At 43.3% G+C, this 576,716-nt stretch overlaps 15 protein-coding genes, 2 long non-coding RNA genes, 23 other non-coding genes and 1 pseudogene across 59 annotated transcripts; 12 read left to right on the forward strand and 29 right to left on the reverse strand.

Moving 5' to 3' along the window:
- Nucleotides 1-3,555: 3,555 nt before the first annotated feature.
- Nucleotides 3,556-10,346, forward strand: LOC135559037 (uncharacterized). Its single transcript, XR_010458426.1, has 3 exons — nucleotides 3,556-3,736; nucleotides 7,107-7,333; nucleotides 9,257-10,346. It is a non-coding gene; the product is annotated as an uncharacterized LOC135559037 (long non-coding RNA).
- Nucleotides 4,847-31,235, reverse strand: LOC135559030 (retinal dehydrogenase 2-like). The gene is made up of 13 exons (XM_064993344.1): nucleotides 31,019-31,235; nucleotides 18,247-18,351; nucleotides 17,536-17,676; nucleotides 14,190-14,319; nucleotides 12,740-12,801; nucleotides 11,874-12,002; nucleotides 11,492-11,605; nucleotides 8,313-8,415; nucleotides 7,130-7,314; nucleotides 6,705-6,869; nucleotides 6,298-6,455; nucleotides 5,985-6,059; nucleotides 4,847-5,787 (listed from the first exon to the last, which is right to left on the reverse strand). The coding sequence occupies exons 1-13, from the start codon at nucleotides 31,139-31,141 to the stop codon at nucleotides 5,715-5,717; spliced, it is 1,563 nt and encodes a 520-aa protein (XP_064849416.1). The 5' UTR covers nucleotides 31,142-31,235; the 3' UTR covers nucleotides 4,847-5,714.
- Nucleotides 31,236-39,650: 8,415 nt separating this feature from the next.
- LOC135559041 (aquaporin-9-like) lies at nucleotides 39,651-49,943 on the forward strand. Its single transcript, XM_064993364.1, has 4 exons — nucleotides 39,651-39,801; nucleotides 40,033-40,151; nucleotides 43,672-43,889; nucleotides 48,647-49,943. The coding sequence occupies exons 1-4, from the start codon at nucleotides 39,696-39,698 to the stop codon at nucleotides 48,807-48,809; spliced, it is 606 nt and encodes a 201-aa protein (XP_064849436.1). The 5' UTR covers nucleotides 39,651-39,695; the 3' UTR covers nucleotides 48,810-49,943.
- A 10,317-nt stretch (nucleotides 49,944-60,260) lies between these two features.
- Nucleotides 60,261-128,369, forward strand: LOC135552966 (hepatic triacylglycerol lipase-like; annotated as a pseudogene).
- Nucleotides 70,714-70,786, reverse strand: trnar-acg (transfer RNA arginine (anticodon ACG)). The gene has a single exon. It is a non-coding gene; the product is annotated as a tRNA-Arg (tRNA).
- Nucleotides 72,412-72,484, reverse strand: trnar-acg (transfer RNA arginine (anticodon ACG)). The gene has a single exon. It is a non-coding gene; the product is annotated as a tRNA-Arg (tRNA).
- Nucleotides 79,242-79,314, reverse strand: trnar-acg (transfer RNA arginine (anticodon ACG)). The gene has a single exon. It is a non-coding gene; the product is annotated as a tRNA-Arg (tRNA).
- trnar-acg (transfer RNA arginine (anticodon ACG)) lies at nucleotides 88,691-88,763 on the reverse strand. The gene has a single exon. It is a non-coding gene; the product is annotated as a tRNA-Arg (tRNA).
- Nucleotides 90,394-90,466, reverse strand: trnar-acg (transfer RNA arginine (anticodon ACG)). Its single transcript has one exon. It is a non-coding gene; the product is annotated as a tRNA-Arg (tRNA).
- Nucleotides 92,096-92,168, reverse strand: trnar-acg (transfer RNA arginine (anticodon ACG)). The gene has a single exon. It is a non-coding gene; the product is annotated as a tRNA-Arg (tRNA).
- Nucleotides 95,496-95,568, reverse strand: trnar-acg (transfer RNA arginine (anticodon ACG)). The gene has a single exon. It is a non-coding gene; the product is annotated as a tRNA-Arg (tRNA).
- trnar-acg (transfer RNA arginine (anticodon ACG)) lies at nucleotides 97,197-97,269 on the reverse strand. Its single transcript has one exon. It is a non-coding gene; the product is annotated as a tRNA-Arg (tRNA).
- On the reverse strand, nucleotides 98,897-98,969 carry trnar-acg (transfer RNA arginine (anticodon ACG)). Its single transcript has one exon. It is a non-coding gene; the product is annotated as a tRNA-Arg (tRNA).
- On the reverse strand, nucleotides 100,598-100,670 carry trnar-acg (transfer RNA arginine (anticodon ACG)). Its single transcript has one exon. It is a non-coding gene; the product is annotated as a tRNA-Arg (tRNA).
- trnar-acg (transfer RNA arginine (anticodon ACG)) lies at nucleotides 102,298-102,370 on the reverse strand. Its single transcript has one exon. It is a non-coding gene; the product is annotated as a tRNA-Arg (tRNA).
- trnar-acg (transfer RNA arginine (anticodon ACG)) lies at nucleotides 104,001-104,073 on the reverse strand. The gene has a single exon. It is a non-coding gene; the product is annotated as a tRNA-Arg (tRNA).
- On the reverse strand, nucleotides 105,702-105,774 carry trnar-acg (transfer RNA arginine (anticodon ACG)). Its single transcript has one exon. It is a non-coding gene; the product is annotated as a tRNA-Arg (tRNA).
- Nucleotides 107,403-107,475, reverse strand: trnar-acg (transfer RNA arginine (anticodon ACG)). The gene has a single exon. It is a non-coding gene; the product is annotated as a tRNA-Arg (tRNA).
- Nucleotides 109,104-109,176, reverse strand: trnar-acg (transfer RNA arginine (anticodon ACG)). The gene has a single exon. It is a non-coding gene; the product is annotated as a tRNA-Arg (tRNA).
- trnar-acg (transfer RNA arginine (anticodon ACG)) lies at nucleotides 110,805-110,877 on the reverse strand. Its single transcript has one exon. It is a non-coding gene; the product is annotated as a tRNA-Arg (tRNA).
- trnar-acg (transfer RNA arginine (anticodon ACG)) lies at nucleotides 112,506-112,578 on the reverse strand. Its single transcript has one exon. It is a non-coding gene; the product is annotated as a tRNA-Arg (tRNA).
- Nucleotides 114,209-114,281, reverse strand: trnar-acg (transfer RNA arginine (anticodon ACG)). The gene has a single exon. It is a non-coding gene; the product is annotated as a tRNA-Arg (tRNA).
- On the reverse strand, nucleotides 115,910-115,982 carry trnar-acg (transfer RNA arginine (anticodon ACG)). The gene has a single exon. It is a non-coding gene; the product is annotated as a tRNA-Arg (tRNA).
- Nucleotides 117,611-117,683, reverse strand: trnar-acg (transfer RNA arginine (anticodon ACG)). Its single transcript has one exon. It is a non-coding gene; the product is annotated as a tRNA-Arg (tRNA).
- trnar-acg (transfer RNA arginine (anticodon ACG)) lies at nucleotides 119,312-119,384 on the reverse strand. The gene has a single exon. It is a non-coding gene; the product is annotated as a tRNA-Arg (tRNA).
- Nucleotides 121,013-121,085, reverse strand: trnar-acg (transfer RNA arginine (anticodon ACG)). Its single transcript has one exon. It is a non-coding gene; the product is annotated as a tRNA-Arg (tRNA).
- On the reverse strand, nucleotides 122,714-122,786 carry trnar-acg (transfer RNA arginine (anticodon ACG)). Its single transcript has one exon. It is a non-coding gene; the product is annotated as a tRNA-Arg (tRNA).
- LOC135559046 (disintegrin and metalloproteinase domain-containing protein 10-like) lies at nucleotides 126,521-213,428 on the reverse strand. Of its 2 annotated transcripts, XM_064993388.1 has the most exons (17): nucleotides 213,255-213,428; nucleotides 194,237-194,387; nucleotides 189,628-189,692; nucleotides 156,796-156,914; nucleotides 147,890-148,048; nucleotides 139,931-140,031; nucleotides 139,099-139,266; nucleotides 136,900-136,992; nucleotides 136,314-136,497; nucleotides 133,463-133,626; nucleotides 131,463-131,646; nucleotides 131,143-131,293; nucleotides 130,815-130,998; nucleotides 130,591-130,699; nucleotides 130,230-130,450; nucleotides 129,886-130,012; nucleotides 126,521-129,720 (listed from the first exon to the last, which is right to left on the reverse strand). In XM_064993388.1, the coding sequence occupies exons 4-17, from the start codon at nucleotides 156,896-156,898 to the stop codon at nucleotides 129,611-129,613; spliced, it is 2,058 nt and encodes a 685-aa protein (XP_064849460.1). In that variant the 5' UTR covers nucleotides 156,899-156,914; nucleotides 189,628-189,692; nucleotides 194,237-194,387; nucleotides 213,255-213,428; the 3' UTR covers nucleotides 126,521-129,610. The 2 variants fall into 2 exon arrangements, with proteins under 2 accessions (XP_064849460.1, XP_064849452.1); XM_064993380.1 differs by lacking the exon at nucleotides 189,628-189,692.
- Nucleotides 213,429-216,073: 2,645 nt separating this feature from the next.
- Nucleotides 216,074-244,759, forward strand: LOC135559067 (ubiquitin carboxyl-terminal hydrolase MINDY-2-like). 2 transcript variants are annotated; one of them, XM_064993423.1, is made up of 9 exons: nucleotides 216,074-217,103; nucleotides 217,994-218,051; nucleotides 224,603-224,667; nucleotides 231,096-231,254; nucleotides 235,677-235,779; nucleotides 236,603-236,745; nucleotides 237,613-237,786; nucleotides 239,828-240,004; nucleotides 240,677-244,759. In XM_064993423.1, exons 1-9 carry the CDS (start codon nucleotides 216,204-216,206, stop codon nucleotides 240,848-240,850), a joined length of 1,953 nt encoding a protein of 650 aa, XP_064849495.1. In that variant the 5' UTR covers nucleotides 216,074-216,203; the 3' UTR covers nucleotides 240,851-244,759. The 2 variants fall into 2 exon arrangements, with proteins under 2 accessions (XP_064849495.1, XP_064849504.1); XM_064993432.1 differs by having other exon boundaries at nucleotides 240,680-244,759.
- A 43-nt stretch (nucleotides 244,760-244,802) lies between these two features.
- LOC135559057 (SAFB-like transcription modulator) lies at nucleotides 244,803-256,428 on the reverse strand. 2 transcript variants are annotated; one of them, XM_064993410.1, is made up of 20 exons: nucleotides 256,222-256,282; nucleotides 254,087-254,126; nucleotides 253,902-253,989; nucleotides 253,697-253,821; nucleotides 253,469-253,496; nucleotides 251,888-252,365; nucleotides 251,230-251,273; nucleotides 250,709-250,821; nucleotides 250,302-250,451; nucleotides 249,848-249,957; nucleotides 249,606-249,757; nucleotides 249,353-249,516; nucleotides 249,127-249,266; nucleotides 248,849-249,029; nucleotides 248,510-248,634; nucleotides 247,962-248,138; nucleotides 247,441-247,776; nucleotides 247,192-247,339; nucleotides 246,910-247,070; nucleotides 244,803-245,231 (listed from the first exon to the last, which is right to left on the reverse strand). In XM_064993410.1, exons 2-20 carry the CDS (start codon nucleotides 254,102-254,104, stop codon nucleotides 245,129-245,131), a joined length of 2,841 nt encoding a protein of 946 aa, XP_064849482.1. In that variant the 5' UTR covers nucleotides 254,105-254,126; nucleotides 256,222-256,282; the 3' UTR covers nucleotides 244,803-245,128. The 2 variants fall into 2 exon arrangements, with proteins under 2 accessions (XP_064849482.1, XP_064849473.1); XM_064993401.1 differs by lacking the exon at nucleotides 254,087-254,126 and having other exon boundaries at nucleotides 256,222-256,428.
- Nucleotides 256,429-264,706: 8,278 nt separating this feature from the next.
- Nucleotides 264,707-317,759, forward strand: LOC135559077 (E3 ubiquitin-protein ligase Arkadia-like). 5 transcript variants are annotated; one of them, XM_064993443.1, is made up of 15 exons: nucleotides 264,707-265,118; nucleotides 274,485-275,473; nucleotides 292,428-292,554; nucleotides 303,238-303,395; nucleotides 309,322-309,516; nucleotides 309,679-310,031; nucleotides 311,346-311,598; nucleotides 312,205-312,565; nucleotides 312,721-312,846; nucleotides 313,467-313,584; nucleotides 314,064-314,144; nucleotides 314,341-314,436; nucleotides 314,750-314,842; nucleotides 315,340-315,446; nucleotides 315,834-317,759. In XM_064993443.1, the coding sequence occupies exons 2-15, from the start codon at nucleotides 274,570-274,572 to the stop codon at nucleotides 315,952-315,954; spliced, it is 3,093 nt and encodes a 1,030-aa protein (XP_064849515.1). In that variant the 5' UTR covers nucleotides 264,707-265,118; nucleotides 274,485-274,569; the 3' UTR covers nucleotides 315,955-317,759. The 5 variants fall into 5 exon arrangements, with proteins under 5 accessions (XP_064849515.1, XP_064849530.1, XP_064849523.1 ...); XM_064993458.1 differs by having other exon boundaries at nucleotides 311,349-311,598; XM_064993451.1 differs by having other exon boundaries at nucleotides 264,707-264,849.
- A 3,714-nt stretch (nucleotides 317,760-321,473) lies between these two features.
- On the forward strand, nucleotides 321,474-324,153 carry LOC135559146 (G2/mitotic-specific cyclin-B2-like). 3 transcript variants are annotated; one of them, XM_064993468.1, is made up of 8 exons: nucleotides 321,474-321,606; nucleotides 321,971-322,090; nucleotides 322,469-322,714; nucleotides 322,806-322,964; nucleotides 323,044-323,280; nucleotides 323,445-323,585; nucleotides 323,697-323,807; nucleotides 323,909-324,153. In XM_064993468.1, the coding sequence occupies exons 2-8, from the start codon at nucleotides 322,001-322,003 to the stop codon at nucleotides 324,011-324,013; spliced, it is 1,089 nt and encodes a 362-aa protein (XP_064849540.1). In that variant the 5' UTR covers nucleotides 321,474-321,606; nucleotides 321,971-322,000; the 3' UTR covers nucleotides 324,014-324,153. The 3 variants fall into 3 exon arrangements, with proteins under 3 accessions (XP_064849540.1, XP_064849538.1, XP_064849539.1); XM_064993466.1 differs by having other exon boundaries at nucleotides 321,974-322,090; XM_064993467.1 differs by having other exon boundaries at nucleotides 321,974-322,090; nucleotides 322,472-322,714.
- A 671-nt stretch (nucleotides 324,154-324,824) lies between these two features.
- On the reverse strand, nucleotides 324,825-384,082 carry LOC135559120 (unconventional myosin-Ie-like). Of its 2 annotated transcripts, XM_064993463.1 has the most exons (29): nucleotides 383,760-384,082; nucleotides 362,277-362,420; nucleotides 360,975-361,064; nucleotides 360,323-360,417; nucleotides 356,770-356,857; nucleotides 351,925-352,014; nucleotides 350,927-351,058; nucleotides 347,482-347,616; nucleotides 345,688-345,820; nucleotides 344,208-344,404; nucleotides 344,019-344,099; nucleotides 343,176-343,262; nucleotides 342,977-343,063; nucleotides 341,928-342,095; nucleotides 340,155-340,240; nucleotides 338,708-338,789; nucleotides 338,186-338,292; nucleotides 337,419-337,517; nucleotides 333,711-333,855; nucleotides 330,931-331,045; nucleotides 330,586-330,755; nucleotides 330,344-330,489; nucleotides 328,683-328,829; nucleotides 328,302-328,459; nucleotides 328,099-328,188; nucleotides 327,777-327,990; nucleotides 327,505-327,540; nucleotides 326,118-326,287; nucleotides 324,825-325,965 (listed from the first exon to the last, which is right to left on the reverse strand). In XM_064993463.1, the coding sequence occupies exons 1-29, from the start codon at nucleotides 383,760-383,762 to the stop codon at nucleotides 325,889-325,891; spliced, it is 3,372 nt and encodes a 1,123-aa protein (XP_064849535.1). In that variant the 5' UTR covers nucleotides 383,763-384,082; the 3' UTR covers nucleotides 324,825-325,888. The 2 variants fall into 2 exon arrangements, with proteins under 2 accessions (XP_064849535.1, XP_064849537.1); XM_064993465.1 differs by lacking the exon at nucleotides 327,505-327,540.
- A 7,691-nt stretch (nucleotides 384,083-391,773) lies between these two features.
- Nucleotides 391,774-396,209, forward strand: LOC135554044 (uncharacterized). Its single transcript, XR_010457650.1, has 3 exons — nucleotides 391,774-392,085; nucleotides 392,466-392,493; nucleotides 396,176-396,209. It is a non-coding gene; the product is annotated as an uncharacterized LOC135554044 (long non-coding RNA).
- Nucleotides 396,210-398,105: 1,896 nt separating this feature from the next.
- On the forward strand, nucleotides 398,106-427,280 carry LOC135559182 (myotubularin-related protein 10-like). Its single transcript, XM_064993469.1, has 16 exons — nucleotides 398,106-398,717; nucleotides 398,893-398,953; nucleotides 405,116-405,252; nucleotides 406,218-406,290; nucleotides 412,365-412,507; nucleotides 420,978-421,071; nucleotides 421,411-421,558; nucleotides 421,968-422,055; nucleotides 422,301-422,389; nucleotides 422,656-422,786; nucleotides 422,943-423,012; nucleotides 423,555-423,625; nucleotides 423,750-423,922; nucleotides 424,234-424,404; nucleotides 424,553-424,735; nucleotides 425,017-427,280. Exons 1-16 carry the CDS (start codon nucleotides 398,661-398,663, stop codon nucleotides 425,638-425,640), a joined length of 2,313 nt encoding a protein of 770 aa, XP_064849541.1. The 5' UTR covers nucleotides 398,106-398,660; the 3' UTR covers nucleotides 425,641-427,280.
- A 2,420-nt stretch (nucleotides 427,281-429,700) lies between these two features.
- Nucleotides 429,701-441,619, forward strand: LOC135559198 (ataxin-1-like). Its single transcript, XM_064993470.1, is given in 4 exon segments — nucleotides 429,701-429,822; nucleotides 431,576-431,839; nucleotides 431,842-432,728; nucleotides 433,227-441,619. Coding segments are annotated over 3 exon segments (2,424 nt in total). The 5' UTR covers nucleotides 429,701-429,822; nucleotides 431,576-431,712; the 3' UTR covers nucleotides 434,637-441,619.
- A 409-nt stretch (nucleotides 441,620-442,028) lies between these two features.
- LOC135559261 (zinc finger protein 821-like) lies at nucleotides 442,029-457,910 on the reverse strand. 4 transcript variants are annotated; one of them, XM_064993485.1, is made up of 6 exons: nucleotides 457,794-457,910; nucleotides 449,060-449,179; nucleotides 448,838-448,941; nucleotides 447,977-448,075; nucleotides 447,272-447,438; nucleotides 442,029-447,088 (listed from the first exon to the last, which is right to left on the reverse strand). In XM_064993485.1, the coding sequence occupies exons 2-6, from the start codon at nucleotides 449,130-449,132 to the stop codon at nucleotides 446,155-446,157; spliced, it is 1,377 nt and encodes a 458-aa protein (XP_064849557.1). In that variant the 5' UTR covers nucleotides 449,133-449,179; nucleotides 457,794-457,910; the 3' UTR covers nucleotides 442,029-446,154. The 4 variants fall into 4 exon arrangements, with proteins under 4 accessions (XP_064849557.1, XP_064849549.1, XP_064849548.1 ...); XM_064993477.1 differs by having other exon boundaries at nucleotides 457,774-457,910; XM_064993476.1 differs by lacking the exon at nucleotides 457,794-457,910 and adding an exon at nucleotides 456,191-456,824 and having other exon boundaries at nucleotides 448,838-448,938.
- A 36-nt stretch (nucleotides 457,911-457,946) lies between these two features.
- LOC135559214 (AP-1 complex subunit gamma-1) lies at nucleotides 457,947-486,706 on the forward strand. 4 transcript variants are annotated; one of them, XM_064993471.1, is made up of 23 exons: nucleotides 457,952-458,055; nucleotides 467,965-468,123; nucleotides 469,144-469,347; nucleotides 470,601-470,725; nucleotides 471,444-471,585; nucleotides 473,107-473,203; nucleotides 473,892-473,968; nucleotides 475,161-475,256; nucleotides 475,352-475,432; nucleotides 476,560-476,714; nucleotides 476,815-476,928; nucleotides 477,088-477,228; nucleotides 477,802-477,856; nucleotides 478,135-478,257; nucleotides 478,493-478,582; nucleotides 478,711-478,835; nucleotides 478,963-479,067; nucleotides 479,181-479,322; nucleotides 479,981-480,107; nucleotides 480,458-480,553; nucleotides 480,774-480,934; nucleotides 481,116-481,214; nucleotides 481,449-486,706. In XM_064993471.1, the coding sequence occupies exons 2-23, from the start codon at nucleotides 468,121-468,123 to the stop codon at nucleotides 481,548-481,550; spliced, it is 2,460 nt and encodes an 819-aa protein (XP_064849543.1). In that variant the 5' UTR covers nucleotides 457,952-458,055; nucleotides 467,965-468,120; the 3' UTR covers nucleotides 481,551-486,706. The 4 variants fall into 4 exon arrangements, with proteins under 4 accessions (XP_064849544.1, XP_064849543.1, XP_064849545.1 ...); XM_064993472.1 differs by lacking the exon at nucleotides 467,965-468,123 and having other exon boundaries at nucleotides 457,947-458,055; XM_064993473.1 differs by lacking the exon at nucleotides 467,965-468,123 and having other exon boundaries at nucleotides 457,956-458,055; nucleotides 469,126-469,347.
- A 4,207-nt stretch (nucleotides 486,707-490,913) lies between these two features.
- On the forward strand, nucleotides 490,914-540,070 carry LOC135559300 (PH domain leucine-rich repeat-containing protein phosphatase 2-like). The gene is made up of 19 exons (XM_064993491.1): nucleotides 490,914-491,210; nucleotides 494,593-494,873; nucleotides 499,070-499,203; nucleotides 513,479-513,669; nucleotides 514,115-514,240; nucleotides 517,987-518,141; nucleotides 519,509-519,655; nucleotides 520,168-520,398; nucleotides 522,818-523,020; nucleotides 523,143-523,203; nucleotides 524,341-524,436; nucleotides 525,141-525,296; nucleotides 527,807-528,007; nucleotides 528,217-528,379; nucleotides 530,449-530,579; nucleotides 530,749-530,862; nucleotides 531,676-531,870; nucleotides 532,449-532,680; nucleotides 532,848-540,070. Exons 1-19 carry the CDS (start codon nucleotides 491,022-491,024, stop codon nucleotides 534,138-534,140), a joined length of 4,299 nt encoding a protein of 1,432 aa, XP_064849563.1. The 5' UTR covers nucleotides 490,914-491,021; the 3' UTR covers nucleotides 534,141-540,070.
- Nucleotides 540,071-542,041: 1,971 nt separating this feature from the next.
- marveld3 (MARVEL domain containing 3) lies at nucleotides 542,042-546,418 on the reverse strand. Of its 4 annotated transcripts, none has more exons than XM_064993502.1 (4): nucleotides 546,291-546,418; nucleotides 544,817-545,114; nucleotides 543,546-543,643; nucleotides 542,042-542,891 (listed from the first exon to the last, which is right to left on the reverse strand). In XM_064993502.1, exons 2-4 carry the CDS (start codon nucleotides 545,089-545,091, stop codon nucleotides 542,281-542,283), a joined length of 984 nt encoding a protein of 327 aa, XP_064849574.1. In that variant the 5' UTR covers nucleotides 545,092-545,114; nucleotides 546,291-546,418; the 3' UTR covers nucleotides 542,042-542,280. The 4 variants fall into 4 exon arrangements, with proteins under 4 accessions (XP_064849574.1, XP_064849581.1, XP_064849569.1 ...); XM_064993509.1 differs by having other exon boundaries at nucleotides 544,817-545,135; XM_064993497.1 differs by having other exon boundaries at nucleotides 546,192-546,418.
- A 436-nt stretch (nucleotides 546,419-546,854) lies between these two features.
- On the forward strand, nucleotides 546,855-575,037 carry LOC135559337 (ubiquitin carboxyl-terminal hydrolase 10-like). Its single transcript, XM_064993511.1, is given in 16 exon segments — nucleotides 546,855-547,160; nucleotides 555,323-555,391; nucleotides 555,883-555,928; nucleotides 556,317-556,376; nucleotides 557,229-557,976; nucleotides 557,978-558,444; nucleotides 562,764-562,855; nucleotides 562,975-563,084; nucleotides 563,322-563,380; nucleotides 563,475-563,578; nucleotides 565,027-565,126; nucleotides 565,338-565,515; nucleotides 566,747-566,912; nucleotides 567,843-567,987; nucleotides 568,971-569,036; nucleotides 571,667-575,037. Coding segments are annotated over 16 exon segments (2,625 nt in total). The 5' UTR covers nucleotides 546,855-547,133; the 3' UTR covers nucleotides 571,855-575,037.
- Nucleotides 575,038-576,716: the final 1,679 nt, after the last annotated feature.

Raw genomic sequence — 576,716 nt, forward strand, 5'->3', positions numbered from 1 at the left:
TTAGCAGTTGACTCATATTTCTAAAATAGGCTACAACAACAAATTAAGATCTGAGGCTTGGAGAAAAAAACACTGATTTCAAACAGCAATTTGCTTTACATTTCAGAACCAGACTCTCCAGGGGGTTCGATATACTAGACACAGGAGTTTAAGAGCTCACTAAGGTTTATTGCTGTGTGGACTGGAGCCTGGATGCTAAGATAATAGGGTTTTTAATTTATCAAGCTGGCACAGAACGGATAGAATTTTGTCATAGTTAAATCCATTTGGCTTGTAAATTAACCAGAATTCCCTCTTATGTTTGAATAATTTGAAGGTAGTGCTTCCTCATAAATGATGGTAATATAGTAATTAATACCAATACAGGGTCTACATCACAGTAGGTAGACTGTCACTACTACTACAGTGCTTAAAATGAATTGTATATCACTTTTTACTCTTCCCCAGGTCAAATTTAAAGCTTGCAATGTATCAATAGATGTCCAGCCCTAAACATTTCCCCATGAGTACATTAGGAACTACCTGCACTTTATCATAGGTACAGTAGATGTTGTGTAAATATGATGTAAATATGTAAGTGTCATGTGAGTATATGAAAGAGATATTGGAGCTGCCTCTGTCATAATAATAGCAGGGATGTAGCCTATATATGTAGTCTGCCAGTGTACAGTACTCCTGCCCAATGAAATGTTTTCCCTCGTCCATAACAGACTGGAATCTGTGTATCTGCTTTGCCTCTCCCATGGACACCAGCTGTGCAGCTGGTGCTTGCTGGGAACTGCAGTCAGCCTGCAGTTGTGGAGGATTTTTAACACAATTCTCCCATGTACATTTAAGGAAGCAGTAATGTCATGCTATTGGGGTCATATTATTATTGTGTGGATCCCGTAGTGTGATGTCAGAGGAAACTAGTTAACTCCCAAACCAAGAGAGCAAAGGTTCCAGTCGAACTGGCAGAGACCCTGATTGACTTAAATACTTTCCTTTCTCTCTTCCCCCTTTCTTTCCTGAAAAAAGTAAGATGTCCTGGTTTGCTTCCTTTGGCATATCTGATTATGAGCTGTAATTTATTATCATTGAGTAATTGTCGTCACAAGGGGGTTTGAGATAACAGCTTTTCAAAAAGGAACATCCTGTGAAAATGTCCAACATAACTGGAACATTGTAGAGGGATGAAATGGAGACAAATGACTGAATGGATTAAATTAATTTAATTTATACATGAACGTTGGCCTTTCATCATCTCTAATGAAAAATCAACACTTTTCTAGTCTATCAAGGGGAAGATCATTTCAGTGTTCCAGATATATTCCAATATGATTTCCTGAAATGAAAAACCAATGCTGAGATAGTACATTTGCCTATATCCTCATTGTCTACGGTGCACGTTTCCTTGTACTTGTAGGAGCAGTGATTTAAGCCTGCCCTATTTATTTGAGTGATGAAGCCAGCATTGGCACACCTGTGTGATGAACCAGGGTCAGACCCTCACCCACAACCAGCTAGATGATTAGTCTACATCCCTACAAACCAAAACGGGGGAGGAGGGAGGGTGGGCAGGACAGGACAGGACCGCCCGAGTCTGGGAAACACTGTAACTGTTAGAGCATCATGAAATGATGAAACCCTTTTCATCAGTTTGTTCTGGAGTCATCAATGGCCTTATAGGATTATGGAAACTTTTTCAACAATTGAAATGAGTCACCATATGCCTAATTATGTAATTACATATAATCTATCATCTCATTGGCACAAGGTAATGCAGTTTCTTATGCCAAATAGTAAAATCACTTTATTGCAATTATTTAAAGGCCCAGTACAATAAAAAATACAGTTTTTCTGTATTTTATAACATATCGCACAACAGCTGATGAAACTAACACTGTAAACGTGTGAAAATGTTTTATTATTTCCTAATAGTTGCTGGTTGAAAATACAATCTACACAGGACCTTCTAATCAGCAGGTTTGCATGGGCGGGAGTTTCGGCTTTTCATGGTGACATCGGTTTATAGTCAAACAACCAATAGAGTTCTGAACCTTACTGCCAATGACAGCTAGTTTTTATTTCCCCCCTCCCCACTCAAACCACCCCCAGATAGTCTTAGCAAAATTCTTGCCTGAAAGATAGGTTTTAAGCAATTTTTGACAATTTTTATGGAAATGTATTATAGTAAGGTACTTAATTGTAACCCAGAAATGATTTGATATTGATGTAAAAATGGCTGCATTGAGCCTTTAATGAGCTTGATGGCCAATGACGAATGTACTGGTCAAATTACCAAATGCATAAAGAAAATGTAAACTGTTAGTAGAGATAGATATGTTTAATTTCCCCTCTGTTATGGGGCTGATGTTACATTTAAGTGTTATGGTATTAGGCCAGGCCTGATCTATACTGAGACCCTAGGAAGGCAGTGGTATGGAAATAGGTGTCTCCCCCTAGAGGGACAAAGTGGTAAAGCTTCTTCTGACCTCTGCCCATTAGGTGTCAACTCTGTCCCATCACTATGGACAAGAAAGTGCTCACGCTCAAGCATGGGTAAGGTCTCCTCTAAGCTTAATGAATAGAATATAAATGACAACATTTAAGACTGCAACGTGGCAAACCATGTAAATGATCCATAGATCATTTATGTAATTGAATTCTTTGGAAAGTATGTCTCATTGGTTGAATTTAAGAGTTTTCACAGCAATATTGAATCCTTCACCCTATTCAATAGATGCTAAGGTTATATGCAAATGGATTTCATAAATCAGTTTAAGGACCAAAGAGTAATGGCTAGTGAATGATACTTATCAGACACCATAAGTGCTATTTCCAATAAATACATAGAGCGGTTCATTCATATGTGGATTCAGGTCCTGATGGATATAGGATCATCACCTTGGAGTGATTCTAAGACAGCGCTTAAATCAACCTGTACCTCGTCTGTCCCATAAAGGCTTGACCGATCTTTGAGGATAACACTTCTTAATGGAACATGTATTTTATGTTACATATTAGACTTCTGGTGTCACGGATTCATTCATCATGCACATCTATTCCTGACAAGGTATCACAGTGCCGTTTCATTTTTAGAAAGCTTTTAGTACATTTTTGTTACTTTTACAAATTTGTAAAAAAAAAAAAAAGTGTTCTAAACATGTATATGCTTTCTATTGTAGGTTTGTGGGGCGTTGTGGCCTCTATTTTGATGTTTTGGTATGTTTTTACAGTGCACACAAAAAAATGTCCACGTGGAGTATGTCTATCTTCAATATGCCTGTGGAAATGATGCCGCCCTACTGCAGAGGTTTTATGTAATTAGCGCTACCTGTACCATACAACTTTCCCATTCATATCAATTCAATTCGCTGTGTTCACCTGAACTTGTTCCAATTTAATTTGGAGAGGGAAACATGATGAGGCTTTGGAGAAGTGATTGTTCACTGAGCTTTGGCTCATACTCTGCTGGAGTGAAACGCTTGTATAGAAACTGTTGCACAACATTCTAGTGAGAAGGATCAGGCCTTTCCTGCAATCTCTTAGCTCTACGCATACAGTCCTCCCTCCTTCGTGAGTGTTCATTACACACACAGTGCTGCAATCCATCTCACTAAAGCTAAAGCATACCATGACACAGTAGAGGTCTGGGCAGAAAACAAAAAACAACCTTTCAGGAGGAAAGAAATAGAAGAGGACCGTCCTGAAGCAGACTCTGAGACAAACACTGAGACAGAAATGGATTGATTAGGTATGTGAGCATTTTGTTGAAGTTGATAAAAGGAATAGCTTCTCCACTATGTGAGGGATGACAGAAGTCCAAAACGTGGTGCTTGAGAGATAAGGAGTTGTCTGAACAGCAGGTTGAACGTCCCTGTCAGTGTGGTTTGTTTCCAAGCAGATGTCCTTAACTGGAGGTTATGTCCGTGTGTCCCTGGCCTGCTCTGACGTTCCCTGTTGAGCTAACAGAGTGCCGTAATAAGACGATCACTTTTTCATCATCCCTTTGGAATGACTACAGATACCGACAGGCAGGGGGATTGTGGGAAAATCCACCCTGACATTTCAAAAGACCATTGCCAAGGGAAGGCTTCAGCGAAGGGTGCTCACATCTGCACAACTTCTCTCCTCCAAGGCGGCCTCTCACACACACTCTGATTCTTAATCCCTTCCATTGGTCCCTTGGCCCGAGTTCTGTAATTTTCATTCTGTCATTGGCATATCAAATAGTAAATATGTTTGCAAATGTATATGTGTCCAGAGAGCATAGTGTTTATAATGCTCTTGTGCAGGAGCTGCATGGAGGGACCTACCAGATGTATAGGCCTGTTATTGTTTGTGTTTAATTCTCAGGCCTACATACTGTAGAAATATACAATTGTATTTCATGGTATGAATGTTAAGATTAACACTAATATTCAAGACATTGTAATAATCACCAGAAGAGCATCTCTGTTAACTCTGTTACTGCAGTTGCAGTTTAGTGCCTCCTCAGACATAACATAAGGCTTGCACCAGATGCCTCGTTAAGAGAGTAAACTCCTCTTCTTTTTCACCATGAGTTACAACAGCAGCCTCGACTACGTCTTGCTGATACTTAAATATTAAAACGAGACTTGGGGCCCACCCTGTCTACCCTCTTCAGATCTCTGGCCAGAACGGAACTGTAAATTGTGCGACCTCATGAAATATCTGAGCAATATGTCAAAGCTGAGATAGCTGGGGCATGAATGTGGAAACGGAGCTTTGATGCAAGTGACTACACTATATCACAACATATTACTTCCCTTGGCATTGAAACAAACACAGCCGAGCCAGGTTTTTGAGAGAAAAAAAACGTTTTTTACTAAAAAATCTATGGTCCATTTTTTATATCTTATAATTTCATAGTACATAATTGTATAAACATGAACATAGATGGACATTGATAAGAAACTTACATTATGATTAAAATACATTACTCCTCTTCTTAGCAGGTATAACTAAAATTATTTTAAGAGGTTAACCATTTTTGTTTTCACGTTTACATTGGTCATACATTGACATACAGTGTTAAGTGGTAAAAGTTCAAATAAAAACATGAACAATTAGATGTCAACAATTGCAAATTCTAATTAACAGTTTCAATGGACTCATCCATTCATTTCTGAGGTTGAGAGCTTCAGTGGTCTTAGAATGAGCTGATATGCTTCCATGAATGTTACCTGGCAAATCAAAGCAATGATACATAATGACATACAGTAGGAGGTTTGACAATGATACAACATGACCACACTGCCTCCCAACACGCTACAATGATTAGCTGACATGGGGCAAAGCAGGGATGGCGGTGCGGTGCTTAAGTCTGTGAGTGTCCAACTCCTGGGGGTTAGGGGGGTTTTGGGGGGGACGTGAACAGAGTAGCCTCTCCCATCGTCTCTTCGAGTGCTTTAGTGTGGTTAGTGGAGGAGGTGGGTGATGGCAGTAGGTGGAGAAGAGGTTTGGTGTGAACTTGAGACCGCCAGTGGACACCGGGCTGATGGAGACAGCTGATGTTGATGTGAGAAATGCCCATGGGAGGTGAGGGAGAGGAGGGGCGGGGAGTTTTCACAGCCAATAGAGTTAGTTGCCCATGGTCATGGCTAGTTGGGATGATCAGTGTGTTTTACCACCACAGACAGACACCCAGAGGGTCAGTGGTGCGCCTCAGAGGAAGTCCTCCTCCACTACGTGTAGTGTGGCCGGCCGCCTTAGGAGTTCTTGGCTGAGATCTTTATGGTGATGGTCTTCACCTCTGAGTATTCCTTCAGGCCACAATCCCCCCTGCAAACATACGCACATAATGTCAGTTGAAACAGATTTCTAATGAACTGTAGCAAGCTTATTGTACAAAGCTTCATTTGGGAATATTCTGCAACCAAACTTTTCTCTATTGTAAGCACACAGTTTACAGGAATACTTGCTTGGCTTTAGTCAAACACTTTCAGACAGTGGGCTAGGAAACAGAAAAGAATACTTACAATTCACGCCCGTTGCCAGACATTTTATATCCTCCAAATGGACACTGCGTGCTCAGGGCATTGAAACAGTTTATCCTAAATACACAAAACATGCATCAAACATCAACTTTTGATTCTTCTGCATTGTTTAATAATTGTGTTGAATGGTAATGCTGGTTAAGACTGGTTAAATGAAGAGCCTGCTGAGTGGAGTGTAGTTGAATACTGTATGAGCTATCATTTAAAAAGGTACAGTAATATGACTCAACCAGTTATATGATCTATGGGGTTAACCAGGGACACATAGATCGATATGATGATGAGAGGGTCTTACCAGACGGTGCCAGCCTGCATGGCTGTGGAGATGGTCATGGCTTTGGTGATATCGCTGGTGAACACAGCTGCCACCAGGCCGTACACTGTGTTGTTGGCCCTTTCAATCACCTCATCAATAGTCTTGAACTTCATGATCTGCTGAACTGGGCCAAAGATCTGGAGTAGACAGTTAGTAGTATTTGTAAGATGACATGTTGAAACATTCCATGATGGCATCCTTGCTTAGTCACACCATTAAGTATGTGGGGGGCAAGGCCATTAATAGACATTTTAACTTATTTGGAAACCACCTTCTGTAAAATCATAGGGCATGGAAGGTTATACTGTGTTTCAGTCATACTGGGAGTTTTAGTCATACTTTGTATAAGTCATTCAGTGTACCAGTCAGTCAGTGTATCACCGTACCTCCTCTTTTGCGATGCGCATGTCATCTTTGACATTGGAGAAGACAGTGGGCTCGATGAAGAATCCTTTCAAGCCCAGGGCTTTGCCTCCACACTCCAGCCTGGCTCCCTCACTGATACCACTTCGAATAAACTCCAGCACACGGCTCTGCTGCTCCTGGCTGATCTGGATTAAGAGAGAGGAGAGGAGAGGAGAGGAGAGGAGAGGAGAGAGGAGAGGAGAGGAGAGGAGAGGAGAGGAGAGGAGAGGAGAGAGTTAAAGGAGGAAGCAAGAAGGAAAGCCAAAAGAGCATATTTAACATACAGTAAATAAAATACATTATATTTGGTCATGCACATATTGTGTCGATAACTGATATGTTTTGACATAGAGGGTATTGTTTGACTCCTCCCTCCCTTGCAGGGTCTATGGTCCTCTATCCTCACCTGTGGACCCTGCTCCGTGGTGGGATCGAAGGGGCTTCCTACTGTCCTCCTCTTGGCCCTCTCCACACTCCTGCGCACAAACTCCTCATAGATGGGCTCTTCCACGAAGATACGAGAGCCTGCAGTGCAGCACTGGCCTGCATTGAAGAACACTCCCTGGTGGGCCTGCTCCACAGCTAGATCCACTGAAGAAGAGGAAGAAGAGTAAGAGGGGGGCTCAGTATACAGTTCATTTTAGCGGCATGTGGTAGTACATTATTACATATTGAAAAATGTTGATGAAATTCCATATGGTTCTTATAAATTACATGAATTAAAAGTGAATATCATTAATGCACATACACTACACATGCACAATCATCATCAGAATGTTTTCTACCACTGTCCAGCTATTCTCTATGCTGCACATTTGCTATCTGACACCTGAGAGACAGGCCCCTGCCATGGCACGCAAGGGGTTAACGGAGCCCAGTGATTTATGGGTCTCGGGCTGATGCAGGCGGCCGCGGCAGGTTCCATTCTCCTGATTTTACGGGCCTTGGGGAGCACCATTCGCGGCTGCTGAAAGCATTTGAAAGCCCCGGGAACCCCCAGTTCAGTGAGACACTTAGAGCTAACATGAGAGCCATCCATTCATTGGTTTTCACAGCCCTGTGAAGCCCAGCGGAAGCTTTTGAAGATGCAAGAGCTCTCACTCCATGTGGACACATCCACTGTCTCATTTTGCATGTCAGACTAAATTATTGGACAAAACATTGTAAATAATCCCCCTCGGCCCTCTATCAAGACAATGTCTTTAAGGCAGGGGATCCCAAACTTTTTTGTCCCACGACCTCATTTTGATATCAAAATATTTTCCCCCAGTCTGATTTATTGCCTGGTCTTGTCCACTCTGTTCTAATGAGTCCTGCACAGCTTGTGGGCATTGTAGAGGGAAACAGTGATGGGCTCATAATATTTTGAAGCTTAAAAAGTTCAAAAGATAGAGCCAAATTTGCAGGGAAAAAAACAGAAATGGCTCTGTTTTTTAACAATCCCAATCTAGCACATATTTTATTTCAGCCTTTCTCTCGCGACCCCATTTTCAAATCAGACGATGCCACATAGGGAACCCCTGCTTCCATCTGGACGACCACCTATGGGGAAACGGGAGGAACTAATAAAACAGTGTCATCAAACTTACAATCAGCGTCTGCAAAAATAATGTTGGGATTCTTTCCTCCTAGCTCCAGGGTTACTCTCTTCAAATTACTCTTCCCAGCTGCTTCTTGGATCAGCTTGCCGACCTGGGGAGGAACCAGGGCTTGGGTTTAGTTTACTCACGCAGACACAAGCAGACCTGTGGCCGGATCACTAAATGGATGCAGCCATTAAATAGCTTAGCAGGTTGGTTAGGCCCAAAACAAGGGATGCACCACTGGGTCCGCAGAAACACAAGTGTGCCAAACACACAGCCAAAATATCTATTACAGGTTCTGGGAGGCTTCAGCAGAAAAAGAAAGTGATGTTTCAGCAGCGAACAGCATCTCTTCTTAAATCAAGCGCAGGAAGAAGCAACCACAGGTTGTGTGGGTGGCAGCAGCAGCCTGGGCGTGTGGCACATTGAAACAACTAACTGTGATAAGTTGTAAAGTGATGCCTGTTTGGTGCAACGTGGGCCTACACTGCCCTGGCTGGCATCGCTGAATGCTGAGGATGATCTGAGGAGTTGAGAGTGTTTATCAAACAGCAGCAGGAGCTTTCCTTTCGACTTCTCTGTTCACAATTTCCCCCTCATCAAAAGTGCTCTCACCATTATCCAAATACTGCTGAATTCCACAGCCCTTTCCCATCTCCCTCCAGACTCACACAGTGGAGACGTGTAAAAACACTGGTTCTCTAGTAATGCATAGCGTGAGCTCTCAGTGAAAATGAATCGCTTGCAAGTATTTGAGTCTGCCCAGCTGCTCTTATTATACTGATGCATTGTATTGACCCCAACATTATTTCTCAACACCATGAGATGAGATACACCCTTATTAAATAGAGACAAGCCTGAGAAAGAGAGCGAGCAACATTCATAACCATAAACCAACAAGCACACTTCCTGTCCACCCAGTTACAGACACACATGATTTTATTTTCCAGGAGATAGAGAGAAGACCAGCGCTGGGAGAAGATAGAGGGAGTCCCCCCAGTGGAAAAGAGTGATGCCTCATCTCTTTGCACGAACAATGTTTAACACTGGAATGTCTCACTTTCCCAATATTGCCAGACTGCGTTATTCTGTGTTAGGAAATGAGCAGGGCAGCCTGCTGAGTGTTCTGGTTGGAGTGGTAGAGCAGCTGTGTGATAGGGACAACAGGACAAACCTTCCTCTGGCAGGCAAGCAGCAGGCAGGCAGGCTGCACGCTCTCTAAAGCTGTCCTGGCTGTCGCTTTCTTTGATGGCGGGGTTCAAGGGGTGATGACTAACATGACGTTAGCATGCATTCACTGAAGTGTAAAGGAGACACGGTGGGCTGGCTCCCACTTGGGCCGCTACTGTGGAGAGTCACGGCCCTGAGTGTGTGTGAGTACAAGGATGAAGGACCACTGACTCAATGGCCACCTGAAACCGCACCCCCTTCAAGCCTCTACCCATCCACCCCCTCTACCCCCTCCAGCCTCTCTGGGGATGCTGTGTCCACTGTCCCCTCTAGCCCGGTGTGACTGAAACCCAAGGTGACTCACTGTCTGGGCATCTACATTCTCTCACAGCAGCGCTTCATACACTCTGTAATTGACTCCAGATCACAGGAAACAACAACAGAGAAAGCAGTTAAAGACAACTGGCCACTTTTTGGGGAAATGTTCTGTAACCGCCGATGGTGAAAGAAAAAGAGGAAGGCTCGTATGTGTGTGCTGCCTGGTAGCATGTAAAGTGATGGTGGAGAAAGCCCTGTGGATGTTCATTGGTTAGGTAATGGAGCATTGATCAAATTATTAAATGACTTAAGTTCGGGCTGCATGAATGGACTCTGAGGATCAATTGAAACCCTATTCACCCTCATTAACTGTATTGCTGCATTCAGGTTCTCATTAATAACCGTTCAGATGATTTGGACATCTGAGTCTTTGTCATCCGTACAGGGCTTGACAGAGATGTTGTAACAAAAATAAATAAATAAACAAATCCCTTATATTCTCAATAAAGGCCTGGATTTGATTCAACCACACAATTTAAATAAATGTTTTTCTCCATATTATGTGAGTTTGCTTTGGTTACAGTGTTTCTGTTTGTCCCCTTATCACCAAGAGCAATCTATTATATCTGCACATGCGTAGCAGTGTTGGTGGGTGCTGAATACCACACACAAACAGTCACTCTCCTCCCTTTCTCTCCAAACGTTCCCCAGAGTCAAAGCAAATATACTATAAACTCTAGGGCTTCTCTAAACACTACAAAACCCTGTTTCATTTACGAAAGATACACGTGAAATATACGCAGGTCATTTCAAAACATATAAAATCCATTGATTTATGGCGCTTCATAATCATGTTAAGATTACTGTAGGTGCTCTTACTGCCTGAGGGGGTACATTTGTGGTTAGCAATAACAGATGTTTATAAAATGATCTACATGAATGGAATTGGCAGTCATTCAGACTGATCACACAAGACGGAGGAATGCAATCCAACCACAATATCTCCTAATGCTCACTGTCTAACATGGTTGATCATTCCTAGTTTTCCATCAACATTTTTCCACTGTCTATGAAGGCGGCTGTTTTTCCTAGGGACCTGATAGATAACTCAATGTCTGTAAAGTACAGTAGCAGGTTGTCATTACACTGGCTGGGACACTTATGAGCCAGTTTGTCTGTGACTGGTCTATGTATGTCAGTGTATGTACAATATATGTGTGTGTGTGTGTGTGTGTGTGTGTGTGTGTGTGTGTGTGTGTGTGTGTGTGTGTGTGTGTGTGTGTGTGTGTGTGTGTACATTAGTGTGCGCGCGTGTATGTGTACATTAGTGTGTGTGTGTGTGTGTGCATGTGTACATTAGTGTGAGCGTGTGTATGTGTACATTAGTGTGTGTGTGTGTGTGTGTGTGTGTGTGTGTGTGTGTGTGTGTGTGTGTGTGTGTGTGTGTGTGTGTGTGTGGTAAAGTCCAGCAGCAGACTGCTCACCTCTGATCCCCCTGTGGTGGGAAGTAATGACAAGGCACGCAGCTTATGTAAGCACATGTTTGTTTGTTATTTAGACTTCAATACAGGAACCCAATGTCCCCTAATTACAAAGCCCTCCATCTCTGCTGCTCTGTACATGTTGGTCACTGTGTCACTAAAAAAAGCAATAGGGACAGTGGATTATCCGCCAATGGCTTTGTTCATGGAAATTACCTCAGTTGATCCTGTGAAAGCCACTTTGTCTATGCCCATGTGCGAAGCAATCGCAGCTCCTGCCGTTGGCCCGAATCCTGGCAAAATATTGACGACTCCCGGTGGAAACCCAGCCTGTCAAAACAATATGAGAGGAAACAAGCTTTAGAGGAGAGGACAGGAGAGCCAAGCAAAACCACAGGCAGTGTGGGGGAATCCGGACCCAACCCAACCTCCCTACCAGCAGACCAGAGAGAATGGACAGAACATCAAAAAGACTAGGGGCAAGAGAGACACACTGTCTCAGAGAATGGGAGAGGCCAAACACAGAGAGAAGACATGGAGGATGTGGATAAAGAGGCTCTAAGGATTGGGTTACTGTGGTGATTGTGCTGTACTGTACCTCTTTGACCAGAGATCCGATGTACAGGCAGGTGAGGGGTGTCTGCTGAGCAGGCTTCAGGACCACCGTGTTCCCACAGGCCAGTGCTGGACCTAGCTTCCATGCAGTCATCATCAGTGGGAAGTTCCACTGTAGACATAAACACCCCCCACACACACACACACAGGACATCAGACTCTTGACAAAGGGCGCTCACTCATACTCAATAACTCTTGACTGCTCTCCCTGCTCTCCCACACATTCCGTCGCTTACTCACTCATAGACTCTCACTTTCACTTGCCCAACGTAGTCATGACAGGAAATGTTCTCCCGCCCTATCTATTCTCTTCCCACATCACTGAGAAAACAAGGAAATTGCAACACATGTGCAGTACTTAGAGCGTGTCATGGTACTACACAGGAGGGTGTTATTTCTACTTTACACTGAACCCCAGTAGGCCTCAGCACAGACCCACACACGCTTCCTCAAGCTCTTGCACAATCAATGCTCTGTTCTTACTTCTGTCCTCCTGTCCCTAGTCTCTTTCATAGTGCCCCCCCTCTCTCGCTTTCTCTCTCTACCCCTTCCTCCTCCCCTCTCTCTCTCTCTGAGCTTATACTGATCTGACACAGTCTCTTTCTCAGCCTGCCAACAGATTTACCCAAATATACACTCACTGATAAGCATGTCAGAGGCTTCCAGGAACCTGCACAATATGTTTTAACAAAAGGGCTGCCTCTGTCCCAGACCTCACAACCACCACCTTTCCTTCTATCCACCTCTCTCTGCATATTGAGTGGGAAGCTATGCAGATGTGGGAGAGTGACTGTTAGATTTGTCCTCTGAGACTAGCCATCTGAATAGAAAACAAACTGGCACACTCACAGGGATGATCTGTCCACACACTCCTATGGGCTCGTGTCTAGTGAACGTAAGATAGTCTCCATCTGTAAGAGGAACACACAAGAACAAGGATCGTTACTATCCTCTGCTCAAGCTGGGTTTGGGAAATGAGAATGTATGAGACATTAGCAGAGCAGTGACCGGATGACACATCAAAACATCAGGTGTCCATGTTGTGCTTTTTACCAACACAATTCATCTTGATCTAAAAAGGCAATACATCACACAGTACCATTATTTTGTTACGCTACATTGAGCAAAATGACACGTGTCACTCGGTTTAAAGTCAGGAGAAAGCAGTGGGTGTTAAGTTGGAAGGAGAGTTTCATTCCTCTTACATTACCAGAGTAAAGGATGATACTCGTTGAGGGTGTGCCATGTTTATTCGTTCCCTACAACAGTAGTAATAACAATCGCTATTGAGTGGTAGAAAACTGAACAGTGTTTATTACAATAGAGTTATGTGATGTTCATGAGAACAGGATGGCTAAGGCTTCAGCTGATGAAGCATTGCTCCAGAGGGGAGGAGGAGGAGGAGCTTGGACCTGGAACTAAGGCCCAAGGGTGGACTGGCCAATTGCTTCATCTTCCCTGGTGGCCAAGATAAGACATCTCAACATCATCCAGGCCACAGAAACAGTTCTGTTTGTTTGCTCTGTAACACTGCTGCACATTGGAATAGTGCTAACGACAAACTCTGAACAAGCTGAGGACTGGCTGGGTTTGGTGAAGAAACACAGGAGGGGCTTGAAGAGCGACCAGACCACAGTGCTGGTCTCAGGAGGTTGTCTTTCTTAGGTCCTCTGTTTTCTTGGCTACTAAACAATAACTTAACATGCCTGTTAAAAGAGTGTGGATGACTTATATAGACTCTCTAATGCCAGGCCCTCAGTGAGCAGACCCCATCTGGTCCTCAGGTGGGTCCCTGAGAACCATCTACTACCCAAACACCACCCCAACCCACCCAACCCCTCGCCCAGCTAATGGTTGCTCTATGACAGAGCTGCGGAGTGGCTGTCCTAACTCCTATAGACTCCCCGTTGCGATGCTTTAAATTAGCCAGAACAGCCAGCGGCCCTCGCTCTTTAGTCCTGTCACTGGGCTCCACTGGTGGCAGTCTCAACAGGAGGGCGACCATTAAGGCTCAGATTTATAACTGGCCAGGGAGCAGCCATATTTACCCTCACATCACCTCTGTGCCCTCAGCACAGCTCATCTCCTGTCCCGCAGGCCCCCAGAGAGTAACCTGGTGCTCCGCTTATCTGCTGCTAGCTAACTAGTAATCTTCACCTGGCACTGGCATCCACCACATACCTCTGACCTGTAACATTCTGCCTGGGTTCTAGTTCGTTGAAATTGAAGAGAATAAGAATTCAATGTGCTTTTGGCTACATAACGTACAGTCAGGAAGCCTGAGTTGGAATAGACTTACCCATTGGAATGGACGTTCCATGGATCTTGTCTGCGTATCCAGCATAGTATCTGAGCGTCTTTATGGTTCCCTGGAGGTCCACAAACAGGGTGGGCAGGAAAGGCTTCCCACTGTCCATGGACTCTATAGTCTGGAGAGAAATATATATTAAAACACAATCTTTGTCTTTTTGTTTTTTCCAAGAAACAGTTGGTCTTAACATTGTCTCTGGGGGGAAATAAATAACATCATGCTACAGTGCCTATAAGTTATAAATCAACCTTTAAGACTTAGGGTTATTAGGTTGTTTTAACACTATTATAACCACATCGGCAAAAGCGTAGTGCTTTTCTCCAGCATCTTTTAAAACAGTCCCCTTGTTCTGACATCTCTCTGTCACAATACGTTTGTTTTAAATCTGTTCTTTTTTTACAATAATTATTGAAAAAATATGCTTTAAATTGAAAACATTTATGTTAATGTAAAGTGACATAGGATATCTAGAAAAATGCCTTAAAGATTCAAGTTATTATTATTATTACCTCCAGTAAAAAATGGACACATTTATATTTTAAAGGGGTCTTATGAAGATTCTTCTCTGATCTTCCGTGGTACATTACATGGCCATTAATATGGAGTTGCTCCCCCCTTTGGTGCTATAACAGCCTCCACTCTTCTGGGAAGGCTTTCCACTAGATGTTGGAGCACTGCTGCCAGGACTTGCTTCCATTCATCCACACAAGCATTAGTGAGGTTGGGCATTGATGTTGGACTATTCGGCCTGGCTCGCAGTCGGCGTTCCGATTCATCACAAAGGTGTTCGATGGAGTTGAGGGGTTGAGGTAAGGACAATGCAGGCCAGTCAAGTTCTTCCACACTAATCTTGACAAACCATTTCTTTGTGCATGGGGGCATTGTCATACTGAAACAGGAAGGGGCTTCCCCAAATTGTTGCCACAAAGTTGGAAACACAGAATCGTCCATAATGTCATTGTATGCTGTAGAGTTAAGATTTCCCTTCAATGGAACTAAGGGGCATAGCCTGAACCATGAAAAACAGCCCCAGACCATTATTCCTCCTCCACCAAACTTTACAGTTGGCACTATGCATTCGGGCAGGTAGCGTTCTCCTGGTATCCGCCAAACACAGATTTGTCCGTTGGCCTGCCAAATGGATAAGCTTGATATATCACTCCAGAGAACGCGTTTCCACTGCTCCAGAGTCCAATGGTGGCGAGCTTTACACCAGTCCCACCGACACTAGGCATTGCACATGGTGATCTTAGGCTTGTTTGCGGCTGCTCGACCATGGAAACCCATTTCATGAAACTCCCAACTAACAGTTATTGTGCTGACATTTTGCTAGGTTACAGACTTATTCTGTAATCTACACACAATACCCCATAATGACAAAGCAAAAACTGGTTTTTAGAAATGTTTTCAAATTTACATAACCATTCAGACCCTTTACTCAGTACTTTGCTGAAGCACCTTTGGCAGCAATTACAGCCTTGTGTCTTCTTGGGTATGACGCTACAAGCTTGACACACCTTTATTTGGGGAGTTTCTCCCATTCTTCTCTGCAGATCCTCTCAAGCTCTGTCAGGTTGGATGGGGAGCATTGCTGCACAGCTATTTTCAGGTATCTCCAGAGATGTTTGATCGGGTTCAAGTCTGGGCTCTGGCTGGGCCACTCACGGACATTCAAAGACTTACCCCGAAGCCACTCGTGCATTGCCTTGGCTGCGTGCTTAGAGTCTTTGTCTAGTTGGAAGGTGAACGTTAACCCAGTCTGAGGTCCTGAGCATTCTGGAGCAGGTTTTTATCAAGGATATCTCTGTACTTTGCTCTGTTCATCTTTGCCTCGATCCTGACTAGTCTCCCAGTCCCGGCCGCTGAAAAACACCCCCACAGTGTAACCGGTGTGAAATGGATAGCTAGTTAGCGGGGTGTGCGATAATAGCTTTTCAATTGGTGACGTCACTTGCTCTGAGACCTTGAAGTAGTGGCCACGGCTTTAGTAGAGCAATAGGTAACGATGCTTCGTAGGTGTCAGTTGTTGATGTGTGCAGAGGGTCCCTGGTTCGAGCCCAGGTAGGGGCGAGGAGAGGGACAGAAGCAATACTGTTACATTGATGTTGTTGACCCGGATCACTGGTTTGCTGCAGAAAAGGAGGAGGTCAAAAGGGGGGTGAGTGGAACCGGTGTAAAATGGCTAGCTAGTTAGCAGGCTGCACGCTAATAGAGTTTCAATTGGTGGCGTCACTCGCTCTGAGACCTTGAAGTAGTTGTTTGCCTTGCTCTGCAAGGGCTGCAGATTTTGTGGAGCGATAGGTTGTTGATGTGTACAGAGGCTCCCTGATTCGATCCCAGGTAGGGGCGAGTAGAGGGACGAAGGCAAAACTGTTACAACGGCATGATGCTGCCACCACCGTGCTTCACCGCAGGGATGGTGCCAGGTTTCCTCCAGACGTGACGCCTGGTATTCAGGCCAAAGAGTTTAATCTTGGTTTCATCAGACCAGAGAATCTGGCTTTTCATGGTCTGAGAGTCCTTTAGGTGCCTTTTGGCAAACTCCAAGCGGGCTGTCATGTGCCTTTTACTGAGGAGTGGCAACCGTCTGGCCACTCTACCATAAAGGCCTGATTGGTGGAGTGCTGCAGAGATAGTTGTCCTTCTGGAAGGTTCTCCCATCTCCACAGAGGAACTCTAGAGCTCTGTCAGAGTGACCATCGGGTTCTTGGTCACTTCCCTGACCAAGGCCCTTCTCCCCTGATTGCTCAGTTTGACCGGGTGGCCAGCTCTAGGAAGAGTCTTGGTGCTTCCAAACTTTTTCAAATTAAGAATGATGGAGGCCACTGTGTTCTTTAGGACCTTCAATGCTACAGAAATATTTTGGTACCCTTCCCCAGATCTGAGCCTCGACAAAATCCTGTCTTGGGGCTGTACAGAAAATTCCTTCGAACTCATGGCTTAGTTTTTGCGCTGACATGCACCATCAATTGAATTTACCACGGGTGGAATCCAAACATCTCAAGGATGATCAATGGAAACAGGATTCACTTGAGCTCAATTTCGAGTCTCATAGCAAAGGGTCTGAATACTTATGTAAATAAGTACATACATTTTTATTATTTTTTAAATTTGTAAAAATGTCTCATGACCTGTTTTCGCTTTGTCATTATGGGGTATTGTGTGTAGATTGCTAAGGATTTTTTATTTATTTAATCAATTTTAGAATAACACTGTAACGTGGCAAAATGTGAAAAAGTCAAGGAATCTGAACTGTATAGTGTATGTTCCTTTGAGCATGTTGCAAAAACAAAGAAGTCTGGGATCTGGACTTAGAGCACTGTGGTAGACTCACTGCTAGATAGGCACTGTCCCTCTCCACCAGGTCAGCCAGTTTAGCCAGCAGTCTACCCCTTTCTGACGCGTCCATCCTCCGCCACACTGAACCAAGGGTGAAGGCCAGCCGGGCCGCCTGCACTGCCTTGTCCACATCAGCCTGTTGAAGAGAAACTGTTTAATGATTGAATCAGCCTGAGGGAGAGAAACAAAGAAACAGTTTAATGATTGAATCAGCCTGAGGTAGAGAAACAAAGAAACTGTATCCAGTACGCAGTTTAATGATAGAACCTTATCCAGTTAACAGGTGTTTCTCCACCTCCATTGAGACAAATAAAATGTGTCTGTCTATTCCGAATGATACTTAATGGATCTTCCATTAGCATGTTTAAGGCTTGTTCTGCTTCAGTTATTCCACACAGAGGTGCTGATTTAGGGAAGGAGAGGTGGAACAGCTGAGCCAGAGAACCAAACCACATTAGACTAAACTCCCAACCCGTTTGCGTTCCTTGTTTTTTTGGACACATAACTCACACATGGACAATGCATGAAGGAGAGGATGCCAGGACAGAGGTGGTGGGAAACACGTGTGGAAAACCCAAGCAATAGCTCTGTCTAACAAACATCTAATCCTCAAACACTGCAAGGGAAAGTACCTGTGTTTTCATTTCTGAAAATATAAGATATGGGAATGCAGAAACTACAGATTTGTTTTTATTTTCTACAATACCTTCTCTGCTTCTTGGACCTCACAGATCTGCTCTCCGCTGGCTGGGTTGTAGACTGGGAAGGTCTTTCCGCTCACAGAGTCTTGCCACTCATTGTTGATGAAAATCTGCAAGGAGAAAAGATGCAGCGTTCAGTACACAGGATGGAGAGGCCCATGTGAGAGGGAAAATCTGGTTCTAGGAGCAGCTCTGTTTCTCTCCAGAGCCTATTCAGCCATTCCTGCTCTAAAGAGGCACAGGGGCCCTGGTATAACATTTTACTTGTGCAGTTTTCTCAACACACAAATGCTGAATCAAGACAGAAGTATTTACCTGATCAAATAAGAAATGCGCTGTTAAAAATGTGCTGTATTTCATGATTAGATTATTGGGATCAGTTTGAGAGGGAGCATAATTATAAGGTTGGATCATTGGTATTGTGTGTTATATTATTTAATAAAAACGTATTGTTTTGTTACCGTGGTGCAAAAAAAACAACCTATTCCGTAACTAATGGTAGTTCCTGATAAACAGTCTAGTGAGAGTGAGCCTGGCTCCTACAAGTGCCTCTCAGTTCTTGTGTAAGGGAGGGAGAGAGGCAGGGAGCGAGAGAGAGAGAGAGAGAGAGAGAGAGAAAGAGAGAGAGAGAGAGAGAGAGAGAGAGAGAGAGAGAGAGAGAGAGAGAGAGAAGGGAAGAATCTGTGGAAATGTGGACAGAGATTCCTGCCTGCCCCGCATGGCTCTCTGGGGAGTACTCCAACATCTAGACAAAGAGGTGGGGGAGATATAAATCCCTATCAGACACCAGACACCCCCTCACTCTCTCTCACACACACACACACACACACACACGTGCGCACACACATACATAAACATATACACACACAGAGAGAGAGAGAGAGAGAGACACACGTTTCACAACATCGCTGCTCGTTTATGAGATCATAAAACACAGGCCACACTTGGTTTCTGTGATGCGTTAAAGCAAGCCGTCCGTTAAACAACCACCTGGGATTCCAAACGGACTCTTTTCAAGCTCAATAAAGACCCAAAGAAAAACAAATGTTTAGACAAATAACAGAAATGGTACATATCTCAAGGAATTGGCCTGAGTGAATATGTTTAATAACAGTCCTCTGAGCTTAATTTTAAAAGCCCCCTAACAAACTGGTGTGATTTGATTATACAAATGTGACGGATGTCTTATGTAAGAGTAAGGTAAATTAAAGATGTCTCTGTCCATTGGCTTATTGACATGTTTTGGTCCATCACAGCGACTCCTCAGACACTGTTTTTAATTAATGTCAGTCTGTCTGATAGATGGGGTGTTAAGAAAACATCTGCTGGCTTAAATCCTCCTGTATACACATGTGCTCTTACCATACTTTTATTTGAGAGGGAGAAAAGATACACTGAGAGCAGAACTGAAAGCAGGGTTCAAGTGTCCCGCTGGCCCAGGCCTCTCTAGCTCTCCAACATGTTTACCAACGTAAACTTAGAGGCTTAAGCACAATTTAATTGGCTGTAAACTGTGAGGAGTGTTTACTTTAGGGCAGGTATAAAATGCCAGCTCGGTTGGAAACCATTCAAGACTCAGCACACAGACATCACTCTCACTCCCTCCCACTCACTTTCTCCTGCAGTTGTCTGCTTTACAAGAAGAACCTTGCACATGAATAACTCATGTTTGAGTGTTCAGGTGTTCGGTATCTGCCTGTACCACTCTGCGGGCCATACCATACAAACTTGTATATCATTTCAATGAATCTGTATTAGCCTGCCCTGAACACTTCCCCCCACACACAACAGATAGAAACAGGCCCACTGAGGGTCCTCGTCCAACACATCCCAGCACAGCACACAAAGTGGACCCACAGTCATTTCAGACAGCAGAATCGACACAGGCCCCCAGTGGGCTCTCTCCCATCCACATCCCAGACTTTATTAGTGGGCTCTCTCCCAGCCACAGCCTAGCCATCTCAGTAAGTTCTCTCCCAGCCACAGCTCAACCTTCTCAGTGAGTTCTCTCCCAGCCACAGCCTAGCCTTCTCAGTGAGTTCTCTCCCAGCCACAGCCTAGCCTTCTCAATAAGTTCTCTCCCAGCCACAGCCTAGCCTTCTCAGTGAGTTCTCTCCCAGCCACAGCCTTGCCTTCTCAGTGAGTTCTCTCCCAGCCACAGCCTAGCCTTCTCAATAAGTTCTCTCCCAGCCACAGCCTCCCAGCCACAGCCTAGCCTTCTCAGTGAGTTCTCTCCCAGCCACAGCCTAGCCTTCTCACTGAGTTCTCTCCCAGCCACAGCCTAGCCTTCTCAGTGAGTTCTCTCCCAGCCACAGCCTAGCCTTCTCAAGCCTTCTCACTGAGTTCTCTCCCAGCCACAGCCTAGCCTTCTCAGTGAGTTCTCTCCCAGCCACAGCCCAGCCTTCTCAGTGAGTTCTCTCCCAGCCACAGCCTAGCCAGCCTTGCCTTCTAAGTTCTCTCAGCCTAGCCTTCTCAGTGAGTTCTCTCCCAGCCACAGCCCAGCCTTCTCAGTGAGTTCTCTCCCAGCCACAGCCTTGCCTTCTCACAGTTCTCTCCCAGCCACAGCCTAGCCTTCTCAGTGAGTTCTCTCCCAGCCACAGCCTAGCCTTCTCAATAAGTTCTCTCCCAGCCACAGCCTTGCCTTCTCACTGAGTTCTCTCCCAGCCACAGCCTAGCCTTCTCAGTGAGTTCTCTCCCAGCCACAGCCTAGCCTTCTCAATAAGTTCTCTCCCAGCCACAGCCTTGCCTTCTCACTGAGTTCTCTCCCAGTTCTCTCCCAGCCACAGCCTAGCCTTCTCAGTGAGTTCTCTCCCAGCCACAGCCTTGCCTTCTCAGTAAGTTCTCTCCCAGCCACAGCCCAGCCTTCTCAGTGAGTTCTCTCCCAGCCACAGCCTAGCCTTCTCAGTAAGTTCTCTCCCAGCCACAGCCTTGCCTTCTCACTGAGTTCTCTCCCAGCCACAGCCTTGCCTTCTCAGTGAGTTCTCTCCCAGCCACAGCCCAGCCTTCTCAGTGAGTTCTCTCCCAGCCACAGCCTAGCCTTCTCACTGAGTTCTCTCCCAGCCACAGCCTAGCCTTCTCAGTGATCCCAGCCACAAGTTCTCTCTCCCAGCCACAGCCTAGCCTTCTCAGTGAGTTCTCTCCCAGCCACAGCCAGTGAGTTCCCAGCCTTCTCCCAGCCACAGAGCCTTCTCAGTGAGTTCTCCCAGCCACAGCCTAGCCTTCTCAGTGAGTTCTTCCCAGCCACAGCCCAGCCTTCTCAGTGAGTTCTCTCCCAGCCACAGCCTAGCCTTCTCACTGAGTTCTCTCCTTGCCTTCTCACTGAGTTCTCTCCCAGCCACAGCCTTGCCTTCTCACTGAGTTCTCTCCCAGCCACAGCCTAGCCTTCTCAGTGAGTTCTCTCCCAGCCACAGCCTAGCCTTCTCAGTGAGTTCTCTCCCAGCCACAGCCCAGCCTTCTCAGTGAGTTCTCTCCCAGCCACAGCCTAGCCTTCTCACTGAGTTCTCTCCCAGCCACAGCCTAGCCTTCTCAGTGAGTTCTCTCCCAGCCTTCCATCGGGGCACCTTCCATCAGGGGCCACCTTTAATCTGACTCTCATTAAAGAGCACTTCATAAAAGTGTCAGTGACGACGAGGAGCTGAGGGCCTGCTACAAAAACAGAAAGCCCTATAGAGCACGGAATTAGTTGTAAAATTTATAGGGGCCACTGTAGTGGAACGTCCAAAATCAGGGGAGCCCCCTGACAGCCCCGACAGTCTGAGCAAGAATGCAGTCCGTGGGTAGCTTTATGCTCGGCGTAACCCCTCTCACAAGGCACCGCCGAAGGAGAGGGATAAAACAGGGGAACAGTGGACCAGGCAGCCATCTAAATCATGGCTAGAAAAGGACAACCATCAGCCACCGTTTGGCTCGGCCCTCTCGGGGCTCAGGGGGCTGTTAGACTTTTGTCTCGTCCCATTTAGAGAGTTGATTAAGACAACAAGGCTGCACACTAAATCAACTCTCAACGTTTCTTAAAATTGCTTTTAGGTTCATTTAGAAATGAAGGGGGAAAGTAAGATGGAAACTCAAGTGCAAAAGTGCAAATTTTGAAATGATGTGTTTTCTTTTTGTTTTTCCCATCCCCCCGTGGTGTCCTTGCTCTCACCACACATGGCGGTTTCATTTGTATACAAATCCTTATCCCCATATAAGTACTCACTGCCTTTGATAATGAGCCATTATAAATAAATTGACCATGTCTTAGCTCCAATCAAGTTTAGCAAAATGAAAAAAAATAACAGCTACAGTACCAGTCAAAAATGTGGACACACCTACTCATTCAAGGTTTTCATTATTTTGACCATTTTCTACTTTGTAGAATAATAGTGAAGACATCACAACTATGAAATAGCACATATGGAATCATGTAGTAACCCCCCAAAAATTCAACAAATCAAAATATATTTTAGATTATTCAAAGTAGCCACCCTTTGCCTTGATGACAGCTTTGCATACTCTTGGCATTCTCTCAACCTGATTCATGAGGTGGTCACCTGAAATGCATTTCAATTAACAGGTGTGCCTTGTTAAAAGTTAATTTGTGGAATTTCTTTCCTTCTTAATGCATTTGAGCCAATCAGTTGTGTTGTGACATGGTAGGGGTAATATACAGAAGATAGCCCTATTTGGTAAAAGACCAAGTCCATATTATGGGCAAGAACAGCTCAGATAAGCAAAGAGAAATGACAGTCCATCATTACTTTAAGGTCAGTCAATCCAGAACATTTCAAGAACTTTGAAAGTTTCTTCAAGTGCAGTCACAAAAAAACATCAAGCGCTATGATGAAACTGGCTCTCATGAGGACCGCCACAGGAATGGAAGACCCAGAGTTACCTCTGCTGCAGAATTACCAGTGTCAGAAATTGCAGTCCAAATACATGCTTCACAGAGTTCAACAGACACATCTCAACATCAAAACTGTTCAGAGGAGACAGACCTTCATGGTTGAATTGCTGCAAGGAAACCACTACTAAAGGACACCAATAATAATGAGAGACTTGCTTGGGCCAAGAAACACGAGCAATGGACATTAGACCGGTGATGTGAGATTTTTGGTTCAAACCGTAGTGTCTTTGGAAGACGCAGAGTAGGTGAACGAATGATCTCCGCGTGTGTAGTTCCCACCGTGGAGCATGGAGGAGGAGGTGTGATGGTGTGGGGGTGCTTTGCTCGTGACACTGTCAAGGCACACTTAACCAGCATGGCTACCAAAGCATTCTGCAGCGATACGCCATCCCATCTGTGTCACGCCCTGACCTTAGTGTGATTAGGGTGGGCATTCTAGTTTTTCATTTTCTATGTTGGCCTGGTATGGTTCCCAATCAGAGGCAGCTGTCTATCGTTGTCTCTGATTGGGGATCATATTTAGGCAGCGTTTTCCCACCTGTTTGTGGGATCTTGTTTTTGTGTAGTGCCTGTTAACAATGCAATTACTTCACGGTTTGCTTGTTTTCTGTATTTGTTTTGGTGAGTTTCTTTGATTAAAACATGTGGAACTCTACACACGCTGTACCTTGGTCCATTCATTATAACAAACGTGACAATCTGGTTTGAGCTTAGTTGGACTATCATGTGTTTTTCAACAGGACAAAGACCCAACACACCTGTAAGGGCTATTTGACCAAGAAGGATGGTGATGGAGTGCTGCATCAGATGACTTGGCCTCCACAATCACCGGACCTCAACCCAATTGAGATGGTTTGGGATGAGTTGGACCTCACAGTGAAGGAAAAGAAGCCAACAAGTGCTCAGCATATGTGGGAACTCCTTTAAGACTGTTGGAAAAGTATTCTAGGGGAAGCTGGTTGAGAGAATGCCAAGATTGTGCAAAGCTGTCATCAATGCAAAGTGTGGCTACTTTAAAGAATCTAAAATCTAAAATATATTTTGATTTGTTTAACATTTTTTTGGTTACGACATGTTTCAAATGTGTTATTTCATAGTTTTGATGTATTTACTACTATTCTACTATGTAGAAAATAGTCAAAATAAAGAAAACCCCCAGAATGAGTATATGTGTCTAAACTTTTGACTGCTACTGTATGTCAGTCCCAAAGCCTGTTTTAAGATGATAACTGACATGGGAAAGTTATATGTTGTGTGCATTGTCCAAATAGGAAAGAAAACAAGTGGTGGGATCCAGACCTCTCACAGTACACCAACATGAAGACAATTGCTAAAAATGCATAGAACCTTTATACTGAATGAAATCATTCGATTTGTGTTTATGAGGGAATGCTTCAAGCTGTGTGGTTTCTTATTATTTGGTAAACACGCAGGCCATTTTGGTATTACAGAAAGTTGGCAGAGTTTGTGCTCCCGGTGAAGCCGTGACATCTGATCCTCCTACAACACAGAGAGAGAGAGAGCTGCCTGGCGTGGATGGGAACTGGTCAGTCTGCAGATAGGTCAACACTTTATGCATTGGCCACAGGACAGCTGCAAACATTTAGCAACCCCCATGTTTCTCTGTTAAAACTGTCAATCTCACAGTGCTGACAGTACTTGTCTGTTTGGCTGATGAAATGATGAGACATGCGTGCCTGAAGCCAACGATGAACACAAGGTTTACAGAATACATGTTTCTGATCACATCAGCGTGGCTCTATTGTTCACTATAAAGGGCACAAATGTCAATATAAAAATATGCTCTGCTTATCTACAACATGCTCTCAATGCAATGGGACTAGGTGGTTATCACCTCGACCAAGCAAAAGGTAGATATATTTGGGAGTCCCCTGAGAATACATGTGCAATCAGCAGACATTGAGAAACTAAAGAGTAATGTTCCATCAGTTCAGTGAATTCAAGGCGCAGTCCTGCTGATCCATTTCTCATCTGCCACTGTGCTCTCTCTGGAGGCTGCTCTACAACTGCACTTGGGAGTGAGGGCAGGCAGGGGATGCCAAAGTACTCACAGCAGCCAGCAAAACATCTGTTTGGCCTCTAGCGTCTTCTCATGGCTCACACGCTTAAGGAATATTTAATGGGACTCATTTCTCGTCCATTTTCAGGAGGCAGGAGAGAGTTAAAAACATACATATATGTTTATACACAGCAGGCCAAGATTCCACAGCCAGACGGATCCTGATCAGGGCACCTGCAGCTTTCGTCTGCACAGGAAGTTTCATATCCTTTCCTATCACAGGACCTCTATTTCCGTTCTGTTTTCTGGATCTGTTTCAAGACATTTATAATTACTACTGTTTCAAGCGAGGGGAGAGCATGTGAAACTGGAGCCCAGTTGGTGTTTTTTCCCTAGTCCTCCTGACACCATAGAACCTTCATGTTTTCCATTCACACACCCGGAGACAATGCCACCCTGCTTTCCTGGGTGTGGAGGGGACGACCCCGCTGTCACCGACTGGCAAACATCTTTGTCTTGACTGTGTGTGTGGTGAGAAAGTTGAATCTGTTCCCCCTCACTCCTTAACGCAAGAAACAGAAATTCAATAGGAAACTGTGTTTGAATATGAATTGTCATTTGTTCAAATGGATGGAACATGCGGGAGTTGGAGTTGGGCGGCACAGCCTCTTCTAAGCCGCCATGTGGTGCCAATGTCTTCAGAGTCTGAGATTGACACTTTCACTGAGGTACACTGAGTTTGTCTTTCAATCAGCTGTATCATCTGTGCAGATTTCAAACATAACATTTATCCTAATTAAATAAATATCTGCATTAAAGAAATAGCCTAATTTCATAAAATAATATTGTGGATATCAAATCCCAGATTTTCATAAAGAGCATAAGCCTTTAAGACTGAAAGACTTAACCATACTTTTCTAAGGGTTCAAATGATCAAATTATTACATTGATGTAAGAATAGAATATAATATGCTTCCACTACATTCTGTCAGTGGGAGAAATAACACAAATAAATGTCATCTGGGTAGAATATAACTACAGTGATCCACTAGTGATAAGGGGTGACTGGGGCCTGGTGACTATGACTTCATGTCTGGCAGACTTCTGCTCTCTGTGTATCTAAGACTCTCTAGAGGGGAGAGTTTTTTATGGATATCAGAGGATTTATGGAGCCAGCAGTTTTTCACAATGACACCATAAGGATTTACACGTTCCATGTCAACCGGCCTGAAGACTTAAGGTATAGAAGTTAATGGGATAACCTCCCTGTCACCGGGCTTCCTTAAAGAGTGATTAAGAGACAGGAGACGCAATGTTGACGCCTCTGCTCAGACGATAATTTACACTCACTGCACAAACAGCCATTTCACAATGAAGGACATATTCATGGTACCGCAAGCTCACCCTGTCACAACCAGGGATGTGTATAACTGCGTTTGTGACTGTGCGTCGGAGAGAAAGAAGGGGGGAGAGTGTGAAATGAGAAAGAGAGGGAATCGGAGAGAGAGAGAGAAGAAGAAAAAGTGAACACTCGCTGTGCTAGTTGTGATAAATCATTCAGTCTCCCAGTGTCCTCCACCTTGGGGTTTGTTTGATGTTCATCGCAGTAAGATGGTGGTTTTGAAGTGAAAAACTCCAGAAGTGCAGGTCAGGTTCTGGCAAGGCAGGTCACTGACCCACACTGTGAGACAGGCCCAGAATTTACAGCCCAGTGGACAGCACCTAGCATTGGGGAGCCCCAGCCTTCATCTGTACTATCTCAATCAGTGACGGATTGATGGGGCCTCTTTCATTCATCCGCATTGACTGACTGACTGGACTTCTCACAGATTAGTTTACAAAACCCTTCCTCGCTTTAATATGCAGGTTATAGATTCCTATTAAGGCCTGAAGTGTCAGCAATTGTACAATTTTTTTTTTTTTAAACGTTAACGTAAGCCAATCTGGAAAATAAAAGCCATTATTTACATTGGGAAGCTATATAATGAGCATGGCAACTGCGTCTAGTTAAAGTCTGGTATGTTTGAACATTGTGAAGGTTGCATACGCATAGCTCTTCCTGTTTCACTGCATTTGACACAGTTGAAAATTAAACCCTATTTGGATTACGGCCCAAATTCCTCTGCCAGGATTCACTGATTTACAGTCCTCATTCCCCACAGTCTATGTACGCTCACAGGTGTAGGATCTTAATTTGAGCACACTGTTACAGGAGAACTGCAATGCTGGAACAGTAAAACTTGTGGTGTATTTGAAGTTTAGAAAGGCTTCTGAAGTTTGTAATATCCACTTTGAAATTTCAGACTTGATTATCCCTTACGAAAAATGTATCAACCCCTACAAAAATGTTAATGAATTATAATCCACATAATAATTCACATCTCCTGTTGCTGCAGGATTATTTTCTCAACTCAAGATCCTACATCTGTAAAAGTACACTAAACTACAACCGTGCTACAGTGACTCCAGTTTACCATTAACTTCAGCTACTTTTGTCCTACTGACAATGAGGAATCCCTGCATAACAGTTTTATAGTAAACAATGAAAGAAAAAATGTCTATACCTTGGCCGCTCAAACATTATGCAGGATCATACACACTAAGTATCAAATCAAACACATTTTGTGACCTCAACTTTGCATTTCCAGGTGTCTCTCTCAACAACTTGAAGGAGAATGTGCCAGAAATGCTCCTTCCCTCCATCTCTAAAGATTTATTCTTCTAGGTGTCTGGTTTAACGACTCCTAATCATTGAGCGGTGTGAGAAGCCACCCGGGCCAGAGAAATCATCCCCTAAAACCCTGCTAACACTGGCTCTGTCTCCAATCATTAATTATACACCACACAGTTTATCCTTCTCCTCTCTCTCCCCGCTCTGCAAAAAGCAAAAATCATCAATAAATGGCCATCAGGGTAGGTTAATTTCTGGCTTCCTTCGTGGTGCTATCAGCCCTGTGGACTACCTCACAGACGGAGAGCTCTAAAGCCGACTCTCCTGTGACCATTCAAACGCTATGTTTTTATACTAGCTTAGACTCTTACTACCCAGCTGGTTTCAGGCCACAAGCTTTGGTGAAGTGGGGGTAGGGTAGATCGAGGAACAGAGACCCAAGCGTCCTCTTTTTACGGCTGTAGCTACAGGAGAGCGGGGTGTGAAAAAGTTTGATTTTTTTTTAGAACAAAGCAAATTGAGACCTGAGCAGACCTTCCAAAGTCTCACTGATCTGCACAATCCCACGCAGGGAGGGAGATCGCTTAACTGACACGTTCACACAAATGTCTCTTTGACGCCAAACAGTTCATGGCTCAGTGAAAGGGACACACCTCTCTACAGTCACTGTTGGTGCTAAACATACTATGGCCATATCTTCAAGGACACACTATTAGTAACATCCATTTGCAAAACAAAACTGTTGACTGAAAAAAATACATGCCCATTCATGGTGACTATCTCAAACTGTATTCATATTCACTTATCAATGATCATGTTTTACAGTAAGTAGAAAAAACATCAACATACTCAAGCTCATGTGAGACCAAGGAAAGAATTCTAAGCCTGAGTGTAAGGAGCTGCGTTTACAAGCATGTTCATTCTCAGCTCTCTACTGGACATCTGGCTGCAAAAGGCAGAGGCACATCACACAACTAGCCTACAAGGAGTGGAAGAATGCATAGGGCTACACAGAGAGCATGCGCCCACAGTCCAGAAGACCAGCTCTCTCCTAGCTAAGGACCCTGCTCGTAGTGTTCATTCTCCCCCTGGCAGGCAGGCGGTGGGGTGGATAGAACATGAACAGGGTGTGAGGACAGGAGCGCCTGCGTCAGGGGTGGCCATAAATCAGTGATCTCCTGCCCCCCATGTCCACCAAACCAACAGGGACTGGAGGATTCAAATTCCTGGGGGTTAATTCACCAAGGCCTGCGCTCCCTAAAGGTTCTCCCATACATTCCACCCTTTGCGTGCATTCTTTTAAATAATACTAAGCATGAGGGAGGGAGAGAGAGAGAGGGAGAGAGGGAAGCAGAGCTGATAGCATGACTGTGCACATAAGGCAGGCATGCTAAACCAGTTCTCCTCTTATGGCGAGTAGACCACTGTAAGTTGCTTGTTGCCTCAGCGAAGTGCCCTTTGAACTTACAACAACAAGGTGTGAGGCTAACACTGATTACAACACTGTACTTCATATCGTGCTGTTATGGAGCTCTCCTCAATAAGAAGTGCCCTTTACTCATACTCATGGCAATAAAAGCATAGGATTTCAAACTGCAGAAGGAACCATGCTACAGCAAACAGACAAACATCCACATTATTATACATGTTTGGATGGTGACTCTACAGTCAGGTCCTAGTGATTTGATTAAATGTATACCAGCATTAAGTAAAGGGGGAATTGAGAAACAGCCTATACTGACAGGGCCTATACTGACAGGGCCTATATTATTCTCATAATGAAATCCTCAAAATGCAAGCCTAATATGTGTAAACAATAATGACCAAAAATATGACACTTTCAGAGGAAGCCCTTGGAGTCTGATTCCTGCTGTGTAGGCCTACTTTAACGCCAACGGAGCTCATAATAACCAACCACAAGTGTAACGGCACAAAAATCTATTCAAATACCATTAAAATACAATGTCTAGGCTATAGAGTACACATAAAATACAATGTCTAGGCTATAGAGTACACATAAAATACAATGTCTAGGCTATAGAGTACACATAAAATACAATGTCTAGGAAACATGAGACTTGTGATTGAAATAAGTCTTCACATTTCATCAAGTGTTATTGCGTAATTTTGCATGAGGTCAGAAGAGTCATGCGGACTTCTAAGGACAATAATGGACTAGAACACCACGACTTTGCAATTAATTCCGTGAATCTAATAACTTGTTCTGAATCATAGTAAAATTTATATAATTTACAACATGCGTAAGGGGTTCTGAAACCAGGGAAATTGCTTATTACGGTAGAGCCAAATAAACCAAGACCCTCCTCATTTTATGTTCAAGCTTTGATATGATTGCATACAATTAGTTTAAATACATATTTTGAAACGAAAAAAAGCACACTTAAAATATGATAATAGGCCTATCAAATGTATATCAGACCAAACCATGGATTTTTGCAACTAAAATATCTTCCAAAGTCAACATTTTCAATTCAATCGTCTTTTGAAATGACAGGTGTGAATGAATCACAGCAACAAGGTATTTTTTCTAATTGTATGCAAGTGATATAAGATACCTGGGAATCATGTTTATATTCAATAAATAGTTAATAACATGAGTTTATTATCAATCACATAACGGACAGAATTGCGTAACGACAACATTCTATCTGAAAAAATGCTGACTTTCACTAAATGACTGCTGTCACCTGTGATAAATACTATTCATTGTAGCCACTGCAGATGACATACAGGCTACATGAGTCATGGTGAATATAAAAGTGAAATAAAAACCACCTGTGCAATATAATTATGTTGGCAACACTGTTAATCATTCAAACATGCCTTGGAAAACACTCGATGTGGCCGTATGTGATAACTTTTAGAAAAGTTTCACACATACTGTACGCCACATGTTGATGAGCTGTATTATATGCTATGAGTTGAGCAATGAATGCGAGAAAAGATCTGAAACCAATTTTACGAGGGTAAATCCAAAACTTGAATGAACATTTTAAACCGGACTCAATCACCTGTACTGTGCGCAAAGACATTGGCTAAATTGGGCAGTTACACACTTTGAAAATTGTGTCATCTACAGACAAATACCTTTAGGGGGGAAATATTCTGCATAATAGAAGAGATATGATACATTGAACATAATATGTGACTCGGAGTAAAAGTTTAAGTTGTTTCACAGACCTTGGTGTACTTGATCTCCGCGTTGGGCACCGGCGAGGGCATCAGCTGGAGAGATGCCATGAGCGCAGCGGCATCCGCGTCGGTCTTCACTTCACCAGGGAGTTCGATTTTACTGGAAGTCATCGCGCCTGCCTCCGTGTGTCTGTTGCAGATGCGTCTTCGTTTTTTTCTACTGATTTCTGATTAGGACTTTGGAATCCTTCCTGTGTTTATAACCAGGTGTCAGCGGCGGTCCGTTTTTATTGGGTAGAGAACAGGGCCGTCCTCCTGATATAATTAAAATCTATCTTAATTTACATAAACGAACCCAGCCATCCATGTTGGGGAGGGAAAGTACTTATCACAATGTCTCTCGTTATAAGTCAAAGCAAACACATTGACATTGATATGTTATCTGTATTGAATAGATAGTGCCAGTTTAAACACACTCACTTACATTTAAGATATTATAATGAATATACTATAACAAAAGGGATCAGAGTAAGATGTTATATCGGAGAAGTGGTGCTTGTGGTATTTACGAGAGAATTAAACACCTTGGTAAACGGTAAGTGTGAAAGCAATTCCTTAAACGACTCTTTAATAAAAACAACATGCTACAGACTTTTTGCTGTAAAGACTCCACGGTGCGCCTTTAAGTAAACGAACCTTCTTTATATGAGACTTGTGTGAAAGAGAGATTCTGAACTTTTTTCTCTCCATATATGGGTCTATAATAGGCAAATGTATAGAATATGTTTAAGTACTCAACTAATTATTTTGTAGCTAAAACTTAGTCTATTCATGAATACCAGTGGCCTTATTTCCATAAGAGAAGCATAATAATGAATCCTGATGATGGACTACTTAGAACAAACCCGAATGACATCATGTATTTATTCTTTAGCTACACTTGTCATATTTAAGTGTGATGTCTATGAATAAGGTCCGTTTGCCACACATTTCATCAACTTGCCTGTTATAACATCCTCACAGGGTCTTAAGATGTTATTTAGTGTGGACTTAAAGCCATCATTATTATTTCCTTGTCTGTTGATGAGAGGCATCTGTCCTGTGGTGATAATTCCCTGTTAGCATTCATTTCAAACTTCCCAATACACATTTGAACGATTTAAGTCGGCTGAAGCGATGTCTCAAAAATAAAAGGAGTTGCACGGATCTTTACACCTCGGGAGGGATGGTAGACCTACTAGCCAATTGCTCACATCTCAAGATAGGCCTATAAGAATTGTGGGCTATAATAGTTAACTAATAAAACCACAAATTACTGACATCGCATTATTTCTATTGGGTCAAACTTTAAAAAAAAACATTTTAAATGTATCAATAAATCGAGTGATTGGAAGCAAAGCTCTTATACCTGCATGAGTAATCTCTCCATCACCTTATATATATATATATATATATATATATATATATATATATATATATATATATATATATATATGTATATATATATATATATATATATATATATATATATATATATATATATATATATATATATATATATATATATAAGGTGTAGCCTTTATAATGTTGGTTGGGTGTGATTATTTGAACTCTCTCATGTGATTCCATGTTTTGATAATACATCTATAGGCTACATTAAATTATTTAATAAGGTACCCTACTGGGCCTAGATGCAGTATTTCATTATTTTAAAATACAATGTTCTTGATAGCTTTTTTAAACAATAACATATTGGATAATCCCACTTTTTATTTATTTATTCCAATCTAATGGCTACATATTGATGAACATATATAAAATAAGATATAGTCTACTGTTGGTGGACATCTATCTAGTGGAGAAGATACATTCTTACTGTGACATGGCTTTCCACATGCCTTGAATATATTGACAATCCAAGAAGCGGCTGACAGAATAAAAAAGTGGACGGAGTTGTGTCATTTGGAAATACCCCGCAGTGGTGCTTTTTCTCCATCACCACTGCTCCCCTTTTCCACAGCATAATGGGCGACACTCTTAGCGTGTCTGTTTCACATCAAAGACAACAAAGACGAAAAAGTGACATTGATTAATGCAACCAAAACATCCCATCCTCTACATGTCGCATCTCCTTTTAAAAGACTACATGGAGCAGAAGATAAGACATACATGTAGACAGTTTGCCTTCCCCGCTACCACTCCACTCCTTCTCCGTTCATTGAGCTCCCTCTGTTGGACAAAACATCAACTCGAACTCGGTCTAATACAGTAACATGCCACCCTCTGATCCTAGTTATAATTTCATTTGGTGGCAACTTGATTGATCAGAAGGTAGCCTATATGATACCAATGTTTAAAGGGTCAAAAGGGGATTTATATTCCCTATGAAATAAATGGCGATTGAATTATCTGAATAGCACTGCTTTATAGGTGTTTGAAGAAAGGAGTCAGATATACGTGCAGGCAGGTCACCCGTGATACAAGTCAGTATTCAACATCCATCCATGTCAGATTTTTGGTTTATACAAGAGATTAATGTGTTATCACCGTGCTTCATCTAATAGCAGAACCAAATTACCTTGATGGATTGCAGTTGAGATTACATTAACATACATAGTGCAAGTGATCAATGCCGTCCGAGAAATTGTGCAGATTATTACAGCAATTGTAAGATCTTCACAGACCCGTGATAACCTATGCATGTTATCTTGAACATGCACGCTTTATATGATTACATAAGAAGACATTAATAGTTATCGTCACCTCAAAATGTGGCCATGGATGTGTTACTAATTTTAAGGTTGAATGTTACATTTGTTTGTAAGACAGCCTTAGCATTAGTCTATTTACTGTACTGCAAAAGTCCTATTGAATTGTGTTAGGTTGATAAGCAACCAAAAACCAACATTTAATTGAGCTGTATCTACTGGTTGGATAGCTCCATCTGAGCCACTGGCTTAATCCACTCTTTAACTTTTATTTTTGGTTGAGTTGGAGATGTGAATCCAATATATCATTTTTTTTAACTTGTAGACAAGTTCATAGGCTATTTGTTGTATTTCAAAAGTGATGTTGAATTGTGTTTGGTTGTCAATGCAACCAAACATCTAAATTTGAAGGAAATGTATCTTCTGCTTGGATAGTTCCATCTGTGCCTCTGACTTACTCTGGATTTAATTTCAGTTTGTCTACAAATTAAAATATGTTGGATTCACATCTCTATCTCAACCAAAAATCTATGTTCAAGAATATGACTAAATCTAATCAAATCTAACTTGAAATGCACTTGAAATAAAGTTTGATTTGATTTAGTCCTGTTCTTTAACGTTTGGTTGAGATGGAGACGTGAATTCAATATATTAATGATTAACATAATAGATTAGGTGTGAAATCAACCAAACCTTGAAACCATAGACCTATAAGTATTGTGCATTGTCTATTTTAAGTTTTACCCTGGGTTGAATTGAAACAATAGCTGTAACTCTGTTAAACCTACCCGTTGGAATGATTTAGATAGCAACAGTTAATTTAGTTATTAAGAGATCTCTCAATAATCATTATCACAATAGAATATTGTTAGTAGTCACTGAGAAATATCAATGCTAAAATGGGCTTGGTTAAAACCCAGTATTGGAGACCAAATGACTAGCTGTAGATAGATCAACTCTCCAGTAGGAAGTGCTGCTCAGCCTATAGTTTTTTAAATAATAGTGGATATAACTTTGAAGATCTGACTTTGTTTCAAAGGTACAAATTCAACATATATAATACAATGTTTGTATATGTTGAAACTTCGTTACAATGATGGAAAAATCCTGTGGTTGAAATTCCACCCTTAAAACAACAGTTTACATTGATTACTTTTTTCAAATCCAATGTATTTTCCACATAGATTCCACACCACAATACTTGAAAATTTGGGTTAAAACGTTGATTCAACCAGTTTGTGCCCAGTGGGATATTTTCCACATTTTAAATATTTAATTATTATCAACCATATAATTACAACTTAAAATAATGACTTTGTTGATAGAAAATAGACAAGTAGTGAGTAAATGCACACTGTCTACATTCGCGCGTATAAATGCGCACTGTCCACGTTCAGTCAGTTGCTGACCATTGGAGTCATTATTGACCAATCAAACACTTACTGACCAATAAAGCACCTAGATCCAAATAGTGCATCCCTGGCGGTAGCGGTGGTGATGGGGGACAGTTTCATGGAAGAAAAAGATTAACAGGTCAACACGCGTAGTAGGCTACTAAGGGAAGGAGGGGTTATATCCTGAACTACCGGAGAGACGCTCATGTTCACGCTCACACTACTCGTCAACTGTCTGTCCTGACAAGAGTGAGACATCAGATGTCCGCGGGAAATATGGACCATGAGAGGAAAAGAAAAATGAAGGAGAAATGTGCCCTGAGGAAGGACATCATCAAAGAGTTCCTGGCAGAATTTCTGGGGATATTCGTATTAATAGTAAGTACATTGACACTTTCCCTCATCACCCGACTGTCATTTAATAGCCTGCTTTAAAGCTGCAACAATATGGTAATAAGGTGTCAAAATTGTTCTCAGGGGACTTGATCTGTCAACAGGGATATCATGTTTTGACATGTTTAGGTGCTGATAATATATCCTGATAATGTGGTTTCTCTTTGATGTGCTCATCCATAATTCTGGTCTGAGAAACTCCTTGGGAGATAATTAACACATCTAGAGAATGTTGTAATGGCAAGTTTGACAGGTGGAGGATAGGAAGAGGAGAATTAATGGGATGCTTGGTGTTTTCAGACATAAAGAAAAACATGATCAAACACAATAAACCTTTACTGACATGCACCATTCACCATTCACCATTCACCATGCACCATTCACCATGCACCATGCACCATGCACCATTCCATATGATGTATGATCATCACAGTGATTTGACATTCATGTTTCTTTAGAATGTATCTAATCTGTGAATAGACCCAATTTATGTAGCATACTGCACACCTTTATATTTCCGCAAAGCTTCATTATTTGATTAACCAGGCTACCTTATATGTTGCTTGTAGGCTGAAAATCATCATATGACAGCATCAATAGTTAATACACTTTTAAAGCATAACCCCTATCAATTGCAATCAACTTGTAAATGAATACAGTGATTTGAAATGGAATGAGAATAGATCTATATTACCCTGAATACAGAGAAGACATTAGCATAAGATAGACCACCTGGTCCAATTCACTGTTCCTTTTCCCCCTTAACAGACATATACACTCTCTCTCTCTCTGCATTATTACTGCGGTAAAAACACACACATTTCCTCATCATCGCCAATCTTGGAGGGAAACACTGTTTACTGAGGTGAAATCTACAGGGGTCCTTAATAATCTGACCTGTCCTTTGCCTTCCACCTGCCCCCTCTAGGTTCACCTCCCCGTCCTGTCCTGTCCTGTCTGTCTGAGTGTCACAGCTCAGTGGCTGGGCTTACTGAGGCTCAGTCTCAGTGGGCTCAGTGAGTCAGTGGTCATCTAGGTCAGCGGCACAGCATCAATGGACTAATCCACTCCTCACAACAGAAACAGCTATTGGACGGCATCCTTCTTTCAACACTTTTGTTTTGATTTACTTGTCCTTCTAATTAATCAATGAAAGGACGAATGATAATTTCCCATGCTTCAAATGGGACATCTTCTATGGCATTCTTCTTACAGAGTTCAGGAGGAACGCACTGATCTAAAAGGCCATCTAATTAGAAATGAAGGCTGTAGAACAAGAGGACTAGTCTTTTGTGCATAATTGGAAATGAAAAAAACAACGACTTCCTCCTTCCAACATGTTTTTCCTTGTGTTTTTTGTCTCCGTCCCAGCTATTTGGATGTGGCTCGGTGGCCCAGACGGTGCTGAGTAAGGGAGCTCTGGGAGAATCCCTGACCATCCACATCGGCTTCACTCTGGGGGTGATGATGGCCGTCTACGTGGCTGGGGAGTTTCAGGTGAATAACATGCCTCTTTTACATAACTTTGCATTCTCAACATTCATTTCTAAAGTCCACTCGGCACATAGCCAATATACATTGTTCTAACTTCCCAAATAGTTGATTTTGCAGTATGATTGAAAATGCAACACAACATGTGTTTAGTGTTGAGACTTTTCAGTTGGTCAGCACCTCATTTTATAAATCAGGCCTTTTTATGTCATTATATCCTCTTTTGTTCTTTAACACGAAACTACAAAAGGAGAGACTGAGATACTGACAGATGTAGTATAGTGTCATTACTATAAAAAGCACAAGATGAACACTGAGAGAAAGAATGATACTTTGCACTCAGTCACCTCTATCCACAAACAACTTGTCCAAATTACAAAAGTGGTGGCACGTATCCTAGCGGTTAGAGAGGCAAGTCAACATCAGGAGGGTTGGTGGTATCAAATCCTAAATTCAATTGCCTACACTCATAGAAACAAAAAGGTTCCAAAAGGTTTCTTCAGCTGTCCCAATAGGCAAACCCATTTTGTTTCCAGGTAGAACCCTTTTGGGTTCCATGTAGAACTTTCTGTACGAAGAAATAGTTATTTAAAGCGTACTCCTATGGGGACAGCTGAAGAACCCTTTAAGGTTCTAGATAGCACCTTTTCTTCTAAGAGTGTACCGTTGCCCTTGAGCAAGGCACTTAACCCCCCACAACAACAGCTCCCTGGGTGCCCAGTGTGGCAGCCCCGTGCACCTCTCCAAAAACCTGCTCATGTGTGTCTCAGAGGGGTTAAAAGCAGAAGTCAAATTTTGTGCAATTGACAAATTAAAGGATCTTAATATTAAAAAGGGTTTTGGGTTAAAATATGTGAGCAGGACTCAACGGTCATCAATGGTTGTTTGTCTTTGATGAAAAGGCTTTACTTTGCCATGAACTTTGACCATGGATGTCTGGCTCTCTTTGCTCTCAGGTACTAAACTCTTAAAGGACAACATGTACAGTACTTCCCACATGTCTGGGTAACTGTGTGTTACGGCTCCATGGATGTCCTCACATCCACATGTTCACGTGTTCATTGTTTGAGAAAGGGGGAGATGATGTCCATCCCTATTGTCAGGTAGATCACAGGAGAGAAAGTAAAGTGTACAGCCATGGATCACTAGCACTCTCTGACTTATGTCCTGGGGAAAAGTCCACACACAGTAACAGAAATGGACTGTGGAGACCTAGGTCATCACTAGAGACTCATCAACATGGCAAAATGATGCAGAGAACATCATCTTAGTATTCCATAGCAGTCTGGACTCAACGTGGGTACCATTTAGTATTACCCGAACTGGGGGAGAGGCACAGAGGAAATGGAAGAAATATGTAATAGCTCGATTACCCATTCCTAATGCCTGGCTGCTTCTTGATGTCAGATGATGAAGTGTGCCGGCTAGATTTACAAGGCTGGAGTTGTGTGTCCTCATGTCCAGGGGAACTTTATTGGGTACATTCCATAGAGATTAAAGCAAGGATCGCCCTCTCCTTCTCGCTTCAGCAGCAATAATGGCACAGAGGGATAACATTAGGGGGAATTACTTTTTAAAAGTCACGCTGCCTTAGGTGAGCTTGCTGAGCAAGGTGGAGAGCGCTTTTTAATCAGCAATCAAGGGTTTCATTATGTCTCAGCGAGGCTTTACGTAATGGGGGATGATGAGTTGTAATTTGAAATTGCCGTGATAATTTCCATCACAATTGGGACATAAAAGAGCAACGACGTGATTAAAGCTTTTAATGCCCACCCCCGGGATAATATGAACACTGTAGCATATGAGCTAATATGAGTGTTATATGAGCCATACTCAATGTGCTTTCATCTTAGAACATCCAGTGTTGGCAGAGTGTGAGCTTAGTCTTTGTACTGTATCTCTAATGCTCAACTCATGACCACCCCTCATCCTCAATGCCTGGTTTACAGCTACAGCACATCAGACCAGAGTGTTGGGAAGCCAACATTTATGCCATGTTTGGATGAATGTGGATGAATCATTAATTGAGGAGCTTCCTTGAGCGAAAATGAATTCAGGAAGAATGGAGTGTGTCGTAGGCTACAGTATAGGAACCCTTACTGCATGATTGGGCCATTCAACCCTGGGGCCCATGTGTGGATGAGAAGCCTTCACGCTGTTAGGTGACATCTCTGATGATGATCACAGGTATTGGACTAATGAGCTTTACTGGGGCATGAGTCTCCAGCCTTCCCAGCCAGGCTAGCCTCTCCAAGTGGAAGACAACACACTTCTGTTTCCCCCACTCCTTTTCACTCCTATGTTGGCGATGCTAATTTACAGGCAGAGTAAACCAGAACCCTTGTTAGCGGAGGTGTGTCATGGCCGGGTCCTTCCAATGACATGCAGTTTGCGCGAGCCTTAAGCAGATTCAGGCAGATTATGTCAGACCCAATTCCGATCGGATGTTTCAGCCGGCTGTTGTGGCCACAGTAAGGGAACAGGGCTGGGGATTAGTGTTTGGGGCGCTCTGAAACCCCCAGCAGTGTTGCCCCGCTAAGGTCACCCAGAGCCTCCGTCCCCGCCTTGGGCCCGCCTAGTGTTGTGCCGTAATTGTGTCTATGACTGAATCCACTAGATAAGGATAGTGGTTTCATTCATTTGTATCTCAGACTTCCTACAAAAGCTTGAACCTTGTTTTGAATTCCAGTTTTGACCTTTGTTACAGGGGCCCATGTGAACCCAGCAGTCTCCCTGGCCATGGTGGTCCTGGGCAAGCTGCCAATAAAGAAGTTCCCTGTCTACGTGGCAGCACAGTTCCTGGGTGCCTTTGCTGGATCGTGTGCTGTCTATGGGTTGTATTATGGTAGATGTTACTGTCATCATGTCCATCACCATCATCATAATCATCATCATTATGATCATACACATTAATGCAGAGATTCTAAATGGAACCCATATTCATAGCATTTAGCCAGGGTGATATTTGAATGGAAAGGTATTGATCATTATTGGAGTGGGAACATTATAGGTTATTACGAACACTAACATTATTGGGAAAACTCAACGGCTAATTCTACTATTCTCTTTTCCGTAGATGCCTTAATGGAATACACAGGAGGAGTTATGCAAGTTACTGGCGTCAATGCCACAGCTAATATATGGGCATCCTACCCTGCCAAGCACATCTCAGTCCTTGGAGGATTCGTAGACCAGGTGAGAGATGCACCATCAATGGTTATCTAACCATATCCTAATACTCTTTGTTACTGAATGATATGAGCCGCACAGGCACACACCCTGATTTATGGTTGAAGTCCCTGAGCTAGAACATGTCAGTAAATGTGTAATTGTATGTATATAAGTGAATGTGCACGTGAGCATTAATTTATTTAACCAGGCAAGTCAGTTAAGAACACATTTTTATTTACAATGACGGCCTATCCCGGCCAAACTAACCCTAACATGGACGATGCTGGGCCAATTGTGCACCGCCCTATGGGACTCCTGATCACGGCCGATTGTAATACTGCCCAAGATTGAACCCGGGTCTGTAGTTACGCCTCTAGCACTGCGATACAGTGCCTTAGAGCACTGCGCCCCTCGGTCCCCCAAATGCATTTAGATCAGTCATGTTAAGTGTAAGTAACTAAGCGGACATTGTGAACAGTATCAAATCAAATGTTAGCTGTCACATGGTTCGTAACCAACAGGTGTAGACGAAGAGTGAAATGCTTACTTACGGGCCCTTCCCAACAACGCAGAGAGAGAGAAAATAGAGAAATAATAGAAAAGTAATAACACATAATAGAAGTAATAATAAATACACAATGAATAACGATAACTTGGCTATGTACACGGGGTACCAGTACCGAGTCGATAGGTATGAGGTAATTGAGGTAGATATGTACATATAGCTAGGAATAAAGTGACTAAGCAACAAGATATATAATAAACAGTAGCAGCAGCAGATGTCATGAGTAAAGAAGGTTAGAGCAAAAAAGGTCAATGCAGATCATCTGGGTAGCTAATTGGTTAACTGTTTAACTTACTACTTAGCAGTCTAGTGGCTTGGGGGTAGAAACTGTTCAGGGTCCTGTTGGTTCCAGACTTGGTGCATCAGTACCACTTGCCATGCAGTAGTAGAGAGAACAGTCTATGACTTGGGTGTCTGGAATCTTTTAAAATTTTCAGGGCCTTCTTCTGACACCGCCTGGAGTAGAAGTCCTGGATGTCAGGAAGCTTAGCCCCAGTGATGTCCTGGGCCGTACGCACTACCCTCTGTACCGGCTTGTGGTTTGATGCCAAGCAGTTGCCATACCAAGCAGTGATGCAGCCAGTCAAGATGCTCTCAGTGGTGCAACAGTAGAACTTTTGGGGGATCTGAGGGCCCATGCCAAATCTTTTCAGCCTCCTGAAGGGGAAGAGGAGTTGTTGTGCCCTCTTCACGACTGTGTTGGTGTGTGTGGACCATGATAGATCCTTAGTGATATGGACACTGATGAACTTGAAAGTCTCGACCCCCTCCACTACAGCCCCGTTGAAGTGAATGGGAGCATGTTCGGCCCTCTGTTTCCTGTAGTCCATGATCTGCTCCTTAGTCTTGCTGACGTTGAAGGAGAGTTTGTTGTCCTGGTCCTGACAGGTCTCTGACCCCCGTGTTGAGGGTCAGTATGGCGGATGTGTTGTTGCCTACCCTCACCACCTAGGGTTGGCCATCTGGAAGTCCAGGATCCAGTTTCAGAGGGAGGTGTTCAGTCCCAGGGTTCTTAGCTTAGTGATGAGCTTGAGGGCACTATGGTGTTGAATGCTGAGCTGAGTCATTGAACAGCATTCTCACATAGATGTTCCTCTTGTCCAGGTGGGAGAGGGCAGTGTGGAATGCAATAGAGATTGCATCATCTGTGGATCTGTTGGGGAGGGAAGCGAATTAGAGTGAGTCCAGGGTGTCTGGGATGATGTTGATTTGAACCATCACCAGCATTTTAAAGCATTTCATGGCTACAGATGTGATACGGGGTATGGGGTGATAGTCATTTACAGGTTACCTTGAATTCTTGGACACAGGGACTATGGTGGGCTGCTTGAAACATGTAGGTATTACAGAATGTGTCAGGGAGAGGTTGAATATGTCAGTGAAGACACTTGCCAGCTGGTCAGCTCATGCTCTGAGTAGGCATCCTGGTAATCCTTGTGAATGTTACCCTGTTTTAAAGTTCTTACTCAAATCGGGCAACGGAGAGCATGATCACACAGTCGTCCGGAACAGCTGTTGCTCTCATACATATATTGTGAGCAATACTGGCTGAGCAAAAACAACCATCTGTGTTGAATACCTAAGAGCTGAGTGTGCACATACAGGTTTGGTTTCGAATTGAAGGCAGTGAGATTTACATGAAATTAAGGATATTTTAAAACTTTTCATTTAAATAGCTTTACTTTTCAGTTTATTGAGAAGTCTTTGAAAATAAATGCAATTTTTTCAATTATTTAATTGTAGTTTACTTCCTAAATTGACTGCCTTTAATTCGAATTCAGCCAAACCCTGTGTGTGTGTGTGTGTGTGTGTGTGTGTGTGTGTGTGTGTGTGTGTGTGTGTGTGTGTGTGTGTGTGTGTGTGTATGTGTGTGTATATGTGTGTGTATATGTGTGTGTGTGGTTATGTGGTTAGGTGGTTGGGTTTGTGTGTGTGTGTGTGTGTGTGTGTGTGTGTGTGTGTGTGTGTGTGTGTGTGTGTGTGTGTGCGTGTGCGTGTGCGTGTGCGTGTGTGTGGTTATGTGGTTATGTGGTTACGTGGTTATGTGGTTAGGTGTGTGTGTGGGTAGGGGGTCAAATTATAATCAGAAAACAATCATTAACTGGCTAATAGAAGCAAACATTCAAGCAGTCGTTTTCCCCTCTATGAACAGTAATTAATGCAATTGTTGAGTTGTTGACTGTTTTTATCCCAAGATAACATTTGCTGCTAATATCTAACCATATGGATTCTGTTCAAAAGACTTTAAAGCTGTCTCATCTATCCTTCATCCAGGGGAAAGGGGAAGCCCCATTATAGGCTTAGGCTAAAGAATAGACGGTCACAGGTCATCACAGCAAATTAGTCCTGCTGGCCACAGACAGTCATTATAAAACCCAGACCATAACAACAAGCCATTCTCCCTCTGTCACTGTCTGGTATCCAACTCCTATTATCATCTACCATTACATAAAAAGCTACAAAGAATACCACTGTTATGCTATTATGAGAGGCTGTCTTTTCTATATTGGTGGAAGCATCACATTGACAGCATGAGCAGCAGCTACAGATGGTTCATTTTGTAGCGGTGATGAATATACTGAATACAGATGTAGGATCTTAATTTGATCACTCTTTTGTTGCTGCAAATTTTTCTGCACAGCAGGAAAGTGTATTGCAGTGTATTCAATGTTTAATTAGGCTGTTAGCACTTGTAAACAATGACAGCCACTGCCAGGGAATCTAAACCAAAGCATGGACTGCTGTCATACCTTGTCCATAGGCTACTTACAGGTTGAGTAAACCAGTATGTAATTTTGTAATTTGAGTAAACTATCCCTTTAATTATAATCTACACAACAATTCATATTTCCTGATGCTGCAGGATTATTTTCCTGCTGTAGCAAAATGGTTCAAATTAAGATCCTACATCTGTATGTCTGTCAATTTTCTGTTTTGATCATTGCTATCTCAAACTCATGGCTGATGCCTTGTCTCCAGGTAATAGGAACAGCTGCCTTGATCCTGTGCATTCTGGCCATTATTGATGGGAAGAACATTGGAGCTCCTAAAGGGATGGAGCCACTGTGCATTGGCCTGATCATCATGGCCATCGGAGTGTCCATGGGACTCAACTGTGGCTATCCCATCAACCCTGCTAGAGACCTGGGCCCAAGGCTCTTCACTGCTGTGGCCGGTTGGGGCATGGAGGTGTTCCGGTAATTTCCAACAATGCTTATACTAGAGAGAAGACAAGTTCCACAAATGAGAGCTGGATGGCCTCCATAAGTACAGTAGCGTTTCACAAACATTGTTAGATGCCTTTTGCCCGGAAACCCTTTGAAATTGAAAATGAGCTTTAGTCTCCTAAAAAATCACTTTACAGTAGAAGATTGAAAGATTCACGAAAACACAGAAACAGAGTATGTGTGTGTGTGACAGGAAAGCCCCTCTCTGGTCTGGGCATGCCAAGAGGAGCTGCAGGCACATTATGCTGCTTTTCAGTCCTCCTCCACAGCAGTGGCTGGGAGTTAGGCACACAGTGTGAGAAACATGGGAGTGAATGCCAGTGGCCTGGCCTCCTTCTCTCCTTCAGGAAGAGTTGGAGTATGCGGCTCTATCGCTATCTCTGCTCTTCTGACAATCTCAATCAATATTTCCAGCAACCTCTTGTATCTCCTGCATTTTCAAAAAGGCTTGGAGACGTGAGCGGGCAGAGTAAGATTATTTCTCCGCACATAAATATTCCATGCTTCATATAACAGAAAAATGGCACCATTGTATGTCCTACTGTCAGAGGCAGACTCCCTCTCTCTGCCATCACTCCTCAAAGCTGTCCCTGGTCTTTGGGTATTTATTTACACTAGATAAGCAAAGCGGTCATCGGCTGCAATGTCTGTACTTTGCCATGCAAACTTCCATAGTCCCTAGAGAAAGCTGGGTGAAGCAATTCACAAGCAGTTATTCAACAATGAGAGCTGGGCTAAAGAAGAGTTACATAAGATAAATGTGAAGGATATGAGGGACCTCTCTGCCAGTGCACTATAGACTTCCCTTCAGAAGAGGGCGCTGTCTGATCTAATGGCCAAAGTCAACAGTTTCCCAACCTGCACTTTTGGGGAGCCCCGCCATTGCACATATTTGTTCTATTCCAGCACTAGCACAGTACACCTGATTCATCGGGAATGGGCTGGTCGGTTAAATCACAAGCTGAAACAGAAGTGCTGGAGCTAGAATAGAACAATTGTGTGCAATGGCGGGGGGTCCCCTACTGGGGTGGGAAATGTTAACGTACAGTATTTGACCCTCTACTTTATACCGTGTTCACACTACATCTTACCAGATGTTCTGCATACAGATGTAGGATCTTCATTTGATCACCCTGTTATAGGAGAACTCTCCTGCAATGCAGGACATTAAAAACTTGTAGTGTATTTGAAGTTTAAAAAGGTTTCTAAAGTTTGTAATTTCCACTTTGAGATTAAAGACTTGATTTTCCCTTACGAACAATGTATGAACCCCTACAAAAATGTCCATGAATTATAATTTCCTGTTGCTGCAGGATTCCTTTCCTGCTGTAGCAAGCTGACTCAAATTAAGATCCTATGTCTACATGAAATTATCCATATACGTATACATTTAAGATTAGTTCCCGCTAATGCGCACATAAACCTGCGGCCCTGAGATTTACATCACACAAATTTGACGTAATCTGCCCATTTGAAATATAGGTTTAAGTACATCCCTTAAATCTCAGCTGTTTTAGCAGCACACACAGTTGTAATCACGATGTTAAGTTAGAGATGTATAAGGGTGATAGTAGGATATATAGCGTACATTCCATCCACCATACATTACATTCACTGAATCTCTGTAAGGAAACTAAATGCAATAGGACCAGCTACAGTGGCACTTTCCTTTGACATCAGTAGGAAGAGCTGAGAGGGTGCCATGTCTACGAGACGTCATTGTGTGACCCCGTGTGTCTGTCCAACATCAGGCCTGATCATGGGATATGGTTAGTCACCCTGGCTCTGCCCATGGATTACACACCCTAATCCACCAGCCATGTAGTCTGCATCCACCCCCTGGTAGTTTAGCAGCTAAACACAGCCTGTTCAGACACTGTCTGTTTTCCTACCTGGGCCTTGTCATGTCAGTGCTGGTAATTCAGTCCCTTTCACCCACAGGATCCAAATAGTCAGTACTAGCAGAGGGAGGCTAATCTCTATCAAGGAGTTGCCCTGAGGTGATCAAGCGTTCAGTTCAGGACAGAATCAGGACATGTACTACGTAGGCTACAGTAGCAAAGAGCTGTTTAGGTGGGAATTTGAGGGGTGATCTGGGGGTCATTGGAAATTGTTAGGCTTTTACTATTACCTGCTATTAAGATAACTGGCAAATCTGTAAAGCCCAATTAGAATTAGGCATTAATAGAAACAGATTGGTGGGGAGTGGGAACAGATCAACTTTATGTATAGTTGGATCAATAGATTAGCAGGCAGATCGGAACCTCTTAAGGATCCGCCCCTTTTTTTTACATTTTCACCTAAAATGACATACCCAAATCTACCTGTAGCTCAGGCCCTGAAGCAAGGATATAGTTTGTGGAAAAGTGAAAGGAATATAGTAGATTATAACACAATAGATATTGTAAAAGATAATACAAAGAAAAGCCAACCGTTCTTTTGCATTTTTTTTTTGTACCATCATCTTTGAAATGCAAGAGAAAGGCCATAATGTATTATTCCAGCCCAGGTGCAATTTAGATTTTGGCCATTAGATGGCAGCAGTTTATGTGCACCGTTTAGACTGATCTGATGAACCATTGCATTTCTGTTAAAAATGTTGACTCAAGACTGCTCAAATGTGCCTAATTTGTTTATCAATAACTTTTCATGTTCAAAATTGTACACACTCCTCAAACAATAGCATGGTATTATTTCACTGTAATAGCTACTGTAAATTTGACTAACAAAGATTAACAAGAATTTAAGCTTTCTGCCAATATCAGATATGTCTATGTCCTGGGAAATTTTCCTGTTACTTACAACTTCATGCTAATCGCATTAGCCTACATTAGCTCAAGCATCCCGTGGAAGGGACACTGATCCCGAAGATGTGAGAGAGTGTAGAGGAGTAGTGAGAGGTAGAGATTAGAGAGAGCCTATCCAGGGAGTCTTACTGTGTAAATTAACAAAAGGTAGTTGTGGAATCTGCTCCCAATGTACCAGTGGAGGCTGCTGAGGGGAGGACGGCTCATAATAATGGCTGGAACGGAGCAAATGGAATGGTCTGTGTGTTTGATGTATTTGATACCATTCCACTGATTCCGCTCCAGCCATTACCACAAGCCCATCCTCCCCAATTAAGGTGCCACCAACCTCCTGTGTAATGTACAGTAGCGTACCCCAGATCATGGCACGTTCCTGGGCCGCTTTAAAGCCCCATGCAGTGTCTTTTTCAATGTATTTTTAAATCATCACTGTATCACATGAAAATAACAACAAATATATTTGTATCATTTATTACCCAGAGCCTCCTTTTGCTATTGATTAGGATGTCTGATTGTGTGGGCGTGTTGATAAAAATTTAAATATATTTTCATACACATCCCTGATTGGTGGATAGGATCATCCCTGCTTACTCCTTCAAATTAGGAGGTTACATATGCAAATACAAGACAACTGGTCATTGGTCTGAATAATTAGATCAGGTTATGATTTAATGCTGTTGGCCAAAAACTGCATCCCACCTGAACAGGCTGAAACTCCAAGCATTTTTTCAATAATCTCTTACTCTTAAAGGGCATTATAATATTTTTCACAATTTCAGAGTGTTTTTTACACCTCATAGTGTGGAGATATCATAAAATAAACAGGTAAATCATGTTTTTGACTGCACTGTCTGTAACGGCGTTCTTCGTTTGTTGAATGAGAGTCGGACCGAAATGCAGCGTGTTGGTTACTCATGTTTTTTAATGAAACAAATGAATCGCGGTACATGAAATAACTGATATAAATAAATAACAACAAAACGGAACGTGAAACCTAATTACAGCCTATCTAGTGAAACTACACAGAGACAGGAACAATCACCCATGAAATACAAAGTGAAACCCAGGCTACCTAAATACAGTTCCCAATCAGAGACAACGAGAATCACCTGACTCTGATTGAGAACCGCCTCAGGCAGCCAAACCTATACTAAACACACCCCTAATCAACCACAATGCCAATGCCTACAAAAACCCCAATACAACAACACAATAACATAAACCCATGTCACACCCTGGCCTGACCAACTAATTATCTAAAACACAAAATACTAAGACCAGGGCGTGACACTGTCCCTTTAACGCAGGTGACCACTATTTACCCTGCAGATAGTGTGCAAAACATTACTGAGTTGCACCCCCTTTGGCTCTCAGAACAGCCTCAATTCATTGGGGCATGGACTCTACAAGGTGTCGAAAGCGTTCCACAGGGATGCTTGCCCATGTTGATGACAATGCTTCCCACAGTTGTGTCAACTTGGTTGGATGTCCTTTAAGTGGTGGACCATTCTTGATTCACACGGGAAACTTTTGAGCATGAAAAACCCAGCAGCGTTGCAGTTCTTGACACACTCAAACTGGTGCGCCTCAAAGAGACTTAAATCTTTTGTCTTGCCCATTCACCCTCTGAATGGCACACATACACAAACCATGTTCTCTCAAGGCTTAAACATCCTTCTTTAACCTATCTCTTCCCCTTCATCTATACTGATTGAAGTGGATTTAACAAGTGACATTATAAGGGATCATAGCTTTCACTTGGATTCACTTGCTCAGGCTATGTCATGGATAAAGCAGGTGTTCCTAATGTTTTGTACACTCAGTGTATTTGGTATTAAATGTTTTATTTTAACTTACTCACTACAAAGTTAAATGTAAACTCCTAAACCCCTGCATGTATATCTCATCTGGTCTGTGCAGTGCTGGAGGCTGCTGGTGGTGGATCCCAGTAGTGGGGCCCATGGTGGGAGGAGTGGTGGGAGCCGCCGTTTACTTCCTGTTCATCGAGCTGCACCATGCCGAGCCTGAGAAACAGGAGGAGAACAACATCAAGGACAAATACGAGATGGTCACCCTGAGTTAGACAAAGAGGCCATGAGCACCAATGGTACTGAGGCTTGGCAGCTTCCTTCCCCTTTAACCCTCAACAGGCTAAACATTCACCTCAATGAGGCCACACTTGACACAACCTTCTCCGCTTGCACTAGAGTAATTTCCTCTGTCTAAGGGACCTGAGGTCAGGTCTCAGTCTCTGCACTCTCATGGACAGGTCCGCTGAAAGAATGCCAGTTGAGCCAACACATAAAAAACACAAACAGTATGTAATGTTAAATTCACAATCACAAGCTGAGATCTCAGGCATGTTTACTAGCCCATGACATCATCATCAGGTGTTCAGACGATCCATTCTACTCTGAGGATAGTTCCTGAGTACAGTGATTTTTAAGAATTTATATTGCATTTCTTGTATAGGGATATTTTTCATTGCCGGAGGAATTTTCCAAGTTTGAAACCGTCTCAATATTTTCTCTTTCAGGCAGAGGCAATAGTAAATGTTATTAACAACACCAATGGTAAATGTTATTAACAACATAGAAAATAGCCAGTAACAGTTTCTGTGATGGAAGGAAGGAAATGTGTATATTCTTTGTCATTGAGCTAGTTTAATGGTATGCTCTCTGGAGTGTCTTCCATCTTCTGCTTCACTTCATCCATCTATTTGTTACAGTTATGTGAATCGCTCTGCCTGCTGTGACACACAGCCACATCACTGCATGTGTGCTATAGCTAACACACATCTATGTATTTGTGCTTTGAAAAGCTCATAGTCTTGTTTCCTAGCTTTTATTTTTAGAGGGCAGAAAAAACAGCCTTAATGTGTGTGAAATGAGCCTCCCACCGTTCTGCTTGTACTCTCTCTCTCGTGGAGCACAGAACTGTGTATCGTGACACGGCATCACTTCTAAATTATTTTTATCTGACTTTTATTTCCTCTTATATAACATTCCTGATGTCATGTGCACACATTTTCATAGAAGCATGAGTAGGGAAGCCTAGTATCTACAGTACCTAGCATGAGTAGGGAAGCCTAGTATCTACAGTACCATTGGACATGTTTTAATAAACAAAATACTGTATGAAGAGTCCACTGAGAGATAGTTTACCCCACTGGCCAATGGCCATATGGGAATGTATAAAAATTGTTTGTTTATCGTAATCAATACGTTATTCCTCCAATGATTTGACTAGGATTTAACCACTGAGGAACTCCTACACTATGACTTATAGTGAACTGGACAATAACAGAATAACATCAGTGCAACTTCCAAGAATAGAGCCCTTCAACTCAGACAAAAACACTCAAATGAACCAAGTGATGTTATTTAGCCATGGGTGGGCAGAGGAACATGGGTGGACAGAGGAACATGGGTGGGCAGAGGAACATGGGTGGACAGAGGAACATGGGTGGGCAGAGGAACATGGGTGGGCAGAGGAACATGGGTGGGCAGAGGAACACTAGTTCCCTATTCCCAGAAGAGCCCTCACCAATGGAACACATAGCATTTCATAACCTGTATGTGGCTTACTACTGAACCAGATATAATTCGTAAGGAATAATAAAGCTAATTAGAAATTATTTTCTATATTACTTTGTGGTTTAGTTGCTGTAGTTTCTTATTGTAGTTCATTTTTTGTTTAAAACAATTGCTACATGTACTTTGGATGACGACATGATGCTAGCTTGATTCTCCTGAGATTCAAACATTGGATGGCTACATGATGCTAGCTTGATTCTCCTGAGATTCAACCATTGGATGACTACATGATGCTAGCTTGATTCTCCTGAGATTCAAACATTGGATGGCTACATGATGCTAGCTTGATTCTCCGGAGATTCAACCATTGGATGGCTACATGATGCTAGCTTGATTCTCCTGAGATTCAACCATTGGAGGAGTACAATGTTTTATGGCTGTTGTTTTTTGTTGCTTCACTTGGCTTAAGAAAAGATAAAAGGCACTTTTCCTCACACAATTTTTCTCAGATGCTATTTGATAAAAGTTACATGTTTGTGAAGGTCATTTTGTAATTTATACAACTGTAATGTAGATTTGACAAAAATACATATTCATGTGTATTTCTTTCTTACTCTGTCTTGATCAATCAATCCACATGATTAATGCTCTACTGATTAAGGGAAGTAACACACATTCAATGAGAAACTGTCACTAACCACTGTGGTCCACTAGCACTGGAATAAGTGCATTGGTAGTAACTGGAAGGTATTCAATATTACCCGTTTATGCAATCCTAAAAATAACAGGCCAGAAAACCGGTCACGATCACTAACTACAACCACTTAGTCACCCAGTGCAGTTTGGAGTGAATAAAACATTTTAAAAAGGCGGCAATCGGAAATGCTTGCGTAATGTCATGAAGAATAGATAAGGCATGATTTCTCTCTCTCTCTATCTATCTCTTTAGGCCCGGTTTGTTGCCTCCCCTCTGCAGAGTTCATCTCACTGTATGTGTGAATAACAGACAGAGCACTAGGACCCTCACAGTGGCTCATGCCAGCTCACATACTGCACTCACAGAGAAAATAACTCTTTAAATTCAGTTTCAACTGGCAGCATCAGTCCCTACCTATACATCTCCCTTTAAATCACAAATACAGGTTTGGGTTTAGTTTGAGTTTGAGAGCCTGTTTGTAGACAGACTGAAAAGGTCTTAATGTTTTACAGCAAGCTTGGGCCCAACTAGTCAAGCAGTATGTTAAGTGGGGGAGTATCATAGATTTGAAGTACAGTTTTGCTACCTCTGTGGTCAAACAATTTCGTATAAATCGGAAATTAGCTAGGTTGAATTTGGTTATTTGAATTACATTTTTCACATGCTTTTTAAAAGAGAGGTTGGAATCAAGTATGATGCCAAGGTACTTAAAATTAGATACCACCTGGAGCTTCTCCCCCGACCCATAGACATCTGGCTCAGGAGCATCTGTTGCCCTCTTTGTGAAGAACATGGGAACAGTTTTTTTCACATTGAGATGCAAACGCGAGTCACTGAGCCACTTTGTAACCTGGACCATTACAGTAGTGAGTTGTTGTGCAGCTTGTTGTTTGCTCTTTGCATGCACATATATCACTGTATCATCTGCATACATTTGAACTTCAGACCCAGTACAGACAGACGGCAGATCATTAATGTACAGGCTGAACAGGAGGGGCCCCAGTATTGACCCTTGGGGCACGCCCACATCATAGCGAAGAGTGCGCGACAGCTCATTGCTCACTCTGACACACTGAGTTCTGCCTTCAATGTATGATTTCATCCATCTCAAGGCATCAGGGGAAAAGTTGAACTTGGACAATTTTGTGATGAGAATCTCATGGTTAACAGTATCAAAAGCCTTCTTAGGTCCAGAAACACAGCCCCAACAACGCCCCCTTTGTCCATCTTGGACTTCACATTTTCCAGAAGAAAGCAGTTGGCCGTTTCTGTGGAGTGTTTCGCTCTGAAGCCAAACTGCATGGAGTGTAATGTGAAGGGGCTGTTGTTGAGGTGGGCAATCAGTTGTTCTGCTACACACTTTTCAACAACCTTTGACACCACAGGTAGTATACTAATGGGCCTGTAGTTACTCAAGTCAGCAGGGTTGCCTGATTTAAAGATGGCCGTTATTGGTGATGATTAAATTCCTGCCTGTGTCTATCCACTTTACTTGCAGGGGTCTCAGGACACAGGTAACTGCCATAATACAGTAAACACCAGCATATATACAGTATATACCTAAAGGGGTCCTAAAATTCAAAATCAAATAGCTAAATGATTCATAGTATGACCATCTTAGAACAATTCCATATGTCAGCTCAGCAATATACTTTGTATCCCTCATTTACTCAGGTGGTTCCTTTATTTTGGCAGTTACCGGTACAATATACTTTATATCCCACGGTTCAGTGTATTGTTGGTCACAGAGCTAACAACACAGGTAACAAAGATCTGCGCATCCTTGACCAGACAGGTGACTGACTGTATGTAGTCACGGTCAGTGAGGGGGACAGGGGTCCACTTCCCCTCTTTTATAGGTGGTAAAACTGTAGGTTGGCATGGGTCAGGTGACAGCAAACAAAAAACAAGCACTGCCTGTGTTTGAAAAAGCAAATGTTCATTCTCTCTCTTACCATAGGTTTACCTGCAGCTGACATCACAGATGAGAGATGAGAGATTTAACTCTTTGGGATCTGCCGCTAGTCATCTAATCTAAAGATGTGAGCTCAGACCTCAGATAGAAAATTGGAGAACTCCACAAGTCTGGTTCAGCCTTGGGAGCAATTTCCAAATGCCTGAAGGTACCACGTTCATCTGTACAAACAATAGTACGCAAGTATAAACACCATGGGACCACGCAACCGTCATACCGCTCAGGAAGGAGAAGCGTTCTGTCTCCTAGAGATGAACGTACTATGGTGCAAAAAGTGCAAATCAATCCCAGAACAACAGCAAAGGACCTTGTGAAGATGCTGGAGGAAACAGGTACAAAAGTATCTATATCCACAGTAAAAACGAGTCCTATATCAACATAACCTGAAAGGCCGCTCAGCAAGGAAGAAGCCACTGCTCCAAAAGCGCCATAAAAAAAGACAGACTACGGTTTGCAACTGCACATGGGGACAAAGACCATACTTTTTGGAGAAATGTCCTCTGGTCTGATGAAACAAAAATAGAACTGTTTGGCCACAATGACCATCGTTATGTTTGGAGGAAAAATGGGGAGGCTTGCAAGCCGAAGTACACCATCCCAAACGTGAATCATGTTAATGGCAGCATCATGTTGTGGGGGTGCTTTGCTGCAGGAGGGACTGGTGCACTTCACAAAATAGATGGCCTCATGAGGAAGGAAAATTATGTGGATATATTGAAGCAACATCTGAAGACATCAGTCAGGAAGTTAAAGCTTGGTCGCAAATGGGTCTTCCAAATGGACAATGACCCCAAGCATACTCCCAAAGTTGTGGCAAAATGGCTTAAGGACAGCAAAGTCATGGTACTGGAGTGGCCATCACAAAGCCCTGAGCTCAATCCTATAGACAATTTGTGGACAGAACTGAAAAGGTGCGTGCGAGCAAGGAGGCCTACAAACCTGACTCAGTTACACCAGCACTGTCAGGAGCAATGGGCCAAAATTCACCCAACTTATTGTGGGAAGTTGTGGAAGGCTGAAACGTTTGACCAAAGTTAAACAATTTAAAGGCAATGCTACCAAATATTAATTGAGTGTATGTAAACTTCTAACCGCTGGGAATGTGATGAAAGAAATAAAAGCTGAAATAAATAATTCTCCCTTCTATTATTCTGACATTTCACATTTGTAAAATAAAGTGGTGATCCTAACTGACCTAAGACGGGGAATTTTTACTCTGATTAAATGTCAGGAATTGTGAAAAACTGAGTTTAAATGTATTTGGCTAAGGTGTATGTAAACTTCCGTCTTCAACTGTATACAAACCCTGGATTGCTGATGCTGTGTATTGGCTATTGAGAGGCTTTGAAGCCACCGGTTGGCCATGTTGACACTCCCCAGTAGGAGCAATCCTCCATAGGAATTAATGGGATTCTACAGTATTTTAATGACATGTTTCAAGGACAAAATGACAAGTATTTAAGTATTTTTGTTGTAGTGGGGATTGTAACATTAGTAATCTAAACAATTCATTTATGATTATTTTGTTTAGGTCAAATTATGTAATTTCAAAGTATGCATTATGAATATTAATAAATGCATTTCTATAGCTTCCAAAATATTATTTTACTGTGGTGGAGAAGTGCCAAAATGGACGCACGGTGGCGTCAATAAAGTACCCCTGTTAGTCATCTAGAGTTGTGAAATTGTTAGATATTACTTGTTAGATATTGCTGCACTGTCAGAACTAGAAGCACCAGCATTTCTCTACACCTGCAATAACATCTGCTAAACATGTGATTGTGACCAATACAATTTGATTTAGTGTACATTATGTTAAAAGGTTTGGGGTCACTTAGAAATGTCCTTGTTTTTGAAAGAAAAGCACATTTTTCGTCCATTAAAATAACATAAAATAGATCAGAAATACAGTGTAGACATTGTTAATGTTGTATATGACTATTGTAGTTGGAAACGTCTGATTTTTTATTGAATATCTACGTACAGAGGCCCATTATTAGCAACCATCACTCCTGTGTTCCAATGGCACGTTGTGTTAGCTAATCTAAGTTAATAATTTTAAAAGGCTAATTGATCATTAGAAAACACTTTTGCAATTATGTTAGCACAGCTGAAAACTGTTGTGCTGATTTTTTTTTTTAACTGGTCAACTTTCGACTAGTTGAGTACCTGGAGAATCAGCATTTGTGGTTTCAATTACAGGCTGAAAATGGCCAAAAACAAATAACTTTATTCTGAAACTCAGTCTATTCTTTTTTAATTTTTTAAATTTTAAATTGGACCACTTTTTCATAGTGTCCAATTGTTGTAGTAGCTACTATCTTGTCTCATCGCTACAACTCCCGTACGGGCTCGGGAGAGACGAAGGTTGAAAGTCACGCGTCCTCCGATACTCAACCCAACCTAGCCGCACTGCTTCTTAACACAGCACGCATCCAACCCGGAAGCCAGCCGCACCAATGTGTCGGAGGAAACACCGTGCACCTGGCAACCTTGGCTAGCGCGCACTGCCCCTGGCCCGCCACAGGAGTCGCTGGTGTGCGATGAGACAAGGACATCCCTACCTACCAAGCCCTCCCTAACCCGGACGACGCTAGGCCAATTGTGCCTCGCCCAACGGACCTCCTGGTCGCAGCCAGTTACGACAGAGCCTGGGCACAAACCCAGAGTCTCTGATGGCACAGCTGGCGCTGCAGTACAGCGCCCTTAACCGCTGCGCCACCCGGGAGGCCGTCAGTCTATTCTTGTTCTTGGAAATGAAGGCTATTCCATGTGAGAAATTGCCAAGAAACAGAAGATTTCGTACAACGCTGTGTACTACTCCGTTGACAGAACAGCGCAAACTGGCTCTAACCAGAATAGAAAGAGGAATGGGAGGCGCCGGTGCACAACTGAGCAAGAGGACAAGTAAATTAAAGTGTCTATTTTGAGAAACAGATGCCTCACAAGTCTTCAACTGGCAGCTTCATTTAATAGCAAAACACCAGTCTCAACGTCAACAGCTAAGAGGTGACCCTGGGATGCTGGCCTTCTAGGCAGATTTACTCTGTCCAGTGTCTGTGTTCTTTTGCCCATCTTAATCTTTCCTTTTTTATTGGCCAGTCTGAGATATGGCTTTTTCTTTGCAACTCTGCCTAGAAGGCCAGCATCCCAGGGGTCGCGTCTTCACTGTTGATGTTAATTGTTGTTTAACTAACACAACGCTAACACAAATTAGCTAACACAATGTGCTATTGGAACACAGGAGTGATGGTTGCTAATAATGGGCCTCTGTACGCCTATGTAGATATTCCATAATAAATCTGCCGTTTCCAGCTACAATAGTCATTTACAACATTAACAATGTCTACACTGAATTTCTGATGAATTTGATGTTATTTTTAATGGACAATTAATGTGCTTTTCTTTAAAAAACAAGGACATTTGTAAGTGACCCCAAACTTTTGAACGGTAGTGAATATTTCAATCATTGGTGGAAATCCACCAGAGATGAATTCAATTGGTTAATATCTATTTATAGGGGCTGTGTGTAACGGTTTTCTTGTGGTGAAGGAGAGGCGGCCCAAAATGCAGCGTGGTTATATTGATTCATGTTTAATAAAAAAAGATAAACACGAACACTACAAAACAATAAACGTAGAAAACCAAAAACAGCCCTATCTGGTGCAAACACAGAGACAGGAACAATCACCCACAAACACAGTGAAACCCAGGCTACCTAAGTATGATTCTCAATCAGAGACAACTAATGACACCTGCCTCTGATTGAGAACCATACTAGACCGGAACATAGAAATACCCAAATCATAGAAAAACAAACGTAGACTGCCCACCCCAACTCACACCCTGACCATACTAAAAAATGATAAAACAAAGGAAATAAAGGTCATAACGTGACACTGTGCTTATTTTCTGAATGCCCGAGTGCATGTTGTTCAAGTAATAACTCTCCTATTTGGGTCAAAATGGGGACTGTAAAATGACCAATTCTGATAGTAAAGATACTAACAGTGCTAGTTAGATGTAAAATAGATTACTGTTGTGAAGGGTCTACTACAATACTATCATTGTTGTGGCTGAAGTGACAACAATGTGGAGGGAGAGTTTGGCGAAAATAAAACAAACACTGTGCATATAAAATATAAACAAATATTTCAAAAATAGGTATACAAGATTAATATTAATATAAAATATACAAAAAATACAGTAAGTTGTATGAACAAAACAAATCTACCATCTCTAAGGGCTGTTTCCCAACTCATATTTCTAGCAATCACAAATGAAAGCTGGATTACATCATCACCACAAAAAGTTATACTGTATATTGGGCAGTGTCTCTAGTCTAGTGTCCACTCATGGTCAAACTAGACAAGGAATACACAGATTCTAGTCACAAGTTAACACTTACCAGAACAAAAAATCAATGCAGTGGGTGAGTGGACAGGGGAATCAATTCCTAAATCAATGAGTTTGAACCCTGTGCTGTTCAATAATCAGGTATGTATGAAATGCACATGCATGACCATGCTTGTTCTACCACTCTATACACAACAATCTGCTGTTGTACTTCAAAACACATTAATGTCAAATATAAAATCCTCAAACATTATACCTTTTTTCCTCTGTTATTACTCCGCATTGACCATGTTTGTATTTTTAAACATTTGTAGTGGACCCGAAGTGTCACGCCTTGGTCATTGTATTTTGTGTTTTCGTTATATATTTGTTCAGGCCATGGTGTGACATGGGTTTATTGTGTTGTCATATTGGGGTTTTTGTAGGCATTGGATTTGTGGTTGATTAGGGGTGTGCCTAGTTTAGGCTTGGCTGCCTGAGGCGGTTCTCAATCAGAGTCAGGTGATTCTTGTTGTCTCTGATGGGGAACCGTATTTAGGTAGCCTGGGTTTCACTTTGTATTTCGTGGGTGATTGTTCCTGTCTCTGTGTAGTGTTCACCAGATAGGCTGTAATAGGTTTCACGTTCCATTTGTTGTTTTTCTATTTATTAGTTATTTCATGTATCGTTCCGTTTTTTCTTCATTAAAGACATGAGTAACCACCACGCTGCATTTCGGTCAGACTCTCATTCAACAAACGAAGAACGCCGTTACAGAATCACCCACCACACACGGACCGAGCAGCGTGTTAACAGGCAGCGACAGCAGGAGCAGCGAAGGGAGGTCGTTATGGACAGCAGAAGCATGGAGTATACGACGTGGGATGAAATAGACAGGTGGGCGGTCGACCCAGAGAGAGTGCCGGAGCCCGCCTGGGATTTGCTGGAGCAGTGCGAAGAGGGCTATAGGAGAATGGAGTTGGAGAGGCAATCACGACGGCGCAGAGGAAAGCCTGTGAGTCAGCCCCAAAAATGTATTGGGGGGGGGGGCTCAAAGGGAGAGTGGCTGAGTCAGGAGACAGACCTGAGCCAACTCTCCCTGTTTATCGTGAGGAGCCAAGGAGGAGACCAGAACCGGTGTTGGAGGTGAGCGAAGCAGAGACTGTGAAGGAGTTAATGGGGAAATTGGAGGAGAGAGTAATGAGGGAGTTGCTAGTTCTCTAGTCCATTCTGTGCCACCTCCACACACCAGTCCTCCGGTGGCAGCTCCCCGCACCAGGCTTCCTGTGCGTGTCCTCGATCCAGTACCACCAGTTCCAGTACCACGCACCAGGCCTTCAGTGCGCCTCGCCTGTTCAGCGCAGCCAGCGCTTTCTCCCTCTCCTGTGCTGTCGGAGTCTCCCGCCTGTTCAGCGCTTCTAGAGCCTTCCTCCTCTACAGCGCTGCTGGAGTCTCCTGTCTGTTCAGCGCTATCAGAGCCTTTCTTCTCTCCTGCGCTACCGGAGTCTCCCGCCTGTTCAGCGCTTCTAGAGCATTCCTCCTCTACAGCGCTGCCGGAGCCTCCTGCCTGCATGGAGCAGTCAGAGCTGCCAGTCTGCATGGAGCAGCCAGAGCTGCCAGTCTGCATGGAGCAGCCAGAGCTGTCACTCTGCATGGAGCTGCCAATCTGCATGGAGCTGCCAGTCTGCATGGAGCTGCCAGAGCCGTCAGTCAGCATGAAGCAGCCAGAGCCGTCAGTCAGCATGAAGCAGCCAGAGCCGTCAGTCTGCCAGGATCCGCCATTCAGCCAGACTCTTCCAGATCTGCCAGTCAACCAGATTCTTCCAGATCTGCCAGTCGACCAGACTCTTCCAGATCTGCCAGTCGACCAAACTCTTCCAGATCTGCCAGTCGACCAGAATCTTCCAGATCTGCCAGTCGACCAGAATCTTCCAGATCTGCCAGTCGACCAGAATCTTCCAGATCTGCCAGTCGACCAGAATCTTCCAGATCTGCCAGTCGACCAGACTCTTCCAGATCTGCTAGTCGACCAGACTCTTCCAGATCTGCTAGTCAACCAGACTCTTCCAGATCCGCCAGTCAGCCAGGATCTGCCGGATTCAACTGCCTGGCTGGGCTTCCTCTCAGTGCTGAGCTTCCTTTCAGTGCTGGGCTTCCTCTCAGTGCTGGGCTTCCTTTCAGTGCTGGGTTTCCTCTCAGTGCTGGGCTTCCTCTGTTCAGTGCTGTCCCGAGCTGCCTCTCTGTCCCGAGCTGCCTCTCTGTCCCGAGCTGCCCCTCTGTCTCGAGCTGCCTTTCTGTCCCGAGCTGCCCCTCTGTCTCGAGCTGCCCCACAGACCAGTGGGGTTCTGGGTGAGGACTACTAGGCCATGGTCGGCGGCGAGGGTGGATTATCCCAGGACGCGTAGGGGAGGAACTATGACATTAATGGAGTGGGGTCCACGTCCCGAGCCGGAACCGCCACCATGGACGGACGCCCACCCGGACCCTCCCTACCTCCCTATGGTTTTGAGGTGCGTCCGGGAGTCCGCACCTTAGGGGGGGGTTCTGTCACGCCTTGGTCATTGTATTTTGTGTTTTCGTTATATATTTGTTCAGGCCAGGGTGTGACATGGGTTTATTGTGTTGTCGTATTGGGTTTTTTGTAGGCATTGGGATTGTGGTTGATTAGGGGTGTGTCTAGTTTAGGCTTGGCTGCCTGAGGCGGTTCTCAATCAGAGTCAGGTGATTCTTGTTGTCTCTGATGGGGAACCGTATTTAGGTAGCCTAGGTTTCACTTTGTATTTCGTGGGTGATTGTTCCTGTCTCTGTGTAGTGTTCACCAGATAGGCTGTAATAGGTTTCACGTTCCGTTTGTTGTTTTTGTATTTATTAGTTATTTCATGTATCGTTCCGCTTTTCTTCATTAAAGACATGAGTAACCACCACGCTGCATTTCGGTCCGACTCTCATTCAACAAACGTAGAACGCCGTTACACGAAACCTGGCCTGAGAATGAAGATGCCTCACATTACCAGCACAGTCTTCAAGCTCTACTCTGATGGTGCTAAAGACATGGAGGACTGGTGCACGGTGGAGGCTTTCAGACCTCATACTCAGACCTCCTGTGGTTTCAACAGCAGTCCTTCATTCATTATCATCACCCACAGATGGTCGGTACGGCCTGTTCTCTCCACTCCTCCTGGCTCAACTAGTGATGACACGTACACAACATGGCCATTGGCTCCTATGTAAAACACATCACAAATGGACGGTAGATGATATACAGTGGAGGGCCAGATATAATATGGTGGCAGTTCTCCTTATTTTACTCAGTTGTTGTTCTGCACTTCAGATGCAGGCCGGTAAATGTGATGGAAACTGTAGTAAGTTGGGGGGAATGAAGTTATATAGATTTGCTATGGTCCCTTACAACAAAACGTGAGCCAAATGAGTAGGGTTGCAAAGCAGGTGAATTACAAAGTTACCGGAATCTTCTATCATTTTGGTAATGAATAGGTAATATATGGTAACTTTTGTAATTTATACATTAATAACATTTAGAAATGTATTCATATATAGAATACATGTTTTATATTTGTGTCCATATTATCCATGACTTACTAGTGGGCATGGTTCAAGAATTATAAAAAATATATAAAAAAATATGAAAAAAGCATCTAATCAGCAATGACATTATTTTTCAATTAACTCTGCAACTTTTCCAACTATTTATTTTTTCACAACTGCTACCAGTTTGGCGACAAAATACATATTGACATATTTAAGTAAATAAAAGCGTGTAAAAAAATAAATAAAATGATATTTCATGCTGAAACCCTCATATTAAACACCAATGGTATTCACTAAGTTGATGGTTTAAATGTATGATGATGTTTAACAGGTTTGTTTTTTTAAACTATGTTGTTTGATTATTTGATATATTTGACATGTGATAAGGCCACATAGAGGGACAGAAATAATTATGTACACCTGTGATAATCTGGAGTACCCAAAAAGGCCACTAGATGTCATCTGATTAAAATTCTCCCCAAAAACCTTGAAAGTTACCAAAATTCTGTGAGTTTACTGGTAAACAGTAGAAGGATTCCAGTAAGATACCCTCCCTTTGCAACCCTACAAATTAGACTAAAATCCATTTCTCCTTTTCCAAGATAAACGCTCTGATGGAGAGCTGGGTGCCCGTTCTTGCTTCTGCTCTGAAGACCAGTCTTGGAGATGTCAATGTGATCGTTACTGATTGGCTTTTACAGGCCAATATGAACTACCCTAACACAGCCAAGAACACTAGGGCAGTGGGGAAAGACATAGCATTCCTGCTACAGTGGCTGCAGGTGAGAGTCAGAAAAGTGTTCAACGTGTTCAACAAGGACTGTCATTGCAAAGTACTGTTTGTGTGACAGAAATGTGAAGACATGTTCTTTAGGAGATATAATGTCTCCTACAAAAGACAATAATGCTACATCACCACCTTTTCACATCAACACTAAAATAGTGATCTTTGTGTGTCAGGAGTTTTACCAGTTTCCTGCAGAGAAAGTTCATCTGATTGGATACAGTCTTGGTGCTCACATCTCTGGATTTGCTGGAAGCTACCTGGGAGGACCTGTAAAGATTGGACGAATCACTGGTGAGACTTTCTACTCTCTGTAAATATTTTTCACACCATTTCCTGGCTAAATAATGCATTAGAGTACAATTCTTATAGAAGTATCCAAGTCTAATGGCACTCTGGTGAAAAGCCTGAGATCCTTTGTGTTTCTTTGTCCAGGTCTGGATCCAGCAGGTCCCCTGTTTGGGGGCATGGCAGCATCAGACAGACCTACACTCAAGAACGCATGGGGCTGAGTGTGAGCATCAAGAAGCCTGTGGCACATGTTGACTTCTACCCCAACGGGGGTGACTTCCAACCAGGATGCCACCCTTTCCAGAGCTTAATGGAACACATCGCCTTGCATGCAATCAATGGTGAGTCTGTCACAGTGGTGGAGTGGGGAAGGGAGAGTCATTTGGCATATAGAAAAATATTGGTAGGGTATATTAAGGGGAAGAGCTATTTTTGATCAAAGTAAACCATTACCATTTACCTTGCAGAGAGGCACAAACTAAAATAATAAAGCAGTATTGTGTGCCTCATCTTATATTCACGCTGCTGTGCTGAATATGAATAGAATTCCCAATAGTCAGAAATAAGTGGTGGTGGGATTTCAGGGGATTCAATCAAAACGTTTTTTTTTTCTTACATGAAAGACAGAAGCACATTAAATCATCTGTCATCCTCATGAGTTAATTAGCCAAATACGTCTCCCTCAGCCCTGTCCATCTACTCTGCATTCTGCCTCCAGGCTATGATGAGAACTCCTCAGGAGAAGCAGGCCCGAAGACAGGTCTCAGATCAGTCTGCTCACAGACATAAAGAGGTAGACAGGCCTTTTTACCCAGAGAAGTGACAGGACATCATCTGCTTTCGGGATAATGACCAATCCCCAAATAATGACCAACTAAAAAGTATAATCAGGATCTTGTTAAGGCGTAGTCTGTATTCTGAGGAGAGGAAAAGATTGAAGGCTGGAACAGATACAGTTCTGAATAGCCTCCGTCCCAGTTCGTTTAACCAGGGCTAGAATGATGCAGTGACCTGATCACAAAGGGAAACATTTGAGTCCAAAGTTTGAATGCTCAATTCATATGTGTTACAGTCTTATTACCTGCCCCTTTTAAAATTCCACTCACATTTCCACTCTTTCTCTCCTAGGTTTTGAGCAGACAGTGAAATGTGCCCATGAGCGTTCAGTCTACCTGTTCATCGACTCCCTTCTGAACAAAGACAAGCAGATCCTGGCCTGCAGATGCAGTGATGATAACGCCATTGAGAAGGGTACCTGCCGCAAGAACAAATGCAACACACTGGGCTATAACGTCAGGAGGTTGCGCAGTGTCACCGGCAAGAAGCTCTACCACAAGACCCGCTCTCACATGCCCTACAAACGTAAGTGCACAAAATGGTGTCCCATGTCCCTTACAGACAAACCCACTCTTCCATGTACTTAGGAAATACTGTAGAATGTCAGAACTCCTTCCTTAACAAGCAGAAAAACATGTAGTTGGCACAGGCAGGAGCCTAGATTAATACATGTTCAATTCATGGCAATGTACTGTACTGTAAAAAAACAGGAATAACATTTTGCATAAGAGCTTTCTGGAACATGAGTCCATGGTCAATAACTTTTAAAGTCTCATGGGAAGAGACAAGCAGGGAATTGTAGGCATGTTACATTGTTTGATGCAAGACCATATTAGTTTGATGCAAAGACCATATTAGTTGGAACACACTTTGGTCAATATATGCCATGACAAGGTCTCACTAGGAAATAAGGTTCTAGGGTCTATTTCAGATCAAGGGGACAGTTTTTGGTATCTGTATAAGCACTTTGTGACATCTGCTGATGTAAAAAGGGCTTTATAAAATACACTTGATTGATTGATATGATGAGGTAGAGTCTCTGGAACTTTGGTAAGGGTGTAGTGACAGGAGCTTAGAAATCTGAGACTGTGGCTTTATTGAAAAACACTTAATCTGCTATGAAGCCCAGCCAATAAGAGCCACTTTAAAGTTTCTCCTCTGAAGCCAATGAGGCAGTTAAAGTCCTATCCCAGTCTCCTTTTCAACCTTTATTTAAGTAGGTAAGTTAGTTAAGATGAAATTCTTATTTACAATGACAGCCTACCAGAGAACAGTGGGTTAACTATCTTGTTCAGGAGCAGAACGACAAATGTTTACCTTATCAGCTCGGTGATTCGATCCAACAACCTTTTGGGTACTGGCCCAACGCTCAAACTACTAGGCTACTTGCCGCTGCCACCAACACCATCCTGACACCAACAACATCCTGATATCAACACCATCCTGACACCAACACCATCCTGACATCAACACAAACCTGATGACAACACCATCCTGACACCAACACCATCCTGACATCAACACAAACCTGATGACAACACCATCCTGACACCAACACCATCCTGACACCAACACCATCCTGACATCAACACAAACCTGATATCAACACCATCCTGACACCAACACCATCCTGACATCAACACAAACCTGATGACAACACCATCCTGACACCAACACCATCCTGACACCAACACCATCCTGACATCAACACAAACCTGATATCAACACCATCCTGACAACAACACCAACCTGACAACAACACCATCTTGACAACAACACCATCCTGACATTAACACCATCCTGACACCAACACCATCCTGACATCAACACAAACCTGATATCAACACCATCCTGACATTAACACCAACCTGACAACAACACCATCCTGACATTAACACCAACCTGACAACAACACCATCTTGACAACAACACCATCCTGACACCAACAACATCCTGACATAAACACCAACCTGACAACAACACCATCTTGACAACAACACCATCCTGACACCAACCACAAGATTCGGGGTTTGGAAAGTGTTGATACAGCATATTACAACACTGCACTCATCTCTATCACACACATAGACAGACACTACCTAACTGTGAGATGCATGCGTGTGTACAGCAGGCTTTGCAGGTATGTGTGGAGTTTGTGTGCGTGTGTGTGTGAGACGGCATGTGTGTGTGAGCAGTAGGTGAGTCTGTAACAGTAGCTGGTGTGTGTTATGTCAGGGTGTGTGTCGGTCTATGTGTAGGTGTGTGTGTTGGGTGGTGTGTCAGTGTGTGTGTAGGGTGTGTAGGTGTGTTATGTTAGGGTGTATGTAGGTGTGTGTGTAGGATGTGTAGGTGTCTATAAGTGTAACATTCTCTACCGTCTCTCTACTGGCCTCTCTGATGAGAGCATGAAACTCTGCCTCCTGCCAGTCTGGCCCCACCCAGAAGCTGATTTCATAAACGAAGCTCTGTGGAAACAGGGAGAAGGGATGGAATGGTTGCTCTGGCAATGGGCAGGAAGGGGTTGAGGAAGCGGGGGTCAGGTGACCAGAGCAGGCGCCAGTCAGGCAGGGAGTAGATCAGTGACGCCAGGAGGTCAAGGTTCAGACACACACTGACATCATCAGTGAGGTCATCATCCCACAGCCAGTCTAGCTGTCTCATTGGCTCAGCCACCAGCCACAGAGACCCCTGCTCCTCAGCCAGGGAAAGCCCGTAGGGGGTCAGCAGGTGCTCCAGACTCCACCCCAGGTCAGGGATTGACTGAGAGGCTTTGAGCCATGCTCCCCAGAGGAGGAGCTGGTGGAAGGCAGGCGGGGACCAGGGACTGATGTGAACTCTCTGAAAGACAAGGCCGCTCACACCATGCAGAACCTCCTCTCTCAGTATCTCCATCCATCGCAGAACGTATCCCCCAACACCTACACACTCCTCTCCCTCACCGACACACTCCTTTCCACGGCTGCTACAGTCTCTCTCCCTTCCCTCATCCTCTGTGTCGTAGGTTATGTGTGTGTCTGCCAGTAAGTCCACTAGTGTCTATGTGTTCGTGATCATCCGAGGGTGTGTGTGTGTGGTGTGTGTGTGTGGGGTGCAGCCAGTAGCAATGTGTGTGTGTGTCTTGTATCTCAAGGCAACAGGCATTTAGTCTCTGGGGGGAGGAGTGTATGCGCAGGGGGAGGGGCTATGTAACCATGGAGACAGGCCACTCCCCCCCCCCCAGGGCCTGAAACAGAAAGTCCTGAACCAACCTGACGGGATGATTAGAACTAGAGTAGAGAAAATCCCTATGTATGTAATGTGATAGTTCAGCAGGTATGTGGTAGGTCAGTGTGTGTCCTCCCAGAATGCGCTTCATTTATCACCTGATTTACTTAACAAAAGGCACATCTTAATATGTGGTCCAAGTATCCTCATGACATGGCAAAAGTTGGGGTGTGGGCCTTTCGTATTTTGTTCTCTATTACTCCTCTATTGTTCCCTCAAGTAAGGGGGAGCCCGATGACACCAGAGGGCACCATCAGACCAACTCCTTGAATGGCCTACTCCTTGAAGTTTGCAGTTTTGTCTAGAAAACACTATTTTGCTTAAAACATCATTTGTTTACCCTTAAGTGATTACTGTATTTATAAGTGGGATATTATTTTTCAACAGGAAAAGTTAAAAAATATCTGGAGTGCGTCTTTAAGTATTGTAGCAGTGGCCCTGATATGAGCTGAGTTTTCATGCAGACAGTACACTGGGGCTAAAGTGTTCAAGTCTCTACATGCAGTGCCAAGTGAATGTCTACACACCCCTTGCACAGTCTTCAAATTTTGCTGCCTTAAAATGACATCTAAAAAGTGATTAAATTAGATTTTTCCCCTAAAGATGTACTCCACATTTTCAAAGTGAAAGAATTTTTAAGAACATTTTCCAAATTAATAAAAAAATATAAAAAGGAAAGATGTCTTGATTGTGTATGTCTTCACATCCCAGAGTTATACTTGATGGAAACACCTTTGGCAGCCATCACAGCTGTTAATAATTTTGAATAAGATTCTACCAACTTCGCACAACTCTTAGGGCAACATACATCCATTGTTTTTGACAGAACTGCTCAAACTCAGTAAACTTGTTTGGGAATCATTGATGGACAGAAATATTTAAACTTTGTCTCTGATTTTCAAGCCAATTTAAGTTAGAACGTAGACTGGACAAGGAACGTTCAACACCTCTGACAAAATCCATTCTGGTGTGTCTTTGGCATTAACATTTGTGTGACATTTGTGTGTTATATATTCAGAAAACTGACACAGGGTTTCCGCTAACTTTTTATCTGGGCTTTGCTGCTTTCATATGTCTTTTGATCCTGACAAACTCCCCAGTCCCTGCAGGTGACAAACATACCCATAACATGATGCTGCCAAATATATATTGGGTGTCCCTGAATGATCCAGTCTCAGCCCTGACTTAAATCTGCTTGAAAATCAGAGACAAGGTTTGAATATTTCTGCCCATCAATGATTCCCATCCTAATTTCCTTAGTTTGAGCAAGTTTGACAAAATTACTGTATGATGCCATAGGAGCTGTGCAAGGTTGGTAGAATCTTATTAAAAATTATTCACAGCTGTAGCGGCTGTCAAAGGTGCTTCAACCAAGTAATAACTCTGGGGTGTGAAGACAATCGATGCATCTTAATTTTGTTTAGCTAATTTAGAAGATTTTCTAGAATTAGATTGTGTAGCTCCATTTAATTGAATCCCCTTTTAGATTGAATTTTAAGTCTGTTAAATGTGAAGACTGTGCAAGGGGTCTGTAGACGTTCACTAGAGACTGCATCCAGTCAGCTCTCACTCTTCCCCTGTACAATGTAGGGCTTCCCCATGGGTAGCAATAATAGCAAATAGCAGTAGCAGTAATAGCAGTAATAGCAGTAGGGTAGCAGTAATGGAAGTACATGGAAACAGCTCATACCTCTGAATGAAATAGGACTATAAATGGAGAGGGAGATATCAATAATTGATCTGTGTGTGCATCACAACGGAACACTCTCCCTGCCAACCCACTGTACATGTTGATCCCATTCTGCTGTATATCGCCTTATGAATGATTCACGTGCATCTACACTAACACATTCTTGTTCCTACCTACTGTCATAGCCGCTACACTTCTGGAGGGAGATGAAAATACTGTACTTCCTCACCCCCACCCCTGAATATCCTTATAAAAGAGGGTACCCAAGACTATGTTTATTTCACACGCACAGCAGTTTCAGCTAACAAATAACAATTTCATTGTCAAACCTTTTTTCTGCTTTTCAGGTTCATTACTTGCAGCCCATGTGTGAAAGAAACCTGGGAAAAAAAACCTGAGGAAGTGCATCAAGGTGAATGTACCTCTCTCTAACCTCTCTCTCTTTCTCTCAGCATCGAGGAGATCTCAGGCAATAAGACATTCACCTTTCTGATCACCCTGGACTCAGACATTGGGGACCTGATGATGCTGACGTTCCGCTGGGAGGGGAGTGTTGTGAACAATATGTGGAGCAAGATGCAGACCTTTAACCCCTGGAGCAGTGGGGGAATGAGGCCCAAGATCACTGTGGGCAAAATCCGTGTCAAAGCAGGCGAGACACAAAATAAGTGGGTATCCATTCCTCTGGGGGGCAAGGAGGGTGTGAGATTGAATTGCATTAATAAATATCAATAAAGGTCATTGAGGAATGGGTGTGGGGGTGGGTAGGTGAGAAGGGAACGGACACACACTGAGAGCTCTATCTGGTAACGTGCCCGTTTGGCTCGTAAGTCACCCAGCTATGAACTACCAGAGGGGCTCAACTTTCTCTGGGTGGCAAGGTTATCTAACACTAATTGTGATAAGGCACGCTGATGGCAGCCCTCGTTAAATAACAAGATTAAAGATAAATAAAGAATTAAATAGATAGTTAGTGAAAGGCACATCATCCTAATGGGTATACACAGGCAGAGACAGGCTTGTGGGACATAGTGGAGTCTTGTCATAGTGCTCCGCGTTCTGGAAAATACACTGTATGCTACATGAGAGAGGATTTCCATGTCATGTTACATTGTAAATTCACTCATGCAAGAGCACATTATAAATGTCAAAGGTGAAGGCTGTATAGGCACCACTGCATGTGCAGTATCCATTCCACCCCTCAGATGCTGTGCTATCAATAGAAATCACAATATACAAAATACCACAATAATCATGTATACTATGAGTTGATCAATATCAGCAGTGTACTGAACCACACAGTACAAGCATTTTTGTCTGTTTGAGGCCTACAGTACAGTACTTCCAAAAAGTACAATTTCAAAGGCAATTGATGCCCTCTAGTGTCTGAAATATGAAAGATACCTTGTGCTGATGCTTTTTTTAAAGCATGTTACAGTTGTGCACATTGATTCCGCCTAATCCGAACTGTTGATGTTGCATAGAGCACACGTTGACAAAGTATCGCTGATTTTCAAATCTCGAATCATCTGGGCCAGGCGCCCAGTTAGGGTGTTTGGCACCTGGTGAAATTTGGAATCGAACTGCTTCCCCGGGCGTGAGCACCGTTCAAAGCCCACGGCGAAGTCGGCTCAAAACAAAAGTGACGTAATTATGTATGTCGAGTAATGAGTAGGATTCAGTGTTTTCACCTGCAAAAGTGATTGTTTTATTTGTTGAAAACGCGTTATCGGCCTTCCCAATGAAAACGACTTAGAAAAGCGAACATATATTTCATGGAAAAGTTATGTTGAATGTTTCTGGAACACGCACTATGCTGCCTTGTTGACAACATGATCGAGCGGTGAGGGCCCTCCTCGCCGATAAAGCGTAACCAACTTAACATTTATAAATATTTGTATGAACATACCAAGATTGAACAACTGAGACATAAACTGAACAAGTTCCACAGACATGTGACTAACATAAATGGAATAACGTGTCCCTGAACAAAGGGGGGTCAAATTCAAAAGTAACAGTCAGTATCTGGTGTGGCCACCAGCTGCATTAAGAACTGCAGTGCATCTCCTCCTCATGGACTGCACCAGATTTGCCAGTTCTTGCTGTGAGATGTTACCCCACTCTTCCACCAAGGCAACTGCAAGTTCCCGGACATTTCTGGGGGGAATGGCCCTAGCCCTCACCCTCCGATCCAACAGGTCCCAGACGTGCTCAATGGGATTGAGGTGCGGGTTCTTCGCTGGCCATGGCAAAACACTGAAATTCCTGTCTTGCAGGAAATCACACACAGAACGAGCAGTACGGCTGGTGGCATTGTCATGCTGGAGGGTCACGTCAGGATGAGCCTGCAGGAAGGGTACCACATGAGGGGGGAGGATGTCTTCCTTGTAACACACAGCATTGAGATTGCCTGCAATGACAAGCTCAGTCTGATGATGCTGTGACACACCGCCCCAGACCAGGACGTACCCTCCACCTCCATCCCGCTCCAGAGTACAGGCCTCGGTGTGACACTCATTCCTTCGACAATAAACGCATATCCGACCATCACCCCTGGTGAGACAAAACCGCAACTCGTCAATGAAGAGCACTTTTTGACAGTCATGTCTGGTCCAACAAAGGTGGGTTTGTGCCCACCCAGATGAGCAGGGACCCTGGGCATCTTTCTTTTGGTGTTTTTCAGAGTCAGTAGAAAGGCCTCTTTAGTGTCCTAAGTTTTCAAAACTTCTTAATTGCCTACCATCTGTAAGCTGTTAGTGTCTTAATGATGTTCCACATATGCATGTTCATTAATTGTTTATGGTTCATTGAACACGCATGGGAAACAGTGTTTAATCCCATTAAAATGAAGATCTGTGAAATTATTTGTATTTTTAAGATTTATCTTTGAAAGACAAGGTCCTGAAGAAGAGAAGTTTCTTTTTTTGATGGGTTTATGAGGTATAAATTAATGGCGCATGTAGGCAAAGACACTCAGCACAAATTCAAAAGATATCGTTCATTTCCAAATCTCACTCAGACTAAATGCACGAGCTTGCCAGGAGTCGAACCTAGAATCTTCTGATCCGTAGTCAGACACGTTATCCATTGCGCCACAAGCCCCATACTAATTTCACACTAAATCTGCTCTAATTGGTCAATTCTGGATACTTGGTAGCGGACGGTAATATGATTGGTTATTATGGTTATTAGGCGCATCAGATTTGCGGACATTGAGGGGATTCGAATCATCTGGACCAGGCGCCCGGTTAGGGTGTTTGGCACCTGGTGAAATTTGGAATCGAACTGCTTCCCCGGGCGTGAGCACCGTTCAAAGCCCACGGCGAAGTCGGCTCACAAAAGTGACGTAATTATGTATGTCGAGTAATGAGTAGGATTCAGTGTTTTCACCTGCAAAAGTGATTGTTTTATTTGTTGAAAACGCGTTATCGGCCTTCCCAATGAAAACGACTTAGAAAAGCGAACATATATTTCATGGAAAAGTTATGTTGAATATTTCTGGAACACGCACTATGCTGCCTTGTTGACAACATGATCGAGCGGTGAGGGCCCTCCTCGCCGATAAAGCGTAACCAATTTAACATTTATAAATATTTGTATGAACATACCAAGATTGAACAACTGAGACATAAACTGAACAGGTTCCACAGACATGTGACTAACATAAATGGAATAACGTGTCCCTGAACAAAGGGGGTCAAATTCAAAAGTAACAGTCAGTATCTGGTGTGGCCACCAGCTGCATTAAGAACTGCAGTGCATCTCCTCCTCATGGACTGCACCAGATTTGCCAGTTCTTGCTGTGAGATGTTACCCCACTCTTCCACCAAGGCAACTGCAAGTTCCCGGACATTTCTGGGGGGAATGGCCCTAGCCCTCACCCTCCGATCCAACAGGTCCCAGACGTGCTCAATGGGATTGAGGTGCGGGTTCTTCGCTGGCCATGGCAAAACACTGAAATTCCTGTCTTGCAGGAAATCACACACAGAACAAGCAGTACGGCTGGTGGCATTGTCATGCTGGAGGGTCACGTCAGGATGAGCCTGCAGGAAGGGTACCACATGCGGGGGGAGGATGTCTTCCTTGTAACACACAGCATTGAGATTGCCTGCAATGACAAGCTCAGTCTGATGATGCTGTGACACACCGCCCCAGACCAGGACGTACCCTCCACCTCCATCCCGCTCCAGAGTACAGGCCTCGGTGTAACACTCATTCCTTCGACAATAAACGCATATCCGACCATCACCCCTGGTGAGACAAAACCGCAACTCGTCAATGAAGAGCACTTTTTGACAGTCATGTCTGGTCCAACAAAGGTGGGTTTGTGCCCACCCAGATGAGCAGGGACCCTGGGCATCTTTCTTTTGGTGTTTTTCAGAGTCAGTAGAAAGGCCTCTTTAGTGTCCTAAGTTTTCAAAACTTCTTAATTGCCTACCATCTGTAAGCTGTTAGTGTCTTAATGATGTTCCACATATGCATGTTCATTAATTGTTTATGGTTCATTGAACACGCATGGGAAACAGTGTTTAATCCCATTAAAATGAAGATCTGTGAAATTATTTGTATTTTTAAGATTTATCTTTGAAAGACAAGGTCCTGAAAAAGGGAAGTTTCTTTTTTTGATGGGTTTATGAGGTATAAATTAATGGCGCATGTAGGCAAAGACACTCAGCACAAATTCAAAAGTTATCGCTCATTTCCAAATCTCACTCAGACTAAATGCACGAGCTTGCCAGGAGTCGAACCTAGAATCTTCTGATCCGTAGTCAGACGCGTTATCCATTGCGCCACAAGCCCCATACTAATTTCACACTAACTCTGCTCTAATTGGTCAATTCTGGATACTTGGTAGCGGACGGTAATATGATTGGTTATTATGGTTATTAGGCGCATCAGATTTGCGGACATTGAGGGGATTCGAATCATCTGGACCAGGCGCCCGGTTAGGGTGTTTGGCACCTGGTGAAATTTGGAATCGAACTGCTTCCCGGGCGTGAGCACCGTTCAAAGCCCACGGCGAAGTCGGCTCAAAACAAAAGTGACGTAATTATGTATGTCGAGTAATGAGTAGGATTCAGTGTTTTCACCTGCAAAAGTGATTGTTTTATTTGTTGAAAACGCGTTATCGGCCTTCCCAATGAAAAAAAAAAAAAAAAAAAAAAAAAAAAAAAACGACTTAGAAAATTCGAACATATATTTCATGGAAAAGTTATGTTGAATGTTTCTGGAACACGCACTATGCTGCCTTGTTGACAACATGATCGAGCGGTGAGGGCCCTCCTCGCCGATAAAGCGTAACCAATTTAACATTTATAAATATTTGTATGAACATACCAAGATTGAACAACTGAGACATAAACTGAACAGGTTCCACAGACATGTGACTAACATAAATGGAATAACGTGTCCCTGAACAAAGGGGGTCAAAATCAAAAGTAACAGTCAGTATCTGGTGTGGCCACCAGCTGCATTAAGAACTGCAGTGCATCTCCTCCTCATGGACTGCACCAGATTTGCCAGTTCTTGCTGTGAGATGTTACCCCACTCTTCCACCAAGGCAACTGCAAGTTCCCGGACATTTCTGGGGGGAATGGCCCTAGCCCTCACCCTCCGATCCAACAGGTCCCAGACGTGCTCAATGGGATTGAGGTGCGGGTTCTTCGCTGGCCATGGCAAAACACTGAAATTCCTGTCTTGCAGGAAATCACACACAGAACGAGCAGTACGGCTGGTGGCATTGTCATGCTGGAGGGTCACGTCAGGATGAGCCTGCAGGAAGGGTACCACATGAGGGGGAGGATGTCTTCCTTGTAACACACAGCATTGAGATTGCCTGCAATGACAAGCTCAGTCTGATGATGCTGTGACACACCGCCCCAGACCAGGACGTACCCTCCACCTCCATCCCGCTCCAGAGTACAGGCCTCGGTGTAACACTCATTCCTTCGACAATAAACGCATATCCGACCATCACCCCTGGTGAGACAAAACCGCAACTCGTCAATGAAGAGCACTTTTTGACAGTCATGTCTGGTCCAACAAAGGTGGGTTTGTGCCCACCCAGATGAGCAGGGACCCTGGGCATCTTTCTTTTGGTGTTTTTCAGAGTCAGTAGAAAGGCCTCTTTAGTGTCCTAAGTTTTCAAAACTTCTTAATTGCCTACCATCTGTAAGCTGTTAGTGTCTTAATGATGTTCCACATATGCATGTTCATTAATTGTTTATGGTTCATTGAACACGCATGGGAAACAGTGTTTAATCCCATTAAAATGAAGATCTGTGAAATTATTTGTATTTTTAAGATTTATCTTTGAAAGACAAGGTCCTGAAAAAGGGAAGTTTCTTTTTTTGATGGGTTTATGAGGTATAAATTAATGGCGCATGTAGGCAAAGACACTCAGCACAAATTCAAAAGATATCGCTCATTTCCAAATCTCACTCAGACTAAATGCACGAGCTTGCCAGGAGTCGAACCTAGAATCTTCTGATCCGTAGTCAGACGCGTTATCCATTGCGCCAAAAGCCCCATACCAATATCACACTAACTCTGCTCTAATTGGTCAATTCTGGATACTTGGTAGCGGACGGTAATATGATTGGTTATTATGGTTATTAGGCGCATCAGATTTGCGGACATTGAGGGGATTCGAATCATCTGGACCAGGCGCCCGGTTAGGGTGTTTGGCACCTGGTGAAATTTGGAATCGAACTGCTTCCCCGGGCGTGAGCACCGTTCAAAGCCCACGGCGAAGTCGGCTCACAAAAGTGACGTAATTATGTATGTCGAGTAATGAGTAGGATTCAGTGTTTTCACCTGCAAAAGTGATTGTTTTATTTGTTGAAAACGCGTTATCGGCCTTCCCAATGAAAACGACTTAGAAAATTCGAACATATATTTCATGGAAAAGTTATGTTGAATGTTTCTGGAACACGCACTATGCTGCCTTGTTGACAACATGATCGAGCGGTGAGGGCCCTCCTCGCCGATAAAGCATAACCAATTTAACATTTATAAATATTTGTATGAACATACCAAGATTGAACAACTGAGACATAAACTGAACAGGTTCCACAGACATGTGACTAACATAAATGGAATAACGTGTCCCTGAACAAAGGGGGGTCAAAATCAAAAGTAACAGTCAGTATCTGGTGTGGCCACAAGCTGCATTAAGAACTGCAGTGCATCTCCTCCTCATGGACTGCACCAGATTTGCCAGTTCTTGCTGTGAGATGTTACCCCACTCTTCCACCAAGGCAACTGCAAGTTCCCGGACATTTCTGGGGGGAATGGCCCTAGCCCTCACCCTCCGATCCAACAGGTCCCAGACGTGCTCAATGGGATTGAGGTGCGGGTTCTTCGCTGGCCATGGCAAAACACTGAAATTCCTGTCTTGCAGGAAATCACACACAGAACGAGCAGTACGGCTGGTGGCATTGTCATGCTGGAGGGTCACGTCAGGATGAGCCTGCAGGAAGGGTACCACATGAGGGGGGAGGATGTCTTCCTTGTAACACACAGCATTGAGATTGCCTGCAATGACAAGCTCAGTCTGATGATGCTGTGACACACCGCCCCAGACCAGGACGTACCCTCCACCTCCATCCCGCTCCAGAGTACAGGCCTCGGTGTAACACTCATTCCTTTGACAATAAACGCATATCCGACCATCACCCCTGGTGAGACAAAACCGCAACTCGTCAATGAAGAGCACTTTTTGACAGTCATGTCTGGTCCAACAAAGGTGGGTTTGTGCCCACCCAGATGAGCAGGGACCCTGGGCAGCTTTCTTTTGGTGTTTTTCAGAGTCAGTAGAAAGGCCTCTTTAGTGTCCTAAGTTTTCAAAACTTCTTAATTGCCTACCATCTGTAAGCTGTTAGTGTCTTAATGATGTTCCACATATGCATGTTCATTAATTGTTTATGGTTCATTGAACACGCATGGGAAACAGTGTTTAATCCCATTAAAATGAAGATCTGTGAAATTATTTGTATTTTTAAGATTTATCTTTGAAAGACAAGGTCCTGAAAAAGGGAAGTTTCTTTTTTGATGGGTTTATGAGGTATAAATTAATGGCGCATGTAGGCAAAGACACTCAGCACAAATTCAAAAGTTATCGCTCATTTCCAAATCTCACTCAGACTAAATGCACAAGCTTGCCAGGAGTCGAACCTAGAATCTTCTGATCCTTAGTCAGACGCGTTATCCATTGCGCCACAAGCCCCATACTAATTTCACACTAACTCTGCTCTAATTGGTCAATTCTGGATACTTGGTAGCGGACGGTAATATGATTGGTTATTATGGTTATTAGGCGCATCAGATTTGCGGACATTGAGGGGATTCGAATCATCTGGACCAGGCGCCCGGTTAGGGTGTTTGGCACCTGGTGAAATTTGGAATCGAACTGCTTCCCGGGCGTGAGCACCGTTCAAAGCCCACGTCGAAGTCGGCTCAAAACAAAAGTGACGTAATTATGTATGTCGAGTAATGAGTAGGATTCAGTGTTTTCACCTGCAAAAGTGATTGTTTTATTTGTTGAAAACGCGTTATCGGCCTTCCCAATGAAAACGACTTAGAAAATTCGAACATATATTTCATGGAAAAGTTATGTTGAATGTTTCTGGAACACGCACTATGCTGCCTTGTTGACAACATGATCGAGCGGTGAGGGCCCTCCTCGCCGATAAAGCGTAACCAATTTAACATTTATAAATATTTGTATGAACATACCAAGATTGAACAACTGAGACATAAACTGAACAGGTTCCACAGACATGTGACTAACATAAATGGAATAACGTGTCCCTGAACAAAGGGGGTCAAAATCAAAAGTAACAGTCAGTATCTGGTGTGGCCACCAGCTGCATTAAGAACTGCAGTGCATCTCCTCCTCATGGACTGCACCAGATTTGCCAGTTCTTGCTGTGAGATGTTACCCCACTCTTCCACCAAGGCAACTGCAAGTTCCCGGACATTTCTGGGGGGAATGGCCCTAGCCCTCACCCTCCGATCCAACAGGTCCCAGACGTGCTCAATGGGATTGAGGTGCGGGTTCTTCGCTGGCCATGGCAAAACACTGAAATTCCTGTCTTGCAGGAAATCACACACAGAACGAGCAGTACGGCTGGTGGCATTGTCATGCTGGAGGGTCACGTCAGGATGAGCCTGCAGGAAGGGTACCACATGAGGGGGGAGGATGTCTTCCTTGTAACACACAGCATTGAGATTGCCTGCAATGACAAGCTCAGTCTGATGATGCTGTGACACACCGCCCCAGACCAGGACGTACCCTCCACCTCCATCCCGCTCCAGAGTACAGGCCTCGGTGTAACACTCATTCCTTTGACAATAAACGCATATCCGACCATCACCCCTGGTGAGACAAAACCGCAACTCGTCAATGAAGAGCACTTTTTGACAGTCATGTCTGGTCCAACAAAGGTGGGTTTGTGCCCACCCAGATGAGCAGGGACCCTGGGCAGCTTTCTTTTGGTGTTTTTCAGAGTCAGTAGAAAGGCCTCTTTAGTGTCCTAAGTTTTCAAAACTTCTTAATTGCCTACCATCTGTAAGCTGTTAGTGTCTTAATGATGTTCCACATATGCATGTTCATTAATTGTTTATGGTTCATTGAACACGCATGGGAAACAGTGTTTAATCCCATTAAAATGAAGATCTGTGAAATTATTTGTATTTTTAAGATTTATCTTTGAAAGACAAGGTCCTGAAAAAGGGAAGTTTCTTTTTTTGATGGGTTTATGAGGTGTAAATTAATGGCGCATGTAGGCAAAGACACTCAGCACAAATTCAAAAGATATCGCTCATTTCCAAATCTCACTCAGACTAAATGCACGAGCTTGCCAGGAGTCAAACCTAGAATCTTCTGATCCGTAGTCAGACGCGTTATCCATTGCGCCACAAGCCACATACTAATTTCACACTAACTCTGCTCTAATTGGTCAATTCTGGATACTTGGTAGCGGACGGTAATATGATTGGTTATTATGGTTATTAGGCGCATCAGATTTGCGGACATTGAGGGGATTCGAATCATCTGGACCAGGCGCCCGGTTAGGGTGTTTGGCACCTGGTGAAATTTGGAATCGAACTGCTTCCCCGGGCGTGAGCACCATTCAAAGCCCACGGCGAAGTCGGCTCAAAACAAAAGTGACGAAATTATGTATGTCGAGTAATGAGTAGGATTCAGTGTTTTCACCTGCAAAAGTGATTGTTTTATTTGTTGAAAACGCGTTATCGGCCTTCCCAATGAAAACGACTTAGAAAATTCGAACATATATTTCATGGAAAAGTTATGTTGAATGTTTCTGGAACACGCACTATGCTGCCTTGTTGACAACATGATCGAGCGGTGAGGGCCCTCCTCGCCGATAAAGCGTAACCAATTTAACATTTATAAATATTTGTATGAACATACCAAGATTGAACAACTGAGACATAAACTGAACAGGTTCCACAGACATGTGACTAACATAAATGGAATAACGTGTCCCTGAACAAAGGGGGGTCAAAATCAAAAGTAACAGTCAGTATCTGGTGTGGCCACCAGCTGCATTAAGAACTGCAGTGCATCTCCTCCTCATGGACTGCACCAGATTTGCCAGTTCTTGCTGTGAGATGTTACCCCACTCTTCCACCAAGGCAACTGCAAGTTCCCGGACATTTCTGGGGGGAATGGCCCTAGCCCTCACCCTCCGATCCAACAGGTCCCAGACGTGCTCAATGGGATTGAGGTGCGGGTTCTTCGCTGGCCATGGCAAAACACTGAAATTCCTGTCTTGCAGGAAATCACACACAGAACGAGCAGTACGGCTGGTGGCATTGTCATGCTGGAGGGTCACGTCAGGATGAGCCTGCAGGAAGGGTACCACATGAGGGGGAGGATGTCTTCCTTGTAACACACAGCATTGAGATTGCCTGCAATGACAAGCTCAGTCTGATGATGCTGTGACACACCGCCCCAGACCAGGACGTACCCTCCACCTCCATCCCGCTCCAGAGTACAGGCCTCGGTGTAACACTCATTCATTCGACAATAAACGCATTTCCGACCATCACCCCTGGTGAGACAAAACCGCAACTCGTCAATGAAGAGCACTTTTTGACAGTCATGTCTGGTCCAACAAAGGTGGGTTTGTGCCAACCCAGATGAGCAGGGACCCTGGGCAGCTTTCTTTTGGTGTTTTTCAGAGTCAGTAGAAAGGCCTCTTTAGTGTCCTAAGTTTTCAAAACTTCTTAATTGCCTACCATCTGTAAGCTGTTAATGTCTTAATGATGTTCCACATATGCATATTCATTAATTGTTTATGGTTCATTGAACACGCATGGGAAACAGTGTTTAATCCCATTAAAATGAAGATCTGTGAAATTATTTGTATTTTTAAGATTTATCTTTGAAAGACAAGGTCCTGAAAAAGGGAAGTTTCTTTTTTTGATGGGTTTATGAGGTATAAATTAATGGCGCATGTAGGCAAAGACACTCAGCACAAATTCAAAAGTTATCGCTCATTTCCAAATCTCACTCAGACTAAATGCACGAGCTTGCCAAGAGTCGAACCTAGAATCTTCTGATCCGTAGTCAGACGCGTTATCCATTGCGCCACAAGCCCCATACTAATTTCACACTAACTCTGCTCTAATTTGTCAATTCTGGATACTTGGTAGCGGACGGTAATATGAATGGTTATTATGGTTATTAGGCGCATCAGATTTGCGGACATTGAGGGGATTCGAATCATCTGGACCAGGCGCCCGGTTAGGGTGTTTGGCACCTGGTGAAATTTGGAATCGAACTGCTTCCCGGGCGTGAGCACGTTCAAAGCCCACGTCGAAGTCGGCTCAAAACAAAAGTGACGTAATTATGTATGTCGAGTAATGAGTAGGATTCAGTGTTTTCACCTGCAAAAGTGATTGTTTTATTTGTTGAAAACGCGTTATCGGCCTTCCCAATGAAAACGACTTAGAAAATTCGAACATATATTTCATGGAAAAGTTATGTTGAATGTTTCTGGAACACGCACTATGCTGCCTTGTTGACAACATGATCGAGCGGTGAGGGCCCTCCTCGCCGATAAAGCGTAACCAATTTAACATTTATAAATATTTGTATGAACATACCAAGATTGAACAACTGAGACATAAACTGAACAGGTTCCACAGACATGTGACTAACATAAATGGAATAACGTGTCCCTGAACAAAGGGGGGTCAAAATCAAAAGTAACAGTCAGTATCTGGTGTGGCCTCCAGCTGCATTAAGAACTGCAGTGCATCTCCTCCTCATGGACTGCACCAGATTTGCCAGTTCTTGCTGTGAGATGTTACCCCACTCTTCCACCAAGGCAACTGCAAGTTCCCGGACATTTTTGGGGGGAATGGCCCTAGCCCTCACCCTCCGATCCAACAGGTCCCAGACGTGCTCAATGGGATTGAGGTGCGGGTTCTTCGCTGGCCATGGCAAAACACTGAAATTCCTGTCTTGCAGGAATTCACACACAGAACGAGCAGTACGGCTGGTGGCATTGTCATGCTGGAGGGTCACGTCAGGATGAGCCTGCAGGAAGGGTACCACATGAGGGGGGAGGATGTATTCCTTGTAACACACAGCATTGAGATTGCCTGCAATGACAAGCTCAGTCTGATGATGCTGTGACACACCGCCCCAGACCAGGACGTACCCTCCACCTCCATCCCGCTCCAGAGTACAGGCCTCGGTGTAACACTCATTCCTTCGACAATAAAGGCATATCCGACCATCACCCCTGGTGAGACAAAACCGCAACTCGTCAATGAAGAGCACTTTTTGACAGTCATGTCTGGTCCAACAAAGGTGGGTTTGTGCCCACCCAGATGAGCAGGGACCCTGGGCAGCTTTCTTTTGGTGTTTTTCAGAGTCAGTAGAAAGGCCTCTTTAGTGTCCTAAGTTTTCAAAACTTCTTAATTGCCTACCATCTGTAAGCTGTTAGTGTCTTAATGATGTTCCACATATGCATGTTCATTAATTGTTTATGGTTCATTGAACACGCATGGGAAACAGTGTTTAATCCCATTAAAATGAAGATCTGTGAAATTATTTGTATTTTTAAGATTTATCTTTGAAAGACAAGGTCCTGAAAAAGGGAAGTTTCTTTTTTTGATGGGTTTATGAGGTATAAATTAATGGCGCATGTAGGCAAAGACACTCAGCACAAATTCAAAAGTTATCGCTCATTTCCAAATCTCACTCAGACTAAATGCACGAGCTTGCCAGGAGTCGAACCTAGAATCTTCTGATCCGTAGTCACACGCGTTATCCATTGCGCCACAAGCCCCATACTAATTTCACACTAACTCTGCTCTAATTGGTCAATTCTGGATACTTGGTAGCGGACGGTAATATGATTGGTTATTATGGTTATTAGGCGCATCAGATTTGCGGACATTGAGGGGATTCGAATCATCTGGACCAGGCGCCCGGTTAGGGTGTTTGGCACCTGGTGAAATTTGGAATCGAACTGCTTCCGCGGGCGTGAGCACCGTTCAAAGCCCAGGTCGAAGTCGGCTCAAAACAAAAGTGACGTAATTATGTATGTCGAGTAATGAGTAGGATTCAGTGTTTTCACCTGCAAAAGTGATTGTTTTATTTGTTGAAAACGCGTTATCGGCCTTCCCAATGAAAACGACTTAGAAAATTCGAACATATATTTCATGGAAAAGTTATGTTGAATGTTTCTGGAACACACACTATGCTGCCTTGTTGACAACATGATCGAGCGGTGAGGGCCCTCCTCGCTAATAAAGCGTAACCAATTTAACATTTATAAATATTTGTATGAACATACCAAGATTGAACAACTGAGACATAAACTGAACAGGTTCCACAGACATGTGACTAACATAAATGGAATAACGTGTCCCTGAACAAAGGGGGGTCAAAATCAAAAGTAACAGTCAGTATCTGGTGTGGCCTCCAGCTGCATTAAGAACTGCAGTGCATCTCCTCCTCATGGACTGCACCAGATTTGCCAGTTCTTGCTGTGAGATGTTACCCCACTCTTCCACCAAGGCAACTGCAAGTTCCCGGACATTTCTGGGGGGAATGGCCCTAGCCCTCACCCTCCGATCCAACAGGTCCCAGACGTGCTCAATGGGATTGAGGTGCGGGTTCTTCGCTGGCCATGGCAAAACACTGAAATTCCTGTCTTGCAGGAAATCACACACAGAACGAGCAGTACGGCTGGTGGCATTGTCATGCTGGAGGGTCACGTCAGGATGAGCCTGCAGGAAGGGTACCACATGAGGGGGGAGGATGTCTTCCTTGTAACACACAGCATTGAGATTGCCTGCAATGACAAGCTCAGTCTGATGATGCTGTGACACACCGCCCCAGACCAGGACGTACCCTCCACCTCCATCCCGCTCCAGAGTACAGGCCTCGGTGTAACACTCATTCCTTCGACAATAAACGCATATCCGACCATCACCCTGGTGAGACAAAACCGCAACTCGTCAATGAAGAGCACTTTTTGACAGTCATGTCTGGTCCAACAAAGGTGGGTTTGTGCCCACCCAGATGAGCAGGGACCCTGGGCAGCTTTCTTTTGGTGTTTTTCAGAGTCAGTAGAAAGGCCTCTTTAGTGTCCTAAGTTTTCAAAACTTCTTAATTGCCTACCATCTGTAAGCTGTTAGTGTCTTAATGATGTTCCACATATGCATGTTCATTAATTGTTTATGGTTCATTGAACACGCATGGGAAACAGTGTTTAATCCCATTAAAATGAAGATCTGTGAAATTATTTGTATTTTTAAGATTTATCTTTGAAAGACAAGGTCCTGAAAAAGGGAAGTTTCTTTTTTTGATGGGTTTATGAGGTATAAATTAATGGCGCATGTAGGCAAAGACACTCAGCACAAATTCAAAAGTTATCGCTCATTTCCAAATCTCACTCAGACTAAATGCACGAGCTTGCCAGGAGTCAAACCTAGAATCTTCTGATCCGTAGTCAGTCGCGTTATCCATTGCGCCACAAGCCCCATACTAATTTCACACTAACTCTGCTCTAATTGGTCAATTCTGGATACTTGGTAGCGGACGGTAATATGATTGGTTATTATGGTTATTAGGCGCATCAGATTTGCGGACATTGAGGGGATTCGAATCATCTGGACCAGGCGCCCGGTTAGGGTGTTTGGCACCTGGTGAAATTTGGAATCGAACTGCTTCCCCGGGCGTGAGCACCGTTCAAAGCCCACGTCGAAGTCGGCTCAAAACAAAAGTGACGTAATTATGTATGTCGAGTAATGAGTAGGATTCAGTGTTTTCACCTGCAAAAGTGATTGTTTTATTTGTTGAAAACGCGTTATCGGCCTTCCCAATGAAAACGACTTAGAAAATTCTAACATATATTTCATGGAAAAGTTATGTTGAATGTTTCTGGAACACGCACTATGCTGCCTTGTTGACAACATGATCGAGCGGTGAGGGCCCTCCTCGCTGATAAAGCGTAACCAATTTAACATTTATAAATATTTGTATGAACATACCAAGATTGAACAACTGAGACATAAACTGAACAGGTTCCACAGACATGTGACTAACATAAATGGAATAACGTGTCCCTGAACAAAGGGGGGTCAAAATCAAAAGTAACAGTCAGTATCTGGTGTGGCCACCAGCTGCATTAAGAACTGCAGTGCATCTCCTCCTCATGGACTGCACCAGATTTGCCAGTTCTTGCTGTGAGATGTTACCCCACTCTTCCACCAAGGCAACTGCAAGTTCCCGGACATTTCTGGGGGGAATGGCCCTAGCCCTCACCCTCCGATCCAACAGGTCCCAGACGTGCTCAATGGGATTGAGGTGCGGGTTCTTCGCTGGCCATGGCAAAACACTGAAATTCCTGTCTTGCAGGAAATCACACACAGAACGAGCAGTACGGCTGGTGGCATTGTCATGCTGGAGGGTCACGTCAGGATGAGCCTGCAGGAAGGGTACCACATGAGGGGGGAGGATGTCTTCCTTGTAACACACAGCATTGAGATTGCCTGCAATGACAAGCTCAGTCTGATGATGCTGTGACACACCGCCCCAGACCAGGACGTACCCTCCACCTCCATCCCGCTCCAGAGTACAGGCCTCGGTGTAACACTCATTCCTTCGACAATAAACGCATATCCGACCATCACCCCTTGTTACGAATCCCTTTTGGCCCGACAGTCTAGGGGGGATGGTAATGAGACTCGTAACATAACTCATGCAAATTATTATTGTGACAAAGGAAAAGTGTGAACGAAATAAGCACGACAACTGAAATCTACCGTCAAACTCTAGGTTTATTTATAAACACACGGTAATGGGGGGAGCAGGAAAAGGGGCTGAGCTGGACCCAAGGAAAGAAACAATAAGTATTCAAAAACACCCCTAAGCTAGACTAGCCTACTTTAACAACAGCTAACTAACTAACCAAAAATACAGTGGGTGGTCCGCCCAGTTCTAACTAGTGTATTTAACAAAGTTCACCTACGGGTAGTGTATGCCCATGGGCGACTTGTCTTGGTTTCCCCCTTTTCCACCAGCAATCAAACACAAACACCATAACCAAAAACAATACTCACAGGTGATGACAAAGTGCTATGAGGTGCTTAAACAAAAGAGAGGTTACGACACAAAGCGAGAGTGAAACACAGAGACCTACAGACATGGCATTTACAGAGAGATTGAGCTGAGCTCAGCTGAGCTGGGCTCTAGAACAAACAAATGGGGTTTTTAAACCATGGGGAAGGAACTGTGATAGGTCAGGAAATTGGAGGAGGTGTGTCTTCTGATTGATGATTGATTGGGGAGTGATGATTTTCTCCTGTGAGGGGAGAAGGAGAGAAAAGAAACACACACACAGGATACACACACACACAGGATAACTGTATCCGTAACACTCCCACCCTTAAAAGAGCAACCCTAGGGGTTGCGACTACAGTATTTCAATTAATACTCCCAACAAAGCAACAACCTTGCAAAACATGCAGAAATCATTTTCACACACGAGACAAAGCATCTGCCAACACATTATCAGAACCCTTTTTGTGGCGGATCTCCAAATTATAATTTTGTACAATCAGCGCCCAACGCATAAGGCGCTGGTTCTGGTTGTACATTCGGTGGAGAAAAACTAAGGGGTTATGGTCAGTATATACAATCACGGGTAGGGCACTGGAACCAATATATACTTCAAAGTATTGCAGAGCCAACAACAAAGCAAGAGCTTCTTGTTCTATTGTCGCATAGTTTGTTTGACATTTATTAAATTTACGTGAAAAATAACAAACGGGATGATCCACTCCACTCTTGTCCTGCTGCAGTAGAACAGCACCAGCACCTCTGGCACTAGCATCTACCTCAAGTTTGAACGGTTGTTCAAAATCAGGAGCAGCAAGTACAGGTGTACTACATAAGAGTGCTTTCGCTGATTCAAAAGCTCTCTTACAATCAGGGGACCACTCAAATGATCTAGCCGGACTAAGCAAATCGGTCAATGGAGCAACTACCGCAGAGAAATTTTTACAGAAGCTACGGTAGTAGCCAACCATCCCTAAAAAGCGGCGTAGCTCTCGTCTGGTGGTAGGTGCAGGGAATGCAGTTATAGCCAAGACCTTGGCATTAACAGGGCGCACCTGTCCATGCTTCTCAGAGGGATCACACAATCCATCCTCTTGATCAACCTCTTTGAACAGAACAGTGTTCGACAAATCTCTCTCATCACCCTCTTGTCGTGCCTGAGCATGAGTGACAGCACAAGCGGGGAACACATGTGGATAATTCTGTGCCAGCTCATTCGAGAGAGAGTGGTCACTTTTATCCAATACTTCCAATACGGGTACCACCTTTCCTCCGGCAATATCGTTACCCATTATGAAGGTCACACCTTTCACTGGCAACATAGGGCGTACCCCCACTCTGAATATTCCACTGATTAACTCAGAGTGTACTTTCACAAAGTGCAATGGCACTGGGACAAAACCCATTTCAATACCCTGCACTAACACACTGGAACCACAGTATGTATCGTCAGACAAGGGCAACACATCAGACAATATAAACGACTGCGCCGCACCAGTATCTCTAAGGATTTTAACCGGTCGTTGAGACGCTTCGTCATTCGTTAGGGACACAAACCCCTCGAAAATGAATGGTTCATAACTGCGGTCGGGGACTGAGACTTTCAAACTACAGTTACCCTGAGGCACCTGTTTTGTTGCAGACCTCACAACCGTACGAATTAGAGCAACACCTGTTGGTGGCTTGACACGAAGAGGCATCCCTTGTTTGCGTTTAAGCAGGAAGCAATCATTAATCATATGTCCTACTTTATGACAATAGAAACATGGACGCTCATTCTTCTGGCGTGCTTGACATACTACTGCTGGCCGACTAGGACTAAAGGTAGGAAACTCAGTGGCTCTACTCTCAGTTTGAGCCGAAAACACACTCTTGTGCGTCAACACAAACTCGTCTGCCAACACAGACGCTTCTGCCAGGGTGGATACTTTCTGTTCGTTTAGGTAAACTACAATGCGTTCGGGTAAGCAATTTTTTAACTCTTCCAACAAGATTAACTCCCGGAGAGAGTTGAAATCAGTTACCTTACTAGCAGCATGCCATTTATCAAACAGATTTCCCTTGTCTCTAGCAAATTCCACATAAGTCTTACTAGAAGACTTTCTATGAGACCTAAATCTCTGTCGGTATGCCTCAGGCACAAGCTCATAGGCACGAAGAACAGTAGCTTTGACCACTTCATAATTCAAACTGTCCTCCAGAGGTAGCGCTGACAAAACCTCTTGGGCTTTACCAGTTAATTTACACTGAAGTAATAGGCACCAAACCTCTTCAGGCCATTTCAATGCTACGGCTATACGCTCAAATACACAAAAATAGGAGTCAACCTCTGACTCTCTGAACAAAGGTACTAAGGCAATCTGCCTACTAATGTCAAACGTGTTTGAGGACACAGCAGGTGAGGACGGCTCACAAACAGGCACAGTAGGAACGGAGGCTAGCCTCGCTGTCTCTGCCTCAAGTTCCATCTGGCGCATTTTGAACTCCAACTGCCTTTGTTCTCTGTCTGCCTCAATTTTACACATCTCTAAATGCCGTTGTTCTCGTTCTTTTTCTGCCTCTATTTTACACATCTCCAACTGGAGAGTCTCTCGCCTAATTTGGGCTCTCTCTTCCACCTCCAGTTGGAACTGTGCTAAACAGACATCCCTCCTGGCATCACCATTTGACAGTGGGGAGAGTGGATCAAAACGGGACAATGTGGCTGGTGTTTTAGCCTCTCCCTCATTATCAGACACCAATGGTCTTACAGGAGCAGCAACATCCGCTACAGGGGTAGTAGGCTCAGGCAGCGGTAACACAAGCACCTGCTCTTCCAACAATACATTTAATACTATCCGTTTCACCTCCGCCTTAACTAAACTCTGCGGAATCGATACTGAATAATGGTCAGCCAAGGTCATTAAATCAACTCTACGACATTTGTCAAAAACCTCCCACGAAGGGTTATCCAAAAAAGATTTCAAATCAAAAGTAGTCATTTTTACACTACTTCACAAGTGCCAAAGGAAATAGCAAACACTAATGCTACTTCAGCTATGACGCTCAACACTGAACTATACCACTACAACAATCTACATGAGCGGCATGGGTGTCAGTTATGACATATCCCGGATGAGCCCCCACTTATGTTACGAATCCCTTTTGGCCCGACAGTCTAGGGGGATGGTAATGAGACTCGTAACATAACTCATGCAAATTATTATTGTGACAAAGGAAAAGTGTGAACGAAATAAGCACGACAACTGAAATCTACCGTCAAACTCTAGGTTTATTTATAAACACACGGTAATGGGGGAGCAGGAAAAGGGGCTGAGCTGGACCCAAGGAAAGAAACAATAAGTATTCAAAAACACCCCTAAGCTAGACTAGCCTACTTTAACAACAGCTAACTAACTAACCAAAATACAGTGGGTGGTCCGCCCAGTTCTAACTAGTGTATTTAACAAAGTTCACCTACGGGTAGTGTATGCCCATGGGCGACTTGTCTTGGTTTCCCCCTTTTCCACCAGCAATCAAACACAAACACCATAACCAAAAACAATACTCACAGGTGATGACAAAGTGCTATGAGGTGCTTAAACAAAAGAGAGGTTACGACACAAAGCGAGAGTGAAACACAGAGACCTACAGACATGGCATTTACAGAGAGATTGAGCTGAGCTCAGCTGAGCTGAGCTGAGCTGAGCTGAGCTGAGCTGAGCTGAGCTGAGCTGAGCTGGGCTCTAGAACAAACAAATGGGGTTTTTAAACCATGGGGAAGGAACTGTGATAGGTCAGGAAATTGGAGGAGGTGTGTCTTCTGATTGATGATTGATTGGGGAGTGATGATTTTCACCTGTGAGGGGAGAAGGAGAGAAAAGAAACACACACACAGGATACACACACACACACAGGATAACTGTATCCGTAACACCCCTGGTGAGACAAAACCGCAACTCGTCAATGAAGAGCACTTTTTGACAGTCATGTCTGGTCCAACAAAGGTGGGTTTGTGCCCACCCAGATGAGCAGGGACCCTGGGCAGCTTTCTTTTGGTGTTTTTCAGAGTCAGTAGAAAGGCCTCTTTAGTGTCCTAAGTTTTCAAAACTTCTTAATTGCCTACCATCTGTAAGCTGTTAGTGTCTTAATGATGTTCCACATATGCATGTTCATTAATTGTTTATGGTTCATTGAACACGCATGGGAAACAGTGTTTAATCCCATTAAAATGAAGATCTGTGAAATTATTTGTATTTTTAAGATTTATCTTTGAAAGACAAGGTCCTGAAAAAGGGAAGTTTCTTTTTTTGATGGGTTTATGAGGTATAAATTAATGGCGCATGTAGGCAAAGACACTCAGCACAAATTCAAAAGTTATCGCTCATTTCCAAATCTCACTCAGACTAAATGCACGAGCTTGCCAGGAGTCGAACCTAGAATCTTCTGATCCGTAGTCAGACGCGTTATCCATTGCGCCACAAGCCCCATACTAATTTCACACTAACTCTGCTCTAATTGGTCAATTCTGGATACTTGGTAGCGGACGGTAATATGATTGGTTATTATGGTTATTAGGCGCATCAGATTTGCGGACATTGAGGGGATTCGAATCATCTGGACCAGGCGCCCGGTTAGGGTGTTTGGCACCTGGTGAAATTTGGAATCGAACTGCTTCCGCGGGCGTGAGCACCGTTCAAAGCCCACGTCGAAGTCGGCTCAAAACAAAAGTGACGTAATTATGTATGTCGAGTAATGAGTAGGATTCAGTGTTTTCACCTGCAAAAGTGATTGTTTTATTTGTTGAAAACGCGTTATCGGCCTTCCCAATGAAAACGACTTAGAAAATTCGAACATATATTTCATGGAAAAGTTATGTTGAATGTTTCTGGAACACGCACTATGCTGCCTTGTTGACAACATGATCGAGCGGTGAGGGCCCTCCTCGCCGATAAAGCGTAACCAATTTAACATTTATAAATATTTGTATGAACATACCAAGATTGAACAACTGAGACATAAACTGAACAGGTTCCACAGACATGTGACTAACATAAATGGAATAACGTGTCCCTGAACAAAGGGGGGTCAAAATCAAAAGTAACAGTCAGTATCTGGTGTGGCCACCAGCTGCATTAAGAACTGCAGTGCATCTCCTCCTCATGGACTGCACCAGATTTGCCAGTTCTTGCTGTGAGATGTTACCCCACTCTTCCACCAAGGCAACTGCAAGTTCCCGGACATTTCTGGGGGGAATGGCCCTAGCCCTCACCCTCCGATCCAACAGGTCCCAGACGTGCTCAATGGGATTGAGGTGCGGGTTCTTCGCTGGCCATGGCAAAACACTGAAATTCCTGTCTTGCAGGAAATCACACACAGAACGAGCAGTACGGCTGGTGGCATTGTCATGCTGGAGGGTCACGTCAGGATGAGCCTGCAGGAAGGGTACCACATGAGGGGGGAGGATGTCTTCCTTGTAACACACAGCATTGAGATTGCCTGCAATGACAAGCTCAGTCTGATGATGCTGTGACACACCGCCCCAGACCAGGACGTACCCTCCACCTCCATCCCGCTCCAGAGTACAGGCCTCGGTGTAACACTCATTCCTTCGACAATAAACGCATATCCGACCATCACCCCTGGTGAGACAAAACCGCAACTCGTCAATGAAGAGCACTTTTTGACAGTCATGTCTGGTCCAACAAAGGTGGGTTTGTGCCCACCCAGATGAGCAGGGACCCTGGGCAGCTTTCTTTTGGTGTTTTTCAGAGTCAGTAGAAAGGCCTCTTTAGTGTCCTAAGTTTTCAAAACTTCTTAATTGCCTACCATCTGTAAGCTGTTAGTGTCTTAATGATGTTCCACATATGCATGTTCATTAATTGTTTATGGTTCATTGAACACGCATGGGAAACAGTGTTTAATCCCATTAAAATGAAGATCTGTGAAATTATTTGTATTTTTAAGATTTATCTTTGAAAGACAAGGTCCTGAAAAAGGGAAGTTTCTTTTTTTGATGGGTTTATGAGGTATAAATTAATGGCGCATGTAGGCAAAGACACTCAGCACAAATTCAAAAGTTATCGCTCATTTCCAAATCTCACTCAGACTAAATGCACGAGCTTGCCAGGAGTCGAACCTAGAATCTTCTGATCCGTAGTCAGACGCGTTATCCATTGCGCCACAAGCCCCATACTAATTTCACACTAACTCTGCTCTAATTGGTCAATTCTGGATACTTGGTAGCGGACGGTAATATGATTGGTTATTATGGTTATTAGGCGCATCAGATTTGCGGACATTGAGGGGATTCGAATCATCTGGACCAGGCGCCCGGTTAGGGTGTTTGGCACCTGGTGAAATTTGGAATCGAACTGCTTCCCCGGGCGTGAGCACCGTTCAAAGCCCACGTCGAAGTCGGCTCAAAACAAAAGTGACGTAATTATGTATGTCGAGTAATGAGTAGGATTCAGTGTTTTCACCTGCAAAAGTGATTGTTTTATTTGTTGAAAACGCGTTATCGGCCTTCCCAATGAAAACGACTTAGAAAATTCGAACATATATTTCATGGAAAAGTTATGTTGAATGTTTCTGGAACACGCACTATGCTGCCTTGTTGACAACATGATCGAGCGGTGAGGGCCCTCCTCGCCGATAAAGCGTAACCAATTTAACATTTATAAATATTTGTATGAACATACCAAGATTGAACAACTGAGACATAAACTGAACAGGTTCCACAGACATGTGACTAACATAAATGGAATAACGTGTCCCTGAACAAAGGGGGTCAAAATCAAAAGTAACAGTCAGTATCTGGTGTGGCCACCAGCTGCATTAAGAACTGCAGTGCATCTCCTCCTCATGGACTGCACCAGATTTGCCAGTTCTTGCTGTGAGATGTTACCCCACTCTTCCACCAAGGCAACTGCAAGTTCCCGGACATTTCTGGGGGGAATGGCCCTAGCCCTCACCCTCCGATCCAACAGGTCCCAGACGTGCTCAATGGGATTGAGGTGCGGGTTCTTCGCTGGCCATGGCAAAACACTGAAATTCCTGTCTTGCAGGAAATCACACACAGAACGAGCAGTACGGCTGGTGGCATTGTCATGCTGGAGGGTCACGTCAGGATGAGCCTGCAGGAAGGGTACCACATGAGGGGGGAGGATGTCTTCCTTGTAACACACAGCATTGAGATTGCCTGCAATGACAAGCTCAGTCTGATGATGCTGTGACACACCGCCCCAGACCAGGACGTACCCTCCACCTCCATCCCGCTCCAGAGTACAGGCCTCGGTGTAACACTCATTCCTTCGACAATAAACGCATATCCGACCATCACCCCTGGTGAGACAAAACCGCAACTCGTCAATGAAGAGCACTTTTTGACAGTCATGTCTGGTCCAACAAAGGTGGGTTTGTGCCCACCCAGATGAGCAGGGACCCTGGGCAGCTTTCTTTTGGTGTTTTTCAGAGTCAGTAGAAAGGCCTCTTTAGTGTCCTAAGTTTTCAAAACTTCTTAATTGCCTACCATCTGTAAGCTGTTAGTGTCTTAATGATGTTCCACATATGCATGTTCATTAATTGTTTATGGTTCATTGAACACGCATGGGAAACAGTGTTTAATCCCATTAAAATGAAGATCTGTGAAATTATTTGTATTTTTAAGATTTATCTTTGAAAGACAAGGTCCTGAAAAAGGGAAGTTTCTTTTTTTGATGGGTTTATGAGGTATAAATTAATGGCGCATGTAGGCAAAGACACTCAGCACAAATTCAAAAGTTATCGCTCATTTCCAAATCTCACTCAGACTAAATGCACGAGCTTGCCAGGAGTCGAACCTAGAATCTTCTGATCCGTAGTCAGACGCGTTATCCATTGCGCCACAAGCCCCATACTAATTTCACACTAACTCTGCTCTAATTGGTCAATTCTGGATACTTGGTAGCGGACGGTAATATGATTGGTTATTATGGTTATTAGGCGCATCAGATTTGCGGACATTGAGGGGATTCGAATCATCTGGACCAGGCGCCCGGTTAGGGTGTTTGGCACCTGGTGAAATTTGGAATCGAACTGCTTCCCGGGCGTGAGCACCGTTCAAAGCCCACGTCGAAGTCGGCTCAAAACAAAAGTGACGTAATTATGTATGTCGAGTAATGAGTAGGATTCAGTGTTTTCACCTGCAAAAGTGATTGTTTTATTTGTTGAAAACGCGTTATCGGCCTTCCCAATGAAAACGACTTAGAAAATTCGAACATATATTTCATGGAAAAGTTATGTTGAATGTTTCTGGAACACGCACTATGCTGCCTTGTTGACAACATGATCGAGCGGTGAGGGCCCTCCTCGCCGATAAAGCGTAACCAATTTAACATTTATAAATATTTGTATGAACATACCAAGATTGAACAACTGAGACATAAACTGAACAGGTTCCACAGACATGTGACTAACATAAATGGAATAACGTGTCCCTGAACAAAGGGGGTCAAAATCAAAAGTAACAGTCAGTATCTGGTGTGGCCACCAGCTGCATTAAGAACTGCAGTGCATCTCCTCCTCATGGACTGCACCAGATTTGCCAGTTCTTGCTGTGAGATGTTACCCCACTCTTCCACCAAGGCAACTGCAAGTTCCCGGACATTTCTGGGGGGAATGGCCCTAGCCCTCACCCTCCGATCCAACAGGTCCCAGACGTGCTCAATGGGATTGAGGTGCGGGTTCTTCGCTGGCCATGGCAAAACACTGAAATTCCTGTCTTGCAGGAAATCACACACAGAACGAGCAGTACGGCTGGTGGCATTGTCATGCTGGAGGGTCACGTCAGGATGAGCCTGCAGGAAGGGTACCACATGAGGGGGGAGGATGTCTTCCTTGTAACACACAGCATTGAGATTGCCTGCAATGACAAGCTCAGTCTGATGATGCTGTGACACACCGCCCCAGACCAGGACGTACCCTCCACCTCCATCCCGCTCCAGAGTACAGGCCTCGGTGTAACACTCATTCCTTCGACAATAAACGCATATCCGACCATCACCCCTGGTGAGACAAAACCGCAACTCGTCAATGAAGAGCACTTTTTGACAGTCATGTCTGGTCCAACAAAGGTGGGTTTGTGCCCACCCAGATGAGCAGGGACCCTGGGCAGCTTTCTTTTGGTGTTTTTCAGAGTCAGTAGAAAGGCCTCTTTAGTGTCCTAAGTTTTCAAAACTTCTTAATTGCCTACCATCTGTAAGCTGTTAGTGTCTTAATGATGTTCCACATATGCATGTTCATTAATTGTTTATGGTTCATTGAACACGCATGGGAAACAGTGTTTAATCCCATTAAAATGAAGATCTGTGAAATTATTTGTATTTTTAAGATTTATCTTTGAAAGACAAGGTCCTGAAAAAGGGAAGTTTCTTTTTTTGATGGGTTTATGAGGTATAAATTAATGGCGCATGTAGGCAAAGACACTCAGCACAAATTCAAAAGTTATCGCTCATTTCCAAATCTCACTCAGACTAAATGCACGAGCTTGCCAGAGTCGAACCTAGAATCTTCTGATCCGTAGTCAGACGCGTTATCCATTGCGCCACAAGCCCCATACTAATTTCACACTAACTCTGCTCTAATTGGTCAATTCTGGATACTTGGTAGCGGACGGTAATATGATTGGTTATTATGGTTATTAGGCGCATCAGATTTGCGGACATTGAGGGGATTCGAATCATCTGGACCAGGCGCCCGGTTAGGGTGTTTGGCACCTGGTGAAATTTGGAATCGAACTGCTTCCCGGGCGTGAGCACCGTTCAAAGCCCACGTCGAAGTCGGCTCAAAACAAAAGTGACGTAATTATGTATGTCGAGTAATGAGTAGGATTCAGTGTTTTCACCTGCAAAAGTGATTGTTTTATTTGTTGAAAACGCGTTATCGGCCTTCCCAATGAAAACGACTTAGAAAATTCGAACATATATTTCATGGAAAAGTTATGTTGAATGTTTCTGGAACACGCACTATGCTGCCTTGTTGACAACATGATCGAGCGGTGAGGGCCCTCCTCGCCGATAAAGCGTAACCAATTTAACATTTATAAATATTTGTATGAACATACCAAGATTGAACAACTGAGACATAAACTGAACAGGTTCCACAGACATGTGACTAACATAAATGGAATAACGTGTCCCTGAACAAAGGGGGTCAAAATCAAAAGTAACAGTCAGTATCTGGTGTGGCCACCAGCTGCATTAAGAACTGCAGTGCATCTCCTCCTCATGGACTGCACCAGATTTGCCAGTTCTTGCTGTGAGATGTTACCCCACTCTTCCACCAAGGCAACTGCAAGTTCCCGGACATTTCTGGGGGGAATGGCCCTAGCCCTCACCCTCCGATCCAACAGGTCCCAGACGTGCTCAATGGGATTGAGGTGCGGGTTCTTCGCTGGCCATGGCAAAACACTGAAATTCCTGTCTTGCAGGAAATCACACACAGAACGAGCAGTACGGCTGGTGGCATTGTCATGCTGGAGGGTCACGTCAGGATGAGCCTGCAGGAAGGGTACCACATGAGGGGGAGGATGTCTTCCTTGTAACACACAGCATTGAGATTGCCTGCAATGACAAGCTCAGTCTGATGATGCTGTGACACACCGCCCCAGACCAGGACGTACCCTCCACCTCCATCCCGCTCCAGAGTACAGGCCTCGGTGTAACACTCATTCCTTCGACAATAAACGCATATCCGACCATCACCCCTGGTGAGACAAAACCGCAACTCGTCAATGAAGAGCACTTTTTGACAGTCATGTCTGGTCCAACAAAGGTGGGTTTGTGCCCACCCAGATGAGCAGGGACCCTGGGCAGCTTTCTTTTGGTGTTTTTCAGAGTCAGTAGAAAGGCCTCTTTAGTGTCCTAAGTTTTCAAAACTTCTTAATTGCCTACCATCTGTAAGCTGTTAGTGTCTTAATGATGTTCCACATATGCATGTTCATTAATTGTTTATGGTTCATTGAACACGCATGGGAAACAGTGTTTAATCCCATTAAAATGAAGATCTGTGAAATTATTTGTATTTTTAAGATTTATCTTTGAAAGACAAGGTCCTGAAAAAGGGAAGTTTCTTTTTTTGATGGGTTTATGAGGTATAAATTAATGGCGCATGTAGGCAAAGACACTCAGCACAAATTCAAAAGTTATCGCTCATTTCCAAATCTCACTCAGACTAAATGCACGAGCTTGCCAGGAGTCGAACCTAGAATCTTCTGATCCGTAGTCAGACGCGTTATCCATTGCGCCACAAGCCCCATACTAATTTCACACTAACTCTGCTCTAATTGGTCAATTCTGGATACTTGGTAGCGGACGGTAATATGATTGGTTATTATGGTTATTAGGCGCATCAGATTTGCGGACATTGAGGGGATTCGAATCATCTGGACCAGGCGCCCGGTTAGGGTGTTTGGCACCTGGTGAAATTTGGAATCGAACTGCTTCCCCGGGCGTGAGCACCGTTCAAAGCCCACGTCGAAGTCGGCTCAAAACAAAAGTGACGTAATTATGTATGTCGAGTAATGAGTAGGATTCAGTGTTTTCACCTGCAAAAGTGATTGTTTTATTTGTTGAAAACGCGTTATCGGCCTTCCCAATGAAAACGACTTAGAAAATTCGAACATATATTTCATGGAAAAGTTATGTTGAATGTTTCTGGAACACGCACTATGCTGCCTTGTTGACAACATGATCGAGCGGTGAGGGCCCTCCTCGCCGATAAAGCGTAACCAATTTAACATTTATAAATATTTGTATGAACATACCAAGATTGAACAACTGAGACATAAACTGAACAGGTTCCACAGACATGTGACTAACATAAATGGAATAACGTGTCCCTGAACAAAGGGGGTCAAAATCAAAAGTAACAGTCAGTATCTGGTGTGGCCACCAGCTGCATTAAGAACTGCAGTGCATCTCCTCCTCATGGACTGCACCAGATTTGCCAGTTCTTGCTGTGAGATGTTACCCCACTCTTCCACCAAGGCAACTGCAAGTTCCCGGACATTTCTGGGGGGAATGGCCCTAGCCCTCACCCTCCGATCCAACAGGTCCCAGACGTGCTCAATGGGATTGAGGTGCGGGTTCTTCGCTGGCCATGGCAAAACACTGAAATTCCTGTCTTGCAGGAAATCACACACAGAACGAGCAGTACGGCTGGTGGCATTGTCATGCTGGAGGGTCACGTCAGGATGAGCCTGCAGGAAGGGTACCACATGAGGGGGAGGATGTCTTCCTTGTAACACACAGCATTGAGATTGCCTGCAATGACAAGCTCAGTCTGATGATGCTGTGACACACCGCCCCAGACCAGGACGTACCCTCCACCTCCATCCCGCTCCAGAGTACAGGCCTCGGTGTAACACTCATTCCTTCGACAATAAACGCATATCCGACCATCACCCCTGGTGAGACAAAACCGCAACTCGTCAATGAAGAGCACTTTTTGACAGTCATGTCTGGTCCAACAAAGGTGGGTTTGTGCCCACCCAGATGAGCAGGGACCCTGGGCAGCTTTCTTTTGGTGTTTTTCAGAGTCAGTAGAAAGGCCTCTTTAGTGTCCTAAGTTTTCAAAACTTCTTAATTGCCTACCATCTGTAAGCTGTTAGTGTCTTAATGATGTTCCACATATGCATGTTCATTAATTGTTTATGGTTCATTGAACACGCATGGGAAACAGTGTTTAATCCCATTAAAATGAAGATCTGTGAAATTATTTGTATTTTTAAGATTTATCTTTGAAAGACAAGGTCCTGAAAAAGGGAAGTTTCTTTTTTTGATGGGTTTATGAGGTATAAATTAATGGCGCATGTAGGCAAAGACACTCAGCACAAATTCAAAAGTTATCGCTCATTTCCAAATCTCACTCAGACTAAATGCACGAGCTTGCCAGGAGTCGAACCTAGAATCTTCTGATCCGTAGTCAGACGCGTTATCCATTGCGCCACAAGCCCCATACTAATTTCACACTAACTCTGCTCTAATTGGTCAATTCTGGATACTTGGTAGCGGACGGTAATATGATTGGTTATTATGGTTATTAGGCGCATCAGATTTGCGGACATTGAGGGGATTCGAATCATCTGGACCAGGCGCCCGGTTAGGGTGTTTGGCACCTGGTGAAATTTGGAATCGAACTGCTTCCCGGGCGTGAGCACCGTTCAAAGCCCACGTCGAAGTCGGCTCAAAACAAAAGTGACGTAATTATGTATGTCGAGTAATGAGTAGGATTCAGTGTTTTCACCTGCAAAAGTGATTGTTTTATTTGTTGAAAACGCGTTATCGGCCTTCCCAATGAAAACGACTTAGAAAATTCGAACATATATTTCATGGAAAAGTTATGTTGAATGTTTCTGGAACACGCACTATGCTGCCTTGTTGACAACATGATCGAGCGGTGAGGGCCCTCCTCGCCGATAAAGCGTAACCAATTTAACATTTATAAATATTTGTATGAACATACCAAGATTGAACAACTGAGACATAAACTGAACAGGTTCCACAGACATGTGACTAACATAAATGGAATAACGTGTCCCTGAACAAAGGGGGTCAAAATCAAAAGTAACAGTCAGTATCTGGTGTGGCCACCAGCTGCATTAAGAACTGCAGTGCATCTCCTCCTCATGGACTGCACCAGATTTGCCAGTTCTTGCTGTGAGATGTTACCCCACTCTTCCACCAAGGCAACTGCAAGTTCCCGGACATTTCTGGGGGGAATGGCCCTAGCCCTCACCCTCCGATCCAACAGGTCCCAGACGTGCTCAATGGGATTGAGGTGCGGGTTCTTCGCTGGCCATGGCAAAACACTGAAATTCCTGTCTTGCAGGAAATCACACACAGAACGAGCAGTACGGCTGGTGGCATTGTCATGCTGGAGGGTCACGTCAGGATGAGCCTGCAGGAAGGGTACCACATGAGGGGGAGGATGTCTTCCTTGTAACACACAGCATTGAGATTGCCTGCAATGACAAGCTCAGTCTGATGATGCTGTGACACACCGCCCCAGACCAGGACGTACCCTCCACCTCCATCCCGCTCCAGAGTACAGGCCTCGGTGTAACACTCATTCCTTCGACAATAAACGCATATCCGACCATCACCCCTGGTGAGACAAAACCGCAACTCGTCAATGAAGAGCACTTTTTGACAGTCATGTCTGGTCCAACAAAGGTGGGTTTGTGCCCACCCAGATGAGCAGGGACCCTGGGCAGCTTTCTTTTGGTGTTTTTCAGAGTCAGTAGAAAGGCCTCTTTAGTGTCCTAAGTTTTCAAAACTTCTTAATTGCCTACCATCTGTAAGCTGTTAGTGTCTTAATGATGTTCCACATATGCATGTTCATTAATTGTTTATGGTTCATTGAACACGCATGGGAAACAGTGTTTAATCCCATTAAAATGAAGATCTGTGAAATTATTTGTATTTTTAAGATTTATCTTTGAAAGACAAGGTCCTGAAAAAGGGAAGTTTCTTTTTTTGATGGGTTTATGAGGTATAAATTAATGGCGCATGTAGGCAAAGACACTCAGCACAAATTCAAAAGTTATCGCTCATTTCCAAATCTCACTCAGACTAAATGCACGAGCTTGCCAGGAGTCGAACCTAGAATCTTCTGATCCGTAGTCAGACGCGTTATCCATTGCGCCACAAGCCCCATACTAATTTCACACTAACTCTGCTCTAATTGGTCAATTCTGGATACTTGGTAGCGGACGGTAATATGATTGGTTATTATGGTTATTAGGCGCATCAGATTTGCGGACATTGAGGGGATTCGAATCATCTGGACCAGGCGCCCGGTTAGGGTGTTTGGCACCTGGTGAAATTTGGAATCGAACTGCTTCCCGGGCGTGAGCACCGTTCAAAGCCCACGTCGAAGTCGGCTCAAAACAAAAGTGACGTAATTATGTATGTCGAGTAATGAGTAGGATTCAGTGTTTTCACCTGCAAAAGTGATTGTTTTATTTGTTGAAAACGCGTTATCGGCCTTCCCAATGAAAACGACTTAGAAAATTCGAACATATATTTCATGGAAAAGTTATGTTGAATGTTTCTGGAACACGCACTATGCTGCCTTGTTGACAACATGATCGAGCGGTGAGGGCCCTCCTCGCCGATAAAGCGTAACCAATTTAACATTTATAAATATTTGTATGAACATACCAAGATTGAACAACTGAGACATAAACTGAACAGGTTCCACAGACATGTGACTAACATAAATGGAATAACGTGTCCCTGAACAAGGGGGGTCAAAATCAAAAGTAACAGTCAGTATCTGGTGTGGCCACCAGCTGCATTAAGAACTGCAGTGCATCTCCTCCTCATGGACTGCACCAGATTTGCCAGTTCTTGCTGTGAGATGTTACCCCACTCTTCCACCAAGGCAACTGCAAGTTCCCGGACATTTCTGGGGGGAATGGCCCTAGCCCTCACCCTCCGATCCAACAGGTCCCAGACGTGCTCAATGGGATTGAGGTGCGGGTTCTTCGCTGGCCATGGCAAAACACTGAAATTCCTGTCTTGCAGGAAATCACACACAGAACGAGCAGTACGGCTGGTGGCATTGTCATGCTGGAGGGTCACGTCAGGATGAGCCTGCAGGAAGGGTACCACATGAGGGGGGAGGATGTCTTCCTTGTAACACACAGCATTGAGATTGCCTGCAATGACAAGCTCAGTCTGATGATGCTGTGACACACCGCCCCAGACCAGGACGTACCCTCCACCTCCATCCCGCTCCAGAGTACAGGCCTCGGTGTAACACTCATTCCTTCGACAATAAACGCATATCCGACCATCACCCCTGGTGAGACAAAACCGCAACTCGTCAATGAAGAGCACTTTTTGACAGTCATGTCTGGTCCAACAAAGGTGGGTTTGTGCCCACCCAGATGAGCAGGGACCCTGGGCAGCTTTCTTTTGGTGTTTTTCAGAGTCAGTAGAAAGGCCTCTTTAGTGTCCTAAGTTTTCAAAACTTCTTAATTGCCTACCATCTGTAAGCTGTTAGTGTCTTAATGATGTTCCACATATGCATGTTCATTAATTGTTTATGGTTCATTGAACACGCATGGGAAACAGTGTTTAATCCCATTAAAATGAAGATCTGTGAAATTATTTGTATTTTTAAGATTTATCTTTGAAAGACAAGGTCCTGAAAAAGGGAAGTTTCTTTTTTTGATGGGTTTATGAGGTATAAATTAATGGCGCATGTAGGCAAAGACACTCAGCACAAATTCAAAAGTTATCGCTCATTTCCAAATCTCACTCAGACTAAATGCACGAGCTTGCCAGGAGTCGAACCTAGAATCTTCTGATCCGTAGTCAGACGCGTTATCCATTGCGCCACAAGCCCCATACTAATTTCACACTAACTCTGCTCTAATTGGTCAATTCTGGATACTTGGTAGCGGACGGTAATATGATTGGTTATTATGGTTATTAGGCGCATCAGATTTGCGGACATTGAGGGGATTCGAATCATCTGGACCAGGCGCCCGGTTAGGGTGTTTGGCACCTGGTGAAATTTGGAATCGAACTGCTTCCCGGGCGTGAGCACCGTTCAAAGCCCACGTCGAAGTCGGCTCAAAACAAAAGTGACGTAATTATGTATGTCGAGTAATGAGTAGGATTCAGTGTTTTCACCTGCAAAAGTGATTGTTTTATTTGTTGAAAACGCGTTATCGGCCTTCCCAATGAAAACGACTTAGAAAATTCGAACATATATTTCATGGAAAAGTTATGTTGAATGTTTCTGGAACACGCACTATGCTGCCTTGTTGACAACATGATCGAGCGGTGAGGGCCCTCCTCGCCGATAAAGCGTAACCAATTTAACATTTATAAATATTTGTATGAACATACCAAGATTGAACAACTGAGACATAAACTGAACAGGTTCCACAGACATGTGACTAACATAAATGGAATAACGTGTCCCTGAACAAAGGGGGTCAAAATCAAAAGTAACAGTCAGTATCTGGTGTGGCCACCAGCTGCATTAAGAACTGCAGTGCATCTCCTCCTCATGGACTGCACCAGATTTGCCAGTTCTTGCTGTGAGATGTTACCCCACTCTTCCACCAAGGCAACTGCAAGTTCCCGGACATTTCTGGGGGGAATGGCCCTAGCCCTCACCCTCCGATCCAACAGGTCCCAGACGTGCTCAATGGGATTGAGGTGCGGGTTCTTCGCTGGCCATGGCAAAACACTGAAATTCCTGTCTTGCAGGAAATCACACACAGAACGAGCAGTACGGCTGGTGGCATTGTCATGCTGGAGGGTCACGTCAGGATGAGCCTGCAGGAAGGGTACCACATGAGGGGGAGGATGTCTTCCTTGTAACACACAGCATTGAGATTGCCTGCAATGACAAGCTCAGTCTGATGATGCTGTGACACACCGCCCCAGACCAGGACGTACCCTCCACCTCCATCCCGCTCCAGAGTACAGGCCTCGGTGTAACACTCATTCCTTCGACAATAAACGCATATCCGACCATCACCCCTGGTGAGACAAAACCGCAACTCGTCAATGAAGAGCACTTTTTGACAGTCATGTCTGGTCCAACAAAGGTGGGTTTGTGCCCACCCAGATGAGCAGGGACCCTGGGCAGCTTTCTTTTGGTGTTTTTCAGAGTCAGTAGAAAGGCCTCTTTAGTGTCCTAAGTTTTCAAAACTTCTTAATTGCCTACCATCTGTAAGCTGTTAGTGTCTTAATGATGTTCCACATATGCATGTTCATTAATTGTTTATGGTTCATTGAACACGCATGGGAAACAGTGTTTAATCCCATTAAAATGAAGATCTGTGAAATTATTTGTATTTTTAAGATTTATCTTTGAAAGACAAGGTCCTGAAAAAGGGAAGTTTCTTTTTTTGATGGGTTTATGAGGTATAAATTAATGGCGCATGTAGGCAAAGACACTCAGCACAAATTCAAAAGTTATCGCTCATTTCCAAATCTCACTCAGACTAAATGCACGAGCTTGCCAGGAGTCGAACCTAGAATCTTCTGATCCGTAGTCAGACGCGTTATCCATTGCGCCACAAGCCCCATACTAATTTCACACTAACTCTGCTCTAATTGGTCAATTCTGGATACTTGGTAGCGGACGGTAATATGATTGGTTATTATGGTTATTAGGCGCATCAGATTTGCGGACATTGAGGGGATTCGAATCATCTGGACCAGGCGCCCGGTTAGGGTGTTTGGCACCTGGTGAAATTTGGAATCGAACTGCTTCCCCGGGCGTGAGCACCGTTCAAAGCCCACGTCGAAGTCGGCTCAAAACAAAAGTGACGTAATTATGTATGTCGAGTAATGAGTAGGATTCAGTGTTTTCACCTGCAAAAGTGATTGTTTTATTTGTTGAAAACGCGTTATCGGCCTTCCCAATGAAAACGACTTAGAAAATTCGAACATATATTTCATGGAAAAGTTATGTTGAATGTTTCTGGAACACGCACTATGCTGCCTTGTTGACAACATGATCGAGCGGTGAGGGCCCTCCTCGCCGATAAAGCGTAACCAATTTAACATTTATAAATATTTGTATGAACATACCAAGATTGAACAACTGAGACATAAACTGAACAGGTTCCACAGACATGTGACTAACATAAATGGAATAACGTGTCCCTGAACAAAGGGGGGTCAAAATCAAAAGTAACAGTCAGTATCTGGTGTGGCCACCAGCTGCATTAAGAACTGCAGTGCATCTCCTCCTCATGGACTGCACCAGATTTGCCAGTTCTTGCTGTGAGATGTTACCCCACTCTTCCACCAAGGCAACTGCAAGTTCCCGGACATTTCTGGGGGGAATGGCCCTAGCCCTCACCCTCCGATCCAACAGGTCCCAGACGTGCTCAATGGGATTGAGGTGCGGGTTCTTCGCTGGCCATGGCAAAACACTGAAATTCCTGTCTTGCAGGAAATCACACACAGAACGAGCAGTACGGCTGGTGGCATTGTCATGCTGGAGGGTCACGTCAGGATGAGCCTGCAGGAAGGGTACCACATGAGGGGGGAGGATGTCTTCCTTGTAACACACAGCATTGAGATTGCCTGCAATGACAAGCTCAGTCTGATGATGCTGTGACACACCGCCCCAGACCAGGACGTACCCTCCACCTCCATCCCGCTCCAGAGTACAGGCCTCGGTGTAACACTCATTCCTTCGACAATAAACGCATATCCGACCATCACCCCTGGTGAGACAAAACCGCAACTCGTCAATGAAGAGCACTTTTTGACAGTCATGTCTGGTCCAACAAAGGTGGGTTTGTGCCCACCCAGATGAGCAGGGACCCTGGGCAGCTTTCTTTTGGTGTTTTTCAGAGTCAGTAGAAAGGCCTCTTTAGTGTCCTAAGTTTTCAAAACTTCTTAATTGCCTACCATCTGTAAGCTGTTAGTGTCTTAATGATGTTCCACATATGCATGTTCATTAATTGTTTATGGTTCATTGAACACGCATGGGAAACAGTGTTTAATCCCATTAAAATGAAGATCTGTGAAATTATTTGTATTTTTAAGATTTATCTTTGAAAGACAAGGTCCTGAAAAAGGGAAGTTTCTTTTTTTGATGGGTTTATGAGGTATAAATTAATGGCGCATGTAGGCAAAGACACTCAGCACAAATTCAAAAGTTATCGCTCATTTCCAAATCTCACTCAGACTAAATGCACGAGCTTGCCAGGAGTCGAACCTAGAATCTTCTGATCCGTAGTCAGACGCGTTATCCATTGCGCCACAAGCCCCATACTAATTTCACACTAACTCTGCTCTAATTGGTCAATTCTGGATACTTGGTAGCGGACGGTAATATGATTGGTTATTATGGTTATTAGGCGCATCAGATTTGCGGACATTGAGGGGATTCGAATCATCTGGACCAGGCGCCCGGTTAGGGTGTTTGGCACCTGGTGAAATTTGGAATCGAACTGCTTCCCCGGGCGTGAGCACCGTTCAAAGCCCACGTCGAAGTCGGCTCAAAACAAAAGTGACGTAATTATGTATGTCGAGTAATGAGTAGGATTCAGTGTTTTCACCTGCAAAAGTGATTGTTTTATTTGTTGAAAACGCGTTATCGGCCTTCCCAATGAAAACGACTTAGAAAATTCGAACATATATTTCATGGAAAAGTTATGTTGAATGTTTCTGGAACACGCACTATGCTGCCTTGTTGACAACATGATCGAGCGGTGAGGGCCCTCCTCGCCGATAAAGCGTAACCAATTTAACATTTATAAATATTTGTATGAACATACCAAGATTGAACAACTGAGACATAAACTGAACAGGTTCCACAGACATGTGACTAACATAAATGGAATAACGTGTCCCTGAACAAAGGGGGTCAAAATCAAAAGTAACAGTCAGTATCTGGTGTGGCCACCAGCTGCATTAAGAACTGCAGTGCATCTCCTCCTCATGGACTGCACCAGATTTGCCAGTTCTTGCTGTGAGATGTTACCCCACTCTTCCACCAAGGCAACTGCAAGTTCCCGGACATTTCTGGGGGGAATGGCCCTAGCCCTCACCCTCCGATCCAACAGGTCCCAGACGTGCTCAATGGGATTGAGGTGCGGGTTCTTCGCTGGCCATGGCAAAACACTGAAATTCCTGTCTTGCAGGAAATCACACACAGAACGAGCAGTACGGCTGGTGGCATTGTCATGCTGGAGGGTCACGTCAGGATGAGCCTGCAGGAAGGGTACCACATGAGGGGGAGGATGTCTTCCTTGTAACACACAGCATTGAGATTGCCTGCAATGACAAGCTCAGTCTGATGATGCTGTGACACACCGCCCCAGACCAGGACGTACCCTCCACCTCCATCCCGCTCCAGAGTACAGGCCTCGGTGTAACACTCATTCCTTCGACAATAAACGCATATCCGACCATCACCCCTGGTGAGACAAAACCGCAACTCGTCAATGAAGAGCACTTTTTGACAGTCATGTCTGGTCCAACAAAGGTGGGTTTGTGCCCACCCAGATGAGCAGGGACCCTGGGCAGCTTTCTTTTGGTGTTTTTCAGAGTCAGTAGAAAGGCCTCTTTAGTGTCCTAAGTTTTCAAAACTTCTTAATTGCCTACCATCTGTAAGCTGTTAGTGTCTTAATGATGTTCCACATATGCATGTTCATTAATTGTTTATGGTTCATTGAACACGCATGGGAAACAGTGTTTAATCCCATTAAAATGAAGATCTGTGAAATTATTTGTATTTTTAAGATTTATCTTTGAAAGACAAGGTCCTGAAAAAGGGAAGTTTCTTTTTTTGATGGGTTTATGAGGTATAAATTAATGGCGCATGTAGGCAAAGACACTCAGCACAAATTCAAAAGTTATCGCTCATTTCCAAATCTCACTCAGACTAAATGCACGAGCTTGCCAGGAGTCGAACCTAGAATCTTCTGATCCGTAGTCAGACGCGTTATCCATTGCGCCACAAGCCCCATACTAATTTCACACTAACTCTGCTCTAATTGGTCAATTCTGGATACTTGGTAGCGGACGGTAATATGATTGGTTATTATGGTTATTAGGCGCATCAGATTTGCGGACATTGAGGGGATTCGAATCATCTGGACCAGGCGCCCGGTTAGGGTGTTTGGCACCTGGTGAAATTTGGAATCGAACTGCTTCCCGGGCGTGAGCACCGTTCAAAGCCCACGTCGAAGTCGGCTCAAAACAAAAGTGACGTAATTATGTATGTCGAGTAATGAGTAGGATTCAGTGTTTTCACCTGCAAAAGTGATTGTTTTATTTGTTGAAAACGCGTTATCGGCCTTCCCAATGAAAACGACTTAGAAAATTCGAACATATATTTCATGGAAAAGTTATGTTGAATGTTTCTGGAACACGCACTATGCTGCCTTGTTGACAACATGATCGAGCGGTGAGGGCCCTCCTCGCCGATAAAGCGTAACCAATTTAACATTTATAAATATTTGTATGAACATACCAAGATTGAACAACTGAGACATAAACTGAACAGGTTCCACAGACATGTGACTAACATAAATGGAATAACGTGTCCCTGAACAAAGGGGGTCAAAATCAAAAGTAACAGTCAGTATCTGGTGTGGCCACCAGCTGCATTAAGAACTGCAGTGCATCTCCTCCTCATGGACTGCACCAGATTTGCCAGTTCTTGCTGTGAGATGTTACCCCACTCTTCCACCAAGGCAACTGCAAGTTCCCGGACATTTCTGGGGGGAATGGCCCTAGCCCTCACCCTCCGATCCAACAGGTCCCAGACGTGCTCAATGGGATTGAGGTGCGGGTTCTTCGCTGGCCATGGCAAAACACTGAAATTCCTGTCTTGCAGGAAATCACACACAGAACGAGCAGTACGGCTGGTGGCATTGTCATGCTGGAGGGTCACGTCAGGATGAGCCTGCAGGAAGGGTACCACATGAGGGGGGAGGATGTCTTCCTTGTAACACACAGCATTGAGATTGCCTGCAATGACAAGCTCAGTCTGATGATGCTGTGACACACCGCCCCAGACCAGGACGTACCCTCCACCTCCATCCCGCTCCAGAGTACAGGCCTCGGTGTAACACTCATTCCTTCGACAATAAACGCATATCCGACCATCACCCCTGGTGAGACAAAACCGCAACTCGTCAATGAAGAGCACTTTTTGACAGTCATGTCTGGTCCAACAAAGGTGGGTTTGTGCCCACCCAGATGAGCAGGGACCCTGGGCAGCTTTCTTTTGGTGTTTTTCAGAGTCAGTAGAAAGGCCTCTTTAGTGTCCTAAGTTTTCAAAACTTCTTAATTGCCTACCATCTGTAAGCTGTTAGTGTCTTAATGATGTTCCACATATGCATGTTCATTAATTGTTTATGGTTCATTGAACACGCATGGGAAACAGTGTTTAATCCCATTAAAATGAAGATCTGTGAAATTATTTGTATTTTTAAGATTTATCTTTGAAAGACAAGGTCCTGAAAAAGGGAAGTTTCTTTTTTTGATGGGTTTATGAGGTATAAATTAATGGCGCATGTAGGCAAAGACACTCAGCACAAATTCAAAAGTTATCGCTCATTTCCAAATCTCACTCAGACTAAATGCACGAGCTTGCCAGGAGTCGAACCTAGAATCTTCTGATCCGTAGTCAGACGCGTTATCCATTGCGCCACAAGCCCCATACTAATTTCACACTAACTCTGCTCTAATTGGTCAATTCTGGATACTTGGTAGCGGACGGTAATATGATTGGTTATTATGGTTATTAGGCGCATCAGATTTGCGGACATTGAGGGGATTCGAATCATCTGGACCAGGCGCCCGGTTAGGGTGTTTGGCACCTGGTGAAATTTGGAATCGAACTGCTTCCCCGGGCGTGAGCACCGTTCAAAGCCCACGTCGAAGTCGGCTCAAAACAAAAGTGACGTAATTATGTATGTCGAGTAATGAGTAGGATTCAGTGTTTTCACCTGCAAAAGTGATTGTTTTATTTGTTGAAAACGCGTTATCGGCCTTCCCAATGAAAACGACTTAGAAAATTCGAACATATATTTCATGGAAAAGTTATGTTGAATGTTTCTGGAACACGCACTATGCTGCCTTGTTGACAACATGATCGAGCGGTGAGGGCCCTCCTCGCCGATAAAGCGTAACCAATTTAACATTTATAAATATTTGTATGAACATACCAAGATTGAACAACTGAGACATAAACTGAACAGGTTCCACAGACATGTGACTAACATAAATGGAATAACGTGTCCCTGAACAAAGGGGGTCAAAATCAAAAGTAACAGTCAGTATCTGGTGTGGCCACCAGCTGCATTAAGAACTGCAGTGCATCTCCTCCTCATGGACTGCACCAGATTTGCCAGTTCTTGCTGTGAGATGTTACCCCACTCTTCCACCAAGGCAACTGCAAGTTCCCGGACATTTCTGGGGGGAATGGCCCTAGCCCTCACCCTCCGATCCAACAGGTCCCAGACGTGCTCAATGGGATTGAGGTGCGGGTTCTTCGCTGGCCATGGCAAAACACTGAAATTCCTGTCTTGCAGGAAATCACACACAGAACGAGCAGTACGGCTGGTGGCATTGTCATGCTGGAGGGTCACGTCAGGATGAGCCTGCAGGAAGGGTACCACATGAGGGGGAGGATGTCTTCCTTGTAACACACAGCATTGAGATTGCCTGCAATGACAAGCTCAGTCTGATGATGCTGTGACACACCGCCCCAGACCAGGACGTACCCTCCACCTCCATCCCGCTCCAGAGTACAGGCCTCGGTGTAACACTCATTCCTTCGACAATAAACGCATATCCGACCATCACCCCTGGTGAGACAAAACCGCAACTCGTCAATGAAGAGCACTTTTTGACAGTCATGTCTGGTCCAACAAAGGTGGGTTTGTGCCCACCCAGATGAGCAGGGACCCTGGGCAGCTTTCTTTTGGTGTTTTTCAGAGTCAGTAGAAAGGCCTCTTTAGTGTCCTAAGTTTTCAAAACTTCTTAATTGCCTACCATCTGTAAGCTGTTAGTGTCTTAATGATGTTCCACATATGCATGTTCATTAATTGTTTATGGTTCATTGAACACGCATGGGAAACAGTGTTTAATCCCATTAAAATGAAGATCTGTGAAATTATTTGTATTTTTAAGATTTATCTTTGAAAGACAAGGTCCTGAAAAAGGGAAGTTTCTTTTTTTGATGGGTTTATGAGGTATAAATTAATGGCGCATGTAGGCAAAGACACTCAGCACAAATTCAAAAGTTATCGCTCATTTCCAAATCTCACTCAGACTAAATGCACGAGCTTGCCAGGAGTCGAACCTAGAATCTTCTGATCCGTAGTCAGACGCGTTATCCATTGCGCCACAAGCCCCATACTAATTTCACACTAACTCTGCTCTAATTGGTCAATTCTGGATACTTGGTAGCGGACGGTAATATGATTGGTTATTATGGTTATTAGGCGCATCAGATTTGCGGACATTGAGGGGATTCGAATCATCTGGACCAGGCGCCCGGTTAGGGTGTTTGGCACCTGGTGAAATTTGGAATCGAACTGCTTCCCCGGGCGTGAGCACCGTTCAAAGCCCACGTCGAAGTCGGCTCAAAACAAAAGTGACGTAATTATGTATGTCGAGTAATGAGTAGGATTCAGTGTTTTCACCTGCAAAAGTGATTGTTTTATTTGTTGAAAACGCGTTATCGGCCTTCCCAATGAAAACGACTTAGAAAATTCGAACATATATTTCATGGAAAAGTTATGTTGAATGTTTCTGGAACACGCACTATGCTGCCTTGTTGACAACATGATCGAGCGGTGAGGGCCCTCCTCGCCGATAAAGCGTAACCAATTTAACATTTATAAATATTTGTATGAACATACCAAGATTGAACAACTGAGACATAAACTGAACAGGTTCCACAGACATGTGACTAACATAAATGGAATAACGTGTCCCTGAACAAAGGGGGTCAAAATCAAAAGTAACAGTCAGTATCTGGTGTGGCCACCAGCTGCATTAAGAACTGCAGTGCATCTCCTCCTCATGGACTGCACCAGATTTGCCAGTTCTTGCTGTGAGATGTTACCCCACTCTTCCACCAAGGCAACTGCAAGTTCCCGGACATTTCTGGGGGGAATGGCCCTAGCCCTCACCCTCCGATCCAACAGGTCCCAGACGTGCTCAATGGGATTGAGGTGCGGGTTCTTCGCTGGCCATGGCAAAACACTGAAATTCCTGTCTTGCAGGAAATCACACACAGAACGAGCAGTACGGCTGGTGGCATTGTCATGCTGGAGGGTCACGTCAGGATGAGCCTGCAGGAAGGGTACCACATGAGGGGGAGGATGTCTTCCTTGTAACACACAGCATTGAGATTGCCTGCAATGACAAGCTCAGTCTGATGATGCTGTGACACACCGCCCCAGACCAGGACGTACCCTCCACCTCCATCCCGCTCCAGAGTACAGGCCTCGGTGTAACACTCATTCCTTCGACAATAAACGCATATCCGACCATCACCCCTGGTGAGACAAAACCGCAACTCGTCAATGAAGAGCACTTTTTGACAGTCATGTCTGGTCCAACAAAGGTGGGTTTGTGCCCACCCAGATGAGCAGGGACCCTGGGCAGCTTTCTTTTGGTGTTTTTCAGAGTCAGTAGAAAGGCCTCTTTAGTGTCCTAAGTTTTCAAAACTTCTTAATTGCCTACCATCTGTAAGCTGTTAGTGTCTTAATGATGTTCCACATATGCATGTTCATTAATTGTTTATGGTTCATTGAACACGCATGGGAAACAGTGTTTAATCCCATTAAAATGAAGATCTGTGAAATTATTTGTATTTTTAAGATTTATCTTTGAAAGACAAGGTCCTGAAAAAGGGAAGTTTCTTTTTTTGATGGGTTTATGAGGTATAAATTAATGGCGCATGTAGGCAAAGACACTCAGCACAAATTCAAAAGTTATCGCTCATTTCCAAATCTCACTCAGACTAAATGCACGAGCTTGCCAGGAGTCGAACCTAGAATCTTCTGATCCGTAGTCAGACGCGTTATCCATTGCGCCACAAGCCCCATACTAATTTCACACTAACTCTGCTCTAATTGGTCAATTCTGGATACTTGGTAGCGGACGGTAATATGATTGGTTATTATGGTTATTAGGCGCATCAGATTTGCGGACATTGAGGGGATTCGAATCATCTGGACCAGGCGCCCGGTTAGGGTGTTTGGCACCTGGTGAAATTTGGAATCGAACTGCTTCCCGGGCGTGAGCACCGTTCAAAGCCCACGTCGAAGTCGGCTCAAAACAAAAGTGACGTAATTATGTATGTCGAGTAATGAGTAGGATTCAGTGTTTTCACCTGCAAAAGTGATTGTTTTATTTGTTGAAAACGCGTTATCGGCCTTCCCAATGAAAACGACTTAGAAAATTCGAACATATATTTCATGGAAAAGTTATGTTGAATGTTTCTGGAACACGCACTATGCTGCCTTGTTGACAACATGATCGAGCGGTGAGGGCCCTCCTCGCCGATAAAGCGTAACCAATTTAACATTTATAAATATTTGTATGAACATACCAAGATTGAACAACTGAGACATAAACTGAACAGGTTCCACAGACATGTGACTAACATAAATGGAATAACGTGTCCCTGAACAAAGGGGGGTCAAAATCAAAAGTAACAGTCAGTATCTGGTGTGGCCACCAGCTGCATTAAGAACTGCAGTGCATCTCCTCCTCATGGACTGCACCAGATTTGCCAGTTCTTGCTGTGAGATGTTACCCCACTCTTCCACCAAGGCAACTGCAAGTTCCCGGACATTTCTGGGGGGAATGGCCCTAGCCCTCACCCTCCGATCCAACAGGTCCCAGACGTGCTCAATGGGATTGAGGTGCGGGTTCTTCGCTGGCCATGGCAAAACACTGAAATTCCTGTCTTGCAGGAAATCACACACAGAACGAGCAGTACGGCTGGTGGCATTGTCATGCTGGAGGGTCACGTCAGGATGAGCCTGCAGGAAGGGTACCACATGAGGGGGAGGATGTCTTCCTTGTAACACACAGCATTGAGATTGCCTGCAATGACAAGCTCAGTCTGATGATGCTGTGACACACCGCCCCAGACCAGGACGTACCCTCCACCTCCATCCCGCTCCAGAGTACAGGCCTCGGTGTAACACTCATTCCTTCGACAATAAACGCATATCCGACCATCACCCCTGGTGAGACAAAACCGCAACTCGTCAATGAAGAGCACTTTTTGACAGTCATGTCTGGTCCAACAAAGGTGGGTTTGTGCCCACCCAGATGAGCAGGGACCCTGGGCAGCTTTCTTTTGGTGTTTTTCAGAGTCAGTAGAAAGGCCTCTTTAGTGTCCTAAGTTTTCAAAACTTCTTAATTGCCTACCATCTGTAAGCTGTTAGTGTCTTAATGATGTTCCACATATGCATGTTCATTAATTGTTTATGGTTCATTGAACACGCATGGGAAACAGTGTTTAATCCCATTAAAATGAAGATCTGTGAAATTATTTGTATTTTTAAGATTTATCTTTGAAAGACAAGGTCCTGAAAAAGGGAAGTTTCTTTTTTTGATGGGTTTATGAGGTATAAATTAATGGCGCATGTAGGCAAAGACACTCAGCACAAATTCAAAAGTTATCGCTCATTTCCAAATCTCACTCAGACTAAATGCACGAGCTTGCCAGGAGTCGAACCTAGAATCTTCTGATCCGTAGTCAGACGCGTTATCCATTGCGCCACAAGCCCCATACTAATTTCACACTAACTCTGCTCTAATTGGTCAATTCTGGATACTTGGTAGCGGACGGTAATATGATTGGTTATTATGGTTATTAGGCGCATCAGATTTGCGGACATTGAGGGGATTCGAATCATCTGGACCAGGCGCCCGGTTAGGGTGTTTGGCACCTGGTGAAATTTGGAATCGAACTGCTTCCCCGGGCGTGAGCACCGTTCAAAGCCCACGTCGAAGTCGGCTCAAAACAAAAGTGACGTAATTATGTATGTCGAGTAATGAGTAGGATTCAGTGTTTTCACCTGCAAAAGTGATTGTTTTATTTGTTGAAAACGCGTTATCGGCCTTCCCAATGAAAACGACTTAGAAAATTCGAACATATATTTCATGGAAAAGTTATGTTGAATGTTTCTGGAACACGCACTATGCTGCCTTGTTGACAACATGATCGAGCGGTGAGGGCCCTCCTCGCCGATAAAGCGTAACCAATTTAACATTTATAAATATTTGTATGAACATACCAAGATTGAACAACTGAGACATAAACTGAACAGGTTCCACAGACATGTGACTAACATAAATGGAATAACGTGTCCCTGAACAAAGGGGGGTCAAAATCAAAAGTAACAGTCAGTATCTGGTGTGGCCACCAGCTGCATTAAGAACTGCAGTGCATCTCCTCCTCATGGACTGCACCAGATTTGCCAGTTCTTGCTGTGAGATGTTACCCCACTCTTCCACCAAGGCAACTGCAAGTTCCCGGACATTTCTGGGGGGAATGGCCCTAGCCCTCACCCTCCGATCCAACAGGTCCCAGACGTGCTCAATGGGATTGAGGTGCGGGTTCTTCGCTGGCCATGGCAAAACACTGAAATTCCTGTCTTGCAGGAAATCACACACAGAACGAGCAGTACGGCTGGTGGCATTGTCATGCTGGAGGGTCACGTCAGGATGAGCCTGCAGGAAGGGTACCACATGAGGGGGGAGGATGTCTTCCTTGTAACACACAGCATTGAGATTGCCTGCAATGACAAGCTCAGTCTGATGATGCTGTGACACACCGCCCCAGACCAGGACGTACCCTCCACCTCCATCCCGCTCCAGAGTACAGGCCTCGGTGTAACACTCATTCCTTCGACAATAAACGCATATCCGACCATCACCCCTGGTGAGACAAAACCGCAACTCGTCAATGAAGAGCACTTTTTGACAGTCATGTCTGGTCCAACAAAGGTGGGTTTGTGCCCACCCAGATGAGCAGGGACCCTGGGCAGCTTTCTTTTGGTGTTTTTCAGAGTCAGTAGAAAGGCCTCTTTAGTGTCCTAAGTTTTCAAAACTTCTTAATTGCCTACCATCTGTAAGCTGTTAGTGTCTTAATGATGTTCCACATATGCATGTTCATTAATTGTTTATGGTTCATTGAACACGCATGGGAAACAGTGTTTAATCCCATTAAAATGAAGATCTGTGAAATTATTTGTATTTTTAAGATTTATCTTTGAAAGACAAGGTCCTGAAAAAGGGAAGTTTCTTTTTTTGATGGGTTTATGAGGTATAAATTAATGGCGCATGTAGGCAAAGACACTCAGCACAAATTCAAAAGTTATCGCTCATTTCCAAATCTCACTCAGACTAAATGCACGAGCTTGCCAGGAGTCGAACCTAGAATCTTCTGATCCGTAGTCAGACGCGTTATCCATTGCGCCACAAGCCCCATACTAATTTCACACTAACTCTGCTCTAATTGGTCAATTCTGGATACTTGGTAGCGGACGGTAATATGATTGGTTATTATGGTTATTAGGCGCATCAGATTTGCGGACATTGAGGGGATTCGAATCATCTGGACCAGGCGCCCGGTTAGGGTGTTTGGCACCTGGTGAAATTTGGAATCGAACTGCTTCCCCGGGCGTGAGCACCGTTCAAAGCCCACGTCGAAGTCGGCTCAAAACAAAAGTGACGTAATTATGTATGTCGAGTAATGAGTAGGATTCAGTGTTTTCACCTGCAAAAGTGATTGTTTTATTTGTTGAAAACGCGTTATCGGCCTTCCCAATGAAAACGACTTAGAAAATTCGAACATATATTTCATGGAAAAGTTATGTTGAATGTTTCTGGAACACGCACTATGCTGCCTTGTTGACAACATGATCGAGCGGTGAGGGCCCTCCTCGCCGATAAAGCGTAACCAATTTAACATTTATAAATATTTGTATGAACATACCAAGATTGAACAACTGAGACATAAACTGAACAGGTTCCACAGACATGTGACTAACATAAATGGAATAACGTGTCCCTGAACAAAGGGGGTCAAAATCAAAAGTAACAGTCAGTATCTGGTGTGGCCACCAGCTGCATTAAGAACTGCAGTGCATCTCCTCCTCATGGACTGCACCAGATTTGCCAGTTCTTGCTGTGAGATGTTACCCCACTCTTCCACCAAGGCAACTGCAAGTTCCCGGACATTTCTGGGGGGAATGGCCCTAGCCCTCACCCTCCGATCCAACAGGTCCCAGACGTGCTCAATGGGATTGAGGTGCGGGTTCTTCGCTGGCCATGGCAAAACACTGAAATTCCTGTCTTGCAGGAAATCACACACAGAACGAGCAGTACGGCTGGTGGCATTGTCATGCTGGAGGGTCACGTCAGGATGAGCCTGCAGGAAGGGTACCACATGAGGGGGAGGATGTCTTCCTTGTAACACACAGCATTGAGATTGCCTGCAATGACAAGCTCAGTCTGATGATGCTGTGACACACCGCCCCAGACCAGGACGTACCCTCCACCTCCATCCCGCTCCAGAGTACAGGCCTCGGTGTAACACTCATTCCTTCGACAATAAACGCATATCCGACCATCACCCCTGGTGAGACAAAACCGCAACTCGTCAATGAAGAGCACTTTTTGACAGTCATGTCTGGTCCAACAAAGGTGGGTTTGTGCCCACCCAGATGAGCAGGGACCCTGGGCAGCTTTCTTTTGGTGTTTTTCAGAGTCAGTAGAAAGGCCTCTTTAGTGTCCTAAGTTTTCAAAACTTCTTAATTGCCTACCATCTGTAAGCTGTTAGTGTCTTAATGATGTTCCACATATGCATGTTCATTAATTGTTTATGGTTCATTGAACACGCATGGGAAACAGTGTTTAATCCCATTAAAATGAAGATCTGTGAAATTATTTGTATTTTTAAGATTTATCTTTGAAAGACAAGGTCCTGAAAAAGGGAAGTTTCTTTTTTTGATGGGTTTATGAGGTATAAATTAATGGCGCATGTAGGCAAAGACACTCAGCACAAATTCAAAAGTTATCGCTCATTTCCAAATCTCACTCAGACTAAATGCACGAGCTTGCCAGGAGTCGAACCTAGAATCTTCTGATCCGTAGTCAGACGCGTTATCCATTGCGCCACAAGCCCCATACTAATTTCACACTAACTCTGCTCTAATTGGTCAATTCTGGATACTTGGTAGCGGACGGTAATATGATTGGTTATTATGGTTATTAGGCGCATCAGATTTGCGGACATTGAGGGGATTCGAATCATCTGGACCAGGCGCCCGGTTAGGGTGTTTGGCACCTGGTGAAATTTGGAATCGAACTGCTTCCCCGGGCGTGAGCACCGTTCAAAGCCCACGTCGAAGTCGGCTCAAAACAAAAGTGACGTAATTATGTATGTCGAGTAATGAGTAGGATTCAGTGTTTTCACCTGCAAAAGTGATTGTTTTATTTGTTGAAAACGCGTTATCGGCCTTCCCAATGAAAACGACTTAGAAAATTCGAACATATATTTCATGGAAAAGTTATGTTGAATGTTTCTGGAACACGCACTATGCTGCCTTGTTGACAACATGATCGAGCGGTGAGGGCCCTCCTCGCCGATAAAGCGTAACCAATTTAACATTTATAAATATTTGTATGAACATACCAAGATTGAACAACTGAGACATAAACTGAACAGGTTCCACAGACATGTGACTAACATAAATGGAATAACGTGTCCCTGAACAAAGGGGGTCAAAATCAAAAGTAACAGTCAGTATCTGGTGTGGCCACCAGCTGCATTAAGAACTGCAGTGCATCTCCTCCTCATGGACTGCACCAGATTTGCCAGTTCTTGCTGTGAGATGTTACCCCACTCTTCCACCAAGGCAACTGCAAGTTCCCGGACATTTCTGGGGGGAATGGCCCTAGCCCTCACCCTCCGATCCAACAGGTCCCAGACGTGCTCAATGGGATTGAGGTGCGGGTTCTTCGCTGGCCATGGCAAAACACTGAAATTCCTGTCTTGCAGGAAATCACACACAGAACGAGCAGTACGGCTGGTGGCATTGTCATGCTGGAGGGTCACGTCAGGATGAGCCTGCAGGAAGGGTACCACATGAGGGGGAGGATGTCTTCCTTGTAACACACAGCATTGAGATTGCCTGCAATGACAAGCTCAGTCTGATGATGCTGTGACACACCGCCCCAGACCAGGACGTACCCTCCACCTCCATCCCGCTCCAGAGTACAGGCCTCGGTGTAACACTCATTCCTTCGACAATAAAGGCATATCCGACCATCACCCCTGGTGAGACAAAACCGCAACTCGTCAATGAAGAGCACTTTTTGACAGTCATGTCTGGTCCAACAAAGGTGGGTTTGTGCCCACCCAGATGAGCAGGGACCCTGGGCAGCTTTCTTTTGGTGTTTTTCAGAGTCAGTAGAAAGGCCTCTTTAGTGTCCTAAGTTTTCAAAACTTCTTAATTGCCTACCATCTGTAAGCTGTTAGTGTCTTAATGATGTTCCACATATGCATGTTCATTAATTGTTTATGGTTCATTGAACACGCATGGGAAACAGTGTTTAATCCCATTAAAATGAAGATCTGTGAAATTATTTGTATTTTTAAGATTTATCTTTGAAAGACAAGGTCCTGAAAAAGGGAAGTTTCTTTTTTTGATGGGTTTATGAGGTATAAATTAATGGCGCATGTAGGCAAAGACACTCAGCACAAATTCAAAAGTTATCGCTCATTTCCAAATCTCACTCAGACTAAATGCACGAGCTTGCCAGGAGTCGAACCTAGAATCTTCTGATCCGTAGTCAGACGCGTTATCCATTGCGCCACAAGCCCCATACTAATTTCACACTAACTCTGCTCTAATTGGTCAATTCTGGATACTTGGTAGCGGACGGTAATATGATTGGTTATTATGGTTATTAGGCGCATCAGATTTGCGGACATTGAGGGGATTCGAATCATCTGGACCAGGCGCCCGGTTAGGGTGTTTGGCACCTGGTGAAATTTGGAATCGAACTGCTTCCCGGGCGTGAGCACCGTTCAAAGCCCACGTCGAAGTCGGCTCAAAACAAAAGTGACGTAATTATGTATGTCGAGTAATGAGTAGGATTCAGTGTTTTCACCTGCAAAAGTGATTGTTTTATTTGTTGAAAACGCGTTATCGGCCTTCCCAATGAAAACGACTTAGAAAATTCGAACATATATTTCATGGAAAAGTTATGTTGAATGTTTCTGGAACACGCACTATGCTGCCTTGTTGACAACATGATCGAGCGGTGAGGGCCCTCCTCGCCGATAAAGCGTAACCAATTTAACATTTATAAATATTTGTATGAACATACCAAGATTGAACAACTGAGACATAAACTGAACAGGTTCCACAGACATGTGACTAACATAAATGGAATAACGTGTCCCTGAACAAAGGGGGTCAAAATCAAAAGTAACAGTCAGTATCTGGTGTGGCCACCAGCTGCATTAAGAACTGCAGTGCATCTCCTCCTCATGGACTGCACCAGATTTGCCAGTTCTTGCTGTGAGATGTTACCCCACTCTTCCACCAAGGCAACTGCAAGTTCCCGGACATTTCTGGGGGGAATGGCCCTAGCCCTCACCCTCCGATCCAACAGGTCCCAGACGTGCTCAATGGGATTGAGGTGCGGGTTCTTCGCTGGCCATGGCAAAACACTGAAATTCCTGTCTTGCAGGAAATCACACACAGAACGAGCAGTACGGCTGGTGGCATTGTCATGCTGGAGGGTCACGTCAGGATGAGCCTGCAGGAAGGGTACCACATGAGGGGGGAGGATGTCTTCCTTGTAACACACAGCATTGAGATTGCCTGCAATGACAAGCTCAGTCTGATGATGCTGTGACACACCGCCCCAGACCAGGACGTACCCTCCACCTCCATCCCGCTCCAGAGTACAGGCCTCGGTGTAACACTCATTCCTTCGACAATAAACGCATATCCGACCATCACCCCTGGTGAGACAAAACCGCAACTCGTCAATGAAGAGCACTTTTTGACAGTCATGTCTGGTCCAACAAAGGTGGGTTTGTGCCCACCCAGATGAGCAGGGACCCTGGGCAGCTTTCTTTTGGTGTTTTTCAGAGTCAGTAGAAAGGCCTCTTTAGTGTCCTAAGTTTTCAAAACTTCTTAATTGCCTACCATCTGTAAGCTGTTAGTGTCTTAATGATGTTCCACATATGCATGTTCATTAATTGTTTATGGTTCATTGAACACGCATGGGAAACAGTGTTTAATCCCATTAAAATGAAGATCTGTGAAATTATTTGTATTTTTAAGATTTATCTTTGAAAGACAAGGTCCTGAAAAAGGGAAGTTTCTTTTTTTGATGGGTTTATGAGGTATAAATTAATGGCGCATGTAGGCAAAGACACTCAGCACAAATTCAAAAGTTATCGCTCATTTCCAAATCTCACTCAGACTAAATGCACGAGCTTGCCAGGAGTCGAACCTAGAATCTTCTGATCCGTAGTCAGACGCGTTATCCATTGCGCCACAAGCCCCATACTAATTTCACACTAACTCTGCTCTAATTGGTCAATTCTGGATACTTGGTAGCGGACGGTAATATGATTGGTTATTATGGTTATTAGGCGCATCAGATTTGCGGACATTGAGGGGATTCGAATCATCTGGACCAGGCGCCCGGTTAGGGTGTTTGGCACCTGGTGAAATTTGGAATCGAACTGCTTCCCGGGCGTGAGCACCGTTCAAAGCCCACGTCGAAGTCGGCTCAAAACAAAAGTGACGTAATTATGTATGTCGAGTAATGAGTAGGATTCAGTGTTTTCACCTGCAAAAGTGATTGTTTTATTTGTTGAAAACGCGTTATCGGCCTTCCCAATGAAAACGACTTAGAAAATTCGAACATATATTTCATGGAAAAGTTATGTTGAATGTTTCTGGAACACGCACTATGCTGCCTTGTTGACAACATGATCGAGCGGTGAGGGCCCTCCTCGCCGATAAAGCGTAACCAATTTAACATTTATAAATATTTGTATGAACATACCAAGATTGAACAACTGAGACATAAACTGAACAGGTTCCACAGACATGTGACTAACATAAATGGAATAACGTGTCCCTGAACAAAGGGGGTCAAAATCAAAAGTAACAGTCAGTATCTGGTGTGGCCACCAGCTGCATTAAGAACTGCAGTGCATCTCCTCCTCATGGACTGCACCAGATTTGCCAGTTCTTGCTGTGAGATGTTACCCCACTCTTCCACCAAGGCAACTGCAAGTTCCCGGACATTTCTGGGGGGAATGGCCCTAGCCCTCACCCTCCGATCCAACAGGTCCCAGACGTGCTCAATGGGATTGAGGTGCGGGTTCTTCGCTGGCCATGGCAAAACACTGAAATTCCTGTCTTGCAGGAAATCACACACAGAACGAGCAGTACGGCTGGTGGCATTGTCATGCTGGAGGGTCACGTCAGGATGAGCCTGCAGGAAGGGTACCACATGAGGGGGGAGGATGTCTTCCTTGTAACACACAGCATTGAGATTGCCTGCAATGACAAGCTCAGTCTGATGATGCTGTGACACACCGCCCCAGACCAGGACGTACCCTCCACCTCCATCCCGCTCCAGAGTACAGGCCTCGGTGTAACACTCATTCCTTCGACAATAAACGCATATCCGACCATCACCCCTGGTGAGACAAAACCGCAACTCGTCAATGAAGAGCACTTTTTGACAGTCATGTCTGGTCCAACAAAGGTGGGTTTGTGCCCACCCAGATGAGCAGGGACCCTGGGCAGCTTTCTTTTGGTGTTTTTCAGAGTCAGTAGAAAGGCCTCTTTAGTGTCCTAAGTTTTCAAAACTTCTTAATTGCCTACCATCTGTAAGCTGTTAGTGTCTTAATGATGTTCCACATATGCATGTTCATTAATTGTTTATGGTTCATTGAACACGCATGGGAAACAGTGTTTAATCCCATTAAAATGAAGATCTGTGAAATTATTTGTATTTTTAAGATTTATCTTTGAAAGACAAGGTCCTGAAAAAGGGAAGTTTCTTTTTTTGATGGGTTTATGAGGTATAAATTAATGGCGCATGTAGGCAAAGACACTCAGCACAAATTCAAAAGTTATCGCTCATTTCCAAATCTCACTCAGACTAAATGCACGAGCTTGCCAGGAGTCGAACCTAGAATCTTCTGATCCGTAGTCAGACGCGTTATCCATTGCGCCACAAGCCCCATACTAATTTCACACTAACTCTGCTCTAATTGGTCAATTCTGGATACTTGGTAGCGGACGGTAATATGATTGGTTATTATGGTTATTAGGCGCATCAGATTTGCGGACATTGAGGGGATTCGAATCATCTGGACCAGGCGCCCGGTTAGGGTGTTTGGCACCTGGTGAAATTTGGAATCGAACTGCTTCCCGGGCGTGAGCACCGTTCAAAGCCCACGTCGAAGTCGGCTCAAAACAAAAGTGACGTAATTATGTATGTCGAGTAATGAGTAGGATTCAGTGTTTTCACCTGCAAAAGTGATTGTTTTATTTGTTGAAAACGCGTTATCGGCCTTCCCAATGAAAACGACTTAGAAAATTCGAACATATATTTCATGGAAAAGTTATGTTGAATGTTTCTGGAACACGCACTATGCTGCCTTGTTGACAACATGATCGAGCGGTGAGGGCCCTCCTCGCCGATAAAGCGTAACCAATTTAACATTTATAAATATTTGTATGAACATACCAAGATTGAACAACTGAGACATAAACTGAACAGGTTCCACAGACATGTGACTAACATAAATGGAATAACGTGTCCCTGAACAAAGGGGGTCAAAATCAAAAGTAACAGTCAGTATCTGGTGTGGCCACCAGCTGCATTAAGAACTGCAGTGCATCTCCTCCTCATGGACTGCACCAGATTTGCCAGTTCTTGCTGTGAGATGTTACCCCACTCTTCCACCAAGGCAACTGCAAGTTCCCGGACATTTCTGGGGGGAATGGCCCTAGCCCTCACCCTCCGATCCAACAGGTCCCAGACGTGCTCAATGGGATTGAGGTGCGGGTTCTTCGCTGGCCATGGCAAAACACTGAAATTCCTGTCTTGCAGGAAATCACACACAGAACGAGCAGTACGGCTGGTGGCATTGTCATGCTGGAGGGTCACGTCAGGATGAGCCTGCAGGAAGGGTACCACATGAGGGGGGAGGATGTCTTCCTTGTAACACACAGCATTGAGATTGCCTGCAATGACAAGCTCAGTCTGATGATGCTGTGACACACCGCCCCAGACCAGGACGTACCCTCCACCTCCATCCCGCTCCAGAGTACAGGCCTCGGTGTAACACTCATTCCTTCGACAATAAAGGCATATCCGACCATCACCCCTGGTGAGACAAAACCGCAACTCGTCAATGAAGAGCACTTTTTGACAGTCATGTCTGGTCCAACAAAGGTGGGTTTGTGCCCACCCAGATGAGCAGGGACCCTGGGCAGCTTTCTTTTGGTGTTTTTCAGAGTCAGTAGAAAGGCCTCTTTAGTGTCCTAAGTTTTCAAAACTTCTTAATTGCCTACCATCTGTAAGCTGTTAGTGTCTTAATGATGTTCCACATATGCATGTTCATTAATTGTTTATGGTTCATTGAACACGCATGGGAAACAGTGTTTAATCCCATTAAAATGAAGATCTGTGAAATTATTTGTATTTTTAAGATTTATCTTTGAAAGACAAGGTCCTGAAAAAGGGAAGTTTCTTTTTTTGATGGGTTTATGAGGTATAAATTAATGGCGCATGTAGGCAAAGACACTCAGCACAAATTCAAAAGTTATCGCTCATTTCCAAATCTCACTCAGACTAAATGCACGAGCTTGCCAGGAGTCGAACCTAGAATCTTCTGATCCGTAGTCAGACGCGTTATCCATTGCGCCACAAGCCCCATACTAATTTCACACTAACTCTGCTCTAATTGGTCAATTCTGGATACTTGGTAGCGGACGGTAATATGATTGGTTATTATGGTTATTAGGCGCATCAGATTTGCGGACATTGAGGGGATTCGAATCATCTGGACCAGGCGCCCGGTTAGGGTGTTTGGCACCTGGTGAAATTTGGAATCGAACTGCTTCCGCGGGCGTGAGCACCGTTCAAAGCCCACGTCGAAGTCGGCTCAAAACAAAAGTGACGTAATTATGTATGTCGAGTAATGAGTAGGATTCAGTGTTTTCACCTGCAAAAGTGATTGTTTTATTTGTTGAAAACGCGTTATCGGCCTTCCCAATGAAAACGACTTAGAAAATTCGAACATATATTTCATGGAAAAGTTATGTTGAATGTTTCTGGAACACGCAATGCTGCCTTGTTGACAACATGATAGCGGTGAGGGCCCTCCTCGCCGATAAAGCGTAACCAATTTAACATTTATAAATATTTGTATGAACATACCAAGATTGAACAACTGAGACATAAACTGAACAGGTTCCCAGAATCTCATAAATGGAATAACTAGACAAAATGAATGCATTAAGCTTGCCATGTAGGCAGTCAAAAGAATCGCTCATTTCCAAATCTCAGACATCAAAATGATCCGTAGAATCTTCTGATCCGTAGTCAGACGCGTTATCCATTGCGCCACAAGCCCGATTCCTACCAGTAGAGCCTCTGTAGGTCTCCTCCTGCTTTGTGAAGAAAGGCAGAAGAAAAGCGCATTTGTCTTGAGGTCGGATTCTTCAATCGTCAGGGGCGGCTCTGTCTTTTTCGGGGCTTAAACTAGATTTGGTTTGGGTCTCCCCACCTCACCGCAAAACATTCTTGCGTGTCGGCCCCCTTTCCTTTCCCCGGTGACAGCTGAGAGGAAATTGTATGTTTTCATGTTCATTGTCTGCAATTCTACACATTTTGCCATGGGGCACAAAGAAAATGTTGACATTTTATAACAAATATAATGCAATTCTAGATGGGGCAGAGATACATTTTTTTTTATAGCAGATTCAGAGCTAATTTCATGCAATGATCCCTATTTTGCTATGGGATGGAGAGACATTTTTGCCATTTTAAAGATAATTTTCTACAATTCTACACATTTTGCCATGACTTATTTCATGTTAATATGAAATCTAAGTGAGAATGATGAACCAAATCAATGGGGGTCCCCTAGAGGGTCCCCTAAATTACCGGTCGGTATTCGATTACTACAGGTTTAGACAGCTGGCTCGACTAACTACTAATCTAAGAATTGACATGTGTAATTGTCAGCCAAGCCAGTGACTGGCATAAGATAAAAACTGCTGATGCACAATCAACTGGTGTATTCTACTATTCTTACTCTCAATAGTAAATTGAGACCCTGACTAAATAAATAAAACATTTGTTTGTATCTTTCAATTTTCTCCAACTACAGTATCTGTTTTCCAACCTAATTTATATGAAAAGATTTTAAAAATCTTGACAAATCATGAATTTTTACTAAGATTCAAATGTTATACATATATTGTCAAATGGTTGCAAATAAGTATTTATAAATATAAAATTTTGTACAAATTAGGATTCACAACCTGTGTACACAAAGTCATATTCATACATTTTAGAAAAATATTCTGCCCCGGGGCCACTTTTCATTTGTCCTGTTATGCCTAACATCTAACTGGAGCCTTTTCCATCCGAATTCTTACTGACTCCCAATAGGCATGGGAATTGATGGGCACACTGCATCAGAGATAAATTAATAATTTGCAGCATCCCAAGAATTTGTTGGCCACACAGTATTTTCACACACCGAGCTCCACACAACAGCCATAGCCTTGGTAAGCAGACTGGGTGCTAAAACTACAGCCGAGCCAACAGTGTTTGAGCATCATCCTCTGTCCCCAGGATTCATTCACAGGCCTCCCTCTCCCTCTTTAATGAGACCCCTGCTATTTGTCTGACACCAGACTGGATCAGATGGCCCAGCACACAGCAGGACTGCTCTCCCTGTCCCAGTTGTGTCTGAGGGAAATTAGATCCTATCCTGGACAAACTGTCCCCCTGGTTTCCCCAGAGAGCTTTGTCCCAGAGATAGCTCGGTGCTTTGAAGCGACTGCATCTGAAGCAGGCCCCAAACAAAACAGCCTACCTACCCCCTTATGGGCTGCAGTGTTCAGGCATAAAACCAATCTGCAGAACAGGACACTGATTAGACAGGGACCATGGTTACACTTCACATGGCCCTCATAGCCCTGTATACTGATACCCTGATTACAGCTACTTACATATTTTAATTGGGAGTTTCAGCACATAACTGGTGTGGCAGAAATGGTGAGAAGTCATTGTGAAGATTGGAATGCAGAGAGCAGTGTCAGGGAGGCTGCAGGCAATTACCTCTGCTCTCAGTGCTGAGGAAGTACAAAGGTAGACGGGTCTACGATTTTACTAGAGCCGTGGCTACCTTGGGGCTGTGTGATATAGAAAATAGTGTTCCAACATAATGAGAAATATGTCATTAGCTGTAAGGAAAAAACCTTGGGAGATAATATAATAGTATCTCCTCTATTGGATGCTGCTGAGAAATGTCCCCATCACTTCAAACAATCCAAACTAGAGAGACTAAATTATCCACAGAAACCACTGCCAATGTAAGGAAATTAGCTTGGTTTTTCATATTTATTTTACAATACAAAACATTAACATACGAAAGACAACATTTAGACGCACATGAACATCACTGACATTACACCTGCCCAGCTGTCAATATTTAGATAATGAACCATATGCTTTTTCTATCGTCTTAATGGAGGATTGGTTTATTTCAAGATAATTAACGAGAAGACTATCGTCCAACCCATTGGGTATCTCACTGCACCCTCATGACAGGTCTTGAAATATGATCAAACTGATTAAAAGTACATTTACATTAATACTTTTGACAGCCAACTTTCTAACTCCGCCCTGGACTGTATTGCATTCCCAAGAGGTATGGATTATTGAGCCATTGTTAGTTTTACACTTAAGACATGACTCTCCTTCTGCTGTATAATTAGTGAATTTTGTCTCTTGTACAATATATTAGTTTACAAATTGCATGGATTTTATTTTTTCTACATTGGTCAGTGCAAAATAGCTTTTTAATTGTGTCATGGAAGTACATATGTCCTACTACCAAATAATTAACTGTTTCTATACCTTTTAGGTTTCCATGTTATCAGTGCATTCTGAATAGCTATTCAAGGATTGTTCAAGATTTATTTTTTGCAAGTGAAAGTGGTTCTTGTAGAATCCATTTCAGTTTCTTCCATATTGTTATAGTGTTCTTAACTATGAAGTTGTTCATGTTCTTAGCGCTATCCTTTGAAAAATAGACATGTGAAAAGATTCTGGGGGTGAGCATGCACATCTTCAATATGTACCCATTGTTCCTTTTGAGTGCATTTAACAATGTCTCAAGTAAAAGCCTTGGGTGGGGAGTTGATGCAATTCCAAGTCTGGGAGGTTAAAACCACCCTCAGATTTAAGGAGATGTAAAACTTTAATTTTTATTCTGAGTTTATGAGCTTGATTTCCTTGGACGCTAGCCCAGTCAAGCTGTGTGATATCTTGAAGTGGGCCTTCTGGTTTGCTCATCCTCTGAAAGTGACAAAGAACAAACCAACCATGGAATGATTACTCAGACATTCTTTTTCCATTCTCAGAACAAAATTTTGTTGATCAAATCTATTTTTATTAAAGCATTTCAAGTAGTTCAAAAAAAATAATAAACATATTTGCACAGTACTTTTAGCAATTTTAGTACAATTTTTCAAAGTGAGCAGAACAGGAAACAGAGCCAAGAAAAGAAAAGTAAATCGTAAAGAATATTGAAGATACTGTATAAAACACAGCAGACATTAAAATCAGACAGTAGTACTAGACTTTTCCATTCTGGATTCTCTTGGTTTACATCACTTACATTTCAGAGCCCGCTTCTTTAAATACGTTTAGCAAGACAAATTAAAGACAGAAACGTAAATCCCAGGCACCGCCCTCTATACACCCACCTATTACCTTACCACAGGAATAAAAAGACAATGAGAAGAATGATTTAAGACGACCACACTCCGATGAGCCTTACTAAATGCCAAAAGGTAATGAGAAACAATCATTTTACTATCCAGCACAAACCCAAACCCACCAGCACCAAACAGAAAGAACAGAGAAAGACATGTTAGAATCAAGGGAGGATCAGTTATGTTTCCATTTCAGAGGATCTCTTGTAGGCATTGTATGTGGCTACATAGATAAGAGCTATTTTTCCTCGATAATGAGCAGTTTTGGGAGGAAACAATCAAGGCATTAATATGTGAAGAGGCCTGCTTGTCGTTAATTAAGCTCCAGGACACTCTTCCTCGGGTCTACCTACCTGATAAGGCATAACGGGCCAGAATCAGTCATAAAATATCAATATAGTCACATATCATTTAAATGGGATAAACAAAGTAATCAAAAAATGAAAGGACTTAGGGTTACCTCCTGAACTTGAGTACTAGTCTATGTTCATTCTGAGAAACTTATTTGAGAGACCTTAGTAACAGGCTTTGAAAGAATTTCAACACCTGCCACACAAATACAGGACGGTACATTTATCCCACGTCCTCTCCTCTCCCTAGTCAGTCAGTCAGTCAGTCAGTCAAGTTGACCTTCTAAAAGACACCTGAAGTTAAGCAGTGTCACTATTGCAATCTGTTTCCTCAAGCCTCCTGAGACTTCAGCACTCCAAGCTGATAAACAGAGTCTCTTTGGATATCCTGCCTGTGTCCTGGTCCGTGGCTCTGAGCCAGCGGTACATTACAAACCCCACTGACCTCCAGACAGACTGTGGAGTTGCAATGGGCTCAGGAGAATCAGACTCAACTCCATTTAGACACATTGTTTTGTGTAAAAACAAAGACTATGACATACAGGTTTATTTTGGTGGAGATCATCCCCAGAGCAGAGCGACGTACTTCCAATCGGGATGTGGGGTTAGGGAGAGACAGGACATGCAACACAGATATGCATCATAGGAGAGAGAGACACAACATGGAAATGATAGCCAAAGGGAGAAAAGTTAGAGGTAATTGGTAGCCTTATCAATCTCAGTTCATATGTAACAGCTTGGCATAGCTGGACACTCAGACATTAAGCCATTGTAGGACTTATGCGAAAACAATTCCTCCACATATACAAATATCTGAATTGCTAAAATAAGAGACAAAAGAAAAAAACAACAATCACATTAAAGCCATCCAGGATCTTCATCTGGCAAACCATTCATCACATTCCTAATGCATGCCATAAGTGTAAGAGACTCCTCAAGCAGCCTTCAAATTGCTATGTAACAGGGCATTCAGTTGTTCCCAGGTCAGCTCTTAAAGACTGTGCGTTTATTAAGGTAACAACATTGGTGAGGGCAGCCGAGCAAGGTGAGAGCATGTCCAGACCAGTACAGTGACCGTCTGTGATGCCCTCTGTAATATTGCCCCCTATGGACCCTGGCCTGTGTTCGCAGGCTCTGGCCAAGGCCCTGTGACTTGAATGATATGATGTGACAACGTTCAGTGGCATAGTCATGAGGTGTAGCACCAGCCAGCCCTCGGACAGCCTTGTATGCTAAAGCATTGAAGATGATCTCCTTTCTCCCTCCATCCTACCCATCTCTCGTATTATAAATTGTATTTTAATGTTTAAGGACAATTGGAAGATTAGTCCAAATGAGGACTAAAAGAGATCCAAATCAAAAATCTCACATGGAATGATCAATAGACAAATACATCTGCTGCATTTAGCAGCTCAGTGATTCACATCAATGCATTGAGTCAGGAAAAAAATAGCTGAAGAGAACATGTCATAATTACATAAAAAATTTAAAAGCAAACCTGTCTGAATATGAAACCTTCCACCAGCCCAATGATATCCCACGACATCACAACAGTCTCTACAACTCTGTCGCCTCTATACTGCTTTAATCTTATTCAGCTTTATGTTTACGTTCCCTCCATGTTCTGATAACCGAGGTCTGTTCTGATCCACCCCACATGAGCGTCTAAATGTGACAGACAGCGCTGTTTTTTGTTTTATTAATCCTGAGAGAGTGAATTAAAACAGTAAATAATCTTTATCAGACAGCAGGAAAACAATGGATTACATATGATACAAAGAAAAAAAATCTATAATCTCAATACCTGTACAATTGCACGCAGAAAGAACATGTATGGTTTGGAAATAAAAGCCTGTGCATTTTTTCTTATCATGTTTTGATTTAAAAAATAATAATTACATTGGCAAATTAGTCTCTTCTGCTGCAATGTCTCACATCCTGGCTTTGCATGGCAGCAAAAACCCATGTGACCTGCAGTCCTGTCTTCCTGCTCAGGAGGGCAGCACTTCAGAAAGGACAAACAGATGAAACACGCTAAAAAGGAGGTAGGAGAGGCTGCATTACCACAATGCTGCTGCTCTCCTCTGTACTCCAGGAAAAAAATAAAGAAACAGAAATCAGTCATTTTCTCTTCCCGTCATTGCCAAGAGCTTTCCTATAACATTTTCTGCTTACAGCTGTGTGAATGACAGCTCAGCTGGCTCCCAGAGCAGTGGTGTTGATATAGTCCTTTAGGTCCTGGAACTGTACGTCTTGTCTATTGAAATCAGTTCTGTTGACAGTTTTAGCTTTGCAGATGGGTGGTTTCAATGAATGGTACAGGTAACTCTTTGGAGGGAAGTGTTCCCACTGTAGGCACTAGGAAGAACCAAGGCAAAGAGGGGCCCAGTGTCTCAGCGTCTCATCTGACCCAACTGATAGTTCTCTCTGGGCTGGCGTTGGTTTCGCTGCTGCTGGGGCTGCTGGCCATTCGATTGCTGCTGTCTCCTCCTCTTCAACGTGCCTGCATGGGAGACACGAACACACTGCTCTCAACATCATAACACTCACACACATACCTGTTTGCATAAAATGAACTAGAGTTACACTTCTTCCATACACTATGATTATTTTGTCAGTCTAGCTGGGGAGATAAGTTTCCCCACCCCAGTGTTGAGGCGTAACGTACCTGGCAGTGGCTTGGGTGGGGGCAGTTTGGGGTTGCTGCTGGGTGTGTGAACACTGCAAATCTTGATGAAACCAGCCATCAGCATGATGAGAGCAATGCCCATCAGCAACACTGCCCACCAGTGAGCCTGGAACACAGATAATACAAAGTCATATTTTTTCAGTGTCTGACAACTTTCATATTGAAACTGGTAAGAACATTTTATAAATTGAGATGTATTTAGCTCCTGAAATTGTTTTTATGCCAACGGGAGTGACAGTTTCAGCAGTAGGGTGAACTAATATTCTGAACAACACAGGTAACTACAGTACAACAAGGACATTGGCTGGGCCTGGGAAACTAACCACTATCCACTCCGCAATGTTCTCGTAGAGCTCTGCGTTGAAGATGGCTTTCTTTAGCCTGGCCAGGGGGCCGTCTGCGTCCACCAGCCGGCACCTCATGAACACGTCGCAGTAACCCTTGAAGTCATTGCAGGGGGAGCCTGGCTGCAGCGTGGTGATCTTCTTGCTGAAGAAGCCGGCCCACTTCTCGGAGCCTGTGCTGCTGCAGGTGTCGGGTTTCACTGCAGGGTGGGGAGGAGACGAGGAACACCACTGTGAGGTCACTGCTAACAGGACAGTCCCAGTCTTTGCAGGGTCTTGGTGGTTTAAGATGCATGTCATATTGGGACAGATGGCCAATAATGAGCCGGCGGACACTTACTTCTCTCCTGACAGCAGACGTGGCACAGCTCAGTCTCGTCTGTTCCCTCAATACTGGCACAGGTACACACCTCCAGAGCATACTTCTCACAGATGGAGCCAGAGCAGCCCTGGTCGACAGAGATGTGGAGAGGGAAAGGGAAAAACAGGGTGAGTGTCAGCTATGCTCAATTGTCACGATTTAAAGCACTTCAACACACGTTTGGTCAGAGAGCTAGACCATACCCCGTTGAGGCAGACTTGTGTCTCTCCATGGCAGGCGGTGAAGTTGGCTTTGGGTTCAGAGGTGGGGCACTGGGCAGTGCCTCCGTTACACATGCCCTGTTCAGCACACTCTGACTCCTCCCTACACTTATCATTGGAGCCCTTGAAGTTGCACGTCGGTGTACAGCACGGACCCTGGCTGGGACTGACAACACAGAACACACACCAAGTCAGCTTCAACTTCCTTTTTACTAAGGCAGAAACAAGTTGAATACTATATTCAATAAATACTACAACAGTACTAACCATAAAATCAACAACATTTTGTCGAACATTTTTGGCCACTTACCTACAGATTTTGCCGGGCTTAAGTTTGCACTTGTTGCCGTCGGCCTCGTTGGCGTTGAAGCAGCACTCGTCTTTACACTGGTCACTGTAACCACAGTCACACTGCTCCCCTGCCTCCACCAGACCATTACCACAGATGGGCTGGCCAGACTCTGCACAAACACACACAGGAAGGAGTGATGAGTTGCAGTAGAGGACACATAACCTTGGATGTCCATTCCAATGACAAGCGCACCCACACTTCCTATGCACATGCAAAGATGGACGCCCGCAAGTGCATGTGCGGACACACACACACAAACTCAGAAAGACGGCACTTACCCACAAAGCAGTTGCCCCTCTTCTTCTCCAGGACCTGACTGATGTTCCTCACGCTGCAGATTGAGAACTTGTTGTTGTTGAGCTTGTCCCCTGATGTGGCCCGGGCGTACATGATGTAGTTCCCCTGCTCCTTCTTCTCCTGGGCCTTGGACTCTCCTGGGGTGCACTCTGTCCCAGAGTCATGCTGTTAAACCACAGGGAAGAGGTTCTTAGGGAGCCAATGAGCATCCCTCTCCTCCTTCAGGAGGGCATTAACATAGACTCCTCCACTACTGGGACTTTAAACCAAGACAGATCCTATGGTGAGTATCTCAACAAAGTGGTACTCAAGCATATACAGTGGGGCAAAAAGGTATTTAGTCAGCCACCAATTGTGCAAGTTCTCCTACTTAAAAAGATGACACCTGTAATTTTCATCATAGGTACACTTCAACCATGACAGACGAAATGAGAAAAAAAATCCAGAAAATCTCATTGTATGATTTTTAATGAATATATTTGCAAATTATGGTGGAAAATAAGTATCTGGTCAATAACAAACAAGCAAGATTTCTGGCTCTCACAGACCTGTAACTTCTTTTTTAAGAGGCTCCTCTGTCCTCCACTCGTTACCTATATTAATGGCACCTGTTTGAACTTGTTATCAGTATAAAAGACACCTGTCCACAACCTCAAACAGTCACACTCCAAACTCCACTATGGCCAAGACCAAAGAGCTGTCAAAGGACACCAGAAACAAAATTGTAGACCTGCGCCAGGTTGGGACTGAATCTGCAATAGGTAAGCAGCTTGGTTTGAAATCAACTGTGGGAGCAATTATTAGGAAATGGAAGACATACAAGATAACTGATAATCTCCCTCGATCTGGGGCTCCACGCAAGATCTCACCCCGTGGGGTCAAAATGATCACAAGAACAGTGAGCAAAAATCCCAGAACCACACGGGGGGGACTTAGTGAATGACCTGCAGAGAGCTGGGACCAAAGTAACAAAGCCTACCATCAGTAACACACTAAGCCGCAGGGGACTCAAATCCTGCAGTGCCAGACGTGTCCCCCTGCTTAAGCCAGTACATGTCCAGGCCCATCTGAAGTTTGATAGAGAGCATTTGGATGATCCAGAAGAAGACTGGGAGAATGTCATATGGTCAGATGAAACCAAAATAGAACCTTTTGGTAAAAACTAAACTCGTCGTGTTTGGAGGACAAAGAATGCTGAGTTGCATCCAAAGAACACCATACCTTCTGTGAAGCATGGGGGTGGAAACATCATGCTTTGGGGCTGTTTTTCTGCAAAGGGACCAGGACGGCTGATCCGTGTCAAGGAAAAAATGAATGGGGCCATGTATCGTGAGATTTTGAGTGAAAACCTCCTTCCATCAGCAAGGGCATTGAAGATGAAACGTGGCTGGGTCTTTCCGCATAACAATGATCCCAAACACACCGCCTGGGCAACGAAGGAGTGGCTTCGTAAGAAGCATTTCAAGGTCCTGGAGTGGCCTAGCCAGTCCCCAGATCTCAACCACATAGAAAATCTTTGGAGGGAGTTGAAAGTCCGTGTTGCCCAGCAACAGCCCCAAAACATCACTGCTCTAGAGGAGATCTACATGGAGGAATGGGCCAAAATACCAGCAACAGTGTGTGAAAATCTTGTGAAGACTTACAGAAAACGTTTGACCTCTGTCATTGCCAACAAAGGGTATATAACAAAGTATTGAGATAAACTTTTGTTATTGACCAAATACTTATTTTCCACCATAATTTGCAAATAAATTCATTAGAAATCCTAGAATGTGATTTTTTTATTTTTTCCCCCTCATTTTGTCTGTCATAGTTGAAGTGTACCTATGATGAAAATTACAGGCCTCTCATCTTTTTAAGTGGGAGAACTTGCACAATTGGTGGCTGACTAAATACTTTTTTGCCCCACTATACAACTGATTAGCATGTGCAGATAAAAGACCAGACTAGAACCAGACAGGGCCCAGGACAGAATACTCACCGGAGAGCCAAAGTTGTGTCCAACCTCGTGTGCGAAGGTGATGTGGGAGACCTTGGGGGGGACATGGGAGGCGTAGTTCTGCACCGTGATGATGCCGGTGTTCAGAGACTTCTTCTTCCCATCAGAGTACAACTTACTCTTCTCACAGATACCTCCGGAGCTCCCTAAGAACACAGTAAAACCACTCAAGATTACATACTGTACACACCATGGACGAGGAGGATTCTCTTTCATACTGTATCCCACCCAACAAACTAACAGGACTATAGGAAGATTTCCATGGCACTGATGATGTACTGTTTCCAACTCTGACACAAGTGACAGTGAAATGAAGTGACACTCTTATTGGAGTAAATTAAACCTGATACTCTGCCTGGAGTGAATAAGCAGAAGTCTTTGCTACTGTAGGGGAGCAGAGGGTATTTTGGGCCCAGCGTCCACCCTTGTAGGTGAGACAAGACACAGAAGGAAGATGAGAGCAGAGCAGCCAGGTGGTGCTGAATATGCCCGCAGGGGGAGAGTGGCAGCTCGGGCACAGCAGGGGAGCTGAAGGGCGCTGCTCCACAGCCGCTGAGAATGCCAATTTAAACTCGCTCACTTAACCATTTTCAAAGAGAGAAACGCACTGTCTGGAACACACACATTGACAGACATGTCCAGTCAGCTGTATAGTGCGAATGTGGAGCATATTCACACACTTAGATTTTTAGCAATCAATTTGGGAAACCTGGTTTGGATTGAATAGGGCCCCAGTTTCATATTGTGTTTAAAGGGAGTGTTTAAAGTCAGCTCAGATAGTGGGAGTGAGCAGTGGCAGACAGAGCTGAGTCAGAACAGATTCTCTGTCCCACCCTACAGTACTATCAGATTCAGCTGGCACATTGCCGGTCTGCTTCTAGGCTCCCCCTGCACTACACACTCAACACTGCCCTCTCTTATATCCAGGTTTGTGTGTGTGTAAGGTCCAATCTCGCCTAAGACTGTGGACCATGGAGGATTTCTATTTTCTAACCAGCCAGGCTTGGAGGACTGGGGCTCTGCTGGAATGCCAGGCAGTGGCGACATCTTTATCTGAGAATAGCCTGTGTGCTTAGTCATAAGGAGGCCACACCTTTGACTACAACAGCTTTTAGACACACAGAAACGTGAAACCTAAGCACTTTACAATATAGGCACATATTTGTGTGTGTGTGTAGTGTGGTACGTGGTATGTGTGTGGAAAATGGTGTGTGGTAAGAGTAGGAGGAATGCCTCCATTGAAGTCACTTATGAGTGTGGTAATGGTTCAAATCCATTAAAAAGCCCATTACCCAGGCCTGACTGGTGTCTCTAGTAGCCGTCTGTTCTCAGTCCACTCCACTGGAGCGTTCAAGGCAGATCTCTTCTCTACAAGCCCACAGCCTCCCTCTACAGCTCTACAGACCCAGATCGATTCAGCCTGCTTAGAACATTGCTTATTTGCCTGTATTGATTCCTAGTGTTTGTTGTTGTTTTTCATCTTGGGTTCTGTGAGTCAGAAGTTAATCAAGATATGTTGACGATACCTGGACCAACTGACACCAACCCTTCATTTAAACCTAATGAAGGAAAAAAAAGCCTGAACTCTGACCTCTGGGGCTGCTGCGCATTGAAAGAAACGTATAGCAGTAACATGTGAATGTGGGGTTCAACTACAGTACTGTCCACTCTCTCTACCTCTTTATTATTACTGTGAGGATATCCTGAACCAGGCACAGCCTGCATCTGTATGGACTCCTGTTCTATCTGATTATGACCCATCAGCCAGCACAGGAGGGCTCTGGGCCACCCCTGTCGCTGGAGCGCTCTGGGCCACCCCTGTCGCTGGAGGGCTCTGGGCCACCCCTGTCGCTGGAGGGCTCTGGGCCACCCCTGTCGCTGGAGGGCTCTGGGCCACCCCTGTCGCTGGAGGGCTCTGGGCCACCCCTGTCGCTGGAGGGCTCTGGGCCACCCCTGTCGCTGGACAGCATACCGTTCCAGTCACACTCAACAACTTCATATTATTCTAGTGTGAATCATTCATTCAGAGGTCTTGAGCCTGTTCTTGTTTAGCCTACTTGTATGTGTGTGTGTGACAGGGCCATTTCTGTCTGTGTGCTGTGGCTGTCTCATTGATTTCTCCCTTCTCACAGTCCACACTACTGACTGACTGCCTGTCACCACTATGGGGTTGGTGGAGACCAGAGGGAGACCCAGATGCAGGCTATTGAAAGGGGTGTGTGGTCGTCTCCATGGACTGTTTCACATTCTACAAACATCTAAGAACTTCCTTCAGGAGAAGGACTCTGAATGTAGCTCCTTTGTCCTTGAGTGAAACTTGTTTGGAGAGCGCTGCAGTTTTGACAAACACCCAGGGAGGGAGAAAGTGGAACACACAAATATACTGAGTAGGCAAAAATTAAACAACTTAAAAATGCATTTCAAGTGGAAACATCGTGGAGACCATGCCTTAGCAAATCCAGTCCTCCTCGGCCTTGAAAATTAAATTACAGACATGCTGGTGGAACGAGAGGGGGGGGGGGTTAATGGAGGATCATTGAGTGTTCTGATAGAGTGCAGGACTCAGAGGGCAGAGCAGGAAACCTGCAGCACAGCTTTAGCTTCTTTTCCTCTTTAGAATGGAGCGATCCCATTAGAGATACTGGAGCCAGGGAGTCTCTCACAGACCACTGGACACTTCGGTGACTTCATGGATGCTATACCTTCCTACTCTTTAAGTAGGCATAAATGTCCACTATTCTCAGTTTTCTGTTTTAATTCTCCACTACATTCCTACCCTGAGAGTCATTATGCAAATGAGTGCAGTACACAAGTTCAATTGGTGTGTGTGTACCTGCAGAAGCTCCGACCCAGGCCAGGCCCAGCACCCCGTCGTCAAAGTCCCTGTCGCTGAAGACGTAGGCCAGGCAATAGTCATCATGGTTCTGCTCTGAGTTGAGCTCCAGGAACTTCTCCACCCCGATGTTAGCGAAGCGGAACGGATTGGTGATGTCCCGCTCATCACTGGTCGTGTTTATCTGAAGAGATCGAAAGGAATGGGCTCACTGAATAGGTAATGAGTAGGGGTATTGGAGAAGAGACTTCACACAAAGGCCACTGTGTCTTCATCACAATCATCATTGCTAAAGGTAACTATTCTAATGTGTGTTTGAAGAGAGAGTGGGAAAAGGCTTTAGACAGGGAGAAATGATTCTACTTAAAGTTGCCAGCTCCTTGGCCCCAGAGAAACCTTTTGTGAGAGTTGTTTTGAATGTTGGCATGCGGCCCTGAGGTCCCTACTTTAAATGGCAGCTGGTGTTCACCTGAGGATTTTAAGGATTTATTAGGTCTTGGAGTGTGGTGGAATACTGGTGAGTGAGGCAAATGGTGGTGCTCACCACCCACACCCCCCCAACCCCCAGGCCTGAACACAAACTCACCCTGATCCTTTTGACCATGAAGCTGATGTTACGGATGCCCAGGAAGTCAGTACCCTGGTAGATGGAGTCAATGGCCTTTACATGGCTGGAGATCTAGAGAATAAAACAGTCACCATTATATTATGAGAAGTCTGGAAAAACTGCACTGCAGAGAGAGCATCAGATAAATCAATGCATGGCATTAAAGACATGACATGTCTGTTAGCCCACCAATGAACACATGAATAATATATCTAACTACAGAATCACTGTGTTCAGCCAATTGGAATAAATCTGTTGATGACTTGCTCCACACGGTCCAGCCCATCCTATAAACAAGCCTCTAGTCTCAGAGCTAAACCACAATCCTAACGAACACATTTACTTCATCATAATTAACCTTTTTTCTTTATCTCACCTATGGAGAGAGTGAGTGTCCACAGAAATGACATTTTAAATCAGCTAGTCTCTCCTTTAACTGGACCCCCAACTGTGAAAGGCAGCATTTCCTCTGCATCTCATTTGTTAGGCTATAGAACTCAGTCAGGAGGAACAAGTCTGCGATGCTGGGCGGGCTGGCTGAAGGAAGCCAGCCAACAACAACTGATCAGACCCACAGACAAACACTATTCTGTTTGTAATCCATTTCTCCTGGCAGAATTAAAGGACAGGCCCTGGTTTCCCCCTGCCGAATGATTCAGAGTGTGTGTGTGTATTAGGGTTGACCTTATTTAGTCGATTGTTTGGTCGATATGCTGTTGGTCGACCGAGATTTCATTAGTCGAGCAGTCGCAAATTGATACAAATAATTCATGGCGTATAACACACCTGTCTGATTCGTGCTCGTCTCAGTGGACTAATACATTGGAGGCCACTGTGATGGCACAGTACATCCCTCTAAGATGTGCTACTAAAATTGTAAAAATAATATATTATATAAGAATAATGGTGCAACACTGATAAACTAAATAATATTATATAACAAAAGTGCTTTCTCCCACGATGGAAAACGGGCGCTGTCCACGGTTCTGAAACGTAATCTTCAGTGCGCCGTTGAATTGGTGCCTTTCCCTATGTGCATAATAATGGTGTTGAGAACAATGTGGCAGAGGCAGTAGCGGAGTGAGGAAACCAACTTAATTAGGTCTATAACCAAACTGTTAAACATGCCTGGCTTTGTAAATCGTCCATATACATCTACAGAAATAAGACAGATCCTGCTTCTATTGACAGTTTGAGTGTTTGTTTAATAACCTACTGATTCCGTGAGCACCAATCCTCATGCAAAATGTTGTATAAAGCAATTTCACAAATCCATCTGTTTATAAATCTTTGCTATGCTTTAAAGGCTTTGCAAATGTTTTTCATTATAAGTAATACCAGAGTCTGTTCTATTTTATATAGTGTTGTTTACACTTCCAAACGGGCAGAAAAAAAGTATAATATTGTAATCTAACAGCAACTGTTTGCTACACAATACTCATTCAGAGCCTGCTCCTATCTCCTCCTTTCTCTTCAATAGTTTCCACAACTAAGTCAAATGTCTTACACACATCTAACTTCCCCTTTCCCTCCTGCGCAACCAGTAAACATTCCCCCATTTCGAGTTTATTTTCCACATCCTCCTCATCCATTTTGCTGTCACGTGTTACAGTGTTCAGAGTTTGCTACAACCATTTTATTGATGTGATTGTGATAGGTTATAGGTCAGACTCTTTGGTCAGGTGCATGCACTGCATACATGTTTTACGTAAAGAGAGCAAAGGTTGTAGGGAATAGGGAATGTTTTTCCTAAACAAATGAGGTATTTTGGTAAGAACGTTTCAGTCAGAAACAAAATGGCTGTAATTATGTTGCAGCTTCAGCACAGACAGCGGCAATAAACACTTGCTGTGGTGCCTGTTCACTGCAGCAGGGAGGAGAGAGAGACAACGTGCACCAGTCACCCAGGCACTCATCGTCATTTCATTTTAACACAGTGTGGCCATCGGGCTCCCTTCTTGAGTCATTTGTGTCTTATTTAAATCAAACAGTGAGCTTAAAGCATCAGACAAGCTCAGTGCATATAGTTGATTTTATTCAAACTTCAGGTGTTTCTATATATGGAAAAATACACTTAAAATGTAGACCAATAGAATAGTTGAAAGAACAGATGACTCTCGGTCAACCAATATTTATTTTTAGTCTGGGACAGCACTAGTGTGTGTACAGCCTCAGTACCTGTGCGATGACAGCCTCTCTGGTGCCGTAGTACTTGAAGAAGAGGTGGTCAGTCTGGATGAAGAGCTGGCAGGTGTTCTTCTCTATCTGAGCTGCTCTCTTCTTCCTCAGGATCACCGGACCATGTCCATGGGACCTCTCCGCTTCCTCCACCACACTGCTGGGCTCCTGCAGAGACAACCAGAGGAACGACTACCATTAGTCAACTAGGAGGGAGAGATGGATGTGAGGGAGAGTGGAAGAGCTGGAAGAGGGGAGATAGAGTGAGAGAGGGGAGGTAGAAAAAAAGATCCCAAGACTAAGAAATGACATGAGAAGGTGACCAACAGGAATGTGTAAGGATTTTAGCCATTTTGGTCAGGGAAAAATCCCATGTCTTCAAATGTGGAGCATGAGGGCCCTGGCTTCTGAAGGGAGGAGGGAGAGGTCTACCAGAACATGGGGAAACATTTCCTGACACACCCCTGGTCTGTTCTGACTCATCCCTGGGGAGAGAGAACACTAACTCCTCACCCTGCCAGATGATCTGTGACATCACTCTACTCAGTCATCCACAGAGCTGAAAGGGATAAGAACCCAGGAACAATAAGAAGAATCTGGCTCTCGTTACAGCTCCAACAACAAGTTTGACTTAATCACTTCCATGTTTCCTTATCATGCTAAGTGTTATTCTACCATGGAGCAAGAAGACACAAGGTGATTTGTATGGTCCTCCAGTACTGTGTCCAGAATGTGTACGTGGTTGTACAGTATTGGTGAGTGCTGTATAGATGTACTGGTGAGTGCTGTATAGATATAGGGTTGGTTTCACAGGGGGTTATTATCAGCTCACCTTGAGAGGCTCCTCCATAGCCGAGGCCTGGTATTTCTTCATCCTTTCAAACACTGAGTGGTCAGCACAGCCCCCCTCTGAGCCATACTTATGAGGGTAATCTGGGAGGAGGAGAAGAAGAAACCATCAATATGAACTCAACCATATTACCAGTAATATTGGTTCTCTCAGCTTCAGACAAAACCGGCTTAAAAAGGGGAATGAAAAAGGTTGTACACAATAGTAGCCATAGGCCATAGTGTGGTCTCAACTACTCTATGTAAGGCCCTCTAAAACATACTAGTATAACCTCATCTACTCTATCCAAGGCCCTCTAAAACATACCAGTATAATAGACTTACTATCTCTAGCAGCAACATTCATCTGAGGGTGGAGATATCTGGTCATTAGGACAGAAAGAAGCTGTAGTTAATATCTCTGTGTGTGTGTAACACGGCCTAACACACAGACCGTCTACGCTAACTGAAAGAATAAGCCTCTGTTCACCGCTGGCGTCTCCTTCTCCAGGCTGGAGAATAACAAAGCAGTCTTCCTCCCAAATTACATGTCACTGACTCACTCACTGCTCGACTTTCCTCTACCTTCCTCTGCCAGAGGCTCTGAAAAACACCAGACTCAATAAGGAGCAACACTACTACATGCAACTACAGTATCCAGAAAAGTCCAGTATTCAGCAATACACCTTCACAATTACTAACACAGATCAATGTCAAAGAACGGTCTGAGATACCACGGTCTGAGATACCACAGAGTCCAGATTTAAACCTACATCTAAGCAGTGACCGTGTCCGTGCCCTCTGCTGACAAATAATGCCATTGTCCAAAACAACATGTGGTGCTGTGTCCCTCTGTGTACTGGCTGGCTGCTGGAGCATTCCCCATAGGACCAAATCAGTAAAAACAGACACAGAGCGGAGTACTTTACAACCCAACTAACATGGTGATCTTCAAGAACACAGTTTGTTCACAGGCATCTGCCTAAAGCAGGTGCACAGATCCAATTTTCTCATAAAACGGAACATCATTTTGATTAACGCATCCAATTCAAATCTATTGACTCTGGTCTGATGTCACCCATTGAAGTGCAGCCAGCAATCAAGTTGGAGAGCACCTTCCCTGTCATCACCATCCTGTTCCTAAATGAGCCAATAAACAAGCAGTCTCACCATAGTACAGAGCTTCCCTGTAGAATGAGCTCAGCGATCACTATGCAGAACACAGAAGTGCACAGTGAAACACTAATGAAAATGAGTAAACCATAGTGACACAGAACTCTTAGCAGAGAGCCATAATTGCCTGTGGAAATCTGAAAACTCTTAATGGGTTTTTGTAATATACACTCTTTACCTTCACAGCAGGCGTGAATGCTAACGAACTCCAATTACGGCTGTGTGTTTAGTCAACAGAATAACACAGGGCTTTCTACTTCTTCTCTAGTTGGCTTTATCTATTCACAGCAAACTACTTCTGCCATCTCGGTCTGATGTCAGTCTCTACAGATCAAAGCCTTGTGTTCCAGGACGAAGACGCGGGGTTGGGAACAGGTATGAAGGACACACTGGGAGGCAGGCAGCTACTTTTGGGTATGCTACTTTTGTCCTGGTTAGGCTACGTGACCATGGAAAACTTTGACCCTTATTATGCGGGAGACGGAGGTAGGCAGAGTAACATATGGATATGATGTTTTGGGTTTGGGCAGAGTGAGGTGAACTCAGGGGCCTCAGTCGGGGCTCTCTGGGACTGGGGAATGGTGCAGTGTCAACCAGGCCTGACAGCTCTGTTGCTGTCTAAGCGGGCTGCATAACAGAGCAAGCAGGGTGAGGAGGAAGAGGTGGTGTGTGTGTGTCACTAATGAGGACTCTGGGATAACAGAGCCATCTCTCCCTCCCCTGGGCAACATGCCCTCCCTACTCTGCTTTAGATACCTGAGACAGGAATTCAAAAAACAGGCCAGCACAATCCCACACTCAGCACTTTGAATGTTTTAACCTATACACCGCAATACAACAACCCTGAATACACAGAATAACTGAATGCATATGCCATCAATCAATCAGGCCGTTACTGTACACTGTGCTGATAATAAAACAAGGTCAGGTCAGACTGCTCTGTGATCAGTTCCAAGCAGAGGGATTATTCACTCCCCAGTCGTCCCCAGATAGTAACATGCAGTGAAATGGAGTCAATAACGCTGACTGCACGCTTCAATAGAGTTCTCCTCTCTCCACTGCATCTTTTCCCTAATGTACACAACGCACAGTCAATGGCACAGCTCTAGTCAATAGCGAAAGCCCCCCAAATCACAGCAAAAACACACACCAGTAAACAATCAATCCTACAACTAGGATCATGTAATTACAGTACATGCATGTGTCTCATTTAGTCTACAGCAATCAGTACTAATACATTCATCACAACATACTGGCATATAAATGGCCTGGCCAGAGTGGTGCAGCAGTCCACGGCACTGCATCACAGTGTTGAGGCATCCCTTCAGCCTGGGGTTCGATCTCAGGCTGTGTCACAGCCAGCCAGCCGGCCGTGGGCGGCACACAATTGGCCCAGTGTCGTCCAGGTTAGGGGAGGGTTTGGCCGAGGGGCTTTCCTTGGCTCATCACACCCTAGAGACTCTAGCTGACTTCAGTTGAACGTTGTTTCCTCCGACACATTGGTGCGGCTGGCTTCCAGGTTAAGCGAGCGTTAAGAAGCAGCGCGCCATGGCGGGTCATATTTCGGAAGACGTATGACTCGACCGTCGCCTCTCTCGAGCCCGTTGGGGAGTTGCAGCGATGAGACAAGATCTTAACTCCATATTGAATATCACGAAATGGGGGAGAAGAAAATACAAATAATAATATTTTTAAAAAGCCTCCCAAATGATCTTGCCAGTCACCAGCCTGCATGGCAGGAACAGAAATTCCTCTGCCAGCGACGCCGTCGTCACCTTTTATCGCACACCAGCGCACAGGAACACACGCTCACCCCCCAAGGAAATTCAAGGAACACACACACTCAGCTCCCAGAAACACAAACACAGTTGCCGTGATGAGAACACAGTGCCGACGAATGCACCTCAAAACTCGAGGAAAACTCAGTCCTGACAAAACCACACTCAGCTCTGCGACCTACAAGTTAACACTACACTCAGCCAGTGTTTCACACTCCCTCAACCTTCCTAACCTCCACTCCTCAGACAAATTTGGCATTTCAATTCACACTCCGATGGCAGAAAAGTGCCAGAGGAATTATTTTGGCACTTATATTTTATTTATAGCCGTTGAAAAAAAATCTAAAGTCAGGATAAGTGCTGCAGGGTCAGGATGGTGTTCCTCAAAAGCCTGGCTGTACTTACAGCACTATTGACTGACCGCAGATCATTTGCATTCTGCTCATATGAGTCACCACAAAGCGCCACTCGTGGGCAGTCTGGTCAACGGGTTGGAGAGGGAGGACCTGTCAACCTGTCCCCCCGTTGCCAGTTGAGGAGAATGGCTCTGTACTGGACCGACCGAACAAAACATTCTGCCCTGACAATGTGTTCTCTTTTTCCAGACAGAAAGCCGTCATTGTCCCTGCAGTGAATGCCCTCTCATTCAGATGCTAATCAAAAATCCTTTGCGAACAAGAAGCGAAGACAAAGTTGTAAAAGCCGGGGGAAATGGGAGTCCGAGTCATTCACGCCTTTTCATTCTTTATTCCATCCCTCCACCATGTGTCCTTCCTCTCTCTCACCAACACAGACTTCAACAGGAAAGAGAATTCTAAAATTAGGTGCTACAGTTTCTTCAAGGAAAAAAAAAAGCCTCCGCCACAAAATGAACCTGTTTGAAGTGCGTCTTTAATGTCTGAAAACCATTCAAGTGCAGACAGGATATCTGTGAGGGGAGACTCATTAATGGGTTGATAAAGACACATTCCTAGGAACAGCAGTTTGACTAAAACAACTGCTGAAACCTGAATGTTACACTGAACGGAATGTGGCAGCAGGTAGCCTTGCAGTTAGAGATTTGGGCCAGTTACCGAAAGGTCGCTGGTTCAAATCCCCGACCTAACAAGGTGAAACATCTGATGATGTGCCCTTGAGCAAGGCACTTAGCCCTACTTGCTCCCGTAGGTTGCTCTGGATAAGAGCATCTGCTAAATGACAAAAATGTAAATGGAATGAAGATCTCAAACAGGTCTAATGGAAGGTTGTCTTTACTCAGTCCCCTTGTATCAATAAGGATTTGATACTTCATTGGGTTATAGGAATATAGCCAAAGTTAAATGAATAAATTACTCAACGACAGTGTGGCCACCAATTGTGCAAGTTCTCCCACTTGGCAGCAGGGTAGCCTAGTGGTTGGAACGTTGGACTAGTAAGCGAAAGGTTGCAAGTTCGAATCCCAGAGCTGACAAGGTGCAAATCTGTCGTTCTGCCCCTGAACAGGCAGTTACCCCACTGTTCCTAGGCTGTCATTGAAAATAAGAATTTGTTCTTAACTGATTTGCCAAGTAAAATAAAGGTACAAAAAAATAAAAAATATGAGAGAGGCCTGTAATTTTCATCATAGGTACACTTAACTATGACAGACAAAATTAAGAAAAAAAATCCAGAAAATCACATTGTAGGATTTTTAATGAATTTATTTGCAAATTATGGTGGAAAATAAGTATTTGGTCAATAACAAAAGTTTCTCAATACTTTATATACCCTTTGTTGGCAATGACAGAGGTCAAATGTTTTCTCTAAGTCTTCACAAGGTTCACACACACTGTTGCTGGTATTTTGGCCCATTCCTCCATGCAGATCTCCTCTAGAGCAGTGATGTTTTGGGGCTGCACAGACTTTCAACTCCCTCCAAAGATTTTCTATGGGGTTGCGATCTGGAGACTGGCTAGGCCACTCCAGGACCTTGAAATGCTTCTTATGAAGCCCCTCCTTCGTTGCCCGGGTGGTGTGTTTGGGATCATTGTCATGCTGAAAGACCCAGCCACGTTTAATCTTCAATGCCCTTGCTGATGGAAGGAGGTTTTCACTCAAAATCTCACGATACATGGCCCCATTCATTCTTTCCTTTACACGGATCAGCCGTTCCTGGTCCCTTTGAAGAAAAACAGCCCCAAAGCATGATGTTTCCACCCCCATGCTTCACAGTAGGTATGGTGTTCTTTGGATGCAACTCAGCATTCTTTGTCCTCCAAACACAGCGAGTTGAGTTCCAAAAAGTTATATTTTGGTTTCATCTGACCATATGACATTCTCCCAGTCTTCTTCTGGATCATCCAAATGCTCTCTATCAAACTTCAGATGGGCCTGGACATGTACTGGCTTAAGCAGGGGGACACGTCTGGCACGGCAGGATTTGAGTTCCTGGTGGCATAGTGTATTACTGATGGTAGGCTTTGTTACTTTGGTCCCAGCTCTCTGCAGGTCATTCACTAGGTCCCCCCGTGTGGTTCTGGGATTTTTGCTCACGGTTCTTGTGATCATTTTGACCCCACGGGGTGAGATCTTACGTGGAGCCCCAGATCGAGGGAGATTATCAGTGGTCTTGTATGTCTTCCATTTCCAAGCTGCTTACCTATTGCAGATTCAGTCATCCCAGCCTGGTGCAGGTCTACAATTTTGTTTCTGGTGTCCTTTGACAGCTCTTTGGTCTTGGCCATAGTGGAGTTTGAAGTGTGACTGTTTGAGGTTGTGGACAGGTGTCATTTATACTGATAACAAGTTCAAACAGGTGCCATTAATACAGGTAATGAGTGGAGGACAGAGGAGCCTGTCAAAGAAGAAGTTACAGGTCTGTGAGAGCCAGAAATCTTGCTTGTTTGTAGGTAACCAAATACTTATTTTCCACCATAAGGTGCAAATAAATTCATTAAAAATCCTACAATGTGATTTTCTGGATTTTTTTTTCTCATTTTGTCTGTCATAGTTGAAGTGTACCTATGATGAAAATTACAGGCCTCCCATCTTTTTAAGTAGGAGAACTTGCACAATTGGTGGCTGACTAAATACGTTTTTGCCCCACTGTATGTGTTAATGTACTGCTGATAACATCACAGGCTATGTAAATATAAATATGATGTACAGCAAGGAGTGTGGAGCATGTTAACCCATAGTGTTGGCACAAAGGAGATAAGAGTGTCTTTACAAGAAAGCTGCCATCAGTGCTATGACCGGACTTCACACGGCAGCATGACTTGACAGAAATTATCTGTTTGGGGCAGCGGCATTCGCTTCATAGATTAGTGAAGGAAAAATATGAAATGGGGCCCTTCATGTAATGTCTCGGGCAATACGATCTGCTAAGGAACGAAGATAAATGTGAAGAGCACAAATAATGGGTAGGGCATAACTACCTCAAATCCGGTACTGTGGCAGTCGCCAAGCCCTGCAGTACTATTGAGGGGTTCTGATGACAGCCTGTCATTGGATATGACACTGAGGAACAGAGAAAGGGATGAGGAACAGAACGGCTCTGTTCACACCCTCAGATAAACAGACACAGAAAGAGAAAGGGGCGGGAGGAGGAAGAGGGTGAGAGCTTTCTTGACACCTCATACAGACAGAAAATTACAAAGAATGGGAGAGCGGGAAGAAAGAGGGAAAGGAGAAAGAGCGAGTAAGCCTACATTGTGGAGAAGAAGCGTAAGAGAAAGGTTCTCTGATTGCAGGCTTATGCTGGGCTGGTTGTGCCTGTGTGTCAGTAGGCAGGCTGGCTGTGAATCAGACCCACCCGAGGAAGAGAGGGCCAAGTAACACAGGGTGGGCCTCCACCCTGCTTTCTCCCTGCCTGAGAGGGCTGCTCTCTGGCCTCTATTGGGATGAGTGGGGTCAGTGGTCTCTGGAGCTTAGCCCACACCTCAGATCGACTTATAATTGGTGGCCTGGATGCTAAGGAAGATGATTCACTCCCTGCCACTGGCTCTGATCCTGACTTCGCATCAATCAATCATCAGGGCTCAGCCTAACCCTGTGTGTCTTGCCACAGTGTCCCAGTGCAACCTTCATCAGCTCCCCTTCCTCTGGCCCATTCCACAGCTCATCTGACATGACCTTGACTTGACCTTATGTATTGTTAAATGCCCAATGTAAACTCCCCTTGGATAGACCTCTCCTCTGACAGCTCTGCATTGTATTTGAACAGTATACCTCCACTCTGCTCAGTATGCACTCCACAGCCTTTAAGACCTTACCTCCAAGCCTAGAGAAACCTGTCCTGTCCCACCTCCCACCCTTCAGTTCATTTAGGCACACATTCATCCATCCATCATCGTCCATATCTCTGCTTACAAGAAACACCTACAGCAGAGAATTGCCTTTCGGTGTCACTGTCTATCTAAAGTCCTTGTCCTGTCACATTGTGACGCCTACTGTTTTCTCTGATAGGGAGGGATGTGTGTGTGTGTAGCAGAGGTGGAGAGAGAAAAGCTGGGACAGACGAGCCAGCATGGATTAGTCACTGCTGTCAATGGCTGACAACTGTAATTAAAAAAAGAGCACAGCCATGGTACTGCTATTTAGAGTTGCTACAGCCAATTCAATCCATTTCATGCTCATGATGGAAAAAATGGCTTTTCAAAGCGAATAACACTGACAGAATACTGTGGAGTTAATAAGCCATCCACTGTGTATCCAATAATAACCATCTTTGCCTGCACAAAATATATGTGTTATTTGGAACGAAATTGTATTGCCACTGCTGAATAGGATAATGAACCCCTAATTTCTAAAGCTAGATCCTTAAAAAACAAATCAACACTTACACACACACACACACACAGAGTCATACTGTAAAGGCAAAATTGTCTGAATCAATACAGCAAAAGCATTAAACAACAGGTCCTTTAAGTCTATAAAATATACCTATTACATTAACAACCCGCCATAACTCATTTTAGTGCTGTGATGTTGGCACCATTACTTCAGCAGGACTGCAGGGTGACAGAGGAGAGCAGTGAATCAAGTATACTCACTGATGTCCCCCTCGTGGTAGATGACTGAGTGGTAGGGCACGTCCTTGTCTCTGAGGTACCTCTCCGAGGGCTCCACGTAGTACATGCCCTGGTGGGTCTGGATGAAGCCTTCAAACCTGCCGTCCACCACCGAGCCGTGGGTCAAAGTGCCCTTCTCACCTGGAGGAGAAAGACTGAGGTCAGGTGGCTGAAGAAGGGTGGTCAACTCAACTCTATTCAGTTGGGGGTAGGAAGAAAGTCAACGCTCAACGTGTGAGAGGAACACACACAAAACGTATGGACCAATTTAAGCTGACACAAACTAACAGAACATAATGCAGACACACACACGCACAGCTCTAGACATTGAGCAGATGGTAGACAGTGAGCTGTTCCTGGGGGGAACACTGTCTTGGACAGAGTCAGGGTGGGACGCAGCATATCCCTGTCTGTCTGGATCATAAAGACTCATCTCTGCTTCTCTCATCTCACCTTCAAATCAGACAAATAATGACTTTAGTAATAAGAGCTTGGACTCTGGTTAGTGTCAGGGGAAATCAAAGAATAGTTTCTTACGCAAAAGGCACAACTAATGCTTGAAGAATCAAGGAACCAGTGAGAAAGAAGTGGGAATAAAACAAAATGCTGTCAGGGCATAGCAGTCTATTAAACATCATCCACCTTTGAACCAGACAGAGAAAGTCTGGCTGATGAAAAGGAATGGTTTTTAATTCAGTGTTTGTCAAGAGAAAGCACCTTGAAAAACCTTTTCCATCAGCAGCTATGCAGGTTGGAAGAAAAACTCCCACTCCCAATTAACCTGTGTTATAAAAACAGCAAACTCTGGAGGGCTATAACTGAAAAGGACATAGATGACTGGCAACTCAATGTGAGAAGATCAGGGATCAGGGAGAGAATAAGACTTGTTTTCCTCAGGATAGAGAAGCCCAACATTTAAATCTGCTGCTCTCTTCAGTTCTGTATTGTTGTGAAAATGTTTGTCTCATAGCTATCCTGAGGGACCATTGCAGTTTAGCGTAGACAGAGAAACACAGCGAGCCAGCCAGCCTGCCTCCCTCCCCAGTTAGGTTTGTGTTTCCAGAGGAAAGAAGCCCAGTAGGCCCACATGCTCTGCTCTCCTGCTGGAGATAACTAGAACAGCAGAACACATAGCTGTCCCATGGAGCATCCAGCTCTTTCTCCCTAAATCTCTGTCTGTGTGTACCAAGGGCCCAGAGTCCTCTCTGGTTTTTCCAGGCCCTAGCAATGCAGTTCGCCAGGAAACACTGGGACACAAACTGGTATTGGTAGCAGTTTTGATACTGAAAGTGAGATTATCTACATCTAAACAAAATTAGCAAAATACTAGGGAAAGGAATGTTGAGCTATCCTGAGACCATTCATTGACAGTAATAACTCACTTTAGACAACTTCTGCTGTCCCATCTTCATAATAATACATGAATAATACTTTCCCCACTTACAGCTTGGAGATCAGAGTGAGGACCAATTGAATCTGTTGTCTTATACTGGGCAGCACTTGGTAACATTAAAGAGGGCCCTATGGTTTTGATATAATTTCAGGGACAGATTCCCCCTTCTGATCTCCAGAAGGCACAGCGCATTTTCCCAGAGAGGAAGCCATTTATCTGGGCATGAAAGGCCAGTGCCGTCGGGGTTTAGACCAATCCTCTGCGCACATATGGATCAAGTCTGACTATTGTGCCAAGGAGAGCTCAGAACTCAGACACAGACACCCTCACAGCCTCAGCAAAGGGAGCACTAATAATTCTCAGTTTAAGTCAGGAGAATACGGTGCGTCCCAAGGGCAACTGACAAGACTTTTATGTCAGAGAAGTAGAGAAAAGAACACGCTACACTAATGAGAGCTGGGTTAATGTGGCCGTATAGACAGTGGAAATGGAATATTCTTTACCCCTGAACCTAATCAGAAACCCTACTGCAGTCCAGATACAAGCAGCTTCACTCCAATTATGGGAATTCCAGTAGACTGGGACCAAGGTAACCACCTAATTTAGTTCATAAAAATGCCTGATCCCAAAAGTGCTAAGTGGGCTAATGTAAAGAGAGTGGAGTCTGCTGGTCTTCATGAGGGGCAAACGAGAAAATGAATGTATAGGCCCATCTGATCACACATAACGCAACCTTGGTTAGCGCGCACTTCGCCAGGCCCACCACAGGAGTCGCTGGTGCGCGATGAGACAAGGACATCCCTACCGAACAAGCCCCCCCTAACCCGGACAATTGTGCGTCTCCCCACGGACCTCCCGGTCGCGGCCGGTTACGACAGAGCCTGGGCATGAACCCAGGGACTCTGATGGCACAGCTGGCTCTGCAGTACAGCGCCCTTAACCACTGCGCCACCCGAGAGACCCTAAATTGGCCAATTTAAAAATAAAAATGTATTTGTAATTATGACAATTACAACAATACTGAATGAACACTTATTTTAACTTAATAAAATACATCAATAAAATCAATTTAGCCTCAAAAATAATGAAAGGTTCAATTTTGTTTAAATAATGCAAAAACAAAGTGTTGAAGAAGAAAGTAAAAGTGCAATATGTGCCATCTAAGAAAGCTAACGTTTAAGTTCCTTGCTCAGAACATGAGAACATATGAAAGTTGGTGGTTCCTTTTAAAACCTGTTGGAGATGGAGCTACTTTTTTCAACATTCTGTTAAAAATCGCGCAACATTTCAACGTCCTGCTACTCATGCCAGGAATATAGTATATGCATATGATTAGTATATGTGCATAGAAAACACTCTGAAGTTTCTAGAACTGGTTCAATGGTGTCTGTGACTATAACAGAACGAGTTCCGTGGTGAAAATCCCAAGAAAACCTGATCACGAAATCGACAAAGAAAAAATCCATCTGCCATAAATGATGGTCCTGTGTGGCTCTTTGTATTGTCTAGTGGCTTGCCATAAATGATGGAACTGTGCTTGCAATTCCTACAGCTTCCACACGATGTCGCCAGTGTTGTGATTACCAGGGCCCTTTATCCTTGGTCAGATTAGTCAATTGCACATCCTGTCTTCAGGTGCGCAACTGAAAAAAATGTCAGTGAGGAAATGGACTTCATTTTGAAAACGTCTAGCTATTGAATACAGATCTCTCCGTGATCAATTTGATCGTTTATTAACGTTTACTAATACCTAAACTTGGATTACAGAAGTAGGTTGAAGTGTTTTGTCAAAGTTTATAGGCAACTTTATGAATTTTATAAAATGACGTCGCGTTCGGAAACCTGACTTTTTCCATGGATTTCTCAGTGTTCATAAATGGACATTTTGGGTATATATTGACCGATTTAATCGAAAAAAAGACCCAATTGTGATGTTTATGGGACATATAGGAGTGCCAACAAAGAAGCTCGTCAAAGGTAATGAATGTTTTATATTTTATTTCTGCGTTTTGGGTAGCGCCGGCTACGCTAATTTCTTTGTTTACGTCCCCTTTGTGTGTTTCTGGGGCTGCATGCTATCAGATAATAGCTTCTCATGCTTTCGCCGAAAAGCATTTTACAAATCTGACATGTTGGCTATATTCACAACGAGTGTGGCTTGAATTGTGTACCCTGCATGTGAATTTTAATGAAAGTTTGAGTTGTATCGAGTACAATTAGTTGGCGCTCTGGAATTTCCGCTGATTTGGTTCCTGTACAGGTACATAATCCTGAAGAAGTTTTAACACGAGTCAATATTCCCAGGTAAGAAGTTTTTGGTTGTAGTTATTATAGGACTATTTCTCTCTATACCATTTGTATTTCATTAACCTTTGACTATTGGATGTTGTTACAGGCACTTTAGTATTGCCAGTGTAACAGTATAGCTTCCGTCCCTCTCCTCGCTCCTACCTGGGCTCGAACCAGGAACACATCGACAACAGCCACCCTCGAAGCGGCGTTACCCATGCAGAGCAAGGGGAACAACTACTCCAAGTCTCAGAGAGAGTGATGTTTGAAACGCTATTAGCGCTCACTAGCTAGCCATTTCACATCGGTTACACCAGCCTAATCTCGGGAGTTGATAGGCTTGAAGTCATAAACAGCACAATGCTTAAAGCATTGCGAAGAGCTGCTGGCAAAACACACAAAAGTGCTGTTTGAATGAATGCTTACGAGCCTGCTGCTGCCTACCACTGCTCTGTCAGATCATAGACTTAATTATAACACAATAACACACAGAAATACAAACGGTAGGTCATTAATATGGTCGAATCCGGAAACTATCATTTTGAAAACGAAACATTTATTCTTTCAGTGAAATACGGAACCGTTCCATATTTTATCTAACGGATGCCATCCCTAAGTCTAAATATTGCTGTTACATTGCACAACCCTCAATGTTATGTCATAATTACGTAAAATTCTGGCAAATTAGTTCGCAATGAGCCAGGTGGCCCAAACTGTTGCATATACCCTGACTCTGCGTGCAATGAAAGCAAGAGAAATTACACAATTTCACCTGGTTAATATTGCCTGCAGGTAGTTAGAGCGTTGGACTAATTAACCGTAAGGTTGCAAGGTCGAATCCCTGAGCTGACAAGGTAAAAATCTGTCGTTCTGCCCCTGAACAAGGCAGTTAACCCACCGTTCCTAGGCCATCAATGAAAATAAGAATGTGTTCTTAACTTACTTGCCTCGTTAAATAAAGTTGTAAAAAAAAAATAATAATAATAAAAAAAGATGTTGCCCTACCGGAGTTACACAGTAGTAGCATCACTGCTATTATCTTCACAACTGACATTTGGACCAGCGATAACAGCCCCATGAGCATGCTGAGTTTGACAACACAGTGGGTCGTCGAGGATTTCCTACTGAGGAAAGTCAATCCATGCTCATGAATGTGCTGGTTGTCATACCGCTGATGCCATTTGAGAACATATTGTTTGAAACATGAACACACTAGCTAGCTCCATTTGAACAACCGACTCAAGAAATAAGCTCATCAACTGCGCCTGCATCAGATGTGATACCCTCTGTCATAGCATTGAATGCCTGCTCAACAGGCATTCTCTCTTTACTGTGTCGCCACCATGCGCGATGCTATGTGCAAGGATACCTACTTCGATGCAGACAAGAAACAGCGTTTACGTGAAATGTTACATAAACATCTGGACAAGATGGAAACTGACACAGTGACCGTGCGCACCGAGGAAGAGAGGCCACAGACAGACAGATGAAACTTCACTGCTTGACAAGTATGAAAACTTTTTGGTCCGTGTGTGTAACCTTAATTTAACGAGGCAAGTCAGTTAAGAACAAATTCTTATATACACAATGACCTACGTCGGCCAAACCCGGATGATGCTGGGCCAAATTGTGCAGCACCCTATGGGACTCCCAATCACGGCCCAGATGTGATACAGCCTGGATTTGACTGTGAGATGCCTCTTGCACTGAGATGCAGTGCCTTAGACCGCTGCATCCATGTGTGTGTGTGTTAACTATTTAACTGTACTAGAATGCTTAAAAGGACGTAACATTTTTAAATATTGGTTATCGGTATTTGCAAGGAAAATATCGGATATCGGCCAAAAATGTCATATCGGTGCATCACTAGTATCAATACACCGTGCCACTACAAAGATACAGGCATCCTTCCTAACTCAGTTGCCAGAGAGGAAGGAAACCACTCAGGCATTTCACAATGAGGCCAATGATGACTTTAAAACATTGAGTTCAATGGCTGTGATAGGCAAAAACTGAAGATGGGTCAACATTTGTTACTCCACAATACTAATCTAAATGAGAGTGAAACGAAGGAAGCCTGTATGGAATACAAATATGGAATACAAATATTCCAAAACACGTATCCTGTTTACAATAAGGCAATTAAGTAAAACTGCAAACAATGTGGCAATTTTTTTTTACTTCATGTCTGGAATACATAACGTTATGTTTGGGGCATATCCAACACAACACATCAGAGTACCACTCTATATATTTTCAAGCATGGTGGTGGCTGCATCATGTTATAGGTATGCTATGCATCGGCAAGGACGAGGGATTTATTTAGGATAAAAAGAAAAGGAATAGATCTAAGCACAGGCAAAATCCTAGACGAAAACCTGGTTCAGTCTGCTTCCCAATAGACACAGGGAGACAAATTCACACAAGACCAAATATACACTGGATGTTTTCTTACCAACACTACATTGAATGTTCCTGAGTGGCAGTGTCACAGATTTGACTTGAGGATCTATGGCAAGACTTGAAAATGGCTGTCTAGCAAAGATCAGCAACCAATTTTACAGAGTCTTTAAAACAGAATAATGTGCAAATATTGTACAATCCAAAAGCTCTTAAAAGACTCCCAGCTGTAAGCACTGCCAAAAGGTGGTTATAACATGTATTGAAATGTTTATTTCATTTAATACATTTTTACTTTGTCATTATGGGGTATTGTATGTAGTAGATGGGTGAGAAAAAATATTTAATACATTTTTAATTCAGGCTGGAACACGACAAAACGTAGAATGAGTCAAAGGATATGAATACTTTTGGAAAGCACTGTATTACACAGAAAAGGGTTGAGGAGAGAAAGATGTTGCCACTTACTGCAATTCAACTCTGAGTGCAATCTTTATCCCTAATTGCAGTATTCTAGAGTATTCCATTTTTGTAACACTTCGTTATTGCAGCAATTATGCCTTTGGCAAGCAGCCTTGCTTGCTGAAGCGTGATTGCATGATGATTACCCGACCACTATTTCTCTGAAGATTAACACTGCCAAAAAGCTCATCAAGCTTGGGGAATGTGGAAAAATCTATTAAGTCTTTGAGGACAATATTAAGTGTTCCTTGCAGCGTTTCATCTCTCATATGGAAACTGTCCACTTACAAAAAGAATGGGGGGAAAAGCAAGGTTTTAGATTTGATTTTGTAAAGCCTAAAGGTTCTCTGTCATACATCAAGGCCTCTGTAGACATGAACATCATCTTCTGACTATTCTAATTATTCCCTAAGTAAGCCAGAGTGAGTCTGGCAATTAAACATATCAGTAACTACGTTTCCATCCACAGTTTTTATGCGAGTAAAGGCATACAGGGTATATTTAAAATAAATAAAAATCACGACAGCTGTGATGGAAACTGGAAGTTTTGATACAAGTTAATAAATGCCTACAATCATTTGTTTGTTTGACAAGTGGGATCTTTGTGTCTGTAAAATTAACTATGCCAGAAAAGGCGGTGGCCTTTATGCACAAATATTGATATAATAACCATCATATCGAAGTAAACTTGGTGTCACGCGATGATATGATGTGTGGTCCTCCCACTACGACTTGGGAAACCATGCAGTTTATTAGGCTACAAATGAAATAAGTTCTGATGAACTTCACAGCGTGCTGAACCCGCAGTGATGATTTTGATGCTCCTTTCCAATAAATATTGAGGGTTTTATTCTGGTGACATGATGATCAATACTTGACAAAAAAATATATTCTAGCTCTTACTCTTAATCATCTCATGTGGACTAGCCTACCCGGTAAGCCTACCCACATTGTAGACTATCTGCGAAACCAGATTAGGCACATTTACTATTTAACGCACCAGTTTGTGACAAAACGATTGCTAGAATCTAAAATGCACTGGAAACACAATGAACTTTAGATTTTTATTTGGTACATGAAAAGTTAAATTCACTGATTTTTACCTGCAACGAGTATGTTTGGTGGAAGCACACCACTGTTGGGAAAATGCGCATATTTTCAGAGATTTTTTCATATTTGCATGAAATATTCCAATTGGATGGAAACCTAGCTAGCGCACAGCAAATGAGTGGGGCTTTTATGACATCGCTGTAATAGGATCTTGGTAGACATGTTAATGTCTGAAAAACAGGAGAAGGGGAGGTTCTAAAAAGAAGCAGTGCGACATTGCAGGGTCGTGTTTCGGAAGATGCATGGCTCTTGACCGTCGCCTCTCCGTAGGAGAGTTGCAGCGATGGGACAAGACTAACTACCAATTGAATATCACGACAATTGGAGGGGAAAGGGGGTTAAAAACAAAATCCAAAAAAATATGATTTGGAGATATTAAAGGTGACAAATATGGCCTTCATAGCAGAGCACAACTACAGAAGTTCAAAGTCTAGATTTCTGATTCTGAAATTGTGCAAATAAATGAATACACCAGTGTGTAAATGCACAGTTATTCTGACAATCTAAATTCCACCTTTGAATGTCCACCTTTATTATTGACAAGAAAAAGCCTGCTGGATTTTTGGTCTGGACAAACCTTTCCATTGCATTACAAATCACATCTGAGAAATAGGCTACAACATCGTCGTCCTTGGAACAACGCAGTGCTGCTTCTCTGAAAGGAAACTGATCAAGATTTCCATTTGATAGAGATGGGAAGTGCTCCAGTGGAGTCTGATTTGAATTACAGTCTGTTCAGCAGAGGAGAAGAGAGATGACAGCATCTGGAAATGATGAGGTGGAGTGGAGATGAGCCTGCTGGGATCTGAGAGCTCCACACAAACACACCATGTCACATGACCGGATAGACACACCTTGGCCTGGTTTTCCCTTGTGTTACATGTGAGCACTGCTGCAGGCATGGGGAGGATCCTGAGGGTGTAAGACTGTAACGTGACTAACACATTCTCCACACGTATACACACACACACACACACACACACACACACAGACAGACAAAGAGAGGAGACTGATATTCACTAACAACGTTTAAAACCACAGCTTCATGGTGGCTGGACTTTTACAATGAACTCCAAACTACCAATGCTAACAATCCCACAACAACACACTGGCACACACCCACACATGAACGCAAAAGCAAATTGGATGCAGGAAGTGTTTCCCTGGTAACTATCGTAATTGTGCCTGTGTGCACAAGGACTTTGTCGTTCAAAGACATAATTCCTGGACTTACCGAAGATTTCTCCAGTGTAAATGTGGGAGGGATCGTAGGGCGCCTCCACTCCTGATACCTCTACCTTGAGGTCTGGAGAGAACAAGCTGGTGTCCCTCTTCATCCGCAGATTGAAATGCCTGCAAGAGAGGACCATGAAAACGCATTACTACACTACCCAGACCCCGTTTAGAACCTCCAACATTCCTGCTCATGGTTCAGTAAACATCTATGCAGCCAGAATGACAGAAGGATTAGGGCAAGTAACAATGCCAAACCATTGTCTCCCAACACTGAAAGAAGACAACAGACTAGGCTGGAAGACACTTAACTTCATATAGGCCTACAGCAAATTAAAATAAAATGAAAATAAAGACCGCCATCAACTTCTCTCAGGGGAGACAATAGAAAGTGGTTGTTATTTGAGAAACATCTTAATGGATGGACAAATGCTTTAGATCATTCAGCAGCACATCTATTGTTCAGGAATAATATTTCCTATAAAGTCGTGATGACTCAGATGCCTGGGCTGGGAGCTCAAGAGAGTCACACCAGTCTTATCAGAACACAGGTCAAGTGAATCATTACTCAATATTTTTTTTTACATTATTTAACTAGGCAAGTCAGTTAAGAACAAATTCTTATTTACAATGACGGCCTACACCGGCCAAACCCGGACGACACAGGGCCAATTGTATGCCGCCCTATGGGACTCTCAATCACAGCTGGTTGTGATATAGCCATATCACTCTGAATTCTTTCTGTTTGCGCAAATCCCTCTCTTTACTGTCAAGGGATGACGCTGGAGAGAAGCAGGTATGTGGAGTCGAACATTTAATAGGGAATGGACATAGAATGAGACAGGAACAGCGTCAGCACACGGGTAACACAGAAAAATTACAATTAATGCAGCAGCCGGGAACAGAGCTGGGGAACTGACAAATACAGTGGGGCAAAAAAGTATTTAGTCAGCCACCAATTGTGCAAGTTCTTACAGAACACTTACAGAAAACATTTGACCTCTCAATGCCAACAAAGGGTATATAACAAAGTATTGAGGTAAACTTTTGTTATTGACCAAATACTTATTTTCCACCATCATTTGCAAATAAATTCATTAAAACTCCTACAATGTGATTTTCTGGATTTTTTCTCTCATTTTGTCAGTCATAGTTGAAGTGTACCTATGATGAAAATTACAGGCCTCTCATCTTTTTAAGGAGAACTTGCACAATTGGTGGCTGACTAAATACTTTTTTGCCCCATTGTATAGGGGAGGTAATAAACAGGTGATTGAGTGAGTTCGGGTGAGTCCACTATCGCTGATGCGCGTGACGAGGGAAGGCAGATGTGATTGAATAATGGTGGCAGGAGTGCGTAACGCAGGGCAGCCTGGCACCCTCGAGCGCCAGGAGGGAAGAGTGGGAGTAGGCGTGACAGTACCCCCCTAGGGGTGCCACCCGGTGTCCCACCTGGGCAAACCGGCCGAGACATGGGTCCTGGGCAAGCCGGCTGGGGGTAAACTCCCCACGAACCGGCAGGGGTGTGGGAGCCTGGCGAGCCGGCTCAGGCAAGCACGCCTCACGATCCCGCTGCGGCGTGGAAGCCCGTTGATCCGGTGGAGTAAGATGTGGGATGGAAACCTGCCGAGCCAACCGAGTCAAGGAAACCTCTCGAGCCAGCTAGGACGTGGAAGCCCCGGTTCCATCGGCGGCGGAATCCAAGCCCGACGTCACCAATGAAACATGAAAACTCCTGGGCCGGCTGGGCGAACAAGACCTGACGACCTGACGATCCGGCTGAGGCTCAACGTGGGATGGTGCCTTCCGAGCTAACAGGGGCAAGGAAACCTCTCGGGCCAGCTAGGGCGTTGAAGCAAATTCTTAGGTTGCAAATGATTGTCGGACGTCTTGGCTCGTTCAGTGTGACAGGGTCAAGGTCTGCCGATTAAGTACCACTACGTGCAGACATAGCAGCCCCCCAGTGTCCGGTCTGGAGTGTTTTGGGCTCTAAAATGAGTTTATGATTAACTTCGATCCCATACAAATTACGTTAAAGTTCAAAACAAATCGAGATTTATTAAATAGTAATCCATTCTGACAAAATTTTGTCATCACACTGGACCCCATGTTGACACAGACCAATCACGGGCTGGCAGGCTATGAGGAGGCTCGCACCATCATGCCATAGACATTAAGGTCGACTCTCTCAAGCAGGATGAAAATGACTACGTCGACCATGATGCCTGTTATGGCCACTTTCAACATGATCCTTAGCAATGTTTTGGTGCCATTCAGCCCCCTGGTGCATTTCAAATTCAAATACTTCCCGCTTCATGCGCCATTAGGAGTTTTCCATAGGAATACGTGGGTGATGTCATCAGCACTATCTACTGGTTTTGATATGTATGTGTCGTAGGCTCTGACAAAGTTCTCGCAGAGGCAGAAATTGAGCCTTTATCGTATAGTGTGGCTGGTGTTATGGGCAGCCACACAATATGCACACAAAAACACAACTATTGTGAAGTCACATTAATATAATAGTTTGATTTAAAACGTTTTTATGCTTTGCAAGAATAACGATTTCCATAATAACCTTGTTGACACATGAAAATCAAGCTACATGATGGGATTTTGATAAATGCACAAAATCCCCAATCAAAATAAACTCTCTCACAGCGACCATGTTATTTTGGGGAGGTTTCAGACATATAAAGTTCGTATGTGAAAACTATTTCAAAGATGCATACTTCACTCACGCATAAACATAAGAGTGAGTCTTGCGATGCTGGTACATGCGCAGATCAAATACACCACTACAGGCTGACAGTCTCGCAAGCCAAATCGCAGAATGTGACGACAGAACTGAAGCAAATCATAAAATCTAGCCAGGTTGATTTCTTAAAAAAAATAAAAATACACACGTACGCACATACAGACATTATTGCTCCGTTTCATCAACCATTATTCAGAATGAGTCATGAATCATAATATTAATATCCTGGCTCTTTATCCATGTGAATAGGATATTAAAAATGGAACAGACTCGTAGGTTACATCTGTGTGAGTCCATGAAGATGAGCCTATTGACTATCAACAAATGAAGTGAATGCATAAAAGGATTGTATTTGAGCTACTGGGTGGCACCGTGGTTGACTTTACTGCATCTCAGTGCTAGAGGCGTCACTACAGACACCCTGGTTCAAATCCAGGCTGCATCACAACTAAGGATGCACACTTTGGGGAATATTCAGAGGTGGAAACTTTCCATGGGAATTAACAGGAATGTATGGGAATTAACGGGAATAAATGCAAATTAATATACATTTAATTTAAATGTTTATTACTTTGGATATATTTACCATATCATATTGAGACAAACAAAACTTTCACCTTGTCATAAGTAGACAATTGCAAATGATTAAATCCTTTCAATAGAAAAAATGATTTAGTTACGACTTGAACTTTAATTAAATGAGTTAAATCTTCGAGATGATTTCACTGAACAACAAAATAAAGGGAATATTGAATGATCCATTGCATCTCCCAAAAACATATGTAAAATGATAGTTTCTATACTAAAGCTTTGGTTGTCTTCCTCTCAGGCTTCCATGTCTTCTCCCTGGACCTCCTCAATGTCCACCTCTTGAACATCAGACTGAGGCATCATCTACACTGTCACATTCCAACCTTGTTGAGGATTGCTTGTTGTCAGGCTCAAAAAGCCTAAAATTTGCCTGGATGACAACCAAATTTAGATTGCTGCTATAACTTGAAGACCCTTCACATACCTAACCATTTCCTTGGCTTTCTTGTAGAGTGTATTCATTGTTTTCAGTGCCATGATGTCCTTGAGGAGCAGATTCAGTGCATGAGCAGCACAGCCAATGAGTGTGATGTGAGGGTAGGACTCCTCCACTTTAGACCAAGCAACCGTCATGTTCACAGCATTGTCGGTCACCAGTGCACATACCTTCTGTGGCCCAAGGTCATTGATGACTGCCTTCAGCTCATCTGCAATGTAGAGACCGGTGTGTCTGTGGTCCCTTATGTCTGTGCTCTTGTAGAATACTGGTTGAGGGGTGATGTTAATTATTCCTTGCCCACAACCATTCGACCACCCATCAGAGATGATTGCAATACAGTCTGCTTTCTTTATGATTTGCTTGACCTTCACTTGAACTTTGCATCCAGCAATTGAGTAGATAAAGCACTTGGCCAAATTATTAAAGTATGATTAAAGTAAAAAAGCCTAATACAATTCCATGTACAGATAAATATTTAAGCAGTCAGATTAAAACAACTCCTTTATAAGATAAATGTTTTAAAATGAAACATGTATGGAAACAGGTGAATTAATTAAGTTTGCAGGCTCAAGCAAGCTAAAACCCACATGGTAGCAAAAACGATCAGAAATTGTTAACAAGTTATAAATTATTTAAACACACTTTGCTGTATGCTACTATTTACTAGTTAAAAAATCATGTCAACTCAGCAAAGAAAAAGAAACGTCCTCTTAGTGTCGACTGCGTTTATTTTCAGCAAACTTAACATGTGTAAATATTTGTATGAACATGACATTCAACAAGACAAACTGAACAAGTTCCACAGACAGGTGACTGACTAACAGAAATTGAATAATGTGTCCCTGAACAAAAGGGGGGGGGGGGGGCAAATTAACAGGCAAGATCTGGTGTGGCCACCAGCTGCATTACGTACTGCAGTCCATCTCCTCCTCATGGACTGCACCAGATTTGCTGTGAGATGTTACCCCACTCTTCCACCAAGGCACCTGCAAGTTCCCGGACATTTCAGGGGGGGGGGCCCTAGCCTCCACCCTCCGATCCAACAGGTCCCAGACGTGCTCAATGGGATTGAGATCTGGGCTCTTCGCTGGCCAGGGCACACTGACATTCCTGTCTTGCATAAAATCACGAACAAAATGAGCAGTATGGCTGGTGGCATTGTCATGCTGGAGGGCCATGTCAGGATGAGCCTACAGGAAACGTACCGCATGAGGGAGGAGGATGTCTTCCCTGTAACGCACAGCGTTGAGATTGCCTGCTATGACAACAAGCTCAGTCCGATGATGCTGTGAAACATCGCCCCAGACCATGACGGACCCTCCACCTCCATCCCGCTCCAGAGTACAGGGCTCGGTGTAACACTCATTCCTTCCACGATAAACGCAAATCCGACCATCACCCCTGGTGAGACAAAACCACGACTTGTCAGTGAAGAGCACTTTTTGCCAGTTCTGTCTGATTCAGCGATGGTGGGTTTGTGCCCATAGGCGACATCGTTGCCGGTGATGTCTGGTGAGGACCTGCCTTACAACAGGCCTACAAGCCCTCAGTCCAGCCTCTCTCAGCCTATTGCGGAAAGTCTGAGCACTGATGGAAGGATTGTGCATTCCTGGTGTAACTCAGGCAGTTGTTGTTTCCATCCTGTACCTGTCTCGCAGGTGTGATGTTCGGATGTACCGATCCTGTGCAGGTGTTGTTGCACGTGGTCTGCCACTGCGAGGACGATCAGCTGTCTCCCTGTAGCGCTGTCTTAGGCGTGTCACAGTACGGACATAGCAATTTATTGAACTGGCCACATCTGCAGTCCTCATGCCTCCTTGCAGCATGCCTAAGGCACATAAACACAGATGAGCAGGGACCCTGGGCATCTTTCTTTTGGTGTTTTTCCAGAGTCAGTAGAAAGGCCTCTTTAGTGTCCTAAGTTTTCATAACTGGAACCTTAATTGCCTACCGTCTGTAAGCTGTTAGTGTCTTAACGACCGCTCCACAGGTGCATGTTCATTAGTTATGCTTCATTGAACAAGCATGCGAAACAGTGTTTAAACCCTTTACAATGAAGATCTGTGAAGTTATTTTGATTTTAACAAATTATCTTTTAAAGACAGGGTCTTAAAAAAAGGGACGTTTATGTCATATAAAATATATTCACCCCACCCAATATTGTAATCAAAACTTAGCAGAAAACATGTAGTCCTGGGCTCAGACAGTGTAATAGTGTGGGCTCAATAACATCTCATGAGTTCAAGATCTTGAGAATCAGCTGTACATGTGATGGAAGAGTGCACTGCACATGTGATGGAAGAATGCAGTGTGGATGCAGAGGGTTGCAATTCCAATGAATTGGGGATAGTTTAACCAAAATATGCCACAAAACCTAGATTTGCCTTGTGTATCCCACAAAAAAACTTCACTGTTACAAGTTAACTTTTATGAGCAATTTAAGTAAAATTCCAGGGCTTAACTTCCTTTGGAAAATATACGGAAATTTAACAGAAAGTTTCAGACTCTTTGCAACCCTAATTACAACCGCCCGTGATTGGGGAGTCCCATAGGGCAGCACACAATTGGCCCAGCGTTGTCCGGGTTTGGCCATTGTAGGCAGTCATTGTAAATAAGAATTTGTCCTTAACTGACTTGCCTAGTTAAATAAAAGGCAACACATTGTATTTCCCAATAATGACATGGGGAACAGAGAAAATCTCACAATCTCACATTTTGACATGTATTGTTAGTCAATTAAAGTAACCCATTGAGAATGCAACAATTGGACAGTGAAAACGTATCTAGTCATATTTCTCTTTGGATTTATAAACACTGAGAACAAGGCAAAACATTTTTAAAATACTGACCATTTCCCCTCAGTACATCCAAAACTAATAAGGAACAGATGGCCATCTCAGGTTAAATCACAGCTACAGCACTTCACAACAACAGCCCTCCTAATTTGCTTTGTTGATAACAGAGAGAGGCCCAGGCCCTCTCATTGGGTAACAAATGACAGCTGTAATTGACGTGGGCATCCCTGCTCAGAGCAGCGCTCTGATTAAGACTCCCATCCGGGCTGCTGGGGTGTTAGTGGACACATGGTTGGTTACACAACACTAACCCAGTCAGGAGAGGACGACGTGACTCACACACACACACACACGCAAACACTAGAAACAATAGAGGTGTAAGGGAAGAAAGAATCCACATGTATATAAAACTGAAAAAGCTTATCTTGTGACTACTAACTTGGCCGGTCAAAGAAAATGTATAGACTAATCTGTTGACATTCACTCAGTCAGTGAGTCACACAATATTGCCAACAAACAAATTTCAGGAATGTTTGTTTTTGTCATAGAAACTCACTCGACTCATACCACTCATAACCACTTCCCCAAAACCACACCCTAAGACAGTCTTAGTTCCTGCTTAGTAGGGCTGTACCCACCCCAAAAAAATCTGTTGACCGAGTCTGTTCTTTCAACCAAATTTCACAAATTAAAAATGTGTATTTTTCTATATATAGACACATCCTACGTATTTTAATCAAATCAACTATACGCAGTGATCAAATCAAACTATTTTTTATTTGTCTCACACACATGCTTCTAGTTCCGACAATGCAGTAATATCCAACAAGTAATCTAACCTAACAATTTCACAACAACTACCTTATACACACACACACACAAGTGTAAAGGGATGAAGAATATGTTCATAGAGTTATGAATGAGTGATGGTACAGAACGGCATAGGCAAGATGCAGTAGAAGGTATCGAGTACAGTATATACTAGAGGTCGACTGATTAATCGGAACGCTCTAACCATTGCACTCCACGAGTAGCCTGCCTGTTACCCGAATGTAGTAGAAGCCAAGGTAAATTGCTAGCTAGTATTAAACTTATCTTATAAAAAACAATCAATAAATCATAATCACTAGTTATAACTACTGATCCAGTTTAGCAGGCAATATTAACCAGGTGAAATTGTGTCGTCATTTTTCTTGCGTTCATTGCACGCAGAGTCAGGGTATATGCAACAGTTTGGGCTGCCTGGCTCTTTGCAAACTAATTTGCCAGAATTTTACGTAATCATGACATACATTGAAGGTTGTGCAATATAACAGGAATATTTAGACTTAGGGATGCCACCCATTAGATAAAATACAGAATGTTTCGTATTTCACTGAAATAAAACGTTTTTTTCTCTCGAAATGATAGTTTCCGGATTCGATCATATTGATGACCAAAGGCTTGTATGTGTGTGTTATTATGTTATAATTAAGTCTGATTTGATAGAGCAGTCTGACTGAGCAGCAGCAGGCCTGTAATCATTCAAACTGCACTTTTGTGTGTTTTGCCAGCAGCTCTTCGCAAGCACAGCGCTGTTTATGACTTCAAGCCTATCAGCCTAATGGCTGGTGTAACCAACGTGAAATGGCTAGCTAGTTAGCTGGGTGTGCGCTAATACGGTTTCAAACGTCACTTGTTTTTAGATTTGTAGTAGATATTCCCCTTGCGCTGCAAGGGCCGCAGCTTTCGTGGAGTGATGGGTAACGATGCTTCGAGTGAGGCTGTTGTCTATGTGTTCCTGGTTCGAGCCCAGTGAGGAGAGGGACGGAAGCTATACTATTACACTGGCAATACTAAAGTGCCTATAAGAACATCCAATAGTCAAAGGTTAATGAAATACAAATGGTATAGAGAGAAATAATCCTATAATAACTACAACCAAAAACTTCTTACCTGGGAATATTGAAGACTCATGTTAAAAGGAACCACCAGCTTTCATATGTTCTCATGTTCTTAGCAAGGAACTTAAACGTTAGCTTTCTTACATGGCACATATTGCACTTTTACTTTCTTCTCCAACACTTTGTTTTTGCATTATTTAAACCAAATTGAACATGTTTCATTATTTATGAGGCTACATTGATTTTATTGATGTTTTATATTGGGTTAAAATAAGTGTTAATTCAGTATTGTTGTAATTGTCATTATTACAAATAAATAAATAGAAAATCGGCATCTGCTTTTTTGGTCCTCCAATAAATCGGTATATCGGCGTTGAAAAATCATAATTGGTCAACCTCTAGTATATACATATGAGATGAGTAATGTAGGGTATGTAAACATATTAAAGTGGCTTTGTTTAAAGTGGCTAGTGATACATGTACTACATAAAGATGGCAAGATGCAGTAGATAGTATAGAGTACAGTATATACATATGAGATGAGTAATGTAAACATTATATTAAGTGGCATTGTTTAAAGAGGCTAGTGATACATTTTGTCTCATTCTTTAAGCCCACTATGTGATGAAATAATGAAGACACACAAATGACTAGAGGGAGTCTGACTGCAATTGATTTGATTGTGCCGGGCTCAGACTTCCTGCACTGTTACATTGCAGCAAGTGACTAGCACCCGTTGTCTCCTCGCTACTGCAGCGACCACCACAGAACATTATTGTTTATCGTGCTGTCTGTGTTGAAGTTGGAACGTAATTACATCCATTTCTGACTGTAAAGTTATGGAAATTCCTAATTTGTTTAGGAAAAACATTCCCTATTCTCTCAACCTTTGCTCTCTTTACATGACACATGTATGCATCGCATGCACATGACCAATAAGGCCTGACATATAGCATATCATAATCACATCAATAAATTGGTTATAACAAACTCCGAACACATGTAACAATAAAATGGATGCAGAAGACGTGACACACTTGAAATGGGGCCATGTTTACTGGTTACTCAGGAGGTAAAGGAGAAGTCAGATGGGTGGAATACATTTGACTAGTTGTGGAAAATACTGGAAATAAAGAAACAGAAGGTAAGGAGCAAGCCCTGCATGCATATTATGTGTGCCAAACAGGTGCTGTTAGATGACTATAGCTTTCTGACTGTTTGGAACAATGTAAACGCTAAATAAATGATAAGCGTACCAGAGTATGTTAGCGTTATTGTTCTTTTTTTGTAAAGCCTTTATTACAGCAGAGACTAAAAACAGTCACATGCATTTGTGAATGCAATTGCTAGAAATGGAACGGTTTATTTATTGTTTACGCTAACTATTGATTTGTTTTATTTTAAAACTAAAATGCTTGATTGCATTTCAAATCATGAATGACTCGTATGCTGTGTGATGACATGAATGAATGACTGATACAGTCACCTATATAAAAGAGTATTGAAATATAGGCCTAAGTAAGTTGCGGTATTAAGATTAAAAAGGGTGCGCTTTTAGGCCTACAGCTCGATGGTGGTTCTACAAGTCTGCTATACTAAGCCTACTAATGAGAATGGCATTACTTATTATTATAATGATCATAATAATAATAAAGGAGATCAAGAAAAAGTTGGTTATTATTATAAATATAATTTCTGACCATTTGGAAGTGTTAGCACTGATTTAATAAGTAATACCAGAGGCTGTTCTAATGAGAAAATAAAAGTGTAGAGCCTTTAGAGCATAGCAAAGATTCAAAAATGTAACCGACATATCGTGGTTGGTGCGCATGGAGGCTTGTTGCTCACGGAATCAGTAGGCTATTAAACAAACACTCAAACAGGCATAGAAGCAGGATCTGTCTTATTTGTAGATATCCTAATAACCAAAACATTTTTAGATTCTTCAAAGTAGCCACCCTTTGCCTTGTTGACCGCTTTGCACACTCTTAGCATTCTCTCAACCAGCTTCACCTGGAATGCTTTCAAAACAGTCTTGAAGGAGTTCCCAGTTATGCTGAACACTTGTTGGCTGCTTTTCCTTAACTCTGCGGTCCAACTCATCCCAAACCATCTCAGGTCAGTTGATTGTGGAGGCCAGGTCATCTGATGCAGCAATCATTCACTTGCTTTCTTGGTCAAATAGCCCTTACACAGCCCGGAGGTGAGTTGGGTTCTTTCCCTTACAAAAACAAATTATAGTCCCAATAAGCGCAAACCAGATGGGATGGAGTATCACTGCAGAATGCTGTGGCAGCCATGCTGGTTAAGTGTGCCTTAAATTCTAAACAAATCACAGACAGTGTCACGAGCAAAGCACCCCCACACCATCACACCTCCTCCTCAATGTTTCGGGAACCACAAATGCGGAGATCCTCCGTTCACCTACTCTGTGTCTCACAAAGACACGCCAGTTGGAACCAAAAATCTCAAATTAAGACTCATCAGACCAAAAGTACAGATTTCCACCGGTCTAATGTCCATTGCTCGTGTTTCTGGGCCCAAGCAAGTATCTTCTTATTGGTGTCCTTTAGTAGTGGTGTCTTTGCAGAAATTCAACCATGAAGCCTGATTCATGCAGTCTCCTCTGAATAGTTGATGTAGAGATGATTGTTACTTGAACTCTGTGAAGCATTTATTTGGGTAACTAATGGACTTATCCTCTGCATCAGAAGTAACTCTGGGTCTTCCTTTCCTGTGGCGGTCCTCATGAGAGCCAGTTTCATCAATAGTGCTTGATGGTTTATGCGACTGCACTTTAAGAAACTTAACGTTATTGACATTTTCCAGATTGACTGACCATGTCTTAAAGTAATTGACTGTCGTTTCTCTTGACTTATTTGAGCTTTCTTGCCATAATATGGACTTGGTCTTTTACCAAATAGGGCCATCTTCTGTATACCACCCATACCTTTTCACAACACAACTTATTGGCTCAAACGCATTAAGGAGGAAAGATAAGGAGGAAAGCAAAGCTGTCATCATGGCAAAGGGTGGCTACTGATGAATCTAAAATATATTTTGATTTAACACTTTTTTGGTTACTACATGATTCCATGTGTTATTTCAGAGTTTGTCTTACTATTATTCTACAATGTAGAAAATAGCACAAATTAAGAAAAACCCTTGAGTGAGTAGGTGTGTCCAAACCTTTGCCTGGTACTGTATATGGATGATTTATAAAAAAGTCAGGCACATTTAACAGTTAGACTGTTGATTATAGACCTCGCTCCTCACTTTTCTTAGTCAATTAAGGCAAGGGCTGTTTTCTCATCTCCTAACTCCGCTGCTGCCTCCACAGCATTGTTCTCAACACCAATATAAGGTTAACTTTGCTTTTATGCACATAGCAACAGGGTCTAGGAAAAAGGCACCAATTCAACAGCGTACTGATACAACCGGTGTCAAACGCGGGAGAAAGCGCATGTTATAAAATAATCTTATTATTAATAGTATTGCACTATTGTCCTTAACCATATACTATTTCAGTAGCACGTCTTAGAGTGAAGGACTGTTCCATCCCCACGGCCTCCACAATGGATTTGTCCACTCAGACAGGCGCAATCAGACAGGAGTCATGTACAGCATGAAAAAATAACTGCAAATGTTCGAGTAAAGAAATCTTGGTCGACCAACAGCCTAAAGATCAAACAATCGAACAGTCGACAAAATGGGGTCAGCATTACTGCTTAGTGCAAGAAGATGCAGCCTGTCTTATGATAGTGGTACTTGAAACCAGCATAACAACAGAATGTATGGGGGAAGAGAGTTAAACACATGTACGTCCAGTGCTGTCAGGTGGAGCAGCCGGAGGTTGCTCTCATTTCCTTTCAGTCCAGCACTTAGAACACTACTTAACTAGACCAATAACTACCATCAACACAGAGTTCAGCCTAACTGACGTTGTGCCAAAAACGCTCGCTCAAACACACACAAGGACAGACAATACACAGTCCAAAATGAGACGGCGATGTTAGACAGGTGAAGCGGTTGGCTCTCTCTGAGACCCTTCAGAGAGCAAAGCATTATGTGAATGTCTGTTAGTGAGTGACTCAGCCAGCCATTAGACAGCCACCTCCACCAGACCCCACTGGGAGAACACACTCAATTACCACACAACACTTAACCTTGGCACACCAACCGGAGACACACTCCACAGTGCAATCAAACAAGCAGTGGCACAGGGACAGGTGTATTTAATTTCAGTCAGGAAGATTTCACTTTACAGGCCTTCCTTATTATGCCCCTTGTCTAATCTATTCAGGAGAGAATGCACTGGAGAGTTGACTGCAGAATGTCGACTATGTGACCTGTACCACTGTAGATACAATGTTCTATATTCTATAGGATGCCTTTCTTCAGCACTGTGCACCACTGGTAGAACATGCCCTAAAGTACAGCCAGGTATTGGCCTCCAGATTCCCTACTTAGCACGCACCCAAGCAGACAGAAGACGGACGGTCACCAGAGCATGGCTGCACAAAATTAGCCAGCTTTTTGGACTTTCATTTTCTAAAATGTGGAGCATTATTTTTTAGAGTGGTAATGGCGGAAAAGAGGACAGCTGTGTGTGTAGTGAGCCTTTACTGCCAGCCTCGGCAACCAGACAGAGCACACAGGCATACTGAATAATGGGAGAGAAGGGGTGGGGGCTGCAGAGCAGAGGGGTGCCAGGAGGGGGTGAGAGATGAGTCAACCCTCTACTTCCAGGAAAGATTTTACTCCCATAGGTTAGGGCTGTTCCTCTCAAAACCATGCATAGGCCATGGATCTACATCTATGGCCACAGAATGCTGTAGCAGGTCTGTGCATGAACTGACAATGACTGTTACAACATCTCAAATAAAGGGCCAGGGGAAACAGCTAGGCTATATCTACAACTATACTGAAGCATTCTGCTGGTAAAAGTCAGACTATCAGTGTTACATTGTGGAGCAGGAAAATGGATCTGTTTCTATTTGACAAGCAGGCAGGGGAGATACTGATAGAGATGTGATGAAGTGCAGTGACTGTGAATGACTGAAATTACCCCATTTCTATATTTAAAGTTGTTTGGTTTCCGGAGGACTACATTATCAACACAGTAATACACCTTCTTGAGCAGAGTCTGGCTGTCAGACTGGGCAGCCTCCCCATTGTGTCAGTCATTCAGTGCCACTGCTCAGTAGAGCCACAGGGTATAGACAACCCTCCTTCCCTCCATCATCATCACACACTGTACAGCAGGCTCCTTTGTCAGTTACTGGAACCTAAAACAATCTAATTATGATGTACTCAGGACATTCAACTATAATAATCCCACTAAATGAATGCATCCTCATGCCTTCTGTCTCTATGAAATAGGATAAATTCTTATACAATGTAATTATGCCTGTAGGAGTATTATCATGCATCTTGCCAGACTTTATTTAAAAATAAATTATCTGAAAAGCCACAAATGTATTACAATAAGAAAAACTATTTCCAGCAACATGACTTCATAGTCATATGACTGTAGTTAATGCAGCAAATCTCTGCACTAGGAGGGGGGAATAGGGGGGGGGGGCGTGGTGATGGTGAGTGGGGAAGGGAGTGTGTGTTCAGGGAATGAAAGGAGGAGAGAGCAAGATGATCCCAGTAATGTCCCCTATAATGTCAGGTGAAGTAAATCACCACACTGGAGGAACGCTATCAGGGACTGAACAGATCCACATATTACACAACTCCTCCTCACCTGAACAGTATCGCTGGCTAGCTGGCTGGCTGGCTGGCTGGCATATGCATGTGCCAGGCAGGCGAGGGGGATTGTCTACCCTGAGACAGCCAGAGACAGGTGGTTACTCCGCCTCCACTGACACCCAGCAGGTGTGGTGCCCAGCAAGTCACACTGCATGTAACTTTCCAGCACAGCAGTTTGTGATGAGTGTGTGTGTTGTGAGCAAGTATTTGTGTTCTCTCCTGGCTTAACTTCTGGGCTGGCAGGACACACTCGGGTTAAATTCTACTCTGATCCTCCCTGCTGTTGATAGGGAATGGCTCTAATGGATCCTGTTGCCATGGAAAAACATTGTCAAGGTCCTCTGAGTTTATCAAAGTCCCACCAACCAGCCTCCCTGTTTCTCCCACCTAACCAGTCTGTGGGTGTGTAGATCAGCATGTCTCTCTGACCTCTAGCCGCCACTTACTCATTAAACCCTCTTAAGGAGGTTAGCCAAACACAAGGCCTTTCTCTACACAAGCATATCACCAGCAACATGACCAACCGCAATACTAGTAACATCTTTCCTTTCATGTTCTCTCTACCTACACCTCCTTTTCACGTGTCAGTACATCCCCTCCATTCTCCAGTCTCAGTCAGACTTGTTAGAAGTGTGGGTGGAGATGGGTTCCGGTAAATACTATAGTCCTGGTACACCAACAAAAACAACAGCTCTATCTAGGCTGCTTCCTTTCTGAAACTCAGGTGCCAGGGGAGGCTGGTGTGAAATGATCCGTCAGACTATTTAAAAAGTGGATGCGCTCTATTTCTCTCGGCTTCAGTGAGCCACAGCAATCAGATGCTGGCTGAAACAGGGCTGGAGATTGTAACTTTCATTGCAGTTATTTCATTACAGATGAGTAGGGCTGGCACAACTGTGTAACCGACTTATGGATGAACATCGTCATGAAATTAAAATAACAGTCGTATCCATAGAATTGTGTGTGTTATTTTTAGGGGAATGAACAGCTGACTGAAAACAGGATGGCCGCGCATTCGTGCGGTTTAGTCTGTTTCTGTAAGAAAATGGACTCCCTATGGAACGCTTGACACCTTATAGTCCTTGCACCGACGAATTGAGGCTGTACTAAGGGCAAAGGGGGGTGCAAAGCAACATTAGGAAGGCGTTCCTAATGTTTTGTACACTCAGGCTATTCATGGATTCCATATCAGATCAGACAGATAGACGTTGTAAAGCAGAGGTGAGAGAAAATCCTACAGAGAATTTGAGCTAAAAGCAGTGTTGTGCTTTCACACATTTGTGTGGCTAAATGGAACCCTGTTCAACTCCAGAATCAATTGAACCACTCCAATCCTACTGCAGGTCCAAGTAGAGAGATGTTTATCCCAGTCTCTATGTGGATGTGGGGGACAGAATATGATCTTTAAATAGCGCAGCAGGCTCTGAGCTAGGGTTCAGCAGTTAGAATAGCTCCTGAAGCTCACCATATCGAGCCTAGTCAGTACCAGTCCCTTTCAGCTCCACTTCCCTGAGATGACAGACAGATGGGACAAACATGGAGTCTCTGTGCTTAACCATCGCCTTTGAGAGAAACACTAACCAAAGACATTATCGTGACATGCTGCAACATCAGTGGGTGAAAAATTTTATCGGGCAGAGAGGGAGAGGGGGATATGGAGAGAGAAAGTGAGAGAGACGTTGCTGCAAGGACACCCTTAACCAGCAGAAATATCATTTTGAACTTCACAAACAACAACAGAAGAGATTGGAGGGAGGAATCAGTCCACAGCTGATACAATCTGTATCTGGAACAGTGATGGGAACATAAATACAAATTACCGATGCATTTGTTTCAAGCCTGATGTTCATGATGTTGTGAGTTCAAGTGCGGCAAGATGATAAACCTCTATTAAAAACTCATTAACCGTGGAGTCTGCAGGGCGGCTGTGAAGGATCTGACTTCTGACAGGAAATGATCTTCTCTCAATTCAAGATGGCATTAATTCCTCTAATATACTCCCAACGTCCCAAACGCACCTCAATGAAACATCAAACACCCAAATGTCTGTGGGCTGATCATATTATTTAGAGCTCAGAGCTCCATAGCCACTCAGCTCACACTTTAAACATCCTGATTAATTGCAACCCGAACACTGGAGACGGCTTACTGCTCCCCAGCCCATCAGAGTGCAGTGTGCTCCCATATCAAATATAGCCATTCTTCCCTCTCCTTGTCACTGAATGGAATACATCTCTGTATTATTCATAGACAGAGTTTGTGTAATCCTGAGCTCTGGAGAACAATCTGTATATCTCAGTCAGAAGGGAACAGAAAGTGCTTAAAGTTTCATTATGTAGAATCTGATCAGAGAAGGCATTTGAATATAGAATAAAAACAAGCGACCAGTCACCTCCTCCATTAAACTAGTAAATTCTAACGCCTCAGCTTTTGTCAGCACTCCAGGAGTAGAGGTGATGTGACAGGCAGGTCTTTATATAATGGAAATAGTGCTCAAAGTAATGCTAAAATAATGCTGACACCATCTGCCTGTCTTACAGAAAGTGAAAACTAGGTGTATTAGAGACTTCTAAATCGTCCCTAATGAGTTTATACATTATTAACATACATACCTACTACTCCAGGGGACACAACTAGACCTAAAAACTGACCATTCATTCACTGTTCAGGTAAACAAAAACTATATTTATGACAATTTCCAGTACCAAACTCCAGAGACAGAGGGTTGATCATATAGTTGGCACCATGTAAACATCTGTGCATCTCTCAACACGACAGGCTAACAGCCCCATTCTTTCAAAACCCCAACAAAAACCTTCCCGCTCCAACCATGGTACATATCTCTACTTGCCCATTGGAGTCTTATCAGCACATTAACTAAAATAAAGTAGGAAACAGGCACTTGACAGTCAAGTCTGATTATATAGCCCTACTCCATGGGACAGATCTGGGTCACTGCAGTTCATCAACATTGCATCTCTCACATGGTGTCTGATGGCTATCCAAGGCTGTGATCAGGCTTTAGGCTACTGGTGATAGATCAAGCTGATAAATCAGATTACGATCTACTTGTTCTAATATTTGAGGCTGACCTTTATTATAATGTGGCACACATGCGGCCAATGGCAAAATACTAGGCCATTGGAAGGAATTAAACAATTTATTTACTTACATAATCCTCAAATCAGATTGATCAGGGAAGCGAGAATGATTCAAATTTTTAATACAGTAAACTGAGCCTATAGGCATGCTTGTCTTAACATAGTAGGAGGACAGCAGATCAACTCTACAGATCAAACCACTGCTGACTACTGTCAGAGTGGGTGTGCTTTACTGGCCTACAAGAGAGGAGCATTAAACACTATGAACAATAAAGTGGGATTCATCTAAAAAAACATGTCCCTCAAATATTTCTCTCTTTGCATGGATCCACTGCCAGCCAACTACTTCAGGTTGAGCATGGCTGATTTAAAACCAACAGGCTGGAACATGCAGCGGTACAGGCAGTGTGCAATTTCAAACCACACATTATACAGGGTGGAGGAAGGTAGAGGGCTGCAGGTCCCAACAGGGATCACTGTGGCACAATTGACGTTTTTCATGCTGCAAGCGGAAGCGGGCTGAAAATTGTTTTGAGGGTCCCGCAGATGATTTAGAAACGGTCGTCTTTCTGCTTTGTATGCGTTAGCCTACCTATTGTATTAACAGCACCTCTGTGTTGCATTATTCACCCACAATCTCAGAATTCGCTGATTCAAGTTCAATAGCCTACCTCTTCTCTCCTAGATGGGCGTGCAAGTTCAATAGCCTACCTCTTCTCTCCTACATGGGCGTGCAAGTTCAATAGCCTACCTATTCTCTGCTAGATGGGAGTGCAAGATCAAGAGTCTACAATATATGACTCAATGAAATAGAGTAGCCTGCCTATAAATGGGCGGAGAATCAAGGGGCAGTTATCTTTCCAAGAAAGTTTACTGAAATTGGATTAGGCGATAGTGGACTATTGTCTGTAATTAAATATTGATAATAGAAATAAGTGGAGGGAGCTCAACCAATGTGAGTTGAAAAGCAATTTTGAAAAAATGATTTGAAAAGGAAGAGCGCAACGAGCGAATACCATGGTGAGTCGGCGTTGCACCTTTTCATTTTCAATATGTATTGATTACCCATTTATTTGTCTCTGCCTGCAAATCGTCATGCTCCTTTAAAAAGGTAGGCTATATCCTATATGCAAAACGTAGCTCAAGAGAAAGTGCAAGTGTCAGCTGTCATCATTCTTGCTGCTTCGAGTTCAGTAGCCATATGAGTGAGATCAGCTGCGTGTGCGGTCTCAATTTAATAGAGTAGGCTGTAGGCTACCCATGGGCGGAGAAGGAAGGGGCAGTTCTCTTGCCAAGGAAATGAACTTCTTAAATCTAATTAGCCTATAGTTTACTACACTGCCTCAAAATAAAAATATTGATGATCCATATTGGTCTATGTCAGAAAATCTTCCCGCTCCTAAAAAAAGGTAGGCTATTAAACCTATTCTGTTGCGTGTAAATTTGACCAAATTCCACTTTGAGTTGTCTAAAATACTGGTTAACCTCTTTTTCTCCATGAAATTAAATGACTTTTCCTCATTTAGGGTCATGAACCTAACTTCAAAATGTGGACACGTTCATGTGTTCTGGAATGTCTGTGTAGATTTTGTATACAAACATGATGTTGGTCAATTTGACCGGAAGCTTTCATCTGTAAAGATATTTGCACAAGTCCAAAATAAACAAGTGTCTGAGTGGCGCAGCGGTCTAAGGCACTGCATCTCAGTGCTAGAGGAGTCACTACAGACCCTGGTTCGATTCCAGGTTGTATCACAACCGGCCAGTATTGGGAGTCCCATAGGGCGGAGCACAATTGGCCCAGCATCGGCCCTCATTGTAAATAAGAATGTTCCTAACTGACTTGCCTAGTTAAATAAAAAGGTTCAATAGAAATGTACAATATTTTGTTTTGACTGGTTCTGGTTGCACTTTTATAACAAGATCTCTGCTTGTTTGTGAGAAAGGAAATATGTTTAACAACTAGTTCTTAAATACAGTTTTTGAAATCAAGTGTTATTGTATTTCTTCATTCTGAAAGGTCTGACAAGACAAAATAAAGTTGGGCTGTTTTTATTTGATTCTTTGTCTTGAGTGTGTTTAAACGTGCGGGTCAATCTGACCCATACCACACTGGATGTCATTTCCCCTCCAGCAAAGCACAACGGTAAACGTAGCTCAATAGAAAGTGCATGTGTCCGCTCTCTGTCCTACTCTGCACTCTTCAAACTATGTCTAACCTATTGGCTGATATAACCCAGTAATATTGATAGCCTAACATAAAATGGAGAATGTGAGAATCTCTGGAAATGTAATTTATTTTGTGGGTTATTTTTGTGCATTTTGATATTGCCTACAGCCTCGCAAAATTGCTGGACCATGGCGTGCAAGCGATCTGCGTCAAATAACCTATGCCTAAAATAACATTGCAGGACTGCGGCTGGGTGGGAGTCGGACAGAAACGGCGGGAGGGAGCGGCTACAGGTATGAAAAGCTGTGGGTGCGGGCTGGATGAAGAAATCAGTCCCACCCAGACCTCTATACTGAGGGCCCCACCCTGTGATAAGAGTGGACTCCAAACTCACTTCACTGAACAGGCTAATCACTACACTGAAGGATTCCCATAGGGATAATAATAATGCCTGCCTCTCAAATGTAGTATAAGTAAAGACTGTATGAGCATACAGCGGGTTTGTTGCATTCCCTCCTCATGCTCCTACTCTCAAATTCTGAAAGGGCGACCTAGCGCCACATGAGCTGCATATGACCTAGTCACTTCCCAGAAGACTGAATTGTTCTGTTCACTAAAGGCTCCTTCCCAACAATCCTAGAGACATTCCATTCGTCAGACATGACTCTCACATGGGCCACTGCCCTCCAGCCAACAAAAAAATGAGTCACTGATTACATCACTGAAGTGGCTGTCTATACATCTAGAGAGGAACACACATTGCTGTATATCTTTTGATTCAATACAACCAATTTGTAATCCACACTGTACTTAAACAGTTGACAAGCAAGGTACAGGATAATTTCCTTACAAATACAGAAGTGTTTGATTTCATTGGCCATGATGTGCTTACAGACAGACCCGTCACCTTTCCATAATGCCCCTGCAATGCAGCCTCACCAATCCTCCATTATCTGTTCGTCACACCCCCTCCATGAGTCTGCCCTGAGGCTTGAGCAGCACTGACATTTGTGGACACAACCACTGACGCAACACACACCTTGTTATTCCTGTTACAGACACTGACCAAACTGTCACCCTACTTCCCGCTGTGTGTGCCCGTCTGTCCTACACAATCTCCCTGGCTGGCAGTTCTCTTTTAAAGCTGAAATGAAGGGCCATCCACCCTGTCACAATGATTGGAGATCAGACAGGAACATGTGACAGCCTGGTGGGGTCAGCCTCAACATCTAGCCTGAGCCTCTCCTCTCACCTAATTGTGTGATGATTAGGCTACATGTGGACTGAAATGCCTCAAAACTAGCTTCTCATTGTCTGACAATGGAATCCCTTAGCATCTACCTTATACATCTTCTCCCACCTGCCCCTGGTCTTCCGTCAGTCAGTCATCCCTGTGGTGGGCCTCTCCAACCTGCCCTGTCTGTCACAGCCGACCAGGTGAAATATGTGAGGGGAGCCTGGATAGGAGAGGTAATTCTTCCTGAGCTTCTCAGGGACTCAGCACACTATTAATATCACCCGCAGCCCGGGATGTTATGTGAGAGTGTGTGTAGAGAGAGAAAGTCAGGATGGGAAGGGCTGAGAGAGGGAGAGTGAGTGAGGAATGAGAGAGAGGAATTAGAGAGAGAATCCAGACAGAGGGAGAGAGAGTGAGAAAGAGGAAGGAGAGCACCTATGTACCCACCCAGCAGCAGCAGCCCTCCAGAGATAAGCTGAGGTTAGATTTACTGCTTGTTATTCCCCCTGGCACACCCAGACACTTTCATCGAGAACAATTTACAGAAGCAATTAGGGTTACGTGCCTTGCTCAATGGCACATTGGCAGATGTTTTCACCTATTCAGCCCGGTGATTTGAAACAGCGACCTTTCGGTTACTGGCCCAACATTCTAAGACACAAGGTCTTGATATAGGACTGAAACATTAGGCCTAGATTCTGTCCTACATAAAGCTTTCTGGCATATCATCCTCATCAACACTTCTAGGAATGTGCTTACTGAAATCAGTTAGGAGTGGCGCAGTGGTCTAAGGCACTGCATCGCAGTGCTAGCTGTGCCACTAGAGATCCTGGTTTGAGTCCAGGCTGGCACTGGAAAGGCTTTCTTCCCCAGGTGCTTTCATTACCACAGGGGGCACAGCCATAGCTGGCACAGCCATCCCAATCGTAGACTCCACCGCCTGGATGATGCCTGACTTGGCAGCGGTGACTGACTCTCCTAACCAGTTCTCATTGGTCACTGGGATGCCATAGTTCTGCTCTCTGCCTCATGAAGAGGATGTTGATACAGTTGACAGTAGAGGTCGACCGATTATGATTTTTCAATGCCCATACAGATTATTGGAGGACCAAAAAAGCCGATACCGATTAAATCGGACGATTTTTTATTTGATTTGTAATAATGACAATTACAACAATACTGAATGAACACTTATTTTAACTTAATATAATACACCAATAAAAATCAATTTAGCCTCAAGTAAAGAATTAAACATGTTCAATTTGTTTAAATAATGCAAAAACAAAGTGTTGGAGAAGAAAGTAAAAGTGCAATATGTGCCATGTAAGAAAGCTAACGTTTAAGTTCCTTGCTCAGAACATGAGAACATATGAAAGCTGGTGGTTCCTTTTAACATGAGTCTTCAATATTCCCAGGTAAGAAGTTTTAGGTTGTAGTTATTATATGACTAGTTCCCTCTATACCATTTGTATTTCATTAACCTTTGATTATTGGATGTATAGCTTCCGTCCCTCTCCTTGCTCCTACCTGGGCTCAAACCAGCAACACAACGACATCAGCCACCATTGAAGCAGCGTTACCCATAAAGAGCAAGGGGAACAACAACTAGAAGGCTCAGAGCGAGGGACGTTTGAAATGCTATTAGCGCACGCTGACTAGCTAGCCATTTCACTTCAGTTACACCAGCCTCATCTCAGGAGTTGATAGGCTTGAAGTCATAAACAGCGCAATGCTTGATGCACAACGAAGAGCTGCTTGCAAAACGCACGAAAGTGCTGTTTGAATGAATGTTTACGGGCTTGCGTCTGCCTACCACCGCTTAGTCAGATACTTGTATGCTTGTATGATCTGCCAGATTATATGCAACGCAGGACACGCTAGATAATATCTAGTCATGTCATCAACCATGTGTAGTTAACTAGTGATTATGATTGTTTTTTTAGACGATAAGTTTATTGCTAACTAGCAACTTAACTTGGCTTACTGCATTCGCGTAACAAGCAGTCTCCTTGTGGAGTGCAACGAGAGAGAGGCAGGTCGTTACTGCGTTGGACTAGTTAACTGTAAGGTTGCAAGATTGGATCCCCCGAGCTGACAAGGTTAAAATCTGTTGTTCTGCCCCTGAACAAGGCAGTTAACCCACCGTTCCTAGGCCATCATTGAAAGTAAGAATGTGTTCTTAACCGACTTTCCTAGTCAAATAAAGGTATAAAAAATAAAACGGCTCACAAAAATACAGATTTCCGATTGTTATGAAAACTTGAAAATCGGCCCCAATTAAAAATCGGCCATTCTGATTAATCCGTCAACCTCTAGTTGACAGCCGCTACAGCAAAGAAGGGGACAAACCGGCTCATGACAGCTGGAAGGCGTTTGGCTAGAGACTCGAGTCCCAGGGCTGTGACTACAGCTCCTGTGCTTGCAGTGACATACGCAGCAGCCAGCTGATTATTAAATGGACAATATAACAAATCAATACGGCCTCATCACTGGAGCCATTTCCTCCTCATAACTAGAGCCAGTGCCTTTTGCATCGACCACGGGGTGGCCTGGTCACAGCCAGTTCGTTCACAAGGATGAACACGGCAAGCTGGAGAAAATATCTTAACTATTACTGTAGAGGGTTTTACAGGGAAGCCTTACCTGAAGAGCAGTAAGAATTAAAACTACTATGATGATAGTTGTCAGTGCAATGTTGATGACTCAGTTCACACAAAGATGTGAACAGTTCACACAAAAACCTGGTGCAAAATGTTATTTTTTTGTAAAAATGTGATCATCTTTACATGGTGCAGGATAGTAGCATGAGCTGCACCACCACCTCTGTCTCCATCCACACCATCGTTCCCATGACTCCCAGGTCTCATGGATCACTGGCCTTTAGACAAACTGCACTGATAAAGAGCAGACGCAATTACACTGTTCAGATGTATCTGTTTGACCTTGGTGTCATCCATGGAGCAGAGGCAGGGGCATGTCATCCTTCAACAGCGTCAGTGGGGTGGGATCAGACACCCATACACCCTAGGACTTGGTGCTCAAACCAGGGAGAAGTGCTGGGCCGCTGGGTACCAGAGACCCAAACCAACCCCACCACACGGCCAGCTTGCCTGTGCACCCAGTTGCTGCCAGCTGGGATAACCTCGGACTGCAACTCTACGAGAGAGAGAGGCTCTCAGACTGCTGCAGCTCTAATCCAATGTAGCAGTCACAATCCTCCAGGATTTCAGGAGACTGTCAGAGGTCTCAAAGGGCCCATGGCTGTCTGCAACCTCCCAGGGATGGGTCGGAGAGGAGACACAGAGGAGAGAGAAAGAGACCCGTGATAGTGTGTAGAGGGTGTTGTGTAGATACGTTGAAGACAGGGGGGGACAAAGCGAGCGAGAGAGAGAGACATTCATTTGACCCACATAATAATCTCTCCACCCCAGTGAAAGTGAGGATGAGTTGTGAAAGCTGGTCTTAACCCTCTTGATGAAACATATAGTGGAGTTTTCTGCACCATTATGTAAAGTCATTTCCCCTCAATGTTCAGCAGAGCTAGTTTTACAGGTAGTCAAGAAGCACTACAAAGCCTGTCTTGTAGAAACATCAGTAACAACTGTCAGCAACAGATGGATGTCATCTACGTTCAGCAAATGTTTCTTTGATAAATGTCATAGATGTTGCGGGTGGATTGCATGTAGAGCAGCACCGGATAATGAAAGCGCTTATTTACAAAGGCTTGCCAAATTTGTGCTTTTTCAAACTCACAAAAGTATAAGCTCACAATTTTGTTGATTAAAGAATAAAAACATTAGCTTGTGATTTAACCTCTTAAAAATATTGCTTACATTTACAAACAGCAGGGCTTGACAACTTTATAAGCCGTGTCCTTCAGACAAGTATGACAGATATTTTACTCGTACGAAAGTTTAAGAGAAAAATAAAATATGGTCTGTAACACTATTTTTTACATCATTATATGATGCAAGGAACCAATTTACAAAACAAATACATTATCATTCCCATAGAGAACCGGACAAAAATATATAGGCTAGGCTACATGCTGCCTATTGTCTTCTTTCTCAAAATATAACACTGCCCCTTTAAGGCTCTCCGGGAGGACAGTTGACCACCCTTAAGGCTTCCGCTTGCTTCAGTTTGGCTGGCAGCTAGGCGAACCAAACACGTGTGCTGCATACAACCTTAAAAAGACCTTCACTTGAAAAACTAGAAAAAAAGCAGCAATACGGTTTGTCCAGCTTTGTAGTGCGCCATAGCCAGTATACACCTCAACAAAATAGTCAGACTTAATTGAAGATATATTTTTACAGAGTAGATCTTAGCTTTGCAATTTTACATGTGCATGAAAATTAGTTGTCTATCGTTGACAAACACTTAATTGAAGAATCCCTACTGTTGACCAATCACAGACCAAGAGGCGTAGACTTCGGCATGCCTCAAGATTTTTGTGTGTGTGCATGAATAGCCAGAAAGAACCTTGCCGAAGCCCAAAACTAACACAAACATCATGATATATGCATGAACTGTTCCCAAACAGGAAGCATGCGGACCCCTTCAGTAGCCTCTAAAACATTGCAATTAAATAATTCCCTCATTCAATAAATCAGCCATCAAATGGCTAAGGTAGGCTACTCCAAAGCAAGGTAACGAACTAAGGCATGTTTATTCATAACCTTGAAAGGCTAAAGTATTCAGGTTTCAGGGGAGATCTACTGACAGCATGCAAGTTTGTCAATTAGACCAACTACACTGCTCAAAAAAAAATAAAGGGAACACTTAAACTACACAATGTAACTCCAAGTCAATCACACTTCTGTGAAATCAAACTGTCCACTTAGGAAGCAACACTGATTGACAATACATTTCACATGCTGTTGTGCAAATGGAATAGACAGCAGGGGGAAATTATAAGCAATTAGCAAGACACCCGCAATAAAGGAGTGGTTATGCAGGTGGGGACCACAGACCACTTCTCAGTTCCTATGCTTCCTGGCTGATGTTTGTCACTTTTGAATGCTGGCGGTGCTTTCACTCTAGTGGTAGCATGAGACGGGGTCTACAACCCACACAAGTGGCTCAGGTAGTGCAGCTAATCCAGGATGGCACATCAATGCGAGCTGTGGCAAGAAGGTTTGCTGTGTCTGTCAGCGTAGTGTCCAGAGCATGGAGACGCTACCAGGAGACAGGCCAGTACATCAGGAGACGTGGAGGAGGCCGTAGGAGGGCAACAACCCAGCAGCAGGACCGCTACCTCCACCTTTGTGCAAGGAGGAGCAGGAGGAGCACTGCCAGAGCCCTGCAAAATGACCTCCAGCAGGCCACAAATGTGCATGTGTCTGCTCAAACGGTCAGAAACAGACTCCATGGTATGAGGGCCCGACGTCCACAGGTGGGGGTTGTGCTTACAGCCCAACACCGTGCAAGACGTTTAGCATTTGCCAGAGAACACCAAGATTGGCAAATTCGCCACTGCGCCCTGTGCTCTTCACAGATGAAAGCAGGTTCACACTGAGCACGTGACAGAAGTGACAGTCTGGAGACGCCATGGAGAACGTTCTGCTGCCTGCAACATGCTCCAGCATGACCGGTTTGGCGGTGGGTCAGTCATGGTGTGGGGTGGCATTTCTTTGGGGGGCCGCACAGCCCTCCATGTGCTCGCCAGAGGTAGCCTGACTGCCATTAGGTACCGAGATGAGATCCTCAGACCCCTTGTGAGACCATATGCTGGTGCGGTTGGCCCTGGGTTCCTCCTAATGCAAGACCATGCTAGACCTCATGTGGCTGGAGTGTGTCAGCAGTTCCTGCAAGAGGAAGGTATTGATGCTATGGACTGGCCCGCCCGTTCCCCAGACCTGAATCCAATTGAGCACATCTGGGATATCATGTCTCGCTCCATCCACCAATGCCACGTTGCACCACAGACTGTCCAGGAGTTGGCGGATGCTTTAGTCCAGGTCTGGGAGGAGATCCCTCAGGAGACCATTCGCCACCTCATCAGGAGCATGCCCAGGCGTTGTAGGGAGGTCATACAGGCACGGAGGCCACACACACTACGGAGCCTCATTTTGACTTGTTTTAAGGACATTACATCAAAGTTGGATCAGCCTGTAGTGTGGTTTTCCACTTTAATTTTGAGTGTGACTCCAAATTCAGACCTCCATGGGTTGATAAATTTGATTTCCATTGATAATTTTGTGTGTGATTTTGTAGTCAGCACATTCAACTATGTAAAGAAAAAAGTATTTAATAAGAATATTTCATTCATTCAGATCTAGGATGTGTTATTTTAGTATTCCCTTTCTTTTTTTGAGCACTGTATAATATTTTTTATGTTGTATGAATTACATGGCCAATGATGAAGAAGGAAATTCCAGCTCTCCCACGGTGTCAGATTGTATGCAGCATTGGTTTATTAACACACCCTGTTCATAAATTGCGCGGCGGCCATTTGTGGGTGTGCCGGTGAAACGTATTTTTAAGACATTGGACGTGACATCAAAACATGCTAATAGCTAAATAGTTACCTAGCCAAGCTAGTTGCCATCATTATTATAGGCTACCTGCGGCTGCAATGTCTCTCGCGCTCCTCGGGCCCACAGGCATGTGATTCACACATGACTTTTCATGACCGTACAAACCATGTTCGTGACCAAAAATTAGATAGAAATTGGGCAAATGACACAAACTAGCAAGGAATATCAACAAAATGTGCACACGAGGCTACACGGTTTGATTGTGGCCGTCAACGCAATCCAATTCCACTCCGATGAGCTCTGCAGAAATGGTGAGAACAGTGCGCAAAACATTGCATCATCAATATTGTGATTTGTGGGTGATTGTTTTTACTTGTCAAGCATTAAAATGTTGAGCTCTAAACAGACTAATTTTAAGCGTTTGACTTTGTGTAAATGTGTTTGTGTTTATGTTTAAGAGCCACTTTGAGTCTTCCCATCATATTGTTATCATACCAGAACTTCACTGACACTGCCAAAAATGACTAAATGGTTCACATGGGGTTTCAACCTAGAAACGAAACATCTAGAAAATAAATAAACAAAAACGACAATACAGAATAACAGATCTTCCTTCCTGCTGCTGGTTCTCAGGAAAGGTTCTGAACAACTTCCTGATTATTCATGAAGTAAACAAGGCATTGGGAGACAGTGTGGGCTGAGAGGAGCAGTACTGAGTACCACTAGCTGTGCACTGGAGGTCCACCTGAGAGAGAGAAATGCTTGTTCTTGATCTAGCACCAAACTCTCCTCACAACAGCCTGACCTCGCAGAGGCCTCATGGGAGCCATAGAGCATTGTGGGTAGCTGTGGCTGGGGCCGGCGCAGCACTGCGTTCCATCTCTGCCACGCTCTGTCTCGGTTGCTCTGACATCATCAGCGCTCCATGAAACATTCATCCAAGGGCAGAGAAACTGGTTCCTGTGTACCACGGAACAGCCAAGGCTATGAAAAACACAACGTGTACACACACAGTGGCGTCCATGACTTACCAAACAGGGCCGTGTTTCACAGTGATAGAGGAGGTTTTTATAACCAATAGAAGTGCAGTTAGACTAAGGGTAGCAGCTGACTGTTAAATGATTCAGTGCCTGACTGAGCATCTGACAGTCATACGGCTGGCCTCTCTCTGTATCCAGCACAGCCTCAGGCCCACAGTCAGCGGGACTGACTTTCACACTGCCTTATCTCCTGTCCAAACCCCCAAAAACAGACCGGGGAACTGGATAAAGGAAAGACTCCAACTAACCAGGCATGAGATAATGCATTATCACACAAACAGGTATAGGCCCAAAGACAAACACACACAAATGAGAACCCACACCTACAAAACACTACAAGCTATATATGCAGCAGAATTGCCCATCCTTCTGGCCAATCCAGTCATGGTAGGCAGTTCACTGCAAGGCCAAACTCACATTAGAGAGATTACAGTGGCAGGGTTCGTGTTAGTTGACCTGTGGCATGCAACTTCACTGTGGCTTAACATGTTAACCCCAGTCTGGGGTAGATAGATGAGCAGGACAATCACGCTGAACACACACTCACACAAACAAACGGGCACCCTGGCTGAATGGTGGCCTGGAATAACTCATGTAGGGGGTTCACCTCAACCAGACCACTGGTGTGTTGATTGTTTGCGTGGTGACGTAAAGGTGTAGGCCTCTATTTGAACCATGCGGTCCTGTTCCCTTACTAAAAGGAATGCTCTACTGTAGCGGTTGTTTGCTTCAGTTAGCTTGGAACCTTTACTGGATCCCATGTGTCCTAGTGAGGTGAAATCTCTTCTAAGAGAGAAGCAGGTGCCCACTAAATCCCTTAGTCTCTCCGCTGACACTGAGCCCTTGGTGTATTCTGTACTGTACCCTGGCACTGAACCCTTTTAGTATTCTGTATTGCACTGTACCCTGGCACTGAACCCTTTTAGTATTCTGTATAGCACTGAACCCTTTTAGTATTCTGTACTGTACTCTGGCACTGAACCCTTTTAGTATTCTGTATTGTACCCAGGCACTGAACCCTTTTAGTATTCTGTACTGTTCCCTGGCACTGAACCCTTTTAGTATTCTGTACTGTACCCTGGCACTGAACCCTTTTAGTATTCTGTACTATTCTGTATCCTGGCACTGAACCCTTTTTGTATTCTGTATTGTCCTGTATCCTGGCACTGAACCCTTTTTGTATTCTGTATTGTCCTGTATCCTGGCACTGAACCCTTTTAGTATTCTGTATTGTCCTGTATCCTGGCACTGAACCCTTTTAGTATTCTGTATTGTCCTGTATCCTGGCACTGAACCCTTTTAGTATTCTGTACTGTTCTGTACCCTGGCACTGAACCCTTTTAGTATTCTGTATTGTACTGTACCCTGGGGCACTGAACCCTTTTAGTATTCTTTATTGTACTGTACCCTGGCACTGAACCCTTTTAGTATTCTGTACTGTACCCTGGCACTCAAACCCTTTTAGTATTCTGTACTGTACCCTGGCACTGAACCCTTTTAGTATTCTGTATTGTACTGTACCCTGGCACTGAACCCTTTTAGTATTCTGTATTGTACTGTACCATGGCACTGAACCCTTTTAGTATTCTGTATTGTACTGTACCATGGCACTGAACCCTTTTAGTATTCTGTATTGTACTGTACCCTGGCACTGAACCCTTTTAGTATTCTGTATTGTACTGTACCCTGGCACTGAACCCTTTTAGTATTCTGTATTGTACTGTACCCTGGCACTGAACCCTTTTAGTATTCTGTATTGTACTGTAGTCTGGCACTGAACCCTTTTAGTATTTTGTATTGTCCTGTATCCTGGCACTGAACCCTTTTAGTATTCTGTACTGTACCCTGGCACTGAAACCTTTTAGTATTCTGTACTGTACCCTGGCACTGAACCCTTTTAGTATTCTGTATTGTACTGTACCCTGGCAACGAACCCTTTTAGTATGCTGTACTGTAGTCTGGCACTGAACCCTTTTAGTATTTTGTATTGTCCTGTATCCTGGCACTGAACCCTTTTAGTATTCTGTATTGTCCTGCATCCTGGCACTGAACCCTTTTAGTATTCTGTATTGTACTGTACCCTGGCACTGAACCCTTTTAGTATTCTGTATTGTACTGTACCATGGCACTGAACCCTTTTAGTATTCTGTATTGTACTGTACCCTGGCACTGAACCCTTTTAGTATTCTGTATTGTACTGTACCCTGGCACTGAACCCTTTTAGTATTCTGTACTGTACCCTGGCACTGAAACCTTTTAGTATTCTGTACTGTACCCTGGCACTGAACCATTTTAGCATTCTGTATTGTACTGTACCATGGCACTGAACCCTTTTAGTATTCTGTATTGTACTGTACCCTGGCACTGAACCCTTTTAGTATTCTGTATTGTACTGTACCATGGCAACGAACCCTTTTAGTATGCTGTACTGTAGTCTGGCACTGAACCCTTTTAGTATTCTGTATTGCACTGTACCCTGGCACTGAACCCTTTTAGTATTTTGTATTGTCCTGTATCCTGGCACTGAACCCTTTTAGTATTCTGTATTGTCCTGTATCCTGGCACTGAACCCTTTTAGTATTCTGTATTGTCCTGTATCCTGGCACTGAACCCTTTTAGTATTCTGTATTGTACTCTGGCACTGAACCCTTTTCGTATTCTGTACTGTACCCTGGCACTGAACCCTTTTAGTGTTCTGTACTGTACCCTGGCACTGAACCATTTTAGTATTCTGTATTGTACTGTACCCTGGCACTGAACCCTTTTAGTATTCTGTATTGTACTGTACCCTGGCACTGAACCCTTTTAGTATTCTGTATTGTACTGTACCCTGGCACTGAACCCTTTTAGTATTCTGTATTGTACTGTACCCTGGCACTGAACACTTTTAGTATTCTGTACTGTACCCTGGCACTGAACCCTTTTAGTATTCTGTACTGTACTGTACCATGGCACTGAACCATTTTAGTATTCTGTATTGTACTGTACCCTGGCACTGAAACCTTTTAGTATTCTGTATTGTACTGTACCCTGGCAACGAACCCTTTTAGTATGCTGTACTGTACTCTGGCACTGAACCCTTTTAGTATTCTGTATTGTACTGTACTCTGGCACTGAACCCTTTTAGTATTCTGTACTGTACCCTGGCACTGAACCCTTTTAGTATTCTGTACTGTACCCTGGCACTGAACCCTTTTAGTATTCTGTATTGTACTGTACTCTGGCACTGAACCCTTTTAGTATTCTGTACTGTACCCTGGCACTGAACCCTTTTAGTATTCTGTATTGTACTGTACTCTGGCACTGAACCCTTTTAGTATTCTGTACTGCCCTGGCACTGAACCATTTTAGTATTCCGTACTGTTCTGTACCCTGGGACTGAACCCTTTTTATTCTGTATTCTGTACTGTACTACCCTGGCACTGAACCCTTTTAGTATTCTGTACTGTACCCTGGCACTGAACCCTTTTAGTATTCTGTATTGTACTGTACCCTGGCACTGAACCCTTTTAGTATTCTGTATTGTACTGTACCCTGGCACTGAACCCTTTTAGTATTCTGTATTGTACTGTACTCTGGCACTGAACCCTTTTAGTATTCTGTACTGTGCCCTGGCACTGAACCATTTTAGTATTCCGTACTGTTCTGTACCCTGGGACTGAACCCTTTTAGTATTCTGTACTGTACTCTGGCACTGAACCTTTTTCGTATTCTGTACTGTACCCTGGCACTGAACCCTTTTAGTATTCTGTATTGTACCCTGGCACTGAACCCTTTTAGTATTCTGTACTGTACCCTGGCACTGAACCATTTTAGTATTCCGTACTGTTCTGTACCCTGGCACTGAACCCTTTTAGTATTCTGTATTGTACTGTACCCTGGCACTGAACCCTTTTAGTATTCTGTATTGTACTGTACCCTGGCACTGAACCCTTTTAGTATTCTGTATTGTACTGTACCCTGGCACTGAACCTTTTTCGTATTCTGTATTGTACCCTGGCACTGAACCCTTTTCGTATTCTGTACTGTACCCTGGCACTGAACCCTTTTCATATTCTGTACTGTACCCTGGCACTGAACCCTTTTAGTATTTTGTATTGTACCCTGGCACTGAACCATTTTAGTATTCCGTACTGTACCCTGGCACTCAAACCCTTTTAGTATTCTATACTGTACCCTGGCACTGAGCCCTTTTAGTATTCTGTATTGTACTGTACTCTGGCACTGAACCCTTTTAGTATTCTGTACTGTACTCTGGCACTGAACCCTTTTAGTATTCTATACTGTACTCTGGCACTGAACCCTTTTAGTATTCTGTACTGTTCTGTACCCTGGCATGTGATCCTACACTGTACAAAGCCTCAGGATTGCCCTATCGGGTACCTTGATCTAGCTGCTCATAGTGTTGGAGTGGGAGGAGGGGAGTGATGTGAGTGTGGGCAAACAAAAGGGCTTTTCTGTGCCTCCTAATCACCAGACAACACTGCCTTGGCTGTGACGGAGGCGTGGAGTAAGACTGCATGCTCATCACAATACAAAGGTCACACGGGGAGGAGGAAACAGTCAGCAGTTCAGTCTTCACTTACAGAAGTCAATATCAGCTGGGCAGTCTGATTCTTAACCCTTCTACTCGAGGCTGCACTCGTTCACACTGGATGTAAAAAGAAAGACTGGTGTAAGTCAATTTAAGTAATTCCCTCCAGCTCATGCTAGACAGAGAGAGAAAGTGCACACAAAAAAATTGGGGTGGGGTTCGGAGGTGGAATGCCGCCCTTGGTGTGCTAGCTCAGACGCTACCCTCATCACATGTTCTCAGTCATAAGGGCGGTGCTCAGCGGCTGGAATGGAGATCTGAAAAGCCCTCAGAACTATCCAACCCAAACATTCAATCATTCCATGACCATTATTGGAATGTTGGCAATTCAGGAGAATGTTAGATAGGCTGCCCAAACAGGGTGAATGAATGAAGACATGTACTGTTGTGCACCATCCTCTCAATATGTTTTCTTCACAACAGATACTCACCTGGCCTGTTAAACCACCTGATGTATCACACTACACTCCAGGGTGAACATCACACCAGAGAGCAAAGGGCTTGCAGAAAAGACATGGCTGAGGAAAACGTTCACATGAAGTTAACGTTAGCTGTGACTGCCGCCCACACAAGCAGCTCCTGCTGTTTCCAAGGGGCTAATGATGTCATGCTGTAGAGTGTAAGCAGTACAGGGGGAGGTGTTCTGATCAGTCCCCCACACAAAACCTTCAGAAGACAGTGGTGAAGAAAGGAGCAAAGGAGGAGTGTTGAAAATGACAGGGCTCCTGGGATAGAATATTTTTAGGTCTCACAACACCATTCACACAGCAGGCCACGGCGAAGGAGAGAGAATGAGAGAGAGATGGAGAAACACCTTTACTAACAGCTTGGACAGTGACGCAACCACGCACAATAAGAAAGAATGTGTGCGTTTCAATGTGCAAGTGTATGCATGTATGTATGTATGTACAGTTGAAGTCGGAAGTTTACATACACTTAGGTTGGAGTCAATAAAACTCTTTTTTCACACACTCCACAAATTTCTTGTTAACAAACTATAGTTTTAGCAAGTCTTTTGGACATCTACTTTGTGCATGACACAAGTAATTTGACCAACAATTGTTTACAGACAGATTATTTCACTGTATCACAATTCCAGTGGGTCAGAAGTTTACATGCACTAAATTGACTGTGCCTTTAAACAGCTTGGAAAATTCCAGAAAATGATGTCATGGCTTTAGAAGCTTCTGATAGGCTAATTGACATCATTTGAGTCAATTGGAGGTGTACCTGTGGATGTATTTCAAGGCCTACCTTTAAACTCAGTAACTCTTTGCTTGACATCATGGGAAAAGCAAAAGAAAAATCAGACAAGACCTCAGAAAAAAAATTGGAGACCTCCACAAGTCTGGTTCATCCTTGGGAGAAATTTTCAAACGCCTGAAGGTACTACGTTCATCTGTACAAACAATAGTACGCAAGAATAAACATCATAGGACCACGCAGCCGTTATACTGATCAGGAAGGAGATGCGGTCGGTCTCCTAGAGATGCACGTACTTTGATGCGAAAAGTGCAAATCAATCCCAGAACAACAGCAAAGGTTCTTGTGAAGATGCTGGAGGAAACCGGTACAAAAGTATCTATATCCACAGTAAAACGAGTCCATTAACGACATAACCTGAAAAGCCGCTCAGCAAGGAGGAAGCCATTGCTCCAAAACCCCCATAAAAAAGCCAGACTACAGTTTGCAACTGCACATGGGGACAAAGATCATACTTTTTGGAGAAATGTCCTCTGGTCTGATGAAACAAGAATAGAACTGTTTGGCCATTGTTATGTTCGGGTGAAAAATGGAGAGGCTTGCAAGCCGAACACCACCATCACAACCGTGAAACATAGGGGTGGAGAACATCATGTTGTAGGGGTGCTTTGCTGCAGGAAGGATTGGTGCACTTCACAAAAATTGATGCATCACGAGGGAGGAAAATTATGTGGCTATATTGAAGCAATATCTCAAGACATCAGTCAGGAAGTTAAAGCTTGGTCGCAAATAGGTCTTCCAAATGGACAATGACCCCAAGCATACTTCCAAAGTTGTGGCAAAATGGCTTAAGGACAACAAAGTCAATCTATTGGAGTGACCATCACAAAGCCCTGACCTCAATCCTATAGAACATTTGTGGGCAGAACTGAAAAAGCGTATGTGAGGAAGGAGGCCTACAAACCTGACTCAGCTACACCAGCTCGGTCAAGAGGAATGGGCCAAAATTCACCCAACTTATTGTGGGAAGCTTGTGGAAGGCTACCCAAAACGTTTGACCCAAGTTAAACAATTTAAAAAGGCAATGCTACCAAATACTAATTGAGTGTATGTAATCTTCTGACCCACTAGGAATGTGATGAAAGAAATAAAAGCTGAAATAAATCACTCTCTACTATTATTCTGACATTTCACATTCTTAAAACAAAAGAAGTGATCCTAACCTAAAACAGGGGATTTTTACTTGGATTAAATGTCAGGAATTGTGAAAAACTTAGTTGAAATGTATTTGGCTAAGGTGTATGTAAACTTCCGACTTCAAATAAATAAATAAATAAATGTATGTATGTATGTATGTATGTATGTATGTATGCATGTATGCATGTATGCATGCATGCATGTATGCATGCATGCATGTACGCATTAACGAATGAATGTACGAACGAATGAATGTACGAACAAGTGCGCGTGTCCCAGTTTGAAAGTGTTGGTTGGTTGATGAGCTCGTTCAAGGCACAGCGAAGGGTGGGAGGTGTACAAGACGTGCAATCTCCAGAAAAGCTGCATTTTCCCCTTCAGTCCAGGCACTGAATAATTATGAGCTCTGTTCTACACAGAGAAGAGGCAGTGTTTTGACTGCTTAACTAGCACATTCAACCCATCTGGTGTAGTTACTGGGAGACAATGTGAACACCTGCAGGGCTATCTCCAGAACAAGCAGTGAATGAAACGGTCCTCTGAAACAGACAAGCAGGAAGTGACCACTGCAGCCTGTTCTCTCCATTCCTGGGAGACCACAACACTGCTAGCTGGAAATACAGATAGCAGGAACTCTACGCTGTGTTATCACCCAAAGTAAATGTTTCCAAAACATAAAATGGTTCCATTATGAAAGAGATGAACTAGGGTCTACTTGAACAGAATAGGACTGATGTGATTTAAGCCGGGGATGGGTTAAAACTGACATGAATATCATAATGATGGGAAAGTGACATGCACATTGTACAGACACAAAAACTTCCCAGTGACAAGAGTCCTCTGCCCAGTAGCTTTGGGATTAGAAGGTAGGTAACACTATAGCAGAGATGGGTCTAGCTGTATTGCAGCTCCCAAAGGAACCTCTGCACTGCCAGTCTGCACTGCCAGTCTGCACTGCCAGTCTGCACTGCCAGTCTGCACTGCCAGTCTGCACTGCCAGTCTGCACTGCCAGTCTGCACTGCCAGTCTGCACTGCTGCTGTTGTCTGTTACACAAGAGGACGATACCCTCTTCCCTCCACTGGGAGTGAATCCACATGTCAAGGTCAGGACTCAATACCGCTCCCGTGGCAAAGAGGAGAGAGAGAGGAGAGAGATAGAGGAGAGAGAACAGAGCTGGCGGAATAAAACACAGTCCTGTACTGACGGTTTGTAACTGTCAGAGGAGGACAGAGAGGATTTTGCCCTGTTGGGAGGGTGAGGGTCATCTTAGTTAAGAGACAGGTGGTAACATGGACTGCTAGTCCCCAAATCGGTAAGACTTTATCCACCATCTGAAATAGAAACAGTAGATTATGTGTGGGGGAAGGGAGGGAGCGAGCTCCTGGCCATCATTCCTCAAACAAAGCATTCTGGATTAACCAAAATCCAGACAGCAGAACTTCTCTTAGATGCATGTACATCTTTTCTATCTCTTCACATTAATCTCTAGGTTTCTGTTTGGCTTGGTGACCATATCAGTCAAGGTCAGAGATAGCTGGAGACTACAATCAGCTGGATTTAATAACCCAATAACCACAAACCCATCCCACATACAGACAGGCACAGAGTCAGCCAAGGACAGAATATTAAACATTTGGTAGGAATAGGTGGGTGCCTATGAGAAGAAGTAGCTTGCTGCAGGCTGATATAACAACACTTTAGGCCTGGTTACCAGTGAACACCCTCTGCCTTCCAGTAGGCTATCCCTGTATCACACTGGTGCACAATGCCAAGCCAGACTACCACAACGCTCTCTCAGAGTCCCAGCCAGTGTGGGAATGTTGGCTCACAAGAGTCCAGGGCTCAGAATTGCTCCTGATCCCATGTTAAGATACCCCTGTAATCCAAAACCCCACACAGACTTCATTGGGAAATTCCTCCCTTGATAAAAAAAAAAAGAAGCTTTCGCTCATGCAGGAAAACACGTCACAGGTCAGTTATTTACTACGAGCATCGACAGGTTTGTTTAGTTGGGCGTGACGCTCGACTTGCCTGGAAAGCAGAAGCCAGATCTGTTAGTATTCTATCCAACTCCTCTGACTGACATTGTCACGTCAGTCAATAATTGGTAAATTAATGGCATGACAACAATAAATCAGATGAGTTGGCTAAAGCACTACAGATTTGGCAAGCTACACTAGACTAAAGAGTGTGACGTACCTTCCATGTGCGTGGAAGTCAAGCTGCAGGACCTTGTCCTCATGGGAGACGGCCCTCTTGGCTCTCTGGTGGTTGCTGTGCAGGGCCTCGGTGTCGTAGGACAGGCCCTCATAGTGGTGGATGTACTTGTTCAGAGGGTTTCCATACTGACCTGCAGGAACAGAGGTGAAAACAGACTTTTAATGGCCAATTAAAAAGTCAAAACAACTCATTCCTCACCGGCAGGTAGGCATTGGGTGCAGTGACAAAACTTCAGAACAGCACTACTTCAAAACGTAGCTAGTCTATTAGGAATTATTTTTAACCCGAGACCATGACACATAATCCCTCATTATGAAAGCTTTAGCCTTGACTAGATTCACAAGTATCTTATGAATAATACAACAGCAGGCTGTGTGTATTTCTCTCATTCTCACCATTGATTTAGACTGTGTGTGTGTGTGTGTGTGTGTTTTCCATTTCATCCTTCCTTGGATAAAGATGTTACTTCCTCAAGCACTGTTTTTGGGACTAAGAATAGCTTCACTTTTGAAGGACACCTGCACCCACAAGATACTATAGAGGCCCAATGGTATATATTTGCTTCATTCACTTTTCCCATTCCAATATAAGAGATTTAGTGTTGAAATGCTGAGGAGAAAAAGAAAAAAAACTTCCACAAGTTGAGTAGATGATAAGCAAAAGACTGCAGTGTGCTGCAAAATATATCCCCATTCTCCTTCCCATCATAGGGACCTAGAGTGATTCCCATCATAGGGACCTAGAGTGATTCCCATCAAGAGCAGCGAGCTAGACACCCTTTAGTCTGCCTCCTGCTGACTCAGACCACTTTATTATCTGACAAACACCATTCTCATCATTTCCAGCTCCTAGCAGGGGTTCCAGGCATCTCTACACTGATGTGATCCAATCCCTAGCCCCAGTCTCATCTTCCCTCCCCCCTCCCCCAGAAACACATTACAGCAGAGAAACTCCACCAACACAGAAAAATTGCCATTTGTCAAACTTCAGAGAGATTTTTTGTTTCCCTTCCAATTCCAGAGGTTTATTAAAAAAAAAATGTAATCACCAGAGCACTTTAAATTTGATGTACTGTGAAAAAAGGTTCAAAAACATTACATAGCCTCATTCATGTTGGCTTTACACGACACCAACTCCATCATCAAGTTTGCTGACGACACCACGGGTTGTAGGCCTGATAAACAACAACGATGAGTCAGCCTATAGGGAGGAGGTAAGTGACCTAGCATTGTGGTGTCATGACAACAACCTCTCCCTCCACATCAGCAAAACAAAAGAGCTGATTGTTAACTTCAGGAAGCAGAAGAGGGAACATACCCCAATCCAAATCAACGGGACTGCAGTAGAGAGTCAGGATTTTTATGTTCATTGGCTTCCACATCACTGAGGACTTGTCACGGACCAACACCAACCCCACCATTCATGCAAGAGGGCATAACAGAGTCTCTGCTTCCTAAGGGGCTGAAGAAATTTGGCATGCTGCCCTGGGTCATCTCCAAATACTACCGCTGCACCATTGAGAGCATCCGGACCGTTTGCATCACGGCCTGGTACACGAATTGCACCGTCCACAAGGCCCTCCAGCGGGTGGTGAAGATGGACCAGTACGTCACTGGGACTATGCTCCAGGACATCTACATAAAAACCGTGCCTGAGTAAGACATGCAGCATCATTAAGGACCCCACACACCTCAGCCACGAGCTGCTCTCCCTTATCACCGGGCAGACAGTATCGGAGCATGAGGTCTGATAGAAACTGTCCTTGAGACTGTTGGTATCTACAAGCCATCAGACTGCTCAGTACTTGAACTGGACTGACCACCTGCCCCAATTCTCCGCACCTTAGCACACATAAAACATCACAACGGCAGCTGCAGACTCTTATTATACTGTTCAGTTTATACACGGACCCCCTTACCCATAACACGTGTAAATATTGGACTATAAAATTGTGCCTTCCTGTATTATACTTATGCTAAAATATGTATTCTACTGAGCCATTTACTTTATCTTCGTATTCTTATCTGTTATTATTCCTTATTGTTTTTGCATTGTCAAGAAGGAACCTGCAAGTAAGCATTTTGATGTATGCCATGCCTAGGGTTGGGCTGTATGAATATCTCTGCATTAAGAAAATAAGCTTGAGATTGAAATATAGCCACTTAGCTAGAAAGTTAGCAAACCAAATGAACAGCTTAGATTTCTTAAAGTTTCCTTCCTTCTTTGTACTGTAAAACACTGCAATTTGAGCTGTGAACTGTGGGAAACACTTATCACAAAAAGTCAACCTGAGAACTGGTAATGAGAGAGTGTGAAAACCCTCAAAGGTGGTTAAGCAGAGATTAGTAACTTGATTTGATTGATTAGGATCCTCATTATCAGACGCCAATGGTGACAGCTCGTCTTACTGGGGTCCGATGCGTAACAAAAAGTACATTACAGGCAAAAGACTTCACAATTTACATACATTTAAGAACATTAACATGTAGTGTGTGTGCGCATTATCAGTTACATATGTCAGTACCAACACACAAGTAGGTCACGTGGGAGAGGTAGGGATGCACGATATATATCGGTGAGCATATCGGAAATCGGACGATATTAGCTAAAAATACCAGCGTCGGCCCGATGTCTAGACCGATGTCAAAGCTGACGTGCATACCTATATAACGTAGGTAGATGACGTGCATACCTATATAACATAGGTAGCTGACGTGCATACCTATATAACGTAGGTAGATGACGTGCATACCTATATAACGTAGGTAGCTGACGTGCATACCTATATAACGTAGGTAGATGACGTGCATACCCATATAACGTAGGTAGCTGACGTGCATACCTATATAACGTAGGTAGCTGACGTGCATACCTATATAACGTAGGTAGATGACGTGCATACCCATATAACGTAGGTAGATGACGTGCATACCTATATAACGTAGGTAGCTGACGTGCATACCTATATAACGTAGGTAGCTGACGTGCATACCTATATAACGTAGGTAGATGACGTGCATACCTATATAACGTAGGTAGATGACGTAATGACACGAAAAATACAGCGCTACACAAAACAAAAGCAGAAAAACACTAAGCGCACACTTCCAACAACTAAACGCGTTCAAGTGGAGCAGTAATTTGAAAGAGGAAGAACATTTCAGCGAGACAACTCAAAAAGGGGAAATCCATTAAAACAACAAGATAATGGAATTCATTGCCCTTGACAATCAACCGTTCTGTCGTCTTTCACCGATTGGTCGAGCACCTTGAGCCCTGGTACACACTATCAAGTAGACGGTATTCTTCTGGTGTTGCCCTACTGGAGTTACACAGTATTGTTGAAACGCACATCCATGAGCTACTTGCTATGGGCGTCACTGCAATTTGCTTCACGACTGACATTTGGACCAGCAATGTCAGCCTCATGAGCCTGACAGCACATGTTCAAGAATGTGCTGGTTGTCCTACCGCTGATGCCATTTGAGAACATGTTTCAAACAGGAACACACTCCTAGCTCCATTCGAACAACTGACTGGATAAATAAGCTCATCAACTGCGTCTGCAGCAGACGTGATATCCTCTGTCATGGCATTGAAAGTCCTGCTCAACAAAACTGCCAACACAGACCGTGGGGTTAAAACTTACAAAAGTACTCGAGGCTGTGAACAAGCGATTCAGTGGCATTCTCTCTGAGCCTCTTTACTGCGTCGCCACCATGCTCAATGCTAGGCATAAGGACTGCAACTTCGATGCAGACAAGAAACAGGGTTTACGTGAAATGTTACATACACAGCTGGACAAGATGGAAACGGACACAGTGACAGTGCGCACCGAGCAAGAGAGGCCACGGACAGACAGAGCTGAAACTTCACTGCTTGACACGTATGATGAAATCCTGGTTGAGAATGAAACTACTGAACAACGAAAACAGTACAGCAAGTAAGTGAAATAAATTGGTTTTGATGATGTTTTACTGGTAATGGGGATATATGTAAATGCCAACAAAATCATTTTTATACAGTGCCACAGACACGGCCGGCATATTCAATATCTCCCTATCCCAGTCTGCTGTCCCCACATGCTTCAAGATGACCACCATTGTTCCTGTAATCAAGAAGGCAAAAGGTAACTGAACTAAATGACTATCGCCCCATAGCACTCACTTCTGTCACAAGTGCTTTGAGAGACTAGTCAAGAATCATATCACCTCCACCTTACCTGTCAACCTAGACCCACTTCAATTTGCATACCGCCCCAATAGGTCAACAGATGATGCAATCGCCATCACACTGCCCTATCCCATCTGGACAAGAGGAATACTTATGGAAGAATGCCGTTCATTGACTACAGCTCAGCATTCAACACCATAATACCCTCCAAACTCAAGCTTGAGGCCCTGGGTCTCAACCCCGCCCTGTGCAATTGGGTCCTGGACTTCCTGTCGGGCCGCCCCCAGGTGGTGAAGGTAGGAAAAATCTCCACATCGCTGTTCCTCAACACTGGTCCCCACAAGGGTGCGTGCTCAGCCCCCTCCTGTACTCCCTGTTCACCCAACGCTGAGTGGCCATGCACGTCTCCAACTCAATCATTAAGTTAGCAGACGACACAACAGTAGAGGGCTTGATTACCAACAACAACGAGACAGCCTATAGGGAGGTGGTGAGGGCACTCGGTGTGTGGTGTCAGGAAAACAACCCATCACTCAACATCAACAAAACAAAAGAGATGATCGTGGACTTCAGGAAACAGCAGAGTGAGCACACCCCCTATCCACATCGAAGGGACAGCAGTGGAGAAGCGAGAACGTTTTAAGTTCCTGGGCGTAAACATCACGGACAAAGGCGGCGCAACAACGCCTCTTCAACCTCAGGAGGCTGAAGAACTTTGGCTTGTCACCCAAAACCCACAAACTTTTACAGATGCACATTTGAGAGCATCCTGTCGGGCTGTATCACCACCTGGTGCAGCAACTGCACTGCCCACAACAGCAGGGCTCTTCAGAGGGTGGTGCGGTCTACACAACACATCACCAGGGGCAAACTACCTGCCCTCCAGGACACTCTACAGCACCCGATGACTATCTTTTTTGCCTTCCTGTGACAAGGACAACAACCACCCGAGCCACTGCCTGGTCACCCCACTACCATCCAGAAAACAAGTTCAGTGCAGGTGCATCAAAGCTGGGACCGAGAAGCTGTTAAGTCTCCATCTCAAGGCCATCAGACTGTTAAACAGCCATCACTAACACAGATGCTGCTGCCTACAAACAGACTTGAAATCATTGGCCACTTTAATAAATGGATCACTAGTCACTTTAATAATGTTTACATATCTTGCATTACTCATTTCATATGTATATACTGTATTTTATACCATCTATTGCATCTTGCCTATGCTGCTAGGTCATTGCTCATCCATATATTTATATGTATATATTCTTATTCCATTCCTTCACTTAGATGTGTGTATTAGGCAATTGTTAGATTACTTGTTAGATATTACTGCACTGTCAGAACTGGATGCACAAACATTTTGCGACACTCACAACAACATCTGCTAACCATGTGTACATGACCAATCCATTTGATTTGACATTCTTATCAATTTATTTCCACCAATCATCAGTCATTTGTGTCATTGCAGTACATGTTGAGTGGTCTTCTCTATAAGCATGCTGAAAGTCTGTCACGACTAAGACATGAAAAAGGCTTACATACTCTTCAATAAAGCTGAGGAGTAGCACCATTATGTAACCAACTGCTATCAAAACCTGGTCATTAGTACACCACGCTCCAGAGTACGGCTGACCCAATTTAGTCGACCGCTGGAAAAGGCTTAAAAAAAATATATACAAAATTGACTATGGTACGCTTATCATTTAATTAGTGTTTACATTGTGCCAAACAGTCAGAAAGCTATAGTCATCTAACAGCACCTGTTTGGCACACATAATATGCATGCAGGGCTCGCTACTTACTGCAAATAAAGAAACAGAAGGTATTTTCCACAACTAATCAAATGTATTCCACTCATCCAACTTTCCCTTTACGTCCTGAGCAACCAGTAAACATGGCACCATTTCAAGTTTTAGACACATTTTCTTTTTTTGAGTCAGGGACAGCCCTACTCCAGAGTAAACCCAGAGTCAACCATACCACTAGAACAAAAAGCTATCTTCCACTCTGAGGTAAGGGAGTTTACTTTCTAGATTGCCTTGCCTTATGAGCAACCTTGACAAAGACTTTGTTGCCACCAACAGTTGTACTACCTAAGTATGTATATGTTTAGCCTATAGGCATATAGCCTAGATCAGAAGCTAGAGATTTCCCGTTCCTTTGAATTCTCCTTAGTGATTGTGGTTGAAATGAATGAGAAAAACTCCACAGTTTGAGCAAAGCAAACCTGCACAGAGAAAAGAAAGGAGAAGTCACTAAAAACTTTGTAGTCATCAGCGGCGTTAGAAGGAGTTTTCTCCTGGAGGCAGCAACGGCACAGCCTCCACCTGCTCGGCTGTGATAAAACTCTCCACTTATCTAGTTCTGGCTAGGGGATAAATGCTGCTCGTTAAGCGAGGGACACTGACATGCATTGCAATTCCACACGAGGCTACCCCTCTCTCCTGGGGGTCTGTCACGGTGCTGTTATTTTTCAGGAAAGTGAGGGGACATTAATGTAGAAACAGGAGGCTTTTAAAGAGCTTTTAGATGCAACGGTCACACTTTTAGCAATCAGCACGGGATGGAAGCAGCCATCACTTATTCATTCAGTTCTTTTTCAGGTTAAAATTAAAGCTAGTCCCATAGGAACAGGACACTGGCTCCTGCTCATATGTAGCTCAGCAGTTGGCTGACTGATGCTATGCTGGCTGGTTGCAGTGTTAGAGCCTTATTGAGACTGTCTACTATACTGGCTGATGCTAGCTGAGAATATTCCTCTGCCCAGACAGCTTGGCAACACTGGGCAAACGTTCAAACTGCTCCTGTCACTAGTCAGTCCGGACAGTAGGGGACTGTGTGTCCAGTCTGGTGTCTGAAGAGCTTCCCATTGGTGGGAGCATGATCCCACTTCATTCACACTGAGGGGCTCCTTAGGTGGAAAATACAGCCTCTTCCCTGACAGCTGTGTACTAGAGTTGAGAACGTTTAATCATTTGAATTTGAAAGGGCTCAAGAAATACTGAGGGAGAAAAAAAAGAAGAATATTCACATCTGCTAGACTAGAACACAAAAACACTTTAAGCACATAGCACAAGTGTGGCAAAGGAACAATGCGTTTCTATGAAGGGAGAGTGTTGACAGCAGACCATTTCATCTGGGAAGAATAATCCTTTTTCCACATTCGATTTTCCTCCTACCTCCAGAATGCGTCTGTAGACTAGAAGAGGATCTGAGGAGATTAGATGAATATACAGTTGAAGGCAAAACAGCAAAAATATTATTCTTAAAAAGGAGGGATGTTGCCACTTGTGAAAAACAAATGCCTTTTGTGAAAGAGAAATGCCTAACATTAAAACAAGAGAATGTCAAGACAGTGCCTAAAAAAGTTAAATGAGCACATCTACCCAGTCTCCAAGCTCTCCGCTGATGAAGCACTCAGTTTGCAGGAATTCAAGAGTACGGCTAAGTGTGACAGTGGAGAGAACTGTGGAGGCAAAGCATAATCCTGAGAGGAGAGCTCAGCTGCATGAAGACCGGCTCAGATTTAGACATAGGCCATCAATTTCATTAAAGCGCTGTGACACAGATGCTAAAGAGCACTCTCTGACAGTGTGCCTCCACACAACTCTGGGTAATGAAGACGGAGCACGGCCAGGGAGGGACTGGCTCTTACAGCGACACCAGAGCAGTGGCTCAATTCTCTACCATGCTAAACAGGCTTACACACACACAGCTGGAGCGCGAGACACCGCCGCACAGAACAGCTCATCCGCCAAGCGTTATCATTAGTCCACTCCTAGTCAACAAAGGCTTTAAAGAACGGTCAGATGCGAACAGTCGAACACACCTGAGGATAAGAACCAAATTAGTTGCTGTTTTAGCAGTCCACCTGCTAGCTGGTTGTAGACTGGTTAGCTGGCAACGTCATGAAAACAATGGACCCGCTTCAATGGGGCAGAAGGCCATGTGGTTCTTCTGGACGGCCAGATAGCTAGCAAAAATGATAAGAAGCTGCCGAGTGGGAATCATAGGTGGCTCTTTCAAGCTAGTTTTATCTTGATACCATGTCTTGTTTTGAGGTGTTTTTACTGATGTCACGTCTATGCCAATATAGCTCAAATTTGCTAGCTAACCAACAACTGTAACAATGTATTTGAGAAACAATATCATTGTGCAATTGTATTTATATTTTAAATAAACATTGGAGACTAAATATAGTTTATGCTGTAAACAATATAAGCCAACCCTGTCGGTTTTTCCCCACAGTTGCCCAAGCGTCGGTTGTGTTGCTAAACAACCAACCCGTCTATAACGTCATGAGCAGGGAGACTAATCGACATACAAAAAAACAAGTTCAAAAGATATTGAGATTCTCACAGCTGTTGATGCGTTAGCCTACTACCTGAGACACTAGTTTAAAAACACCATTACAAATGTATGGTCATCAGCTAATGCTGTGTTTGATATGAAGGGGACACTCCGTGCTTACCTAAAGAGAGGAGCTCATACAGTGCTGCTGGGGTAATGGTCTCACAGTAAAACACAGCGATTGTATTGTCCTGGTGGCCCTAGTGTGTGGGAGTAAAAACTGTTCAAAAAGCAGGGGCCACACCCGGCCTGCCATGACATGTTCATGAATGAGTCAGGGAGAAAATATTCCGAGATTTACACTAGCTTTTCTTAGCCATCCCCCAACAAATAGACTAATGACAGTAGCAGTCTAGTGTGGCACACTGATGGACAGAAACACATGAGCTGGTGGGCTTTTTAATGTGAGAATAAGGGAAGATGATGAATCAATCAGGAAACAGAGGGGCCTTGTATGAAAACAAAATAGAGCACGCTCAGATTGCCTCCATCAACCCCCATACATGGGCATGACATCGCCTATGCATTGTCCCATACAGCCTATTAACATGCAACACCAGTGGAATAAAGCAGAATAGACGAGAGAAATGCAATTATTTGACTAAAGAGACAGCTCATTGTATATGGCTCAATTTGGCAAGGGCTGGTGTTTGAGAAGTGACATACAAAATATTGACAACACTATTATGCAAAACAGCCTTCAGTTGAATTGAAATGTTTGGTTAAAAGAACAAGGTTCGTTCTCATTTGAATATTTGTTCTGAGTAATTGCAAGGGCCGGCATGATACCAGTATGGTGATACTTGTTAGTACCATGGCAAGTAAAAAAAAACATGAGGATTGAACTTCTTTAGGATAACAGCCCTAAATGTTGGAAACAAACATCATTAGGTTATCATCCAGTCACATTTATTTAATTTCCAAATTGTAGCACACAACTTAAATACAGCAGATTGTTAAAGAACAAAGAGGTTTGTCTGCTTCGTGTGTTTTCATTTTTGTCATGGGAAAAATATTGGTATCATCACAGCCCTAGTAATTGCAACACTGACAGTTTCTAAGAACCGAAGTTGCAACAAAGTAGATTTAGTCACAGTTTAACAAAACCCAGATAACTTAAACTTCATGACAATGGGATGTATTTTTCCCTCTATTGGTACAATGTACAGTTTCAGGGGATATGCCTTTCAGTGATACTCATCTGTTAAACCTCTGTCCTAAAAGGGAAATATTTAGAATGTTATGTACAAACCCACTAACCCAGCCCTTCCTTTCCCTATCACACCACATCTGTGTGCAGGGTCACTGTCCAGAGGAAGGGGGGGCATGTGAGGACTGTGACCCCAGTGCTCTATATGGCAGCATAATGAAGTGTTTTCATTTCATTAAAAAACAAAAACATTTAAGTGATAACTAGCAAGTCAATCATTAACATAATTTCCTCCCTTATCTAGCCACAAAAAGTTCATGTAAAACACTCTGGAATATTCAAATCGAGATGTTTTTATTTTATTTTTTACCTTTATTTAACTAGGCAAGTCAGTTAAGAACAAATTCTTATTTACAAAGACGGCCTATGAAGTGGGTTAACTGCCTTGTTCAGGGGCAGAACGACTGATTTTTAACTTGTCAGCTCGGGGATTTGATCTAGCAACCTTTCGGTTACTGGCCCAACGCGCTAACCACTAGCTTACCTGCTGCCCCAAACAATATAGGTCTATGCCGAGCAGATACAAGAATGTTGTTTGCCTAGTCAATCCATTTGAAGTGTTGCAAGTAGTCACTGACTTTGAATTAGTTGGCAGGGTAAAGGACTAACACTAATTTGCAAGAAAAAATGTTGGCTACTCCTTATTTGTATCCTGCTGGAATGCACCTGCTTGTCCAAATTGCCAGAGCTGTCAATGACAAGTAGTGCATGTGGGCTTCATACTGTAAGCTTAGTTAATAGTATTTCAGTGAAGTCTTCATCCTCACTCACGGAGGTGCCAAGTTTGACAGGCCAGATAGAACCCACTGACAGGAACAGAGGAAGTGGAAACAGCTTGGGTCATGATGAGTCACCCTCCACGTACATTAGCATGCTGGGTAAAGGCAGGTTGTTTGACAGGCCAGAGAGCTCAGGGCACCACCACTTGTTCTCCTGGCTGCTATTGCACCATACCACAACACTGAGTGATGGGTAAACCACTAGTCTACATCCCTGACAAGACATCCAGCCATTGACTACTGAGGGATGCAAATAAAATGGCATTGGTGGGTACTGTTGTGGTGTGGACCAATGCCATGTCCACTGTCCAGTGGTCCCTGTGGCTAGCGGCAGCCTTTAACCGCTGAGAAGCTACTAATCCGATGGGTAGTGGTGACAGAAGATGTTTTTGGACAAACACGCTTTTGGGTCTGGGAGACCCGCAGTCCTGTATGGGCAATTGTCAAGGCAGCGGTCTGAAATACAAAAGCATAATGTAGCTAGTAGGGCTGGGAATTGCCAGGGACCACACAATATGATATTAGCGCGATACTTTGGTGCCGATACGATATGGATTGCGATTCTATACTGTGATTTTATTGTGATTTCATGTTCCAAACATATTGCTCACGTTATGTCTGCTTCAGATAGAGCACGAGAAAATGAGTTTTGATCAGTCGGGGAAATAAAAAAGTGCTGAAAACATGTTGGCTCACCATTTGTTATTTTAAAGATGGGATGGAAAATACTTGAGTTTTGGCGCAGGGACAGCTGGCTGTCTCTAGCTAACGCTGCCCGCAGGAGAAAAACAAAGCACAATTGTAACTATGTATTTTTCCCTCATCATTAGTAGCTAGGTACAATGTTCCTCCTCATTCCATGCATGCTTAGAAGAAGTTCCTCTGAACTACTGTACAGGGGTCCATTGCTCATGTAATGCTAAAATAATTATGAAGCAGATATTATGTATGGCTCACGCAGCACAATGTCTGCACATAAAATTAGGCTAGCCTACCGTGGAAAGTCACGGCCAAAGGAGATTGTGATGCGAAGGCATGTTTCTGTGTGCTGAGGGCTTAGCACAAAATTATAACTAGACTAGCCCCCCCCACACACACCCACACACCCACACACAAAAAAACATTGCGGTTTTGGGTAGATTTCTTCATTCTAGTCTTACTGCTCAACATCCACTTGAATATGATGCAGAGAGCAAAGAAACAAGAAGCAGGGCAAGTTAGTAGTCTGTGTTAACAAGCAAAGAGCTTACTGATAATGAAGTCAGAACTGAATGTGATGCTGCTTACAGCTCCCAGCTGAAAGAGATATCGCTGTGAAAGGAATAGTGATTTGACACTGGAACACGATTTAACACAGGAACCATTTTCAGGTCAATGTTAGTTTACTATTGTCTTTCAGGAAACTGATTGGCAAGTCAAAACACTAGCGGTAGAACCATGCACTCTGAATAAAGCCAGAAAAACAAACTGACAGGGAATGTGAGAACACAGTCACTATAGAAATACAAATGTCAGGCACCATGTCACAAGTATTAGAATGAACAAACTAGCCAACCATTTCACAGTTTCCCCGAAAAAGAAAACAACAGAGGAAATGGTGCTTCAACAAACCAATGTGGTGAGTCTGATAAGCAATGACTGTAAGTAGGTAAGTCCCTGTCAGTAGAACATCACTGGTAATCCTTATTGATTGTTCAGGCTTGGCTACATGTTTCAGTTTCCTGAATTGTTGCTTGATGCTGTCTTCAGAGGGCCTAGGCCTAATTTGACTAGTACAGTGGTTCCCAAACATTTTATAGTCCTGTACACCTTCAAAACATTCAACCTCCAGCTGCATATCCCCTCTAGCACCATGGTTAGCTGTACCCCCTCTAGCACCAGGGTCAGCGCACTCAAATGTTTTTTTTGACAGCATTGTAAGCTTGCCACACACGCTCTATATGATATGTTTAATAAATGTAAGAATGGAGTGTGAGCTGAACAACTTGTGTCGTCGACAGGTGCAGGTGTAGTACTGTACTACCAATAGAGCTGGTATGTGTCTCTATGGCCTTACTAAATGAACTGTTTGAAAATGTTAAGACATTTTTTTAAACAAAATAAAACACAAAAACCATTCAGTATCCATATTGCTGAGGTCGACATGTCAACCAGGAAACCTATGACATCACAAAAGCAGTGACATTACATCAAAAGGTCTTATTTTTTTTTTTACTCCCTCCCTGTGTTTTTCAACCTTTCACAAACACAGACAAGCATCAATTTCCTGTCATGACCAATGTTTTAATATTACAGTGAATGTTTGTGGTGCACACACACACGACTCTGTCTGCTCACCCTGGGATGGAACACAATGGAAACAGCTCTGCCCATCATGTTACTGAGTTTACACTATTGCAGAACCACACACTATGACCAGCTGAGAGCGAGAGTGTCTTTATTGAATGTTCTAACCCTACATGCACTACAGTAGGAGTATGATAACATAGAGCTGTGGGTTAATTGTGCCTTATTCAGAGGTTTAAATTATTTGAGCAAAAAAAATCTATTGTGTGAATCACATTTCCTCCTAAGGTGAAGAAGTGTCATATTGCCTTGGGTATCAATACTATACCACCACTAAACAAACTTCCCTGCATTTCATACATAGGGCCTATTTGTTTATAGCCTGGATATTAGGCAACACCTGGAACATGGAAATGATGCCATTGAGTAGTGCAAATCTAATTAAGCAATCTCTGACCTTGGTTGACAATACACCAGACAAGAACACTAGCATTTTCACAACTTGCATTGAAAATAAGAATGTTGACAACAAAGAGGGCAAGACGGGGGAGTGCTGGGGGAGATAGCTGCCAGCAGAGTGCACTTTATCTGATTGGATGAGTCAAGGAGAATCCTTTGTGTACACATTCTGTATGAAGTGTGATACCAATGGAGAAAAAAATATCTAAAGTTAGGGGCATATTTTGCCCCTGTTGACTTGTTTTGAAAAGATTGCAGCAGCTTTTTCCATCAAGAGCTCTCAGGGGCAAATTTGGAAAATCTTGGGGCAAAAATGCACAAAGCCCCTCTGCATTTCTGACACTGACATTTCACATCTTGAATATGGTCAATAATATTTGTCTTTCTGAATGTGAATATACTAGAATGCTGCTCTATATGCTTCAAACTAACAAAACACAATATCAAGTGTTTTTATAACAATGTCAATCGTGGAGACTCATTAAAGTTCTTCGGATATGTGAGTGGAAATAGAATCCAGGATTACATATTTTCCCACAACCCCACATTCTGAAAGGCTTTGCTATGCCTCCCTGACAAGCCACTGTGTACTACCAAAGCACAGGACTCCTGATGGCTCCAAAACACTCTTTTATTCTCCACATACAAACAAGGCCTTTCGTCAGAGTCTCTCTCTCTGAGTCTCGCTGACATCTTCTAATCTTCTCTTGGCAAATACTCTCCAATACATTCAAATGTACGGGGAAGTCACACACCCCATGTAATGTCTGCGTGAAACAACAGAATGGGAGATAATGAAGCCGGTGTGTGGAGTCCCACAGCGCAAGTGAAAAGACAGCATCTCAACAGGTGAAGAGAATATGATCCGTTGGAACATAGGGGTGTTACTAGTTTAATTAACATGGTTGCCTACTCTACTTCCTCTTTAGAAATTATGGCTTTTGGATCAGTACCAGCTAAAAATGTTTAGCTGGTACTGAACAGATTAGCCAGATCTCCTGCTTTCCCTCTATGAATAATTAATGTTAAACTCTGGAAACATATTTGAGTCAAAAGGGAAGAATCTGTTATCACAAACCCTAACAAATCATTAATATCCACCCATGAATCAAATCTATGGTTATGACAACATCTCTTACATTCATTATTAATCTGCATGTGGCATCTAGCATTGAATTCTAGATTAGAACCCAAATCCTGATAATATAATTTGCCTTCCCAGTAAAATGTATAAGATTATACACAGTGTACAAAACATTAGGAACTGCTTATTGATGTCACTTGTTAAATCCACTTCAATCGGTGTTGATGAAGTGGAGGACACCGGGTGAAGAAGGATTTTTAAGCCTTGAGACAAGGATTGTGTATGTATGCCATTCAGAGGGATTTAAGTGCATTTGAACGGGGTATGGTAGTAGGTGCAGGCGCACTGGTTTGAGTGTGTTCAGGGTTGTCACGCGTGTATCAAGAATGGTCCACCACCCAAAGGCCACCCAGCCACTGTGGAAAGCATCCCTGTGGAAAGCTTGACACCTTATAAAGTCCATGCAACACAATATTAGGAGGGTGTTCCTAATGTTTTGTACACTCAGTGTACAACAATCTGAGGTTCTGAGCATATAGCCTAAACCTAGAGGACATGAATTGCTATAGTGGTGACCAATTTAATCCCAAACTCTCCCTTTGAATACAAATCTGTGCTTTTAAAATTGCATTTGGATTGGACATTGGCGGACTTATCTTTTTAATTTATGAAAGAACATTGTCATGGTCCTCTAAGAGAACTCTGTTTCCTCAGTAAACCTTTGAGTTACAGTCTGGCTGGCTCATATCCCCTTTTCCACAGACAGCAAACATCGTGGTGAGCCATCACGGAGTCTAGGTGGCATCCTTTCTGCTCACACGCTCTCAGTTGGCAGCAAACGCTCTCAAGGACACACCAGGGAACATGTGCCTCACACAGAGCTCTGCTGCTGCTCTGTTTAGTTCTGCAACTAGTCTGACAGCTCTGACTTCAAAATGACTAACTGACCCAACTCAACATCTGGCCCATGTCGGATGAACCAATTCGATGCTGAAGGCATTGTTTAAAGCATTTATTTATTCTTTATGCCCTTCAAGTGAACCGTGACCAGACATGGTAGGTAAAACCAATATGGCTAACATTGAGTTGCTTCACGAATCAATCCACATCAGAAGAGTTATCACCCTAAGGTCAGCTGAAGACAGGGAGGAAGGATGTACTTTAAAGTATTAGAATTTGAGCATATGTCCCAGTCCCTTGAATGGATTGGAGTCATTACTGCACTAAAAGTCAAATAGGCAAATGAAAGGCTCAAACTTGGCCATCATGAATAATATAAGTCAACAAACACCCATGATTAATGCAAATGAGTGGGAATATTAGCTCACCGAGGAGAGCCATGAAACATGGTTCATTCTACTTTATCAGCTAATGAGAGTTCTCAAGTGGAATCAACAAACAAAATAATTAATTAGGATGATAAATTATGCACTAGTAATTTCAATATGGGGATTTTACAACACAATAACAATTTGAGGTTCAAATTAAATCCAAGTCCTGATCATTTAAATCAGACCGAGCAGTCTCTGAAACACTTAATCTGCAGTGGAATGTTTCTGTTCCCATCACTGAACAAACAAACAAACAAACAAACAGGACACCAGTCAGGAATTGCAGGGGAGCTCAATGCTCAGGGGAACACAAGGCCCACAGCAGCTTCAGGCATATCAATTACTCACTTTGTTCACATACACAAAAAAACTGTCTGTCTGACTGTCAGAGCAGGTAAGAAAAAAAACAGACCCTGCATATGTATTTTAGCCCATGACAAACAGGAGAGGGAAATGAAAAATGCATTCGATGTCAGACAGATGAGGCGTACAGTCAACTCAGCAGTAGTCAGACCCAGATGGAGTGGGACCTTAACAGTGTGAAGATTAATGATGAAGTCAAATGTTTGATGGCATGTTTATGAAATAGCCTACATGGGTCAGTGAAAGTCTATTCTAATGCATGCTACTGCATCACAGGGGACATCCTGTCCATGTGTCATGTTTTCAGGTTGTCTAAGTGCTGAATTAATTCAAAATTAGTGATCTGTATTTTAAAAATTCTAAGCTAACTAATTATAGTCTACCATAGAAATAAAGTCATATTTGCATCAGAGCCATAGAGATCTAGCAAGGCTGTGTACATATAAAATACAGAAAGAAAAGTCAGTGAGTTGGGCACATCATGAGAATGACAAATGTAATTTACCAAGTCACAATGTATGATTAGCCTTTTCCTTTCTGTCGAAATAGCTAGCAAATTCTGTACATTAGGATGTAATCACTTTGGCAGCAAAAATCTACACAAATTAACTTGCTACTAGACCAGTGGTTCCCAAACGTTTACTGCACAAGACCCTAAATTGACACTAGAATATACAGAGTAGAGGTTGACCGATTAATCGTAATGGCCGATTAATTAGGGCCAGTTTCAAGTTTTCATAACAATCAGTAATCTGCATTTTTGGACACCGATCATTGCCGATTACATTGCACTCCACAAGGAGACTGCGTGGCAGGCTGACTACCTGTTATGCGAGTGCAGCAAGGAGCCAAGTTAAGGTGCTAGCTAGCATTAAACTTATCTTAACATAATCACTAGTTAACTACACATGGTTGAGGATATTACTAGTTTATCTAGCTTGTCCTGCGCTGCATATAATCGATGCGGTGCCTGTTAATTTATCATTGAATCACAGCCTACTTTGCCAAACGGGTGATTTAACAAGCGCATTCGCTGAAAAAAGCACCGTCTTTGCACCAGTGTACCTAACCATAAACATCAACAATGTTTTAAAATCAATACATACGTATATATTTTTAAACCTGCATATTTAGTTAATATTGCCTGCTAACATGAATTTCTTTTAACTAGGGAAATTGTGTCACTTCTCTTGCGTTCTGTGCAACAGTCAGGGTATATGCAGCAGTTTGGGCCACCTGGCTCGTTGCAAATTGTGTGAAGACTATTTCTTCCTAACAAAGACAGCCAACTTCACCAAACGGGGATGATTTAACAAAAAGCACAATCGTTGCACGAATGTACCTAACCATAAACATCAATGCCTGTCTTAAAATCAATACACAGAAGTATATTTTTTAAACCTGCATATTTAGTTAAAAGAAATTCATGTTAGCAGGCAATATTAACAAGGGAAATTGTGTGACTTCTCTTGCGCTCATTGCACGCAGAGTCAGGGTATATGCAACAGTTTGGGCAGCCTGGCTCGTTGTGAACTAATTTGCCAGAATTTTACGTAATTATGACATAACATTGAAGGTTGTGCAATATAACAGCAATATTTAGACTTATGGATGCCACCCGTTAGATAAAACACAGAACGGTTCTGTATTTCACTGAAAGAAAAAAACGTTTGTTTTCAAAATGATAGTTTCTGGATTTTACCATATTAATGATGTAAGGCTCGTATTTCTGTGTTATTATGTTATAACTAAGTCTATGATTTGATAGAGCAGTCTGACTGAGCGGTTGTAAGCAGCAGCAGGCTCGTAAGCATTCATTCAAACAGCACTTTACTGCGTGTGCCAGCAGCTCTTCGCAATGCTTCAAGCATTGCGCTGTTTATGACTTCAAGCCTATCAGCGCCCGAGATTAGGCTGGCAATACCAAAGTACCTATTAGAACATCCAGTAGTCAAAGGTATATGAAATACAAATGGTAGAGAGAGAAATAGTCCTATAATAACTACAACGTAAAACTTCTTACCTGGGAATATTGAAGACTAAAAAAGGAACCACCAGCTTTCATATGTTTTCATGTTCTGAGCAAGGAACTTAAACATTAGCTTTTTTTACATGGCACATATTGCACTTTTACTTTCTTCTTCAACACTTTGTTTTTGCATTATTTAAACCAAATTGAACATGTTTCATTATTTATTTGAGACTAAATAGAGTTTATTGATGCATTATATTAAGTTAAAATAAAAGTGTTCATCGTTCATTCAGTATTGTTATATATATAAAAATCAACATCGGCTTTTTTTGGTCCTCCAATAACCGGCATCGGCATTGAGAAATCATAATCGGCCAATCTCTAATACAGAGGACCCCATTTGGAAAAAGTATATCCCTAACATTAGTTAATGCTGTGTGTTCATATTTACTCAACTGTAGGTCCTGCCGGATGTCCAGAACTATGAAAGCATATTCTAATAGGTCTTAGTCGACACTAACAAGTTCTCTTCTATACCCAGTTGAAGATCAAATAAAAAGTTAATTAACAAGTTAACATCACGTATTCTCAGGGGACCCCATTACAGGTTTGGGAACCACTGTACTTGATTCTCAGAACTAACAGAGCGTGACTTAAACTGCAGTAATTGGGACTAGTATGTTGATACTATATAACTTTTAGTAAACATTAGTCTAGATAGTTGAGAATGTCTTAAGAAAAATATCCACCACAGTTACATTCTTATTTCACTTCGGTGGACCTTTCGTAGGCTCGAGCAGGCTCTCTCGATGTAGTCCCTAGCGGAACCATAAATGTAAAAAAACAGGAACTGCACCCCTCCCAGCTCGGTAACGTTAACGCTGCTAGCCTAGCTCGCTTGCTACCATTTTCTCAATCCGATTAGCGAGCTAGCTAGCGATGAACCACTTTCCTTGCTGTATGAATCAGAATGCCAAAACTTACCTTTAATATTCCATAAGCAATTAAACAACAGCAAGAGTTGTATCAAGACCATATCGATTAAATTCATTGTTAGTACATTGACACCGCGAATGCTTTACTGTTTCGATTTGCACTTCTTAAAGGCGCAGTCTGCGCTCTGTTTATGGCAGTACCTTCACAACCGCCTTTCACCGCTTGTCTACAACCGCCTTACGTCAGGCGTAGGCAAGTACTAGTCCCTCCTACCTCACCAGCGCAACAATTTGATAGGGCCGCTTATATTTGTTGAAAACAACAGTTAAAGTGCAATTAAATTCAACAGCGACAAACCAAGCCACTTTTCAATATCAAGTTAGGCTATAAATTAATATGTTTTATTTATTAGGATCCCATTAGATGACGCCAATGGCGACAGCTAGTCTTAATGGGGTCCGACATATAACGAAAAAGACATTACAGACCAAATACTTTACAATTTACCTACATTTGAAAACATGAACATGTTGTGTGTGTGCATCTATCAGTTACACATACATGTCAGTACATACAAACAACAAGTAGGTCACTTGGGGGAGAGGCGTTGTGCCGTAAGGTGTTGCTTAATGTGTTTTTTGAAACCAGGTTTGTTGTTCACTTGCGATATATAAGATGGAAGGGAGTTCCATGCACTCATGGCTTTGTACAATACAATATCATGTATTGGCAATAATACATTTGTCTTGGACAGAGTTTTAGAAATATCCCTGTATCCCGATTTAATAGAATATGATTTCAGTACTGAATACAGTACATCACTACAGTAGAGTCCACTGTGAAATGTCAATGAATATATGAATTGGGGGGAAAACATTTTTTTAAATTCAAGGAACAATCGATATAGAGGTGTGTGGCCCCACATGCAGTTGCACTGCTCAGGGACAGCTATTTGTGTTGAATTTATAGTGAATTTGTTGAATGTGACTGTTTTGTAACAGGTTAGGAGAACTTCCGCAGCAGGTTAGGAGAATTAACGTAGCAGGTTAGGGGAATTAACGTAGCATGTTAGAATAATTAGGTTAAGGTTAGGAATGGGTCAAGGTTAGAGAAAATGCTCTCTTTGTAACACCAACTATTGACTGCAAAAAACGTTTATCTCTTATTTCCCATTAGACATACTGTACATCAGACATACAGCACTGATCTTTTCACTGTGTAGCTTCTGCCACTGTGTGGAGAAAAAAAGCCACTACACTGACTGAACTGGAAACCTCAACTTGTCAGTCTGCTGCTGCTACCAGATACAAGGTGATGAAGACCCACGCACCTCTTCCTTCCCCGTGCATGCACGCACGCACGCACGCACGCACATATACACACACACATTTTTGTGAAGATAATATTACTTCAGCCATTAGGATTCTATCCATATAAAAATGAAAATAAAGTAACAAGGCAACGGTAAATATGTCGTTTCCACGAATTATGCAGTGCCCCCTCCTTGGGCCAATTGAGATATTGTGTGTGACTAACAATTCAGTTAATTACTATAAACTCCTGCATTGGGCCAATCGGTGTAATTTTGTAAATGCCAGATCTGGCAAGACGCACCATTAATCCAAGTTTTTTCAAAACTCGGGCCAGTGCTGTCTGAGATATAGCGTTTGACAAACATACGAATTTACAGACGGAGACAGATCCACACAGTCATTTCCCCAATTTCATCGTGGGGGACAATAAAATACACAATATGGGAGTTATATACAGGGAGTACCAGTACCAGATTAAAATGCAGAGGTATGAGGTACATTAAACATGTAATCCCCCACGAATAATGCAGCACCCCCCTTGGGCCAATCAATGTAGTATTGTAAATGACGGATCTATATGGCAAGACGCATCATTCGCCAAAGTTTCATACAAATCGGGTCAGTGGTGTCTGAGAGGTTGCGTGTGACTAACGTACGTACAGTTGATTACTACAGCGCCTCCCTTGGGCCAATCAGAGTCATTTTGTAAATGCTGGATCTCTACGGCAAGACGCATCATTCACCCAAATATCTCAAAATCGGGCAGGTGGTGTCTGAGAAATCATGTGGGTTAGCTAGACTCGCATCCCTGAGCATGTGTGCCTCATTTCAGCGCTCTGAGTCAAACAGATCAAGAGATAAACATGTGCCATTGTAGCACCACTGTGTAGTCGATATGAATGCGTTTGCATATGTTGAGTCTTGACAGTGTCTGCAACATGTGCAACAAATTGTGTTACAATGTGAATATCCTTGACTGATTTATGTATATGCATTTATGTGGCAGACCATGCACAGGGGAATGTTTATTGGTCAATAGTGACCATGTTGTTTTAGGTACTAGTCTGGAAAATATTGCATTAAGAGACCTTTGTCCATAAAAGCCATATATAAAGTTTCATGCAGATCGGCCATTCAGTGCCAACAGAGTAGCATTTTAAGTGTTTTTCACAAAATTCGAAATTTGTTTCTTGTGAGGAGAGGGGCCTATGTACCGAATTTCATGACTCGGTCAAACGGGGTGAGGAGCGTGACCTTCAAAATGTGCATTTTCAATCTCTTGTTATAACCACCATCTGGCCAATCAGAGAAATCGCATGTGATTAAGGTATGAATGAACATATAAACGAAATGATGGAGACAGATCCACAGTCCCCTCCCCGATTTAATCGTGGGGGACAATGAATATTAACGTAAAAATTACAGGAAACCATGACAAGAAAGCACGTGCAATTTGTTTTAAACGGATTTTAAAAAATGTACAAAATGTACAAATTATGAAAAACAGCACTCAAATCTCCCGTTATTCTCGACTGCCTCTCTTTGGCCTGAAGAGGCATTTCTTCCAGAACTCTGTGGGCTCTTCTACAGTGACGTCACTGGCAGATATGTCATGGCGTCTGTGGGGCTGAAGCTGGAGCTGCAATTAAGCTAGCTAAAAGCTGTCGACAGTGTGTAAGTCGAAATGGAGAAAAATGCAAACCTGCATCGAGATGTTGGAGGAAGTACTCTATGTGCTACTATTGCAGGAGAAATTGGCGATATTAAAACAGTTGGCGGAATGAAGGGAGCGACCGATACGTGCAAGATTAGTGATCATTCTCGCAGTACTTTGGTTAGTTGTACTACCAGCACCAGTAGTGCCCCTAGCATTGCTAGTAATGCTATCTCCAGTGTTGAGAAATTAGATATGGCAAAAATGATCGAGTCTCTCCCGGTGCAAGAGAAGAACATTCAATCGAGTGGTTGGTCGGAGACATTCTCCTCTGGATCTGGAGATCATTTGAGTAACGGAATGGGATATGGCACACAGCTGGCTACAGGAAATAGCGAGGGTGCCACCTCAAAGTTAGTAAACAACAAAACGGATGGCGAGCCCTCCTCGATGGGGTCAAGGATTACAGATGGTCAAGCTGAGGTGTTGGGTTGTGAGTCTGTTGAACTAGTGATGCTGGCAAAACCGACACACCTATGTCCGGACAAAACAAATACGGGAAACGTTAAATGTGGAGTTGCTATTGACAAAACCATATGCAAGGGTTTGCCGAGTGGGAGTGACCCGTGCATCGCGGCAGAATCTAGGAGCGTCGACTCACTTGAGTCTTTCTCGAACCTTAACTCCTGTCCCAGTTCCTATCTCGACAGTGAAGGGGTGGAGGACAAGGTGTTGGCAATAACAATACAGAGCGAGTATGGGGCTGATGGAACTAAGATCCCGTGCACCAAGGACCGGGGCGCTGGCCAGTCCATATACCACATCAAGTGGATCAAATGGAAGGAGGAAAACACACCTATCATTACCCAGAATGAGAACGGTCCATGCCCATTGCTGGCAATTATGAATGTCCTACTGCTGGCATGGAAGGTAAATGACTGACATCATAACCAGACCTCTGAGACAAGTTTACATGTGGTGTGCATGATGCCATTTGGAACGTTTACACATCTATTATTTGTCAATACTAAATTACTAATAGAGAAGTAATTATGAAGCTGGTCATCATAACTACGCTATCTGTTGTATTATCAAAATAAAATAAAATTGAATGATCAGTTGTAAAATAAACTATTGTCACCTGCCAGAATATAGAGTACCATGAAAAGTTGAAGATTCATAAATAAATTCTGCCCAAATGAAAGAATTGTAAGTTAAAGTTCAAAGTATACCACTCATATGCACTCATCTTTATTTTTTGTAATTTTATGATGGAGTTTGTTGACAGGTCACATTGACCAATTATACCATAGACCCAGTTGTATATATTTTCCCCATGCTGCGGCCTTGGCAGCTCAGTCCCTCTCTTATGAGTAGTCTCTGAGAGCTTCAAGTTGAGTCCTTTTTAACTTCTGGTTTCATTTACATCATAAAGATAACGTTTAATTACTGTCAGTGACGGTTGGTTGGCAGGCAGTGGCGATTCTGATTCAGTATGTGTCTTCACAACTTAAACTGCAGCTCTGTGTCTGAAACCTTCCCTAAAACTTCACTACCTACTGTGAAAATGGGTGACATAAAAGTGACTGTAAACAGAATTCTTTGCTTCAAACGCCTGTGTGTGTGCTGACAGTCGTGCAACCGCTGACAGTGCACTTCTGGTGACTTTAAACACAGCTTTCCACTTCCCAGGTGTGGGTGTATTTACTGTGAACCATAATCATGGGGGAGGGAGAAGCCTGTCAGCCAGGTTCTATTGGCCTGGCTAACTTTAGTCATGTTGCTTGGTTTGTTAAGTAATGTATGTGGTTCCGTTACAGGTGAAGATGCCACCAATGATGGAGATCATAACTGCTGAACAGTTGATGGAATATCTTGGTGAGTATAAGTGAGAATCTGTTTACCAAACCAAAGACCCAAATGTCATTTAAATCAGCGACCTGTTCTTTCGTTGCCCTCCTAGAGGTTGACAGGTACAGTTTATTCCCTGTCTCTAGTATTTCTCTAAGTTTACGGACCTGTATTTGTGACCTGTATTTTATGCCTGATAAAGATACAAGCCACCTTGACAGTGCTCGAAGGCAATGGACAATACTGCATTTTTCTTTGGTTTTGTACCTGTCTAGAAGGTCCATGTCACAAAATGCTAGTCTGGCTGTACATTTAGTACACCGGTGCAGTGGAGCATTGAGCTGTAGTAGAAACTAGCCTGGGAAGTGCAATGTGACCTTAATGATAGAGTACTGGAGGGCAGTAATTATTTCCCACTGCCTGAGAAGGCATTACTGTATGAATAATCACAGGACCTGCCTCACTGCCTGCCTGGCCCCTCAGTCTTATTTTACTAATTTCCTCGCCTCCCTTCAGTAGACTGTGGATTTGCTGCCTCCTAGCTTTAAGATAAATTGCTATATAATATGGATTTCATATGATTTAAGCAATGGCACACAGTAATTGCATAGCTGCTGTGAAATCACCCATATGCCATTATTACCTGAGTTTTCCTTCTAAATAAACGAAACCTCCACTTAATTTTTAGCCAGTGAATACAATGGGTGCGTTCGTAAATTCACTCTAGAGTGTCAGTGTTCTCTGGGCCGTTTGTAAATTCAGAGCGTTGTGAGATTGTACACTTTGACCGACAAGTAGGGTTGATCCAAGTGTTCTTAGTTCAGAACCGCAGCGAAGTACCCAAGATAAATTACTAACGTTGGCTAGCTTGCTAGCTTCTTCCAGACACAAATAAGAGGGCACCTCCCTCTGAACATTTTACTCACCCTAGCAGAGCTGGTTAGTGTTTTCATGTTGTCAGGAGGGTTAGTGACTTCATCTGTGTCACTGTCAACAATTTAATAAAAAGTTTTAGCCAATGTTTATTTACAGCTGTCCTAACAACCGAGTTTAGTGCGTTCGTAAATTCCTCAATTATACTTTACACTTTCAAACTAGAGTGCTTTGAAATCGGAGTAGATTGCCAGGTTGAATTTACGAACGCACCCAATAAATGAATTGGATTTACAGTATTTTGGAAGATTCTTTAATAAATTCAATACTCTACCTGGGTCATTATACGCATTCTGGTTGTAACCTAGCTGCTGGACCTGCGCTCAGAAGAGTGCATATGGACTTGTATACCCATTAGTGATAAGCCTGGAGTCCCCACAGATGGTGGTTGGGTTTAGGGTCATAAAATATTGTATGGATGAAGTGCTGGTGGGTTGAATAAAGAGAAAACAATGCATAAAAAATCTATAATTGTATAATTATTGTGCAATTCATATCTATATACTACATTGAGGTTTTCCTTTCATTATGTCTATCTGGCGTTAGTGTGTAGCCTAACTAGCGCCCTAAATACCCTCCAATTGCCAAATGCATTTGGGTACTTGGGCAGAAAAAGTTAAAATCGTTCCACTGAGGCAAAAAGGACAATGTCGGAGTTTAATTCAATAGTAGAAAAGCTGCGAAATGGAGTGTTGATGTTTGGGGAAAATGTAGTAAAAAAGGATGATGGCAGTTCTGGCTATGTCATGTGTGATGATTCAACAGTCTCAAGACGGGGAATTCAAAATGGCACATCAAGGGAACTGTACTGTTCAGATGGGTTCACTGAAATCTGGACTGACTGTAGGTCTATAACCTCTCACATCGCCTAATATAACTCGAGCAGAATTAAGCATTTCTTGCAGTGAAATTATACACCAAATATACATTTTGAAAGTTGAACAGAAGTGGAGAAATATTATTAATTTCTTTCAGCATCTTGAGAGAATGAATGTGCGGTTAGGGACCATCTATAATCTTTATCAGCATCATAAAAGTGTAAAATAGGACAAATGTAAGCCATCACATTATTATTATTATTATTATTATCTTATTTAAACCACATAAAATATGCATCCAAGCCGGACTGAGATCTTATCAAAAACGTGTCGTTTTAACAGCTTTTAATTTCCTTAACCGGTGAAACTGATGTCATTTGGACATTTTGCATGTCAAATTGTTCATGTTTTTTTTTTTAAGTTATTCAATTTTCTCCTTGGTCGCTAAACGTATTTGCTGTGTGAAAGAAGCAGAGATGAAAGCGGAAAGAGAACACACCTTAACAATTTCAACTATACTGAACAAAAATATAAACACAACATGCAACAATTTCAATTATTTTACTGAGTTACAGTTCATATAAGGAAATCAGTCAATTGAAATTAATTCATTAGGCCCTAATCTATGGATTTCACATGACTGGGCAGGGGGCGCAGCCATGGGTAGGCCTGGGAGGGCAGGCCCACAGGGGAGCCAGGCCCAGCCAATCAGAATGAGTTTTTCCCCATAAAACAGCTTTATTACAGAAATAAATACTCCTCAGTTTCATCAGCTGTCCGCATGGCTGGTCTCAGATGATCCCGCAGGTGAAGAAGCCAGATGTGGAGGTCCTGGGCTGGCGTGGTTACACGTTGTCTGCGGTTGTGAGGCCGGTTGGACGTACTGCCAAATTCTCTAAAACAATGTTGGTAGCGGCTTATGGTAGAGAAAATTAACATTGCATTCTCTGGCAACAGCTCTGGTGGATATCGCTTAAGTCAGCATGCCAATTGCACACTGTGGCATTGTGTTGTGTGACAAAACTGTACATTTTAGAGTGGCCTTTTATTGTCCCCAGCACAAGGTTCACCTGCATAATGATCATGCTGTTTCTTTTGCTTCTTGATATGCCACACCTGTCTGGTGGATGGATTATCTCGGCAAGGGAGAAATTCTCACTAACAGGGAAATAAACTAATTTTAGGGAAGTAAGCTTTTTGTGCGTATGGAACATTTCTGGGATCTTTTATTTCAGCTCATGAAACATGGGACCAACACCATACATATTTTTGTTCAGTATAGATTAAAACATTAATACTGTTGATGTCTAACATTACTCTGGTGAGCAAAAGTTTATTTAGTCTTCTAGGATAAGAAGTAATTACAGAAGAGAAGTTGCCTGTATCTAATTATAGACAAGTTGAATAACATAGGCCTGTTTATAATTTCCACATTTTGTTAGGCTATCTAAAAATGCCTGTCAAAAATGTTTTCCATCTCAGACTGTACAATGTTTGTGGGTCGGGTGAGGGCTTTCGTTTTTTCATCAGCGCTTGCGGATGAGTTATTAGCAATTGCGGGAGGCTGCGGATGAACAAACAGCTCAACCACGCATCGCTAATACCCATGTGAGGTCAGGTGGTATGGTCCAGTATAGATTGACCAGGAGGGCTGAAGAATCCTTGTGGACCAAGCCCTGCTAACGTCAGGCAAACAGGAGCTGTGTTCTTTCTCCATGCGTGGCACGCTGACCCCACTGCCTCCCTCCATAGCTGGGTGCTGTTATGATGTAGAACCAGGGGTGTCCTGTTACAAAAGGCATTCTCATCTAAGCTATAGAGAAAAAAATCACTGTCACTATAGCCAAGCCCTCTTTTCATGGCATTGGTCAGTTTGGCTTCAATTTTACAAGCGCTATAATTCTTTGACTGGTGCTATGACTAGTGTCCCGTTTTGAGTGTGTTCTAGCTAAATGCATCATATAATGACTGTTAGGCGTCAATAACAACTCTAACTATAAGAGAAATGGAGCCACCAGCTGCTGAGTTCTGAGAGATGCCAGAAGTCCTGAAATGTATCCACATTAGTCATGCCATGGGAGTTGTTTACTTTCATATGATCATTTGGGGGTTCGGTATAGAGGTCAGTTTGTACCAAAGACTCCTGACTGTTTGTGCTACATTGTCCTACATTCTGCATGTGATTAGCAGATTCAACTGGTTTTGATTTAATCTGTATTAGTCATTATGGGCCAAGACACAGACTGTCGTTAATTTGTGGGAAAGGATATTTCTCACCATGGTTTAATTACAGTTTACACCATAGTGCTTCATTGGGGGACAGATTAGTTAGTTAGCTACCAAGATAGAATATAACAACAAAATGTGATTGGGAAACAGAGGGATGATTCTTCATTGTCAGGAAATATATTTGTGATGTCAGTCATGGGAATGTTCTTTAGATTTCTCAGTTTGCTGCTTCTCTTCAAGTATTTTTCATTAGGCCTAACGCAAATGTTGACTTGACTTCTCATTAGTGTGTTTTGTACCAGGGGTAATAATGATTGTAAGCAATAACATTGTTGCCTTTTGGTTAGATGTTACTTTTTTGGGATGCATTGGCTAGGAAAATGTCATTTAGAATGAGTAATTGTCTGTTGTTGAACTCTAATGGGATAGCCTTATGTTTCCTCCCCACAGATTCTGCCTCTGAGTCCATAGCGCTTGGTGTCCGTCACTGATTAATGCATGCAATTCAATTCCAATTGGAGTTTGGTTCATTTTGCTGGAAGAAAAAGTATCATCTTCAGTGTGTGCATCTAATTATCAGACTATGTTATGACCAGGCAAATCTAATTTGACCTTCTCCAAATACTTTTTTTATAAGAGAGGAGGAAAGCAAGAAACTGTAAACTACCCTGCTGGTCAACTGACATGAAACTCTGAGAGAGGAGACCATTCAGACTGACCCAAAACATTAGCACATTGAGCGACATAGTTGCCCATCTTTAGATATTTTAGAGGTAGCCTAGTGTGTGGGTCTGATTGAACACAGTACTCACTCCAACCCCATAGCGCTATGTTCAATACCAGTGAGAAGCCACAGAGAGGTCTTTACCCCCACTCCCAACCACTCAGGGCCCTCTCCCCCATTGTGCCCCCTGATGGAATCACCTGATTGCTCCCTCTGTCTGCCTCTCTACACTTTGCTCATCTGCTCCTACAGATACCCATGGTTGATTCCTAGTTCTCAGTGTAAAAACATTCCCGGTCTCTTTCGAGTACCCTGACTCACAGTGAGCACTTCAACCCTTCTGCAAATCACAGGTGACAAGCAGTAATGAAGCACAGCGTTTTCATTTCACGCAACTCCTGTTTTTTCGACTGTGTCATGGTATATTTCCTCGGAGGGATGCTCATGGTTGTAGCCATCCCTCTTCTGTACATTGCCGACCTTTAACTGCGTTATGCAGGCTGTGTGTGCGTATCATCCCAGATATGCCTCTGAGTCGTCTCTGCTCTTCTTTCACAAGTGCCAATAAATTGCGGCTCTGTGTTTGTGGAGACGGCTTTGTCTTTACTCCAGCTAGTGGCTGAGAGCTCATAGTGAATGGTTTGGTCCCTGGTCAAACCGTTCATCTTGTGTAATGTCCAGGAGCAGGCAGATAGGCCTGTCTCCTAGCCTCACCATTGCACTTCATTACGCACAGTTACTGTTTCATGCCCAGACAAAAAAAATAATAGCTTGTGAAAAAGAACTGCTCACAAAGAGCCCCATTTAACGTGGGCTGATTCAGACGCTGTATTAATAACTACTGTGAGGCCCATAAGGGCAGAAGTGAAGGAGATGTATGTTGTATTAGAGGCTGCTGGTTGATGTTGGGATTTAGTACTCTATGGAGCATGCCAGTGAATCATCAACAGCAGCAGTAGAGGCCCAGGCAGGGAGGGCACCGTCTACAGTCAGCTGGCAGGGAACGGGGCAGGCGGAGGGAGGTAGGGGGGGTATGGCTGGGGGTTTCCCTGGGCATAGAAATGTCAGTCAGTTGACTGGCCTCAGCTGGGTGCATTCATGGCCAGGGCTGAGGAAGCCTGTGTCTGAGGAGAGGAAATGGAGATTGAATCGGAGTAGCTCCCCGGCTCTCAAATGCACTGACCACTGGCTCACTTTGTTAAAGTAAGAAAGCAATCGTTGGATTATGAGGAAAAAGTAGGCCTATTTTTTTGGGGGGGGTTTCCAGATATAAGTCTCACAGAATCATCTTGTAACATCAAATATCTTGCGAGAGGGTATGTTTTCGACAGCTGGACACTGCCGTTGTGTGTTGCTCAGAGGGGGAGGGTGGAGTTGGGTGTGATGTTAATGGGTGGATGACAGGTGCACTGTGATTAGCACCACAGGGTTTTCAGTTTCTGTGGTGGTTGACTGACTTTACAAGGCTCTCCCTGCCTGCCCCAGTGGCTGCTCTTCCTAGGTCCTACACTAAGTCCTTAACACCTCTCTAGCAGCTCACCACTGGCCAGGGCTCGACTGACCCTGCATGCCTGGCCGAGCCCTTCCTGGAAAAACAGCTGGCCAGCGCTTAACACTCAACATCCCGCTTCTCACTGAGGATTAGACACTTCTTATGGAATCAGAACGTAGTAGATAATATCACCTCTTCACATGGGATTGACGTAAGCAGGCGGTCCGTAAGCCTTGTGATGTCACTGGTGAGCGGGCAGGGCTCTACCCTGATTATATTTTCTCTCTCAGCTCCCCTGTGTGTCTATGGTTGCTTTAATTAGCCTGTATCCCCAGGTCTTCTGATGTTGCTTCATCTCTCCCTCGCTCTCGCTCCCCTGCAGGAGACTACATCCTCGATGCCAAGCCGAAAGAGATCTCAGAATCCCAGCGGCTAAACTATGAGCAGGTAAGGACTGTTGTTGCTTAAACACAATCAATAAGGGCAGTTATTCACTGATCATACGCATGCATGTCTGCCGGTCCATCTCTCTTTGTGTCTGTCTGTGGCTCATGTTGGAGAATCAGACAGCCATGCAGGATGAGCGAGGAGGCTGAGAGGGAGAGGCAGGCAGGCTCTAGGCTGTTGAGTACCTCCCTCTTCCACTTAGATCTCTGATGGCAGAGCAGCAGCCAAAAAACAAGTCCGCAGCATCACACTATTAACTCGCACAACGCCAGGGGGGCTCACTTGTTCTCACTTCCCAGCCTAAAATATCCCTGCCTGCCGTTTAGTGACTGCAGTTCCTGTCCTCTTCTATCCAGAAATATATCATATTCTAATGGGCAACGATGTAATGCTGAGTATTTATACAGTCATGTGCATCTGCGTCAGTGCTTTTGCACAACATTTGCATTGGGAATGAATCTCCAGAAAGACCAATGAATGTATATGAAAATATGTGGCGTAATGATTATGGTTATATGGAAAACCGCCCACTGCCCCAGAGCTGCTTTTAGCCTCTATATAGGTTATATAAGCCGCGTCTTGCCAGGCCTACGGCACATCACGGGTCATGAGGGGTCAGGGTGCTCAGGCATGCATGGCTGAGTTCAGATCGAGGCCAGCACTGGGGCTCTGAGTGGTTCACATGGCCTGGCAGGGATGGCTTTCTCATCCACACTCCCATCCCTGCTGCCTGCCTGGAATGTGGGAAGGGCACGGCCTCTCTTCCTCTCCTCTTCCTCTCCACTCTGCTGTGGCAAAGAACCAGCACATCTGTGAATGTTATTCTTTTCACGGACGTCATCGCTCGGGAAGGAGAGAAGTAATGTGTGCGTGTGTACATACCAGAGTCTGGATTACTGTCAGAGGAGAATGTTCTGACTGCTGTACAGTCGAAGCTCTCCAAGCTCCTGGTACGTTGTGGGAATTTAAGATAAAAAAACTAGCAACACTCAAATGAAATGGTGTTGGACTCATTGTAATTATGGTGGTCTAATCTTGGACTATGGTCCAGAACACCAGGCTCTGTGGCGTGTCTGTGTGTGTGTGTACTGTGTGTGTCCGTGTGTGGATAGGCCATGTGGTGGAGTTTAGTGCAGGCTCTGTGCTGTTAAGTGGGGCAGAAACAGTTGTTGGTTCCTGTTAGATTTGGCTGTGTAAGCCCTGCCTCAACACGGCAGGAGAGCACTCGACCAGGAACGGAAGGAGCCTCACACCATGAATAGAAATAGTGTAGAGAGAGTGTTAGGGAGGCTGTCTGTCACTAGGGAGTCTTTAGCATGCCAATGTGCATGCCAAACCAAAATATAATACATTTGTAAAAGATTCAAAAATAAATATATCTATATATAATCTTGTTCTTGCCTTTGTTTGATATTGTCTGCTGCATATTTGAATAGTCAAGCTCCTTTTATGATTTTGAAGAGCGTTGAACGAGTTCATAACAGAGTTCTATTTATAAACTCTGGCTTCAAAACATCATCTGTCGGAGGATATGAGGATTAAAATAGCGATTGCTTGGCTGTTGTTAAACAGTAACTCAGAGACTGGAGAGCGGAGGTTTATTCTGTAAAGACTCTGGTCATGTTCCCCTGATAAAGGGCACTCCTGAGAGATTGCATGCTGTTGTTAAACAGTAACTCAGAGACTGGAGAGCGGAGGTTTATTCTGTAAAGACTGGTCATGTTCCCCTGATAAAGGGCACTCCTGAGAGATTGCATGCTGTTGTTAAACAGTAACTCAGAGACTGGAGAGCGAAGGTTTATTCTGTAAAGACTCTGGTCATGTTCCCCTGATAAAGGGCACTCCTGAGAGATTGCATGCTGTTGTTAAACAGTAACTCAGAGACTGGAGAGCGAAGGTTTATTCTGTAAAGACTCTGGTCATGTTCCCCTGATAAAGGGCACTCCTGAGAGATTGCACGCTGTTGCACTATTCACTTGACAGCGTTTTTGTGGTTATATGATATAGAATATTCTATTTTATTGAGATAGAGATGCTCCTAAAAAATAATGTAGCAGGATGGAAGTGTGTCGCTGTATATATATATATACATGATTGTGGATTTTAAGAGTGCACAGTTGTAGACTAAAATGCAGACTTAAAAACGGACAGGCTACCTAATAAAGTTTTGTGCCAGATCTCCATAATCAGTCAGCCTCGTGGTCCTATCAGCCTGATTTGCCAGCGGATGGAGGTCTGGAGTCACTCCCCAGTGGAAGCAGTGTGTGTGTGTGTGTGTGTGTGTGTGAGACCAGCTGGTTTGAGCTGGTGGATGAACGTGGGTGTGTGTGGCTTTGCCACAGGGTTGTGGGACTTAAATATTGATCTGGCTCACAGCCTGCTAGTGGAACATGTGACAGGAAGGTCGGCCTGTTTATCCAATCAGTCTCCCTCTTCCGTAAAAGCTGGAGTGGAACCATTGAATACTGGCCTTCATTGTCCAGTGCCCCTGGAATTGTCTATTGTACATCATCACATGCAAATACCACAGGCTCTATGTGGATCCCATATTCAGCACAGCATTTATGATTAGTGTGTTTAGGGTGGCTTTACTTAATGTAGTCTGGTCGTAATCTGTAGTCTGTGAGCGGCTAGAGCCGAGTGGAGCAGGGCTTGGCCACACAGCAGGAGGGCGTGGGTGTGCAGAGCAGGCAGAATGTTGGGCAGAGCGGGAGCAGTGGGCGGGCACGTTCCTGATCTCTTACTGTGCTGCCAGCTTCGCCACCCACCAGACAGAGATGCAGTGCCCACACAGTTGTGTGTGCACTTGTCAGTGTGTGTGTTTTTGCTTGTAGGCACATTTTGTATGCACAGTGCTGACTCACGTTTGACTTGTGCTTTAGCACCTGTCCTCAAGAATACAAGTAGGAAAACAAGAAGGATAAAGCAGAGAGAATCCTCGCTGTGTGTCTCAATGATGGACTACATGACCCCCAAAAAATATTGAGACCATTATTCCTTCTCCACCTGACTTTACAGTTGGCACTATGTATTGGGGCAGGCAGAGTTCTCATGGCATCCGCCAAACTCAGATTTGACTGTCGGACTGGTGAAGATGGTGAATCATTATTCATCACTCCAGAGAATGCGTTTCCACTGCTCCAGAATCCAATTGCAGCGAGCTTTATACCACTACAGCTGACCCTTGGCATTGCGCATGGTGATCTTAGGCTTGTGTGCGGCTGCTCGGCCATGGAAACCCATTTCATAAAGCTCCCCGCGAACAGTTCTTGTGCTGATGTTGCTTCTAGAGGCAGTTTGGAACTCGGTAGTGAGTGTTGCAACAGAGGACAGACAATTCTGCTTGCTTGTTTGGCCTACCACTTCGCGTCTGAGCTGTTGTTGCTCCTAAACGTTTCCAGGACAGAATTCCGACGAACTGACTTGTTGGAAAGGTGGCATCCTATGACGTTGAAAGTCACTGAGCTCTTCAGTGAGATCTTTCTACTGCCAATGTTTGTCTATGGAGATTGCATGGCTGTGCTCGATTTTATACACCTGTCAGCAATGTGTGGCTGAAATAGCCGGATCCACTCATTTGAAGCGGTGTCCACATAATTTTGTGTATATACAGTGTAAACAGCAAAGCACTGTGGATGTGGGTGAAGCCCCCCCGCTTAGTGAGGTGCTAATCAGTAGCTCTCAGGGGGTTCATCTGATGTCATGTGACTGAAGCCCTCTGCCCTTGGAGTGGAGCAGCTGCATGGTCTGTTACATGGACCATACTAATCCTCCCCACAACTGTCCACAGGAGTCCTAATCCCCCCCACACACACACACACACACATGCACAGATCGTCTAGCGAAATGCTTTTCAATGAGCCACACTGCTAAGTATGAAAGCTGGAGAATCTCCCTGCTTTTGGGGATTTATTTTCCCTCTTATTGACAGGTTATCCTCTTAGAAAATTAAGAAAACACAGTCACCCATTCTCACCTCTCTGTGGGGTGGGGGGACAGCTGCAGAGGACCGTCTGGGTCACAGGGAGCATCAAAATTGTTAAAAGGTTTTAAAAACAATTCTAATAAATGCAACAGTTGGACAATAGATGAAGATACTCCAAATTTTGAGATTTTTTAAAATCCATCAGGATTGACTGAATTATATATAGCACATTAAACATTTTACTGGCATGGAAAAATAATGAATGGCGTTCAGGGATTTTTTTTGGGGGGGGGTGGTGCACTCATACATTTTATAATGGTATTAGGTATTTTATATTTTGTGTTAAAATAAAGAAAATGTGTATGTGCAACATTTTGCAGAAATACAATGGGTGTATTTGCATAAATGAAAGCATTAACATAAAGGGGTGGAACAGGGCTGCAACAACAAACCCTTGCTCTGTCTACCCAACCATCACTCACCTGCTCTGTCTAGGACTAGGTCTACCTGCACTCACCTGCTCTGTCTAGGACTAGGTCTACCTGCACTCACCTGCTCTGTCTAGGACTAGGTCTACCTGCACTCACCTGCTCTGTCTAGGACTCTAGGTCTACCTGCACTCACTTGCTCTGTCTAGGTCTACCTGCACTCACCTCTGTCTAGGACTCTAGGTCTACCTGCACTCACCTACTCTGTCTTGGTCTACCTGCACTCACCTCCTCTGTCTTGGTCTACCTGCACTCACCTCCTCTGTCTAGGACTCTAGGTCTACCTGCACTCACTTGCTCTGTCTAGGACTCTAGGTCTACCTGCCCTCACCTGCTCTGTCTAGGACTCTAGGTCTACCTGCCCTCACCTGCTCTGTCTAGGTCTACCTGCACTCACCTGCTCTGTCTAGGTCTACCTGCACTCACCTGCTCTGTCTAGGTCTACCTGCACTCACCTGCTCTGTCTAGGTCTACCTGCACTCACCTGCTCTGTCTAGGTCTACCTGCACTCACCTGCTCTGTCTAGGTCTACCTGCACTCACCTGCTCTGTCTAGGTCTACCTGCACTCACCTGCTCTGTCTAGGTCTACCTGCACTCACCTGCTCTGTCTAGGTCTACCTGCACTCACCTGCTCTGTCTAGGTCTACCTGCACTCACCTGCTCTGTCTAGGTCTACCTGCACTCACCTGCTCTGTCTAGGTCTACCCGCACTCACCTGCTCTGTCTAGGTCTACCTGCACTCACCTGCTCTGTCTAGGTCTACCTGCACTCACCTGCTCTGCTCTGTCTAGGTCTACCTGCACTCAGCTGCTCTGTCTAGGTCTACCTGCACTCACCTGCTCTGTCTAGGTCTACCTGCACTCACCTGCTCTGTCTAGGTCTACCTGCACTCACCTGCTCTGTCTAGGTCTACCCGCACTCACCTGCTCTGCACTCACCTGCTCTGTCTAGGTCTACCTGCACTCACCTGCTCTGTCTAGGTCTACCCGCACTCACCTGCTCTGTCTAGGTCTACCTGCACTCACCTGCTCTGTCTAGGTCTACCTGCACTCACCTGCTCTGTCTAGGTCTGCCTGCACTCACCTGCTCTGTCTAGGACTCTAGGCCTACCTGCATTCACCTGTGCTGTCTAGACTGCCTAATTAATGACTGTTGTTGTCGTGTTCTGTTGCATAATTCAACAATTGTGCCAATAGCAGGATACCCTCAACACGCTTGGCTCTAGATTACACCCATACATACTTTGAATTGTTTGCGAGTTCAGACAAAATATCACAAATCCGAGTGTTCATTTTCAGAAGTTGCTTTCATTTTAGTGCATTTAATTTGTCAACATTTAAACTGTAGCAATTTAACTTTTTTCAATTCTACAAAAAATGTGCACCCATCTTTCCTCTCTTTCTTGTGTTGAAATGATGTTACATCCCTGAAGAAGCTTTAGTGTTCTTATAGATGCAACTGAAAGACTATTTATTCCATATCAGGCATTACCGGGGTGTGTTTGACAGGTCATTACAAACATTTCCACGGTCGTAACATTAACGGGGAAAAACGACAGGCACAAGGAAACGTATGATGGAGTCTCAGAAGTCAAGTGAAAGCAATAAATTCAGGAAGATTTAGGTGACAAGTGCATGTCACATCCCTCAAACAAAGGAAAAGATGACTGAAAAAGACAGATCCTCAGGTAGCCTTTTGTGTGTTTGAGTGGCGAACGACAGGAGGGCGTGATGAGTACGGTAGACAGGAAGATCCTTGGTCGGAACACTTTCTGATTGGTTCAGTTTGTACACTTGACTGATAGTTCAAACTAGCAGGTTTCTGTGGGTGAGTCTGCTGTTTTTTCTAGCTGAAACTGCTTTAGTATGTGACAGTAGTTGGTTCACTGTCCGCAACATTTCTTCCAATGTCAAATCCTATTTCAATGCCCTAGTCAACAAGAATTCTACAAAGACTAACATCCCTGGCTAAAGACCTTGAAAAGGAGCATGACTTTCTATTTGTTGTCTCCCAGAATATGAGTGATGCCATGGCGGTGCTGCACAAGCTGCAGACAGGGCTGGATGTCAACGTGAAGTTCACAGGGGTGCGGGTCTTTGAGTACACCCCAGAGTGCATTGTCTTTGACCTGCTGGACATCCCTCTCTACCACGGCTGGCTGGTGGACCTGCAGGTGAGAACCCTTCCCTCTCTGAGCCCCCTTTAAAAGTAGACTGAGCGAGTTGACGTAAATGCAATAACAGAAGGTTGAAGCCCGAGGCTGAACTTCTCTGCTGTTTTTGGGCCTGTAGCTACCACGTTGTAGCAGTGTGAAGCAAACCCGTGCTCATGCCCAGATACTCTGTGTGACTGTGAGAGCAAAGTATTGCATCGCGCTCAAGGAAGTAACTATGGTACTGCTCACGGCAACATCATAAGTCTACCTTTAAACCATGTAGCTATTACTATGATATGCAGGCAAATATATTGTTAAAAGTCACCATTCTGCTTGTTTATGTTTTATCTGTCGGCCCCAGCCGCACTCAGGCTCTGTGTGTAGTCAATCCGACCCTCTCTGCTTATTCAATGCCATTTTACCTGCTGTTGTTGTGCTAGCTGATTAGCTGTTGTTGTCTCACCTACTGTTTTAGCTAGCTCTCCCAATCAACACCTGTGATTACTGTATGCCTCGCTGTATGTCTCTCTCAAATGTCAATATGCCTTGTATACTGTTGTTCAGGTTAGTTATCATTGTTTTAGTTTACAATGGAGCCCCTAGTTCCACTTTTCATACCCCTGATACCTCCTTTGTCCCACCTCCCACACATGCGGTGACCTCTCTTATCATCACCCAGTGCCTGGGCTTACCTCCGCTGTACCCGCACCCCACCATACCCCTGTCTGCGCATTATGCCCTGAATATATTCTACCATGCCCAGAAATCTGCTCCTTTTATTCTTTGTCCCCAACGCTCTAGGCGACCAGTTTTGATAGCCTTTAGCCGCATACTACTCCTCCTCTGTTCCGCGGGTGATGTGGAGGTAAACCCAGGCCCTGCATGTCCCCAGGCACCCGCATTTGTTGACTTCTGTGATCGAAAAAGCCTTGGTTTCATGCATGTCATCATCAGAAGCCTCCTCCCTAAGTTTGTTTTACTCACTGCTTTAGCACACTCTGCTAACCCTGATGTCCTTGCCGTGTCTGAATCCTGGCACAGGAAGGCCACCAAAAATTCTGAGATTTCCATACCCAACTATAACATTTTCCATCAAGATAGAACTGCCAAAGGGGGAGGAGTTAGCCTGCAAAGTAATGTCATACTTTCCAGGTCCATACCCAAACAGTTCGAACTACTAATTTTAAAAATTACTCTCTCCAGAAATAAGTCTCTCACTGTTGCCGCCTGCTACCGACCCCCCCCCATCTCCCAGCTGTGCCCTGGACACCATTTGTGAATTGATCGCCCCCCCATCTAGCTTCAGAGTTTGTTCTGTTAGGTGACCTAAACTAGGATATGCTTAACACCCCGGCAGTCTTACAATCTAAGCTAGATGCCCTCAATCTCACACAAATCATCAAGGAACCCACCAGGTACACCCCTAAATCTGTAAACAAGGGCACCCTCATAGACGTCATCCTGACCAACTGGCCCTCCAAGTACACCTCCGCTGTCTTCAACCAGAATCTCAGCGATCACTGCCTCATTGCCTGTATCCGCTACGGATCCGCAGTCAAACGACCACCCCTCATCACTGTCAAACGCTCCCTAAAACACTTCTGTGAGCAGGCCTTTCTAATCGACCTGGCCCGGGTATCCTGGAAGGACATTGACCTCATCCCGTCAGTTGAGGATGCCTGGTCATTCTTCAAAAGTAACTTCCTCACCATTTTAGATAAGCATGCTCCGTTCACAAAATGCAGAACTAAGAACAGATATAGCCCTTGGTTCACTCCAGACCTGACTGCCCTCGACCAGCACAAAAACATCCCGTGGCGGACTGCAATAGCATCGAATAGTCCCCGCGATATGCAACTGTTCAGGGAAGTCAGGAACCAATACACGCAGTCAGTCAGGAAAGCTAAGGCCAGCTTCTTCAGGCAGAAGTTTGCATCCTGTAGCTCCAACTCCAAAAAGTTCTGGGACACTGTGAAGTCCATGGAGAACAAGATCACCTCCTCCCAGCTGCCCACTGCACTGAGGCTAGGTAACACGGTCACCACCGATAACTCCATGATTATCGAAAACTTCAACAAGCATCTCTCAACGGCTGGCCATGCCTTCCGCCTGGCTACTCCAACCTCGGCCAACAGCTCCACCCCCCCTCCTTTACCCAAATCCAAATAGCAGATGTTCTGAAAGAGCTGCAAGACCTGGACCCGTACAAATCAGCTGGGCTTGACAATCTGGACCCTCTATTTCTGAAACTATCCGCCGCCATTGTCGCAACCCCTATCACCAGCCTGTTCAACCTCTCTTTCATATCATCTGAGATCCCCAAGGATTGGAAAGCTGCCGCAGTCATCCCCCTCTTCAAAGGGGGAGACACCCTGGACCCAAACTGTTACAGACCTATATCCATCCTGCCCTGCCTATCTAAGGTCTTCGAAAGCCAAGTCAACAAACAGGTCACTGACCATCTCGAATCCCACCGTACCTTCTCCGCTGTGCAATCTGGTTTCCGAGCCAGTCACGGGTGCACCTCAGCCACGCTCAAGGTACTAATCGATAAAAGACAGTACTGTGCAGCCGTCTTCATCGACTTGCCAAGGCTTTCGACTCTGTCAATCACCATATTCTTATCGGCAGACTCAGTAGCCTCGGTTTTTCTGATGACTGCCTTGCCTGGTTCACCAACTACTTATCAGATAGAGTTTAGTGTGTCAAATCGGAGGGCATGCTGTCCGGTCCTCTGGCAGTCTCTATGGGGGTGCCACAGGGTTCAATTCTCGGGCCGACTCTTTTCTCTGTATATATCAATGATGTTGCTCTTGCTGCGGGCAATTCCTTAATACACCTCTACGAGGACGACACCATTCTGTATACTTCCGGCCTGTCCTTGGACACTGTGCTATCTAACCTCCAAACAAGCTTCAATGCCATACAACACTCCTTCCGTGGCCTCCAACTGCTCTTAAACGCTAGTAAAACCAAATGCATGCTTTTCAACCGTTCGCTGCCTGCACCCGCACGCCCGACTAGCATCACCACCCTGGATGGTTCCGACCTTGAATATGTGGACATCTATAAGTACCTAGGTGTCTGGCGAGACTGTAAACTCTCCTTCCAGACTCATATCAAACATCTCCAATCGAAAATCAAATCTAGAGTCAGCTTTCTATTCCGCAACAAAGCTTCCTTCACTCACGCCGCCAAACTTACCCTAGTAAAACTGACTATCCTACCAATCCTCGACTTCGGCGATGTCATCTACAAAACAGCTTCCAACACTCTACTCAGCAAACTGGATGCAGTTTATCACAGTGCCATCCGTTTTGTCACTAAAGCACCTTATACCACCCACCGCTGCGACCTGTATGCTCTAGTCGGCTGGCCCTCGCAACATATTCGTCGCCAGACCCACTGGCTCCAGGTCATCTACAAGTCCATGCTCGGTAAAGCTCCGCCTTATCTCAGTTCACTGGTCACGATGGCAACACCCACCCGTAGCACGCGCTCCAGCAGGTGTATCTCACTGATCATCCCTAAAGCCAACACCTCATTTGTCCGCCTTTCGTTCCAGTTCTCTGCTGCCTGTGACTGGAACGAATTGCAAAAATCGCTGAAGTTGGAGACTTTTATCTCCCTCACCAACTTCAAACATCTGCTATCTGAGCAGCTAACCGGTCGCTGCAGCTAACCGATCGCTGCAGCTGTACATATTCCATCTGTAAATAGCCCACCCATTTTTACCTACCTCCTCCCCATACTGTTTTTATTTATTTACTTTTCTGCTCTTTTGCACACCTATATTTATCACTCCAGTGTTAATCTGCAAAATTGTAATTATTCGCCTACCTCATGCCTTTTGCACACAATGTATATAGACTCTTTTTTTTTTTTTTCTACTGTGTTATTGACTTGTTAATTGTTTACTCCATGTGTAACTCTGTTGTCTGTTCACACTGCTATGCTTTATCTTGGCCAGGTCGCAGTTGCAAATGAGAACTTGTTCTCAACTAGCCTACCTGGTTAAATAAAGGTGAAATGAAATACATTTAAAAAAAACTTGTCCTAGAGAGATTTACACGGTTTTCAAAGCGTCACGCCAGGGTAAGCCTCCATGAAACACAGCCCATATTTGAAGTGTTTCTAGAATCCTCTATGGGAAAAATGAATGGTGAAAAAACGATTGGAACCATTTCCCTGTTTGACCACTAGGTTTTATGGGTATTATGACTCATACTGTGGTACTCTATAGGTGTTTGTCAAATAGACAATCAACCAACTCCACACATTATTTCTGAAAGAAATGACTTCAGAATGACTGGTTAGTGTACAGCTCCTCTTGAGTATTTTTATTTTGAAAACATGACAATACGCTCTTGTCACTTGTTCTTCACTGCATAGTAGAACACAATGGTGGATGAATGCTCTCCTCTTTTATGCTCCTTCCAGATGGGCGACACAGTGAAGGCAGTGGGTAACTGCAGCTACAATCAGCTGGTGGAGAAGATCATCTCCTGCAAACAGTCAGACAGCAGCGAGCTGGCTGGGGAAGGTGGGTGGACCGACTGACTGGGGGGGGGGGGGGGGTGTTGCTTGCTTTCTTTCTTGCCTCTGCTTCCTCCCTTCACCCCCCCCGACTACATATCCCAGGCTGCTTGATAAGGCCGGCACTTCCTCCTATTGCCCTGAGCAGATATACGGAGGCCTGGCCTAAACATTCCTGTGGACGACTGACTTTAGTTGAGCTCTATTCCTTTCCCTCTCTCACGCTGCTCGTATTGCTCACCCAGGGCAGTTCAGATGTATTCCTGTCATAGGCACGTTTTCTTCTGGGCTGAGTGTTTTATGCTTTTAGCATCAAGTTTAAGTTTTATTAGTCGTATATATGGGATATGCATGGTAGACATCGTCCAACGAAATGCTTACTTGCAGGTTCCTTGACAATGCAACAACAATAAGAAAGGATAAAAGATATGAATACAAACAAAGTAAATGGCTCTGTAGAACAGAATAAACATTTTAACATCACATAAATAAATAATGACAGAGCGAGTCAGTTAGCGGGGTGAAGAGCTGCGTCTGTTTCTCCCTACCTCTCCAGTGCTTCTCTACTGTCTTTCTAGGTTCTCCTTGTCTTAGATTATCACCCTCTCTCTCCCTAACTATCACTCAATACAACTCTATCTCTTGCGCTCTCTGTCTCTCATTCTATAGGTCAGTGTGTCTATATCCTTGTCTGTCCATCACTTTATATCTCTATCAGTCCATAAGTCTCTGTCAGCCTGTCGGTCATTGTCAGTTTTGCGTGTGTGTCTCTCACTGACTCGCCTTCTCTCTCCCCTTCCCTCTCTTTCTCCCTCTCTCTCTACCTGCAGGTTTTGTAGCTGAGCAGTTTCTGCACAGCACGGCCACCCAGCTGACGTACCCCGGTCTGTGTGAGCTCACGTCCACCGTGCAGGAAGGAGAGCTCTGTGTGTTCTTCAGGAACAACCATTTCAGCACCATGATCAAGTTCAAGGTGAATGACCACTCAAATCGTTGACGAGCCTCTATCCACTGTTTCATGCCCTGTGGTTATGACAAATGGGGCCTTGCAGTACTGTTTACTGTGAATGGGTCTACTTTACTTTCCTCTGCTACAGCGTCCCCAAACCACCGTCCATTATGAACAAAAACAAGTCAAGTCTGCCTTGTCCTGTTAGTAGTGGGAAAGGGTGTTATATAAATGAATTGCATAATATTACCGAATTCATATAACTCAGTCCCAGATAAACCTTTTATTTCAAACGTATTGCTAACTTCCGGATCAGATCACCCCTTTGTATGTTTTGTAGGTTGTTGACTCATGGGGACTTTCTTTCATCCAAGTCTTTACAACCATCTGTTAACAGCTGAGCACTGTTAGTGTGTTCCCCTTCTCCCTGTCCTCCCCCTCCCAATAGATCTCCCCACACCAGGTGATGTAATGTTCTGTACACAGGGTTCTTAGGCTGGTGCGAGGGCATAAATACAAATGCCCCTTAGAGCATGGTAGACACGTGATGGGGACCTATTCAGCACCTAGAGTCTGAATGCTATCTACAATGGTTTCACCCGCCTTGTGCTCCCTCCCCTTATCACTGCAGCTGGGACAGGCTCTTCCTGTTATCTATAGCAGGGGAAGTGGAGCAGCCTGTCTGTGTGAGAGGGAGCGAGTGTGTGTGTGTGTGTAGCACGCCAAGATAAATGCTTACCAGTACCAAAGCCCCCCTCATTTAAACAAACACACAGACCTGTTATCCAGGTTATCTACTACAGGAATAAGAGGGTGTGAAAGTGTGTAGATGTGTTTTCTGGCTTTGATAATACGTGTGTGAGTGTATAATGTGTGTCTTTGTGTGATCAGGGCCAGCTGTACCTCCTGGTGACAGACCAGGGCTTCCTGACGGAGGAAAAGGTGGTGTGGGAGAGCCTACACAATGTGGACGGGGATGGCAACTTCTGTGACTCTGAGTTCCGCCTGCGACCCCCGTCAGACCCAGAGACGGTGTACCGCGGACAGCAGGACCAGATAGACCAGGTCAGACCACTAGACCGCTGCGCCAATTGGGCCCTCTGATCCAGTTCCACTTCATTAATGGGAGCAACGATAAACAATGCTGAACACCCATCTAGCTAAATCATGACAGCCATTTCACACTGTTGGGTGCACCACATATCTCTTGCAGAGGATGTATACCATGGAGAACAAGGTGCACAGTCACAGTGCAGCATTACAAACATACTAGGTCAGGGTGAGTCACAATCAGTTTACCTGAAGAGAAACAGAGTGGATGGTATTAAAGGTACAGCAAGTATTACCCATCCCCTCCATATGGGCTCTGTTAATCCCCATTGCTTCCTTGCCTGCTCCATCTGCACTCAGCTCTACTCTGGAGAAGTAGCGGGGAAGAGTTCCTCAATAATAGATGTTCAAAGCTCTCCCGTTAAACCCCCCCCCCCACTCAGGGTTTTAATGCCTGATCAGGAGATGACCGTGACATGTGGCGCCTCCCTCTGTACTGCTTTGCATCACGCTGCGCTTCAATTGGCTGTTTAATAATGCATGATGTGGTTTGTGTCCGTTTGTGACAACAGCTGATTGGCTGGCCCGTTAGGCCTGGTGGCAGGGCTGCCCAGCAGCTTGTCCATCTGCCAGGGTCGATATTCACCACCCTCACCCAGTACAGAGAGAGAGGGAGGGATCATCTCCGCTCACGCTCTCATCCACCGACACTACTATGCTTGAGAGGTCATACAACTATAAATACCTAGGTGTCTGGTTAGACTGTGAACTCTCCTTCCAGACTCACATCAAACATCTCCAATCCAAAGTTAAATCTAGAATTGGCTTCCTATTCCGCAACAAAGCATCCTTCACTCATGCTGCCAAACATACCCTTGTAAAACTGACCATCCTACCAATCCTTGACTTCAGTGATGTCATTTACAAAATAGCCTCCAATACCCTACTCAATAAATTGGATGCAGTCTATCACAGTGCAATCCGTTTTGTCACCAAAGCCCCATATACTACCCACCACTGCAACCTGTACGCTCTCGTTGGCTGGCCCTCGCTTCATACTCGTCTCCAAATCCACTGGCTCCAGGTCATCTTCAAGACCCTGCTAGGTAAAGTCCCCCCTTATCTCAGCTCGCTGGTCACCATATCAGCACCCACCTGTAGCACGCGCTCCACCAGGTATATCTCTCTGGTCACCCCCAAAACCAATTCTTCCTTTGGCCGCCTCTCTTTCCAGTTCTCTGCTGCCAATGACTGGAACGAACTACAAAAATCTCTGAAACTGGAAACACTTATATCCCTCATTAGCTTTAAGCACCAGCTGTCAGAGCAGCTCACAGATTACTGCACCTGTACATAGCCCATCTATAATTTAGCCCAAACAACTACCTCTTCCCCTACTGTATTTATTTATTTTGCTCCTTTGCACCCCATTATTTTTATTTCTACTTTGCACATTCTTCCACTGCAAATCAACCATTCCAGTGTTTTACTTGCTATATTGTATTTACTTTGCCCCAATGGCCTTTTTTTTGCCTCCACCTCCCTTATCTCACCTCATTTGCTTACATCGTATATAGACTTATTTTTCTACTGTATTATTGACTGTATGTTTGTTTTACTCCATGTACTCCACAGTTTACTTACTGTGTTGTTGTATGTGTCGAACTGCTTATCTTTATCTTGGCCAGGTCGCAATTGTAAATGAGAGCTTGTTCTCAACTTGCCTACCTGGTTAAATAAAGGTGAAATAAATAAATAAATATTATAGCCAACAATTAAGACAGTCTGATGCTGCACTCTGGAAAATATTTGGTTTCGCTCTACATGAGAGTTCTGAATGATTAAAGAGGTGTGTAGCCCTGACTTTAAAATGGCTGGTGTTTTGTAGCTTACAACTAGGCTTACTTTAAAAATGTTTTTAAATACTTCAGCTCTTGGCAGTGGCACATCACTCTGGTAAAACACCATGACGTGAAATGCATTGACCTGGTCCTATTCTCTTTCTCTCCTTTCTTTCTATCTCTCTCTCTTTACCCCCTCTCCTCTCTGTATGCAGGACTACCTGATGGCGTTGTCGCTGCAGCAGGAGCAGCACTGTCAGGACCTGCAGTGGGAGCAGCTCCCCGAGGGCATCAGTGACCTGGAGCTGGCCAAGAAGCTGCAGGAGGAGGAGGACCGACGAGCCTCCCAGTACTACCAGGAGCAGGAGCAGGCTGCCGCAGCACAAGCACAGGTCGGGGAAGGAGCCTGGGAGGGAGGGAAAGGGGGATACCTAGTCAGTTGTACAACTGAATGCCTTCAACTGAAATGTGTCTTCCGAATTTAACCCAACCCCTCTGAGCAGGAGGGGAGCTTGTGAGAAGGGGGAGGGAAGATGTGAGGAGTGGAATTGAATGAGGAATATGATGAGAAAGGTGCGTAGGGAAAAATGAGTAATGAGGATGAGAAAAAGGGCAAGGGTTGCCAGTTTATATAGATATAGCAGAGTCAGGGGCTTAGTCAGATGGATAGAAATTAAATATATAGCTGACATGAATCTGTTGTACACAATACATGTTCTGTTTGAATGTATGTTCAATGTAATTGTGATGTAATTAAGCTATAATGCACGGCTCAGGTCTGTTCTTTTGGATACAGCCCTTAGCCGTGGTATATTGGCCATGTCCCACAAACCCCCGAGGTGCCTTTACTGCTATTATAAACTGGTTACCAACGTAATTAGATCAGTAAAAATAAACGTTTTGTCATACCCGTGTTATACGGTCTGATATACCACCGCTGTCAGCCAATCAGCATTCAGGGCTCGAACCACCCAGTTTATAATGTTGCTTATTAATCCGCTTTAATAAGCCACAGGTAGGTATTATGGTTGACTCTCCTGTTCCATCCTGTCTGTGTTGTGCAGCAGCCAGCAGAGGGCAGTGACGAAGCAGACAGAGCAGAAGCAGCATCAGCAGCATCAGCAGCAGCATCATCAACAGCAGCTGGAACCACACCCACCCCAGGGAAGCAGCCCTCTGCCGGGGAGCGCAAACCCAAAAAAGAGCCCAAGGATAAAGACAAATGTGTTTTATTGTAACAGAGGATGGTTGTGTGTTTGTGTGAGAGACAAAGAGAAAGAGGGGGGCAGAATTTTTTTCCACATTGACCTGACACCCTACGCACAGCCCCTTTTTTTGAAGAGCGATGAGACAGTGAGGCGTTGCCGTTCCCAAGCCACTGGTGCCTGCCATCCTCTACCCTCAGTGGGCCCGGACAACTGAGGAAAGGACGCTATGACAGCTACCACTAATCTTTCATACAGTTGGCCAAACTTTGTTACAAGTCACACAGTGCACTATATTTGTGATCTGGGGTTCAGGTTAATGGGGGTGATTTTATAGCAAAATGAGAAAAATCCCAGAAACAGGATGCTGGGAGGGAAAGAATTCAGAATCTGAAATATCTCCTCTCATGGCACCAACTTTTTTCAAGGAAATCATTTTCATTCATTTTCATTATTGCAGTTGATAAGCTTTTTTTTTTTTTTTTTTTTTTTTTTACTGCACATGTGTAGATATGCCTGCTTTGATTCAGTTCTGTTTTTGAGTGTTGGACTTTTCACTGAAAACACAACCTTCGTTTGCTAGCTATTGATTTGTGGGGGTCATTTAGCTCCTTCCAATTGGAGACAATCAAGAGTTTGTTCAGAGTCTAATTGGGATAGAGATGAGGTGATAGTGACATCAGTGAGTGTAATATTTAAGCCTCCTGTCTCTTCGCCACGTTAATGGATGCCAAATTACTACTTTAAGTGTGTGAGTGTTTGCATGTGTGTTTGTATGCATGTGTGAGAGAGTATTTTAGAGAACTATTTTATTTTGGTATATACATAAATTGAAAGGGATTAATTTGTTTTTGCAGGTTAGAAATTAATGTAAGACCCTGTTGTGACGAGCCTTTTGTATATCTCTCTATCACTACCCACATCCCTGCTCTTCCTGAGAGGCCTGGAAGTCAGTGACATACTCTGGTAAGTGTCGTCTCTACCAACCCTCATCTGCCATTTAAGACTCGCCCTATCCAGATTGGCTTTACCAGAGTATGGCAGTGTTGAATTCTGGTGTGTGTATGGTATTGGTGTCTACAGTGTATATGTATGGCTGATATGCTTGGCTGCATTGATTTATGCTCTTAATTTCAACTTGGAAATAACCTTAACAACAAAAAATGTTACGATGTATATGAGCAGTTGGATTGAAAGATATGCCATGTATTTAATGTCTCATATTTGCTTTATATGATTCACATCTAGTAGAGTCTGGACAATCACACAGACAGAACCATGGAGAAACAGGACGGTGCACCTAATTTGACTACTGTCACTCACTCTTACGCTGTCCCTGAGAGACTTGGCTGGTTATTGGCTGCAGAGGCAGAGCAATAGTAGTATCCTACACTAATAATCTGAAGTGCCCAATGTCACACAGATTTGTCGGCAGTTAAACTGTTGGTCACGCCGTAAAAAGCTGACAGATGTTGTCAATATGGGAAGCCTCATGACCTAGTTGAGTTATGGAAGTAGGATTTTCTACTGTAGCCATGTTTGAATCCATGTGCTCCTACAACATCTGACTTTCAGACAAAATTATATACATTGTGTACGTACCTAATGCACATTTATGACAGAGCTAGCTTGTAGTTTGTGCCATTGTCCTACTATGGTACTGCCTCCTGAGAGATTTACTGTTTTCTATCTACACATTCCAGCTGGATGCCTTGACTTAAGCCTTGTGTTGTACGTCAGACCTTGAAACACAGTTATAGGGGAGACTCCTCGCAGTGCTGCTCGTTAAGGGGTCTCCTATTTTTGGCTGTTACATTTTGTTCTCATTGTTCAGAAATGGACAACCCCAGCCTTCAAGGACAAGTCCAGTACTTAGTATTTATTTTTGACTGGCTGCATCTTGTAGGATGTAGGCTACCTGACTAACCGGTAGTAAGGCTTATCTGTAGGCTGGACTTGAGGACCGGGGTTAGCTCAGCCTGTCTATACAGTCCTCACAAGGCCACACTTACTCTGTATAGAAAATGCCTTACAACATTTACAATATATTTTATAAGAATAAACGGAAACAGGTGTATTACCAGAATGAGACAATCTGTACATGTAAAACTAGACATCAGAAATACTCTCAGGCCTTCTCTGAAGGGACATATCCTTGAGTGTCTTTTGTAAATTGTTTGTGTATTAGCTGCCTTGGCAACAGCAATGATTCATATATACCATTGTAAAGTATTTAATATACCGTGTTGTAATGTAAATGTGTAACCACGTATCGGTAACAAATTATTTCAACACATGGTATCTAACTAGGTCAATTTCATATTATTAGGGTGTTCATAATTATTGCTAGTTATGTTCATGGATATAATTCCCTCTCAGAAATGGCATATAACACGATGGGTTTCTGAGCTTCTCTCGGGCCTAACTCGTCAAAGGAATTCACTGACTTTACACTAGAATAAGTTTGCCATTTGTAATGGAATTCAAGGCTGCTATTAGAAAGTGAATTAAACTGCTGCTGCGTTTATTCACAATGACTACAAAAAGTAATCTGATTGAATAGAGGACTTAAAGAGAAACACCTATGTTGAAGCGTGCGAGTACATCCTGTTTTATGGTATGCTACAGTATGTCCTTTACATTATTGACTAGTGATTTTGTGAAAGGTTGGGGGGGATGGGTGAAGGACCACAATCCATATTCTTGTTTTTCGTCAAATTAACATTTTAAAGTTACCGTCACACTGCAGCTTGAATTATACTTGTTAATGTGGTCAACCTTCCCAATGGCCTCAACCCATTTGTAACGACGTTCAAAAGGCAACTAGTACTGAGTATTATGATGAGAACCTCAAAGGGCCACTTTAATTACTTTGAGGTTTTTGGGGGAGCAACAAGATGTTTCACGGATGCCTCACACACACAAAAAAAAAGTGTGTTGTGCGTAAGCTTGCTTTTGAGGTCATTTACATTGCATTATTTACCAGTATCTAGATATTGTTTTGTGTTATAGCTTCAATGTTGTTCTTGAAAAGAATTGATGAGGATTTTGTTTGTGGAATATCTCAAGTGAAGATGTGTAAGCCTTGTTATAGTGCTTGGGGGGTAAATACTGTACAAGGTAGTCCTTGAACATTTAGTCATTGTAATTGGTTTTGCACTGTTACATTGATATGCACTATAGGCTGCGTTCGGACAGGCATATTCGAGAAAAAAGATCAGAATTGGTCTGCCTGTGTAAACGCAACCTAAGAGAGAATACCTCATTTTATACAGAATTAGAAATTGCACGAGTGCTATTGTTCTTTTGGTACCTTGTAAAAATGGAATACTGTCTGGAATTGCTACAGCCAGTTGAATATGAAATGCTCCTTTGACAAAAGGGCTGGTTAAATATTTCGGTTTAAAGTACTGTGTTGATGCAACTTGAACATCAGGTAGCTGTAAATCTGTTAAGGCTAGAATTGTTTTGCAGCTTTTCACACTAATAAAAATGCCACTGGCTGGTCATCTAGAGGGAATGGATTTTAAAAGTTAATTTGACTATTTTGACACAGTGGAGAAAATGTATTTCCCTAGTAGTTTCATGAGCACAATCCCCCATGTTGATTTAACTTGTTCTGTTGATTTAAATGCAATTGTAATAATCCCAATGTTATTCTGATGCATGTAATGCAACAATTGCTTAATGACATTCAGTGGAGTATAATTTCAATGTATTATGTTAATATTTTCACTTATGTTTAACACCTTGTGAATATGAAAAGGTCAATCCTCGTAATGGAAGGTTCAAATGTTTATATACATATGACCAAATAATGTATAGCCTATCACAGTACCGATGTAGATGGTGTTTCTTCTGTAACAAAATGCCTTAGACGAGGGACATTCAGCCTGATTAAAGTACATGGACAATAAAACTTATGTTCTCTTTCCACAACCATTCAATGTGTGATGTCTTGTATGTGCACTTCATGAGTCAAATGTAGGAGCGAAGACAAAATTAATATTTTAATAACCTTAAGCACCAGGGGCATTACTAAAAATGGTTAAAGAATACATTGATCTGCTTACATTTTAGTTTCAGTTAGGGGAAGAGGAGTTAATGTCAAACTTACAAATAACTAAAGCTGTACAATTCTATTCTAAAAGGTAAGTTGAACATTATGTGCACAGGGTTGTTTAAGTCACAGCACAACTGTTAAACCATACATTGAGGTAACCTATACAGAACAAAACATTTCTATATCGACCTTATGGCTAGAAACCAGCCTCTTGAAAAATAAGCTTCAGCTGATCTGGGGAGAGGCAGTTAGAACCGTCGGGGTGCTCCTTTGAAGGGCTTGAATCCACCAACACTGGACATGGAACTGTTGGTGATCTGCACGATTCTGTTCATTGCAGAGGAAGAGTGGCTGGAGAAACAAAAATACATTTCTGCCTAAAACAGTGTCGCATACAGTAATGAGTAAATACATAGCTCAAATATGGCTTCTACCAGAACACTTTTATACATGATTCATTGGAATTTTGTACATTTTTCTTAGTTTACTGGGGTATTTGGAAGTGGCGGTATGGAAAAACCATGGCTAATACCGTTGAATTTGAATCTACTTTAAATACCTACAGTCAACTTGTGGTCATGAAGCGTACTGGTAGTCCCCAGTCACAGTGTTTGTTTACAAGCACACAAGAGACCGGAGCCTTGTGAGTCAATCATTTGTGTAGCACACGCCAGGTGATCTAGTTATCTTAGAACTGTATAAAATGTGCTAAATGCTCTGTAGTTGTGCATTTGGTTTGCTAGTTAGCCTCTTTCAAAACCAAGCTTTGCTTGGTAACAGCAGAGAATCCCCCTCCTGGATCAAGAGCCTTGCTGTCTAATATTTGCTTTGTGGATGCAGCAAACTGTTGAGCATTTTTAGTTACTTGTATAACTTTGAGCTGGGATGTCTGTCCTGCAAATACTTTAGGTCAGAGACTGTATAAAATGTTCAATGTTGTATTTAGTTAGCATTCTCTATGGAATATTCCAGAGGCGCAGTGGGGTTTGAAAATAGCACTCCTTGTGTTCCGTGTAAGTATTACGGCATGGAAACATGGATGTCACCCAAGTCTAATTTATAGTGCTCAGACAAGTCCAGTACACATGATTCATTTCAGCCACAACTATTACAGACTAAATCCACCCCTCCTATCTCCATAGACCACCTGCTCTTGATTTCCTTGTGCCATTTATTTTTCAGCTGTTCTGTGATGTCTTACACAGATTCTCAGACCTTTCTAAAATGGGATATTAAAAATATATATTTTTGTTGTTGATTGATTGACTATGGCTTTCCTGATCACCCAACAGTGCTATTTGTAGGGCTCATTTTGGAACAATGTTATGACTGTTTAACCACTCCTGAACCTGTGGCCAGAAACAGGCTACACAGGAGCAATACCAGAATAAGTGGTCAAATTGGTTGTATGCCCAATATACATAACATTCTTCTTTTGGTGGCAAGAATATTGTATAATAATTTAAATAGAAAAACTTAGTTTTGAGTATCAGTTTATAAACCATGTGCCATGGAATCAGCACATCAGAAATATCTTCAAGTATTTTGCAACCTGTATGGTGCCATGGTCAACATTTTGGTCCTCAAATAAAACTGGTATATTTTTCTATTCATGACAATTTCTCTCTAATTTTGGTCTTTAATAAAGGCCAGACTAACAAGCTCCCCTTCTCCCCCTTCCACTTCCCGCCTCCATTTTTGCAGTAATGCACCAATCAGTTGGTTGTCATTTTAGATAGAGCTAACAATTCCACATATTTGTGTTAACAGCACATGTGACATAACTCCACCTTTCCTATTCATAATATTCTTAACATATATTTTTTTAATCAATTAGTATATTTGAGTTTAACCATATTTGTTCAGTCTTTTCTGGGGGATGAAACTGGAATTGCAACCAGCGTTGCAAAGCTCGTTTCAGAAAGGGTAATATTTACAAAAAAAGGTTCCAATTTCAATGAACTAAAAGTGAGAAGTTGTAATCTGGATAAAGAGAAAAGTACAGTCTTAATGTAACGGCAGTGAATACCTTGAGTGTGGGGCCATCATGCTGCCACGGCTGTCTCCCATCCTGCGGCTGTCTGGGAAGCCCCCTCCCTGCGATCCAGCCCCACCATGCCACTCCTTTCTGGGGGCCGGCTGGTCCCGGCCATGCCGCTCCACCACCACCTGGCGGCTAGAGCTGAAATGCTGGGTAGAGAAAGGGGAGATTGTAGTTATGAATTCCCTATCTGAAATGTAACTAAAATAGAGGAAATGGAGGGTATTGAATGTGTAGATTTAGATATGGGGGAATTTGTGAGGTGCTGACCTGGTCTGCCATGGCCATGGGTCTTCCTCCATCCCGGCCACTGAAGTTGGATCTTCCTCGGCTAACTGAGGAGCCTCCTCTGAGAGCAGGCCCCTGGCCATCTCTGCCTGAACGCTCTGGCCGCATACCTCCGGTACGCACAGCTCCACTACATAACCACAAAGACGGGACGATTACCACACGGATTACAACAAAAAGGTCATTGTCTACAAACTTAAACAAGCACACTAGGCATCTATCCATTCTGACCGTATGTCCCCCTTAGGTGCACTCATGCCGCCGTCATTCTTCCATCCTGCATGCCCAGTATGAGTAGCGTGCCCGGTGCCTCTGGGGGAGCGGCTGGTATGAGACATGGGTGCTCTGCCCCCTGCTGGCCGCTCCGGCATGGGCGCGGCCCGGCGCTCGTCCCTGTCTCGGATCTCTCTGCGGTCTGTGTCACGGATGTCTGCGCGTGGAGTTGGAGGAGGCTCGGCCCTGCGGACAGTCTCAAAGTTCTTGGGGTAGCGCTCAAACGCAGAGCTGTCCCTGCGAGCAGCGGGGCGGGACTTCTTGGCCTCAGGCTCACTGTTGAAGCGGTTACGCCTGAAAACCCCCCACACCCAAAATGGATTGTCAGATTCTGTCAAGAGCTGACTGTTACTGGAGGGGGATAGACATGAAACTGCTATGTGGGCTGTGTGTAGTTTGCTCTTTGCCAGTTCAGGTTCAGGTTGCTTTATTTGCAAAAAGCACTATGTAAATAAGAGGGCTTATCAAAGAGGGCCCACCTCTCAATGGTGTTGGGCTCAACGGCTGCAGCCTCAGGGAAGCCTCTGCCCCTCTCCCGGGGGCTGAACTCAGTAAAGCGGTTCTGCTGGCGGTTGTAGTCCGAGCCCTGGTTGACACGGCCCTCGGACTCGGGCTGGATCTTCTTGTTGCCATTCCAGTAGGGATCATTCCTCCGGCTGAAACATTCAATGGAGAATATTTTAACTGGGCGACAAGTAAACTGGTGTGGAATGCCACTTTTTGAGCTTGGTCAGATATGATACCAAAATGTATCTTTCACTTGGTCAAATTGACATCTACTGGTCATGTCTGAGACCAAGCATCCCTGTAGGCCGTGGGATGCAGACAGACCAGGATAGTATGGGAGACAAGTCTGTGTGCGGGGGGGGGAGGGCGACAAAGCAGTACTGCACAAGCTGCTCTGTAACCTATCCTGCAACTTCATGGACATAATGGTGGAAATCGGGTTGTCCACGATCAAAGCCTCAACTACACAGAGCAAACCCCGGACAAACATCCCATCCCCAACTAGTGTGGCCTTGTGTACCTATGGTCCACATCGCGGCCTCTCTTCAGGTTGTTTCTCTTCTCCTGCTCGTAGCGAAGCTGCTCCTGCTGCCTCCTCAGCTCCTCCCGCTCACGAGCCATACGCTCCGCCTCTTTTCGCCGCTCCTGCATCACAGAGATATAAAACCAGCATTACATCATCAATCCACTAAATTGTTTGCTCACAATTAGCTGCTCAAAAATGCTCCTAAGAGCCTTTGAAAAAGCACCAGAATGAACCATGAGTAAACAACTCACCTTCCTCCTGTCGTTTTTTACAAAAATCAACTAAGGTACAGCCTTGAAGACTAAACATCCTTAATGATTTGAGTCCAAGCACCTGCTCTATGCGGATCCTTTCCCTCTCCAGCCTTTCCCTCTCCATGCGCTCCCTCTCCAGTTTCTGCCTCTCCACCTCAAGCCTCTGGCGTTCCCGGAGCAGGTTCTCTCTCTCCTCCCGCTCCCTTATCAGACTGATACGCTCACGCTCCCGGCGTTCCCGCTCCGCTATCTCAAGCCGCCTGACGGGACAGGAAGTCACAGAAACATTAGTACCCAGCATCCTTACAGTACTAAAGGGTAGAACAATTACAGTAAGAGTTTGTGTTTCATGCTGACCTGCGGAGCTCCACAGCCCTGCGGACGCGCTCCAGCCGGACCATACGCTCACGCAACCTCTGCTCTTTCATCTTCTCAAAGGGGAGGATGTCTTTGCTGCCTCCCTTGTTGGGGAAAACTCTAACTCTATTCATATCCATCTAGGAAAGACAAGCATGTAGAGGTGAACTATGAAAAAGAAAGTTCCATGATCAAACTGTCGGATAGAAAAAAACCTGCGACAAACCTCTTCGGGAGGCATGAAATATCTGGGTCTCCGCTGCATCATGCTGTTGTTGTTGGTAGTGAAACCCGGCTTGTCAAATCTCCCCCTCCTGAACGGTGGTCTCACTTTGTTGAGGTCTCCTTTGGCATGATCAATCACCACCATCTTGCCAGGGCTCTTGGTCCCTACACAATACAGGACAGAGGTTAATTTTTACTACTCTACCCATCAACACAATACATAAAAAGGACCCTGAGATAGGGAGCATACATACTTCCACCATGCTTTTTATCATCTTTCTTGGAGGCATCTGGGCCTGAGCTGGATGTTGTGCTTTTGGACTCCTGCTTCTTGGATGAATCCTTGCCGTCTTTGTCTGATGGCTTGTCAGACTTCTTCTCCTCTTTTTTGGAGGATGGCTGGGTTCTTTAGGGGGGAAAAAAGAGCAGACAAATTAATATTTCTTTCAAATTTCCCCATTCTGAAAAAGACAGATTGTGTTTCTTCCTCACTTACTTGCTAGTCTTGCTTGTCGACGCACTACGTTTGTCACTTGATTTGATTGAGCTGGTTTTGTCATCTGATTCCTTCTTTGAAGGTTCTTTCTTGAAGGGATCACTTTTAACCTGAAAAGACAAAAAAATACTCCGTCACAGTATTTAAAGGCTACGTCACAATTCTGAAGCAATGTAATTTTAATTAATTGAAGAACAAAGGACCATGAACCTCTTTTCTCCCTACAACGAAAATGACAGAACGCATGTTGGCTCAATGGCTCAGAAGAGAATGGCAGCCAATGTTGTTCTGCAGAAAACTCTCAAAATGGCATCTTAAAACCTTCAGAACTCTTGACGTTTCTATGACGTCACAAAAGATAGAAGTCAGAGAAAAGATTCTGAACTGTAAAATTGTAATCGTTCTCTGAACATTCTAGCTGAACAAGGTGCAAAACAATGGTTTGTCAGCTTACCCTTTCAACAGATATCTGCTGGCCGTGGAGTTCTGTGCGGTCCAGGTGGGAGATGCACCTTCCCACCTCTGCACTGGAAGACATTGTCACCAAGCCATAACATTTGGCTCCAGGACTGCGAGCATTAGTAACCACTTTGGCACTAAAAACCTGCGGAGAGAGGAATTTGTTTAGGGGCGGAGCAACTACATGCTGCTTGTAGAGGGTTGGGTTAAATGCGTTAGACACATTTCAGTTGAATGCATTCAGTTCTACAACTGACTAGGTATCCCCCTTTCCCTTAGTAAAACAGTCAATTGTTTCCAATAAGTCAAAGCAAAACCATGACACCCATACAGTAAGAAACATCCAACCCCAGTACCCCACCACAAGAAACCGTTTACGGATGTTTTAAGCTCTAGGTTTACCTTCCCATATTTGCCAAAGAGATTTTTCAAATCAGCTGCTTTGGTGTTGGAGGACAGGCCGCTCACCCATATGTTTCGAGTGGAGCTGCTTGCACTGCTACTGCTGATACTTCCTGAAATGGTTGTTTAAAAACATACATGCATGCACTGTAGAGGCTTTTACATGTAAAATGTCTACACATTGTACAAACTAATCTATAAGAGCCTAATGTTACTTACCGGTAAGAATTAAATTAAATGCAGGTGCTTTTGACAAAATGAAATCATTTCAGACACCTTTAAAATGCCAAAGAAATGTACTTTTTAGATATGTGAAGAAAACTGGGTAATACGGCACATTACACCAGTGGTACTAAAATTCACAGATCAATTGTTTGTTCTGACGCTTGAGAAAATAATGCCATTTTGGCTGTCCAGTCAATACTGCACATTGATTACATGCACTACATAAAGACCTATGCTTGACCATCGTCTGATCATTAGTAGTGACGTCTTGTGAAATGTATCTGTAAAATGCTTACCTTTGTCATCTTTTGTGGCCTTTCCATCTCTGTCCTTTGAAGAACTACAAAGCAGATTTCACAACAAATAAAAAGAAACAAGAGATGAGTGCCAGTATATGAAATCCCCTGCGGAATATGACGTAGACCAGGGCAAACAATTTTTTTTTGTCAAAAAAGAAAAACACTTTTCCTGTATGGATGTATTTTTTTTATCCCCACGGGCAAGGCTTGCATTTGGACAAAACTCCCATAATGGCCTTTTTCATTGATTTCCCACGGGTGATATGGGTCATGTTCTCAGCCAATTTACTCCCTGGACCAATGAAATCTTCAGTATTGCGTTCGACTTCACAGCGAATCATTTCATATGTTTCTGACAAACTGACATCACAGGGACTACTGCCCCTTTAAAAAAGCCCTACGTGGGAACTGGAAAAGGCAAACGTGCTGGAAAGGTGAAAGTAACATCTGTTTTCAGCTCCTGGTTAATGACACAAATTCAGAAAAACAACCAAATGAAAGTAACAAATGGGAGGCTCATTAGGTACATCAATGAACATTTCTCATTAGGAAAAAAAGTTATAAAAATCTTGAGGCTACCCACAATGCTGCGTTCACAGTGAGCTGGAACTTGGTAGTAGTATCTTAAAGAACTGACATAGCTAGAAAGACAAACCTCTTTCCTTGACCTGATGCCCCAGTAGACGAGGGGCCTTTCTTCCCAGAATCCTTGTCTTTGTCTCCCATTTCAGCTTTCTTCGAGGCCTCTCTGCTTTCCTTCTTAGAGGAGTCAACCTTCGTCCCGTCATCCTTCTTACCATCTTTATGGCCTTCCACTTCCATCTTCATGGCATCCTTGGGGCTCGTCTCAGCAGAGGCCTCTGGCTCGTCACAGCCCTTGTCTGCCTCTGAATCTGGAAGTTTCACATGTTTACCTGTTTCCAGGAGGTCATCACCATCAACATCCAGCGTGATGGCATCTTCATTCTGGAGTGTGACGGATATGTTATCGTCCTCGTCTTCTTTAGCGGAGACGGCAACTTCAGTTTCGATCTCCTCCACTTGTTCGGCCTCCGCCTCGACTTCTGCCTCAACGTCCTCACTGGGTGGAGGTTTAGAATTTTCGCGAGTACCATCATCTGTATCAGTTACATCTGAGGGATTTAATAAGGATAAAACATGGCAAAAAAATAATGTTTAACATTGACATGTCTGTTACTTGACCTAGAAAGTAGAATAGAAAGCAAGTTTAGTATCAGTGGTCATCGAAGGGTAGACGATCACAGGAACAACAAAACATACATTCCTCATTGAAAAATGGTGGTGCGGTTCAATAATCTTCATGTCATTTTCACCACCAATACTTCTTTTGCGATCCTTACAGTTATGAGTACTGTACAGTGAAGGTACTCTTCGATGCTCCTGTCATTAGGAGCTCCATTCCAGTTCTTCAGTTTGAAGAGAGGGCATTTGAACAAATGAAATGAAAAGAGCATCTGTCCCAACTTCTTCCGTAACCCCCCAAAAAATCTGTGCCCAAAGCCATGGAGGTCAAATTCAGTCTCATTTGATGACCGTTCTACTGCCGAGGGCTCTTCCATCATAGTCTTTAAGGTCATCTCCCATGTCTTCTTTCCCTCATAAAAGTCTGTCTTATTAAGTGACTTGGGATGGTTGACAAAAAATAGATGTCATCTTTAATTGTCCTTGTGACTGTAGTGACTGGCTCAAGTCCTTAGCAAATGTGTCCTCAAGACTGTACATCATGTCCTGGTTGGTCTTTGAGCATTCCCAGTGATGATTTCTTCTCTCCGTCTGAGACATCTGTACTGCAGTTGGATGCTACAGGAAGATGGGCCCCAATGGGCAGGAGTCCCCCATGGTATCATCAGCGCACACTGGATCTCCCTCTAACTCAGCTTGACTTCTTCCGGCATACCTTTCCCTCACCTTGAAGAAGCCTGTTGATTCCTGGGCTTTTTATCTTGAGAGAATGTACTATGCAGTCTGTATGGTTGTTGGAGCCCCATTGCATCTCAGGCCTGGAAGAGTAGGTAACATCCCACAGTACTGTGACAAAAATAAGCAAGTCCTCCACAAACAGGCTTGCTGAGTATCCAGCCAGCAGACAAAAGAAATGGAAGGCATAAAGGAGAGAGGGGGCATAGCAGATTCTTACCTTCACACAAAGGGGGCTACCTGCAACCCCCCCCTCAAAAAAAGTAATCTATTCAATAGGGTGTGAAAACAAACATACCTTCTTCTATGTCATCCTCGTCTCCCTCCTGATAAAAAGACAAATGTGAAAGGTAAATACACAAAGACAGTTTCAGTCTACTGCCTTACTAAAACCGGGTGAACCAATCTGAATACCAGCATTTTTTATCATCTGATCTGGGTATGGTAACCCAATAATCTCTAGTCTACTGTGAGTGGGGTAAACACAAACATACCACAAATGTAAACATATTCATGTGACACTAACCTTGGAAAAAGATTTGTTTTCCTTGGTAGGAGATTCCTCTTCCTTGGAGAAGGAGAAGTATTCCTCTTCCTTGGAGAAGGATTCTTCTTCCATTGGATTTTCAGTGTCAGAGTCCACTTTCTTTCCTAAAGTAATGGAGTCATATCAATCAAAATGAAAACAGAAATATTGAACAGTAATTTAAATATTAGGAATGTCAAATTACCTTTAGCTTTTGCATTTTTTCTATTAGGCGTGTCTGCTGGGAGTGGAATTTCAATTGTCTCTGCATCTCCACCTTCCTCCTCAATGGCCTGAGAAAGTTTTTTTAAAATAAAACACTATTGTAATTACTAGTCGTTTATCTGCTATTAATTTAGCTGCATGTCCCACCCTTATATTTAGACTCACAATGAAGTGTTTTACCATTTTCTTTTCAGGACAACCAGGGCTACAAGTAGAACACAAAACAACTGCATTCATGAGTTTTAATGACAGATCTAAAAAAAAAAAAAAAAAAAAAAATTGGTCCACTAAAGCATAAACCGGATAAAAATGAATTTATATGAATGCTGTAAGTACAGAAATTGTTCGCCCGCTGTGATATTAATATCCAACTAGTCAGTGACAACTGGAGTTTGTGACAACAACTATGTGAGCTTATTACAGTATTATAGACACCATGGAACAAGCTGCAAACACTCAAACTGGACAGTTTTATCTCAATCGCTTCATTCAAAGACTCAATCATGGACATGTACTGACAGTTGTGGCTGCTTTGTGTGATGTATTGTTGTCCCTACCTTCTTGACTGTGCCCAAGAATGTGTGTACCATGTTTTGTGCTGCTACTACGTTGTGTTGCCACCATGTTGTTATGTTGTGTTGCCACCATGCTGTTTTCAGGTGTTGCTGCCTTGCTATGTTGTTGTCTTAGGTCTGTCTTTATGTAGTGTTGTCTCTCTTGTTGTGTTTTGTCCTATATTTATATTCTATTTATGTATTTTTTCATCTCAGGCTCCGTCACCGCGGGAGGCCTTTTGGTAGGCAGTCATTGTGAATAAGAATTTGTTCTTAACTGACTTGCCTAGTTAAATAAAGGTTAAATAAAAAATGTCACTATGCTCTTCTCGGTAGAAGTAACCCTTAGCCTTCCAACAACTCTTATAGATAATAGTTTGTAGCGCAAACCATTCGGACTCTACAGACATTTTAGTAAAAATACACAGCCCTGGGGCCCGTTGGGATCCCCCCTTGTCTCAAACACCACTCTAGCTCAGCCACTCTTAATCACACAGAAGTATGTAGATCAAACACACTACGTTTAAAACGCACAACGGCGTTACTCATTGGGTTAAAAACTTTGTTAGTCATCAAATATGAGTTTTGATTTACAACTATCGTCATTTACTGCAGTCACCGCCAGGATGTACGTCCAAAAACGGTCTAAATACAAGCAACTGAAGAAGAAAACGCCTATTCCGCACCGCCAATGTAAATCACTCACATCCCAAGGATCCCTGATAGCACTAACCTTACTGCCATGGACAAGTCGGACGTCTACAACAGCTCAATACATTGCAGTTGCCGAATAGGCATTGTTTATTCCTACATACCGGTTTGTCACTAGTTGCCACAGACAAAGTCATAAGCCCCGCCTATTTATACAATTTAACTTAAAATCTCATTTTAAACATAGCAGCGAACCCTACGCATAACCCCAATTTAATGGTTAACGGTGCAGTTTAAGGTGATGGAGGGCAATTATTATTTTTGTTTTTTTTATGAGCATGGCCTTATTTCTATTACAGCATATTTGATGACCGTCATTCATATTCCATTCACCCAGCTCAATGTAACATTGATAGGTTTAGCTACTACATAATATTTACTATAGGGGATATTCAAGTAGTATCTTAACTCTTATTAAAAGTGCTTTGTTTATCAAGGTATTGTAAGTAAGCATTTCACGGTAAGGTCTACATTGGTTTTATTCTGCGCCCGTGAAAAATAAAAGTTTTTTAATTTTTTATTGTAGACATTAGTTAACTCTGATCAAGGTATTTCGCGAAATGAGTTAGCTAGTTAACGTGTGGATGTGCTGTGGGCTTAAAGCAACCTAGTTTTCTAAAGGAGACATGTAACTTGCTAGGTAGCTATGCACATGCTGAATGCGATAGATGTCATGGCCAGCTAACATTCGTTACCAACGACCCCACACTGACTGCATCGATGCAGGACAGTGGGCTACCTTGTCAACCTGAAGCTGCAAAGCCAGGCCGCGAGCACGCAGTTGGAAAACAAGACAGCATCCAACGGTAACGTTAGCTAGCAGGCTAAACATCTTAGTTGGCAACTACGAAAAAAGCAAGCTGTACATAGATAGACATTCATCCCATAACATGTTGGATAGCAAACCAGTAGCTAAACTAGCTGGCAGCAGTTGAGGGCGGACTCAATCAAATTCGTACAACTGTTTGGTAGCTAACATTAGCTAGCGTCCGTTAGCTTTGCGTTCGCCATGTACAAATACATTGAGCTCGTTACCTGTTTCAGCCTGGCAATTAGAACATTCTTCACACCTGTGACATCTAAATTCCTTCGCTTGAGTTCAGATTTGAGATCTATAACTCGTAAATCGGTTATTTTCTTTGACTCCGTTGAAATGGCACCCGACGCCATTTTACCTCGCTGGATGTGTTATTATAAAATTGTGTGTGCAGAAGGGAAGCACGCATGCTCACGCAATGGCCCCAAAGTTGTTCTTCTCAAAATGTGTATTGGCGGATCGCAACCAACTGAAGTATGCATACACTGCCAACTACTGTACTGGAGTGGGACGCTGGTCACGGCGTCCTTATTCGTCTATCTTCTTCTATGATATCATGGCGGTCCGCAAACAAACGTATAAAGCGCATGCCGCCACCTTATTAACACAGATAGTAGCACATCTTTGTTATTAATCTATTTCTCTTATCAAGCCCTTTGTTTCCACCTACTGTTCTGGAGTGTAAATTCATTACACTGTGTGACACAAAAGGGAAGATAAATCACTACCAACTAACCCTACATCCATTAAAACCTCACCCTTATTCCACAATGTAGCCCTATCTGATCCTACACCAGGTTGGCAGCCTGGGAGGACTGGACACTATCGTTCAACACACCTTGTAACTCCTCTGCAACAAAATCTTGTACACCCAAGTACTTCTCTGCAGCTGCCACCCCAACATCTATTTTCTGTGATTTACGTTACATTTCTGCGGTACAGTTTACAACCATGGCTATGAATGCTAAGCACCCAACCATACTGAAACCTATGTTATTCCTATTAATTCAATTCAAAAAGGCCTTATTGGCATGGAAAACATGTATTCTATTGCCAAAGCAAGTAAAATAAACCAAAGTGAGAAGACACAAAACAACAACAAAAACAATTAGAATTTTACAGTCAATATTGCATTCAAAAAGGTTTTAAAAAGATAAAGACATTTCGCAGTGGAGGCTGCTGAGGGGAGGACAGCTCATAATAATGGCTGGAACAGAGCAAATAGAATGGCATCAAACCATGTGTTTGATGTATTTGATGGCATTCCACTGATTCCACTCCAGTTATTACCACGAGCCCAACCTCCCTAATTAAGGTGCCACCAACCTCCTGTGATTTCAAGTGTTAGTATATATTATCAGCCATGCAGAGGGTTTTAGCAATGTTCAAATAGTTATAGTACGACTAGTAGGTAAAGATAAACATAAATATTGGGGGTATTTAAAACATATATGCTCCACATGGTTACCCTTTTCTCTTGGCAACAGGCCACAAAACTTGCTGCTATGATTGCACACTGCAGAATTTCGCCGAACAGAATGGGAGTTTATCAATGTTTGGTTTGTTTTCAAATTCTTTGTGGATCTGTGGGAAATATGTATATCTATACATTTGGCAGGAGGTTAGGATGTGCCACTCAGTGTCCACCTCATTTTGTGAGTTGTGGATTCATTGTCTGTCTTCTCTCTCCCCTCAGCATTAGAGGCTGCTGAGGGGAGAACGGCTCATAATAATGGCCGGAACGGCGCAAATGGAATGGCATTAAAAAAAACTGGAAACCATATGTTTGATGTATTTGATACCATTCCACTGATTCCGCTCAGTCATTACCATGAGCCCACCCTCCCCAATTAAGGTGCCACCAACCTCCTGTGCCCGAGAGTCAGGTCTGCCTATGGCAGCCTCTCTTGATAGCAAGTCTATGATCACTGAGTCTTTACATAATCAATGATTTTCTTAATTTTGGGTCAGTCACAGTTGTCAGGTATTTTCTGTTTAGGGCATTCTAATTTGCTCAGTCTTTAGTAATTATTTCCAGTGTGTCAAATAGTTATCTTTTTGCTTTCTCATAATTTGATTGGGTCTAATTGTGTTGCTATCCTGGGGCTCTGTGTGGTCTGTTTGTGTTGGAACAGAACCCCAGATCCAGCTGACCGAGGGGACTCTTCTTTAGGTTGATCTCTCAGTAGGTGATGGCGTTGTGGTGGAATGTGTGCGCATTGATTCCTTTTAGGTGGTTGTAGATTTTAACAGCTCTTTTCTGAATTTTGACAACTAGCGGGTATAGTCCTAATTCTGATGTGGTTTTCTGGGTCTCTGTGCTTTTGGTTGGACATATTTCTCAATTTCTTTCTCAGGGTTTTGCATTCTTCATCAAACCATTTGTCATTGTTGTTCATTTTGTTAGGTTGTCTGCTTGACACTTTCAGACTTGATAGAGAAGCTGAAAGGTCAAATGTACAGTTTAGTCTTTTTACTACCAAGTTTATAGTTTCACTATTGCAGTGAAATGTTTTGTCCAGGAAGTTGTCTAAATGGGATTAGATTTGTTGTTGCCCAATAGTTTTTTTGGTAGATTTCCACTACTTTCCTTCCATCTATAGGGTTTCTTAATAGTATGCAGTTTGGTTGGCTTTGATGCCTCATGATAGTATTACTTTGTTAAAGTAGGCTGTGATGTTGATGTGATCTGATAGGGGTGTCATTGGTCTGACTGTGAACACTCTGAGAGACTCTAGATTGAGGTTTGTGATAAATCAATCTAAAGTACTACAGCCAAGGGATGAGCTGTAGGTGTACCTACCATAGAAGTCCTCTCGAAGCCTACCATTGACAATGTACAGACCCAGCGTGCAACAGAGCTGCAAGACTAGTGACCCATTTTTGTTGGTTGTTTTGTCATAGTTGTGTCTAGGGGGGCATATTTGGGAGGGAATACCGTCACCTCCAGGTAGGTGTTTGTCCCCCTGTGTGCTGAGAATGTCAGGTTCTTGTCCAGTTCTGGCATTTAGGTCATCACAGACTAGTATGTGTCCATGGCCTGGAAATTTATGACATCTTCTTCACCACCACAGACAGGTGCTGGCATTAAGACCGATGTATAAGGAAATAAGCAAACGGGAAACCACTCACCCAGAGGCGGCACTCCTAGTGGCCGGAGACTTTAATGCAGGGAAACTAAAATCAGTTCTACCAAATTTCCATCAACATGTTAAATGTGCAACCAGAGGGGAAACTATTCTAGATCAACTGTACTCCACACAGAGAGACGCGTACAAAGCTCTCCTCTAAACAGGTCAACACAAGGCTGCGGGGCCAGACGGATTACCATGTGCTGACCAAGTGGCAGGTGTCTTCACATGTCCCTGATTGAGTCTGTAATACCAACATGTTTCAAGCAGACCACCATAGTCCCTGTGCCCAAGAACACAAAGGCAATCTGCCTAAATGACTACAGACCTGTAGCACTCACGTCCGTAGCATTCACGTCCGTAGCCATTAAGTGCTTTGAAAGGTTGGTAATGGCTCACATCAACACCATTATCCCAGAAACCCTAGAACCACTCCAATTTGCATACTGCCCAAACAGATCCACAGATGATGCAATCTCTATTGCACTCCACACTGCCCTTTCCCACCTGGACAAAATGAACACTTATGTGAGACTGCTATTCATTTTGACTACAGCTCAGCGTTCAACACCATAGTACCCTCAGCTCATCACTAAGCTAAGGATCCTGGGACTAAACACCTCCCTCTACAACTGGATCCTGGACTTCCTGGCGGGCCGCCCCCAGGTGGTGAGGGTAGGTAGCAACACATCGGCCACGCTGATCCTCAACACTAGAGTTCCCCAGGGGTGTGTGCTCAGTCCCGTCCTGTACTCCCTATTCACCCACGACTGCATGGCCAGGCACATCTCCAACACCATCATTTAGTTTGCAGATGACACAACAGTGGTAGGCCTGATCACCGACAACGACAAGACAACCTATAGGGAGGAGGTCAGAGACCTGGCCGGTTGGTGCCAGAATAACAACCTATCCCTCAACGTAACCAAGACTAAGGAGATGATTGTGGACTACAAGAAAAGGAGGACCGAGCGCGACCCCATTCTCATCGACGGGGCTGTAGTGGAGCAGGTTGAGAGCTTCAAGTTCCTTGGTGTCCACATCAACAACAAACTAGAATGGTCCAAACACACCAAGACAGTCGTGAAGAGGGCACGACAAAGCCTATTCCCCCTCAGCAAACTAAAACGATTTGGCATGGGTCCTGAGATCCTCAAAAGGTTCTACAGCTGCAACATCGAGAGCATCCTGACTGTTTGCATCACTGCCCGGTATGATATTTTGCTCGCCCTCTGACCACAAGGCACTACAGAGAGTAGTGCGTAAGGCCCAGTACATCACTTGAGCTAAGCTGCCTGTCATCCAGGACCTCTACACCAGGCAGTGTCAGAGGAAGGCCCTAAAAATTGTCAAAGACCCCAGCCACCCCAGTCATAGACTGTTCTCTCTACTACCGCATGGCAAGCGGTACTGGAGTGCCAAGTCTAGGACAAGAAGGATTCTCAACAGTTTTTACCACCAAGCCATAAGACTCATGAACAGGTAATCAAATTGCTACCCGGACTATTTGCATTGTGTACCCCCCCAACCCCTCTTTTTTTACGCTACTGCTACTCTCTGTTTATCATATATGCATAGTCACTTTAACTATACATGCATGTACATACTACCTCAATTGGGCCGACCAACCAGTGCTCCCGCAGATTGGCTAGCCTGGCTATCTGCATTGTGTCCCACCCACCAACCCCTCTTTTACGCTACTGCTACTCTCTGTTCATCATATATGCATAGTCACTTCAACCATATCTACATGTACATACTACCTCAATCAGCCTGACTAACCGGTGTCTGTATGTAGCCTTGCTACTTCTACAGCCTCGCTACTGTATATAGCCTGTCTTTTTACTGTTGTTTAATTTCTTTACCTACCTATTGTTCACCTAATACCTTTTTTGCACTCTTGGTTAGAGCCTGTAAGTAAGCATTTCACTGTAAGTTCTACACCTGTTGTATTCGGCGCACATGACAAATAAACTTAGATTTGATTTGCTGGAAAAGCTGTCTTCATTAAAGTATGGAGATTCAAGTGGGGGGATTTAGCACGCAGGAGGACATTTTACTCTGTTGAGGTAATTTCCTTTAGAAATTCTAGCCAAATGTAAAATGTTCCTGCTTTGATTAATTTAATAGAGTAGGTTAAGTCTGATATCTGTGTAACACCTGGTAATTTGGTGGCTGGGACTACAAGCTCCCTGTAACCTAGAGGGCAACCAGTGGGTCCATTTTCTCTGTTCCATGTTTCTTGCAGGATGACAATGTCCGAATTTCTGATTACTCTGGTGATGTCTGGGTACCTGATCTTTAGGCTGAAAGCAGATTACCTCAGACCTTGTATTTTTCAGGATGAGATAGCAAAATCTTTGTGGTCCATAGTGCTGTGTTGTTATTTGTGTGATTTAGGCTTGGACCAATAGTTGTGAGCAGAGCATGCTGAGCATCTGATATATGCCTCTTAGGTCACAGGATGGGGCTTGGGTGAGTGTAGGAATGGGGGTTGTGGCTATCACTCTCTATTGGGGTCGGCCTACTCACAGGGAGCCACTTAGGATCCCTCGCCCTGGATCCATATGAGTTAGCACTCCTTTCCACGATACCCTACTCCAGAGAACAAAGCAAGTCACAGGTCTTGTCCTGAGGCACGTGGTGTGGATGGCCCACACCCCTTGGACGGAAGACACACAGAAAATCATCACCAGTCCATTTCGAGTTACTTTCACTGATTTAACAGTTTCCAACTTCCTCTCAACCCATCCTGGCACCACATATGGTTCAGTCAGAAGGCAAGTATCCATTCTCTCCAAAAATCTCACTACCACTGGGCCAGAATCATCCTTGTCATCATTGCGACAAGGCTCGTACTCGACATCTTCACTGCACCTGCCACCGCAGGTAATTCATCCTCACTCTCGTCAGGTAAAATTTTAGAGCTACCGGTTGCGTTTTATTATTTTTGTACTTCACGCCAATCTTCCTCAACACACAGCTTCCCTCTACACTCAACTGCTTTCTTTCTTCCTCGCGGTCAATTTCCACATCTCCACACTTTTTCCACTCTTAAACCCGCTGTAATAGCAAACTGTTTAAATGGTTCTTCTATCTTGAATTTGCCGCCATGTTGCGTCGACTCACAAATCTCTACCAGCCGCCATTACTCATCACGGCTCGCAATATTGATGTAGCTATTGTGCATTATCACCAATATCTGTATATACCGGGACTTTTCACCAGTCAACCTACTGTGTATTGACATTCATATTGCTATGCCTTACCTATGGATCATCAACTTGGGTCCATGAAATGGGGTATCAGCCTTCACAGTGACACCCAAAGAACACAAGTGTGAAGAGTTTACACAAATATTAAAGTCGTAGCTCTTGTTGCAGGACTTTGACTGTGGGAAATTGCCGAAGGAATGAGCGTTACACCGAGGCCTGATCTCAATTCCATTGAGCATGTCTGGGACCTGTTGGATCGGAGGGCTAGGGCCATTCCCTCCAGAAATGTCTGGGAACTTGCAGGTGACTTGGTGGAAGAGTGGGGTAACATCTCACAGCAAGAACTGGCAAATCTGGTGCAGGCCATGAGGATGAGATGCACTGCAGTACTTATTGCAGCTGGTGGCCACACCAGATACTGATCGTAACTTTTGACTTTGACCCCCCTTTGTTCAGGGACACATTATTCAATTTATGTTGGTCACATGTCTGTGGCACTTGTTCAGTTTATGCTTCAGTTGTTGAATCTTATGTTCATACAACTATTTACAAATGTTATGTTTTCTGAAAGTAAACACAGTTGATAGTGAGAGTACGTTTCTTTTTTTGCTGAGCATATGTGTATTGGCATTGTCATATTGCACTCTACCCCCTTATCCCATTTCATGGACCGTAAAAATGTGCCTGATCCATAGGTATCAGTCTACATAAGTGGTTAATTTGACGAACAGAAAAAAAGTTGAATCCGCACTGTGGATGTATTAGATTTCAGAACTGTGTTGGGGACATACTTATATGCCCTGTACAGCCTTACCTATTCATGTTGGGTCCATGAACTGGGGTATCAGTCTACTTGTGACACCCAGAACTCTGAAGAGTTTACACATATATTAGCGTTGTTGCTCTTCTTGCGGGACTAACTGGGAAATCACCTCACTATCCAGCCTATTTTGAATATTGACATGCATATTGCAATGTACAGTGTGAGCAAGACAAAGGAGCTGATCGTGGACTACAGGAAAAGGCGGGACAAACAGGTCCTCATTAACATTAACGGGGCTGTAGTGGAGCGGGTCAAGAGTTTCAAGTTCCTTGGTGTCCACATCACCAACAATCTATCATGGTCCAAACATACCAAGACAGCCGTGAAGAGGGCACGACAAAACCTTTTCCCCCTCAGGACACTGAAAAGAGTTGACATGGGTTCCCAGATCCTCAAAGTTTACAGCTGCACCATCGAGAGCATTGTGACCGGTTGCATCACTGCCTGGTATGGCAAATGCTCGGTCTCCGACTGCAAGGCACAACAGAGGGTAGTGTGTATGGCCCAGTACATTACTGGGGCCAAGCTTCTTGCAATCCAGGACCTATATAATAGGCGGTGTCAGAGGAAAGCCCATAAAAGTGTCAGAGACTCCAGTCACCCAAGTCATAGACAGTTTTCTCTGCTACCACACGGCAAGCAGTACCGGAACGCCAAGTCTAGGACCAAAAGGCTCCTTAACAGCTTCTACCCCCAAGCCATAAGACTGCTGGACAACTAATTAAATGGCCACCGGACTATTACATTGATCCCCCCCCCCCCCCCATTTGTTTTCTACACTGCGTCAACTCGCTGTTTATTATCTATGCATCCCCCACACACTGAGTCGGTACTGGTACCCCCTCTGTATATAGCCTCGTTATTGTGTTACTTTTTATAATTTTTGACTTTCGTTTATTTGGTAAATATTTTCTTAACCAACAGTGCAGTTCAAGTTAAGTGCTTGTAAGTAAGCATTTCACGGTAAGGTCTACTACACTTGTTGTATTCGGCGCATGTGACAAAAAGTTAGATTTGATTTATGCCTTACCTATGGCTCTTGGCTCCATGAAATGGGGTATCAGCCTAAAAATTAGCGACGTAGAATTTCATGGACCTAAGATCCATGGGTAAGGCTGTACATTGCAATATGAATGTCAATATACAGTAGATTGACTGGTGAGCTTAGACTCTTCACAGTTGTGTTCTGTGGGTGTCACAAGTCGGCTGATACCCCAGTTCATGGACCCAACATCAATAGATAAGGCTGTACAGGGCATATAAGTATGTCCCCAACACAGTTCTGAAATCTAATACATCCACAGTGCGACTCCAATAATGTTTTGGTCAAATTAACTTCTACTGTATTTTGTTGAATTTAATTATCAACATTTCAACCTTGTTAAGCAGGATCTATTCCAAATACGGCATTATTCCACTATTTGTACCGTTTGCATGTTTCAATGGGAGCCTTTTATTTTGAAGGCGAATTGCAAATTCCAGACACTTTTGTCGTGAATCCTTATTGTGGCTAGCTTCACACAAGTCCAGCAACCCAACCTCTGTGCCATCGAGAGTAAACCGACGAGTCGAGCTGGGTAAACAACAGTGGTCGCCTCGAAGAGGCAGGAATGGGGACTTCATCGAGGGCCCTGATGGCAAATGGAATGGAATTTCTGTTTTTTCGTAGAAAAAATAGTATGTATTGCGTACTGTGTTAATATGCCACATAAAGCCAGGAATATATTAAGTATTTTTCTCTCGGGTCTTCATCCAGGCGCTGATTTGTAACGACGTTGGTATTGCCACGGGCCCACTTCGATTTTGTTCCTGTTGTCAGTTTCACAACCCGGTGACTGTCGTTCGATCGCGATTTACTTGTGTCCCTTATTTAAGTTCATCCAGGGCATATGTAATTCAAAGGGAGCCATAAAATAACACAGAATCCCACTTTCAAGAGAGTACAGGTATGTGTTGAGTCAATCAATATACGTTAGCTAGCTAGATAACTGTCTTTGTTTTTCTCTCAACGTTAGCTGGCTAACACGATCAGACAGTAGCCAGCGTACTGTAGCTAGCTAACGAGCTATTGTTTGCTCTGAAGATTCAGTAGTTAATGTTAGCTTGGTACGGTAGTAGCTAAAATGTCTTGTTGTGAGCCATTTGGGGTTGGCTAGCTAACGAGTTAGGTAGCTAGCTACATTGGTTATTAGCAAATAGGATCTTATCAGCGAGTTCATGAGAAACCCAACCTTTGAATGTGAAGATTTGCAGCCTTGCCATCTTGCTAACTAAGTAAACTAGTAAGCCAAGGCCATGTAGCTATAGCCAGCACTAGTAAGTTAACGTTTAATTAAGTCAGTTCTACACGGAGTGGTCTTATTTGGTTAACCTATAAGACCACTCCGTGTAGAACTGAATTCATTAATTAAACGTTAGCTTACTAGTGCTGGCTAAAGTTGGGCAACATCAAAATATGTTGTATCTGTGACTGACAGGATGAGGAGGAGGATGTCGAAATGTATATCAAAATACTTACAAGTAATGAAACTGCGCTGTCAAATTAGCCTGGTAGCGTGTTATGTTTGTTGACTGACGTTAATATGGCTAGAGAAGAAAACAAAATGCTGAAGACACTTGCAGCAGTCTATTTCATATTTGGTATGGCTTTGGTTGTAATATTTATGTGGCAGGTAACCTAGTGGTTTGAGCGTTGGACCAGTAACCGAAAGGTTGCAAGATCAAATCCCCGAGCTGACAAGGTACAAATCTGTTGTTCTGCCCCTGAACAAGGCAGTTAACCCACTGTTCCCAGGCTGTCATTGAAAATAAGAATTTGTTCTTAACTGACTTGACTAGTTAAATAAAGGTAAAAATGAAATAAATATGCTTTAAAAAAAATAAAGAATAAATACAGGCTTGGACAATTAGTAGGGTTATGTACCTAAAGAGCCAGAGTCCAAATGACGAAATATCTGACTGAGGCCTAGTACACGCCAGAAAACATTAGGCAAATACTGTCACAATTATTCATTTATTAATTTATTTTACCTTTATTTAACTAGGCAAGTCAGTTAAGAACAAATTCTTATTTTCAATGACGGCCTAGGAACAATGGGTCAACTGCCTGTTCGAGGGCAGAACGACAGTTTTTTACCTTGTCAGCTCGGAGGTTTTGAACTTGCAACCTTACAGTTACTAGTTCAACGCTCTAACCACTAGGCTACCCTGCATAAAGGAGCACACTGTCAACCGAATGACACATTATTAGAAAACTTGATGTGTACACTTGGGACCAGTCAATCGTTAATTATCCTGCCCTACATTCTCTGCACTGTTCCAGTATAAGAAGCACCAATACCTCTTCCCTCATGACATGTTTTGGTTTATGTTCACGATGTTGATGCCATTCTTTTTGCGTTGATGCCACTCTTTATCTATGATAGAAGACACCTAATCTCAGTCACAATTTGGAGAACAATAACGCATCACTGGATTGATTTAAAGCTGTAATGTGTAACTTTTTGGATGACCCGAACAAATGAATATAGAAATATAAGTTATAGATCTGCCATTCTCATTGAAAGCAACACCAAAGCCGCGTTTCCATTGGCACTTTGAATTCAACCTAGGCTGGGCTGGCCTTGGTGGGATAGCTCAAATTACATTTCCACTCCCCCCCAGAAACGATAAATGATGTTATGTTGCAAGGTAGCCAATATGTGACTGCAGCTGGCTTCGCTGATGTTGCTAGCTAGCAAGATGGTGAAGTGCCAGTCAACCATGTATTTAGCTTGCTGACATTCGCTAACTAAACGTTAGCGTTGTTAGCATAACTAATAATTCCTACCTTGCTTGCCATGGTGTTGGCTGTCCAGCTAAAATTCCTGCTAGCGTGTTTCAACTCTGATTTGGTAGCTAGCATTTGAGGGGTGATAGTTATCATAAAAGTTTATTGTGTAGTGTACAAATGAATAAAGGATCCAGCTTTGGTGGTAATTTGTGTTATGTCTAGCTACTGCAGTACCGCTTGTTCATGTGCTAGCTAACAGCAACAAGCCAGCTAAACGTATCCGCATCCAGCAGTGATCCACTTGGTGGTTGCATAGTAATAGCGTCACCAACCCGAATTCGAATCGAGCTGGCGCCAGTTGTGAAACTGGGCTGCGCTGGCCCGGGTTTCCCTCGACCCAAGTCGAATCTGGCCCAAATTTTAAGTGCCAGTGGAAACGGGGCTTTGGAAGCGGTAGCTCTGTTCTGTGTTCTATTTCTATGCTTACGTAATTAAATGTAGTTATTGCGTCTTTTACTTTCGGTTTTGTACACCAGCTTCAAGCAGCTGAAAATACTATATTTTTGGTGATGGAAAATATATTTCACAGTGGTTTAGATGGTACAATGATTCTCTACAATATTCTTGCTTATTTTGACACATACACTGAAATTAGGCAAACTGTTATAATTGTAGGAAATGGCAGAGCACCTTAAATGATATGAGCTAGAAATAAACTTAATTGTAGCTACACACAGTCCCTTGTTACCATGGCAGTTTCCAAAACCCACTGGATGCCATATTGCAGAGCAGTGACACAGTTATAGAATGATAATAGTGGGGCCTATTTCAGCATTTTCCCCTCAGCACATCAGCATGGTTATTTATTTATTTGTCAGTTTTAGTTTGACTTGATAAAAACAGTGGTATGACTGTTCATCAGAAGTAATCACATCTGTTCTGCCCACAGAATTGTAGTAGTATTGAAATACGCCTACATCATGGCACTATTCTCTCAAGCCTGTATTTGACATGTCAAAACGTTGTAGGATATATAGTACCATGCACTAATAGGAAATCAATGCTTAATCACTCAAAGGTTGTCTAGGTGTTCTTTCTTTGAATGATTTTTCAATATGTTTATACAAATGGCCATTCTTGTCAGCACATTAGGGGATTTTCATCCCATTTGGAGTATGTAATGCTGTCAATGTTAGCCGTGCTGGTTGGTTCATACGGCATTAGAAGAACCCCTGTGATTGGGATGAGGATGACATCTTAGCTTCTCAGAAGGGCCAATCATAGCGGCAATGTATGAAGCACTGTGCCCGCTTACTCAAAGCTGTTCGCTTTTTGTTTCTTGGCTAACATGTTGGCAACCTTTTTTTGTAGAGACATGAATGTGTAACTTCCTGTTCTGCAGTTCATTGCACTGTTTTCTACTATTATTGACTGGTAGAAGTACTGCATAATGAGTTCCGATTCACCCCACAATTTGAGTCACACCTTGCACAGAACACATTGACAAACCTGCTGAAACTGTGTGCCGAGAAGCTCAAGATAGGTCTGCGTTGTGCTCCTCAAGGAATGAATTAAAGCAGTTTCCCATAAACGCCCTCTCCTCTGAAATGTCTCCACCTTGGTGCCAGGGGGGATTGATTGCCAAGGTGGCTGTCCTCTGAGGCTGCTGTGTGTCATGGCGCTGCTCGCTCTGTGGCACAGGGACTCATCAGTGGCTCACAGGGGGAGCCTCAGAGGATCATGGGTCGGGGCTTTGGTTCCCTGGCAGCAGTTATACTTTGGAACCTAGGGAGGGGGCATCTCAGGATGCCCCCACCCCCACCTTCCCCCCCTAGCCCCAGTTCCCAGAAGTCTCCACCTGCGGCATCCTCTTCCTTCTCTTTGCTCATGAGATGGAAACACAGTCATGATACACAAGTGTTTTCATGAATACTGTATCAGGTATTTGTTCAGTGCTACTCTCAATGTTTGTTTTCTTTAGTAGGCTAGGCTACACATTGAGGGCTCCTGGCCAGATACCCTCTCCTGTTGTCTAGTTTGTGAGGGGGATATCATGCTTTAATGGTAGTCAACTCAGGGCTACACAAACCCTCGAGTTGTGGAGGATTCGTGAGGATTTGATGATCCCTAGTGGTTGACCCACTCAGGGTTTTGTTGCAGTTTGAAGACCAGCACCCACACAATCCTTATGTTTCCTGCATGCCTCAATCTACTTATGGGTCACTGGGGTTTAATATGCATATGGAGAATTCCAGCAGAAGGTCAACCTGAGAAAGTAATTTTGTAATTTTAAAGTGAAACCAACATGCCCCAAGGAGTACTATAGACAAACACATCAAACTTAATTTATATTTTGTTTGTCCATTCTGTGAGCCATTTTAAAATTGTGGTTTTGCATGCAAATGTAACATCCATAACTATGGAATTACTCTTGTCCAAATGATGGGTGGGGGAAGTGGCTTCCACCCCAGGCACTCACTGACTGACTGGGTTTTGCAGTAGGTTTGCATTCTAGTGTATGCTCATGAACACACCAAATTACACTCTGCACTACTTTCCAGGTGCAGGTTTTCACACACTTTATGATCATTAAATAAGCTAATAGTGCTGCATGCTCATGTGTGGTGTTGTGTAACATCAAGATCTCAGGGTCAGCGAATGGAATGCAACAGACCGGATAGTATTGCAGTATTTGCTGTAGCTACGGCAAAAACACTGTGACCTGACCACAGTTGCTGGGTGCTTTTCTTTTTCTTTGCCTGAGATGTGCTAACATAAGGCCCTATAAAATCTGTTATATTTTTTTGCCAATTCCTTTTCTCTCTCAAATTTCTCTTAGTTTTCCCAGGTTTCTGAAATGTTTCAGTTTTTGTCAGGTTTTCGCTCTCAACCAGAGGTCGACCGATTATGATTTTTCAACGCCGATACCGATTATTGGAGGACCAAAAAAAGACGATACCGATTTATCGGACGTATTTTATTTTTTCTTCTCCATGTTTTTTGTTTTACAATTTATTTATTTATTTATTTGTAATAATGACAATTACAACAATACTGAATGAACACTTATTTTAACTTAATATAACACATTAATAAAAATCAATTTAGCCTCAGATAAATAATGAAACATGTTCAATTTGGTTTAAATAATGCAAAAACAAAGTGTTGGAGAAGTAAAAGTGCAATATGTGCCATGTAAAAAAGCTAACGTTTGAGTTCCTTGCTCAGAACATGAGAACATATGAAAGTTGATGGTTCCTTTTAACATTCCAAGGTAAGAGGTTTTAGGTTGTAGTTAATATAGTATTTATAGTACTATTTCTCTCTATACCATTTGTATTTCATTAACCTTTGACTATTGGATGTTCTTATAGGCACTATAGTATTGCCAGTGTAACAGTATAGCATCCGTCCCTCTCCTCGCCCCTACCTGGGCTCGAACACATCGGCAACAGCCCCACTCGAAGCAGCGTTACCCATCGCTCCACAAAAGCCGTGGCCCTTGCAGAGCAAGGGGAACATCTACTCCAAGTCTCAGAGCGAGTGACGTTTGAAACGCTATTAGCGCACACCCAGTTAACTAGCTAGTCATTTCACATCGGTTACACCAGCCATTAGGTTGGTAGGCTTGAAGTCATGAACAGCGCTGTGCTTGCGAAGAGCTGCTGGCAAAATGCACAAAAGTGCTGTTTGAATGAATGATTACGAGCCTGCTGCTGCCTACCCTCGCTCAGTCAGACTACTCTATCAAATCATAGACTTAATTATAACACACATAATAACACACAGAAATACAAGCCTTTGGTCGTTAATATGGTAGAATCCGGAAACTATCATTTTGAAAACAAAACGTTTATTCTTTCAGTGAAATACGGAACCTTTCATTATTGTATCTAACGGCTGGCATCCCTAAGTCTAAATATTCCTGTTCCATTGCACAACCTTCAATGTTATGTCACAATTAAGTAAAATTCTGTCAAATTAGTTCGCAATGAGCCAGGCTGCCCAAACTGTTGCATATACCCTGACTCTGCGTGCAATGAATGCAGAGAAATGACACAATTTCACCTGGTTAATATTGCCTGCTAACCTGAATTTCGTTTAGCTAAATATGCTGGTTTAAAAATATCTACTTCCGTGTATTGATTTTAAGAAAGGCATTGGTGTTTATGGTTAGGTACAGTCGTCCAACGATTGGGCTTTTTTTCGCAAATACGCTTTTGTTAAATCATCCCCCAGCGTTGCATCGATTATATGCAACGCAGGACACGCTAGATTAACTAGTAATATCATCAGCCATGTGTAGTTGTAACTAGTTATTATGATTGATTGTTTTTTATAAGTTTAATGCTAGCTAGCAACTTACCTTGGCTTCTACTGCATTTGCGTAACAGGCAGGCTCCTCATGGAGTGCAATGAGAGGCAGGTGGTTTGAGTGTTGAACAAGTTAACTGTAAGGTTGCAAGATTGGATCCCCCGAGCTGACAATGTGAAAATCTGTCGTTCTGCCCCTGAACAAGGCAGTTAACCCACTGTTCCTAGGCCGTCATTGAAAATAAGAATGTGTTCTTAACTGACTTGCCAAGTTAAATAAAGGTATATAAAAAATTTGGCGCCCAAATATACCGATTTCCGATTGTTATGAAAACTTCAAATCAGCCCTAATTAATCGGCCATTCCGATTTAATCGGTCGACCTCTACTCTCAACCAGACATTATAATAGAAAAACAACAATATTTGATGTTTTAAGAACACAAAAATGCTTAAAGCACACCAGGAGACAATTATTTGAGTCTGGGAAAAATGTAAGATATTTATATTTTGGAATGTAATTACCCTTTTAATTCAAGTGAGCACCTAGCAAGAGAATGCTGTTTTTGTAGCATACATGATGGTTGAGTTATCTAACCAAATACTCGTGATATCATTCTGCCAGGTAAGCATAGGCTACTTAGTAGTTAACATTAATTGAGAAAGTTTGGGAGAGCTTTTCCATCTATCAGACAGGTTTGAGTTGGCATCATCGCTAACAGCTACACAAAGTGGGAGACGCTCGCACCTCACACAGACGGGCATTCTCATTGCCTCTTCAGAAAGTTGCAGGAAATACAAATGACTGATGCTTTCTGTTCTTGTCTTATGATAAACTTAGGGAAACGTATTACTTTTCAATACATTTACTTGATTCCCTACTAAGTTCAATATGTTTTTGAATATTGTTGAATTCCGTTTTAATGTCTGGATTCGGTGACTCTGCCATCATTCTCCGCATTGTGGATTTTATAGGGCCCGTCTAACAGTAAATACATGTTTTTGATGCTTAGACAGAACAGAACCTTCACTTACTATAATGTGTGCTTGTGTCTTGTGGGTGCATTGTTATAGCCTATGCTACTATCTTATCGTTTGAGGCTTAGTCTTATTACATGAGGATTTTGAACATTCAACGTGACTGGGAAATGTCCATGGCAGCCATTGTTGTCACTTCAGCTTGCTACATAACTTCTGAGTGATAGGAAGCAGGAGCACCACCACCAATCAGCCTCCACTGCTGAGCAAACACCTATTGTTACAATGACAACTAGCATAGCCAGGTCAGCAAAATAATTTTGACTGAACTCCCACACATCCGATTTGGTCACTTGTAACTTGCTGTTTGGACAGTCAGTATTCCAAAGCAGTTTTGAAAAACAAAACTGATTTGAGCATTAAGGCCTGTAGAGTGAACAATGCTTTATACCATAGACTTCATTGTTTTCAAACTGAGCCTTGTCAATACACAGGATATTGCAGGCTGGAGATGGGCAATTAGTATGTCTTTTACACATTACTGTTTCATCAGTACGGCTTCATTAGGCCAACCATTATAAGGCTTCTAAAGGATAGTTTACAATGTCCAGTTCACTTGTGTCATTAAATAAAACTTCTCATAAAGTGGGATTTTATTCTGAATCTTAGTTTGAGGTGTTTTACTGGTGGATCAAGTATAGGAAAACACCACCCTGCCAGCTGTGTGTGCACGTTATACCACTCCACCACACCAAGAAGTAGGCCAATGAACATGCCTTTTTAAACAGATGGCTGCTTTCATAATTCAAAGGAAAGGACTTGAGGTGACTGCACTGAAGCAGAAGACATTTTACTCTGTCCTCCCCTTGGTGAAAGGCTTCTTTTTTAAATAGAAACTGTGTGATTAGACTAGACAATTTTAGGAAAGGAGGAAGTGTGATAAATGAAGAGGGATGGAGAGGGGAAGTGTGATTAAATGAAGAGGGATGGAGAGGGGAAGAGTGATGGAGAGGGGAAGTGTGATAAATGAGGAGGGATGGAGAGGGGAAGTGTGATTAAATGAAGAGGGATAGAGAGGGGAAGAGTGATGGAGAGGGGAAGTGTGATTAAATGAAGAGGGATGGAGAGGGGAAGAGTGATGGAGAGGGGAAGTGTGATTAAATGAAGAGGGATGGAGAGGGGAAGAGTGATGGAGAGGGGAAGTGTGATTAAATGAAGAGGGATGGAGAGCGGAAGAGTGATGGAGAGGGAAAGTGTGATAAATGAAGAGGGATGGAGAGGGGAAGTGTGATAAATGAAGAGGGATGGAGAGGGGAAGTGTGATAAATGAAGAGGGGTGGAGAGGGGAATTGTGATAAATGAGCTGGGATGGAGAGGTGGAGAGGTTAAGTGTGATTAAATGAAGAGGGATGGAGAGGGGAAGAGTGATGGAGAGGGGAAGTGTGATTAAATGAAGAGGGATGGAGAGGGGAAGAGTGATGGAGAGGGGAAGTGTGATAAATGAAGAGGGATGGAGAGGGGAAGTGTGATAAATGAGGAGGGATGGATGGAAAGGAGGAAAGTGGTGAGATTAGGCTTATATGAAGGCCTAGAAGCTTTTATTTCGGTAAGAGTTTCTGCTAGGCTAGTGTTTTGATGCCAGCATGCTTGTTTTTATTTACAAGATCTATATCAAAGGGATGCATGATTAGCATTGGTTGCTTGTAGCCTGGTACCTTCTGAAGATGTCGATAAGCGAGTTCTCCAGTCCATTCTGTTCCTGTAATGCCATTATGAAGATGTCTCCTAATCTCCCCACGCAGCCTTTCCATGGTTTTATCACTCTACAATAGAGAATTGAGCTGGAGACATTCAACTGGTCAAAGAGATGCTCCAGTGTTTGTTTCCACCTTTTCCATATTACCAGGCTGCATGACCTTACTTTGCTCATCAGTTTCCTTCATTACAGCATCAAGCCTAGCCAGCATACTGAGATTAGTCCCAGATTACCACCCAGTCTGAGTCATGCACTGCCAGGAATGGATAATCAAACAAATGCTACACAACTGACTCAGCCCAAGGCCTCAATTAATTTGCTCTCAAAAAACAAACCATGGTGCACTGTTTTTGCCTACACAACCAGATAGCGAGTGCCCCTACATGTAAATATTATCATAATACATTTAGCCCATATTTCTGTTCATAAACTCCATTGAAAAATAATGATCGCACTTTGTTAGTTTCTAATGTTTATCTTCTCTTGTTTCACAGAACTAGGTTAGTTGCGGTGCCGCCAATGGACCTATAGGAGCTGGTGGAAGTGTATTTGGCATTGCCTCTGCGTGGACCAGGCAGCATGAAGAGCGAGGTGCCCTCTGAGGCCCAGGGTAGACAGGAGCACCTGAAGGGTCCGCTGGCCAACCCAGAGCCCATGGAGACAGCCAAGAGCTTCCCTGCCAACATGGAGGTGATCGGCAAGGCAGGCAGCGAGTTTGCACAGCTGTGTGCCGAGACTAGGCACCGGCCCCTGAGCCACACAGGGGCCCGCAGAGACCCAGACAGGGGCCTGCCCGGACGCAAAAAGCGCAAGAGCCAACAACCAGGGCCGTCGGACTGCTCCCTGAAGGAGAGTCGTGTCAGTGAGGGTTCTCTTCCCCTTCAGCGCCACCAGCCAGATCTCTTGGAGCGTCGCAGCGAGAACGAACGCAACCCAGAGTCCTCGTTCAGTGACTGTGCCTCCTCTCCCTCCTCCAGCCTGCGCTTCGGGGATTCGGATACTATGAGCTCAGAGGAAGAGGTGGAGGCTGGAGGGACGGGAGCAGCAGGGGGACCGCAGCCCGCACAGCAGGCGCCGGTCTCCACCACAGGGGGCGGGACTGGGGTGGGTCTGCGCACCATTCTGGGTCGGACTCGGGGAAGCCGCTCTCATAAGTGGGCACGGTTGGAGATGGAGCCGGTGCCGGTGCTGCTGAAGCGGCCGTGTCTGAGCGGGCGGCGGTCACTGCATAGGAAGCGGTTTGTGAAGCCTGGGCCCGGCGCCATCCAGCGGACTCAGAAGCAGAAAGAGCGCCTACTTCTCCAGAGGAAGAAGCGCGAGGTAATCGCTCGCAGGAAATACGCGCTGCTCCACAGCACCAGCAGCTCCAGTGAGGAGCTGACCAGCGAGTCATCCTCACCCTCGTCCACAGAGGCAGAGGATGAGCTGTATGTCAACGTCAGCAGCAGCAGCAGCCAGCCAAGCAGCGCAGCTGTGGCCACAGGTAAACTCACCCTCCTTAGGCACTCTGGTGCGTGCTTCAGACCTTTTCTCTTGCGCACGGGCACACACATTTTAAAAACTTTTTCTGAATTACACATTACAGTCGAGAAGGATTCAAACATTTCATAGGTCATGGAAAAATGAACACTTATGGATACAGAAAACACATCCTTCTCCATACAGCGAAGCTGCCCATGACTGCTGACAGAGAAGTACCTCGCTAGCTGCTTTGCCTTTGTTCTACGCAGGTCTGCAATCTGAAGGCCACGTACTGTCAGCCTATGTACATGGCCGAAGATCTCAAATATCAGGACTACAAAGTTTGCACTGATAGCCAAGGCTGTTTAGACATGACACAAGGTGCTGGTATTTCAGCAACTTGTCAGTAAAGGTCTGCTCCATCTAGGAGTCAAAAGAGTAACCCACTTCCTAAATGAGCACTCCCGCCCCCACAACAACAGAAGCTGGCATTTTGTGAGAAAAAAAACACACACACAATCCCCATAGAGAGGAGCATCTTCCTCACTCCTCTGACACGGAGCTTGCAATGACTTATGACATGAAGCTGCTCTGACCAGGGTAAATTGTACTGGTCCTTACACTTTAATAATTTAGCAGACTCTCTTATTCAGAGTGACTTACAGGAGCGAATTAGAGTTAAGTTTCTTGCTCAAGGACACTGACAGAGCTTTCACTTAGTCGACTCTGGGCTTCGAACCAGCGATCTTTCGGTTACTAGCACAATGCTCTTAACTACTAGTCTACCTGCCAACCCACAAGTCAGACCAGAGTCAAAGGAGTCGCTCACTGTTAAATAGCCAGCCAGAGTTAAATCACAGATAGACTCCATCCGTAGCACCGTTCACTCGTGTCTAACTGCTCTGTTTCCCAGCTGTCCTTGTTAGTATGGAGTGGGGGGGTCATGGACTTCATGATGTTGCAGAGCCAAACATGTCATACTTCTGTCCACATTAGCCAAAGTCTGTGTTGCATCACACCCCAGAAATTAATTTGACAACATATGTAATGCAAGCTAATTTGCTAATTTCTGTGAATCCGCTTTGCTCAGAATTGAGACCAATTGATAATTTTAGCCACCGAGAAAAAAGGAATGCATGAATGGCTTTCAGAATGTACATTTACGGTGTGTATGTACACAGCCTATTCCTACAGTTTTATCCAGTCTCACTGTAACTGTATTGGGGGGAATATATTTGGCCTCTGTGGTGTTGTTCTCTGGAAATGAGATGTGTAGCCTAGAGGCCAAGCAACCATTACACTGGTTTTGTTCCGTCTTGCTGAAAGATGTCCTACCAGGGCTATTTGAAGACACTCAGAATTGGGATTTCTTTCACAAGGCCAGCAGCTCTTTCTCTCTCACTCTAGCCAGAACTGTGTTTTGTTTACTGTCTCCCTCCCCCCTTTATTTGGAAAGACACTTGATTTGACAGTGAACATCAACCGAGTGCTCGTTACACTCTCAAACACACGATTCCAGTAAAATGTTATTTTATTCAGAGAAACTTATCCAAATAAAGCTCTCGTACATTACTCCTCTGATCGTGGAAGAGACCATTTTAATCCCTGAGTCAGGTTTGGTTTGTGTCGGACCGGACCTTGCCTGCTCTGTGTGCTCAGTGGAAATGAGAAAAGCTGCCCATATATTAATTGATGAATTAGCTCACAGTCAGAGCTAGGCTATTTATAGAACAAAGCACAAATCACAGGACTAGGATGGGTGTGGGTGTGTCTGGGTGTATCAAATCAAATTTTATTGGTCACATACACATGGTTAGCAGATGTTAATGCGAGTGTAGCGAAATGCTTGTGCTTCTATTTCTGACAGTGCAGTAATATCTTGTGAAATTGTTAGATTACTTACAACTACCTAATACACACACGTAAAGGGATGGAAAAGAATATGTACATAAATATATGGGGCGGAAGGTAGCCTAGTGGTTGAAGCGTTGGACTAGTAACCGAAAGGTTGCAAGATCGAATCCCCGAATAAGGCAGTTAGCCCACTGTTCCAAGACCATCATTGTAAATAAGAATGTGTTCTTAACTGACTTGCCTACTTAAATAAAGATTTAAAATATATATATACGGATGTATGGATGTATGGATGTATGGATGTATTTATATGTGTGTGTGTGTGTGTGTGTGTGTATATATGGATGAGCGATGGTCGGGTGGCATATGCAAGATGCAAGACATGGTAGAAAATACAGTTGAAGTCGTAGGTTTACGTACACCTTAGCCAAATACATTTAAACTGTTTTTCACAATTCCTGACATTTAATCCAAGTAAAAATTCTCTGTCTTTGGTCAGTTTGGATCACCACTTTAAGAATGTGAAATGTCAGAATAATAGCAGAGAGAATGATTTATTTCGTCTTTTATTTCTTTCATCACATTCCCAGTGGGTCAGAAGTTTACATACACTCAATTAGTATATGGTAGCATATCCTTTAAGTTGTTTAACTTGGGTCAAACATTTCGGGTAGCCTTCCACAAGCTTCCAACAATAAGTTGGGTAAATGTTGGCCCATTACTCCTGACAGAGCTCATATGCCTGAGTCAGGTTTGTAGGCCTCCTTGCTCACACCGCTTTTTCAGTTCTGCCGACAAATGTTCTATAGGATTGAGGTTAGGACTTTGTGATGGCCACTCCAATACCTTGACTTTGTTGTCCTTAAGCCATTTTGACACAAAGTGTGCTTGGGTTCATTGTCCATTTGGAAGACCCATTTGCGACCAAACTGATGTCTTGAGATGTTGCTTCAATATATCCACATAATTTCCCTTCCTCATGAGGCCATATATTTTGTGAAGTTTGTGAAGTGCACCAGTCCATTCTGCAGCAAAGCACTCCTACAACATGATGCTGCCACCCCCATGCTTCACAGTTGGGATGGTGTTCCTCGGCTTGCAAGCCTCCCCCTTTTTCCTCCAAACATAACGATGGTCATTATGACCAAACAGTTCTATTTTTGTTTCATCAGACCAGAGGACAAAAAGTACTATCTTTGTCCCTCATGTACAGGTTGCAAATCGTAGTCTGGCTTTTTTATGGATGTTTTGAAGCAGTGGTTTCTTCCTTGCTGAGTTGCCTTTCAGGTTATCTGGATTTATAGGACTCTTTTACTGTGGATATAGATACTTTATATTGATACCAGCATCTTCACAACGTCCTTGCTGTTGTTTTGGGCTTGATTTGCACTTTTTGCATCAAAGTACGTTCATCTCTGGTTCCTCCTTGGGAAATTGCTCCCAAGGATGAATCAGACTTGTGGAGGTCTCCAACTTTTTTTCTGAGGTCTTGGCTGATTTCTTTTGATTTTCCCCATGATGTCAAGCAAAGAGGCACTGACTTTGAAGGTAGGCCTTGAAATACATCCACGGGTACAACTCCAATTGACTCAAATGATATCAATTAGCCTATCAGAAGCTTCTAAAGCCATGACATCCTTTTCTGGACTTTTCCAAGCTGTTTAAAGGCACAGTCAACTTAGTGTATGTGAACTTCTGACCCACTGGAATAGTGATGCAGTGAAATAATCTGTCTGTAAACAATTGTTGGAAAAATTACTTGTCATGCACAAAATAATGTCCCAACCGACTTGCCAAGACTATAGTTTGTTAAAAAGAAATTTGTGGAGTGGTTGAAAAAAGTGTTTTAATGTTTAATGTCTCCAACCTAAGTGTATGTAAACTTCTGACTTCACCTGTACATGTGAGATGAGTATTGCAAGATATGTAAACTTTATTAAAGTGGCATTATTTAGATTGAGATTTTATAACGTGACTAGTGATCCATTTATTAAAGTGGCTAATGATTTGAGTCTGTATGTTGGCAGCAGCCTCTGTGTTAGTGATGGCTATTTAACTTCTCTAGGGTAGGGGGCAGCATTGGGAATTTTGGATGAAAAGCCTGCCCAAATTAAACTGCCTGCTACTCAGCCATAAAAGCTAGAATATGCATATAATTAGGATAGAAAACACTCAGAAGTTTCTAAAACTGTTTGAATGATGTCTATGAGTATAACAGAACTCATATTGCAGGCAAAAACCTGAGAAAAAATCCAACCAGGAAGTGGGAAATCTGAGGTTTGTAGGTTTTCAACTCATTGCCTATCGAAGATACAGTGGAATATTGGTCATATTGCACTTCCTAAGTCTTCCACTAGATGTCAACAATCTTTAGAACCTTGTTTGATGCTTCTACTGTGAAGTGGGGGCGAATGAGAGGGGAATGAGTCAGAGGTCTGCCAGAGAGCCACGAGCTCAGTCTCACACCTTCACGTGATAGTTAGCTCTGTTCCATTGCAATTCTACAGACAAAGGAATTCTCCGGTTGGAACATTATTGAAGGTTTATGTTAAAAACATCCTAAAGATTGATTCTATACATCATTTGTCATGTTTCTACGGACTGTAATGGAACTTTTTGACTTTTCATCTGCTCCCAGTGACCGCGCGTCGTGTGTTTGGATTGTGTACTGAACGCGTGAACAAAAGGAGGTATTTGGACATAAAGGATGGACATTTTCAAAGAAAAAAAAATATTTATTGTGGAACTGGGATTCCTGGGAGTGCATTCTGATGAAGATCATCAAAGGTAAGTGAATATTTATAATGCTATTTCTGACTTCTGTTGACTCCACAACATGGAGGATATTTGTTTGGGTTGTTTGGGCTCTGAGTGCTGTACTCAGATTATTGCATGGTATGCTTTTTCCGTTGTATCTTTTAGCAATGTGTATTATGAGTATTCCCGTAAATTGATGTGGCGCTCTGCAAAATCAAAGGATGTTTTGGAACTTCTGAACGTAAGGCGCCAATGTAAACTCAGATTTTTTATATAAATATGAACTTTATCGAACAAAACATACATGTATTGTGTAACATGAAGTCCTATGAGTGTCATCTGATGAAGATCATCAAAGATATATTATTTCTGCTTTTTGTGACTCCTCTCTTTGGCTGGAAAAATGGCTGTGTTTTTCTGTGACTTGGCTCTGACCTAACATAATAGTTTGGTTTGCTTTTGTCGTAAAGCCTTTCTGAAATCGGACACTGTGGCTGGATTTACAACAAGTGTATCTTTAAAATGGTGTAAAATTATTGGATTTCTGTTGTTTTGAATTTGTCGTCCTGCAGTTTCACTGGCTGTTGACGAGGTGGGACGCTACCGTACCCTAGAGAGGTTAACAGCCTGATGACCTTGAGATAGAAGCTGTTTTTCAGTCTCTCGGTCCCAGCTTTGATGCACCTGTACTGACCTCATCTTCTGGATGGTAGTGGGGTGAACAAGCAGTGGCTCGGGTGGTTGTTGTCCATGACAATCTTTTTGGCTTTCCTGTGACATCGGAAGCTTCGAAAGCCATGACATGTGTCCTGGAGGGCAGGTAGTTTGCCCCCGGTGATGCATTGTGCAGACCACACCACCCTCTGGAGAGCCTAGCGGTTGTGGGTGGTGCAGTTGCTGTACCAGGCTGTGATGCAGCCTGACAGGATTCTCTCGATTTTGCATCTGTAAAAGTTTGTCAGAGTTTTGGGTGACAAGCTAAAATTCTACAGCCTCCTGAGGTTGAAGAGGCACTGTTGCGCCTTCTTCACCACACTGTCTGTCTGGGTGGATCATTTCAGTTTGTCCGTGAAATGTGTACGCGGAGGAACTTAACTTTCTAGCTTCTCCACTACTGTCCCTTTGTGTGGATAGGGGGTGCTCCCTATGCTGTTTCCTGAAGTCCACGATCTTTTGCTTTGTTTTGTTGACTTTGAGTGAGAGGTAGTTGTCCTGACACCATACTCTGAGAGCCCTCACCTCCTCCCTGTAGGCTGTCTCATAAATCAATTAATCAATCAATCAATCAATCAAATGTATTTATAAAGCCCTTCTTACATCAGCACTTTCAGATATCTCAAAGTGCTGTACAGAAACCCAGCCTAAAACCCCAAACAGCAAGCAATGCAGGTGTAGAAGCACGGTGGCTAGGAAAAACTACCTAGAAAGGCCAAAACCTAGGAAGAAACCTAGAGAGGAACCAGGCTATGAGGGGTGGCCAGTCCTCTTCTGGCTGTGCCGGGTGGAGATTATTACAGAACATGGCCAAGATGTTCAAATGTTCATAGATGACTAGCAGGTTCAAATAATAATAATCACAATGGTTGTCGAGGGTGCAACAGGTCAGCACCACAGGAGTAAATGTCAGTTGGCTTTTCATAGCCGATCATTGAGTATATCTACCGCTCCTGCTGTTTCTCTAGAGTTGAATACATTAGGTCTGGAACAGGTAGCACATCCGGTGAACAGGTCTGTGTTCCATAGCCGCAGGCAGAACAGTTGAAACTGGAGCAACAGCACGACCAGGTGGACTGGGGACAGCAAGGAGAGATCAGGCCAGGTAGTCCTGAGGCATGGTCCAAGGGCTCAGGTCCTCCGAGAGAGAGAAAAAGAGAGAATTGGAGAGAGCATACTTAAATTCACACAGGACACCGGATAAGACAGCAGAAATACTCCAGATATAACAGACTGACCCTAGCCCCCCCGACACAAACTACTGCAGCATAAATACTGGTGGCTGAGACTGAAAGTGTCGGGAGACACTGTGGCCCCGTCCGACGATACCCCTGAACAGGCAGGATATAACCCCACCCACTTTGCCAAAGCACAGCCCCCCCCACCACTAGAGGGATATCTTCAACCACCAACTTACCATCCTGAGACATTGCCAAGTATAGCCCCAAAGAATTCCGATACGGCACAAACCAAGGGGGGAGGCCAACAAGCCCAGCCAACTTTCTTACGTAGGTATTCCTCTTGTCCAGATGGGATAGGGCAGTGTGATGGCAATTGCGCCACCTGTGGACCTATTGGGGCTGTATGCAAATTGAAGTGTGCCAAGGGTGGCAGGTAAGGTGGAGGTGATATGATCCTTGACGAGCCTCTCAAAGCACTTCATGATGACAAGTGAGTGCTACAGGTGGCGATAGTCATTTAAAAACTGCATAGTTTCCTAAGGACTCGAAGCGAGGCGACCGTCTCTGTGGATGTATCTGTGGGTATTGAAGACTCAGTTTTTTATTTTTATTTTTTAATCTTCAGTGTTTAAGCTCTGCATCTTTGTAGGTGCCAGGAGTAGATGCAGTGAGAAGTCCAGCATTTTCCATTCTTTTGACATAGCTCTTGTGTAGTGGAATACACACAACGAAGTTAAGCCCAAGGGTTTGCTGGAATATGACCCCTGGGCATGGCCAAGCCTGTTAGGATTTTTATACATTTACATAGGCTGAAAATGCCTGAAACAAAGAGGGCTATGTTCAAGAGACATTACAGTTTTTTTCCCTCTCATATTCATACGCCTCTTTAGGAACCTCTGAGGCCAGCTCTTCTGCAGTTACCATGAATATAAATGCTTTGATGGAGCTCTAATGTATGTGTTTCACTTTGAGACATCCAAATGAGGGCGTGCATCGCTCGCTATAAAAGGCGCTATAGAATGGCCCGGTGCTGAACAAACATATTTCAAGTGTGACTATATATGCACATTTGAATTTCCTGTTGAGTAGCAATAGTACCTTCCCTCCCACATACCTCAGTCTTGCGCACGGTCATTATTATGAAGCACATTCTCTTTGTTCTACCGAGGTCACTCACTGGCTCCTCTCTCTCACACCCCTGAGTCACCCTGACCTGTGAATATGTGTGAAAAATAGACTTTGCACGCAAGGTGGGTAGGTACTGCTGATGGGGGGGCTAACCGACATCGCACCAAAAGGGCATGTGTCTCCGCTCTGCTACCAGGAGCGCCAAACCTGGCAGCCCAGAAACCTGGCCTCTTCCTCGGTCTGAGCTGCAGGTGTCTGGGTTTATGCACCCTGCTTGTCCTCCCACAACACACCACAGTAAAGCAGGGTAGAGCAGCACAGCACGCCTGACAACCACCTGCTGTTTCCCGAGCTGCACCGCTACAACACAAGCCAAAGAACACAATTTTTCAAGGAACTCTTAATTTTCCATTCCTGCCTGACCCTTTTCACCCCTCTCAGTTTAATGTCTTCATGTAGCTAAGCTGTAATAGTGTTTCCACTCAGTGGCCCTGGGGAAGGATCGAGGGGGTCATGGGGCAAGGCTGCCTCTCTCTGTGTCTTTTGCTATGGGAAGTAGGTGGGTGGAGAGGACTGACTCAAGTACTGAGCTCTAATCCCCACTGTAGCCTGCTAACAACAAGGGCTCTGAGGAGAAACTATGCCATTGTTCAGCAGATGAGAGGCGGGGGGGAGGCAGTCAGTAGCGATGGATCTCTATTGGCCAGACGAGGCGATGAATGTAATGTACATAAAAAGGCCCAATCACAAAGCTGCCTATTCACAAGACTTTAAATACAGTGCCTTGCGAAAGTATTCGGCCCCCTTGAACTTTGCAACCTTTTGCCACATTTCAGGCTTAAAACATAAAGATATAAAACTGTATTTTTTTGTGAAGAATCAACAACAAGTGGGACACAATCATGAAGTGGAACGACATTTATTGGATATTTCAAACTTTTTTAACAAATCAAAAACTGAAAAATTGGGCGTGCAAAATTATTCAGCCCCTTTACTTTCAGTGCAGCAAACTCTCTCCAGAAGTTCAGTGAGGATCTCTGAATGATCCAATGTTGACCTAAATGACTAATGATGATAAATACAATCCACTTGTGTGTAATCAAGTCTCCGTGTAAATGCACCTGCACTGTGATAGTCTCAGAGGTCCGTTAAAAGCGCACAGAGCATCATGAAGAACAAGGAACACACCAGGCAGGTCTGTTGTGAAGAAGTTTAAAGCCGGATTTGGATACAAAAAGATTTCCCAAGCTTTAAACATCCCAAGGAGCACTGTGCAAGCGATAATATTGCAATGGAAGGAGTATCAGACCACTGCAAATCTACCAAGACCTGGCCGTCCCTCTAAACTTTCAGCTCATACAAGGAGAAGACTGATCAGAGATGCAGCCAAGAGGCCCATGATCACTCTGGATGAAATGCAGAGATCTACAGCTGAGGTGGGAGACTCTGTCCATAGGACAACAATCAGTCGTATATTGCACAAATCTGGCCTTTATGGAAGAGTGGCAAGAAGAAAGCCATTTCTTAAAGATATCCATAAAAAGTGTTGTTTAAAGTTTGCCACAAGCCACCTGGGAGACACACCAAACAATTGAACTTTTTGGCAACAATGCAAAACGTTATGTTTGGCGTAAAAGCAACAAAGCTCATCACTCTGAACACACCATCCCCTCTGTCAAACGTGGTGGTGGCAGCATCATGGTTTGGGCCTGCTTTTCTTCAGCAGGGACAGGGAAGATGGTTAAAATTGATGGGAAAATGGATGGAGCCAAATACAGGACCATTCTGGAAGAAAACCTGATTGAGTCTGCAAAAGACCTTAGACTGGGACGGAGATTTGTCTTCCAACAAGACAATGATCCAAAACATAAAGCAAAATCTACAATGGAATGGTTCAAAAATAAACATATCCAGGTGTTAGAATGGCCAAGTCAAAGTCCAGACCTGAATCCAATCGAGAATCTGTGGAAAGAACTGAAAACTGCTGTTCACAAATGCTCTCCATCCAACCTCACTGAGCTCGAGCTGTTTTGCAAGGAGGAATGGGAAAAATTTCAGTCTCTCGATGTGCAAAACTGATAGAGACATACCCCAAGAGACTTACAGCTGTAATCGCAGCAAAAGGTGGCGCTACAAAGTATTAACTTAAGGGGGCTGAATAATTTTGCACGCCCAATTTTTCAGTTTTTGATTTGTTAAAAAAGTTTGAAATATCCAATAAATGTCGTTCCACTTCATGATTGTGTCCCACTTGTTGTTGATTCTTCACAAAAAAATACAGTTTTATATCTTTATGTTTGAAGCCTGAAATGTGGCAAAAGGTCGCAAAGTTCAAGGGGGCCGAATACTTTCGCAAGGCACTGTACATGGACACGACAGGAGTGTTTTAGTACTGTAATTCCTGTATTCATGTCACAATATAAACATATGCCATGCAGTAGGGTACGAAAATCATGACAGTTCTATATATTACATTTCTATCTGCAACTGACCATACTGTGTGTTAGGCCAAGCTGCATACACCCCTGAGGTCATAATCTGACTTCTCTCAACTGCAAAATGGAGAATGCAGACACTACACACTGAAATAGATCTCTATTCAAAGCTAGCAGCCAGGACATTTCTCTTATTTGTCCATGTCAATCGTCACATCGGCCATTGTTCACTGTTTCGATGTGAGGTCATATATTCTTCTTATTTACATTCCCTAAACCAGGAAGTGTTTGTGTAGAGCAGTATGTTTCATGAGGGAGAGAGGTAGCTAGGTTAGGAGAGGGTGCTTAGCAGCAGCACCCAGTGGACCACTGCAATAGAACTCACTCGGGAGTGCTGATGTTCACGAGAGCAACAAGCCACTGCTCACTACACAGAAACACACAAACAACACAGCATCTATGAGGCAACACATGGCACAGTTGAACCTAATGTTAGAAAATAATTTCAGTATAGTAATAATACACTGGACTAGAGTGAGTTTAGTTTTTGAACTGTAAGTTTTAATCTTGTAAGATATGTCTGTAGATTAAACTGACAGTGAGTTTAAGGGCCACATTTAGAACAAGCTGTTTGGGGTGGTGTGACAAAAACAACACGCCTCTTGCCTTCCTGGTTGCGATGTGATGAAATGTTAAGTGTATTGAACACACTCCAGGCCTCTTCCTGACAGTTAGGCCAGGTCAGGCATGGCTGAAATGAGAACTGGAACGAGAGACCGTGGACAGGGGACCAATCAGAGTGCAGATGCAGAGATTGCACTGCAAATCCTGCAGACAGTGGAGAGCAGAGCAGCATTTACTGACCTACATTTCACACAGGCCCAGTACACAAACTGTTAGCCTGCACACCCACACCACAATCGCTATTCATTTATACTGATACTGATACTCCTATTTAGCTTTGTGTGTGTTTCTCCCCTGGTGAGGAAGAACCACCAGAAGATGCTGGTGGAGGTTGTTTATGTTGCTGCGTAACACACATGAGCTGATGTGTTGTCAACCAGCCATCTTAGCAACAGAGCATGCTATATACAGCAACAGACATGTACAGTATAAACTCTCTGGAATTAACTGCATACTAAAATGGCTGCAATTTTATTTACGTAAAGAGAATTTCTGGCCACTTCATATGACTACAGTCCAAGGTTCTCACGTAGCAAAGAGTCTCATTTGATCATTATCAGGTCAACAATGTTTACATCAGGACTTACAGGTCAAATTGCTGGATGTCTCTCCCCCCAGTATACTCTTATCTTTTTGGATGCTGAGTCATTACCAAAAGTATGTGGATACCTACTCGTCGAACATCTCATTTCAAAATCATTGGTTATTAATATGGAGTTGGTCCCCTCTTTGCTGCTAGAACAGCCTCCATTCTTCTGGGAAGGCTTTCCACTAGATGTTAGAACATTGCTGTGGGGACTTGCTTCCATTCAGCCATATACGTATTAGTGAGGTCAGGCATTGATGTTTGGCGATTATACATGGCTCGTAATCGGCGTTCCAATTCATCCCAAAGGTGGACGATGGGGTTGAGGTCAGGGCTCTGTTCAGGCCAGTCAAGTTCCTCCGCACCGATCTCAACAAACCATTTCTGTTTGTACCTCGCTTTGTAAGGGCCTTCCCCAAACTGCTGCCACAAAATTGGAAACACAGAATTGTCAAGAATGTCATTGTATGCTGTAGCGTTAATATTTCCCTTCACTGGAATTAAGGGGCCTAGACCAAACTATGAAACAGCTCCAGATCATTATTCCTCATCCACCAAACTTTACAGTTGGCATTATGCATTCAGGCAGGTAGCGTTCTCCTGGAATTTGCCAAACCCACATTCGTCTGTCAGACTGCCAGATGGTGAAGCGTGATTCATTACTCCAGAGTAGAGGTCGACCAATGTTTTTTTTTGTTTGTTTGTTTGTTTGTTTTTTTCCGGTTTTTTTTTCCAACGCCGATACCGATTATTGGAGGACCAAAAAAAAGCCGCTGACGTTTTTTTTTTTTTTTTACATTTTATTTATTTGTAATAATGACAATTACAACAATACTGAATGAACACTTATTTTAACTTAATATAATACATCAATGAAAATAAATTTAGCCTCATAAATAATGAAACGTGTTCAATTTGGTTTAAATAATGCAAAAACAAAGTGTTGGAGAAGTAAAAGTGCAATATGTGCCATGTAAAAAAGCTAATGTTTGAGTTCCTTGCTCAGAACATGAGAACATATGAAAGTTGGTGGTTCCTTTTAACATGAGACTTCAATATTCCAAGGTAAGAGGTTTTAGGTTGAAGTTAATATAGTATTTATAGGACTATTTCTCTCTATACCATTTGTATTTCATATACCTTTGACTATTGGATGTTCTTATAAGCATTATAGTATTGCCAGTGTAACAGTATAGCTTCCGTTCCTCTCCTCGCCCCTACCTGGGCTCGAACCAGGAACACATCGACAACAGCCACACTCGAAGCAGCGTTACCTATCACTCCACAAAAGCCGGGGCCCTTGCAGCGTAAGGTGAACAATTACTCCAAGTCTCAGAGCGAGTGACGTTTGAAACGCTATTAGCGCACACCCAGCTAACTAGCTAGCCATTTCACATCGGTTACACCAGCCATTACGTTGGTAGGCTTGAAGTCATGAACAGCGCTGTGCTTTCGAAGAGCTGCTGGCAAAAGACACAAAAGTGCTGTTTGAATGAATGCTTACGGGCCTGCTGCTGTCTACCATCGCTCAGTCAGACTGCTCTATCAAATCATAGATTTAATTATAACATAATAACACACAGAAATACGAGCCATTTGTCATTAACCTCTTGAAACTCCCCATCCCGGATCCGGGATCGTGACTAAAGCCTCAGGCTCATTAGCATAACGCAACGTTAACGATTTCTGAAAATCGCAAATAAAATTAAAATAATGCGTTTGCTCTCAAGCTTAGCCTTTTCTTAACAACACTGTCATCTCAGATTTTCAAAATATGCTTTTGAACCATAGAAATGGACTAATTTGTGTAAGAGTATGCAAAGCTAGCATAGCATTTTGTGTAGCATGTAAAACGCAACGTTTTCACAAAAGCCAGATAACCAAATAAATAAAATCATTTACCTTTGAAGAGCTTCTGATGTTTTCAATGAGGAGACTCTCAGTCACATGCCAAATGTGCAGTGTTTCCTGAAAGCGTCTGTGTGTAGGAGAAATCGTTCCGTTTTCTACATTGCGCCTGGCTACTGAAACGAACCGAAAATGCAGTCGAGCATCTTTTTGTGACAAAATATCTTGTTTAAAACGGGAACGTTTTTCATCCAAAAATGAAATTGCGCCCCTAGAGTTCCAAGAGGTTAATATGGTCGAATCTGGGAACTATCATTTCGAAAACAAAATGTTTATTCTTTCAGTGAAATACGGAACCTTTCGGTATTTTATCTAACGGCTGGCATCCCTAAGTCTAAATATTCTTGTTACATTGCACAACCTTCAATGTTTTGTCATAATTACGTAAAATTCTGGCAAATTAGTTCGCAATGGGCCAGGCTGCCCAAACTGTTGCATATACCCTGACTAGCAACTTACCTTGGCTTCTTACTGCATTCGCATAACAGGCAGGCTCCTCGTGAAGTACAATATGAGGCAGGTGATTAGAGCGTTGGACTAGTTAACTGTAAGGTTGCAAGAATGAATCCCAGAGCTGACAAGGTAAAAATCTGTCATTCTGCCCCTGAACAAGGCAGTTAACCCACCGTTCCTAGGCCGTCATTGAAAATAAGAATGTGTTCTTAACAGACTTGCCTAGTTAAATAAAGGTGGGGGGGGGGGGGGAAACGGTCAAATCGGTGTCCAAAAATATCGGCCCTAATTAATTGGCCATTCCGATTTAATCGGTCAACCTCTACTCCAGAGATCGTGTTTCTGCTGCTCCAGAGTCCAATGGTGGTGAGCGTGACACCACTCCAGCCGACGCTTGGCATTGCTCATGGTGATCTTAGTCTAGTGTGAGGCTGTTTGGCCATGGAAACCCAATTCTTGAAGCTCCCGACTAACAGTTATTGTGCTGATGTTGCTTCCAGAGGCAGTTTGGAACTCCGTAGTGAGTGTTGCAACCAAGGACAGACAAATTTTTTTATGCGCTTCGGCACTTGGCTATCTTGTTCTGTGGCTTGTGTGGTCTACCACTTCGCGGCTGAGCCATTGTTGTGCATAAACATTTCCACAATAACAGCACTTACAGTTGACCGGGGCAGCTCTAGCAGGGCAGAAATTTGACGAGCTGACTTGTTTGGGAAGGTGGCATCCTATGACTGTGCCATGTTTGAAAGTCACTAAGCTTTTGGCTCCTGAGTGGCGCAGCAGTCTAAGACACTGCATCTTAGTGCAAGAGTCGACACTGCAGACCCTGGTTCGATTCCAGGCTGTATCACAACCGGCCGTGATTGGGAGTCCCACAGGGCGGTGCACAATTGGCCCAGCGTCGTTAGGGTTTGGCCGGGGTAGGCCGTCATTGTAAATAAGAATTTGTTCTTAACTGACTTGCCTAGTTAAATTAAAAGATTGCATGGATGTGTGCTCGATTTTATACAACTGTTAGCAACCACTGTGGCTGAAATAACAGAATCCACTAATTTGAAGGGGTGTCCACATACTTTTGTGTGTATATATAGTTTCTGGTACTCCCTGTATAAAGCTCCACACTGATATGGTACTCCCTGTATATAGCTCCACACTGATATGGTACTCCCTGTATATAGCTCCACATTGATCTGATACACCCTGTATATAACTCCACATTGATCTGGTACTCCCTGTATATAGCTCCACATTGATCTGGTACTCCCTGTATATAGCTCCACATTGATCTGGTACTGGTACTCCCTGTATATACAGTGGGGCAAAAAAGTATTTAGTCAGCCACCAATTCTCAAATTCTCCCACTAAAAAAGATGAGAGAAGCCTGTAATATTCATCATAAGTACACTTCAACTATGACAGACAAAAAAGAGAAAAAATCCAGAAAATCACATTGTAGAATTTTTAATGAATGTATTTGCAAATTATGTAAGTCTGTAAGTCTTCACAAGGTTTTCACACACTGTTGCTGGTATTTTGGCCCATTCCTCCATGCAGATCTCCTCGAGAGCAGTGATGTTTTGGGGCTGTTGCTGGGCAACACGGACTTTCAACTCCCTCCAAAGATTTTCTATGGGGTTGAGATCTGGAGACTGGCTAGGCCACTCCAGGACCTTGAAATGCTTCTTACGAAGCCACTCCTTCGTTGCCCTGGCGGTGTGTTTGGGATCATTGTCATGCTGAAAGACCCAGCCACGTTTCATCCTCAATGCCCTTGCTGATGGAAGGAGGTTTTCACTCAAAATCTCACGATACATGGCCCCATTCATTCTTTCCTTTACACGGATCAGCCGTCCTGGTCCCTTTCCAGAAAAACAGCCCCAAAGCATGATGTTTCCACCCCATGCTTCACAGTAGGTATGGTGTTCTTTGGATGCAACTCAGCATTCTTTGTCCTCCAAACACGACGAGTTGAGTTTTTACCAAAAGGTTCTATTTTGGTTTCATCTGACCATATGACATTCTCCCAGTCTTCTTCTGGATCATCCAAATGCTCTCTAGCAAACTTCAGACGGGCCTGGACATGTACTGGCTTAAGCAGGGGGACACGTCTGGCACTGCAGGATTTTGAGTCCCTGGCGGCGTAGTGTGTTACTGATGGTAGGCTTTGTTACTTTGGTCCCAGCTCTCTGCAGGTCATTCACTAGGTCCCCCCATGTGGTTCTGGGATTTTTGCTCACCGTTCTTGTGATCATTTTGACCCCACGGGGTGAGATCTTGCGTGGAGCCCCAGATCGAGGGAAGATTATCATTGGCCTTGTATGTCTTCCATTTCCTAATAATTGCTCCCACAGTTGATTTCTTCAAACCAAGTTGCTTACCTATTGCAGATTCAGTCTTCCCAGTCTGGTGCAGGTCTACAATTTTGTTTCTGGTGTCCTTTGACAGCTCTTTGGTCTTGGCCATAGTGGAGTTCGGAGTGTGACTGTTTGAGGTTGTGGACAGGTGTCTTTTATACTGATAAGTTCAAACAGGTGCCATTAATACAGGTAACGAGTGGAGGACCGAGGAGCCTCTTAAAGAAGTTGTTACAGGTCTGTGAGAGCCAGAAATCTTTATTATTTGTAGGTGACCAAATACTTATTTTCTACCATAATTTGCAAATAAATTCATTAAAAATCCTACAATATGATTTTCTGGATTTCTTTCCTCATTTTGTCTGTCATAGTTGAAGTGTACCTATGATGAAAATTACAGGCCTCTCTCATCTTTTTAAGTGGGAGAATTTGCACAATTGGTGGCTGACTAAATACTTTTTTGCCCCACTGTAGCTCCACATTGATCTGGTACTGGTACTCCCTGTACATAGCTCCATTCTTGTGTATTTTATTCCTCTTGTGTTAAAAAAACAAACATTTTTTTTTACTCTGCATAAATTGGAAAGGTTTGTAAGCAAGCATTTCACTATATAGTCTATACCAGTTGTATTAATTTAACAACCCTACCTGCATGTACATAATTATCTCAATTACCTCGACACCGGTGCCCTCGTGCATTGACACATTTACTCTGTACTGGTACCCCGCTATTGTTGTTCACTGCTGCTCTTCAATGATTTGTTTTTCTTATCTCTTTTTTCTTAATTTTAATTTTTTTAGTTATTTTCTGAACTGCACGTATGGTTAAGGGCTTGTAAGTAAGCATTTCACTGTAAGGTCTACACATGTTGTATCCGGCGCATGTGATGAATAACTTTGATTTGACTGTGTTGTGTTCCAGGTTCTCTGGATGAAGACGTGGTGGTGATCGAGGCGACCCCTGCACCCCCTGTCCCAGCCAGCGAGGAGATCAACGTCACCTCCACCGACAGCGAGGTGGAGATAGTCAATGTGGGAGATGGCTTCAGGTGAGCACCTTTCCCTGTCTCCTGTCTGAGGAGATCAACGCTGTACAGAGATAATGAACCACAGTGGAAAATCGAATGAAGTGACATGGTAAAGTACTTTGGCTGTGAAATTCTCTCTCTCGGGAGAAAAAACATCCATCTCAATATTTCCCCCCATCTTTAAGCTGTGAAAGCAATCTAAATGGTACCGGCCTTCATTTGTGTCCTGAGACAGCCTGGCCCTGCAGTACTGACAGTACTTTATCCTCGTGGCTCTGTCAATATAATCACAGTCAACTGTGGTGTGTCTAATAGAGGCTCGCTGGGCTCTGGCTTCTCATCAAGTGTCATAACATTTACTGAGACTGTCACATTGTGCTGGGGTAGTGTTTTACCAGGATACCTCAGAAATGCAGTGTAGGCCCTTGGAGTGCTATTTGGCCCCTATGGAGAAGTTGCTGGTATCGCTATGGCATGGGAGATAATGCACATCTGGGATTGGCCGTGAAGCTGGCAGGCTGCAGCATTGCACTGGCATTCCACAGCTCTCCCAGCTGTTGCTATCGCTGTCTTCTTCAAGGGCAAGGCTTCCATACAGTAATACCCAAGCTCTCTCACCACTCTCCATGAACAATCTAACGAGAGACCCTCTCTTCCCCCAGGGCATTCTCAACTGACCCTCAGTTCTTTCTGATCCAAGTCCAGTTACTTCTTATCCCCCTGTCAGATAACTCCAGGTCTAGTTTGAGGGTTTCTCTGGTACAGTCTCTGATCTAGAGTACCAGGACATTAGGACAAATCCAGGTGGATTTGCTTTTCTTCTCGCGGCACAATCTCCTGAACCGATATGATTACTTAAACATGGGAAATAAATGCCAGCTGGTTACAGGTTACCAGGGCTTTTGGCAGGCTTTGTGAAGTGGGTACCCAGAGTGTAGTCTTTCTCCATAGACCTAGGCCTACATGATTTCTCTATCTGACTCATGTGGGATGTCTTCTGAAAATCCTCTCTTCCATGACCTGAGGAAAGTTGATCTCATTCATTGGGATTTTAAAGCAGTGCCAGTGTGAGAGCGCTATGTTACAGTAAATCGGTACTGTTATAGTGGTGTTCCTCTCGGATTTGTTTCTAGTTGTCTCCCCTCGTCTTTCTCTCCTTGAACCCCTCTCCTCTCTTTAATTGTTATTGAGGTGTATTGGTGCATAGCGCTGAGAATCATTTCCACCAGCTTGATTCCATTATCTCACCCTCTGCTGCCAGAAATAGCAAGGCCTGTGAATTTCACTCCTGCCAGCAAAGTCACTCTGTCAACCCAAATGAATTGCTCTCTGTTTGTGATATGCGTTGTCTCTTGTGAGACAAATGAGCAGAATTCCAGCAGAAATTCTGCTCCGGCAATCAAATGGTCAGTTTGTTACTGTAGCGTTTATCTTGTAGAAAATTTTTATACATGCCAGCAAAGCCATAACGGTGACACTATAACGGTGACAAACGGTGCCCACAAACTGTTAGTGCTTTCGGAAAGTATTCAGACCCCTTGACTTTTTCCAAATGTTTTTATGTTAGAGCCTTATTTTAAAATCGCTAAAACATTTTATTTATTTATCTACACACAATACCCCACAATGACAAAGCAAAAACAGGTTATTAGAATTTTTAGAATTGTATTAAAAATAAAAAAACAAATGTCTTATTTACATAAGTATTCAGACCCATTACTATGAGAGCCCAAATTGAGCTCAGGTGCATCCTAATTCCATTGATCGTCATTGAGATGTTTCCACAACTTGATTGGATTCCACCTGTGGTAAATTCAATTGATTGGAGAAGGGCCTTGGTCAGGGAGGTGACCATAAACCTGATGGTCACTCTGACATAGCTTCTGAGTTCCTCTGTGGAGATGGGAGAACCTTCCAGAAGGACAACCATCTCTGCAGCACTCCACCAATCAGGCCTTTATCGTAGATTGGCCAGACAGAAGCCACACCTCAGTAAAAGGCACATGACCGACCACTTGGAGTTTGCCAAAAGGCACCTAAAGGACTCAGAACATGAGAAACAAGATTCTCTGGTCTGTTGTCCTGTTGGAACAGGAGTGGGTTTTCATCCACATCCCCACAGCATGATGCTGACACCACCATGCTTCACCGTAAGGATCGTGCCAGGTTTCCTCTAGATGTGCCGCTTGGCATTCAGGCCAAAGAGTTCGATCTTGGTTTACAAATGCACTGTACATAAAGCTGTCCCAACAGCAGTCCCAACACCTTACCACTGCTAGTCCTGGCTATCAGCGGAGCCTTGTCTGGCAGCGAAACAGTTCATTCAGCCTAATTTACTGACTTTAAAAAACATAGCTGATATGGCTGACTGCTTAAAGAAATGTGGTTTCTACTGACAATTGTTGTTCAAACTATGGCGTAAGGGGACGACATGAGGATGAGGCAATCTGTTATTTTGATTAAGATATTCAATTAATGAGCGAGTTAGGACAGATGTTTTCAATATTACTATTTGTTTAGCACTTTTGAAATGGGCTGTTCTTACAGTATTCTCCCTGTACACCAATTCAGAACCATAGGATAAATAAAGGTGGCATATAGGCAGACAATGAAAGCTCTTACAATATTCAATGATTGCATTTCTCTAAAACAGGTTATAGGCACCACCAAGTCAGAACAGTAGGTTAAATTAAGAGGTGAAAATAGATAATATATATATATATATATATATATATATATATATATATATATATATATATATATATATATATTATTATTAGAGTGAGGCACATGGGCTACGAACAGCTTACTACAAAACATACATTTAGTATTACTTTCTTAGCTAAAGTATACATATCTACATGGCATATTACATTTATGCAGCAGCATACAAGATATTTTTGGTCTTATGCTGTGCTCACTTGAACAGGAAGGTGGCGCGGCGGTCCTTCGTAGGCAAATTTTGGCATCAAACTCTATCATCTGTCTGGCATTCTCTGGACTTATGGTGCTTTCAAGACAACTGGGAACTAAAAAAAAACACACAAAAACAATGGCGAATCATGATGACATCTGTGATCTTGAGGTCGGAGCTCTAGATATAGGCCCGAGTTCCCAATTTGCAATTGTGCGTTGGATTACCATTCAAAATGTATATTCCCATTTGGAGCTCGTTTTCTTCCCGAGTTCCCAGATGTCTTGAACTCACTGAAGTCTGAGATTTCCCAGTTAAGAGTTCCCAGTTTTGAGCACGGCAGTTGAATGTTTATCCTTTTTAATCTTGGAAAAGAGACCCTTAAACGCAGAGTTGGACCACACACCAACTCTACCAGAATAGCAGGCTTGTGATTGCTTTGCAATGCTTGTTGTTGATTCCTTTCAAACCACTCATTGTTGAATTTACAATTTCCAACTTGTTGTGTAGTGTTTATGTCCAATGGCCGATGAGCACCGATACCTTTTATCTATAATTTCTCATTATTATTTATCTACATATGATAGGGATTGAAAATTATCTACCAGTAGATTGTCGACTTGAATCATGATGACTGCAAGCTAAGATTTTCATTCCAATCAAAGCTACTGTAGATCTAACGTGATTTGATGTCATTTTATCTGTGGCCAATGACCTTAAGCCTTCTTGGATAGACACTTCTAATGTCATTTTATGGCAGCACCCAAGGGGCTTGAATTTCGAGCTCCACCCGTAGATTTTGCGGTGATGTAGTTCACCGCTGACACTGTTCTGACACTGTCATTGTAATTAAGAATTTGTTCTTAACTAACTTGTCTAGGTAAACAAAGGTTACATTTTTTTTAAATTTTTATCTAAAAAATGTAATGTCCCCATGCGTGACAGAACACTGAGCCAATCACGGCGCAACTCGAGAACACTACCAACCCCTACGCTCCGTATGTTCTGCTGGCTGCCCCAACTCCACGAAAGCACTGAGCTAGACTGAAACACCTGCATTTTGGAGCTGCCCTTCTCAAGAAAGCAAAGAAGAGACCAACTTGTTATGTGGCTTTATTAACTCAGTGATATTACACATTTTTGTTTTTAAACAATTACATTGTTTGCGAACAGATATGTGACACGTATTAATGCCAAAATAACGTGAAAAACAGGAAACAAAAAAAGCTAAACAGGTGGGGCTCAAAACAGCCCTGAATGACTGGTCACCCCTGCTTGTATGGAGTGAATGGTTAGGTATCTGGGGAGTAAAGTAAACAAAATAAACCTATATCTGTGATTTTATGTAACCCTTTTTATCCCATTGCAGGTCAAAACACTGTTCTGACACTTAAAAATACTTCAAGGCTTACCGCAGGTTTTCTGAATAGGCAAATTCTCTCAACCCTGTGCCTGTCACCAATCTCTAGATGTGCACAAAACATACCATAGGTCTAAAGATATCAGGAGTGGCCAGCCCAATGACCCCAGTGCATTTTCATGTTTTTTTCCATTTCATCTGAATGACATGCAGATGTTCAGGGTGGCAGTAAGTAAGGCCTATTGATCAGGGGAATGGATGACTGACTGGAGAGGAGATAGTTTGCTAGTAATCACAGGTGAGCCTCCCAGCTGCTGTGTCCTTGAATGAGCCGCTAATTTGCTTCAGTAAATACTCAGCTAGCTACATAAGTGCAAACTTAATGAGGCCGTGTTATTCACTTGCATGTTAGTGGATTGGTTGGTTCCTGTCGCTGTATAGTGTGTTAACTAGCTAGCTAATCCACCTTGTGTAATTATGCTCCTTACTAATGTAATCCTTGGCATAGCATGCTAGCATTGTTATTGATAGGTTTATGTTTTGTTAAAACCGGTCATTATGCTTTCAGGAAGATAATCAGCCAAATATGGCCACCTCTATGATGGCTAGAGAGGAGGTACACAGCACAGCCATGTCATGGAGTGTTCTGTCTAAACAGGCCCTTTGGGGCCAGTGAAGGTTCTAGAAGCCTCCTGTCTCTCTGGTATGACCAGTCATGTGGCATCATGTCCCATTATTTTCAGGATGAGAGGAGCCCCCTCCACATTCTACAAACACTAAAATAGGCAACTCCATATCCTATGATATTGGCCTACAGTACCTATCGTGTAATAGATTCAGTGCCTTGTGATTAGAGGTCGACTGATTATGATTTTTCAATGTCGATACCGATTATTGGAGGACCAAAAAAAAGCTGATACCGATTAATCAACCTTTTTTTGGGGGGGGGGGGTAATAATAACTATTACAACAATACTGAATGAACACTTATTTTAACTTAATATAATACATCAATAAAATCCGTTTAGCCTCAAATAAATAATGAAACATGTTCAATTTGGTTTAAATAATGCAAAAACAAAGTGTTGGAGAAGGTAAAAGTGCAATATGTGCCATGTAAGTAAGCTAACGTTTAAGTTCCTTGCTCAGAACATGAAAACATATGAAAGCTGGTGGTTCCTTTTAACATGAGTCTTCAAAATAAGATGTTTTAGATTGTAGTTATTATAGGAATTATAGGACTATTTCTCTCTATACCATTTGCATTTCATTAACCTTTGACTATTGGATGTTCTTATAGGCACTATAGTATTGCCAGTGTAACAGTATAGCTTCCATCCCTCTCCTCGCCGCTACCTGGACTCGAACCTGGAACACATCGACAACAGCCACCCTCGAAGCAGCGTTACCCATGAAGATCATGGTGAAAGTCTCAGAGCGAGTTACGTTTGAAACGCTATTAGCACGCACCCCGCTAACTAGCTAGCAATTTCACATCGGTTACACCAGCCTAATCTCGGGAGTTGATAAGCTTGAAGTCATAAACAGAGCAATGCTTGAAGCATTGCGAAGAGCTTCTGGCAAAACCTACGAAAGTGCTGTTTGAATGAATGCTTACGAGCCTGCTGGTGCCTACCACCGCTCAGTCAGACTGCTCTATCAAATCATAGCTTTAATTATAACATAATAACACACAGAAATACGAGCCTTAGGTCATTAATATGGTCGAAAACGGAAACTATCATCTCGAAAACAAGACGTTTATTCTTTCAGTGAAATACAGAACCGTTCCGTATTTTATCTAAAGGGTGGCATCCATAAGTCTAAATATTCCTGTTACATTGTACAACCTTCAATGTTATGTCATAGTTACGTAACATTCTGGTTAAATTAGGTGGCCCAAACTGTTGCATATACCCTGACTCTGCGTGCAATGAATGCAAGTGAAGTGACACAATTTCACTAGGTTAATATTGCCTGCTAACCTGGATTTCTTTTAGCTAAATATGCAGGTTTAAAAATATATAATTCTGTGTTGATTTTAAGAAAGGCATTGATGTTTATGGTTAGGTACACATTGGAGCAAGGACAGTCCTTTTCTGTGAATACGCACCACAAGATAAACTAGTAATATCATCAACCATGTGTAGTTAACTAGTGATTATGATTGAGTGATTGTTTTTTATAAGATACGTTTAATGCTAGCTAGCAACTTACCTTGGCTTACTACATTCACGTAACAGGCAGGCTCCTCGTGGAGTGCAATGAGAGGCAGGTGGTTAGAGTGTTGGACAAGATTGAATCTCCAAGCTGACAAGGTAAAAAAATCTGTCGTTCTGCCCCTGAACAAGGCAGTTAACCCACTGTTCCTATGCTGTCATTGAAAATAAGAATGTGTTCTTAACCGACTAGTTAAATAAAGATTAAATAAAGGTGAAAAAAAAATTGATGTCCAAAAATACCGATTTACGATTGTTATGAAACTTGAAATCGTGCCTAATTAATCTGCAATTCCGATTAATCGGTCGACCTCTAATTGTGATCATGTTGTTTTCAAGGGTAGGTTTTTAGATGAAGGATATTTGTTCTGTATGTAGGGCAGTGCAATGAAATGTTGAGTCGTGTCTGGCTGTTCCCAGAATGGGACCCTCTGTGTGAAACCTAAGGTCAGTTGGTGGCCCTCCCTCTCTCAGGCTCTGACCGTTGACGTGACTCATCTCCAGGCTCCCAGTTTTCTGTGTGTATGTGCTGTGTGCTATGGGTGGAATGCGGGGAGTGGGGGAAAACCGGGGGGGATTCTAGGCAGGGGGAGGGGGTTAATAGCACCAAGTCTTCACATCTCAGGAAAATGCTGGACCTGTGTGTGTGTGTGTGTGTGTGTGTGTGTGTGTGTGTGTGTGTGTGTGTGTGTGTGTGTGTGTGTGTGTGTGTGTGTGTGTGTGTGTGTGTGTGTGTGCGTGCGAAGAGGAACCAGAGCAGGAACAAGAAGAGTAATAACATACTGTTGTTTAGTAGCGTGGATGAGCAGTTAAAGAACCGGTTTAGAGACCAGTTCAGGCTGCTGTGGAGTGGAATAGCAGGGGAGCAGGCAGAGTCTCTCTATAGCTCTGCATAGTGTATAGCATACCCAGAGAAGAGCTGCACTGGGGATCAGGCCACATGCCTCCGGTTGTTTTTAACAGTGAAGCCAAGCCCCCCTTCCAGAGGCCAGCTCATCTGACCACTCTCTCTGGGCTCACCATCTCAGTGAGCCCATTCTTCAGGTCTGGAACCCCAATGGAGGATTTCACCCACTTGGCTTGACTGACTGGAGCTTCAGTGGCCCTGTTAATTTCTCCCATGTTCCATCTGTCCCACAGACACGCGATTAGCTTGCCCGTGATTGATTGTTCCCTGACGGTGCTCCTCTGTAGATTTATTCAGGCTGTGCAGTGTGACTTATTTTAAATGGTGTTATCCAGGAGTTGATAAGGCTAAACGGGCTTGGCCTTTTCAGAAATATTCAGGGGGGAGAGATCAGTAAGGGGGAGAGATCAGTAGGGGGGAGAGATCAGTGAGGGGGGGGACTCAGTAAGGGTAGGAGAGCTCAGTAAGGGGGGGGATCAGTAAGGGGGGGAGATAAGTAGGGGGGGGGAGCTCAGTAAAGGGGGGAAAGATCAGTAAGAGGGGGAGAGATCAGTAAGGGCCCTCTAAGAAATAGAAAAGGGCTGTCTTTTTCAGAGAGCTTGTAAATATTTGGAGTGTGATACAGATGGGTTTACATAAGCATTGCTCTCTCCCTCACCCCAGCCCTTGCTCTCCCTCCTCCCTCTCTGGCGCTCCCTCACTTGCTCTATCACTGTTCTTCCCACCCCCTCGCTCTCTTCCTTAATCTCCCTCCCTCCGCTCTCTTACTGTATCGCTCCCTCTCTCTCCCTGTAGATATCCCTCACTCCCTTCGCTCTCTCTCCCCTTATCTCTCTCCCTCCCTCCTCTATCTTCCTTCTCTCCCTCTCTCTGCATGCTAGGTTGACCATATTCTCCCTAGGTATTTCCGGGAAGTGAATGAGCAGAGTAGTTAGTTACGGGAGGGTGTGTATGTTTTATTTCCCCATCTCTGCCTGCACCTCCCAGAGCTGCCCTGGCTTGCAGGAGAATGCAGAGAAGGGCTGTTTCTGAAGGGGGAGGTGTAGCGAGGAGTACTGGATGTGGAGGTTAAAGGGCAGCAGGATGAGCAATACCGGTTTTCCGCTGAAAGATCCTTTGTTTACTGTGCAGAGAGGATAATGGTTGGGATAGAGGGTGTGAGTATGCATAAGTGCCATATTCAGTATCAGTGAAGGCTTTGGATTTTGGTGCAGAACATGCAGCTTGCGCTTCTGTCTTGCTGTTAATGTAGTACCAGGTGCTTCATATTGTTTGTTTCCACACACATTCTATTTAGTCCCTTAATTGTGTTGCCCTCCCCAGTACCATAGCCTTTATACACGGTCCATAGATCCTGTCCCTGCAGTTAGCCCCACATTACCCCACTGTCGAGCCCTCTCTAAGCCCTCAGGCATTTGGCAGATCTGCGTGGAGATGGCAAAACCCTGGTCCTGCCAAGCCCCCAGTTCCCACAGTGTTCATGTTTACTGTGTTCTGTTTTCCCCTCGCCTCCACCCCTCAGAGGCCACTGTGGTAAACAGGTATTTACAAAATAATCCCAGGTCTACGTTGTGGATAATTAGGTGCTTGTCCCTGGTGGACTAGCCTGTTCCCTGGGCCCTGAGGTCGGCTAGCCTGTTCCCTGGGCCCCGAGGTGAGCTAGCCTGCTCCCTGGGCCCCGAGGTGGGAGAGAGGAGGAGCAGGTGCCAATTACAGTGCAGTCAAGCCACACCTCCTGTACTTGCTCTCTGTGTGTACCACCTTCACTGCTCCACATGGTGTGTGTGTGAACTGCCCCATGGGACATGCCATGGAGGCTTTCCTTCCTCCATTCTGCATTGCCAACATCAGAAGTTGCACTAATAGGTTTTTTTGCCTTCCGTTTTTTTTGTTTGTTGTGAAGTGTGTCCATCTGACAGGAAATGGAATGGACTGCAGTATGAGTTAATGGGACCCCACACACACACACACACACACACACACACACACACACACACACACACACACACACACACACACACACACACACACACACACACACACACACACACACACATCACAGCACCAATGCAGTTAGGCATTTCCTCTGCTGAATTGTGTGAGAGGACAGAGTGTGAGTGGACACACTATCTCACACGCCTGCTTATTAGAAGGACTTCTTAGGTGTGTGTGTGGTCTCACTGGAAAAGCAGCAGCCCACCATGCTTGTCTGTAATCTTATTGTTTTAATGATGCATCCTGTGGTTTAGAGGTTCCAGCAGCAGCCCTGTGTTGAGAGGAGCAAGAGTCTCTCTGCTCCTGGCTCTCCCCTTCCCTCAGCCTGGTCTTGGCCCTCAGGCCTGGTTCAATGCTCTCCCTCTCTTCCACAGCCTCATCTCTCCATGACAGGCTGCTTTACGGCAGGCACTCTATCCCCTAGGCTCCCCCCTCTCATCCTGCTTTACGGCACACTGACACTCTCTGGATTCCCACATCACACGAGATAGCGGAAGGCAGGGGGAAAGAGTGAGGCAGTGAGATGGGGAGAGAGGAAGACTGCAAAAGGGAGAGGAAAGAGAGCACAGGCAATGATGCACAATGGTTGTGACTTGAGAAAATGTGTGTGGTAGCTGAGGCCAAATGAGGTAGAGGTGTTTCTGTGTGTTGGATGTTGAATTGTGTTTTCCACAGGGTTGTTTTGGAGTTTGTTAGTGGGTGTGGTGGAAGAAACCATGTGTGTAAAACAAACGTGATCTTTATATATGGTTCTCAAAGTTTTGCACAGCTGTGTGTGTCTCTCATGCGCACGGCTGTGTGTAGACTGTCTTTTTGAATTAGCTGCAGCGCTTGCACTCATGTCAGCTGGCTCTTATTTACTTTCCAGCCAGGCGTTCCAGCAGCTCCCAAAGTGAGCCCGATTTGTGCTCATCACACAGAAAAAGCTGTGTGGACCATCTCCTGCCTCCAAATGACGACATTTCAACTTTCCCTTTTACTACATAAATGACATCATAAGATGAACTGTTGTTCATATATTTATTTAAAGGACAATCAGGCTGGGAAAGCAAGAGATTTGCTTTGGGAGGACAAATGGGCTGAATTGCCTGGATTTTCTCACTTCTCCATGAAGTCTTATGGACTGGGTCTCATCCACTGACCACCGGTCTCCAGTGAGAGGGCTGTGTGATCAGCAATCTCATAGAATTGTTACAATACCGTAGCCCAGGGTCCAGATCAGTCTGAAAACTGAAGCCTTGTTTAATCTGGTTGTTTACCCCCCTCTCCTCTCCTTCCTCTCTAACTGGCTGTGTGTTTGTGTCCACAGGCCTCGCTCGGTGGGGGGCCACGGCAGGATGTACTGGGGCCCCAGCTGCTCCCAGAACCGGCCCCAGGAGCCCCGTGGCCGCCACCGCCTCTCTACCGTCATCCAGCCTCTGCGCCAGAGCGCCGGGGAGGTGGTGGACCTCACAGTGGACGAGGATGGTGAGCATGAGGACGTACCGACCCCCAATACCACTCTGAGATGAACTATATGATGTAACAGTCACATAGACGTCCTAGACTTAAGACTCAGGCCTCTGTTTTTCCACTGTCTTTTCTTTCAAAGCTAGGCTCATTAGTCTTTCAACACAAATGCGAGTTTACAGTAGTCCTCTTAAGGACAGTCATTTTTACATGAGCAACATACAAATGGTTGCATGTTTTGTCTGTCTGTCGAGAAGCAAGTTTACTCTTGAGGCAGAAAGAAAATAGATCTGGTGATTATATGTGTAAAAATCAATGACGTTGGAGAACAGCTTTTTCATAGATGCTGCTTACGATAGCCGGACTGTCGCACAGCATGTGAATGTGGGCTGTCGCACAGACTGTCGTACTGTCGCACAGCATGTGAATGTGGGCATCCAATACTTGGATTTAGATGAGTTTCATGCTTTCTTACATGATCCAGCTTGACACTGCGTAGGGGGTTGGGAAATATTACATGTCAAATTAAATACTCTCATTTACACTCTATTGTTTAATAGGATTAGCTAGCTTCTTCACACATCTCTCCAAACCTGGGAGCGAGTGGGTGTCGTTAACTTGAAATAAGAATTGTCCTGTCATCACAATTCAATTTGAAATGTTCCCGTAAGCGAGCACTGTTTTTTAAGAATGATTCATCTGTATTTTTTCATCAAATGGAGGGATATTAATAGCCACCGTGCCCCCTGAGAGTGTCTGCTCTTTCATTGGTTGGCTTTTACACATCAACCCAATGCATTTCTGATGCATGTCGTTTCAGACTGTCAATCCTATCATGTTTGTAACATGATAACATGTCACAGTTATGCCAGCCACTGGAGCAGTAGCCAGAAGCATGCTCTTCATTGTAAATGTGGAGGCATTAGGCACAATGAATGAAATACACCTGGCAGTATTAAGGCTTATGTGGGTAAAGGGTTTCACTCTGGATTTAGGGGACATACAGCTGACTCCTGATGAGTATAGCCTACATTTAATTACAAAGTCCATTTTAAGAGCTGTGTATTTAATCATCCCCAATTCATATACAGTTGAAGCTGAATGTTTACATACACTTAGGTTGGAGTCATTAAAACTAGTTTTTCAACCACTCCACAAATGTCTTTTTAACAAACTATAGTTTTGGCAAGTCAGTTAGACATCTATTTTGTGCATGACAGAAGTAATTTTTCCAACAATTGTTTACAGACAGATTATTTCACTGTATCACTATTCTAGTGGGTCAGAAGTTCACATACACCAAGTTGACTGTGCCTTTAAACAGCTTGGAAAATTCCAGAAAAGGATGTCATGGCTTTCGAAGCCTCTGATAGGCTAATTGACATCATTTGAGTCAATTGGAGGTGTACCTGTGGATTTATTTCAAGGCCTACCTTCAAACTCTTTGCTTGACATCATGGGAAAATCAAAAGAAATCAGCCAAGACCTCAGAAAAATTGTAGACATCCACAAGTCTGGTTCATCCTTGGAAGCAATTTCCAAACGCCTGAAGGTACCACGTTCATCTGTACAAACAATAGTACGCAAGTATAAACATCATGGGACCACGCAGCCGACATACCGATCAGGAAGGAAACGCGGTCGGTCTCCTAGAGATGAACGTACTTTGATGCGAAAAGTGCAAATCAATCCCAGAACAACAGCAAAGGTTCTTGTGAAGATGCTGGAGGAAACCAGTACAAAAGTATCTATATCCAGAGTAAAACGAGTCCATTAACGACATAACCTGAAAAGCCGCTCAGTAAGGAAGAAGCCACTGCTCCAAAACTGCCATTTAAAAAATCCAGACTATGGTTTGCAACTGCACATGGGGACAAAGATCATACTTTTTGGAGAAATGTCCTCTGGTCTGATGAAACAAAAATAGAACTGTTTGGCCATAATAATCATTGTTATGTTTGGAGGAAAGAGGGGGAGGCTTGCAAGCCGAGGAACACCATCCCAACCATGAAGCACAGGGGTGGCAGCATCATGTTGTGGGGGTGCTTTGCTGCAGCAGGGACTGGTGCACTTCACAAAATAGATGGCCTCATGAGGAAGGAAAATGTTGTGGATATATTGAAGCAACATCTCAAGACATCAGTCAGGAAGTTAAAGCTTGGTCGCAAATGGGTCTTCCAAATGGACAATAACCCCAAGCATACTTCCAAAGTTGTGGCAAAATGGCTTAAGGACTACAAATTCAAGTATTATTGGAGTGGTCATCACAAAGCCCTGACCTCAATCCCATAGATAATTTGTGGGCAGAACTGAAAAAGGTGTGTGTGAGCAACGATGCCTACAAACCTGACTCGGTTACACCGCTCTGTCAGGAGGAATGGAAGCAAATGGAAGGCTACCCAAAATGTTTGACGGAAGTTAAACAACTTAAAGGATATGCTACCAAATACTAATTGAGTGCATATAAACTTCTGACCCACTGGGAATGTGATGAAAGAAATTAAAGCTGAAATAAATCATTTTCTCTACTATTATTCTTACATTTCACATTCTTAAAATTAAGTGGTGATCTTGACTGACCTAAGAGAGGGAATTTGTACTTGGATTAAATGTCAGGAATTGTGAAAAACAGAGTATGTATTTGGCAAAGGTGTACATAAACTTCCGACTTCAACTGTACATACATTATTCTCACCAGATGTATAGGCTTACTCCAGTTCAGTTCATACATTCATGACAGCCCCAAGCCATTACATATACACCTTTTAAAAATGACCTGAAATCCCTCCTCTTCAGGAAGGTCCTCCATTAGATATAGCTGTGTTCCATGTCCCCTGTAGTGTCATCTGGGTTCTTGGTTTCAGTTTCTCTGTCGAGTTGTTTATTGTTTTTATTTATTTCAATGAAAATCAAATTATACATTCAATGTATTATTATTATATATCAGGTGTGGACTGGCTGTTTTTGTAATGGCTTTACCATTCCAACATCCTGCATATCTCTGGCTAATGGCTATGTTTTCCCAGACCAGTTTGCCCTCTAACCTGAGGCATTAGCAAACCAGACCAAAGCATTAATGTGACTTAAGTCCAATTTGGTGCATTTTCTTTATGGTCTCGCACTGTGTGACTGATAACAGAATAACAGAGCAGTGTGAGATATGAGCCTATTTGCCTATTCTTTGGAGGAGGAGGAGAAATTAATTTGTGAGTATGAAAAGCAGATGGAGCGCACACTGTGGAATGCTAATGAGGTCTCTTCTCCCTGGCTGCCAAGCCACTGCAGCCAGTCTACACACCAGGGTTTCCGTTCACCGGTAATAGCCAGCTTTTGGCCGATTTTAAAAATAAATAAATAGAAAGCAGATCAAATTGCCGTGTGTATAGTAGGCTTACACTGAGTGTCCAAAACGTTACCTTCTTAATATTCAGTTGCAACCTCTTTTGCCATCAGAACAGCCTCAATTCGTTGGGGCCTTTACAAGGTGTCGAAAGCGTTCCACAATGATGCTGGCGCATGTTCACTCCAATGCTTCCCACAGTTGTCGAGTTGGCCGGATGTCTTTTGGGTGGTGGACCATTCTTGATACACACAGGAGACTGTTGATCGTGAAAAACCCACCAGCGTTGCGGTTCTTGACACAAACCGGTGTGCCTGGCTCCTCCTACTATACCCCGTTCAAAGCCTCTTAAATATTTAGTCTTACCCATTCACCCTCTGAATGGCACACATACACAATCCTTGTCTCAAGGCTTAAAAATCATTCTTTAACCTGTCTCCTCCCCTTCATCTACACTGATTTTGAAGTGGATGTAACAAGTGACATCATAGTTTTCACCTGGATTCACCTGGCCAGTCTTTCATGGAAGGAGCATGTTTTGTTCACTCTGTGTATATTCGTTATGGAGGCATATCTTATTTATCACACGCCTACAGCATACAGATACAGAGCCTTTGAGTGGAAAATCTGTCAGAGCGCGAGAGCTGCTGCTACAGCATCTCCAACAGTGAATGCTTAGGCAACAGAAGGCAGGCTTCATCAGCGCGTCACACACCACTTTGCAATTAGCTAGAGGTAGTATGCATTTTTAAAATATATACTTAATTGTTTGAAACCTGAACATTTTAATACATACAGTGCCTTGCAAAAGTATTCATCCCCTAGGTTTTTCCTATTTTGTTGCATTACAACCTGTAAATTAAATTGATTTTTATTTGGATTGGTAAAGTGAAATTGGTGAAATGAAAAAAATAACTTGTTTCAAAAAATGTATAAAAAGAAAAATGGTGCATGCATATGTATTCACCCCCTTTCCTATGAAGCCCCTAAAATAAGATCTGATGCAACCAATTTACCTTTAGTCACATAATTAGATTTCACACAGGTGGACAAAATTTAACTCAGTGTCACATGATCGGTCACGTGATCTCAGTATATTTACACCTGGTCTAAAAGGCCCCAGAGTCTGCAACACCACTAAGCAAGGGGCACCCCCAAACAAGAGGCACTATGAAGACCAAGGAGCTCTCCAATCAGGTCAGGGACAAAGTTGTAGAGAAGTACAGATCAAGGTTGGGTTATAAAAAAATATCAGAAATTGAACATCTGAGTATCTGTCCATAGGACCACTTTAAACTATACGCTCCACAGAGCTGGGCTTTACGGAAGAGAGGCAAGAAAAAAGCCATTGCTTAAAGGAAATTAATGCGCAAACACGTTACCTGTTCGCCAAAAAGCATGTGGGAGACTCCCCAAACATATGGAAGAAGGTACTCTGGACAGATGAGACTAAAATATAGCTTTTTGGCCATCAAGGAAAGCGCTATGTCTGTCGCAAACTCAACACCTCATCACCCCGAGTATACTATTCCCACAGTGAAGCATGGTGGTGGCAGCATCATGCCGGGGGGGGATGTTTTTCATCAGCAGCTGACTTGGAAACTGGTCAGAATTGAAGGAATGATGGATGGCGCTAAATACAGGGAAATTCTTGAGGGAAACCTGTTTCAGGCTTCCAGAGATTTGACACTGGGACAGAGGTGCACCTTCCAGCAGGACAATGACCCTAAGAATACTGCTAAAGCAACAGTCGAGTGGTTTAAGGGGAAACATTTAAATGTCTTGGAATGGCCTAGTCAAAGCCCAGACCTCAATCCAACTGAGAATCTGTGGTATGACTTAAAGATTGCTGTACACCAGCGGAACCCATCCAACTTGAAGGAGCTGGAGCATTCTACATTTCTGCAATCACGTGCCCTTTTAACAAGTGTTTTCCCGCTAATTGGGTTTTGGAACAAAAATGTGATCGTAGCTAACTGCCTTGTGCGCTTTTCTGCGCAAATAATAGTTTATCAACATTTTAAGCTAAACGTTCAAATCTGTTGCATCAGACTCATTGCTTTGTATCGTTTGTTTTATGTAGCCACGGCATACTGGTTGTATGAATTTGGGATCTATCGTTCCTCAATTGTCCCAGAGTTTTTGGAATAGGCTATTTCTTCCTCGACAAGCTGACCAATAGAATAGGTCAATGTTCTACTATGGGGGATAGTAGATTGACATAGGCTTGTGAGTTTGCTGTTCTTTACTTGTCTTGTTAGCTGAGGAAAATGAAATGTGGACAGTTATTCTAACCTCTTTAAAGTGCACATCAGAGTTTGGTAAGAAGGACTGCACATCATTGCGTCCTTGACTTGCATGTTTAGTTTTTATGAATTACCATAATATACATCTGATTTCTGTCACTCTGAGCACTTTTGGGTGGATGCCCTAATAGGTTATGCATCCAATGCGTATGGGTACGGTAAATTAAAATGCTGCCAGTCAAATGTCCGGCACCACATTTTCCTGACGGAAACCCTGCTACACATACACAGATATGTGTGCTACATAATAAATTCCCACCTATTTACTCTGTTTACTTGTCTGTCTTCCCTACCTCAGATCTCTCTGTCGTGCCATCCACCTCTGACAGCATTCACCCTCAGACTGTCAGCTCCTCGTCTTCATCCTCCTCTCATCATACATCTACCTCAGAGCCCCACGATGCTCCGGGCCCCTCCACCAACTGCCCTGGTCAAGGCCCAACCCCAGACAGCACGCTGGCACAGGGGCCAAGGGGTACCGCAGGCACAGAGGGTAAGTCAGACCATAGACTCTCCAGAAAGCCATGATGTCAACCTTTATAAGTGTCCCTTTATAAGGATTAGGATGTGTGCCTTTATAAGTTTAGTAATCTTCCCTGTGGGTCATCTATGAATAATGATTTAAGCTTAAAGGTGTTTTCCATCTCTCTGTCAGATGAGAGTAGAAGAGCCTCATCTGGCGTGGCAGGAGAGAGTGGGGGCGCGGCCATGCCCAGGTTACCCTCCTGCTGCCCGCAGCACTCCCCCTGCGGAGGGCCCTCCCCTGGTCACATGACCCTGGGCCATTCCAGCTGCCTGCAGGCCCAGCCCTCCCAGCAGCCGGGCTCCCAGCAGCACAGCCACGCCCACCACTTCCACCACCACCATCACCACATGCCTCAGCACCAACCTCCACCCACTCTGCCCTTTCCTGAGCCCAGCTGCCCCCTAGAGAGGCCTACTGCCCTGCCTGCACCATGCAGAGGGGGAGGGATCAGCAGCAGCAGCTCCACCCAATACCACGACCAGGTAGGCCTGAGCATCAACACCCTGTTATGTTTTTAACAATGTAGCATTGTTGGAGGTTTGGCTGTTACTTCTGCTTCCTGTTTTGGTTTCCCCAACTTTAATATATCGACCAGAGAATATATGCATTTCTTATAGCAGTAACATTTTATAAATATAGTCCATATTAAAAATGTTGATTTCTTAAATCTTGAAAGTATTTTCTTTTTTGCCCCAAATCTATAAAAGTAGGCAAAAGGAATAGATTTTGAGGAGATAAAAGGCTGCCTTTTCCCCCCACAATAGCTGGAGATAAATTAGAAATAATTTAGTTTTAGTAAACTATGTAAGCCATGTTCTCCCTGGCAGATGGCACCATCGCATTCAAATGTATCTTTGACCAAGTCTTTGTGTATCTAAACAAAAGGCTCCGTCAATATCTGCACTAGTCAATGAATCAGATTCAAGGTGATTTTAAAAAGGATTAAGAAGGAAAAAACAGAATAGGAACTGAAACAGACAAATAACTGGTATCTTAACAAAAACGTTACAAAGGACCTAGCTGGCAACCTCTCTTGAAGCCAGATTCACCGCTGAATAGTTAAAATTCTGCTAATTGTTAGGAGCTGCTGAATTGTATTATTTACCATCTAAGTGGAGCAGTGTGTGGTTAAAGTGTAATGAGTTGGGTTGGGGTTGAGAGGGCTGTGTCTGCAGGTCAGGTTAGGGGCTCCCTCCATAGACCTCCGTCTCTCTATCTTGATACTCTCTGATTCCTACATAATTCATGCAGGGCTGGTGCAAGTATTCAAAACTGGGCCGTCAGGTCTCTACCATGAAAAGGAGGAAGTAGTTGCATGGGTGAGGCAAAATACTGTGCCCTTTGATGGGCTTGGCCTACATGTAGGTACCGCCCTCAGCTACAGCTCAGAGAAAGGAGACATACTGCCTGCATAAGGTGAATAAGTCATGTTTTATGCATCAGTCTAAATATGATTATTTATTTGAATAGTTCAACGAGGGATGGCAGCTACTATGATTTGAAACTCCATCACTTAGATTGCATTTTCTCAGCCGGTTTACTGCAGTCTAAACTGTGAAGCCCATTGTCTTGTACTTGTATCTTGTGCTTTGTGCTGGCTGGACCATGAAGCCCTGTGGTTTTAGTTTAGTGTTTTACTAGTTAGTTATATATTCTGTCACTACAGAGATCAAAGTCAGACAGTAGCACCATAACATCATCGTCTGGTTCTACTCTCTCCATGCCTCCCCTCCCTGTATCTCTCACTCATATTCTTACCTTTTCATTCCCCTCCTGTCTCTCTCTCCCCTCCCAAGCAGACTCTGCCGGTCGACCTGAGCAACAGTGGCTTGCGGAGCGGCGGGGGCAGCGGGGCCGGTAGTTTCCATGGCACCTCAGCCTTTGACCCGTGCTGCCCAGGCTCCACGTCGCGGCCCGCTTCCTACAACTCCCAGAATGCAACGGGGCCAGGGCCCAGCACAGTGGTGGACTCCTTCAGCTCAGCCATGGTGGCCCAGCCTCAGCCACAGCCACAGCTATCCACCTGCAGGCACTTCATGCACCCCTCCTGTGAGTAGAGCTACATCTGCACCAAAAGGGAAATGGCCGTTTATTTTGCGAGGTGATATTATTTTATGGTGTCTTTTGTTTAAGTGTTGATTTGCTAGGAAAATGAAATGCTGCAGTAGTAACGATAGTGTATTATTCCCATGCAGAACCTGCATACTACTGTACTAAACACGTGAGCCTTTAGGATTTATACACTAACTATTACCACCACACCTTGAAAGATTATGCCGACAACGGCACTCTTGAAACCCAGTGCTAATAGTAATTAAGAGAAACACCTGATGTTTAATGTGCTAAGTGCTGCGGGTGTGCTACCAAACATGCCTTGTTAATTGCTGGTTCTCCTCAGAATAGCTCTGTGTGGAATGAGAAGGAGTGTGGCAGGGCTCCAATAGGGAGGGTGGGAGTGGGTCTGTCTGGGGTCTCAGGTGGGAAACCTGCTCAGCACAGGGAACAGCCAGGCAGCATGTTTCAGTGAGGAGAGTCATAACTGATGATGATCAGGTGTCATCATTAGGAAGGGGACTTAAAGGCGATCTGGTAAGGTGTTACTAACTACTTCTCAACTTTTTCCCACCATTCTCACTCTGTCTCTCTGACACCCAGACGCTCCCCTGGCACGCTCCCTGCACCACCAGCCCTCTAACACCTGCCCCCATTCCCATGGTAACCCTCCTCCCCCTCCTCAGCCCACTCCACAGGGTGACTACGTCATCCCCCACCCCGTCCATCCCTTCCACACGCCCCTGCCTTCCCACCCCCCTGGCCACGCCGTGCCCCCACCCCCCGCTGCCCCTCTGCCCGCCCACCACCTCACCGGCTCCAGTGCACCCCAACACCTGCCCGCGGAGCACCAGGCCCTGCAGCACCACATGCCCGCGCTGGGGACCTCTGTGCAGAGGCTGCACCAGCACGAGATGCTACAGAGGATGGAGGTCCAGAGACGCAGGATGATGCAACACCCCACGTGAGTGTAGCCTCTGGCCCCGGTCCAACCTGTCTGATGGAAGCAACACAACTGCACGCACAGACAGTAGCATCCAATTGTCTGATTACAGTGACAATATTATGGTATTTTCCATCATGTTTCTGATACACCTCTCTTTCTTCTCCTTTCTCCAGACGAGCACATGAGCGCCCACCTCCACACCCCCACAGAATGCACCCCAACTACGGCCATGGCCACCACATCCACGTGCCCCAGACCATGTCATCCCACCCACGCCAACCTGAGCAGAGGACTGCGTGGTTAGTACCATTTAGAGCAGTGGAGGACCAGTGCCTTGCGTGGAGGGCCGAGAGTCTTGCGTGGAGGGCCAGTGCCTTGCGTGTGGGGCCGAGAGTCTTGCGTGGAGGGCCGAGAGCCTTGCGTGTAGGGCCGAGAGTCTTGCCTGGAGGGCCGAGAGCCTTGCGTGGAGGGCCGAGAGCCTTGCGTGGAGGGCCGAGAGCCTTGCGTGTAGGGCCGAGAGCCTTGCGTGGAGGGCCGAGGGCCGAGGGCCGAGAGCCTTGCGTGGAGGGCCGAGAGTCTTGCGTGGAGGGCCGAGAGTCTTGCGTGGAGGGCCGAGAGTCTTGCGCGGGGGGCCGAGAGTCTTGCGCGGGGGGCCGAGAGTCTTGCGCGGGGGGCCGAGAGTCTTGCGCGGGGGGCCGAGAGTCTTGCGCGGGGGGCCGAGAGTCTTGCGCGGAGGGCCGAGAGTCTTGCGCGGAGGGCCGAGAGTCTTTAAAACAAAATACCTACGTATGTGTGGCCTGCTGTTTGCAAAGGATATTGTCAGTCATGCATGCCCTCATCTTCACTGTTAAAATGGCCCCCGTGATGTCAATGTCTATGAGTTGATGAGGACTGTTGTTGGTCTGGTTTTCTTCTGTAGGGAGCTGGGTATCGAGGCTGGAGTGACCGTGGCACCATATCCTTCAGGACACCTGCACCCTCACCTGCCCCACTACCACCCTCCCCCAAGACTGCACCACTTCCCCATCCCCTTCATGGTGAGTGCACGACTGGCACCCTCACTCTAAGCACACGTGTCTACGTTAGAATACATGAGAAGTATGGCTTAGATGAATGATGCTAGCCCTCTATTTATAACATCTGTTATTTCAGGGATGGTTTGTTGGGCCACATGAATAATGCATTGGCAATTAATGGTGGCCCGTAAGGCATTTCAAGTGCATATTCAACATAACCAGCAGCCTGAAATCAATGGATGCCCCTTTGAAAGGATGTTAAAATTTAATGCACAATGTCAGAAGATATGAAATTGTGAGACTTCTGTGGTTATTAAAAATGCAGTTTTTGGCAATGCTAACCGGACTTCATACCCAAGTCAAGCAGTGTCAGCAGACTTAGTTGATAATGCTATATATCCCTATATGTGCTTCATGAACTGTAGCCCACAGAAACAAATGACTGTACTCCACTGAAGTGAACATATTTCCATGGAATTGTTTTGCCTCCTTCCTCACAGCACACTGGCATGTCTGAAGTAACCTACCCGCACATTCGCTACATCTCATCCAGAATGACTGGATTTGGACGAACTTATGAGGTAACACTCAATTAGTGAAGATCTAGTAACTAGGGCCTGGAGTTTTTCCTGCACATGTCAAGAGGTGAGGAAACTCCTGGCCCTGGTAATTAGTTATGAAGGAGCTGAGAGCGTGTTATGGCTGTGGCTTATGAGCTGTGTGGAACTGAGTTGGCACAGTCTCACGTTGGGTTGTTTTCCTGCCCTATTTCCTCAGGATCTGCTGCATTTAGAGGAGAGATTGGGGACTGTGAACCGAGGGGCCTCTCAGGGAACTATAGAGAGGTGCACTTACCCACACAAGTACAAAAAGGTGAGAGCACTCCTATAAAAGTGTGTGTCTGTGTGTGTGTTTCAGAACATATCCTGTTTAATGTAGTTTGCTGTGATGCATTTTGTGCATGTCTGCACAAGATTTTATTCTGGGACAGAGTGCACACTCACAGTGGTTATTTTGTGCTCCTTTCAAAATATGAATGTATTGCTATCGTTAAGTCAGATGCTGTAGAAACTAGGTGTCCCTTTCAACCAAAGTTGCAGCCTTAGAAAACATTGTAGGGAAAGATTCCATCTAGTTTTCCAAATGCATTGAAATAAGTAACCTAATAACCTGCTGCCCAATACAGAAGGTGTTGGAGACTGAGCGAGACATTGACCAACAGTTAACCCCTGAAGCATGGGCAACTATTGGGAAAAATATGCACGCAACCTCAGACTCGGTGAGAAAAAAATGAACAAATTCAATTTGGAAACATGTCTCTGCTCATTTATAGTTGTTAATGGTAGTAGGTTTGGGGGCAAGGGGATTCGGCAGTAGAAACATTTGATAGATTTAAAAAATATATATATATATTTATTTAAATATATATTTTTTAATCCATATTACCTTGATCCATAGGGATGACATGTTTTGTAGCCAGGACAAAATGACCATTCTCTCTGTCCTCATAGGGATATGTGTTCACCCTCATAATGCTGTATACAGTAAGCCCTCTATCAGTCATAAAGGATAGTTTATTCGCAAGTTGGTCTGTACCTGTAATGTTTACAGCCTGTGAACCCTGAATACATTTATTGTGTTTGACGGTAACCCTCATAGAATGGTCTCAGCCTTCCCTGTTTGTAATGCGTCTTTATAATGTGAATACAAGTTGTCTTTGTGGAAACAGTGATGCTGTGTATCTATAATGGTGTTTTCCAATGTTTCCATTAACAGAGAAAGCTGCATGGTAAGCAAGAAGAAGAAGATGAGGGGGCGGACGAAGACACAGAGGAGAAATGCACCATCTGTCTGTCAATACTGGAGGAAGGGGAGGACGTCAGGTACAGTTACACTGTAGCGTGTGTGTTTTAATGCGGGGCTGTTTTTGTGTGAGAACGAACACACCTTTTGCCACATTTTCTCTTGATATGCCGTGGAGATTTTCTCAACACCCAAAAGTATAGTAATCAGCAGAAAAGCCAATCCTTTGAGTGCCTGAAAATGACTGGTCTCAGAGGACATTTCTGGAGCTCAACATATGTGCTCATGTGATCAAGTTTAAGAGTTTCTGCCCTCTGTTGGTGTAATGTATGAATGATAATTTTCCATCTTTCAGCAAACCAAATGACTAAATGTATTCATTGTCATTTCCTTCCAACTTTACAGGATTTTTTCATTATGAAGATGGAATTCAAAGTCTGTCTAACAATATATTCTCTCTTCCACAGACGCCTACCTTGTATGCATCTCTTCCATCAACTGTGTGTGGACCAATGGCTCCTCACCAATAAGAAGTGCCCCATCTGCAGAGTGGACATCGAGGCGCAGTTGTCTGCCGTTGAGAGTTGATGCTGTTTTTCTAACAACTCTTTGTTGGAATTTTCTTTATTTGTTGTTTTGTTTTGAATTTTTCTTCAGTACTGCAGTCAACCAAAGAGGGCATGAATTACCTGCGCAGATCCACTATGAGAAAATAAAAAACTTCAGGCTAAAGAAGTGTTGAGCCTAGAGTGCCAGCTATCACACAGTACAATACTGCTCGAATTGACATCTCCATTAAGGATTTAAAATGTTATTGTATTTATAAAGCTTTTATGTAGCTTTTGATTGTTTCCTCGTGTCATATTATTTTTTTGTTTTTTTGCATGGCTCCTCGCAATGCATTTCTTTGCACATATATTGTGGGCTTCTCATGGCCTAACAACTTGCAGGTGAGGATAGCTGCTCTAGTAAAGAAGCATTTCTATATACCTAATGCCTTGCTTTACTGGAGTAGAACGTTAACCTCCATTTAAAAACATTGCAGGACTCATTTTACCGATCATTGTATTGATTAGTTTATGTTTAGACAATGTGGTTTGCTAGTGGAAGACATTTTATTTCTAAGAAGGTAAAACAAGACATTCCTTAATTAGGAAAATATCATGTTAAACTGATCAGCTGCTGTATTCATGTTCACCCAGTATTTCTAGAGTGGGAATAAACTCAAACTTCACCTCATCTCCCAGAAAATGCACATGCGTGTCTTACACCTCCCCTGCACCGCCTTGATTTGACTAAACACCATTCACACGTCATCTAATGTATTTTAGAGAAAAAGAAAATGAATGTCACATCTGTTCTTGACTGTTCTTTTTCAATGGAATGATTGTTGAGGTCTGCTGAGGATACAGTCTGTGTTCTGTTTGGATTTCTCCCTCAGACAGGGCCCAGATGGAAAACTGGGTTCTATAAGGGGATCTCAGGCCCACAGATGCAACCAGTTTCACATGAGCCTACAACCTGGGGATATCTGTTGTTTGGAAACTGGGAATGGCGTTGGTTTATCCTTGCTTTTCGTTTATCCTCCATTTCTTTTTTTTTCAGAGGGAAATACGCAGCGCTCAGCTCAGAATAATAAATAAGTAGCTGAATATTCTTACGTCCCAGATCATTGTTCTTACCCACACTTTTTCTCTCTCTCTCTGTAGCTGTGCAGCAGCAATCTCTCTTTGCTGCCATTGAAAAGATAACACTAATATTATTCTCGACTTGCTAACTTGCATATACTTGCACAGGAGAGAACAGACAGGAGTGTTGTAAAGAGAGTGCGCTGAGGCCATGTATTTCCACTCTGATTGCTGAGTTTTGGAAAAAATAAATAATTTTGAATGGAGTGTTGGAATGCAGTACTTATGGCAGGTATCCATGCATTCATAGACTTAATGGCACCAGTATGATATTCCATGGGATTTATATTAGTTTTAAAATAATATTAATAAAGTTAGAACTCTTCCCTGTGTCTGTTTATTTGTGCCTTACCATTCACCTATGCATGTTTGTCCATATTTCACAACTGCACATTGAGGGATCTACTACTGACAAAAATATTGTTAACACTTGGTATTCACACCCCTAGACTTTTTCCAAATGTGTTATAGCTTGAATTTAAAATGTATTACATTTAGATTTGCTTGTCATTGGCCTCCACACAATACCCCATAATGTTATGTTAAAGTGGAATGATTAAAGTTTTACTTGTTTTTTTTTAAACTTTTTTTTTACGAATGAATTAAAAATGAAAAGCTGAAGTGTCTTGTGTCAATAAGTATTCAACCATTTTGTTATGGAAAGCCTAAATTTCAAGAGTAAAAATGTGCTTAAGTGACAAGTTGCATGGACTCTGTGTGCAATTCTAATGTTAATGTGATTTTTGAATGACTACCTCATCTGTACTCCACACATACAATTATCTGTAAGGTCCCTTAATTGAGAGTGAATTTCAACCACAAAGACCAGGGAGGTTGACCGAGTGAAAAGAAGTCTGTACAGAATAAAAATATTCCAAAACATGCATCCTGTTTGCAACAAGGTACTAAATTAATACTGCAAAAGGTGTGACAAAGTAATGAACTGCTTGTCCTGAATACAAAGTGTTATGTTTGGGGCAAATCCAATACAACACATTACTGAATACCACTCTCCATATTTTCAAGAATAGTGGTGGCTGCATCATGTTAAGGGTATGCTTGTAATCATTAAGGACTGGGGGGAGTTCAGGATAAAAAAAAATGTAATGGAGCTAAGCACAGGCAAAATCCTACAGGAAAACCTGGCTCAGTCTGCTTTCCACCAGACACAGATTAATTCACCTTTCAGCAGGACAATAACCTAAAACACAGTTGCTTACAAAGAAGACAGTACATGTTTCTGAGTGGCTGAGTCACAGTTTTGACTTAATTCTGCTTGAAAATCTATGGCAATATTTGAAAATGGTTGTCTAGCATTGGTCAACAATGAATTTGACAGAGCTTGAAGAATTTAGAAAAAAAATAATGTGCAAATATTGAACAATCCAGTTGTGCAAAGCTTTTAAAGACTTACCAGAAATACTCTGTAATTGCTGCCTTAAAGGCTGCCAAAGGTGATTGTAACATGTATTGATAGATATTTATGTATTTTGTTTACAGTAAACTAGCAAAACATTATAAAACATGTTTTCAGATGGGTGAGAGAAAAATATATTTAATCCATTTGGAAATCAGGCTGTAACACAAAATGTGGAATAAGTCAAGCAGTATGAATACTTTCTGAAGGTACTGTGGATGTAATATAGCAGTACTAAAAATGCCTATTCAACTCACCCCCCCCCCCCCCAAAAAAAAAAAAAAATAATGGATTGTGCCATGACAGTAAAATGCATATAATCTGTTTATAATCCTCATCAAGTAAAGATTAACTGAAGTATCCATCCATGTATCCAAAGAGCCTGCAGCAAAAATAGAAATATATATTTTATGCATTGTATGTAGATTCCCCTTACTTTTTACTACTCATCGATCAGGGAAGACCATGTGTAGTGTTTCTTAATTAGAGTAGCCAAGATTTGCATTTTGGTCAATTCATAGAATGTTATTTTAGCCAAGTGGATTTATCAGCAATATTGAGATGTGGCCTCTGCTGAGCAATACATCCATGCTGCAGACATTTATTTTGTTTCCTTTATTTAACTAGGCAAGGCAGTTATGAACAAATTCTTATTTACAACGACAGCCTAGGAACAGTGGGTTACTGCCTTGTTCAGGGGCAGAAAACAGAATTTTACCTTGGGGCATTCGATCTGCAACCTTTCGGTTCCTGACCCAACGCTCTAGGATACCTGGGGCCTAAGGTTGTGCAAATGGTAAAACAAAGACAGAAATGGAGAGAAAAGAGAAAATAGTTGCATTAATGTTTGCAACGTTGCAAACATTAATGCAACTGTTTTCTCTCTTTTCTTCAAATGGCATTGCTTTTTGTAATTTAAAAGGAAAGTGTCGTTTTTGGATGAGTTGTGTCAATTTCTCTTTGATTGTGTCGTTACTAGCTAGCTACCCCAGCCAAGTCATAAACCCGCCTATTTCTACAATTGATCTTCTTAAAATGTAATTTGAAACATAACCTTAACCTGAACTTTAAACACACTGCTAACCGTATGCCTAAACCTAACCATTTGTATTCATGAATTTTGACTTGTATAGCCAATTGTGAACTTGTAGCTGTGGTAACTAGTGGAAACCCTTTTATAGGGGTGATCGTTGTCTAATCGGGTGGGGGTTCTTATCATAGATTTATTTTTATTTTTTATTCATAATACAGATCAACAACTTACATTGCTACATCACACAAAACAGAACGCATGTATTAACAATAAAATACTAAAACACAAAATATATCAGTGAAATAATAAAATAAAAAATACAATTCTAGTGCAATTGTAATCACTCTGAAAAAATATAATTATGATTCAGGAAATGTTATTCTTGTTGTTGTTCACTAGGGATAATGTTTTAATAAGATAGTTAAATTCAATCCAAAATATTTTTGTTCTTATCATAGATTTTTTTTCCTTTTTTAAAAAATATATATATTTTTTAATTCATAATATAAAAATCTACTTACATTGCTACATCAAACATGTCTAACAAAACAAACACAGGTATTTTAACATTAAAATACTCAAACATACAAAAAATATCAATAAAATAATACAAAAAAATAAACAATTTTAGTGCAATTGTATTGTTATTCACTAGGGCTAATGTTTTAATAAAATAGTTGAATTCAATCAGAAATATCTGTAGTTTTGGTATAGAATTTGGGAATTTTTGTTTGTGTATGAAGTATTTGGCAACAAGAATAAAAAATTAACAATCATTTCAGTGGTCTTGTTGTTAATATTAACATATTATATCTTTCATGTCAAAAACATAGGCAGTGTTCATAATGGTAAATAAGTATTTGGCAAGGTTTTCCCAAAATTCTGACAAATTTACATTCAAAGAACAAGTGAGACAGATTCTCACCTTATTTTTCACAGAAAACGCAGATATCATCAATAGCCACAAATTTGGATATCATATTGATATATTTTATGTAAAATTTTGAAGTGCACGTCCTTAACTTTGTTTGGTATACAGTATTTGTAAGGCCTTAACCATGCATTTTTCCAGACAATGTCAGGAATAAGCACGTGTTGGATTTTGTTGACATAACACTTTCAAGATAAACTGGTTGAAAAGATGTTTGATCAATACTGATTCAATATGGTATTTCATTCCAAATGATGTTTTTAGTAAGTTGGGAGGTCTTCAATTTCTACTGAAATGTAATTATATTCCTGAAAGATTACCTGCTAAATTGGCTAGGTTTCACCAACAAGCTTTAATGGCCTGGAAAATATGTTTCCTGCACAATTTTTCCCCACATAAAGCTCTTTGGGGGAATAATTCAGACATAACTATAAGGAATAAGTCATTGTTCTACACCAGCTGGCATGAGAGGAATATTGACTTTGTTCTTGATATTTTCGACAACAAGGGTAATATTCTCACATATGAACGATTTATAACATTGAAAGAGTTTCCAATACCTTTCAGAGACTTTATTTCTGTGATCAAAGCCGTTCCCAGTGGTCTATCTACACTAATGAAAACTCATCTTAGTTTTGGGAATGATCACAAGGTTTGGTTGGTTATTGACTTGTTAATTGTTTACTCCATGTGTAACTCTGTGTTGTCTGTTCACACTGCTATGCTTTATCTTGGCCAGGTCGCAGTTGCAAATGAGAACTTGTTCTCAACTAGCCTACCTGGTTAAATAAAGGTGAAATAAAAAAAATTAAAAAAAATAATCCATTACTTAGATTGGGAGGCGTCGGTTTACTTGAGAGATCTTGTTGTAATAAATATATAAGACAAATTCTTCATTCACAAAACCAATTTACACCGAGAGGAACGTTTTTCTGGTTCTTTATCGTAGATATCCATTCTGATTGTGACTGTGCGACGTCATTCTTGATTCCTCTTTGGCAACCAATGAAAGAGATGCATTCTATGATGCGGAATCAACATAGCGGTATTTGAATGACTGTGGATTGGTTCTTTGACACTTTTCACTTGGGCTTTTTGCCGATTATAGCTGGCTATCTAGCTGCGTTGGTTTTAACCAAGCGTGACGATGTCATTAGAAGTTCGTTCTGCGGTAACTTTTTACAATCTGGACTAGCTAATGTGTTTTTGTGTGCATGTAACTCACAGCTAACGTTACTGGCGATATGTAGTTGTCTTTTAGTTAGCTAGCCAATTTGCTATCTAGTAGGTAACGTTAAGCAACTAGGAAATAAATGCTGGAAAACGACCGTATGCTTTGCCTAAAATAAAGTTACGTAACCGGGCAAAACATTTAGCTAGGTAAACTAAGGTTACCTAGTGTAATTGCGCATGGCTAAATAATGTCATTAGCTGACGACGTTAGCCTTCGCTTGCTAACTAACATGACAAAACTGCAGAATTTTAATTAGATATGTTTTATGTTCACTTTTTTTGGGGGGGGGGGTCTTCAACAGTAGTTAAGGAACGCAGACAACCCAACACTAATGGGAAAAGCAAACGTAGCTGGACCAGGAAGGGCTGTGCTTGGAGAGCTGTCCAACTTTCCCAATGCTTGCAAAGCGGTGCCGTTCAAGGTATGTTGTCTTACCCGGCGTTGTTTGGTCCATTGTCTGTCTGATTTCACTAGTTACTCTTTTGCACACTAGTATTTCTACTTGCACATCTATCACTCCAGTGTTAATATGCTGAACTGTAATTACTTCGCTACTATGGCCTATTTATTGCCTTCTCTCCTTGCGCTATTTGCACACACAGTATATAGACTTTTTCTATTGTGGTGTTGACTGTACGTTTTGTTTGTTTCATGTGTAACTCTGTTTTGTCACATTGCTTTGCTTTATCTTGGCCAGGTCGCAGTTGTAAATGAGAACTTGTTCTGAACTGGCCTACCTGGTTACATAAAGGTGACATTTTAAAAAAAGTTCTCAAACATGCTTCTCTATACTCTACAGAAGACCGTTCCTGCCAAGACCTCAACCAAACAATCTATGAACCAACAAGACCAGCGAACAGCTGTTTGGCCTCAAGTTCCTCAGCCTGAAGTGTATGCTAACGTGTCCATGAAGGAAGAGGAATTGTGCCAGGCGTTCTCAGAAGCTCTACTTGCTGTAGAAGACATTGATGAAGGGGATTCAGACCTGCCACAACTGTGCTCTGAATATATAAAGGATATCTATGGATATCTGCAGCGCCTTGAGGTAACTTGTGTTTTCTCTAGGCTAACATGGTGATGACTTGTTAAATATTTTGTACTGGTCTCTAAGACAATCTTGAAATGTCTCTCAACAGACCCAGCAGTCTGTTCGGGCCAAGTACATGAGTGGCTATGAGATCAATGGGCGCATGCGTGCTCTCCTGATTGACTGGCTGATTCAGGTGCACTCCAGGTTCCAGCTATTGCAGGAGACTCTCTATCTGACGGTGGCCATCCTGGATCGCTTTCTTCAGGTAAACCTCGTAAAAAAATAAAATGGTGTATCTGTATGTGTCATATATATTACTTTTTTTTATTACCCCTTTTATCTAGGTGCATACTATTGGCCGCAAGAAGCTCCAGCTGGTTGGTGTGACTGCCATGTTGTTGGCGTCCAAGTATGAAGAGATGTATTCCCCGGAGATAGGCGATTTCGTTTACATCACAGACAATGCATTCACCAAGGCCCATATTCGGGAGATGGAGCAGCTGATTCTGCAGAGTCTGAACTTTGAGCTTGGACGGCCTCTACCCCTGCACTTCCTCAGGAGAGCCTCCAAGGCTGGCAATGTAGGCTACTCAATGACATGCATGTTCTCATACAGTCTTCTTTATGGGTGTGGTTATTCAAAACGCCCCATCAACATTAACTGCAATTATTTGTTAGAGGTGGAAAAGCCAACCACTGACCGGTTACCAGAAGGTTCCAGTAATACCAGTCGTTGTCTTTTCAGGCTGACATTGAGAAGCACACATTAGCCAAGTACCTCATGGAACTGACCCTCCTTGACTATGACATGGTGCACTACCATCCTTCTGAGATTGCTGCTGCTGCCTTGTGCCTCTCCCAGCTGCTGCTTGATGAGCTCAACTGGGTAAGGTTCTGTTTTGTGGCAATTATTGGGATGGTCCACTCAGTGTATCAAATCGAGTTCAACCTGGTTTGGTGCTAGCAACATATGGTCTGTTTTTACTATTGTGTGCAGACTCCAACACAGGAGCACTACTCTACCTATAATGAGAACCACCTCAAGCCAATCATGGAGCACATTGCCAAAAACATAGTTTCTGTCAATGAAGGGCGAACAAAGCTTCAGGTAAGTGGTCCTCTGATGGCTTGACCTTGTTGTGATCTAATCTTGTACAATTTGGGTAGATTGATACATGTCACCTCTTGGAAAAAAACATTGTGTTCCAGGCTGTCAAGAACAAGTATTCAAGCAGCCGACTTATGAGGATCAGCCTCATCCCTCAGCTGAAGTCTACCTTTGTAAATTACATGGCTGCTGCTCTGCTCCCATAACGTGAATGCCGACCAAGTCTGCTGCACTTTATTTTTAAGAAAATCCATTGTGAGATGGCCTTTTGAACTGCTGCTTTTAAGTACATGTAAATATTTAACTTTTTACAAATAAACCTTGTTTTGAACCCTTTTAAATATAATCTAGCTGTGTTATGGTTTTAAACATTGTGTTGCAATTAAGTTTTAGTCTCTGTTAAATGGACATTAAAAGCCACGCAGCCTGGTGGTTACAATTTTATTCTTACGGAGTATCAATGGGTAAAACACCACCTACAGAAGTATAACTTTATGGGCCTGCCATTTTTATTCAGACATTTAACTTTAGTACAGCTTGTTCCTACTGCAGGATTTATAGCCCAGTGTTCCTGAACACAGCTGCACCAGGATGTTGCAGCTTGTAATGTAGCATAGTCCCAGATCTGTTTGCATGTACAGTTGTCGACACTTAAGTTGCCAAAGCTACAAACATCTGGGACTAGGCTGATAATTAGGGAAAGGAGTTTCCTGACCAGCGAGGGCAGAACAGAGGCCAGTTAAAGCATTTATGCAAAAACCATTAACATTAATGCAGATTAACTACATTATAATTCTGCCACAGTTCAAGCCTGCTTTTTTTTAGGGCTCTCTTCAATCCATAGCGCTGAAGATTGGCAATTAGACAACATTCATGGTAAATGCGTCATGTCAGCTCAATTTACCATTATTTCAGAGCGTACGACGCTTTTATGGATTGAATCCAGACCTAAATGATTATGCACAGTGATAAACATTGGAAACCAGAAATAAAATATTGTTCAGTGCCAAAAGCATGTGAAGTCAGTGGAATTTTTACTTTCATTTGAAAGAACAAAACACCATTCACCCATACTGTGCACTTAAATCTACATGGAATACAATATCAAAAGCAGAGAACTTTGAATTAAATCCTGCAGTGAAACACTTACATTGTAAAGTATTGACTTAATTCCTAAATGTCAAGAGATGCACATACAGTATATCTATGTAAACAAATTATCCTCTAGTTTGGCAATCTTTCAAAACATCCATGGATTACTAGCTGTGGCAGGAGTTACCAGTCTGTCCAAGTTAGTACCTGTTGCTACTGATAAAGTGCTTATAAACCAGACAATGCACAGTGTGGCCCTAGAGTTCTGGGGATATCACTTGGATTTTGGATATAAGAGCAGGGGGATTCCTGAAGACATTTGTCACACTGCATTTCCTTTTCCCGAAAGTGATTGCATCTGTTTAGTTGACTAATAAGAATTGGTTATCAAACACATTCGATCATTGTTTTTCTAGGGAAATGCATTGCCGAAGTTAATAAAATCCCAGTGCAATGAACTATTAATGTCAATTTTATGTAAAAATTTGTCAACATATTTCTATAGCCAATACCATCTGTAAATTCATCTTAGCAGCACAAATCCCCATTGAAAACAATATCGAACAGAGACAGTGGCCTCTTGGAAACAACCCCGAACTCATGTTAAAACCATTCCATTTCCAAAATGTAATTACAACCTGGTTCCACATATCATGCATCCAAAATATCACCAGAAAACCATAGAAGTGAAAAAGGGGAAGGGAGACTGTAGAAAGGTATAAATACAATAAATAGTTTTGTTCAGTGCTCACAGGGATTGAGTAGAGATTTGCCCCTGGACAAAAGTACTGTCCTCAGATCCCCATAAAAATAGAACTTCATTGCAAGCCTGACGCTCCTCTTGCCTGTCCAGAATAACAGGAAGTTACATGCAGGAGTGGAGAAAATGTCAGTTTCTCTTCTCGGGTCTCACAAAATCTCTTGTTTGATAGCTCTATCTCCGGTCTGTAGAGGTGTGTACTTCGCTCCTGGTGATTGACATGCAGCTCCTAGATCTTGCTGACGTAGTTGTTGGGGAACAGGCCTTGCTTTGCCCGTAGCCTCCCCGTCCACCAGCCAGAAGCATCTGATCAAGAAAGAGGACTTAGTTTACAGTGGGACATTTTTTTTTTTTTAAATGTTGAGTTAAATTGCAAATGTTTTGTGCACCCCGCACCAAACCAAATTCAATAATTGTCCCTTTGTGCGATGATGTGATTTCTGCCTCCTGTGTATTACCTTCCTTGATGATGTCGATGACGTCGTCTGCATTGAAGCTGAGCTCATCTGTGTCCTGAGCATCATAGGCATAAAGGGCTTTGCACTGGGGCACCTGGGGCTTGGGTTTGGGGGCAGGTTTGGGTCGCCCCCCTCCTGGGGGTGGTCTACTGACCGACTGTCTTTGGACACTGAGGAATAAAGAGAAAGACAGCAGGAGCGAGCTTTAGTTATCAAAGAAAAGAAAGTCTTCTATCCTTCATTAGTGTGACACTATTCTACTGGCCGACTGGAACACTACAGTCAGTCATTAGGAAAGCTTCTGGTTATTGTGTGGCTTTAGCAAAGGATGTGAAGTTATCGATATTGGGATAAAAGAACATACCATTTGAGTTTGTGGTAGTTATTGGATTGGTGCTTACTCTATTGTTTCTTTCAAAGACACATAACTAAATAGAAGTTCATATGCTCAGTTCTACCACAAGATGGCGAGCCATCCCATAAATTCATCTCAGTACCAACACTATTAGTGCCATTCCAATTAGGATTTACTCCAGTGTTTTACCCAGAAGGCTCAGACTTTTCTGTTTCCATCTACGTGGGTCGGCACCCATGGCTCTGGCAGACCTGCTCTGCATGGGAGCCAAGGCAAGGCCCTGGGTACTTTTCAGCTGGTACTTACAGTACATAACAATGACTAACAGTGAACTTTAACACCTTCTCACAAAGCAATAGTTTTGAAAGATGCAGAGGTGGTTGATTATGCGCAACACAAGTCTGTAGTGCCATACTAAAGGCTAGTTATTGTGGAAACACAACAGAGCTCACATTAGCATAACACACTGGAAAGTTGTTTGTATATACAGTGAATTAACTTGAGAAAGCTGGAGATGAAAAATACACACACCTTCACAAAGTCAACCAACAAGCAAACTATCACACCAAATTAATCACCAATAAAAACATTATATCTTGCTTCCCCAAGATTTGTATCCAGGATATCTCAAAATCATTGAGACATACCCAATCAGCTTACACCAGAGCTAATTTTAGGAGAAAAAAGTAAGCCCAGTAATTTGCAAGCAGCGAGATCTAGCGATATTATATGAGAATAGATTCCATATCATGCCTTTGAAGGTATAATTCTGGAGCAAAATGACTCTTCAACAACAGAATGATTGATAGCATGTTATGGGGCTCAGACTTTTTTCTGTAGTTTCATCCAATCAGATGATAGGTTTTGCTTCTTCTGATTCAACATCAGCTGTTAGAGAGATGTCTACAAGCAAGAAGGAGAGCATCTAGCTACAGGAGAGCCAGGGAGAGATATACACATCATGCCAGTGAGCTGCGCCTGGCTTGGCTAAGGTCTGAACCATCACCCAACACCGCAAACACTCAGACTCACATTCCTCCATTCGAAGCTGTCCGGGCGCCTCCGTTACTATAAAGGAATACATCATCCAAGTTACAGCAGGACTGTGTGTGTGCGTTCTTGTGCGCTCACACTGAAAGAGCACTGCACAATACTGACACAAACCATGTTACGCACCATACTCATCCTCAGTAATTTACATGTTTATGTAAGAGCAAACGTATCTGTATAGTAAGTCATTATAGTTATCAGTTCTTAAGGCTCTGTATTGGGAGGTAATCAGGGCTGTTGGTGCCAGTACTCACCCTGCCGCCCCCTGGTCAGGGACCTTGAGACAGTCCAGGTTTGGCTGGTTGGGCTTAGGATGACTACTGCCTTTCTCCCTCAGAATGACGTTGTTGGGCAGGAAGGGGCAGGACCCATTGCCTGTTGACGGAGGCCTCTGATTGGAATGCTGTGAGGCGTTCCTCTGATTGGCTATGTGGTTGGTGTTTTTCAGACCACCATTCTGATGGGCAACTGTGACAAAGAGGAAGATGGTTGTCATCAAGTGGAAACAGCTAACTGTTGCTAACTGCTTTATTATGTACAGGGGTGAGGGCCTACATCAGCTAATGATTATTCTACCTGGAGGCCCAGGGGGAGCCCGTGTGGGAGTGTTCTGATGGGTTCTGGACACGCTGGAGCGACTCTGAGTGAAGCTCTTCTTGGTGGGACCTACAAAGGGGACTCTAAGTCAGTAAACAGCATGTTTCAGACAACACTAAGAAAACACCATGTCTATTGAATCCTGATGTGGAGGGATGGTACACTACTCCTGTAATACTCACGTGTGTTCTTGGGCAGACCGGCTCCAATGCTGACCTGCAGCGTCTTACTGGAGGGCTTTGTGACAGCCACGTCCCCCTGGCCCTGGACAAACATCACCTGTCTGGAGCCACCTCCACTAAGGAAACCCCAGTTCTCCTTCTTCAGCTTCAGCTCCAGTCTGAGAGACAGAGCAGAGAGCATCTCCTTTACAACCACTGACTCAAACCACCCACTGGAAACTGCCAGAGAAATGTAATCTGTTATCTCAGTACCAAATCAAAAGCAGTATTTCCAGAACTACCCCAGAGTATTGTAAATAATGTTGACCAAAGCTTTGTCTACTTCCACTCCACCCATATATCACACTGTTTAAAATGCATGTTTGTGTTTACAGCACGTACGTGGTGCCAAACTTGAGCGGCAGCTTCCTCTGGGTCCTCTCCTCGAACCTGCGGGCCAGCAGGCTGATGAACTCGGTCTTAAAGGTGCACTCCAGCAGGCTGTCATACTCCTGCTCATGCAGGATCAGCAGGTCGTCCTGCATCGTGCTGAGGGACAGGCACAGACCAATCAGTTGGGACTGGGGAGCAACTTTGTGACATGCACTGTAATGTGACAGATATGAATAAAGTTTGATTTGAACTGATATGTTGGAGGAGAGCGATTGTGAATTCGACATTCGATTCTATTGTCAGAACACAGATTCTCTCGTCAGGTAAATATAGTACATTTGCATGTAAACGGCCCAGATTAATTATTTTATTTTACCAGGCAAGTCAATTAAGAACAAATTATTATTTACAATGATGGCAATTTGTTTTGTTGAAGTCACCAGTAAAGACAAATAATACTGACAGCATCAGCCCAGAGGTCAGGTCTAAAATTATTACGACTCACATTACTTCATGACCCACGAAGCTTGACATTTGCATATAACCAGCGAGAGACAAAGCAGCATGTAAACTAAGGAGAGAGGGAAACCTGTTCCTGCAACTGACACAGCGATGCACTGTTTCCCCCAATGAACTAAAGTGTTCTCCAATGAGCTTTTTACAATGCCTGCTTTCCCTCCCAGCACCACCTGGTTCATATTACCCACAACCCCCCAATCACTCACAGACTCAAAAGCCTCTACAAAGTCTTCTATAATGTCCCCACCAAAAACAAAGCCCCATGCAAATCATGTGCAACATTCAACAAGCTATATGATCATACAAGTCCCACAGTTACACTCATAATCTAGTTGAGTGTTAAACACGGGTTTGTCCAGTCAAGTTTATTTATTTTTTCCCCCTCACTGGTTATATGCAAATGTCAAGCTTAGTGGGTCACAGAGTAATGTGGGTCGTAATAATTGACCTGACCTCTGGGCTGATGCTGTCAGTATAATTTGTCTTAACTGGTGACTTCAACAAAACAAATTGCCGTCATTGTAAATAAGAATTTGTTCTTAATGGACCGGCCTGGTAAAATAATGGTAGAATAAAATAATTACTCTGAAGTGTACTTTGTAGTTGTGTTCATATTCATATAGCCTTTACACACCCACAAGAGCAGACATATAAAAGAAAGGGGTTTGAATCTTTTCCATGTTTGTAATACCCCATGTGTGACATTTAAAGGAACATGGGGACTTGAGTGATCGTACATCCAGACATTGTAGCTTCTGCAGATAGCTGAAGCTTAACATGGTGGGTTTCTGTGAGCTGACAGAACAATCTCATGTGTAATGGGGGGCTGATTCCTGAGCTGTTGATCAACTTCCCTATTGAGACCCAGTGATTAGTATCTTTTGTACTTGAAAATACCGAAACCCAGATACCATGAATGTACAACCGTTTGGATGACATCACTGACAAGACCAATAGTCTCCATGTACAGTACATTGTGCATCTATTTGTGACCGCTGGTGAAAAGTGTTACACTTTAACTAGCTGGCTTTGCGAGGCCTGGAGTCTGCTGTTCCTGTGTGTTCTTACTGCCTAAGGGGAATAAACGCTAAACAGTCAGTATGGGGCTTGGCAGACCCTGCCAGCATATCCTGGTGCCTAGGACATAATACCTGAGAGACACAGCCAGGATCTTCTCCACATCAATCCGCCTCTTCAGCACCTCGGTCACCTGACCTTTCTCAGGGCCCTGCTTCACCTTTTCTCTCCCAATCAGGTATATACACTTCGGGGTCAGGATCAAGTCTCTCTTAATGCCCTGGAAACACATATGGACAAAGAGGAGACAAATGGTCATTGGACTAACAATATCGGAAACAAACAAACAGAGAATTCTGCTGTTCAAGACACCTACTTTGAAGCGACGGTCGTATTTTGTGACTTTGTCAGCGAAGTCTATCTTTTCCCTCTTGGCCAGGAACTGTCGTAGCTCAGGCCTGTCGTCCATACCGAGGTAGTCCCCCACAAAGTTCCTGTTGAGGCTGTGTCTCCTCCTCTCCTTCCTGTTCACCAGCAGGTCAGAGGCTGAGGATGGACACACAGGGACAGACAGTCAGACAAGAATGCATACATACAGTCTCAATTCAGTTCATTTTTAGAAGCATTAGACCAAACCCTTGACACTGTTTGACATCTAAGTTTGAATATTAGTCATGATAATTAGACTATTTAGTTTTTTCAAAAAGTGATTGTCACTCACCTTCCTCCCTCATCTGAACGTATTTCTTGCGGGCCACATACTTGCGCCAGGCTTTCTGGATGGCCCTGGCGTGGCTGTCAAACTTACGTTCCCTCGTTTCCTCCAACAGGAAGAGCTGTAGAGGCACAGATATTAAAACATTTATACCTGAACAACCTGTGACAGCAAAACATACTGTGCCTACCTCAGTGTACAGACCCACCCAAATACAATGACAGGGATGACTGAACAGACATACTGTTAATGATTGAAGAAATCTGAATAGACAAACACAATTCCAAGTTGTCAGGTTTTTTCAAATTCCCATCAGTATATAATAGCATAAAACTATAATGTATAATAACACTGACTAAATGGGTTATGGATAGATAAGCCATCCAGTGAAAGGAGCCTTGCCTAATACACTATTTTCTCCAATGTCCAGACCCATATACATTAGTAACAGTGCTATGGGTGGGTGGGCTATCAAGTCCTAAGCCCACCCTGGCTCTGCTCCCTCCTTCTCATTTCCTGATGGCCCCCAGACACCCAGCATCAAATCTCCCCCTGCCCTGTCCCAGACTAAACACCATGCCCACTCACACGTGCCCAATGCAGCCCTGGCACTGCCACACCCCTGGCACAGGCCCACACCGCTGGCACAGGCCAGACAGGCTCGGTCTTGTCCTATCACTTTACATCAAATTACCCTTTAGTTACTAAACACATTCAAACTAGATCCGAATGTCAAATCAAATGGAAGTTTATTGGTCACATGCACACGGAACAGTGAAATGCCTGCTTGTTAACGCTCCTCAACAATGCAGTAAAATAACAATCAAAAATGTAAACATTTAATAAAAAAAAGAGTAATAAAAACAAGTATGACTTCATAATAGAATATAAAGCATGATTGATTTATAAAAAGGAAGACTGCTTTATACATGTTAAAATAAAATGGGGAAAAAACAAAAGTGAGGATAAAAATGACTATGAAAGGAAGGAGGAGATGGAGATGACCGTTAAAGAGAATGTGGAGCCAGTGTTTAATCTGGGCTGGGAGTGTGTTTAAGCCACCCAGACCTTTAACTCTGAGCAGCACCTGACAGTGTGACACCTCTGACACTGTCTCACAGGGTTATCCATTAGCACCTTGTGAGATGGTCTACTCTGAAGAGAGAGTGATTCTACTCTTGGCCTGGACTCAAACTATGTCATCTAATTGTATGAAGAGAAGAAAAAAATGATTGAGCCATAAACTAATGACTTTGTGTCAGCGTCTTATCAGAGGGAGGTTTGTTTTGAGAAGCCTGGCAGCTGGGTAATCGCAGGGTCCGCCCCTGTGTGATATTTGTGTTTCATAAGCACACATCAGTCACATCGGCTCAGGAGGGCAATGAGGGGGAGGGGGGATGGGGAACTTGGCAGACTGCTGCTGAAATCACACAAGGCCTGATTCAGGACTATGTAATGTATCTTCATGCATGTGTGTACAGATGTCAATAAGTGATCTCACAGGCTCGCCACAAGCACAGCTTTCATTGGAGCAGTGGGAAAAAGTGCAGTTACGGTGGAAAAAACACCCTCCAATGTCCCACCACCTCCTTGACCACAGACTCGCACTTGTGTATGAGTTCCAGTGTAGTGTTGACTCAACAGCTCTGACGTGGGCACCAGAGCGCTGTCTAACCCGCTCCCCAATCACAGATATACTGACATGTTCCTGCATACTACATTGCTACCTTTTATGGTGTGCAGTCTAAAAGCTCTTGAGTCTTGGATTTCTCTCCCTGACAACAGACTTATTGCATGCCAACGCACATGTCAACAACACCATGGCAGCCTGCAGCCTATGAGGTCTATTTCTACGCCTGTTCTAACCTATTAGAAGAAAGTTAGGTAGGTGGTATTTTCATTGGACGAAGGCAGGTTGGTGGTACAGTTCCATGGAATGGGTTACTTACTGGAAGAGGCCAGTTTACAGTACATATTCACTGTACGTTGGCAGGTCAGAGAGGAGTAGTCTAACTGTATAAAAGGCCGGTCAGAGAGAGGAGTAGTCTAACTGTATGTAGGCAGGTCAGAGAGAGGAGTAGTCTAACTATGTCGGCAGGTCAGAGAGAGGAGTAGTCTAACTGTATGTTGGCAGGTCAGAGAGAGGAGTAGTCTAACTGTATGTAGGCAGGTCAGAGAGAGGAGTAGTCTAACTGTATAAAAGGCAGGTCAGAGAGAGGAGTAGTCTAACTGTATAAAAGGCAGGTCAGAGAGAGGAGTAGTCTAACTGTATAAAAGGCAGGTCAGAGAGAGGAGTAGTCTAACTTTATGTAGGCAGGTCAGAGACGGGCGGTGCAGGTCAGAGAGGGGTGGTCTAACTGTATGTAGGCAGGTCAGAGAGGGGTGGTCTAACTGTATGTAGGCAGGTCAGAGAGGGGTGGTCTAACTGTATGTAGGCAGGTCAGAGACGGGCGGTGCAGGTCAGAGAGGGGTGGTCTAACTGTATGTAGGCAGGTCAGAGGGGGGTGGTCTAACTGTATGTAGGCAGGTCAGAGAGGGGTGGTCTCACTGTATGTAGGCAGGTCAGAGAGGGGTGGTCTCACTGTATGTAGGCAGGTCAGAGAGGGGTGGTCTAAATGTATGTAGGCAGGTCAGAGAGGGGTGGTCTAAATGTATGTAGGCAGGTCAGAGAGGGGTGGTCTAACTGTATGTAGGCAGGTCAGAGAGGGGTGGTCTAAATGTATGTAGGCAGGTCAGAGAGGGGTGGTCTAACTGTATGTAGGCAGGTCAGAGAGGGGTGGTCTTACCGACTCAGGTGCTTTGATGAAGACCTTTGTGCGTCCAAGCTGGAACTGGTCCTGGTCCATGTGGACTGCACGTAGGAGATGAAGAACACCCTGCTTCTCATCTCCACGCCATGTAGGCCACGACTCCTTAGTCAGGATGGCATACCTGAGGAACATAATGAGGGAGAGAGAGATAATTAGATGAAGAGAAAAATTGAGAGAAAAATCCACAACTAAACCCTAATTTAAAAAATGTGGACATGTTGCAGCATTTGCGAGAGATTAAGCATATACTATTGCTATCCTTGTCCTAGATGATGCAAGGGAGAAGAAAGAGGCCTGGGGCATATTAAGAAAATACATTCACCACACCACAAGTCTAACAACTCGAAACTCAGCAGTGCTTTTTCACGATGACTCTTATAGAGTATGTGTATAAATCTGACAACAGAAGCCCTGAGCTCTCCCAGTATTCTATAGCAGTGGTTCTCATCAGCAGGCTCAGCACACCCCACAGCCTGTTCCTTTGAGCCTGCCAACACTAACATTAGCAAAGTGAACACTTCCCGACTGCCTGCAAATGCAGACCCTGTGTCCTTTTCCTGAGAGAGATGAGAGAGAGACCGCCCTACCCTATGCTGCTGACTGGGATAGGGGCATACAAAAACCAACCACTTTTCTTATTCTGGGAGGGCAGGGAAGATAGTGTCACACAAAAGAGACTCATACAGTTGATGTCAGAAGTTTACATACACCTTAGCCAAATACATTTAAACTCAGTTCTTCACAATCCCTGACATTTAATCCTAGTAAAAATCCTAGTAAAAATTCCCCGTCTTAGGTCAGTTAGGATCACCACAATATTTTAAGAATGTAAAAATGTCAGAATAATAGTAGAGAGAATGATTTATTTCAGCTTTATTTCTTTCATCACATTCCCAGTGGGTCAGACGATTCCTCCTGACAGAGCTGTAACGGAGTCAGGTTCGTAAGCCTTGCTCGCACATGCTTTTTCAGTTCTGCCCACAAATTTACTATAGGATTGAGGTCAGGGATTTGTGATAGCTACTCCAATATCTTGACTTTGTTCTCCTTAAGCCATTTTGTCACAAAGTATGCTTGGGGTCATTGTCCATTTGGAAGACCCATTTGCGACCAAGCTTTAACTTCCTGACTGATGTCTTGAGATGTTGCTTCAATATATCCACATCATTTTCCTTCCTCATGAGGCCATCTATTTTGTGAAGTGCACCAGTCCCTCCTGCAGCAAAAGCACCCCCACAACATGACACTGCCACCCCCGTGCTTCACGGTTGGGATGGTGTTCTTCGGCTTGCAAGCCTCCCCCTTTTTCCTCCAAACATAACGATGGTTATTATGGTCAAACAGTTCTAATTTTGTTTCATCAGACCAGAGGACAAAAAGTACGATCTTTGTCCCCATGTGCAGTTGAAAACCGTAGTCTGGCTTTTTTATGGCGGTTTTGGAGCAGTGGCTTCTTCGTTGCTGAGCGGCCTTTCAGGTTATGTTGATATAGGACTCGTTTTACTGTTGATATAGATACTTTTTTACCTGTTTCCTCCAGCATCTTCACAAGGTCCTTTGCTGTTGTTCTGGGATTGATTTGCACTTTTCAGTACGTTCATCACAAGGAGACAGAACGCGTCTTCTTCCTGAGGGGTATGACGGCTGCGTGGTCCCCTGGTGTTTATATTTGCGTACTATTGTTTGTACAGATGAACATGGTACCTTCAGGCATTTGGAAATGGCTCTCAAGGATGAACCAGACTTGTGGAGATCTACATTTTTTTTCTGAGGTCTTGGCTGATTTCTTTTGATTTCCCATGATGTCAAACAAAGAGGCACTGCGTTTGAAGGTAGACCTTGAAATACATCCACAGGTACACCTACAATTGACTCAAATGATGTCAATTAGCCTATTAGAAGCTTCGAAAGCCATGACATTTTCTGGACATTTTCTGGAAAAGGCACAGTCAACTTCGTGTATGTACACTTCTGACCCACTGGAATTGTGATACAGTGAATTATAAGTGAAATAATCCGTCTGTAAACAATTGTTGGAAAAATTACTTTCGTCATGCACAAAGTAGATGTCCTAACCGACTTGTCAAAACTATAGTTTGTTAACAAGAAATTTGTGGAGTGGTTGAAAAACTAGTTGTTTTAAATGACTCCAACCTAAGTGTATGTAAACTTCCGACTTCAACTGTACATATAAACTCAGCAGAAAAAGAAACGTCCTCTCACTGTCAACTGTGTTTATTTGTATTTGTATAATATTTGTATGAACATAAGATTCAACAACTGAGACAAACTAAACAAGTTCCACAGACATGTAAATATAGTATCTCGTGTTGCCACCAGCTGCATTAAGTACTGCAGTGCATCTCCTCCTCCGTAGCCTTCACCCTCTGATCCAACAGGTCCCAGACGTGAGATCCGGGCTCTTCGCTGGCCATGGCAGAACACTGACATTCCTGTCTTGCAGAAAATCACACACAGAACGAGCAGTGGCATTGTCAAGCAGGAAGGGTACCACATGAGGGAGGAGGATGTCTTCCCTGTAACGCACAGCGTTGAGATTGCCTGCAATGACAACAAGCTCAGTCCGATGATGCTGTGACACACCGCCCCAGACCATGACGGACCCTCCACCTCCAAATCAATCCCGCTCCAGAGTACAGGCCTCGGTGTAACGCTCATTCCTTCGACAATAAACGCGAATCCGACCATCACCCCTGGTGAGACAAAACTGCAACTCGTCAGTGAAGAGCACTTTTTGACAGTCCTGTCTGGTCCATCGACAGGGGGTTTGTGCCCATAGGCAACGTTGTTGCCAGTGATTTCTGGTGAGGACCTGCCTTACAACAGGTCAACAAGCCCTCAGTCCAGCCTCTCTCTGCCTATTGTAGCCTCTCTGAGCACTGATGGAGGGGATTGTGCGTTCCTGGTGTAACTCGGGCAGTTGTTGTTGCCATCCTGTACCTGTCTCGCAGGTGTGATGTTCAGATGTACCGATCCTGTGCAGGTGTTGTTACATGTGGTCTGCCACTGTGAGGACAATCAGCTGTCCATCCTGTCTCCCTGTAGTGCCGTCTGAGGTGTCTCACAGTACATCTGCAGTCCTAATGCCTCCTTGCAGCCTAAGGCACGTTCACGCAAATGAGCAGGGACCTTGGGCATCTTTCTTTTGGTTTTTTTCAGAGTCAGTAGAAAGCCCTCTTTAGTGTCCTAAGTTTTTACTACTGTGACCTTAATTGCCTACCATCTGTAAGCTGTTAGTGTCTTAATGACCGTTCCACAGGTGCATGTTCATTAATTGTTTATGGTTCATTGAACAAGCCTGGGAAACAGTGTTTAAACCCTTTACAATGAAGATCTGTGAAGTTATTTGGATTTTTTACAAATAATCTTTGAAAGACAGGGTCCTGAAAAAGGGACGTTCCTTTTTTTGTTGAGTTTATATATTCTTAGTTCCATTCCTTTTCTTAGATTTGTGTGTATTGGGTATATGTTATGAAATTGTTAGATATTACTTGCTAGATATTGCTGCACCGTCGAAACTAGAAGCACAAGCATTTCGCTACACTCGCAATAACATCTGCTAAACACGTGTATGTGACCAATAACATTTGATTTGATATACACTGAAAGTGTAGAATTCATTCATTCCGTTATGCCACTCTCCCCCAGAAGGAAGGGCCTTACCTGTTGAGGAACTTCCTGAAGACTCTGCGGTAGGCATAGCCAGCACGCCTCACCCTGATGTTCTCCTTCAGGCCCAGGTACTCCACTTGGTGCTTTACCCTGAAGAAAGAAGAGAGGGGAATACAGTGTCAGTCTGGCTGGGATGTATGAAGGAGGTTGGTCAGATGCTTCAACCAACTCTTCACCACAAATATATAGCAGTAAAGACGTTCATCTGTTAGCATCTACCTACCTCCATTTCTAAGATAAAATAGAATTGATCTATTTAGATTTATGTTGAACCTCATGGTGGGGCTATAACATAATTGATATGTTCCAACACTAAGGATATGTAAGGAACTAAAGAATGCACCCAGGCTTCCTGTGAAAACAGCAGTTCTGGTGCTAATTAGGCAGTTCGACCTGAACCTGAGCCCAGCTCACAACAGGAAGACCATTAGGCCCAAACACAGCACCCTGCATCAGTACATCTTGTACCCAGCCAGGGAAGGAAGAGCGGGAAGGAAAAACAGAGAGAGTTGGAGTGTCTCAGAGACTTCCTCCATCACCCAGCCTTTTAAAGAGGCCCGGACAGGGAAATACAATACCAGTGAGTGATTCAACAACATTGAGTTGAGTAATGTGATATCCTGCTCAATATCAATTGACAATCTCCAGAACGGACTGTAAATTATGTAATAAAAGCCGGTTTAGCTTGACACTTTCACACACATCTCAAAGACGCTGTGTTTTGCAGTTCCCTGACATTTCAGTGTTCAGACACTCACCGGCTCTCCTCCCAGTCCTTGGGCTTCTTGGTCTCATTGGGTTTGATGCAGCGGATGTAGTGAGGGGTGCACTTCATCAGCGTCTGGACCAGGTCATTCGCTTGTTTCTGAACGGAGAAGTAGGAGGAAGAAGAGGAGGAGGGAGAGGATGAAGAATAGTTTGTGTTTAAAACATATAAACTGTATCTACATGTTGTTGCTGAATCGCTGTTTGTACTCCAAGCTGTAGTGTTCAGGGACACAGCACTGACGCGACTGATTACAAGGTGGTATCTTTGTGCTTAAGAGATACTGATGGGTGTTAGAGAGAGAACATGGCACCACGTCCCTGATTAAAACTGTCATCACTGGAACACAGAGACGACACTAAAACAACACTGGAGTGAATTTGCTTTTCATCTGCAGGCTCTGGATTTGCACCTGACAGAGAGTGATAAGGTCAGGTAGGGGCGTGGCCCACAGATACACCCATGTCACTGATGTACGGCGTACAAGCACACGTCTCACAGCAGCTCAACACACCTTGATTTTACTGCCCGCTGTTGTTGGCCTGCCTTTCTTTTCGGCGTTGAGGTTATCTGGAAACAGGGCCCTGATGAAAGCTCTGTAGAGGAGAACCAGGCTGTAATAAGGACTGACAGACAACATTGGCAGCGTATATAGAAGACCAGGCTAAGACTTTTTTCCACTTGAGTTTTCTTAGAAGCAGCAAACTCAGGTCTGTGGAATATCTGCACTGGCTGCCAGTGGCTCAGCTCACATTGTTGTTTAGCTTCGGGGAACTGAGCTGAAGTTTGAATAACTGTGGTTTTTAGCTGTTCTCCTGCCAAACTGTGACTTTCACTTCCTCGAAATGTGCATTTTTATTGCACTGTGACTGGAAAGTTATACCAGCAAATATGGTATTTTCTTCATACTCATTCCTTGTAATCATACTACAGTCAGAATGTCCTCACTCACAACATGGTCTCTAAACCCATGATGGATGTGTGCTGGTCAGAATGTAGCACATAGCTGCTGGGATTCCAGAACCTTTCAATAGTTCTGATCTCAACCTTTCTGTTTATCACTTGAAGTGCTCAAAATGCTCATTTTGCAGTCCTCAAATAAACCTGTTGTAAATAATAACTAACAAGGTTCAAGTTCAAGAAATCTACTGCTTAAGGAATTATTTATTTGTTGTTGACAAACATATTAGTCACGTAAAACAAATACAAGGACTGTCAGGACACAAAATGTGCAAACGTTTACGCATGAGAGCTACCATCTTTCCCTGCATGAGTATTTGTCTGGTCTTAAACTTTTTAATCAAGGCCATGTGGACATAAGGGAGGATCAGTGGGCTTTGTGTGTGCAGATGGACCAGCAGCACACTAACAATGTCCAGCTGACTATAATGATATTTTCTTTCTTCTCTGAGCAGACCTGCTGCGCTAAGGAATGAGGCTCCTTTCCCTCCACACATTTGTGTCTGTGTGTCTATAAGTGTGTGTGTGTGTGGGGGGGGGGTTGGAGTTTTGGGGTCTGAATGGGGTTTGGGGGTCTTGGCATGGCCCACCCTGCAGGCCCCCCTGCAGGCTACACACAAAAGGGCTTTAGAGGCTGTGGGGGCTGTTTGCACAGATGGCCACTGGCGGCACAAAGGAGGCCCAGGAACGCACAAGACGGGCAGGGGAGTCTACTCCTCAATGTAGCTCCCTTGGGAGACAGTGAGACACTCGCCAGACCTTAGAAGTCCTGAGCAAACCCCCAAGAGAGGGGAGAGCACCTCCAGCCCTGCACACGCCTATTGATCTGCCTTTTCCAGCTGCACTGGTCATCTGCAAGTCTCTGTTAGATGCATCCATTCATATAGATCATAATAGAAGATGTCTCTTTGTGGACTTAAACAAAATGCTCGTCCCGGTCTCAGAAAGAACAGCTAGCTGCATATACTCTCTAATGCTCGCATAAGTGATGAGTGACTTACATTTCGCTGCTTTGCATCAACTCGATGAGGTCACTGAAGAGGACGTCACGGTTCCTCTCACAGAAGCCCTCTGCATCGTAGGACACCTGGAGGAGAGATGTTAGAGGGTTAGTGACGATCACAGCACACAGTTAACCCATTCAGACAGCAGTTAGGGCACCTGGACTGAGCTGACAGTACTATCAAAATTAACAGAGAATGTTAAGAGCAACAACAACAAAAATTCATTGACAAAAGAGAATCGATTGATGACAGGTTCTCTGCAAGACCACCAATGTTACATTTTTAAGCTTGCTTCCCAACTCCAGCTTCATATACATAGAGTGTGTATACCGTAATTGCTGGATGATTAAGCGCACCTGAATATAAACCGCACCCACTGAATTATTAAAAAAATATGTATTTTGTACATAAATAACCCGCATGTCTATAAGCCGCAGGTGCCTACCGGTACATTGAAACAAATTAACTTTACACAGCCTTTAAACGAAACACGGCTTGTAACAAAAATTAAAACAGTAGCCTACCAAGAAAGTCATTGGTCACCATCTTCCTCCTCTTGTGCACTGAAACCACTGAAATCATCTCCTTCGGTGTCAGAGTTGAATAGCCTCAGAATTGCTTCATCCGATGTTGGATCGTTTTCATTGTCGCTCTCGTCACTTTCATCCGGAGGCAAATACCCCGCGGAGCTCATGCTGCCCCTTCAACACGCAGCAGTCCAGCCTTTCGAAACCCATTGATGATAGTGGATTTTTTTACATTGCTCCACGCTGTCAGGACCCACTGGCAGACTTGACCATAAGATGCTATTCGCCTGCGGCCCGTTTTAGTGAAGGATTTCTCCCCACTTGTCATCCAAGCCTCCCACTGAACAAGGAGCGCCACCTTAAATGCACGATTTACACTGATGTCAAGTGGCTGCAAATGCTTTGGGCCATCTGCTTTTCTTCCCTCTGAAAGCTTTTGTTGTCTTTTTGCACCGAGTCAGTTCCTCACGCTGCTGTTTCCAACGTCTTATCATCGTCTCATTAAGGCCAAGCTCCCATGCAGCAGCTCTATTTCCTTTTCCAACAGCCAGATCGATCGCCTTCAACTTGAAAGCTGCATCATATCCATTTCTCCGTGTCTTTGCCATGATGAGGGTGACAAAATTACTACCGTAATCAGAATGATGGGAAGTTTGAGCGCGCTCGATTTACGTCTCACTATGTGACGGTGCTCAGTTTTTTGGCGGCATGAATCTTGTGAAAGCGGGAAAAATCCATAAATTAGCCGCGTCATTGTATAAACCGCGAGGTTCAAAGCGTGGGAATAAAGTAGCGGCTTATAGTCCGGAAATTACGGTAGATCATTGGTATAGCCACTATAGTCTGGGGTGGTACTGTAGGAATTTTCTAAGCCATGATGACTTAGGACCAGGACCCCTCCAAGCCATTATGACATGGTTCATTATGACTTGTGGCATGTGTACCAGACTGAGACCCAAACACATTTGAAGCAAACAGCACAGACCAAGAGAATGAAAGGGTGAGAGAAATTGAGAAAGAGTGAGAAAAGGACTGGAAGAAGAGAAAGAGAAGACGTGAGAAGAAGAAAGAGCACAACAATATGAAAGACAGAATGAAAGAAAGATAGGGGGAGAGACGAGAGGAGAGGGGAATAAGGAGAGGAGAGGAGAATAAGGAGACGAGAGGAGAGGGGAATAAGGAGACGAGACGAGAGGGGAATAAGGAGAGGAGAGGAGAAACGGCATACTGCAGTGTTGCAGACCTTGCCAGCGTAGTGGTGGATGATGAAGCCTTGGTTCCAGCTGTTGAAGTGTTCATGGGAGTTGATGGCCACCCTCAGCTTCTGCAGCATGGTCTGGTCTGCCCCCTCGCCCACCGCGTGCATGGTGGCACACACGTCATCCAGGATACTCATGATGCCAGGGGGGTTCTGGGAGGAGAACCAAAGAGATGAGCAGAGAATAACCTTAGCCACCACATCAGATCTAAAACATTAACATATCCCCCATGACCATCTTGATTAGAACTGACAATGCCAACTTTCTTTACACACTAGACACTCTTTTTGAATTCCACATAAATGCATCAATGTCAGGAATAGACTAAAGTGATAAACATGGGTTACAGTATTCATTGTGTACTCCACCAGCTCAAAGCATAACAGCAGAGCCAATTCACAATTAGCTACCGCGTTGCATCCCAGAACATCACACACCCACACTGAATGATGTCATCACAATACTGCTGCCCTATCTGGCTCCACACGGTGTCCATGGACACGGCGGCCAGTGGCCTTCACTGGTAACAGTCATTGCAGTGTCTCTGGCTCTTAAGTTGTGGCAAAGTCACAAACAGAGGACACAGGTTTTTTGTCACTAGTGGAAATGCAGCTGTGGTAAAGTTACCACAGTCACAGATGTAGCCAACTGGGCTCGGTCTAAAACAGAGTAGTCAGAGACTGGACACAGACTCCCTGCTTGGCTGCCTCAGATCTCAGCTTGTTTAAGGGTCGCCCTTGTTGTGGATTTCATGGATTAAGCCTCTCAGCGGGACGGATAAATCAAATTAAGAGGCATGTCGGCACGTTTGAGGATGTTAGACTGCCGGTCATGGGAAGAGTGGGGAGGCTTCAGTGGCCCTACTGTAACTCAATTGGCAGAGTGTTTGCTCTTATGTGGAGCATTTTGACGGCAGGCATAACAAACTACAGATCTATCTAAAGCAGTTTCACAACGGTTTCCTGTTATCCCATTGATATGTGACTTCAAGGTATGCATTAAATGAATAGGGGGCACTGGGGACTCTGCTTACCAGTTTGCTCTCAATGAGATCGCAGACAATCTTGTTGTTAAAGTATTCGATAGGAGTCCACCGGATGCCTTCTTGTACATACTCCTCCTAGAGAGAGAGGAGGGAGGAGAGTGATTGGTCTGATGATGATTCTCTACTTAAACATGAGACAAGTAACTTCTGCTGCTGTAAGAACAATGAGTGAAAAGCAAAACATTACCTGCTCAGCTTTAAGCGTGAGCTCAATGAAGATCTGTTGCAGTTTCTCATTCACAAAGTTGATGCAGAACTGCTCAAAGCCATTTTTCTACACAGAAAGAGATGATGCATTAGTGATAAACCAGAGAGGCTGTGAGAGTGAGGTCATCCGTACGGACACAGAGAGCTGAGGAACTCCTCTGGGCTTCCTGAATGGGCCCCGTTTATGAGATGAGGTTATCTACCAGTCAGCCTGGAGTGGCTGGAGGAAAACATCTACACAGTACTTTACACCACAATAGACCTGGGACCTGAGACTAATGTTTTATCTAAAGAAACCCGATATTTCCCTTCTCAGGCCCTCTGAGCACTGAGGTTTATTTTCTCTGTGCTTTGTTAGTAATAGGCCTGTGTATTAACATAAGGACTGTGGACGGACCCAACCACTGTTTAGATAACAGCTTTATGCTATCTAAACATACAGCTTAACTTTAGCTCATGTTAGTTATCATAGGACAGGTACATCATGGTTTGCGGCTGTCGCCACGCTACAACACTGAAGCTGTCCCGTTTCATTATTTAATCAAGGCCAGTCCTTTTCAGGGGACATCTGTGAGACCCCCAATAATGCAACCTAAACAAACAGCTAATCAGATTAGAAAAGTCCATTAAAGAATGCTGTCCCAATCAAGAGATGGGACATAATCCGGACACTTTACAAAATCGGTCTGATCCTGTGTCTTTAAGCTGTTTAACTACCCAAACTTTACTATGATTATTGAGCTGTAGTGACCATGTATCACCTTATGCTAAGATTTTCATATGTAAATCATAACATAAAAGGGCAAATCTACAGAAAACTTACTTGGAATATTTCAAATCCATAGATATCCAACACACCAATATTAAACTCTTGATGAACCTTCACAATGGCTTTGTTGATGGACTGAAACAGAAAAAGAATGCTTTGTTACATTTGGCCATTTAAGATGGGAGAGGATCGGGTATTATTCTAAAGGTCAACAGGTCATGGAGAAGGAGTGTCCATTCATACCTCTACTAGGAAGTCAAAAACACGTGAGTGCAGGGCCTTGGACAGGGCGTCCCGTGTGTAACACGCCTGCTCCACATTCAGTGTCACATCGATGGACTCCATAGAACTGCCCCACTTGCTGTCCATCTTCCTGCTGGTCAACTTCTCCTTCAGCCGCTTCTGGTCAATCCCCAGCAGAAACGCAGGGAAGGCCAGGACTGTAGAGAGAGAGACGAGAGAGAATGAAGAAAGAGACATTCTACAGATGTGTGGCACACACCCTCATGAGACAAAACACCAGTACATTCTTAATATGTTGGATACAATGAAACAAAGGGTTCAACAACAAAACGGAATGCAATCAAGTCTGGTGATGACTCATTGCTCACTCCTCCCTGCCATAGCCACAACAACTGGATTCTCCTAGCAGAGGCCTGAGCATGTGGAGGGCCATTAGGACTCTCCTGAGAGCCCCTCCCTGCCTCATTACACTGAGTCACTTCCCCCAGAAGGAAACTGCTCTCAGTCTCTGGGTCTGACGGTGTCTGAGAATGCATCAGATGGATCAAATGGCCCCCGTTTGGGAAATGAGGGTGTGACCGACTGTACTCCATACCACAGGCCAAGTCTATCCTCAGGACCATGCTGCATCTCCTTCTGTAGCCCTCTCCCTCAAAGAGGATATAGAAACCCAAAAGAATGATCTATACCCAAAAGAATGACCCATACCAGTCTGATGGATGGTTATAGGTTTATATGTACAGTACAAGGGAGTGTTTTTTCTAGTGGATCTGAGGCAGGGATTTGTTTGGCTGAGCGTGAGCAGATGTTTATGCCGACTTGTGTTGGTGTGGTTTTATTTGGAGCACCAGGGTTCTTGATATGTGAAACACATTGCAGTCAGACAGGAAGTGAGATAGGGGGGAGAGGAAATGCAGAGACTCTACACAACGCCGCTTTGTACCCTGGCTAACCAGAGGTGCTATATTGCATAATTCAGCCTGGATTGGTGGCTGTGAGGCGGGCAAAGAAGTAGAGAAGAAGGGAAGGAAGGAGGGAGGGAGGGGAAGAGAGGGGCGGGGGGAGAGTAGGAGTGGGGCAGGAAAAGGCTGCATTTCTCTGAGTAATTTTAGTCTGTGATGTTATGTGCTCAGACATTGAAAATGTTTTTTTTTATTTTCTCTGGTAATTCAGCGTGGCCTGGATCTTGGCTGCAGCCCTGCATTAACACAATGAAGCTTTGGGGAGTGAAAACAGTCAATGCAGCATGCTGAGAAATGTGCTTCCTAACCCGTCCTATAAAAGGGCAGCCCAGGACACTGGAGAGGAACGCCAGGGGGACATGCCAGTCTGCAGGTTGGAGATAGAGAGACAGTCTTGACCCCTTTCTCCCATCCCACACCCTGTTGACTCCCCTCAGATGTGAAAGGACTGGATTGGTGCAAGTAACAAACTCAACCTAGCCCTCTACATAAACAAAGTTACAAGGGTTGGTACGTACACTCCTCGCTCTCAACAGCGGCGTAGTTCCCTGCTTCCCTGAAGTTGATGTTCCCAAGGTGCAGGACTCCGGCGACGATCTGCAGCACCAGGGCACGGTCCTCCCCTGAGATGCCAATCACCTCCATGGCATGCTGGTAGAGGACAGAGACAGAACAGGAGGCATGAACCCAGGGTTGGAAAACAGGTTTACAGTGGCTTGCAAAAGTATTCACCCCCTTGGCATTTCTCCTATTTTGTTACCTTACAACCTGGAATTAAAATAGATTTTTTTTTTTTTTTGGGGGGGGGGGGGTTGTATCATTTGATTTACACAACATGCCTACCACTTTGAAGATACATAACTATTCACCCCCCAAAGTCAATACTTTGTAGAGCCACCTTTTGCAGCAATTACAGCTGAAAGTATCTTGGGGTATGTCTCTATTAGCTTGGCACATCTAGCCACTGGGATTTTTGCCCATTCTTCAAGGCAAAACTGCTCCAGCTCCAACAAGCTGGATGGGTTCCGCTGGTATACAGCCATCTTTAAGTCATATCAGAGATTCTCAATTGGATTGAGGTCTGGGCTTTGACTAGGCCATTACAATACATTTAAATGTTTCCCCTTAAACCACTCGAGTGTTGCTTTAGCAGTATGCTTAGGGTCATTGTCCTGCTGGAAGGTGAACCTCCGTCCCAGTCTCAAATCTCTGGAAGACTGAAACAGGTTTCCCTCAAGAATTTCCCTGTATTTAGCGCCATCCATCATTCCTTCAATTCTGACCAGTTTCCAAGTCAGCTGCCGATGAAAAACATCCCCCCCCCGGCATGATGCTGCCACCACCATGCTTCACTGTGGGAATAGTATTCTCGGGGTGATGAGAGGTGTTGGGTTTGCACCAGACATAGCGGTTTCCCATGATGGCCAAAAAGCTACATTTTAGTTTCATCTGACCAGAGTACCTTCTTCCATATGTTTGGGGAATCTCCCACGTGCTTTTTAGCGAACACAAAACATGTTGTGGTTCCATATTCTTTACATTTTTTAATAATGGATTTAAAATGGTGCTCTGTGGGATGTTCAAAGTTTTGGATATTTTTTATAACCCAACCTTGATCTGTACTTCTCCACAACTTTGTCCCTGACCTGTTTGGAGAGCTCCTTGGTCTTCATAGTGCCGCTTGTTTGGGAGTGCACCTTGCTTAGTGGTGTTGCAGACTCTGGTGTCTTTCAGACCAGGTGTAAATATACTGAGATCATGTGACCGATCATGTGACAGATTGTGTGACAGTTAAATAAAGTCGACCTGTGTGCAATCTAACTAATTTTGTGACTTCTGAAGGCAATTGGTTGCACCAGATCCTATTTAGGGGCTTCATAGCAAAGTAGGTGAATACATATGCACGCACAACTTTTGAGGGTTTTTTTTTTTAATTTAGAAACAAGCTATTTTTTTCATTTCACTTCACCAATTTGGACTATTTTGTGTATGTCCATTACATGAAATCCAAATAAAAATCCATTTAAAGGAAGGAAAAACACCAAGGGGGTGAATACTTTTGCAAGACACTGTACTTACTGCTGTGGTACCTAAACTATGTCCTCTAATTACTCCTGTTGTGGTTTCACTGGTAAAATAAAAACAGGTGCAGTACAGGGTGGAGAATGGAAGAGGCCGTGAAGAAGAGAAAGGCAGAGAGAGAGAGAAAGAGAAAGGCAGAGAGAGAGAGAAAGAGAGAGAGAGAGAAAGGCAGAGAGAAAGAGAGAGAGAAAGAGAACAATAACAATGGAAAGATACCAAGTAAAACGTACCACAGTTTCCTGAAAATCACTTTTGTCGTTGATGTCATCCACTTTGTAGGATCCAGACTGATTGAGGTAATTGTAGTAATCCAGGCTTGTGATTCCGAGACTGCTCTTCTGTTCTCCAGTGGCTCCCTCTATCAACTGCACAAACAGAAGACAGTGTTAGATGATTACACCTCTGTCAAGTAAGAACCTGTATACAGTAATTCTAGACTCAAAAGGTCAACAGGAGCTTTCAACCTGTGAACTCACATAGTCTTTCCTCACATTTCTACATGACAGAAGTATTTTAGAAAGGCAGCACCATACGCACATGCTCATTAAGTGATCAGAACCACACGTTTTACACCCAATTTAGAGTTGTATGCTTTATTCTCCTTTCACGTGTCAAAAGGGTGCATAATGGGAGTTTGACTGCCACCTCTCTTCCAGAGACCTCAAGTGGTACACAGTGAGAACAACTTGACCAGCTTTCAGGAGCCAAATAGCACATCAAATCAAATTTATTTGACACGTGCGCTGAATACAACAGGTGTAGAACTTACAGTGAAATGCTTACTTACAGGCTCTAACCAAGAGTGCAAAAAAGGTATTAGGTGAACAATAGGTAAGTAAAGAAATAAAACAACAGTAAAAAGACAGGCTACATACAGTAGCGAGGCTGTAGAAGTAGCGAGGCTACATACAGACACCGGTTAGTCAGGCTGATTGAGGTAGTATGTACATGTAGATATGGTTGAAGTGACTATGCATACACGATGAACAGAGTAGCAGTAGCGTAAAAGAGTGGTTGGCGGGTGGGACACAATGCAGATAGCCCGGTTAGCCAATGTGCGGGAGCACTGGTTGGTAGGCCCAATTGAGGTAGTGTGACTATAAAGTGACTATACATATGATAAACAGAGAGTAGCAGTAGCGTAAAAAAGAGGGGTTGGGGGGGTACACAATGCAAATAGTCCGGGTAGCAATTTGATTACCTGTTCAGGAGTCTTATGGCTTGGGGGTAAAAACTGTTGAGAATCCTTTTTGTCCTAGACTTGGCACTCCGATACCGCTTGCCATGCGGTAGTAGAGAGTCTATGACTGGGGTGGCTGGGGTCTTTGACAATTTTTAGGGCCTTCCTCTGACACCGTCTGGTGTATAGGTCCTGGATGGCAGGCAGCTTCGCCCCAGTGATGTAATGGGCCGTACGCACTACCCTTGGTAGTGCCTTGCGGTCAGAGGCCGAGCAATTGCCGTACCAGGCAGTGATGCAACAATCACTCTCGATGTTGCAGCTGTAGAACCATTTGAGGATCTCAGGACCCATGCCAAATCTTTTAAGTTTCCTGAGGGAGAATAGGCTTTGTCGTGCCCTCTTCACAATTGTTTGGACCATTCTAGTTTGTTGTTGATGCGGACACCAAGGAACTTGAAGCTCTCAACCTGCTCCACTACAGCCCCGTTGATGAGAATGGGGGCGTGCTTGGTCCTCCTTTCCCTGTAGTCACCAATAATCTCCTTACTCTTGGTCACGTTGAGGGATAGGTTGTTATTCTGGCACCTCCCGGCCAGGTCTCTGACTTCCTCCCAATAGGCTGTCTGGTCGTTGTCGGTGATCATGCCTTCCACTGTTGTGTCGTCTGCAAACTTAATGATGCTGTTGGAGTCATCCCTGGCCATGCAGTCGTGGGTGAACAGGGAGTACAGGAGGGGACTGAGCACGCACCCCTGGGGAGCTCCAGTGTTGAGGATCAGCGTGACAGATGTGTTGCTACCTACCCTCACCACCTGGGGGCGGCCCGCCAGGAAGTCCAGGATCCAGTTGCAGAGGGAGGTGTTTAGTCCCAGGATCCTTAGCTTAGTGATGATCTTTGAGGGTACTATGGTGTTGAACGCTGAGCTGTAGTCAATGAATAGCATTCTCACATAAGTGTTCCTTTTGTCCAGGTGAGAAAGGGCAGTGTGGAGTGCAATAGAGATTGCGTAATCTGTGGATCTGTTTGGGCGGTATGCAAATTGGAGTGGGTCTAGGCTTTCTGGGATAATGGTGTTGATGTGAGCCATTACCAACCTTTCAAAGCACTTCATGGCTACGGACGTGAGTGCTACGGGTCTGTAGTCATTTAGGCAGGTTGCCTTTGTGTTCTTGGGCACAGGGACTATGGTGGTCTGCTTGAAACATGCTGGTATTACAGACTCAAAACAGGGACATGTTGAAAATGTGAAGACACCTGCCAGTTGGTCAGCACATGCCTGGAGCACACATCCTGGTAATCCGACTGGCCCCGCAGCCTTGTGTATGTTGATCTGTTTAAAAGGTCTTACTCACGTGGGCTACGGAGAGCGTGATCACACAGTCGTCCAGAACAGCTGATGCTCTCATGCATGCCTCAGTGTTGCTTGCTTCGAAGCTAGCATAGAAGTGATTTAGCTCGTCTGGTAGGTTCGTGTCACTGGGCAGCTCATGGCTGCGCTTCCCTTTGTAGTCTGTAATAGTTTGCAAGCCCTGCCACATAAGACGAGCGTCGGAGCTGGTGTAGTATGATTCAATCTTAGTCCTGTATTGACGCTTTGCCTGTTTGATGGTTCGTCGCAGGGCATAGCAGGATTTCTTGTAAGCTTCCGGGTTAGAGTCCAGCACCTTGAAAGTGGAAGCTCTACCCTTTAGCTCAGTGCGAATGTTGCCTGTAATCCATGGCTTCTAGTTGGGGTATGTACGTACAGTCACTGTGGAGACGACGTCCTCGATGCAATTATTGAGAAAGCTAGTGACTGATGTGGTGTATTCCTCAATGCCATCGGAAGAATCCCGGAACATGTTCCAGTCTGTGATAGCAAAACAGTCCTGTAGTTTAGCATCTGCTTCATTATAGATCGTGTCACTGGTGCTTCCTGCTTTAATTTTTGGTTGTAAGTAGGAATCAGGAGAATAGAGTTGTCGTCGGATTTACCAAAATGGAGGGCGAGGGAGAGCTTTGTACGCGTCTCTGTGTGTGGAGTAAAGGTGATCGAGAATGTTTTACCCTCTGGTTGCACATTTAACATGTTGATGGAAATTTGGTAGAACTGATTTATGTTTCCCTGTATTAAAGTCTCTGGCCAGTAAGAGCGCTGCCTCTGGTTCAGGGGTTTCCTGTTTGCTTATTTCCTTATACAGCTGACTGACTGTGGTCTTAATGCCAGCATCTGTCTGTGGTGGTAAATAAACAGCCACAAAAAGTATAGCTGAAAACTCTCTAGGCAAGTAGTGTGGCCTGCAATTTATCACAATATACTCTACTTCAGGCGAGCAACATCTAGAGACTTCCTTATATTTCGTGCACCAGTTTTAACGGAGTGTACTTGTTACTGTCAGTGTCCTGAAAGCTGAGGCAATTCCTGTACACATTTCCCCAGTTCTAAAATGTGCATAAACACTATTATTAAACAGGAAAATGATAAAAACATCATGTTACTGGAGTCCCTCACCTGATAGAATATATGGAAGCTCCTCTCTCCAGGATTCCTCATGACGACGCGTGATTTCTCCAACAGGAAGTTGGAGATTTTCCCTCCATCTGGCTCGCCACCGGAGCTGAACTGGATCTCAAAGTATTTCCCCTGAAGGAGGAGAGTGTGGCGCTTCAGTATCAGCAAAGGCCTTGCTAAAGCTAAAACCCAGACCTCTCCGAGCAGGAAATAACAACCATCACATGAGTTGTACTTCAGGTGCACACCTGCAGCCCAGTGGTGTGTGTGTACTAAGGCTTGAACCCTTTCTCACTCTCCCTTTCCTTCTTTCCTCCAGACAGGTCTGTCCTCTGTAATGTCTATCCCATTACCAACCAGTCTGAAGCCCCAGAGTGCACTGAGACACTATTCATACAGGGAGACTTGCTCAAACCATTTCTCAGACCATGAGTTAAAAAAGAATTTACTTTCACCAAACTAAACCAGGAAAACTAAGAACAGAGACAATACTGCCTTGTCTGTCAACCTGAATACAATACTTACCACTAAGCTCTGTTGTGAATGCTATAGGTGGGTAAACTGGCGTTAGAGGACACTAAAGTCTGCCTTTAAAACCTCTCTCCAAGCGAACTGTCTTTAAAGTATAGTATGTTTTTTTATGTGCATCTTTACTGGCAGTGGAGTGCCCACTCTTTCTGGACAGTGTGTCCCCACAGCCCTGGTAAACCAGGCCACACGAGGCTAGCAGCCCCAGCCAAGACGAGACTGGAGAAGGCATTAACACAGCTTATAAAAAGAGGAGCACTAATTCACTATCTCCTTTTTTTCTCTTCTCTATTTGCACTGGACGTCCTTGTGTTTGCTTTGGTTCCAGAAACAACCGTGAAGCAGCTTCAAATCATTCCAGGGCAAAATACAGTGCCAACCATATGATGTTAGGCGCCCCCATTCCGGTAATAATAATATATATATATATATTTTTTAAAGAGAGATTTGGAAAGACGTGGGACCCTTACAAATCTGCTGGAGTTGTTGTTCCTCACTGTCTTGGCGTTCCCGAAGGCCTCCAGGAGGGGGTTGGACTGGAGGATGATGTCTTTGACGTGCTGTGAGGGAGCAGACAGACAGTAGGCTTGTTTTAATGACTGACAGGTAGGGTATAGAGACAAATGGGTAGGGAGACACTACTACACTCTGCAGTGATGCACATCCCTGCTGGCAGATCAACATGCACCGTCTCTGGAAGTTTCCACCATCACACCGCTCTCATAGCGTCTGGAGCACATTATCTTTCCCATGAGCCATCTGCATATCAGGAGCCCATGAGTTTTAAATCAGCACAGCGTCGTGGAGGCCGAACTATTATCCCCTCTATTATTCAATGTGGAATGGTAGCATTTCTTTGAATCCTTTTGCGTCCCTGAGCTATTGTCCTCTATGAAGAACAAAACTTTAGTGGCATGGCTGTTCGGGTGTAACAGATTTTTGAACTTGACCCAGGGATCAGTTAAATCTTTACATACAGTTGAAGTCGGCGGTTTACATAAGAGTTTTAATGACCCCAACCAAAGTGTATTTCACCACTCCACACATTTCAAGTTGGTTAGGACATCTACTTTGTGCATGACACAAGCAATTTTTCCAACAATTGTTAACAGACAGATTATTTCACTGTATCACTATTCCAGTGGGTCAGAAGTTCACATACACTAAGTTGACTGTGCCTTCAAACAGCTTGGAAAATTCCAGAAAATGATGTCATGGCTTTAGAAGCTTCTGACAGGCTAATTGACATCATTTGAGTCAATTGGGGGTGTACCTGTGGATGTATTTCAAGGCCTACCTTCAAAATCAGTGTCTCTTTGCTTGACATCATGGAAAAATCAAAAGAAAATCAGCCAGGTCCTCAGAAAAAAAATTGGAGACCTCCACAAGTCTGCTTGATCCTTGGGAGCAATTTCCAAATGCCTGAAGGTACCATGTTCTTCTGTACAAACAATAGTACGCAAGTATAAACACCATGGGACCATGCAGCCGTCATACAGCTCAGGAAGGAGACACGTTCTGTCTCCTAGAAATTAATGTATTTTGGTGCGAAAAGTGCAAATCAATCCTAGAACAACAGCAAAGGACATTGTGAAGATGCTGGAGGAAACAGGTACAAACATATCTATATCCACAGTAAAATGAGTCCTATATTGACATAACAAGAAAGGCCGCTCAGCAAGGAAGAAGGCACTGCTCCAAAACCGCCATAAAAACAGCCAGACTACGGTTTGCAGCTGCACACGGGGACAAAGAACGTACTTTTTGGAGAAATATCCTCTGGTCTGATGAAACAAAAATAGAACTGCTTGGCCATAATGACCATCTTTATGTTTGGAGGAAAAAGGGGGATGCTTGCAAGCCGAAGAACACCATCCCAACCGTGAAGTACAGGGGTGGCAGCATCATGTTGTGGGGGTGCTTTGCTGCAGGAGGGACTGGTGCAGGAAGGAACATTATGTGGATATATTGAAGCAATATCTCAAGACATCAGTCAGGAAGTTAAAGCTTGGTCGCAAATGGGTCTTCCAAATGGACAATAACCCCAAGCATACTTCCAAAGTTGTGGCAAAATGGCTTAAGGACTACAAAGTCAAGGTATTGGAGTGGCCATCACAAAGCCCTGACCTCAATCCCATAGTAAATTTGTGGGCAGAACTGAAAAAGCATGTGCGAGCAAGGAGACCTACGAACCTGACTCAGTTACACCAGCTCTGTCAGGAGGAATGGGACAAAATTCACCCAACTTAGTGTTGGAAGGTTGTGGAAGGCTACCTGAAACGTTTGACCCGAGTTAAACAATTTAAAGGCAATGCTACCAAATACTAATTGAGTGTATGTAAACTTCTGACCCACTGGGAATGTGATGAAAGAAATAAAAACTGAAATGAATCATTCTCCTACTATTATTCTGACATTTCATATTCTTAAAGTAAAGTGGTGATCCTAACTGACCTAAGACAGGGACATTTTACTAGGATTAAATGTCAGTATTTGTGAAAAACTGCGTTTAAATGTATTTGACTAAGGTGTGTTAAATTCCGACTTCAACTGTATGGAACTAATCAAACTGCTCTGTGAGAGCCACCTGAGACTTCAAAACACATACAATTCCCAGGTTAAAAACACATGCTGTATCTGACACTGACATCGATTTGCATGCATTTGATTCAGGGGCATGGTAATCTGATATGCATCCTTCAGTCAGACACCGATACAGGATGAGGATAATCAGATACAACAACTGTTCAGTCTGTCTGTTTGAGTAGACAGGGGGAGTGAAGTGACAGTCACTCACAAACCCTTACACCCCCCCCCCACATACACAAAGCACGCCTTCCACAAGCACATGCACACAGGAGTTGGGGAGACCATGTGAATGAGACATGTGGACAGAGGGATTGACAAAGCTAAATTAGGCAGGAAGGGTATTGAGAGAGTTAGGGGGTTTCCAACACAATGGAGACCTTATTCAATAAAACAATAGAAATTCCAAGGGCAATGTCTGTAATATACTACAAAGACCACACAAATTTATTTTAAATACATTCTTCAACAAAAGTTACAAGCACACTTTTTAATACATCTTGAAATTATTTAAAAGATGCAAGGTACATAAGACTCATAGCCAGTAACAATGCAGAACCATGTACGGTAAATTCAAAAAGTATTCAGAACCCTTACTTTTTCCCCATTTTGTTACATTATTCTAAAATGGATTAAATCATTTCACCCCCCCCCTCATCAATCTACACACAATACCCCATAATGACAAAGAGAAAACACGTTTTTAGAAATATTTACAAAATAAAATAAATGTTTTTTTAAGTATTCAGACCCATTGCTATGAGACTCCAAATTGAGTTCAGGTGCATCATGTTTCCATTGATCATCCTTGAGATGTTTCTACAACTTGTTTGGAGTCCACCTGTGGTAAATTCAAATGATTGGACATGATTTAGAAAGGCACACACCTGTCTATATAAGGTCCCACAGTTGACAGTGCATGTCAGAGAAAAAAACAAGCAATGATGTCACAAAGGAATTGCCCGTAGAGCCCCGAGACACGATTTTGTTGAGGCACAGATCTGGGGAAGGTTACCTAAAAAAATTCTGCAGCATTGAAGCTCCAAGAACACCGTGGCCTCCATCATTCTTAAATGAAAGAAGTTTGGAACCACCAAGACTCTTCCTAGAGCTGGCCACCTGGCCAAACAGAGCAATCAGGGGAGAAGGGCCTTGGTCAAGGAGGTGACCAAGAGCCCAATGGTCACTCTGACAGAGCTCCAGAGTTCCTCTGTGGAGATGGGAGAACCTTACAGAAGGACAACCATCTCTGCAGCCCTCCACCAATCAGGCTTTTATGGTAGTGGCCAGATGGAAGCCACTCCTCAGTAAAAAGCACATGACAGTCTGCTTGGAGTTTGCTAAAAGGCACCAAAAGGACTCCCAGACCATGAGAAACAAGATTCTCTGGTCCGATGAAACCAAGATGGAACTCTTTGGCTTGAATGCCAAGCCTCACCTTCTGGAGGAAACCATGCATCGCTCATCACCTGGCCACTACGATCCCTACGGTGAAGCACGGTGGTGGCAACATCATGCGGTGGGGATGTTTTTCAGCAGCTAGGACTGGGAGTCTAGTCAGGGTCGAGGGAAAGATTAACGGAGCAAAGTACTGAGAAAACCTTGATGAAAACCTGCTCCAGAGCGCTCAGGACCTCAGACTGAAGGCGAAGGTTCACCTTCCAATAGGACAACGACACTAAGCACACAGCCAAGATAATGCAGGAGTGGCTTTGGGACAAGCCTCAATGTCCTTGAGTGGCTCAGCCAGAGACCGATCGAACATCTCTGGAGAGACCTGAAAATAGCCATGCAGCGACGCTTCCCTTCCAACTTGACAGAGCTTTAGAGGATCTGCAGAGAAGAATGGGAGAAACTCCCAAGGGATAACAGGTGTACCAAGCTTGTAGCGTCATACTCGCTGTCAAAGGTTTTTCAACAAAGTACTGAGTAAAGGTTCTGAATACTTATGCAAATGTAATACGTTTTTTTACTTGTAATACATTTGCAAAAAAATCAAGAAACCTGTTTTTGCTTCGTCATTATGTGGTATTATGTAGATTGATGAGAAAAACAAACAATTTATCCACTTCAGAAAAAGGCTGTAATGTAACAAAATGTCTGAATATTTTCTGAATGCACTGTACATTGAAAATGTACAGTAATTAATCATACACCCTTTCCCACATGACTCAGAGCGTGATAGCTAACATTAGCTTTGAACTTGAAACCTTGACTAAAGTACAATAATTCCAGGGTGGAAAAAACACTATACTAATCAGACTGAAAAAATGACTACCATCACAATTGCGTCTGAGTGGAAGCATCTTGTGATCCAGTTTATATTCCTACAGACTGGAAATTCCAAGCCCTTTTGAGTGGGCCAATAATACCAGGGAGGCTGGTGGAGAGGGGTGGCTTGTGGACAGGACATCTGCTGAGTAGTGTAGGGGCCAGATGGCTGCTGGGGGGTTGGGAACGAGGGTATTTGGGGGTTGGATGGGCTGCTGATGGACTGATAATGATAAATGGGAGATTGGAGGGAGGGATGGCAGGAGATGGTTTGGGTGGTGCGGAAAATGGAGGTTTAGACAGGAAACAGCAACCGGTCATTAGGATGGACTGGCGTCATAAGGTACATTGTAAATGACAGTGGATGTGTGTGTGATCATTGAGATGAATCACATTTTCACAACTGTAGTTGACCTGTGTTTCACGGTGTAAAATGAAAGTAGCTTCTCTGGGCTCACCTGCACTTTGGGTCCTCCTCCAGATACTCTGGAGATGTAGCCCATGATGTATTTGGCTGCTACCGTCTTCCCTGCACCACTCTCTCCACTGAAACACAGAGTAGAGAGGTCAGAACGGTCCATATAACATGGCAGTCCTCTGAAACACAAGGTACAATTCAAGGATGCCCACGTTGTTAGTTAAAGGCTGTCTGTAACCAGATGCTGTAATTACTCTGCTTGCCTTGCTATTCAAGAGGACGTCCCTCTTAGCAACACACAGTTCTGGAAATAACAAGTAAATGAGAGTATACACTTTCTCTGTGGAAATTCAACTGAACCCCGAAGCTGAAAAAGCAGTTGTAGATGTATGGTACCAGACAGTTGCATGTTAAATAACACTCCATGAAAATCTCCTCTAAGCCTGGTTTTAAGAGGGTCAGTAGGGGTTCACCCAAATGCTCCTTTATTGTCTCTTCTTATCCCCAATTAGCATGAAGGTGGCCTACTATTGAAGGAGGGGATTTCTCAATTTGACCTATGGCTCTTTTCTCTTCTCTTCAATGTGCAATGTAGGAACAGAAGTTGAGCCAGTCAAAATGCTCTTCCTCCAATTCTCCCAGCTGAGCCAAACCCTTCACTTCAAATAAAAAAAATTCAAACATCCAGAATTACCAGGTGAAACGCCATCTCTGGACTTCCTGTCCACAGAGACTCCACTTCCTATGTTCACTCAGCTCTCCTTCTCTGTGGTTGATGCCAACCAAAATCAGACTCATCTCAGCAGTATACCTCCCACTCTAGAAGGGGCTATTAACACGAATCCTGTTTTGTCACATTTGCCCAGTTTCTTTTCTTCCTTCTCTTTCCTCAACCTCTCCTTGTATTTTTCCTCCTGTCCTTTCACTTCACCAGGGTCATACTTATTTAGACATATGTGGTTTGGCAGTGGATGACAGAGGAGTCTGTTTTTTTATTTCATTTTTGAAGGGGAGTCATGTCGGTAATGCCCTTCTGAGACGACCCAGCTGCAGACCGTGAGAGGAAGCCATAAGAAGTCATCAAAGCAACTCTATATGCTTATTCATCTCACTAAGGCCGATACTGGACTCTGCTCCTCTATAGTATTCAGTCTAGCTTGTTACACAGCTTTTCAAAACAACTATAACAGTTCTAGATATAGTGGTCACTACAATGCACTCAAAAACAGTCAGTACACTGACAAGTGACCAAATGTGATTCAATGTTCCCTCTAATCTTTGCCAATAAGCATTTGTAGGACCTTCACCCTTAAGAGAACCCGTCTGCACACGTGGACTTATGGGCATGTTCTTTTCAGCTGGAGCAGGCTAGGGGCTGGAGTTAGAATCACATCCTATTTTTACCCCCCTGAGGGGTGCGCCCATTGTTGGAATTACACAGCACGTAGATGCTTAACACATTGTTGACTGCCTCTCCCATTTATTGGCCAAACAAGGACAGAAGGAGAGTCATGTCGTTATAGACGGCTTACTGTAAAGTACTACATTCAGCACTGAATCACTGGGCTCACTGATGTCACTCACAGCTCAGCTTGACAAAGAAAGGACCTAAAGTGATCATTACAGATGTCAGCTATGAGTGAAACGGAATGCATGCTGAGTATAATGTGGAACGATGGATACCAGTTACGGCAGATTTGTATGATTAGGCACACACACACACACGCACCTGGCTTCATTTCAACTTATTGGATAGCATAATTTCCTGCAACTGAAGGATCCTTCCATTAACAGTGACAAAAAAACTTAGATGGATTCTCCATTTCCCATGTCATTGTTTTATGGAAAGCCTTTCATATCAATGGGGGAGAAAAGAACCTTCCCTACAGAACTAATAAGCAGAAGAAAACTGTTTTATGAACAGAGGGTAGAATATAGTGTGTCATCAGACACTACATTTCAGGCCACCCTTTCCCGGGATAGAGCTGTAAACTCATTGGCCAGAGTCTTGGTAAAGAAGGACGGCAAAAACTGTGCACAACACAAATGGTGCCATGTGATTTGAAATATTGCAGCATCAGTGTTTGTAGAAGCGCAAGCAATTCTATATTTCATATGGCATCATGTGTTTTAACCACTCAGGGAGATATCATAAAAAATTGATTAACTATTTTATGATAATACAAAGAGCAATAAAGATGTAGAGTAACTTAGCTTTCCTCTCCCAAGAATTTGAGTGCAGAAAAATCAGTGAAGTCAGACATTGACAAATAGCCCAGTCAACACCACTTGACCACGTCAGATGACTCATGTCATGTTGAATGACTTCTTTAATAAGTGGGAAAGAAAAAAGGTCCACACATTACAGTGCTGACCACACTGCCTGGACAGCATTTCATGGAGGGCTTTGTTTGCTGACCTGGTGCATCACAAATCCACTTCCATTCCTTTTATGTGGGTATCTGTACTGGCAGCTGTCTAAACAACGGGAGGAAAGTGCTGAACCAGGGGACATTCGCCATGAGGTAAGCACTACAGTAACCGTCCGGGCCCCGGGCCTCAGGTGACTGGCCCACAACATAAAGCCTCAACTATGAGACAACACTTTTCTCTTGGGAGGCCCCCTCCCATGGGAACCCATTGTACAGTCATGTTATCCACTATAGGCTTCACAACACTAGGGAAGGATCTCTGGACTACCACTGTGACCAAACACATTTTAATGGCCAGTTAGGCCATTTTACATTTCCTTCTTGACCACTGCTTGGTAAGACCGACTTTGGTTTGGTTCAATCATATTGCTTTCAAATGTCAAGTATTTTCAGCTGAGCCGGTCTAAAGAGGAAAGGAAGCTGTATTTGGGGCATGGCCAAAGAGTCCAGAACATTTTCTCTGTGATCATCTGTCTGTCTCAGGCGAATAATCCGTATCCGAGTGTAATATACAGCATACTCCCAAATGTGTTAATTGTCACTACTCATCCGCTCTCAATCCATAACAGGAGAGGAACAGTCCCTTCCTGTGCCGTGAGAGAAGACTCATGCATGAGCAACAAAGTACTATGCAGGTGCAATTCTTGTTTTATAAAAGCAGGAAGCTAATGCATAAATAGACACTGTGTTTTGTTTTCATTCTACATCCTGAGAAATGTTTTTAAAATCAACCATTTGCCACAAGAAAAGAGCCTTGAGGCCATATATTTAGACTTGAAGGTGTATTTTCCTAGTGTGCCTTTCCCAGCAGGCTGTGATATGTGGAGGGTGGATTAAGACTGGTTGAAGAACCCAGACTGAGCAGGGCACTGTCAGTCACCAGCACTCCTTCCAGTCAGGTGGTGGATCCTGTCGGGTCTGTTGGTTCCCTTCCCATCGATTATCATCACATGCAACAGTAGCACTCTTCCACCCGTGTCACCATGCAGTCTCCTCCTACCCCTCCCTTCCTCTCGACACCTGCCTCATTCACAGGCATTTCCCACATACCAGCTCTGTTGTTATGGTTGTCAGTTGTCACCCTTTCTCCCCACACAAACACTGAAAGGGAGGGGAGGTGCCGGAGACATAATAACGAGAAAAGCAGGCAGGCAGACTCACCTGATGATGACACACTGGTTCTCCCTGTCGATCATCATGTTTCTGTACATGTTGTCTGCCAGGGCGTAGATGTGAGGAGGGTTCTCATACTGGGCCTGGGGGTTCAACAGAGATTATGATCTAAGAATATCTCGTAAACTGGGTGGGTCCAATTTCTTGGTCCTAAGTGGAAAACTGACTGTAAAGGCAAGACTGTAAAGAATTAGGAGTAATTTGTGTAATGAAGTAATAACGTCAGAGGGCTAACTGTTTTTATCAAGCATAGTTAACGTCTGATTTGGCAGCCAAGGCCACTTCCAGCACGCTGGCCAAGAACACTTTAAACAATACACAGACTTGAACAGGCTGTACTGAAGGTATTGCCAGGCCTTTTCAATGGGCACGTTTCTAAATCCGCTCCAACTGAGGTGTGCTGCTGGAAAAGGTATTCGAAGCACACCTAACCCAGTTCATTTACAACTTTGTTCTTTCAACTGAGCACATCATCTTAAAAACATGACTTATCTTAACTTTTCCAAGTATGAGGTGACGTTGTGTGAACAATTAGGATACAAGTTGAATACATTGATAGCAGAGTTTTATTTTTACCCAAATAGAAAAACCTATTGGTACCCTGTCTCATACTCCCGTCTAAAGAGAAAAGGCTGCTCACCGCGCCCTGATACATCTCCACTTCCTTGTCCCCAAAATATGGCATCTGCTTGAATGGGTTGACAGAGATGAGCACAGGGCCAATGTAAGTCTGTAGAGGTTAAGGATCATACTAACATGTGTACCAGTAATAATCAACCGTTCAGGTCCCTGTGACTCACATGGTCAAAGGTAAAAAAACAACACTAAAAATTCCAAGAGCTCACTAGTCATCTGCATCGAGCACCAATGATAACCCTCCCCTCATTTTACTCTTTAAGACAATGCGGTTTCAGAACATATTTATACATCTTGACGTAGTCCCTCTTGGAGAAAAATGACCTAACTGTGAGTAATTGGGCCCATGATGTCATTGCAATGTGCATCTGTGTGGTAGCACTGGAGTGTGTGGTGATTGGACACAAGCCTTGTAAAGACAGTGTTCACACATCAGAGTGAACAGTCCAGCAGTGTAGTGATGTGAGGTTTAGGCCCTGTAGCCCAAAGCAGCTCCCGGCACATAAAGCTGGTATTGAGGTTGCCCTGCAGTGACCCCAGCCCCAGTACGCCACTGGCTGGAACACTCTGTGTTGATTCTATTTTCTGACCACAATCAGAGGATTGAGTTTTCAATCTAAAATGGCCAGTATCCGCTCAACTCTATAATCCTAAAGACTGCCAGGACACAGATGAGGTTTTAATTAATGAGCTCCTTCGAGAACTTTCAACATCTTCCATCAAAAGGGTCATTCAGAGACCCAAACATTTCAACACTACTTGGATACATTATATGGGCACAAGAACAAAACTTTAAACCTCAATATATTCTTGAGGTCTGTAAGAGTGAAGCTGAATACTCTTCTTATGGATTGTATAGGCCTATAGGCCTGGGGCATTTACAGATCTGGCCCGGAATGCTCTCAGCACAGCCAAACAAAACCATTACTGTTGTAGGAAAGTAGCTGCACTGCTCACATTCACCATGCATTTCTCAGCAACCCTTCCCCCAACCTCTTTCCATATTGCTGCATGGTGAGATTAAACCAGAGTAAACCTGATTAAGATCCATTCCAGCCTGGAGGTGAAGGAAGCTGAAGTCAGGGGTCCAGATAGGGGCGCAAAGAGGCCCGTCTCCCCCTCGCCACTGGCGATACATGGTGGGGGTAGCCCAGTGTCTGGAGCCTCAAACACTAGATCATTAATCTGAGTTATTACAGCACTGGGAATGGTCACTCAGCTATTCTGGGAACGGTGGGAGTGTGTCTACTGCAGGGCTTAGCCATTCTTCATCGAGGTGTGAACGGTGTGTGAATGTGAAGGATACAAAGATGTAGTCGTCCATGTATCTCTTCTTGAGGTTGTCCACAATGGCGTCCTCATTGATCTTGGAGAGGAGCACCATGTCGTCCACTCCACTCTGCTTGACATTGTGGCTCTGCCAGTGGTACCGGTAGTGGCCCCGGCTCCCCTGGAACACACAGAATACAATACACATCTGTTAGTGCCGTCAGATTGCTTGCAGCCACATCAAACTATAAAGGACAGAATAATATCTAGGCTAGGAGTTTTTCCTGACCGCGTGACCTGACCAGGAAAAAAAAGGATGGCCCTATAGTCTCATAGAAACTTCATTATCAGAAGCTTACCTTTACCTAGGACTGAAATCATCACATTTGGTGAGAGTACTGGAGTAGGCAGCCAAAACTATTAGCAGAAAACTGTCCAACAACTGAAAAGAACTTGGGCTTCCCCCTGAGTAACTCATTTTCACACATGCAAAGTTTTGATATATATATATTTTATTTTAACTTCTAATAGGTGCAAGGTCAAGATTCCCAAAAGTGCTTTCAGTGTGTTTTTGGCTCTTTGATGTTGTGTTCTGACTGCTGTCAGACCTTTCCCTTTACTTCCCTCCCCCCTCTCTTCCTCTTCTACCTCCGTTCCAGTTGGATTTTTTTTCTGAGAGCAGGTCTCCAGAAAGCTTAGGGCATTCATCATGTGCTGTGAGTCAATGTCATCTGGCTACTGAGGAAAGGATTACAATGTGCTGTGAGGAGTGAGTCTTATTCTCCTGGATGGAGAACCAATCAAAGCCACAGACCAGATCCAGAACATTAGTCAACACTGGACACATCTCAATGCCATTTAACACATTGTTTGCCTCCTGATTCCACTGAGAAAGAGCATTTTAAATCCTTCCTATTCTATTTTAGTTTACCTTTGAACTGGAGGGCAGCTTTACATACGGCTGAACGATTTGTATTTCTACGCCTGTTTTTTCTTCCTGGTTCTGGAATGCTTTGTTTCAACTTTTGAAGTGATTCAGATTGGAAAGGGCTGGTGCATAGATTAGATGGCAGCAACACTTCCATATTTCAGATTCCACAGGCTACAACAGACTGAATGGTGCAATGTGACAATCACTTGTTAAATGTCAATTTGAGGTTAAAGACAAAAAGTACAGTCGCACTAAGATGTACTTTCTCTACCAAATCAACACAGAGCAAAACCATGGTGACATTACAGTAAAATAAAGTAACACCACAGTAGATTTAATACACCAATGGAAAGCCATGGTAACTTTCAATAATTGACTTGTACAAAGTCAAGCAGAGAGACTGCTCAAATGAACCCTTAACGTTGGCTCATTTTTTTTTACACCAACAAAATAAATACCACAACCTCTCTTTACAGACTCACTCTTAGCATGGAACATAGTGAGTAATGTTAATAGCTTCTCAGACTATTTCTATGTGCATTTTCACTCAGGAGCCAAGACATAAATTACTGCTCCATTAATTTCCCAGACGGTTCCCATTATCATGTTTTACTACTTTTTTTTAAACAGAAGAAGAAAAGGCTGATTTCTCCTCTCATTGGCGCGCTAAGCAGGGTGCATTACATGTGATTCCATACCCTGGGAGCTCATAAACACCTCGCTGGAGATGATGTGTGAATGAAGAGAATATTGATGGGACACTGGGAAATTGGAGTCTCAGGAATTTGAAGATAAACAGTGCATTCGGAAAGTATCCAGACCTCTTCCCCTTTTCCACATTTTGTTATGTTACAGCCTTATTCTAAAATAGATTAAATAATTTTTTAATAATTGGTGAAATAGACATCTTGCCAATGCCTAAATCTACCTGCCTTTGGCACGTGGCAGGTGTTAATTTTAGTCCCTGCTTCCAAGTCAAGGTAAACTTTTGGTTTTATTAATTTATTACCACGAGGCCCACCGGTGTAACTGCTTGCTGACTGTACTGCATGATTATTAACATGTTAGTTCTAGTAGCTATGTTGACTATGACGTTAGCTAATATGGTGACAATGATGTAGGCTGTGTGTAGCGATTATGATATAAAGGTTGGGCTTAGAAATATTTTTTTCACCTAGTCACAGACAGCTGATTTGTTTTACTGCATTTCCATGTTTGAGTACATCACAATCAAAGTATGTGAGTCCGTCTGAGTAAGGGTGAGTCAGACTCTTGATAAAGCATGAGCCAAGTCAGAGGATCACAGAGCCGTTTACACAGGAGAAACAGTCCAGTCTTCCAGGCAGCGATCCTAAACATTCAGAAAAAAAAGGACTAGTTGATCAATAACAATGAATAATGTCATATTATACTGAGCTTCTCTGTTATATTTCCATACTCATCTGAAATCCAACACATCAGCTTCATCTCATTGTCATGCTCTAATGCAGTAGCAATGACATTAACTGCATTGAGCTTGGAATCTACTACAGATGTCGCAGTTGAGCCCACCACAAATACACATAAAAACAGCCCAGATCTATAGCACAACCCCAGGCAAATCCTACACCATGTATGCTGTAGGACACAACCCTACATCCACAAATGAAAATGAAGTACCACCCTAAGTTATTTAGAGTTCTATATTTATCCTGTTGCTACTTTGTTGGGAATGATAATGTTCTACTTGAAGAGGGAGAGGACATTAGCCGGAAACACAGGAGCCAAAAGTTCAGGGTATTTTCCATGGGGGTTAGAGGAGAACATTGGGTACTTTGAGATGTTTTCAATAATTTGCTAACACACCAATAAAATGGTTTATAAACATTGATAAGAATGTATAATGGCTTATTGATGACAGTGGTTATAAAGCCAAATCACTGACTGCTTGTTGGATGCTGTGCTATAAACTGCTAATGTATGGCTCTGGTTGAAACCTACCGATGTGTTTTGACTGAGATCTAGCCTAGAGCAGGATGCTGTTCTCTCTGGTAAGTGATTCCCCAGGTTAGTGGAAAAGTTGAGGTGAGTCAGTCAGTGCTGGAGGTCGGAGAGCATACAGTCCCTTAGGGGGACAGATGGAACTGGGAGCTACCAATAATATCTGACTTCACTTTGAGCACACCACCACCTTCTACACACAGACCGCCCTTAGTAACAGCATAATACAGAGCATCAGTCATAACTAATGAGCTTTGCTTCTGTACAATTCCAGTCACATATTATGTGTTTCACAGATGTCAAAACAACCTTGATCCCAGGAAGTATGATTGGAACCTCTGTCCAAAGCGATCTAGGATTAACCTGATTCATGACTTGATCTCCTTCACTCTCTGAAATAACAATCAACTCCTTATAGTCTCCCAGGTTTGGGACCAGACCTTTTCCTTAAAAAGTTACCCCGACAGCAGTTGTGGAATTTCTGCACCAGCCCCAGATTCATAATGTCAGTTTTTTTCCATGCAAATACCATTACCATATATGGATAGTGCTGAGCAGAGCGGAGTTCGAGAAATGGCTGGGTTTGATTCAGTACAACAGGCGGCGGCGGCACCCCCCCCCGTTACTCTGTTCTCCTTTTCCAACCTTGGATTTGACACAGAGCCCACCATGTGTTAAGAAGACCACTTTCTGGTGCTGCACTCTACTACAGAACTGGATCTCTTTCCAGTAACAATCTTGGTGGATATTGCTTGGGATGTGGCCAGGATCAGGCTACAAATGTATTTTGTTCATGCAAGGGTTTTACTCAGTGTTGGATGAGTGCATACATGTGCTACCATGTAGTAGTTCAGTTGACCTGATTTCTGAAAGCAGCTCCATTCTGAGTCAGGTTTCCCTTCCCAGAGAAGGATTAGGATTTTATAAATTATATTTTTGATTTAATTTAAACAGATTTGAGAAGCTTTGGACAGATGCACATATACTAAGTCTTACAGTACGAAATGCCATCATGCATTTTGTTGATTAAAAAAATCCCAACCCCCCCACCACCCCAAACCTTGAAGAAAATACTCTGTGATCCTCCACACCACCCACACTATATCTAGCATTGGAAGGCATGATGTCAGTTAGTACTTCCTGTCTCCATGATCCCGGGTCACAGCCAGGTCAGCCATACATCAGCTATATCCTTTGCAGTTGTAACATCCATCTTTGGTGTGTACTAATTGATTCTTGAAGACTGTAACTTATAAATGCCTCATGAGCTTTTAGTTAAACTGTCGTACCCTTTCAGAACCCAGGATATCAGCTTGTTTACTTCAATGTTTGGAAACAAAGTAAATGTAAACAAACACTGTATAGCCTCAAAACATGGTTAAAACTATAATGTTGAGATCATGGATATCAACACTATATTTGAGTGGTTTCTCCAGCCATCTCAAATATTTACTGAAAAAGGGGCACATTGTTATTATTTCAACTCCGGATTGCCCCTTTAACAGACCAACTAAATAGGACTAAATCAAGGCCAACACTAAGCAGTGCCTCCACCTGGACTCCATCACTGCTCTGGATCAACTGCTGAATCTGCACTTTTAAAAACCACTCATTTCAGAGCAGTGCCAGGAACTGAGTGCTGACAAGAGAGTAAACCTTCCACAAATCAAGAAGAGAAAACAAAGCAATCAAAGAGAGAGGTTGAAAAACCCTGGATGATGATTGAAAATACTGTGGTGTCTCTAATATTCGAGACAGTAGACTGAACAGTCTGAATCATCATCCAGGGTATTTGAAGATGGGAAAAGAGAAGTAACAATAAAGCAGCAGTGTGGGGCTGTTGCCATGCACAGCAACTCCATGGGATGGGATATTCATTAGGGTCACAGAGCACCCTAGACAGCAGCCTCTTCCTCAGCTGGATCTGGACCCAGACTGGACCATGGTCACCATGGCAGCAACACCCAGGGTACAGCCAACTTCACCACTGCTCAGCACCATACCAGTAGAGGAGACATCCATGCCAAGCCGAAAAACACTACCCAGACTTGGACTAATAGTTGTCTCTCGACAATAAGTAAAAACATTTCTGACCCTGTCTGAGTCTCTTAGCCTGGCAGCCATAATGCCCCATTAATACAAATACCCAGAGCCCAATGCCAGTGGAAACAGTCCCCGCTACCAAAGCTCATGGGCATGAAAATATGACTTACACCGATTAGTCAATTCAGTGTTGGTCTGAGAGACATTAACACCTGTAAACATGCAGTTTGGTCTATATCTATTAGGTGTTGGTGGTAGACATGAGAATCCAGGCTGCAGTGCTTCTCTCATTCTGCTGTGCAACTTACCCTGAAGTCACCTGCTTAGAAAAGATATATCAACATCAATAATGCAGAGAAAACCACCACTGCTCCTTAACTGTCTAAGTTCTTATACTGTTTATCTGGGCCAGGGCTGACATACATGTTGAATAAGCTGTTACGTAAGACAAGTGAAAAGAGGCCCTATTTTTCAAAGAGTTTGTTACACAATTGTACTAAATCAACTCTAGATAGTAGCTGAGGGTAGTGTGAACTGGAGAGAGCTGTAGCCTACAGGGCAGGGCTAGGTAGGGCTGGGTAGCTGGGTGCCTGTGTCCTCCCCAGGGAGAACAAACAGACAGGTAAGGAGAGGTGTAAGCTGAGACCGGAGGAGAGGTTTCAAAAGAGAGAATCCTCCAATGTACTGAATCCATGGAAACTCGTGTGAAATGTCATATTTCACGACAATACATCTACGGTTTATAAGTCCCCCTTAAATACATGACAATGTTTATGATAAGATTCACTTCTAGCCACACAAAAATAATAATTAAATGTAATATCACATGCTATGGTATAGGGTGGCGAGACGTCACTGTGGGTTGGCCTACTCTTTTAAGAACAGCCACACTATTTTTCATGCAGCTTGAAAGTAAACAAACCATTTGCAGCAGGCTCTCATTCGTACCAATGATTTTCTGTGCCACACAGTGGCTGCTATTTGTCCAGACCAGTCTCAGGTTTCAGTTACACAGCTTCCAGCGAGGAGCCCTCCTATAGGAAGGGAATTTTTTGCAAATGTTCAGCGCCTATAATAGAAATTATACATTTTTGCAAAGACAATATCTCCCTGGCCTCAGTTTTTGTATGGCGGTTTGCTCTCTCTGTCAAAGAGAACCTTCCATCCTTCTTTTTCAGCTTTCCATACATTACCGGGTAGATGAGTGCCACACATAGGAGATCTAGTTCAGGGAAATTCTAAGTGGGTCCCATGGCACTGCCTAACATTGCCGTGGCAACAACCTTCACTCTCTCTAAAATCAGGTAGACCTCAATTATCTCCTGTAAACATGGCTGATAGGAAAATGCCATTGTGTGAGGTGTGACACCCCCAAAAAACATTTGTTGTTGGACATAAGACATAAGACTGTAAAAATAAAAAATAAATAAAATCACCAGGAAATCAGCTCGAAGTCATTTTAAATGTAGGATATCTGTTCCCAGGTTTCCTACGCATAAATAGAGAGGCATATGTGGTTTTATCCCAATGTAATCAAGGTTTGAAATCTTTTTGTTATTGTCAAATACTATCTGTTTGGGATTCTTGCGGTGTTCCGGCCCCCCGATCATCCACTCAAGGATAAATTGGCCCACAGCTGAATGTAATTGGGGACCCCTGCTATACGGTCATTCAATATCCCTTTACTGTGGAACACATCTGGGTGGTCTGACATTCATACTCATTCATAAGGGATATGGGTAAAACTCTCTAGGAGTCAGTATTGGAATAAAATGTCAAGCTACAACACTGCCAGTTAGCAAAGTGTTTTTATAGTATAAATTACCACTCTAAATTATGTTTTTTCAAAAGAAAACCCCTATGACTGAAGGATTATACCAAATACTGTTTCTCAGCTGTGAAATCACCTGCTAGTCAGGAGCCAACCACTTCTCAAATGCAAAACACCCTTCAATATCCACTGGGTAGCTTGAAGATAGACCTTAGAAATCTTTCATGACATGGTAAAGCCTCCATCCTCAGGGTCTGAGACACCTCCTGTATCAGTAAGAAGTTTGGTATCTCCTCTTGTGATAAGACTGTTGACAATTGCCATAAACAGAAAAACCATCCTCTGAATTAGTGAGGCTTTAGCCCAGAAGCAGTCATGGGTTATGGCCTGGACTAATTGGCCCATTGAAACAGATATGACAAAGTACCTCCCAGGTCTAGACAGGACAACTCCTGAATAGGAGAAGAAGGAGGGCCACTCACTGGAAAACACATCAATGCAGCAGGAGTTGTTTTTACAATGTGTACCAAAACTGTCTGGGTCCTGGGCCCAGTACTGCTGTGGCATAACATGGCTGAAATGAGCCCAGATGCCTCAAGTTACTGTGGGATAGGTCTGTGAAGGTCAGACACTGTTCAATGGTGTGGCTGGAGCAAAGAGAGGTGGATGTATATTCTCGAAGACACGTTGAGTGCTTTCAGCGTCTGGATTTTTATCACCGCAACAGAGAGTGAGAGAGATATCTTCGACAGTGACAGAACAGGAGGGATACAGGCGGTGGTGATGTGACGCGTCAGAAAGAAATGTGAAAGAGAACCTCGTCATAAGGGGTGTGGCTGGCTGGGTGTGTAGAAAAGCATGCCTTGTGCTTGTTCATGGTATAAATAGAATAAGGGCCCAGTTTATACATTGGATGTATGGTTCATTTTCCTCGTTTGGCTCCACCAAGTTCATTCCTCCGCTTATGAACCAGTCCTTTCAGGGGGAAAATAGATGTCTGGCAATAGAGGTCGACCGATTATGATTTTTCAACGGCGATCCAGATTATTGGAGGACCAAAAAAAGCCGATACCATTTTTTTTTTTTTTTTTTAAATCGGCCCATTTAGAAATGAACAATTAACACTTTAATTTTCACTTAATATAAATACATAAATAAAATCTATTTTGTATCAAATAAATAATGAAACATGCTCAATTTGGTTTAAATAATGCAAAAACATAGTGTTGGAGAAGAAAGTAAAAGTGCAATATGTGCCATGTAAAACAGTTTAAGTTCCTTGCTCAGAACATATGAAAACTGGGAATATTGAACCACCAGTTAAGAAGTTTTAGGTTGTAGTTATTATAGGAATTATGACACGTAGACTATTTCTCTCTATACAATTTGCATTTCATATACCTTTGACTATTTTGTTCTAATAGACACTTTAGTATTGCCAGCCTAAACTCAGGAGTTGATAGGCTTGAAGTCATAAACAGCGCTGTGCTTCAAGCATTGCTAAGAGCTGCTGGCAAACGCAGTAAAGTTCGAATGAATGCGTACGAGCCTGCTGCTGACTACCACTGCTCAGTCAGACTACTCTATCAAATCATAGACAATTATAATAAACACACAGAAATAAGAGACTTAGGCCATTAATATGGTCAAATACGGAAACTATCATTTTCAAAAACAAAACGTTTATTCTATCAGTGAAATACGGAACCATTCCGTATTTATCGAACAGGTGGCATCCCCAAGTCTAAATATTGCTGTTACATTGCACAACCTTCAATGTTATGTCATAATTATGTAAAATTCTGGCAAATTACTTCACAATGAGCCAGGCGGCCCAAACTGTTGCATATACCCTGACGTTCAGCTTGCACTGAATGTAAGAGAAGTGACACAATTTCCCTAGTTAAAAGAAATTCCTTTTAGCAGGCAATATTAACTAAATATGCAGGCTTAAAAATATATACTTCTGTGTATTGATTTTAAGAAAGGCATTGATGTTTATGGTTAGGTACATTCGTGTAAAGATTGTGCTTTTTTTGCAAATGCCCTTTTGTTAAATCATCCCCCGTTTGGCGAAGTAGGCTGTGATTCGATGATAAATTAACAGGCACAGCATTGATTATATGCAACACAGGACAAGCTAGTTAACCTAGTAATATCATCAACCACGTGTAGTTAACTAGTGATTATGTGAAGATTGTTTGTTTTTTATAAGATAAGTTTAATGCTAGCTAGCTACTTACCTTGGCTCCTTGCTGCACTCGCGCAACAGGTGGTCTGCCTGCCACGCAGTTTCCTCGTGGATTGCAATGTAATCGGCCATAATCAGCGTCCAAAAAAATGATTACCGATTGTTATGAAAACTTATCGACAATGCAGATTAATTCGGTCGACCTCTACCTGACGTAGTGAGCACTCCAACAGGGCAACAGCAGAGAACGCATTAATTTCACTAAGAGGACACAAAGACACATAAACATAATAATCAGCTGTGTGATAAGCTGTCCGACAGAGGTGAACTAACACAAAGCGACTTCTATACAAATCAATATTTGTTTTTTGGGCCCTGCTGCTGCTGTGTACGTATACAGAGAGGAAGCCACACTAGGTGCAAAATCTGTATAGTAAGTCCACTACTAGAGTGCACAAATTACAGCCTGCCATAAAACTGCTCTGCCTAAACCAAGTTTGACAAATTCATATAGAAGCACAACGGCTTTTAAGAGATAGCAGCCCACAAAAAGGAAGCATAACTGAGAAGTTAATCAAAGCCAGACATGTGGGAGCTTTATTAAATATTCTGCCATCAATTTTTGGCATGAATAAAATAAAATGTGATTATTCACCATAGTCAAACTCAAAATCAACTGGGTGCATGAAAAAAAACAGATGTCCTGAGAACCGTAGAGCCAGATTGGGTGATAATTTATCCTAAATGCTAACATCTAGCATGGCTCCCAGGACGGTAGCATCAGAGAGATGAAAGGCCATGTGTACACCTGATGGTATAGAAAACAGGCAGACTAACGATGCTGGCTAGAGCATCTTACTCCCAGCCACTCAGGGAAATGGGTGCTGGCTGACAACCAAGAGCAACACAACTCCCATCTGAGCTGACGTTAAACACTCAGGAAGTCATCAACAACGGCCTCTCCCCAGAAAGCATTCCACCCTCCCCAAGTATGGCCTAATAACGTGGCTCACCCAACAGAACACTGGTAATAACGTGGCTCACCCAACAGAACACTGGTAATAACGTGGCTCACCCAACAGAACACTGGTAATAACGTGGCTCACCCAACAGAACACTGGCTCACCCAACAGAACACTGGTAATAACGTGGCTCACCCAACAGAACACTGGTAATAACGTGGCTCACCCAACAGAACACTGGTAATAACGTGGCTCACCCAACAGAACACTGGTAATAACCTGGCTCACCCAACAGAACACTGGTAATAACCTGGCTCACCCAACAGAACACTGGTAATAACCTGGCTCACCCAACAGAACACTGGTAATAACCTGGCTCACCCAACAGAACACTGGTAATAACCTGGCTCACCCAACAGAACGCTGGCACAGACCTTTACTTTACACACCCATCCATTTACAGTCTGTCTGGGACTGGGTATGAGGCTGATGTCTATCACTGTGTTTCCACACCACATGCCCAGAGAGAACTAATATAAAATACTTATTTTTGGAATACTTTGTTTTGTCACTGACTTACTTTGTGTCTGAACAGCCCAAGCAGCTGACCAGGTCTAAAAAAAAGAAATGGAAGAGAGCTCAAACTCAGTCACTGCTACAGACACACACACACACACACACACACACACACACACACACACACACACACACACACACTGAAAAGTGATCCCAAATACAGCTTCATGACTTACTGTTCTGAATATACACAATGAATCCAATGACAAACATTTACATTCCACAAAGACAACCTTAATGAATCACAATCAGCTTCACTGTCACAAAATCACATACCAGATTTCACTGCAATCCTTTAGACATATCTCATAAAATGTTCTTTCAAAGGGGTTTTGTGCAGTAAAAATGTGAAAATAATAAAACATGATAGATGTTGCAGTAGGCTGTTTGTAGTCCTCTCCAGCTTTGAAGGGAATAATATAACACAGTTCCAATGATTTCCAGCTGACGATCTCTTGATTCTCTGATATTAATCTTATATTGTGTTGATCACTATAGTATTGCAGAGCGACATCACACCATTTAGATATTTTCATTGAGGGTTACAGTTGATGTTTGTGTGTCTTAACTGTCCATATCACTGAACCACACACACACAAACACACCACCAGTCAAAAGTTTGGACACACCTGCTCATTCAAGGGTTTTTCTTTATTTGTACTATTTTCTACATTGTAAAATAATAGTGAAGACATTAAAAATATGGAATAACACATATGGAATCATGTAGTAACCAAAAAGAGAGTTAAACAAATCAAAATATATTTTATATTCTTCAAAGTAGCCCCCCTTTGCCTTGATGACAGCTTTGCACACTTTTGGCATTCTCTCAACCAGCTTCATGAGGATTGCTTTTCCAACGGAGTTCCCAAATATGATGAGCACTTGTTGGCTGCTTTTCCTTCACTCTGTGGTCCAACTCATCCCAAACTGAGGTCAGGTGATTGTGGAGGCCAGGTCATCTGATGCAGCATTCCATCACTCTCCTTAGTTAAATAGCCCTTACACAGCCTGGAGGTGTGTTTTGGGTCATTGTCCTGTTGAAGAACAAATGATAGTGGGACTAATCGCAAACCAGATGGGATGGCGTATCGCTGCAGAATGCTGTGGTAGCCATGCTGGTTAAGTGTGCCTAGTATTGTAAATAGATCACAGACAGTGTCACCGGCAAAGCACCCCCACACCATCACAACTCCCCATGCTTCACGGTTGGGAACCACACATGCCGAGATCATCCGTTCACCTATTCTGCGTCTCACAAAGACATGGCGGTTGGAACCAAAATTATCACATTTGAACTCATCAGACCAACAGATTTCCACCGGTCCAATGTCCATTGCTCGTGTTTCTTGGCCTAAGCAAGTCTCTTATTATTTGTGTCTTTTAGTAGTGGTTTCTTTGCAGCAATTCAACCATGTATCCTCTAAACAGTTGATGTTGAGATGTGCCTGTTACTTGAACTGTGTGAAGCATTTATTTGGTCTACAATTTCTGAGGCTGGTAACACTAATGAACTCTACAGCAGAGGTAACTCTGGGTCTTCCTTTACTGTGGCGGTCCTCATGAGAGCCAGTTATCATAGCGCTTGATGGGTTTTGCAACTGCACTTGAAGAAACTTTCAAAGTTTTTGAAATTTCCCGGATTGACTGACCTTCATGTCTTAAAGTAATGATGCACTGTCGTTTCTCTTTGATTATTTGAGCTGTTCTTGCCATAATATGGACTTGGTATTTTACCAAATAGGGCTATCTTCTGTCACAACACAACTGATTAAAAACGCATTAAGGAAAGAAATTGCACAAATTAACAAGGCACCTGTTAATTTAAATGCATTCCAGGTGATTACCTCATGAAGCTGGTTGAGAGAATGCCAAAGCTGTCATCAAGGCCAAAAGGGTGGCTATTTTGAATAATCTCAAATATAAAATATTTTGAATTGTTTAACACTTTTTTGGTTACTACATGATTCCATGTGTTATTTCATAGTTTTTGATGTCTTCACAATGTCTTATTCTACAATGTAGACAATAGCAACAAATAAAGAAAAACCCTGGAATGAGTAGGTGCCCCCAAACTTTTGACTAGTACTGTAGCTAATGAGATTATGGGTATTACTGGCACAATACAGTGGGAAACTGTGTGGCACAATAGTATACAATTTATGATTATAGGAAAGCCATAATGAGCCATTAGACTTAATCTAAGAAGTGATGCAGGGTGAAAACAATGGTGACCTAGGGCACGGTAACAGACGGGGGAGATGGGTTGATAAAGTCTCCATGGGGCAGTGCTGGAGCCCAAACACTGAATCAGAGGCCTATGATCTTTTGACATAATGCAACAGTGGATAGGAAACAAGCTGAACAGATAAATGGAACTCAGCTCTGACAGAGCATGACATTTTTCCATTTCCACAGCTGTCCTAACGGGTGAGAAAACACATGCAAATAGAAGTTTCAGATAGGACTTTGTTTACTTTTTTGTTAGGTCAGAGCTTGCTGAACAGAGTTCCACCTCCTTAGTGTGGGAGACTGTAGACAGTGGATATCTGTTAAAAATTACAAAAGTAAAGCAACCAACCACAAAATAAGGAAAAACAGATCATGCAAATGAGGACATCTAGAGCATGTACTTGTCTCTCACTATGGTGTTACTTGTTTATAATTAAGCAATAAGGCCCGAGGGGGTGTGGTATATAGCCAATATACCATGGCTAAGGGCTGTTCTTACCAACTAAAGAATTCGGAGTGCCTGGATACAGCCCTTAGCCTTGGTTAGTTGGCCAAATACCACAACCCCCCCAAGGTGCCTTACTGCTAATAGAAACTGGCTGTTCCACTGGATGTCAGAAGGTGAATTCACCAATTTGTAAGTCGCTCTGGATAAGAGCGTCTGCTAAATGACTTAAATGTAATGTAAATGTTACCAATGCAGTAAATCATTTTTTTGTAATACCTGTAGTATACGGCCTAATATACCACATCTGTCAGCCAATAAGCATTCAAGGCTCAAACCACCCATTTAATAATAATAATTATTAGTTATGCACCTGTAACACTAAAGTGACATTAACATGCGACTGATGATTAATAATGTGTACCCAGGAAAGAGATGGATAGACCTGGGAGATGAGCTATCCTTTTACTGGAATGCAGGCATCTCCCATGGAATTCAGGGCATGTTTGTCTGTATGCAAACAGAACCCTCTCAGAACCCTGCTCAGATCCACAGACAAGACAGAAAAGATCCAGAGGCAGACAAAAGACTCCAGCTGTGCTCAATGGGGCTGATATCATGGTAACTACTTTTGGAAAATATGAAAGTTATAGTGACAAATGTTGTGAAATTTTTGTCTCACAGCATGAAATTGCCTAAAATATATGTCAAACCTACATACTTCCATTTACTACACATAACACCTATAAAACTTAGCAGCTGTTTAATTGTGGCCCAGACTAGAACAGGTGGGTATTGTCTGAGCGAGAGAAGATATCACATCAGCCTAGAAGTCTGATCAAAAGTGGCCTCCTCTGCATGGGACCAAAGAGCTGCCTGGTACAGTTCTCCCCATCCCTCACTGGGGTAATGGGAGACATTTGCTGTGAGAACAGACTGTGCTCTCCATTGGGGGTAGCCTGCAGGCTACCCTCACCCCAGTGGGCACCCAGTCCTGTGGGTAGTGGTGCGAGAGCAAGGCTCACAAATGGTGTGCTGTACCAAGAGCTGGGCATCAGTAAACCTGGGCAAGCCAAAAGAGAAGACGGGAGCTGACAGTGAGCTGGCCGGGACACACCGACCCAGATCACTTTACAGAGGGGAAAATGCAGCTGGCTGTTCCTCACCTGACCACCACATTCACAGCTGGCCCAGGTTGCTGAGGGATGTGTTTCAAATTTCAAAGACATTAAAAGGCCTGCATTAGGGAAAGGGGGATACCTAGTCAGTTGTCCAACAATGTATTCAACTGAAATGTGTATTCCACATTTAACCCAACCCCTGTGAATCAGAGAAGTGTGGGGGGCTGCCATAATCGACATCCACGTCTTCGGCGCCCGGTAAAAAGTGGGTTATCTGCCTTGCTCAGGGGCAGAACGACATATTTATTACCTTGCTAGCTTGGGGATTCGATCCAGCAACCTTCCAGTTACTGGCCCACTGTGCCATCACTGAACCGACTGAGGAAAGCAGAAAATAAAATAATGATTTATGGGAATGTTCACTACACAAAGGTGAGGCAGAAAATGGGTATACAATTGGATCTAAAAGGAGAATCCTCTATATTTTTGCTTGCTCCAAAACACAAATGACACATTTTATAATGTAGGGTTACCTGTGAATGGCCACAGTTAGCAGGTGGTATTAGTTTGCAAAAAGGTAACATTTACTTGTCAGTGAAGAACAATGGGGTTTTGGTTTGGAGAACAAACTGCCACCATGATCAACTACTGAGGAATACTAAGTAAGTGCCAAACAGAGGAAGTTGCTGTGTTAATGGCATCATGAATGGTCACCATGAAGCGGTATCCTCTAATCTGATGCACTTTAAAAGACATGGCAGGATGTGGCATCATATCAGACAGCATATCTGTTTGAAGACAAAGGTCAACAGCAGCTCTTTATAAAACTAATAAAAATGTTAAACTTTCAATAAAAAGCTCAATTAAAGAAATGCTCATTTTAACCAGTTTTATGTTTAATTCATCCTTTTAACTTTTCATTTTGCACAAACAAACCACAAGGGGTTACAACCAATGAGTAAATATCATTCAGAGGAGCTTCAGTGAGAACATTGTCAGAATAGTAAGGCTAAGAAAAGCGTTTAACATCCATTAATAAATCTGATTCTTGATCCAGTCGGATTCTGCCATCTGTTCTGGAAGTCAGTGAGTCGGAACTTAGAACCTGTGTGATGGCTTATGGAACGCCACGAACATGAAGATGGAGCTTTGTAACAAAGACTAATATGCGTGGGATTGATAAAGAGGAGAGTGTAGGTTTACTGGACCTCTGTGAACAAATTGAACAAGTTCCCCAGAAGGGGTGTTTGCCCTGTTCTAGAGAAGGGCTCAAATTCCTGCAAAACTCTTTTCAGCATTGCAGGGTGGAAAAAAAATGGAGCACAGGCTTTGAAATGGGGGGATATTACTGAGCATTCACCTCCCTGCAGAAAAAGCTGATAAAAACCATATGCTGTCATACTGACCTAGTATTCAGCATCTGGCAGAGTGGGGACTGTGAGTGATGCTACCGCCTGGTGCTCCAGACAGTCAGAGTGACAGACTGCTTCTCTCCACACAAGCCAAATATTAGAGTTCCCTCAATGTGACCCCAAAAAGCCATTCTTTTTTTTAAAGGAAGAGTTGTGCACTGAGTAACTGCGGTGTGTTTCATTCTTTATCTCTGACATCAGACTAAAGAGAGGAGAATATCTGGGGAAGGTTTATTATTTGACAGAAAGTCTGTTTATGACGAGCCAGGTTCTGACACATCCAGATGACGTGCTATGATATTGCACACAAAACAGCTACCTACTTTTGGAGCAAACCTGGAAAAACAATTGCTCCTTTCATGTCCAATTATTCCAGTGCTGCAAAATGTTAAGATGCAAGACGTATTAAATGTTTTCCACCTGGCTCATTGAAAGGATACATTCAGTTGTGTCCAACAGTTTCATATTGTTTTGAATTCAACCTTTCCATTCTCTGCTTACTGAATATTATGCTCAATAAACCTGTCACTGATGAAAAGATCTGTATATACAGCACATATGTTCTACTGTCATTAAAGCTACCTCACCAGAAGGAAACCAGTCCATTTCCTTCTGGTCATTCAGCATGAAATTCAGCACCCATGCCAGGGAACCGCCCACAAGCGCTAGTCTAAATAAGAATATCTCTAACTTCAGCAGATCTAGGGGACTTGGGTTCACCGCAGCATATTACCTCTGAAGTGAGTCAGAATGTGCCTCAAGGCTAAAAGTTGTCTAATGTTGGCTCATCTAGATGTGTGCACAGCATGCTAAATCTATCTCCATATATCCTCATATCTGGGTTTATTCGTTGGAATCTACTACAGAAGGATGAAGATAATGTTTTTAAAACCATCATGAGCCTACAGTTAGGGGGTCGTCCAGTCATCAAACAATGTATATGCATGCATTTTATGGTACCCTCATACAGGAGGACAATGGGTTTACCATTTGAATTCAATCAATTTTGACAGCACCTCTTGATTTGAACTTAACCTTCCATACGTATTTGCCAATTGTAGAAATGGTCAGAAAGAGTGCTTCAAAAGATAAAGGTGTTCAAAGTTGACCTTTTTTTGCATACCCCAACATACTATTAGCTATCCATGTCTTCATCACTGGAAATTATACAGTTGAAATGTATAGAATTTAAAATCTTGCAAACAGGGTTTTTTGTGTTGTGCCATCGGTTGAGACACACAACATGCTCTTGAATACAGGGTGTCATGTTGTGGTTAAAACGTACTAAAATGGGAATACAATTTTTTTAAATGCGACTTTCAAATGGTATCACAAAGATGGTTGGAGGTCCACAAATCAGACAACGTTGACTTAAAATGGTAATATATTAAAATGGTAATATAAAATGGTGCATGGACCGGCGGTCCTCTTTGTGGTAGTAATTGGAAGTAAAAATTTCAATTAAAATTTCAACGGTGTACCAGTTAAATTGCAGTTATCTGAAGGGATAAGATTGATATTTCCATGATCGAGCACAACACAAAAAAATATCCGATGATGTAGGGTCTAAGAAATTATCAAATAGTTTGACAACCTTGTTCGTACGTTTTTAAATGATATCAAACTAAACCGTTTTATCTTTTCCAGTGATGAAGACATGGACGTCACATGGTGGGGTATGGAAAATGGGTCAAATCTGAGCACCTCTATCACCCAAATGTTTTGTCATTCAGGTCCAAAAAGTAACTTTCTGACCACTTCTTCCATGGGCAAACATGTTTAGAAAGTTTTGTTTAAATCAGAAGGGAGACTGTCAAAAACTGATTGAATTCATATGGATTTACCCCAACGGAAGGTCACATAAAATAGTTGTATTGGAACTCCTGTAATTGTAACATTGTTCTAATACAGTGCATTAGGAAAGTATTCAGACCCCTTGACTTTTTCCACTTTGTTACATTACAGATTTATTCTAAAATGGATTCAATTTTTTTCTCATCAATCTATACACAATACCCCATAAAGACAAAGTGAAAACAGGTTTAGACATTTTTGCAAATTTATTAAAAAACAGAAATACCTCATTTACATAAGTATTCAGACCATTTTCTATAAGACTCAAAGTTGACCTCAGGTGCATCCTGTTTCCATTGATCATCCTTGAGATGTTTCTACAACTTGATTGGAGTCCACCTGTGGTAAATTCAATTGATTGGACATGATTTAGAAAGGCACACACCTGTCTATACAAGGTCCCACAGTTGATAGTGCATGTCAGAGCAAAAACCAAGCCCTGAGGTCAAATTAATTGTCCTTAGAGCTCCAAAATAGGATTGTGTTGAGGCACACCAAAAAATGTCTGCAGCTTAAATGGAAGATTTATTCTTAAATGGAAGATGTTTGGAACCACCAAGTCTCTTCCTAGAGCTGACCGCCCGGCCAAACTGAGCAATCGGGGGAGAAGGGCCTTGGTCAGGGAGGTGACAAAAAACTTGATGGTCAATCTGACAGAGCTCCAGAGTTCCTCTGTGGAGATGGGAGAACCTTCCAGAAGGACAACCATCTCTGCAGCACTCCACCAATCAGGCCTTTATGGTAGAGTGGCCAGTCCTCAGTAAAAAGCACATGACAGCCCGCTTGGAGTTTGCCAAAAGGCAACTAAAGACTCTCAGACCATGAGAAATAAGACTCTCTGGTCTGATGAAACCAAGATTGAACTCTTTGGCCAAGCGTCACATCTGGAGGAAACCTGGCACCATCCCAATGGTGAAGCATGGTGGTGGCAGCATCATGCTGTGGGGATGTTTCTCAGTGACAGGGCCTGGAAGACTAGTCAGGATCGAGGGAAAGATGAACGGAGCAAAGTACAGAGAGTTCCTTGATGAAAACCTGCTCCAGAGCGCTTCGGACCTCAGACTGGGGAGAAGGTTCACCTTCCAACAGAACAACAACCCTAAGCACACAGCCAAAACAACACAGGAATGGCTAAAGGTCTCAACGTCCTTGAGTGGCCCAGCCAGAGCTCGGACTTGAACATCTCTGGAGAGACCTGATAAAGGATGTGCAGCGACACTCCCCATCCAACCTGACAGAGCTTGAGAGGATCTGCAGAGAAGAATGTGAGGAACTCCCCAAATACAGGTGTGCCAAGCTTGTAGCGTTATACCCAAGAAGACTCAAGGCTGTAATCACTGCCAAAGGTGCTTTAACAAAGTCGTGAGTAAAGGGTCTGAATACTTATGTAAATGTGATTGGTTAAAAAATAATAATAATAACTTTTCTAAATGTTCTAAAAAAACTGTTTTTGCTTTGTCATTATGGGGTATTGTGTGTAGATGGTTGAGGGAAAGAAAACAATTTAATCAATTTTAGAATAAGCCTGTAACGTAACAAAACATGGAAAAAGTCAATGGGTCTGAATACTTTCCTGAATGCACTGTATAACTTTACGTTTTCAGCTCGACTGCTAGCCAAGGTACAGAGCTCAGTTACGTGGTACTGAGGGTTTGTTCCTTGGATTCCTTTGTGGGAAACCAGATCTACAGGCTCCATACACTGAGCACTGGGAGCAGAGCAGACTGCATAACAGGGTTAACCTGTTCTAGAGAGACAACACGTGGGATATGGACCTTCCTAACACCTTCCTAATGTTTTGTACACAGTGTATATACTGTCATTACAAACCTCGCCCTATGTCCATATCCCACGTGTTGTCTCTCTAGAACAGGTCAACCCTGTTATGCAGTCTGTGCACTGGGAGCAGAGCAGTGTATGGAGCCTATAGATCTGGTCTCCCACAAAGGAATCCAAGGAACAAACCCTCAGCACCATGTAACTGAGCTCTGTACCTTGGCTAGCAGTCGAGCTGAAAACGTAAAGTTATACAGTGCATTCAGGAAAGTATTCAGACCCATTGACAATATTTCCCACAGTTGTGTCAAGTTGGCTGGATGTCCTTTTGGTGGTGGACCATTCTTGGTGCACACGGGAAACTGTTGATTTTGAAGAACCCAGCAGTGTTGTAGTTCTTGACACACTCAAACCGGTGCGCCTGGCACCTACTGACATACTCCGTTCAAAGGCACTTAAATATTTTGTCTTTCCCATTCACTCTCTGAATGGCACACAACCTGTCTTCTCCCCTTCATATACACTGATTTAAGTGGATCAATAAGGGATCATAGCTTTCACCTGGATTTGACTGGTCAGTCTGTCATGGAAAGAGCAGGTGTTCATAATATTTTGTACACTCAGTGTACAGTACATGACATTAAAAGTCAAGCAAAGTCATTCAGTGGATTTGGGCAATTCAAGCAGAACAAATTATTTAAAAAATGATTTCTCCTTAATTAAATCAAAATACGGCAGTTGACTTGTTGGATTCAATAAACAATACTTTAGCTGATACCCACAGTGGGATATCTGCCACAATGGCAATGGCCGCACGATCTGTGATCTAAACACAAAGGAAGAGGCCACGCAACAGGGACAACTTTCTCCATAACTCTCTCCGGTATGCTTAAGCTGTTGGGATGACAATCAGTAAGCAGGAGAAACCGATCTCCATGTGGATATCACACAGGCTGCTCCCTGTCTCCTCTTCCATGACCAACCTGTTTTATTCAAAGTAGGGCTGTGCCAACACTGTACCTAGGAAGTGGGAGCTGCATGTGACTGTCCGTCAGTATAGGTGGTTGCTATAGGGACTGTATCTGCAGGCCACCTTTCTTTTACAACACCCCCCCCCAGATGTATACTTTTATGGTAAGTGAGATGAAAGTTGTTGTTGAGTAGACAACCATTAAAAATGTGACGTTTTTTTCCATTATGCAATATTAGCTTAGTTGTGAGCAGTATGAACCACCTGTATCGCAGAGAGTAAACAAACAAGTTTAACAACAAACTGGGCAGACTGTTTCCACTGGGCCCTCTAGATCTCAAGAGATCCAATATCCAGTTTTCATCTTTAGCATGTCTCACTAAGGCTTTGATATCAGATACACACTGTTGTCAAAAACATTTTGGTTTAATGTTTTACCATATCTCTGTCCACATACAAAATCCTGCTCATTTAGAGCGGGAGGACGAGAGAGAGTGTGAGAGAGCACTTTTATCATAAACATATGGTAGGTAGGTTACTCCTCAAATAGGAGAGGGAAAATAGTGGATTTGATTGTTGTTGCATTCTTATCAACATTCCATACAACCTGTTAGATCAGATTGAGACTAGAAGAGGCATTTAGTTGTTCTTTGAATTTAACTTTACACTGTAGCAAAACAAAATTTAATGATTTCAATTCCGGTCTACTTAAATATATAATTCTGTGAAATAGGCACTCATACATCTCATTATGTTATTATTCTCTATGACAATTAATACCATAAAGGCCATTGGTTGCAAAAATAGGCAACTTCACATCAGCCTGTAAAAATGACTCTTGCAGCACCTCAGTAGGCTATGACTCATGACGACATTACCTTGTTGAATGACTAGCTAAACATTTCTTAAAATATTCTGGTGACAATTTACAGGATACAATTTCAACCTTATTTGACCATTTAGAAAATGATATGGTCATTAGACTAAAACCTAAGAATATATTTAATAAAAGTACATTGTCCCCTTGCATTGACCATTTAATCTGTGCAATAGGAATATGCTGATCTTGCGATTTATAAGAATGTTGACATGATATTTAACGTCATCGTGTCACGAATCCATCAGACCTCCATATATTTAACAATCTATAAGGAACTTTCACGTCCCTTTCAAGAAGAGACATTATCGTGTTCCTTCATATCCATATGAATACGTTACCCTGAAAAACATGGTCTGTAAAAGCTAAAATATCTTACCATTCTTTCTCCTTCCCCAGACAATTACAATGTATCCTTGTATTCCGTATTGAACAGGGGCTGGCTGTCTCAGTAGTCGTATATTACTAAAAAAAAAGTAAAACGTTGTTGTTTTGCAGTTGGCCAGCTAAGAAAAAAAACAAGAAAAAGTCTAAATAAAAACTAGGATCGCAGACGCCTTCCAAGCAGGAACACACAGATTCTCCTCAGGACCAGCTTCCTCTGTCCATTCTGTAGCTATAGTCTAAACATGAATAGACATAGGAACTGAACTCAGGCTCCCGAATGCTGCTGTTGTATGTTTGAGAGGTAAAGTTCAACTTCGAGGCTGGTAGCTGACTGAACAGCCTGACCAAACAATCCATAAATGGAAAATTCGTCTTTAGCCCTCAGCCAATAGGAGAGGGGTCTGGAAGCGTCACTCCAGAGGGAATCACACCAGATGATTTTGGGTACGTTGGAGAACGCATTTGCTGTGGCTAAAAATAGTAGCGATATCAAATCAGACAAAGAGTTTTGAATTGGAAAAGAATTTATTCTAAAAGAGGACCATATTGTACAAGCATTATACAGGGTATAATACTTTTAGGTCACTTATGGGAAAGCTTTTACAAGTTTATCTTTCCTTCTAAATTGAGCAGAAAAAAATGTCATGTTCCTTTGATATTGCCATTCTGTTTATTTTTAATCCTGAAAAACTCCCTATTCTTTAACGATTAAAAGCATACTAACATCATGCAGCCACCACTATGCTTGAAAATGTGGAGAGTGGTACTCAATAATGTGTTGTATTGAGGACAAAAAGTTAATTGCTTGGCCAAATATTTTGCAGTATTACTTTAGAGCCTTGTTGCAAACAGGATGCATGTTTTGGAATATAACAAGCTTCCTTCTTTTCACTCTGTCTATTAGGTTAGTATTGTGAAGTAACTACAATGTTGTGGAGCCATCCTCAGTTTTCTCCTATCATAGCCATTAAACTCTGAAACTGTTTTAAAGTCACCATTGGCCTCATGGTGAAATCCCTGAGCGGCTTCCTTTCTCTCCAGAAACTGAGTTAGGAAGGATGCTTGTATCTTTGTAGTGACTGGTGTATTGATACACCATCCAAAGTGTAATTAATAATTTCACCATGCTCAAAGGGATATTCAATTACTTTTTTTGTACCCATCTACCAATAGGTTCCCTTCTTTGTGAAGGAATTGAAAAACCCCTGGTCTTTGTGTTTGAATCTGGGTTTGAAATTCACTCCATGACTGAGGGACCTTACAGGTAAGAAATGAGGTAGTCGTAAAAAATAATGTTAAACACTATTATTGCACACAGAGTGAGTCCATGCAAATTATTGTGTGACTTGTTAAGCACATTTCTACTCCTGAACTTCTTTAGGCTTGCCATAACAAAGGGGTTGAATACTTGACTCAAGATTTGTAATTTATTTGTAAAAATGTCAAAAAACATAATTCCACTTTGACATTATGGGGTATTGAGTGTAGGTCAGTGACAAAAAAAAATCAAAATTGTATCCATTTTAAATCCAGGCCGTAACACAACAAAATGTGGAAAAAGTAAAGGGGTGTGAACTTTCTGAAGACACTGTAAGTAACATAACAAAATAATAATCATGTGAATGAATGTTAGAATGACATTTAATGAGTTCTCATGTGACAGATAAGACAACTGTGTGAACACAAATAACTGGAGCAGCGGGATGAAGACAAAGCACTAATTTTTCACTGTGTCAAATGTAGAAAGAGTTCACCCAATTAATTTATTCCAAGTATTGAATATAAACCATTATATATGGTGCAATTACAAAGGCATCTCAATTCTGATATTTGTCCACTAATTGTTCTTTTAACCAATCACATCATACCTTTTCATATCAGTGCCAGTTCAGAGCAAATCTAACTGGTCAAAATATCAGAATTGGGCTTCCTGGGGAAATGCAGTCGAACATGGTGGACCTGTTGAGTGGTTAAACACAGCCTTGTGCCTTGTCAGTGCCAGGTGTGGGAGATTAATTGTAATTAAGGGTATGCCTTCAGTATATAACCTGGATGTTTTCTGTGGCAGATTCCAATTACCACGAGATGGTTGGAGTGCATAGGGAAGATGAGATTGTCCAAATTCAGAAGGGGTGCTGCTCAGGTCATCGCTCGGTAAAGCCCCACCTTATCTCAGCTCACTGGTCACCATTGCAGCACCACCCATAGCACGTGCTCCAGAAGGTATATTTCACTGTTCACCCCTAAAGCCAATTCCTACTTTGGCCGCCTTTCCTTCCAGTTCTCTGCCGCTAATGACTGGAACGAACTGCAAAAATCACTGAAGCTGGAGACTCATCTCCCTCACTAACTTTAAGCATCAGCTGTCAGTGCAGCTTACAAATCATTGCACCTGTACATAGCTCATCTGTAAATAGCCCACCCAACTACCTCATCCCCATATTATTATTATTATGTTTTGCCCCTTTGCACCCCAGTATCTCTACTTGCACATTTATCTTCTGCACATCTATCACTCCAGTGTTAAATTTCTAAATTCTAATTATTTTGCCACTACGGCCTATTTATTGACTTACCTCCCGAATCTTACTTCATTTGCACACACTGTATATAGATTTTCTATTGTGTTATTGACTGTACGTTTGTTTATTCCATGTGTAACTCTGTGTTGTTTGTGTCGCACTGCTTTGCTTTATCTTGGCCAGGTTGCAGTTGTAAATTAGAACTTGTTCTCAGCTGGCCTACCTGGTGAAATAAAATACATAAATACGTGTGGTTATGGCAAGGTTGCCTGCATGCAAGTTGGACCTGCTCTCCTTCTCCCTGGGCATGCCCCTCTGAGGTGTTGTGCAAAGTATTTCATTTTTCACTTATTTAACTCTTATTTTACCAGGTAAGTTGACTGAGAACACATTCTCATTTACAGCAACAACCTGGGGAACAGTTACGGGGAGAGGAGGGGGGATGAAGGAACCAATTGTAAGCTGGGGATGACTAGGTGACCGGGATGGTATGAGAGCCAGATTGAGAATTTAGCCAGGACACCGGGGTTAACACCCCTACTCTTACGATAAGTGCCATGGGACTTTTAGTTACCACAGAATCAGGACACCCGTTTAACCTTTAACGTCCCATCCGAAAGACGGCACCCTACACAGGGCATTGTCCCAAATCACTGCCCTGGGGCATTGGGATATTTATTAATAAAACCATTTAGACCAGAGGAAAGGGTCTTTCCTACTGGTCCTCCAACATCACTTCCAGCAGCATCTGGTCTCCCATCCAGGACCAACTCTGCTTAGCTTCAGAAGCAAGCCAGCAGTGGGATGCAGGATGGTATTCTGCTGGTGTAATATTGATCAGATCTGTGGGTGTCATGGCTCAGGCCTTTATTGAATTGTGGATATAAAATCTTGTCTTGATGTTCTTGTCCCTGATCATATGATTGCACGCAGTTTCTCACAGCCACATTTCTAATGTAATTTGGTTGATGGATATTTGTAAAGCTTTTGCAAGTCCACTCCGTGTCTGCTCATCTACGGTCGGAAATGTGGGAAGTGAGGTGAGGCGACAGGTAGCCTAGCAATTAAAAGCATCAGATTTGACTCCCTGAGCCGACTGTGAACAATCTGTTGATGTGCCCTTATTCGTCCTGTAAGTCGCTCTGGATAAGGGTGTCTGCTAAATTTCTAAAATGTAAATGAGGGTGCAGGGAGGGGTGTGGTCAGACTGCTCGCTCTGTAACCTGTCTGGCAGGCTTAACAATGGAATGCAGGCTGCCTGTGACATTGGCTGTTTTTGAGAGGATCAAAACTGCAATGTATCATGGGTAAATTGTAACTGACTGATATATAAATAAGTAGTTATTTATAATGCAAGTTGATTTATAGATCAGGCAGTTGCCTGCAGTCATTTTGATTATCTTAAACATGGCCAATCTGTAACAGGTCATGCTGCATTTCTAACATCCTTGTCAGACACGTGTGCGTGTCAAAAACCTGTAGAACCTCATTGATGAAAGACAACAATCGCTTATGAAGAGCAAAGATTATACACTGCTCAAAAAAATAAAGGGAACACTAAAATAACACATCCTAGAACTGCATGAATGAAATATTCTTATTAAATACTTTTTTCTTTACATAGTTGAATGTGCTGACTACAAAATCACACAAAAATTATCAATGGAAATCAAATTTATCAACCCACGGAGGTCTGGATTTGGAGTGACACTCAAAATTAAAGTGGAAAACCACACTACAGGCTGATCCAACTGTAATGTCCTTAAACCAAGTCAAAATGAGGCTCAGTAGTGTGTGTGGCCTCCACGTGCCTGTAAGACCTCCCTACAACGCCTGGGCATGCTCCTGATAAGGTGGCGGATGGTCTTCTGAGGGATCTCCTCCCAGACCTGGACTAAACAAGGGGTCTGAGGATCTCATCTCGGTACCTAATGGCAGTCAGGCTACCTCTGGCGAGCACATGGAGGGCTGTGCGGCCCCCCAAAGAAATGCCACCCCACACCATGACTGACCCACTGCCAAACCGGTCATGCTGGAGGATGTTGCAGACAGCAGAACGTTCTCCACGGTGTCTCCAGACTCTGTCACATGTACTCAGTGTGAACCTGCTTTCATCTGTGAAGAGCACAGGGCGCCAGTGGCGAATTTGCCAATCTTGGTGTTCTCTGGCAAATGAAAAACGTCCTGCACGGTGTTGGGCTGTCAGCACAACCCCCACCTGTGGACATCGAGCCCTCATATTACCCTCATGGAGTCTGTTTCTGACCGTTTGAGCAGACACATGCACATTTGTGGCCTACTGGAGGTCATTTTGCAGGGCTCTGGCAGTGCTCCTCCTGCTCCTCCTTGCACAAAGGCGGAGGTAGCGGTCCTGCTGCTGGGTTGGTGCCCTCCTACGGCCTCCTTCACGTCTCCTGATGTACTGGACTGTCTCCTGGTAGCGCCTCCATGCTCTGGACACTATGCTGACAGACACAGCAAACCTTCTTGCCACAGCTCGCATTGATGTGCCATCATGGATGAGCTGCACTACCTGAGCCACTTGTGTGGGTTGTAGACCCCGTCTCATGAAAGCAACGCCAGCATTCAAAAGTGACCAAAACATCAGCCAGGAAGCATAGGAACTGAGAAGTGGTCTGTGGTCACCACCTGCAGAACCACTCCTTTATTGGGGGTGTCTTGCTAATTGCCTATAATTTCCACCGGTTGTCTATTCCATTTGCACAACAGCATGTGACATTTATTGTGAATCAGTGTTGCTTCCTAAGTGGACAGTTTGATTTCACAGAAGTGTGATTTACTTGGAGTTACATTGTGTAGTTTAAGTGTTCCCTTTATTTTTTTGAGCAGTGTATATATACTGAGAAGATGCATATCTCTTTGCCCCAAATATGGGAGTCAATGTCCACAAAGCAGCACGGTGGGCTGTTTAGCTCCTGCCTATCCTTTCTTTGGATAGGTGGATACATCTCATTATGTATTTTTATTTTTTTATATTCGATGAGTGTTGTTGACATCACCACCTGTATTTCAATAGGGACACTACTAACCTCATACCACTTCTGTGGGACATCAAAGATATTGTTGTTAAAAACAAGTCTGTTCTTTCCTAAGTATTTTGAAAGAAATAGTATATTTGTGTTTGATTTATTTGATAAAGAAGGAAACTCTTTTATATAACGTTCTTAAACATATAACTGCCCAATACATTATAAAGAATGTAATTATATATGTAAAGCAATACCTTTAGCAATACCTTTAGATTAATGAAATCTAATTTGTGTTTTGGAGAACGTGTCAAGATAGAGGCACAATTTATGTTAGGAGGTTGCCCCCTGTTGGAAAATAAATGTAATAATACATTCATAAGAACTTTTTAACTCAAAGAACAAGATCTCTCAGAGGGCAATTCTTCTGGAATTCATACATTACTGAAATTAAATGGGGGAAAGCTTTGTTGCTCCGTCACAAATGTTGTATATCAAATAAAGTAAAATAAATTCCCTTTAAAATCTTGCACAAAATATACCCTTGCAATAACTTGTCTAAATTCATGGACTTAGGTCATTAGCCTTTTCTGTGATAAAGAAGGGGAATCTATATTACACATGTTTTATGAGTGTGACTCTGAAGTTATTTTGGCACGAGTTAATTTTAATTTAATCAATAAGTCCAATGTATTTACAACGAAAGATGTAATATGTTATTATTTAAATGAAAACAAACAAAACTACTGAATTAGTCAGTAATTTCCTCAGTCTCTGTTAAATTTTATATACACAAAAACAAATATTTGAAATTTGTCCGAAAATGCTAAATATTTTTACTTGAAATCCAATATTTAATAACATTTTATTTTAGGTACCTTAACTTTCCAAAGTCAATTCTTGTAATATTCATTTTTTACTGTTAATGTTATTTTATGTTTCTTCAGAGAAAATATACGTGTAGGGATGTCCTATGTTTGTATTATATTGTAATTTAAAATGTAATAATAATAAATATTTATAAATTACACAACAAAAAAACATACCAGCCTCATACCGATAACTGATATTGTTTTTTCTCAAAGTTGCCGGGATGTCACGTCCTACTTACCAGTACACTCGTAACAACTTAAACATTACGAAACTTCTCTTCGATCAAATAAACCTCACGTAGCAAATAAGCTATACATTTTTTGTTGTAAATTCGACACATTGACCTCCACAAAAACTCATTGCTTGGTTGGACGAAACAACAAAAAACGTCACCGTTGGTGGGAGATTTTCCGCAGTTGGGCCCTTCTGAAGAGCTGGGTGCATGGCAATTACAGGAAAAAAGGTAAGTAGCGCCATCTGCAGGGAAAAAGTTTTAAGCACAAACTTTGCCCAGAGAAATTTGAAGCTGCAAAATGATATGGGAACAGGGGATTTAGAGATGTTTTTATTGTTACATATTTACTTTGAGAATATTTGGAATCACAACTCTGTCGTATCCAAAAGGTTTTTGTCTTATCTACAGTACATTGCATGGAATAGTATATATTTACATAATGGTAATTGTCCTATGCTGATCATTAATGGACATGATTTCGAGACTTTCATGATTAACTCTTAAAATAAGATTACATTTTTTACTAAATGTATAAGTACAACTAATCAGCGAAATAGTGTACTTCTTTTAACTATACCAGTCACATTACCTACTCACACCACAACACGTCTGTTCATTCTGTCTTCCTGTCACAGGCAGCTTTATTTCCTCATTCTGTAAATCAAGAACAAGTTATTATTGTAAGTGCAACAGCCATGGATGTGTTCAGTATCATCATGCTGATTATCTTGGGGAAATGTCAATCGGCAATTATTTTCACAAGCTAGTCAAACTTGATTGGGTTTGTGGATACAATCAAGGAGCCTGATTCTTCTGTAACTTTGGAAAAATTATTTTCTCAAAGGGAAAACATCTAATGTATCAAGAAGACAAAGAAGTAGAGATACCACTGCAATGTGAAGAGAGTCTTGGACAAATTGACCTGAGTCAAGACAACACAGTCGATTAACTGCACTTCTGATGTCAATGAGAAGGAATGTGATGGTTTTAAGGGCAAAACACCAAGTACCAAATCATATATCACATTTAAAAATGTGCATTATTTGCATATGTTCACAATTTTACCTCAACATTTCTATTTCCTTTTAATTTCTGAAAAGATCCTTTATTGTTGCATTTTCTAAATCAATGAGTGAGTTCACATTTCCATTTCCACAAATTCACATTTCCTAAATGATCCTGTATGAGGAAACCAACTCATGTAAAATCTGATAAATATACAAATGTATTCAATACAACTTATTTGCTTGATATTATATTCAGATTAATTGTTTAATCATTCTCTATTTCTGTTTAGGAAGATATGGTTAAAATGAAAATGTGTTCTTTCTCCATAGTATGAAAGATCTGATCTGGAAACTCAGGTCACCAAACAGGAACGAGAATCAATCAACCATACATGCCATTTCACAGCTGCAAAATATTATTCCGACAAGCCATTCTCCGTGTACTGGATCAAGACCATCAGCGAAGAAAGCACTTGTCTTTATTCCTTTTCTTATGAAAGCCATGACGCACAAACCTATATCCATCACTGTCTCACTGATAAGGACTTGCTTAAAAGAGTGACACATACTTCATATCCCTCCCAAAATGGACGCAACTATCATCACCTTAAGATGAACAATGTCACACATTCGGACAGTGGACAGTATGTGTGTGCCTTAAAAGTACAAGTACAAGGTGAAAAATGGTAGTCAGGTAAATCACTAATATGACAGTCACTGTGAAAAGAATGAAGAATTCAACAACCACACCTCCAATAATGAAATAGCTCTGTAAAATAGTGAGTTACAGTACATTGTTAACACTAAACAATCTTATGCTCATGAGTGAATAATACCTCATTGATCTTCATTCTATATGCTTTGTGTTTTAGATCCTTTCATACCACTGTATGTGGTGGGAGCCCTTTACTTCTGCTTATTTGTTACTACCATTGTTATTGTCATGAGGGAAAATACCAAGATTTCCCAACGTGTGTAAAAAAACAACCTACTGTATGTACTATCATGAAGTATGTATTTTTTCAATCATAGTCATTGTTATTGGCCTTCTCTTTTTCTCTTTTTCCTCTGCAGCAAAATCTCACACTCTGAGGATGAAAAGGTATGTTTTAGTTAAAAAAAAAACATTTTCTATAAACCTCTTATCATTACATGACACAAGACCCAAACTGTTACAGACCTATATCCATCCTGCCCTGCTTTTCTGAAGTCTTCGAAAGCCAAGTTAACTAACATATCACCGACCATTTCGAATCCCACCACACCTTCTCCAAAATGCAATCTGGTTTCCGAGCTGGTCATGGGTGCACCTCAGCCACGCTCAAGGTCCTATACGACATCATAACCACCATAGATAAAAGACAGCACTGTGCAGCCGTTTTCATCGATCTGGCCAAGGCTTTCGACTCTCAATCACCGCATTCTTATCATCAGACTCAACCGCTTTGGTTTCTCAAATGACTTCCTTGCCTGGTTCACCAACTACTTCTCAGATAGAGTTCAGTATGTCAAATTGGAGGGCCTATTGTTCGGACCTCTGGCAGTCTCTATGGGGGTGCCACAGGGTTCAGTTCTCGGGCCGACTCTTTTCTCTGTATATATCAATGATGTCGCTCTTGCTGCTGGTGATTCTCTGATCCACCTCTACGCAGACGACACCATTCTGTATACATCTGGCCCGTCCTTGGACACTGTTTTAACAAACATATACAAGTTGTTGATTCTTCAGAAAAAAATACAGTTTTATATCTTTGTTTGAAGCCTGAAATGTGGCAAAAGGTCGCAAAGTTCAAGGGGGCCGAATACTTTCGCAAGGCACTGTAAATGAGCTTCAATGCCATACAACACTCCTTCCGTGGCCTCCAACTGCTCTTGAATGCAAGTAAAACTAAATGCATGCTCTTCAACCGATTGCTGCCCACCCCTGTCTGCCCGACCTAGCATCACTACTCTGGACGGTTCTGACTTAGAATATGTGGACAACTACAAATACATAGGTGTTTGGTTAGACTGTAAACTCCCCTTCCAGACTCACATTAAGCATCTCCAATCCAAAGTTAAATCTAGAATTGGCTTCCTATTTCATAACAAAGTCTCCTTCACTCATGCTGCCGAACATACCCTCGTAAAACTGACTATTCTACCGATCCTTGACTTCGGCGATGTTATTTACAAAATAGCCTCCAACACTCTACTCAGCAAATTGGATGTAGTCTATGACTGTGCCATCCGTTTTGTCATCAAAGCCCCATATACTACCCACCACTGCGACCTGTATGATCTCGTTTGCTGGCCCTCGCTACATATTCGTCACCAAACCCACTGGCTCCAGGTCATCTACATTTCAAGTCAGTTTTTCACAATTCCTGACATTTAATCAGAGTAAAAATGCCCTGTCTTAGGTCAGTTAGGATCAACACCTTATTTTAAGAATGTGAAATGTCAGAATAATAGTAGAGAGAATGATTTATTTCAGCTTTTATTTCTTTCATCATATTCCCAGTGGGTCAGAAGTTTACATACACTCAATTAGTTTTTGGTAGCATTGCCTTTAAATTGTGGGTCAAATGTTTCGGATAGCCTTCCACAAGCTTCCCTCAATAAGTTGGGTGAATTTTGGCCCATCCCTCTTGACAGAGTTGGTATAACTGAGTCAGGTTTGTAAGCCTCCTTGCTCACACACGCTTTTTCAGTTCTGCTCAAAAATGTTCTATAGGATTGAGGTCAGGGCTTTGTGATGGCCACTCCAATACCTTGACTTTGTTGTCCTTAAGCCATTTTGTCACAACTTTGGAAGTATTCTTGTGGTCATTGTACATTTGCAAGACCCATTTGCGACCAAGCTTTAACTCCCTGACTGATGTCTTGAGATGTTGCTTCAATAAATCCAGATCATTTTCCATCCTCATAATGCCATCTATTTTGTGAAGTGACCATTCCCCCCTCCAGCAAAGCACCCCCACAACATGATGCTGCCACCCCTGTGCTTCATGGTTGGGATGGTGTTCTTCGGCTTGCAAGCCTCCCATTTTCTTCCAAACATAAAGATGGTCATTATGGCCAAGCAGTTCTATTTTTGTTTCATCAGACCAGAGGACATTTCTCCAAAAAGTACGATCTTTGTCCCCATGTGCAGTTGCAAACCGTAGTCTGGCTGTTTTATGGCGGTTTTGGAGCAGTGGTTTCTTCCTTGCTGAGAGGCCTTTCTTGTTATGTCGATATCGGACTCGTTTTACTGTGGATATAGATACTTTTGTACCTGTTTCCTCCAGCATCCTCACAAGGTCCTTTGCTGTTGTTGTGGGATTGATTTGCACTTTTTGCATCAAAGTACGTTCATCTCTGGTTCATCTTTGGGAAATTGCTCCCAAGGATGAACCAGACTTGTGTATGTCTCCAATTTTTTTTCTGAGGTATTGGCTGATTTCTTTTGATTTTCCCATGATGTCAGGCAAAGAGGCACTGAGTTTGAAGGTAGGCCTTGAAATACATCCACAGGTACACCTCCAATTGACTCAAATGATGTCAATTAGCCTATCAGAAGCTTCTAAAGCTTTTCTGGAATTTACCAAGCTGTTTAAAGGCACAGTCAATTTAGTGTATGTAAACTTCTGACCCACTGGAATTGTGATACAGTGAATTATAAGTGAAATAATCTGTTTGTAAACAATTTTTGGAAAAATGACTTGTGTCATGCACAAAGTAGATCCTAACCGACTTGCCCAAACTATAGTTTGCTAACATAAAATTTGTGGAGCGGTGGAAAAAACTAGTTTTAATGACTCCAACCTAAGTGTATATAAACTTCTGACTTCAACTGTAGATGGAAACAGAAAAGTCTGAGACTTCTGAGTAAAACACTGGGGTAAAACCTGTATGGAAATGCACCACTTGTTAGGTCAGGGAGTCTGGAAAAACTCCTGGTCGTCCCCAATGCCAATTCCTCCTTTGACCGCCTTTCCTTCCAGTTCTCTGCTGCCAATGACTGGAACGAACAAAAATCACTGAAGCTGGAGACTCATATCTCCCTCACTAACTTTCAGAATCAGCTGTCAGAGCAGCTTAACGATCACTGTACCTGCATATAGCCCATCTTTAAATAGCACACCCAACTACCTCATCCCCATAAATTTGTTTGTTTTTGTTTGCTCTTTTGCACCCCAGTATCTCTACTTGCACATCATCCTCTGCACATCTATCACTCCAGTGTTAATGCTAAATTGTAATTATTTTTCAGCTATGACCTATTTATTACCTTACCTCCCTAACCTTACGACATTTGCACACCCTGTACATAGATTTTCTATTGTGTTATTGACTACATTCATTTATCCTATGTATAACTCTGTGTTGTTGTTTTTGTCACACTGCTTTTCTTTATCTTGGCCAGGTCACAGTTGTAAATGAGACCGCGTTCTCAACTGGCCTACCTGTGTCAAGCCCTGACCTTAGTTCCTTTTTATGTCTCTATTTTGGTTTGGTCGAGGCGTGAGTTGGCGTGGGCATTCTATGTTGTTTTTCTATGTTTTCTATGTGTTTGGCCTGGTATGGTTCCCAATCAGAGGCAGCTGTCTTTCGTTGTCTCTGATTGAGAACCATACTTAGGTAGCCTGTTCCCACCTAGTGTTTGTGGGTAGTTGTTTCCTGTTTTGTGTTGTCACCTTTCAGGACTGTTTCGATTTTCGTTGTGTAACTTAGTTATTTTGTATTTCGTGTTCAGTTATATTACATTAAAATGGACACTTACCACGCTGTGTTTTGGTCCGATCTTTCCTGTTCCTCAGACGAAGAAGATCGTTACAACCTGGTTAAATAAAGGTGAAATAAACATTTAAAAAACCTGCTACTAATGATTTAATGCAATTCATATTTATTCTAGAATGATAATACTTATTATTGATCTATTACAGAGATCAAGATGGAGAGGAGACACATGACTCAGACTGTGAGTGTGCATTGTGCATGTTTATTCCATAATAGGAATGTGTGAATTTGTTCATAGAAATACAGTGCTGCTGACTGCAGCTCAAACCCATCTAGTCCCACTACTTCCTCTTTCTGGGTGTAGGCTCCTCATATGCTGTGAGCAGAAGAGAGGAGGAGGGTCCCTAATCACTTCTGAAGATGACTGAAGTGAGAGATCCTATTACTGCACAGAACAGGGCCGAGGAACACTGCACAGAACAGGGCTGAGGAACATGCTGATGTTGCTGCCAAGCCCTATTCTGTGGTCATGCTCAATACTGAATATGAGGCCTTTGACCCCCAGGCCACACATGCACCTGACCACCAGGATTACTAACAACCAATAGTTACTCATATCATATAGATATTGTGTTTAGACTGGGTTGGGGTGGGGCCAACAAGGGTTTGTTTGGGATGGGGTTCAAATCAAATCAATGTTATTTGTCACATGCACCGAATACAACAGGTGGATTGTATTGGATTGTATGGATTGTATTTGACTACTTGACAGGTAGACCTTACAGTGAAATGCTTACTTACAAGCCCTTAACCAACAATGCAGTTTTAAGAAAAAATACCTAAAAAAAATAAAGAAATAAAAGTAACATAATTAAAGAGCAGCAGTAAAATTACAATTGCGAGGCTATATACAGGGGGTACTGGTAAAGAGTCAATATGTGGGGGCACCGGTTAGTCTTAAGTAATTGAGGTAATATGTACATTTCGGTAGAGTTATTAAAGTGACTATGCATAGATAATATGCTGCAATTGTTTATGTGTCGGGGGGCTAGGATCAGTCTGCTATATCTGGAGTATGTATCCTGTCTTATCCGGTGTCCTGTGTGAATTTAAGTATGCTCCCTTTAACTCTCTCTTTCTCTCTTTTCTCTCGGAGGACCTGAGCCCTAGGACCATGCCTCAGGATTACCTGGCCTTCTGACTCCTTGCTGTCCCCAGTCCACCTTGTCGTGCTGCTGCTCCAGTTTCAACTGTTCTGCCTGCAGCTATGGAACCCTGACCTGTTCACCGGACGTGCTACCTTGTCCCGGACTTGCTGTTTTCGACTCTCTCTACCGCACCTGCTGTCTCTAACTCTGAAGGATTGGTTATGAAAACCAACTGACATCTACTCCTGAGGTTCTGACCTGTTGCACCCTCTACAACCTCTGTGATTATTATTATTTGACTGTCGATGAGAATGGGAGGTGTGATCGGTACTCTTTTTCCTGTAGTCCTTTTCCGTCGTTGTCGGTGTTCAGGCCTACCACTGTTGCGTCATCGGTAAATTTAATGATGATGTTGGATCCACTCATGCTGGATTGAACATTTTCATTAAATGGTGGTAGTGCTCAGTCCTACAGTTGTTCTTATTGTTTATCTGATATTGTGTGATACTGAATGTTTGATTGCTTAATTATTATGTAGCATTGAATAAACATTGCATAAATAAAATTAATGGGATTTTTTATTTTGATATGCAATCTTTGCAATATCAATTTGATTATCAATTGGGGATAGTGTATAATGAGCCCTAAGTCGACATATGAATGGATCAGACGATACTTGAGGAATCAAGAGCTTGAGAGAAATCACTTTATGGGGCTCTCCCAAGCCTCCAGTCGTAGGTCAAAAGGCCCCTACGTTTTATATAGTCTGGATAGCAGTCAGTTAAAACTGGTCCCAGGTCTGTACTTGGGGGTGCAACATAGCCCGCCCCGAAACTCCTCCCCTGTCTGTCTCTGTCTCCTCCCGAAGGTAAACATGGCCGCTGTGTCTATAAAGCGAAACGATAGCAAAGCTTTGGATATAATGCTGCTAGCTAGCTAAATACCAAAGTTATCACTGTTGTATGCCATCTGGGTTTACGTTGTGGAGTTCTTCTCCAGCAAGCTAATGAATGGACCAACGTTCTGCAGCAAGGCGTTCGCAAAGTTCTGCAAATGGAATGCTTGCTAAAATAGCTTTCTCTACCAAGTTGTTTCACGAACTAAAACTTGCTTGCTAGCAGCGAACTGCAATGTTAGCTTACTAGCTTGCTAGGACACCCATAGCTCGCCAACACAGCACAACAGCTGTGTGTTGACACGAAAGGGGATCGCCAGCAAGCTTTCTCAGCCTGATCCAAATGGAGAACTCTATCTCGAAAAATGGATTGTATTTGACTACTTGACATATTCAGCAGTTTATGTTTGAGCTGTTGTGCTATCGCGCTTACACGTTAGCTACGTTTTGACATTATTTTCTCACTGAAGTCTTGGAAGTATCCATTGATCAACTTTAGTTGTTGGACTCGAGCTTTTAATAATGTTTTCTGTGAAGCCCATGAAACCAACCTTTAAATCTTACCTTCCGCCTTTACAGGTGAGTAACCTTACTTTACTAGCTACGTTACTTTGTCCTCAGTATACTATAACTTGTACTACTGAGTAGTTAGCTAGGTAGGATTACTTGTTAAATCCCTAGCTACTGTATATGTTGTGCATTTAGTTTGCTTATTATAGACTAACAAACTGTCTCTGTTTTACCTTTCATGCAGACTGATCTGAAAAAAATTCCACAGCCACCTATCAAGAAGTTAGAGGCCAGGTTACTTCCAGGTGAGTTTACAGTTCCCTCTGCCACAGCTAACTTGTTGCCTCTGCCTGTTCTATTTAACTAACAACTATGTTATGAGTACGTAGAGGCTACATAAATTAAACCACCCATCAAAATATCTCACTCCTGAAAAATAACCAGTAAAGGCTGATCTCATCCAGTTATACTCTTTCTTCTCATGCTAAGGTAGAAGATCACTGATATTTCAATGACCAGCCAGTGAACTCCTGTATCTCTTCAGCTAAATGTAATTGGTTGTTTTGAATGTTTACTCTGTCAGTGCACCTCACTTGTGGTTTTGCCCACAGGTCATTTGCATCCCTAATTGTCACATTAGTCTGTGGTAATCTAATCCAACTGAGTCTCTTTTTTTATTCTGGGCTGTTTCAAGTCACCATGGCAATGCAGTGCCTGCCTGGCCTCCTTTTCATCACTGCAACTAACGGTGCATAATTTAGCCTTAGTTAACAATGGGCTGGTTCATATATTCCTTCCTGCCTTTGCAGTCAAATCCCAGCTCAGAGAGGATGCGAGTTGGTTAATGACTGTCTTAAGGAGAATACAATAAGAGATTCACAAGGGTGTTTCCTGTTCACAGGGCATCAGTCACTAAAAGCTTTTTACCACATTTAGTGTGTTTTTCTCCACCAATGAGTTTTTAATGTGTGGCAGGACCTCAGGTTTGTTTACTTTTTTTTACATTAAGTTGGCAGTGTTTGTGTGAGCTAAACTGACACCCAACCTCTCCATATTACATTTTGCTCCAGTATATTAAGATATACAAGGAGACATTAGAAATAAAATGAAAATTCTGTGTATGTATCTAACCATCACTTATCAAACTGTGTACAGGGAGGGGCCATGACCCTCCCACTCAATTCATGTTGCCCCCTGTCCCCATAAACTATTGTTCCAAAAAAGCCAGGATGTGTAACAACATTCTTTGGCATTTCGGTTCATTCATGGCTGTTATGGAGGCAGAATCTCACTGATATAATGGAGCAAGATAGAGAAACACTTGACCATATAACCTTGAAGTATCATTAGGCCTATATCTGAGTCTAATGACAAGTAATGAACCAGAGGTTGTGCTGTGGGACAAATTTCCCTTTGAGGCGTTCACTCCTTATAATTAAGCAACAGAGGATAGACCTTCCCTCGCTCTAGAAGCAATTAGCATGTTTTTTTTACGCTTCTGAAATAAAACCAAAATGTTGTACTTTATTGCTATTTTCTTTGCTTTGCAGGGCTCTACGCTGAACACGTGTGCCTAAGTTGTAAAATGTTTGCGTACACAAAAATTTAGGAGCGCAGTGAAAAAATAATTGATGTAATAATGCTAGAATCCTTAATTTTTAGGATCGCACAGTAATTTTTTGGGCCGCATATGTGAGTAAAACAGGTGCACTGTATAGCCCTGCTTTGGTTGTATACTTCTATTTCTCTGCTCTATTTCAGCTGATCATTTTAAGATGCTGGTATGTTTTGTAGAGGGATGGCTGCTGTTCTTTGACTGGAGGTTTAGCTAGTGTTATTTCTGGGTTCTGCCAGTGTCTTTAAATGAATGCTGGCAGTTAAAGTAAACATGAGGCCCTCACGCAGTGCCACCTGGCCTTGCTTTACAAAATAAGATAGTCACCCCCTCTCCCTCAACTAGACTACAAACAGTTTAGCCTACATTGAATCTCAGGTTTGATTTTACACCATGGCCTATGTTCTGATCTTTAGTTCATGGCACTGTGAAGGTGGCCCTGAATGGGGAGACTTTGGCTTTGTTTGTGGGCTTCCCAGCTCCTTGGCAGTGTTGCTATGCAACTTGAATGTGACCCATTCAAAGGGCTCTCTGATTGAGTGAGCCATTCAAGTCCACACCAAACTGACCAGACAGAGGACCACAGTGGGGCTAACTCATCTCAACAAATCATCTCAACTGTGCTCTCTCTTCTATCTTCCCCTCTCTCTCTCTCTCTGTTCATCTGTCCTACCCCTTTAATTTCTGGAGCTCTCTGTTTATCTCTCTGTCCTCTTCAGATTCTCTCCATCCCTGTCTGGTCCTTCGCTGGCTGACCACCTCTAGTTAGTGAACGGTCTGGTTGAGATTCTCCCTCTTCTCTGAATATTTTTATTTTTTTCCTCCTCGAGACCTAGTTCTCCCTCTCATCCCCCACTCTCTTTCTCTCTCTCCTACTCTCACTTTGTATGTGACTTGTGTTTCTGGAGTGTGTGGGTGTCCAAGCATAGACGACCAACATTGACTGTCTTGCTTAGGCTCCTCGCTGACACACTGTCACCTTTATGACACATGTTCATCTCAACTGTAGGCATCTCTAATGATAGTTAGACAGGTACTTTAATAGATGTCCCACTGTTGTTTTCTCAGTAGAATGTGAGCTGAGGCCTCTCCTGAGGCTGTGGAAAAATGTGCCTGGCAGTGGTGTTTGCATGAGGCAAAGCGCACTCTCTGTACTCCCAAACACATTCTCACCTCTCTGGCCACATACTAATGCTGTCCTCCGTCTCTCTTCACCACGTAGTTTGTCAGCACGGGAGTTCTGCTCAGTTACTCACACAACCATGGCTAATATGGGAAAAGTCATGAGTTTCTCAGAATGACATGTCTTATCGCTATCCATCAACAATGTCAAATCAAATGTATTTGTCACATACACATGGTTAGCAGGTGTTAATGCAAGTGTAGCGATATGCTTGTGCTTCTAGTTCCAACCATGCAGTAATATCTAACAAGTAATATAACCTAACAATTTCACAACAACCACCTTATACACACAAGTGTAAAGGAATGCATAGGCAAGATGCAGTAGGTGATATAGAGTACAGTATATACTTATGAGATTAGTAATGTAGGGTATGAAAACATATGAAGTGGCATTGTTTAAAGTGGCTAGTGATACATTACATCAAGATGCAGTAGATGGTATAGCGTACAGTATATACATATGAGATGAGTAATGTAGGGTATGAGAACATTATAACGTGGCATTGTTTAAAGTGGCTAGTGAAACATTTAATTACATCACGATGGCAAGATGCAGTAGATGGTATGTGATGGTGTTACTGGTGCACTGTACTCCACTATTGTACAGGTGGAATGCTGAAGTATATCTGTCCCTTTTAACTGCCATCTTTGTTGTAACTGAGGCATTTCTCCCTAGTCTCATGTGACTGAGGGGATTGTCATAATCACTGTATACAGAGACCGTGTTGCGTCTCTGAGCCTGTGTCCCTCGCCACCAGCTGTCCAAACTGTGATCTGGTCTGCTAGGTGCTGTACATAAACACGGGTGGCCTGCTTTGAAAGCTACAAAACCCCAGGTAAGCAAAGCCAGGTTGTGGCTAGTTGGGTCAGTTGGCAGGTCTGATCACGTTAATAGCCCTATTTGATTTAGGGGTTTGTGGACTTAGTCAAAAAGGAGAACCTCATCCTTGGAAGCGTTTGTTCCCTCCAGTATGGTTACATGATATACATGTTTTTGACTTGCCAGTCACACACAGGATAGACCTTGTGATTCTTCTGGATCTGTGTTACCACGACCGTGACCAACTGACATTTATCTGAATAGGCACTGAAAGTAGCCAACTCTGTGATAAACAGCGAGTGCTATGATGTAAGCGGTTGATGACATGACCACAGTACTGTTTGTTAGATGTTGTGGTAACCCAGGTTACTTGCAGAGTTGCTGTCCAGTGGGGGTTCAAGGCTGTGTGTGGCTGTACTGTACTCATGTCAGACCCGTCAGCATTCTGCCTCCACAAAAGAGTTGTTAACTCATCAAGGCTGCAGATTATTAGACCCAGCTTTTAAAAAAATACATTATTTTTACCTTTATTTAACTAGGCAAGTCAGTTTGGAACAAATTCTTATTTTCAATGACAGCCTAGGAACAGTGGGTTAACTGCCTGTTCAGGGGCAGAACGACAGATTTGTACCTTGTCAGCTCGGGGATTTGAACTTGCAACCTTCCGGCTACTAGTCCAACGCTCTAACCACTAGGCTACCCTGCCGCTTTGGAAGTGAACACGGTAGTGTTGGATGGGGGTGATGGTGGGCACTTGCTGACTTGTCCCACAATTACAAGAGCGGCAACCTATTTCTTCAGTCTCTCTCTCTGTTCCTTGTCTGATCTTAATCCAAGCTGAGAAACATGACCGTAGATCTACACCTTACTGTCCCCACTATCTTCAATAAGACTCACAGGCCGTAACGTTTTATTGTTACATTAAATAACTTGTAATGCAGTGACACGGGTCATATAATGTAGCTTGTAAACAATGTTTTACATGGATTACAGGCAAGAACAAATAAGCCTAGCCTTGGGTGAAATGTCTATACAAGGAGTAGCCTACACAGTGCCTACACAGTATAAGATTCACCTGGAAGTCAGCATTTCATTAAAACTTTGTACGCCATCTTTATATCAATGTACGGTCAGGCTGTAATTTGGATGTATGGTCAGGCTCCAATTTGGATGTACGGTCAGGCTCCAATTTGCTCATAGACAATGCAGTGTATATAATGAATGCATCAAATGAAACCAGCTAAATGGAAAGTGACAGATTACTGTTGGGCTGAATGGGTTAAGCTTATGCTGACTGACTCACATTTTGACATGTGAGGATCCTGTTTGCAGTGCTGGGCCTGGTTCTCTTTGGCTGTTCCCTGCCTGTCCTACGGTAACCTTCTGCAAAGCAGCTCCAGCTGTTATGGATGGGCTGGCCTATAGTCTAGTGACGCTGCAGTGTCGCTCACAACCATACTGCCACGATATAAAACGAGAGGGAATCACAACTGCACTGCATTCATGTGATGTACTAGTCTATCATAGTCTCTTCTACTTTAGGTCTTCACTTCATACATAGATTAAGCATGAATTTACCAATCATGAAATGCCAGGAACTTTGCACTATGCGAAGATAGCAGCTGCATTCATTGAACTGGTCATTGTTTAGATTTCAAATGTTTGAGAGAGACAACGGTTTGTCATAAACATTCATGTCCATCCAAGTTGCCAGCGAGTTTGCGAGCTTGTTACTGTCAGACCTCTTAGGTTCAGTGACACAGGCAGCGGCAACATCAATTAAAAACAACATTCGTGGTTTCGTCTAGAAAGTTACGGTCTAGTTCAGGACCGGTCTTTGATGAAGAGGGGTTTTGATCTGGATGTAAAACTTGAGAGGAGGACCTCGATCCATCAAGCAGCCTTACTAACCAAAGTGGTCTCTGTCCGTTTGAGGCTGTGCTCAGTTAAAAGTTTATGCTGGGTTCTGAGTTATTCTCATGGCAGATAATTTTCCCGGGAGGAGGACAGCTAGGCCCACCTGATCCCCATTCTCTGGCTCATGGGGTTTCCCTGGCAAGCCCGTAGTGCATGTGCTGAGTCTGAACTCCCACTGAATGGCCAGAGAGCGAGAAGGATCCTGGAGTAGAAACAGTCAGCAGTGTATGTGACTCATGAGCTCTTTTTTTTATATTGAAAAATAAATACCTCTTGGAGCTGTGTGAATCTGGGCTATGGAGGTAATTACAAAACATCTTTTTGTGAGGAGGAGAGAGAAGTTGTGTAAATGGAGGGAATCCTCTTGAGTTCAGACACCAGGTTGTCAGGCTGTGGGTTTTTGTGTTGTGTCCTGAGATGCTACTGAAACCAAAGAGGGGTTAAAGTGTAGAGGTCACAACGTGCTATAAGGCCTATAAGTTAGGTAACAGAGTGTTGTGTTTACCTCCTCTGTCATGAAGTGGTCTAGCTATTCTCTGACAGGTATTTCCATCACTCTGACCCAATGCCTCAGACTGGAATGTGGGATCATTCGAGCCAATTCGAGGGCCTGAGAGGAGAAATGCACAGATCACTCTCCAGCAGTGTAACAGGATGCCTCTGGCTGTATGGCAGAAACCTGAATGAGACTAGGAGAAAGACATTTTAGTACGTGATCATTCCACTTCCATAGCATATTTCCCCCAGCTTCATTCATGTCATATTACTCAGCCATCAGCCCCTGTTTTGTTTCATCGCTATAAGACTTAAAATATCTGTGTGGTTAACACTCACCTTCTATTTATGTCCCTTTTAGGCCTATGTTTTCTACCTCTTTTCTTTGAAACCTAAATGTCATAGTTCATGTTACTTCCTGTTTGTCATCCTCAGGGGAGATTGTGGTGAACGAAGTGAGCTTTGTGAGGAAGTGCATTGGAGCAGATAGCAGCCATGGTGACCTGTGGGGGAAGCTGATATGCACCAACTTCAAGGTTTCCTTCATCACCCATGATGCCCTCCCCATGCAGGTATGTTTTCAAGAAGGCTGCTGAGGGGAGGACGGCTCATAAAAATAACTGGAACGACGCGAATGGAATGGCATCCGACGCATGGAAACCGTGTGTTTGATGTATTTGATACCATTCCACTGAATCTGCTCCAGCCATTACCATGAGCCCGTCCTCCCGAATTAAGGTGCTACCAACCTCCTGTGGTGCACTCTGTGTGCCCCTCTCCCAAAAATGACCGTAGCTCTATGGGCTGGTTACTCAGATTAATCTGAGACAATCTCCATTAAAATGTATTTTTATTCCACGACTAGTCTTAATCTGTGTCCCGGGAGGCTGACCCTACATGATCACACCTGAATTTATTGGAGAAAGTGTGGTCAGGGTTGTCACACGATATGCAACATGTGGGATAGGCCTGTTGTCTGTTGTAAAATACCCATCAACAAAAAGGTTTGTAGGACACTGCTGTCTTTCTTCCAGTGTCAGATGTTTTATGTAACCTCCCACCCTGTGCTTTTAGACCGCCTGTTTTGTGTTAAGCTTATTTTGATGCATTCACCTCTTAAACAACTTAAGTGAGTCATCCCAGATCTGTTTACTTGAAAAACAGAAGTTTATAGGACTGCACTACTCTTGGAAGCCTTGATTGTCATTGATTGCAAGTTGTGGATTTGCCTTTCAGTTCAAATGGGTTTAACTTTGAGATTCACACATTTGCTCAAAAGTTGTCAATGATCTCCATTCATCAGCTGATTCCATGTTAATCATTACATTTCACTGAAAAGCAAAAACGACAGTATCATCATCAGTGTTCCTGGCAGAGCAATTCCAGATGGTTCAAATGTTTTCCCCTCAGCTGTTGATAACGTGGTGCAGTCTCACTCCGCTGCAGTTAAAACCTCTTGTCTCCCTGGAACTATTGTGTGTTTTCCCCAGGTACCTCCTCTCCTCACCATGTTCATCTCTGTGTTGTGTTCTCTCAGAGGTTCCAGGTTGCCAACCGTCTGCTTGGAGAGCACGATGTTCCCCTGGCGTGTGTGGAGCAAGTGGTGACGGGTAAGACCATGTGCCATTATGCTAACCATGGTGACAAGATGGCAAACAAACTCAAACAGAATTTTCCACCAAAATATAACTCAGTGGAAAGTAGCCTACATATGACACTGACAGGCCCTTTAGTCCAGAAAAAAAGAGCAGGTTAGGTTCCTGACAGGTAATGTTTTTTTTTGTTTTTTTTAACGCCCGTGTAAAATAAATGACCTATGAAACGCATTGCCCTTCACGAATCTGTCTCTGACCAATATAGTGGATTTTGTCAGACACCCCACACTTGGACCGCTACAGCTATAATGCTTCATCTACACCCAGCTGTTAAATTATGAATGCACAATGGGCAGGTTGTGCTCTCCTCCTTTGAAATCCCCTTGAATGTTTTTTCTGTTGGCTGAGGGACCAGTCAGATCTCTCAGATTCAATCACATCCCATCTGGCTGACCTCAGTTTCTGTGTTTAGGTTTTATTTGACTGTCCTCTACCGGGCTGATTTTAGATGCATACCATTGACTTAAACCAGTTTTGGTGACTGCCTGCCTGCTCCCCCTGGTCACGATCCGTTTTTAGTATCTCCATAGATGAGGTCATAGCCCAGACAGAGGGCCCTGGCTGAAAAGCCTATTCCGGATTAACCTTGTTTGTGTAACTCATAGCCTCACTCTCTGCTGACATGGCTGGGAGCGTGGGGCTCTTGTGCTGAGCTGATAGAGCATGAAGCAATGTTTTTTACTCAGTACGCCCTCAACAAAGGTCCTTTATGAGAGCCTTGGCTTGGCAAAAACACTGACCCAATGCTCCACCCACCACAAACCGGTCTTATCCTTGTCTTGTAAGGTTGAAAGTGTGTGCAGGTGGTGGTACACAGGCCAAAACTGGATTCCTGGTGTACCATGGAAACATGCATATCATCCTCTTCCTGTTGTAAGATCATTAAATACTGAACAGAAATATAAACGTAACAGGCAACAATTACAGTTCATATAAGGAAATCAATGAATTGAAATAAATTCATTAGGCCCAATTGTCATACTTGAGGAAAAGTAAAGGTACCTTAATAGAAAATTACCCAAGTAAAAGAGAAAGTCACCCAGTAAAATACTACTTTAGTAAAAGTCTAAAGGTATTTGGTTTTCAATATACTTAAGTATCAAAAGTAAATATAATTCCTTATATTAAGCAAACCAGACAGCACCACCTTGTTTTAATGTATTTACGGATAGCCAGAAGCACGCTCCAACCCGTAGACATAATTTACAAATAAAGCATGTGTTTATTGAGTCCTCCAGATCAGGGGCAGTAGGGATGACCAGGGATGTTGTCTCGATAAGCGTGTGAATTAGATCATTTCCCTATACTTTTGTTTAGGAATGTAGTGAAGTAAAAGTTGAAAGAAATACCCCAACAAATGACTTAAGTAGTATTTTTACTTTACACCACTGTATTTCTGGGCAGGGGCACAGCCAATGGTGGGCGTGGGAGAGCATAGGCCAGGCCCATAGGGTGCCAGGCCCATAGGGTGCCAGGCCCATAGGGTGCCAGGCCCATAGGGTGCCAGGCCCATAGGGTGCCAGGCCCATAGGGTGCCAGGCCCAGTCAATCAGAATGAGTTTTTCCCCACTAAAAGGCTTTATTACAGACAGAAATGCTCCTCAGTTTCATCAGCTGTCCGGGTGGCTGGTCTCAGACGATCCCACAGGTGAAGAAGCCGGATGTGGAGGGGCTGGCGTGGTTACGTGGTCTATTGTATTTAGTGTGGTTGGACATACTGCATTCTCTAAATGACATTGGTGGACATTGTCAGAGAATGGTAGTGAAGTAAATGTTCAATTCTCTGGCAACAACGCTGGTGGACATTGAGTTTCTTCATCTTTTTATGCCAATAACAAATACACATACTGTATCAACACAGAACCCTCAAATTGACACCTTTTAGGGATTGTTTAAATGCGGCGTGATACAAAGTTGGACTATTTGTAAACATCATTTGTGCTCTCGTCCATACATACTGACAAATTTAATGATACCTAATAGCCACAGTTACCTAATAGCCAACCCCAAAATCAGCTTTCGATTCTTCCAGTTACCTCACTAACAATAATACTTTTCTTGTGTAATTTTGGCCAATTTCAAGCTCTATTGCCCGCACACTTGCTTTTCCAATGACCAAAGGCCCCACAAACTACGCGTCGAGATTTTTCCAATACCACCGCAATATTCATATGATAACAGCCTTCAAAAAATATGTACCGTACACTTTTATTTAAAAAAACAACAACCATTTTACCCCCTTTTTCCCCCAATTTCGTGGTATCCAATTGTTTGTCGTTACTGTCTTGTCGCTACAACTCCCGCACAGACTCTGGAGAGGCGAAGGTCGAGAGCCATGCGTCCTCCGAAACACAACCCAACTAAGCCGTACTGCTTCTTAACACACCGCGCACCCAACCCGGAAGCCAGCCGCACCAATGTGTCGGAGGAAACACCGTACACTGCACGTGCACTGCGCCCGGACCGCCACAGGAGTCGCTAGTGCGCGATGAGACAAGGATATCCCTACCGGCCAAACCCTCTCGAACCCGGACGACGCTAGGCCAATATTCCTCCCAGTCGCGGCCGGCTGCGACAGAGCCTGGGCTCAAACCCAGAGTCTCTGGGCGCAGTGCCTTAGACCACTGTGCCACCCGGGAGGCCAAAATATGTACACATTTGATCGATATACTCACATACCCAAACTGTGTTCAAATAATATACTGTATACTACATACTTGACTTTTATATACTATATGCTATTAGTTCATTTTAGTACATTGTAAACAAACCGTAACCTTTCAGTTGCGCTTCGCATGTCTACCGGATGTTGATGCTGTTGCTATGCAGCCTCTTGCTAGCTTGTTAGCATAACAAATTCCTAGTTTTGTTATTTTACAACTTCAGGTGTTTGGATTCAGACTGTTCAGAGCGCACACTACCCGCTCTCGACTAGGAGCAGGGTTGATCTGAGCGTTTTGACCTCAAAACTGTAGTCAAGCACCCAAGCTAACTGTCTAAAGTTGGCTAGCTTGTTAGCTACTTCCAGACACGCATAAGAGAACACCCCACTCTAACCATTTTACTCTCCCTAGCAGAGCTGGTTATCCAGTGTTGGTGACTGTAACTGTGCTGCTGGCAACAATAGCCAGAATTAAATGTCCGCTGAGAACGCACAACGACTATACCATTTAACTAAGAATGACGTGAATAATCAAGTTAATAAACGTTGGGTAGTTAGTTTATAGTTAATATATTGCCTGGCAAGTTCGACGTATGCGCTGCCGACTAACATTAGGTAATGTTAACTATCTAACATACTGCTGTAACGTTGTGCGGTTCATAGGGATAGCATAACTAACAAATTGTCAGCCAACATAACGTATAACGTAACTTATTTGGAGTCATTACTTTATAACGTTGCTCAACATTTTCTTAACATTTGTCATAATTTTTTAAATGAATGAATTTGTATCTTAAGACCAATAAGCATACTACATGATTTGTGTGGTTATGCTGAGTAAATATACTAATCTTGATTTGTGATCCACTGCTGTATTGAGCTTGTGATTTTTCCCTCATGTCATTGTTAGCCAGTTTAGGGCTGGCAGGTAGCCTAGTGGTTAGTGTTGGGCCAGTAACCGAAAGGTTGCTAGATCGAATCCTGACAAGGTAAAAATCTGTCATTGTGCCCCTGAGCAAGGCAGTTAACCCACAAGCTAACATACCGGTGCATACTGCTTTAATGCTAGGCTAAAATTAAAATGTGCCTGTTCACAATAGCATATCTGAATTCTTTATTAGATTGGAATTTTGCCGTCAGCAGGGAAATGCTACCCAGTTTTATCCATGATTAGATGTTTTTCCCATATTCGAGCCCAATTGGTAGAATGCTCTTGCGCTTCTTTTAGTGCCTTTATTGCCTTGCTATAGTTGACCTTTTCTATGATGGTTATTTCTGCGCTTCTCTCAATGGTGTCAAGAGTTTAGATTTTCTCACTCACAGGTTTTAATATGTGCCAATTAAAAAAACAAAATCCAAGATAGTGTTACCCACTTCCCAGGAGAGAAGTTATGGTATTAGTGCCTTTGTTGGTCACGGCACTTGATTCCTTTGCATTAGAACTAATAGTGAAGCATCTGCCAATGTTCTACTGGAGAATATGGAAGACCTAATGTCTTATACCAGTGTCCCACTTCAAATATAACTGTTGTTGACAACACATATTACGAAAATTAGGGTAATCATCATATAAATCTCTTGTCAATACACACACTCAGGAAACATAAACACACAAAACAAACACTATTTGGTTAGGAACGTCTTCCTTTGATATAATTTAAAAAATGAGTTATTTCTTCTCCATCAATATTTTTTAATTACTATACTATAATTTTGTACGCCCAATTTTTCAGTTTTTGATTTGTTAAAAAAGTTTGAAATATCCAATAAATGTCGTTCCACTTCATGATTGTGTCCCACTTGTTGTTGATTCTTCACAAAAAAAATACAGTTTTATATCTTTATGTTTGAAGCCTGAAATGTGGCAAAAGGTCGCATAGTTCAAGGGGGCCGAATACTTTCGCAAGGCACTGTGTGTGTGTATCCACTCACTGACTCTCCCTGCCGGTCCGAGAGGGTCCCTTTTCTGCTCTGCTTCGGAGTGTGGGGCTCCCTGCCATGTCTAACGCAACCTCTGTCTCCTCGGGAGCAATCAGGAAACGGAGTTAGCCATCACATCCGTGTCGCCAAATTGTCAGATAAATTCTATAGGAAGAGACTGCAGATTCTTTCAAACAACAATTTTATTCTTAGATTTGCAGAAATGAGGCAATCAACCATCACTTAGAATAGTCAGAGTTGAAAGCTCTACAAACCGAGTTGGCCCTCAGCTTTTATAGAAAAGTCCAACCTCATTGTTTATGTGGCAGTTTGCAGATGTGTGCAAACAGGGGTGCGTAACAGTGTATAAAAGGCGTTTAGTTTGTCTCTGTAGATAGCTGACGTTGCCACTATTGTCTGTTCCTTCCTGCATGTTTCCATACAGAGGAGTTCCTACAGATAGTACAAACGGGATGTTACATACTGCAGTCGCACCCAGCTCTTATCTGCACGCCCAGACTTGTGACTGTCCCACAAGACAACAAGCCTGCATCAGGAGAAAAAAAACACAAGCATATAACAATGGACAATTATCTAAGTAAAAACGGCAGAGTATGTCTAATTTAGTAATTTTCCACTACAACATTACTACAGTCAGCATGCCAATTGTACACACTGTCAACTTGAAACATCTGTGGTGTTGTGACAAAACTGCACATTTTAGTGGCCTTTTATTGCCCCCAGCACAAGGTGCACCTGTGTATTAATCATGCTGTTTAATCAGCTTCTTGATATGCCACACTTATAAAGTGGATGGATTATCTTGGCAAAGGAGAGAAACTCACTAACAGGGATGTAAACAAATTTGAGAGAAATAAGCTTTTTGTGCTTATGACAAATCTCTAGGATCTTTTATTTAATCTCATGAAAAATGGGGACCAACACTTTACATGTTGCGTTTTATAGTTTTGTTCACTATATTATAACTGAAATAAACAGTTGAGTCTTGTGGAAGATGTTTTACCATATGTAATACTCGAGGAACCTCAAAAGATTATTCTGTATTCAGAGTATTACCCCATAAAGGGTCATCCAAACATGAAGAATGAAGTTCCTCATTTGTTTTTAGACAGCTGAGGTCTGGTGGATCAATTTAAGTTCCTACTTGGTTGAATTTCTCTGAAGCTCTGTGGTGACATAGATAATCAGTTTTTCTGTGGAATCTTTGGTCACTCAGCTTCCCACTTCCCACATATACATTACCCCTCACTATACTAGTGTTGTCCCAGATCTTTTACTGTATGTGCTTTATCCCAACTCTTCTAAAGAAAAAAACCTTAGTCCTTCAGACCTGGGACCAGGCTACTACTGTTACTATTTGACTATCCATTAGCCCTAATAAGCACTGTCTCGCCCCTGGTCTTTGTTTTGTGTTTGTTCCTCTCAGTGAACGATGCTAAGGGGAAGCAGAAGGTTCTGTGTTCCAACCAAAAGCTGAAGTTTAATCCCAACGAGCTCATCCTTTACTGCAAGGATTTCCGAATCATCAGGTTCCGCTTCGACGAGGCTGGGCCCCAGAGTGCCAAGAAGGTTTGTGATATAAGCTTTCTGAACAAAATGGACACTGTTTTGATGTATGAACACTATATAAATTGACATGGTGTTGACTCTTGAATTGAACCTGAGGCAAGATACTAGCAATCTAGCATGGTAATCCTCCAACTCAACTCTGCCTCACCACTACAGTGGATTAGTTTCTAAGAGGATTTCACTGGTAATTCACTGTGGAATGCCTCTGCTGTCAATATAGCTAAAAGACTGCCACTGTTAGACTAACGAGATGATTAAAAAATATTTTAAATCTATGTGATTATCAGAGTTCAATCCCATTATGTGCGTATGAGAGTAAACATGCTGGCAATGACACTAGTTAATCCTTAATTTTGGATGAGTAAAAATGCCATGTAGCATGTCCTCTCCCAGAAAACCAAACCGCTGTATGTGTATGGTAACACCATTGACAAACACACCAAGGAGGCTTTTGGAGAGCGTCTCCTTGGAGCCTTCTGGGGCCATGTAGGCTGCCCTGTATCCTCTTGTGTCTTTCCTCCCCTCTCCACCCCTCTTCTCTTCTCTCCACCCTGTTGAGCTGCTCTCTGATGAGGGTATTAGTCTGTCTCCCTGGTCTGTGTTTCTTTCATCCTCCCTTCCATCTGGCTGGCTGAGAGCCTGAGATTGGCCAGAATTAGCTCAGCCTGACTCAGGAGGAGTCAGGGTGGCATTGTCAGCATGTTGTTATTATCAGCGTGTATTGCTTTATATTTGTATTGCCTTTTTATGGTACTTTTCTTTTTCTTTCCTTTTTTTTCAAGTAAGAAAACGAAGTCAATGAGATTATGCTTAGATATGTGTACAGGATGACTTGATACATGTCATGGAGTGCTGCACAACAGCTGTTGTTGCTAGGCAACCTATGTAGAAATGAGTGTCAAATGAACATTCCACATTGACTCTGAGTCATCTCTCTGAGCGAGTGGTGGATTATAGTCACAGATGTATCATGTCTTTAGAGTGGAACCAAAGCACTGCTCAAAGGGCCCCAGGACCCCCATGTGAAGAGTTGTGGGAGAGGTGTGTTGGATTGTTTTACTCACTGCTTGTTTTTGTTTGGTGTGAAACAATGACTTCCCTAATTTCTGACCGCAAAGCCAACAAACTAGCAGGCCTGGTAAGAGCATTCACCTGGAGTTACTGAGCCCTGTGGGCCTGTTGAGCTCATGCTGGACAATGTGAGACTGTGTGCGGGGAGAAGGGAGCCAGGTACCAGGGAGAAGGAGCCACCCTGTGTATAACCTGCAAGCCCCTTGGAACATGTGAAGCCTGGATAAAGGTGTTTTTAAAGTCACCACAAAAAACAACCAGGGAACAAAACATCCATTCAGCCCTCTAGTTTCTGATCACTCTGCAAACACACATGCTGTTGCACCCTGGGTTCTGGTCCAAGGTCTCAGAAGCCAGGGGGCTGTAAGTTCATTCTAATGTGTTATGTGGAGGAAGGCCTCCAAGAGTTCTTAGCAGCAGCCCTGAGTCCTCTGCATGGCCGTGGCAGGGAGACCGCAGACCTCAGTATATCTTCCTGACAGCCTGCTTCTATGTACACATGTAACCTTAGATCTCCAGCCAGAGCGCATGCTACATGGGAGCAGTTTGTCAGAGAAGGGGGGAGCTAGCACTTGAAGCGCCTCAACACACACCTGAAAGATATTGAACTAAGAAGTAACTATCAACATTGCCTGGCTACTCTACCTTCAGGGAGGGGAACCCATGACAATTTGATTTGTTGTGTCTTGGGCACTGTTATGACCGCTGTTTTGAAGTCCAATGGTAACTCGTGGTTGTTTCTGATTACACATGGTGTTTTTTATGAATGGGTGTTTCTGCTGTAAGTATTGTAATGGTACATAGTGGGATTTAACTGCACTCCCTGTGTCTATTTCTATATGGGGACACAGTGTAATTACTGTGGGGAGCTAAACCAGGGCTCGGTCCTTGTTTTTTCTTTTGTGACATATGGAATGAAGCCATTCTATAATAGCTTATTATACTGAAGGAAATTACAGAGTTGGGAGCAGTCTCTCTCAAATACACACGGAGACGCTTGTGTGTGCGCGCGCTCACACACATACATGAACACAAATGTTCCTTCCTCGCATCCTGTGTTTTGGTTGCTGCTCCTCCAATGAATGGACAGCATTGTGTAATTCTATGCCACTGCCACTGATGGAAAGCTCCAAACGCCAGACTCAGCCCTCTATCCCAATAGAAATAGGCGTTCTGCTGTTTTGTTTTCCTAGGTTTCACTTAAATGAGATCCTGGCAGCCACGCTTAAGTCTAAATTCTTGGTGCAACTTAGCTACCCAGATAGTCCCAAGGCACAATTACAAATACATGAGTATGGTTCAATGGTTGAGCTTTGCTTCTCAAAGTTTGCCTTTCATTAGAAATAGTGAGACACAAATTTAATGTCTTCGTCACTCACTTAAAATGAAATGCATCACGTGGTGAAATTACTTTTTTTTTATGGTCAAATTCAAGGTTGACAATCTATTTTACTCTTCATCGTATTCCTGTGTGAGTTCTATCTACCCTTCAAGGTGCATAAAACATGACTTAGTGCCTCAGCTGTTGAGCATGTCTGGGCTAAATAATACTTTCAGCTGTTTAAATTGTGGAATCTTGTAGTAAAGGTGGAGGCCCCTTGCAGCCAAGGCACAGCTTGAAGTGTTATTGAAAGTTTCCATGCAGGTTCCTGAGTCTTTAGCCAATAAAAACAACTCCTGTAAAATGTGAACAGAAAAAACACTCTGGCTGTGGTCAGTAGACTCCGAGGGCAGCCAGAACGTGCCTCATAGTGCATTTCAAAGACACAACTCATTGAAAAGGGACATCATATCCTATGGAGTCACCGACACCTCTCTCCATTCACAATACAGAATAATCTGGTGTCACATCTCAAAGATTCTAGCAGACCATCTCCCTTAGATTGTATTGTTGGGGCCAGGAGTTTTTCTAGACTCCCTGACCTGACAAGTGGTGCATTTCCATACAGGGTTTACCCCAGTGTTTTACCCAGAAGTCTCAGACTTTTCTGTTTCCATCTACAGTTGAAGTCGGAAGTTGACATCAAATTTATTTCAAATCGAAAATATATATATAGCCCTTCTTACATCAGCTGATATATCAAAGTGCTGTACAGAAACCCAGCCTAAAAACCCAAACCGCAAGCTATGCAGGTGTAGAAGCACGGTGGCTAGGAAAAACTCCCTAGAAAGGCCAAACCTAGGAAGAAACCTAGAGAGGAACCAAGCTATGAGGGGCGGCCAGTGCTCTTCTGGCAGTGCCGGTGGAGATTATAACAGAACATGGCCAAGATGTTCAAATATGACCAGCATGGTAAAATAATAGTAATCACAGTGAACAGGTCAGGGTTCCATAGCCGCAGGCAGAACAGTTGAAACTGGAGCAGCAGCACAGCCAGGTGGACTGAGGACTACCTGGCACGATGACTCCTTGTTGTCCCAAGGCATGGTCCTAGGGCCCAGGTCCCCGAGAGAGAGAAGAAAGATATAAACACTTAGGTTGGAGTCATTAAAACAATTGTTTTTCAACCACTCCACAAATGTCTCCTTAACAAACTATAGTTTTGGCAAGTCTGTTAGGACATTTACTTTGTGCATAACACGTAATTTTTCCAACAATTGTTTACAGACAGATTATTTCACTTATAATTCACTGTATCACAATTCCAGTAGGTCAGAAGTTTACATGCACTAAGTTGACTGTGCCTTTAAACAGCTTGGAAAATTCCAGAAAATGATGTCATGGCTTTAGAAGCTTCTGATAGGCTAATTGACATCATTTGAGTCAATTGGGGGTGCACCTGTGGATGTATTTCAAGGCCTACCTTCAAGCTCTGTGCCTCTTTGCTTGACATCATGGGAAAATCAAAATAAATCAGCCAAGACCTCAAACATTGGAGACCACATGTCTGGTTCATCCTTGGGAGCAATTTCCAAATGCCTGAAGGTACCACGCTTATCTGTACAAACAATAGTATGCAAGCATAAACACCATGGGACAACACAGCCGTTATACCGTCTCCTAGAGATTAATGTACTTTGATGCAAAAAGTGCAAATCAATCCCAGAACAACTGCAAAGGACCTTGTGAAGATGCTGGAGGAAACAGGTACAAAAGTATCTATATCCACAGTAAAACGAGTCCTATATCAACATAACCTGAAAGGCCGCTCAGCAAGGAAGAAGCCACTGCTCCAAAACTGCCATTTAAAAAATCCAGACTATGGTTTGCAACTGCACATGGGGACAAAGATCGTACTTTTTGGAGAAATGTCCTCTGGTCTGATGAAACAAAAATAGAACTGTTTGGCCATAATGACCATCGTTATGTTTGGAAGAAAAAGGGGGAGGCTTGCAAGCCGACCAACACCATCCCAACCGTGAAGCACAGGGGTGGCAGCATCATGTTGTGTGGGTGCATTGCTGCAGGAGTGACTGGTGCACTTCACAAAATAGATAGCATCAAGTGGGAGGAAAATCATGTGGATTTATTGAAGCAACATCTCAGGACATCAGTCAGGAAGTTAAAGCTTGGTTGCAAATGGGTCTTCCAAATGTACAATGACCCTAAGCATACTTTGAAAGTTGTGGCAAAATGGCTTAAGGACAACAAATTCAATGTTTTGGAGTGGCCATCGCAGAGCCCTGACCTCAATAAATTTGTGGTCAGGGCTTTGTAAATTTTGTTTTCTGACCTCAGAATATTTGTGGCCAGAACTGGTAAAGTGTGTGCTAGCATAGAGGCCTATAAACCTGATTCAGTTACACCAGCTCTGTCAGGAGGAATGGGACAAAATTTACCCAACTTATTGTGGGAAGCTTGTGGAAGGCTACCCAAAATGTTTAACAATTTTAAAGGGGATGTTGCACCTTCTTCACCACACTGTCTGCATGGGTAGACCATTTCAGTTTGTCCGGGATGTGTATGCAGAAAAATGGAAAACGTTCCACCTTCTCCACTGCTGTCACTTCGATGTGGATAGGGGGTGCTCCCTCTGCTGTTTCCTGAAGTCCACGATCATCTTGTTTGTTTTGTTACATTGAGTGAGAGGTTGTTTTCCTGACACCACACTCTGAGTGCCCCTACCTCTTCCCTGTAGGCTTTCTTGTCGTTGTTGGTAATCAAGCCCATCACTGTTGTGTCGTCTGCAAACTTGATGATTGAGTTGCAGGCGTGCATGGCCACGCAGTCATAGGTGAACAGGGAGTACATTAGGGGGCTGAGCACGTGCTCAGTGTTGAAGGTCAGCGAAGTGGAGATGTTGTTTCCTACCTTCACCACCTAATGGCGGCCCATCAAAGTCATGGACCCAATTGTACAGGGCGGGGTTGAGACCCAGGGCCTCCAGCTTGATGAGGGGATTATGGTGTTGAATGTTGAGCTGGAGTCAATGAACAGCATTCTTACATAGGTATTCCTTTTGTCCAGATGGGATAGGGCAGTGTGATGGCGATTTGCGTCGTCTGTGGACCTGTTGGGGCGATATGTAAACTGAAGTGGGTCTAGGGAGCCGCCGGTAAGGTGGAGATGATATGATCCTTGACTAGTCTCTCAAAGCACTTCATGGTGACAAGTGAGTGCTATGTGGAGGTAGTCATTTAGTTCAGTATTCTTTGCCTTCATGGGTACAGGAACAATGGTAGCCATCTTGAAGCATGTGGGGATAACAGACTGGGATAGGGAATGATTGAATATGTCCGTAAACACACCAGCCAGCTGATCTGCGCATGCTCTGAGGACACGGCTGGTGATGTCGTCTGGGCTAGCAGCCTTGCGAGGGTTACACGTTTAAATGTTTTACTCACATCGTCCACAGAGAAGGAGAGGAGGGAGGGGGGGGGTGCAGTCCTTGTTAGCAGGCCACGACGGTGGAACTGTTATCCTCAAACCGGGCACAGAAGGTGTTTAATTTATCTGGAAGTGTGACGTCGGTGTCCGTGATTTCCTGTCGACCCTGCCACATTCATTGAATCAAATGGCTCATTCATCACAAAGCCCACTGATATTGCCAACTACTTGAATTACTTTTTCATTGGCAAGATAAGAAAACTGAGGGATGACATGCCAGGAACAAATGCTGACACTACACATCCAAGTATATCAGACCAAATTATGAAAGACAAGAATTGTACTTTTGAATTCTGTAAAGTCAGTGTGCAAGCGGTGAAAGAATTATTGTTGTCTATCAACAATGACAAGCCACCGGGGTCTGACAATCTGGATGAACAATTACTGAGGATAATAGCAGACTATATTGCCACTCCCATTTGCCACATCTTCAATTTAAGCTTACTAGAAAGTGTGTGACCTCAGGCCTGGAGGGATGCTAGTGTCATTCTGCTACACAAAAATAGTAAAGCCCCATTTACTGGCTCAAATAGAAGACCAATCAGCCTGTTACCAACTCTTAGTAAACTTCTGCAAAAAATTGTGTTTAACCAGATACAATGCTATTTCACAGTAAACAAATTGACAATGGCATTTCAGCACTCTTATAGGGAAGGAGCACGGCACTTACACAAATGACTGATGATTGGCTGAGAGAAGCTGATGACAAAATGATTGGGGGGCTGTCTTGTTAAACTTCAGTGCAGCTTTTGACATTATCGATCATAGTCTGCTGCTGGAGAAACGTATGTGTTATGGCTTTACACCCCCTGCTGTAATGTGGATAAAGAGTTAACTTGTCTAACAGAACACAGAGGGTGTTCTTTAATGGAAGCCTATCAAACATAATCCAGTTAGAATCAGGAATTCCCCAGGGTAGCTGTTTAGGCCCCTTGCTTTTTCCATTTTTTATTAACGAAATGCCACTGACTTAGAGTAAAGCCAGCTACAGCATCTGAAATGACTGCAACACTTAACAAAGAGCTGCAGTTAGTTTTAGTGGGTGGAAAGGAATAAGTTAGCCTAAAAGCATTATTTGGAACAAAACACTCATTAAACCCTAAACCTCAACTAAATCTTGTAATAAATAATGTGGAAATTGAGCAAGTTGAGATGACTAAACTGCTTGGAGTAACTCTAGATTGTAAACTATCATTTTCAAAACGTATTAATGCAGTGGTAGCTAAGATGGGGAGAACAACACTATCAATAAGGCAGGTCCTACAGGCCCTAGTTTTGTCGCACCGTGAGTCGTGTGGTCAGGTGCCACAAAAAAGGACTGAGAAATTGCAATTGGCTCAGAACAGGGCAGCACGGCTGGACCTTGGTTGTACACAGTGACAGAGAGCTAATATTAGTAATATGCATGTCAATCGCTCCTGGCTCAGTGGAGGAGAGATGGTTTTCATCACTACGTTTATTTATGAGAGGTATTGACATGTTGAATGCACTGAGCTGTCTGTCTAAACTACTGGCACACAGCTTGGACACCCATGCATGCCCCACAATACATGCCACGAGGTCTCTTCACAGTCCCCAAGTCCAGAACAGACTATGGGAAGGCACACAGTACTACATAGAGCCATGACAACATGGAGCTCTATTCCACATCAAGTAACTGATGCAAGCAGTACAATTTTAACAGATAAAAAAACCTTATGTAACAGCAGGGAATGTGAAGCAACACAAACATTTGCACAGACGCATACACACACGTTAACATATTCACTATACATACACATTGATTTAGTGGTGGTGGAGTAGGGGCCTGAGGGCACACAGTGTGTTGTGAATGTATTGTAATGTTTTTTTAAATGGCATTAACTGTCTTAATTTTCCTGGACCCCAGGAAGAGTAGCTGCTGCCAAAGCAGCTAATGGGGATCCATAATAAATACAAATGCATACGTCTCATGTCTGAGCCGTTGAATTGCGATTCCACCTTGTCCCTCTACTTGCATTTCGCTTGTTTGATTGTTTTGATTCTTCAGAGGTTGTTGATTCTGCTGTGCACTAGTCCTCACTGCCAGCCCTAGCTATGGAAACAATTTCCCTAGTATAATATAAAGGTGTATACAATGGTGTTAGTCAAAAAGCAGCAAAGGAAAACTTCCAGGCTCGTATAACTAGGCCCCACAATGCATTCGGAAAGTGTTCAGACCCCTTGACTTTTTCCACATTTTGGTACGTTACAGCCTTATTCTAAAATGGATGAGTTTTTTTTCTCCTCATTAAACTACACACAATGCCCCATAATGACAAAGCAAAAACAGGTTTTTAGAAATCTTTACAAATGAATTAAAAATCTTTGTTTTTATTTTTAATAAATTTGCAAAGAAATTGAAACATGTTTTTGCTTATCTTTGAAAAAATTAATGTTGTCCATTTTAGAAAAAGGCTGTAGCGTAACAAAATGTGGAAAAAGTCAAGGGGTCTGAATACTTCCCGAAGACACTATGTACTGTATATTTGCTGGACCTGTTCAGTTCCTTCCTTTTGAAGTCATGTGTTTGCCCCACCCTATGATTTTAAGGTTTGCCTGGCCATCGCTCACTACTCCCAGCCCGCTGATCCCCAGCTCCTGTTTGGCTTTGAGTACGTAGGGAAGCAATACTATGGATCCTTGGGTAGGTATACAGTACATTGCTTAACCATCTGGTTCTGAGTGAAAAGGCTTTGACACACCCTAATTCCCTGTGGTCTGCCAAACTGTTCTAGCTATCAATAGCATCCCCACTGTACATGTCTTGACACGTGAGGAACCTAAAGGAAAACATGCTGAATACACTGTTAACTCAATTGATCACATTGTTCTGTTTTGTTGGAACACCGGGGCATAGGTTGTGTCAAATGTGGCTCTTCAGTAAAGAACATATATTTACAGTTGTTGCAATGTTTGAGTTGAAGGAAACCCAGCAAGCAGGTGTGTGTCTTTAATTAGCAAGCACTCACTGCTACATGTTCAGGGGAGCGAGTTAATGGAGTAGATCCCGGAGGAGGACTGCAGATGCCCCTGTTTGACCGGCCCTCTGAATGGGACAGAGAGATCAAGAGAACAGGTGCAGCAGAGTGGAGGGTGTGCTCCATCAACGAGGGCTACGTCGTCTCACCCAGGTGGGGCCCACATAGTTTAGGGGAGTGGGGATGACTGGGAGGGAGGGTTACTGCAGGCGTTCAGCTCATTTTCTAAATGACAACATGGATTATTACCAGATTTGGATTATGATTAACATAGCTCATTAGTGTCATAATCCTCATCAGGCAGAATGGTAATACTTTATGTAACACACTTAGGTAATGGCTTACATTGACACTTTATGTAATAGAATCTTTGTGGAGATGGAAATGTAGTAATTGCTTCACTTGCTGCCACAGATTGAGTTATTTCTTGTCATATTGTGATCAACCATTCAGAATCTGCTGTGGCTAATATGGCGCCTGACTCAGTGGCATCAAATGTTAACCTCTTGCGGTTTGGAGCATCTCTGTAATGCATATTTCCCTCTTATCTTTCTCTTTCCAGTCTCCCAGAGTACTTTGTGGTCCCAGTGTCCCTGGCGGATCAAGACCTGAAGCAGTACTTATGTTTTTTCACTGCTCACCGCATCCCTGTGAGTGGCCAGCCTCTCATCTCAAGAAACAGCTTTTGCTTAATAAAAGCCTTTCTCGCTGTGTTAGAAACAGTCGAGGGAATTCTGTCTATCAAGCATTAATGACGCTGATTTTTTTTTAAAGTGCTTTGAGAGGAGTGACGCATTTTTTTGAGTCTATGTGAGTGTTTGTAAGTGAGAGAACGAGGTCGACTGTTTGTGTGTGACTGCTGAACCATGACAAGGTGGTGTGTGTTTCCCTTAAGTTGTGGTGCTGGAATCACCCCAACGGGAGTGCCCTGGTGCGCATGGCCAGCATCAGTGACCCACTGCAGCAGAGGAAGCTGGACCAGAGGTACAATAAGACTGAATAGAATGTCAATGAAAACATTTTATTTGTTGATGTTTTCATATTGTTCACTACAACCATCTGTTTTCAATTTTCTTTCAAATGGTGTGCTTATCATGTCAGCACTGTGATTTGTTGTTTTGGCATAACTGACAAGTGAGATTGCCAAACTATTCTGTCCAGACTCTCAGTACCATTGAAATAAATTAACTGCTTATGAAATGCTGTTAAGACTATTTCCAACAGTCTTTTCCTGCTCTGTGTTGTGGTAGGATCTGTAGTGCCATAACAAAGAGCCACCCACAGCGCAGTGACGTCCTCAAGTCCGACCTGGACAAGAACCTGCCCAACATCCAGGACATCCAGGCTGCCTTTGTCAAAGTGCGGCAGATCTGTGTCATCGGTAAGTCGGGGGTATTGAAATCAATCAATCAAATTAATGTTGTGATCTATTTGTTAATTTGTTTTTTTATGAAGGCACTTTGTTGTTCTTAGGCTTTTATTGCTGCTCATAGGCATTCTGAAAGCGCTTGGGATATTTAACTATGTTTGTGTGCAGAGCCCTTTGAGGAGTCTGAGGAGAAGTGGCTGTCGTCCATGGAAAGCTCTCGATGGCTGGAGTATGTCAGGTATGTACAAATACTTAGATGCCACTGGCTCAGCAGGTTGGCTCACGTTGCTGTTTACACGGGTAGTGCTGCTGTCTTGTCCTGCATAAAGTTTCATTTAGAAAAGTACTAGCATTGACAGACGCTCCTGCTGGTTCTCTCTCTACCATCTGGCAGGGTAGCAGGGTAGCCTAGTGGTTTGAGCGTTGGACTAGTAACCGGAAGGTTGCAGTTTCAAATCCCCGAGCTGACAAGGTACAAATCTGTCATTCTGCCCCTGATCAGGCAGTTAACCCACCGTTCATCCTAGGCCGTCATTGAAAATAAGAATTTGTTCTTAACTGACTTGCCTAGTTAAATAAAGGTAAAATAAAAAATAAATATATTAGTCATTTTATTTCCACTTTTTAATGGTGGTAATATTTACGGTGCAACTACAGGATCATTTTTGACTCAAGTTTTGGTCAGAGTTAATGAATGTTGTACTTAAGATGTATGTGTAAATGTTACATATTTGTACCTAGAGTAAAGTCAACTGTATCCTTTGCTATTCCTGTCTCCAGGGCCTTCCTGAAGCATTCAGCCGAGGTAGTCTACTTGCTGGAGGGAAAACATGTGTCTGTCATTCTGCAAGGTAACGAAATACATGGTTTTGTCTTTTAGTTGTCTGTCTCTCTGTATGTTTCCTGTCTGTGTGTCTTGTCGGTCTTACTACCTGTATTTCTTTCTCTTCTATTCTCTCTCTCTTCTCTCTCCAGAGGAAGAAGACCGGGACCTGAGCTGTGTGGTGTCCTCTCTGGTACAACTGATGCTGGACCCTCACTTCCGTAGCCTCACTGGCTTCCAGAGCCTGGTGCAGAAGGAGTGGGTGATGGCTGGCCATCGCTTCCTCGACCGGTGCAACCATTTGAAGAAGAATGACAAAGAGGAGGTAGGCTCTGTCTATTTGCATACTTGAAATGGAGCTTGACATGGAGTTGTACTTTGAAATGTTGTCATTGTTTTGTGCCCAGTGATTTTAGTCATTTAGCAAACACTCTTAACCTTAATTCATCCTGTAAGCCGCGCTGGATAACTGCCTTGCTCAAGGGCACATCAACAGATTGCTCACCTCGTCGGCTCAGGGAGTCAAACCAGCAACCTTTCGATTACTGGCCGACTGCTTTTAATCACTAGACTACCTGCCGCCCTTAATCACAATATACTTTCCCTTTCCACTCTTCCTCTCCTCCATCCCCTCAGTCTCCTCTGTTCCAGCTGTTCCTGGACTGTGTGTGGCAGATTATAAATCAGTACCCAGCAGCCTTTGAGTTCACTGAGACCTACCTGACTGTGCTCAGTGACAGCATGTGGATCCCTGTCTTCAGCACCTTTCTCTTCAATTGTCCCCAGCAGCGCACTGAGAACAGCCTGGTGAGGAGCTCTCACACACACACAGGAAGTTCCCCCTCAACCCTCACAACATAGTTGCGGTTGTATTCAACTCCGTCAACGCACCTCTGATATGATACAGCTCAGAACTGTGTGCAGTATTAGTGACCTTACCTGTCCTCCTCCACAGGACTTTGCTAAGAGTAAGTGCATCCCTATGGGGGAGGAGAAGGCTCTGCGTTTCCCCCCTGTCTGGGACTGGTCACAGCAGTTCACCCCCAAAGACCAGGCCCTTTTCAACAACCCCATGTATGTTGGCAAAGGTGCCACCTGTGTTCAGAATGGAGCAGTGAAGTCCTTCAGACGCACCAAGGTCAGTTTGCGCTCTTTGTTTGAGAATGCAAATGAATACAAAGAGTTCTCAACCACCCCATAACAGGATAAGTACATTTCAATTCTAGATGAGTAAATGAAGGAGCTTTGCAAGAAAAGCTATGCAAGACTATCCAGGGACAGTCCCAGATGCCTGGAAATAACCTGAATTCATGAAGATCAAAATGTCATGTTCCTCAAAGTAAAATCAACACCATCTACATGCATGTACATTCTAAATGAAATAACTTGTTAATGGGCATGTGTTCCTTTATCTCCCAGAAAAACTACAGTTCTACACTCCGAGGGATGCCCTCTTCCCTGAGGAACATCCTGATGGACGGCCATGACAGCCTCACCCTGACCAGACGGAACTCCCTGGTGTCGCGGCTCAAACCAGACTTCTCCCAGATCAGAGAGGTGGTGGAGAGCCCAACAGAGCGCTTCTTCAGGGACTGGGTCTCCCGGCCCGCAGACCTACAGGGGATGCTCATCCCCCAGCTCCTGCCTTCACACCTGGCCCTGTGGAGGCTCTACTTCCTGCGCTGGGTCCCTGAAGCCAGCATCCCTAAGGGCGGCCCTGTTACCGCATATCACAAGCTCTCCCAGCTGGCCGATGAAGTAGAGAAGCTGCAGAGCCAGCTACGCCAGTACAAGGGGGCCACTCCGGCCAGCACCCCGACCTCTACCCCCAGCGCCCCCCCATCAGACCACAGCAGGATGTACTTTAAGGCCGGTTCCACCCACGAGTCCTCTTCAACTCCAGAGTACCTTAGCTCCTCCTTCCCCTTCTCTCCCGTGGGGAACATGTGCCGCCGCAGCATCCTGGGCACTCCTCTCAGCAAGTTCCTGAATGGGGCAAAGATATGGCTCTCCACTGAAACTCTGGCCAATGAGGCACTTTGAGGTCCCGTGGCTAAAGTTCTCACTCAAATCAGTGCTTAGAGTCCAGAAGGGATGTCCTATCAGGCTGGAGGCTAGCTCAGTTGAATATGATGTGGCTGTTTTGTTTTTGCACAAGATTATTCGTCTTTGCTTAAATCAAACATTTCTTCAGGGTTTTGTCAGAGTTGCTCTCTGTAGGAAGTCATTTTCGATTTCCATTTTCATAGTTTTAGATTCAGTACGTAGCATGTTAGTGGAATATGATTTTGTAGTGACATGGATGTAGCGCTGATGACACTTTGCGAAGGGAAAAAGGAGCTGTGAGGAGTTAAATCTGTGGTAGACACTTATCGCTTTATTTGTATCACTTAATATAGTTTAGTTGTATTTCTAGAGACCTTCTGGTAAGGTACTGCATTAATTCTGGAATGAAGATTAACCAAATCATGAATAGTGAAAGGAGAAGGACAGATGGGGCTATTTACTGTTAGGCCTTCTTGCAGGAAATGATCATCAATCACGTAGTGCACCAATAAAATGCCAGTGAACCGGCACTGGAAAATGCCTTCACCGTTTTGAGACAAGAAATTTGTGGACATTCATCAGTCAACTTTTTCCTTGATGGCTTTGGCATTGAAATGCATCAGTATCTGGACATGTATGTTTTGGCGCTGTGGGCAGTAAAGAACCGCTGGGCAGGCTGGATACCAGTCTTATCATTACTGTACACCCACACAGCCTGAACTGATGCTGCTAATGGCTGGACGCCGCCTGAACTGATGCTCAGACAATCATCATGTCTATTCACCATAGTCAGGTGATGTGTTTCAGAGTGGGTTTGAAGTGGAGACATGTAAACAGTTGGAATCTGTTTTCTCTAATGAGCCGTCATTGCTCCTTCACCTGATATTAACAAGACAAATCCCAAATAAGAAGTGAAGCTGTATGAAATAACTACTGGTAATGGTGGTGGTTGTTTGAATTATGAGAAGGTGAAAATAATATACTGTTTTTATTTCTATTCTAATTATGGTACTTACTGTTTTTTAGACCCAACTTTTAGTGTATATACCATGAATGCACAGCCCTTGTTTTAGTTTACCACTAATTCACACCATTGGTGCACTCAGCACTGTTATTGTATAACAATTGTGCTCCTCATTTGACACAATTTGATATTGATCAACAGTGCACATATTTATTCAGTTATGCAAATGTTTAAATACAGGGATGTAGGAAATTCTCAGTGCCTTTTTAGATGGAAATGTGGCTTTACTTACTGTGTTCAATGTACCGGTTCACTTCTATCACTTATTCTACTATGCATGTTACACCCAGAGTAATGACATTAGGAGAGACTGAGTACTTCAAAAGCTGCACCTGGAAGCCAATTTGAAGTGCTTGATCTGAAGGAACACCATGTTGGGATTAATGTTATGTTTTACCTTTGCTCTGTGGAGTGTCACTGTGTTAGATCAAGTTTGGAGATACACATTTATGGCATTGCAGAGCACTTGTTGGACAATTGAGTGGTCTTTAGTGCAATGTTGACCCTCTCCCCCCTTCAAAAGCACTGTCAACACTCTGACCACAGAGGATCACAGCTGTAAGGCAAAATGCCAATGTAAAGGAATATAGAGCAAATAAAAATGTCAAATGTCTGAAGTTGTTTTTTGTTATTGGGGGGGGGTAGATGTGTGAATATTCTTCGACTCGGTATTTCAGACACCCAATAGGGTGGCTGCAATGCTTGTGACTGGTCTGGATTGGAAAGTTGTCAAAATAAGACGATGAGCAATGTCTGCAACACAGATCAATGAGGGAAACTGAAGATATTTCACATGATATTCCATTATGTTTTTTCAATTTAAAGTTTTAACTTTTCTTGTTTTTCAATCAACCAACAAAACACATTCCACATTCACAGATGTGACAGACTTTAAAAAATATATAAAATAAAAACATATATAAACACACAAATTAATTATAAAAAAATAAATATGTATATAAAACTTGCAGCAGCACTATCAAGTTTCTTATTAGCTATTTCCAGCCTTTGCTGAGATGATGAGCAAATTAATAGTTTTTAGATTTTACAGCACCTTACACAACATGTATCTGCTCATTTCCCTAATCACCCCAGTCACTCTGTCCAATTTGAAATATAGTTGAGTAGTGGAGACGAGTCTATCAAACTTGGGCTCTCAATTACGGAGGTCATGAGTGCGCTTTTCAAGAGGGAGAAAGTCAACAATCTGGTCAATCCACATTTGAAATGGAGGAGAGGTATTAGAGGCCCACAACAGAATACTTTTCTTAGCAAAGTATGTAATCGTCATAAGCAAATGTTCTGTTAGGATCAAGAACAAAGTCCTGCTGGGCATTAAGAAGAGATACACAGGGTCATATCTACTGTACATCTAGTATTTTCTGTGCATCAGTATGTATAGATTGCCAGATTTTGGCAATCTACAACTCTAAAATACATGCATATAGGTTCCACTTTCAGAGGTACATCTTTTACAGTTTGGAGAAATGTCTGTTTTCATTCTATGGAGTGTAATAAAATTTGCACAAAAATGTGTAATTAGATTCTTTCATTTTTACATTAGTAGAAGAGCAGTATACCATGTCGCAAACCTCTGCCCATAACTCATCACTGATAGTCAGACCAAGGTCCTTTTCCCAGATTATTTTCAAAGGAGTAAAGGAGGAGCCTCCTTTCTCAGAAAGGAGTCTATAGATATAAGATATTTGCCTTCAATGGATTGTGCTGTGACAAGAAGGGTTTCAACTTCATTCAACTGAGTTCTTAACATCTTGGAAGTAAATGAGGAAATGACATGTCTAATTTGAAGATAATACAAAAAAATGGGATCTATGCACATTGAATTCACTGCAGAGCTCTTGAAAGGATTTCAGTGGTTTTCGGGTGAAATAGGTCTGAAAAGGTCCTGATTCCTAGAGTATGCCAAAGATTAAAGTTGGCATTTTGGGCTTTTGGCAAGTCTGGGTTGCCGACTATAGGCGAGTGAGAACATATTTGGGATGAAATGCCCAGGTATTTGACCAAATACTTATTTTCCACCATAATTTGCAAATAAATTCATTAAAAATCCTACAATGTGATTTTCTGGATTTTTTTTCTCATTTTGTCTGTCATAGTTGAAGTGTACCTATGATGAAAATTACAGGCCTCATCTTTTTAAGTGGGAGAACTTGCACAAGTGGTGGCTGACTAAATACTTTTTGCCCCACTGTATGTGTATTGAGTCTGGGAGAACTCTGTTTTTTCAAAAATCCTCCAGCATTGGCTTGAAAATAGGGCTAAGCTGGGGCCAAAAAGCTTTGTAGAACTCTCTGGGGAATCCATCTGGGCCTGGGGACTTATTAGGTGGCATGGAGGTAATTGCCTCCAGGATCTCCTCAAGAGTGAAGGGGGAGTTGAGATCTTCTTGGTCGGTCTCTGATAGTTTAAGTAGCGGGATTCCCTCTAGGAAGGAGTGGAGTTCTGCCTCTGTGTGTTTTCTCTCAGCAAATTAATATATTAACCATGCTATATGCAGGTCTGATATTAGTCAAATCAGGTCACACTAGTCAGTGTATGTATAATAAAATGCAAAGCTACTGTACACTATGTCAATAAGGCCACCAGCACCCCCTGCTGTAATACTGGAGCATCAACCGGGAAAATTGCAAAAACAACTCGTCACAATAACATACCGGTACTGTGAATCTGAGAAAGGACTGCATTTGTAATTCAAGAACCTCCTAAAGTATCCCAAGGAGAGACCCATAATGGGCTAAAATACCACTTGTTTTCATTGCCAGGGGATTGCCATTTAGAGAGGAACAAGGCAATGTGTGTTCCGAAGGGAAATAGATAATTCCCTCATTTGTGCATACAGACATTCGGGGAAAAATGGCAATTCAGGTATTCCTAGCAGAAGGTACACGTGTGTATGTTTTTTATTGGCCATGAAGCTCAAATTTATGAAAATTATAGGATTTATATGCCTCAAAATCATCCAGGAAATTGAATTTACTCTGTGTGACGTCATCTAGGAGCGCCACTGGGTTTTCGTCTGCTGGCCTCCGATATGGGCTCGACTAATCAGCATTGATTTCATCCACATTTCCTTATCATATTAACTGTTCCGAAAGCGTAAGGCAGTTGAGGCATATCCACAATGATATTTGGAGGTAAGTGCACGAGAAGACAGGAAGTAGTGGCGTTTGGAGATACTATATTTGAACGATAATAACAGGTGATAAATGGCTATTCAGCTAACTTGCTAGCCATTACTAGTGTTCGCTGATGTCCAGCCATAAATTCTGACGTTGCCTGGCCTTCTCACTTCACTATTATTTTGATTCCACGAAAGTTAACTTTTCTAACTATGCCCACAACCGTAGGTAATTGTCATCCAATTATTTGATAATGAGTATTCTCAATCTTGTATGAATGACATGAGGAAACACCCAACCAGATTGCTACTTTTGACTCCCATCCAAACTCAAATTTCAGTTTTAGCCAGATAACTAGCAAGAGAGCTTAATCAATTTGATATCAGATAGTGCAGTTTGTCCAATGTTCTACGTTGCGAATAACAAAAACATTATCTATGCTTAGGAGCATTGCTCCTATTCAAAGAAGATGAAAACAGCATATTTCACCAAATCGGCCTACTGTAGCGAATAACGCAACGTTTCTTAATGGACATGTAGGCTATATTCGGGGGAAATGTTAGCACTACATTTATGAAAATATCAAGCACCCTGCTGTCTTTTGCTCCTCTACACGTAGAAAGTGAGCCATGTGATGTGAATGTGGGTCATTTAAGACGTTTATATAAGGTTTTATAAATAATGGGAGGATATGTGTGGGTGGAAGAGGGTTGTTGTATAGGTGTTTGTGCATGCCTGGGTGTTTTAACAGCCTCAAATCTGTCTTCACCCGTACGTTTCCCTCCCATGTCTTCCAACTAATAATCCAATTGACTGTGGAGAAAATACACAGCAGTGTCATGGGACGAGACAATATAATTAGGCAAGCTGAAAAAAGGGTTCTGAATAATCTGAAAGAATTTCTGGTTGTGGCAGCTGAGGTGTAGAGAAGTCTCTCCATTACTCTCCTACTCACTCTCCCTATCTCTTGTGTGCTGTGATTCACTATGCCATACAGTTCAGCAAGTAGCAACTTGTTGCCACGGGGAGAAAGCAATATGGCACAGACTATAAAATGAGCTTAAGTGTGTGTGCCTAATCTTTATGGTGCTGTTGGTTTTCTCACCTCCTGTCATCACACGGATACCTAATTATTCAAGGAAATAATATCCAGAGTTACAATCTGCAATAGGTAACTTTTTGGGCGACCTGACCAAATTCACATAGAAGTGTGATAGATCTGTGATTCTCATTGAAAGCAAGTCTAAGAGGTGGTAGATGTGTTCTATGTGTGCTATTTCTAGTCAAATCCAATGTTATTGGTCAATGTTATGGTTAGCAGATGTTATTGCAAGTATAGAGAAATGCTTGTAATGCTTATTCGTACCTAAAGTTTTGTTTTTGCATATTTTACTTTTGGTTAAAGAAACTATACTTCAAAGAGGTTAGAAGATAGTGATTCTCTAAACTATACTTGCATGTTATGTCACCAAACTGAAATCAGGCAAACTATTAGAATTTTAGCCACCAGGAAGTGGTGGAGCGATTTCCGCATGGTGCATCTTTAACTGAAATTCAGTTAATTTGGTTTGTTTGTCCATCATTTTGTGGATCTCCTGTGTCTAGGCCTGGAAACACAAGTTTCCTTTCATCTACTTTCTCTCTCAAACATCTTGGCACTCTAAGCCTGGCTTGTGACGTGGGTCCAGTATGTGTTGATGTAGTATGTTAAGGTGAATCCTTGGGGTCGTCTGACGGCTGATCACACAGTCTCTCTCTGTGTTTCTAGGTGAGACTGTGGACGAGGTCAGCTTCAGGTTCTCAGAGCTGGTTCCTGTGGTGCTGATTGCCTGGCTGACAGGCTCCACTCCCTGTGCTGCACAATAAAGAGCCTTTCAAGCCCAGACAAGACTACAGGGCACTGCCATGAAGCCAGGTCACGAGCGCAATCAGGAGTGCCTGCCTCCCAAGAAGAGGGATCTCAACAACAGCACCAGTAGTAGTAGTGCGGGAGGAGGGGCAGGAAGTGGGGTGGGGGGAGGAGGAGGGGGGAAGTGGCCACACAGAGCTCAGGGGTCAGTAGTGACACTCAGGGAGGAGGCACAGCAGAAGAGTGGCTGCGTGCCCAGCCTGGTCTACACTATGGAGTAGAGAGTGCTGAGGGCCTCCAAGGGCTGCCCGTTGACCAGTACAGCATGCTCTATAGGGTGGCTCTCCCCTCTGTCTCCTACTCCCAGACCAGTCTACACCCAGTGTTAAGCCATATCTCTCCAGCTTACACTGTCCCCTCATCTCTCCTACAGCATCATCCAGGGATCTCCTATCCCCCTCTAGGCTATGCCCAGATCCCCCACTCCTCTTTCCAGTTTGTCTCCCCATACGGTGCAGTCCCTTATGCAGTCCCCCCTGGCTTTGTCCCCAGCTCCCTGATCTCTCCCTCGGGCACCCTTTCCCAGCCCCACCTGGTCCCCTACCAGTCAGTCATCCAGGAGGGGGTGGTCTCCCCTCCTACCCAGACCCATGTATCTGCCCATGCCTTTGCCAAAGTGGGGTCGTCTGGAGGTGTCCCGCTGATGCTGACCTCGGAGCAGGCTGCCCAGCACCAGCAGCACCTGGGTGCGCTGCCCGCCGCAGAGCTCAGTCCTCGGGGAGTACCAGTCTTTTACCACTCTCGGGGAACTAGGGCTGCACCTGCCCCCTGGGACCCCTACGGCGGGGAGCAGGAGACAGACGGGGATAGGGAGGTGAATGGAGGGGAGAGGGAGCAGGCAGCCAGGGAGATGCCCCAGGACTCAGTCTACAATGCCAGGAATGCACGGCTGCTGCAGGCAGCATCTGCCTCTGCAGCACTGGAGTATGCACAGGACAGAAGCCTGAAGAGCCGCAGGCTGGACGAGAGGGCTTCGCCTGGGCAGCGCAGCACCCCAGACACTGACCTGGAGGTAAGACTTGAGGTTTTGTTGTAATTACTTACCCGCATGTATTTACTCATTTTAATTTATTTCTAATCTACTCCATAAGTCAAATAAATGTTTTATTTTCAATTTTCGAATAAGGAGTTTTGATATGAATTGTCCAAAATTCTGACTTTATTTAGTGCACTTGACTTTTTATAGTGTCTGCTGTGGCACAATATCCATGTTCCCCTCCACTTCCTTCCTTTATTACTTTGTTGAGGGCGTGCTGATCATTGGGCAACCGGTCACATCCACACACTGCCTGCTGCTTCTAGGAAAGACTAAAAATGCTCTGGTTTGTGGTCTCGACGAGAGTTGATAGGAAACCACTGCTTTCTGAGGCTTAATAATGGTGGTTGAGAGGAGGTACAAGAGGACAAAACTTAAGTCTTTTTCCCCTTTTTCTCAGACACAACAATTAAACATTTTGAAATGTAATAATTGATTGAAATGTGTTAATAAGATTAATCTTTTGTCATCAAGGTTCAGCAGGTCGTTGGTCGCCTAGCCTCTCCTGTCCAAGGTGTGAGTGGAGGCCGCAAAGAGGTGTCCTTTGGTCCCCTGAACCTATCCCAGGGCTCTCAGAGAGGCAGAGAGGCTCATGGGGAGGCAGGGGAGAGTGCTGGCCGGACAGGGTACGCGATCCACCCTGCGGTGTATGGAGACCCCCGAGTGATGGCCCATCAACAGCAGGCAGGGCAGCCAGGCCACGCTGTCATCTTGGCCAATGGACAGACAGTCCTGGTCCCCTTAGACTATCACCACCTCCCCCACCAACATCAACAGCCACCCCAGCACTACCCCAGCCAAACCAATGATGACACCTCTGCTGTTACCATGGCCTCCCCCACCCCCTACTCTAAAGCCTCTGAATCTCCAGCCAGAGTGTGCCTCCCAGACAGGGCTGTGGTGGAGCTGGCCGCCGTGGAGCAGCACCCCCAGCAGCCTTTTTCTGTCCCAGTCACGGCAGCCCTCACGCAGGCCCCGGCGCCCACCCCTGCCCCCTCCAATCCCTCCCATTTCATGAAGGGGGCCATCATCCAGCTGGCCACGGGGGAGCTGAAGCGTGTGGAGGACCTGCAGACTCAGGACTTTGTGCGGAGTGCTGAGGTGAGCGGGGGGCTGAAGATCGACTCCAGCATGGTGGTGGACATCAGGACCAGCCAGCAGAGACCCGGCCTGGTGGTGCTGCACTTCACAGTTGGCGAGCAGCAGAGCAAGGTGACCATCGACGTGCCCCCGGAGCACCCCTTCTTTGTGTTTGGCCAGGGCTGGTCCTCCTGCAGCCCAGAGCGCACGGCCCAGCTCTATGGCCTGGCTTGCCACCACCTGCAGGTAGGAGACGTGTGTGTGTCCATCACTCTGCAGCAGCCGCCCCAGCAACAGAAACAGCCCCTGCAGCAGCAGCAGCAACAACAACAACAACAACAGCAGCAGCAGCAGACCCAAGCCAGGACTTCCACCAAAGCCAACTCCACATCAGGGGCCATCGGCCAGCCCATGGGGCCCCCTGCCCCCCAGCAGCCCAGGCCACAGCCTCACTTCAGGATGGAACGCGTCCACAGGGAGAGGGTGGATAAAGAGGAGCCCATGCAACTAGGGGGTGTTGGGCAGAGTGAGATGCCTACCAGACCAAATAGGACTTCAGCAGAGCAAACTAGGAGCCAGAGCAGTTACTATTTGCACACGGAGGGTTCTGCTCGTCCAGGGGCGGGGTTGGGAGTGGTGTCGACAGTGTTGAGCGCGTCTCAGAGGCGCTGGTCCGCCCCCGGCCTTCAGAGATGCATGAAGGTGGAGGAAGGGGCGCACCCTCAGTTGGGCTCCTCTCGACCCTCCTTCATCCCACAGGAGGTCAAACTGTCCATTGAGGGGCGCTCTAACGCTGGGAAGTAGCACCAACCACAGCAGTCCACACCACAGAAGAGACTGTCAGAGGAGCGAAAGCATCAGAGAGGGAGAAAGGGGATAAATAGTGGAAATGTAGCCTCAGAATGTTTAATATTTTGCACACCTAATAAGATTACAAGCTCTTTGTTTTCAGAGGAACTACCTGGTCTTGTGGCTGGTCAGGTCCGCTCTATTTGGTAGTCAGTCGGTCAGGACAGCTCCTGGTCCAGTGATCAGGAGATTGGGTCTCTGCTCTCCCAGGCTGACAGGGAGCGGATGCAGAAGCAGGGAGTGTATGTAGCTGGTGAATCACCTACCAAAGTCTTCAGACTGCATCTTCCTTCATCCCTACCAACCCCTCAGAACCATCCTTATCACAGGTGAACCAACCCTCAGAACCATCCTTATCACTGGTGATCGCATTCACTGGACGTTCTCTCTTCTTTGACCAAACCATCTCTGGAAACCCAAGACTGGGGAGAATATGTAGCCCATGTCTGGTAAACAGACACCGGGTCTGACAGTGATAAGAACATAGCTATCCTATTATGCTCGGTCTCCCCCACATTTCTATTTTGGTCTGTTACCTTCAAAAGCGTTCTCCCAAAAAGAAAAAAAGACTAAAGGCACACTTGCGGAGCTGAATTGCTGGCATCGGCACATAGATGCTTTTCCCTCCAATGATGTTGGTTCTCTTGATGCAGACTCTTGACGTGTCATCGTCACTTAGTGTGCTTCTCTAGTAGGAGCAGAGGACTTCTACCAAGGCGCAGACACTCTCCCTCATCTCCCCGCCTCTCCTCGTAGGGCCCAGTCTGCTGAGAGAGGGTCTGAAAGGAGGGTAGGCAGCCTTAGAGGTCTTTCAATCAGCTCCTTCAATCAACCAATCAGAACCTAGGAAACCGCTCACTCCTTTTGTAAGGCAACAAACCACGCTACCCCGTTTTTCATTTTACACCCCACTTTGTGCCACGGTTACATGTCAGTTTTCATTTTGAAAGAAACCAAAAGAGATCATGCATTCCAGGATCCTAGTGATTATCATAGTGACCACAACACTCATCTTCCCGAATGCAGCCCTCCCTACCTGCTACACTTCTCAGCATTCCTCTGAATGGTGACTGTTTACTGTCATTGTGTTAGTAGACACCACTACTGGAGGCACGGGCTGGTCTCCACCAATGTCACCTGTGGGAATGATGCCTGCATGGAGCAGTACTGGCTGAGAGAGTGAAACCTCCCCATAGAGCCATGTTGGCTCTCTCAGTACAGCAGCCCCTGTGCCTATGAGGGGGAATCCTGTGTGTGTTGGAGAGGATTGAGTTGGCCCTGCTTCATACCGTTCACACTATTGTCCCAACACAAACTGGGGGGGAATATTTTGGCTTGCTTTCCAGTGAATATAATTTGTTTAAGGTTACCCTGCCATTTTCCAGCCTGTTTTAGGTTGTTCATGGCTAGCTAACTATGTGCCTCTGCTCGTTTAAAAGCAGGATGGCACTACTTATGTTATCTGGCCTGGTCAGCTTACACGACTGTGTGAAATGGGTATATGAGACCAGTCAATCCTTGCTCAGTTACCAAAATCAAAGCAATAGTGTATTTTCTGTTTATTTGGGGTTTTGTGTATATTTTGTTATTGTTTTTATATAAATATACAGCTTGTGTATCAGACCTAATACTATCTTTAACCCTGACCTGAAACGTTCCTGCTTTTCAAAGGTGATGCACAACTTGTCTCTGAAATGTTTTGATCTTTGTTATTACAGATTCACAATCAAAGCATGCCTTTTGAAAGTATTTTTATTTCAAAAACCATGCATTTATTCTGAAGAGAATAGTCTCCTTTTTGATGGACTGGAGGTTCGGGCTCTGATCCTCACTGATAGTATTCATTATGGTTTTATATGGTTACCCTATATAGTTACTCTATATGGTTTTATATGGTTACCCTATATAGTTACTCTATATGGTTTTATTCAAGTGCATCTCCAAGAGAGGCTTGACTCCAAATCAGTGGTGAGCATCTTAACTCTCCTCTGTTTTGTCCTCTCCATTGTCTTTTAATCTACTTGTGTACATGTAGAATTGTTTTATTCTGTCCATGGCAATATTATTTCCAGTGGACCTTAAGATTGTCTTGTATTGCACATAGAAAACTTCACCTGTTGATTCACACTGACCTTGTAACGGGAATCACAAATAGTTTTTTTTTTTTTTTTTTTTTTTATGAAGGGAAAATGTTTTTGTAGCTATTACATTTTTTTTGAAGTGTTCTTAAGGTAGTTTTGGCAATAGAGAAACTGACTTGCATGGTTGACACTGTTTACAAATTAGCCAAGAAAAAATGCTGCAGTTTCCTTTTTCGGACACAGATTTTAGTCACAGAAACTTCAAGTGGATGAAATCAAGATGAAGTGCAATTAGAGCAGATGCAAAAATCACACAGACATTTAGTTTGATATGTCGTTCTATAAAGCAGACAGACATTTAGTTTGATATGTCGTTCCATAAAGCAGACAGACATTTAGTTTGATATGTCATTCCATAAAGCAGACAGACATTTAGTTTGATATGTCATTCCATAAAGCAGACAGACATTTAGTTTGATATGTCATTCCATAAAGCAGACAGACATTTAGTTTGATATGTCATTCCATAAAGAAGACAGACATTTAGTTTGATATGTCATTCCATAAAGCAGACAGACATTTAGTTTGATATGTCGTTCCATAAAGCAGACAGACATTTAGTTTGACATGTCGTTCCATAAAGCAGACAGACATTTAGTTTGACATGTCGTTCCATAAGGCAGACCGACATTTAGTTTGATATGTCGTTCCATAAAGCAGACAGACATTTAGTTTGATATGTCGTTCCATAAAGCAGACAGACATTTAGTTTGACATGTCGTTCTATAAGGCAGACAGACATTTAGTTTGACATGTCGTTCTATAAGGCAGACAGACATTTAGTTTGACATGTCATTCCATAAAGCAGACAGACATTTAGTTTGATATGTCATTCCATAAAGCAGACAGACATTTAGTTTGATATGTCGTTCCATAAAGCAGACAGACATTTAGTTTGACATGTCATTCTATAAGGCAGACAGACATTTAGTTTGACATGTCATTCCATAAAGCAGACAGACATTTAGTTTGATATGTCATTCCATAAAGCAGACAGACATTTAGTTTGATATGTCATTCCATAAAGCAGACAGACATTTAGTTTGATATGTCATTCCATAAAGCAGACAGACATTTAGTTTGATATGTCATTCCATAAAGCAGACAGACATTTAGTTTGATATGTCATTCCATAAAGCAGACAGACATTTAGTTTGATATGTCATTCCATAAAGCAGACAGACATTTAGTTTGATATGTCATTCCATAAAGCAGACAGACATTCCACTTAGCTTATGGTAATTTTGTTTTTCTTTTTATCTTCTAAAATGTCTTCACTGTTAATCCTCTTGTCAGACAGACATTTCACCTCAGTTTTGTCTAGTTTTAATGTCTCTGGTCACTTCTGAACCGATAGTCCTTGTCTGCAAATAATTTGTATTTGTTTTGATATCACCTGTGTCACATGATGTGCTCCAACACAGATCCAAGCATTAATATCCCAGGCTCACCGATACAGTGTGAGAAGGTAACTGTGTGTTAGATCATCTATCTGCTGGCCTGTCTCCTTGTATCCTGGGCTTTGAGCTCTGAGGTGAAGACTGGTGATTGTGTGGGGTGACATCCAATGCCTTCTAACGGACTTGAGTCCCTCATCCACGCTATTTATAGACGGCTGTGTCAAATCTAGTTCATACACCCCTTCCAACCCCACCACCCTACTGCCTCCAGAACATTTCTGTTGAGTGGAGCCTCCAAGGACACACGGTTCACTGAGGATAAAACCTCAGACAGTCTTTGACAACAAGCCATGAGAGAATGTTCCTGAAGGAGAGGGGCGGTCCGTTAGGCCTGATCATGGCAGAGTCACATGCCATTTGATACAGTCATAACAACCAATCTGTAATTTTGTTGAAATATAAATGTTTTTAAATACGGTAGTGGTTAAATGCCATACAGAGATGAGCTGGATGATTTTCCACAGTGGAGCAGTAGACATTTAGTCATAAAGGCTCAATACTTATTAATTTATTTTTTACAGTAATTTACGTTTGTTACATTTTTTTATGCTATAAGCAATACAGTTAAACAGAATACCTGAAAATGTGTCATGTAGTTTAAGGATGTGCTATGCAGTAAACTGAAGTATTCTGCTCTTCAGTGACCAAGTGTACCTACTACGGGATAGGACAGGTTTGTAATGTATGTAAGAAGGTGGCTGATGCAGTCATTGTACACTGATCTCTCTGAGTACTATAGCTTATCATTGCCCACCATTGGGTGTCTGAATATAGTGGATTTATTTTGTTTTTGTTTGGTTGTTTTTGTTCGGACCCTTAGTTGTCACTAACCTAAGTTCAGCACAGTGTTTTGTTCCAGTCAGCTCAGCCTGTTACCTCCACCTTCCGCTGCCAGGTAGTACAGGCCAAATCATGACCAGAGATGGGTATGCATGTGTAACTCAAATTTTTATGTAAATCTGTCATTGACGTCTATGGATTTGTGCTGAAATTCAAATTATGTGCATGGATATCCAGTTAGATTTTGGCCTTACGATCTCTCTTGGTCACGTGTAGCAATCCCTTGGTTAGATATGGTATGAATGTTAGTGTGTATTCAGCCCTGTAGGGTCAGAGTCTTCTCTTTGGTGAACTTTTACTCTCCAAAATGTACTGCCTTACCAAGGGCTCTCAGCTGGGCCTGTCTCACATTTTTATAGGAGATGGTGTGGAGAGTGCAGATGCTCTGAAAAAGGACTCTGTCAACGGCCTGCCTGTGTCTGTGCACTGTTGTCAAATGTTTTGTGAATGGGGTTGCATCTCATGTCCCACCTCCCTGGGGGCTCTTCTAGAAAGCAGGATCAATGAGTTAGCCAGCTAACAGTCCCCCAAAAACAGGAAGAACTGCATTTTTTTCTAGATATATGAACTTTGAAATTTGTAATGGTATAATTGACTTGACAACCAACAATCCATATTCGGGTTTAGTTTTCTAAATAAAAATCAGATGTATTTGACTGTTTATCAAAGTTACCTGGCTACGGTAATGATCCTGCTTCCTGGAACACCCCACTGCTCATCAACACACTCTTTCCTCCAGATATTCTTACTTCAGTAAAATATTATTAACATACAGAACTTCTGTCTTACCACCTCCTCTCCACCCCTTGCCTTGCCACACAACATGTGTATCAAACACAGTATTCTGGTCTGGGACAACCATTCTAGGTGCAAAGCAGTGCCTCCTGTTTATTTACCTCTTCCTCTCTGTCTTGAACACGGTATGAGGCATTGGCTGTATGACCACTCTGACTCTCAGCAGACAGTCAGGTGGACAGGCACATTAGCAGCACGCCATCTGTTACACTCAGACTAGCATCGTTCTCAGACGCTCGGAGCGTGAAAGTGCTACTTCAGCCGTTTTCTACGTTCTTCTCTTGACTCTAACCATCGTAAGAAAGGGGAAACATTTGACCTGTACGTTTTTGACCCCACTCTTCTTATTACATAGTCAAAAAAATTGCACTAATTTGCCATCCTTCATAGTATTATAAAATTAACGGTTAGTTAATTGAAGTTTTTAATTAGCGCTAAACACAAAACCCAATGAAACAATCACTTGTCAGTTGTGCATGTTTGTAGAGATAATGTTTTGTATGGCTATTATCAAGCTTGTCAATAATGCCTTAAGATCTGTACAATGTGTTAATGGAATGATGCTTATAAGTGACCCAGTTTCCCTGTTTTTCTGTAGCTGCAAAGGTGGATCAGTTCACTCTTGTTGTATTGACCCCTCTTGGCACTCTCCTGGTGTTTTATTCATAAGCAGAAAGGCATTTGGTTATGGACTGTATCTCCGGATAGGGAGAGGTTACAGTGAGGGATCATGTTAGGGTGAGTCCCTATCGCTGCTTGAAAGCTGGACCAGTAACTGACTCACTGTTGTTTTTTTTTTACACACACACACACCACCCTCTGTTGTTAATGTGAGTGCATGTTGGGAGTAGGTCCCGGAAGGTGAGAGGTTGTGCTCAATGTATTTTTATTCTGGTCCTGTCTGATCTACTTGGGAGAGAATGTGAGGCTTTTCAAACCAGTGACAACTTTCTTTATTGGTAATTGTATGGTCTGTTTTTGTTTTGTGATTATGGAAAAAGGCTTTATGACCCCTGTATAAAGTAGCCCTGTTGGTCTGATCTTGTATGACTGAGGTAAATAGACTGGATGGGATGGTGTTGTTGCCAGGCACTAGAGATGCAGAATTAAATCAGGAAGATGAGAATGGTTAAAAGTTAATGGAGTCGTTGGGTATTTTCAGATTTGACATTTGTATTTTGGCACTAAAGTTACTGCTTTTTACGTGACATTTGACCAGTTTTAAAAGAAACAGCATCTTTTTTTTTTAAGTATAAAATCTGCAAAATATATGCAATGATGTATGTAATATTCAATCCTCAAATATAATCCAGGTTGTATAAACTTTTGTATAGTGAGTTTTAATATCGTATGGCCGTACCAATATGTATTGATTCGTATCAAAAGCCTTAGTTGTCTATCCAAAGTGCTCCCTTAGAATACAGTACCCTACACCTACCTGAACTTTACAAAGCATTAATAACTATATTTTGTTGCGTTTTTTTATTTGTACCCTTTTTTGAATAAAATAGATTTGTACTGTATATTTGTACCGCTGTGAACTACTTAAGGCTGTTTTGTTTTTGTTTTGCTGTTTTAATTCTATGTACTTAAGGACACAAAGATATTGTATTTTTATTGTTACAGCTAACTTCTTGGAGACATTGCATTTATCATGTTTGTTAAGTAAACACAATAATATATATATATATACTTACTATTACCCTATGTCCAGAGTTGTGTTTTATTTGATCTCTTCTTTGACTGGTCCACATGGAGAGATATGTGGGTCCTGGAGCTCGTTCCAGGGTCATAAACCATCTCATCTGCAGCTTTGGGTTATCAATGATTAAATTACCACAGAGGTCAAATTTGAGTTTCAGGATTATGTCCGAATTACCTATAGAGGTGTTTAACTACAGAACAATACACCAGTGATATTCCTTTCATTCCATGTTCCTGCTCTGTTCACACCCCAGAGTTAGCATTGGACAGCACTACTGTCTAGGTGTTATAGAGGCTTATTACACTGTGTCTGCCATGAATAGAGAGGCCATTGTGGCATGCTTTATTTGCTGACTGGAGCATAGGGTGAACTGAAAGAGAAGAGAGATTGAATTTACACACAGCGCGGGTGTCAATGTTTATTTCCACATTCTATTCCTGCTTTCTAACATGATCTGTACATCTGTTAATCCAGTAGCAGAACAGCTGCCGTAAAAGTACCGTTCTGAGCAGTGACAACAGAACGAGCAAAGTGTTCTCCTTTTCACTTTTGTTTACCCTCATTGATTTTGGCCTTCTTAAAAGGATTTCCTTTGTAAACATGGACATCAAGAGAATATCCTGACAGACTAGTAAAAAGGCCAAAGTTCAAAGAACAGTCTTGATTAAATTGAACAAAAACAGGCAGGCATAGAATAACAGAATACAAATGCAGTTTCACGACATGCAGTGCTAATCCAGACTGTCACGCTAGGCAGAGCTTTACAGTGCTGTTCAAAAGCACAAACAGAACCTGTCAATACCATTTCCTTTGTAGTATTTTAATGTCGAAGAGCGTACCCCACATTTTCCATAGCATTATTCCACTGTGTGAGGATGACGACACTGCTGCCAGTTCAAATCAGTCAGAATACCCAGTATTCATTATTGAAAAGGTGTCCATACGTTCAGTACTTGGCAGAAATGATACAGATTTTGTAGCAAAGCTAATGACCGTGTGTGACAACACTGTCTGCAGCATGGCTCTGCTCTCTGTATCTTAAATTAGGATAGTGATATGGCCCTGCTGAAAATAAGTTAATGGACCAGGGAGCTGAATCTATGGCCAAAAACCTCACTGAGTTGCATTGCCTGAGTTGCACAATTCTATACATTTGAGGCCATTTGTTTTTTCCTGCACTCTGCATAGTTTTAAGAGTCAAATTTCCCTTGGAATAAGCAGCACTGTTGCATAGAGGTTTGAACCGCTCCTAGACTCTTAAGGACAATTAGAATATAATAGCTTTTCCCTTTTGAGCGGGATACTATTCTGTTGTGGGCTTTAGCCTGGTAGTGGCTCAAACTGAGAACAAGTCTTAGTTCCTGTCATGAGGAATACTCCAGAAAACTAATCATGTAATGTTGTCAATGTGTCTGCAGAGCTCAGTTGTGAAACAGCATATCAGAGGTAACCTTTTGAGGAAAGAAATTGAGAACAAATGACCAAAGAGAAGGAAAAAACAAATACATACAGTACAGAACCAAACATGGCAAAATGTGTAATTGCAGCTATTATATACACCAACAAACAAAATATCCCCTTTTGTTTTTTTACAAAATATATATATATATTCACATCATGTTACATAAATATCAATTGGAATGAGGTCAATGAAACAGATAAGACCAGAGATCTCTCCCAACTGGTCAAGGGTCAACAGGTTTAATAATGAGTCTAGAACATGCTCATTGGAGAGTGGAACTCTGCAAAGTGAGATCACTTGAAAAATGCAGAGATTCGTTATTTAAAATATAGCATTTACCCTGACACATGAGCATTTTTAAATACCTTGGCTGGGTGAGGAAGGAAATATGACCATTTGGGGCATTTAGAAAAATGCTAATAAAATAGCATTTTCATTTCACATGTTGAGTCCTAAATGTCCTAGAGGTAACTAACATATACAGAACAATAACAGCAGCAAAGATTGTGGTTTGATGAGCCAAAAATGTCAATGCAACAGAAGATGCATAAAGTAAAAATGTAATTATTACCAACTACTTGGCAAAGGTTATGGAGTGTTGAGAAGGTACGAGGAAAAAAACAGATTGAGGAAGGTCAATGTGACTAATAAAAGACAAAGAGACCTACAGTAGTGGCAGTATACAGTTGAAGTCGGAAGTTTACATACACCTTAGCCAAATACATTTAAACTCAGTTACACAATTCCTGACATTTAATCCTAGTAAAAATGTCGTAGGTCAGTTAGGATCACCACTTTATTTTAAGAATGTGAAATGTCAGGAAATAGTAGAATGACTTATTTCAGATATGATTTCTTTCATCACATTCCCAGTGGGTCAGAAGTTTACATACTAATTGAGTGTATTTGGTAGCATTGCCTTTAAATGGTTTAACTTGTGTCAAACATTTTGGGTAGCCTTCCATAAGCTTCCCACAATAAGTTGGGTGAATTTTGGCCCATTCCTCCTGACAGAGCTGGTGTAACTGAGTCAGGTTTGTAGGCCACCTTGCTCGCACACACTTTTTCAGTTCTGCCCACAAATTTTCTGTAGGATTGAGGTCAAGGCTTTGTGATGGTCACTCTAATACCTTGACTTTGTTGTCCTTAAGCCATTTTGCCACAACTTAGAAGTATGCTTTGGGTCACTTTCCAGTTGGAAGACCCATTTGCGACCAAGCTTTAACTTCTTGACTGATGTCTTGAGATGTTGCTTCAATATACACCATTTTCCTTCCTCATGATGCCATCTATTTTGTGAAGTGCACCAGTCCCTCCTACTGCAAAGCACCCTCACAACATGATGCTGCCACCCCCGTGCTTCATGGTTGGGATGATGTTCTTCGGCTTGCAAGCCTCCCCCTTTTTCCTCCAAACATAACGATGGTCATTATGGCCAAACAGTTCTATTTTTGCTTCATCAGACCAGAAGACATTTCTCCAAAAAGTACGATCTTTGTCCCCATGTGCAGTTGCAAACCGTAGTCTGGCTTTTTTATGGCGGTTTTGGAGCAGTGGCTTCTTCCTTGCTGAGCGGCCTTTCAAGGTTGTTGATATAGGACTCTTTACTGTGGATATAGATACTTTTGTACCGGTTTCCTCCAGCATCTTCACAAGAACCTTTGCTGTTGTTCTGGGATTGATTTGCCCATTTCGCACCAAAGTACATTCATCTCTTGGAGACAAAGTGTCTCCTTCCTGAGCGGTATGATGGCTGCGTGGTCCCAAGATGTTTAAACTTGCTTACTATTGTTTGTACAGATGAACGTGGTACCTTCAGGCGTTTGGAAATTGCTCCCAAGGATGACCCAAACTTTTTTTTCTGAAGTCTTGGCTGATTTCTTTTGATTTTCCCATGATATCAAGCAAAGAAGCACTGAGTTTGAAGGTAGGCCTTGAAATACATCCACAGGTACACCTCCAATTGACTCAAATGATGTCAATTAGCCTATCAGAAGCTTTTAAAGCCATGACGTAATTTTCTGGAATATTCAAAGCTGTTTAAAGGCACAGTCAACTTAGTGTATGTAAACTTCTGACCCACTGGAATTGTGATACAGTGAATTACAAGTGAAGTAATCTTTCTGTAAACAATTGTTGGAAAAATTGCTTGTGTCGTGCACAAAGTAGATGTCCTAACCGACTTAGGTTTGACTCCAACCTAAGTCTATGTAAACTTCCCTACTTCAACTGTATATTGAGTTGAAGAGGACATGCTGGAATGAAGGAGAATGTTGCTCAAAACAGGGCTCATTAATTAGTACAGAATATTCTGAGCATAGCGGATAGAATTGTGATGTATAGAACAGGCACGTTTTCTATCGTTCCTGTTTCATACAGTACATTTCTGACTGTCTTTCTGAATGTTCTGTCCTGTTGAATATTCCCCCAGTAAGGACATCCTAAAGATATAAACAAACCCACAAACTAAGGAAACAACCCGCATTCTCTTCTGTAGTGTATGTGTAAAGAAGCTTGGAGTCAGAACGTAGACCAGAGGGCTCGGCCTCGGCCCCTTACTGAGGTAGTTGATTGGGTGGATATGAGCTAGCCTGAGCAGAGACCCACGTTGGCAGCGTGAGACAGAGAGAGGTGTAGCTACCGGTAAAGTCCAGCGACTGGGCTAGCAGAAGGGACCCGAGGCGAGGGAAAGAGCTATGGGCTACGTGACTCACTCCCACCACTGAAGGTCCATGTGCAAAAGATGGAAGGGTGTAACTGCTTGTCACAATGGGCTGCTAAGTCAAAGTCTGCTCGCCCCCAGAACAGAAAATCTCTTGACAACATGCTTTATCAGTATCGTTAAGTGAAACATTCTTGACCCTGCTCTTCTTTCCTGCTAGTCTGTAATAAATTAATGTTATTTGTTGACACAGGAGTTTGGGTATCAAGTCATTGGACACAGAAGCTGCTGGAATTTCAACCAGCATGGAATGATTCCATCTGTGACCATGGCAACCCATAGGCGTAGTGGAGTAAGTCATTGTAACTGTTAGTGGTCCAGTGTGCTGCCCCCAGTGACCTGGTCCTGCTATGGCAGCTTCATGAAGAGGCCGTTGTCCAGAGAGGGGACAGGCATGGGGCAGGGAAACTGGAACAGGCTCATGTCTGCCGTCAGGGCGGCCATAGCAGCTGGGTCATGCTCTATCTGACCTCTCAGGGAGGGGTCAATCTTCTCCAGCCGCCGTTTCAGTCTCTTGGCCTCTCTCTCACGGATCAGCCTGGCCTGCCTCTTATCTGGAGTCTCATTGGCCCTCTTCATCCGCATGGCCTCCCTGTCGCGCAGAAGCCTCCGTGTCCGTTGCTCCTCTGTCTCCTGCAGCCTCTGCATCCGCTTGGCTTCGCGGTCCCGCAGCCTCCGCAGCTCCCGCTCCTCGGGTGACTCGTGCTCCCGCTTGGTCTTCTTGGCGGAACGCTCACGCTCTAGACGGTGCATGCGTGCCTCCACCGGCTCGTTCTTCCTGCGCATGGCCCACTTCCTCATGGGAGACTGGGCGTCCACCAGCTGCTGGTAGGCCACACAGCTGTTGCACACCAGCAGCACTCCGGCCGGGTGCACAGGCATGGGGCTCAGGATGTCTGGCAGCAGGGGTAGGCCTGGTGAGGGGCTGAGGGTGTCAGGGAAGGAGGGGGGCGAAGAGAGGAGGCTGTGGTGCAGCGAGGGGAGTGGGTGGCCTGGGAGGTGTCCGGGACCTTGGCCATGGTTGTGTACCTGGTTGTGTCCGGGGTTGTATCCTGGGCCGTGGTTCTGTCCCGGGATGTGGCCTGTGCCACGGCCAGGGTTGTGTCCTGGGCCTTGGTTTGGGCCGTGTCCTTGGTTGTGGCCGAGCCCGTGGCCGTGTATCAGGCCATGACCGGGGTTGCCCATGGGGCTGCCGGAGAGAGACCGGGACATGGAACAGTTCTCATCTCCGCTGCTGCATTCCATACTGCTGCCTGTGTTCAGGACCTCTCTGAGCTTCTCCCTGTGTGGGGGGGCAGAGACGTGAGTAGTTACAGGACACAGCTGTTACAGGCTAGCTCAGACAGACAGCCTAACTCTCTAAACTCTGTAGATAACCCATGTCATTGTGTGTGTGTGAAAGGCTGAAGCACTAAACTAGGGTATAGGGCTGAAATTAGGTAGTAGTGGTGGAGGAGGCACAGACCTGTTGAAGTTGTTGGTGTCGGTGAAGCGTGTCCCACACACAGCACAGTTGGAGAGGCGGTCCTCAGAGTGGATGAGAAGGTGGCGCCCCAGGGAGCCTGGCGAGCTGAGCGCGCGCCCACACACAGGGCACACATAGTTCTTACTGCTGCCCATCAACGATGTGTGCTGCTCCACAGAGAGACAGGGGGACAGAGAAAGAGGGAGCAAAAGGGAGAGAGATTTATAGTCATTTAATTAGGTAGACCACAATCGTTTTCATTGTCAGTGTGTTTTATAAGCGACATAAAAAAAGTAAGGGCAAACCCCAACAGTGCATATCTAAAAATACACATATCTACAATTGTGGCATAAACATATGTGGTTAACACTACACCATCATGTGAGAAAGTACACAAATGGAAGGAGGAGGAAGTGGTTGCTGGTAAACGTTTAATTCTGTCTCAGTTACAAAACACTGGCATAACTTCAAAACTGGATGAAACATCCAAACCTTAGGTTTGACACATAACCCAGAGACTGATCACATGACTGGATCCTAATTATCCTCCCCTCTTTAGTGTAGTGATGACAGTAGGAGGTTTAAAGATGATCATCTAACCCTAGCCCATTATCCCCCCAATCCAACCGCTGAGGCTAAGGAGGCTTTGGCCCCGTCTGAATACTTGGTGCCATGGTGGACTGTCTGGTACTGTACTGTCCTCACCTGGTAGACGTGTGTGATGAGCTGCTCGGGGCTGCTGAACTCCAGGGTGCACAGAGGACACACACAGCTGCTCATCAGGTCGGCCCCCTCCTCGCTCTCCTGAGAAACACAGAGGCATCAGTACTACTGTACACTCAGATACTGTGGATGCTATGTGGAGCTACCATACAGATCTGTTTCATCAGTAATATGTATGCTAACGATTGTGTAATAATACAGTAGGTTATGTAATGGTGGTTCTGCCTACACTGAGAATGTAGGGCAAATATTAGAAGAGGATTTAATGTGTACATCTAAAGGGTGGATATGCTCATCGCTCTACAGTACCTCTATGGCTGGTCCTTGGGAGCAGTAATCCTGAATGGTAGGTCATAAGGTTGTGTGTGTGTGTGTGTGTGTGTGTGTGTGTGGGTTGAGGGTGAGAGAGAGAGAGAATTACCCTCAGGCTCCCAGTGACTCATTGACTGTCACTATGACACACTGTATGACTCTGCCATGGGTGTGAATCACACCACACAACCTGAGATGCTTTCGGTTTCTGGGGTCCGAAAGTGTGAGGATATTCTGTGAATCGGCAGTTTACAATTGACTAACGCAATTTATTCAGACGTATTCTTGTGCTGCATCGCTCTTTTTGTACGATTATCGAATAACATAATTCTGGAAAATGGACAGAGCAGGGTGGGGCAATAACCTTTCCACCTAAGTCTAGAGGGCCAGATGACCCTGAGATCTGTAGAACACTATCAAATCAGGAAGGAAACACATGTGTGAATCAGCAACCAGGCAGGCCTTCAGTGACCACACAGTGCTAGGAGGAGAGAACACCCCTCCATGGGTAACCCTGACAGTGACACTCACTTCTTTAACTCCCCTGTGGTGTGTTCTCTTGGTGGAGGTCATGTGGTCGTCAGCTGAGGTGTTGGAGGATGAGTCGTGGTTGTCCAGGTCGCTATCACTGTCTTCTATGGGGGCAAACACAGTCCTATCAATATAGACAGACAACAGAGCTAGTAATTCTCTCACGACACCACCTACAGAGAGTATGTCACATTAGGGAAGGGAAATGCCCTAAATGCCTACCTGAAATGCTGTCCTGTTGGGAATTATTGCTGTGGCATTCGCTGTCCTCAATGAAATCGTCCCTGCCATCCATGTTAATAGTGTGAAGGGGGCCTGCAAAGCCGGTGCTGTGGAAGGGCCCTGTGAACAGAGGAGTCACAGGGAGATGATAGGACCATCAGAGGGAGGGGTGAACTCGGCATATCCACCTGATTTTCAAACACAAACACCGATTTTCAAAACACAGAAGCCAAATGCAGAAACTATGGATACAACTTCCTTTCGCTGATAAATCCTGGAAAATACACCATATCACTGGCCTGCTAATGTGCCTGGACCTTGTAGGCTAACAGCTGATAAGACCCCAGAACTGATCCAAATGGTTGCCCAATCAGGCAGGCTACATGCAGCCATTTCTAAATGAACATAGGTAGGCTAGGCTTTTGAGCGTTATTCAAATGAAAATAGGCTATTCACTGTAGTTTACACCCTAGACTAGAGTTTTGTACACAATTGAAAACAATAACATTCTTCATTACATTGTGTTGTAGCCTAGGTAGGATACATTTCTGGTACCAGGGGACTGGGAGGGAGAGCACTCAGCACAGCCTCAGGAGCACACAGTGTAGGGTACCTATGATTGCCTGATGGAATAAACTTGTTTTTCCTTTCGTAAATTGACTGGATATATTCACTGCAGTATTAAGCCTAACATTGAGCTTATGAATTATGAGCTAATATGCATATGTTTCTAATTTAGGAGATTGACATCCCAAGCCTGTCCCAGAAAAAGCCAGACTACAAAAGCTTGCTGGACACTTATTTTCTTTAACCTACTAAATTATTAGAGGAGATATACCTGCTGAATGTAAAATAGGCTACAGCATTAAGAACGGGCAGGGAGTTGGAGAGAAGCCCATATTTTCCTATAGTAGGCTATTTTAACACTGGGCTACATCCTGACAAAACACGAGTGGCCTGTATATGTACCTTTCTGGACCTTCTAAACTGTTGAGAATAGTCCCAAACTGATCCAAATGGTAAATCAGGCCTAGGCTGTAGTAATATGCAGTTTTTTTGGTTGTGTTTTTTTTATTTGTTACAACATAGGACGTTTGAAAGATTATTCAAATGAGCCTACATAACATGGACAATAATTGTGTACTCAATTGATAACAGTAAAACTTTTCTTGCACTTTGACTGGTAAATATTGAGCTTCTTACTTCAGCTACACATTACTAGCCTCTCTCTTCCAGCTGTTCTCATTCACAATAGGCTATAGCAGGGGTAGACAACACTGGTCCTTGAGTGCAGCAGGCACTTCATGTTTATTATTTAATCGACCTGGAGGATCAGGTGTGTTGAATTTAGGCTATCATTAAACTGATCAATTAGCTCAGTTGGTCAGGTGTGGTGCCTAGATTGAACAAAATCCTGTAGTACCTGTGGATTGTTGAGGAGAGAAAGTGCATTGGTGTGATCACTTTTGGACAGTTATTATGATAACACTGTTGCATTGCAAATAGTTGCACAGGACAGAGAGATGAGCACAGTGAAAAATAAGACCCAAAGAAATTGACAACCATTAGAAAAATGGAAATCACTTGCAAACCACTTGAGCAATGAGGCAATGACATGCTGTAATAGATGTGCAGGCAATATGGTGTTTGTTATTGAATAGCTACATTTAAATACAGTAGGAATTACTATATTGCTTTACATTAGGCCTACATTGACGTATTAGTTGCCGTTGTCACTATGACAATGAACACACCCTGAAAGTACCGAATGGTCTGAACCAGTATCTGTGCGTTAGAGAACGCATGGTCACCTCATTAATAGGCAGCGTGCAGCAGGATGCGTTGATCGGTTGATTGACAGGTGTAGGACTTCAGAACAATAAACGTTCCTCTAGTGTGGATGCTCACCAACGTGTTATAGTTATGTAGCCTATAGTTTATCATTATAGTTATTGGCTTGGTGCCTGGCCCTTAACTCTGACAACACAACTAACGTTATTATAACAACAGAACTAGCCTAGTAGGTCTAGCGAACAGAGAACTTGAATTAAATAAATGTAAAATTACGCTTATATACTTGTTTACTTGACTTGTAAACTGTATACTATAAAATGACTCCAAATAATTGACTCTAGCTAATTTGCCACCGGCGGACTGCAGTAGAGAAGTAAAGCGAAAGTGGAATCCATCACTTCCGTTGATTGGCTGTGCCCATAACAACGTTTCAAAAATAAGGGTGGATACGATGGGAAAGTGTGAACACTACATGTCGACTTTCTTTTTTTTTTTTATGTTCTTGAAACGCAACAGACACAGATGCAAACAGGACGCAAATGAAGATCTTAAAAGGCATCGGGTAGAAGTAAATTAATATACAATTATAGTCTTATTTGTGTATCTTAAATTACAAGAGTTTGGGAATTTGGTTATATAACCTTGAAGCCCATTCAAAAACCGGAAGATCGAGTAACCAAGGCAAAATGGGCGGTCACTTTCCCATCGGATTCTGGATTGAGGCAATCCTCAATGACATAGGAAAAAATATTTATATTCATTTGATATAGTCAGGTGTGTATAATATATTGTACATGATATATTACAAGACAATGCAGGAAAATACAACCAGTAGACAAAGCCTTGAGGCATAGGCCTTTAGGCATAGGAATAACAGCCCTGGAACAGAAGATTGACAGGTCAGTAGTGCAAGGCGGAGCGTGATCATGAAGTCAGGGGAAGACATTTCTAGAGCACAGACCTGTAATATTCAACATGGAGGGCATAACAAACACCAGAGAGCCTGGTGTGTAGTCTGTACTTCAGTTACCTGGTGTAGGTGCTGACTAGCCACAAAAATCCAAGCAATCTATCACACATAGCCTACTGAAGAAAGTGCTTCAGATTAGAATAGCAAGCCTATCCAGCATTAAAGGAGCAGTAGCTACACACATAAACCCAGCATAGCTGCTATAATACACTAGTACAAGACGGTTATAGAAACACAACAGAATACATGAAAGACCTGAACCTTTAAAACATAATCATTCACCTAGCCTATATGCAGTTGACAAGGATGCGTTCATATTCACTGACATGCCAATATAATGCTGCATCAACACATTGCAGAAGTGCACGTTGACACATGCACACATAACCAGACGCCCACTTTTCACAGAAGCAGAACGAACACACACACACACGCTTTTCCAGGCATGCTGCAGTCCCAGGGGGAAGCAGCCTGCACTCCTTTCCAGTAGCAGCCTGCAAGGCAGTGTTTCTCCCTCTCTCAGTACCACCCACACACTGCACAGCCTGGCTCACCCTCTGTCCTCCCTGCTCATACGCAGCTCTGACTGTTCTATATCCATACCAGCAGCTCTGAGGGGAAGGCCAATGCCTCATACCAGTGGAGCCCATGTGTATCTGCTTAACCCCCTCACATGGTACTTAGCATTTTACAGCATCTCTGCTCATTGCATTCGTATACTATTTCCCCTCCTATCTACACCCAAGTTTGACACGATTGGGATGGGAGCACAGGACCTCTCCAGTTGTTAGTGACAGTACACTCATTCCTGAGGACCTCTCCTGTCATCAGTATCAAAACAGGAACAGAATACATTAATGGGAGATTTCATTTTGATCCTTTTTAGATATCTCAAAAGGTAAAAATATATATTTAAACTGCTACAGTTTAGATTCCATAGCCCTCCAGTTATCACCCTCTGCTTCTGAATGCAATAAATTCCCCCTCCCCTTCCTGTCCAGTCTTTCCATTCAGTTTGATGGAAGGAACATCTCATCCAGTTACCTGAGGCTGGCAGAGGTAATTACAGCCTCTGTTCTAATCCTGGAGCAACACACCACTGAGGAGCATGGTCTGTGTGTGAGAGGGTTGAGGATTAATCTTCAAGTATCATTTTTTTTAAAACTCCCCTCTAATCTTCACAGGGCTGTCATACCTGCATTAACTTTTTAGCGGAGTATGGTATGTGAAAATAGTTCGGGCACAATCCCCATAGTGATCCAGGCACTCATTAGCATTGGTAGAGTGGGTCTGATTGTTGAACTATGAACTGCTCCAGACTGGCTCCACGGCACACAGCCAATGATTGATGTGAGAGCTACCCATCCCCCACTGCTAGGGTCTGTCTGTACATCTGTCTCTCTTCTCCCTCCCGCCCTCCCCATGTCTCTGCCACTCTGATGTTATCTCTGAGTCTGCGTGTCTGTAGGCAGGAGGTGACGCAGTGTCTGACTGAATCCAGACAAAGACAAACTCATCAGCCAACAGACACAGAGGGAGAGAGGAGGAGGAAGGGGGGACAAAACAAAACAGACAAAAGAGAGAATGCCAAAACTCTACTCAAACACTAAGCAATGGGGCTCCTGTTGAATTCAAGCTCCCCTCTTTTTTACCCACCCTCTGCTCCAACACACAGTCACACAATACTGTCTGAGTCTCCAGGAAGTGCTGGGGCCCTGCCTTCCATCTGTGTACAGGCACTATGGTGTTTAGGACCATGGGAATGGTGAAACACAGACATCAGCTAATCCCAGACTCCCAGATCATTTATCACGTCACCTAATTGACAGCGTGGTATTTAATTAAGGCAAGGAGGACACTACAATCACCCCTTTTCTCCAGAATCCCTCCCTCTCTATGGAGCCCTTCTCCCCAGTGAAGTGTCTGAAATGATCCCAACTCTGCTCTCAGAGAAATCAACACAAAATGACCCATCTGTATGGCTTCCTCAAGTATGTGTGTTGTAAAGATGATACATTATAGATCCACAATGAAGACTATTCTGATACAACCTGACTATCAACGCATGCTATCAAAACGGACCTGTTTATCATCACCAACCCTTTCAGGGCTAATGATACTTCTAACAGATCTGCTATGCTTTCCCGCTACCCCAGCCATGATTGGCTCAGACAGGCTATCTGATTAGTTTTCCCATGCTGGTAATGTCTGTGCTCTACATCGAGGGACATTTCACATCAGTTCACGACACACACACACATCACTTTTAAGGATTATAATAATGTTTACTTCGATGGTGGGTTAAGAAAATGGCCAATTGTCATTTTATAAGCTGTGGTATGTGTGTGAATGTGTGAATTTGTCTTGCACCAACTGTATGTGGTCATAGGAAAGTGTGAAGGTCTGGTTTATGCGGAGGGTAATAAAAAAGACAGCTGTTATTTCATAACTATCAGTCAGAAGTAGTATGTGAAGCTTGTAGACATCACTGTAGAAGCCCCCCAAAAAACACCTTAGGATTGATAATGTGTGTTGTATTATACCGTGTTTGAACAACAGAGTTCTATGGACCAATAAGTCGAGAAACACAATGCATCCTTACTGTGTTACTGTTTCACGTGACAGATGATGTTATTAGCACATAGGGATTATTGAGGCCATTAGAGCAATACGTATTTCGAAACGCCTACCTACCTACAGCACCCAATGTCACAGGAAGGCCAAAAAGATCATCAAGGAAAACAACCACCTGAGCCACTGCCTGTTCACCCCTCTATCATCCAGAAGGTGAGGTCAGTACAGGTGCATCAAAGCTGGGACCAATAGACAGAAGCTGTTTTTCAATCTCAAGACCATCGGACTGTTAAACAGCCACCACTGACAGAGGCTGCTGCCAACATACTGACTCAAATCTCTGGCCACTTTAATAAATGGACTTAATACATGTATCACTAGTCACTTTAAATAACACAACTTGAATAATGTTATCCTACATTACTCATCTCATATGTATTTACTTTATTCTATACCATCTACTGCATCTTGCCTGTGCCGCAAGGCCATCGCTCATCCATATTTTATATGTACATGTTATATGCATCCCTTTACATTTGTGCGTATAAGGTAGTTGTGAATTTGTTAGATTACTTGTTAGATATACTGCATTGTCGGAACTAGAAACAAGCATTTCGCTACACTCACATTAACGTTGGCTAACAATGCGTATGTAACCAATAAAATTTTATTATATTTTGAAAAGGACCCTAAAGGACCTCACTGTATCGTTGGGTTCGATCCCCTTGGGTGGACTTATGTGTCCTCAGGCATCCAGTAGCCTACACTATGAAGGATCAGCAGGCCAATACGTCATGCTCTCAGTTTGGCCTTTTAACATGCATAGGAAAAGGACATCATTAACATCAGTAGAAATGTTTGTCAGGCAACTACCAAATCTGTGGTACCTAGACTATACCAGCTCTGGAGTAGTCTCCCACTGGAATTGGAGGAATGGTGCTTGCAGATAGCCAGAGTAGCTAAAGTAGTCAGTGACACTGAAAAACACCCTCCCCTAAGCTGGTGACTATGATAGAGACAACAACACTCGTGGAACATAAACTTAAAAATAGAGAAATAAAACGTGTTTTAGTGGCCACAGGCAGTGGCCAGTAGTATGACCGACATTGCTATTCTCCACTGGCTGTACTGGTTCTGTATTTAAATCTAAGATGTCAATGTGGAGAGCTTATCCAGAGAAACAGAAAGTACACTCAAAGCAAAAGCATGTTGTACCTAGTTTAAACTGACATTTTACGAGGGACAACATCTTAAATGGATTCTGAGACCAGTAAGGGTGAAATCTGTCCTACTCTCAAGACTAACATTATTTGCATTGGTAGGCTATATCATACTCTCAAAACAAGAGTTGAAAACAGGGACCAGCATGCCACAGCAGGTGTTCATGCAGTCTCAATCAAAGAATCTTCTTAAAACCCACCAACATAAGCTCCGTTAAACACATGGAAATAACTATCTGAATAGTTTCCCTCAGTGAAAACGACCTGCGCACGCAATTGTGAGGTTGTCATCTCCATACAAATGTGAATATCATAGTATTAGTAGCCTAATAATGGTTAATGATAATTTGTTTGGCTCAAAGATACAGTCGTCAGTGTCACGCGCGTCGATTCAATGTATCATCAAAATTATTAAAATAGTGCCGCTTGTATCAACGATGGTGATTGACATTGTCTTGCAGTTCACAATTGCAACCGTGGCAAAAACAATCGTCTAGTTAGATGGATGGAAATTATCCTCCTCACTACTTTTCAACAAGTAAAAATGGCAGTTACAATATCTTAGATACCTACAATTAACTTTGAAGGGGTTGTTCTGTTTTCGCCTGGACATATTATCCCCCACTCCCGGTTGGAAAAAAATCGAATCTCCTCCTAGCCCAGACAGATTTGAAGATTCCCCTAAGCAATCCAGCTGTATTCCGTAAAGGGACTCCCTTCCGAGAGTACAACAATAACACTTAAATTATTGAAAATAAATACCAAATACCAGTTGATCAAAATGGTCTAGCCAGGCAGAGATGAACACAGCTTACACCATTGGTGAAAGTCGGGGTCATTTAAATGAATACAAAACAAATAGCCTAAACAAAAAAAATAAAAGCACAAATGGCCTGGTTACAATCTGATTCACTTCAATTTAAAGCACTCTCCAGTCGATCTAGATAAATTTTTCAAATGATAGAAACTGCGATAGGGTCCTATCCAACCCGGACTGGGATGTTATTTGCTCAGCCGCCCCGAGCAGCTACAATCCTGCGTTGCTGTAGCTTTGCCAATGCACTGCAACGATACATAGGCACAGCTTCTTCTTCTTCGGTTATAATGAAGTTCGCACATTTTGTTTGCGCATGCCGCCATCTACAGTGCGGTAGTGTGTGGTCGATCATGTACTTTTGGTGATACAAAAAAAGGGGTGGGGGGGGGTTGGGGGGGAATAATTAAAAATGAACCACCAACGAACCCTACACCCATTTCCTTTTTTAAATCACCACCCCATTCCACTACTTTGACCCTAACTGACCCTACACCAGGATCCCATGACCAAACCAGAATGTGAACAGGGAAAAACTTCCATCAAATAGTTTGATGGCTTGGGAGGACAGGACCTACACTACTGGTACCAGCATTGGGAAACCCATGATTTCTCTGGCCTTTGATGGAAGTTTTCCCCTGTTCACATTCTGGTTTGTGCATGGGATACTACATTTTCTGGAGAATATAGTGCCTCCAAGTATGGGAGTGTACTATTGCTTCTGCCAAGAGGTCTGGACCTCTATGGCACATGTAGTAGTGTGCTCGCTCGTCTGAAACCTGGTGACGCTGGTTCAAACACCCCTCCAGTTGTTCCTATTCAATCTATGTCCAGTATATTTTCAGATGGCAGAAAGAAATGTATACTTCATTAAAAAAAATAAGCTAAGATGAAGCCCATGTCCCGATTGAACTTAGTGCGGAATTGTCAGTAACGTACACTAGATGGAGCCCACACACCTCACAAAATTACAAATGTCATAATATTACATGTCGACGTCATCACTGTCCGCCACGAGGTGAGGTGTGCGAACCGCAGCACGACGTTGAAAGACAATATTACTCATCCGCATATTTCGGACACATCTAAATACAACAAAATAAGATACAACAAATAGCTACTTAGCTATGTAGAACACGAGTCAAGCAAAATAATCAGACTGTTGCGTGCTATAATACCAATACTCGAAGCGTGCATTAATATCTCTAAACATCTCACAAGTGTAGCTAGGCAGGCAGGCATATGCTAGCTAATGGGTAATTTAGCTAGCTACTACTAGCTATAGCATTATTGCAGTGGTAAAATAAACATGTTCGTATAACCAACATGCTTACATACATACCAGCAACCCATGTTACTCACTCAAATTTCACATAGCAGTGTCGAGGCTGGTGGATTTACTAGCTAATTGAGAGTTCTGTAAATAATTTGCGCGCTCGCCTGTTTGAGGTCTTCATTCCTTTCTCATTCCACAAAACGTTGAAGTTTTGTTTTTTTCAGTGTAACCCTACGCCTGCGGTAGAAGTGCTGAGGCTAGGAGAGCCACCATTTTGAATGTCTGGTCTGTTCCTCCCTCCGTCGCAAATAGAGAAGATTCCAGCTATTTCTGGTATCAATACGGCTAGTGAGTATAACTTTATACAACTATGTCAGTTAAACAGAGTTGTTTATTTTGATAATAGCTGAAAAATCAGCACGACTTTGTCTTAAACCTTGGTTACAATAATCCATGTTGGCGCTACATGATCGGAAGTGAGGCTGCGCTAACCAGCCAGTGTACCGGGGGATTGTCTGTCAGAGAAGCGTTAGCCTGGTGTCGGCTAGCTGGTATGCTTACCTGATCTGTACTTGTGCGATCTTTAACCTTATAAATCTATTTTTATACTGAACTTTTACTTGTCTACACGCCTTCAATGTATGTCAACATTTCATTTGGTTATTTGCTGTGTAACTGAAACGAGATGTACCGGTAGGTATGTAGGGCAAGGTAACTAACGTTATCTAGTTGTTAGTTAGCTAATCCTACTAGCTAGCTAACCTGCTAACTAAGTCAGTGCGATGAAGGCCTCTTCGTGATTGCGTAGCTAGCTATCTAGCTATGCTCTGTATGTCCACTTGCTAAAAGGGTTTACTTATGTCTGAGAAATTTAGAAAGCTGTAATTGTGCCATGCTCGTCCTGAAATGGCCTCTGCTCGGACGTTAGATTGTTAGCTTGTTAGTGCCAATGCTAACTAGTGGTGACGTGACAATGCATAATATATTTGACAGGTGTGATTAAATGTCCGTAAACTATTGTGTTCATGAGATGACTAGCAATTTAACTCTTTCCGCGGGCTTGTGATCTACCGTAGCAAGCTAACCACCCTACCCAGCTAACGCGTTACTAGCTAGCAAGCTACTCGGTATGCATAATGTAGCTATATACCGACCATTGGTACCGACGTGTAAGTTACCTAGCTATCTACTTTAGCTAGCCAATTATGTTAGAGCAATACCATGTTAGAGCAATACCATGATGTGTTCAAGTTGAACTGTAACGTATACCCACGCTTCAAATAAGGTGTGTGTTATACCTAGCTTGGTTTCTACGTGGTTGCAATGAAGTCAAGGTTACTAACGTTACTTAAGCTAGCTAGCAACTATAGTATTGTTGCCACTTAACGTTAACTAGCTAACGTTAGCTACAATACTCACATACTGGTTGTGATTATTAGGCTATTTTATGTGCCATTACAGCCATTGGGTTGTTTTATTTGAGCTTGCTGCAAGTTCTTAAAATATGTTTATCCTTTTGAATTGTGATTTCCTAGTTCCCTTTTGTCACCTCTTCTGTCAGTCGATTCTCCTGAAGTCAACATCAGTGTCATATACTCAAAGACTTGCTTTTTTCATTGCATATTATTTGCATTAAACCAGCTGAAAAGTGCATATGTTTGTACCTGCATTTTCAGCCTATTCAATGAAAGCTTTCTGTCTACAGTACACATATTGGTAGGCCAATACTTGGCTAAACCATGTAGGTCCAATGTTTTGTATAAATGTTCTGTCATACTACTTGCAGAATAGTTTTTTTTTGTTGGAATGGAGGTAGCAGCCTGCTGTATCTCTATTTTTTTTCATTCAGACTCAATCATGGACACTCTTACTGACAGTTGTGGCTGCTTTGTGTGATGTATTGTTGTCTCCAGCTTCTTGCCCTTTGTGTGCTGTTGTTTGTGCCCAATTATATTTGTACCATGTTTTGTGCTGTTATGTTGTGTTGTCACAGGCAGGTCTCTTTATGTAGTGTTGTGATGCGTGTTTTGTCCTTATATTATATATATTTTTAATCCAAGGCCCCTGTCCCTGCAGGATATCTTTTGGTCGGCCGTCATTGTAAATAAGAATTTGTTCTTAACTGACTTGCCTAGTAAAATAAAAACACAACCAATTAAATATCTTGGTGAAAGCTTGGCTGAGCAGTGACAGCAAAATGAGTGGCAAAGAGAACAATATGCTGAGATATTGTGTTGAAAGGAGCGGCCCCTCTACAATGGTGGCTTCAGAATTGTTTCTGTAGCTTAATGAACTTCATCTGCACAACTTTGGTTAAGGAGGAAGTAAATTGTGGCACATACTCCAGTTGCTGTATTATTGAATAGTGTCGGCGTTCTCAATTGGAAAGAGCCTCATTGCTGGTGTGCGTTGTCTCTGGACATTGGAAATTGTCCCCAGTGGACTCTTCCGTGTGTTGAGGTTGTTTTCTCTTGCCACTGGTTGCTAGGCTCTGCAGGCTTGTGTATCTTCCAGAGTCTCATGAGAGGAATGGGCAATTCCATTCACACAGGAAATCTGCCACAGTTGGTGTCAGATATGATCCCTTCTGTGGCTATATGAGGGTGTTGATAACATTCAATATATCATTATTATGTCTTCCTTTATGCCCATTTTGTTCCCAAAGCAGTCTTAAATAACATGATCAAATGCATCAGTATGCATGTGGAGGACAATAGCCTAATGGAACTGGGATAAGTTCAGGGGAGTTTGAGATCCTCCCCCTCTAATTGATCAGGATAATGCCTCCCGTCAGTCATTCCATTTGACAGAAATGTTTTTGGCTTGTTGGCTGTTCAAGCTCCTGTGAAATATAGCGGGGCTAAAATCTGTAGCGTGGCCACACAGCCAAACAGTACTGTTTTTGTCCTGGGAGAGGAAGGCTGAGCAAAACTGATGTTGGTGAGTGTGTCTCCTATGGTCTTCCTAATCCACCTGTTGTGCTCAACCCGTCCTCTGTCGAGACCAAACGCGTCTTTTGTGCCAGCTTTTGGGGACATAATAAAGAAAATATAATGTCTTACATGTTGTAATTAATCAAATAATGTGTGCTTATAACAGTTATTGCAACATTGTAGTAGAACAGACATTTCATAAGTCTTTGTTAGTCTAGCAGAGACTGGATTTTCCATATTTGTTGTGTGCGCACACTTAGGAGCACATAGGCTGATTGGGGCCTTTGGTTACTTGTCACAGGAAATATAAGCCTTTGTTTTGCTCGAGTTATTAAGCCTCGGTGACAGGCCTGAATGTGTGTTATGATTCATGCATTAAAACAGATTGCTGGACTATAGGGTGTGAATTACTTGTTGCAGTTAATTGTATTTTCCTGTGCTATCTGGGAGTGACGGAGGTTGCTAATGCGTTGTGCCTAAGAACACTTCTTAGCCATGACGGTTTACCATGGGTTCTCATCTATACTGCCCAGTTTCCATTTGAATGTTAATGGAAGGGAGGGAGTCCGAGTCCACCTGCTCTTCTGGAATGTGCACTGACCTTCCGTTGCACTTTGATCACAGTGAATTCTTACATTATCAACATACTGGCTTGTGCAACTATGCTCCTTTCTCTGCACCTTCCTTGATCTATTTAACTTCCTCCAGACTCCACGGTAGGGCTGGGCAATATGGCCTAAAAATCTTGTGTGTGTGTTTTCTTAAACAAATGGATATTCACAATGTGTACATTATATGACAAAGTATGTGGACACCTGCTCGTCAAACATCTAATTTCAAAATCATGGGCATTAATATGGAGTTGGTCCCCCTTTTGCTGCTGTAACATCTTCCACTCTTCTGGGAAGGCTTTCTACTAGATGTTGGAACATTGATGCGGGGACTTGCTTCCATTCAGCCACGAGAATTAGTGGGGTTGGGCAATGAGGCCTGTCTCGTCGGTGGCGTTCCAATTCATTCCAAAGGTGTTCGATGGGTTTGAGGTTAGGGCTCTCTGCAGGCCAGTCAAGTTCTTCCACATTGATCTCGATAAACCTTTGCTGTATGGACCTTGCTTTGTGCACGGGGCATTGTGATGCTAAAACAGGACAGGGCCTTCCCCAAACTGTTGCCACAAAATTTGAATCACAGAATCGTCTAGAATGTCACTGTATGCTGTAGCTTTAAGATTTCACGAACGAAGGGACCTTGCCCAAATCATGAAAAACAACACATATTTATACACCTGTCAACAATGGGTGTATAGCCAAATCCTTTATTTTGAACAACCATTTAACATTATTTTTTATCTAAATATGCTTTTGTTATACAATATAAGGTCAAACAGTCAGCGATAATCTAATGAATTGAGGGCTTGTGAAGTTCTACCAAGGCTAAATTTAAGCCTTCCACGACCACAAGACCCACATTTTATAACAACAATAGTTTAATAACCTCTTGAAACTCCCCATCCCGGATCCGGGATTGTGACTAAGCCTCAGGCTCATTAGCATAACGCAACGTTAACGATTTCTGAAAATCGCAAATAAAATTAAAATAATGCGTTTGCTCTCAAGCTTAGCCTTTTCTTAACAACACTGTCATCTCAGATTTTCAAAATATGCTTTTGAACCATAGAAATTGACCTATTTGTGTAAGAGTATGCAAAGCTAGCATAGCATTTTGTGTAGCATGTAGCACGCAACATTTTCACAAAAGCCAGATAACCAAATAAATAAAATCATTTACCTTTGAAGAGCTTCTGATGTTTTCAATGAGGAGACTCCCAGCCACATACCAAATGCGCAGTGTTTCCTGAAAGCGTCTGTGTGTAGGAGAAATCGTTCCGTTTTCTACATTGCGCCTGGCTACCGAAACGAACCGAAAATGCAGTCACCTACAACGTGAAACTTTTTCCGGATTAACTACATAATATCGACCGAAACATGGCAAACGTTGTTTGGAATCAATCCTCAAGGTGTTTTTTCACATATCTCTTCATTGACATGCAGTTCGTGGAAGCTTGCTTCTCTCTCTGTGCCCCATGGAAAAATACTGGCAGGTGACTTTTGCGCACCAATTTCGGCGCAGGACACCGGGCGGACACGTGGTAAATGTGGTCTCTTATGGTCAATCTTCCAACGATCTGCCTACAAATACGTCACAATGCTGCAGACACCTTGGGGAAACGACAGAAAGGGCAGACTCATTCCTCTTGCGTTCACAGCCATATAAGGAGATCATGAAAGACAGAGCCTCAAAAATCCTTGTCATTTCCTGGATGCCAAGTCATCTTGGTTTTGCCTGAAGCTCACGTTAAAGGGCACGCACAGAGAAGATATTTGTATTTCTGGACACGTCAGAGTGTTTTCTTTCGAACAGTAGCAATTATATGCATAGTCGAGCATCTTTTTGTGACAAAATATCTTGTTTAAAACGGGAACGTTTTTCTTCCAAAAATGAAATAGCGCCACCATAAGTGTAAGAGGTTAACCTGCTTTTTTGCCATCACTAAAGTGGCTTTCAGGTCTATGAAAATGCCATTAAATGTTTTTTAATTTAATATGAATCATGTATATAATGTACAATTTCAAGTTAGAAGTTTACAGACTTTTTGGTTGGAGTCATTAAAACTAGTTTTTTTTCAACCACTCCACAAATGTCTTGTTAACAAACTATAGTTTCGGCAAGTCGGTTAGGGCATCTACTTTGTGCATGACAAGTCATTTTTCCGACTTTTGTTTACAGACAGATTATTTCACTTATAATTCACTGTATCACAATTCCAGTGGGTCAGAAGTGTACATACAGTAAGTTGACTGTGCCTTTTAAACAGCTTGGAAAATTCCAGAAAATGATGCAATGGCTTTGGAAGCTTCTGATAGGCTAATTGATATCATTTGAGTCAATTGGAGGTGTACCTGTGGATGTATTTCAAGGCCTACCTTCATACTCAGTGCCTCTTTGCTTGCCATCATGGGAGAAATCAGCCAAGACCCCAGACATAAAATTGTAGACCTCCAAGTCTGGTTCATCCATGGGAGCAATTTCCAAATGCCTGAAGGTACCACTTTCATCTGTACAAACAATAGCAAGAATAAACCCCATGGGACCACGCAGCCGTCATACCGCTCAGGAAGGAGAAGTGTTCTGTCTCCTAGAGATGAATGTACTTTGATGCGAAATGGGCAAATCAATCCCAGAACAACAGCAAAGAACCTTGTGAAGATGCTGGAGGAAACGGGCACAAAGTATCTATATCCACAGTAAAATTAATCCTATATCGACATATCTTGAAAGGCCGCTCAGCAAGGAAGAAGCCACTGCTCTAAAACCGCCATTAAAAAAAAACCTGCGGTTTGCACATTGGGAAAAAGTTAATACTTTTTGGAGAAATGTCGTCTGGTCTAGAGGTCGACCGATTTAAATGGAATGGCCGATTTTAATTAGGGCCGATTTCAAATTTTCATAACAATCGGTAATCAGCATTTTTGGACACCGATCATGGCCGATTACATTGCACTCCATGAGGAGACTGCATGACAGGCTGACTACCTGTTATGCGAGTGCAGCAAGGAGCCAAGGTAAGGTGCTAGCTAGCATTAAACGTATCTTATAAAAAAACAAGCAAACTTAACATAATCACTAGTTAACTACACCTGGTTGATGATATTACTAGTTTATTTAGCTTGTCCTGCATTGCATATAATCGATGCAGTGCTTGTTAAATTATCATTGAATCATAGCCTACTTTGCCAAACGGGTGATTTAACAAGCACATTCGTGAAACAAGCACGGTCGTTGCACCAATGTGTACCAAACCATAAACATTAATGCCTTTTCTTAAAATCAATACACAGAAGTATATATTTTTAAACCTGCATATTTAGTTAAAAGAGATTCATGTTAGCAGGCAATATTAACTAGGAGAATTGCATCACTTCTCTTGCATTTATTGCACGCAGAGTCAGGGTATATGCAATAGTTTGGGTCGCCTGGCTCGTTGTGAACTAATTTGCCAGAGTTTTACGTAATTATGACAACATTGAAGGTTGTGCAATGTCACAGGATTATTTAGACTTATGGATGCCACCCGTTTAGATAAAATATGGATTTTATTGATGTATTCTATTAAGTTAAAATAAGTGTTAATTCAGTATTGTTGCAATTGTCATTATTACAAATCAATTTTTAAAAATCGGCTGATTATTCGGTATCGGCTTTTTTTGGTTCCTCCAATAATCGGTATCGCCGTTGAAAAATCATAATCGGTCGACCTCTACTCAATACCATAGAATATTTGTGGGCAGAACTGAAAAAGCGTGTGAGCAAGGAGGCCTACAAACGTGACTCAGTTACACCAGCTCTGTCAGGAGGAATGGGCCAAAATTCACCCAATTTATTGTGGAAAGATACCCAAAACATTTGACCCAAGTTAAACAATGTAAAGGCAATGCTACCAAATACTAATTGAGTGTATGTTCACTTCTGACTCACTTGGACTGTGATGAAAGAAATAAAAGTTGAAATAAATAATTCTCTACTATTATTCTGACATTTCACGTTCTTAAAATAAAGTGGTGATCCTGACTGACCTAAGACGGGGAATTTGTACTTGGATTAAATGTCAGCAATTGTGAGAAACTGAGTTTGAGAAAAATGCATCTTTTGAGATGGGAAGTCATAAAGTACCTCTTCTCTCCGCACGCAGGAGCCAGCGGAAATAACTTACTCTCTGTGTGTGTATGTGTGTATATATATATATATATATACACACACACACACACACACACACACACACACACAGCTATAGTACCTGCCAGTTTTTATTAGGTACACCACCCTGTTCCCGAAACTGGAGTCATGTGGCAGTGGCGTCCTATATAAAGGAGGCATTCAGTTACTGTTCAATTGAATGTTAGAATGGGCAAAACAATTGACTTTAGCAACATTTAGCATTGTGTGATCAACGGTGCCAGGCGGGCCCGATCCAGTATATTTAGCATTGTGTGATCAACGGTGCCAGGCGGGCCCGATCCAGTATCCAGAAACAGTTATCCTCCTGGGCTTTTCACACACGTTAGTGTCTCATTGTGACAAACAAAAAAACATCCAGTCAGCGGCAGCCCTGTGGGGGAAAACGTCTTGTTGATGAGGTCGAAGGAGAATGACAATCATGCAAGCTAGCAGGTGGGCCCCAAACGGACAAGTAGCAGCGCAGTACAACAGTGGTGTTCAGAACGGCATCTCGGAAAGCAGTACAATTTCAGTTTACTTGAGTGACCTGCATAGTCCCCAGACCTCAACCCAATTGAGCATCTTTGGGGAGATTTTGAACTGGCTGTTCGCAGCATGACTGGACCGTTGTCCAATCTGCAGCATCTGCGTGATGCCATCACATTAGCATGGACCAACATCCCTGTGGAACGTTTGACACCTTGTCGAATACCCCAAGTAATTCAGGCTGTTCTGGAATAAACTGTCCAGTGAGTGTAAATTTAATTATCTAAGACGTGCCAAATTGAGGTTATATCCAGCTCAGAGCTCCAGCTATGCATTTGGTTTTCTAAGTGGCGAGATGTCAAGATCAAGCTTCTTGGTTACAGCAGGGACAAACAATCCCCTCCTGGATTAAGATCCATGTTGCCTAAATTATTTTATTTTTTAATAGAAATACCACCACTTGTGTGCACTCAAAAGTAATATGGTATACCGTGATATTGGAAAAAGTCTTTGATGTGATGATAACATAACTGGTGTTATTAATTGGATTGTCTGTTCTCTGTTGGACCTTTTTTGTGTGTACAACACCAGCCTTTATATTTTCCCTAGTTCTAAGAGAGCCTCTGCTCTGTCCATTTAGCAAGTGCATTATTTTTTTCAGCATCAGCTCTGAGGTGGCTTGATGCAGAAAATGCTTTGTTCAGCAACTAATTACTTCGTCCATCTTGCTGTAATGTCTCAATTATGCTAACCGATAAGAGCCGGGCATCTTTTGAGATGAAGTCATAAAGCATCTCTTCTCCGCACGCAGGAGCCAGCGGAAATAACTTACTCTCTTTGTTCCTGGCATAGTGGCACGTGATGGATCCCCTGTTGTTGTGGTGGTGGTGCATTAACACACACCCCTTTCACCAGGCCCTTCACTGCAATAAACAAGGCTTCCTCCAGACCCACTGCTGGTGCCAGGCCCTTGACCTTGTTCTGCCCACTCCAGCCTGCCCAGGGTTTCTCTTACATCCTCTGTCACTCTGCTGTAGTACTGTAAGTGTACACTTCCTGAATGCACTACAATAGAGGGTAGGCTGCAGTGTTCATTGCTTTAACTCAGGTGTTGAAAGTCAAATGTGTCAGTGCTATAGGGGTTTCTAAAAGCAGGAAGTAGAGATTGTTTAGCACACCCAATGACATTGTGCCTTTGGAATGCCGAGATCTGTTGGTCTCTTGTCGTACGAATCACTTCCTATGACTTGGAGTCTGTGTTTCATGTGTAGTTATTACACATTCATAGTTTCCCCTTCCACGGTCTCTCATTGTGACAGTTTGTATTACTACTTTCTTTTTACTGAATCTTTAAGGCCAAAAGCCTATTGAGCAATTTTGTCTCACTCTCTTAACTGCCAAGAGAGCAATCCTTTCTCTCTGTTTCCGGATTGCTCTCACACCACCGCTGGTCTCATCCTCACTAGCAGACAGTTCATGAAGGATTGTGATGCAGCTCAGTGCTCATGCACCATTTACCCAACTAACTGCCGCAGGGTTTAAACGTAGAGTTTCTAAACCCAGGGGCGCAACATCGTGAGACTTCGGGAACGCTTGCAAAACGGACCAAACAGACCAGGCGGTGTTTGAAAATTCAATGAGAGAAGTGAATCTTCCTTGGTTGTTAATTTTCTCGAAGTCTAAAGGCAACCTAGATTCTAGTAAACGCCTTAAGTAGTTGAACATGTTGTTTCTCCAATCTCGTGAAAGTGACAAACTGACACTATTTTCGTCAAACTACTTTTATATCGAAAGGGTGACTTTGAATTGACGGCCTGCACTTGTGCAGTTCGGCGCGAGATGGCTGTTAGACCCGACGATGCATTTCTGCTCATGAGCTTAGCTACCCAAATTTTTCATGACATCACCTACAATTGTGATCGGGGATTTCTATAGGCTAAAACTGCTTCTCCAATCTTCATACTGTACTCTTGACTTACAGTCGAGGTCTCATTTACCTGTTTCTATATTTGATCCTCTGAAATGGGCATAAGACCAATTTAGTCAGATCCAATTTGCACAGATCCAACATGCGGCTGCTTCTTCTTGACCAGAGGTCACTGGATTGTGGTAGTGTGCACATACAGACTAGGTGGTCAATGCGCAGGACAAGCAACCTGCTGTACCTTGCCGGCCTCTGAGACCACAGGCTTTGGGACGACCAATGTGAACTCGATTGATGGTGAGTGGTAGAACACACAGGAAGTCTACTTATCAAATAGGAAGTAGTACAGTGTATTTGTCATTATCATCTTGCCACCTACCTATAAAAACAAATCAAATCCCTCTATCTCTGATTCGGACACATATCATTAATGGGGTGAGAGATTATATGCTTGTCTAATCATTTAATTCTGAATGCATCCTCTCATGGAGCAGCGTTCTTGTTAGAATGGGAGTACATTAGTAACATCGTAGAGGCACGGTACTGTGAGTTCTCTAGTGTTTGCCAGGTCTGTACCTGGCTGACGTTTTAGAACTGGGGCACTGTGCTTATTATTCCTCTGTGTGGCTGCATGTAAATACTGGAGAAGGTTATCTCACCTCCAAGCATGTGCCCCTTCAATATTTAATCACCCTCCACTGGTTTGAAACCTTAGTGCTCTCTTCATAAGCTTCTGAGCAAGGAATTCTCCATTTCCTTGTCACATTTGAGGCTGTACTCACAGAAAAATGCTAATTTGCTATTCAAATATTTATAATCACATGCTGCCAAAAATACCATTACAAGAGTATGCATCTATCTTATAGAATGAGTGAGCACCCATGGCTTCCTAATGATAACTATAATGAGCTAGACAGAAGTGGTGGTCTGGTGATTTTACTAGCCCCCCAGCTACTTGCACTTTAACTCAGAAATGCATGAAGACAGACACTCTGTGGACCCACATCGGCCCAGGCATTCATGTTAATGGATTTGTCCTCTTTATTTACATTTTACGTCTGTAGTAACGCCATAAGCAATACAAATGTTTGAGAAACAAAGTTACTGATCTTATTGTCATTTTTTCCATACTTTCAAAATGACATGGGTCTACTTTCATCTACCGGTTGTCAGATTAGAGTGTGACTTTGCAGTATGGCCCTTGTTTAAAAAAAAAAAAAAAAAAAAGAAGTGCAGCAGTTGTCTCTTGCCCAGCCAGTGCCTTCCCTTCACCAAGGCCACCTGTGCCAACATGTTTAGTTTCTCTGTGTTTTCCAGAGGATGCCAGCGCCGATCAGACTGCGGGAGCTGATCCGGACCATCCGGACGGCTCGGACCCAGGCAGAGGAGCGTGAGATGATCCAGAAAGAGTGTGCTGCCATACGCTCGTCCTTCAGAGAGGAAGACAACACTTACCGCTGTAGAAATGTGGCGAAGCTACTCTACATGCACATGCTGGGCTACCCAGCGCACTTTGGGCAGGTATGTTTAAAAATAATACTATGTTCTTTAATTTATTAACCAACATCTGTGAGTGTCTTGTTGTTTCTGGCAGTGAATGTGTCTCTTACTGAAGAGAGCAGTTTTGTGAACGGATTACTACGGCTCAGCGTTAAATACCATAGTGCCCTCAAAGCTCATCACAAAGCTATGGACTCTAGAACTAAACGCCTCCCTCTGCAACTGGATACCGGATTTCTTGACGGCCCACAAACAGGTGGCAATGGTTGGGAACAAAACATCCGCCACACTGATCTTCAACACGGGGGCCCTTCAGGGGTGCGTGCTCAGTCCCCTCCTGTGCTCCCTGTTCACTCATTACTGCATGGCCAGGCACGACTCCAACACCATCATCAATTTTGCTGATGACACAACAGTGGTCACCAACAACGATGAGACAGCTTATAGGGACGAGGTCCGAGACCTGGTTGTGTGGTGCCAGGACAACAACCTCTCCCTTAACATGATCAAGACAAATTGTGGACTACAGGAAAAGGAGGAACGAGCATGCCCCCATTTCTCAACGACAGGGCTGTAGTGGAACAGGTTGAGCGCTTGAAGTTCCTTGGTGTCCACATCACCAACAAACTATCATCGTCCAAACACACTAAGGCAGTCGTGAAGAGGGCACAACAAAGCCTTTTCCCCTTAGGAGACTGAAAAGATTTGGCATGGGTATTCAGATCCTCAAAAGGTTCTACAGCTGCACCATCGAGAGCATCCAGACCTCTATACCAGGCGGTGTCAGAGGAAGGCCCTAAAAATTGTCCCAAGACTCCAGTCACCCTTGTCATAGACTGTTCTCTCTACTACCGCATGGCAAGCGGTACTGGAGCGCCAAGTCGAGGTCCTAAAGGCTTTTTAACAGCTTCTACCTCCACGCCTCTTGAAACTCCTGAACAGCTAATCAAAGGGCTACCCAGACCCCTCTTTTACGCTGCTGCTACTGTCTGTTTATAATCTATGCATAGTCACTTTAACTCTACCTACATGTACATATTACCTCGACTAACCGGTGCTCCCACACATTGACTCTGTACCGGTACCCCCTGTATATAGGCGCGCTTGTTATTTTACTGCTGCCGTTCAATAAATTGTAACTTTTATTTTACATTTTCTACTTAATGCTTTTAGGGGAAAAAGAAAAACTTGTTGGTTAAGGGCATGTAAGTAAGCATTTCACTGTTGTATTTGGTGCATGTGACATTCAAATTGATTTGAATTTTGTTTTCCAGCTTGAGTGCCTGAAGTTGATTGCGTCCCAGAAGTTCACTGACAAGCGGATAGGGTACCTGGGAGCCATGCTACTGTTGGACGAGAGGCAGGACGTCCATCTACTAATGACAAACTGCATCAAGAAGTAAGGCAGGCCAGAACCGCATTGGCTACATACATACAATTATTTGTAGTGTAGAGATGAGAGCTGTGCTGCAGGAGGTGGTGATGTGCACCAATGGCGATATTCTGTTACTGCCAGAATTGTTACTCGTGAGTGGTGCTCTCGCCAGCAGCGTGTGCTTCTGATGTTGGATATGGAAACAGCCCCATAACCTGCCGGATCAGCTGTTGCGTCTTTTTCTCGATCTCTTGCTCTCGTGCACATTTTTCTTCTTTCCTGTCTCCCCTGCTCCTTCGTCGTCCCTTTTACCCACTTCTCCCTGTCTATCTTATATTTTCTTCTCTCCGTCTTTCCTCTTTCTCTTCTACATCTCAGCGCCATCCTATATCTCTGATCTGTTATCTCCCTATGAACGGAGACACAGCCACATTCCAAAGTCTAAGTTGAAAACGAAAGGAGACTGGGCATTTGCCATTAAGACCCTTAGACTTTGGAATGGTCTGCTAGAGATCAGGCTTTCAGATTCAGTGCCTATTTTTAAATCCCTGTTGAAGACACACTTTTATAAAGATGCTTTTAATGTATGATTTTTAATTAGTTATCTTTTTTCATTCTCCTTCCTCCAGTCTTTATTTCTTTGCTAGTACTTTTATTTTATGATGTGAAGCTCTTACTTTATACACTATATAAAGTTATTATTATCTGCTATCCACTCATTCTTCCCCCTGTCCTTCCTCAGTGATCTGAATCACAGCACACAGTATGTCCAGGGCCTGGCCTTGTGCACCCTGGGTTGCATGGGCTCCTCGGAGATGTGTCGTGACCTGGCTGGAGAGGTGGAGAAGCTGCTCAAAACCTCCAACTCCTACTTGAGGAAAAAGGTACCTCATACTCACCTATCCCACATTCACTCTTTACAAAGTAGTGTTAGTCAGGTGGTTAGTTTGATGTGTGTCAGCAGACCTGCCAACCTGCACACAATTTGAGGTCAAGGAATTCTCCATTTCCTTATGCTGGTATGAAAAACTACCCTAAAATACGCTTATATTGGTATAACCGTCTGAAGTTTGAGCTGAGCCAATCAGGACTTTGGCGAGGATAAAACATCTCTAGCTCTCCACTCCGGCACGCCCCCTGTAGATGTAGTAGTCTACTAATTTCCTCCCTCGAGCTGAATGGCAGCTCTCCACTTTGTCCGTTGAGACCGCTGAAGTGTGATGAATAAGGGTAGGGAAAATGGATAATGAACTATTTGGTGAATACATTTTCCAAAATTGTATGTGTTAATCAGGCACGTGACCACCATTATTTCGTAGTTAGCTCCTTCGCCATTAAGACAAATGTAGTTAGCTAGTGTTAAGTCAACAGACATGGCAGGGAGCGCTGTTCTGCTAATACTGTCCTTCACAGAAAGTTATATTAGACTGTGTTAAGATTAGTACACCTATGTTGATTTAATCAGTTGTTGATCTGGCCTCTTGATCCAGCTGTATGTCAACAGTAGGTAATGTTGTGATAATAATCAGTTGTTGATCTGGCCTCTTGATCCAGCTGTATTTCAACAGTAGGTAATGTTGTGATAATCAGTTCACCAATGACAAGGCATGTTGATTGATGGTAGCCTAGTAGTCAGACCTTGATGGATGAGGTCAGGGATGGAGATCTGAAACAAACTGATATAGGCCTAGTTCAGTTGTTTCATATTCCAAACAGCCTACAGTAAGCTAAACCACTATATTCCATCCTGTAATTGAATTATCTAAATGTTCTCCCCAAACAAAATTAAGGATCCAGTTTGTTTTTACTAGACTATCCACATACATACACCTATTAATTTGAATAATCAAAACCCAAAATGTAACCTAGAAAAATTTGAGTGTCATTGAGATCACCAATTTCATTAATTTCTCTATCACCCAAAAGTTTTAGAACATCTACTGATACATATTTTTACTATTTTCTACATTGTAGAATAATAGTGAAGACATCAAAACTAAACAAATCGAAATATATTTGATATTCTTCAAATAGCCTTCCTTTGCCTTGATGACAGCTTTGCACACTCCTGGCATTCTCTCAACCAGCTTCATTAGGTAGTCACCTGGAATACATTTCAATTAGATGTGCCTTAAGTTAATTTGTGGAATTCCTTTCTTTCCTTGATGCGTTTTGAGCCAATCAGTTGTTGTGATAAGGTATGGTTGGTATACAGAAGATAGCCCTATATGGTAAAGTGCATTTGCCTATGATTTGAGCAGTGTGGGTGCTGCGCGTGCACCGTCGTGGGAGCCGGGGGTGCCGTCACGCTAAAGCCGTAGTCATAAAACTGATTTAAAGTTGGCAGGTCTGCGCTTGCACGTCATAGTTGAGGACTTTGAAAACATTTAGAATTTTCTCCCCAGGCGGCGTTGTGTGCAGTCCACGTCATCAGGAAGGTCCCAGAGCTGATGGAGATGTTCCTCCCAGCCACAAAGAACCTGCTGAGTGAGAAGAACCACGGTGAGACAACCGGGGGCTGGGGGCAACTGTGTCCTGCACAGAGAGCATTGGGTTTGGTCACTCACAGGTAAAATGGGGATGCTGTGTCCTTCAAAGGGATAATTGGGCTGGTGCCCTCTATACAGTTGAAATGTCCTTCAGTGACGAGAGTTGGATTAAAATACTGTGCTGTCCTTCACAGTTTTCAATTGATCACCTCGGGTGTTTTCACTAGACACTGATGGTTGTCATAGTACAATGGCTGATGTTTTGACAGCTTTATAAAGCGGCGCTCTTGTCAGAACCAGTGTTATCACTTCGAATATGTTTCTAAACGAGTTTGATAGATGAAGTTGCCCCTAGAAATTGTAAGGTCAGTTTTGTGTTTTCCCCTCAATGGTCAAGGTAAGGATTTGGGGAGTAGATGCTAGATATATACCTGTAGTTGTTTTTGTAGTGCTAAAATAGGGCTTAATGGCATTAAACTGGAACTTACTAAGAGTGAGAATCCAGACTATAAACCATCACAATGGAACCAGCAAACAGCTTCCCCCATAGACTGTTCCTTATTTTAGTAACAATGCTGTGACATTGCTAAAACGTTCACTCACAGTGAATTGGCAAGGAAATTTGTGCAAATTTGTTAACTACTACGGTTCACCAGGGATGCTGTTTCCAAACTAGTTTCTTTTTGTCTCGTCTCCTTAAGGTGTTCTCCACACTTCTGTTGTCCTCCTCACTGAAATGTGTGAAAGAAGTCCTGACATGCTCTTACACTTCAGAAAGGTATGGATAGCCACCATCTAATTAGTGAAATTACTGCTATCAAAGGTTTTTGGGTTACAGCGCAAGTCTTCAGGGAGTTAATTAAGCATTTGTCCTTAGCTCACTCTACATTTCATTCTCCCTTAGTATTCATTTTCCTTTCACTATGACTGTTTTGGATATACTTCAAACATATCTTGCATTTTGAAACCTTGGATTACATTTTCCCATAGGGTTTGCTCTACATTCATAGTAGGCCTATGTCTCAGTCGTATCTCCTTGCCTCGCTTATTTCCTCGCTGTATCTCTAGTGGCTCTGTACCTCTTTCCCTCAGCCATAACAACCTTGAGCCAGTCTCCCACCCCTCATGTTCATGATCAGAACATGACTTTGAGCTCTCTAAAAGTGAATCTTCCCTAACATCTACCTCATATTTTTTCTGTCATTTGTCTTTGTTACAATTCCTGCATTGTGTTAGAATGAGAAGGTAAGAGTACATTCTGGTTTCATAGCTGGTGCATGCTGTAACTAGTATCACTTCACACGGTCACTGTAGATGTAATCAAATCTGTGTTCCGCCAAGTTCCTTTTTGTCTTTTTGATTTCTTTGACTTTTACAGCGGTCATATGTTGGTGTTCTCTTTTGATATCATGACAGGATTTTTTTAAAATGTTTCTTAGACATCTCTCACTATTGTCAATGTGTCATCATTAACCTAATGTGTAACTCATTTGATCACCGTATGTTGAAAACAACATGATGGGTCTGTTTTCAATTGATCACCTCTGGTGTTTTCACTAGACACTGATGGTTTTATGTTTGTTAAAAGGGAGGTATGTGTCTGTACGTACAAATATATATTTCAGAAAATTTGCACCAATGCGAATATATTTGTCTATGAATACTCTTGCCTAGAATTATGATGAGGGTTCTATTTCATCTAGGTGTGATTGAATGTGACATCACGGTTCGATTAGCTTTTCAAAACTCAACATCCTAACTGAATGTTTTCATACAATCAATGTTGTCTTGATTACCATAACCCAGAAATGTAAGTTACATAGATGATTAAATCAAGAGAATGTAAAGAATAGATGCACATTCTACACAATACTTTGTCCAGTTATTTTAGTAACAAGGTAGGACACCAATTCCTCAGAAATAAAGACCTTGATGGCACCCCTCCTCTCCTGTTTGTTGGTCTTTTGTAGTTGGTTCCACAGCTGGTGAGAATCCTGAAGAACCTGATCATGTCTGGATACTCTCCTGAGCATGATGTGTCTGGCATCAGTGACCCCTTCCTGCAGGTGAGACCTTTGACCTTGTGTTTCGTGCCAATCAATTGATCTTCTGTAAAAAACTTGGCTTGGCCAGTCAGTGATGCCCCTTGACCTCATTGCAGGTGCGGATATTGAGATTATTGCGAATTCTGGGCAGGAGTGATGACGACTCAAGTGAAGCAATGAATGACATTCTTGCACAGGTGAGAAGAGCGGTTATACTCTTGTGACACCCCATCCCGGGAATGGGACTGTTTTCATCATCTTACACTAATTAGCATAATGCAACAGATATAAATCTTCCTAGAAAATATTCCTATTCATGAAAATCACAAGTGAAATATATTGGAACACAGCTTAGCCTTTTGTTAATCACCCTGTCATCTCAGATTTTCAAAATATGCTTTACAGCCAAGGCTAGACAAGCATTTGTGTAAGTTTATAATAGCCTAGCATAGCATTATGCCTTGCTAGCAGCAAGCAACATTGTCACAGAAATCAGAAAAGCAATCAAATTAAATCGTTTACCTTTGAACTTCGGATGTTTTCACTCACGAGACTCCCAGTTAGATAGCCAAAGTTCATTTTTTCCCAAAATATTATTTTTGTAGGCAAAACAGCTCTGTTTGTTTTTCACGTTTGGCTGAGAAATCGCCCGGAAATTGCGGTCACCACAACGGCAATTTTTTCTCTCCAAATTAGCTCCATAATATCGACAGAAACATGGCAAACGTTGTTTAGAATCCATCCTCAAGGTGTTTTTCTAATATCTATTCGATAATATATCCGTCGGGACAATTCCTTTTTCTCTAGGACCGATTGGAGTAATGGCTACCTCTGCACTTTACGCGAGAATCTCTCTCGGAGCCACCATGTGACCACTTACGCAATGTGCCACCATACGGCTATTCTGCAACAGAAATGCGTAAAACTATGTCACGATGCTGTAGACACCTTGTGGAATACATAGAAAGCGTAAGCTCGTTGATGGTACATTCACAGCCATATAGGGAGTCATTGGAACGCAGCACTTTCAAAACCTGGGGCACCTCCGGACTGGATTTTTCTCAGGCTTTCGCTTGCAACATCAGTTCTGTTATACTCAGACGATATCTTTACAGTTTTGGAAACGTTAAAGTGTTTTCTATTGAAAGCTGTCAATTATATGCATATTCTAGCATCTTTTCCTGACAAAATATCCCGTTTTAAAACAGGGAATGTTTTTTTTATTTTTTTTATGACAATACTGCCCCTAGAGTTCCAAGAGTACTCGATGCTTACTGCCCTAGAGATATGACTAATCAGACTAATGGTTTCTTCACCCTTGTAGGTGGCAACCAACACCGAGACCAGTAAAAATGTAGGCAATGCAATCCTCTATGAGACAGTACTGACCATAATGGACATCAAATCAGAAAGTGGATTGAGGGTGTTGGCCATCAACATACTGGGACGCTTCCTTCTCAACAATGACAAAAATATTAGGTAACACACTTGGGGAACTAATTCATTGAATGATCTGAACATAGGTCATCATAGTCCCAGGTAATATAACACTTAATGTGACTTTCTGTCCACCCTCAAGATATGTGGCACTGACGTCCCTACTGAAGACTGTACAGACGGACCACAATGCAGTGCAGAGGCATCGGAGCACCATTGTGGACTGTCTAAAAGACTTGGATGTGTCCATCAAGAGGTGAGACCTACACCTAAATGAGGAGAACATGAGTGACATACAGTATATAGACATTAGTACAACACATTGCTCGTCACTGTACATGCATATCTGCACAAGATATGGGTCCGAAGATGTAGAGATTTCCTTGTCTTATCGTCCTCCCATTCTCCTCCCTAGGCGTGCGATGGAGCTGAGCTTCGCCCTGGTGAATGGGAACAACATCCGAGGCATGATGAAGGAGCTGCTCTACTTCCTGGACTCCTGTGACCCAGAATTCAAAGCGGACTGTGCATCCGGAGTCTTCCTGGCTGCAGAGAAGTAAGGCTCATGGGTGTGGTCCAGTTAGGAAGATCTGTAAAGATCAGGCTTTGCCAATCTGAAGGCTCTTGCTAGTTCCATAGCAACATTAAGCAGTTGCACCATGTGAAACCGTTCTCAACATTATCCCGGCTTGTGGGTCTTTACCACCTCATTTTGTTTGTATTGGCCTTTGCTCAGCAGTTGTAGTCGTGGTTCGAGAAGTAATAGAAGGATTAGTAGTGATTGCATGAGAGGCCATGGCAGCAGTAGTTTTTGCATGTGGGCTGTTCACACAGATCCTGACTGTATGCCTCAGTTTACTTGCATTAGGAATGTAGGCTTCGAGAATAGATTACAGCCAGTGGCCTCATGCACCTCCAATGATTAACTATTGTTTCCGCAACCTCCGGTTCATGTGTGTGGCTTACTTACTAAAATGCTGTATGATGATAAATGAGTGATCCATCGTCAGAACATGACATTGTTGATACCATATTTTCTGACAGCAGGCCAATTGTTTTTCAGTTCATGGTTATATGATCCCCTGCTCAGTGTAATGCAGATGTGACTGATGCGTGTTCTGTTTCACAGGTATGCGCCTTCAAAAAGATGGCACATTGACACCATCATGAGAGTCCTGACAACGGTATATGTATAATTTCATCATACTTTTCTTTGCACAGACGATGGTGAAATAAGTCATTATGCTTGACTGTTGAGTGATGAATCCTTGAGTGATCCATCGACTGAACTACAAATGATGATCTCATCATATCCGACAACCTCTGCTTTTTTTTACCATGGTGACCAAGGCTCTTGGTGTCTTGTCTTGAAAGTGTTTTTGTCGCTGGACTTAAACAGAATGATCATCTGCCTCATTGTCCATTTTGAGACGGGTTTCTTTTAACACCTGTTTGTGTCCAGGCGGGGAGCTATGTCCGAGACGACTCTGTCCCCAACCTCATCCAGCTCATCACCAACAGTGTGGAGATGCATGCCTACACGGTGCAGAGACTCTATAAAGCCCTGCTGGATGACATCTCACAGGTCCGAGACATCTCTGGTCACACACACGTCTTGTATGATAAGAGGAAAACACACATTGAAACAGGCCAGTAACCAGACAAATAAGAGGAACCTGACAATGAATGTGTTGATTGAAATGTTATTGGATCACTAAAGATCACATTTGGAAGTAGCAAACAGTGTGCAGATGTTTCCCTTCCTCTCTGATGAGGACTGGTTACAGTGAATCTGATCTATTAGTGTTTGTCTACCATAGCAACCACTGGTCCAGGTGTCATCCTGGTGTATAGGGGAGTATGGAGACCTGCTGGTATCTGGACAGTGTGAGGAGGAGGAGCCCATCCAGGTAGACCTCCTGAAGCACTCAATCACCTCAACTATTTCATCTAGAACGTTACACACAACGCATCTATGTGCACTGCCGACCTCAAGAAGTCGAAATGTATATATTTTCTCCCCCTTTGTTTGCAACAGGTGACAGAGGATGAAGTCCTGGATGTTTTGGAAGGTCTTCTTGTGTCCAACTTGTCCACCCCTGTAACCCGTGGTTACTCCCTCACTGCCATCATGAAGCTGTCTACTCGCTTCAGCAGTGTCAAGTAAGTCCATCTGTGTTGAGCAGAGAGAATATCCAACAGGTTATGATGATTTTTATCCCTTAGCTTTGAAATGAATGGATGGCAGGACACACACTCAAGGTTAACATTTGTGTCTTAAAATCTCCAGCCGAATCAAGAAGGTGGTGTCAATATACGGCAGCAGCATCGACGTGGAGCTGCAACAGAGAGCTGTGGAGTACAATGCACTTTTCAAGAAATATGATCACATGAGGTGAGTATGCCTCCAAATGTATTCCCATTCATTACAAGCACTTTTCTGTAGAAATGATAGGTCAATTTCCTTGACAAAGAGAAGCACCAATTTTATTCTCTTCCTCTCTGAAGGCCTGCCTTACTAGAGCGAATGCCCATCATGGAGAAAACAGCCTCCAATGGCCCGACAGAGATTGTGCAGACCAATGGGGAGACAGAGCCCTCGGTGCCTGACACAAAACACCCGCCCCTAGTCACCCAGCCAGCCAACCAGGTGAGGGCAAGGTCACATGACAAATCTGTATTTACCATTGATGGGGGTTTTCTGTCACAGACGATGTGTTGCTGAATCAGTGGATCAACATTTGATTCAGTTCAGCGTTAGACTCAATTGAAATGTAAAAGTAATTTACATTTGAGCTGACAAATGCAGCAGCTTTTACTGTGAATGCAATCTTTGCTGATGCGTGAATAAAAAATAAAATGTATATTGAGCTGTAGCTCAGATCTTCAGCGATACAGATTGAATCGAGCCCTTAAGCTCTTCAAAACACACATGCACGTACACTCACATTCTTTAAGTTTTGATTTTTATTCATGTGGTGAAAGTCCACAAATCAGTGAGTCTGCTAATGCTTTTACACACTGTTCAAACAAGGACCCCTGCTGGTAGGAAAATTAAACTGTGTGGGGCATATCAATCTACAGATTAATATGAAGCAGTCGACATTTTCCTTTGTAGAGTTCTGATTTGAGTTACAAAATATTTTACCATCTGTCATGTTTTAAAACAAAGTATAAATGAGATGTTATTCAGAGCACTGTTGTTTTGTCCAAATCCTCCCTGCATTACAGGTTCAATCTACAAATCCTCCCTGTTTTACAGGTTCAATCTACATGTGCTTTATTATTTGGTTTCTCTTCTGTTCCAGGCTAATGACTTGTTAGACCTGCTGGGAGGTAATGATGTTGTGCCTGTGATCCAAACCACCCTGCCCACCAAGCCTGCCTCGGCTGGAGGAGAGCTGCTCGACCTATTGGGGGACCTCTCACTGTCTAGTAGGACCAGACTCACTCACTCACTCACTCACTCACTCACTCACTCACTCACTCACTCACTCACTCACTTTCTTTCTAGCCCCAAGCACAGGTGGACCAACCTTGGTCAGGGAAACTTGATTGGTTTTATTTTTTTTCATTGCAGTGTCTCACTGTTCACCACCTATTCTCTCTGTCACCCTGCCTGCACCTTCCTTCATAAAGAAACCACATTAGTCACGCCACATCCTGCTTGACTTGGTCAGGAATCAACTTGTCTTGTGAACTATCACCAGTGGTATCACTGTTATGTCTGTGTGTGGTTCCCTGTACCCTGTTGGAACCCCCTGTGTTGTTGTCCCCCTCCCTAGGTGGTCCAGCTCCTGCCCCCTCTGTGCCCATCTCCCAGCCCCCCTTCCTCCTGGATGGCCTCTCCTCACTGCCCCTGTTTAATGATATTTCAGCAGGTGAGAGCTAGCACTTATCAGTGAAGCTTTCAAATTTCTAATTTGATCCAAAGCCAACCACTCTCCCATGTTGTTTAGCAAGTAGAGTACTGTGTCATTATGTATCCCTTTTAAAACAATGTGACCTTATACAAGTTTCTATAATGTTTTTTGGGGGTTATCATGTTTGGTACTACTTTTTCACTCTGAATTGTATTGACTTGTGCGTTCTTGTCTTTAGCTATTCCCCCCATGACAGCGTATAGCAAGAATGGCCTGAAAATAGAGTTCACCTTTGAGAGGGCCAATCCGAACCCGAACATAGCAGTCATCACTATCCATGCCACCAACACCACCGAGGCTGACATGACAGAGTTTGTTTTCCAGGCTGCAGTTCCAAAGGTGAGCCATGACTGGACAATCACGTTTGTATAACTATGTAATGTTAAGAAAAATGTGTGGTTCTATGATTGACCTCTGTAGCATTGTACAGCTTAGTCAAAGTTGGGAATATGCAGGCGTATGTCCTACGAAGCAGACTTGGCAGGAGCAGTCTTTTACTCTCTGTGTCCCTCTCCTTCAGACATTCCAGCTGCAGCTCTTGTCCCCTAGCAGTAATATTGTCCCAGCACTCAACCAGGGAAGTGTCACACAGGTCATCAGAGTTCTCAACCCACAGAAGGTCATGAGAGTTCTCATTCTTACCCTGACTAAGAAGGAATTTAGTGAAGAGGGCTCCTATAGAGTTCAGCTCTACATTGAGTAGTTCTGTCCTCATCTTCCTCACATTCTTATTCAGTTTCCTGGTCTATTGGTGCTATCAGAGGAATTTAGTGAAGAGGGCTCCTATAGAGTTCAGCTCTACATTGAGTAGTTCATATTGGTTTAATAAACATGTCTTTCTCATGATTTACAGCAACAACTCCGTATGAGGGTCAAGCTGACGTACACCCACAAAGGCTCACCTGTCCAAGACCTGGCCGAGGTCAACAACTTTCCTCCTCAGTCCTGGCAATGATGACCGTGCCCTCTCGTGCTTAAAGACCCCGCCAAGGGAACTATGGGAAAGATCCCCCCCCCTACCCGGACTGATCCCCTGTGACATCACTGCAGACTGCTTTCCTGGGGTTACATGGGAAGCAGCGGAATGTCAAACACACAAAAAAACGATGGTATGAAGACCATGATGATGACAACCACAACAATGACAGCAATGACGATAGGCATCACCAGAAATATGTGAAAACATATTAATTTACTAACCCTTCTTTTCCTTGATTGGTTTCACCTCAATCTGTCTGCTTTGCAGTTGCCACTATTTCCATCTCCTCGCCCTCTCAATGAACGTACGCCCACATTGCACTCTCTGTGGTATGCCGTCCCCTCTAAGCCGCCATAGAAAAGAGCTGTTGACAATGAGCACTTGATTAAGCAGTCTGTTTTTTTCTTTTGTTTCATGTTTTTAATCTTACAGGAATTTAACATGGGTATATATATTTTTTTGTACCGATTTTCAAGTCTGAATGAGGTGCAACTTAATTAACTCTATGAAATTTGCACACTGTCCATTCACCACTTTCCCGAATTGGGTTTGGAAACTTGGAGTACTTTGGCTCTCAGTATTTTATCTAGTTTGTTCTCCAAAGTGACTATAACACCTTCTATTATAAAGATCTCCAGCTCTATGCTTCAAATGCAAGGTCTTCGGGTTGCAATACAAAGGTTAATCTCTCATGAACAGATTCTGGGTGTAAACCGAAGAATCTGTTGGGATGGAATGCGTAGGATCAGTTTTCCTCACTGATTATCTGGATGTATCAGGATTGGCCGAAGGCGGTGCTTAAACTTCGACTGCTTCGCTTGTGTGGGGAAATTGGTGGAAGTGGGGGGCTTTGGTTAAGGGTTTCCTTTTGCGAGGATGGAGACTTCGCAAACTGCAACTCCCAATTTCTAATACGTGTGGACTCACAACTACATCACGCAGCTGACCAAATTATGCCAGATTTTAGTCCTGCGTTAACCGAGATTATACAAACATTCACATTGACTTTTCCCAGTTGTACCTGGTCTGCTCTTTTACATCCATTAACTTTGGCAGCAGAAGGATTTTAAAGACACAGAGCACTCATTCATTTTGGGGTTAACTTAATTTCACCCTCCATCTCATGAGTGATTTAAAAGGCAAAAGATGTGTGGAGTCATTTTGAATTACATCAGTTTTCTCTGTTGAAATCGGTTTGAGAGTTGTTTGAATCCCATTCACCTTGGTTTTGCCAGAGGCCTCTCGGCAGGGTTGAGATACTGTAAATGGCTAAAGTGCATATTTCGAAAGCTGGAGTGTATTTGTTTGTCATGGGCTGGCTAACACAGAGTATGGTTTCATTTTCTTTAGTTTGGTCAGCAGTGTGGTAGCCATAGCACGGGCGCATCTTGTAAAAGTTTATTTTCTGAGGTGGAATCTAGAGGATGGACATTTCTACTTTGTTTGACTGCCCTGTATAGCACCGTTTCCCCCACCTAGATGGGCACTATTTACAGTTTCTTCCATCCATCTTGTTAAATTCAACAGTTAATTGCTTAGATCAAGCTGAGGTTATTGAAGCAATGTGGATATTGTATATCAGTGCAGGTCTGAGACACATCTTAGTTAAAGGAAAATCCTTAAACATAGTTTCATTGAATACATTAACTTTGGAAGTACTGAATCTTCCATGCATCTGAACAAACAGCCGGAAATGTAAGATTTACAGCTTTGGGTCGTCGAAATATCTCTCTTTTAAGACTATTAACCTGGCTGGACATAGCCAGCCTAGAGACGACATGTACACTAAGTCTATTTTGAATGTAGTTCTATGCACTGAATGCTTTTTCTTTGCAGGCTTTGTCTGTGGCTGTCCTGTCTGAGGGCGCTGGCCATTTTGTTGGCACTATTTTTGTGGTGGTATGATTTTTTTTTTTTTTTTGCAGTGATTTTGTCTTAAACATTATTGTCTGATATCAAAATTATGTGCCTTTTGACATAACTAGATGGGAAGTCCCTAAACTGGTCTCATCTGATCTGTGTGACGAGGGTTTGTGTGTCAGGGAGTGCTTATTGTGGGTTATATCCTGACTAGAGAGCAGGCAAGACGGACAGGCTGTATGGAAGGTAGGAGTCGAAGAAGAATGTGCCCTTTTTATTTTATTGACATCTCACACTGAGTTTCTAGCATTTAGAGTGGAAATGATGTCGTCGGATATCAGTGTAGCTTGGTGTGATTCCTTGGCTGTCATACTTCTCCAAATCAGAATCCCGACCAAGCTGTCGGAAACATGAACCTGAATACCTCACAATGTTTTCTCTTCCTGTTTAACTATCAACAGCACAGTACCTGGATAGCTGCATTTAGTCTTCTGTATGATCTGCAATCAAGTGGGCACCTGTAGGACATCTCATTACTAACACGCTTAGCTGCCCCATGATGCTGTGTGTTCAGACCGTCAGATGTTCAATCGCACTATATGCTTATTGATATTCACTATGCTACACTATTAAACTTTTGTGACCAAATCGGAGATGCTATTAGCGTTGGAAATAAGCTTTGGAAATATTTTTGAGCGATGATATGTGTATATGGAGAAAATGATTTTCATTCTATTAGTCATCTTTTTTTCTGTTTTTGACTAAATGCTATATTGGGTTTTTCTGTATATATTAAGGGCTTTTAAGGTTAGTCAAATATCCTTTCTTTCATCCCTTTTTATTTTTAGATACCAACCATTTTCTAAGACTTCCAATTACTCACGGTGTATATTGTCTTAATAGATCTTCGTCTAAAATATGGTCTAAAGAAAAGACTTCCCTATTTCATCAGTCATCACAAAAGATATATAATCGGCTGCCTGTACATTGTATATTATTGTAAAACGAAACAACACAAAAGATGATCAAATTAAATAAAACCCCATTTGAAGACTTACACAGATTAGCTAAGGACTATAATTGTATACATGTATGTAAAAAAGAATCATCTTGAAACAATGCAAATGAGCTGCATCCTCTTCATAAGTTTGGATGCATCTTTTTTTCCTGCGGATTTTAGTGGGTGATTAGGCTGCTATTGGTTTTTATACATGTCCTCTTAAGGTTTGGTTGGGCAGAACTGGTGTTGTATGTGAGTGATGTACTACTGAGAGGTCTGTGAGCTGAGCACAGTGCTGCACCGTGACCGAGGTGGCACCTTGTCGGTATTCGTGGTCCTCAGAAAGGCCTAATCTGTTTTCATATGCCCCTTAAGAGGAGTAGGCCTCTTGCTAAGATGCTGTAACGCCTCCCTTGGCCTGTAATGTGCTTTATCGTTTTTTTTTCTCTCCCCAGCAAAAGTAATTGGAGAAAATTAATGTCAGACATGCAAGCTAATTAAATGACGGATGACCTACCTACAGTGCACATGGTCCTTCTAAGAGAGCGATTCACATTGTTGGCCCCCTTTTAGTCTCATTCTCTGTGTTTCCAGTCCTATAGATTCTCTCCCCATTCATCTGGCATCTCACCTCCCCACATTAATTGTATTGGATTTCAGAGATGTGAGAATGGGCCCAGAGTTTCTCTGAAGTGTTGAGTGAGGTCTTTTTTTTACCCTTGTGATGCTGTTGCACGTACCTTTTATTGTAAGAAGGGGATTGAATATCCTGAGTATTTTCAGGCTATGAGAAGTTTAATCTGTGTGGTGGATATGGTTCATTAAGTCGTAAGGCCTTGTCCCCTCGTGGTTGACAGATCCAATGTGCTCTTGGCTGCCTGTCATCATCCACTCTTACTGGGTCTGTTCATCGCTCCTGATGACTGCATTAAGGAACCCGTCTTATGGACTGGTTTGTACGGTTCAAGAGAGCAGAGACTAGGCCTGGTTCTGTTACAGGGACCGGGGCAGTTGAAGTTCAGGCTCTCTTAGAGGAAATATGATCCTTTCTATTTATTGAAATCATATTCAAAAATCAGGACTGAAGTGTGAAGCTGATCTCTCTGCTGTGTGTATGGCCTTTTTGTGTATACATTCTTTTCAGGGGACCTGTGATCTTAATGCAGTGCTGCTTAACCTGTTCTTGTGATATGACACAACGAGAACACTGAGCTGAAGCTGCATGTTAGCTGTGCTGTGAGCTCATTTCCACTAGGGGGAGCTGGTCAAGATAGAAGGCTGTAGGGAAGGGAAAGATCTCATACTTGTACCTTGTGTTGAATGTTGTTTTTATCGGTTCGATTCCATCAATCATGTTTGACCAGTTAACGCTTTTAAGGATACAGTACCCCATATAGTTTTAAATGAGAAATGCATATGAAGGTGAAATCCCATTGGTTTGGACACTGCAACTTTAAAAAGGACATTTGTAAAGTCAAGAACCCTTCATAGGTCTGAGCAGCTTTTGAAGCGTTTTGTTTGTCTAATCAGCCTGTGTGTGTGTGTGTGTGTGTGTGTAAATATCTGAATGTGTTGGCATGTCTTGCTACAGTCACCTAGTAAGGACATGAAATTGGCTGCAAGGATTTTAATTCACAACTTCAGAGCTGCATGTGAGAACCAATGTAAATAGTGTAATTTCTACTCTAAGTAATCCTCTTTTTGAAATGCAAGAAAAGGTCCCATTTTTCAACCAATCCAACACACCACCTTGTTGGGTTGTACATTTGAAAAAAAAAATTGTTTTTGTTGGTGGTGGTGGAAAGGGTTAAAAGTGCACACCACTCATTCGGATGTAATTGTTTTTTACTTCTATATTTGGCCAGGTGAATTATCTGTGTGTAAAGGGGTTTGAAGGCGCATTTGACTTTAGCCACTATTATCCCGTTCCCTGTGAAATCATAAAGCGTCCATTGTACTTTTGAAAGAGAATCTGAATATGTAACCCTCAGATTTATCCCGACTATACGACAACATATCTGATTTGAGAAGGGGAGGGAAATTTTTTTTTTTTTAATTCCCTTTTCCAGACAGGTTTAACCTTTTGAACGGAATGAGTCCCATGTCTTCAAGGTGGGTGTGAATGGACTGAAAATATGAATAATAATGATGAGATGATTAAAGCTGAGAGGCTGTAAACTACATGGGATATTTTAGACTTAAGCTGTGTATTATTGTCTTTGGTTTGGAGGAAATGATGATCAAGAGTATATAAATAAAAAGTCAAACAAAATTTTGACCGGACTCATTCATTTATCAACTCTTATACGCTGAACAAAAATATAAACGCGAGATGAAATCTCATGTTTTGAGGGGGCGCAATTGGCATGCTGGCTGCAGGAATGCCCACCAGAGCTGTTGCCAGAGAATTGAATGTTCATTTATATACCATAAGCCAACGCTGTTTTAGAGAATTTGGCAGTATGTCCAACCGGCCTCACAACCACAGACCACGTGTATGGCGTTGTGTGGGCAAGTGGTTTTCTGATTTCAACGTTGTTAACAGAATGCCCAATGGTGGGGTTATGGTATGGGCAGGCATAAGCTGCACACAACGAACTTTAGCGATGACAATTTGAATGGACAGACAATGACACAATCCTGAGGCCCATTGTCGAACCATTAATCCACCGCCATCACCTCATGTTTCAGCATGATACTGCACAGCCCCATGTCACAAGGATCTGTACACAATTCCTGGGACCTGAAAATATACCAGTTCTTCCATGGCCTGCATACTCACCAGACATGTCACCCATTGAGCATGTTTGGGATGCTCTGGATCAACATGTGCAACAGCGTGTTCCAATGTCCAGAAACTTCACACAGCCATTGAAGAAGAGTGGGACAACATTCCACAGGTCACAATCAACAGCCTAATCAAATCTATGCGAAGGAGATGCCGCACTGCACGAGGCAAATAGTATCTGGTGTGACCAACTGGTTTTCTGATCCATGCCCCTACTTTTTTTTCTAAGGTATCTGTGACCAACATATCTATTCCCAGTCATGTGAAATCCATAGATTAGGGTCTAATTAATTTTTCAATTGGCATTATTTTTATGAACTGTAACTGCAAGATCATTGCAATTGTTGCACTTATATTTTTGTTCAGTATAGTTACAAAAATGGGGTTCACCTACATAACTGATTTAGAACAGGCCTACACAGACGTTTTCAGCTTAACATAGCCTGACATGTTGCAGTATACATAGGCTACTTGTCCTACTAAACTAGATTGAGTCACAGTGAGGTTGGAGTAGCGTACAAACGAGGAGAATGCCGATCGAAGTTTAACTGTTCCAGTATCTGTTTCCATGGGAGTAGTTTCTTAGGTCAGTGATTCTTGATTAGATTTTGAGGAACCTTATCAAGTCCAAGCTGTTAAACGTGCCTCAGTGTGGGCTGGGAGTTGATTTTCTGTGAGCCTAACAAACTACAGTAGTGGAAGACGCCAAGTCATGGCAGTCAATCAACAGTGGTCCAGATGGAATAGAAGTGACAAGATTTTCTCATGCACCACTTTAACACACCTGTTTGCTTTTATAGTTGTGGTATGTTGATGTCTGATGATGAACCCATTGGCTGAACATTGCTATCAGTTCAGTCCTCATGAGGACAACTCAAGGGAGAAGTCATGAAGGAACAGGCAAGTGGGAAGGGTGCTTTCTTGAAAGATACAGTTGAAGTCAGAAGCTTACACTTTGGTTGGAGTTTATCTCGTTTTTCAACCACTCCACAAATGTCTTGTTAACAAACTATAGTTTCGGCAAGTTTTGTGCATGACACAAGTCATTTTTCCGACTTTTGTTTACAGACAGATTATTAAACTTATAATTCACTGTATCACAAGTTTAAATACACTAAGTTGACTGCCTTCAGACAGCTTTGAAAATTCCAGAAAATTATGTAATGGCTTTAGAAGCTTCTGATAGGCTAATTGACATCATTTGAGTCAATTGGAGGTGTACCTGTGGATGTATTTCAAGGCCTACCTTCAAACTCAGTGCCTCTTTGCTTGACATCATGGGAAAATCAACAAGTCTGGTTCATCCTTGGGAGCAATTTCCAAACGCCTGAAGGTACCACGTTAATCTTTACAAACAATAATACGCAAGTATAAAAACACCACACAGCTGTCATACCGCTCAGGTATGAGAAGCGTTCTGTCTCCTAGAGATGAATGTACTTTGATGCGAAAAGTGCAAATCAATCCCAGAACAACAGCAAAGAACCTTGTGAAGATGCTGGAGGAAACCGGTACAAAAGTATCTATATCCAGAGTAAAACAAGACCTATATCAACATAACCTGAAAGGCCGCTCAGCAAGAAGAAACCACCGCTCCAAAACTGCCATAAAAAAAGCCAGACTACGGTTTGCAACTGCACATGGGGACAAAGATCGGACTTTTTGGAGAAATGTCCTCTGGTCTGATGAAACAAACATAGAACTCTTTGGCCTTAATGACCATTGTTATGTTTGGAGAAAAAAGGGGGAGGCTTGCAAGCCAAAGAACACCATCCCAACCGTGAAGCACAGGGGTGGCAGCATCATGTTGTGGGGGTGCTTTGCTGCAGGAGGGACTGGTACACTTCACAAAATCCCATCCTAGATAAAGCCTTGACGACAATATAACCTCCTGTTCCGAAGACGTGAGGACGACGGTCCGATGTCAGAAGGGTTCAGATAATAACTACAGAACGAAGCCAACATCAGTGTGAGCTTTGGTTGCAAATGGTATGAACTTTGAACTCTTATTTACTACAGAAGTGATACCTCCTAGCCGTTGAGTTAGCAACAGCCGCTCTAAAAGAGGGTTAGGAAGGAACAAACAGAGTATCCCGTCTACCACACAACAACGTTACTTCAACATATTCAATTTACCAGCAGAGACATTCTTCAAAGGACTCGGTTTCGCAACACGGCCTTCCATCTACCACCAACCTACCGAAGCGCAGCTGAGAGTAAATATTTATTGCATTTTCCTTTTCCAAATGGGCGGTAATTTAGAATGCATAAGATACTGTATTTACGATAGCACAGCTTCGCCCCTTGTTCCTCAGTCTTCCTTTTGTATTGCTGATTCAACTTGTTAGCCAGGGTTCGTGCAGATAACCAAAAATGTACAACTTTCAGATGAGACTGAATTAAGATGAAGATTAATATTTACTGCTATTGATGTAAAATATTACTAGGTCTTTAAGAGTTTATTCGGAAGATAACAGCTCTATAAATATTATTTTGTGGTGACCGACTCTCTAGTTAATTACATTTACATGATTAGCTGAATCAGGTAATATTATTTTATAGAATAGCATGTCATATCACTTAATCCGGCATAGCCAAAGACACGACAATGGCTCAAGGACAACAAAGTAAAGGTATTGGAGTGGCCATCACAAAGCCCTGACCTCAATCACATAGAACATTTGTGGGCAGAACTGAAAAAGTGTGTGCGAGCAAAGAGGCCTTCAAACCTGGCTCAGTTACACCAGCTCTGTCAGGAGGAATGGGCCAAAAATCACCCAACTTATTATGGGAAGCTTGTCGAAGGCTACCCAAAACATTTAACCCAAGTTAAACAATTTAAAGGCAATGCTACCAAATACTAATTGAGTGTATGTAAACTTCTGACCCATTGGGAATGTGATGAAAGAAATAAAGCTGAAATAAATAATTCTCTCTACTATTATTCTGACATTTCACATTCTTAAAATAAAGTGGTGATCCTAACTGACATAAGACAGGGAATTTTTACTTGGATTAAATGTCAAGAACTGAGTTTAAATGTATTTGGCTAAGGTTTATGTAAACTTCCGACTTCAACTGTGCTTGGTTGAATCTGCTCTGTTTCAGACCCACCCCCTATACTGCTTTTCCATGACCCTGATGAGACATGAGTGCCTTGGTTACTTCTCATTCGCTCCACTTTAAAAACATTTTTTATTTTTTTATTTTTACCTTTAACCTAATTTAACCACATAGCCCTAGCTTAGGCCTGCCTTATTGAGAGATCCTGACATGCCTTTTTAACAGGGTATTTTGTCATTAACATACTTGTTCTAATTCAGACCATAATGAAATGGGATATTGGCTACTCTGATTCCATACGAGCAATAATTTGATGAGGAGTGCTTATGTATGTATGTATGTATGTATGTATGTGTGTGTGTGTATAACATTTTTCAAAATGTAAGCATCAGACTCTCGAGCAGCAACAAGAAGCAGCCTACATTGAGTGAAATTAAAATGTCATGCATTAAATCAAAATCGCAAGACAGTTAATGCGGTAAAGCACACGTGTAATATGTGTAAAGGAAACCTAATGAATAATTCAGTACGCCTCTACTCAGAAATGGGCAGTGCCTTATGAATAATATGTTACCCTGCCTCTCTAATGTTTATTGATAGACCCAGTCTGACAGCGGTGATATTCAGAGTCGTTATGGCGTCGCACCGAACGGGAATGGGATTTTTCAGTTGCCGCATGTATTGGAATTTACCAGTCATGTTCCACGTTCTTTTGTAGTTATATATACACAGGCAAATGAAGGAAGAAGATAATATACCGGGAACGGTCAATGGCACCGTTATGGAGCGAAAAAAAGGTGGTGTCGAAGATAGCAGGGGTTGTACGGACACACTGGTCTACGAAGCGGGATCTAATCAAGCTGCAGGTCGTGGCGACCGCAATGGTACAGGAAACCGTGTCGGAACGGGGATACGCGTTCTAAAGGTAACTATCAAGCAGGTCATATGTTCAGGTTTATCAAAATTCTGCAATCGCACAGTTCCCGGTTCTAATAGGGCCGAAGTGCGTGTGAAATTATACTCACGCGTCATCCAGTTTGAGCATCATTGATGTTCTCTTCTATAGTGATAATTATGTTGGTTTTGAAAGTATAGCGTTCAGTGCAACAATGTGTCGAACCACATCGCCAGCATCCTTTCACTGTAGCTCTTTCTAGCTTGTAACATAAACATTTGACTGAACTGTTACAGTAGGCAATCGTTCGAGATGTTGCTACACATTGTCGTGCTAAAACTATGAGTCTAACCTATTGATCAGAACACGTCAAATCACATGTTTGAACTTGCTGTTTATTGCTGAAAATGAATAGCATAACCTATTATGGATAGTGTAACATTTTTGTAAACTTTTCAATGTGTTTAGCTATTTCGGCAACATGTTTGTCATTGGATCAAATCCACTTTGAAATTCCTAAATAGCCTATGCAAAACCGAGTCAATAGGCTAGCGGACCACCGATAGGCCCCATCGAAATCTTGGACTGAGATTGTTCTGTAGCTTCGAGCCCTCAGTTAGCACGCACGATTGACAAGACATGTGATTAACTGTTTCCTTACTCATTCGTGTGTTCTTCTTCCGCCATTATGTCACTCATTAACCCATTAGGCGCAATGTACATAAAACATAATGGCTTTTGCCAATTATTTTCATATGCATAATCATTTAGAAAATACATTTCATAGGCTGACATGACCCTCAGCCATGCTTCTATGGATAGACTGCTTATCTCACCAATCTCTCATGTGATACTGTCATGGAGAAGGACACATTCCAGTTACAATTGCACTAATAATAAATATCCAAAAGACAACTTCATTGGAAGGACCATTACATTTTATGTTCATTGAATCGTGAATGGCTGCTGCTGCAGCTAATGGTAGCCTTGTATTCAAGCAACCAAGATTTAAACCTATGAGTGGCGAGTTGAAACACATCAGTGGCGGTTGGTGCCATTTTAAGATGAGGGAGGATGATCATTGTTTTAATGAGCTTGGCCTTATTTCTATTACAGCATATTGAATGACTGCCATTGATATTCTATTCACCCAGCTCAATGTAACATCGATAGGTTTAGGCTACTCCATGATACTCAAATATACCCTGACCCATAATGAGGTTGTTTAAACTATGAAAGTTTACAAGGCAGGTGCACATGTCAAGATACTGTCACCTTGATTACTAAAAAGTGACACATTCGAAACCGCCTTACAGAATCTGGCATGCATTTAGCTGATCTAGGGTGTAGTCATTTGTCCAACAGTTGCAAATGAGATTTTCTATTGGACAAATTCAGGTACAGTGCATTCTGAAAGTATTCAGACCCTTTGACTTGTTCCACATTTTGTTGCATTACAGCCTTATTCTAAAATTGAATAAATAGTTTATTTCCCTCAATCCACACACAATACCCCAATAATGACAAAGCAAAAACAGGGTTTTTTTGTGTATTTTTTTCCCCCACATCTTTCAAAAATGTAAAAAAAATGGGGTTATTCCATTTTACGTAAGTATTCAGACCCTTTACTCTGTAAGTCCGGGCTCTGGCTAGGCCACTCCAGGACATCTAATCTGATGTCCTGAGCACTCTGGAGCAGGTTTTCATCAACGATCTCTCTGTACTTTGCTCTGTTCATCTTTCCCTCGACCATGACTAGTCTCACAGTCCCTGCTGCTGAAAAACATCCCCACCGCATGATGCTGCCAACCACCATGCTTCACCGTAAGGATGGTAATTGGCCAGGAGATGAGCGGTGCCTGGTTTCCTCCAGACTAAATCATCTTGTTTCTCATGGTCTGAGAGTCCTTTGGGTGCCTTTTTGGTAAACTCCAAGTGGGCTGTCATGTGCCTTTACTGAGCAGTTGCTTCTGTCTGGCCACTCTACCATAAAGGCCTGATTGGTGGAGTGCTGCAGAGATTGTTGACCTTCTGGAAGGTTCTCCCATCTCCACAGAGGAACTCTGGAGCTGTCATTGACCATTGAGTACTTGGTCACCTCCCTGACCAAGGCTCTTCTCCCCCGATTGCTCAGTTTGGCCGGGCAGCCAGCTCTCGGAACAGTCTACTCTAGGTGGTTCCAAACCTCTTTGAGCTCAATTTCAAGTCTCAGCAAAGGGTCTGAATGTTGTGTAAAATATGGTATTTCTATTTTTTTATTTTTAATACATTTACAAAATATTATTGTTGTGATTTTTGGGGTGGTGTGTGTGTGTGTAGAGGCTGTATTTTAGAATAAGGCTGTAACATAACAAAAAGTCAAGGGGTCTGAATACTTAATGAATGCACTGTATGTTTATCCCTGTTTGACATCTCAGAACATTGTTTGTTAATTGATCTTCTGATCACGCTGAGTTGTTTGAGCTTCGTTTGACAGATTTGATCTTTGCCCTCTCTGGCCTTGGACAGTTGTAGTGGCCATGGAGTGAAATGACGGCAATGAGTGTCTGGGCCAATGGTCAATGCTCAGGGTCGTGGCAGCCTCTCTGTGAATGAGTTTTCCTGTCTTGTTGACTCACACATAGAGACCTATGGTGTGTGCCTTTGTTGCCTGTAGCCATTGATGTGTGTGTTGCCATTGCACATAGTGAGGTTCTCTATTTTTGGGTGAGTGTGTGCATATGTTGCCTGTCACCCATTGAGGTGTGTGTTGTCATTGCACATTGAGGCCTGTTCTGTGCGTCTTTGGCGCTGTTGTGCTGAATAGATGCAACTCAGGGTCCTGCTGTCTCCTCTGTGTCTGTGTGTGTGCTGCAGTGCAGTGTGGATGCCAGCAACTGCCTCCCTGTGCCGGGCGGCTGTGGGGATGCACGGCATCGTGGGAGGATGACTTCATCAGTGTCTAACTAATGACCTGATGCCTGGCCACTAGACTCAAAAACCAGGGTCCAGTTCACACAGCACCGTCCTGGCTGTTCTTACCCTGTGTAAATATTTGTTCTGAGCTTCTCCAGATTTGAAAACAAGGCCAGTGATTCTGACACAGGCTACACATGTCATTCTGGGTTGGGCTCTCAGATTTAGCAAGGATCCCATTTTAAGGTCACCAACGCCCATGAGCTGTTTGCAGGTAATCTAATCTGAACATTCAGTTTTGCCAACCTGACAAATTGACTCAATTGAATTTGTCCTCTGGATGTGTTGGAACATGATGCAGCTTGAGATGTCCTTTATTCAGAACAAGGCTGCTGCAAGACGAGTTATCATTAACTACCGTAGAAGACCATGTAAAGTACTCTTCTCTTACACGGCCAATACAATTACAGCATATCGGTGGTGGCGGTCTTTTCGTCTAATGTTTCTGTTTCTCCAGCGGAACATGAAGAGGAATGGGAGCAGAGGCTGTGTTACCAGGAAGACCCGCTTTGGATCACGGGAGCGGGACTGGCTGAAGGGGGATGCCCAGCGGGGCTGTGTATGTCTGTACGGGGGAACAGTTGACCCCCAGCCCCCAGCCTCGGGCCCACAGGCCTCTTCCACCCTCCAGGCAGACCTGCGGCTGGTGCTATGCTCCACCACTACCACGGTGGAGGAGCTTTGTGCCCAGAGAGAAGTAGAGGGACTATACCTGCAGCTCCATGGAGACCTGCTCAGGTAATACTCACCACCACAACTCTCCTCTCCCACTGACACTCACGTCTAGTACCACGGTGTCATGTTCACAACTCTCCTCTCCCACTGACACTCACGTCTAGTACCACGGTGTCATGTTCACAACTCTCCTCTCCCACTGACACTCACGTCTAGTACCACGGTGTCATGTTCACAACTCTCCTCTCCCACTCACGTCTAGTACCACGGTGTCATGTTCACAACTCTCCTCTCCCACTGACACTCACGTCTAGTACCACGGTGTCATGTTCACAACTCTCCTCTCCCACTCACGTCTAGTACCACGGTGTCATGTTCACAACTCTCCTCTCCCACTCACGTCTAGTACCACGGTGTTATGTTCACAACTCTCCTCTCCCACTGACACTCACGTCTAGTACCACGGTGTCATGTTCACAACTCTCCTCTCCCACTCACGTCTAGTACCACGGTGTCATGTTCACAACTCTCCTCTCCCACTCACGTCTAGTACCACGGTGTTATGTTCACAACTCTTGAATATGTTAGAAAGATGGCATTCTCATAGTGTCATTGGTTCTATTTATTGCTAGACAGTGTGTTAAATTCCAAATCTAAGTAATCCCATTCATGTTCAATGTCACATCTTTGTGCTTTATTCACCTAGTCTCAAAGCCTGATCAGTCTCAAACCTTTTCATACTGTTGTAGCTTTGTTACCTCACTCTGGCACTGCCAATTCCTCCATTCTATTTTTACACATTGGGTCAGGTTTGTACTCTGTTTTCTTGAGTGCATATGAGAACTCTGCTGCCTGTCTAAAACAGGAGCAGTCTCAAAGATCTAGACATTGACTGACCTACACTACCGTTCAAAAGTTTAGGGTCACTTCGAAATGTCCTTGTTTTTGAAAGAAAAGCACTTTTTTTATCCATTTAAAATAACATCAAATTGATCAGAAATGCAGTACATTGTTGTAAATTACTATTGTAGCAGGAAACGGCTGATTTAAAAAAAAAAATTTAAATCATTTTTATGGAATATCTACATAGGCGTACAGAGGCCCATTATCAGCAACCATCACTCCTGTGTTCCAATGGTAGTTTGCGTTAGCTAATCCAAGTTTATCATTTTAAAAGGCTAATATAATTATTAGAAAACCCTTTCGCAATTGTTTGTATTTTATTATTATTTTTTTATCAATTATGTTTATTGTATTTCTGATCAATTTGATGTTATTTTAATGCACAAAAATATATATTTTCTTTCAAAAACAATGACATTTCGAAGACCATTCTCTTCCTCTATAGTGCGCAGCGAATTCTACTCGAGGAAAAGACAAAATGAGAATGACATCCTGGCATTTTAAAGCATAACATTTTTTTAAATGCATGCATTATAAAACTGCATTTTTTCGCATACCCAAAACACCTAATATTTAGAACACAAGTACAGGTATTCAGACAGACAGTGACTTGACAGCTGTTTGACAGAACTTTTCCAGAATAACTCGTCATGACGATGCCTCTGAGACAGGCTATAATCTGGTTACACCCACTTGCTCTCTTCTTGGCTTTTTTGGTCAGGCAAGGGAATGCATTTTACTCCCGGTAAGACTATTTTTGGTTGAACGCTGAGCACTGCAGGATGCACTAAATGGGTCATGTTGTGCAGAAGAAAAATAACGCATAACATGACTGAGTTTTGTAGTGAATTACACACCTTGTTGCAGGATGCGCTTTACCTCCCCCAATGATATTGATTTTTACCAGCTGGAGCCCTCTACCACCTGAATTACATTTCTATAATCTATTAATACAGCTGGAGCCCTCTACCACCTGAATTACATTTCTACATTCTATTAATACAGCTGGATATGCACTGGCAGTTTAGCACTATGCTGGTAAAGGGCTTTTCTGAAAAGACTGGATCAGCACGGGCATGTCTCTTTCTTTTTTTGAGCCTGAAACCCCCTCAGGTTTGGTCCTGTAACCACCTAGGCTTCTCCTCTCTCCCCTTAAGGGAACTCTGATCAAAGTCATTTCACATATAGGTGATACAATGTCCGATTTATCTCGGTAGTGCCATGTTGTCTCCTCCCACACCCCGAAGACTGTTGGATAACTGCTGCCTGGTGGAAATGTCAACACTGGGTAATTTCATGTACCCTCAGATTTGAATAGTGTTTGTTGTATTCTTGTTATTACAATTTCAAGGCCCATAGTTAGAGATTTTCCTGTACTTTTGTATACTTTTTAGTCAGTACTTCTGAAAGTAGCGCTCAGAAGCCAAAAATGGTCCCAGAAAATGTGTAGATATGTGCATCACGTTATTGCTCTGTCTGCTGTGTGCATCTTGCTAGCTGTCACTCAAAGGAACTTCAGCGAGGAACTTCAGCTCATTGGCTGGAACTCTAATTGTTATTAGGGGGCTGGCCATACGTGAGGGGGCTGGCCATACGTGAGGGGGCTGGCCATACGTGAGGGGGCTGGCCATACGTGAGGGGAAATGTGGGGAAAATGGGGCTGCACAGCTTCCAGTAAAACCCCTTTCAAACTAGGGATTTGTATAGCAAATTGATGTAAAACAGTCATTCTACTCATAGATTATGCATGTATGAACTACACTTTGACACATCTAGCACAAAGCACTAGGTTTAAAATATATATTTATACTTCGCCAAAGTTCTGGAGAATGTCTTAAGAGACATATACACAACAAATTAAGGGAATGTATCTAGCCACCCAAATGAAGGAAAGGAGCGTTTTGACAGAGATTAAGTGACTGTAGATTTAGGAGCCTACTGTACTCATGGCCACGAGGGGAGTGGATCTGTGAATAAATGTACATGCTCTCAGACCATGTGTGGTCGACAGGCAGTCCTGTACAGACAGTCATCCCTCCGAGCCTGTCAGGATCTGTCTAAGTCCTGTGTGAGGTGCTGGGGCCACGACTGTGCGTGATCAGCAGACATGATCCTGATTGTTAGACCCCGCTGGCAGAGGGAGTGTGGCCTTGGGCATGGGCAGAGAAATGCCACAGCAGCCACCAGACGCTGTGTCACCTCACCATCGCACTGGTGTGACAAGGGCTGTGGCTGGAAACTCATCACTTCTGGCTTAGCATCACTTCTGGCTTAGCATCATGGTAATCCTAAACTACAGTGCATAGAGGATCTGCGCTGGGAGTTTGCTATTACAGGCGTACTGACTAGGGTGGGTCTCTTAGAATGTATGGAGCAAGGTGGGGAGGAGAGAGCCAATGACGACTTCTTCTAGAATGGTAATGCGTTAGAATAAGCAACACAATCACACACTGTATGCCGCAAGAGTTGCAAAATCTGAGGCTTATTGATTTACAGCACATTATGAATTTTATTGGGCAAAGCTGTGGCTTCCATAGACAGTTGGTCATTGAGAAAAATACCCTCACAGATTTTGAGTGCATGGAGTCTTCAGTGGTTCTGTAGCAGATATCCTTGGTGTGTTCACGTGCGGATCAGAGGTGTTGTGTTGAAGGCGTGCCAGTGACAGGTGAGGGGTCACAGATTGCAGGCTCAGCAGACCTGTTTGAAAGCATCATGAGAGGCCCTTAACAGGATTAGCCATGGAATGAGATGATGATTTCATTCGGGCAATAAGGCAGAGGACTCACACAGGGAGTTAAAGAAAGCGGTTCCATCACCATACCATTCAGACACATTATTCAGATGAGCCATTGTTATTAGAGTTCATGTTGGTCATTAGCAGGTGCTTCATATGATTAATGATCTTCCTCCATGTTCTTCCTCCATATCTGACTTTGAACTTAGGACCTGATACCTGTGCGGGGATAGTTTCTCTCTCTGCTTGATTGACATCCGGCACAGAGTTGGACTCTGTAAATGTTTTGATAGAGGAGCCTTGTCAATTTCCCGGTCTGAAAGTGAATCACCTGTGTCCAGCTCTGCTGATTGGCGTGACAGCTTTCCTCTGGACCTTACCTGTCATAACACAGGGAAGGATGGATTGGAATGTCTCTGCTTGTGTGTGTGTGTGTGTGTGTGTGTGTGTGTGCTTGCGTGCCAGAAATGGTGGATGAACAATGCCCCTTTGGTTGGATTCCAAGCGTGGAGGCAACAATACACAAATTAATTATGTGTAGATGATAATATGTGTGCCTGTTAAGGGTATTGACTGTGATTGGCATATATCCTGATGGTTTCTATTTCTGTCCCTATAGGAGGCTGGACCCCTCTGAGCGCCCTCTCCAGATGGTGTATGACTACCTGGCTGCTATAGGCTACCAGGACCCTCTGCGGGTTCAGAGAGAGGCGGCCAACTCGGACCTCAGCTGCATGATCCGCTTCTACAGTGGTGAGTAGTGACCCAGGGGCCTGTCTACGGCCATCTGCAGGCCATGATGGGCTCTCCTTCACTGGGCTCTGGCTGGGCTCAGCCAGCTCTGCTGGAACTAGGCCTGGAGCCCTGTCAATGGACCTGTCTCTACAGCTGATGGAGCGGTCTAAACTGTCAGCTTCTGGGATGAGTACTGTCGTTCTGATCTATAGCATGTGTGTGTCAGAGTGTTTGTGACTGTGTGTGTATTTTTCCACTACTCTCCCGGCTGCAGGTCTGTTAGCACTACCCTGACTTAATGAAGTAGGCTTCACTCACCTGGATTGGAGTTGAATTTTGCATAATCTTTTTATGCATATAACAGTCTTTGTCACATTGGGGGGGAATGGTACTCTTTCTAGTATTATCATGCTTTGATAGGTAAGAAAATGATGCATATCTGTTAATATTGTATCTCTGATTCTGGTTCTGCATACTGTCTGTCTGTTTGCAGGAGCCAAGCAGCCTAGGCTTGTTGTACTTTAGCTTTCATACCGGCAGCAAGACACACTTCTGATCGTACTGGCAGATCTGTCTGTCAGATTTTGCAGCAGCATTTTGTACTTAGAAGAATTCATGTTTTCCACTTAAAGGATTATGCTTTCTCTGTCTGCGCCTCTCTACTCTTGAGTGAAGACACTGTCCTAGCGTCAGTATTCAGCTCGTCTCAATTATTCTAGCACATTAAGAGGAATCAAACTGCTTTATCAGGGCCAGAGGAGTAAACTACGAAGCAAGCTAGATCTACTGTAAAGGTAGCCAGCTTCAGTTAGCTTTCCATTCCAGCTCAGGCTTCATCCGTACTACAACGGTGAATAATGCTTGTCCACCTGCGGCGAACTCCAGCACTTCTCTAGTTGAAAACTGAACCTTCATTGAGACTGAAACATCAATCCATGGGCAAGTCAGTGCCGCTTTTATTTTTGTCTTTATATATTTTGGCCTGTTTTCTCCCCAATTTCATGATATCCAATTGGTAGTTAGTCTTGTCCCAGCGCTGCAACTCCTGGACGAGAGAGGCGAAGTTCGAGAGCCATGCGTCCTCCGAAACACAACCCAGCCAAGCCGCACTGCTTCTTGACACACTGCTTCTTGACACCCTGCTGGCTTAGGAGGAAACACTGTACAGCTGGCAACCGAAGTCAGCGTGCATACGCCCTGCCCGCCACAAGGACTCGCTAGAGTGCAATGGGACAAGGACATCTGGCCAGCCACGCCCTCCCCTAACGTCCCCTGGACGTTGGGCGCTGCCTCATGGGTCTCCCGGGATCGAACCCTGGGCTGTAGTGATGCCTCTAGCTCTGCGACGCAGTGCCTACACGGAACCCAAACTGGCTGCGCGCGTGTGTGCCATTATGCATACATTTATTTTGTCCTCAATGCGCAAGCACCTTTTCCCTCCAATTATAAAATAGTTGTATTGGGTCATACAAAAGTTTAACTGTGCATGAAGTTGCCAATGCATCTGTCATTACTAAATGTGTAATGTGATAGGTATTTTAACATTACTATTTTGAACACACAACACATTTGATTTAATAAAATATTTAATCAGTTTGTCTTCCTCAAATTAACTGGATGATGATGATGCAATCTTTGCGAGAGGGCGGGAATCTGCTGTCATTGGTCCTCAACTCGTGTCTCAGACACTCAAGATCAATGTAGTTAACGCGTAGTTAGCCTGCCCAGTGCAAGTTCGATCTGAAGGATTTGTTACCATAGAAATTCACCTGGCTAAAAGGTGAGCAATGTTTGTGGTACTGGTTATTACAAGTTACTCGAGTTGACCAAAGTTACCTTGCTAAGTCCTCAAACTACATTTGTAGTTTTGGTGCTGAGGTGATGTCTGTTTTAATAATGTTTCCATTGTTTGAACCAGCTTGTATTGTGGTTTGGGTTGCTACTACAACGGTTCAATCCCACATCCTCAAAATGAGGGCCCATGAGTGTCCGCCTTCTCTTCTGGGAAGGGGTTAAGTGACCGCTGCTGGTTCAGGCCTGTGAGGGATTTGTCAGACGCAACCCTGGGCGCGGGTAACCTTCATTACTCTGAGGCCAGGACGCAGCCCAAAGAGCCATACTTCAGGGCCCAGACTGACCATCCTTCTTCCCTGGGCCTGGCGCAGGTTAGCGTTTTTGTAATGGATCTTGTTCTTTAGGCAACTCTGCAGTGGTCACTAGCTGGCACAGCCACAAAGTCATAAAATCTGATTATAAACTGTAACCACACTGCTTACCTTAATGGCTAAACTAAACCATAAATGAAGATCAAAGAGCACATTTTCGTTTCCTGAATGTTTACAATATAGCCAATTTTGACTTCGCTCAGTTTGAACTCGCTCAGGACAAGACTCATGACAATAAACGTCAACCTGCGGGCCTGGCTGGCAGCGTCACTGCTCTGTCACAGCCCCAACAGTAACTAACTATCCCTGAGTCACTGTGATGTATAGTACCAGATACAGGATGGATGTGGCTGGTTCATTTTAACACACTGGGAGATGTATTTACAATGGTGTGATGTGTCCATATCCTTCAGTCACTCTCTCTCTCACACCTTGAGTCTCACACTCCTCCCTCTTTGTGATCCTGGGTGGTCGTGGCAGGTCTAATGATCCTCTTATCAGTCCTGATGGGCTTTGCTGTAAGGGGAAGAGGAGCGAGGACCTGATGTTCTGTAATGCCTCTCCTATTGATAACCAGGCTGGTGCTGAGACTGGCTGGGCCTAGCACTGTGCAGTGCTGAGTCAGTGTCACTGTGTCTGATTGGCAGGGGCTGTGGCCACGCCCATGCTGTGGTGAGAATGATGGAGCGAGAGGGGAAGAAAGCGTGGCCACCATCTCTGGCCAGCATAGCCTTCTCACACTGTCACACACGGTGAAGGAGCCCCTCTCTTCCCATCCACTGACTGGACATGCTCAGGCATTTTTTATTTTATTTTTTATTTAACCTTTTATTTAACTAGGCAAGTCAGTTAAGAACAAATTCTTATTTACAATGACGGCCTAGGAACAGTGGGTTAACTGCTTTGTTCAGGAGCAGAATGACAGATTTTTACCTTTTCAGCTCAGGGATTCAATATAGCAACCGTTGGGCCAATATCCAAACTCTCTAACCACTAGGCTACCTGCCGTACCATTCACAATACCTCCCAGAGAAATCCTTTTTATTTAACCTTTATTTCTGAACATACTCAGGCTGTTTCAGTGCATGTACTGTCACTCCACTTTAACTATAGTTAAAGTACGTATGTGCCTTTTGTATTGAGAATAAAGCCCCTCTTGTCTGTCTGGTTGATATTCTCAGTGCTGTAGCTCTGTTTGTCTGGCTGTCAGCTCTCCAGCACATTGCAGGCCTCATTCTCAGTCACGGTGTGTAGGCTACAGTGGGAACAGAACAGCGCTGGTCTTTCCCCTGCTCGGCCCAGTCCTGTGAGAGCTGGCTGTGCTGTGCCGTGGTGTTATTGAGCAGAGCAGGCCTGTGGCCCGGAGGTTGGCCAAACCCTGGGAGAGAGATCCTTTACCTTTTATTAGCTGCTTGTGGGAAAACACAGGAGACACTGGCACCCTGGCATCCTAACTAGGCTAGCAGGGAGGCTGGATTGGATCAGATGAGGACTCATACAGAACTATGGTAACATGTCTCCACTCTCAACCCATACAGTCATGGGGTAACAAGTCTTTCCACCCACACATCTAAGGGGTTGTTAAAGAGCTCTCCACCCACACAGTGGTGATGAAATAGATGGGCTGTGTTTGTTGGAGAACTCCATAACAACCCTGTGCTGTACATATGTCTTTCTCAGGTGCCTGGCAGCCGTTGTCAGGGGTAACCTAACCTCCTGATTAAGCTGATGAGGGGATCTCTGCCGCAGCTGTAAACAGTACAGCTGTCACAGGAAGGGTTTGTCAATATTTTCACGCTTAATGAAGTATTTTTAAACCCTGTCTAAGGCCTGCATAAAGGCTTCACAAATCAGTTATAAGCATATGTCATTCTATATAAAGGGTGGAATAAGGGTGATCAGTTGACCCATGACAAAGCACCTCTTATCGCCCTTAAATAGTTCAGCTTTATACGTAATAAAGTGTGTTGCTATTAAAGTGTGACCATGAATCCTGCATTCACTGGGCTTTGCTGTGCACACCTTTCTAAAATGTGTTGGTATTCACACTGCAGGGGTGTTGAAGGCTTTTTGCTAAGCACAGGTTTATGACTTCCTTCTCTCTTTCCATGTCAGAGAGGTGTTGATAAGGGAACATTGTGTGAGTTATTAAAATACACACGGCTCTATTTATACAGAAAACTAATCTCCGAACCCCCCTCCCCCCAAAACCACAGCCCTGTTGCCCACTCACAACAGCCTGCTGTGGCGCTCCAATGAGATGAAAACAAACATGGAGGGGGGAGTAAACATGAATAAATGCTGACTTAATAAAGCACTCTCTATGAAAACAGCGCTCCAGAGACCTGGGGGGGCGTACAGCTGCACCTCTGAGGGGACATGTGAGTCCTGGCGCTGGTCCACTGGGTCTGGCTTCACCTCAACCGGTCCGGACCTGGTTCTGCTGCGCTCAGGAGCTCACATCCAGCCTGGGAGCCTTAGTGTCTCAGCAGAGGGGAGTTCATCATATGAGGGCTGACCAAGTTTGTCAACTAATGAGTTATTGATCTGCCAGGATCTTATAAAAAAAAATACCAATGAAAACTAAGTAAACAGCGTGGAGGCCCTAAGCTGCGCTGACAAGGACCACAGCAAACCGTAGGGGGTCCAGCAGCCAGGCCATAGAGGTCACTGGGCTGCTGCTCACACAAAGGTCTTCTGGGCCCCTATTACAGACTCACCCATCTGTAATGGTCAGTGCCTGGAGGAGCAGAAGGAGAGCGATTCCAGTACGCTACTTCCTGGTCTCGCTAACTGATGAACTGAATAACAGGGAGGGAGAAGAGGAGGGGGTAAGAGAGGGATGGCATGACTAGGAGGAGAGGAAGAGCGCTCCAACTCATGAGAGACATTACACCCCACTGAGCAGCATCTCTGCATCTCTCTACCTTCTCAATATTATATGCAGATCCTAGATGTGAGTCAGCAATCAACTGCTAGAGATTTCCAGTGTCAGACACTGGCACCTCAGCCTTGAGTCACGCAATATCTGGCTTAAAGAGCTGGGTGTCTTGGAGTTGGAGGGGATCCTGACAGTTTAGATTGGTCTATTTCATTGCAATCTTTATTGGGAAATCACCCCTCATCCTATTGCTGAACCATAGAGGGATGGGGAAGATGTGCATATCGGAAAGATGCTAACTGGACTTTCTACCTTCCCATTGTTCAGTATCCAGTAAGCACTGCCCCTGTCCCATAGTTCTGTCCTGTCTGACTTGTCTGCATTATTCTGCTGAAGCAGTTTGACATTTCATTTGATTTCCCTAGTATGGAAGCAAGCTTAAGGACTTTATGAATTGCGTTTCTCACAGTAAGAATGGGTCACAGAGGGGGCCTGCACGGCTCTGATTTGATGTTATTGCCAAAAATGGCCTGCTGTTCTGATCCTGGGCTGCAGTAAGCTTGTGTTTCTGCCTCCACTGGCCCCCCACTGCAAGCTAACCTAATCTATGCAATATTCTTCTAGTACTCCCTGTTGGAGACAGAACATCAAAGCAGTTGTTCAGTCTGGATGGACGGACGGGGCTGTCTGGAGTCATGTCTGGCTGACAGTTGAAACATGGTCTGGTTTGGGGGATTCTCAGGTTCTGATACTCTATAGGGAAAGTTGATGTGCAAGTGTTGGGTCTATAGAATGCGTTTGGCCCATTGCCACCTCCTTTAACTCTTTCGCTCACTCTGTGTCTATGTATGGTAGTTTCAAAGCCATAGGGGACACAGTTTGACCTGCCTCACTCCCCTACCCATCTGGTGACTGTTGAAGTAAGACTTGACCACTGTCGCCAAGACTACCGTCAACAGGAGACAGGGACATTACAGCTGAGGGACAGAGGGCAGGGGTGTGAGGGGGGGTTCACCCAGGACATACACTGCGATCTGTCACTTGTCACTGTCCCTGTGGCTTGGCAGTGTCTGAACAGCGGAAGTGGGACTAGGTTTAGTGATTAGGCATGTCCTCTCTCTACCCCTGCTGCCGAGGACTCCCACCCTGTTGCTATTGGAACTGCTGCTGGAGTCTAGCCTCGGAGAGAACAGAGTTAAACAACATCTGCCGCTCTGCCAGATCTGTACACATTTTATGACCAATGAGATTGGTCCATATCATAAATCACTGCTGTGGGATTGGCTGACTCCTGCTCAGGGGTGAAGGATAATTAAACACTCCCCTACATATTTATTTGGACAGTGAAACTAAAACTTTTAATTTGGCTCAAGACTGAATCTAAACTTTTAATTTGTTTCTATACTGAATCTAAACTTTTCATTTGGCTCATACCCTCAAAAAATGCTAACCTCCCCTGTTAATGGTAATGATGAGAGTTTAGCATGTCTTGGGGGTATGATCTTTGTGCCTTCAACTTTCTCACTCATCATTATTCCACAATTCATTCATGATTATCCATAATCATGGTAGCATCCACATTAATGTAGAAGTGTATAGAAACATATTATATTCCTATTTACATTAAGAGACTCAAATGACACAACATTATTTACCATTCATTTCTATTGGGAACAACATAATCTGAAACGGAATCAAAACAAACTGCAAATGCATCCAACAACTTGTATCGTATCTAGCGTGATGTAGTCATTGCTAGGAATATGGGACCAAATACTAAGCTTTTGACTACTTTAATACACACAAGTACATTTTTCCAAATTCTTATGACACCTTCAAATGAGGGGACTAGATTCATGATTGCTTTCATTTCTAAACAGTGAAACAGATCTGTATGAAAATACCCTCACATTTAAGGTAACATTCTGTACTGTTGCCTCATATGAAAAATGTGATCTCAAATTCAAAATGCTGGAGTATAGAGCCAAACTAAAAGTTATAGCTTCACTATCCAAATACATATGCAGGGGAGTGCAGATGTACTAGGCTGGAGCAGACTTTGATTCCAAGTTACTCATCGTTTCCCTGGCAACTCTGACATGGTGGGAAAGCATATGCGTGTTTGTTTTGGGTGCAGCAGTTTGTCGTGAATGGCTAAGACTTGTTTTCATTGTGATTGAATGAGAGAGTGATTGTCAGAATGTTATTGTTGTGTTAGGAGAGGAAGTTGAAGTGTCAGTGTTCTCCTGATCCGGGGCACACTGCAAACATTAGTGGGGTTGTCTTTCGTTTTAATTTGTAATTTTTTTTTTACCTTTTATTTAACAAGGCAAGTCAGTTAAGAACAAATTATTATTTTCAATGACGGCCTAGGAACAGTGGGTTAACTGCCTGTTCAGGGGCAGAATGACAGATTTGTACCTTGTCAGCTTGGGGGTTTAAACTTGCAACCTTCCGGTTACTAGTCCAACACTCTAACCACTAGGCTACCCTGCCACCCCTGTTGCATTGCTACAGGGTGTTGGCAGGTACGTACTTTCATTATCATCTCATTCTATCAGAATGACGGGGAATATAAGATCATTTTAAAGCATTAAGGCCTGAGGGGGGTGGCGTGTGGCCAATATACCACAGCTTTGGGCTGTTTTTAAGCGCCACGCAACACAGAGTGCCTGGATACACCCTTAGCAAACCCACAAAGTGCCTTATTGCTATTATACACTGCTTACCAGTAAAAATATATGTTTTGTCATACCTGTGGTATGCGGTCTGCACCACTGTTAAAGAATGAATAAAGAATCTTCAATGATCATTTGTATGTTTTGTGAACGTTTCAGGTCTGTTTGCTGGGTGTTTGAGCTGTGCTGACTGTTGTAAATTGTTGTACATTAAAACCTAATGCAACAGGAAAAAAAGTTGTGCCTTTCTCAGATGTGTGACAATTGCTTACCATTGGTGATGAGGCCACATCTGAGATACTGCGAATGTAATGAGTCTATATTATCAATTATAAACTGGGTGGTTCGAGGCCTGAATTCTGATTGGCTGACAGCCGTGGTATATCAGACCGCATACCACGGGTATGACAAAACATGTATTTTTACTGCTATAAATACATTGGTAACCAGTGTATAATAGCAATAAGGCACTTTGTGGGTTTGTGGTATATGGCCAATATACTGTACCACTGCTAAGGGCTGTATCCAGGCACTCTGTGTTGCCTAAGCTGTGGTATATTGGCCATACGCCACCCCCCTCAGGCCTTAATGCTTTAGAATGATCTTGTATTCCCTGTCATTCTGATAGAATGAGATGATAATGAAAGTACGTACCTGCCAACACCCTGTAGCAATGCAACAGTATAGACTGGGTATATACACACAACCATGTTACAGTTAATGGGGGTGACATTTTTCCATGGCCAGAGCAGGGAGAGCAAAGCACAGCTCAGTGTCTCTGTGCGTTCAATTATTTCAGCGTAATGCTGCTGTGTGCAGAGGCCCGCTTCTCAGATTTGGAGTCGAGTCCAGGGGGATGTCCAATTTAGAAATGCTTGTTGACATCCTGCGTGATAGTCAGAAGATCTCGAAGTAGAATTGATTTGAAAGGTTTTTTAGGGCTATGCTTCGTTTTAAAATAGCACTGATTTGTCCTTGAGCTACATACTGCTGCCGTCTCTCGGAATGCAATCAAACCCCCAAATATTGAGTGACTTTCACTTTCCTCTTATTGCTGTAGAAAACGCTAACTCTAGTTAGAAGCGGTGTTTTCAGTCTGGCCCTCTGGCTCCATTGTTGAGAGAGGGATTACATCTGTAGTGTTTCTGGGGGTTGTTCCAGCTTGGGTCATCACGGTGCGCTAACTACAAACACCATCAACCATTCCCCCTCTCACAACCCACTGCACCAGAGTCAACATTATTTATAATAATGAGGCAGTGTTTTTCCTGTGTTTGTGTGATGGTGGAGGTGACCATGCGAAGTGGGACTCTGAGCCAGTAGTCTGAGATTGTATTGACGTGCCTTATTGGCGTGCTGTGTTCTTGGATAATTTCACATTGAGGTGGAAAGAACAGGGAGGTGATTATTAGGTGTTTAATTCAGTTGGATGGTGAGATGAGAGCAAGAGATTTTGGGTTGGCTGGTAAGCAGCAGTTCATTGGGGATAGAATGGAATGAGTATGTGGATGAGGGAGGAATGTGGCTGTTTGTAGTGGATTTGCTGTGGGGCCAGTTGGAGAGAGCATCCTGTCTGCCTGTGTATTCCTGGCTGTATGTGGAGCCCCTACAGGGCTACAAGTCTGCCTGTGTCTTCCTGGCTGTATGTGGAGCCCCTACAGGGCTACAAGTCTGCCTGTGTCTTCCTGGCTGTATGTGGAGCCCCTACAGGGCTACAAGTCTGCCTGTGTCTTCCTGGCTGTATGTGGAGCCCCTACAGGGCTACAAGTCTGCCTGTGTCTTCCTGGCTGTATGTGGAGCCCCTACAGGGCTACAAGTCTGCCTGTGTCTTCCTGGCTGTATGTGGAGCCCCTACAGGGCTACAAGTCTGCCTGTGTCTTCCTGGCTGTATGTGGAGCCCCTACAGGGCTACAAGTCTGCCTGTGTCTTCCTGGCTGTATGTGGAGCCCCTACAGGGCTACATGTCTGCCTGTGTCTTCTTGGCTGTATGTGGAGCCCCTACAGGGCTACAAGTCTGCCTTTGACAGGTCAGCCTCCTTCTACCTCACTGAGACAGACACATAGAGGACAGGGCAATGATGCAGCTCTCCCCCCTCTCTTTATCCCTCTTTCCCTCTCGATTGCTCTTCCCCTCTCCTAAGGCTGGCTGCCCTTGCCCCCGAGTGCCTTTGTGCTGGAGCTGAGGTACTCTGGTCCTCTTGTCTCTGACAGAGGGGAAGCCCGGGGATCAGAAACCACTATTGATCCCCAGCCAGCGCCAGCGGCCCAGTTTGCTGTCAGAGGCCATTGTCTTGTTCATTATGGGTGTTCCAGACAGCACAAAATCAATCGGCCTGACTTCATTTTGATCCCTGGCTGCCACTGACGTGAAAGAGAAGAAAGAAAAGGGCAGAGGGAGCGAGGACATGTCTGCCTGCCTCTGGGAGGTGGTATTAAGGGAAACACAGATCTTGTTATTTCAAGGGAAATTGAAAAAAAAAAGCTGTGTGCCCTTTGAGCTTATTTGACCACACTGTAACCTGAGTGTACTTGAGGCCTGCTGGGGAGGCCTGCTGTTTGTGTCCTTCAGAAGCAGCATACTCAGGCTGCAACACTAGCCTCACCTCCCTGCTACATAATTTGATTGAACGAGGGTTTAATGTGACAAAAGCCTGACTCATTCATCAACCTGACTGATGGATCAGGGTTAGAGCATCTCTGAGAACAATCGCAAAGTCGTGTGTGTGTGTGTGTGTTAATGAAAAGGGGAGACTGATCAAACGGTAGGGACACCTTGAGTTGAGCCAATGAATGCTCACCTGTATCACCTGGTGTTTTGATCAACCTTGTCAGCAGCCTAGACATGCAGAGCCCCGTGATCTCTGATCAGATGTGAGAGGGAGTGACACTCACACCTTTAATCTCTACCATGGATGAAGCAAAAGATTATAAAGCCTTCAAACTATCTTTAGATTCCATCCAGCGAATAAATTGGTTTTGATACGTTATTACAGTGTCATATCAAATGTTAAGCATGCTCTAGAGATATCAGCTAAGGTCTATGTGGATGATAATGAGACTATAGGCTGGGCTGATCTGCTGACATAAGAACACTTCCAGGAAGAGATGTCCTATTCATTGACTAATGCATAGGTGACATCATCGTGACCTGTTGTTATCAGTGTGACTTCATGTTCTGGCAGGTTCTAGCCCTCTCCTTGTCTTTGTCTCTTAATAACAATACCCCTTTTGAGAACATATGGTATTAATTAACGTAATGTTTATACAGGGAGTGGGTGGGATGTACAGTGGGGCAAAAAAGTATTTAGTCAGCCACCAATTGTGCAAGTTCTCCCACTTAAAGATGAGAGAGGCCTGTAATTTTCATCATAGGTACACTTCAATTATGACAGACAAAGTGAGGAAAAGAAATCCAGAAAATCACATTGTAGGATTTTTAATGAATTTATTTGCAAATGATGGTGGAAAATAAGTATTTGGTCAATAACAAAAGTTTATCTCAATACTTTGCCATTGCCAACAAAGAGTATATAACAGAGGTCAAACGTTTTCTGTAAGTCTTCACAAGGTTTTCACACACTGTTGCTGGTATTTTGGCCCATTCCTCCATGCATACCTCCTCTAGAGCAGTGATGTTTTGGGGCTGTTGCTGGGCAACACGGACTTTCAACTCCCTCCAAAGATTTTCTATGGGGTTGAGATCTGGAGACTGGCTAGGCCACTCCAGGACCTTGAAATGCTTCTTACGAAGCCACTCCTTTGTTGCCCGGGCGGTGTGTTTGGGATCATTGTCATGCTGAAAGACCCAGCCACATTTCATCTTCAATGCCCTTGCTGATGGAAGGAGGTTTTCACTCAAAATCTCACGATACATGGCCCCATTCATTCTTTCCTTTACAAGGGTCAGCCGTCCTGGTCCCTTTGCAGAGAAACGGCCCCAAAGCATAATGTTTCCACCCCCATGCTTCACAGTAGGTATGGTGTTCTTTGGAGGCAACTCAGCATTCTTTGTCCTCCAAACATGACGAGTTGAGTTTTTACCAAAAAGTTATATTTTGGTTTCATCTGAACATATGACATTCTCCCAGTCTTCTTCTGGATCATCCAAATGCTCTCTAGCAAATTTCAGACGGGCCTGGACATGTACTGGCTTAAGCAGGGGGACACGTCTGGCACTGCAGGATTTGAGTCCCTGGCGGCGTAGTGTGTTACTGATGGTAGGCTTTGTTATTTTGGTCCAAGCTCTCTGCAGGTCATTCACTAGGTCCCCCCGTGTTGTTCTGGGATTTTTGCTCACCGTTCTTGTGATCATTTTGACCCCACGGGATGAGATCTTGTGTGGAGCCCCAAATCGAGGGAGATTATCAGTGGTCTTGTATGTCTTCCATTTCCTAATAATTACTCCCACAGTTGATTTCTTCAAACCAAGCTGCTTACCTATTGCAGATTCAGTCTTCCCAGCCTGGTGCAGGTCTACAATTTTGTTTCTGGTGTCCTTTGACAGCTCTTTGGTCTTGGTCATAGTGGAGTTTGGAATGTGACTGTTTGAGGTTGTGGACAGGTGTCTTTTATACTGATAACAAGTTCAAACAGGTGCCATTAATACAGGTAACGAGTGGAGGACAGAGGAGCAGGGCCGTGAGATCCAGAAATCTTGCTTGTTTGTAGATGACCAAATACTTATTTTCCACCATAATTTGCAAATAAATTCATAAAAAATCCTACAATGTGATTTTCTGGATTTTTTTTCTACTCATTTTCTCTGTCATAGTTGATGTGTACCTATGATGAAAATTACAGGCCTCATCTTTTTAAGAGGGAGAATTTGCACAATTGGTGGCTGACTAAATACTTTTTTACCCACTGTATGTGCTCTGTGTACGTACAGTATGTGTGTATGGTAGTGTATTCGGAAAGTATTCAGACCCCTTGACTTTTTCCACATTTTGTTACATTACAGCCTTATTGTAAAGTTGATTTAATTGTTCTCCCCCCCCCCTCTACACACAATGCCCCACAATGACAAAGCAAGAACAGGTTTTTAGACATTTTTGCAAATGTATTAAAATAAACTGAAATACCACATTCACATAAGTGTTCAGACCCTTGACTCAGTACTTTGTTGAAGCACCTTTGGCAGTGATTACAGCCTTGAGTCTTCTTGGGTATGACGCTACAAGCTTGGCACACCTGTATTTGGGGAGATTCTCCCATTCTTCTCTGCAGATCCTCTCAAGCTCTGTCAGGTTGTATGGGGAGCGTCAAATGTTCGATCGGGTTCAAGTCCGGGTTCTGGCTGGGCCACTCACAGACATTCAGAGACTTGTCCAGAAGCCACTCCAGACTTTTCTTGGCTGTGTGCTTAGGGACGTTGTCCAGTTGGAAGGTGAACCTAAACCCCCCCTCAGTTTGAGGTCCTGAGCGCTCTGGTGCAGGTTTTCATCAAGGATCTCTGTGCTTTGCTCTGTTCGTCTTTCCCTCAACCTTGACTAGTCTCCCAGTCCCTGCTGCTAAAAACATCCCCACAGCATGATGCTGCAACCACCATGCTTCACCGTAGGGATGGTGCCAGGTTTCCTTCAGACGTGATGCTTAGCATTCAAGCCAAAGAGTTTAATCTTGGTTTCATCAGACAATATACTTTTTCTTTCTCATTGTCAGAGTCATTTAGGTGCCTTTTGGCAAACTCCAAGTGGGCTGTCATGTGCCTTTGGCCAGACGGACTTGTCCAGAAGCCACTCCAGACTTTTCTTGGCTGTGTGCTTAGGGACGTTGCAGTTGGAAGGTGAATCATCTCTGTGCTTTGCTCTGTTCGTCTTTCCCTCAGCCACTTCTCAGTAAATCTACCATAAAGGCCTGATTGGTGGAGTGCTGCAGAGATAGTTGTCCTTCTGGACAGTTCCTTGGAGCTCTGTCAGAGTGACCATCAAGTTCTTGGTCACCTCCCTGACCAAAGCCCTTCTCCCCTGGTGGCTCAGTTTGGCCAGGCAGCCAGCTCTAGGAAGAGTCTTGGTGGTTCCAAACTTCTTTCATTTCAGAATGATGGAGGCCGCTGTGTTCTTGGGGACGTTCAATGCAGCAGAAATGTTTTGGTACACTTCCCCCTCAACACAATGCTGTCTCGGAGCTCTACGGACAATTCCTTAGCCCTCACAGCTTGGTTTTTGCTCTTACATGCACTGTTAACTGTGGGACCTTATATAGACAGGTGTGTGCCTTTTCCAAATCATGTCCAATCAATTGAATTTACCACAAGTGGACTCCAATACAGTTGTAGAAACATCTCAAGGATGATCAATGGAAAAAGGATGCACCTGAGCCCAATTACGAGTCTCATAGCAAAGGGTCTGAATACATATGTAAATAAGGTATTTGTTTTGAATAAATTAGAAAAAATGTCTTAACCTGTTTATGCTTTGTCATTATGGGGATGTTGTGTGTAGATTGATGAGGAAGACAATTCATTTAATCCATTTTAGATCAAAATGTGGGAAGAGTCAAAGGGTCTGAATACTTTCTGAATGCAGTGTATGTGACCATGTTCTTTAACTAACCCCTCTCCTCCCCAGAGTGTCCAGTGAACGCGGACCAGCAGGAGCGAACCCTGTTGACGGGCGTGTTCAGCGTCAGGAAGGGAAAGACCCAGCTGCACAAGTGGGCAGAGCGCCAGGTCCTCCTGTGTGGAACCTGTCTGATTGTGGCCTCCGTCAAAGACAGCCTGACGGGGAAGATGCACATCCTGCCCCTGGTGGGGGGAAAGGTGAAGGGTTAGAGGTCAGGGGTTGAAGATATTTTTTCCAAGCCCACACATTCCCCAGGGGTCAAAGAGAGACAGACGACAGCAGATCACAGATACAACAACACAGCTGGGACTGACAGATGGACAGAGGGGATGCACTGTACAGCACAATGAGAAGGGAGCAAATACATACATGCTGTGTTTACACAGGCAGCTCAATTATGATATTTTTCCCAATTATTGGCCAAAGAGCTGATTTGATTGGTCAAACAACCAATTAGTTTAAAAAAGATCAGAATTGGGCTGCCTGTGTAAATGCAGCCATAGACATGCACATTCAGGCACACTTAAGTGTCTCTGCCTCATATGGATGGAGCCAGTAGGCACCATAATGCCTTATAGTCGTTTCTTGGGAACATCAGTGGCTGTGTCTGTCCTCCTCAACATCTCTGTTCTGTACGTTCAGGTGGAGGAGGTGAAGAGGAGACAGCACTGTCTGATGTTCAGCTCAGCCGGACCGCAGGCCCAGACATACTTTGTTAACTTGGACACACTGGCAGACTATCAGAGGTGGCATCGGCAGGCTTCAAAGGTAAGTGTGTTTACCTGTCAGAGTTGTTATGTAGGACAATCTGTGTGCCAAAGCTTTGTGTTTGTTTTCTCTGATCAATTATGCAAGGTGTCTGTCAGGAAACACAGTGAGGGGTTGTCCTGGTTGGTTCCTCTAGGCTGGGATTCAGAGTGTACAGTGTGCTGAGAGGGCAGTTACAGAGTGCCCACTACCTGGTCTGTACTCCAATCAGAGTCCTGCTGTGGACCACATGTGACCTCTGTGATTGGCTCTACTGCAACAACAGAGGACCAGCAGTGTCTGGCTCTGATTAAACAACTGGCTCGGAGGGTGCATGGGTTATTGATTGTGTCTGTGTTTCTGTGTGCTTGCACATGTGACTCAGTACAACTATATGGGGCGGCAGGTAGCCTAGTGAGCGTTGGACTAGTAACCGAAAGGTTGTTAGATCGAATCCCGAGCTGACAAGGTAAAGATCTGTCATTCTGCCCCTGAACAAGGCAGTTAACCTACTGTTCCTAGACCATCATTGTAAATAAGAATGTGTTCTTAACTGACTTGCCTAGTTTAATAAAGGTTTTAAAAAAAATGAAGTTAGTGTCCTCAGCCCCTCTCTCTGTCCCTCCCTGACAGCTCTGCTCCTCTCGCTGTGCCTCTAATTTCTAAATTAATGGTCATTGTGTCCCAGCCCCTTACTGGGCCCTAACAAGCTCTGTGAATGCCTCCATCCAGGCACACAATGAGTTCTGTGAATGCCTCCATCCAGGCACACAATGAGCTCTGTGAATGCCTCCATCCAGGCACACAATGAGCTCTGTGAATGCCTCCATCCAGGCACACAATGAGCTCTGTGAATGCCTCCATCCAGGCACACAATGAGCCGTGGAGAAAAAAGGCAACTGAAAAATGAAAATCCAATTAGTAGTAGATCCATGTCAAGGAGCTCTCTCTCCCTCTCTCTCCAGCTCTCTCTCCTCACTACCTACCTACCTATCACTGTGGTGCGGATCACTGAGCTGGAGTGGCCCTGTTACTACGGGAGCAGTTTAGGAGAGTTAGACATCAGAGGTTCCTATGGCGACATGATTGGCTGGAGATGAAGACAGAGAGAGGGGAGGGAAGGCTGAAGAAAAGAGTGGGAGAAATAGAGAGAGATGAAGGGGGAGTGAGAGAGAAGAGAGAAAGAAAAATAGAGATGTAGGGGGAGTGAGAGAGAAGAGGCTTTGAGATGAAGGCAGAGAGGTGAGGTGGGGCTGAAATGTATTAATCTTTATTTAACAAGGCAAGTCGTTAAGAACAAATTCTTATTTTCAATGACGGCCTAGGAACAGTGGGAGAACTGCTTTGTTCAGGGGCAGAACGACAATTGTTTTTACCTTGTCAGCTCGTGGATTCGATCTTACAACCTTTCGGTTACTCGTCCACTAGGCTACCTGCCGCCCCAGATTAAGAGATGAAGATGGAGGGGCAGAGAGAGATGAGGGGAGAAGAATTAGAGGAAGAGTGGATAAGATGGTGGATTTGGGGCAATACTCATGCCAGGCTGGACACAGTCAAGCCCTTGTTTCAGTGTGTGTTTCTGAATCAGTGGGGGGGGCTCCTTGCTCAGTGGCCTGTATGTGAGTAGTTGGGCCTGGTGAGTGGCCTTGTGGCGTGGCGTGCCCAGTTCCTCCCAGACAGAAAGGCTTTTGGAGGCTGTCTGAATGCACACAGGGAGGAGGGGGTCATCTTCCACAGCCACACACACTGGGCATTAAGAGCTCCCACTACTGCCTAGCTGACCTATACCCCACAGGCTTTTCTCCTCTCTCAGGCCAGTCAACATGCAGGTCACTTCCACCAGCCTTTCTGTCTATTTCAATCTCTTTTCTCTCTCATTTCTCCTTCTCTCTCTCTCTCTTCTCTCTCAAATCTCTTCATCTGTTTCTCTCTGACCAGCACTGAATGGCCTTTTAACAGCCAGCTGATGAGTACTCTAAGATTTTGTCTTTGTTTATCCCTAAAAGCAATGATGTGACGATATGCTTTGCTGGGCAACCAATCTATTTCCTGGGGTGTTGCACAGTATGCAGTCCTGTGGTGGGTTGAAGCATGTTTTCAGACTGAGAAATGTGTTAAGCTCCAACCCCCAGACAGACAGTGTCCTCCCTGTGCTGACAACTATACAGTCTATCTTTTCAGAGCTGAAGGAAATGCTGTTCAGCTGCATTCTGCACATGTAGATAAGTGAGCAATGACTGTGTGAGCATAGCCAATTAAACGCGATGGCGGGACTGGGAGAGCAGGACAGTGCAAAAAATCTAGACTAAAATCCTATTTAGTCAGGGGTGAAAGTAAGCCAGAGTGGTCCAGTACGGAGTCCTGGCCAAATAAATAGGAAGGGTACACCGTACTGGTAAAACATGAGCCTGTCATAATAATTCAAACCGATTCCAAGAAAACTGTAAGCTATTACACTATTTATCATTAGTCATGTGAAAGATTTGTGTATTGACTTGAAGAGGTGTGGAATAGTGCCGTTTGGTTCGACGATAGCACTGAAATTTTCCAAGGCAGAGATGAGTGGCCAAGACCGAGATGCGCACGGACAGTGTGTACACATCAATTCAGGTTACAAGACTTGTAGGCCTAATGAAGGACAGTCACAGAATGCCAGTTGTAAGACTTTGGTGTTTTGTAACGGATATCTCTTTGCGTTTATCAAATGGCGGGGCACTTGTATGGATGCCAGAATGATAGTTGGAATAGTGTGTGTATATATATATATGGAATATATATATATATATTAGCCTTTATTTTACTAGGCAAGTCAGTTGAGAACAAATTGTTATTTACAATGACGGTCTAGGAACAGTGGGTTAACTGCTTTGTTCAGGGGCACAACAACAGATTTTTACCTTGTCAGCTCTGGGATTCGATCTAGCAACCTTTCGGTTATTGGCCCAACGCTCAAACCACTAGGTTACCTGCCAACCGAAGTAACCGAAACGGAAGTCTGGACACTGAATGTAGGCTGCATATGTAGTATATTATAATGTAAACTCCTGCAGAATTGTGTTCCTTGCAGTAAAATGATAGACCAAATCTACATATTTGTTTCAAATGTGTGTTCAGGGACCGTGCTGTGTAGCCTAGATGTGCAATTTCTTTCAGCGACATAGAAGCTCAAAGTATTCCATTTTCAACCACATAAAATATCCATCAAAGACTAATTGAAATACTATCAGAACTCCTATTAAATGAATAGGGATTCTATGATTAGGACTATAAACAATTTTAAAAGCACTTTCACACACAGGAGGTCCCGTTCCGGGATATACACAGCACTCACTGTGAGGATCATGATTAAGTACCACACACCTCTGTGGAGTTCATGCTGCCAACTCTACTAGACCACAACACTAGAGCTGTGTGAACATCCTGTTTTGTTATGGACTCAACAACATGACCTTATCAGTTTTCCTTTGTTTATAATGCTCCATAAATCATTATGTAATGCTGAAGACAGTGTATGAATCCGACTTCCCTTCTGTGAAATGATCATTATTGAACCGACTCAACCTTTTTTAATTAAAGTTGCCTTTTTTAATTAAAGTGTGTGTGTGTGTGTGTGTGTGTGTGTGCAAACCTAATTTGCTCCATGCAGGTGGTTTCTGGTCAACCTGATTTATGACCATGCTGGGAAAAACCTTGTTCTACTATCACTAAGCTTCAATAACAAAACAATTTGGGAGTAAACAGTAAACAGACATGTCCTGTGTTTGCAGGTGGTTTCTCAGACCATCAGCCTGGTGGATCTGTCATGCTACAGTCTGGAGGAGGTGCCAGAGTACCTGTTCTACAGCCAGGACCTCACCCATCTCAACCTCCGACACAACTTCATGTCCCTGCAGGGCCCCGGAGGACTGCTCAATCTCCCCAGGTAAATACACTCTCTCACCACGCAGGGCAGCACCCAGCCACTGACACACCTTATTCAGGAAACCCCGACCTAATACTAAGTCCAAACATGCCAAGCAAAACCTGTAGCCCAATACCAATCCTGCCAAATCTCCCAACAAAACCTGCCCAGTAACACACTTACCTCAATACTAAATCTTCATCTGTCCACAGATATACTTGTCCTCCCTGTTACAATGCAATGTGTGGTCGTGTTACAACACAGTCTGACCGTATTACCCAAATGCATTATGTAAGCATGTCATGATTTTCTGCAACTACGTACATTGTTTATCACAGATCTTGTTTTATGGTCTAGTCGGTGCTGATACGTTTTCCTGACTCTATCTTTTGTTTGGTCGATGCTCAGAGACAGTGGTTCAGTCTGCATATTATCTTGTGGAGGGGCAAGAAGCTCAGTGTCCACTCCTATGGTCCAACTGAAGCGTATTTGAACAAGCTGGCATTCTCAAAAGAGATAATGCTATTAAATGTTAATGATCTACTACCCTCTGTAGTATTTCCTGTTGTAAGGCAAGCATTACAGGGAGGGCCGAGATGGAATAAGTGGTGTACGTGTGTGAAGGGCTGTGGAAAGACCACATTCTAGAGGATCTACTGTGCCTGGTAGCTGAGAGGAATAAAATGTACACATCACTGCATCTCTTTCTCTCTCTCTCTCTTTCTCTCTCTCTCTTTCCCGCTCTCTCTTTCTCTCTCTCTTTCTCTCTCTCTTTCTCTCTCTCTCTTTCTCTCTCTCTTTCTCTCTCTCTTTTTCTCTTTTTCTCTCTTTCTCTCTCTTTTTCTCTCTCTCTTTTTCTCTCTCTCTCTCTTCTCTCTCTCTCTCTTTCTTTCTCTCTCTTTCTTTCTCTCTTTCTCTATCCCTTTCTCTCTCTGTGTGTCTGTCACTCCCTCTCTGTATATTTAGACTCCGAGCAGGCCTAGGAGAGTGAGGGAGGCTGGGGGGGGGGGAAGGGGGGGTGGTCTGTGCTCTAACATGTGGTGTGACTCACAGCGGCCACCTCCATCCCCCATCCGTTCTGCATCACTTCATTCACTGAAATGCTTGTATTGGTACTTTTTGTGTTTGAGATGGGGTTTTGATATGGATATGATACTCACCGGTCCGTGAAGAGGAAATGTACATGTGAACAGCCCATAGTAACAAGGACACATATTCCAATGGAGCAATTTAAGAAGAACGAGACTACAGGAGCCAACGCAATGAGCTCACAAAATAACATCTCTTTTTATAATCAGACTTGTCGCAACAAGCAAAGCGTTGCGTTTGGCCATTCATTGAACATGTCTGAAAAGCTCCAGTTTTTCAAACCCTCTCTTTCTCTCCAGGTTTTCCCAGCTGAAGAGCCTGAACCTTTCGCATAACCGCCTGGGAGTGTTTCCAGAGTCTGTCTGTGAGATCCTCACCCTGACAGAGCTCAACCTCTCCTGTAACGGCATGAACACTGTCCCCACAAAGATAGGCAACCTCCAGAGGTAAGACAGTCACACACATACACCCTGTATCAGTCTTTCATTTTGGCATAGAGTACATTCTAACATTCCCACTCTAGCTGTGTTAGGTAGGGTGTAATTCCATGGTGGTCAGTATGAGCATCAGTTCCTCTATGTACTGGATGTTGGGTTGGACATTTTGTGCTGCTGGGTGCAGAACACTCCACTCGCCCCGCTGCTCGCCTCTCCACATGAGCCCACATCCTCCTCTTAACATGCTTGATAATGATTCATTGCTATCTCTCTGTGTGTGTGTGTGTTTTAATTTAACCAATGCATTAAGTTCAGCTGTTTGTTGTTATGCAATCAGATTAAATCAAGCTTTTAAAATTAGGCCAGTTTTCATGCTCTCAGCTCACGTGGCTTAATATAGAATGATTTCAAATATACAAACACTGACATTTTCACCTCTCATAATGGAATGCCAAATAGTTATGTATCCTCAGAAAACAGAGATGAGCAAAGAAATGTAAATGTCTGTCTCTGTCCACCAGTCTGCAAACCCTGTCTCTGGATGGGAATCAGTTGAGCTTCCTTCCTGAAGAGCTTGGCGGCCTAGCTCAGCTCAGCAGCCTGGGGCTTTCCTTCAACAACTTCCCCCACATCCCTGGTGTGCTGGATAGGCTAAGTGGCATGGACAAGTTAGCCATGGCTGGGAACAGGGTGGAGACCCTGGAGCTGGGGATCCTTGCCAGGATGAGCCACCTCAAGAACATCGACCTGCGGTGAGGAACTAGACCAGTCTGTACTCTCTGCCCTCGTACGGGCCCTCCGCCTCTTTCTTTCTATTCCTATTTCTCGCTCACTCTCCCTCTCTCATCCCTCAGTGTATAAACTCTACTCATCAGTCACAGCATGCATAATGCAGGATCAATACACAATGGTAATAAGATCTCCCCTGTCAATAAATCTCACAGAGAGTTGGCAGCAGCGGTTCAATGTATCCCCCCCAAATGCACCCCACCCCGATGCCTGACCCTGCCTCACCCAGCCATTTTCATATAAAATGCCTTTCTCATCTCTCTATCCAGCTCTGATGCAGCCATTGATAGTGAGGTTGATCCCCTAAAAACCTGCAGTATCACCCCCTTGATTCCCTGTCACTGTTTTAAAGTTAAGTCGTTATTCATCTCTCTCCTCCCATCTTTCTCCCTCTCCCTCTATCTCCCTCTCTCTTTCTCTGCCTCACCTTGAGAATGAGTTATTGGGTGGAGGGATGGGTTGGATTTATGGGGGCTGGGTGCCTGCAGGATTAGGAGGCCAGTTGGGCTCATAAAAGGGAGAGGTACTGCAGAGTGAAATCAGATCAAGGAGACACACAGGGCCAGTCTGGAACTCATCAGCCAGGCAAAGAGGATGGACTACTGCTCTGCTCCACTCCTCACCTGAACTGGCCTCTGGTTTGGAGGAGGAGCACCAATACTTTTTTTCTAGTTGCTGACTATATTCTGTCTTGTCTGTCTGCGGTCAGCATTGTAACCCAGTGTTCTGTTTGTCTGAAGCCAGTGCTTTAACATCATGTTGATGTTAAGATCTTAATTCTATGTGTATGAGACCTGTGTGTAAATTAAGCAATAAGGCCTGGGGGGGTGTGGTTTATGGCCAATATACCATGGCTAAGGGCTGTTCTTAGGCACGACTCGTTGGATACAGCCCTTAGCTGTGGTATATTGGTCATATACCACAAACCCGAGGGGCCTTATTGCTATTATAAACTGGTTACCAATGTAATTAGAGCAGTAAAAATACACGTTTTGTCATACCCGTGGTATACCACCGCTGTCAACCAATAAGCATTCAGGGCTCAAACCACCCAGTTTAAAATGCTGTTTATACCATGGCATTGTTGAATACTCATTTCTGATTGGCTTGAAGGGCATTTAAGAGTGTGCATTATTTCCCTATAACGCATGGTATATCAGCAGGGTAGAATTCAATGGCTATAGTTCATTCATGTTCTATGTTTGAGCTGCTTTTGAAAGCAAAGTCAAATTGAAAACATTATTGGCATTGTTAAATTAACACATTTCTAGTGGTAAATGTGTTAAATTATAGTATTATTATGGTATAAAAGGGATAATCAACTTGGGGCTGTGTGTTCTCTGGAAAATGCCACTCCGAGGATGGTCAGTTCCACTACTCTAGCGCTTCGTGTTGGAACACACCTTTCACGTCGTGAACGCATAGCCCCTTGTTCATTTTCCCTTACGTACTGTATGAGGCCTGGGTGTTAATACTGTGTACTGTATGAGGCCTGGGTGTTAATGCTGTATACTGTATGATGCCTGGCTGTTAATGCTGTGTACTGTATGAGGCCTGGGTGTTAATGCTGTATACTGTATGATGCCTGGCTGTTAATGCTGTGTACTGTATGAGGCCTGGGTGTTAATACTGTGTACTGTATGATGCCTGGGTGTTAATGCTGTATACTGTATGATGCCTGGGTGTTAATGCCGTATGAGGCCTGGGTGTTAATGCTGTGTACTGTATGATGCCTGGGTGTTAATGCCGTATGAGGCCTGGGTGTTAATGCCGTATGAGGCCTGGGTGTTAATGCCGTATGAGGCCTGGGTGTTAATGCCGTATGAGGCCTGGGTGTTAATGCCGTATGAGGCCTGGGTGTTAATGCCGTATGAGGCCTGGGTGTTAATGCCGTATGAGGCCTGGGTGTTAATGCCGTATGAGGCCTGGGTGTTAATGCCGTATGAGGCCTGGGTGTTAATGCTGTATGCCGTATGAGGCCTGGGTGTTAATGCTGTATACCGTATGAGGCCTGGGTGTTAATGCTGTATACCGTATGAGGCCTGGGTGTTAATGCTGTATACCGTATGAGGCCTGGGTGTTAATGCTGTATACCGTATGAGGCCTGGGTGTTAATGCTGTATACCGTATGAGGCCTGGGTGTTAATGCTGTATACTGTATGAGGCCTGGGTGTTAATGCTGTGTACCGTATGAGGTCTGGGTGTTAATGCTGTATACCGTATGAGGCCTGGGTGTTAATGCTGTATACTGTATGAGGCCTGGGTGTTAATGCTGTATACCGTATGAGGCCTGGGTGTTAATGCTGTATACCGTATGAGGCCTGGGTGTTAATGCTGTATGCCGTATGAGGCCTGGGTCTTATTGCTGTATACTGTATGCAGGCTGAACGGTCTGCGCTGGGTGAAGAGTGAGGCCCTGGAGGCAGTGAAGCAGGTGACCCAGCTGGACCTGAGGGACAACCACTTGGCCACCCTGGACCTGAGCTCCATCTGCAGCCTGGAAACCTTGCACTGTCAGAGAAACCAGCTGAGGGTGCTAACGCTGAGTGGCTTCACCCTGCGCACGCTCCACGCCAGCAGCAACCGTGAGTGGAGCATCTCTCTCCCTGGTCCTGTCTCTCCAGGCCCTCTACCACTGTTACGGTTACATCATGCATATAGCCATCACTAGCTTGGCTGCTGATCACTGCTTTTCCTCTACCCACAGGCCTGACCACAGTCAACATCTACCCAGTACCCAACCAGCTGACACAGATGGACCTATCACGGTGAGTGCTGTGTGGCCAGGGCCTCAGTTTCTCAATCAGTAAGGAAAAGCTGTTATGGTATTAATCCATCAGCATTCTTCTCCTCATCATGAACTTGGTATATTGGTACCTTTTTTCATATACAGTGCTTTTGGGAAGTTTCCAGACCCCTTCACTTTTCCACATTTGGTTACATTACAGCCTTATTCTAAAATTGATTAAAGAAAAAATGTTCCTCGTCAATCTACACACAATACCCCATAATGACCAAGCAAAAACGGGTTTTTAGAAATGTTAGCAAATGTATTAAAAATAAAAAACAGATGTACCTTATTTACATCAGTATTCAGACCAATTGCTATGAGACTTGAAATTGAGCTCAGGTGCATCCTGTTTTCATTGATCATCCTTCAGATGTTTCTACAACTTGATTGGAGTCCACCTGTGGTAAATCATCAAGCTGTGAGGGTGTTTTTTTAGCGGCAGGGACTGGGAGACAAGTCAGGATGATGAATGATCCAAAGTACAGAGAGATCCTTGATGAAAACCTACTCCAGAGCAATCTGGATCTCAGACTGGGGCGAAGGTTCACCTTCCAACAGGACAACGACCCTAAGCACAGCCAAGAAAAGGCAGGAGTGGCTTCGGGACATGAATGTCTGAATGTCCTTGAGTGGCCCAGCCAGAGCCCATACTTGAACCCGATCAAACATCTCTGGAGAGACCTGAAAATAGCTGTGCAGCAACGCTCCCCATCTAACCTAACAAAGCTTGAGAGGATCTGCAGAGAAGAATGGGAGAAACTCCCCAAATACAGGTGTGCCAAACTTGTAGTGTCGAACCTAAGAAGACTTGAGGCTGTAATTGCTGCCAAAAGTGCTTTAGCAAAGTACTGAGTAAAAGGTCTGAATACTTGTAAATGTGATATTACAATTTTTTTGCTTTGTCATTATGAGTTATTGTGTGCAAATGGATGAGGGGAAAATAAACAATTTAATATATTTTAGAATAAGGCTGTAACGTAACAATATAGAAAACGTCAAGGGGTCTGAATACGTCCGAATGCACTGTACGTGTATATGTACAGTTGGAGGTAAAAAAAATCTTATATCCCCTCTGACCACTGTGTTGACTGTGACCTCTGTGACCTCTGAAAAGGAACCTGCTGGAGTACCTTCCAGACTGGGTGTGTGACAGTAGAAAGGTGGAGGTGCTGGACGTTACACACAACTTCCTGTCTGAACTACCAGCCAGGTTCGTCTCCCTACGAGGACTAGTTCATCCTTCTCAAACTCCTCACTTCCAACTCTAGTTATTCATCTAAAGATGTTCTAAACATTCATATTTGTTAAGGTAGATTAAAGGCCGTTACTTACATTGTCCATCATGTTGCGCTGTATGTTTAATATGTCCATCTCGTATCATCCGGATTTGGCTTTTAAACATTCTGAAATTATTATAAGAATGAGCACCATATTAATCTGATTAACATTGGGCATCATTTAGCCAATGTCCGGCCAGAAATAACTGTCCCTAAAACATCAGCAGATGTGTTGATAGTCAGCTGATGAGAGGATTTCATTGCCTGTGTGAAGCCAACGTACGGCTTGTCATTCGGTCAGCAGACTGTGATCTCAGTATGGTGATGCTGGAGGACTCTGCTCAAAGCAAACATCATTTAACGTTACCCTTTAACACAACTATATTTGTATTTGAATCGACCAAAGCCTTCACAAACAAGATAATATTTGGCTCAACGGCGTAGCTGCAGATGAGACCTCTGTTATTCTTTCTGGAGTAAATTGTGCTGTGTTGGTAACTTTAGGCTGCCGAGTTGAAAAATACGTTGATGGATTTGTTGGGTGTGGAGTTACCTTACCTCAAGATTTCCCCCAGTTTCACAAATGATCAAATTCACAGCAGGAGATGTTCTTTCTTTTTATCTCCCTCGCCACTAGACTGCTCAGCAGCCTGAGTCTGAGGAAGCTGCTGGCTGGGAACAATAGGCTCCAGAGACTGCCTGACCTACTTGACCACGTCCCCCTGGAAGTACTCGACCTCCAGCACAACAAGCTAGGCGAGCTCCCAGAGAGCCTCTTCTACAAGGCCTTAAAGTGGGTCAATCCACCTTCCGCTCTCTCTTCTCTCTCTCTTTGCACCCACCCTCTCTCCTAGCCTTCTCTTTGGTGCTTGTCCTCTCTCTCCCTCTCTGTGCCTCTCCCTCTATTTCTGACAGGTGTTTTGGAGGTTGCAGCTGATGCTCTGTTTCCCCCAGGGCCTGTGACGCTACTGCTGCTGCTCTAACCCCGGAGCCTCTATTCAACCACAACAACCAATTAAAGGACAAAACAGGATCGGGCATATTGAAATGAAACACTGCCCTACAGTACATCCCCCTTACATCATGCAGTAGAAATACAGTATAAATATTTGATGGGGTTGATGTATCTAGCTTAAAGTGGTTGGCAGTCTGTAAGAGATGTCTTACTTCACATAGACATGTGGTGGCCCTATTTAGCTGCTCCAGTAGAGGTGGACTGACTGGGTCCACTGGGCTTTTTATGCCAGGCTCTGGAGGGTATGGCTCAGTGGACCAGTCAGAGAGTTGAACTGTAACGTGAGCCCCCCCCCAGCAGCCTGACGCTCTACAGTTTACTGTCTGATAAATCACTGGGCACCCATTAGGCCTGGCCCTACTCTACTCTGTCTCCCATGCTGAGACATCGAGCGCCAGTGTGACTGCTGTAAAGTGCTTCATTGGTCAACAACGTTTGTTTCTCAGTGTTTTAAAATAGCCACCACGAGAAGGTGTATTCTTATGGATTTTCTCCCTGTCATCCTTTATCTGAATCTGTTTTGTTAAAGGAAATTTATGGCCAGAGTGTTGGTAACAAGAGCATTTAACTCTCAGGTCATAACAGTTTTAAGAGGAAGTCCTACATTTTACACTGTCTATATCATCGAATGCTGACTTGATATTACACATTTACATCACTTACAGTTGAAGTCAGAAGGTTACATACACTTAGGTTGGAGTCATTAAAACTAGTTTTTCAACCACTCCACAAATTTCTTGTTAACAAACTATAGTTTTGCAAGTCGGTTAGGACATCTACTTTGTGCATGACACAAGTAATTTTTCCAACAATTGTTTACAGACAGATTATTTCACTTATAATTTACTATATCACAATTCCAGTGGGTCAGAAGATTACACACACTAAGTTGACTGTGCCTTTAAACGGCTTGGAAAATTCCAGAAAACAATGTCATGGCTTTAGAAGCTCCTGATAGGCTAATTGACATCATTTGAGTCAATTGGAGGTGTACCTGTGGATGTATTTCAAGGCCTACCTTCAAACTCATTGCTTGACAACATGGGAAAATCAAAAGAAATCAGCCAAGACCTCAGAAAAAAATTGTAGACTCCCACAAGCCTGGTTCATCCTCGGGAACAATTTCCAAACGCCTGAAGGTACCACATTCATCTGTACAAACAATAATACGCAAGTATAAACACCATGGGACCACGCAGTCGTCCTACCGCTCAGGAAGGAGACGCGTTCTGTCTCCTGGAGATTAATGTACAAGTGCAAGAACAACAGCAAAGGACCTTGTGAAGATGCTGGAGGAAACGGGTACAAAAGTATCTATATCCACAGTAAAACGAGACCTCTATCGACATAACCTGAAAGGCCGCTCAGCAAGGAAGAAGCCACTGCTCCAGAACCGCCATAAAAAAGTCAGACTACGGTTTGCAACCCCACATAGGGACCAAGATTGTACTTTTTGGAGAAATGTCCTCTGGTCTGATGAAACAAAAATAGAACTGTTTGGCCATAATGACCATTGTTATGTTAGGAGGAAAAAGGGTGAGGCTTGCAAGCTGGCGAACACCATCTCAACCGTGAAGCACGGGGGTGGCAGCATCATGTTGTGGGGGTGCTTTGCTGCAGGAGGGACTGGTGCACTTCACAAAATAGATGGCCACATGAGGAAGGAAAATTATGTGGATATATTGAAGCAACATGTCAAGAAGTTCATGCTTGGTCGCAAATGGGTCTTCCAAATGGACAATGACCCCAAGCAGACTTCCAAAGTTGTGGCAAAATGGCTTAAGGATAACTAAGGCAATATTATTGGAGTGGCCATCACAAAGCCTTGACCTCAATCCTATAGAAAATTTGTGGGCAGAACTGAAAAAGTGTGTGTGAGCAAGGAGGCCTACAAACCTGACTCAGTTACACAAGGTCTGTCAAGAGGAATGGGCCAAAATTCAGTCAACTTATTGTGGAAGGCTACCTGAAACATTTGACCCAATGCTACCAAATGCTTATTGAGTGTATGTAACTTCTGACCCACTGGGAATGTGATGAAATAAATAAAAGCTGAAATAAATCATTCTCTCTACTATTATTCTGACATTTCACCATTCTTAAAATAAAGTGGTGATCCTAACTGACCTAAGACAAGGAACTTGTACTTGGATTAAATGTCAGAAATGGTGATTTGTATTGTATTTGGCTAAGGTGTATGTAAACTTCCGACTTCAACAGTATATCACTGGCAATTAATCCTGGGTTCTTTCCTATTTACATACAACGCTCTCTGCTCCTCCTCCTAGCCTAAAGTACCTGAACGTGTCAGCTAATATCCTGGAGACAATTCCCCCCAGCAGCCAATCAGAGGAGAGTCTCAGCACCCTCCAGGAACTGTACCTGACGGGGAACAAACTGAATGAGAACTGCGCTGCTCTGCTTGTGGGACACCAGAACCTCAGAGTCCTGCACATGGCCTACAACCAGTTGCTCTCTTTCCCTGCCAGGTAACCAGCTCCACACCCAGTTATACTGCCTTCCTATTGTACCTATGAAATGCCTCCAATCAGTGGATGTATTCTACACTACTTTAGAGATTGCGTCTCCAGGCATAAAATGTTTTCTATTGCTCCTAATATACTGTAGCTATTCTTTAGATCTGATATGAGCCATTGTTCTGTGGTGGAGACGTCTCTATACTGCTCTGTGTGTGCAGTAAACTGAGTAAACTAGAGCTGCTGGAGGAGCTGAATCTGAGTGGCAACAAGCTGAAGACCATCCCCTCCACTGTATCCAGCTGTAAGAGGCTACACACCCTCATAGCACACTCCAACCACATCAGTGTGTTCCCCGAGATCCTCAACCTGCCAGAGATCAAGGTCAGTTTCATTCATATCTGTTTATATTAGGGCTGTCCCCGACTAAACAAAATCTTGGTTGACCGAGAGTCGTCCTGTTCTTTCGACCAATCGATTGGTTGAAATATTGAAACTTATTTTTCCATATATAGGCAGACACACCCTAATAAAAATCAACCATATGCACTGAGCTTGTCTGATGCTTTAAGCCACTGTTTGATTAAATAATTAAGATGACTCAAGAAAGAGCCCGATAGGCACATTGTCTTAAAAAATGAAAAATGATAGCGAGTGCCTGTGTGACTGGTGTACGTTGTCTCGCTCTCCTCCCTGCTGCAGCGAAAAGTCACCACAGCAAGTGTTTATTGCGCTGTCCGTGCTGAAGCAGCAACATCACTTCAGCCATTACCTGTTTCTGACTGAAGTTATGTTACTGAAATATGTCATTTGTTTAAGATAACATTCCCTATTCCCTCAACCTTTGCTCTCTTTACTTGGGACATGTATTCATCACATGCACGTGACCAATAGGGCCTGACCTATAACCTATCATAATCACATCAATAAATTGGTTATAACAAATTTCGAATACAGTAACACATGACAGCAAAATGCATGTGGAAGATGTGAAAAATAAACTCAAAACAGGTGAATGTTTACTGGTGTTGTGCCAAACAGTTGCTGTTAGATTATAATATTATAATTTGAAATAGTGTAAAAAAAAACACTAAATATGTGTACCAAGGTCTGTTCTAATGAAAATAAGTAAATAAATATATAACGTCTTTATTACAGCAGACTAAAAACAGTTGCATGCATTTGTGAATTGCAGTTTTTTCATCGCTGAGGCTAATTATTCACTGCTCCCTTTGTTATTTCATTTTAAAACAAAAATGCTTGATTGCATTTCAGAGCATGAATGTCTTATGTGCTGTGTGACGGCATGAACGAATGGATGATTGATTGATACAGTAGCCTATACTGTATATTGAAATATAGGCCTTAGTAAGTTATGGTATTAAGACTAAACAGGACACGCTCTTTTTGCATACAGCTCGATGGTGGTTATACAAGGCTGCTATACCAAGACCACTAATGATCACGACATTACTTATTATTATAATGATGATTATAATAATAACAGTAAGGAGATCAAGGAAAAGGAGGCTACAGGAGTGAGAGCTGGGTACATATTATGTGTGACAAACAGGTGCTGTTAGATTACAATATCAGTTTTCTGCCTGTTTGGAACAGTGTAAACAACACTAAATACATTAAGTAATACCAGTCTGTACTAACCCCCCCAAAAAATGTAAAGCTTAAATTACAGCATAGCAAAGATTAAAAACAGCCGTATCTGTGAAATTGCTTTATCTGACATTTTGCTGTTGCATGAGGCTTGGCGCTCAGGGAATCATTAGGCTATTAAATAATCACTCAAAGAGCCAACAGGAGCTGGATCTTATTTCTGGATCTTATTTCTGTAGATGTATATGGATGATTTATAAAGCCAGGCACATTTGACAGTTAAGTTGGCGTTTCCTCTCTCCTCAATTGTTTTTAGACAATTAGTCAAGATCTGTTTCTGCTGGCTCCACCACATTGTTTTCCATCCCGATATGCAGGTTAACTTTGCTATTATGCAACATAGGGAAAGGCGTCAATTCTACGGCGCACTGAAGGTTATGTTTCAGAATCGCGGACAGCGACCGTATCCAATGCGGGAGAAAGTGCATTTGTTATAAAATAATACTAGACTTACTAGTGTTGCATTATTTTTGACATAATATAACCACATACAATTTCAGTATCTCACGTCTTAGAGTGATGGACTGTGCCCTCCCCGTGGCATCTGCAATGGATTAGTCCACTGAGACAGGCACGAATCAGACGGGTGTCTTGTGCACTGCTCGACGAAAGAAATCTCGTTCAACCAACAGGCTATCGACCAAACAATCAACCAGTTGACTAAATGGGGTCAGCCCTAGTTTGTGTTTTGTTTATGCATATGTCTTTTAGATGTGTATATGTCTTTATTACAATGTTATCTTCTTCCTCCACCCTGTGTGTGTGTGTGTGTGTGTGTGTAGCTGGTGGACTTGAGCTGTAATGAGCTGACTGAGATCCTACTGCCAGACTCTCTAACGGCCACCCTGCACGAACTAGACCTGACTGGCAACAGCAGCCTCTTGCTGGAGCACAAAACACTCAACCTGTTCAGGTGACACACAGAGACTACAGTGTCACGCCGCACAACAAAGTATCAGGCCGCTGGTGTACTTGGATAAGCTATGCGATAAATAATATTCTTGTGCTACAGCGTGAATTATGGTTCAGCCCAGTGCATGGTGAGGTAATGACCCCATCTCTTTGTCTCTCTCTCTCCTCAGTCACATCACCACCCTGAAGCTGGACCAGAAGCCAGCCATGGCCACCGGGGACTCCCTGGGCTCCTCCACCCTGTGGAACCACGGCTACTCTGAGATGAGCGGGCAGAGGAACAAGTGAGCCGAAGGGAGGGAGGGAGGAGGGCTGAGGGAGGGAGAGAGAGAGAGAGTTACTTTGAGACAGTGAGTGAGCGTGTATGTGAGGGAAGCCCTAATTTATGACAATCTGATGAGAGGGTATAAATGGGATTATGAGATCACGTGTGGTTTTAGAGAGCGCCTTTAAGGAGCATTTCCTCTTTCAGGGAATCGCTGTGAGCAGCACTACATTAAATGGTCTGAGAAGAGGATGTGCTTCTCATAGTCCATATCAGCCCGTTTCTTTTCTGCTCTGCCTCTTGGCTGGCATCCTATTTTAAATCCTACCCGGGGCTATCATATGCATGTATGGAGGAGTTACTTAGTTATCTAACTGTACAGCCCCAGCACAGCTTCCACTGCCTGGGTGAATGTCTGTTGGGCCTGGCATCGAGGCCCCTGGGCAGCGGATCTTGTTTAATAGTAGGGAAGGCGGGGAAGCCTAATACTTCCTGTGGATACAATGGGTATAAAGCAGTGTCTCCTGCATCATTGATGGGGGCCCAGTTTGCCTGTCTGCTGCCCTAACAGGGCCTCACAGGGTCATGACCACCACAGTGTCACAGGGGGCCATGCCTGGATGAGCCCCTGCTGCCTCTGTAGGAATAGGGCTCTGTCTCACTGTGTATGGATGAGTTATTCCTGTTTGGCTTGAATTTGAGGAAGATTCTAAGCTTATGAGCAAGATTGTATAATGGGATTTACACACAGAAAATGTAACCACATTTTGTTTCCATTTTTTGTGTTAATCTTATATCAATACTAACAGTATTTTCTCTTCCTTGGGGACAGATTGTGTGTGTCTGTGCTGGCAGTGGACCGCTTTGGGGATAGTGTTGAGGCGGCCTATGGCGTCTTCGACGGAGACCGCAATGAGGAAGTTCCTCGTCTGTTGCAGTGCACCATGGGAGATGTGCTGTCGGAGGAGCTGCTGCATTCCAGTGTGGACAGTGTGTACATGAGCAACACCTTCCTCACCTCACACAGGTATGAGCATCATGCATACACAGACACACACCCATTCTGGTTGTATTACTGTAATACAAGACAAATGTAGGCACATTTCAGTATCCTATGAATCAGGGGTGTGACTTTGGTTTTAGAAGTGGGTTAGACATCATCATTATTTATTTATTTATTTTTTATCCAGTCAGATAAACACTCCAAACAACCTACCCCACCGATCAGAGATGTCTGCATGGTCCTAAAGCACACCATTGCTTCATTTTGTATCACATTCCAAAGCTAAAACTGGGGGGGGACAAAAATGCAACTTCAGGATGTGGTTGGGACATGTCCCCCCCCCCCCCATCTCCCCCGCCCCCACTGAAAGTTGCGCCCCTGCTATGAATTACTGTTACCCTTTAAGGAAGACAAACCTACAATTGTACTATTCCGTGTTCATTTACATTTGATTAATTCACAACTGCATTAGCTAGGAACTAACGTAATAACAACATAATGAATATTCATAATGGTCTACTTTTAATGTTTAACAAAGAAGCTAGCTAATTGCAGAGCGTGTGCTGATAGTTGCATTCTGTGATGTATGTTGTATGATGCAGGAAACTGGGCATGGCTGGTCAGAAGCTGGGTGCATCTGCCCTGCTCTGCTACATCCACCACGAGCCGTCGGAGCTGGGCAGCTACTTCAGCCTGACGGTGGCCAACGTGGGCAGCTGCCAGGCGGTGCTGTGTCGAGACGGCCAGCCCCTGCCCCTCTCCAAGGTCTTCAGCCTGGAGCAGAGCACCGAAGAGATGGACAGGGTCAAACTCAGCAAGGCGATCATCACTGAGGTACTGTTGGGAGTCAGGCGTGTGTGAATGCACGTTTTTGTGAGGGCCTTTGTGTTCATAAAGATCTACTTGTTAGTTAACGTTTGATGTGATGCCTTATGCTCCGAGGTTTTTCATTTGTATTCAAAGTGCGGAGCTGAGTCCCCTCCTGTGTTATTGTGTTGTAGGATAACAAAGTGAGTGGAGTGACATGCTGCTCTCGCCTGCTGGGATGCTCTTATCTCTCTCCCTGGGTGCTGCCCAAGCCCTGGGTGCGCACTGAGCCCCTGTGTTCCCAAGATGAGTTCTTGATCCTGGGGAACCGGGCACTGTTTGAGAGGGTGTCCTACCAGGAGGCTGTGTTCACCGTGCAGGCCATGAGGGACCCCCGCGCAGCTGCCAAGAAGCTCTGCACGCTGGCCCAGAGCTACGGCTGCCGGGACAATGTGGGGGCGGTGGTGGTGTCCCTGCACATCGGGGAGGACAGCTGTACCTGTGAGCTCCCTCATGCAAGTACTGGTACTGAACCCCGGGGACCCCCTCCAACACCTCTCCCCGTCACTGCTCCCCCGGGGGACCCGGCCACGCCCTCCTCCAGCAGTGGCATCGCTTCAGAGTTCAACAGCGAGACTTCGGCCTCGGAGGTGGGGAGTGAGGCGGGCTCCACAGCCTCTGACGAGCACCCCTCCACTGGCCCCACGGCCCGACCTGAGAGGCGCTGTAGTCTCCACCCTGCAGCCACGCTCTGTGCCCCCGCGGGACCCGGCTCAGCTGGAGTAGGGGGGCCCCACCCTGTCCTGTTCCAGCGCCAGCCCTCCTGTGCAACCTTCTCCAGTAACCAGTCTGACAACGGGCTGGACAGTGATGACGAGGCTCCACTAGAGGGGGTTATCTCCAATGGGAGCAAGCTGGAGGTGGAGGTGGACATCCACTGCTGTGCTTTCCAGATCCGTTCTGGGCCAGCCGCGAGCCCAAAGGACCACAACCTGGACAAGACACGCTCAGACTACCCCAACGGAAAGATGCGTCGTCAGAACAGCGTGGTGGTGTCAGCCACTAACGGCTGCCTGCTGGCTGTGTGTGGCAGAGAGATCTCCGACCTAAAAAAGTCCCCCTCCACCTCCAGCCTCTTTGGGAAGAAGCTTTCCAACGGCTCCGTGGTGGCCCCGGAAGATAGCCACAACCTCATCGAGGTAGCCCTGGAGGCCCCTAAGAAGAAGTCGGGTTACTTCACTGCCCCTGCCCAGCAGGACCCCGAGGACCAGCTGGTAGTGCCTCCCAGTCTAGAGCAGGATGTTAGGGAACAGCTGAGGGGCCAGAGCCCTATGGTCCCAGGACCTCCACCCCCTTTCACACCCCCCTCCATCAGAGACCCTGTGTGGGACCACCCCCACCCCCCTGCTCCCATGCTGCCCCAGCGGGACCTCGCCCCTAACCCTATCCCTGCCCTACAGCAGGAAGTCTATGATACTGCCCTCTAGAGGGGGCCAGAGCACAGCGCCACCCTGTGGTAGTCCTGTGACAGTGCCATACCAGGGGGGCAGAGGAGGTCTCTCTGGCACAGGTGGGATATTCCAGTTCAAGTTTCCATTCAGCTCTGTCATGAAGACATGTGGGGCCTTGACTGTTCACACATGAATGCGTTACGTCACGTTAGACGTAGAGAGGTGCTTCGCTAACTGTCTGATAAACCTGGTGGAACTGTCTGAGTATCAGCGCTGAACAGGCACTGAAGTCACCAACCATGAAAATAGGTTGTGAAAAGAAGGGGGCCACCGGAGGCCAAAATACCCCAGCCTGAACTAGAATACCTCATGCGTTTTAGACTGCAGAACTTGTTTGCAACATTTCCCTTTACTTGGAAGGAAGGTCAAATAGTGAAATGGTAGAGTAATCCATTTGAGTGTGTTATCATTCCATTGCTGGGGGCTGCAGGGGCTCCTATATCCCAGGGACAAGTCCTGTGACCAAAAGGTGAAAAAGTGCCTACTGTAGATGACTCAGCCCCAGATGTCCCTGCCTCCCTGCCTGTGTGTGTATGGAGGGGGGAGGGGACACACATCAGTATTAACCCTGGAATAGGACATCACTGTGTGACTGCGTCCTCCAGGGGCCACCAATGGTACAGCCACTTCTCGCTCTCTCTCTCTCTTTCTGTCTGTCTGTCTGTATATATATCCTACTTTATCTCCCTCTCTAACCTGTTGACTGCACAATGGCTGGCAGGACTGGAAACTGGGCTGACTGGCCTTACTCTGTGGCACAAGGATTCAGACTGTTTATGCTAGAGGCAGGTAGGAACAAAACAGCAGGCGATTAAAAAAAAACAAATCTAATTTTTATTTACTAGTGACCCTTTCTATCAACACCATAATCCTCTATATGGGAAATACAGTTAGTATCTATATACACATTTAGTCTGAGCAGTGTCGTGCAGAACCACATAGTGGTGTAATCACAAGGCCTGCTTGGCCTAGTCCCAGCATCAGGATGCGTATCCATTTGGAAACCATTGAAGCCTTGCTGGGAGGAATAATACAGAAAAAAAACATTCAAAAGTAGCATCAAGCTCTCATAAAAAGGCAAACGCAAAATAACATAACAGTGCATTGCTCACCTGTACAGAACCAATATGTCATACTGCTTCAAAACCATTATTGTAACACTGTATCCGTGACAGTGCATGGTCAGCAAATTTTAACAGAAAAAGTCATTATATTAATTATGTTTTATGGGCAACATGAGTGGTGACAATGAAGACGAAACAATTGTTCCCGGTGTTCATATCTCAAAGACACTACAATGCACACCAGATCCTGTACAGTAATCATTACAAATGATGGGTGAAAAAAACATGTTCTTCACATTATTCGGGTGCCATCATTTAAGGAGTCCAGATACTGTAAGATGTGTAGCCCCTTTTTCTTTAGTTTTTCTAGTTTCACGCTTGTTGTACCCAGGAAATTGTGCAAAATCTCTCCAGTGACCAACATATCGAAAGTGTTTTTTTAAGGTTTGAGAATCATTCTGTTCCCATCATTCCATTAGCTTCACAGTCAACTGAACAAAATATCCATGTTTAGTGTACTAAAATGAGGATGTAACATGGTATATTATTTTACATGTATATGAAAAGTATGCATGTTGTGAAAGTCTATTTTAATCATGCAGTTTGCATAATTCCTTTGGAGCCTATAGATATAGCTGGTTGATGCTCTTCATTTTAAGTCAGTGACCGGCGAGAGAAAGAGTAAAAAATAATTGAAATAATTAGATATTTCATTCTCATAGATCTACTGACAGATTCAATAGGGGTTTGTGGGACATCTGGTGGTGATAACTATGAATTGCCTCAAATGTTAGTTCTATATCAGTGAATATCACCAGTGTACTCTACCACCGCTACCACCTACTGTATAACAGATTCAGAACAAGCACAGTGTGTTTTTGTTAGCAGGACAGAAAAGCTCATTGTTGTCTTGGTGACAATAAGGGCTGGTTTGAGTAAGAGGGGCGGTGTGAAGCTCACATGAGTGGCAACACCAAACCATTTCAACAGGTGGGTGGATGACTGGATGGGGTATTGTGAAGGAACAATGTTTCAGGAGGTATGTAAGGACACCTGACCTAATGCTGAGGAGGATGTTCTCTTACTCTTCTTTCACAGTGTGGAGACAAGCCTTTGTCTGTTCCATATGTTTCTAAGCTGTCAGAGGACCCTTGGTTAATACCATCCAACCAATGAGGAAAACGGGTTTATCAAATTACGTTTATGTGGAATTTTAGCAAAAATGAGCAAAGCACTTGTGTCCCGAGAAGAGTGAAAAAACTAAAGTATTGAGTGTAAGCCATTAGTTTTGCATCAGACTTTGAGTTCAGACCATTTGCTAAGGGTTTTAGTGTTGCTAAGGTATGGAGTGGCCCTGACTTTTATCAAGCACAGACATTGAGTTCAGACCATTTGCTAAGGGTTTTAGTGTTGCTAAGGTATGGAGTGGCCCTGACTCTTATCAAGCACAGACATTGAGTTCAGACCATTTGCTAAGGGTTTTATTGTTGCTAAGGTATGGAGTGGCCCTGACTCTTATCAAGCACAGACATTGAGTTCAGACCATTTGCTAAGGGTTTTAGTGTTGCTAAGGTATGGAGTGGCCCTGACTCTTATCAAGCACAGACATTGTGAAATATGTCCGTCATGGACATTGCTTTGAATAAAGGCATCTGCATAATATGGGTCAGTTGACTGTGAATATGACATTTCTATAAAGTTGCACTTTAAGTTGCAATGTTAGAGGATAGTATACCACTAATTGACTCATCATTGATATAACAAAGCTGCAGACCAAAATCTACCACCCTTCCCCTTTGTGCCAAACTGCCTAACCCTAACCCATTTTAGAGAGGACAACTTTCTGACTTAGTAAGAGAGGGCTTGTGGTCTGACAAGAGAATGACTGGGATGTGTTCCTAGATGCCACTGTGAGAAGGCTAGTGGCATGGTTGTAATACTTACCATAGCTGCTTAGCTAGTTACAACCCACTCTATGCTTGTTCATAGCCTTAATGCAGCGCTGCCAGTCCTAATGATGATGGTGACTGTCTTTTTCTGTTGGTTTTATTTCCTTTAGCGGAGCTGGTTTTGCCCTTTGACCTTACGTGGCAAGGTCAGGAGCATATAACACGGCATTATTTTCTCCAAATTGCAGAGGGAGCAATGTAACGTTTCAAGCCAGTAGAACAAGGATTGGGACCAGAGGGGTGGATTCTAAAGGTTTCATAGAATTGGCAGTATTTTAGATGCTCAAAAACCTCACAGCGGCTTCGAAATGGCTATTTACTTCATCCTTAACGTTCAAGACTGGATTGATTGGTGAATTTGCCTTTCTAAAGCCTGCTTGCTTATAATATGAGATGTATTACATACAATTGAAGTTGGAAGTTTACATATACCTTAGCCAAATGTATTTAAACTAAGTTTTTCACAATTCCTAACATTTAATCGTAGTAAAAACTCCCTGTCTTCGTTAGGTCAGTTAGGATCACCACTTTATTTTAAGAATGTGAAATGTCAGAATAATAGTAGAGAATTATTTAAACTTTTATTTCTTTCATCACATTTCCAGTGGTTCAGAAGTTTGCATACACTCAATTAGTATTTGGTAACATTGCCTTTAAATTGTTTAACTTGGGTCAAATGTTTCAGGTAGCCTTCCACAACCTTCCCTCAATAAGTTGTGTGAATTTTGGCCCATTCCTCCTGACAGAGCTGGTGGAACTGAGTCAGGTTTGTAGGCCTCCATGTTCCCACACGCTTTTTCAGTTCTGCCCACAAATGTTCTATGGGATTGAGATCAGGGCTTTGTGATGGCCTATTTTGTGAAGTGCACCAGTCCCTCCTGCAGCAAAGCACCCGCACAACATGATGCTGTCACACCTGTGTTTCACGGTTGGGATGGTGTTCTCCGGCTTGCAAGCCTCCCCCTTTTTCCTCCAAACATAACGATGGTCATTATGGCCAAAAAGTTCTATTTTTGTTTCATCAGACCAGAGGACATTTCTCCAAAAAGTACAATCTTTGTCCCCATGTGCAGTTGCAAACCGTAGTCTGGCTTTTTTATGGCGGTTTTGGAGCAGTGGCTTCTTCCTTGCTGAGCGGCCTTTCAGGTTATGTCGATATAGGACTCGTTTAACTGTGGATATAGATACTTTTGTACTCATTTCCTACAGCATCTTCACACGGTCCTTTGCTGTTGTTCTGGGATTGATTCGCACCAAAGTATGTTCATCTCTTGGAGACAGAACACGTCTCCTCCCTGAGTGGTATGACGACTGCGTGGTCCCATGGTGTTTATACTTGCATACTATTTTTCGTACAGATGTACGTGGTACCTTTAGGCATTTGGAAATTGCTCCCAAGGGTGAACCAGACTTGTGGAGGTCTACAGTTTTTTTCTGAGGTCTTGGCTGATTTCTTTTGATTTTCCCATGATGTCAAGCAAAGAGGCAATGTTTGAAAGTAGGCCTTGAAATACATCTACGGGTACACCTCCAATTGACTCAAATGATGTCAATTAGCCTATCAGGAGCTTCTGAAGCCATGACATCTTTTTCTGGAATTTTCCTAGCTGTTTAAAGGCACAATCAACTTAGTATATGTAAACTTCTGACCCACTGGAACTGTGATACAGTGAATTATAAGTGAAATAATCTGTCTGTAAACAATTGTTGGGAAAATGACTTGTGTCATGCACAAAGCAGATGTCCTAACCGACTTGCAAAACTATAGTTTGTTAACAAGAAATTTGTGGAGTGGTTGAAAAACTAGTTTTAATGACTTCAACCTAAGTGTATGTAAACTTCTGACTTCAACTGTAAGTTTTATTCACTTATTTTGTTCAAACTTCGGACAAAATCTGCTCTTCAAAGGATCAAACACTGTTTAAAGCACTTTGTACATAGGGAGATAAATATATTCAAAGATTGATATTTGAATATTATGTGAGATATTTATAAAAAATGCACATTAACTCATAGGGCTTGAGTTGTCGTTGTTGTGGCTTCTGTCAGCCAAACATATCATGTCTTCTTCTCTAAGAGAAAGTATCCAATAGAAGTGCTAATAATTCAAAGTGAAGTGTGAGAGAATTACAAAACTGCTTTTCGGTTGGATGCAAGTTTGTCTTTTAGCACAAAGACAGACATTGTTCTTCCTTGTTCAAGTCTTAAGGCTTTTTTGTATTGAGTCATTCTGCTTCCATGAGAGGAACAGCAGCTGGTGTTGTGGGATGAAAGATCCTGGCTCATTCTAGGGATGATAAGTGGCAGAAAGCAGGCATTTTGAATATTGCTTTGTTTGCCAACGGAAGCCACCTGCTGTGCCTCAAGCGGTAACACAGGTACATGTACGCACCACAGGTGTGGGTTTGCCCTCCACCCTGAGCATTTCAGGACAGACTAAAGAAACAGATTTGCACACATCTGACATTTTCATGTGGCATTTAAGTTGAGAACATAAGAACAGTATGAAGAGGTGATTGTCTTTGATGTGGTTGGTGGAACAAAAGAATTCAAAGTTCTCATAATCCTCTTAATGAACAGGAAGTTGGACTTCAAATACACTACACAATGTGACGATGATTATGAACATGAATTCCCTCACATCAAATATGCAAAGTGTCACCTGTTTCTATTACTCACAGGTTACACACCTGACCTGAAAATAGGAGGATCCTTTTTTCTTAACTATGGAAATTAGTAGTAACTGAGCATTCTTGTCTGTCTGTGTGTGTATGTATGTGTGTGAGAATGGTGAAGTGCAGTGTTCTGCCATCGTGTGTGTGAGAATGGTGAAGTGCAGTGTTCTGCCATCGTGTGTGTGAGAATGGTGAAGTGCAGTGTTCTGCCATCGTGTGTGTGAATGTGAGAATGGTGAAAGTGCAGTGTTCTGCCATCGTGTGTGTGAGAATGGTGAAGTGCAGTGTTCTGCCATCGTGTGTGTGAGAATGGTGAAGTGCAGTGTTCTGCCATCGTGTGTGTGAGAATGGTGAAGTGCAGTGTTCTGCCATCGTGTGTGTGAGAATGGTGAAGTGCAGTGTTCTGCCATCGTGTGCGTTTTCACCTCTTGTCAACTCTTTCTACGCAGTGATCCATGTAGAAAAGTTGATTAAGAGGCTCCATAATTGGGCCCTAGTTTGCCAAGTGGGGACCAGCAACACACTACTAAGCTCCGTGCGTTCCAAATGCACCCATGTTATGTGTTCTAGCAGCCAAAAATGCATTCCAAATGTAAGAACATGCATCTGCAAATCCTGAGCCAATTATTATTTGCTGTTTTGTTTACAGTCAACTCTCCCTTGCTTTTGTAAAGAACCAAAAAGTTGACTCCTACTAACAAGAGCGCGAAACAATATTGATTGAGAAGGTCATTAACCTAGATAGAGGAATAAATGAGCCTGTCCATAGGCATACCGTATGTATGGCTACAGTAAGATGGGCACAGAGTAACAGATCACAATGATGGCAAAGTATTCCCTTTAATTATTTAGCAGAGGAGATCAACTACTGTTCATGATCTGAGTGCACCATAATCCTATGTAAATACAGCTGTGTGTGTGGGTATGCATATTTAAGTAGGTTATTGTGTCAATGCTTTTCTGATTCCGTTTAATCCACTCTCTGTAAACACATGATGTGTTTTATTTCTCTTCTCAGAGGGAGAACATGCTGCCTGTTTGTCATTGCAGTCTGAGTGAGAAAGTATGCATCTGTTGCTGTTATATTTAACTGAATGAATCTCCATTCTGTTAAATGATTATGGTGAACTCTGGAAAGAATCTGATATTGAGGATGTTTCAATTGTTTAACATGTGACCAAAGTAAACATTGTTTGATCTCAACTTTCTTTCTGTACTTTCTTTTCTAGAGATGCTTGAATATTTTCTCTCAATGCAAAGAAGCTGAGGTTTATTTTTGTACATTGTTTCATGCAAATGTATAGGTCCTTCTCCACTACAGAATCTAAAATAAAGGGATTCTATTGTATATCGTTGCATATTATGATATTTTTATTTAAGGTTCTAATTTGTGTATTTAATGTCTGAAGCATGCCATATATAAATGCATATAAATATAAAATGTATACAGTGCATATATGTGATTACTTTCTACAAAATGTTAACATTGTTTGTAAGCCAAGGCATTGTTTTGAATATCTGGAGCATATCTAATATTTTTGTTTATATTTTAGCATGTAGAAAACTGCTACAAATATTTGTATTCTGTTAAATATTTGTTGTAATTAGTTCTAGAGGATACCTTGTTTTATCATTTAGGAAAGGACTAACCATGAGCACTTTTGCTGTTTCAGCAAGAATTGTACTCCTTAAAATGTTCAGTGGGCGATGGTTTATTATTTCATTTGAGATGCTGCTATGACTAGTTTTGAGCAGAAAAGCTGTATTTTTAATTAACTTTCAGCCAAGTAGCAATAAAAATTTATACTGTGAAAAACCTGGGCCTTGGTGCATTTCTATCGTTTCCTTACCTTCTGTTCCCCTCAATTGTCTTTTTGATGATAGCATTGGCCAGACACTATCCACAGACGCAAATCCATGGTGTCTCAGCTGCATTACAGAAACCGTTTACTGTTTCAGAACCAAATGGAAGCAAACATAGCAAAACAAGAGTTTTATTGGATCATTTCAGGTAGATCCCTCTGTTCGCTTTCGTTTAAGAAGCGTTTTGCAACAGAATCGGCGGAATGAATACACCCCTGCTCTCTTTGCTCTGCTCAGATTTATGTTTTCAGTCCCACAGAGACCACAAACTAATAACTATTCTTCTACAAGGTAAAATGGAGATATTCTAGGCAAGAGGGTTACATCTGTTTAAGATTTTTATTAGTAAAGAACAATGTTTGACAGTGTAGATGTCTCACATCTGTAACATTTTTGTAAAACAAGTGTGCGGTTTTTGAAGTCACAAATGTACAAAACTGCTCTTTGTACAGTTAAACTTTTTTATCAATCACAGTTCATATAAAATACACTAGCATTTATAGCTATTTGACCTCAACCCTACATTTTTTCCACTCTATTCACAGTGGGGGGTGAGCAAACCCCATTATAAGTTACCATCTTCCATCGCTCTCAGTCTCTTCATCTCCCTCACTGCCCTGAAAGCACGGATGGCCAAGACCATTCCGAAGATGAAATCAATGACTCCAAGCACCCCAAAGAGGCCTCCAGCGATGTCTGCTCCATTGAGTGCACACGCAAAGCCCTGATGCCCTTTGCTCTTGTAGAGCGCTTCCCTCTCTGTACAGATGGGGTTGTCGTAGGTCTCCTGCAGCTTGATGAAGTAGAAGGCCAGGGCAGGGATGTAGCCCAGGCCGATCAGGAGGTTCACCAGGGCCTCACCCAGCAGCACAGGGGGCCAGCGGTAAGGGACTCTCAAAACCCCGAAAGCCAGAATAATGCAGGCATAAACCATCAGAGCCCCTCCACAGGCCATGCTGAAGATGTATGGAGGAAGCTTGAGCTGGTGGAACAGTTTGTCCAGCTCCTTGACCCTGTCTGCGTCGGCTCCAGTGAAAGCCTGTGCTCCTCCATAGTAGTAATGGTAGAGACCCCCGAGGCTGGCCAGGTCCCGGTAACCCCCGGAGTTACTGTAGGACACTCCTGAGCAGATGACTATCAGCAGGTTTACAAAGACCTCCATTATCTGGCATAGACCTGAACAGATCAAGAAAGAGCTAAATACATGACTTATCATACAGTAAGAGTCTGGGAGAAATCGAGCTGAGTTGAAGGTCAAGTTATACGTTTCACAAGAGAGGGAGGATTATGCGACAATGCAGCTAAATTGAGGTTGTTCCGAGTTCAACCAACATGGTTGATGGTTAATTTCAGTGGGAATTTCACCTCAGAGGGAGATAAAACATACAGTATGTCATTGTGTGAATTAAACATGGATGAACAAACAATTTGGAGAAAGAAACCAAATACAAAAACTCCTAAATGTTGAGTAATACAGATATTATAACTCAAAACACCAATCCCCTCATAAATACCCTGTACCCTCAGAGGGTGGTCATGTGGTTGATAAGATCATTCGTAACCAACCCAACTACATTCCTACTACAGAGGTGTAATCATTAGTTCAAAACATTTTGCAATGGAAACCGTTTATGCCCAACGAAATTGAGTTTATATTGGACAAATTCAGGTAGGTCCCTCCCCATTTGGTTCTGTTTGGTTCCGAGTGAATAAATCCCAGGACCAATTAAACAGAACAACGCCTACTACACCGTACCAACAAGATTCACCCACAAAAACATTTCAGGTGTAAGTTGTTGCTGTTTGTTCTATAATTTAAACATGACTTGCCTCTGGCTGTTAAGGCATATCTGAGGTTGTACAGAGCCTGTCTGTGTTGTGGCTCATAGTATTCCCCCACAGAGGGAGATGTGGAGGCTTCTGTATACCTGCAAAGACAAAATCACAAGTTGACGTCTGCTCAATCTTACATTGAAACTACACCACATAAACCCACCACACCACAACCCTCCTCCATAGCAGAGAGCAGGTTTTGTATTCAAGGGGTTCATATTTACTTTGGGCACCCCAAGAGTTAATGTGCCATTCAAACACAAGCAGACAGACATTACAAGGAGTCAATTCCAAACCAGTGAAACCGGAGACTTCTCACGCTGTACAGTATATGTGGGCAATAATAAGGTAACAGAATGATGCAGACTCAGATTTTCACTTTAAAATGTATGCCAAACAAAAACCAATGATTGGAAAGTTAAATAAATCATACAACTATATCCCCAAGGATGACTTTTCCTGTGTTTTATATACACAGTGTACTAAACATTAGGAACACCTGCTCTTTCCATGACAGACTGACCAGATGAAAGCTATGATCCCTTATTGATGTCATCTGTTAAATGTACTTCAGTCAGTGTAGATGAAGGGGAGAAGACCAGTTAAAGATGGATTTTTAAGTCTTGAGACAATTGAGATATGGATTGTGGCATGTATACTATTCAGAGAGAATGGGCAATACATAAGATTTAAGTGACGTTGAATGGGGTATGGTAGTAGGTGCCAGGTGCACCGGGTTGAGTGTGTCAAGAACTGCAACGCTGCAGTTTCCCGTGTGTATCAATAATGATCCACCACCCAAAGGACATCCAACCAACTTGACCCAACTGTGGGAAGCATTGCAGTCAACATAGGGCAGCCTCCCCGTGGAATGCTTTCGACACCACCTAGAATCCATGCTCTGACCAATTGAGGCTGTTTTGAGGGCAAAAGGTGGTGAAACTCAATAATAGTAGTATTCCTAATATAATAGTGTTCCTATTATTTTGTACAATGTATATTTCCACACTGAGGTTGGAATAATAATGTGAAATTGTGAAAATTATGATAATGCCCTTTTAATGTTTTGGTGGGATGGAGTTTTGGCCTGCCTGGTGACATCACCAGATGGTAAATTAGTTAGTAGACCAATAAGAAAGAGTTCCAAACCTCTCTGCCCATAGAGGGGTTAGTTGTTTAGCAACAAAACCAACATGTGCTCAACAATGCCCAGGATGGTAACTGTAGAAGCCACTCTGTGACTTCCACAGAGTCAGATGGTCTCTTACGCTCTCTGTTGTCCTTGTTGACTACTGCCTCTGTGGTCAGGTGGTGCGTCCTTGAAAGAGTGAGGTGTTGTATCCCGCTGTCTGCCAGAGTAGTCCTTCTCTCTGACCCTCCTGTCAGCTCCAGAGTACTTCTCATCCCTGTATCTCTCGTCCATTTGGTCTCTCTTCCGCCGGTCTCTCTCTTCATGTGAGGAGCTTCCTCGGTCGTGAGTGCGGTCCCTCTCCCTGCTCTTGTCATACTCATCCCTCTCCTGGTATCTGCTTCTCTCTGGCATTGTCTGGTCTCTTGGCCACCTCTCTGAAAATTTATTCGAATGAACTTTGCCGTGATGAATGGAGTATTAGTGTAAAGGTGTCATACCGATATCTCAGGGAGATCAGATGACAATCCCAATCTATTATTTGTGCATGTAGCCCTACTAAACATTGGTGGCAATGCTTGTTGGCACTAGTGACAGTTACCACGTGGCATTCCTCCGATTCAGAAATGACTACAGAGTAAAGATGGGGGTAATCTAACAGCAGTAATGGGTATCTCTCCGTAAGGAGCCCTGGGGAAGGGATGTAACCTGAATCTTACGTTATGGTCTGACTGTGACCCACGTCTTGGGTGGTTCTTACCCTACCAGGCAAAAACTGTCCAGGAGAAATCTGCCAAAAACCCACCCCTTCTGTCAATTGGCTCCTGGATGCTTCTCTTTTTATTGTCTCGTGACTATTTCCTCATTCTACGGGACATAGTACCGCCCGGCGACACTGTGATACAGTTGTCCAGTGGGAAGCATTTACCCATGACTGCGACCCATAGAATGAGGAAGCAGCCTGGAGCCAATAGAGAGATGCATCCAGGAGCCACATGAAAGCGGGGCATGTTTTGGCCGTGTTTTCCCTGGGTGGTTCCAACCTGGCCAGGATGGGAGTCACAGTCAGACCCATCTTGAATGATATCATGATGATTCTGCACACAACTGAATACACATTGAAAAACTTTGACAAAGGTTTAAAATGTCAAACAAAATGCTAACACTGACTATCAACCTGGTCTCCGAGCATTTCGTATTATTCTGTAAGTAAATCTGAGGTGCACCATTTAGTATGAGGTTAGGTATGGTTACATAAGACAGATGGTTACTTAAGGCAAAACCGAAAGTATAACGCGAGAGTCTAGCAACCCAAATGTCACAATATATCATATGAAATGGGTGATGGACACTCACAAATTAATACATACCATACTAAATGGTGTGTTTCGGATTTACTTACAGAATAATACGAAATGCTCTGAGACCAGGTTGTGATTTGAGGGCTGAAGGCACTAGGAAATAACGTTTGTTACTATATTTGATGAAGTTAAAAACATACAAGTTAACGTTACCTGTGACGAATGATAAGGGTCACGGGTATGCTGTGTGTTGAAGCGAACCAAACATTGAGATAACGAATAGATTAATGAAGAAAGAACAATTAACAATACCTCTTAATTCTGGTTCTTATCTGGATTAATTTGTGCGAATGATTGGATTCTTTACGTCTTTTACTTTTCCTGTATCTTGGGACGTCTTTCGTCTCCAAGCTCCTCCCTCTCACCTGTTCGCTCTATAGAACTCCACCCCTACCACAAAAACAGCATTCCGAGGGCATGGGACAAAGGTGTGTGGTGTCGGTGGAAAAAGTGGTGTTTCAATTGTGAAGTTTTTGGGTGTCAGAGATTTTAGTGCAGGATAACTACTGGGGGCTTTAAGAGAAGGGATTCCAGACTCCCAGGCAGGACGACTCTGTTGGTGCCAAAGTAGTGGGAAGGGGTGTTGGGGATAGATATATATTAGTTAGATTGTTAGATTAGATTGTGGTGCGTGCATCCCCCCCCCCCACACACACATTTCCCTTTTTATTTTTTACACATATGCATGGATGGAATGTTGATTTAGCAATACAGTTTCGTTATAACAACACAATCGGTCTGTCCTAAATGATACATAGCTGACAGCTCTTTTAGCTCCGACTCAAGCTGTCAAACGTTCACTACTATACCCTCCTACCCGGACGTAAACGCACGCGTTCCCAGAGCACACTAGCCATCCGCGGCGCGCGCAGGCCAGAAGCAAGGAGGCGAGACAGAAATGGCGGCGACGGCGGGGGAAGCAGCGTGATATGCTGTAGCAATAAAACAACCTTAAAATACAACTGTCAGTCCATTGTCGAGAAAATGAAAAAGATGTCGAATTAGGCTGTCTTTTGTAATAATTATTACAAAAAACTAACACCTTCCCCGGAGAACGTCCATCTTCTGATTGGAAAAGAGAATCTCACAGGGAGCATGGCTTCTCAGAGTAACGTTAACCAGGTAACGTTACAACTATTCACGCTGCTGATACGCCTAGAATTTCACATTTGACATAAGATTCATGGAAAAAGTAGTCTTAAGTAAAATATGGTTAGATTTCTTGATGTGTTTCTTGGCCACAATATAGTTGTAACTCGCGTCATAGAGACGTGTGATGATAAATGCTTGCTAATGCTGCCCTAAAAAGCCTATTTCCCCATTGAAACACCAGCATGGTACAGGCCCGAGGAGCCTACATTCAAATTAGCCAACAGTACTCGAAGTAGGGTTAGTTGAAAATCTAAAAATTGGTAAAAATCGTGGTCACGTTTTGGGTTGAGAAATTAACATTCGAAAGACTCGAACAGTTGTAATTGTCCTTTGACAATTTGTAGTTGTTAAAATGCTGCGTGTATGTGCATGGCCCACCTGCTCTGGCTGATGCGACAGGCCTGCTTATCACAGTGCAAATTTTAATAACTGGTTGTTAGCTAGCTTAGCATTTAGATACGAGTGACGTTAAAAAGTGCCGACGAGTTATAAGCAAGGAATTCATAAAATTGTATATGGTCAAACGTAAACTTTAATTGATTTGTCTGGCCAGCTAGCTACCTAGCTTCATTTAGCTAGCTGGACAACTAGCCAGAGTTCGTGCGGACGCAGGTGGTGTGGCTAATGACTTAGCTACTAACTACACTGGGCCTGATCAGAGGCGGTTTATGTATATTTCCGAATCTGTACCATTAATAATTCTGCAAACGGTTCGAAGCTTGCGCGTTGTGCACTCCGTTTTTGATGTCCCCTTGAGGGCACGTAGCTAGTTGTGCTGCTTTCAAGGGAAGCTGACTCATGTGGACAAACCTCCATGATCTGTTTAGCTGTAATGACTTGTCACGGCCTGAAGTCGTAAATACTAGCTAGCTAGGTAGCTAGCTATCTATCCTACATTGAAGGGTAGCTAGCTATATATTCTGCCCGTGTATAACATTAGCTAACTAGCTAGACATGGCTGTATACATCCATGTAGCAAGCTTGCCTGCTGGGGACCAGGCTAGTGAATTTCTAAATCCACCAACCTATGGAACATCCTTTTTAAATTCAGGAAATGGTAATCTATCTACATGCTGGAATGTTGAATAAAATAACAATTTGAGCGTACTGTACCGGTTGTCTCAGGCAGGAATGAGACTATAATATATCCACAATAAATTATTATTAAACCAACTTTTCAAAGTGCTGGTAGTAAGATTTGTCACAAGCATGAACACAATGCATAAACATGCACGCGACGCATGTATACTTGCCAAGCTCTGTGCGCGTTTTTTACATGGTTTTGTGCATGTCGGGTGATAGAAATCTGAACACACTACCAGTACTTTGAAAAGTTGGTTTAATAATACTTTCTTGTGCATATATTGTCTAATTCCTGTCCATATAAGGAGAGCCAGGCAGATAACCGGTTGAGTGGGTTCAATTAAAATTGTATTCACCATTCTAGCTTGTAGAGGACCGTTTCCTGAATTAAACACAGATGTTCCAGACCTTGGTGGATCTAGTAGGCCGTCATTGTAACTGACTTGCCTAGTTAAATAAAATGTTTTAAAAAATCTAGAAATTCACCTTACTGCTCCCCGTGCTAGTTAGTAGTGCTGAGCGATTAAGATAAATGTTGGTTATTTTTAATTTTTTAAACAACTAATTGACCGATGACGTTCAAATATTTTAATTACAATTTTTGAGCCCTGCGCATTTTCTGGAGAGATAAATAGAATAAAGTCTGAACTGTGTGACATAGTAGGGAGTTGTAGTTTTCAACAGGCTAATATACTACGTACTTTGGTGCTGAAAACATGGTGATTTGAGTACGATGACCATAATCTATTGTGCCAGCCTACTTTTCCGTTCTGTTTGGAGCTCTGAGCAATAATAAAAATGAAATGGCGCTGACACGGAGACTAAGCGAAGAGAGAATGTGCAATCGAGAGGGGTAGAAACAGTTTCGAGGTATCTCTACCTGAAAATACATGACCTAAGGGATCAATGGTTGGTATTCAGCATTCAAAAGTATGCCTTATTTTCTTTGAATAACTACTTAAATTGTGATTTTTGTCAGACAGCATAGGCCACAGATCTATCTATGACTTGAAATGAAATAGTCATCAAATATTGTATTAAAGTAATGCGAATACATTATGGTTGATAAGTAGTAATATACAGTCAGTTCCATTAATTGTTTTTTTCTTTTATTTTATTCTGTTAGTGTTCAACCTGCATAATTCATAATTCTTTGGGACATTAAATGCACTATCGAAGATAGTGAGTGTTTTTTTAATAAACACCACTCACCTCCAAAAGCACTAATCGCACAGCACTACCATCTAGCTATGTTGTAAATATCATAGCTAGCTAACAGCTTAGCTTTGAGCTATTGTTCTACCATAGCTATTACTGTTACAACTTTCCGTTGCTTATGTCTGCTTGAGAGCTAGTGTTGGCTAGCAGCTTCTTAGTTTGCAACAAGGGTTCTCAAAGTGGGGTCTTCTAAGATATTAGCTTTAAAGCTGCAACAACACAAACATCTTTGCCACATGACAAAATGTGTAGATTGCAGGAAATTAGCTTAAACTGCATAATTCTCTTCGATGCCAAGAGACGGGCCTTTAAAATGGTTCTTCCCAGGGCCTGAGACTTGGTTCATCTGACCATGCACTACCAAAGTCATAAAACTCCTTGTAAGCTATTTTTTAAAATCAAATTCGAGTTGTTCTGATTATGAGGGGGTCCCACATAAATTTTGGGGTGGCAGGTAGCCTAGTGGTTAGAGCGTTAGGACAGTTGTTTTTTTTTTTTTTTACCTGGCCAAGATAAAGCGTAGCAATTCGACACATACAACAACAGTTACACATGGAATAATCAACACATAGTAAAAAATACAGTAGACCAAAATACAACAAAGTCTATATACAGTGAGTGCAAATGAGGTAAGTTAAGGCAATAAATAGGCCATTGTGGCGAAGTAATTACAATATCGCAATTAAACACTGGAATGGTAGATGTGCAGGAGATGAATGTGCAAGTAGAGATACTGGGGTGCAAGGGAGCAAGATACATTAAAAAATACCGTTGTTGGTAAACCTAGACCTAATTACGGGTTTGTAACTGAAAAGGATGGCGACCTCTTGTCACAGTGATGATCTGATGTGTTCATTTTTTAAAACTTTAACTATGGAAAGTGGTATGGTTAATTTTCCAAGCATGATCTGATATGCTGGTGGTGGCCTTTTATCTTTTAAATGGTGAGCTCCTGATTCAACATTATGGAAATGGCACATGAGGCTCAGAGTTGCCTGGCTGGTTAGGTATTTTTCTGAACAGCAGGGTGGAGCTGTGTTTAAAGAGCTGGGCTTGCCTTCCCATTTGTCTTACTCTTGAAAGATCCTGCAACACAATGGCCTCAGAGAATCCCATCCGCTGTTGGTAGTGTTTGAATGACATCGCCCTGTATTAAAGTGTCTCTTACGTGAATAAATTATAGTCGTCTTCTCTGTCATGTCTCTGCTCAATGTTTTTCAGTTCTTGGGCGTCACTCACTGTGTCAGCTCATTTCTTCATAAGAATGTAATACGCAAGCCCCAACGTGCATCATTGGTTTTTTCGAAACGTGTTTGACCTTATTTGTAGTGTTGCATATTCAAGGAATGCCAAGTTTGCTAATAGTGAGTGTTTGCATTCCAATTTGTGAGGCCTTGCAGGGCTGGCTGAGTCCCAGTCCAATAAGGAACATTGAGTAGTGATGAGGTAGTCCCAGTTCTTGTAGGTATATGGGATAAAGGATTGTTATTCTATGCATCAGGTGGGAGTTGGTAATGTCTGCTAACTTGAAATTCCAGTGAAACAACTTTTTTGACTGGCTCTTATCAGCTTGTCTGCTGTTTGACATATTTTCTCTCAATATACCCCCACCCCTCTAAGCCATCTGCCCCATCCACTTCCTTAAACCCGTCTTCCACATAAAGCACATTTTGGATGTCGTTTTGTTAAACAGAAGCCTCATTGAATGCTTTCTGTAATATATGATTATCATTCTACTCTATTGACGTAAAGTATACTAACATTAGAAATTTGCATGTGTTCAGTTTCTCTAGTTTAGCTCCTTTTATCAGAGACAATGTCATTGTGCTTTATATTTCATATGGATCCCACCTTAGAATGTAAGCCCCACCCCTGCTCCCTGATCTGTAACAACATTCATTAAAAGTGTGTGTGTGCGCACACCATCTCACTGGAGCATGTTGAAGTAATACAGATGGCCATTTTGTGGTAATCCTCAATCCATACCAACAGCGAGGGAAGCTTAGTGTGGTACGTGTGGCACGCCTGTAAAAAGAGGCAAAGGGACATTCTTTCTGTTGTGATTGTATTAGTTGTTCCGAGGCCTTTGGATTATAGCTGGCTGTTTGTCGCCTGTAGTGCCTTTTCAGCAATGTTGGGCCCTCATTTGCGAAGAGTTACATATGCTTGAACTGCACTTTCTTTTCTCTGTCTCCCTTTTCATGTCCCACAGTGCTGGGAGGATTCTGTGTGGTTAGCGAGCTTCTTTCAACTGTTCTTTACTGCTCCATATCATTGGACACCTTCCCCTCACCATGCACCACCAACACTTGTTTTATTTAGAAATATTTTTTTATTTGTTGCCTAATGAAAGACTTCAAGGTTGTCTTTTCAGTGCTGTAATGTTATGCAGATATGTTTTTGGCCCCTGCTATTCTGTAATATGCCAAACCAAGAAAAGTCAACCATGCGATTGAAGGACCAGTTCACCCCACTGTGCAGGGCTGTCGGTGTGCAGCAAGTGCAAGAGACCTTCAATTACACAGTGCCACTGGGATTAACTTAACCTGCCTTCCCCATGCTGGCTATAAATATCTTTACATAGCAGTGTATTGCTGTGGCCAGCACGTGGCTGGGTAGAGTACTATCCCACTGTTAGTGTCTGGTCTGGAGGGGGATTGCCTTGTCAGGTTTGTACCGACATTTTTAACGCCTTCCCTAAAGATTCCCATTTAGATGAACACACATTGGCCTTGGTCCAGTTGAGTTTCAAACTGATTGATAATGGCAGAAGGGTGTGGTTGTGTGATTTGGGGATTCCTATATTTATGAATATTTGAAACATCAGATGTGGGCCATTGTAAATTAACTATTTTTTTTTTTTTTTTTACCTTTATTTAACCAGGTAGGCTAGTTGAGAACAAGTTCTCATTTGCAACTGCGACCTGGCCAAGACAAAGCTTAGCAGTGTGAACAGACAACAGAGTTACACATGGAGTAAACAATTAACAAATCAATAACACATTACAAAAAAGGGGAGTCTATATACATTGTGTGCAAAAGGCATGAGGAGGTAGGCGAATAATTACAATTTTGCAGATTAGCACTGGAGTGATAAATGATCAGATGGTCATGTACAGGTAGAGATACTGGTGTGCAAAAGAGCAGAAAAGTAAATAAATAAAAACAGTGTGGGGATGAGGTAGGGGAAAAAGGGTGGGCTATTTACCAATAGACTATGTACAGCTGCAGCGATCGGTTAGCTGCTCAGATAGCACGTTTGAAGTTGGTGAGGGAGATAAAAGTCTCCAACTTCAGGGATTTTTGCAATTCGTTCCAGTCACAGGCAGCAGAGTACTGGAACGAAAGGCGGCCAAATGAGGTGTTGGCTTTAGGGATGATCAGTGAGATACACCTGCTGGAGCGCGTGCTACGGATGGGTGTTGCCATCGTGACCAGTGAACTGAGATAAGGCGGAGCTTTACCTAGCATGGACTTGTAGATGACCTGGAGCCAGTGGGTCTGGCGACGAATATGTAGCGAGGGCCAGCCGACTAGAGCATACAAGTCGCAGTGGTGGGTGGTATAAGGTGCTTTAGTGACAAAACGGATGGCACTGTGATAAACTGCATCCAGTTTGCTGAGTAGAGTGTTGGAAGCAATTTTGTAGATGACATCGCCGAAGTCGAGGATTGGTAGGATAGTCAGTTTTACTAGAGTAAGTTTGGCGGCGTGAGTGAAGGAGGCTTTGTTGCGGAATAGAAAGCTGACTCTTGACTTGATTTTCGTTTGGAGATGTTTGATATGAGTCTGGAAGGAGAGTTTACAGTCTAGCCAGACACCTAGGTACTTATAGGTGTCCACATAATCAAGGTCGGAACCATCCAGGGTGGTGATGCACGTCGGGCATGCGGGTGCAGGCAGCGATCGGTTGAAAAGCATGCATTTGGTTTTACTAGCGTTTAAGAGCAGTTGGAGGCCACGGAAGGAGTGTTGTATGGCATTGAAGCTCGTTTGGAGGTTTGATAGCACAGTGTCCAAGGACAAATTGAATTCTTATTACTGCATGGATCCTCAAACAATACGAATGACCACCCCACTTCCAATTATTAATATGGGGAATTTGGTTGTGTGTAGTGTGAAGTGTTGCCAGTACTCAACTCAATTTGAGGTGCAGCTAGAAGGAGTAATCCCTGGACAGGGCTTGACATTAACTTTTTTTTGTCATTTGTCCAAAAATTGAAAAATGTTACAAGGAACCACTTTACAAAATAAAATGCATTACCGTATTGTTTACCATAGAGAAGAGAATCAGACAAAAATGTTGGCTGCACTCTCCTTATTGATGACTTTGCATGTTCAAGCCTGTCTCTAAATAAAACACTGCCCCCTTTAAGGCTCTCCTGGAGGATGTTTGGCCACCTTTTGGTAGCCTATAAATAATTGCAGCATTAAATTGACAACCGTATACTTGTATGTCCACGGTTTAAAACACTTTGGCAGAGTTCTGGGATGACAGATCCAAAAGTCATAACCACTGCGCATAAAAGTAAAACAATGAGACCGATGAAACTGATCAAACAGTTTTGCTTAATGTTGATACATTTTTATTCCTTCATATTATAAGCTCAATATTTAAATAAAATGACAGTTTATTATGATATAGTTTCAAAATGTTGGCCACCTCCACAACAGGCACTGTCCCACAGCCTCTGGTCTTGTGACCATTTGATCTAAACTAAGTGCCCTGAGTATGTCGACAGAATCAAGCCTTCAGAGGTTTAATGTTAATTATCCTAAATTATTTTTGTTAAACATGACTGGTGTTTACCCTATATTTATGTAATTAAAATTCTCATTAAAGTTTGGCTACATCTTCTGGCGCCTCCAAGTCCGCATCGGTTTGGACATGAGGCTGTAGCTGATATGCATATCACATACACTTTGTCATGTAGGGTTTTTATTTGACCTCTGATCCAATTCTGATTGGAGTAATTGTTTGATAGTGTGATAATAAAAAAATATCTACTTGTCAGTTTTGGGCAACTTAAATCTGTTATTCTTGTCCTGCAAGCATTAATATCAAGCCCAGCTGGATGAACCCATGGGGTCACAAGTCCAGACCAGCATACCAAATAATGATACTTCACTGCCATTAACATTTTCCTGCCCCAGAACATTGTGAGCATGTTTTAAGTTGTTACATTGGGGGACATAAGATTGATAAAATAATGCATTGTGGCCAAATGTCAGCCAAGATTTCAAAAGCATTGTTTTGCTCCACTTTTGAAGAAACAAAAAAAGGGACTACAATAGTTACTTGTAGTTCATTCCCTTAGAATGTGTTACATATTGGCTGAAGACAGTGAGTTGGGTATCTCCATTTGGCTCAGTTCTCTGGGAAGTGGGCTGCCGGGAGCCATTTTGCCATTCTAATGCTGCATGACTCGTCACTTTTTCATGTTGTCCCTTACTTTTACCCAAACCCATGGCGCAATCTGGGCAGACTGATAGGCAAGCCCTCTCCCAGGAGGCCTAGTTTTACTTCTCTAACGGGTCTGTCACAACTGTATCAGTTCATCAGTAAGAGGTGTACTCCTTGTCTGTAAAGTTCTCTGTAGACAAATGGAGGGCGAAAGCAGACTTTTTTTCAACGTGTGTTTCTCATGGCGTCTTGGATGTTTTAGCAATATTTCACACTTACGTTTCCTACACATGTTAATATTGATGATACCATGTAATATATGTAGTAATTTAATAAATAATATATTGATTTTAAAAGGTTGCACATGATTATCCTCCGTATGTTGAATCAGATGTTTTATGTGAATATATATTTTCTCTCTGCGCAGTATATCTTCGGCGAGTTCAGCCCTGATGAGATCAATCAGTTCTTCGTGACTCCACGATGTTATGTTGAGGTAAGACAAAGAGTTTTGAATGAGGCTTGAATTAAACATTTTTTCACATACGTTTCCCCCAGCTTATAGCTGTTTTGACACCGTCAAGTCTACGGTTTTAAGTGTTGGTGTGCTGTTTGCTCTTAATGTTAACCGGGTCAATCTTAAGAATGGCCTTTTGGAAGCTCATTAACACTCAAACCGCTGAGTTTATAGATGTAGTCCAGTGTGTTTATCTACTCTGTCATTGTGTCTAAAACACAGAGAAGACGATGGTTTATTGCATATGTTCTCAGTTTAGTGAGTGTGAACAATATAAGCCACAAAATAACATGTTATCACCAGTACTGTCATCTGCCCCCCCCCAACATGCACATTACACAGATGTGATTCATTGATAAGCAGGAATGCCCAGACTGACAACAGTCGTGGTCTATGAGGTTAACACTGTTTGATTTACTTTCACTAGAAGTGTCTTTTTAATTTGTAATCTAATCTCTGCTCTTTGACAGCTTCCCCCATTCAATGACAAAGTCTCCTGCGTCAGTCAGTCTTCAGGTAAGAACGTCTACTGGATTTCTCTTAAGTTATTTAAGTTCGTCTTGTAGACCATTCCAATCGTCATCCGCATGAGGCCGGCCAGCGATCTCTGGGTTGACAACACTCTTGCCCCCACATGATGTAATGGTTACGACCAAACTCAAGCATACATACGCCCATTTGTGCTAGTTGGATCCAGACCTACCTGACTGAACTGCATGTAAGAGAGTGACAGTTTAAGTCTGAATTGACATTGTTTTAAGATGACGTTTAACTTGTAAGAATATGTCCAAGCATACCTGTAGGGCAGGGATTTTGGAGCCAACAAGTTACAAAGTCTGTCAACTATACCCCTCCCCTGCTCATAACACTTAATTTTTTACCCTGATTTGTATGAATTATTCAGGAAGTTACTGCACTCCTGCTGTGCCTTACATTACGGAGTCTATGAGACGGCAGGTTTGCGGTGAGTTTTGGGTCCGACACTCTGTGCTTATTATTTGTTGCTGAAGCACTCAATCCCAGGTCTTAAAAACTGGTGGCTTTCTAAACCTTGCCCCTATTTACTCTCACTCTTGCCTGTCCGTACGATCTGTGAGGCTTTGCATGCTTAGATGCCGTTAAATATCTCCTCTCTATTGCATTAAACACATTGGCACCGCAGCAGTGCTTTAAGTTGACTTGTGATTGACTTGTATACCCCCTCCGTCACTTAACTGGATGGAAAACCCTTTTTTATTGGACTTAAGGGCATAGTCATGGTCTTATATGGAAGCTAACAATTACAATAGGTATTTTGTTCTGCTAGGGTTTGTCACTCAATGCATCATTATGACTCTGGAATTAAATCCCTTTGGTAAAAACACTAACAGAGGACACTCTAATCCACAGAGAAGAGCGAATCTCAAAGGAACTCTAACCATACCTTAATTCCCCCTCAGGGTTTCCGGTGTCTGGTTTGTATGGATGACCAGTCATGTCTTATATAGCCCCGACGTACCATTTTCAGTGTTGGATCTGAATTTACTAACGTTTTCCTCATGTTCACCTTCAGCTGTTTCTCTCACTGCCTATCATCTTTCAATTTGCAATGTTAGCAACTTGCAAGGTCAATGTTTGATATATTCCATTGAGTTTGTGACAGGTGATGAAGTTGGAAATTGTGTTGTATATTTCATGATGCCGGAATTTGTTTTGGATTAGTAAGTATGAATAATTGGTCACCACAGTATTTTATTGTCTTGTGTGAACCTTTGTTTTCAGTGCAGAACTTTTGTGCCTTATGTTCACAAGCTGACTGACATATCCTCCTCTACAGGTGAAGACTACCAGCACATTGAGTTTGGTGTGGACGAGGTGATGGACTTGGAGCCCGTGGGAGTGAAGGATCCTCTCTTCAAGGTGTCCAGCACTCTGAACCCCCAGGCTCCAGAGTTCATCCTAGGATGCCAGCCGTCTCCGAAGGTCCCACAGACAGCCGCAGCAGACGGCGCACACTACAACTCCCTGGACGGCCCGGACGGCCCCGACTCAGAACCCTCCGCCATGGACAGCAACCAAAACTGCCAGGATGGGGACGGGGGCCCGGGCAGCCTGGGCCAGCGGGAGAGGAAGAAAAAGAAAAAGCGCCCGCCAGGATACTACAACTACTTGGAGGGCTCAGGCCCCAATAGCGGTGGCATGGGTGTGGACGGGCCTCCTGGAAAGGGGTTGGTGAATGGACACGCTCTTAGCGGCCCTCACCTCGGGTCGCAGGACATGGTTGGTAAGACGTTGTCAGGGGGTGGACTTTCCACCTCAGCCCCTGTCGCTACGGCAGCAGCGTCGGCTGCTGTGAATCAGAGGACTTGTGATAGCCCTGATGAATCGTCTTTGGACTTCACGAGTGGAGCCGCCTCTTTATCAGATGGTAAAGATGCGGCCTCCTCTTCTTCCTCCTCTTCTCAGAGCAGTGGGGTGGCAGAGGGAGGCAGAACTGCAGAGCAGCAGCCTGAGACCATGGCTCCAGAGAGCCCTGAACTGCTGGGCAGCGGCGGGCACAGCCCCTGCCCCACCTCCCCCCTCAGTTGCTGTGGCCAGCCCCCCTGCCACCATTGCTACTGCTACTACTGAAGAAGAGGAGGAGACTAAGGACAGTGGGGTGGCTAATGGGCTGGCTGAGCCCCATGCTGACATCAGTGCAGACGGACACAAGGAGGCCTCTGAGGCATTGGAGCAGCCCCAGCAGCAGGCCCCAACTCCCTCAGTGGAACCTGCTTCCTCCCCAGACTCTGAGGCCCAGCCGTCAGTGGCAGATCAGCCTAAGTCGCCTGCCTCTCCGGCTACGCCCGCTGCCAACCCCCTCAAATCCTGGGCTAGCCTCTTCCACAACTCCAAGCCTCTGCCTGGAAGCCCTCAGGCCTACGTGGAGGTGAAGAACGTGGTGGAGGTAGTGGCTCCCTCCCTGGCCGCTGTGGAGCAGCATGAGAAGGCTGGGGAGGTGAAGGAGAGCCCTGTCCATGTATCAGAGGATCCCATGGCCCCTAAACTTGCAGGTAGTGTACTCTCTCCAGCCCCACAGTGTGAGGAAGAAGAGCTCACAGGTTAACCCTTATGTCCTTTGGAGTGTGTTAGGACTGTCCCTGACTAAAAAAATATATATATATTTTGGCATTTCTACCTATCTGCGTGCCAGTTCTGGTTTTCATATGCACATTTTCGTTGAAGTTTCATTTAATTTATAACTATCTTTGGATCTCAAAATCATTGTCATGTGGTTCATCAAAAATCTATATGAAAATGATACAAACCGAAAAAGTGGCTATGTAACAATAACCTATAAAGCCAACCAATGAAAACATTGCATTCGGCAGGTAGAACACATTGGCTACGCGTGGCCTGTCAGTAACTTGAAACGTATTAGCTATTGACTTGGGTCCGGCCTGAAGCTCCTTGCACATTGTATAAAATATTCTGGGCCCCCGTGCCAGTGAACTCTGGACATGCAGCTGTAGGCTATTTGCGCAAGGGATAAGAAGTATTCAGGTAGGCCTATTTTATGATGTTTCCACTGGATCAGAGCACGACATTCATCTAAAGGGAGAGATCTGGAAAGGTTTTTCAAATACATTGAGGAATTATTGAAATTCTCAATGGCTGTAGAAACAGACTTTGTTTGCTTGCTGTTTGAGGTGAAGAAAACATTACTTTAAGAAGTTCCACAACTCATGAGTGGTGGTTTGTTAAGACGATCAGAAATACCTTCAGATCCCCAAATGGGCACATTTATATGCCAACATTTGCGCGCAGGCCAGGTAACCTATAGGCCTACTTCTATGCATAATCAGGTGCGCATCCTTTCTCAACATTGACAGGAGCGCTCCAAACAAAAGACTGACTAAATTGACAACACAATTTTAATGGAATGAAATAAACCAGAACTTGTTTCTCATAAGTGTAGCATAGTTTGTGTGCTCTGCAAATAACCTGTCCATTCCGACAGTGAGAACGGTAAAAGACTGGAATAATAATAATATTGAATGCATTCATCTTTTTTTCAATTTTCGCCTAAATGACACCCAAATCTGACTGCCTGTAGCTCAGGCCCTGCAGCAAGGATATGCATATTCTTGGTACCATTTGAATTGTGAATTGAGTGTAGGAGAATATAACGCAATAGATCTGGTAAGAGAAAATACAAAGAAAAAACCAACCTTTTTTTTCAACCACCGTCTTTGAAATGGAAGAGAAAGGTCCCAGTTCCAGCTATCACACTAGTTGTAATTCTGATGGTGGCCACAAGATGGCAGCAGTGTATGTGCAAAGTTTCAGACGGTTCATAGTTCATAACTTGAACTATGAGCGAGCTACAGGACATTTAGTGGGAAGTCACCCAGGTACATATGGGCAAATCGTGAAAGACATTTGCATTCATATTACATTTTTTTGCAAGAATATCGTCAAATCTGTATACTTGGACTTTGATTTAGCTTTTCCAGTATTGGTAGCCATATTATAAGTTCAACATTTACAAAACAAACCGTTTTCATAACTTCATAACTCTCCATATTCTTATAATTTTTGTCCAGAAAAAAAGGCATCCACCAACATTTTGCGACATACAGGGTTTCCTGATACTCCCATAAAGCCCAGCTCATTGGCTATCTAGCTAGCTTTGTTTGACCCCGATTGGTTCTTTTTTGACAAACAGTCGTTCAAGAGAAGACCGCTCACGTCAGCGGCGTGCCATGAAGATGTTGCGCTCTGACCAAATATGGTGTCCTATAGGATATACTACACCTTTAATAATATAGTGAAGTCTTGTTATGTTCTAGGCTCTCTGAGGAATACATACAAATGTGATTTGACTCATTGAAACAACGTTTAGGGTGAGATTTTCGCAGATTCCTTTCTTTGCAAATTGAACGACTGAAATACAAAATCGATCGTGCATGCTATATGGACCTTTTTTTAGGATATGAAAAAGGATTTTATCTAACACAACTTCATGTTATCTCTGGGATCCTTTGGATGATAAATCAGAGCAAGATTTCAGAATGTAAGTACACATTTCGCCTTTAGAGGTAAATTTATCAAGCCTATCGCTGTGAAAAGGTGTTTTGTTAGGAGCTCTCCTCAAACAATAGCATGACATTTTTTCGCAGTAATAGCTACTGTAAATTGGACAGTGCAGTTTATATTAAAGAATTTAAGCTTTCATCCGATATAAGACGCTTATATGTACCGACATTTGTTTCTTTCAAATCTGCAATGATGACTGACACAAGGCGCTGCATGATTTACAACTGTCCCGTTGACTGGATGCCGACCTCTTAGAAGTTTTAACGGACTTTACCGTAACCAAACAAATATTGTAGATTAGAAATTATTGGAATTAGCCATGTATGTACTGGTGATATATCTCATGGGGAATTGATAGACCCTAACAGTCAAAAGCAAAAAATTCTCACAATTAAGTTATGAAACAATGAATGTGCACAAATTAGCAGGAGGGTGCACATTCTGGAGAGAGACGTGCATTGTGCCGCCACACTCGCCTTCTTGAGCTGTGCCTTCGCGATGGATTAGTTCACTGAGATGGCCGCGGTGGGGGGGATATATACTGCTCGCCTTTAAAAAATCTTGGTCGACCAACAGCCTATCAACCACTCAGATATTTGTGGTCAGCCCTAGAGTGAGTTGACAGAACTATACCCATTGATTATTATAATAGTCATTAATTTGGGCACTTTTCATGTTCTGTATGCATGTGCTGAAGTTCAGCCTACCATCCACTTGGTGTCAACATTGGGGCGTTTAGCTAGACTGATACACATGAGCACCAGGTGGTGCTAACACTCAATGCTTGGTCAGATCCAGATTACTATGACACATCTCCATGACATGCTTTACTTCACCACCCTATTTTCCCAAATAATTCACCAATGAATGGAGCTGGGGAATGAATAGCAGGCCATGTGACCCCAGGGAGACTCCCATGTAGCCAACTGGCCTTGCTGGCGTCAAAGAGAGTCATTGTATATAGCAGTAATACTATTACATGTTGAAGGCCTCTATTCCAAACTGCATTCATGAGAATACAGGCATAGGGTGGGCTTTAGCTACTGCTTTACCAACAATGTATGAGCAGCACTAATTAAGTACCATTACAATGACATCAACCTTATGGATTTGTAGATGCAGTAGACTAGAGCAGGATAAATCTCTGACCTCACACACAGAATATAAAATAAAATTGCAAAGCTACATAATGAGTTGATCTTGTAAGCTGCCTAATTAAAGGGGACATGTAGGATCATATCCTGATTACTAATTTCCCAACAACAGCCTCCAGGTGTTGAGACCACACAGGGTACACTGGTGGTTTTAAACAGCCTGTGACAGGGAGGATTGCCATGTCTGGGTAATATGTGTTTATTGTCTTGGTGGGATTATTGCTTGTCTCACTCAGTGGTATGACCCTGGGCTTCCTCAGGCCTCATAGATGTAGTCCTGTGTCTGGAGGAAATATACAGAGGCCTTCTCAGTGGGTTACTTAAGCCTGTCATCCTTTTTGTAAAGTGGGATTTTTCATCTGAGGTATTTATGAGAGAGGGCTTCTGGGCATTCTAATGTGCTTCTGTCTAGATAAACCTGATGGTTTCCTGTGCTCTACGACGGCTGTAAATAATTCAACCAGGCTCCATGTGGTTGCCTTCACCGTTCAGTGGAAAGGCTTATTTTGTACCCACTATACAGTGCTCAGACAGCGTGCTCCTGTCAGGAAATGAACAGGAAACTATTATAGGACCCCTTACTGGTGTCACCACTACCACATCTCATTTTGATTTCCAACCCTGTGTACGATTGTATCTCATCTGGAGTGTGCCTTTACTGTTTAGGCAAACTATTTCTCTTCTCTCCTGGAATGATCGTTTCACTTTTAGCAAACCTGTTATCTATAAAAACCATGTCTCTATCATCGAGGTTGTTCATATTATGATATGTAAGTAGGTGGAACTATCAAAAAACTGCTTGCTATTTTTAACCCATTGTTTTCCCATAATGTGATTATGTGGTGGTGTTCTGATATTTTCTATGTTGGAATGTCTGTCCACGTTACCATGGAAGCTGTGTTGCCAGTGACAGTCTCCCTTCCTAGGCGTGGCACAGTATCTCCTTGTTCTGACAAACCAGCCTTGTGTGCCACTGTCATATGATGCAGAGTTGGAAGAAGGGACACGATCTATATAGTACAAGGTGTAAATTGATATTTTTTGCCTGAGGTTTACAAACTAGCTTCTATTTGAACTTTTTGTTTGATTTTAGTAAGTGATGTGTGTTCAAAATCATGTGTACTTGTTTGAATCCTCAGAACTAATTGAGAATGTGAAGTTGATACACAAACCAGTGTCTTTGCAACCAAGAGGACTGATCAACAGGGGAAACTGGTGCTATATCAATGCTGTATCCTTTTCTCAGTTGCATGTGAAATGCTTGAATCACATGTCATAAACAAAATGACATTAAATGTCTGTATTTAGTGTTCCAATGAGGTGATTTTGCCCTTGACTGCCACCCCCAAGACATTGCAGGCCCTGATTGCTTGCCCCCCCATGTATCACCTGTTGAAGTCCATTCCCCTGTTCAATGACACCCAGAGACCCTGTACTTCCACACCCATGATGGACAACTTGTAAGTAGCCTCTCTCCCTGGGAGCTGACTGGCTGTTTTTAAAAGTCAAATCTCACAATCAATAGAGGTCTTGTTTGTGTGCAAATACGCAGCGACAACAAATTCCTGCCTGAACTAAATTGGTTAAACTGTGTTAAGAGTATTGAGAGAAGGTGTTAATGTGTTCCCGCTGCATTGGGTTGGGTGTGTACTTCCTTTGCTGATTACAACTCCCTGACCTTGTTCCACTCCCTCCAGTGTAAGGCTTGTCAATGAGTTCAACAATATGCCTGTGCCATCCAAAGCCAAGCAGCAAGGTAAGCTGTCTGTCAGCATCTTCTAAAAGAGCTAGAGTTTATTGTATTTCCTGTTGATGTTCATTTGATGTGTTCCTTGTTGCTTTTTCCATAGCTGCTGGTGAAAAGATAATAAAAGACATTCGCCCAGGTGCTCCTTTTGAACCCAACTACATCTACAGACTCCTCACCCTCATCAAGTCGAGTCTCTCGGAGAAGGTAAAGCCATTGGGCATCCAGACCAAGCTTTACCTTCGGCCTGTAAAATGAGTAATGTGTACTCTGAGGTTGTACTAGCAATTAGGACTGGGAGATGTATTTTATTCATTTTAATGTTTTAGCGCAGAATATCGCAACACTCTTTTTTTTTTATGTCCGATGGTTGTCATGTTTTATTTTTGGTCTAGTCTCCTTTGCTCCCTCTGTGCTGTGTGCACCTTACCATTTACACACACACTAAGTCCCTCTCCCTGCCACTCACAACAACAAAGATGAGAGATCACTTCTTCCTCTCTGACAAACAGTTTTCAACTTGCCATTTGTGGTTTGGTCCAACCGAATTGGTCATAAGGAGACTGAAACACATTGAGACATTATTTTACTGTAATAGAGGAAGTTAACCTTTCTAAATGATACCTTTTTTATGTCTCAATGTCTCAAGTTGCTCACAGAGCAGACACTACTAACAGGAGTATCAATGAACATTGGTTCTGGAAAATGTGTGTTCAGCATTTTAGCCAGAGACTGTTAAACTAGCTGTCTAGTCTGTTTTATAATTGTGCAATAAGCATAAAACACAAATATAAGAAATTCTAATTCTGAGAAATAAGGTAGGCTACATGATTTCGACGTCTGAACAAAGTGGACAGGCTAGCATGCTTTTCAAACAGTTGGAAACAGACAGAACGGTGTGTTCATAACAATTATACCTTGTTAGCCAGCAAATAGGCCCAAGTTGGCTAAACTTGAAATATAAAGATTAACTGGCTACTCGGTAGCACATGGGCTTGAGTGATTGTTTGAGACCTGTGTTAATGTTCTATAATGCCTGCTACAAGAAGTTAGTCATTATTAGTGAATGTGCATTATACATGGTTCTGGTTAAATTTGTTACAAAAAGGGTTATTTTCACAGACTGACTTGTAAGCTAGATCACCTGCTTTTTTGCAATCACTGAACTATTTTTGATAAAATAATTAAATTATTAGTGGCTCTTATGGTTGTGGAAGACTTATATTTAGCCTAAGTATAACTTCACAAGCCCTGAATTAGAGCAATTAAACTGAAACACTGTGTATCGCCTGTTTCCTGACACTGGTTTTATGTAAAATTCCACATTCTCATCAGTACACTTGAGTCTATGCACCGGAGGCATTCAGTCTGTACCTGTCTGGATGGTACAGTGCATGGATACATGTACAAATATCCATCCGTTGGTGCATGAGACATGCTGACTCATTACTGACTCATAATCATATGACGTGTAATTAAAAAAGCTATTCCAAATGGAATGAGAGAGCTCTTGAGGCAGACATTCCCTATGCGGTTTAGATTGTATCTCCTGTCCTGATGCTCAGTAACAGCTGAGGCAGTGGTGTTGCATTAGAGCGGAGGCACTCTTGGCACCGTGGTCTCATTAGTGCTGATGGTTGTGCGTTCTCTGTCAGGGTCGACAGGAGGATGCGGAGGAGTACCTGGGTTTCACCCTCAACGGACTGCATGAGGAGATGCTGGCTTTGAAAAAGCTCTTCTCCCCTCAGGAAGAGAGTAAGTAGTGCCATGGTCTAAATCTGATGCAAGAGGTCTTACAATTATCTATTTACACGTGCTCTCTGCTTATGAACTTAACTGATCTAGTCCGTTTTCATTTCACATAATTTCCTTATGTTCTTTGGCCTCACTGCTGAAGCTGGATCTGCTCTATGATTTCCATTGACTGTGGTTCTAAATCAGTTGTCTTTTCTCCTGTCTTGATCAGAAGCCCCCACACCCAACGGCCCAGAGTCCCAGTCAGGTGTGGATGATGCTGCTGCTGATAAGGAGGAGGGGAGCGAGGACGAATGGGAGCAAGTGGGCCCCCGAAACAAGACCTCCATTACCCGTCAAGCTGACTTTGTCCGCACCCCTATCACTGACATATTCGGAGGGCACATCCGGTAGGGTAACACCGATGACTTGTGTTGACTTGTGAGGTGTCAGGAAACTCACGCACAGTTTCTTTACATGTGAGGTGTTGCTTATAATGGAAACTTAATGTTGTTCATGACGATATAGTCAAGTCAATGTTTTGGTGGACCCAAAGCCTTTACTACTATTTCCTTGGAAGAAAAGCCTGAGGCTTGGAAAGACACCTGGCTTCTCCCACATGAAGCCAGAGTGATGGTCAGTCACTGAGTGTTTCTTTTCTCCCTGCCCAGAGCTTATTTTTCTTAAAGCCCAGCAGCAGAACTGTGGCACCAGTGGTGTCCTTGCCCTTCTTTTTATTGGCTGTGGTGCAGGTGCTTGGTATGACAGGAGAACAGAGAGTATAGTGCCATCTTTATCTGGGCCCCCTTGGGCTTGTTGCCCTGGCACCACCTCTGGGCCCCCAGCTCCAACCTCAGCTGAGGATGCCATCCCAAACAGGCCTGCCACCAGCTGGCTCTGGGCTTTCTCTGCTCCAGAAGCACTCTTCAGAATAACAGCCATTGTGTCCTGGTCGGTGGCCTGGACAGCCAGGCGTGAGACACACACACACACACACACTCTAGCAAAGAAAGAATCACAAAACAACTTTGAAAGTTTTGGACCTGTGAGGGTGTGCCTGGGCCAAATGTCATGCTCTCTGAGGTTCTTCTCTGAGGTTCTGATCTGGCACACGCCTGGCCTGACTGGGTTACAGATCACTTCAGAGGATTATTTTTCTCTGAAAAAAGAGAGTAGTTAAAGTAAATGGAACATAAGGGCAGACCTTCAGGAAGGTCTTGGTTGAACTATGCATACCCACTGAGTTCAGCTACATTCACTTTTTCAGTCACTCGAGTCAGGATAATTGCTTTGGCTGAGGGGAATCATTGGAGCAAGGTTGAAATTATTTTCAAAATTTAAAGAGATTAGCATGACCCGTTTCACTCATATGGCTGTCAGAGGGCTATGAATGTTAGTTGTTTTTGCCATTTCAACATTTTGGATCAGTTTCTGCCACTAAGGAGAATTTGAGGAAGGAGAGGGGATGATTCATAAAGGTGTAGTTTGACCCATACACTTTCCTTCAAAGCTGTGATGCTGTTTTCTGAGGTCAAGATGTCGTTGAGACACTCAAAACCCATTACTGTATGAAGCTTTGTGTAATGTCCTTGTATGCATTGTATTTCATTGTCTGAAGTGGGGTATATTTGTCCTATGCAGGTCGGTGGTGTACCAGCAGAACTCTAAGGAGTCAGCCACCCTGCAGCCCTTCTTCACCCTGCAGCTGGACATCCAGTCAGAGAAGATCCGCACTGTTCAGGAGGCCCTGGAGACCCTGGTGGCACGGGAGTCAGTTCAGGGCTACACCACTAAAACCAAGCAGGAGGTAAGGGTCTTACACACAGTACACCAATGCTACTACTAAACCATTACAAGGCTTGGATGTGTTTGCATATCAGTAATTCTGATTTCATGCTCAATCGCTTGGTTTTTCCCCCACAATTAGTTGAAGTATGTTGATCCAAACTTGAATGCTGCTTTGAAAACCTCCAATTGATTTCCATTTGTTTTTCTTCTGCAATCTGAAACAAGGATGTGGGCATGTTGGCAGTTAAAAGTAAAAAATGTAGTGTTTAGACAATGAGAATATTAGTTACTGTGGTGTCTCGTTTCTTTTAACTGGAGTATTTGGGATGCTCAGCAGCACACTCCAGTACACAAAGCACTCTCCCCTTGATGGGCCCCTTCTAATGGGCTGAAGTAGTCGGACTCTTAACAGATCGTCTTCCCATTGGCCTTGTTTCTCTTAATAGACTGAGGGCTGTGTTGTGCGTGTGGACTCTAAAGCATTGTTTATGTTTCATGTCCTCTCTGACTGAGCTGCCTGGCGAAAACACATTGTTTTAAAGCCACAGTATAAGAAGACAAATGTGCCTTGCATGCATGCATGCTTCTTCTGTATGGAAACAAAACTGGTGAGGGCAACATCTGTTGGACAGCTGTGTTGTTTACCAACCTCATCAGCTTTTATTTTACAAGGCAGTTGTTACAGTACCTTGATATTGTTTTAGAAGTAGTTGGGGTCACTGTCTGGTTCTGACAGTGAAGGTGTAAAACCCCAGTGATTCACAAGTGACTAGATCAAAGCTCACAGCAGGCTCTTAGTGTAGGCCTGTGTGACAGTGTGTGCTGTTTTTTTGTCTAATCCCTGGATAAATTGGGAGATCCTGTTCTGGTTTATATTAGCTGTTTGATGTGGCTCCACTTTGTCAAATGGTCCCCGGGCTCAGTTTGATAATCTCTCCTGTGTTTGCAGATTGAGATCAGCCGGAGAGTGACCCTAGAGGAGCTCCCTCCAGTGCTGGTGCTCCATCTCAAGAGATTTGTGTTTGAGAAGACTGGAGGCTGTCAGAAACTGATCAAGAACATTGATTACCCTGTAGACCTGGAGATCAGCAAAGGTACATGATTCACTGAAAAGCCTCCACAAACCATTGGATGAAGTCCCCATATAAAACACATGCCCCAATTATTGAATTAGCACCATTGAATGTGTGTGAAGCTCTCTTATCCCTGGGTGAGAAAGGCAATCGTTCATAACACACTTCACAGTCAGCATCTGATCATTTTCCAGTAAAGACTAGTCTTTCCACAGTCTGGGTCCTAGTTAGACACACACAGGTTTAGCTCACTTATCTGACATTGCGTATTTAAACGAGGGTGCTGGGAAGTCGTCATCAGCGGCAGGGAGAGATGATTTGTGGGTTGACCTCATACCGTTAAAGGCCTCCTCATTCAGCCCCAACACCCAACCTCACACAACTTTACACCTCCTCAGTCCTGTGCTGGCCAGCCAGCCTGCCTATGTTTACTGCTCTGCCCGGCCTACCCTACAAGCCCTGAACCCACAGCACACGGAGGAAATATTTATAGAGGACCCCCCCCCCAAAAAAAATACCATGTCAGGTCAACATGTCATTAATATCTGAGGGAGCCTCTGTTTCCATCTGTCCCATGTAGGAGGTTCATGTGGGGTTTCTGTAAGTAATCCTAACAGCACGTCTACCAAATCCCCACAGACAAGGTCCCAGGAGCTTGAGGATATTAGTACTGTAGATTTACAGAATAAGCATCAGAATGTGGAGAGAATCCCTGGCTCGTTCCAATGTAAACTGGGTCCAGCGTGTTGGGTCTCCTGCGGTGTATAAATTATAAAAAGTAGGCTTTATTTTGGTTTGGCATGAGTGGCAGCCTGCCAGCATTCTGCGTACGATTTACCAAACGCTACACTGGTGTATTTTTATAGCCACCTTTATTTAGACGGGCTGGCTTTCATGGCACACAGACCCAAATAACTATAATTGATGGTGCTCTGAGGGAGTATCTTATACATTTTGTTTCTCTCTGTGATGTGGCTGTACTTTATTAATTTGTCTCTCCTTAGATCTCCTCTCTTCAGGGGTGCGGAGTAAAATATTCAAAGGCCAAAGAACCTACAGGCTCTTTGCAGGTATGTACTATATATACTGATTTATGATCAACTACACACCTCTACTTCTATACCCACAGTGTCACACAAATGGTCATAATCATTCAATTATATGCATTGGCCCTATGCTACAGGCAACAACATATATAGTCTAGCATAAGATGTATTCAAACATTAAGTTCAATAGTTCATAGGATTCTCTTTCGATGTGTTCAGACTCGCACTGAGGTTTCCTTTCATACTCTGTTTATTCCACATGCAATCTCTGACTGATTATATTGATCCTTTTGAGTTGAGCTACCTTGGAAGTCTTGCTTTTGGCAACTGTGTTTTTGATAAGAAGCAGATTGAACTTCTAGGAGTCATGACTTTGCTCTTGGAAAAATGTTATGTTTTGGACAAAACTCAATTGACCCTTCACTAAGCCACACCCAATCATTTTCAGCAATCAATGGAAAGCAATAGTTGTCAAGTCCTACTCCTCAGACAAGCTCACGCTTAAATCTCATGAATGGCAATAACTTGAGTTTTCATTATTTAAAAATAATAATACTAATTAAATGGCTAAATAATAGAATACTACTACTTGGTACTGTGATTCCTGAAATACAGAGCCTATTTATCAAATCTGAAATTATACTTATGTTACATTGTTTGCTAGCACGGCTGGTTAGGTAGTTCTGTCTCATTGATCACCAAACGTTGCTAATGCTAGCTAGCTCAGCACTTAATGTATGTTAGTTAGATAAGTTAGCAATGTTATGAATCTGCTGTCGATGTCAGGATAAGATTTGAAATAACTATTTAGCTCCAAAAAGGGTTATAGCTTTGACTGCATGCTGACAGTGAATTCAGAGCCATTTAGTTACACTATAAACACAATTTTACCAGGTTCCTGTGAAGAAATTGTAATGACAGTCCACCACAACATAGCCTACCCAAGTTTCCTGACTAGCAAGGTGTAGTCTTTTTTAACAGTAACCAAGGGATGCGGGGCTTAGCAAAGGGTCAATTTCAGGAAAGGTTGACTCAAACCATGTTTAGAAACTTTTAGTGGGAGCAAAATGCTGTTTCTGCAAATTTCTTAATGCCCTACCAAATTCTAGTGTTAACATACCTGTTTAATGTACTGGACAGTTATGATTTGTCTATGGAGAAAGGTGCAGGTGAAGTGTTTCTAGACTAGAGCATTACCCCAGACTTTACCACAGCCCTGCCCCCCCCACCCCTATAACCTCCTCCCTGGCAGGACCAAAGGGAATAAAAGTGGGCCTTCATTAGGGAGCTCTGCCTGCTCAATGAAAACATCTCCACTGTGCTGCTGTCTGGTGTTCAGTTAACTGTTATTTCCAGCAGCTCATTCAGCATGTAGTTCTCCTGCCCCCTCCTCCTCTCTCTTCACGCCTCACTGACCAGTTTAAACAGAGACAACCTCCACTGTGGATATGGGGGTCCTGTTAATCTCCCTGTAGTTTGGAGGTAAATTGTCTTCAGCCGTTTCTTTTCCTTTCAGTGCAGAAAAAGGCTTTCCTTGTCAAAAATCTGTTAGTATAGTAACCCCTAGCAACTTGCTATAGCGGTGCAGTTAATCTTTTACTGTAAGATCCTGGAGGTAAAAGTTTTGCCTAGTCTCTGACCATCTGGCCCATGGGACGGAGAAAGTCTTGATGAAAAGGTTTCATGCTACACAGTGTGTAATATGATAACATAACAGTATAGTAAATATGTAATATAAGCGCCTTTGGAAACTTAATTCATGCCATTTTAAAATTCTGCCGCCAGTGAAAAGGTGAACCTATGCAATCAAGCACTTAGGGGGAAAGTTGTCTCAACTACACACAGGTTTTTCTTGTTTCCCTCCAGTTAAACCAACCATTCAGTTGTGGTTGCACATATCTGTTGTCAGATGAGGGGGTAATGATGTTACTCCTTGCCTATAGTAGCTTATGGTTTTAGTACAAAGATTGAGTTACCGCCTGAATCTAGTTCTGTGTCCAAATCAAACGGATCTAACAAGATTGCCATGTTTACTCAACTTAATGAGTTATTTCTGCCTGGTAATAACTGTCACTGGCTTAAATCCGAAGCCCAATTTTAAACGTGGTCTTCATGGTATCATAGTGTTTCACTTTAAGGGCGTTAAGTCCATTTGGAACACGTGTTGCCAGCCTGTAAATACGGGCACAAAATGGACAATGTTATTTTCTTTCCACATTCTCCTGCTGTATTTACTTAGGTTTTTTACATTTCGTCATGATTGATGCATTGCCAAGAATTCTTACGACACTTGATCAGATATGTGAAAGAATTATAATAGAAGTTTGCTTACAACATGATATTTAATGCCTACATCAATAACACACTGAAATGGTGGCCTCTGTAAGGCTAGCAACCCTGGTCTACATGCCTAGGGTGCCCCAGAAAGTTTCTGATATCAGTAGTTAGTTACTGGCTGTGACCTTGTGTAGCCAGAACCAGATACCAGAATTACTTTTTCATTTGGACATTTTAGTCATTTAGCAGAAGCTCTTATCCAGTTAGTGCATACCTCTTAAGATAACTTGGTGAGACAAACATGTAAGTGTATTTTTCCTCGTTTCAGTTTGATTTCCGCCTCTGACAAGCTTCCATTTTGTGTGTCCCTGTCGCAGTTGTCTATCACCATGGGAACAGCGCTACAGGCGGCCATTACACCACGGATGTCTTCCACATTGGTCTGAACGGCTGGCTGCGCATTGACGACCAGTCAGTGAAGGTCATCAACCAGTACCAGGTGGTGAAGCAGACTGCTGAGCGCACTGCCTACCTGCTGTACTACCGTCGCGTCGACCTGCTGTAGACACCACACACACGTTCATGCACACTCAGAGGAACACTCGATTTACACACATTCAACTACACGTACACTCCCACTACAGACATACACACTCAAGTGCACATACACATGCATACATACAAACTAATGAACAGGAACACTGCCCAACTTCTTGCAAGATTTTCTCCCCCCCCTCGTCCCTGCTTTTCCAGAGAGCCAGCTTTTCCAACAATGCCTTTTTTCCTTTTATCTTTTTTTGAAAGAGTTAGAGGGAAAAAGGACGCGTTGTAAAATATTTTCCCTGTGATGGCTTCCTCTTCTCTGTGCGTCACTGCTGTTTTTTTAATGCTGAGAGGAGAGACTGTTGAATGGACTGAAGGGAGGGGACCTTGAGACTCGCCTCTGAACCTACAGCCTCGTTCAGACTGGGAACAGTGGGTACTTTACCCACAGGACGAACTATCTATCTACAACACCAGACTGCAGATGTCCGGTTGGGCTGCTGGAGAGAAGTCATCTTTTTTTGTTTGTTAATCTACTCATTTTTTTTTTCATCTTTCTTTTTTTGTTGTTGAAAATGGCATAAAATAATCAGTGTTTTGCCTTTTAGCAAGGGGAGTTGTCCTAATGAATTTGCAGCAGTTTAAACACCTGTTGAAATTTTGTCAGAGTGCATCGAAAAAGGCCCTGCACCAGCAAACAGCAAAACATTACCGAATGAGTCTCTTTAACTCCAGAGGCAAGATGCTCTTCATGGCCACCGTCTCTTCTTACTTCTCCACCTTCCTCACTTTCCTGATGCTTTTAAATCTAGGTAAAACTTGAGCCATCAAAAAAATAGAAACAATTACAGGAGAAGAGGTGCTGCTACAGTGTGCTGAAACTAAACAGCTTTGTTTGAAAGAACCTTGTGTTTTCTGGGTGTAGAATTAGAAAGAATATCTAAAAACAATTTTAATGCGCTTTAGGATTTAAATGATGATATAAAAAAAGAAGCTACTGTGCACGTATAATATATCTGATCAATAACAAGATGTGGATGTGCTAATGCACACTTGCAGATATTTTAAGATTTAAAACTGTTTAAAAAAAGAAGAAAAAATAGAGACATCTGAATCAAGTTGAGTGTCACCTTGTTTGGCTCCTTGAGTGGCTGTTAGTTCTAAGGATTTCTGAGTACTCTGGAGCCCTGGAGAGATACCAGTGAAGACTGAGATTCCACCACAAGCACCAGCCCGTGTTAATTTTATACCTATCCTTTCCCCCCTCATCCTTCATTTATCATTTTTTCCTTGTTCTGGTCTAAAGGTTCCATCTATGTATAGGCGGTCTGCCGTTGTAGAGTTACAACAGCCACATGACCCCTTACCCACCCCCAACTCACCAGTAAAAGGGGGCTTCCTTAGGTTCGCAGTGCAAAGCTTTCTAATCCAAATCTCCACTCAATGTACGAGTCCAACCCAGTGAGTGTGACAACTGTAAGTCAAATGTCTGTAAAGTTTATGGGAATGTACCTGACCTGTGCATTTCCTCTTTTGTGGCTGAGTGCAGTTCCTCTCCAGTGAGAGAGACTGTCCATGTTGAGAGGAAGTGGATCACATCTGCTGCTTGGCTCTAGAAATGAAATCCCCCACAACAAATGCCCACAAAAGGAAATCATGTTTGTTTTTGTTTGAGACCTTGCTTTTGCATCATCATTATTCATTGATTGTGTTTTGAGTTTTGCTTAAATGTTATTTTTCATTTTTTCAATAATACCATGACCGTTTCCCCAGAATTATACTATATGGCATCTAAATTGATATTTGAGCGAAATTTCCCAAGGTAAAGCACAACAATGAATAAATTGGACAAGGTCTTTGATTGATCATATATATATTTTTTCCTTTAAGTTTGAGCCATAGTTTAATCTTAAGGGACATTTCAACAAAACCAATGTCAGAATCTGTCAGTATTTAATCCTTTACAAAAATAACATAACTGGTACATTAATTTTCTGAAGACTTGGTGCATTGTGGTTTACCCTTGTATACTCTGTCCTTAATGGGCAAAGCAGACCATTTTCTAAAGATCTTTCATATACTGTATACACTTTCTCACATACACACTACGTGCGCACACACACTTGGCCATTAGATAAAGCGAGGTACACAACTGGGAATGGGTCTTTTGGTAAGGCGGCTCTCACACTTTCCCATTTCTGACCACTGGAAGGTGAGGGCAGTGTGAAATCATTTTTCCCTCATTGGAATAGCAGAGCATGCATTTTAGATCCAACAGGAAGAGCTTATTTTATCCCATTTCTCACTTTGTAGTTCTCTCACTGATGGTAGCAGAGACTTATTCAATATACCTGTATCCCCTTTTATTTGAAGTGACTGGAAACTCTGAGTAATGGAAATAGTTATCTTACCATGTGCAATTTCTGTGTTGCATACTTTATTGAGTTTGGAGCAGTGTCATTTAAATTGGCCACACAATTCCCTTCCCATGAATTAGCGTTGAATATTTTGTCCTGAAAAATGTGTTATGTTAGTGACTGCAATTTTGTAGTCTAAACTGTGCAGAATTTGGTTCCCACAAGTCATTTGCTTATTACTTATGGGTATCTAAAGGTAATTTTGTTTAAATTTCCAAGTGAAACCAAAGGTTACTTCACATTGACCCTGTTGGCTTTCATAATTGCGCTAATGCGTCTGTCTAATTTTGGTTTCACCTCTGCATCATAGGTTCTGTTGCCACAGCTCATGATTCATTCAATCGGCATGCCTCAGTCATTCCATATGAGGAAATTGAGCTGATATGTTCAGATCATTATAAAACTCCTTAAGTGTTAGTTAAATTGTGCTGATGGCTATGTGGTCATATCTGATACTCATTGTGACAATGTTGGTTTGATTTGTTTTTCTTTCCCCCCTGAAGAATGTTTTGAAGAAGATGGTTTGAAACAGACACTAAAGCTTTCAGAAAGCTTTCTGTTGTACACATTTTATCCCTGAGTCTTTTTTATGATTATGGTTAGGATATGTGCTGGCGAATCGCTTCAATGATGTCGTTCTGTTTAGTTTGTGCTTCCTAACACGGTTGTCTGCTGAGGGCTTGTGTTGGGATATCAAGCTGAAAACTATATGCTGTCTTTTAATCTTAATCCTCCAGCATTCTACTCTTTTTGTTTATTGTTCAAATAAAAGATTGTGGAAAACCGAAGCCGTTTGTTAATGGTGTAGTCAGAAGACTGCTTAGCTACTTCTAGTACTCCTAACATCTGTAGTCTCTACACACCTTCAACTGTCCTAGTACAGACAATGTCACAATAACAGCTTGGTCTCATAGACTGGACATAACATAGTAAATGTGAATCCGGGACACTCAAATTAGTATGGTATGGTCTAGAGGTAGACCGATTATGATTTTTCAACGCAGAAACTGATTATTGGAGGACAAAAAAAAGCAGACTGATTAATCAGACAATTTAAAAAATATATATATTTGTAATAATGACAATTACAACAATACGGAAGGAACACTTTTTAAAATTTTAACTTAATATAATACATCAAAATCTATTTAGTCTCATAATGAAACATGTTCAATTTGGAACAAATAATGCAAAAACAAAGTGTTGGAGAAGATGTAAAAAAAAAAAAAAAAGCTAACATTTAAGATCCTTGCTCAGAACATGAGAACATATGAAAGCTGATGGTTCCTTTTAACATGAGTCTTCAATATTCCCAGGTAAAACGTTTTTGGTTACAGTTATTATAGGAATTCTAGGACTTTTCTCTCCACACCATTTGTATTTCATATACCTTTGACTATTGGATGTTCTTTTTGGCACTAGTATTGTCAGCCTAATCTCGGGAGTTGATAGGCTTGAAGTCATAAACCGCACAATGCTTGAAGCACAGCGAAGAGCTCCTGGCAAATGCAGGAAAGTGCTGTTTGAATGAAAATTTACGAGCCTGCTGCTGCCTACCTCAGCTCAGTCAGACTGCTCTATCAAATCATAGACTTAATTATAATACACTGCTCAAAAAAAATCAAGGGAACACTTAAACAACACAATGTAACTCCAAGTCAATCACACTTTTGTGAAATCAAACTGTCCACTTAGGAAGCAACACTGATTGACAAATTTCACATGCTGTTGTGCAAATGGTATAGACAACAGGTGGAAATTATAGGCAATTAGCAAGACACCCCCAATAAAGGAGTGGTTCTGCAGGTGATAACCACAGACCACTTCTCAGTTCCTATGCTTCCTGGCTGATGTTTTGGTCACTTTTGAATGCTGGCGGTGCTTTCACTCAAGTGGTAGCATGAGATGGAGTCTGCAACCCACACAAGTGGCTCATGTAGTGCAGCTCATCCAGGATGGCACATCAATGCGAGCTGTGGCAAGAAGATTTGCTGTGTCTGTCAGTGTATTGTCCAGAGCATGGAGGCGCTACCAGGAGACAGGCCAGCACATCAGGAGACGTGGAGGAGGCCGTAGGAGGGCAACAACCCAGCAGCAGGACCGCTACCTCCGCCTTTGTGCAAGGAGGAGCAGGAGCAGCACTGCCAGAGCCCTGCAAAATTACTTCCAGCAGGCCACAAATGTGCATGTGTCTGCTCGAACGGTCAGAAACAGTCTCCATGAGGGTGATATGAGGGCCCGACGTCCACAGGTGGGGGTTGTGCTTACAGCGCAACACCGTGCAGGACGTTTGGCATTTGCCAGAGAACACCAAGATTGGCAAATTCGCCACTGGCGCTCTGTGCTCTTCACAGATGAAAGCAGGTTCACACTGAGCGCATGTGACAGACGTGACAGTCTGGAGACGCCGTGGAGAACATTCTGCTGCCTGCAACATCCTCCAGCATGACCGGTTTGGCGGTGGGTC

The sequence above is a fragment of the Oncorhynchus masou genome, chromosome 2 (genome assembly GCF_036934945.1).
Source record: "Oncorhynchus masou masou isolate Uvic2021 chromosome 2, UVic_Omas_1.1, whole genome shotgun sequence".
Taxonomy (NCBI): domain Eukaryota; kingdom Metazoa; phylum Chordata; class Actinopteri; order Salmoniformes; family Salmonidae; genus Oncorhynchus; species Oncorhynchus masou.

Bases quoted from the DNA above. Each gene is read 5' to 3' on its own strand.
- LOC135559077 (XM_064993443.1), top strand. From the start codon at position 274,570: ATGAAGAGCGAGGTGCCCTCTGAGGCCCAGGGTAGACAGGAGCACCTG. The intron at 303,396-309,321 runs GTGAGCATGAGG...TCCCTACCTCAG, and splicing joins CCTCACAGTGGACGAGGATG to ATCTCTCTGTCGTGCCATCC. The intron at 315,447-315,833 runs GTACAGTTACAC...TCTCTTCCACAG, and splicing joins GAGGAAGGGGAGGACGTCAG to ACGCCTACCTTGTATGCATC.
- marveld3 (XM_064993502.1), bottom strand. From the start codon at position 545,091: ATGCCAGAGAGAAGCAGATACCAGGAGAGGGATGAGTATGACAAGAGC. The intron at 543,644-544,816 runs GTAAGAGACCAT...TTGTCTTTGCAG, and splicing joins CAACAAGGACAACAGAGAGC to GTATACAGAAGCCTCCACAT. The intron at 542,892-543,545 runs GCAAGTCATGTT...TGATCTGTTCAG, and splicing joins ATATGCCTTAACAGCCAGAG to GTCTATGCCAGATAATGGAG.
- LOC135559300 (XM_064993491.1), top strand. From the start codon at position 491,022: ATGAAGGAAGAAGATAATATACCGGGAACGGTCAATGGCACCGTTATG. The intron at 514,241-517,986 runs GTAAGTGTGTTT...CTGTGTTTGCAG, and splicing joins GGCATCGGCAGGCTTCAAAG to GTGGTTTCTCAGACCATCAG. The intron at 523,204-524,340 runs GTGAGTGCTGTG...ACCTCTGAAAAG, and splicing joins ACACAGATGGACCTATCACG to GAACCTGCTGGAGTACCTTC.
- LOC135559067 (XM_064993423.1), top strand. From the start codon at position 216,204: ATGGAGAAAAATGCAAACCTGCATCGAGATGTTGGAGGAAGTACTCTA. The intron at 217,104-217,993 runs GTAAATGACTGA...GTTCCGTTACAG, and splicing joins TCCTACTGCTGGCATGGAAG to GTGAAGATGCCACCAATGAT. The intron at 218,052-224,602 runs GTGAGTATAAGT...GCTCCCCTGCAG, and splicing joins ACAGTTGATGGAATATCTTG to GAGACTACATCCTCGATGCC.
- LOC135559041 (XM_064993364.1), top strand. From the start codon at position 39,696: ATGGTGGTCCTGGGCAAGCTGCCAATAAAGAAGTTCCCTGTCTACGTG. The intron at 39,802-40,032 runs GTAGATGTTACT...TCTTTTCCGTAG, and splicing joins TGTCTATGGGTTGTATTATG to ATGCCTTAATGGAATACACA. The intron at 43,890-48,646 runs GTAATTTCCAAC...TGGTCTGTGCAG, and splicing joins TGGGGCATGGAGGTGTTCCG to TGCTGGAGGCTGCTGGTGGT.
- LOC135559182 (XM_064993469.1), top strand. From the start codon at position 398,661: ATGTTTTCTGTGAAGCCCATGAAACCAACCTTTAAATCTTACCTTCCG. The intron at 424,405-424,552 runs GTGAGGAGCTCT...CCTCCTCCACAG, and splicing joins AGCGCACTGAGAACAGCCTG to GACTTTGCTAAGAGTAAGTG. The intron at 424,736-425,016 runs GTCAGTTTGCGC...TTTATCTCCCAG, and splicing joins AGTCCTTCAGACGCACCAAG to AAAAACTACAGTTCTACACT.
- LOC135559146 (XM_064993466.1), top strand. From the start codon at position 321,583: ATGTCATTAGAAGTTCGTTCTGCG. The intron at 322,091-322,468 runs GTATGTTGTCTT...TATACTCTACAG, and splicing joins GCAAAGCGGTGCCGTTCAAG to AAGACCGTTCCTGCCAAGAC. The intron at 323,586-323,696 runs GTAAGGTTCTGT...TATTGTGTGCAG, and splicing joins TGCTTGATGAGCTCAACTGG to ACTCCAACACAGGAGCACTA.
- LOC135559214 (XM_064993471.1), top strand. The intron at 475,433-476,559 runs GTGAGAAGAGCG...TCACCCTTGTAG, and splicing joins TGAATGACATTCTTGCACAG to GTGGCAACCAACACCGAGAC. The intron at 480,554-480,773 runs GTGAGAGCTAGC...TCTTGTCTTTAG, and splicing joins GTTTAATGATATTTCAGCAG to CTATTCCCCCCATGACAGCG.
- LOC135559261 (XM_064993475.1), bottom strand. From the start codon at position 456,230: ATGTCCAGGCGAAAACAGAACAACCCCTTCAAAGTTAATT. The intron at 449,180-456,190 runs GTAGGTATCTAA...CTCTGTTCACAG, and splicing joins CAACCCCTTCAAAGTTAATT to GGCCCTTCCACAGCACCGGC. The intron at 448,076-448,837 runs GTGAGTGTCACT...TGTGTTTCTCAG, and splicing joins ACCACAGGGGAGTTAAAGAA to GAGAGCGAGGAGGGGGCCGA.
- LOC135559046 (XM_064993380.1), bottom strand. From the start codon at position 213,321: ATGAATTTAATCGATATGGTCTTGATACAACTCTTGCTGTTGTTTAAT. The intron at 130,451-130,590 runs GTAAGTGTCCGC...CCCACCCTGCAG, and splicing joins CGTCTGCTGTCAGGAGAGAA to TGAAACCCGACACCTGCAGC. The intron at 129,721-129,885 runs GTACGTTACGCC...TCTCCCATGCAG, and splicing joins CCCACCCAAGCCACTGCCAG to GCACGTTGAAGAGGAGGAGA.
- LOC135559120 (XM_064993463.1), bottom strand. The intron at 361,065-362,276 runs GTATCCTTCACA...TAACCTCTACAG, and splicing joins ACATGGACGACTACATCTTT to ACTTACATTGGCCCTGTGCT. The intron at 351,059-351,924 runs GTAAGGGTCCCA...CTCCTCCTTCAG, and splicing joins ACAACAACTCCAGCAGATTT to GGGAAATACTTTGAGATCCA.
- LOC135559057 (XM_064993401.1), bottom strand. From the start codon at position 256,356: ATGGCGTCGGGTGCCATTTCAACGGAGTCAAAGAAAATAACCGATTTA. The intron at 249,517-249,605 runs GTATGTATGCTC...TGTATTGTGTAG, and splicing joins TGATAAAAAGCATGGTGGAA to GGACCAAGAGCCCTGGCAAG. The intron at 248,635-248,848 runs GTGCTTGGACTC...TCTGTGATGCAG, and splicing joins AAAGGATCCGCATAGAGCAG to GAGCGGCGAAAAGAGGCGGA.
- LOC135559030 (XM_064993344.1), bottom strand. From the start codon at position 31,141: ATGACTTCCAGTAAAATCGAACTCCCTGGTGAAGTGAAGACCGACGCG. The intron at 18,352-31,018 runs GTCTGTGAAACA...TTCTCCTTGCAG, and splicing joins CGGAGATCAAGTACACCAAG to ATTTTCATCAACAATGAGTG. The intron at 7,315-8,312 runs GTAAGTTTGATG...CCTCTTCTTCAG, and splicing joins TATTTTTGCAGACGCTGATT to TGGATCTAGCTGTGGAGCAG.